Source organism: Gopherus evgoodei, chromosome 3 (genome assembly GCF_007399415.2).
Source record: "Gopherus evgoodei ecotype Sinaloan lineage chromosome 3, rGopEvg1_v1.p, whole genome shotgun sequence".
Classification (NCBI taxonomy): Eukaryota; Metazoa; Chordata; order Testudines; family Testudinidae; genus Gopherus; species Gopherus evgoodei.
Genome location: NC_044324.1, coordinates 148,589,126 through 149,165,841, shown reverse-complemented (window position 1 = coordinate 149,165,841; position 576,716 = coordinate 148,589,126). Strand labels below are relative to the sequence as shown.

Genomic DNA, 576,716 nt, shown 5'->3' with positions numbered 1-576,716 from the left:
GGAGGTGATTTAATCCAACCCCCTGCTCAAACCAGGACCAATCCCCAGATTTTTGCCCCAGATTCTTAAGTGATCCCCTCAAGGATTGAACTCACAACCCTGGGTTTAGCAGGCCAATGCTCAAACCCTGAGCTATCCTGTCTCCTTATGTTATCTAGCAGGTCAGAGTTCCCCCTGCAGGAACCTGTGTTCAGTAACAGCATGCAGACACACAGAACAGAAGCAGTTTCTCCAAAACAATGTATGATTTATTTTGCTCACTCAGCACGCAGAGATTAGAAAAAAGTGGATATTAAAGCGAAGAGACCTATACACATATTGCTTGGCATTCCCCTCACACGCCTTTTCAGACATGACATAGCCTCAGTGTTTCCTCTTCTCTCTGGGCATCAAATTACAGCTGACTTGCTGTAGACCCTGGTTCTCAATCAACCTTTTCATGGGTCAGCCTCACAGCCTGCGCACACTTTCTCCCATCCAGTTCTGCCAGGGCCATCTTTTAACCCATTAGGGTCTTATGGTCTCAGACTTAGCCTTATGAAATAAAAAACATCTTAATCTAGATTGTGCCCAGTAGTTTCTTCCCCCAATTGAGGGCCCAGCCATTGTTGTCTTACGGACTTTGAAGCAAGGTACCTGAGGCTGCCTTATTTGCATCACTGCATTACTCTTTCTGGATTCCTTAACAACCCTACATTTTACAGCCTCCTTTGATTTGACTATTTACATTCAGGCAGGTAACAATATCAAACTGAACAGTGAAACAGGGTCATACATAATATTAGTGAGAAATAGTACAAATGTTTCCCTAATTTGTCACACCCTCAATTTACATTCTTAATGGGAATATATTGCTGAATTATAGATTTAATAAAACTGTGTCTAGTAAAGATTTAAACAGGAACATAATTCCAGGTTACCTTAAGGCCCTGATCCTGTAGTTTGTAATATGAGTCTGGAACATAGCACCCATACAGAACCATAGTGATTTCAGTGGGCCTCTGTGTGGGTGCAGCAGTCTGTCTGTGTGTTGCAAACTTCAGAATTAAGCCCTTAAACTAAGAATTCAAATGTTCTGATAGGGTCACCTGTAAGTGGACTAGAAGAATATTATTCTGACTAAAATTGAGATTGTTGATTTGTGTGGCATTACAAGTTGTGTTAATTGCCTGGAGATGTAGGCTATTTAAATCAAAAGTATATTTTGCACAGTACCTTTAAAGCTGCCAAGTTGCAACACCCAAGATATTCGTGTTTTATATAGTGAACACCACTTAACATACTGTAATGCTATTCTAGACTAGTGCACTGGAAATTAATTCCTTTAGTTTGATGGCTTGTTAGTACAGTTATTGTTATTTAGATCTTGGTGTACATTTTTTGCAATTTTTGGGGTGGGGGTCAACATTAAGGTTGGACACATGGTATAAATTGTGTGTGTGGCGGGGGGTGAGTGGTGAGGATAAGGTAGGAAAAGATTTTATTTCAGCTGCTCTGACCCAGCTTCCCAAATTTCCAATCAGTGCTCACCCCAGACTTCACAGGAGCGACCCACATACACAAGGATCCAACTGTGCAGATCACCTTCTAGACTGGGGCCTATAAAAGGAGTTACTGTATACGCTATGGCATCAAAGAGATGTTTTCTATTTGCTCAAATATTCGATGTATCTTTTATTTGAAAAAGCACCACCACCAGTATTCTGGCTATTTACGCATGCAAATGGCTACTTAATGGATCCAGGTGTGAAGAGATGAAATGCTAATTCATTAAATGGGGTCACATTGCCTTTTTATTAGTACACCATGATGCATACCACCTACAGGTATAATCTGATCACACACAGACCAGATAAACTTTTCTATGTTCATATGAATACATGGACCAATGCTCCTCTCACTCTTTCCAATAAAAAAAAAAAAAAGCTTACATACTCTTGCAAAATGTGCTTTAGCTCTCCCTGTATCCCTGATCCTACAATCAGTTCCATTTATGCTCACTCAGATCTGATCGCAAGACTAGAGTAATGAACAGGATGTGTGGGGTCAGCTTGCATCATTATACCACAGCATCCTAATTCATATCCACAACAGGGAAGTTAAGTTTCATTCAGATCGCAGCTAGTGGAGTTTCACCACCAGCAAGGCAATTTGAGGCAGTTTTGCTCCCTCACTAGAGCAACTTGGCAAAAATGAAAGTTGGCCTTGGGACCTGAAGCTTTTTTGGAAATACTAGTAATAATAAAGAAAAAAAGTAACTTTATAGTTGTAAATTATTAACTAAAATATTATAAAGATTGTCTGTCAATTTAGTATAGAATCATTAGTCAATTCTCCCAAGTGCCTGCCTATTTAAAACAGGCCAATATCCTTGAGTATTGTGTTAGTTATATTGAAAATTTCCTCAGTTATTCACACTTTGGCCCCAATCCTGCCACAAGAATTGTACAGGAAAATCTCTGCACTACACAGAGCCATGCTGATCTCAGTGGGGTTGCCCGGAGGTTCAGGGATGTACCAGCACAATTCTTTTTGTGGGACAGGGGCGAGACTACCTACATAACTAGAGTTACGCATGTATATAAGTGTTTGAAGGATCAGAGCCTTATTCACTGCTCTGCATTCATCAGTACACATGGATAGTCAAGTTCATTATACTGTGTCCACCAAACAGCTAGCTCTGTTTATTGCCTTCAAGACACAGCAAGGTGTAAAAATGGCAGTTTTAGGATAAGTTATCATGAAAGTGATTGGGTGAAATACTTTCACTGAATATTTGGTATGATTTGCATACATTTGCTGACCCCATGTAAAGTATAAAATACTTAAATGAAAACAGTGACTGGAATTTGTTTTGTAATCAGGCACAACATAAAAATTGAGCAAAAACATAAAATTAAAGTCAATAATGGCTAAAAGGCATCATGGCCCAGAACAAATTTCTAGGATCAGGGTGTTAACTATATGAAAATGCAGAGAGAAAAAGGATACACAGTTATACTCTGCAACAGGAAAAAAAAAAACCTCTCTCAGGAAGTCACAAAGCATCTTTAGCCTTACAGGAAGATTAGAACTATTCTTAAGAATTTGGCAATTTGATTTTAATTTAGAAGTGCCAAAAAGGTCAAAAACACTTTAACAAAAGTCCAGGGTCAGTCTCCAGTGCTGCCTGCCTCATTGAACATTTGTAATCAGCCATAATAGTGAATGAAAACAAAATATAGCATAGGTGTAGATAACAGATATGCTAATACAGCAGCAATAACCTTCAGATCTGCTCACCCCTCCTAAAAAGCTCAGAAAAAGCTTGCAACAGTGCACAGAACAGAATAAAAAATGGAGGTTTAAAACTTACAACTCTAGATGCATTTTCTCCGCACTCTCAGATGCATTTTGAATCAAGATGTATTTATTTTAGAAAAGCAAATCATTATTAGTGTTAGCAACAGCAGCATCACTGCTGTTACTCTAGCTTGCACTGAATTGTCCTCTCAGCTACCACTCAGCACAGCCCTGCTGCTTACTCAGCTCCCAACTAGGAACAGGAAGAGCCACAGGCAGCTTTGATTTCACTCACCTGAGGCAGATCTTCAGTTTCCTGGAACAAAGCCAAAGCAGAGCAGCTCTTTACCCAGAGGCGGGGAAATCAGTAGGAGGAGAACAAAAGCAGCAGGATCCCCCTGGTACTCCACTTTGAACATGCTGCCTGCCCTCTAACCACAAGATGGCTCACAGCTGGCAGAGACATGAACTGGAGAAAGAGAGACCTACAGCTAGGGGTAATTATAGTCAGTGTAGGGTCACAGAGCTTTGTGGGGACCTCTAATGGACTGTGTTGGGAGCTGAGAGTTGCTTTATGATTATTTACTTTAGCAGCAGTTGCTGGTTAAGACTGTATAGAGTAGTGACAATAGGGCATCATTTGACATTAAAATACATATTGAAAATATTTAATATAAATGTGGGTTTTTAAGCAATCAGTGCTTTAGGCCCTAATCCTGCAATAAACTCTAGGCAGACAGACCTCTGTACCCATGAGTTACTCACTGCAGGACTGGGGCCTTTACTAGTAAAATTCCCAGTGCAGGGAAACCACAAGAATGTCTAGAACTAACAGGTGGAAGGAGCTAGCTAACCAGCAGTGACAGTGTGGTTAATAGTATGGTGATACCCTTAGCACCTAACAATATAACCTGCATGAAAATAGAACATCAAAGGAAACTACACGGCCGGGTTTAGTTATTGAACACTCAGGGCCAGAGCAACATAGGCTTAGTGCCCTCCGTATGGGTCTATATTATGTACAGTAGGTAGAAACATCACCTCACACACCTGAAGACTGAATAGCAGATGGGCATCTACTCCAGGAACTGAAAACAGCCAGTTCACACCAAGAGAGAGCTGCCCACTCCAGCTGTGGGCAAGTGAGGTGTCCCCTACTCTTCTTTTAGCATCTGTGTTGGGGGACCCTGGCTGATCTCTCTTTTCGGATAGCTGTGAAGAAAGTACTCTACCACTGACACTTAGAAATGTGGTTGTGGCGGGGCCTGGCCACCACTGCTGGTTGGCTGATTGAGGGTCCTTATTCCCTGGAGCAGTGGGCCCTCTAGGAAAGGACTCCCCCTGACACACCAGCAGGAGACGCTCTACATAGAGATTCTTGCCACCTCCACCACAGCTGAGGGCTTTGTTAGGGTAGTAGGGAGATAGCAAGGGTAAAGACCCTGCACACAGGATGCTCTGCTGAGAAGGCAGGCGGGTGGCAAGCAGGACCCTCCCTCCACACAGAGCTCTATGTCATGAGGATGGGTGAGGTCAATGGGCCTTGTCCTTCATATACAAGAGTCTGTTGAGGGGCAGCAGGCAAAGCTCACAGTTGCTCGGGTTCTGTCTGGCTCGGGGCCTCCATCCTTAGCCAGCTGCTCCCTGTATTCAGGCAGGATAGGTTCTGATTTAGAAGGAATGAGAATCTCTCTCTCTTTAGAGGACAGACTCCTTTCCAGGACCTGTATGGTAGAGAGTGCAGTGGGTGTCTTTGACTTAGCCTCTCAATAATATATACAGTTAATCGGGTGATTGGTGGAAAGAAGCAGAGATTAACAGTGTACTTATTTTTATAATGTAAAGGCAATTGGATGCCACAACTGAGGAGCGTACAATTGCCTAGACAGAATGTAAATAGAGAATGATCAAAATAGCCATTAACTGCCTCTGGGAAAATGTCACCTACTCCATCCTCCAGAAGACATTAAGGAGTTTGTGTACTGAACAAAGCTGACACAATAAAAAACAATTCATTATGGGTTCTGATTCTCCTTTTCTGCCTCTGCCCAATATGGCTTGAGGGGAAGCAACTGAGACCCTCTAGCTCTGGCACCTGCTGGATTCAAGGGGCAATTGAACATCTGCATAATTCCATGCTGTACAAAACTTAGGTCCACTCTGGAGTTAAAGAAAACCAGGAAGTTCCCATCCATAAAGAGACTTGAATTTACCAATATTTTTAAACACACCTTTCTTTTGTGACAGCATACAATGGGTCAAAATGTCAGTTGTTCCATTATTGTGCTTCAGATAGCCACAAAGGAAGAAGATGAGAGCAAAGGTGACTATAATCTGGAGCCCTGGCTCCTGGGCATGAGCTAGAGCATGTTCAGGACTGCTCTAACTTCCTTTCTGCTTTCCATGCCCCCAGTGGGTCCTAAGAAGCAAAGAATAGCTGTATTGCAAAGCACTTTTGTCATGTCTGGACACATTCATTGTAGGGCAGGGCACTCCACCCCTGACTGTCCCAGCAACTGGGAACAAGGCCAGCATTGAGCCCTTATGCCAGTTCTAAATTGATTGGGGAAGCCCTCTGCAGAGACGATATCAGGGAACTACGTTTGCCCCACTGAAGGTCCCTTTATGCTACTAGAACAGTGTCTGAGGTTTTTAGTGCTTTGAGATAGGGCTGCTTTTGTGGCTCCTCAGCCGTTAGCAGCACACTTCCCTGCCAGAGGCATGTGCACTTGAAGAGTGGAAAGAGGAGGAGAGTGTGAGAAGTCCACACCGACTGGGTTTGGAGAATGTGGGTCAGGGCAGTGGAAGTCACATGAAAGGGGAAAGTTGAGCTTGCCATATCCTCCCTTGGCTGCTACTACCAGTGGGATTTGCCTGAAGTTTTCTTCTTCTCTGATGGGTCGTGCCCCACGGGTTTAGAAACACTGTTCTAGCTGTTCCTAAATGTGTTATCATGCAAGGAGCTACATCAGTGGTTTTATAACTTTTTGAGCTGAGTTACAATTTTTGGTTGCATCCCTGCCCCCAACCCAGACAAACATAGATACATGGAAAAGTATGCTTGATAACCAACTCATAAACCTTACAGAGACCTTAACAACAACTGTAATTAAATTAACTACACCTGTAAGTTTCAAATACACAGATACTTACAAATGGCACAGCCAAGGCTTCCTCAGCAGTGGGCTGTTTCTACTGTGCAGCTAAGGTGCACCATAAGGGTAGGGCCAATACCTGCCGCTCTCCCCCTGCCCCCTCAGGTTTTCAGGCTGGGGGAAGGCACATGTGACAGTCTCTGGGGGCAGAGCCAGCACTGGGCGCAAAGGCTGCTGGGAGCAGAAATCCACGTGGCCGCAGGGGGTGTTGACACTGACCCACAGGCAAGGTGGCCTGCTGAGGTGAGTCAGGTGGTGGAGGCGGTGTTCCTTCCCCACTCCCTGTGGGGACTGGCCGGAACTGCCTGGCAACACCATCCTCCCCTGCCCTGAACATTCTGCCCTGCTCCCCTGGGGGAGGGGCATGCCCCACGGTTTGAAAACCAGTAAGCAATGACTGTGTAAGCAAGCACAGCCCCTGCTATGGGCTCAGCATAGCTTGCATGAAACCATGGACATCAGAACTGGTTTCCTTGAAAATGGAAATTTTCACTTTGGAAGAGTAACCAAGACTCTTAGATTAACTCTCTCACCTGCCATGGTGTCTGCCTCTGTAATTGCCAGCTATGAGATGCTGAAATCAGCCCCCACAAGAGTTTTTAGGGGCCCCTGAAGCGGGGTCCTTCACTCGCTCTGGGTCTTTGGCGGCAATTCAGTGGCCGGGGGTCCTTCTGCCCAGGACCCGCTGCCGAAGTGCTGGGTCTTTGGTGTCAATTTGGTGGCAGGGGCCCCTTGCCACTGAAGACCCCAGGCCCCCTGAATCCTCTGGGCGGCCTTGGCTGAAATTTCAAATTTACATCTCAGAGTCTCTAGCAATGCAGCACTTGCCTAATAATATACTGCAGTGTCCTCATTGGTTATGAGCCAAAGTCTTTGTGAAGTACTTGACCTCATGAACTTCTCACTCAAAGTTGAAAGTGCTTCCTACTGAGTCATTTATGGACTATGAGACACCTGGGTTTTAAACACTGATGTTTATTTACAGTTGTAATTAGCAAGATAAAATGCAAACACTAGTGTTTTGGAGAGAAATTTATTTTCACACATTTACATATCCCTACTAATATATTATCCTAAATTTACCCATCAGAAGAGGAGCACCTCAAACTCCTCCACAGTCAGTGCATGTAGGAGGCACTCGCTGAATTACTGCAGAGAAGTAGGCGTGCCAGGGTGGTGAACTCCAGAATAGCTACCAAAATACAAGTATAGGGGGTGCTGAAGTCAGGCTACAAGAGCAGCATCTGGCTCCAAGTTATGCCTACCCAGTAGCCAGGAACCAGCATAGAGCCTGAAGCAGCAGTGGTGCAATGCAGCCTCCTGATTTCCCTTGTGTTAAAGAATGGGATCTTCCTTCCACAGCCTGCATTTTATTCCTTCCAAAAAGCCTCTGTGCTTTGGCTTTGTGCTTGGGTGGGATGAATTTCACTTATAACAGGCAATTGATATCCATTTTGCCATGTCTGCACCAGTTTGGGTGAGTTAGCAATTCCCCCTGTGCCACCCCCACCCCCAATTTCATGATGCAGCCAACTATATTTTTTTATTTACTTTATTTTTCAAAGTGCCTGCCTGGGGATGTGGGATTGGGATTTTTTTTTTAAATTAAGGACTGAAAGTTTAAATTAACGTGTTTTTGTTTTTCAAAAAAAAGTTTTATTTTCATGGGATTTTTTAAATAGATTTTAAAGTATTTGAGTTCAATAGATGTTACAGGATCTGGCAGAAAAACAGAAAAAGCATTTCTTAATTTTTTGGTGAAGTATTTTCCTCATCTTTAAGTCAAATTTTGAAAAACATCAGCTAGTGATACAGCTGGTCAAAATATGGCAGGTGGGGACTTACAAATGTTGACCATCCCAAAAAGTCTCCAAGGAGGGGGAGTTCTTTCCCTTTCAGTTAAGCAGGTTACAGCTACATTTCTTTTATATTTCTAAGTCACAATATTATCAGTTGTCTACTTATCTACAAGGTCTTTCCAGATGGGCAGAACCTAGGGCATAAACCCATTTTGTCCTTTGTAAGTCACCTTTACAGACCTACAAAAAGTGGACTGTTTTGAAGGCAGATTAATTTTTTAGCTCAAAGTTTCTTGACTATGTCTCTCTTAAATATGTTCAATGACTATAGTGTTTAAATATTAAACACTAATTGTGTGATCAGATTTGGGATTTAAAGTTGTGGTGTACTGAAAACTGTATTTAAAATTACATAAACTAGCACTTAAAATTCTAAGGGATTTACTGGTCCTGCTTGCAGGCTATGGGGCTCTGAGGGAATCTTGCAATCTGCATTCTTGACAGTCAGTCTGCAAAGAATCAGCCTGGAGTAAGGTGGGTTGAGTTGTTCCTCCCTGCCTTAGGGAGGAACCTGCTTTCTCTCTCTGTTTTTGGTTCTTGCATGTTAGGGTTCCCACTTCTAAGAAATAAAGTTGCGTTAAATTGCAATCTTCCCACTAGACTACTTGTTTTAATCTAACTTCTCTGTGTGTGTGCTATGAACGTAACAAAAGCATCTACTCTGCTAAGACGAATCGGGAAAGTTTATATCTCTTCTAGTGTTATACTGCTTCAGTCTGTCTCTGTAGCAAACGAGATTGTAATGCATTCATCTACAGTAGGAATACTGCCTAGGGCAATACATTGAAGTCAGTTGGACTACTAAAATATGTACAAATAAGCAGGCGCATGAATTTTTTCAGAACTTGGCCTTGATAGCCAGTGTGAAGATTACACTGTATTTTTTAATACCAATGGGAAGGATAAGAGTATAAACAGAAACTCCAGTGAAGCAGAGGGAGAGCCAGAGTTATGTAAGGCAGTGCTTCTCAAAGTCGGGCTGCTGCTTGTTCAGGGAAAGCCCCAGCGGGCCGGGCCGGTTTGTTTACCTTCCACAGGTTCGGCCGATCGTGGCTCCCACTGGCCATAGTTTGCCGCTCCAGGCCAATGGGGGCTGCTGGAAGGGCGTCTGGCACATCCCTCGGCCCATGCCGCTTCCTGCAGCCCCCATTGGCCTGGAGTGGCGAACCGCGGCCAGTGGGAGCCGCGATCAGCTGAATCTGCGGACACGGCAGGTAAACAAACCGGCCCGACCTACCAGGGCTTTCCCTGAACAAGCGGCAGCCCAACTTTGAGAAGCACTGGGATACACCTATTACTTATTCTAATAAAATTCCTCATTCAGCATTACTTGTTCACTCTTAATCTGATCATTTCCTATTGTCAAATGGCACCCAGGACTGAAAACATTTTGATTCTCCATATAGGTGTCAATAATAACTGTGGACTTCTAACCTTAGTGTAGCCTATATAACATATAGTCATATAACAGACAGAAAGGGGAAGAAATGTTGCAAAAAAACCTGCTAGAATAGTGGACCACATTCATCCCAGGTGTAACTACGTAAACATCAGTAGCTTTACACCAGGAAGGAATTTGGATGAATTTGTTACCAAGTATTGTAACATTCGGCTGGGGGTACCCAGCTAGGGTGACCAGACAGCAAGTGTGAAAAATCGGTGGGGGGTAATAGGAGTCTATATAAAAAAAGACCCAAAAATTGAGACTGTCCCTATAAAATCGGGACTTCTAGTCACCCTATACCCAGAACTATGAGCCACTTTGTTACTTCTTTGCCTCAGCAAGAGTTAGCTTTACTGAAGATTGGACTGTGTGTTAGTTCCCTGCCACACCAGTCTCTCTTTCTCACCAGCAAACTCCTCAATGCTTTCCTAGCCCAAAACTTGCTTAGCAGGGAACAATTAGTGAACTCCAGCCCCTGAGCGTCTGAAAGATGTTTCTCTGGATGTCCAGCCCCTACTAGTGTGCATTTACAGAAGATATTAACTTTGCTGCTCTTTTAAAGGGTCAGTACATTACAGCTTATTTACTGGGGTAAACACACCATTCCCTTCAAACACAGCATTGAGTTGGTTTACAATAAAAATAAAACAAGTTTATTAACAGACATAAGTTATGTGATACCAAGTAGAAGGAATAAAGATAGTTACAAACAAAAGTAAAAATATGCTTTCTAATGGCTAAGACATAACTTAATGAGCTACAGTCTTTGTTCAAGGTTATTTCGTCACAATTTTCCCTTTCCAGAAATAGCTGACTAGCTCTTAGCCAGGATCCTCACAGAGTCCAAGGCTCTGGTTTTCTCTGAATGGCAGTGCAAGAGTTTGCTGCTCCTCTCTTTATAGTCCTGTAAATGCTTGAATTGTGTTTTCCTGAAATGTATCCTCAGCTGAAGTTTCTTTTCCCTGCTGGGTGTGGCTGTCATGCAACCTGCTATAAATTCCATGTGGTCTTTACCCCTTCTAGTGATTTTTACATTGCACATGATTTCTTTCTGATACCTCTGTTAGAAACAAATTGCCTATTGAATTTGGCCACACCTGGTTTGAAGTGTTGGCCTCTTTCTTTGGTCTGAAGAAAACCTGTTTATCAATTCCCCCTAACATGCCTACTTTAAAAATCTTTTAGTCATAGACTTTAAAGCATATCATCAGTGAGCATCCACAGTTCCACATATAGCATTGTCATATGTATTGCACAATGATTTTATTAGTGCTATTAGTTTTCAAATGATACTTCCCAAGGCATATTTTGTACACATATTATTGCAGTAAAGCATAGGGTGCTAATTGAAGGGAGCCTAGAATCACAAATATGCATTTTGAACACCAAGCGATGCAAACACATGAAAGAGACTACTTTCTCAGTCATAATGCTTAGATGCTTAAATCATTGTACTGCCTCAGCGGGAATTATTTCCATTTACCTTGTAATGTTGCAAAGTGTTGGTTGGCTAGACACATTTTTCTCAGAGCTGTCTCACAGTACATTCTAAACATGAAAAGTATCTGATAGCTGGATTTCTCTTTTGTTTATGTAATTAATTTAAATATGAATAAAGCTTCTTATACTGAAAACTTTTTGGGGTAGGGTCTGTCTTCATGTGAGTTTGTACAATGCCTAGCATAATAGGGCCCTCATCTTGATTAGAGCACCTTGGTGCTACCATTATACAAATAATAAAACTTGTCTATCTACCAAACAATTGTCTCTGCAAACAGGGGCAGCTCCAGGCACCAGCACGCCAAGCGCGTGCTTAGGGCGGCAAGCCACTGGGGGCGCTCTTCCAGTCACGAGGGCAGCAGGCAGACTGCCTTTGACGGCAGGCCTGCGGGAGGTCTGCTGAAGCCGCAGGACCAGCGGACCCTCTGCAGGCAAGCCACCAAAGGCAGCCTGCCTGCCGTGCTTGGGGCGGCAAAATGCCTAGAGCTGCCCCTGTCTGCAAAATAAGACTGTATGCTGTTTATTGCAATAAAATAAATGCACATGAATGAAAAACATACCAATCAATTTAATTTTGAGTGAGACGGTAGAATAGTTGTACAGTGGAATAATCCAGAACCCAGTAGTAATGTCCAGGATATAAAACAAGGAGGATGATAGTTTTACAGCTCAAATTATCCCAAAGTGCTTTTCAAACTTAGACTGATGTACAATCTGTACAGAAGAAGCAACCTGGATTATAACACATAACCAGATACCACAAAGGTTTAAGTCAGACAATGAAGAATCTTTTCCAAATGGAACTGCAAAAAGGGAACTGTAAAACTAGGCAGAATGTAATTACATGCTGGAATTTGGGCAGGTTGCCATTAATGTGTCCTATTGCTTAACTCCTGATTTCTCTTGCAGCTGCTGTTATTCCTTCCCTTGCCTCATTTTCAACCTCTCCACCTAATTCATTTATTTTTCCTTTATTATCAACCATCCAACTTTCTTGTCTGTTGTAAAATAATTCTACTTCAACTCCTGCTGCATGTCCAACTACTGCTCCATCTTCTTAGCATAGCCAGGCTCTCTCAGTAAGTTGTTCATTCTCACTACCTAACTTCTCTCTTTCTTGGATCACCTGCACTCTCAGAACATTGTCACTGTGGTTATTAATGGCCTTTTTATGGCCAAGTAACAGAATCTCAACTGTCTTTGTCTTCCTTGATCTGTTTCCTTTAATGCAACCTATCACTCACTCTCGTCTTTAACTCACTCTTCTCAGGTTTTCATAGCTCTTCCTACTTCTCCAACCACTACTTAAATTTCTCCTCAGACCTCCTCCTTTCTCCCACTCCCCATCTTTATTCCTGTTATCTCTGTCCTGGGTCCTCTCCTCTTCTTCCTTTATACGCATGTCATAGGTTTCACCCCCCACTCTGGACTTTAGAGTACAGATATGAGGACCTGCATGAGAAGCCCTCAGCTTAATTACCAGCTTAGATCTTGTTTTGCTGCCACCCTCCAAATGTTTGAGTCATCTGGGAAACTCTGTCTTTCCCCCCAAACCTTCCCCTCCCTGGGTAGCCTTGAGAGACTCCTCCACCAATTCCCTGGTGAACACTGATCCAAAACCCTTGGATCTTATTACAAGGAGAATTTAACCATCCCCCCTTCTTTTCCCCACCAATTCCTGGTGAGTCCAGATCCAATCCCCAATCTAAAAAACAGGGGGAAAATCAATCAGGTTCTTAAAAAGAAGGCTTTTAATTAAGGAAAAGAAAGGTAAAAGAAAAAAAACCCTGGGAGATAGCATACAAGCTGATCTCACAGACAACAGATTTAAAATACAGGATGTTCTCCTGGGCAAAAACCTTAGTACACACAAGAATATCCAAATTTGATTATTCCCCTAATTGCACAAAGACAAGTTACAAAAGAAAATAAACATAAATCTATTTATTCTTTTCTAAAACTTACTACTCTGACAAGTGGCTGGTTCCTTGATCTTTTTCACTCCGGCTGAAACTGAAACTTGACTTTAAACAAAGGAAACTTCCCTCCTTCCTTTTGAAACATCTTTTTCCCCCATTGGTTCCTCTGGTCAGATTCAGCTAGGCTAGGTGAACTTCTTAACCCTTTACAGGTAAAAGAGGCATTAACCTTTAACTATCTGTTTATGACAACGCAAATGCTGGGTGATCAAAAGTAGGTCACTCCGACCTGATCTACACTACAAAGTTAAATCGACATCGGTTATCTTGCCTCAACCTCTTTGTGTATGTGTCTACGCTCAAATTTGTCTCCAGTAGACTTAAGCATCCCTTTAGGATGACTTAGTAAAACCCACTCCTCAAATGGAATTGAGCCATGGTCGACCTACTGAAGTTGGCGCAGTGCGAGTGTAGGCACTGCGTGACCTATATCGACCCTAACAGTCCTCCAGCTGTCCCACAATGTTCCATTCCCTGCAACAGTGATTAAAAATTTCCCAAAAGTCATTGTGCCAGACAGTGGACTAACTGTAGCACACCTATCCAAGTGCACCACACTTTGTATCAACAAAACCACTTCTGGTGAGTACGTGAAGTCGACGCAAGTGGCCTAGCATGCATGCACACAAGCAATATACTAACTTCAGTGGCTGTATGCCAATATAACTTGTGTCAACCAAATATTATAGTGTAGACATGGCCTCAGAGCTTCAATTGCTCTCTGAACTTAGGACTTCCAAATATATCTGCCAAACTTTGATCTTCCCCACGCTGCCCAGACTAACATTTGTGGCTGACTCCTTTATGTCTCTTTCTGCATAGTCATTCACTAACACAAACAACATTGTAAATACCAAAATACTGTTTTTCCCCCCAGTCTCTGTCTTCATCTCTCACTGCTGATTGTTCTACCACACCTGCTATCATCACGGTTTGCAACCTGGATGTCCTTTTCATTTCTCTCTCCCACATATTGGACATATCTAAATGCTCATACTATCTTCAAAATCTTAGTCTGGTTATCTCCTGCCTTAATTGCTCAAAATTCTGCCTTTCTGATCTCTCTTATTCTCACATTGCATCCTTCAAGTTTATTCAGCATTTTGCTGCCCTGAATTAACTTCCAGGAATGGAAAACTGGTGAAGAACAATACAGAAAGAATTAGCAATTTTTATCCAAAATTTTTCAGACAAAACCTTCATTGAAAAAATGTATAGAAAAAACTAGAGTGAACTTGAGAGGCAAAAAAGGAAAATAAATATAACTACCACTATTTGAGAAAGTAGATCTTTGAATGTTAGCATAATTCACACAATGCTTGCATCATGTCTCAAGGTCTTAATTGTCTCTTAAAACACTTATTTTCAAGATGTCACAGTCTAGACCACTTCAGGAAATTAGTTATGGATCCCTGAAGTCATAGCAAGGCATTGATTTATGCAACAGTTGGCAAGCGGACTTTCAATAAAATGCATTTATTTTGCTCTAGCACCCACCTTTGCCAGCTCCATCAGACTAAGGGCTTGCAAAAAGTTAGTCATCACTGGGAAAATAAATCACTTTTTTAAAAGCGTAGGTTGATCAGCATCATTCATTTATATACTTCACTTGCTTTTCATTGAAATTAGAAGGGCTTATGCAAGTGAATAAGATGCACATGATCCGTGGCAGACAAGCATTTTATATGGGAATGAAACTCAGCCTAATACACTGTTATTGATAACTTATACAGCAGCTAATGACTAGTTGGCATTATACAAAAACTGAAGACATGGTCCCTGCACTAAGGAGGTTACCTTCAGATTTTTGACATGATATAATCAGTAAGAAGAAAAAAACAGTAGGGTAGGAGGAAAGAGGAAAGTGACTATATGGACTGTAATAATAATATTACATACTTACTTAGGAACACAGGAATTGGTCCAATGGCCCATCTAGTCCAGTATCCCATCCCTAACAATGCACCTGCAAGAGTTTGTTATAGGATTCCCTGCCCACGGGGAAAGTGTCTTCCTAATCAGAGGTTTATGCCCTGGAGCATGAGGGTTTATATCCCTCCTACAATTCTTTTAAAACTATCTTTCCTATTGTAACTCTGGACATTATGATGATGTTATTATTTACATTGCTATAGAACCTAGAAGTACCAATCATAAAAATGGTCATTCTGGGTCAGACCAATGGTCCATCAACTCCAGTATCCTGTTCTGACAGTGGCTAGTATGGATGAATGGAACAGAGCAATTTCAAGTAATCCATCCCTTACTGTCTAGTCCCAGATTCTGGGAGTTGGAGCCGTAGGGACATCTGGGGTATGGGGTTGTGTCCCTGACCATCTTGGATGATAGACATCCTCCATGAATTTATCCAATTCTTTTTTGAACCCAGTTATACTTTTGGCCTTCACAACAGGTTGATTTTGTGAAAAAGTATTTCCTTTTGTTTGTTTGTTTTAAATTTATCTATTAATTTCATTGGGTGACCCCCTAGTTCTTATGTTATGTGAAGAGGTAAATAATACTTCCCTTTTCACTTCTCCATACCATTCATATCTATCATATAACCGCTTAGTCATCTCTTTGCTAAGATGAACAGCCCATCTTTTTAACCTCTCCTCATAGGGAAGCTGTTCCCTATCTCTAATCATTTTTGTTGCCCTTCTCTGCACCCTTTCCAATTCTAAAATATCTTTTTAAGAGGGTGTGGCAAGAACTGCTCTCTGTATGAATGGCGTAGGCATACCATGAATGTATATAGTGGCACTATGATATTTTCTGTCTCATCTATCCATTTCCTAATAGTCCTTAATATTCTGTTAGTCTTTTTGAATGCTGCTGCACATTGAGTACTTATTTTCAGAGAACTTTCCACAATGACTCTAATATCTTTCTGGAGTGGTAGCAGCTAATTTAGACACCATCATTTTCTATGTACGATTGGGATTATTTTTTCCAGTGTGTATTACTTTGTCCTTATTATGGAAGTAGAGAAAGAACTGACAGGGATTTGTAGAGGATCTTAATGCATGACAGTCTCTGTTAGCAAGAGTTAGGCTAACTGTAACCCTAATAAAGCGAGATTTGTAGAAGCGAGAATTGTGTAAGGCGAGTAAAAAAAAACTGTGTAAGAAGTTGTTTTGACCTTGGGTAAATAATGTGTAGGTAATACAAAATGTAAACTAGAGTCACTTAAGTAAAAAAACCAAGATATCAGAATAACCTATGTATAAACAAAATGCAGCTGTTGCTTATTATCGTCTGTAACAAAAGTATAAATGTTTGCTGTAATTGTTTACCTGTTGAGAGACCTGTCCAGGACTGGGGCGACCCTGTGTCCTAGGACACTCCCTCCCTCAATTGCAATTGCTTGAGAAATAATAAAATATCTAACTTTGCTGCACCCAAACAAAAAGTAAAAACTCTGTTATTCTCCGACATTATCAACACTGAATTTCATTAGTCCTTTTTTGGTCAGTTTCGTAAGATTCCTTTAAACTCTTCACAGTAAGCTTTGGACTTAACTATCTTGAGTAATTTTGTATTGTCTGCAAATTTTGCCAGCTTACTTCACCCCTTTTTCCAGACCATTTATGAATATGTTGAACAGAACAGGTCCCAGTGCAGATACCTGAGGCCTCTGCTATTTACCTCTCTCCATTGTGAAAACTGAACATTTATTCATCCCTTTGTTTCTCATCCTTTACCCAGTTATTGATCCCTACTTTGTTTAAGTGCCTTTGCAGAGAGGCCTGGTCAAAGGCCTTCTGAAAACCCAAGTACACTGTATCAACTGGATCAGTACATGCTTGTTGACACCCTCAAAGAATTCTAATAGATTTGTGAGGCATGATTTCTCTTTACAAAGGTTGTGTTGCCTCTTGCCCAATATATTGTGTTTATCTATATGTCTGATAATTTGTTCTTTACTATAGTTTCAACCAAGTTGGTACTGAAGTTAGGATCTGGTAGAGGCTGGTAAACCTTTTACCAGAGGATCACCTCTGGAGCCTTTTTTAAAAATTGATACTACATAAGCTGTCTGCCAGTCATCTGGTACAGAGGCTGATTATAATGATGAGTCACATACCAAAATTAGTAGTTCTGCAATTTTGTATTTGAGTTGCTTGAGAACGCTTGGGTGAATATCATCTGGTTCTGGTGACTTATTACTGTTTAATTTATCAATTATTCCAAAACCTCTTCTACTGACCCCTCAGTCTGGGACAATTCTTTAGATTTGTCACTAAAAAGAATGGCTTGGGTGTGAAGCTCTCTCCCATAACATCTGCAGTGAAGACCAATGCCAACAATTCACTTAGCTTCTCTGCAATGACCTTGTCTTCTTTCAGTGCTCCTTTAGCACCTCTATTGTCTAGTGACCCCACTGACGGCTTCTAGTGTACTTCAAAACATGTTTGATATTTTTTTTTGTATTTTTAGCTAGATCTTCAGATTCATTCTTGGCCTGCCTGCCTTATACTTTTACTCTTGACTTGCCAGAGTTAATTTCCCTTTCTATTTTCCTCACTAGGATTTGACTTCTAATTTTTTAAAGAACACCTTTTTTGCTTCTAACCACTTCTTTTACACTGCTGTTTAGCCATGTGGCAATTTGGGGAGGGGTATGCATTCAGTCTGAGCTTATTTAAAAACACCATAATAGAGTCTCCATGCCGGCTGCAGGCATTTCAGCTTTGTGACTGTTCCTTTTAATTTCCATTTCACTAGCTTGCTCATTTTTGTGCTGTTACCCTTTTTGAAGTTAAATGCTACTGTGGTGGGTTTCTTTGGCATCCCCCTTTCCTCCCTAACTAGGATGTTAAATTTAATTACATTATGATCGCTGTTACCACATGGTTCAACTATATTTCTCCTCTTGATCTAGATTTTGTGCTCCACTTAGGACTAAATCAAAAATTGCCTTTCCCCTTATGGGTTCCAGGACACGCTGCTCCCAGAAGCAATCATTTATAGTATCTAGAAAATTTATTTCTGCATCCTCCACTGAGGTGAAGTATATCCAATCAGTAGAAGGATAGTTGAAATCCCCCATTATTATTGCATTTTATTCCTTTGTAGTCTTTCTAATTTCCCTCAGTATTTCACAATCATCATCACTATCCTGTTAGGTGGTCAGTAATGTATTCCCATTGCCATACTCTTATTGTTCAAGCATGGAATGTCTATCCATAGAGATTCTATGGTACATTTGATTAATTTAAGATTTTTACTTTATTTCACTCTGTGTTTTCTTTCACATATACTGTCACTTGCCCACCAGTGTGACCTATTTTGTCACTCCTATATATTTTGTACCTTTGTATTACTGTGCCCTATTGATTTTCCTCATCCCACCAAGTTTCAGTGATGCCTATTATATCAACATACTGTATATACTCATTCATAAGCCGAACATTTCTGATAAAAAAGTGACTCATCAAGAGTGGGGGTTGGATTATAAACAGGTCTACACCAAAATTTGGTGATTTTAAACTCTATGAAATCATTGAATTGAATAACAAATATATTGTCATTTTGTTTACCTGGAGCACCTGCAGGCATGGAGCCCCTCAGCTCCCAGTGTCTGCAGTTTGCTGTTCCCAGCCAATGGGAGCTGCGGGAAGTGGCGCACCTGTGAACGTTCCAGGTAAACAAAACATCCAGGCCTGCTAGCAGCTTACCCTAACGTGCCAGGAGACAAAGTTTGCCAACCCCTGAAATATAGGGTTGGCTTATAAAAGAGTCATACAGTTTTTGCTATTTTTACCTAATCATCTTGGGGGGTTGGTTTGTAAATGAATGGGCTAATGAACAAGTATATATGGTACTCATTTAATGCCAGGTACATCTTAGCATTTAAACTTCTAGCATTTTCATAAGCACTTGAGGATTTTGTCACATGTTCAGTTGCTTATCTTCATGTGTTATATTTCATGGACCAGGACATTCAAATAAAGAACAAAGACAGTCCCTGCCCCAGAGAGCTTGCAATCTAAGTGGACTCATTATGTGCATGATTACTTGTTGCCACAATTTCATAGTGCAGTTTTTTGGGTGTTTTGTTTTTGTTAACTTCCTCCTTCTCTACTCACTTTTTTTTTTTTTTAATATCATGGTGGAGTGTAGAAGGCATTTGGCTGACAACGGTTAGTGGATGTTGGTCTCACAGAAGAGGTGAGTCTTAATGAGGGATTTGGATGAGAAAGGAGAGTAAGCCTGGCCCACTAGAATTAGAAGGTAATTTCACGCATGGAGCACACAGTGGAAGGCAAAAAACAAGAGATAATAAATCACAAACTGGAGGCAGAGGCAAGATAAAAGGGGATGTGATTAAAAAAAATATCCAAGATGTAGGATGGGGCAGATGTTTGGCAGCGATTTAAAATATGAGGATGAAAAGTTTGACCAGGTTATGTAGGCAAACAGGAGAGAGTAGAGGACAAAGAGGTGAACGATGGACAAAGATCTTTGGAGCGGAATTTCAGATAGACTGAATGGGAGCATTGTGGGCATCACTGAGACCACAGCGGAGGCTGCAGTAGACCAAGTGTGCAGAGCATAGATATGTGTCATAGCTGTAAGGAGAGAAAAAACAGGTTAGTCTCAAAGGAAAGAGCGACAAAATGTAGTCTGGATGTGTGGGGAAAAATGAGGCTTTGAGGTTGTGAATCTAAGAGATGGGGATAATGGTAGTGTTTTCCTCAGTAATGGAGATATGCAGAGGCAGAGAAAGAGTTTGTGACAGATAAGAAGCTTGGTTTTGGTTCCCCTGACACTGTTTCTAACACAGTCTTCTGTCAGGGAAACAGAAGTCTCACTTCCCTCAAGAGAAGAAACAGGTCATGTGGTTCCTCCCAGCCAAGTGATCAGTAGATCTTGGGATATCCAAGGAAGTATAAGTTATCTGTGTGGAAGCCTCAGTCTTATGCAGTAGTTCTTTGTCCCTGCTACCCACTCTAGCCTTTGCTAGTATAGCTCCTATAGGACAATGATTTAAGGAGCTCCAGAGCATCAACCAGTCAGATTAGATGCTGGTTCACCTGAAGTATTTTGACACCATTCCAGAGAACTTCAACATCCCTGATAACAGATTGCCCTTCTTCTACATCCCACTGGACTCCACCACCCCAGTACACCACCTCCCCCCTTCCCAGAGAGCCCTGGGAACAAGTGCCCTGATCTTCTGTATCCTGGTGTCAGATGGCTGATACATGCAGATGACTGAGGTGGCTGCCATGGTAACTGTGCCTTACAGAGATGGCCCACAGGCTGTTCTCCTTGCTAATCAGTTGCACTACTCCACTTCCGCGTGATGATTCAAAAAAGAATTTGATAAATTCATGGAGCATAGGTCCATCAATGGCTAGTAGCCAGGATGGACAGGCATGGTGTCCCTTGCCTCTGTTTGCCAGAAGCTGGGAATGGGTGACAGAATGGATCACTTGATGATGGCCTGTTCTGTTCATTCCCTCTGGGGCACCTGGCATTGGCCACTGTCAGAAGACAGGATACTGGGCTGATGGACCTTTGGTCTGACCCAGTATGACTGTTCTTATGTTATGTTCTTAGGGATTAACATAGACACTAAGACTCTTCTGTTGTTTGTGCTCCTGCTGTTAACTGTGTCTATTCCCAAAAGAAAACAATCCTAGTTTACATGTATGTACCTCCTAGCATCCCAAAGGACCCCAAAGAACTTTGCAAACAATGGAACTGACTCTGCGCTGTCCTTACACCTAATGCAGTCATTTTCACAGCTGCAAGTGGCTACCGTTCTATTGGTGACCTCAATTCAGACAGAGGAGAATGAATGCACAGTTGCAACTGGCATATCAAAGCCCTTAGTATACAACAAAATTGTTGCTGGCAGTTACACTAATTAATGCATAGGATTTTACTTTAGATATACATCCTGCCTGCACTAAAATTTGAATATGACTGGCTATATATCCTTTTAAATTTATGCATTTCTGTTCCAGTAGCTTACATCCAACCAACCATTTGTTTCTAGGTTTCACTAGGCAGAAACGGAGAATGAATAACTTTCTTTTGTCAATATATATTTAGATAAATTAAATATAGGCACATAGAAATTGCCTTACCAGATCACAGCAGTTGTCCATTTAGTCCAGTATCCTGTCTCTCAGACTAATCAATACCAGCTGCTTCCAAAGAAGGGAAATAAACCCTAGAGGATGCAGTTATAAGTATGTTTTGAACATATGTTCAAAACAATTTATCTAAATATAGAAAGACAACAAAATCAGGATTTAAAAATAGTCCTAGCAAACCTTCTGCCCACTTGTTCTTAAATAAGAGGGTGAGGTGTAAAAGCTATTTTGAAAAGCTCCAATTCAACAGAATAAAAAGAGGGTTTAAAGAGGTAGACAGAGGATGATGACAAGTCAAATTGTGCTCTCAGTTATACTGATATAAACCCAGAGGAACTCCTTTGTGTTGATGAAGTTATTCCAGATTTAAAGTGGGGTATCAGAGTGCAGAATTTGGTCAATTGTTCAAAGTGGAACTAATGTACTTGATTGGAAGAACATTCTCTGCCTCTTTTGACAGCCCTTCTGGGAGTATGTATATTTTCCAAAGCAAGCTTTAGAAGAAGGGATAACTGCAAAGCCAAGTGTCTTTGTAAAAAGTTATTTTGACTGAACCTAAAATTATCTCATCTGATATGCAAATCAGCATGGCTCTAGGTACTATAGGCTTAGTTCTACAATGTGCTGAACACTATTCCCATTAGTGTAGTGGAGGGTACTCATCACATTGCAGGATTGGCCCTAGGAGATTTTAATATCCTTCTGCCATCCCATGATTCAGATTTTTGAATTATCTTGGATTATGCACTACCTTATATTAAAATAATCATTCACACCTCCTATGCTTCACATCCATGGTTCAGTTGTTTATATTGTTATCAAATGTGTTGCAGTTAAGTACTTTGGCATATTTCAATTCACACTGCAACTTGCTTGGAACTTTTCTCTACGTTTTATTTATTTAATAATATCTTGACACACTTGCAGCTCAATCTGTAGATGTCAGCTAGTTTAAACTGAATGGGAAGGAGACATGGGGCCCAATTCTTCTCCCACTGACGTCAATGGGACTTCAATAAGTGCAGGCTCAAGCACAGATGTACCCAGAAATGCAAATAGAACAAAATGTAAAGCAATAGCTGAATAAAGAAATGCTAAATCAATTTAGTTTTATGATGTCTCATTACACTAAGTTGTTTTTTCTGGTACAAAAATTAAGAACTTTTTTTTTAAAAAATGCCACCAAACAGATAATGAATAGGATTGTTCTGATACTAACTAGGTTGTTCCAAAGATAACATGCTGTAAAGGCAAAAGTAGAGCTTCCATATTTATTACAGTTATTTGGCCTAAATAGTTATTGTTCTAGAGATGTATGGGTGATTGAGGGAAAGGATGATTTGTCCTCTATGAAATTTTGTGGCAAACCATTTAGAGATTTATAAATGACACTTCAATATATGGTTCTCTTTTTGTTCTTGCAAAAAACTTTTCCATTAATGATGCACTTTACCAGCAGTGACTGCTGTAATCATGAGAAAATATTTGTAAAACATAGGATACAGCAAACACTTTTTTCCATCCCAACTTTATAGGAAAAGGAGGGAGGTTGTGGTGTGGAGCAAAAGGAAACAAAGCAAAAAGGGCAAGCTTATACCCTTCTCTGAATCTCCCGGTGAGTCTCTTCTTATTTGTGTCTGTGTTGTAGACTCCTGGGAGCAAGAGCGGCCTTTTCTTTCTTTCTTCTTTTTTTGGTTTGTCCATGCTGAACTAAATCAACAGTAAGTGCATAGGTTCACAATGTTTCCACATAGGCTAGAAGACAGTTGTAGAAAGAGAGGACCCAATGTGCCACTGTTTTGTATCAGAATAGTCATTAATAACTATGCAAAATATGTGTAAATCACCATCAGATCAGAATTCTCCACGCATGGTAATGTTTTGTATCTACTTTGCACAAATGTTTGCATAAATCATTATACAAGGTACAAGGCAATAAAGAGCTATGCTGTGGACATTAAAAGTGATAAACATCACAATTAGTATTTCTGAAGAGCAATTATAGTGATCATTATTAATGTTGTGCTAGGGTAACATTTTCAAAGTACCTAGACTCCTAAGGGAGTTAAGTCCTAAAGAAAGCAAATGAGACTAAATAACGTAAGTTCATTTGAACATTTTACCCATAGTCTCTATAGGCCCCAGTGGGTATGATGTCTACCTTGCACCTGAGAACAAGCCTCCCAGTCTGGGTAGGCAGACCCATGCTATCAAGGGTTAAGCTAGTATGCTCAACATAGCTGTATGGGTGTGGCTACTCTAGTGGAGACTCAGGTTAGCCACCCAAGTTCAAGTCCACCCCATCCCCTAGGCTTGAGCTAAAGTGGCTTGCTCAGGTCTCCATCAGTGCAGCACTGTCAAAACAGCTATTTTTAGCATGCTAGCTCAAGCCCTGCTAGTGTGAATCTGTCTACCTGAGCTGAGAGGTTTGCTCCCAGCTGCAACATAAATATATCCTATCAGGATTAAGGCCCATTACTTCAGGTACCGTACAAATATATATTAGAAGGCATTTCTTGAAGAGTTTATAGTTTAGACAAGCAGTAATAAACATACAACATATAAATGTATTATCAAAATTTTCATTTCTTAGATTTAACTATCTTCTTCCACTTTATTCCACAGTCTGAAACATGTGGACAACATGCCTAGATTTCACCCTGCCAATCTCACAAAATTTTTACTTAATATAGTTGCGAACCCTCCCTGTAGTAGCTTACCACCAGCATTTGGGTTTTATTTACAATGTCTATCATCCCACTTTTCCCTGTATCTCCTTTCCAGGATCATTTCAATGCCTTCTCAGCTCTCCCATGCTCAGATTTTGCAATTAAATTAAAAGCTCTGCTGACATCACAGGGTTTTAAGTCATCCTTCCCTTGCCCCACTACTACTCCAGCTGCCAGTTCCTGTCTGTGAAAAGAAGGGGCCTACAGAGTTACCCCCTGGGAGGACATTGCTGGGCTCTAACCTAACACATAGTTCTCTAACTAGTTATAACTAGTTTCATCAGTCCATACAGACAAGAATAAACCTTGTTATATTGTGGTTTGGCTTCATCTTTCAGTAGACATGAGGGTTTATTAAGGGTAGGCAGGATCTAAGATTTTTCTAAATAATAAGTGCAAAACCATCACATTTTTCTTCAGACAGATTTTTTGTGTGTGGAAAATTGGGTGGTCTTTGAACTAGCTGATTTCTTCCAGTCGAAGTCTTTCCTAGACTAGACCATTTTTATAACGCTTTGTAGTAATACTATTACTATTCCAAATCATTCATTAAGTCTTCAACATACCTTGAATTTTAATTTAGTACAGTAGAACATTTCAGGGAGACTTTAGAGCAAGATGCCTGTAAAAATACTCCTTGTATGTAAATATACATGTATTTTGAAATAGTGGCTTTATTTCTTTAATTGGGATCTACTCTATGTATTCAGACAGTCTATTTAGCTACGCATTAACAAGTCTGAAAATGCAGGGGATTCTTTTGTGTGTACTGCTGCTTTGCATGTGGAATCTCCTTTGCTCCTTTTAATGTTATCAAAGGTATAGCCCAAGTGGAATTTTGCCTCTCTGGGTCATATAAAACAGGGCTCATTCAAGAGAATGTATGGTTTAATTTACCCCTTTCACTCTCCGTTCTGTTATGAATTCCCTGCCACCTCATGCACAGTTGGTTGCTGAATGGCATTCCTTCTACTGAGATAATGGAAAGCCTCCAGAAGAATGAAAGGCCATTGAAAACTGCTGTCTGGGGATGGCTGGACACAACACCCCGAGTGCAACCCTTTCTTTCCATGCAGCTCACAGTATCATCCTGTGAGGATCTCAGCTACTGCAAATGAAATGTGAGCTGGTTAACCTTGTATCCATGCTTCCCATTGAGCAGCATATTATCTCTTCCAACAAGCCATAAGACCATCCCCAAAACAATACCTTTTAAAAATAATAATGCAACTACCAAAAAATATTAAACAGAAAGTTCATACTTTTTTTTTTTTGGCCAGTTTTTCCTCCCACCCAAGGTGGATTGTGCTACACTTGTATTTGCACAATAGTGACACGTCCACACAGACTATTTTTTTCAAAAGCTTGGGTGTCTGGGTTGTTTGCTTTAGACACCATTTTCAATCACGTGAACATGGAATAACTTGATTTAGATGGTAACAGCCACTGACATTATGAGATTAACAAAACACACTGTACAGAGCTTTTGCTATTGTCTTCCATTAATGAATAACGTTAAAAAAAATCTACATAGGTTCCTTGAGAAAATTTAATGTTTGATATATTTGTTATTAAAAAATTCTAAAACTTCTTTTAAGTATGTTATAAATAATGTTATTTCTGATGGATAGTAGCATAAAATATGTGTCCAGGGTTGTCCTGGGGAAACACTGTTCTATATTAAAGAGCATCCCTGACTGAGCTAAATTCTGATTTACATGTCCTTGCAACTTCAGTGACTTCAATAAGGTAGGATTAGATTGTAAATCAGGGCAGAGTTTGGCTCTTTGATTTTAGTGGACATGAAGATTTGGAAAGTTAAGTGGGATACCAGTTCTGCCCTTAGTGACACCAAAGTAAAGTTTGTTCCACTCTCCTGAAATGTCAAAGTATCTCTCATATTGTGATGACCTTTGGCTATGTCCTTGGCCTATTCAAGGTAAGAGACATCTGGATCCAACTATCTGACAGAAACTCCTGCTCTTTCTATGTAGGCAGGTGCATGACATGTACACCAAGTTGTACAATTTTCAACCCCTTGACTGTTTTACCCCCATGCAGTCCACTGCTGCAGTAATTTTCAGGGGTGACTGGATGACTTTAGCTTTAGCTTTCAGAGACTGAAGGGAAGGAGAAAGCTCAGATAATTGGCAGTAACACAAACTTTGCTTTACATTCTAGGATATATGCTCCAGGAAGGCTGGATTAAAGCAACACAGGGTCCTAGACACACCACAATTTTAGGTCTCATATTGCCCCTCCCACTGTGTTGTGCTCCCCTCTCCCAAGTGGTGGTGACACTAGGCAGGGGGAGTGGCACAAAGTAGGGGTACCTGCTACCTCATTGGAGAGGCAGTGGCTGTAGCAGGGATACCCAGAATATGTACCTTAACAGCTAGGGGTGCCTATTTGGGTGGGTGAGCCAGGGTTGCTTCACTTTTCTGCCACACACAATCTGCTTCCTCACTGCACAGAGGATGGGTAGGAGCATTGCTTAAAGTACAGCACATACACAGATGATCAACATATCACAGCACATAGGCCCGAAGAAGCACAGGTTCAACATCTACGTAAGCATATGTTTAAGAGTTATGTGTGGATGGCTGAGGTTGGGACAACCCCGCAAATAACGTGCAGCAAGCCTGAAGTATAGACATACCCAGAGAGACTTCTGCTGGGGTGATGTTAGTAGCATCTCCCAAAGGAATTGACCTTGGAGTTAAAACCCAGGGAGATGAATGGGGCAATTCACACCTCTCCAAGTTTTCCTTCAGGCTGGCTGTGGACTCGGGCAGTCATCATGGCATTCAGGTTACATTTTCAATCATTTCTTCACAACCACAAGGGCTAGAAACTGACTTTTTTAAAAAACAAAAGCTAAGATTCTTATGTAATGACATAACTCCAGGAGTCTGTGCCCTGTGCACAAGCCCATAGCACCTCTACCTTAATCCAGCACTATGCCAGAACATTTCCCCCACTTCATGTTACGTTTCAAAGAAGTAGACCAGCAGGGCTCCATGTGAAGCACAAATGCTGTTTTCTTCTGCTTCAAAACATTGGAGTCAGTCAACGTTACCATGATGGATTGGACAAAACAAACATATTTTTAAATGTCTGAAGGCACCAGAGGCCAGAGCAGATGAGTGGGTTTAATTCTTGTCCCAACAGGGAGGAACTGAATGCACCAGCTACTGGGAACAAGACTGGCTAAAGTTATGGGTGAGAGAGAAGCTAAATATTAGATTAATTTGATGCTGTCATTGGGACCTAACACCAATCAAGGATCAGTGGGTCTGGAGTAGGCCTCATTTGACAGGAGGCAGGAGTGGAGAGACCATCTGATATTAGGAGGAGAATTGAAGAGCAAAATGGCATGATAGGTTATCAAGGAGTCATTTGGATGAAAGGGAAGCTGTAAAGGAGGTCAGAAGCAACTATGAGGTAGAGCTAGACAAGTACTTTTTTTTCAGAGGCTATTCTCTTTCCCTTTGATTCAAAGAATATGTTGTCCAGTGGTCTCTGTTTCTCCTAAACATGAATGGATTTCAGAAAGTGCCTCCTTTTTTTACACTGAAATGACATTGCATTCATTGCAGAAAACTCACAGTAGTCTTAGACTGTAAATCCTTTAGGGGCTTTGAGTTTGAAAAGCACCTAGCACAGTGGGCTCCTGCTCCACAAAGAGGGTTGTTAGGCTCTTTGGTAATACAAATAATAAAGATAATTAGAAATGAGAAAGCTGAAGCAACTGACAAGCCATATTCACTCTGTAGAACTCCCTACCCCACTTTAGCTATGAGGAATCTTCAAGTGATGTCTCCGGAAATGGTGATGCCAGATCCAGTTCCCACTGATCATTTACTGAGTAAAGCCCTGCTCCTGGGTGGGTATAATAGAATCATAGAAATGTAGGAATGGAATGGACCTTGAGAATTCATCAAGTCCAGCTCTCCGTGCTGTGGCAGGACCAAGTAAACCTGGATAATCCCTGACAAGTGTTTGGCTACCTTGTTTTTTAAAAGCTTCCAGTGAGGGGAATCCATGACATCCCTTGGAAGCCTATACCAGAGCTCAACTACCCTTATAGTTTGAAAGTTTTTCCTAATATCTAACCTAAACCTTCCTTGCTGCAGATTAAGCCCATTATTTCTTATCCTACTTTCAGTGGACGTAGACAGCAATTGATCATCTTCCTCTCTATAACAGTCCTTAACATATTGGAAGACTTAGCAGGTTGCCCCTCAGTTTTCTTTTCTCAAGATTGAAAAAACTGGGCATGTTTAATCATTCCTCATAGGTCAGGTTTTCTAAACCTTTTTTGTTGTTCTCCTTTGGACTCTTTCCAATCTGTCCATATCCTTTCCGAAACTGTGGTGCCCAGAACTGGACACAGTACTCCATTTAGCCCTCGCCAGTGCTAAATAGAGCAGGACAATTACCTCCTGTGTCTTATATTTGACACTCCAACATAATACACTCCAAAATCATATTCACTTTTTTTCAGCTGCATCACATTGTTGACTTATATTCAATTTGTGGCCCATTGTAACCTCCAGATTATTTTCAGCAGTATAACAACATAGAAAGTTACACTCTATTTGGTAATTGTGCATTTGCTATTTTTCCTTCCAAAGTGAAGTACTTTGCACTACTTGTCTTTATTGCATTTCATCTTATTGAATTCAGACCAATACTCCAATTTGCCATGTTCATTTTGAATTTTAAACCTGTCCTTTGGAGTGCTTGCAACCCCTCCCAGCCTTGGTGTCATCTGAAAATTTTATAAGCATACTCTCTCCTCCATTATCTAAGTAATTAATGAAAATATTAAATAGTACAGGATCCAGAACTTATCCGTGCCAGACCCAGGCTTGACCCCTGGGGGATCCCACTAGATTGCCCCTCCCAATTTGACAACAAATGATTGATAACTACTCTTTGCGTATGGTCTTTCAACCAGTCGTGCACCCATCTTTATATGTCAAAAGCATTACTAAAATCAAGGTATAGCACATCTACCACTTCCCCTCTAATTCCCTGGGGCCTCCTTGTTTCCTTTTCTAAAGATAGGTATGTATACCCTTCTCCAGATTTCTGGGGCCTCTCCTGCCCTCCAAGAGTTCTCAAAGATATTTGCTAGTATCTCCGAGATTGCTTCAGCTAGTTCCTTCAGTACCCTAGGATGAATTTCATCAGGCCCCAGAGACTTGAATACATCTAACTTATCTAAAAATTCTTTAACCTGTTCTGTCCCTATTTTGGCTTGCACTACTTCACCCTGAGTGGCAATGTTAATTGCGTTGAGTATCTGGTGAAAACTGAAGTAAAATAGGCATTAAGCATCTCAGCTTTTCTGATGTCACCAGTTATTACCTCTCTTTCCCCACTAAGGGCATGGCAACACTTTCAGTTGTAGAGTGCTGGGAGTTAAACCAGCCTTCAGAAACCACAGCAGGGAAAACGCTGCTGAGTGTTTACACTCTCAGCTGGAAGCGCACTGGCATGGCCACATTAGCCACTCTTGCAATGCCACAAAGAGCAGTGCATTGTGATGGCTATCCCAGCACGCAAGTGGCTGCAATATGCTTTTCAAATGTGGGGTGTGGGGTGTGACAGGAAGTGTGTTGTGTGTATGTGGATGGAGAGAGAGTGGGTTTTTGGGGGACTGAGAGCATGTCAGCATGCTGTCTTGTAAGTTCAGACAGCAGCAGACCTCCCTCCCCATCTCTCTCACTCACTCAAAGCAAGCAGCATTCCTCAGTAATGGTTTCTTTGTCCCAAAGCAGATAAGCAGCCAGCTTTCAGAAATGGAGCTTTGAAAGAGCATATCTGCATTCCTATAGTGAGTTCAAAACAATGACCAGAGTGGCCACTTGACTTAAGGGGATTATGGGACGTTTCCAGAGGTCATTCAGAGCACAGTAATGCAACACCTCATTCACACTGGTGCTACAAGCGCTCCAGCGGGGCGCAGCAAATGTTATTTCACTCGCCGAGGTGGAGTACCAGCAGCACTGTAGCCATGGGGTCAGAGCACTCTACGTGCCTTGCCAGAGTGGATGAGTAGTGAACTAGTGTGCCCGGGGCTCCTTTATTGTGCTGTAACTTGGAAGTGTAGCCAAGCCCTAAGTAGAGAGCCTACATTTTCCTTCTTCTTTCTCTTGCTCTTAATGTATTTAAAGATCCTCTTCTTACTCCCTTTTATGTTCCTTGTTAGGTGTAACTCATTTTGTGCCTTCACTTTCCTTGTTTTGTCTCTACATGTTTGTGCTCTTCTCTTGTACTCCTCCTTTTGTCCATATTTCCATTTTTTGTAGGATTCTCCTTTTGATTTTCAGGTCATTAAAGAGCTCATAATGGAGCCATATTGGCCTCTGATGATACTAACAGATTCCTTCATTAGAAATATGAACTATGGCTGCAAATTGGAGAAGTTGTATTTCTGCCTAGCTGATTGACATGCAGAATCAGAAAGGTAGAAAAGCAACTGCTCAGATTAGTATCTACTGAACATTTTTAAGACATGACATGTGAGCACAAAATTTGTGGGGGAAACTGGCATCCACCTCAGGGAAGCCACTTGTCTAAAACTATTTTATTAAAGATATGCTACTGTCCTCCTCTCCCATTACAACAAGATACATAAGTTGATTAACTTTAATTTTTTAAACGTGCTTTAAGATGAATTATTCAATTGATTTTATAAAACTTTAGTGTTGTGTGGGTGATGTGGTAGAGTGCTATCACCATCATACCAAGTCATGATGTCTCAAAATGTGATAGAAAGTCTCACAGTAGAACCAGAGGATATAGGGATACAAAAGCAGTTTTGAGGGGTCCATTGAGGCATCATAGAATTGGCAACCAGCTAACCAGCACTCACAGTAGTAATTTAAGCCTAAACAATAAAAGGGCCAAATTCATCCTTGGTATAACTATCAAAGCAAATGTGGTGTTGTAGTAGTGTCTGTCCCAGGATATTAGGGATGCAAGGTGGGGAAGATAATATCTTTTTATTGGACCAATGTCTGTTGGGGAAAGAGAGACGCTTTCAAGCGACACAGGTGACCTGAGGAAGAGCTCTGTGTAACTTGAAAGCGTGTCTCTCTCACCAACGGCTGTTGGTCCAATGAAAGATATTGCCTCACCCACCCTGTCTCTCTAATATAAAACACATGAAACTCACTAACGATGAATTTGGTCCATCTTATCTAGAACGGGATTATCAGCGATGAGTTGATTTTGGTGCAGGGGAGGAGAGCAGAGGCAGTAATTTTGCTCAAAATTGTTCTATCGATTTATATAGAGAGTAATCTTTGAGTGAGCTTTTGGGGAGGACAAACTGTAGACCAAATGGAAATGGCTCAGTCTCTGAGACATTGGGATACATTAGGAACTCCTGAAAATTCTTCTGGAGAGGAATAAATATCACACAGTGACCTGTGAAGAGGACACAATCTGCCAGGAGCCTACCTTGCTTGGCAACCGTAATATCAATTGTCATCTTCTTTGGGAGACCCCTGAGACTAACAAAATACAGTGTAAAAAGCTTCTGTGCTATTGGTCTCCTTCACAGTCTGATAGTCTAATGTTAAAGATCAATTAATGGTTAATTTGACAACCTGTAGTTGTAGAATTGTAATCTTGTGACCAAAATGAAAATGTGACATGGGAAATGTCACACTTCAGAGGTTTAACAATTAAATTGTTAATTTGAGAACATCACTTGCTTTTAGAATTGTGATTCCAACTACATTGCTTGATGACACTCTTGCTTGCCACCTGATTTATTATTTGCATTGCTTGAAGGTGTAGCACACTATGAATTGTTCCCCTATCTTTCGATCCTATGTCGTGTCATAGTAGCTGACTGATCAACTATCTCAATTATTCATAAACTTGTTGACAAATCAGGAGTTCAATGCAAGGATTGAGTGCAAATTATGTAATAGAGATCCACACTGTGGATAAGAGATCCCCAGAACAGAGCCAAAAATCTATGATTTTTCCTAACATGAGGTAAAAATGATATAACCTTCAATTGACTTTGACCATTCTCCCTTCTACAGTTCCAGTATAGTTATAATAGACTAAATAAACATTTTGAGGGACTTTCAAAATAAATTTCTACAAGAGATTGAACCATCTGCTAATAGTACTTAGCTGAGTATAGCTCCATTATGCTAGTTGACATCAGATGGCGATCTGGCCCAATGTCTTAAGTAAAGAGTAAATGAAACACAGAATGCAGTTTTTCCACATGAAATACTAGCAGTTGTCTGCTCCAGACTGTACATCCAAAAGAAGCCACATTTTATTATAAATCTGAGTTATTGTGAAGATAGTCATTTAAAAATTAAAATGAACATAAGAGAAAGGAATTACACTCTGTCCAAACAATCAAGCCAGGACTGAGACCAACCCCTTGCGGCAGGGCAATGAGATGCAAATGGACCTTATTCCAACCAAGTCACATGCAAAAAGGTTCTACTATTTACTTAGCATGTAAACAGTCTTAGAAGGTCTCAAACACTACCAGGGGCGGCTCTAGACATTTTGCCATCCCAAGCACGGCGGCATGCCGCGGGGGGGCGCTCTGCCGGTCGCTGGTCCCGCGGCTCTGGTGGACCTCCCACAGGCATCCACCAAAGCCACGGGACCAGCGGACCCTCCGCAGGCACGCCTGTGGGAGGTCCACCGGAGCCGCCTGCCGCCCTCCCAGCGACCGGCAGAGCGCCCCCAGCAGCATGCCGCCCTAAGCACGCGCTTGGCGTGCTGGGGCCTGGAGCCGCCCCTGAACACTACACGAACAGAACTAAACATGCAGGGCAATTTTCAGAAGTGGTGGCCATGAAGAATTGCAGAATCCAGTGAGGGCACTGTGCAAGAGAGAATCCCTCAATATGTAGGTTACACCAATTTAGATGCCTTTAATCAGTAAAGTGGGTGAAAGTAGCTAAAAGGGAGACTAACAGTATGTAAAGGGATCTAAGATAGTTTCCTAGCTTTAACATACACATCACCTCTGCATTTGGCTCACAGTTTCCTAGAGCTAGATCTTGCAAATGGGAGAAGGGATATGCCCAAGTAGATATATTTACAGGAATGAGACCAAAGGGTCTTTCGGTCTACAGCATCTACAGATAATTATAGTCTATCCAGTAAGGCTGTTAAACTAGATATAATTTTATACAACTTACCTTTCATTTATAAATACTGCCATCTTTAAAAATACTTGTAGAATTAGTAAAAAGTGACAGAGTCCTGTGACACCTTATCGACTTACAGACTGTTAGGTGCCAGAGTTGCTTTTTACAGATCCAGACTAACACGGCTACCTCTCTGATACTTGTAGAATTAGGTCATTATTGGGTTAGCCACTGGAGACCATTCTCAGGGACAATAAAAATGGACATCTGCTCTCTGATGAACACAACACTTGGACAAAGCAAGAGGAAGCTCATTCCAAAAAGGTGTTGCTGGGGATGCTAGCTTTCTTGGAGTCCAAGAAATGCCTGGTGACCCTTAAAAATGGTAAGAAAAGAAAATCTCAGATTCCACTATCACTGTTTGGAAATGATAACATCTACAGAATTAAAAAGATGGCCCATCTTCCATGTTTTTTGGAAGATATTTTATTTTATTGGATGAGTCATCTGTCTGGCACAGGAACCCATGAAAAATGAAATGATACATCTCAACAGAATATTTTTTATTGATTTTACCATTATTCTACTTTACCTTCTGATCATAGCTCCAAACCAGATTATGGGCCTGGAGTACTGTTTAGTATGCAATTTCATCCTTCCAATTGCAAGTCCTTTGGTGAACTGCACTGATTAATATAAATATTACATGTTTTGCATTTCTAGTATTTGTCAGCTGAGGATCTCACAGCACCCTATAGCCCTAACTGAAAGAATGAATTAAACTTATGACATCCTTATGAAATAGATAGAATTATCCCCTTCTACAGGTAGGTAAACTGAGGCACAAACACTTAAAGGCCAGATTGGGGCTCTAAGTTATGGCCTATGTTGGAAAGGGAGGAGCAATGCTCAACTCCTGGAGGAATTCTGGATAAATTATAGGAACTCTTCCTAGGACCCTTTAAGGAGGGCTCAGTTGAGAAGCAGCTCTGCCACTTGTTGAATGGGTGCAGTAACTTTTCCACTGTTTCTGCTCATCTCTGCTGGTTGGTGGGGGTGCACTGCCCATACCTACTTCAGACCGCTGTTGTGGCCCCGCAGTGGTCTGCTTATTCTTGTAACTTGACTCTCCAGCAAGGTCACGTATACTCCCACCCCTTCCAGTGTAAACCTATAGCCCAACAACTAGTAGTTCTTAAACTTCACATGGGATCAGGGTGTTTGGTAGCCCATATGCCTTGTCAAAGTCTTTGCCTATAGTTGCCAGGTGTCCAGTTTTCACACGAACACCCAGTCGAAAAGGGAACCTGGCAGCTCCAGTCAGCACCACCAACTGGGCTGTTAAAAGTCTGGTCAGTGGTGCTGTGGGTCTAAGGCAGACTAGTCCCTACTTGTCCTGGCACTGCGCTGCACCCAAAAAGTGGGCAGCAAGTCTGGCTCTTAGTCGGGGGCGTCGGGGGGGGGGGGTGTCACAGAGCTGTGTGTGCTATCCCCACCCCAAGCAACAGCTCCATATCCCCACTGGCCAGGAGCTGTAGCCAATGGGAGCTGGGGGGTGGTACCTGTGGAATAGAGCAGCACACAGAGCCTCCTGGCTGCCCCACCTAGGAGCCGGACTTGCTGGCCACTTCCAGGGCGCAGCGCAGAGCTGGGACAGGCAGGGAACCTGCCTTAGCCTTGCTGCACCACTGACCAGGAGCCACCCAAGGTAAGTCCACGCCCCAAGTCCCTTTCCCAGCCCTGAGCCCGCCCCCTGCACCCAAACCCTCTGATCTCCAGACTCACCCCAGATCCTGCACCCCCAGCTGGAGCCCTCACCCCCAAACACATACCCCAACCCCCTGCCCCAGCCTAGAGCCCCCTCCCGCACACTGAATCCGTCAGCCACAGCACAGAGCACCCTCCTGCACCCCAAATCCCTCATTTACAGCCCCACATCAGAGTCCATACCCCCAACTGGAGCTCTCCCCACCACACACACACCCTCCAATCCTCTGCCTCAGCCTGGAGCCCCCTCCTGCACCGTTCATTTCTGGCCCCATCCCAGAACACGCAACTCTATATGGAACCCTCTGCCCCTCCCACACCCCCATCCCCTGAGCCAGCCCAGTGAAAATGAGTGTGTGAGTGGGGGTGGAGAAAGTGAGTAACAGAAAATGGATGGATGGCGTGAGCAGGGGGCAGGGCCTCAGAGAAGGGGCGGGGCAGGAGTGGGGCAAGGGTGTTAGGTTTTGTAGAGTAGAAAGTTGACAATCCTACCTTTGCCTCAGCCTCTTCCTAGACTCCAGTTATCAGCCCCACTCTCTCTAAACCTCTTCCACCAGCTCACTTAGCACTGTTCTTCATGGAGGCATCTTGCCACTTCCTGCCACACAGCTGGTTCTGCCACAGGAGAGATTTTTCCCACTACCATGGTAGGGCTGTCCTGCTCCCTGCAGACCTCTCCACCAGCACTACAGAGGCCTGAGTGGATTCACTTTTTGCCACACCTTCCCAGTTGTATTGGGTTCCCTGTTGCAGGTCTACCTTCCTTGTGGGAGGCTCTGTCTACCAGGAGTCCCCATCAACTCCCTGACCCCAACCTTGTTCCTCTCACTGACTGAGCATCGGAGATCTCCTCTTCTTACTGGTCAGGCCCTAAATGAACCAGGTTCACCCTTGTAACTCCTCCTTCCAGGATTGACACACTGCAGTTGTAGCAGACATGAGGCTGATTGTGCCCACAGGTTATAATTAACCCCTTTAGGCCTAGTGTGGGTTTGGTACACTCCATCACAAGGCACAAGCTCAGCAGAATTCCCTGTGTCCTTTGCTGCTTTGCATACTCATTCCCTGCCTGTACCCTTTGCACACTTGGCCAATCACAGTCCGGCCAAGTGACTTGCCGAAAGACACCCAGTAGATTATTTCAAGACCTAAGAATAGAACCCAAGGGCCCTGACTCTTAGCCTAATGCTCGATAAATTAGACAACATTGCCTCAGAGAGAAACAAAATACTTAGACATATTTCTTCTATCTTCAGTGGTCTTTATTTGGTAATTAAGACATTATCATTGATCATTTATATCTTGCTTATAAGAGGCAGAATTGTGAGATTTGTTTTCAAACAATGTTATAGTCATTAAGAAACAGTAAAACACATTATTCTGTTTTATAATTCAATTAAAAATTAGGTCATATTCTGCCTTAATAAATATGGATTTTTGGGAGGAGTGGGGAAGAGAAGTGTACAACTAAGTGTGTTTCTAATCAAGACTTTATAGATTCCTGAAACCTCAGTCTTCTGCTACAGCTGTTTGGCCCCAGCAAGAACATCTGTTATACAGTGCTTTTCATCAATAGATCAGTAAGCACTTTACAATGGTGGTTAGTATCATTAGCCCCATTTTACAGATAGGGAAACTGAGACACAGGGAGGAACAGTGACTGGTCCAAGGCTACCCAGCCATCAAGTGGCAGAGCCAGTAAAACAAACCCAGGTCTCTTGAGTCCCACTCCAGTGCTCTACCCTTTAGGATACACAGTCCTTCAATGATTTGTGGTTTTTCCCTGAAGTCCTACTGCTCTTTTGGGGCCCTCAGCTGAACACCATCTATCCATCTTCTGGAAGCCTTACAAGTCAACCTGCAAGGCAGGTGAATTCCACTGAACAACACTGAGTTTCTGTAAAACAGAGGCTCCTTCCTGGAAAACAGATTATAGGTTTACCCAAACCTGAATAGCCTTACTCAGGTGAATAAGAGTTTGCAGGATGGCAGACTCTTTTGTATTTCTAAGACTTCTATCAATGTTGTATAGGACTGTTGTAGCTAAAATCACACTAAATGGATTCATCCAAAGAGACAGCTTCCCTTACATGGAGCCTTCATCTGAAATAGCCATGCTGTTAAATCAACAGCTGTGAATGCTGCACAGACCTAGGGCACAGATTTGTTTATTTTCTTTGATGCAGTGTTCCAGTTCCTTTGACTGGAGCAATGCTTTTGGTGTCCCAGCAGAAGTATTGCCATGGGCTGCTATCCTTCATTATCAATTCCCTGAGCTGATTAGTCCCCCAAACAATCTCCCAATGTTTATAACTAGCAGTTGCTGTTAAACTAGTGGTATATATATTTTTGAACTAAACTTTGGTCTCTTTAGAGCTCAGTCCCATAAGCCTAACTCAACTGAATTGTTAGTGACTTGAATGGGATTTGGGCCAGGAAAGGGCTGCAAGACATGCTTGATTCCTTTTATTTTATTTTAATTTAATTTCTAGTCTTAGTTATCATTTATAGAAGATACAAAATGGAAGCTCTTAAGAACAATTGCAATAAATTTTATTTATATCTTGTTTATATATTTTTTAAATTTTAAATTTGTTTTCCAAACCACACCTTGCCTAAAACAAAAGTAGTTGGTAGTTTGACCTACACATCTTCTCTTCTTCTCCCACCTTCCCCCCCATCAATCTGTCACCTTACAAATAGAAAATATAACATGTAAGTTTCTTATTAACCTATGCACAGTGTTTCAATGAATGGTTTATATGTTACACATCAATCCCTGTCCATACACTACATTTAACTTTCTCAATTCAATTAGTAGTCAAAAGTGCCCCTTTGCTTGTAATACGAACTACCAATAACTAAGGTCTTTTTGAAAAAAATCTTATCCTCCCTTTGTTCATACGAACAAATTTCAGCCCATAAATACTCCTATCCTGACCTCAACAATGTATACATATTCTAGATGATAATTCATATTTAGGAGTAAAGCAAAAGACACAAAAATATCCAGGCTACATTTTTTTCCAGTCAGAGCATTCCTAAACTTCATAGTCAAAATATTTGCCTGAAATACTGTATAAAGGGTGTGGTTCACAGAATATGCACACCTTGTTACAGAAGACTTGGATAAATAGCACCATAACTTGTGATATTGATTATGTAAGTGTTTAAATTATTATATAGCTCTGATACAAAAGAATAAGGACAAATCTGATGTAAATATACACACATAAATACAACAGAATATATTTCTCAAGATTGTGTTTTATTTCTGTTAGAGTCTCAATACTTACAGAACTGACAGAAGACTTATCTTCACAATAATTGATGTAGGGTCCTCTCCATCTGCCTTTCACTTAGGGCCTGACTGAATATTTTAGATGTTGAAGTTAAGACTTTGTGTAATCCTGTCTTCTTTCGTCTTTGCTGTAGTCAAAAAGAAAAATTCAGATTCAAAAACTCAACACTCCTGTGGGCTTGGCACCCTGCCTGAAATTAATTGGAGAAATATTGCAGGCTGTGCTTTTACCACCAACTGCCAAGAAGCATTTGGATAATATTGCTTTACAAAAAGGAAAAGGAAGATTTTTCTTTCACTCTATCTGTAACTCTATCTTTATTAGACTGTGCTGTCAAGCAAACCAGAGATAATTGTCTGCCCAGTATCAGAGCAAAGGTTTTATGCCTGCTTACATTTCCTTTAAATATTGCAATTCAGAGTGACTCTGAAAATGGGATTCCATGTTTACCATCTCCCAGCAAATTCTGTATCAAAAATTCTCAAAATTATAAAAAGATTGCTTTGTCTGATACTTTTTTAAAAAAGAAACAAAACTACCATCTCTGCAGCCCCAACCTGGTGACTGAAAGTCAAACTGGATTCTTCTCTTTTTGTGTATCATCAATAGTATTCAGAGTTCAGTAGGACTAATTTGGTCCTCAGTGGCACCTGTAAATAGGGTGACCTGATCACAAGTGTGAAAAATCAGAACAGGGGTTGGGGATAATAGGTGTCTATACAAGACAAAGCCCCAAATATCAGGACTATCCCTATAAAATCAGGATGTCTGGTCACCCTACCTGTAGAATCCCATTTTATTCAGTGGCTTGGCATAGGCACAACTGATCTGAACATCACCATTCCATTGACGATGGACAACAAGGGCAAGAACACAGATTTCTTTCTCTGCACTATATTGATTTTGGAGGTCTAACCAGAAAGAGAAAAAACAATGAGCAGTAAAATGTGTTTAAGTCATTCTAGAGTGTAAGTCACTCCTCTGCAGAACTCAGCACAAGGCCTATGCACTACTTATGACCTCAAAAACAGGGTTTAAGTGGAACTTGTGTGATACACAGTCTTTGCACTAGTTTTCTGTATAGGAATGAATAGATGTGACTGAACACACACATCTGTTGAGTTAGAAGGCAATATGAATTGCAAAGTAAGAAATGGATTTGATGGTGAAGGAAGAGGATATGGCAGAAAATGGGGTGAAAATAATGGAGGAGAAAAAGTCTGATGAAAGTAGCACAGGTAAAGACAATGGGCAAAGAGGTGGCAGCACTAAAAGAACTGATTGAGAAGGAAGTAGCAGAGATAGACTTGAAAGTGGCAGCAGATGTGCAGTTGTCAGAAGAGGAGGAAGTGGCAAATGAGGAAATGGCCAGGTAGGCAGAAGACAAGGAAGCAAAAGAGGTGATGGACAATGTCATATGAGATAGCAAAAGAGATTGAAGCAGTACTTATAGAGAAGAACATAGCAGAACAGGATGCAGAAAAGAGGGATTTCCTAGCTTGCTGTGCTTTGCTAATACCACTATGCTATGCCTCAATGCATGGCACATGTAAAGTCCACTGGGAGATGGGGATGGCCACAGAACTTTTCTGCATCAGATTATGGCAGAGCCGAAACACTCTGAGCTCTCACCATTTCAGTATCCCTAATTCGTGCAAATGTTCTGGAGGTTGACAAATGTGAAGATGCTTATGCCAGTCTTCTCCCGCAGTCACCACATATCTCCAGCCTAACCAAAGAGCCTGTTCATGATAAGCAAAGCAACCTCATACATGTATACTTGCAGTTCAGCAGGCTTTGCATTCTTTCTTGAGTATGAGGAGTCTTTAGGCCACCAAGATGGAGCTTCTCTTTCCACTGAATTTGACATCACTCAGGCAAATATAAGTTTGGTATTGGACAAAATAATTCTTTTAGCACAGATTCCAGTGATAGATCTACAGATAGTAGGGCTTATTGGACAAATGTAATCATGTTAGGGAACAGGGTCTATCGGGACTAACAGATTCAGAAGGGATCTGAAACTACAATTCCCATGAGGCACCATAACAGCTCAGGCAGATGCAGAAATTTGGGTTGATCCCACACAAACATTTCTATTTGGAAATGATAGATTTCACTCACAAATGTCCAAATGGAATGTTTTGATGTTCCCAAATTTATTTTTTGAAACTTTTCATCCTGCAGGAAGTTTTGCTATTTCAACTTTTCATCCCAAATTGGGTCAAACAAACAGAAATTCTGGAATTTCTTACAGGACAGAAATTCTATATTTAGATCAGCTCTGAGAGCAATAGGAAGCATTTGGCATAACCATAAAAGTGACTTTTCCTGGCATCCAGGAGGGATATGCAGTCAGTGTCTCACTTTAGTTCAAACCCCAGTAAACCATATACTGAAGTAGAGTGAATGCACGAATGAAGAGGAGGGGAATGGACCTGGTACTGTTACACCAAGGTTTTCACTATGCGAGGGTGGTCTCAGGAATTCCCAGTGGACGCGGCACCTCCACCCAACAAGTGATTGCCACAAGCAATATATCAAGACAATCAACACAACAATCTCTGTCACAATAGGCTCAGAGCACCCCAAATCATGATTACATACAATTTGAAGTGCTGCTGAGTGACAGCACCCAACTGTCAATGGCCAGTCTTCCACAGGTCGTTGACAACAGCTCTCAGTAATTAAGTCTCTAGCCTGATGTCATCTCTTTCTCTGGTCTCTCAGTATCTCTCCTATCTCACAGCCTGGTCTACACTAGGCGTTTAAACTGAATTTAGCAGCATTAAACCGATTTAACCCTGCACCCATCCACACAACGAGGCCATTAATATCGATATAAAGGGCTCTTTAAACCGGTTTCTGTACTCCTCCCCGACGAGAGGAGTAGCGCTGAAATCGGTATTGCCATGTCGGATTAGGGTTAGTGTGGCCGCAAATCGACGGTATTGGCCTGCGGGCAGTATCCCACAGTGCACCATTGTGACCGCTCTGGAAAGCAATCTGAACTCAGATGCACTGGCCAGGTAGACAGGAAAAGCCCCGCGAACTTTTGAATTGCATTTCCTGTTTGCCCAGCGTGGAGCTCTGATCAGCACGGGTGGCGATGCCGTCCCAAATCCAAAAAGAGCTCCAGCATGGACCGTACGGGAGATACTGGATCTGATCACTGTATGGGGAAACAAATCTGTTCTATCAGAGCTCCATTACAGAAGACGAAATGCCAAAGCATTTGAAAAAAATCTCCAGGCTATGCTACAGAGTCCACAGCACAGTGCTGTGTGACAAGCGTAACGGAAAGCCAAATAATCAAATGGACGCTCATGGAGGAAGGGAGGTGGGGACTGAGAACACCATTATTCCACAGTCCCCACAGTCTCCGAAAAGTATTTGCATTCTTGGATGAGCTCCCAATGCCTGTAGGGTCAAACACATTGTCTGGGGTGGTTCAGGGTATATCTTGTCAATTTATGCCCCCTCTCCCCCCGTGAAAGAAAAGGGAAAAAAATCGTTTATTGACTTTTTTCAATGTCACCCTATGTCTACTGCATGCTGCTGGTAGATGGGGTGCTGCAGCGCTGAACACCAACCTCCCCTTCCCGATGGTAGATGGTACAATATGACTGATATCCGTCTTCATCATCATCCCGTGAGTGCTCCTGGCTGGCCTCAGGTGAGGTCGGCTGGGGGCGCCTGTGTGAAAATAGGAATGACTCCCGGTTATTCCCGGCAGATGGTACAGAACAGCTGGTAACCGTCCTCATCATAGCAACTGGGGGCTGAGCTCCATCAGGACCCCCCCTTTCATGTCTAAAGAAAAGATTCTGTACTGCCTGGACTATCATAGCAGCGGGATGCTGGGCTCCTCTCCCCCACACCATTTAATGTCCTGCCTGGACTATCATAGCAGCTGGAGGCTGCCTCCCCTTCATTTTATCTCACTAAAAAGTCAGTGTCTCTTATTCCTGCATTCTTTATTACTTCACCACACAAATGGGAGGACACTGCAACGGTAGCCCATGAGGGTTGGGGGAGGAGGGAAGCAATGGGTGGGGTTGTTGCAGGAGCACCCCGTAGAATGGCATGCAGCTCATCATTTCTGCAGGATCTGACACAGAGCGGCTGTGCTCTCTGGTACACGGGTTCTCTAGTACACCTGCCCCATATTCTAGGCAGGACTGACTATTTTTAGATACAACATAAAGGAGGGAATGACCCAGGGAGTCATTCCCATTTTTGTCTTTGCGCCCCCAGGTGACCTCAGCGAAGGTGAGCCAGGAGCACCCATGACAGCAGCAGATGGTACAGAATGACTGATAACCGTCATCTCATTGCCAATTTACAATGGCATGGCAGATGGTACAGAACGACTGATAACCATATCTGCTATCTTGCAAAGGCAAATGAATGCTGCTGTGTAGCGCTGCAGTACCGCCTCTGTCAGTGGCATGCAGTTCACATATGGTGACAGTGACAAAAGGCAAAATGGGCTCCATGGTTGCCATGCTATGGTGTCTGCCAGGGCAATCCAGGGAAAAAGGGCGCGAAATGATTGTCTGCCGTTGCTTTCATGGAGGAAGGAATGAGTGATGACAATTACCCAGAATCACCCGCGACACTGTTTTTGCGCAATCATGCATTGGGATCTCAACCTAGAATTCCAATGGGCAGGGGAGACTGCAGGAACTATGGGATAGCTACGGGATAGCTACCCACAGTGCAACGCTCCAGAAATCGACGCTAGCCTCGGTACATGGATGCACACCACCGAATTATTGTGCTTTGTGTGGCCGTGTGCACTCGACTTTATACAATCTATTTTACAAAACCGGTTTATGTAAAATCGGACTAATCCTGTAGTGTAGACATACCCTCAGAGTCTCTTGTCTTTTTCTCACTTACAAAGCTCTCTTCTCTCCTTGAGCTTCTCATTACACTTTTCTCTCCTGCTCTCCTTCATACTCACTTTCCTCCTCTTATTCCCACCTGCTTGATCTCTCTCTGCATCTCTGTCTCACTGGTAGTCCCTGACACTCTCTCACTTGTTTTTCTCACTTTTGCTTATATCTTTGTCAGAACTTTTGATGTGCAGACCAATATTGCAACATAGTATCTTGTGCACCCAGCCTTATGATTAACTGCCTCAAAATCACTAATTATTTTTCCCATCAATTTTTATTACTGCATGCTCCCCCAACCTTCAGCTAATGGTGGAATGGTACCTCAGTGATGTGCTTACTTAACACAAAATGGCAGCAGGATTTCAAAATGGAGTAACTCTTGTTCTCCGCCATCAGTACCAACATTTATGAGCTTATAACTGCTTCTAGCTTTACAGCTTATGCTAACAAGGCATAATGGACATATTAACTCAGAAGTGGCGGGCTGAAAAGAAGGTTGTATGGGAAATAAAGAGGCACTGCGTTTGGGACTATAAGGCAGTGCTCTCTGTGACCAGCTGCTCTTTCAGATGTAAATACAATTTTAATTAACTTTGATAAGATATAAAAATTTGTGTGACTCTGCTTTGAATATGAAAAGTGTTTCAATTTGTTTTGTGTTTAGGATGAATAGTAAAACTAGATGCGCTTCAGCAAGAAAACTGATTCCCAACATATTTTATTAGTGTATATTGGTAAAGCACAATAATTAAATTTTATAGGCCCATTTATAAGCCTGTTCCTAAACACTGGTGAGCAATTACTCCCATGAATAACTTCATTGATTTCGGGTGCTCACTTTTGCGACTAAAGATATCACAGTCTGGCCCTACATGGTTTGTTGTTCAATTTCTCCTTTGTTTTCCCTACCCTCCAACCCATAGTTTAAAAAAAAAATCCCATCTGAAGTGTTTCTACATCATTTTACAACCAATACTACAATAACGAGCACTTAGATACCATGAATATGGGTGCTATAGAAAGACAGCTACATTTTAATAAACCTTAACCTTCATATCAAAATTTGGATATTTTGTCCAGTAATACACAATTTACTGTGGTGTTTTGTGATATTAAGCTAACCATTTCCCTTTCACAGGCTACAGACTCGCAAATCACTCTTCTTGGACTTTGCATGCAAACAGACACCATTTTAAACAAACAAACAAAACAACTCACATTTCTTGCACCACAGTGCTTGATTTCACCATGGGATTTGCAGTATTTAATATATTTAGAATGTAGCTATCACATTAATAGGGTTGCCAATTGTCCTGAATTTCAGGGTTGTCCCCTTTTCATGCTCAATGTTTTTATCCTAAGTTAATCTTGTTGGGGTGCCACCATGTCCCCAATTCCTGAAGTTCAACATTTTGAGGAAATAAGTAACAAAAGTCATCAGTTACATTAAGTCTTTGCACAGGGTAAAATGTACAGGGCTGGCCCTGTTACAGCGGCACTTGACATCAAGATGCTGAGGATCACACAAGGCTTTGGCTGAAGAAGATATGTTTGTAGGTGGCCCTTAGTCTATGTGTTGCAGTTTTTAGTTTATGGGAAAGGAGCCCGGAGCACTGAATTGGCACCGATACATGTATTTTAGAAAATTAAATAAATATGAGTTTATTCAGCATTTGACTCTTTTTTTTTTGAGCTGATCTCACCTTTCTTCAGTCTCTCCTAAAACCAGTGCTCTGAAGCTCCCCCAGTGCAGCATTTGCTTCCTGATCTCCTCCTACACTGCTCTCCCTGCTGGTTTCCCTAGTTGCCCATGCCGGGTTGAGAGTGATCCATCACTCCCTGATTCAGGGCAGAGGGGGGGCGCCTCAGGGCGGGGGCTCAGGGACAGGGAAGGGAGCAAGATGGAAGTTTCACCTAGGGTGTGAAACATCCTTGCACTGGCCCTGGGTGGCCAGCTTGTATTCTGTGCAGCGTAGGCAAGAGTCACTTTCAGGGGTCCACCTCTGTACATGGATCTTCGCAAAATAATCTGCATATATTTTCTATCAGTGTAAAAAAGGTGTGCTTTTCAGTCAGTGTCAATTGATTTGTCTGTATGTATAAGGAACAGTAGTGGTAACTGGGGCCTAGTAGGCATCCACTAGTTGTGACTAGTTGTGACTCTAACTTTGGAAGGGTGGACAGAAGTTTATGATATTGTCCTATGACCTATAAAGATGAGTGTTGATGGGAACAGGAGAAGTCCAACTCAGCTAATCACGAAAAATTGTGCTTAAAAACTTATAAAAGTGAAAAACAAAGACTAACTTCATCCAAACAAAAAGACTTAACTCGTATGACTCAAAGACTGTATTGAGATAATATCCAATAAACAAGGAATTTAATCCAATAAACACGGAATTCAGGACAGGAAATCTATAGCAGTGGTTCTCAAAGCTGGTCCGACTCTCATTCAGGGAAAGCCCCTGGCAGGCTGGGCTAGTTCATTTACCTGCCGCGTCTGCAGGTTCGGCCGATCGCCACTCCCACTGGCAGCAGTTTGCAGCTCCAGTCAATGGGGGCTGCGGGAAGCGGCGGCCAGCACATTCCTTGGCCCATGCTCACCAGCTGAGCAAGTGAGGGACTGGCTTTGAGAACCACTGCTCTATGGTATTAAACAGGCCAAGGTCTCTGTACTCCAAAACCCAAACCTTGCTTAAAACTTCATGTTGTACAGAGACAGGGTCATGTTAACACATTTGGGACCATTTATTCCATCAAAATATATATAACAAAATGAAATTACCGGTCAGCTCTTATAGGAAGTTAGTATAGTTCCATACAGTATGAGTGATCTCTGTAGCATCTGATAAAAACAATATCTTTTGTATGGGGTTGTAAAGCCATCTTAGAGAGTTGTATTGCAATTATATTTAAGATCTATTGCATGGTCCAAAAAAACCATAAAAGGTTTTTTTTTTTTTGTTTGTTTGTTTGTTTTGCTAAAGGGCTATTGGAGAGAAAATAGTCTAATAGATTGTCTTACCTCTCCTTGCTCCCAGTTGTGTGTCTACCTCAATTTTGATGGTCACATCATTGTCACCCCTGCTGGTCTTCCTGCTCTCAGGACTGACACATCACTGAAGTGATTCAACCCCCCAGCTAAACTCACAAGAGTCTACTTTCCAGAGTTCCCAGGACAATCCCAACAAACAGTTCTTCACACCATTACCTCACACTTGCTTTCCTAAGGCTAAACAAGATTCACCCTTTTCTGTGGTTAACTAGTCCTCACACTTCTAGGGCACAACAGTCCCTTCTCACGGGGCATCAGCTTGCCCTTCTCCTGCACGGCTAGGTTGTTAGGGAATTTCTACACCACCTTCTCCAGGCAGCACTGTAGCAAGCAGAGAAAATCTACTCACTCAGACCCCTTGCTTCCTCTCTAATATTACCAACCATACACATTAAAAAAACATGTATCAGATCCAACAGCCTGTGACTTTTTAAAAAATAACATTTGGGTCTTTTTATATACATGCTTTCTGTTTTTTCAGCCCTTATGGTGCACTTGGGTCACATTTTCAAGTTTTTCTCCCTACAGTCATAAAGGATATGAATTCTGGGTGGGTTGGTTTGTTTGTTTTAAAGCTCACATAACTATCTCTAGGAGCCAGGGTTTTCAGTAAAATATTAAATACCACAAGACAGATTTAAAAAAAAAATCACATCGGTTGGTAGCACTGTACCTCCCTGGACCATCTCATACTTCTGCCTGTGGTTGTTCCCACAGCCTCCTTCTGGACTCTGTGTCTGGCCTCACTCTTGAACCACTATCAGTGGCCTGGCCCAGACCTTCCCAGCTTAGCTCTCAAACCCTACTTACTGAAGCCTGATCGCATATGATTCAGCTACTAGCTTCCTATAGATCTTTCTAGCCTTTCCTCATCCTGGGCTTCCCACAAGACTGCTTCATATTGAGCACCAGGCTTTTTTTAATACAGTCTTGGCTGGTCACCTGACCCCTACCCCTCAGTCACATGACTTTCCCACTCCTTTGGCTAGTGACTCCTAATTTTAAAAGGGCTGTCTCACACTGCAAAAACTCAATGCAAGCTTAAACTAATATTATGGTGGAGTAGAGTTGAAATGATAGATTTGCATCATAAAATTGTGTTTAACAGAGGAAAAGAAAGGGAATATCTGTTAAATGTTTTACTACAGGGAAAAAACACAATATACAAAACAGGATGTAGGAGGGCTATTAATTTTTTGTGCAATTTCAATTTCTAGGGGAGTATTTTGGAAATGAAGCCAATTGTCTGTTTGGATTGAGTCCCTATTGTTTCACTTTTTTTTTAGGATCCTTTTGCAAAGAGTAAACATGGAGATTCTATACTAAAATTCCAGTGTAGATTACTGTACATTTTTAGTTTACACAAACAACTTTTTCATATTTTTGTGCATTGGAATTAAAAAGAATGATTTTATTTCATAACTAATTTGAATTGCACCCATTTGAAAGGGGCTCATTAGCGATATGACAACATTGTTTGCTTAGCAGTGACTAGTACAAAAATTGTAAAATTCCAATATAACCATTCCACTTGTCAAATTCCAAATAACCATTTACTCTAATTTCAATATTTAACATTGCCAATTTGAAAGTGCTGCATTAACTAATGACAAGATTTATTTTGGACTTCTTTGAAGTAAAGAGAGAACATTTTAACATATATCTCCTTCTGCAAACTACTCATTTAACCTTACTCCCAGCCCAATGACCAGGGAAAATAGACATATAGCAACATATAACTTCTTTTAAGATATGATTTACTTTTTGTGTTTCTTAAGAAAAAAAGGAACAATTTTTAACTTAATTCTCCTTTTATGTATGCTGGCGTTAAGGGTTTGTGGTAGTTTGTATATGCTGGAAACATGTCAAACATTGTTCTTTTTTTAAAAAGTGAATGCATATCTTAAAAGAATGACATATACTTTTAACATATATGTCCTTCTTGTGTGTATGTGTTAAGGTTGAATGGTGGTTTATGAAGTCTTGAGTGTGAACACTATGTTGTAGAAGAATAGCAATAGGAAGAGCTAAGTTATATATTGGTATAGGCAGGGAAAAAACAAGTTTGGTTGCTGACTGTAATTGTTTATTACCTAGATTATCAGTGTTTGAAGAAAATATTATTCATGTACAAGACAGTGATCTTAACTAACATTAAACATTTTTTTTCTGTACGACAAGTGTAATTTTAAGTTATCTGAACCAGAATTGTTTTACAAAGGGAGAGAGATTTTTCTTTGTTGGTCTTTAAAACATCATTTAACAAGAAGTACATTTCAAAACCGTGTACCTGAAACTTTTTTGTTCTCTATGGGTGTATTTTTAAAGGAAGCTCAGTGTAAAGGAGGATTTATCTTTTACTTTTGTAGAAATAACCTGAAATTGACTAGTATTTTCAACCACTATCCTCATTGATCTAAACCTGCTGATTCAAACTCCAAATGTCACCATTTCAGCATATTTCCAACTCTGAATACCTCTGTCATTACCCAGAGAAGACAGTATTTATGCCAGGTGAAGGCATGTGAATAGTTCACATAACAGGGGAGCACACATGTATAGTTTACACTGTAAAAGTCTCTCTAAAATGAGCATCTACTGCCATCTAGTACCTACCACATAGCTCTACAGAAATGTGATCATATTGAATTGGGATCCAGTGTATCTCTAACTTAATACTAAATGAAATTCTTCACTAGCTCTTACTGCAGAGTTAAAGTTCATAGTCTCTTTCTTCCTGATCTGTTACCCTATATTTTAAAATTATAGCCAATTTTGCTTTAGATTTAGATAGCTGAGACATTGCTGAATGGGGTTTAAATTAATTAATGCGGTACCTGGAACATACCCTATTTAAGCAGGGTATAAAGTGATCAATATTTTCAAGTGGTCAATTTTTAGAAATGATGGTCAGAGAAAATTCAATTAAAGACATAAAACTGAGCTATATTTCAACAATATCTGTACATTTCCTTCAAACACAACAATGTCATAAGCAGGGCCGGTGCAAGGAAGTTTCACGCCCTAGGAGAAACTTCCACCTTGTGCCCCTCCCCCAGAAGCTCCCCGCCCCCCCCACCCTGAGGCACCCTCACCCCCGTGGCAGCTCCCCGCCAGCCCTGAGGCTCCCTCCTCCCCCGGAGACGTGCAGCACCTCCCCAGCCCAGCTCACCTCTGCTCCAAGTGCTCCCCAAGCACACACCCCTGCTCTAGTTCTCCTCCCAGGCTTGCGGCACCAAACAGCTGATTGGTGCTGCAAGCCTGGGAGGCAGGAAAAGTAGAGAAGTGGAGCAGCTACCGGGTGCTGTAAAAAAAAATTGGGGGCACCGCTTTTTGGCGCCCCCAAATCTTGGCGCCCTAGGCAACCGCCTAGTTCACCTTAATGGTAGCACCGGCCCTGGTCATAAGGAATGTCTCAAGTAAGTAACAGTAGTGTGATAAGTAAATACATAAGAAGCCCCAGTTCAACAAAGAACATAAGCCCATAACTAACTTTAAGCATGTGTCTCAGTGAAATAAACCACAAACCCTAAAGGCTCAAAAATCAGAGTTTAGATAGTAAGAACCCAAAACATATTCTTTTAACAAGGTTGTGATTTTTATATGCAGAGCTGTCATAGCTGTGATGGTCCCAGGATATTAGAGATACAAGGTGGGTGAAGTAATATCTTTTATTGAACCAACTTCTATTTGTGAGAGAAACTTTCAAACTGCACAAAGTGTCACAGTGCAATACAAGATTGAACAGATAGTTTAGCCTAAGTAGTTAGCACACATTAAGGGCCAGATCAAGGTGAAGTGGCCTGTTAACATCCATATAGTCATAGGACAAAAAAGGAGGGTTAATGGATTACAGGTTGTTGTAATAAGCCATAAATCCAGCATCTTCATTAAGATTGTGATTTGTGTTGTTTAATAAAGTTATGAATTTAAGCTCCTGGGCTTGTCTTTTGAAGGCATTGTGCAAGTTTCCTTTAGGATGAAAACTGATAGGTTAGATCTAGAGTGATTGCTTTGTGAAAAGTCTTCACTCACAGGTGATAGGGTATTTTTGTCTTTTATCATTTTCAGATTTGTCTTTTATCATTTTTCATTTGAGAGCATATTGATTATCTACTTTCACCCACATAATTTTTATTGGGCATTTAATGCACTGGATGAGGAACACCAGATGTTGTGATAGGTATTTGTACGACCCATGGATCCTGAAAGGTGTGTTGTGCGGGGCTGTTGATCATTGTAGAAGGGGACATATGTTTGCAGGTTTTGCATCTGTTGTTCTGGCAGAGTCTGGTGCCATTTTAAATAGGTGTATCCTGGTCTCTGGGGAGGTTGCTTCTGATTATGAGATTGGAGAGGTTTCAGGGGTTGTTTGAAGGCCAGACAAGGGAGTTCAGGAAATATTTATTTCAGGACAGGGTCCCCAGTGAGTATGGGTTGCATCTGTTTCATGATACCCCATATGGGTTCCAGTGTGGGGTAGTAGTTGACAAGTAGGGGTGTGCAGTCAAAGGGAGATTTATTTCTGTATTGAAGCAGGTTCTCTTGGGGTATTTGGATGGCCCATTCCATGATGTGATCTACTTCTCTGGTGGAGTGTCCTTGTTTGGTGAAGTTGATTTTGTGTGTATTAAGGTGTATATCTCAGACCTTCTCCTCAGAGCATATTCTGTGGTAGCTGAGTGCCTGGTTGTAGATAACTGATTTCTTGGGGTATTTATTGGATCTATGAAAGTAGGTGTGGTGAACTGAGGTTTTTTTTTTTGTGTATAGTTGTCTGTCGGGTTCCATTGTTGCAGTATATCATGGTGTCCAGGAAGTTGATGCTAGTGGAGGAGTGTTCCAGAGAGAGTATAATGGATGGCTGGTGGTTGTTGACATTGTTGTGGAAAGCTATGAGGGAGTTTAAGACATCAGCCCAGAGGAGGACTACATCATCCATGTATCTTCGGCATAGCATTGGTTTCATGGTGCATTTGTCCATACATTTTTCTTCAAGAGGTTGGCATGTTAGGAAGCCATCCTAGTACCCAGGACTGTTCCCATGGTTTGGACAAAATGATGGTTGTTGAATGTAAAATTATTATGGGTAAGGACGGGTGAGTTTGGTGATGGATTTGGGGTAGATATCTGAGGGTTGACCATTGACTTGATGCATGCAACTGTACCTTCATTGTGAGGGATGTTGGTGTACTGGGAGGTGACATGCATGGTGGCAAGGATGGTGTTCTGAAGCAGGTTGTTAATGTTGTGGAGTTTGTAGAGGAAGTCAGTTGTGTTCTGGAGGAAGCTGGCCCTTTGGGTGGTCAGTGCTTTGCAGATGGTTTCTATGAATCCAGATATTCCTTCAGCTGGAATACTGTGGTCAGATATGATGGGTCTGCTTGGGTTCCCTTGCTAGTGTATCTTGGGAAGCATATAGTCAGTCCCTGGATTGCATCTGTGGAGGATGAGTTTATAGAGTTTCTCTTGGAGATGTTTGAGGAAGGATTTGATGATAGCCTTAAATTGCTGGGTAAATTGTGCTGTTGGGTCTTCTCTGAGTTCTTTATAGTAGTGGTGACAGCAAGTTGTCAGTTGGCCTCCTTAATGTGGTCATCACAGTTGATTTTTATGTCAGTCTCATAATTCTGGGGATTCTAATTTATGAGTTTTCAATGCTTTGAGCAAACAATACTTCAGTTGCTGTTATATTATCACCACACTTCAGACTGCATCAAAACTCCTTTCCCAAACCAGAGTTTGTGTAGGGTTATGTGCAGATTCACACAGCTGGGCAGAAAGGTGTTGTGGGTGGGTAGAAGCCTGGTTTATTTCTGATGGTGGAAGGTGGTGGAAGTTGGAGAAGAAGGTGTGGGAAAGCTGGTATTCTGTCTGAGACAGAATTAAGGCTGTGTGTGCTGTGTGTATAGCAACAGTGTGGTGAGATGTGTCTGAGGATAGAGGGTATGTGCCAGTTGCTATTGTTAGCTAAAAGTGTTGGATATGCCTGGAGAGGTCAAAAAGTCACCCTTCAAATAGCAATGCAGGCTCTGAATGTTGTTCTGAATAGGGAGCTGCTTGCTGCATTTCTCAGCAGGCATTGGTCTCTGCTGTTATGTAGATGTAAAGTTGCCAATACTTATATTTATTTGTTTAAATAATATAAAATTTAAAATTTGTATTTTTAACATAAACTGTCCTTATGTTAATGTACAAAACGTTGCTTGTTGGTGGCCTTAATTTTCTTGCTGCTTAGGTTCTGTTAGGTATGTTTACTCAGCACAGTGTTTTTGTGTATAAATTAAAATGAATAATGTGCCATACTGGTAAATAACTTCTTCATTAAAAATGATATTACACATAATTGAATGTGGAAAGATGTAGAGAACGTCCCTCACTCATTCCAGGGGGAGGGAAGAGAAAACCAAAATAAAGTGCCCCCAAAACTATGTGGAGTCCTCAGCTCCTATGATTGTATGAAAAGGTAGCTCTGATGCCTCCCAAAATGCCAACAGCAATAATACAGTCTGGCACTGTCTCAGGCAGCAATGGCAAGCCTTTCCTTAGAGCTAACAGCAGTAGAGAAATTCAGCTTGAGCTGATCAGGTATCTGTCATGTCTCATTCCCCACAACACAGTGATGGGAGAGAACTGTGCACTAGGCATCTGCTGCGGGTGAAACACATGTCATATCAGAATGGTGGACATTGACTTTGCATAGCTGTAATAGATGACACAGTGCAAGGCCATGGAGAATTAGGTCCAGAATGTATTGTATCTCCTGACAATGCCTTCTGGGCACCACAGATTAAAGATCAATTTTCAAAGTACTTTGTAGTGTGCAGATAAGAAATCACTAGCTTATTTAGGACAAATTTAGGGCTCAAGCCTACAGCCCTCCCTCATGGGATTAATCCCATTGAAGTCAAATTGGCTCTAAGAGCTTGGTCCAGTGTCCACTGTATGCTGAAGTCAGTGGAAAGACTCTCTTTGACTTCAATGGACTTGGACAGGCTGAAGTCCCAGCTGTGAGGAAAGGACTGAGTAAATGGCTACCAAACTAGCAAATAGTGTATTGGCAGAGATAATAAACATTTGCAGGCAGCTTCTCTCAGATAACTAGGGGGTGTGATACATGACAGTGCTTAGTGTCTAAGCATTTATTAGCTTCATAAATGGATCTGCTCATGTTAGAATACCTGTCAGAATCCCATGAAAAACCACCAAGGATTTTAAACTCTTTTATTTTAGAAACATTTGTCTGCCCGCAGATTCCACTTTGCATCATTGGTTTTTTAAATAACTGAAGTTAAAATGTCAGTCCAAGGGACTTTGTCTGCATGACTCGAGGACCTAGAAGAAATAATCTGTGCTGCTAGTATTTCCTGTATGTCTGTTCCTATCTCTATGTATCTCTTCTATGTGCATCACTGTTGTTGCTGTGGTTACTGTGTTCATATCCTGGGGGTGCGGCAAGTATTCAGAAAAAGAAAAGAAAAACTTTTTAGTTGTTGACTGTGAAAATGCCACTTTTACTCCAAGTTCTAATAAAAGACTCAAACATCAGGATACTATGAACAGTTGAAAGAATATTGGACTATTTCAAATGTTCAAAATATCCAGCTTTATTCCAATAAAGAGTAGATCAGGTAATAACGAGTCCATCCAGCAGTGGTGAACAAACTTACAACTGGACTTTCTTGGTGTAATAATTGCTACTGAAATGCCATTATTGAGTCATATCATGAGTCAGCAGGCTCTCTTATACTATATTGAGCCCTCAAATGGAATTCTTTTCTTTTGACCTTTCCATGGCCAGTACTTCAGATGTGAGTTCCCCTCCATGAGAGAAAATCAGGATGGAACCATTTCATTCAGGATGATCTGAATCAGAGCCATTTAAATAAAAATGGTTTGAGGCTTTATAAAACTAATTTGAATGTTTGTGCTGCTGCAACTTTACATTAAAATCTATAATAAACTAAATTATAAATGCTGGGTTGTTTTTTTCAAATGCCACTATCAGTGCGGTATTTTATTTGAATGTTATCAAACTGCTATAGGTAAAAAAACAACATATTGAAAATTAAGGCCTGATTCTGCCATAACTTAAGCAGGTACCAGATTTTACTCAGATTAATAGTCCCATTGGCTTCTATGTGACTATTCAAGGACCTTTAATTAAGCATATGCATAAATGGCTGCAGCGTTGGGGTTAAACTGTATTTTTATTATAAACTTTTAATGGCATAAAACCTGTCACTTCAAAACAAAATTGCTTCAGTGATAGTGAAAAGTTATTTAGACTTTTAATAAAGTGAATTTTTTGTAATTTTTTTATACAAATAGGCCCAAAGTTTCAAAAATAGGAGCCCAATGTAGGACTTCAGAGTCCTCAACTCCTACCCTCCTCTTTCTGCAGTAGAACCTCACACGTTCCTCTGAGTGAGGATTTTCCATTACTATACATGACAAGGCAGTATTAGTCCCTACGCAAGGCCAAGCAGTTTCATGAGAGCTGGCAGAAGATTTTTGAACAACAACTATATAAAATCAAAACCAGATTTTTTTTCCAAAACCAAAGCATTACTGAAAAATTATTGACATTTTCCATTTTACCAATGTATTTTAACCAAAATGTCAGTACAAATTGTAGTCAAGATAATTTTTTAAATTTTTTATTGAAACATTTGATTTTTCAAAAGTCACATTTTCTTACTGAAAACTGAGATTTTGGTGAACAAAAATAATATTATGGAAAGTTTATTATGGCTATAGCATGGATTTTGAATCCTGTGAAATAGAAACAACTTTAATTTTTTTTAAAATGGTTTTCCCATTTTTCAATCCAGCTCCAATTCTTAAATTCTTCTTCCTAACTTAATTCTCCAGGGCATCTCTTTCCTTTCAAGATTTTGTATGTGTCAGATACAATTTAGCTACTATGTGCTGAGAGGACTGCATTTTGATTTGTTAAGACTTCTGAGAGTATGTAGATTTAAACAGGGAAGCAGGACGCACTTGAGTATATGTTAGCATACTTTGCATGGCCTCATCAGATTTTATGAAGTGACTTATAAAAAAGGCACATTTTACTCACAGCTCTGCTCCCTGTATGTACTCAGATTTGCTGACTTCAGTAACAAAAATAAATGTTTATTGATTTTTACTTGTTAACCCTTAGCATTACAGAGCCAATACAGCTCTGGGAGAATGAGCTTGAGTTTGTGCACGTGCTTAAAGTCATGCAATGTAAGAGGAAGAGCTAGGAATTGGATTGAGGAATTTAGAGTCTCAAGTCCTCTCTTTTACCCAAGCCAGACCACATCCTCATTTCTATCACCATGAAGTGGGCTCACCTTTTCTTTTAATCAAAGATGTAGTTGAATTTGCCCATTAATTATGGGCAGTGAACAATTCAGTGCAGCTGTGGACCATATAACACAAGTGAAAGCTGCAATACAGAGTGATGAACTAGGGTTATCCCACTGAGAGTTCAGTGGAAGAGAAGTGAGGAAAGGAACCCCTTTCTCAGCCATTCCTAGAGCTACTACACAGGAGGTGGACATAATACTGCAGCACAGCCAGTGCTTGCAAAGCACAGGGGGAAAGTCACAATAATGGCCACAAAGGCTGCATACATGGGGCACCTCTTGGCAGGTAGAAGGCATGGCACTATGAAGTGAGCAGCAACAACTACAACCTTTCTAAAGGTAGAAGTTGAAATTTGTCTAACAGTGTAGCAGAAGGCCCTGAGAATGTGCAAAACCCACCACACCCAGTGGCATTGTGACCAGGGCTGGCTCCAGGCTACAGCGCGCCAAGCGCGTGCTTGGGGCGGCACGCCGCAGGGGGCGCTCTGCCGGTTGCTGGGAAGGCGGCAGGCGGCTCCAGTGGAGCTGCCGCAAGCGTGGCTGCGGACGGTCCGCTGCTCCCGCGGCTCCGGTGGACCTCCCGCAGACACACCTGCAGCAGCTCCACTGGAGCCGCGGGACCATCAGACCCTCTGCAGAAACGCCTGCAGGAGGTCCACCGCAGCCGCGGAACCGGAGAGTGGCAGAGAGCCCCCCGCGGTGTGCCGCCGTGCTTGGGGGGACGAAATTGCTGGAGCCGGCCCTGATTGTGACTTTGCTTGCCCTCTTAGTGGTGAAGGCTCCAGGCTCTGTCACTTGATTGGTGCACTTCCTCCTCCCCTTAATGTGACTAGTTCTGAGAGTCTTAACTGAGCCCATAAGGCCAAATTCTGTTCTCAGTTACATTGCTGAAACCCGAATGACTTCACAGGGGAGCAAGAATATAAAGGGTGCAGAATGTACAATTTACCAAGTGTTCTTCTACCTAGTGTGCTCCACCACTGTGCACTACAGCGTGCAGCAAAGTCACTGCTTGGATTAATGCCTGGCAAATTCTTTCTGTAAAGCTAAATGGATTAAAATGCATGGCTTGTTCAGTAACAAACATGTATATTGATTGTCCCTTTAAAAGAAAAATCTTCAGACTGAAAAAAAATACCTTCTCTGATCAGGTCCTCACACATAAACACGGTTCACCCTTGTGGCTGGAAAGGTCTGATCTCCAAAGTAGATTTCATCCCTTTTTTTTTTTTTACAAGCACCCTTATTTGCTAATACTGGTTAGCCAGGCTGCTTACAGAGCAGCTCTTAAGCATCTGTAATGGATTTCCCACATGGATATGACTTTTCCCTAGGCACATGCCATTTATCAAGGACAGCATGTAATTTTGCCGTCATATTAAAACCTGTTCTGTTAATGCATGTGTAACGAGGTGGATAATGCCTTATGGATATTGGTGTCTAGTCTTTAACGGACTTAAATGTTCAGATAGGCACAAGATGATATCAGTGTCCTTTGCATCATCCACCACAGGAGGAAGTTGTTTTCATGCAAACACTACGAACTTCACATAACTTTTCAAATACAAATGAAAAGTATCTATGCTCTGGAGCAAATAGGTTTAAGATTATTCTTTTAACTCTTCCACGTGGGCTGTTAACATTGGAGGGCTATTGTTCTGGATGACTTCATATCCACACAAATAACAACAGTTGTGGGTCACATTGAGTGGCTGTCATGAGGACCATGGGATAACCCAGGTGATTTCTGCTTCTACTCATATAGCTGGTCATACTCTGGATCTTATCGGATGGGGTTAGAAATTGGGGGTGAGTGAGATACATCTTTGTGACTATCTGACCTCTTGAATTTTGAGGTCAGGACTGACCTTTGCTCTGGTTGGGCAAGGGATCTAGTTCATTAGTCTGCCATGGGGATTGATGGACCGAACTACAAAACATATTTCTGTAATGTACAATTGGTGTCCCACGCAATTGCTGACCTTGCTGAGACATGCTGTGCTGTACACAGCCCTCTTGGATGTTTATTTTGGGAAGCAAGCTCCACAGGACATTTAGATATATCTTGGCTTTGAATCTGTGAGGTATGCTCCTTTGGCCTTTGCATTTTTCTGCTTTGACCTCCAGAAACATCCAGGTTACATAGAAACCAGACTGGGGACCAGAGGTGATACCAGTTGCATGCTCCAGACTGCCAAGTGTTGACAGGGTTGTATAATCACTCCAGGTTCAGTCCCTTGAGTGGGGCCGTTCAGCAGCACTCTGAAGAGGACAGAATCTCAATCCTTCTGGATGTGATGGGAGGAAACACAAACAACTGAGGAGTGGGAAAATAAATGAATAAAAAGAAAATATTCAGTCAAGCCCAGCTGGGCCACTTGCTTCTCCTTGTTCAGAGCAGCCTAGGGCAAGCTGCAGTCTGGCTCAACATCGCTGATTCACCCACAGAGGAATATGGTAGAGCCCCCTTTGCCTCAGAGAGCTTCCTGCTTTTAGGCAAGGGAGCAGGCTCTGCTCTCTGGAAGCTGGGAAGCTCAGCACTTTACTCTCCTCCTACATTCTTGTCATGACTTGCAGGTGTGGTGGGGCAGGGCTTCCCCAGCCCAGAGCAACTCGTTAAACCCTTCCTGCCTGGTGTGGGGTGTCTATACCCCATCACAGAGAGCCAAATAGAGAAACTCAAGGTCCTGCTGAGCACCACAAATTCCAAATAAAGGAGGGATGTTGGGGCTCAGTACATCTGAAAATCAGAGTCCTGCACGTCTCAGTTTGGGCACTCAAAAATGGAGGGTCTCAAATGAGTGGAAAATGTTAGCCTAACTCTAGCACTGTTGCAGTGAATGGGAGAAATGTTAACACTCCGAGAATCCCATTTATTTAAAACGATGCAATAATTCAAAGAGTGTGTGATGAGTGGATGTCATTGTAATGGGGTGCACGCTGTGCCCCTCTGGTTCAGTCCTTCTCTCCCTCTTCTCAGAGACTCAGGAACAGAAGTCTCCACCACCGGTTTCCAACCATATACAGGCTTTTAACAACAGCTTGGCCTTCCACAGGCCTAGTGAGCAACAGCCTGAAAGACTCCCATCTGAGTCTGAGAGTATGTCTACACTGGCAAGTTTCTGTGCAACAAGTTATACCACTTTTATTAAAGCACTAGAATTAAACCACTGTTGTGTGTCCACACTGTGCGCCTTATGAGGGTGGAGCGCATTCACATTAGCAGCTCTTGCAACGGCAGACAGCAGTGCATTGTGGTAGCTATCCCACTGTGCAACTGGCTGCAGGGTGATTTGGGAAGGATTTGCAATGCCTTGTGGGGATGCAGGTTTATGAATCCCATTGTTCCATGGGCATCCTACTACATTGCCAGCTGCTTTTCAATGGAAGAGCTGGGAGGAGGGGGGAGACCAGAATGTGTAATGGAGAGTGTGTGTGTAGGGGGGAGAGAGAGACAGTATGTTTTGGGGGATAGAGAGTGTGTCACCATGCAGTCTTGTAAGTTCAGACAGCAGCAGGAATCAACCAGTCCTAAGGTAAGGGGAGGGGAAAACCGCAACATCAGCCCCCCACCTTCCTCCCTGGGCTCTCTGCATAGCAATCTCTCTCTCTCTCTCTCTCTCACGCCTGCCTCTGTGTTCAAAAGCATGATCATTCCACATTAATGGTTTGCTTTGTGTCCCAGAGCAGATCAGCACAGCACACAAGGGCTACTAGAAATAGAGCTTTGAAAGGGGAGGGGAGCATGTCTCCAGGGCAGCCAAGTTCAAAACAATGAGAAGATGGATTATGGGACATTTCCAGAAGCCAATTGATTGCTTTGTGCACTGGACCCTCTGCGCTGTAAGGCTTACGACTCTCGTCGAGGTTTTTTTTTTTTGCAATGCTACAACTGAGGAGTTTCTGTGCACTAAGAGGCAAGGCAGTGTGTACACCTTGGGAGTTACACTGCAGATAGCTGCTTTACTGCACAGTAACGTGCCGCTGGAGCCGGAGCCGGACCCTCCACCCCCCGTTTCCTCTCACTTCCTCCCAGCCTTATAGCTCCTGCTAATGAGGTGGCAGGTGTGGTCAATTGCCAGGCAAGCATCAGACTATCTACCCAGCCCCAATCCAATCCCCCTGATTGGTCCTGGAGTGGCAGGAGCTGATTAAGGCCTCTCTTGCAGCACCCTGCCACAGTCATCAATCTCAAAAGAAATACATACAAATATGTTTTCAGAAAGAGGGAGAAAACTCCTAGCCTTAATGGAAAAAAAATCCTTAGTTCTATAATCTCTTTACTTTGAAGGTCAGACTTACCTTATCCACCCTCTGAGCACCTCTTTACCTCAATTGCCATATTGAAGATGGTCTTCCACTAGCAAATTGGATGATTTGTCCCTTCTGCCCAAACCCAAAAAGATTTTCCAAAAATAGTTTTTCATTTTCCTTGGGCCCCAGACCTCTTGCCAGATCTGCATGACTTTCCCCTTACCACCTTTATCAGGGGTTTGCAACAGTCTTTTCTCTCAGTTGCAGGAGAATCACAATGCGACCTTTTTGTGGTGTTGTAAGGAAGATGCTGCCCTTCCTCTATTACAGGCTGAGTTCCTGGGACCCTAGGATATGAAACAACTGCCCACCCCAAACAGAAACCCATCCTGCTTCACTTTTCTCCAGGCCCACTCACTATGACTTCCTGCCTCCTCTTAGGCAGTTTCGATGGAAGGTACCTGGGAAACAACTGATGATCCACTTCTGGGCTCCTTCCCTAGGTCTTGCAGCAGGGAACCCCTGCTGGTCTTAGACCATACCTATATTCCTGGGAGTAGCCCTTCCCCTACAGATGTGTTGCTGTCCCCACTCAGGGGCAGGATCTGCCTTTTCTTCCTTTTATTTCCTTCTTCTACTTTCCCAGCAGGCCTTGTTGAATAGACATTTAGGAGCGGCAGCATTTTCCAGTGGCTAGGGCACTGGGCTGAGACACAGGAGACCTGGGTTCCTGTTATATGATGTTGTATGACGTTGGGCAAGCTGTTTCACCTCTTTGTTCTTCAGATTCCACTTTTGTAAAATGGGGATGATGCAACTCACCTCCATTGTAAAATGCTTTGGGAGCTACGCATGAAAAATCTCTGTATAAGAGAGAGGTATTATTTAGGGTGGGCAGTATACGGCAGTGCTTCTCAAAGTGAGGCTGCCGCTTGTTCTGGTTAAGCCCCTGGCAGTCCGTGATGGTTTGTTTACCTACCACATCCACAGGTGTGGCCGATCGCGGATCTCACTGGCCACGGTTCGCAGCTCCAGGCCAATGGGGGTTGTGGGAAGGGCGGCCAGCACATCCCTCAGCCCCCATTGGTCTGGGATGGTGAACTGCGGCCAGTGGGAGCTGTGATTGGCCAAACCTGGAGATGCGGCAGGTAAACAAACCAGCCCAGCCCGCCAGGGGCTTTCCCTGAACGAGCGGCGGACTGACTGTGAGAAGCACTGGTCTACAGTCAATCGATCTGTGAGGTGATATCTTAAATGTTGGGAATGATCAGATTCATGCCCTACTGGTGTAACTGAAGGCAGAATTTGGATCAGTGACTGTAAGATTATGGGACCCATAGAAGTGGAATGTTTGTGTGCACTGAATACTCAATGTTAAGTTATTAATTTAAAGGACCAAAGACACTATTTTTATATTGGTTTAGTACAGATTTTAGTAGCTATTTAAATTCCTGGCAGCTACATGAAAATGATTTTGCTGCTGAAGCTGAATATAACAACATTAATCCTAACAAAAACAATGACTGTAAGTAATCCAATCCATTTTTATCCTTAGGTTAATTAAGGCATCTGTCTGTCTATAATAATTTGATAGAAAATGAACATGAAATTGTCTACTCACAGTCAAAAATGTCAAGATCATTATATATGCCACAGTGCAGATTCTGATTTCAGTTACACCTGTCTAAATGTGGAGTAACTCCAATGAAATCAATGGTGTTCCTCTAAATTTACACCAAACTTTCCCAAATCGAGGATGGTCCTATTTGTGTTTTTCCCCACTAGAGGCCCAATCCAATTTCCAGTGAAGTCAATGGAAAATTGAGACTTCATTGGGATTTGGGTTAGGCACGAAAGGTAAAATTTTCAATTGTGCCTAAGTGATTTTGGAGCCTAAATCCTATTGCAAGTCTATGAGATCTAGGCTCCTAAGTCACTTTTAAAAATGGAACTTAGCTTCCTAATGTACTTAGATGGTTTTGAATATTTTATCCTAAGTAACTTAGAACACTTGGGAGTATTTGGAAAGCAGGTTGGTAAAAGCAAATGTCTCACAACTTGTGCAAGAGAAGTACTCCAGTCTGGTACATGTCAAAGTTAGAATCAGGACTCACAATTTGTCAGATCACTCTGTTTTATTAGCGCAGCGCTCTGCCAATAACACCCACATAATGTGAGTGGCCATGCAAAACCCAAACAGTCTTATTTATACAGATAAAAGAGCAGGAATTAGACAAAAGGGACAAAGAAAGCAAAACAGTAAAATTTACCAAGGGCATAGCATGCATATCCTATTTCCTTACTAACTCTTATCGATCTAAGGCTAATACTTCACCAATTGCCCTTAAATGGTGCAATTGTTCTATGTGAATGTCTGTATTCCTGACACCTGGACTGCAGCATTCCAACAGTTTTGCTTAAAGGTACAGACAGCATTTCTTTAATCCTTTCTATTTTCACAATATAATTCATTCTACTTTCACAATCCCTCCTTTTGGTCAAGTGCACGCCATGACCAACAATTACTGGGTTTCACAAATTAACCGTTTCTTATTTCTTTGTTCATCAGTGATATTTAAAATCATTATATTAGCACTCTGTTTTGGGGCAGTCATCTGGGTGACACAATTATGGATACAACAGGAGATTAACTGAAAGCATACAAAAATCACTAAGATTTCAAACAGGATAGTTAGGGCTTCCTGAAACAACCAGTTTTCTATGCGAGAGAAATTGAACAGGTTACTTAGCCACTTCCATAAAGAACTTGACTTTTTATGGGGAAGATATGCGATTTGTTTTAAGTGGCTTGCGCGATCTATTACCTCATTGGTATTATCAGGTATAAACACACAACATTGTTTTTCAGTGAGAGCACAGGTCCCTCCTCTTGCCGCCAGCACTATGTCCAATGCCTGACAGTTTTGGAGGGCCACCTGTCGGATTGCCCCTGTTTCTTTGGCCAGGGTTTTTAAACTTTCTCCAGTTTCATTTGCCATTATTTCAACTACTGCTTGTAACCTCAGAAGCCTTTTTTGCCTGGTGTATTACTCCCCCAAGTAGGATAAAGAAACTGCCAATCGCCTCTTCCCAGGTGTCATTACTGTTCCATATTGTGTTAGATGGACAAGGTCCTCCAGTGAGGTCTGGGGAACTGAATGGGTAACCAGGACAGAAACACCAGTTTGAGAGTGGGCTGGGATGTGGCTGCAGACCTAGCATTTAGAAATAAGGGTCTGAGCTATCTACACTTGCTGCTGGATAAAAGAATTGTCATTGTGGACTCCCCAGACCTTAAGACACCAACAGCCGAGGGCCCTTCTGGTTCTGACAACCTCAACTGAGGGAACTGCAGTCACAGTCTTATGTCCACCAGGCAGCAGGCGCTAGGCCCACTACTGCTTCTTCTTGGGCCTTGCTTTATGTAGTCGTCTGCTTCCGGCAACCCTTACGAGAGCGTAGATTGTAAGGTATTGCAGGCTGTTTCTCTATGTCTTCTTCTGGAGTCACAATTGACTCTGCGTGGTCCTGAGGTGATGATTGGTTCACTGGGGGTGGTGCATTTTTACATGGCGAAGCATGTATCCAGTCTGAGATGCCAGACAGTTTAACAGCTGTCAGGGTAATAAGCAGTGCCTGGTGATTCTTTGATGTTCTTTAAGTCTTTTTACTACTTCTTCCTTGACTCTGGCTATAACAATGGTCTTTACACCTTGTCTTTTCCTGATGCATACATTTCTCATTCACACAAATAGATTGAGAATACAAACAGCAGTATTTTATATCGAGCAAAAAAAAAAAAAGGCATTGCAAATTAAGCCTCGCTAAGTTTCACAATTGATAACCAAGACAATTTACATTGAGACCCAGGCCTTCAATGTTTCTCTAATTTACTTAACATAGACACAATAGAGAATCCTGTCTCTTACTAACTAAATCTTAAAGAGTTAAGAGAGGGCCCAATTTGTAATGCATATGGGAAAACAGAATCTTATAGTCCCAGGGGGTCATTTCTTTCTGCTATTTAAAAAAAAAGTGGCTAGCAGGATGAAATCAAATTATACTTTAATTCTTATGGGACATTATAAAATCCTGCTCCTACAACATATCCCCCTTTTGACACTAAGATTATTAATCGCTAGTGTTACTTCTTATTTAGTCCGCGTAATAGAAAATACTGGGAGGTGATTTGGGACCGTGGCTTTAGCTTTGCATACATTTGTTTTATTCAACAGCATATTTTAAACATTGCAATTAAACACATACAATTTAAAACCAAACACAATTAGGGGTAGTAACATTAGTATGCTAGTAGTTGTGAGAGACCATTTAGAAAATATGTTATACCAATGATAAGCTGTTATGTTTTTCTGCAGTGGCAATTTTTAACATGTTCCCATTTGTGTGTATAATATGAATAGTCCAGTTTTTCACATTACCTTTTTACCTTTTAACAGATGATTGGTAACTATCTGCCATTTAATGCCAAGCTTGATAGAGAACTGAGCTAAATCAGTGCTTTCAGTAAGCTGAGACTCATTTGTTGTTGTGGCAAATAGTAAATGTGATTATTGGTAAACACAGTACTTACATTACATTTACATTTGTCTTCTGGTGGGTTGCTAACACTTTTTAAACACTTTTTCCCAAGAATTAACACATACACATAACCCATTATACAGTACTTTGGATTATCTGAAAGACAAAAATAACATTTTTCTACCCCTTTTGGGGTGGCATTGATTATTGCTTAAAGATTCCATTTTTTTACAAATACCCTTCCTGATTGCAGACAAAACAGAGGAATTAACTCATATTTTCCTGTGTTTTTTGTTTTATAGGCAGGACAGGTTTTAATTGATTTTACTTTTTAAGGGTTATGGGGAAATTATTTTACTGTTTAGTTATTAAATTCATGAGGTGGTGTAGCTTAAGTTTTTTTTCTTATATAACAGACCAAGTTTGTAATGTTTTTCCTGCTGTGTTAAGCTTTAAGTTTATTCACAGGTAATAGCTGAGAAGCATTATTACCATATTACTTTAAAGGATTTTTCCAAAAATCATACACACTATAAGTTGTTACAGGGGTACTTACTAACATTAAATTTATTTTAATGTTTAATATTAACAACAACATTAGCATCAAATTTATTAAAGGTATCTTGTTATACCATGCCTTTTATGTAGGCAATTTGTTTGCTGACCAGGTATGTTTTTTATTTGCAGCTTCTTTTGTGCTGGCATTTACCTTTTTTTATCAGTTAGGTAATTTGCATTAACACAGGCTTGGTTTTTGGATTTAAAGCCATCAGCAGAGCTCAGAGACTCTGTCTTAACAAACAGAGATCTGAAAAAGAAAACACAGCCTATTGTGGCTCTTTTTGGAGCCCTAATAGGATTTTAATTCAGTAGCACGTTTTATTTGCATTTCTTTTACCCCCTTCTACAATATACACTGCACATGTCCTAGGGAAAATGCACATTTTTTTAATACTACAACTTTAAAAACATTAGCCTGTCAAACCTTAGTCCCAGATTTGGACCTTAGCGTCCAAAATATGGGGGTTAGCATGAAAACCTCCAAGCTTAGTTACCAGCTTGGACCTGGTACTTGCTGCCACCACCCAAAAAATTAGAGTGTTTTGGGGCACTCTGGTCCCCCTGAAAAACCTTCCCTGGGGACCCCAAGACCCAAATCCCTTGAGTCTCACAACAATGGGAAATAATCCTTTTTCCCTTCCCCCCTCCAGGTACTCCTGGAGAGATACACAGACACAAGCTCTGTGAATCCAAACAGAGTGACTTCCCCTCTCTGTTCCCAGTCCTGGAAACAAAAGCACTTTCCTCTTCACCCAGAGGGAATGCAAAATTAGGCTAGCAAATCCAACACACACAGATTTCTCCCTGATTTCTTCCTCCCACCAATTCCCTGGTGAGTACAGACTCAATTTCCCTGAAATTTCCCGGTAAAGAAAACTTTAACAGGTTTTAAAAAGAAAGCTTTATATAAAAAAGAAAGAAAAATACATACAAATAGTCTCTCGGTATTAAGGTGACAAAATACAGGGTTAATTGCTTAAAAGAAATATGAATAAACAGCCTTATTCAAAAAGAATACAAATCAAAGCACTCCAGCACTTATATTCATGCAAATACCAAAGAAAAGAAACTATATAACTTACTATCTGATCTCTTTGTCCTTACACTTAGAAACAGAAGACTAGAAAGCAGAAACTACTTCTCCAAAGCTCAGAGAAAGCAGGCAGGCAGACAAAGACCCAGACACAAACTTCCCTCCACCCAGAGTTGAAAAAATCCGGTTTCCTGATTGGTCCTCTGGTCAGGTACTTCAGGTGAAAGAGACATTAACCCTTAGCTATCTGTTTATGACATAACCATATTAATTTTTACATAAGGTGTAACTGTTTGTTTTGTTCTTACAGAGTTTTCATGTACCCTTATAAAAGTGGCAGTCTGATTACACAGAGCCATTTTAAGGCTCAGTGTTTTTAACATTGCTTCTTTTTGTTTTGTGCACCTCACCTCTGCTGTTGCTTCAGAGGGTCACTGTTAATTTTTTATTTTTTCATTACAGCTTTTATCTGCTATTCTTACAAAAAAAAAAAACCAAACAAACAAAAAGACTTCAGAATTTCTTCCTATTCTCCTGATTTTGACTGCCCTATTGCAGCCATGACTTGGTCTTTATTTAAAAATATTTTAATTTTTGTAAAGAATCAAGATACCCCTTAAGGGTTAAATGCTAAATCCCAAAACCAAACAGCACTAATTACCTGGGTCTTGCAAAAAGGTTTGTCGGTTTTGCAACTTTGAATTAAAGAGTTAAATGAATTTTTAGTGGCATTAAAAACAAACAAAACCAATTTATCTTCCACCTAGAAAACAGGAGTTTTACAAACCAGATGTGTTGGTTTAGATTTTTAGAATGTTACATATTTTTACAGACAAATAGATACACACACATTTTCTTTTTCTTAAGATTTTTTTACACTGCTTTGTTTTTACATAGCTGTATATATATATATATATATATATATATATATATATATATATATATGGATTATTTACAGGCATTTTTCTGGAAAAAGGGCCCATTTTCCCTTCAGAATGGCTGCAAAGAAACCAAGATTTCTCTCTCTTTAACATGGTCCTTTTTAACATTTTTCACAAAGTATAACTGCATAATTTTCTTTAGCCTCTGTAGAGTTAACTTTTCAGTTTTTTTTCTTAAATTACTTGTTTATGTCCCAAAATGACACCTTTATTACTTCAGATTTCACCATTTTAAGTATTGTTCCAGGGGTTCATGCCTGCACTTACTGCTTTTCTTACCCCTGAAACTATTTCCTTAGGGCTTTTAACCTGTTTTTTTATCTGTTGCTTGCCTGGGCCCGATCCTGGTTTGTTTTTTTTCCAATGAACCATTTGTGAGTGATATTATGGTCATTTCACAATTTTGAAATAAATGTTTAAGGAAAAGGACCAGAAAGGGTGAGAGCTAGTTGAGGAGCCCACCCTCCTTGCTGAATTGGTAGTGGAACACTAAAGAATCAGTTTTTGAGGCAGACAACAAAGGGGAACAGAACAAGGGGCTTTTTGTCCTTTTTACAATGAGATGGGAGTATGAAGGGGGTTGGATCGATCTGGGGTTTGGAGAACGGGGTAAAGGGGAGCGCTCAATCTGGTGGTGGGAGAGGAGGCTTTTAAGAAAGCTTTTAACTTATTATTTGAATATTTGAGAGAGGTGAGTTTTGATTTTGTCCACCTATGATTTGCCTCTTGCCACCACTGCATGAAACAGTTAACCTCGCCTTTAGCCAATTTAGTTTTAGGTTGGCCGAGTTTGTCCTTTAAGACGTCCACTCAGTCTTTGTTTCAAGATTTTAACAGTGGCCACTGAGTTTTGGGATCCCCCTGAGTTAGCCTAGACCATTTTTTCTACTTTCACATACAGAAAAATGAAAAAGCTGCAGACAGGCTAGTAAGTGGTTCAGAATTAGGCATTGCTGTGATCACTGTGAGATCCCGCCTCCTGCTGCCTAGTTTTCTGTGGCTTGCTACTATGGAAAAAGAAAATAAAATGGACATTTGAAAGACAGCTGTCCAAGGACAACTTATTTGTTTGCTCATATAGCCTGGCTCTGAGTGGGGAGCAGGGAGTCTGGGCAGGAGCGGGGAGCTAGGATGCTGGGGGAAGCCTGCTCCAAGTGAGGAGAGAGCCCTGGTAGCAGCCTGGGTGGGAGTGAGGAGGATTTTCTTGTCAATTTCATGGCTACAGCATGCAGCTGTGAAAGTGACAAGAATGACAGACAACCCCTGATATAAGTAAGGCAGGGTCTACATGGACACTATGTTGCCCTAATGACACTGACATAGGTGCTATGAGGCTGCCTCTCATGGAGATGGAGTTACTATGTCAGTGTAGTAGGGCACTTACATCAGCAGGAGCAATGCTGTAGAGTGTACACTGACAAAGTTAAGTCAACATAAGATGCCTCATTCAATTCACCTCATACAAGTCCACTCAGTCCTGCTTATTTATAATGTCACCTGTAAGTGAGAAGAGGCATTCACATGACATTGTGGGGTTGGGATGGTCACAGGAGGCCTGGGGACTCAAGCCCACCCCACTCCATCAGGTCCCAGCCCAGGCCCTAACAGTGGCAGATGTTCCACCATTAGGTCAGTGGGGATCCCATGGAAACATGCTGACCTGAATTCTGGCAACACACCCAGACTATTGTCTGGTATTCCTGGTCCACTCCTATTACCTCTTTGGAGTGAACCTCTGTCTCCTTGGATTCCTCCATCTCCCTGATGTACATGGCCAGCAGCAGTCCCAGTAGCTCTCCTGGGTACGGGTCCATAAGCAGTCCTGGCACCTCCTCTGGGATCTCAGTCAGCATAGCTCCCTCTCAAGTGCAGGGCTAAGCAGCAGGTAAAAGACATCTGCTTCCTTCTCCGGCTCATACACAACTGAGCTGCAGGGCCCGCCTTTTAAACTTCATGTCCTACCCCTTTGCTTCTGGCTTGCCTGGCTCTGCCCACCAGGGGGTGGAGAGCGGCTCCTCCCCATCAGTCTCGGAGGGAAGCCATGACCACTTGCTACCGTAATAAAAAATAATAATATAAAGTGAGCATTGTGCACTTTCTGTTCTGTTTTGGAACTGAAATCAATATATCTGAAAATGTAGAAAAACACCCAAAATATTTATACTAAATTTAAATTGATATTCTATTATTGTTTAACAGTGTGATTAAATTGTTGATTAATTGTGACAACTTTTTTAATTTTGTGATTAATTGCAATTAATCTTTTTAATCATTTGATAGCCCTACTAAATAGCTTTAAAAATCTGGACCTACAAGATTTAAGGCCATGGACTATAGAGCTGGGATGACGTATAGCACATGGATTAACCTAAATGGTTTCCTTTCCTGCAAATGCTTGTAATCAACCTATGAAGTTAGAAAGTGACTCATTAGAGAACCCTTTCTTACCAATTCGAATGACCTTTATGTCCCCTGTGAAATCGATACTTAAGCCAGATTTAAGGTATCATAGAGAAGAATGGGTAGTACCCACAAATTGAGTGAGGTATTACCTGCATTTTCTTTGCAATCTCCTTGCTGTAAAAAATGAGAACATCAATAACTGAAGTAAAAATCATTCTTCTGGAGAGAGCACAAACATTACAAGTGTAAAAATGATGTGTTCCTGTACCCAGAAGGTTCTGTGGTTACATTTACAGCTCTGTAGAATAACATTTTTGTCTTGATGGCAATCAGTCAGCAGTTTTATATGATTAAATGTGGCCTGTGCCAATGCATTTAGGAAAGTTTTTTAGCGCTCATAAAGAAATAACATCTTGTATACAGCAAACTGCAACTCTTACTATAGACACACACACACACACACCCTTGTCCTATTGGCATCCAGCGGGGGTGGGCAGGCGAAGCCTAAGGGGAGGACCCACAGGTCTGGGACACCAAGTAATTACGGGGGACAACTAATGAAAAAACAGGATCGGGAATGAGGTCATAGGGCTAAACGAAGGGAATCTGATGGGGACACCGAGCAGAGAACCCCGGACAACACCCACTGCTCCCCGTCAAGGGAGCCAGTGGACGCCGTCCATAGGAACTCTGCCCAGATACGTGAACAGACGGAGGAACGGAAATAGGCCCTACAGTCGCAGGAAATCCCGTCGGCCAACCTCCTCTCCCTGGTGTTGTAGATGGCCAGTTTGGCCAGGGCCAAGAGGAGGTTGAGAAGGAGATCCCGCGACTTCGTGGGGCCACGGATTGGGAGTGTGTAGATAAAAAGGTGAGGGGAAAAGTGCAACCAAAAACTCAAGAAAATATCCAGGAGGAGCCGAAACAGGGGCTGCAACCTGGCGCACTCCAAATAAACGTGCGCCAAGGTCTCCTTCTCACCACAGAAAGGGCAGGTGCTAGGGACAGACGTGAACCGCACCAAGTACACGCCTGTGCTCACGGCTCCGTGAAGGAGCCGCCAACTGATATCCCCGGCGGGCCTCGGGACCAGGGCAGAGTACAAGCTGGCCCACCGGGACTCCTCACCCTCGAGAGGCGGCAGGAGGTCCCGCCATTTGGTATCGGGGCGGGACGCGAGGGTGAGGTAGTGAAGGGTATGGAGCACGAGAGAGTACAGACGTTTCCGTGGCGCGGTCTGGAACAAAACCGGCTGCAGATCATGCAGCCGGCTGGCAGTGAAAGGGTGAGGGGGCTGATTGGGTCCACGGGGCAGGGGCCTGATAAAAATGTCCACGGGGCCTGGGGTGGAGGGTGGGCGGGGCGTGCCCTCTCGCAGGACCCGGTCGAGGTAAGCCCGAGCAGCAGGCAGTAAAGCGGCCTTCACCTCCTGAAATACGCGCTGGGGAGTACGAGGTCTGGAGAGCCCCATGCACTGAGCGAGCGTCAGGGGATCCAGCCAGTCTCCCCGGTCATAGTCGAGGAGGTCTCCGACCCCGGTGACTCCCGCCGAGACCAGCCTCTGGCACACCGTGGGGGACTCCGCCACCTGCACACGAAGCTGGGGATTGTGTAGCAGGGGCTCCGCGAGGAGGTCAACCCCCACGGTGGCTGCCACGGACCTGGTCGTTGAAAAGAGCTTCCAGGTCCAGAGGAGGTCTTGGTAGAAGACCGGCAGCCCGGAGAGGTCTCGCGAAAGACCTCTCGGATGGAGGTAAAAGAGCTGCTGGCCGTATCGGAGCCCTCGGAAGCGGCGGAGCAAGGCGTGCGCCAATACGCTCCACGCCGGACTACCCGCACCAAACAGGAGCCTCTGCAGGGCCTGGAGGCGGAAGACATGGACCTGAGCGCATAAGCACTTCAGGCCCTGCCCCCCCTCATCCAGGGGCAGGTGGAGGACCCCTGCAGAGACCCAGTGCGTCCCTGGCCAAAAGAACTCCAGAATCGCCGTCTGGAGGTTGGCCAGGAAAAACGGGGCCGGGACCAGGGTGTTGAGCCAGTACCAGAGCATGGACAGGACCAGTTGATTAAGCACCAGTGCCCTCCCCCGCAGGGAAAGGCACCGGAGTAGTCCTGTCCATTTCCGGAGCCGCTCCGTCACCCTGCCCTGCAAATCCTGCCAGTTCTCCGGCGGAGACGGATGCGTGGCAGAAAGGTAAACGCCGAGATAGAGCAGCGGACCCGCGCTCCACCAGATGGCCTGAAGCGCGGGTGGGAGGGAGCCTGCCTGCCACCCGTCCCCAACCACCAGGCCAGAGCTCTTGACCCAGTTGACCCGGGCGGAGGATGCTGCCGAGTACACAGCCTGGCAAGCTTCCACCCGCGCCAAGTCGCCCGGGTCCTGGACCACGAGGATCACATCGTCAGCGTACGCCGACAGGACCAGGCGCAGCCCTAGCTCCCGAAGCACCAACCCCGTCAACCTCCTGCGGAGGAGACAGAGGAAGGGCTCGATGGCCAGAGCGTACAGCTGGCCCGAGAGGGGGCACCCCTGCTGCACTCCTCGCCCGAAGCTGACCGGCTCGGTCAGGGTCCAGTTGAGCCTGACCAGACACTCCGCAGAAGCGTACAGCACCTGGAGAAAACCCACAAACAGGGGTCCGAAGCCGAACGCTCGCAGAGTGCCCAGGAGATACCCGTGATCCATCCGGTCGAACGCCTTCTCCTGATCCAGGGACAACACAAACACCCTTGTACCTATTGGGTGTCTGGGAAGTGGGCGGGCTTTGGATCCTCCCCCAGCCTAAGGGGAGGAACCACAGGGCCACAGAACCCACTGAGTGCGGGGGACAACTAATAAAAGAACAGGGACAGGAGTGAGGTCAAAGGGTCAGAAGGAGGGAACCTAATGGGGACATCGAGCAGAGAACCCCAGACAGCGCCCACTGCTCCTCGAAGGCGTCAAGGGAGCCAGTGGACGCCGCCCAGAGGAACTCTGCCCGGATGCGTGATCAGACCATGGAGCGGAAGCAAGCCCCACAGTCACCGGAGTCTACATCGGCCAACCTCCCCTCCCTGGTAGCGTGGATGGCCTTTTTCGCCAGGGCGAGGAGGAGGTGGACCAGGAGGTCCCGGGACTTCGTGGGGCCACGGATAGGGAGTGCATACAAAAGGAGGTGAGGGGAAAAGTGTAACCAGAAACGTAAGAGGATGGCTGTAAGGAGCCAGTGTAGGGGCTGCAACCTGGTGCACTCTAAGTAAACATGCGCCAGGGTCTCCCTCACGCCGCAGAAGAGGCAGGTGTCTGGGACAGGGGTAAACCGCGCCAAGTACACACCCGTGCTCACGGCCCAATGGAGGAGCCCCCAACTGATATCCCCAGTGGGCCTTGGGACCAGGGTGGAGTAGAGGCTGGCCCACCGGGGCTCCTCACCCTGCAGAGGTGGCAGGAGGTCCCGCCACTTCGTATCAGGGCGGGACACGAGGGTGAGGAAGTGAAGGGTGTGGAGCACGAGCGTGTAGAGCTGTTTCCTCAGCGCGGTTTGGAAACAGACCGGCTGCAGGTCGTGCAACCGGCTTGCGGAGAAGGGACGGGGGGGGCCGGTCGGGCCTACGGGCAGAGGCCCGATGAAAAGGTCCGGAGGGCTTGGGGTGGGGGGTGGGCGGGGCGTGCCCTCCCGCAGGACCCGGTCGAGGTAGGCCCGAGCAGCGGGCGGCAAAGCGGCCTCCACCCTCCTGGAGTACGCGCCGGGGAGTGCAAGGTCTGGAGAGCCCCATGCGGTGAGCGAGCGTCAGGGGATCCAGCCAGCCTCCCCGGTCGTAGTCCAGGAGGTCTCCGACCCTGGTGGCTCCCACCAGGACCAACCTCTGGCGCACCGCGGGGGACTCCGCCACCTGCACACGAAGCTGGGGATTGTGTAGCAGGGGCTCCGCGAGGAGGTCGGCCCCCTCGGTGGCCGCCACGGACCTGGTCGCAGAGAACAGCTTCCAGGTCCGGAGGAGGTCCTGGTAGGAGACCGTCAGCCCGGAGAGGTCTCGTGGAAGACCCCTCGGTTCGAGATAAAGGAGCTGCCGGTCGTATCGGAGCCCTCGGAAGCGGCTCAGGAAGGCGTGCGCCAGGGCTCTCCACGCCGGACTACCCGCACCATAAAGGAGCCTCTGCAGTGCCTGGAGGTGGAAGACGTGGACCTGAGTGCGCAGGCACTTCAGGCCCTGCCCTCCCTCCGCCAGGGGCAGGTGGAGTACCCCTGCAGGGACCCAGTGCAGTCCTGGCCAAAAGAACTCCAGAACCACCTTCCGGAGGTCGGCCAGGAGACCCGGGGCCAGGACCAGGGTGTTGAGCCGGTACCAGAGCATGGACAGGACCAGTTGGTTGAGCACCAGTGCCCTCCCTCGAAGGGAAAGGCACCGGAGGAGTCCTGTCCATTTCCGGAGCCGCTCCGCCACCCTGCCCTGCAAACCGTGCCAGTTCTCCGGTGGAGACGGATGCGTGGCGGAAAGGTAAACGCCGAGATAGAGCAGCGGACCCGCGCTCCACCAGATGGCCTGAAGCGCGGGTGGGAGGGAGCCTGCCTGCCACCCGTCCCCAACCACCAGGCCAGAGCTCTTGACCCAGTTGACCCGGGCGGAGGATGCTGCCGAGTACACAGCCTGGCAAGCTTCCACCCGCGCCAAGTCGCCCGGGTCCTGGACCACGAGGATCACATCGTCAGCGTACGCCGACAGGACCAGGCGCAGCCCTAGCTCCCGAAGCACCAACCCCGTCAACCTCCTGCGGAGGAGACAGAGGAAGGGCTCGATGGCCAGAGCGTACAGCTGGCCCGAGAGGGGGCACCCCTGCTGCACTCCTCGCCCGAAGCTGACCGGCTCGGTCAGGGTCCAGTTGAGCCTGACCAGACACTCCGCAGAAGCGTACAGCACCTGGAGAAAACCCACAAACAGGGGTCCGAAGCCGAACGCTCGCAGAGTGCCCAGGAGATACCCGTGATCCATCCGGTCGAACGCCTTCTCCTGATCCAGGGACAACACAAACACCCTTGTACCTATTGGGTGTCTGGGAAGTGGGCGGGCTTTGGATCCTCCCCCAGCCTAAGGGGAGGAACCACAGGGCCACAGAACCCACTGAGTGCGGGGGACAACTAATAAAAGAACAGGGACAGGAGTGAGGTCAAAGGGTCAGAAGGAGGGAACCTAATGGGGACATCGAGCAGAGAACCCCAGACAGCGCCCACTGCTCCTCGAAGGCGTCAAGGGAGCCAGTGGACGCCGCCCAGAGGAACTCTGCCCGGATGCGTGATCAGACCATGGAGCGGAAGCAAGCCCCACAGTCACCGGAGTCTACATCGGCCAACCTCCCCTCCCTGGTAGCGTGGATGGCCTTTTTCGCCAGGGCGAGGAGGAGGTGGACCAGGAGGTCCCGGGACTTCGTGGGGCCACGGATAGGGAGTGCATACAAAAGGAGGTGAGGGGAAAAGTGTAACCAGAAACGTAAGAGGATGGCTGTAAGGAGCCAGTGTAGGGGCTGCAACCTGGTGCACTCTAAGTAAACATGCGCCAGGGTCTCCCTCACGCCGCAGAAGAGGCAGGTGTCTGGGACAGGGGTAAACCGCGCCAAGTACACACCCGTGCTCACGGCCCAATGGAGGAGCCCCCAACTGATATCCCCAGTGGGCCTTGGGACCAGGGTGGAGTAGAGGCTGGCCCACCGGGGCTCCTCACCCTGCAGAGGTGGCAGGAGGTCCCGCCACTTCGTATCAGGGCGGGACACGAGGGTGAGGAAGTGAAGGGTGTGGAGCACGAGCGTGTAGAGCTGTTTCCTCAGCGCGGTTTGGAAACAGACCGGCTGCAGGTCGTGCAACCGGCTTGCGGAGAAGGGACGGGGGGGGCCGGTCGGGCCTACGGGCAGAGGCCCGATGAAAAGGTCCGGAGGGCTTGGGGTGGGGGGTGGGCGGGGCGTGCCCTCCCGCAGGACCCGGTCGAGGTAGGCCCGAGCAGCGGGCGGCAAAGCGGCCTCCACCCTCCTGGAGTACGCGCCGGGGAGTGCAAGGTCTGGAGAGCCCCATGCGGTGAGCGAGCGTCAGGGGATCCAGCCAGCCTCCCCGGTCGTAGTCCAGGAGGTCTCCGACCCTGGTGGCTCCCACCAGGACCAACCTCTGGCGCACCGCGGGGGACTCCGCCACCTGCACACGAAGCTGGGGATTGTGTAGCAGGGGCTCCGCGAGGAGGTCGGCCCCCTCGGTGGCCGCCACGGACCTGGTCGCAGAGAACAGCTTCCAGGTCCGGAGGAGGTCCTGGTAGGAGACCGTCAGCCCGGAGAGGTCTCGTGGAAGACCCCTCGGTTCGAGATAAAGGAGCTGCCGGTCGTATCGGAGCCCTCGGAAGCGGCTCAGGAAGGCGTGCGCCAGGGCTCTCCACGCCGGACTACCCGCACCATAAAGGAGCCTCTGCAGTGCCTGGAGGTGGAAGACGTGGACCTGAGTGCGCAGGCACTTCAGGCCCTGCCCTCCCTCCGCCAGGGGCAGGTGGAGTACCCCTGCAGGGACCCAGTGCAGTCCTGGCCAAAAGAACTCCAGAACCACCTTCCGGAGGTCGGCCAGGAGACCCGGGGCCGGGACCAGGGTGTTGAGCCGGTACCAGAGCATGGACAGGACCAGTTGGTTGAGCACCAGTGCCCTCCCTCGAAGGGAAAGGCACCGGAGGAGTCCTGTCCATTTCCGGAGCCGCTCCGCCACCCTGCCCTGCAAACCGTGCCAGTTCTCCGGTGGAGACGGATGCGTGGCGGAAAGGTAAACGCCGAGATAGAGCAGCGGACCCACGCTCCACCGGATGGCTTGAAGCGCGGGTGGGAGGGAGCCTGCCTGCCACCCGTCCCCGACCACCAGGCCAGAGCTCTTGACCCAGTTGACCCGGGCGGAGGAGGCCGCCGAGTACACCGCCTGGCAAGCCTCCACCCGCGCCAAGTCGCCCGGGTCCTGGACCACGAGGAGCACATCGTCGGCATACGCCGACAGGACCAGCTGCAGCTCCGGCTCCCGAAGCACCAACCCCTTCAACCTCCTGCGGAGGAGACAGAGGAAGGGCTCGATGGCCAGAGCGTACAGCTGGCCCGAGAGGGGGCACCCCTGCCGCACTCCTCGCCTGAAGCTGACCGGTTTGGTCAGGGTCCAGTTGAGCCTGACCAGACACTCTGCGGAAGCGTACAGCACCTGGAGAAAAACCACAAACTGGGACCCGAAGCCCAACGCTCTCAGAGTGCCCAGGAGGTACCCGTGGTCCACCCTGTCGAACGCCTTCTCCTGATCCAGGGACAACACACACACCCTTGTAGCAGGGTGGGCTCCTGCTCCGGAAGAGAAGAGGTTAAAACAGCCCTCGCAAGGGGCTGTAGCTGGAGCCAGAAGCCTGGGCTGACGGTGGGAGTGGCTACAGCTGGGGGCCACGCCCCAAACTGAGCCACAAGGCTGTATAAGAAGGCTGGGGAGCCAGAAGCAGAAGGAGTCTCTCTCTGACTGGAGAGGAAGAGAGAGGCTTGCCTTCCTGCCCTCCCCTCCCCCCCGATGAAGACAGGGCTGGGGGAAAAGCCTTAGGAGCTGAGAAGCCCTAGGCCAGCAACTCCCCAGGCTGCAGGGCCTAAGTCTAGGCCTGCAAGGTACTGGGCTTGCAGCGGGGCAGCCGGAGGGTGGGTAAAGACAGCCAGGCCAATACCCCTTTGCCTATGATGAGTGGCTGATACTGCAGTCTGCCCCAAGGTGTGGGGGCTAGACAATGACTGGGCAGTAGCCAATGCTGAGGCAAAGTGGGGATAGTGGGGTGGAGTTCCCCTGGAGGGGGGGAGACCCAGTTAAAGGGGCATTGAGGTCCAGGGAGGGGCCTGGGGCCAGCAGAAGACAGGTGGATCACCAGCCTGTGGAGGGTGCTCTGTAGCTGGACTTGAGCTAATTCCCCGAAGCAACCAGCAGGAGGGGCTCTGGGGGAGGGTCCACACATTTACACCCCTGTATTTTTTTTCTCTTGAAATTGTCAAAGTCAATACTGTTTGGAGTGGGGTTGAAATTAGAGAAACAAGACAGGTGAAGTAATAGCTTTTATTGGATCAACTTTTGTCGGTGTGAGAGACAAGCTGAATACAAGGTGGAACAGATTGTTTAGCATAAGTAGTTAACACACATTTCAAGGAACCAATCAGGGTGAAGTGACCAGTTAACACTTCTCCAGTCACAAGGAGAAAGGGGAAAAAAAAAGCTTAGGGGGAGGAAGGCACTTAGTGGGTTACATGTTGTTGCAATAAGCTATAAATCTAGTGTCTCTAGTGAGTTCATGATTTTCAGTGTCTGGCAAAGTTATGAATTTAAGCTCCTAGCTTCATCTTTTGAAGGTGTCCAGGTTTCATTTGAGGGTAATGACTGAAAGGTGAGATACAGTGATCACTTCGTGAAAACTGTTCACCTACAGGTGTTATGAGGTTTTGTCTTTTAGCCTTTTTTCTATGTGCATTCATTCAAGAGCATAGTGATTGTCTCATTTCACTAACATAGCTGTTGTTGGGGCATTTAGTGCACTGGCTGAGGTACACCACCTGCTGTGATAGGTGTGTGTAGGACCCATGGATTTTTGAAAGGTGTGTTGTGGCATTGATCACTGTAGCAGTGGAGATATAGCTGCAGGTTTTGCATCTGTTCTGGCAGGGTCTGCTGCTGCTTTGAGTTGGTGAGTCCTGATCTGTGGGGAGCTTGCTTCTGATGAAGAGCTTGGCGAGGTGGGGGGATGTTTGAAGGACAGAAGTGGCAGTTCAGAAAATATTTTTTCAGGATACTATTGCACCATCTTCTAAGGCCAAAACCTGAAGTCTTTGCTCAAATAACTCTGATTTATTTCAATGGAAGTTTTTTACTTGAGTAAGGACTAAGTGAAAACTGAGTAAAGAGAGAGAGGACTGCCCTTCCAGAAAGATGGGAAGGAGCTACTGGATATTAATTTTATTAAAAACAAAAACAAACACAAAAAACCCCCCAGTGATCCAGAGATCTGGATTTCACAAAGCCTTTTTCTCACAAACATAGGCCTGGGCTATCTGAAAATGACTGTTAGATATGAAGTGGTAAACTTGCCCCACTTATTGGTCCTGTCAAGAGTCTTAATGAAGTGAAACCAGTAACTGAAAACAAAATCTAGGTTTACAAATTTGCCACTTTGGGAACATTGATTTGTGAATAGTGATTTCTCAGTGCTGCAGAATCCAGGTTTTTTTTCTTTTTTTAAGTTGCATTTCTTTGGATGAACTTAGCATACATATACCAAAAAGTTCAATATATGATCTCTACTCCCTTTGAAAATGGTAATTTTATACAGGTGATATGTGGCAGCCATTATTTTTCAGGCACATTCCAACTACACTACTATTGTTCATGAAAACAAATTTCAATCTGCCTTTCCTGGCTTGAGATCAAGAAGAGGATTTCTGTCTTTGATGGTGCTTTGTCCTATTGTGTTACACCATCAGACTCAAGCTATGTTTTTATTTTTCACTTTTTACATCATTTGAACTGGAGAACAGCATTGTAGGCCATTGAGAATCCCTCCAGACTTTAAAACTTCTAGAGATACACAATTCTGAGTAAGGTTTTACTCTTTTGAATGTCTTGCCTTTGGCACTGCCTGGAAATGCATTCCCAGAGTTTTCAAAGATTCTTATGACAGAGCTGAAATTTCACCATAACTTCTTGTTTTGATTTTTGCTGCTTATCTATTCTGTGGCCAAAATGTTACACTCTTGACTGTTTTTCTGTGGCATTGGCTTCTGTATGTCACAGTGCAATCATCTGCAGCAATCAGGTGCCATTGTTTCTATAAAGAATAATGCAATCAAAGGGAGAGAAGTAGATTTAGCAAAAATGAGCACAGATGTCAATTAGATATTATCTCAACTGGGTATTTATAAAATAGCATTTTGATTATAACTACAGATAATCGGTAATTAAATATCACCAGACCAATGTGTTATGGGCTAATCCTGTCCCCAGAACCTAGCCCAGGTAACTTCTGGTCATTGGTGAAATCAGTTGGATGGGAAGGGATGGAAGGATGAATCTGCCTAGCCAGGCAGTGGTGGAGCAGTGACATCTCTGTATGACTCAATAGCTTGTACAGCCTCTAACATGGCCATCTGAAAAGGGACAGGATCAAAGCATCTGTGGTTGCTCCACCCCACTCCTTTATGGACAAGTCCTTTGCAATGTAATAGAATAATTGTTTGGACTTTTTGAACCACCCTATTGAGTTTCCAACAGAAGCTTATCCCTCCAAATTGAATACTGTAAGGAAGTTAAAAACAAAACAGAAAATAAGTTATTTTTGAATTTTAGAGCAATTTCTATGGAACCGTATTAGATTTCTCCAGTACCCCCTTGATTTCATCCCTATTATATTCCATAGGACTGTGTCCCAAAGGCCTTTTTCTTCACATCCTACTGTGTGCCCAAGCTGCCCAATAGCACATAGGTGTTCCTGCTAGGTTCTCAGTATCACGTGAAGGTGGCAAACCCTACATGGCTTCCCAAAAAACCTACCTCCTAGCAAGCATAGGGCAACTGCCCAGTTCCAGAGCATCCTCTGGAACCACAGCAGAAGAGGCAGGATTTACCCCTAGGAGCCACTGAAGACTGTAAGAGTCTCAGAGTGGACCAGAATGTAGCCTTAATGTTAGGAGGATAAGTCATGTTGAACATTCATTTGGGGGAATAGCAACTATCTTTCTTGCATTACTTTTAGGAATCTCATTCATTTTCTTAAAACACAACATGGGAAACTATCAGAAGTGCCTGGAAAATGCAACACATCGACGCTTTCTTTTTTTGATAGTACCATGAAAACACTGATCTTTTTACTGGCAGGGAGAGAGGCTGTGAGCTGCTTACCAGGCTGAGTAAACTGGCAGTGGGCTGAGCCATAGAACAGACACTTGGAAGTAGGATCCTCCTCTCAGTTTGCATTCACTGGTGAATATCCACTGCACAGTCACTACTGCAAGTTATGGGCAGACATAGTTGCCCTTGGTCACTATTCTTTCTGTACAGTCATTTGTGGCCAGTGGAGTTGTACAGTTCAAGGATCCATAATTGCACATGCGATCCATCCCATCCCTTTCTCTTGTGGACTCTTGCACAGATTTGCTGTGGTCAGACTTTTGTTCCCTGACTGCAAGGAGGTGCATGTGGATGCAGAAGAAACTGGCAGACTGTGTGGCTTGACTACAATGAAAACATGGTATTTCTGCTCTGTTTTGAGCCTTTCTTTATCACAGAGGGTGGGTCCAGATTTGGCCCAGATTTTGTCCTTTCTTTTCAAAAACCTGTCACCTACTAAAGTAGATAACACCATTCGTTAATAAATCCCAAAGGGCTTTAGTGAGTGTTCCTGTAGTCTGGTGTTGAAATAATCCAAAGACTAAAACTGGCCTTGCGTCTCTATAAAATCTCTTCTGATTTGTGTGACATGGTACAGCCAGACCAGGCTTTAAGGTGTTTTTTGTTCAGATTGGATACAACTGGGAGAATAATCCTTTGCCACATAAAAAAAGCAGTTGAAACTAAGCAGGACCTATTTGATGGTGTCATACCAGGAACTATAATGCTGCTCCTGATTGACATCCCCTATGGGCATTTTGGAAAAATAACACCCTTTTCTTCATGTAGATAAATGTCTTCTATTTTAGTCTCCTAGAGATGTGCATTTTGGTTAAGATATCCATTTCATAGCCCTAAAACCACTCAACAGATCATGGTATTATAGCCCCATACAGACATATGACAAGGCAAATCTTGAAGGCCATGCTAAGGCAAAACACACATTGAAGTGAGTGGGAGTTTTGCTTGACTAACAACATATAAACTGGATTTGGCTGGCTATTGTTAGGAATTGCAGGCATTTCCTACTTTTACTCTAGCTTACAACATAAAGCTGTATGGATGAGACATTGTATTGAAAGGAATGGATTTTTCTGCTTCTTTCTGCCCAATGTGGCGCAAGGACTTGCTTTATAGTACTCCAGAGAGGATATTGGGGGGGCGGGGGGTGAGGAGAGGAAAAAAAACCAAAAAAAACCCCCTTCAATGAAGATATATACAGTAGATACTGAAATCATTCAAAAGCCTAACTAAAATAAGCAGCAGCCCCAGCAAGCTGTGATCTGTTTCATGTCAGCTAACTGCAGCCAATAAATGCTGAAGAATACCACATAGCAACATCTGTACAATGAAGCAGAAGTGAGCTAGAATTTAAAAGTGGCACCAGGTAGATTAAAACACTAAGAAGGAGCGGGAAGGCCCTGAACATTGGTCCAGACTCATACTGGTGAGAAAACAAGGGTCCTTGTATGTGGAAAGGTGCCCTTAGTCTGGGTGAAACACAACCTGCTGGCTGAAAGAAGGGGTTTATGGTTACACATTTTATGCCTGTGTTTTGCATCTGTACAAACACACAGCTGCTAAAGAGGTAGATGTAGTTTGGGTTATACATGCTAGTCTTCACTGGGTTATTTACTAAATTTGTCTGAGTCCCACTGAAGTATCTGACACCATTCACCTTTAAGGATAATTGGTGGTCATAATGTTCAAGTAATTGACTGGAAATACTTTATTTTCTGAAGCACTTTGAATTCCTTCTAGATATGGGCCTGAGCTGCTAAGTTTGGGAATGTTTGTTTATGGGGTTTGATCCAGAGTTTCTGAAAGTTTTGAAGTGTCTAGCACCACAGTTTTGTTTCAGTCCCATGTCTAATGAATTCTGATCTGAAGTAAGAAGGAATACACTGTCAATCAGATGACAGACTCAGGATATAGCCTACCCACCACTACTACTGCCACACAGAGTCCTCCTCCTCCTGGAGACGGCATTAATCTGCTGTTGCTGGGAGGCAGGCAGGGCTAATCTTGCAACGAACTGAGACCATTTTGGTAGATTCAAAATATTTAGATTCAAAATATTTTCTTTTCTCTTCCTTTGTGCCTCCTATGATACATAGGACAGCTTCTAGATCAATATGTGCAGTTGATGAGGAGCACAGAAAATTGAGGATAAATGAATGTGAGAAGAACTTCTCCAAGCTTTTAACACAAAGCAAACAGGGCAAACTAAAGAAACACTTCAGGGGATTCCATTTCTACAAATAACATGAACAAAACAGACAGGTGGCTTTTGGTCAGCATATGACTCATGGAATGAGCATATTAGGTAAGCGATGTGTTCCCATTCTGGAACACTGGTAAGTGGATACTTGATAAAGGAATATTGTTCCATTCCATTCTGGAATGGTTGGTACAGGATGCTTTTGATCAGCCTGTAACTCCATGGTCAGGGAATATGCATTACACAAGATAAGAGACACAATCTTATTCTGGATTGTGGTAGAGGAACACATACTTTTGTCCACTGTGTACCAGCATACAGTATGGTGTCTGTTACCTAGTCCGTTTAATCCTGGAGCGGAATCACTCAGACTTTACAGGAATCTTGATTCTTAAAAATGCCTGGCACTGGTCTCCACTATAGCTGTTTTATTTTTTTATCAATGGTGCCAACAAGGGTGCTCTGAGGGCTATAAACCTAGAGATCCTATGAAATTCAGTGAGAGCTGAGGATGCTCAGTGCCTCACAAAATCAGCTTCATAATCATGGCAGAGCTGCTCCAACATGAGGAATGAAATTCAGTAAACAAATACCTCCCCATCCCTAGCAAAGCATCTGCAGCAAGAGCTAGAAACATCACACATAGCAGTTACATTTCCCATTCCAAATTCAAGTACTAAATACCAACCCATATTCACCCAGATGCACTACTCTCTCTACACACACCCACACCTCTTTACAAAGCAGTCATCAATAGACCTTTTTGGTGTAATATTTAATGCTATTGTAAAAATAGCAAAGAGAATGCAAGTGCCTAGTGGTTGTAAACAGTCAATTGCTAAATTACTTTTCTAGTGTCATGTGCAAATCACCACATTATAAAAATGATAGTAAAAAGCACTAGAGCCATGCCTTTGAGTTGCATATCATTTGGATGGGCTCTGCACTTAGGTACCACAATGACAAATGTGGCATGCCTATTATGGTACCCTTACTCAAATTAAGTAGTCCCTTAGTCCACAACCTGGTGTATAGAGTACAAAAGGATACATTGTGGACTAAGGCATTAGTAAGACTAGCACAGTCTGACCATAGTTAGGGATTAGATTATTGAAATGCCTACACATGGAACAAACCTTCAGCTTTAACTCAAACCGCAGACTGACTCAAGCAGCATACCATCTCATGAAATTAATGTTTGCTGGCATCCTGCTATTAAACTGCATTATTTTTACATATAGAGGCATTTGAGGCTGCACTTTGATGTTTGATTATAGGCAGGGCTGGTAGAACCACCCATCATTAAAAGTTGACTGAGATTTCCCATTATAAGAGCCTGTTTTCAATTTCCCAATAAAAATTCTGGTGCCCTCTTTTCAAGAAGTTCAAGAGTTGTCATTGTTTTGAAGTGTACTTTAAATTTTGCAGGGGGAATTGGGGGCGGGAAGGGCTTTCATGTTAGAGATGTCCCTTTTGCCAGCCCTGAAAAGATCACCAAAATATGGTCAAGTTATAAACCTTTAAAAAATCACAGATCACACCTGCTCATTAGAGACTTGGTAGAGTTTCACAGATAAAATCTCAGACAATTATTGAGCATGCTCCAGCCTAGGGTTGAGCAGGACTTTTCCTACAATTCCAGTTCCTCACCGCTTTGGATTAGGCCAATTATGGGTCTGGACATAGGAATTTAAGAACCATCTGTTCTGGCCTGTGCTCTCAGTGATGCCCTTAATCACACCCAGGTAGCATGGAGGAAGGAACTGCTAACCAATTCCAGGCCTGCACAACTCGTAAAGCAGTGAGGGCCATATTACTCCAAAGAAAACAGCTGAGGGCTGAACCCCTCCAGCCCTGCAGAAACAATAGCCCCCTCAGCGCTGCCCAGCCCCGCGGAACCGCCCCCCAAGTATAAAGCCTCATTGCCACTGCTCAGTTCAGGGGAACCCGGGGGTGGGGGGAGAGGGAAGGTCCCTGGACCAGGAAAGTGGGCAGCAGTCTGGGCAGGGCAGTGGCATCTGACGAAGTGGGTATTCACCCAGGAAAGCTCATGCTCCAAAACATCTGTTAGCCTACAAGGTGCCAAAGGATTCTTTGCTTTTACAGATCCAGACTAACACGGCTACCCCTCTGATACTGGGCAGGGCAAGTACAAAACACACACACACCCACCTCCTCCAGGGAATTCCTGGCTGCCCACTGACAGTTCAGCCCCCCAGCCTCCAATCACTATGGAGGCCACCCTGGGACCAACCAGTGCAGTAGCTGTCCCCCCAACCAAAGGGGGGGCTTAGCCTAGTCCCCATTCTCCCCCCCCCAAGCTGCCGCTCGAGCCCAGGCCAGGAGCCCCTCCCCTCACTCAGCATTTACTGGCTCTGCCTTGTGCCCAGCGCTTCCTGCCTCAGCGGGCCCCAGAAGTGACACACCTGCTGTACACCAGGCGAAGGAGTAGGAGACAGACACATGTGGTTAGGGCAGTTGGAGCGTGGCATGCGTGGGCGGGGCTGTGAGGTGGGACCCCACCCCCCAGGGAGGGGGTGAACCCAGCAGCCCCACTCCACTGCTTGCCTGTGGGCTGCATGTGGCTTGGGGGCTGCATGTTGTGCAGGCCTGAGTTAGCACAACTGCAAGACCTCTTTTTGGGGGATGGGGAGGAAGCAAAGTAGATTGGGACAAGGAGTCATGGATGTGGTCAGGAGCCTGGGACTAGCGGTGGGCAGAGAGAGTGGGGATGGGAAACTGGGATTGGGAATTGGATGGACATTAGGACAGGCTGGGCACTGGCAACCACTATGGTGGGGAGAAGGATGTGAGGAGGAAGAAGAGACAGTTCAGGTGAGGAGCTGGGAGGAGGGAACTGGGACTGGTTGAGCAAGGAGATTGATGACAAGGAGTGGAGGATGGGGAGGGAACTGGAAGGGGCTTGGCAAGCACACTGGACTGGGAGTGGAAGGGAATGATGTAACTAAGAGTACTGGGGGGACTGGGATGGGGAGTACTGAAGTGGAGACAAAGATTGGCAGGGCAAGGAGACTGGGACTGAGCTGAGAAGCCTGAAAAGTGAACCAGGAGTGGGAAAGAGTTTAAGATGGGGACAGATTGGAGGGAAAGGACTAGAAGGGGTCAAGGTTGGGGGAAACAGAAGGAAGAGTCTGTATACATTAGATCTCACTTCCCTTCAGAGCCTGGAATAGAATCCACAATCCCTGACTCTATTTCTTGGCAAAGTGTCTCATTCCCTGTCTAGTCATGTTCCATGTAGGGTGTGATAACCTATTACTATCAGTCACTCCATCAGCTCCACTGGCGTAGGTCTGTGCAGTGGATCTAGAGGTTTCAGCCCTGCTGATGAACCATGTGGGTCTCAACAAGATGTCACATGGTAGAATTTCTGTGTTTTCAGTGTGTTGTTTAATAAACCTGGGAAATTACACACACTCCCCTCACCCTACAGTAAAATAACACTGTTAAGGTCAAGCACTTGAATGTTAGGAAATACCAGCATTAAGGTTGCCAGTGCAACTGTCACTCGATCATCTTGTGCATATGCATTAGGGGACAGACTTTCTTTGATCACATTCTGTTTTTTCCACTCCTGTTTGGTCTTGCAACCTTAATGATCTTTTAACATAGTTTTTGCACATGTAGTATATGTATATTGCACCAAATGCTGCCCCAAACAATCTGCCAAATGGAGTCAATGAGAAATTAAGGATAGCAGGATTTGGCCTGTTATCTTTAAATAGCTTTAATAAATATTTAGGACTAAACCTGAGCAAACAATTTTTTTTTGGGGGGGGGGGGTGCGGTGGCCACAAGGGGGAAAGATTCCTTTCAAACCCAAACTGATTTTTTCATTTTTTTCCTGCTGAACCTAGAACACACATTTCATTTGGGTTGAACAAAATGACCTTTTAAAAACAAAAAAAACCAACTTGTTTCTACACAATGTCAATGGTTCATTTCAAAAATGTCAAAAGAAACCATTTTGACATTTTAAAAAATCCTTATTTTTATTCAGCCAAAGCAATTGGCTGCATTTGAGCCAAATTTAGGAATAATTTCCATTGCCTCAAAATGGCATTATTGGTACTTTACTATTCACTAAAGTGCCTGCTCTATTTAGGACTAGATCAGGACACCCTTACTCAGCTTTACTCCCCAAATTGGCCCTGCTCTGATTATGGGGATGTCTACACTACTCGCTGGATTGGCAGGTCGTGATCGATCTATTGGAGATCGATTTATCGTGTCTAGTGTAGAAACAATAAATCAATCCCCAATCGCTCTGCCGTCGACTCCTGTACTCCACGGTGGCAAGAGACGGAAGCAGAGTCGACGGGGGAGTAGCGGCAATCGATTCTGTTCCGTGAGGACACAAGGTAAGTCAACCTAAAATATGTCGACTTCAGCTACCCTATTCTTGTCACTGAAGTTGCGTATCTTAGGTCGATTCCCCACCTGCCCCTCCCCTCCAGTGTAGACCTGGCTGACTCCCACTGCTTGGAGGGGAGAGCAGGGACCACGCACTTGATTTTTCCCCACTTCAAGCAAGTGGGTGGGGAGTGGGAAGGGTCCCAGCTGCACTCCTGATCACCAGTCAGAGTTGCTGTGTAAAGCAGGGGAGGGATTAGGGTGAGCTGATGTCCCAATTTTATAGGGACAGTCCCAATTTTGGAGACTTTTCTTATATACGCTCCTATTACCTCCCACCCCTGTCTCTATTTTTCACACTTGCTGTCTGGTCACCCTAGGAAGAATAGTAAGCTGCTCCTCAAAAAGGGGTTGAAATAAGTTACTCCTTCCCCAAAGAAAGTGGGAGAGATGGGAGGAACTGAGTCTCTGTGGCAATGTCAGCATGTGAATTAAGAGATTCACAGCTTATGTAAACATACTTGCACTAGCTCCACCCTCATAGCAGTGTAGCCTGTGCAATGGCTTGGGCTAGCTGACCCCAAATACATACCTGCTCCAACCCCCGGGTATGTACTTGGATGGCTAGCCTGAGCCTACACCACGTATATTATCTTTTTAGCACACTAGCTCCAACAGAACTAGCCTGGGTGCCATGTAGACTCTCACTCCCCAGCTCCACGTGTAGAAGTGGTATAAGAGTGTCACTTCATTCTCTGGCCTGCTTCTGGAGTGGGCTGGGCAAAATGATTGGGTTGAAAAAAAGTCACCAAAAAATGCAGATGCAGGTCAACCAAAACATTCTATGAATTGCTCCAATTGTTTTGGTCAGCTAAGAAACCCTTACACCCCCCCCCCCCAAAAAAAAATGAAATAAAAATAAGTGCTTTTTTCTGCTATTTTTAAATAACATTTTTGATTTCTTGAGTCAAAACAATTGTTTTGAAATTTACTTCAGTTCTACAGCAAAATTTTAGCAGGTAAAAATAATCAAAAATGAAACATTTTGTTCCATTTGAAACCATTTTTTTTTCAATTTTTGGTTCACTGTTTTTTTAAACATTGTCTTGGATGAACCCTGAAAAAAGCTGTTAGCTGCATGGCCCCTGGAGAAGTGCAAAGTGCTCCCACCCACCACTCAGGACAGTTGGCAAACTTACTCTCTAGCCCCAAATTCTCTGAGATGTTTTTGAGAGTCAGGAAAATAGGGTGGCGTACAATCATGCTTCCTTTGGAGTTGTTGGCATAGGTCCAGGTATCTATAACGGAAGCAAGACTGGGCCACTTAGTTGACTAAGAGAACACGCCTTTAAAAACAATTCAATTTGGTTTTTTTTTTTTTTTCGGTTCTCTTTCTTTTTAAGAGAGATTTTATTCTGAAGTCAGCAATGTCAGGCCCAATGATGAAAGGTGACGCATCTGACAGGAAAATGAGAACAATTTTCAAGTTTTTATTGCTGCCTTAGAAGCAATTGATAAACAATACACTTCATATATAAATGAGCATGTGTCAATATATGGCAACAAAATAAATTACAGGTGACACAGTATTTAACTTTACAAGCTTGTACAAAATTTCCAAATATGAATAGATTTCAACTTAAAAACTTGAAATAAGTTAAAACTTGAAATATATATACAATTTCACTCCATCACATCATTTTACAATATGTTTTCACTGTTTAGTCTTATACATCTATATACTGTATGAGTGAAATTTGTGCTGCTGTATGCTGTTTTACTGCACTGGAGTAATGAAAGGAGATTCCCTGAGGGCACAGAACAGGTTTTAAGGGTTAACACTTGAGGGAACTTGACTTATTTTTTTTTAACTGGAAATACAAAATCCAAATATTTACCCTTCCTCTAAGGATAGACTAATTGAACTGGTCCTGCCTGAACACCTACTGATGTTAATGAGGATTTCGAGTGTGGATTAACAGCTAACTTAAGTCTATTCAGCCAAGATGAATTAGTTAACATTATTTAATAAAATCTTTGAAGAGTATCTGTTTTGTATTAGATCTCATAAGCTACATAGCTAGCCATGACCATCCATTTTGAAGCATTTGCTCCTAATAGAAAAATATATTTGGTAAAACTGCTTTAAATTATTGGAAATATGAATGGGCAATTTTAAATGCCTCAGTATTTTAGTCATGTGCATACTTTTATTAAATTTTATTAAGATTAAAGAGCACTGGCTAAAAACTAGCATGTAACTGTGTGGTAGCTCAACAAGTAAAGGGTCCAATTTGACTCGAAGAGAGACTGCCCGCAGCAAATACTGTCTAAATCTCAATATGCTGTGGTAAAGGACTGAAGAGTATAGATTTACAAGCCATTGTGGAGGAATAAAGAGAAAGGAAGATGATTGAACAAACTGGCACATGTGAGGGAAGATTAATCAGTAGTCCAAAATACAGGAAGACTCTAGTCCAGTCAGAAGTGACAGCATTAAACTTGCCATTGGGAGCTGGTGGTGGGGGAAAAAAAGCCGCTAATATTTGTGTGAATTAACTTTAGCCTCTCTCAGAATAGTGTAGAGGTACCCCGAAATACCAACTTTGACAAATACAGGCATACATGCATCAGCTAAGTGAGTGGCAATTTGTCAAGGGAGCAGAGTTGAGCAGTCTCTTATATCCATTATTTTCCAACTTTAATAGGAATAAGGGATGATATGAATTTTTAATTCAATTGAGTATGATTTTCAATGTAGGTTTTGCTCTATATATCCATTGCTCTCCAGAGCGAGTGAGGATGATGACTGTAACATGATCTACAACTCATAGTGGTTTATTTCTATCTTCTCCCCAGACTGCTTTGATAACAGGTGTATGGCTCTGCCATATGCTATATAGTCTTGGGGAGAAGCAAAGGAGAGAGGACCATACCAAACTCTTAAAATTTCAGATTAATGATTGCAAGCTGGAAAGCACTGACTGAATGACTTACTGCCACATAAGCAGTCGCAAGCTGTGGTGAGGGGAACATCTGGCAGTATTCACTCAGTGGGTCAGTGGTAAAAATTTGCACTCCAGAGGTCTACTGCAGTTAGTAGGAGTCTAGATCCGGCCCCCAAACTGGCTGGCACTCTCAACCAAGCATAGAGTATCTGTACAACCTGTGAAATTCATTGGGGAAACAAAAGTTTCATGAAGTGAAGTTCTAACAGCTAAAATTGTGTTGTAGCATGCAAATGGACACCAGTACAGAGCTACTTCTACAGACTGATCCTAGAAGGGGGTGGGGGAGGAAGCGTTTCCCCCAAAATGTCTGAAAGTGGGATCTACATCGTGAAGATTTTAATCTTTGACTCTTAACTTCTAATGGACTTTTCAAGATTGTTTACAACTCTTGCAGCCTCTAATCTAAAATTACTTTGATACAAAACAGTTTCATATTTCCCAATTGCTCAATCTGTATTCTATATCTGCTCTCAGCTTTAGAGAGGAAAAGAGAGCGGAAATACATTTCAAATGCTGAAGCACCACCTAGCAGTTATGTAAATCTTACATCAACTGCATGGCACACAATGTACAGTACAATCAGATATGAGTTTAATATTGAATCAATTTTTTATCTCAACAAGGAAGCAGTGCTGTGAGCAGCAATGAAAGAAATGAAATTATCTAATGCTATTATCGGGGCTATTCAGGGTAAATGCAGTTTGTAGATTACAATGGTTCAGCTAGAAAAATTCCACCAGGGAAGGTGCCACCTAATCAGATTTCAGTGTGGGGTTAAAAAAAATAGTAGTAATTGAAATAACTTGGCAGGAGAAAAATCTGTTGAGAGAACAATGTTCCTCTGTGACAATTAGGAGCAAGCCAAGTCTCTATAGCACTTGTCAGGGGGACCGATCCTCAGTTTGGGGCACATTCAATGGAGCTATGACAATTCATGCTAGCTGATGTCCACGCTAGCTGCACGTTGAGTATTTAAAATAATGATGCAGCCTCCAAAGATCAAGTGCATTGCCAGCAATCCATAATTCTCTAGGGTTTTACTGTTAATTCAGCACCCAACCTCTGTCCACAGATTAGTGAACTATCACTGATTTCAAGGGGAACATGGAGTACTCCTGTATAATAATCTCAGAAAATGCCCAGGTCCTGCATAGTCAACCTTTTCATGTTGTTGCTGCTTTTACTACCTAGAAGAGGCAGAGTACCACTGAGGCAAATAACTGTAAATAATCTTGATCATCTCTAGTCTTCCACTGATGTGTGGTATTGGTTTTAAAATGTGTTCAGTGTGAACTGGGATTCTTTTTATTATAACATTTACCTTAGCCATACAGTAAGGCAGTGCTTTATGTAACTGCCAGATCAATTCTTCTGCAGTTAAGCATCATAGCAAAACCAAACATGGTCAATGTTTTTAAAAACATTGTGTGTACACATGTACATACACACACACTTTATATATGGGGCAGGGAAGGTGCTTGTTTATAGACAAATACTTCTGCTAATAGGCAATAGATACAGGGCTGTATCAGTTTCACAGCCACCTGAATTATTTGTCATCGGCCTAGTGCCATTTATTCCAGATCCACAGCTGCTGGCTGAAGAAATCTCCAAACAAGTGGATTCATCAAGCAGTTAAAATACAGACCCACATTATGAAATGAAGCCATCAGGATGCTTAATTACTCCAGACAAGAGCAACATATGGCATGATCCCTCTCCTGCTGACTTCAATGGGAATTGGATCAAGCATTTTGGCCTTGATTCTGAATGGTGCTAAGCACTCTGATTCTGATTCAGCAAACAGTTTAAACATGTTTAACTGTGAGCACATGTATAGTCCTTATGGAAGGCCAGGGATCTATTCACATTCCTAAAATTAAGCATGTGCTTAAGGTCTTAAAATACTTCATGCCATTTTTAAAAGGACATTCTTGCTTATGGAAGCATCTCCTCTTATTCAATAGTGGACTTAATTCTGCAGATTTAAATTAATTTCTTGTATCTCTAATGTCTTATGCTGAGTTTTAAAAGGTGGGTGTGGATCCTGCTTGAGAGACTCACTTATTCTGTGTCCATGTAATTCAAAATCTTTCTCAGGCATGCCATAGGAAAAAATAGCCGAAGGATGTAAACTTATTTTAAATATTCAAATCTTACAACAAATTTAATTTACCTAGACAAATGCAGATTTAGATTATTGTCTGTAGAGCCTGCTTTGATCCACAGTCATAAGTATAATGTGGAAGTGTCTCAGATTTTAAGAATTTAAAAACATATCACGGGACATTGAATATGTTCATCAAATTCCTGTAATGTCGTAAGTTCTAGCTTTGTCGCTATTAACAGAATATCCAACATATCTATCTGGGAGCAAAAGATGTAAGATTCCATTTCACAACCACAGTCCTGAGACCAAAGTGCCTCCTGAATTCCAAAATGCACACCACCTCAAAAGCAATAGAAGAATGTTCCTAATTCAGATTTAGAAAAAGTTGGCAATTTTAGGTTCAGGTAAGTGTTTGTTTGAGAAGGGGGATGGAAAACCTGTTTTGCCTGCTAACTTTGACTAGCCAATAAAGAGAGGCAGTTGGGTTACAGCCATCATCTGATTAGGTGAAATTCAGTTAAGAATAAAACAGGCAGAGTAAACATTTATAAATTCTCGGACACTTTTTGTGACATTCTGCTTCCCTTACTGACTTCCAATAACTTTGACTGACTGTAGCCCCAAAGCTTTGTAATACAGTAACATCTTCTCTGAGTTAAAAATCTGCTTGATTTTTACTAAATTTCATTAGTGGAATATTAGGGTTTAAAACAAACAACCATCTTTAAATTTAAAATTTAAATCTTTAAATTTTGCATAGATATTTTATTTCCTCGTATGTTTGATGTTTTCTGAGGTCTGTCCCAATATGTATGGTAAAACATAGTTTTGGGGAACAGGTATGAATTAGCAAATCTAGCTTTCAATTTAATTCCTCTATGATACTGTAGAGATCAACTCACATATTGCCTAAATAGTGCACAAAGAAGACTAGTAATCTAATAATCTCAGTTCTTTTGCAAATGATGTCATAGCAAAATTTAAAAATTGAAAGTTCTATGGAGTATACAATGTGCTTTTCTAATGATACAATTTCAGTTTTCAAGGTGGTGACCAACATATGTGAGCACCAACCTTACGAGATGTTGACAGTATCTGTGGGCAAAATACCCTATGTAGCTGTACTGCTTTGATAGTGTTTCTAAAAGGACCTTCATTGACATTAGTGGCTATATATCTGCACATACAGGCAGAATGACAGAGAATATTCTGCATACAGGTACAGCATTTTCAGAGCAGTTTAAGCTAACAAATTCTACAGTAAGTGGCAGTTGTTTATACAATCTATAGTGAATCAGAAGTGATTTTTGGACTATCCAAAATCCCATTGTCTTCAACAATGGAAGCTTTAGCCCTGCTAAGGGTTATCACATGTGATGATAAATGAATATATGACCTGCCCAAGAGGACTGCATTTCTGACCCACTATTCCTAGCACTTCTATGTCAGTTTCCTTGAAGACAAGGTGATGCATAAAAGTATTAAGAGACAAGGCCATTTACGACCACATATCAATTTTCCAATTTTTACTCTTTCCTCTTAAATGCTGAAATAAAATAACTTTCCCTCTAAAGTTTGTCCTTGTACATTTTGCAAAAACTGGGCCTGATCCTGAAATCCTACATTTGGGCAAAACATCAGTTCTATTCAATGAACACTTTGCCTGAGTGAGGACTTCAACATGGAGTCCAGTGCAATAAAAGCTAAAATGACCACCCATTCTTTTATTTCTCTGTCTGGCTGCATCAGCATCATTGATGTGAAAAGGATTTAACTGTAGTTGCAAAGCAACAAGGAGAAGTTCATTAACCTTTTTATATGGTAGCTCAGAGGTCCACTAAAAAAGTTATCAGCAACAGAGTGGTTTTTTAAAATGTATTAAAATTGGAGGACATAAATTTGTTTACATTAATAGTGTTACAGTAGAAAGTTGTGGCTTTCCGGTCATGTCCTGATTTAATTTTGGGACACTAAGTCTTGGGATGATGTAATCTGGGAAACTTGCACTTTGAAATATAGTGTGCGTGTGTGTGTTTGCAGAGTGGATGGAATCGCAATGAAGAGATACGGTAACAAATTAAGAGAGTGCAGTGCACCAAGTATTATTGCATAGATGCCTATTCTGGGATGTGTCCAAGCAATGCAGAGTGGAGGAGATTGGAAGGGAGAAAACAACAAAGGGGTTAGGGCACCGTTATGCTCCACAGCCCTAGTTGATCTCTGCACAAAGAAAGCAGCCTTATGGCTGTCACATTTTGCACCAGTTCAACATAGCCACACCCCCTTTCTCTGAGACATCCCTGTGCTGAAGATTTAGAGGCTGTGTTAAGAGTTACCACAGTGGTTCAACGCCACCCAATTATTTCTACATGCAGAGCAACATCTCAGATGGCTGGATCTGCATGTTTGCAGTCAGACCAGGAGTCAGGATGTGGCCCTTGGACTTTATTTCCATTTCACTGAGAGAGCACTAAGATCCTCAGGATATTTTATCCACATGTGAAATAAATGTTAGGTGTGCCCTTTTGAATAATTTCCAATCTGGATTAAAATCTCTGTTTAGCAGTATTGTGCTGGGGTATTTTTTTATTGTTAAACATAGCCAAGTGACTAATGTTTCACCCACACCATGAAATACTGTTTAGTGGAGGCAACAAATAGCAAAAACTTAATTTGAAATTCCTGAAAAAAAATCTTCTGAATTATTGTACAGTCATTAAGTGCTGTGCTAGTAAAACAAGGACTAGATCAAAAAGGCTTGACCCGGGCATCCATCTCTTAAATGTATGTCATAGTTAATAATGGAGGCGCTTGGCTTACAAAGCCAGTCATGTAGTGAACTTATTTGGACACTGCTTTACATGTGTTTATTCACCCTTACGCATAAGAAGAATTTGAGCTTCTATAAAACCTTCTACCATTTGTTTATTTTCCAAGATTTCTGCTAAGTTAAACTGTATAGCTTCACCCGTTTAGAAGCATGTTAGGTCTCCATACTGCAAATGAGCTGAATGTTTTTATCACCACTTTCATAAGCTTTCTCTGAAGCCTGAATCATGCAACCCTGTTAAATTAGTGAAAGTTTTATTGTGTTAAAGGAAAAAGATGAATGCTCTGGACTCACACTCTGTGTTTCTTCAAACAGGCAAGCAAGCAAGGTTTTCAAAGTGTGCATAACTCTCTCTCTCTCTCTCTCTCCATGAGGCCAGCAAATGACAGTGTGATTTCATACAGCAGAGTGTGAAGATCAAGAGATTCTCCACACACCTTTTATCTTATGGTGAGACTGAATAAACCCAGTAAAGCTGAGAACCTCTACACCTGTTATCTAAAACTAATAATATTGCAGTGATGTACAGCTCCCCAGCAGACCCTGAACCTGCAAGCTGGTTCACCTGGATGGACCCTTGCACTCGCTGAGTCCTACTAAAGCTGTAAGGAGCCCATATGCATGCAGGAATTTGGTTATAGAGAGCAGCTTGTAGGATCAGGGCCATAATAGGTGCCCAGCCCAAATGTAGTCAACTCCTACCCCATCCTAGACAAAATCTGCTCTTAGCCATACACGGCTTAATTCTGATCTCACACTGGTGGAAATCTGGAATACATCTGGTAAAGTCGATGAAGTTAAACACCCTGGTGTAAAATGGGTGTGAGACCAGAATGGGTGAAATCTGGGACATAGTTTCTATATTTAGATGTCTGAAAAGCTCAAAGAGCCTGCATAACACACACACAACCCCATTGTCACAGGAAAAGAGAATCCACTTTGAGGCTGTGTGCTGTGAAAAGACTAGGAAACTTCTCTATGAAGCTAAGTGAAAGAATGAAAGTAAACATAGTTCTGCTGTCAGGTTACAGTTCATGAGGTATCAAAGTAAACTCCTTTTTGGCTGACTTTTCAGTATGATTTTATATATAAATCCACAGCACAGATATTAATGCTCTGTATAGATGTATGTATTAAAGAGCTTTTATCTTGCATCTGTCATGGGTGATCCCTTGATTTGAGGATGATCTCTACCACAGATTTACACATGGGTCCCGAGATGACTCAGTCTGATCCTGTAACCACCTGCTGGACTTTATCTTCTAATCCATCTCTACCAAGACTAATTCTAAAAATTCCAGCCACTGAACAACTTCAAATATTCACTATTAAAAAACAAAAACACAACATTTGAGGCACCTCCACAAATTATTACAATAGCTCTTCTATCCACACACACAAAAAGGCCATAACTTCCAAACTGAATATCTTAGGACCTTCCAGGGCTAGAAGCAAGTGGAATGTGTCACATGGGGAAGACATGAATGTTAATATAAATCTTGCAAAGATTTCAGCCTCAACAGTGTCCTGTAGCAATGCATTCCACAGTCTAATTGTGTTTCACTAAAATGTATTTCCTGTTGTTGTGCATTTGTCCCCTTTCACTGAGTGCCCCTTTGTTACGAGATACAGAGGACAGAAGGTTCTGATTTACCAGCTTTATACTGTTAAATTTTTTTGTATGTTTCTATTATGTCCCATCTTGTCTCCTCTCTAAGGAAAGCAGTCCCTGACTGAGTCTTTTCAATCGCAATTCATGAGATTATTTGTCCATGTATTGTGAGGTGCCAAGGCTGCATGATAAATGCAATTTATCACATAGATGAGCATTATAGCACACAGCTATGCCCACTGTGAGTGTACGTAGTGTATTCGTCTGTACATATTTAAACTTACTGACCTTGCCAACCAGGGAAAGATACAAATAGATTTCTATTTTGTTTTTGATGTTTGTATCCTGTACAGGGGAATGGAGTGTACTTAGATTCATGTGTTCATTTATTATAGGCACATGGTTGAGAATGGCCTAAATATTTCATTGAGCAAGAAAATACAGTTACTTATAAAGAAAAAATAAAGTTGAGATTTTAGCAAGCTAATAGATGAAGAGGAGCAACTTCTTCAGCACATCTGCGTGACTATGCTAGTTTTCCACAACATGGCTGGTTCCCCTTATATGACCTGATTCTTCAGAATGCTTAGAGGCCATAAATCCCACTGAAGTCAGTGGAAACTGCAGATGCAGAGCACTTTTGAGAATCAGACCATTAATGTATTCCTTTAGATTTAGGTCAGAGATAAGTAGAGCTGCAATTTCATTTTGCCCTATAGCTGCGACAAGAAGTTATATCATGCCATTGAAAAATGCGTTTGCTGCAGTTATGTCTGCCACCAGCCCATTGAGTCAGATATTAGTTTATTTTTCACAGCCTCTGAGGTTATAGTCATAATCAAATTTGTCACATAAATAATTTATATAACCCTAGCACATATAAAAGCCACATGATGCTGTAATGTGCTGTTGTCTCAAAGTGGTTTACAGTGTCTGCCACTTTGATAGCCTTTGGGTCCCACCCTGCAAAATTTAAGGTTACTGGAGCATCGAGAGTAAACTTCATTAATCTGCTCTCATGGGGTCCAATCCTGTACCACTGAAATTAGCAGGAGCAGGACTGGATCTATGAGTAGGCCCCACTAAAGCCATGTGTTGATGTAAGAAAGGTTTACACAACTGTCTGCACTCATACTGACAGCTTTACAGTGTTTACGACTCCACTTTCCTCCATCATATGTGAGCCATTACTTCCTTTTTATTTGTGAAAAGAAATGCTGTGACAGATTGTATCCATTTGTATTGCACCTTTCTTACACGTCTTTGTGCATGTATATATAATGTTTGCACATACACCCATATATAGTGTAAACTATATATATATATAGTGCAAACACATAGACACACATGAAATATTAATCTGATTTCCCATTGCTTAGAATTGTATTTGCAATGCGGCGAAATTTTGAATATTTTATAGTGCATATTTCTTTAAGTAAATATATAACTAAATTAATCTTTTCTAGTATGTGTATAAACACGTGTTATGTCTGTAAAATAACATTTTCAAGCCTGTTCACACATCAAATTTTTTGTTTGTTTTTTCTCCAAAAACAATCCAAGAGTTTTAACTCTTCCTATCATGTAAACAATAGTGACAGTTGCTTTTCAGAAGAAGCTTAACTTTGGTAGAAAAATAATTTTCCATAGTAAAATCAATAGCATTATATAATAGTCTCTTGCTGAACTCTGGCTTTCTTACTTGCTCTCATACTTCGTGAATTAGAGGGCACTGCACTACTCTAATTATCAGACTATAATAAGATGGCAATATGTATATATCTCTAACTGCTCAAACATTAGTTAGAAGGTCAACTTGAGTAATGAAATGTACTGCAGATATGTGCTTTGTTCTTCCACAGTTCTGTAAAATAAAGTTCTGTAATTCTCTATGCAGCTTAGGAAAAGAGTTTGGTGGCTCCCTGTAAGTCTTTGGTTGTATGTGGCAAACAAAACTGACCAGTAAATTATGGGTTTCTCCACCTTGAAATGTGATTGATTGACAGCTCAAGGCCTACATTTTTCTTATTACGAGACCTAGAGCATAGGCTACAAACTTTGTTTAAAATAGACATTTAATATAACTCATACCACAAAAACAATAAACTATCAATGTTATGAGTATGAATATTTGCTTTAGTGACATGAAAGCTAGGTATACTGTGTTCATTGCTCAAGCGGACCTTTATGAATCACTTTAAAAGGACACTACAGTTGAAGACTGAAGAGCAATATTTATCAACATTAAATAAAACATTTGGTGAAGTCTATATAAATATTTCTTCATATAAACATAACACAAAATTAAATAGTTCGTATACAGACACTATTTAATATACTTCCACTGCTGTCAAAATCATCTGTAAACACCATCTCACACAGAATACAAAAGCAGTTTTTATACCAGTTCTGTGTTCACAACACTGATGCCTCTTTATAAAGGAAATTTGTTGGGATTTTTTTGTTTGTTTTATTATTATTTTCAGCAAAATATGAGTGACAGGAAAAAATAGTTTTGGTCAGTTCAAAGGCTAATATCAAATTATCTCTCAACATATATCTAAATAAGATTTAGAATAATTCTTAAAAGTACAGTACTTTCCTCAGGGGATCCCTGACCTTTTATAAAGCACACTATATTTGGTGTAGACTACATCATAAATACCAGGAAATATTGGCCTTGTCTAAATTATGAATATTAAAGCTCCTTTTTGTTTTCTTTATCAGAAAGTGCCAGCTTGCAAATTGATGATATCCACTATGCTTTTCAAACAGATTGTGAAAAAGAAATGTTTTAGAGTAAGTGTCCTTCAGGTTCAAAACAATCAAGGATTTCTTCTACACAAGCTTTTTGCAACTGAGGGCCACAGTGGCAGTCCATGAAAGTTCTATTTGCATAAAATGCAGACTTTTTCAACTTTCATCACTTTTAGTACAGACAGAGCTTGCAGAGACTACAGATTCCAGAATTCTGTGCTCAACTTCGAGTTCAGTAGCCAGTGCTTCCGAGGAGGCATTATCACTTGGACCGAAATACGGTACTGCAAACATATAGAATTTTATCTGGCTGCATCTATGTATTAAAGGTTAGGTTGGCGTATGTCCCACAGCAATAATCTGTGGATTTATATTTGGACAGGTTGCACTTATTTACCGCTTTCTAAATGGTGTGCATTTTATGTTTCAGACATACACTAGAATTTCAATTGGCAAATAACAAAATAAATTTACATTTACAGACTAATTTGTCAAATCATATATTTCACTCACATTCTACAATGATAGGGACCCACGTAAGAATTTAGATTGATAGATCACTTCTTTCCTGGCATATTTATATATATAAATGGTGGAGTGTGAGTGTTACTTGTGCATTCACACACGCATAACATGAGCTGCACAAATAGATACTCTGAAAGGTTCAAGAATCAGGGCTACGAGGAGAATCACACCAAAAGAGGAGACCAGAAGGTTTACTGGGATAACAAGAAGCAGTTCTGCAACCTATACAGTATTTTAAATAATTTCATAACAATGTTTAACTAGCTTGCTGTATCCATATGTGACTTGAATTGAAACCTGTTGATTCCTTGGAAACAGCTGGAACTGGACTAGCTAGATGTGCTTACCTGAGAACCTAGAGTTGATTACAACCAAAAAACTGGGCTGATCGGTAACGGGTTCATAATTGCTCTACAGCTTCTTGTAGTTTTGTAGGAAAACTTTATTTAGTCTTTCATTTCCTTAATAAAAAACCTTGAAGTCTGTTTGTTTTTTGCTTAATGCAGATTTGATATTAATATTAAACTGGATTTATTAAAAGGATACATAAACCTGGCAGCTGCTCTCACAACTTGATGATGAAACGTTTGTATCAGCACCCGGGAACCACTCCCCCTCCCACATGCCCTTTGATAGTTTGTTTTTTGTTTGTTAAGAATACTATTCTATGAAGCCTCCTGGGGGATCCGCTTATGAAAAATGACTGACTGCCTCTGCTGATACTGCTGTTTGCGTCGTTTCCGTTTGTCACACTGGCACAGTAGTAACATCTTGAAAGTGGTTCTGAATGTTTTGTTACACAATGCGTAGCACATAGGGTTCACTGTGCTATTGATGTAACAAAGCCAGTACCCCAGGTTCCAAAATGTTTTGGGGATACAGCTATCACAAAAGGTGTTCACCAGAACCATGATGTTGTATGGTGTCCAGGTGATGATGAAGGCAAACAAAATAGCACTGAGTGTCTGTGCTGCTTTCTTTTCTTTGATAAGTGACATTCGTTTTCGCTTGGTGATCTGACTTCTGGTCTTCAAGGCAAACTTTTTGGCCAGGGTTGCTTCCTTGAAGGATAAAGGCAGGGCTGCGGATGTCTTAGCCACTGACGGAATGCTGTCAGAAACCTTGGCTGCCTCTGCTGCTGACCCTGGCTGAACTGGAAGCTTAGAAAAGTTCCTGTGAAAGTTTCCACCATCCTCCAAACTCTTCTGAGAGTGCAACCTGTTAGATTTCCTCTCCTTTGACCCCATGTTGGACTTCTGCAAGTCGTCCCCTGACCCATTCAAGTCTTCAGATGAGGGTAGTTTAGTGGAGTTGAGGATGGTGCTATGACCGGGAAGCTTCAGCACAATGGAATAAATGGCCCTCGTTTCTGTGGCAATGTCTTCTTCATCAGAGGAGGCAGAGTTTTCAAGAGAAGCAGCGGCGTCATTGTTGTTCCAGCTATCGCTGCTGCTGTGCTCCTGCTCCCCCTGATCCTGGCTGGGTTTCCAGCTCTTTGTTGTAAGCCAGAAGTGGCATCGGCCATATTTCCTTCTGGTGGAGCGCTTCATACTCTGCTGCTGCAGCTCATAGCTGCTGCAGCTTCTGGAGCTACCAGTCTGGTGAATGAAGCGTGCTGCCTCAGCTTTGCTGCCCGAGGCCTGTAACCCTGCTAACTCTTTGGTGCGTTTCTCTGTCTCCTTGTAGATCCTCCAGTATAAAATAGTCATAATGGTAACTGGCAAATAAAAGGCAGCTATGGCAGTGCCAAAAGTGATGACAGGTTCGCTTAGAAACTGGATATAACATTCATTAGGAGGCACAGTTCTTTTCCCTACAAAATACTGCCAAAACAAGATGGCAGGGGCCCAAAGAATGAACGAGATGACCCAAGCTAAGCCTATCATCATTCCAGCCCTTTTGGTTGTTCGTTTAGCTCTGTATGTAAGTGGCCTGGTGATGGAAAAATACCTGTCAAAACTTATGACAAGGAGATTCATGACAGAGGCATTGCTGGCTACATAGTCAATGGAGAGCCATAGATCACAGGCCAAACTTCCCAAAGCCCAGCGGTCCATAATGATATATATGGTGAAAAGATTCATTGAAATAACACCAATGATCAAATCTGCACATGCAAGACTCAGCAGGAAGTAATTGTTGACTGTTTTAAGTTGTTTGTTAACTTTAAATGCCACAATCACCAGGATGTTTCCTATGATGGTCATCAGTGCGAGGATGCCAGTGAGGAAGGCAATCAGAACTACTTGCCAGAGTGTGTGTCCACCCAAAGGATCTTTGCTCATGCCATCTAGTGACCTATTGGCTGTTTCCACAGTAGTCAAGGGAAAACTCTCAGTTGTCTGAGGAAAACCATAGCTGCCAATGACCGACGTTGCATCCTCAAGAAGCCTTGTTCCCTGGGAATCTCTATTCCAGAAGAAGCTCACATTTGAAAACAAGGAGGAGACTGTAGTGTTATTGTGCAGGATCATTGTGACTCTCTGACATAGTCTGCAGAGAAAAAAAATAAGAAGGAAGACAGTAAATCAAAAGGTTTTTTAAAAATGGCTGCCTAGCATTTCGGATGGCTGTTTATTAAAAACAAAAGATATGTATCAAACACAATATGCCAAATACATTTGTGGTGTCACGCATATTGCACCAGGCATTAATTTGGATTCTTTTAAATTTTTTTTTGTGTTCTTTTCTTAAAAATAAGTTATTGTTAATTAATCACAAGCCGTCAAACTAAAGCCATAAGTCCCATATGTGACTCTGAATCCACAAGAGAATCCAGAGGTCTATTTTTATAATGGATTAAGCCAAAACCTGGACCCCACATCAACATTTCTTTGGGATGTTCAAAATCCAGATCCGCATTGGAATCTTGCAACTGGAGCCCATTTCTGTCAATATGGATGTATATCTATGTTTGTGCAGTGTATAATGCAGTCCCAATCTCTATTGGTTCTAATACCTATATAAGAAGATTCCAGGATTCTCACTCTGAAGCCTAGTATGTCTGCAGAGTCTGGGTGAATGAAAGGAAACAGCTACAAGCACAGCTGAGAGCTCTTTATGCTCAGAAAATCACCAGGTTGAATCATCGTTGGGTTTCACTGTCTATAACCATCCGATTTTTAAATTCTCAGCCATTTTGACTTGATGAATTACTCCTGTGTGGTATACTGCTATAATAAGGCACCTATCTGTGTCATGCCAAGAGTCCTAGACCATTGTGATATCAGAGGTAATGTAACCAATCACCACCCTTACTCTACAGCTAATTTGCATGCAACAATTTCATTTAATGTATGAGGGAGACTGCACAAATGGTGAATTACATGACCCAACTGCCACTCTCACAAATCAATACACGTCTCCCAGCACAACCCCCAAAGACACACATCAATACAACCACACACACAACACCACAACCAGTACAAACAATAACCACGTACACACAGCTCCTCACTGCAGCACACACTTCTCATTTGCCACCTGTATAAATCAATACAAGTCTCCCAGCACAACCCACACACAGCACAACCATCCCACACAATAACCTCAAACACATGGAGCCCTTCACTGAAGAATATACCTCTCATTCACCACCCGCACAAATTCTCAGAAATCTCCCAGCACAACCTGAGACACAAATCAACACAACCAGCATACACAGCAACCCCAAACATCACTCTGAATCCTAGAATGTGAGTGTGACTGGGAAGTGATGGAAACAGCTACACGCATGGTTGACAGCTCTTTTTGTTTAAAATATCACCAGATTCAATAATTTGTGACTTTGTTATGGTCCAATTTTCAGTTCTCAGCCATTTGGGGCTTTTTCACATATGACTTTATAATTTACATTCATTGAATAGCACGGGCTTTCAGATACTAGTAACAAAAATAATAAAATCTTGTTTTTATTATCTATAAACTATAGATAAACAGGGACAAATTCTCAAAAAAAACCCCCACCAATAACAACAAAAAAACCCCACGCACCAGAGTCAGCTATACATATACACACCTGCATTTTCATATGCAACTTTGCCAGTTGTGAAAATAGTGTAATTGCCTTTTTACATGTTCAGATACTATTTTTGCTTTCACAAAAGCTCATTTGCACAGTTGGACCAAGGATTATGTGGGTCTAGTAGGTTCAGCAAGTATATGAAAATGGGGAGGATGGCGAAACTGATTCATGATAATTAGACTTTTATCCTTTTCCCAAGTATTGAAGGAACTGACATAAACTCAACATCTCTCTCAAAATGACAATCTGTATTCTCAACATTTTATCAAGTTCCTTGGACTCCTAACCTGCAATTTCACTAGATAAATTGTTATAAATCAGTTTCATCACGGAATAACCTCTCTCTGATAGTAACTGTGAAACAAAACCCCTCATCAAAGAAGCTGTAGCTCAGTTCAGAGTTGATATATTATGGTTTCATATGATAGACTTAAGCAGGTATCAAAACAGTCTGGTGTTAAAAAAAACCCCAAAAGTGTTATTTTAATGCCTAAATTCTGTTTTTCTAAAACCATTTTGTGTTGTGTTAGCAAAGCACATGGGGAATGTCATTTAAAGTAATCTCACTACTTTGACCTAGTGTAAATGAACTGACCTGTAGCTCACTTTAGACTACATACCATAGGTAGTAATGAAAACACAGTTTGGGAGCCAAAGTAACGAAAACATTAGGTTAACCACTCCAGTTTATTTAAAAAAAGAAGAGGGTAACAGTTTTGATATATTGGATTAGATGAGATTCGGACAAGGTATTTCTTGTCCACTCATCATTAGAGCATCTAGGTGGTGCAAATTTTGTTTCCAAACAAGTTTGTGAAATTCTTCTGAAAGAAAATTTTCTGAAACAAAATTTTACATTCCAAATATCTTTTCATGGGGAATGTCATCAAAATTGACATAGTTTTGCATAAAAAACATCTAATCATAATGGCATTTTCTGATGGAAAACTGACCAGCTGTACTTGAATATTGATTGTAAGAAGGTAATTGAGTGGGAGAATGTTCGAACACAGAGAATATGTAGTATGTGTCACTAAGCAGCTCTACAAGGACTAAACACTGAAGGAACAAAAGGGAATCAAATATTTTACAGCAGTAGCAGCACAGAGAGCTGTAACTTTCATTTAAAAGGCTGATGTAAGAGAGTGACTCACTCCTTAATGGCTAGGGTAGCCAAACCTGACTACAAAATGAGCTCCATCTGAGAGAAATCAGGTGATTCCGGTATCAAAGCAGCAGGAGGGTGCAGGAATGGGGCAAGGGGGTATCTAAGAAAAGATGGCTATGTCTGCAGAGAGTAAGAAGGCCCCTGACTCAGCAGGGGAGAAAGTGGTGGGGAGTGAATGTGGAGAACAACAAACTCTAGGTAATTTGAAGGTGCTGGAAGCAGAAAGTCAGATCTTCAGGGAGGAAGGGCTGTGTCCAATTGAAGTTAGGATGAGGACTGGGTGTTTGTTCTATTTTGAAAGTCTTTGTTGGAGTCCAGGTGGGTAATATTTAATTCCCTTTGGACTGTGTGGGCTTTGTTTAAGAATCCCTGAAGAAGGAAAAGAAGAAAACAGAGGCAGGATACTGCAGAGTCATCCTTGACTATGAGGGGGTACCCTGAATGCAATTGGCCATATTACAGGTGAGTTTTAATACCCTAGACACCTAAAAGTTCACCATTTTAATCTTTCACACAATACTATATTACATAATATTATATGACTAAGAGTCAAATTCCAAACCTTTGAAGAAATCAACAAGAGTAAAAGAATATTTCCCAAATTCTACCCTTTGATTTCTTCAGATATGAGTACAAATAAGGTTTCCAGAGCCACACTTATGACAAATATTGTTCTATATATGACTATCTGTATATCTATTTTTGTTTGCTTTTTGGATATCACATACCTAGTTCTGGCTGTTTTAGTCAGAGCTTACTAGTAATTTCAATACTGGACATAAAACAATCAGTAATAACTTTCAACACTTTTATGAGAAATAAAAATTAAACTTTGGCAGAAATTAGAGTTCAAACAGCTTATACAAGCTATACATTTGCATCCCATGAATAAGAGGAACAAAATGTCATTAGAATCATTCAGTCCAAATACTAAGAAAGCACACAGCCCTCTTAGAGGACATATCAGAAGTTAAATATGACTTTATCCATCACCTATAGCTCATATTATAAATGTAACTTCTGAAATCACTGTACATACACTCTTGTCCTGCAGTATGACAATGGGTGCTATTGAAAAGTAAATGCTTACCAACAGTTGCCATGTACAGTTATTCCCTATTGTAAGTACAAATATTATGGTGTCTTGAATGGCACATTATACAAAGTGCATTAAGCACTCCCTGTACTTAAGCTGGTGGTATTAGTGAGATCTTCTGTCTCATTGTGTCCTGGTACTTCCCCCATCAATGTTTGTTTTATCCACGCACTGTCTATATTCTTATACTTCGACAGTAAGCTCTTCAGGTCAGGGTGTGTCTATTATGTGTTTGTACATTGCCTAGTGCAATGGGGCTGGGGTCTCTGGGCAGTACTGTAATATTAATGATGATTAATGTGTTACTTTGTTCTTCATCAAGTGTCTTATTAAAGTGTGATCTGGCAGGATGCTGAGCACATCCCATTTAATGAAAAATGGCCTGATTGCTTACTGGCTTCAATAGGAGTAGAGGGTGCTTAACACTTTGCAGATTGGGCCCTAAAATTGTATGCTATGGCATACATGATGCCTGCCTGCCTATACTAAAGGAGTTAGAAGCATGAGATGTGTCATAAACAGATAGTTAAGGGTTAATGTCTCTTTTACCTGTAAAGGGTTAACAAACAGGGAACCAAACACCTGACCAGAGGACCAATCAGGAAACAAGATACTTTCAAATCTCGGTGGAGGGAAGCCTTTGTTTGGTTTTTTTGGGGTTTTGCTTTGTTCTCTCTGGGTCCTGGAAGGGACTAGACGTGCAACCAGGTTTCTTGCCAATCTCCCTGCTACAGTCTCTCATATATTCAGAATAGTGAGTATTAAGTAGGAAAGGCGGTTATAGTCTTTTGATTGTTTTCTGTATTTGCAAATGTGTAGTTTGCTGAAAGTATTTTAAATTGTATTTTGCTGTGGGAGGGGGAGGGGGTTTCTCTCTAGTGTCTATAAGCTGAAAGACCCTGTAACTTTTACCATCTAAATTACAGAGACAACTTTTACTTTTTTTCTTTCTTTTTATTAAAATTTTTGCTTTTTAAGACCTGTTTGATTTTTTTCCCCTTGTTGAGGCTCAAGGGAATTGAGTTTGTACTTAACAGGGAAGGAGAAGGGAAGGGAGAAGGGTAGAATCCCTTTGTTTTAGATTCATGGAGCTTGAATCTGTCTCTCTCTCCAGGATAGCCCAGGGAGGGAAAGCCTGAGGAGGAGAGAGAAGGGGGCGGGGGAAGGGACATTCCTCCCTGTTTTAAGATTCAAGGGGTTTGAATCACAGTGATCTTCCAGAGTAATCCAGGGAGGGAAAGCCTAGGAGAGGCCCTGGTGAGGGAAAGAGTTTACTTTCCTTGTGTTAAGATCCAGGGGGTCTGGGTCTTGGGGGTCCCTAGGGAAGGTTTTGGGGGGACCAGAGTGTATCAGGCACTCCAAGTCCTGATTGGTGGCAGCTATCAGATCTAAGCTGGTAATTAAGCTTAGGGGAATTCATGCTGGTACCCCATCTTTGGGACTCTAAGGTTCAGATTGGGGAATTATACCATGACAAGGTGAAATGAAGAGTGAGACAGAATGGCTCAGGCAAAATGCCTGCAAGCACTGTGAATGATGAACCAGGATCTTGCCAAGCAGGCTGGATAGAAAATCATTGTAATTGGTGGGGAAATTTTTATCTCTAAATCAAAGTGTGGCAGTAGAAAAGCACAACTGCTAATTGCATAATAAGCTATGCTAGTTTATAGTCATTTAGTGTCTTTTATTCTAAAGCACTTCAGAAACCATGAGACAGATGCTTACAGATCCTTAACACTGACAACTCCTACTGAATGCAATTAGTTGTAGCTATGTCAGTTCTGGGATATTAGAGAGAGAAGGTGGGTGAGGTAATATTTTTTTATTGGACTCACTCACCTTGCCTCTCTAAATTCCTACTAAAATCAATGAGAACTGCAAAGCTTTGGATCCTCTGAAAATGAGACTTTACACATATGCAGAGCCATTGAAATGCAGTCACTCCTGGATTGAATGGTGGCAACCGACCAGTACATAACACAGCAGATTAGTGGGTTAAGGGGAAATTCTGGCAAAGTACTAGGGCAAACACCTACCCTTTTAAAAGGAACCCATATGGTCTTTAATGTCCATATAAAGAAAAATGATTTTCACTATTCAGGTCCTATCAGAAAGACCTGTCCATTACACATTATATTTGACTAATCTACCAGTGGATGAAAATATGAGTCAGCAGGGTCAAGACTGGCCTCCTAAGTTTCAGCACAATTAGGTACATCAAACATGAAGGTGAACCTACTAGCACATCCCTCGCCAGACTATTGTCTGAAAAGCTTACTGTAGCATGAAAGGAAGTACATGAATTGATACATACAATCTAACAAATTTTTCTAAGACAAAGTGATTCTATGGGAGCAACATCTCATGTATTTCAGAAGACCACCTGTAAAGAGACCATGAGGATGATAAGAGGAAGGGCAGCGGTGCTGGAACTAGGGGTGTGGCAGTATCCCCTGGCTTGAAGTGGTTTCCATCCTATACAGGGTTTACAGTTTTGTTCAATGGCTCTCAGCACCCACACTATAAAAATTGTTCCAACATCACTGTTGCAAGGGTATAAATGAAACCAGAAGTAGATTCTGGCATGTATTGTATTCAGCTTTGGTGTGTATCATCTTTTATCTGTAAAGTGGCTCTGCGAGGTCTTTTCTTAATCCTCAATGAGAAACAGACACACTTGTCACCAACTAACTGGATCTATCAAGCAAATCAACAGATATTTCGGAAACAATCCCTGTACAGGAGAAGCTGCAGGAGAAGATTACCGCATTGTTTACCCCTTTCACTGTCTTCTTTGGCTTTATTACCTTTGATTATGGGGCAGGTGTAGTTCATGCTATGAAGCATGTAGAATTGTTTTGTGTCTAATACTTTTAACATTGTAGCAGCAGAAGTTATATAGACTCTCAAGCTGTAACACATGCAGAAGTAAAGCAACCAGTCCAGTATCAGCTGGACTTATCCCACCCATTATATATTTGATTTTTTTTTCATGAACTACTTTGCAGAGATGCAGAAGTGGGGCAGGGATTTCGGGTGGTTTTATTCTCTTCTCATTTATACCACTTTCACACCAACAAAATTCCTTTGCCTTGACTGAAGGAGGTTCTGATTTACACTAATGTATGTAAGAGGAGACTTGATGTACCTAAAACATACTGAATAGAGGCTTATGGAAAACTCATTTACAATCATTCTTCTTAAAACTGAAGAAAGTCATGGAGGAGATGATGTGGCTGGCCTCAGGTTCAGCTACATCATTTTATGTTTGTGTGAAACAAATGTGTATGAGAGCCATCTTGATGTGATAATGTTACAACTGTGTATTTACATGTCAGAGTACATTAGCCACAATGAAAAAGAAATCTTCACATAAAACACATTGTTGGATCAGTGGAAACATCCTTGCTACAATGTTAAATGTAGGAGCCAGACACATCTTGTCCATAAAATGTCACGCGGGATGAGGTTAACCAAGAACAGTACAAGAGAGATTTTAAATGAAAACACTTGCCCACTGCATGTCAGATATGATTAGTATAAGGGAAAGCGAGCTTCCTTTATAGACATTAGGGGACAGAGAGGAGGGCAAGAGGGGCACTGTACAAAGGTGACATCTAACATTTAGTGCAGGTTGTTGGCTGGAAGCATGAGTCCACAATTTTGATTATATTATTAGAAAACCTTTTTAAACACAAAAGGCAAGTTAATCACCTTCCCCCTCCCAATGGACTCAAAGGAGAGAGAAAACAACCACTGAAGGAAATGAAACTCTCAGAGCATGGACAGAAGTTAAAAATAGTATGACCTTCCCTAAGGACTAATACCAAAAATACTTGACATTTCATTGCATTTCCAAAACACAGCACAAACAGCAAATAACAGAAGTGTCAATTGTTGTGGAAATTCATCACAAGCTACAGAATGAGAGAGAATGAACAAATATGGTCATCTCAATATGCCTATGAAGTATCATATTAAGGTAAACCAGTTAACAATCATGCATCTTGTTACTGTATGTATTGCAAGTTACTGGTATCTGTGATGAGATTTTCACCTAATCTCCTATTTCTATATTTACAGATAGTAGTATAAAATTATCTTATGTAGCATCCTCCATATTACAAAGTATCCTCCAAGTACTTTACAATAGAGTCAGTTGCAGTGATTGTGCAGAAAGGTCTTCCAGGAGGTACATTACCTCATCTAGACATTTGCCTAGTTTTAAACAGGCTACAGAAAAAGCATTAGTGAAGTCAGTACAAATAAAAATTTCATATAGACAATGACTTGCTTTATACACTATATACTGAAATGTAAGGAAAATATTTATATGCCAATTGATTTATTATATGGTAAAAATGAGAAAGTAAGCAAATTTTCACTAAGAGTGTGCTTTGACAGTTGTGTATTTTTATGTCTGATTTTGTAAGCAAGTAGTTTTTTAGTGAGGTGAAACTTGGGGTACTTGAGACAAATCAGATTCCTGAAAGGGGTACAGTAATCTGGAAAGGTTGAGAGGCATTGGCCTAAGGGAATTATATGATCAACTTCCTTATTCACTGTATACTGCTGATTCTCAGAATGAGAAGGAAATGAATCTATTTGGCCATCTGATGAAAACCATGGTAGGATAAGCACTGTTGTATCTGCTTTTGCCTCCTACATGTTTTCTTTCAGGGTTGGGTGGGGTGGAAAGAGGTTTAAGCGGGATGTGTATTTATCTGTGTGGGGGACAGAGGTAGGCTTTCTGATTTCACTGGCCCCTTTACCCATTTAATAATTATAAACACTTCCTTATTTCTTTTCCATTATATGATGTTTCTCTTTCCCCATAGACTCTCTTTTCCTCCATACCTACTCCTTTACAAAGGCATCCTTTATTTTTCCCTTTATTTTCCCATTTCTTATGAAGTTAGAGTCCATTCTATATACCTGATCGGACATAGGCCCGAACACAGGGCAAGACTTGTAAATGCAGACTTGAGAATCCAAAATGTGATCTGTTTGTACAGCCAAGATAATTGGGTAGCTTATTTTTCTGCTTTATTCTGCAATGTTTTCTTTGCATAATAGTTTAAATATTACAGAACTTTTCAGAGTGAACTATAAAAATGTTTTCTAATACAAACGAAGGGAAGGCTTTAAAATGTTTAATATACTTCTCTACATGAGTGGGTAAACTTTGCAATACAGTTAAACTGTGAAGTGAAATGCTTTAAAACAATAAAAATGTTTGTAAAATGTTCACAATCCTAAATCATTAACAATGATTTTAAAAATCTAACAGTAGATTTTAAAATTACAAATAACATATATTTGAAAGAGGCAGTGAAAGGGAGAAACTTCCAAGAACTGCAATCCAGCCTCCAGATTTTTGCATTTCTCCTGCAACAATTGACATCACTTGTATCTAAAGCAGGGAAGGAAATCACATTTCTTACACTACTTCAGAGTGCTTCAGGAAGCATGATCTTCAGCCACATGAAGTCCTCAATATGGCAAAGGTGATTTCAGTAGGATAATCATTATACACATAATACATGAAGTTGAGCATGTGCATACATCCTTGCACAATCTGGGCACAAGGGACTAAGAGTCAGGGAAATTGTTTCCATAAGCAAATATGTTGGCCAATTTCTATTACATATTTCCAACACAACCACAGACTGATTGTGATTTGGGGCAAATTCCTTTTGCTAACTCTTCAAAAGTGGACAAGGGGATTGTATCAGGTACCTAAACGGAGGTACCCAATTTGAAATATGTTGAACACCGTCAGCTCCTACTGACATCATTGGTCACTTTCAAACTTTTTGACCTCAAGTCTTTTTAGGTTTTCCATCTATAAAGATGGGACTCTTAATCTTGCCTACTTCATAGGGAGATTGTGATGCTTCATTAATGCTTTCAAAACATGAATGGGAAGTGCTAAGTATTATTATTTTTTATCAAGTCTTATACAGCAGGGAGCAAATAAATGATTGAATTTAAATAATTTTGATGTAAAATATATGGTGCCTTCTTCCTTACCACCTTTTCTGCTTAGAACAGCCTTCCAATCAATTTTTGCCAATCATATAGCTCCTCCTTAAAATCACTGTTCAAACCTTAATCGCACCATGAAGCCTATATGCACTCAAATCAAAATATAGCTGCAATGTCTAACACTTGCTTGTGCTTGTACAAGCCTTTGGATATGTACATTCTTTGGAATATGGATGCTATTGTTACACTATGGTAAAGCACCATATACTGTGAGCACTATTACAAAGTTAATATTTGATAACAATTACCATGCTACAAAATCTCAGATAACACAGTGTTAACTGATGACCAATTCTGATTTTTAATGGTAACGTGTACATCTACATTGCTCTACAAATAATAACAATGTGTTATACACCTCTACCCTGATATAACGTGGTCCTCAGGAGCAATCAAATCTTACCATGTTATAGGTGAAACCATGGTATATTGAGATAGCAGCAGGGTAGCAGCAGCAGGGCTCTAATGGTGATTTAAAGGGCCCGGGCCCCCTTACAGCGGCCAGAGCTCCAAGCCCTTTAAAGCGCCACCTGAGCCCCGTGGCCAGAGCCCCCGGGTAGCAGCGGCAGGGCTCCAGCGGTGATTTAAAGAGCCCCAGGCTCCGGCCGCTGGGGGGAGCCCCGGGCTCTTTAAATTGCCACCCGAGTCCCACTGCCGGAGCCCCAGGGTAGTAGCAGCGGGGCTCCGGAGGTGATTTAATGGGCCCAGGGCTCCCCACAGCAGCTGGAGCCCCGGGCCCTGTAAATCTCCACCAGAGCCCCGCTGCTGGATATAACGCGGTAAAGCAGCCCCGCCCCCCAGAGCGCTGCTTTACCACATTATAGCCGAATTCGTGTTATATTGGGTCGCGTTATATCAAAGTAGAGGTGTATTTCCCTTTAAGGCCTACTCAAAAACTGGCCACCTATAATTTACTGGATGAAATTTAGGCAGCCAAATTATGTGTTTGGCCTCTAATGTTTTGGCACTACCATGTAAAAATTAATCAGATATGAGTTGTACGATTCTGCTGCATATCTTTCTGAAATATTTGCTATAAATAATAAATCCAAGTCATAAATCACAATCCATTTAAGCATATAGATTAAAAAGATATTCATACCTCCTGTATGAATGTATAGAAGTATAGCAAGCAGTACACCTTTTTTTTTATTCCAGATGCTCAGTGACTCATTCACCTCATAATATTTTTAGAACTTCAGAAAAATTGAATCCTGAACTGATTGAAAATAACCCCAGTGAAAACTTTCAGAAATGAGTTGAGTGATCTCTGTGTGGCTTTACCATTCTAGTGGCCCTGAAGTGAACCAGGGAATGACTTGGATATCATGAGTAACAGTATAATGCTATACTGAATACTGTATGTCACTCCTAGGCACAGCACAGCACTTCCTGATCTGAGGAAGTTTCCTACTTTGTCACAATTGTTACTAAAAAAATTAGGCTTTCCTAAATCTAGATCACACTCAATATTACCTAATCTAATCCATGATAGTTTTTGAGAGCAAGGTGTGTATTCTTGTGAAAGCAGAGCACTATGTAATTCTCATACAATTTACTCTTCATAGAGTTTTTCCTACACTTCTGCCCCAAGGCTGACTCACACCATAAAAACCATACATACATTGAGACAAATTACCCTGAGAGAATTACAGACAAATCCTGCCAACTGTACTTATTTGAGTAATACCATTGACCTGAATGGAATAATGAGGGGTTAAGGAGGAAGAGTAAAGCAGTAGGATCTGACCGTTAGGGGTATGTTTTTTCCCTTTTTAATCTGAAACTCTAGGGTGAGTTGAAGAAACAGAAACTGTCATATAATAATGTGTTTTACAGGAAAACCTGAGAGTATATGGCTTTTTTTTTCTTTCACTCTGCAAAATCCATCTGTGTTAAAGTGTTGATTTTGTTTTCTTTATTATTATTTGTATTATGATAGCACATGGGAGCCCTGATCAGACCCACTATGCAAGGTGCTGCACAAATATTCCACTGGATATTTAAAGAGACTATTTCAAAAAAGATAGGCTCACATTGGAGATAAAATGCAATTTATGTGACCTAATCATTTGTGTCTGTAATAGATTGAAGTGAAAATATCTAGAGCTGGTCAGAAAATGGAATTTCCAAATCAGAATGAAAAGTAAAAATTTAATTTTTTTTAGAACAGAAATTCTGAAATTTTAACTTAGAAATATCAAAATGTTTTGTTTCAGTGATGCTGAATCATTTAATTTTGATAATGTTGAAGCACTGTAATAAAATATAAAGTGCTAAATATATAAAATACTATGTATATGAATATAATAAAATCATATACAAGTAAACTAAATGAAATGAAACAAACGGAATTAATTTGAAATGAAACATTTCAACATTTTCAAAATGAAATGAGTCAACATTATTTTTTAGCCATTTTCCACTGAAAATATATTTGACGTTGACATATTCCTCAAAATGTTTTGATTTTGATAAACCTGCATTTTCCAATAGAAAACTATTCAGTTGAAATGTTTTTCAGCTAGCTCTAAAAACAGGGCAACCAGTGAATAATATAACCTAATACAAATCTTTAAAAAGCTGCAATACAATGTCCACTAGATGGCATAGGAAGCATTCAGTAGCAAAAGAGTGGAATCTGCAACACAAGTGTCAGTAGTCTCTCATAAAGCTTGTGTGGGGATAATGTGGGCTTACTAAGTGATATCTATTTCTGAAGAGTACTCCGAGGATAAATACGTATAATACAAATATAAAAATCAATCTTCAGTTACAAAAAAAGTATTAGAATCAGAGTAAGGGCCGAAACACAGAGATTCTGGCCAAGTGCTGAGGACTGGTTTTGCCTGGAAGTGTTTTCTCTGAACATCCGTTGGTGGGAGGACAGAAAATTCTGGAACTTGATCAAAATGATCCAATCCAAATCCCTCCTCCTTGTACACAGACTGAGAGGAAATCCTGAAGTAATTCCAAATCAATGGGACTGGGCATTTGTTAAATAATAAGCAATTGTTCTTTTTAAAAAATCCCAAATAATCTTATCTATACTATATGTCTTTAGGTCTATTCTAAACTGCAGAGCAGCACAAATGAAAATACCTCCTTGTGGAAAATATCTCCTGTTGGGGGATGCTAATGATTGAGTTCTGAATTTATTTAAAATTTTTCAACATAATGGCTATTGGTAAACCTTGTGAGAAGGCTTCTTTCCTATAAGGATTATATTATGGTAGCTACATATTTGTTTGCCCAAGTCTCCTTTACCTATCTTCTTGAAATGTACCCTGTGAACTGAAAGTTTATAATACAGTATTATAAAATCAGTAAAATATAATCCAATTTGATTATACATGAAAGAATTACATATACATATAAACATTCATTTTCTTAGGACCCCTGGTTCATTCAGTACACAAAAGTGACCTGTTCTGAGAATGCATTGTGTGTGTATAATCTAAACACACATTGTTTGTGTGTAATCCAAAACACAGAATGTTAAAATCATTCTGTTTAATAAAAAAAGTTCCTCGGCAGCCATCCATCTGACTCATCACCAAACATTTTGATTGTATTGTGCAATTTTCCTTGTTGCTGAGTCTTTCAATATGACATAAAAAATAAGATGCATGGAGATGTAATTACATTAGCATTATTAAAGCATAAAGTTGCCATCTAAATAATGGAGTTTTGCTTCTAAAACAATAGAATAAATTGGACTAATGATTATCTGTATTAGCTCTTTCAAGCCTGAAAACCCTTCATTTTGTAAACTCATTAAAATCTATGAGAAACAACAAACAAATTAAAATAAAATGGAAGGAGCTTTAAAAGGTGAGTTAGGAAGAAAACTTCCAGAGGAACTTTGATTCAGTGTTCTTGCTGTGATCCTCTTAAGAGATTGAATGTCTAGTCACTGTGTGGAGGAAGGACCCTTCTGCTGTACTGTCGGTGCACTTTGATCATAAGACTTCTCATTGGCCATGGAGTATCATCCAGTGCAAGAATGATCCTGCAGTGGTGTAGAACTAATGCAGAGGCATATATGCTACACCCCCTTCCTGTTGCTGGCATTGTGTGTGTGTGTGAGAGAGATATTATAGGGGAAAACACAATTTGGAGCGGATCCAGATAAAGGAAATGAATATGATAAATGTGTACTGGAAGAAATGACCTGCAAGAGGTTAAAACACAGAGAGGTATAGGTTGGTAAAAAGACAACTAAGGCTATCTGGTAACTGTTTACAAGTATGTAAACAGCATTAAGAGGAGGAAGAATATGTGAGGTATCTATTCCTACTGGGATTAAAAGGAGGACTCCTGGATCTAAAAGCAGCAGCAGCAGCAGCAATACCACTTGAGCTAAAAGATCAGTTCCATTAACTGAAAGTAGTAATAGCTCCCCTCGCACTCCAGCTACAGAGAACAAGGTCATTCCTAACAGGGGTAGCTAAGAGGGGGAATAGATAGAAGTAATAGAGTGAAGACATTGTGAATTCAAACTTAGGGTAGAAAAAGAGTCATTTGAGAATGTTCAAGAGATACTTCTTCCCCTATTCAAAGAGAGGGGAAGAAGCTAATGTACTAACAGAGCTTTCCTTTCCCAACACAGTGGTTCTCAACCAGGGGTATACCATTACCCCTGGGGTACCCAGAGGTCTTCCAGTGGGTACATCAACTCATTTAGATATTTGCCTAGTTTTACAACAGCTACATAAAAAGTTCTAGTGAAGTCAGTATAAACTAAAATTTCATACAATGACTTGTTTATACTGCTCTATATACTATACTGGAATGTAAGCACAATATTTATATTCCAGTTGATTTATTTTATAATTATACAGTAAAAATGAGAAAGTAAAAGCGTTCTGTGACTCTTCTGTATTTTTATGTCTGATTTTGAGTATTGTACTATGCGAGTAGGTTTTAAGTGAGGTGAAACTTGGGGTATGCAAGCCAATTCAGGGTATACTATTATGGAAAGGTTGAGTGCCATCGCTCTAACATATCTAAGTATGTCTAAACAAGTCAAATTATACTACAGAAGGTTTAGTCACCAAAAGTAGTATTTTACCAAGATTAAATCCCAGAACTATCAATCTGCTAATAAGCATATATATGCCCCTTTACCAAATAATAAACAGAGAACTGAATATGGTTACTAAAGATTCTATATTTAATATCATGTTTATGAAGTCTCATTTTGGCATCAGGCCTTCTATAATACATTTATTAATTTATTTAATGCTCACACAAATGTACTTCATAATTTCCATGTACCCATGGTAATTTAGAGCCAAATATTGCAAATGTCTGTGTGTATGTACATATATGTGGCTGTACAGAGATGAGGTTATCAATATTATAATATTCTGCAGTTCCTGAAATGTGCTAGGCACCTCACATTTGTCCCTTTTTCGAAGAACATATGTTTTAGTTTGACAAGACACAGTGAAGAATACTGTCAACATTAATTATATCATGTGTTTACACAGCACAGACTAGTGCAGAACATGAGCAGAATTATTTTTGTGTATACTATAAATAAAATAAATGAAAGTCTCATTCCTTGTGTGTCTGACAATCAAAGTGGATCTTAAGGAGCGAGCTGAATAAGGAAACCACAGATAAAAGAGACACTACTGACAGCTTTCATGAAACCCAAGCTACTTGTTTTTGGAAAAAAACCCTAAGTACTTCAGGACTCTCTTGATTAATACCTGTGTAACTGGATCCAGGTGTTCAGTACTTTGACCGGAATGGAGGAAAAAGTCAGGTTTCCAGAGAGACCTAGATTGTGGAAGAAGCCAGGGCTCTGCAAGCTGAGACTAGGTGGCTTGGCCAAACAGTAGAGTCTCTGCATGTTACACATTTCCCTTGCCTACAGCTCTGCCTGATGCATCAATTCCTGCTAATGAAATAAGCCTCTGAACAAAATTCACTAATTAACCAAATATTAGCACACAAACACAACAATCACAGGGTGACCTACATATTTCTTTCTCAGAGCCATGCAGCATCATTATCTGAGGGTAAAGGGCAAAAAATGAGGAGAATATAGCAAAAACTGAGAGCTGCAAGAAAAGAAAAATTATTCACTGAACTCTCTCTCCAAAAGATCTGTTTCCAAGCCTGCCCTAAACCAATCAGTTGCCATGTAGTGAAAATTGCACATAGTTCAGTAGTGGCACATGGATTGCTAAACATATCTGACACCCTGACACTTCCACTGATCTGTTCAGCCAACTATCAGATGCTCTGGTGATTGTCAGTTGCTGCATGGACAATGGGAGGAGGTGGGGAAGGGAGAGAGAGTGTACAGCCACTTATTGAACTTATTAACTCAAGACAAAATTCACTCCATCTGCTTGAAGTGGAGCTTGAGGATGCATGCTATATACAGGAGGAATGTAATGGAGATGAACGCATGAAATCCATCTCTAACGTTAGGTCAAGAGGTAGGGCTTCTATGAAGCCCCTTCCAGATGCTGTTTCAGCCATGGAATAGTAGCTGCAACCCTTCCATATGCTGGGTGCTGGGGCTACTGGAGCCATATGAATGTGGATCTGCTGCCAATCCCCTGGCCCAACTCCCCTGAGGCCTTTTGCAGTCAGCCTACAAGAGGCCGGTATAGAGATCGTTTTATGTTCATAGGGAGTTTGTGTGTGTGGCTCTTCCACCAGCAGAGTGTCTGTCCATATTTTAAGTGGTGCAGAGAATGTTGCACCAGCCCTCTGCATCACTTTCACCATTGGTCCTTTCTTGGGTTGCACTCTGAGATGCAATTTAGAGGGACTGGTGTATAATAAGGCAAGTATTTTTGATTTATTCTTAATAAAGTGAGGTGCTCTGCTCTGTCCACACAAGGTTTGTTGGTTTGTTTCCTTGATGAAGCTTGCTTTGGAGTTTGGCACAGTATAGCTGGAAGGTTGCCTGATATGCAACAGACAACATGGATGGACTCTTTACATGTGAGGTCTATAATATTGTGGCTGTGTGAACAAATTGGCTCCTTACGAGAATGGTTTCTTTTCCTAACATTGTGCAGTAGTCAGAGATTAATGTCCTGGGAAAAAAATGACATTCCTCTATCATTCATGACAGTTACAAAGTATGGCAGCCTGTGGTACAATGGAATAAGATCTATGTTGACTGTATCAACCAAAGTCCTACCTATATCTATTGTGTTTAATTACCATGCTTAAAGCTGGGAGCCACCCAGCCACATGGTTCAATTGAGCCATAGTGCTGTATCTGAGATTAAACTGAGTTATAAACAGGTAAAGAACCATGCTCTAGCCCAGATCATTGCAGAGTTTGAACACAGTTCCTTAACACAGTTATTACAATATGGTTCACTTCTGTCCATGCACCATGCAGGGAAGACCAAACTATGTGGTAACATGTTTGGGATGCTACCATATTTATACACAGTTTTTAGACATGATAAATACTGCAGTGTACATAGGGCCTGTTGGGAAACCATTATATTTCCATTTTTTTTTTGGGGGGGGGAGAAATAACTCAGTGGTTTGAGCATTGGCCTGCTAAACCCACGGCTGTGAGTTCAATCCTTGAGGGGGCCACCTAGGGATCTGGGAATGTCATAAGCATGAGTTATGTACAGTGCATGAGTTTGGACAGGCCAGGGTAATAATCATGAAAAACTAGCTGGCTTCAGCCCACTCTGTGCTTGACATGAGTGTTGCCTTACTGTTCTGACCTTATGTGGACTTCTTTAATAATGGTTATAGCTGCTGTGTAGGACAAAGGTGATTTTTTTTGATAGAATGTACTATGTTGAAGGACAGAAGAGGAAATTAATCAGTACAATAATGTACTGCCAAAAAGTCCTTGTATTGGGAAAAACAGGAAAGTTCCTACATTGAGTAAGGTGGTCAGAGTGCAATGAAAATAAACCAACTGGAAAACAGTCATGATGATATGAAAATAGCATGGACAGCAAAAACTGTGTAAACTGAAGGTCACTATGGAGACGTATCAGCCCAGGGCAGTGGTTTCCTTGACTCCGCTGCAGTCATAAGGGAAAGTGAACCATGGGGAAGAATCCAGAGGGATTCTGAGTCGTTAGTAAAGTATAATAAGAAACTCAAGTACAAAGGATGTCTGCGTGGAGGGTTTGGTTTTAACTGTAACTGCTCTTAAAGAGATGGTAACAAAGCTCAAGAGTACATATTAAGCAATCTTAGTCTTCCATGGGGAATGTTTGGATATACATGTCTTAGTCAAGGAAGAAATATGGAATATGGCTCAAAAAACCTTTGAGAGTAATGTTATAAACAACAACTAGTATAAAAATGCCATAAAAAGGAATTTTGTATGGAAGAATTATATTGAATGGTCTTGTGCCTCAGGGCAAGTTAAAGGGGGTTAAGAAATTCTTCAGGCACTTAAAAACACAGGAAAAGAAGTTAGAAGAAAAACTTAAAGAGGCCTGTAGCCCACGACTAAGTGGCAGCCACAGCATTAGAGCAACTAAAAGCAGTACTTAGGCAGAATATGCAGCTGCAGGAAGAAAGAAAGTAGAGCAATATACCGGGAGTGCACAGAATTTAAGGAAATGATTAAAGAGAGGTAAAGGTATTGTTGCCACACACTCCACACCCCCGCTCCTCCAGGAAGATGTTAACTCTGATTTGTACACCCTCCACCCTTCTATTTTGATTATAAAGATCATACATGTCATTATCAGGAAACCAACTCCCAAAAAAGGATGTCTGGTAGAATGGCCCCAAATATTATAAAAACTATGGTTAAAACCCAGCCAGAGTAAAAATGGCCAACAGCTTCAAATTATTGAAAATATAACCAATAACACTACAGCCACCTTAGAATTAACTGATAAGATAATAAGTCTAGACAAAAAGGAACCAAGACAACAAAACCCTTTAGTGAAAATGCCAGCCAATGATATACAAGTATGCTACAATTGTAAGGGGATAGTTGGAGCCTTATAGGAGAAATTCAGGAGAAGGTAATGTAAATCTGTTATTCATTGCTTGTGTAGTAACTATGAACTCAAGGCCGTGCTTTTGGTTCAAATGATGGTTTGAATTAATGCACAAGTGTCTCGGCCCTGAGTTTGTGGTAAACTCCACCCAACAGGCAGCAGGAGGGGATATGGAAAAGATTTCCTATGTTTTCACACAACTACTACTATTTCATCTTTCCTAAAATTCAGGTCCCTTTAAGGTATCTCAGAATTGGTCACCCAAAACTGAGGCACCCCAATCACTAGCCAATTTCTTTTCTTTTTGTCTGTCTCTCTCACAGAAGTCTCTCAGCCCTTATGAGTGAGTTGGAGATAGGATAAAGAGTGATAGACTTTTTTCCATTTCTCTCCCAAATGCACATCCTCAATCCTTCCCCTTCCTTTTATACTGCATCACAAACTCAAAGTTGCTCAGCTTTTTAATCACAGACAAGCTGAGAAAACTGCTGTGATGTCATAGAGAGAAGAGTTTAACAACTGGATTGGCTTCTGAGTCAACAGAAAGTCTTTATTTATACATGAAAGCTTTTCCTTCTGATGAATCCCCCATGGCTGTTTCAGAACAGCGAGAGATACTTAATGCAAATACCATACCACTGCTCAATTAAAATAACAAGGTGGAATTGTTTTGGGAAGAAAGCAATTCTTTAAGAGTGAGATTTTAATTTACACAATTCAGCACATTTATGGCTTTGAGACTGGTGGTTGGTGGTATTGCTATTATCTTTTTAGAAATATTGTGAAGACTTTCAAAGGCACAAAATAGAATTAGTTGTCCAATTCCCATTGAAAGCCAATGCTGCCTAGTCTCTATTTTTAACATTATTGAGACTATGGTTGCATTCTACTCAAAGTGATCTCAATGGTATGGAATTGCCTGGGGTAAATTAATTCATTAATGCTACCATCTGGCAATCCTCTTTCCCTCAGATCAGAGAAATAGCCATTTGGATTTGTAACAATAAATGCAACTCTGCCCTTACAGAAAAAAACAACTAAAAACTAGTGTCTACCTTGTCGTGCTGCATTCCCATCAAATATTATGTGGATACAGTGGAGAGATAAAAAGCTACAGAGTAATGGCACAGTGGTCTGAGGACAAGGACACCATAGACATAACATTTAGCAGTTGAGAGGGTGAACATCAGTATACCAGGAAGAACAGAAAGTAAGCACTGGGGGTTTCTGTAACTAAAGAAACATTAGCAATTCTGAGCTGAAAGAGACATTGAACAGTACTGCTCTGTGTAGGTAACATATTTGTTACACCAAAATACATGCAACTAAATCCCCTTAACACCCATATTAATTAATTCACTACAAACTGTGAGTTGCTGTACACTGCATGAGAACAGGTGTGAGAAAAATAACTCAGTGGGAACACATCAAAGCTGTCCATTCCATCAATTACTTGTTGATTTAGGGCAGTGATTCTCAAACTTTTATACTGGCGATCCTTTCACACAGCAAGCCTCTGAGTGCAACCCCCTTATAAATTAAAAACACCTTATATATATAACACTATTATAAAGGCTGGAGATGAAGTGAGGTTTGGGATGGACAGCTCACAACCCCCCATGTAATAACCTTGTGACCTCCTGAGGGATCACAATGATGCCCAGTTTGAGAACCCCTGATTTAGGGCTTGTCTATATGGCAAGTTAGTGCACATCAAGACAGGGTGTAAATCTACAGGTCCCTAGTTTGCCAGGCCCTTCCCTGATTAGGGGGTGGGGCTTCTCTGATTAGAGGGCCCATAAAGGCAGCCAAGTGGCAGGCCAGGGGCACAGGAGCCAGCAAACAGAGCTAAAAATAGGGGAGTTTATAGTGGAATTTGTAAAGGGATATTTGGGAGAGGCAGCCTGTGTTGTTCTTTCTGTAGGTGTGGGTGTTTTTCTTGGCAGAACCTTAAGAGGGAAAGCTATGACAGCTACAGAGGCAGCAGTGGTAGTGACCCAAGGAATGGACGAGACAATGAAGATTAGGCAAATACAACCTAGATTGAGCTAATATAAGGTGGGTGCATAACTGGTTGGAAACCATTTCCAGAAAGTAGTTATCATTGGTTCACAGTAAAGCTGGAAACAAAGCAAGTGGGGTCCCATGGAAATCAGTCCTAGGTCTGGTTGTGTTCAATGATTTAGATAATGGCACAGAGAGTACAGTTATAAAATTTGCGGATGATACCAAGCTGGCAGGGGTTGTGAGTGCTTTGGAGGATAGGATTAAAATTCAAAATGATCTGGACAAACTGGAGAAATAGTTTGAAGTAAATAGAATGAAATTCAATAAGGATAAATGCAAAGTGCTCCACTTAGGAAGGAACAATCAGCTGCACACATACAAAATGGGAAATGACTGCCTAGGAAGGAGTACTGCAGAAAGGGATATGGCAGTCATACTGGATCACAAGCTAAATATGAATCAACAGTGTAACACTGTTGAAAAATACATCATTCTGGGGGTGTATTAGCAGGAGTGTTGTAAACAAGACACAAGAAGCAATTCTTCCATTTTATTCTGCACTGATAAGGCCTCAACTGGAGTTCTGGGTCCAGTTCAGGAAAGATGTTCACAAATTGGAGACAATCCAGAGGTCTAGGACACACAACCCATAAGGAAAGATTGAAAAAAATGGGTTTGTTTAGCGAAGACTGAGGGTGGACATAACAGTTTTAAAGTGTATAAAAGCTTGATACAAGGAGGAGGGAGAAATATTGTTCTCATTAACCTCTGAGGATAGGACAAAAAGCAATGGGCTTAAATTGCGGCAAGGGTTGCACATTAAGAAAAAATTTCCTAACTGTCAAGGTGGTTAAATTCTGGAATAAATTGTCTAGAGAGGTTCTGAAATCTCCATCATTGGAGGTTTTTAAGAGCAGGTTAGACAAACACCTGTCAGGGATGGTCTAGATAATACTTAGTCCTGCTTGAAGTGCAGCGGACTGGACTAGAAGACCTCTCGAGGTTCCTTCTCATCCTTTGGTTCTATGATGACTTGATGTAGGATATACATTATTGTGAAATGGGTACCTGAAAGATGCTTGCTTTGTATGAAGTGCCACCTGACCGATCTGATGGGAAAAGAAGATTGAAGGTTTGGAGAGGCAGCTAGAAACTATGGCTGAGTTTGAAAGGGGATATGAATGGATGATAGAGGGAAGGAGAGAGAAGGATGAAGGGAAAACAAGACTCTTGCAGATGCAAGTTGGACTGGAGAACTGTGAGAGTAGACTGCTGGATGAGGAAAGTGGTCAGTTGCTGCAGGTGATTACAAGAACTAGGCAGAAGAAAAGACCAGTTAGTGAAGGAGAAATAGGGGCCAGTATCAGGTTTGCTGAGTTGGACAATGAAGGGGTGTAGCAGGCAGTAACAGAAGGTGTGAGCACAAGGAAGAAGAGAAGAGAGGCTCGCCCTACAGTAAGAGGGGAAGAGTCAATGGAGATAACCGGAGTTATCTGATTTTCCTTTATGCAGGTACAAATGACACTGCTAGATTCTAACTACATCAAGGGGACTATGGAGCTTAAAGATGCTTAAAGAAATGGAGGCTCAGGTGATCTTCAGTGGGATTTACCTGTTCCTAGAGGAGGAGAGCAAAAACAAGACAAGATTATGATGATCAAAAAGATGCATCAGGCAATGTGCTATGGGTTTTGGGATTTTCGACCACAAAGGCATTCATGGACAGAGGACTGTCCTCATGGGATGGACATCACATCAATAGGGAGGGAAATAAGACTTCTGGGATGGAGGCTGACATAACTGATTAAATGATCTTTAAAACTAGGAATTGGGGATAGACAGCTGGGAGAGGCTCATGTAATCTCCATGCCTGATTCCAATACTGAGTGGGAGGAAAATCTTGTGAGAGAGGATATAGGAATGGAGAAATGAACAACAAAGGGTAGAAGAATGGACATGAAGCAGAATGACAGTGCCAATACCAATGACACTGTCAGGTAGGTGATACTGGCAGCAGAATGACTGTAGTTAATAGGATGAGGAATCTGGGCAAAGCCAAACAGAAACAACTAAGATGTCTGTACACCAATGCAAGGAGGCTGGATAACAAAATGAAGGAACTAGAATTACTGGTGCAGGAAGGTAAAACCAGATATTTCAGGGATAACAGAAACATGATGGAATAGTAGTTATGATTGGAGTACAAGTATTGTGCTATTCAGAAATAACAGAAATAAAAGGTAAAGGTGACGGAGTAGCATTGTCTATTAATGATAAGTAGACTAAAGAAATTTGAAGTGATGTAATGGATAAAATGGAATATGTTTGTGTCAAAATCATTTTTGGAGAAGAAAGCTAACAGAGTTTCTACTGGGATAGTGCTTGGTGTATGCTACAGACCACCAGTATCCAATCTGGAATATTTTTAATAACATAAATAATATTGGAATTGTGTGCTTATGGGAGATTTTAATTTCCCAGATGCAGACTGGAAGACAAGTGCTACTAATAATGGTAGGGCCCAGATATTCCTTGAGGTGATAGCTGACAGATTTCTTTAGCAAAGAGACACCAAACCAACAAGAGGTGATGCCATTTTTGATTTAGTATTGGTAAGTAGTGAGGACCTCATAGAAGAAGTGGTTGTAGAGGACAAGTTGGTTTGAGTGATCGCGAGCTAATTCAGTTTAAAATAAATGGAAGGATAAAGAAAAGTCTGTAACTTGGGTCCTTGATTTCAAAAGAGCAAACCTTTTTTAAAAAATAAGGGAAATAGTTAGGGAAGTGGACTGGACTGAAGAACTAAAGGATTTGAATGTGGAGGAGTGTAGCAGGATGCTGCTGCAGAGGCAGCTAATTAGCCCCTGTTCAGCCAGCCCCAATCAGGTGAAATGGATTGGGGCTGGGGAGAAGCCTGGTGCCTGGCCTCTGAATGGGCTGCACCTGTGGGCCTGCAGGCTCAAGGGCCATAAAGGCTGGCTGGCAGCCAGAGGAAGAGGGGGAAGAGAACAGCCAGAGGCACGGCAGTCTTCAGGCTGGGGTAGACTCCCTGTAAAGAAGGAGAAGGAGAAGGAGAAGGAGAAGGAGAAGAGTAAGAGTAAGACCTGTAAAGCTGTAAATAGAAACTTCCAAAGAATGGAAGATGGGATGAAACAGCAAGGAACGCTACCTCTTAGAGGTCAAAAAATTGTAGGGAAAAAGTGAAAACAGCCAAAAGCAGAGTTGAAAAAGAAATGAACATAATTGGTAAAAGTATTTTAGCCATATAAATGAAAAGAAAAAGTGGGACCACTAAGCACTGATGATGGGGTGAGGATAATCTAGGTATGGCCCTTGTGACACTGCATGTCAGATTGTTCATAGTTGTACGATTGATGTAATTATGATTCATTTTGTTGAAATTATGTTTTGTCAGGTGTATATAGAAAAAAAACATGATTTGCTAAATAATTCTTATTTGTGTGCATATACCATTTTTGCAGTTATGAATATTGACTATGTATCTGTATTTCAAATGTGGTTATACCTGGATAAAACTTACTAGGCAAAAGGCTTCCAGTCTAGACAGCTGGTTCTGAAGGGCCTATTCAGGGTAATGGGCCATTAGGAAAAACAAAAGGCCTTAGGAAAAGCTTATCCCAGACGTGATGAGCCTTCCTGAGAATACTCCAGACAGCCTGTATGTAGTGGCTGCTATGACTCAGCAAGGGCATGAGACCAGATCACATGACACTGAACCCCAGTCTGATACCTGTATTTTTCCAAAAACTGGCTGTGAACTATGTTAAAGCTATATAAGGTTGGGTGTGACATCATCTACTGGCCTCACTACTGACACAAGAGACACCTGGAAACATGTGAGGAACAAAGACTGACCTGGGGGTAGTTCTGGGCCCAGGCTAAAAGGATTCTAGCCTGTGTATGGAAACCTGGTTTACTGCTTGTATCATCAGCCAGTGTAAGATATTGCTAATTCATATCCAATCTTTCTAGTATTTTAGGCTTACTTTGTGGTTTTGTTTATTTGGTAAGTAATGTACTTTGATCTGTTTGCTGTCAGTTAAAATCTATCTTTTGTAGTTAAACTTGTTTTATGCTTCATCTAAATCACTGTGCCTTCAAGTGCAGTGTCTGGAAAAAATCTCTGCTTGGTTAACACAACTTTATTGCATAATCTTCTACACATTGAGGGAGAGGTGAACTATTTATGAGCTTACATTGTACAGATCCCTGTGCAATGCAAGACAGTATAATTTTGGGTTTATATTCCATTGAGGGGTCCATGCCTGAGGAGCTGGGAGTTATCTTGTTGGTTCATGCAGTAGCTGGCCAAAGTCTGCATGTTACCGCTGATGGGTATCTCTCTGCCTGTGTGAATGCTGGTGGAAATGTAGAACTGAAAGTGGTCCACAGCTGGTCAAAGCAGCACAGTGCTGAGAGGGAGTCCAGGCTGGAGAGTCAGAGGGCTCAGCAATACCCCACTTCCAGGTGGCACCCTGGGGGAGAACCTGTCACAAACTTCCACCTAAACAATGACTTTGCCTCCATTTTTAATCAGGGTCATGAGGAGATTATGGGTAGTGACCATGTGACTAACTGAAATGAATATATGGAAGTAGAAATTTCCACATCCGAGGTGTAAGTCGAACTCAAACATCTTAATCGAACCAAATCAGGGGGCCCGGATAATCTCCATCCAAGAATATTAAGGGAACTGGCACATGAAATTGCAAGCTTAATAGCAAGGATTTTTAATGAATCTATAAACTCTCGGGTCATACTGTATGAGTGGAGAATTGCTAATACAGTACCTGTTTTTAAGAAAGAGAAAAAAAATGATCGAGAAAACTACAGGCCTGTTAGCTTGACCTCAGTTATACGTGAGATTTTGAAACAAAAATTTGAAAGAGAAAGTAATTAAAGACCTAGAAGAAAAGGGTAATTTGGATAAAATACATGGTTTTACAAAAGGTAGATCGAGGCAGACTAAACTGATCTTTCTTTGAGATAACTAATTTTTGTAGATAAAGGAAATGCAATAGATCTAATCAGAAAGGCATTTGATACATGGGAAATTATTTAGTTAAACTGGAGAAGATGGGGATTAATATGAAGATTGAAAGGTGGGTAAGGAACTGGTTAAAGGGGAGACTACAAGAAGTCATACTAAAAGGTGAACTGTCCATCTGGAGGGAGGTTACTAGTGGAGTTCCTCAGTGAGCAATCTTTAGGCTAATCTTATTCAACATTTTCATTAATGACCTTGGCACAAAAGATGGGAGTGTGCTAATAAAATGTGCATATGACACAAAATTGGGAGATATTGCTAATACGGAGGAGGACTGGAATATCATACAAGAAGATTTGGATGACCTTGAAAACTGGAGTAATAGAAATGGGATGAAATGTAATGGTGCAAAGAGTAAGGTCATGCATTTAGGCACTAACAAGAAGAATTTTTGTGATAAGATGGGGACATATCAGTTGGAAGAGACAGAAAGGAGAAAGACCTGGGTGTAGTAGTCGATTTTGGGATGACTATGAGCCGCCAATATGATGTAGCCAGGGAAAAAGTCAATGCAGCCCTAGGACGCATCAGGTGAGGTATTACCAGCAGAGATAGAGAAGTGTTAGTACCATTATATACATCATCTGGGATACTGTGTGCAATTCTGGTGTCCCATGTTTAAGAAAGATGAATTCAAACTGGAACAGATGCAGAGGAGAGCTACTAGGATGATCAGAGGAATGGAGAATGTAAGGAGCTTGGCTTGTTTAGCCTAATCAAATGAAGGCTGAGGAGAGATATGATTGCTTTCTATAGATACATCAGAGGGATAAACACTAGGGAGTGAGAGGAGTTATTTAAGTTCAGCACTAGGGTTGGCATGAGAACAAATGGATATCAACAAGTTTAGGCTGTAAATTAGATGCAGGTTTCTAACCATCAGAGGAGTGAAGTTCTGGAATAACCTCCTAAGGGGAACACTAAGAACAAAAATAAAAAATCCTAATTGGTTTGAAGTCTGAGCTTGATAAGATTATGGAGGGGATGGTATGATGACATTGCCTACAGTGGTATGTGGCCCATCTGTGACTGCTAGCAGCACATATAACCAGTGGCTGGAGACAGCACACTAGATGGGGAAAACTTTGAACTACTACAGTGAATTATTTCCCAGGTGTCTGGCTGGAGGGTTTTGCACTATGCTCAGGGTCTAACTGATCACCATATTTGGGATCAGGAAGGAATTTTCCAGTGGGTCAGATTGGCAGAGACCCTGGGGTGTTTTCACTTTCCTATGGGACATGACTCCCTTGCAGGTTTGAACAAGAGTAAATGGATTCTTAGTAACTTTAATCTTTACATGATAATTTGAGGACTTCAGTAACTCATCCAGAGGCTATGGGTCTATTAGAGGAGGGGGTGAGATTCTGTGGCATGCGATGTGCAGGAGGTCAGACCAGATGATTACAATGATCTCATCTGGCCTTAAAGTCTGAGTCTAAATGATCATGTGGACTCTGTTACTGCACATCAAAACATCAATAGTTGCACTATGGAACTTCTGGAGCAGCATCCATATGGTCAGTGAATGCACAGCAGACTAAAGTACTGTATATTTACATCCCAGCTTGCTGCACACAAACTTCCCATATAGACAAGCACTAAGATGTTATGCCATCTAAGCTTTGTTTCGTTATTCATATTGCATCCATGGTACTGAGTACTAAAGACTTGACTGCATCATAATTTATATTGAATAAAATGCACAAGAAATTTCTTAGATGTTTTTTATAATGCATCATTGCTTTATCATGAAAAAACTGATGATTTTACTCTCAAAAGGTAAAATTCTTAAACGTGCCAAAGTTAGGGTTTCAAATCCATATTTAGAGGAGAATTTCAGGATCAACTTTCAATGGGAGTTGAACACTCAGCTTCCTACTGTACTCTTGAAAATTCTATCCTTTGCCACCACAGGAGACTTGATTTTCAGAGGTGCTGAATACCTGCAACTGAATTGTGGGTGCTCAGCACTTCTGCAAATCAGGCCAATTTTATTTAAATGCCTAAATATGGATTTAGGTATCTGACTTAAAGCATCCAGGTTTGAATATTTTGGCCAAGATTCATAAAATCATTCCAAACTCTGACATTAAAGAAAACAATTTTAACTAAATTGTGAAGGGCAAAGGGAAGGAGAGAGGTAAGGGAGTTGCAGATCCTTTTAGAGCTAAAATTACCTATGGATGGCTCTTTTGAACCATAATCACTCTGCTATGCATCAACATTTGCCTGGCTTTCAGGAACAGAAAGGGTGCTCAAATCCCAGCAGAGACTATCATTCTGATTTGGGCTTGCATTTCTAATAGTCTATGTTTTCCTAATCAGCCTCTTGCTTACCTTCATTCCTGTTTTAATACTCTGGGTCATCTCTTCCTCAAAATGCACCAATACAATCAGTACAACCCATCATCTGGATTCTGAGTGAATGCACATTAACTGCAATATTTAAGCATTCAAATAAACCTATCAACATTATTATGCTTATCTGTGCCTGGAGCTCCAAGGGAAACACTCTAACTTTGCAGCTGTAGAATATTAAGCCTCAAGTAGCTCAAAGATGAGTGTTTCGATGAGTCTTATAAATGTCTGTCCTTTACTCTGGATGTACACACAGAAGGTGGTGTCTTTCAGTGACAAGGTGGAGGTAAATTGCTTCAGACAAGGAGGAAAAAAGAGCTTAATTAATGAAATAGAGGAAACATCTTCCCTGATGTAAAGTGTCAGCAGAAAGCAACAGATTCAGTTCCAGTGACCTTATGAGAATGGAGTAGCTAGGAAGGAAGTATTAAATGGTACAGGTATTCCTTAGTAGGAATAATGTCTGCATTATGTGAATTGGGTGAATAAATTTGTCCTTGAAACCTCTCCTCTCCGTAATACAGAGTTTGGTTTACTTGAAGAATGTAAGAGCTCTTCTATGAGATATTCTGTGGACTAGAAATACAATATGCCATACTTATTAAGGGTGCAAGTGCTGTGAAATGATGCGAAATCCTATCTTGCTCTGACTGAAGTCACTGGAAGTACTTCTATTGACTCTAATGTGTGCAAGATCAGGCCCAGTGTTTAATTTCAACACACATCATTTGTAAACCTAGCTGCTTTTTTTCTAGTTTGGCATTTGACCCCCGCCCTTCCGCACCCATGCTAATGTACAAAATACTTCCTCTCTCTTGGTTTGATATGGAAATACAAAAATTTCAGTTCAAAACAAAACAAACCATCAAATTACCAAAAATAAAAATAATAATAATGACAACTATCTAAATAAAATTTTATTGTAACCTCTGGCTTTTTTTTTTCCAGGTCAGGAAACCCATACCTTCCATTTAATATTTAATTAATTAGTCCTTAACCTACAAACCTCGACACAACTCCTCTTGGAAGTGTCTAATTCCAAAATGGCTCTATAACTATGGAATGCAAACCAAAAAAGCCAATGCTATACAGCCAGATTAATATTCTAAAGTACTGCTGAAGTTATTTCACAGGTCCTACAACATCAGGCAATGTAATTTTCCTTCATTTTTAGAATATTAAAATTACTTAGAGAGACAACCATGAAGCCTGGAGTTCAGATCCAGAGTTGAACAGTCCTTAGGTGTGATGGGATTAGGTGTGATGGCATCATTTTCTAGACTATGTCTGCATAATAATGACATTTTTATAAGACATTAATAGATGTGAAGACATTATCTTATTAAAAATACACTTCTACCCCGCTATAATGCAGTTGTGGGGGGCCAAAAATCCCTACCGCATTATAGCTGAAACCCTGTTATATCGGGGTAGAGGTGGCAGGGCTCTGGCGGTGATTTAAAGAGCTCCGGGCTCCAACCACTGTGGGAAGCCCCAGGCCCTTTAAATCGCTGGGGTGGAGCCCCATTGCAACAGCCCCAGGGTAGGGGCAGCAGGGCTCCAGTGGTGATTTAAAGAGCCCGGGGCTCCCTGCAGCAGCCAAAGCCTCGGACCCTTTAAATCGCTGGCGAGCCCCGCTGCTGCAGCCCCGGTGTAGCAGTGGCAGGGCTCTAGCATTGATTTGAAGGGCTCTGAGCTCTGGCCACTGCGAGGAGCCCAGGTCCTTTAAATCGCTGGCGAGCCCTGGGGTAGCAGCGGTAGGGCTTCAGTGGAATTTAAAGGGTCCGGGGCTCTTCGCAGTGGCAGGGCTCCAGCAGCGATTTGAAGAGTCCGGGACTCCCCACAGCAGCCAGAGCCCCACTGCTACCGCGCCATACGTGAACCCGTGTTATATCAGGTTGCATTATAGCGGGGTAGAGGTGCAGTAACAATGTCTTAACACTCTTATAGCATGTCACCTCTTGAAAATGCACTACAAAAATTAACTAGATAATGAATTTGTAAAGTACTGACCACATAGTGGAAGACAACTCAGGTTTCGTGGCTGCAGCACACAATGGGGAACTAGGAGTCCTCGCTTGTAGCCCTTGTTTTACTACAGACTTTTTGTATGACCTTGGGCAAGTCATCTAACCCATTTCTGCCTCAGTGCCTTGCCTGTACAATGGGGTACAGTAATAACTTACCTCAAAAGGGTGTCCTGAGGCTTTATTCAAAAACATTTGTGAAGTGTTAAGATATACATATTTCTTTATAAGCAGATCCTCTGATACAAGGTACTATAGAAATGCAAAACATTACTGGCTAAGCAAAATCAGGCCCTACGTTTAGCTTGCTGGTATTTCTCTGTGGATGCTTGGCCAGTAGGGGCAGTCAGAAGGATAGGGGAGTGACGGAGGCATCATAATTTCCTCCCTCTTAGAGCACTGCCTCCCCAAAGCCTGTTCCACGGTGGAGTGAGAGAGAAAGAGAAAGAGAGAGGACATCAACTGTCCACTTGTCCCTGCCAATACGGGGGGAGAAGGGAAGAAAGATGCTTCAAAGGGGGCAGGAGAGAGAGAGAGAGAGAGCGCGCACCTAGGGCGTTTCCCACATATACCACAAACATAATCATGATTCATGGACACTGAAAAGTAAACTAACATGAGTTTAATGTTGCAAAACTTTAAAAACGAAAAGTTTTTTTGATTGAATCATTGTTTATATACAGGTGCTTTTGTGATCCCAGTGAAATAATTCAGTCTGATTTTTCAGGTTAACTGTTGACATCTATCATAGCGTATATATTTAAAAAACAACGACTTTGTTTTAAAAAAAATGTTGCAACAGTCTCTTATGACTGCAGATGTCAAAATGTCACATTTATATTAGCTGGTACTCTTTGGAGTTTTCACAAACTACCGAACCACTGTACCACATACTCTAAAACTGTTAAAGTAAGGGTAAAATTATTGTGTATATAGTTCACAGAGAGCCAAATTCTATCACTGCTATTCAAGCTGAGTAGTTTTGCCGAACAAATTATTTGAAAGTGTTGCCATTTTCCATTGAGGGCTAGACTGTGACTATGTGGTATAGCCCTTTGGTAGGGATGCAGCAGGGTCACACCATGCCACATAGAGTACTGGAGTTTGAATGTCTTCCAGAGTTCCCCAGTGCACTAGATTGAGAGCAAACTGCTACAACCCTTTGACAGGGTGTAGGGTACTCCTCTACACATGCTTCTGTTGGCCAGCACACGGATGGTGTGAAGCCACGACTCCAACTACTCCTCAACCCTTGCTGATTCCTTTTAGGGTGGTATGTCCCCAACTGTGAGGCACCTAAGAAGTAATCTAGGGCTTCAAATTTGGCTGACTCTTACCTAGACTAAACCAGTTTTTGGGGAGGCTGCTAACTAACTCCCTGTCCCCAACTGTATGACCACACAATGATTAGCCATTAGCTAGCTCTGAATAAACTGTTACATAAATCATACCAAGGCAGCTAAAGCACTGCTTGAATACTGCAAAATACAATTAGTCAGGTAATTTACCTGGCAAATAGTGGCAAAATTTACTTAATGTATTTGACAAATAATTTTCAATTAGAACTAACTAATACATTTGGCCAGCTTCTGCTCTCACATACCGTGGCATAAATCTGGAGTAGGTCCATTGAAATCAGTGGAATTCCACCTCTTTGCATTGGATCTCAATTTGCCCTGAATGTGCCATTAAAATGTTAGTCATTCAATACAAAGTGTTTTTAGCTTTGTAAATCTCAAAGTCTTTCAATATTATTTGTGTACACTATCACATCAGGGCTTTGGGAAATCTAAAATTAACTGGAATACTTGCAATTCCTGACAGAGTTCTGTCTGCAATGCATTTGTATAAACCATGGGAAAAAAATTAAAACCATTCAAAGGGTTGTTATTCTTTTGTCTCCGCTCAGTGGATTTTGCTTTTAGATGTGCCTCAGGCCAGAACTAATGAATGTTGTGCAGGTCAAAAGGAAGGATAAAAAAAAAACCACACCTAGGTGACTAAATCGCTCACTTAGTTCTGAAAGACAGCCACTTGATGGAACAGTTAATTTCTTGACGTCAGAAGCAGATTGTAGGTAGAGTTGGTCTTAAACGAAAATTTTTGTTCTGTGGGAAATATCAACAGTTCAACATTTGTTTTCCTTCCAAATCAGAACAGAAAGCCAAAACGTCTAAATATCCCACTAAACAGATGTTTTGAAAAATGTCTAACCATAAAATTATTGTTTTGACAATGCCAAAATGTTGACAATATAAATTAAATAATATATCAAAATAATATTTAATATACTGTACAAATAAAATAATTGAACTAAAACTCATAATGAAATGTTTCAATATTATCAAGAGAAGAAAGCTGACACTTTTCCCCATCGAAACTTTATCAAAAGTCATGTGTTCCTATGAAATGTTTTCATTTTGACAAACCTGTGTTTTCAATTGTTCTGTTGATTTTTTTTTTCTAACAGCTCTATTTATTAGATTTCGAGCTGGGAAAGAGTTAGAATGGGTACTAGTTCTTCTAGCCAATGACTCACAAAAAGAATCTCATTAAAAGTGTTCAGAACTGAGTTTTTTCTGATTCTTGTTCTAATAAGATTTTGGTTAATGCCCTGTCAAGCACTTCTAGAGTATTGAGCTAAAAGACTGTATGGAAGAACTACACATTGAACTACAGCTAGGTACTGTCTCTCTCTCAAATCCTTGTGTGTTAATAATCATCTTTTTGGAACATGCTATCAATCTGAGAGATTAATACAATTTATTATTTTATATTTTTGTGCTATTTGAAAAGGCAGAAGGTTAATGGCCAAGGGAACTAAAGAAGTAGGGCTTTTAAGGTTGTAGAGGAGATCTCTGTTTTGATACTCAAGACTAAACTATCAGAGATGATACTGGTTCATTGTTCTATGCCATGATAGAGTATAACATCATGTTTAATTATAGTTATAGATGCTGTCTATTACAATGCACCATCAGGGATACAAGTATCAGTCTCACAATTATTACCTCCATTCAATATTAATTCTCCTGAAAACTTACTACTAAAGTTAGAGGAAGGCCCAAGCCAGAAAACTTGGATAAACATCTAAATCTGAACTTCTCTGAACTACCTGGGTGTTTGGATCTTGGGTTTGGTTTGGGATCATCGCTATTAAAATAAAATAAGGTAATGGGATTATTTTAAGGACTGCTAGACTTTGGAAGGCTCCGCACTGATGCACAAGATTCAGCCACAATCTCTTCTGTGAGTAGACACACTGCTCCAGGCTGGCATCAGTGGTACTAGCCTAAAAAAAGATGTCAGAGAAGGAGTTGGTGAGGTCTACATTTTTCCTGACTGTTATCCTTTACAACTTATTTGTGTATCACATAAATGTTAGCTGTTAAGGTGCATAAAAGGAAGTGAAGTCTAGTGGTCAGAACAGAGAACAGTGAGCCAATATTCCTGGGCTGGACTCCTAGCTCTGAGAATGACTGAATATGGGACCTCTGGCAAGTGACTTAAGCTAATGTTTTAAAAAATGCCCTACTTGAGACACCATGGGCATGGTTTTCTGAAGTGCTGAGCACTCAACTCCAAATAAAGTCAACAGAGTGGGAAATACTCTGCATCTCTCAAAATCAGGACCAAGGTGTCTCAAGTTGGGCACCACAAATCTTACAATCTGTGAACATTTTTGAAACAGTTGCCTTTAATATTTTTGTGTATCACTTAGTCTATCCAGTGAACAGATAAAGAAAGAAACTTTGCTTAACTGAGAAGGGTCATTTTAGCCATAATCAATGTTTGTAAAGCACTCTGTAGTTATATAATTGGTTCTTTACCTCTAACAATCTAAAAGGATTAATTATTTTCTTATTTGCCTTGCATTCAAACTTTGTTTACATGAATACATGTATTGGCTAAAAGTGTAGCCAATTGTTCTGAACACACATGCAGTTCATTATTAAAAATGTTCGAGACAAAATAACCAAACTTAGCCAAATATATTGTTTAAAGAAAAAATGGTACCATGTGAAAAGTAGACATTCATACAATTCCAGGAAGCATTTCTTATCTCACAGCATGTTCATCTTACACAGAAGGTGTGCTTCCAAGAAAATGACCCAAAACAATCTTTATTTATAATGAGATTGTTTAGAAGCTAAAAGCCTCTATATAGCATCTAAGATTCCATCCACTAATTTCAACTTGTTTTTCTGATACTGTGGTATATATTCTCTTATCTTTTGTTTTTGACACAGCATTCCAGGTACTAAGAAGTATGAAAGCACCTCCTAAACTTGTACCTAGGGCAGCATATTAATACATTCTATCTTTGACAGGCTTCCTATTTTCTAATGCCAAAGCTGAAGTGTGTATGTGTGTGGAAGTGTCATATATATATATATATGACATACGCACACACAAACATACACTGCCTGCATAATACCTATTAACCTGGTGTATACTATGCCTAACACTATGTATGGGCTAACACATACACATATATATACATACACACACACACACACAGAAGGCTACATCTTCCATAAGCCAGCCTCAATAACAATCCTATATGAATTGAAAATATTCTTTACAAATCTGGAAAATCCATCACAACTATCCCAAATCATCCCTTTGCGATGAAGGCTATGAGTACAAGGGTATCAAGCAGGTAAAAAACATGATATTGTGCTATTTCCATATTTAAACAGTACATTTCTTACTGTGGTCAATTACTTCAGATCTCTGAAATCCCTGCTCAACCATCCTTGGCAATCATGCCAATTTATTTATGCTGGGACTCTGCTTTGTAGTGTGGGAGGAAACTTCTGCCCAGACCGACATAATTCTATTAACTGAAAATTGAAAGACAAGTGTAAACTCCTGCCTAGCCAACCAATTTCTTCCAACCAAAGCACGGTTCTGGTAAAAGCTTTTCCCGCTTTCGCTGCTGAAAAGTCACAGTAACAGAGCCCCATCAAGTCTTGAAAGGAAAATGCACACACGTTTACAAACTACGGATGAAATTCTTCACTTTGCAGAAAGTGGCACAAGGCTTATTCAGCACTTAAACGCCACTAAGGCCTGATCTGGTGGGCATAGACCCTGTACACTGTTTCTCTTCCTGCTATGCATGTGTGTAGCAGCCAGCAGTTACACTATCTTGTTTGTGGGTTTCAAACCTTTATTCAGGTGCCTTGTTACGGATTTCATAGTTAACTTTAGGTACTGAGGCTTGACATTATTGGTCAGAGTGCTCCAGGAACTGCAGGTTAGGCACAGCACCTCCCTCTAGGTGCTCTGTTTATTAACTTAATAAAATAAACCATGGCATATTATCAAAAAAATATGGAGGCATCACTCCTCAGCGAGGGCTATTTCACTGCCAAATTTAATCTCAAGATATTTTGGCAGTAAAGCTATGCAAAACAGGATACATGGGTTTGTTTTAATAATGGGAAAAATGTGATTGCTGTTTATTTCATCACCATTTTCCTAAAAAAAAATTAAAAACTAAACAAACCAAACAAAAAACAGACAGACCAAGTATTAGCCCAATAGGTGAAAGTTTCAAAAAAAGTTATAAGCAAGTGAAATACAAGGGGTGAGAATAGAAGCTATTAAGTATTCTAAATACATGAGGAAAATCAAATCAGTATCTTAAATGTCTGTATACTAAAGCGAGAATATGGGAATAAGCATGAAAAACTTGAATTGATAGTAACTAAACACAACTATGACATAGCTGGCATCACAGAGACTTGGTAGGAAAATATGCATGCCTGGAATATTTGTATAGGAGGGTACAGCTAGCTCAGGAAGGACTGACAGAAAAAAAAGGGAGGAGGCGTTGCCTTATATATTAAAAATGTATACACTTGGATTGAGGTTGAGATGGAAATAGGACAGACTTGTTGAAAGTCTCTGGGTAAGGATAAAAGGGGTAAAAAACAAAGGTGATGTCATAGTAGGAGTCTACTACAGATCACCTAACCAGGAAGAAGAGGTGGAAAAGTCTTTTTTTAAACTACTAACAAAACCATCCAAAGCACAGGACTTAATGGTGATGGGAGACTTCAAGTATCCAGACGTCTGCTGGGAAAATAATACTATAGGGTACAAATTATCCAACAAGTTCTTGGAATGTATTGGAGAATTTTTTTTATCTCAGAAGGTGGAGAATGCTACTAAGGGTAGGCTGTTCTAGATTTGATATTGACAAATATGGAGGAACTAGCTGAGAATTTGAAAGTGGAAGGCAGTTTAGGTAGAGTTCGTGATTCCAAGGAATAGTAGAAAGGGAAAACAGCACAATAAGGACAATGGATTTCCAGAAGCCAGACTTTAACAAACTCAGGGATTTGGTAGATAGACTCATTTCCCATGGGATCTTAAGCAGAAAAACAATTCAAGAGAGTTGGCAGTTTTTAAAGAGACATTATTAAGGACATAAGAGCAAACTATCCCAACTGTGTAGGAAAGACTGGAATTATGACAAGAGACCACCCTGGCTTAACCAGGAGGTTTTCAATGATCTGACATTCAAAGAAGAGTCCTACAAAAAGTGGAAACTAGGGTCAAATTGCAAAGGATGAATATAAACAAATAACACAAGCATGTAGGGTCAAAATTAAAAAGGCCAAGGCACAAAACAAGATCAAACTAGCAAGAGACATAAAGGGCAACAAGAAAACATTTGACAAAAACATTAGAAGCAAGAGGAAGACCAAGGGCAGGAAAGGACCATAACTCATGAGGGATGGGGTGGAGAAACAGTAGAAAATGTGGAAATGGAAGAAGCGCTAAATGACTTTTTTTGTTCATTTTTCCCCAAAAAGGTTAGTAGAGATTGGACTACTATACTCTAACATAGTTCATGCCAGTGAAAATGAGGTAGATCAGAGGCTAAAATAGGGAAAGAACAAGTTAAAAATTACTTAGACAAGTTAGATGTCTTCAAGTCACCAAGGCCTGATGAAATACAGCCTAGAATAGTCAAGGAGTTGACTGAGGACATATGAGCCATTAGCAATTATCTTCAAAAAGTCATGGAAGATGGCACTATATTTGCCCATCTATAAAAAGGGAAATAAGGATAACCTGGGGAATTACAGATGACTCACCTTAACGTCAGTAACCGGAAAGATAATGGAGTAAGTGACTAAGCAGTCGATTTGCAAACATCTAGAAGAAAATAAGGTGATAAGCAACAGTCATCATGGATTTGTCAAGAAGAAATAGCGTCAAACCAGTCTAAGAGCTTTCTTTGACAGGGTAACAAGCCTTATGGATAAGATAAAGCAGTAGATGTGGTGTATCTTGACTTTAGTAAAGCTTTTGATACTGATCTTCTCATAAACAAACTAGGGAAATACAACCTAGATGGAGCTCCAAGGTGGGTACATAACTGGATGGAAAACCATTCCCAGAGAGTAGATATCAGTGGTTCAGTCAATCTGGAAGGGCATATTGAGTGGGATCCCTCAGGGATCAATTCTGGGTCCAGTTCTGTTCAATAGCTTCATCAATGATTTAAATAATGGCATAAAGAGTACAGTTATAAAGTCTGCAGATACCACCAAGCTGGCAGGGGTTGAGAGTGTTTTGGAGGATAGGAATAAAATTCAAAATGATCTGGACAAATTGGAGAAATGGTCTGAAGTAAGTAGAATGAAATTCAATAAAGACAAATGCAAAGTACTCCACTTAGGAAGCAACAGTCAGTTACACACATACAAAATAGGAACTGCCTAGGAAAGAATACTGCAGAAAGGGATATGCTAGTCATACTGGATCACAAATTAAATACAAGTCAACAGTGTAACACTGTTATAAAAAAACGTAAACATTATTCTGGGATATATTAGCAGGAGTGTTGTAAGTAAGTAATTCTTTAGCTTTACTCCACGCTGATTAGGCGTCAGCCAGAATAATATGTTCAGTTCTGGGTGCCACATTTCAGGAAAGATATGGACAAACTGGAGAAAGTCCAGAGAAGAGCAACAAAAATTATTAAAGGTCTAGAAAACATGAGTTATGAGACAAGATCGAGAAAAATTCAGTTTGTTTAGTCTAGAGAAGAGAAAACTGAGCGGGGATATGAGAACAGTTTTCAAGTACATAAAAGGTTGTTACAAAGAGGAGGAAGAAATATTGTTCTCGTAAACCTCAGATAGGACAAGAAACAATGGGCTTAAATTTCAGCAAGGGAGGTTTAGGTTGGACATTAAGAGAAACTTCCTACTGTCAGGGTGGTTAAGCACGGGAATAAATTGCCTAGGGAGGTTGCGGAATCTCCATCGTTGAAGGTTTTTAAGAGCAAGCTAGACGAACACTAGTCAGGGACTGTCTAGATAATATTCAGTCCTGCCATAAGTGCAGGGGACTGGAATAGGTGATCTCTTGAGGTTCCTTTCAGACTATGATTGTATGATTTTATATTTCTGCGTTGGCCAGTAATGCTCCCATTGTAATAGTTTGTCTTAACAGGGAATGTGTTTCTGTTAGAATTTTTGGGAAGAACAAGACTGCCTGTACTCCATTAGACTGTGTTTTTACTTTTTAAGAGAAGAGTTATATTTAGTAACAGATTTGTCAAAGTTGGCAATATCAATTAGGGGTTAAAAAATAGTTCCTCCCCCATGACTTTGTTAACAATAGCAGAATGGTTACCACCTCTTTATGGCTGCTATTGTTACCTACTATCATTTGTACTCATCAGCTTCATTTTTATATAGACTCAAATTTTCAACCTACAAATCACAGGAAGAAGGAACAGGGAGAATAATCCAAGTGAATAACATACCCGAGACTTGCTACATATACTCATCCAACCCTAAGTATTTCATTTTCAATAAGTATCAATGAGTTTTTACCACCAAGTTTTTTAATTAAAAGTCTGTAAAATATGCTCTCTCAAAGGGTAAGATGCAGTCTAAAGGATAGTTCTCTAGCCTTCCTGAGAGGTGGGGGGGTGTATCCAGAAAGACACAATGTCTCCGGCAGCTCTGGGGAAATGCAGGTCAGATCAACCACTACTAAACCGTTACACAATCACCCTTTGCTGCTTTCCAATCTACTCCAGCACATCTATACTTGCTGCTGATGAGGGGAGTTTGACCATGATCCCATCATCTCCCCTTCTTGCTACATCTGAGCGGATGCGTGCCACTGTCAGTGCTAATCTCAAGTAGACCTAAACTCACAGAGAGCAAGGACTAAAACTGTGAATGGCCTTGCCTAGGGACACAAGGTAGGAGGCAGAGGCAAAAGCTTTTTGCATCCACTTCCTTCTCATCCTTGGGTGCCTGTGCAGGAATTACAAATCTTAGATCTGGATATTGTTTTGGCAACACTGGGGAAGTACCACATTACATCCAAGAAAGCCCCTTTCAAATATGTGCTTATAGCTCCATGAGGAAAATGACTATTTTCATAAACTGTATTTATTAGCCAAACCCTGCATGTCTTGATCTTCTCTGTAACCCACTGTTTCAAGTAAAATCAAAGGTTACTTGATGGTGGGTGTACTGATATTTTCCACTGTGTTTTATTTTATAGATATTGACTTTCCTGATGTGTGGAGTTTCTAAATGGCAGTGTTGTTCTCATATGCAAAAGCTAAAAGCTTTTCACTTCTCTTAAAGAAAGTCTGTTCTCCTTCCTGAGTGCCATAAGAATCCATGCCATGATTCTCTTCAAAAAAATAAGGAGAAGTGCCAGTGTTGGTCAGCTCCATTTGCTTGCAGATGCTTCTTGGTTCTTTGCCAACTTATCTTTCACTCATCCCAGGATCTCTACATCTGTGATTCACATCCCCAAGTCCTCTCCAACAGAATCCCTAAAGCTTCTAAAATCTCATTTAATATTGCAAGCTTGCAGACAGGATCTCCTAGCCAGACACAAAAAGGAGTTGATAACAGTCATTAGGTTTTCTCTTTTCTTATCAGTAATTCCCTTCTCCAGCTATAGCAATGAAATTATATTCCTTAGGTGAATATGGCTGTTGCTTTTGAGTAAGTGTTTACTTGCATGCTACAAATGCAGGTTAAAATTTGCTTAGCATATAATTTACATTTCTACCAAAATTGCATATGAGGTTCAGGTTTGCACAGAAATTCCACATGAGGATTTATTCATCTTTTGTAATAAACAGGGTGACTTATTTTAGGAAAGGAAAATTATGTCAGATATTAATTACTGTGAGTTAGAAAACACTTGCATGCACTTTGTACAGATATTCAAAAATGTAACTGTGCATTGTCACAATTCAGGGAAACTGCATCTGCATTTCCCCACAGTGGTCCACCAAGGGACCCCATCCTCAGGCTTTCAGCTCCCCAGCCTTTGTGTCTCTGGGTGGAGATCTGCATTTGTCTCCCTTTTGACTAGGGTATTTCCAGCTCAGTTCCCTGCCTTCAGTGTGTTATTCCCAGCACAGATAGGTTGCTCAAGCACACCTGCTTGCTTTCTCCTCAGAGATGGTTAACAGGTGTAATAAGTTACCACCCAGTACTTCCTATGCAAGTCCACTTCATTCTTAAGGTAAAAAGCATTAGAGAGAAAAAATATTAAAAACAATAAAAGAACCTACACGCATGCTAATAAGCTTACCAGAGTTAACCTGAATCCTAACATGGATTCTGACAGGAGCAATCCTTCAACCTGTCCCAACCCAATAGAGATTCAATGGATTTTGGACCAGGCCCTTAGGTAATGGCATGATTTGTCCTCTAATGTTCATGCAGGGGCTAGGCATACTTGCAGTCCCATTATTTTCCCAAGCTGGAAGCCTCCTGAGCACAAGCGGTCCTAAAAAGGTCTTGTCCCATATCTGAATTGATCAGGTGAGCTGGCAGAGGAAGGCAGCACTTACTGCATCCTCCTAAGGAGTGGTACCATGGGTGAACTCTTTTATACAAGAGAGCTGTGCGGCTCCACACTGTCCCCTACTTAGAGCTCTGTCTTAATGGCACAAACTGGCTGCAAATGCATGAAGGCCCAGATCACAAAGGGGCTTAGGTACCTAAACTCCAGATTTAGGGGCTGCTGCAATCCACCAAACCCTGTAAGCACCTGAACTCACTCAGTGCCTACATTTCTACAGTAACTGTTTCCTAGGTGCCTACATTTCTGCCTCTGTGCATGAGCAATTCTGCCACAGGAAAGCATCTGGGCATCTATCTCATACCTAACTCCCTACTGCCATACTCAAAGCTGGGGAAGATAGGCATTTCCCTGTCAATCTCATCTGTGGAGCCTGATCCATTAGGCTTACTCGGGAGCGGGGAGGGGAGAAGAAGAAGAAGAGTGTTACCTTAGAACCTTCACCCCGCTGATTAGGACATTGGACTACACAGTCAGTCTCACTGTCTATGGTCCAATTAATATTTATTTATTTAATATAAAATGGAACAGCCTCAACAGGAGACATTGAGGGACTTGCTGCATCAGAATATCCCATGGTCCAGTCATTAAACACTCTTCTGAGGCATGGGGGACCCCTGTTCAAATCCCTTCTCCTCATGAGGCAAATAGGGGAATTGAACTGGTCTTTCACATCCCCAGTGACAACCCTAACCACTGAGGTAAAGGTTATAAGGGAGTCCTCCTCACCCCACCACTGTTTTGCATAGAGTTAGGCAGGTGCCTGAGACATTCTCACAAGAAACGTCCCGGGCAGCTAACACGTCCCATCTCCAGGAGACAGATCACAAGGAGCAGATCACAAGCAGAGATAGGTGCGTCCTTGCAACCCAGATTTAGGCACCTAAATCCGTGTGAGGGGTGAGGATTCATGCACATTCCTCTCATCAATACCTCGCATGGCTAATTTAGGTGGGTCCTCCCCTAGAATGCTGGCTTTTGTGGATCCCATTTTCAGGCAGCACTCTCTCCCAAACTCAGGGTTTGTCAATTCTATGACTATCAAGGTGCTAAAAGTTAAGCTTTGCAATGCACGGCGTCACAATGCCTGAGCCCCTTTATGAATCCCAACAGAAATATTTTACAAAGTTTGAAGATATTTATACTATTGAGATAGCTGCAGCCATGAGAAAATATGTCTAAAGTGTTCCCAGAACACTCCGATTCAGGTAAATATAACTTACTCCCAAGGAACCAAATGCTGCATTCAGTGCCACACAAAATCCCTATTCACTTAAATGGGAAGGTATATATGCATAAGTACTGCAGGGTAACAGTTAAAGATTATGGGACAGATCCATGTCTCATAAGGCCAAGTTTATATTGACTACAATAGAGACACATCAGGGTTGAATTTGACCCTATGACTGCAATTTCAAATTGCATTTCAAAGGAGGAAAAATGGAATGAAATTTGAAAATGCAATTATAAATATAATCCCACTACATAAATTATCTTGATGGTGTGGCAGTACTCCAGGGGCATTTTCATTTTAAATTTTAACCACTCATATTAACCTGGCTATTCATTTAACTGCTTCCAATGCTTAGACACCCAGAAAATAAATTATTTCTATGAGAGTTCATCATCTTTGGATGCTCATCCTTTAAATTTTAATCAATTTTTCTTTGTTAACAGGTGAACTGAAAACTTTTCAGCAGCCAGGATATAGATTCCAGGCTCAGAATTTTGGAATTCATTCTGCAACAGACTGACATCAGTAACACCTAAAGCAGGGCAGGGAGCTGCATTCCTTACGTTATTTGGGCATCTACTGAAGAAAGGGTAAACAGAACTTTCAATCCTGTGAACTCATGTCTTGACAGCAAAATGAAAGAATAATTTATTTTAAAATAAATGTAGTTAGGATTTATTTTTAATTTTAGGATCATAAAAGTTTTAGGTATTTCTTTTTAAAAAATGCATTTAATTTAATCTATAAACCCATATTTTCATGGCACCCAGCATGATATGCACTTTGATACTGCTATTTATTCATATAACAAAAGTTGGAGATGATGGCTCAAAGTATACGGAAATTGAACCATTGTTCATGAATAGACCTGTTCCAGACACCCATCCCCAGAAGATACTAATAAACAGTGGAGATCAGAGAACAGGAACAGAAAAGATTGGGAAGCAGAAGGCCTCGACTGATGAGGTGAGAGTGAAGGAGCTAAATGTGTAGAGTTTAGCTAAGCAACAATTAAGGAGGAAATAAATACTTCTAAAATATTTGAAGGGCATAAACATGTAGAATCAGGTTGTAAAGCTCTTACTTATATAGTAAGATGAATAAATTCTTTTGGAGCTGTAAGCACTACTCATAACTGCTCACTGATGTGAGTAAGAGTTTCACAGTGTGATCCTAAAATTCACAATCTATCCCCGAAAAGGGGAGGTATTAGAGGGCATAGGAGAAATGAAAAATTTAAACTAAATATGTGGGGAAAATCCTTGACAGTGAGATCTACGAACTTGTGGGATGTGGAGGAAGCTGGGAAAGTGCTGGAAGTTCTTGTAGCTTTGAAGATTAACAGGACAAAATACCAGAAAAAGATACTATAAGGAATAATCCTTTATTAGCAGGGAGATGGACTGGAAGATCCAACAGATTTTATCCATCTATAATTTTTATGAGCCTATGAAAAAATATAATGATTTCAGATCTAATCCTAGAAAGAAATGTATTTGGCAGCTAATTTTTAGCATGATGGTTAGAATTCAGCACTAGCTAAATGCAGAGGCTACGGTACTGAGATATTACAGACCATTACAATGTGTTAATTCTTCCAGATCAAGTGTTATGTGCATCAGATACAACTGGGAGGAAAAAAGCTTCACTTTGTAACACTGGCACCTGATGAGCAATAAAAATGGGATTAAAGGTTTTAGAGGTCTCATCCTCTTTTGAAGGCCTATTTCTTTGGTAAAAATGAAAACGTTTACCACATATTTTCACATAAATCCTGGTTTTGTGCCTCTTTTGTATTTCTAGGATGTTGTCTGTTTTCAGCCAAGTTAAAAAAACAAGATACTTTTCTATTTTCCGAAGTCTATGCTGATTTGTCTGCATTCATGTAAAACCCACAAATAACAGTAATGCATAATGATTGATGACTTACTGCTTATGGGTTCTATCCATTTAAAATATCTTGCTGCCAAGAAGACTACAGATGCTGTCCGCACAACTGGAAACAAAGCAATGACAATGATGATAATTAAAGCATCCCAATACTTGGATTTTTGTTTGGGAGTTACTGATGGAGTAAAGACCTGTGGTGAATGAGCTCCTGATCTTCTGCTCACCACTATTTTTTACACTAGTCCTATCCTTTCCCCTCAACTGATGTTGGGCAGCAAATGGGAATTACTTTAGGCAGACTGTTAGAGTAGACCATGTACTGAACTCCAAGGGAGGAAAGGATAAATCTCAGCTAGCCAGAAAGTTACCTGTCCAGTGGCAGAGGCGCGGTTACTGAAAGGCTGTCTCTCCCATAGCTCATTTATGTGGTGGAGGTAGAGGTGTAAAGGCTTTAGCTCACTGATGGCTCCATCTCTTGAGAGAGCAAGCTATGCCCTGCAGCAACAAAGTGAGGCTGGTAAAGACGGAGAGTATGGGTTGTCTCATTATGCGACTGCTGTTATGAGAGGAGTTCTCCTTGACTGTCAGGAGGAGGACTTTGTCATAAAGCCTCAAGGGATGAAATCTTCCATCTAGTATTAGCTTGGCCAGATGGAAGCTTATAATGGAGCTCATTCAGAGAGACTATCTTTGAGCCAGATATGAAATTTGTCCCCTATATTAGTACATCATTCACACGAGTCCCAGCTAGGGCAGGCAGAGTCTATGATGTCACTCTAGGGAAGGGATCAGCTTTGGGCAGTCCCATATGGACAAATCTTTTTCCACTGGCCAAACTGCACTGATTTGATGGGAAAAAAAGACTTAGCCCATGACACAAATTTAAGTATTAAGCCTTGGTCTCCATGTTGGAGGATGCAATTATTCAAATAACCTTTGCAAATTCAGTTAAAGAAGAAATTCATTTAACAAGGATAATTATAACCAGTGAAAATAATTGGAGAGAGAGACTGAAACTCTGTATGTTTAATGATTCAGTGCAATATCAAGCAATTATAACATTAAAGCCAGTTAACATTGAAGAAAACTACAGAAAACTAGTAGTGGAGCTCCTAAATAAATGCAATTTTCATAACCTTTAGCTTTCTTTGGTGAATGACATGACATTTAATAGAGTGTTTAAAATGAATGCAATTTGGAAAACAAACTAGTCACTGATGATACCTCTAACTGTCTCTAATACAGTTGTTTCTAAGAACTGCAGAGCTAAATTTAGAAAGTACAAAGGAAACGTGCTGGATCTCAAGGTAAAGTCTCTATTGTGCTCCGTATGTGCAAAATATACTCTCTGGAAACAGACAATTGTGATAGTGACTCATACAGAACAAAATATTTTCTTCCTTAAAGAACTTCCTGCATTTGAGTTTTCACAAAAACAAACAAACAAAAAAACTTGGCCCTAAATAGCCTTAAAAAATTGGTAAAGAGATATTATATTTCTGGTTGACTTCTTCAGAATAATAATGCCTATTTCCTATACAGAGCCTTTCAATTTATATAGAAAATTGAAATTTGCAAGACGCTCTTACAAATCCATATCTGCTTGTGAATTTTTGAACTTTATTTTTATAGCCAAAATGCTTCAATGATTTTCTTTGCTGGAGAAAGTCATTTTTCATTCATAAAAATCCTTGTTGCTAGTTTGGTCAAAGACTTTGATTTCACACACCCTGGATACACTTGTAATGCACAGAGTAAATGTATCTGCTCTGCACTAAACATGTTTCTTCTCTCCTACAGTCTGAACAAAATGCCAGCCTCACTGAAAATACCTTATGAAAAATCCGTACAATAATAAATGCCAGTGGAAAGTTATTTTCAAATAGCTTAAATACATAAATACAAAGACCACAGACCAAGCAAGCATTGGTGGATGGGTTTTATACATAGATGAAAGTAAGTTGGAACAGTCTGGTATGGCATATTGGCAAGAGCCAGTACACAGCCAGCTGTACGGGCAGGAGGCAGCTTCCCCAGGCTGGCAATTTAAAAGGGCCCTGGGCTCCAGGCAGCAGCCAGAGCCCCGGGTCCTTTAAATAGCTTCCAGATCCCTGCTGCTAGAGCCCTAGAGTATTGGCAGAAGCCAGGAGACCCGGGACTTAGGCAGCAATTTAAAGGGCTCACGGATCCCGGCCGCCACCACAGCTACTGCTACCATGGGGCTCTGGTGGTGATTTAAAGGGCCCAGGGCTCCCAGCTGCCACTACTGCAGCCCCAGGCCCTTTAAATATCGATTTAAAGGGCCCAGGATTTAAAGGGCCCACATTTAAAGGGCATGCCCCTTCCTGTTGAGGCTCCGCCTCCTGCCCAAGACCCTGGATTTCTTGACTTTCCATGACCTCTGTGACTTCTGCAGTGGCTGGTGTGCATGGCCTGGGGGTTGCCCAAGCTGCTCAGGCAGCCTCCAGGCCAGGTGCACTGGCTGCTGCTGGGGCAGTCTCGGGCCCTCCGTCCTCGAGCAGCAGGATTTTGGGTAGTGGTGGGGCTCAGGCCTGGGGATTGGGGTGTGGGTCAGTGCTTCCCTGGAGCAGGCGGCTCCCCTCCCTCAGCTCCTAGCTCCACATGTTGCCTCTGCTGGCACGTACCACCCCCGCAGCTCCCATTGGTTCCCAGCCAATGGGAGCTGCAGAAGTGGGGGTTGGGGCAGAGCAGAGGCAGCACACGGAGCTCAGGAGCCAGGTAGGGAGCCTGCCCCAGCCCCACCAACCCTCCCCACCAGTACCCGCAGCACCCCGCTGCTCCCTGCAAGCACCCGCAGCACCCCCACCCTGCGTCACGCCCCTCCAGGACCAATGGCTCCCCCTGGGCCTCCACCCAAGCCCCCCCAAGTTTTAGTCAGGGATATATATACTGCCCATGACCTGTCCATGACTTTTACTAAAAATACTAAATCGTAGCCTTACTTATAACCAAAGTTTCATGACAGACATATAATCACTATTCTAATCCTGATTCATACCCAATTGAATTTGCTGCAGCAATGTTAGTTATCTAACCTGAGATCTCTCATATGACCATATTCCTTGTGCAGTCCCTTTCTGCCGGTCTTTCTACTTAAGAAGTTCCCTTTCATCCTTTCACAGGAAAAGCAAGTGGAAGCACTAGCCAACAGCATCCAAAGAGGTGCCTATTGATTTTCTGGGGCCTAACTATCCTCTCTAGTGATAGTGTGTTCTCTTCTTTATTCTCCATCTTTTAAATCACAAAAATGTGCATTACTATGTTTTATCTGGCCATATACTCTCAAGTGTTGTTTGCACCTGCCTCAAAGAAATTCAACTATTATGTGAAAAGACATGGAATCTACACAGATTCCACCACATTGCACACACTAGGTGGTAATTTTCCATCTGTCTGTCTATGATACCTCTATAGCACCAAACATTGTGATATTTAGGCACAATTTTAAACTCCCCATACCCAAAAAAGTGTAAATTAAAGGAGGCAGATGTTGCTTTAACTAGTGGCCCCAATAAAGTTCTAGGAACATGCACGTGGGGAGAAGTATCAGCAGGACATCTAAAGTTCTTGTGTGTGTGTGTGTGTGTGTGTGTGTATTTTATATATATATTCATTCTCCACCCACTTTCTGACTTTTATACAGGGCAAGTGTGCACTGGCTGAGTGCTCATGCTGAGACAGCATTGAGTCTGGGACAGCATAGCAGGGGTGACACTTTTTGGAAAAAATTAACCACTCTCTCACCAATAAAGGCTGAGGGATGCACAAGAAGTGGAACTGTAAAGGCTCAGAATCAGAGTGAAATGAAAACTATCACTTAACATTGCAAATAAATTCTTACAAACCCTTGAGGTGCTTTTCAAGAATACGACAAAAATCAGGGAACAGACAGAATGAAGTGTGTGGATAAGAGTGGGCTAGTTACAATGTTATAATATATACGAACTTCAGGGTGAACCAAATCCAACCTGAAGCAAGCAACCCAATAGCATTTGCAGGTTTCCATCTGCTAGTTCCCTTGTATGTTTTATGGTGCAGTGGACAGATTCATACAAGGGAACTAGCAGATGGAAACCTGCAAATGCTGTTGGGTAGCTTGCTTCAGGTTGGATTTGGTTCACCCTGAAGTTCGTCTGCATATGAACTCCCAAAATAGATCTGAACTCAATCATAAAATGTGTTTTCTGGTTCAGTGCATAACTGGTGCCAGTGCACATCATTTTTTATCACTTGTTACTTTATTTTTTCAGCTCCAAGTCTACGTTAAAATTACACAGAAAATTTTAGATGTGTGACATTATTTTGCAAACAGTTAAGGATACCATGCTTCATTAGTTGCTTCTATTGTTCTTGCAAGAACTGAATTAAGGCTAAAGAAATGCCATATAAACAGTAGTCCATCAAATGACAGACAATCCACGCATCTAGTGTTTAAAAAAATCAAATGCACAATATAAAATATAAATTTCAAACTGACATGCATGTCATCCCTTCATAATACTGATTCAGGGGAAAATTCATCTCTCTGCAAAGGGCCAACACAAAGTCTCTGCATCAGTTAAGACCCACTAAAGCTCTGAAAATTAGATTTAAGTGCCTTCATAGGACTAGTGTTGGCCCTCTCTTTTGGAGTCTATTTCACCTTTAAGGAATACTTTCTCTGAAGCATTGCCTGCATATGCCTTAAACTAAATACACTCAATCTCAGAAAAGACCAATTCTTTATAGTACTTTTTATTCTTATAAAGTGCCCTTCCTCCTAGAGAACCTTATTTAAGAAAAGTATTTATTCTGTTTGTAAATATGCTTTGAATTCCTTGTATCAATTAGAAATCTTCATATAACAGCAATACATCTGTAATAGAGATCGTTCAAAAACACAAAAAACCTTGCAGTTTTTTATCCAAAATGTTTTTCAATTAAATTGATCTGATCAGCTATAATTATTACTAAATATGACTAAAAAAATTCCAATAATTGGATTTTTAAATAAATAAATAAAATAAATAAATAATAAATCTTTGGAATTAGGAACTGACTCATCACTAAAAGATAACACTTTTGTGGATTTAGGATTCTCAATGTTAGTAGTGACTCTTATAAGAACAAATATTTTTTTAAAGTGTGTTTGCTGTCCTAATCTTGAGAAGCTACAAGAGTTGCAACTAGTGAATATTTGTAACTTAGTGAAAAGCCAGTTGTAATTTTTCCTCTACCCGCAAGGGCTGAACAAACATTCTAGTCCCATTTGTCTAGATTGAGCCTCAACTTTAAACTGTTTAGCCCTGGAAATTTCTTTAATTCCATAGACCTAGGCAAGTCCATGCTTTGCAAGAAATACTTGAGATAAACCAGAAATGCATTTGAATTCTCTGTAAAAGCTCTTAAATTCAAAAAAAATGTAACACTTATGTTACCTATAATATACTTTATTGCATTATATGTTATTTAGATTGGAAGCTCTTTGCGATAAAGACTGTCTCTTTGTTCTGTATTTCTATTGTGCCTCACACAATATGGTCCTTGCACATGGCTAAGGCTCCTGGATGCTATTTAAATCTAAATAAATGAATATATTAAACAAAAATAGCAACAGTATTAGTCAGACATAAACATGCATTTTACACAATGGGTCATTGTGTTTCTGTGCACTCAATAGATTTTACTCCCTCCCTCCCCCTTTTTTTTTTTTAATATAAAATACACCAGAATTGAAGACTTAGGTCCTGATCCTAGGTGAAACTGTGGGTATCACTGGAATGAAGAAGGTGATGCCAGGCTTCCCCTGCACTCCATCAAGCCTTAGTTGCCACAAAACATGGTTTTGGTCTCTGACAAATGTCATATGTCAAAAAAGCCTTCAGACCACTTCAAACAGAATTGGGAGCTGGAGATGCTCAGGAACTCAGAAAACCAGTTCCTCACTTTGTTTTGAGTCAGTTCAAAGTTAAAATTCATATTCCTATAGGGGCATAATGACTCATGGGAGTTGTGGTTTGGATCCCCATTCTCCTTTAAAGGCCAGCCCCCTGGTTGGATTGTATCTCTCATGATGTACCCAGAGCCATGTGACTCCCATAATGCACCATGTAGCTTGGTCAGAGAGAAATCCACATTAAATTATGGGAGATATAGTCCTCCAGGGGGCTTAGCCCAATAGAGAGAATAGGGGCCCAAACTACATCTTCCACGTGGCAATATGCTGATAGTGAAATGCAATTTCATGTTTTATTGAACTGATTCAAAACTGAATGTTTTGGGTCAGTTCAACAAAATGAAATATTCCGATGTGAATCAGTGTGTCCCAAAATGAAATATTTGTTTGGATTATTTTGATGGAAAATCAATGAGGGGGGAGTCCAAAATTTTATCATGGAAAATTTGGATTTTTCAGAAACTGCATTTTCTGTCAGAAAATTTGTGATGGAAATTTCCTGACCTGCTCTAGTTGTGTGTGAATAAATACACATATATCATTTAATTTTCTAATTGCCTTCTGCACATCTAAGCTGTGGACTGTTTGAACATGTTTGACCAAATACAAACCGGTTGTATCTGGCCCTTGTTAAGCTGTACAAGACAGAGTGGGGGAAGCCCTTGCATTCTGCTGTGTGAACCTGGCACAATTGCAGCTCTGGGACCTGATTTGCTGCTCACTTTCACTGTCATAGATCAGGTAAAACAAATGTGAGAGAAGAATCTGGCCCATTTTGCTCACACAGTACTATTACAGCAACAAGGCTAATGACCCCAGTGCAAAATTGAGATCAAATATCCCTAAGATAGAGCAACTATGTGCAAGGACTAACTGGATACTGTGGTCTCTCTTAAAAATGGAAGGCAACCCAACGTGTTATTTTTGAGATTGCCTCGGGTGATAATGAAGGTAGTGTGGATTTCAAATGTGGAAAGAGAACTGTCCTGATCTTTGATGAGGATGGACTGATCAGTTTAACCTCCCAACACGTCACACCATCACCTAAATACCATCTCCACAAAAAACACATTTGGACAACATTCAAATAAAGCTTTTTTGAGGTTCATATACATTGAGTTAACTTTCCTTCTATTTTATATTTTCCTGGGCCTTGCATTTCTGGAATCTGATCAGGATATGAAGCAGAGATGCCTAAATAGTCCAATAAATCCTGTTCCTTCAGTATTTCTGGCTTGGTAATAGCAGAAAGTGCTAGATAATCCATGAAATACTTTATCACCACCTGATTTGAAACCTCACTTTGAAAATACAAGTAGTTCAGATTTAGACCAGCATTGATTTGACAGCTCATCACTAACTAAATTGTTCATTCCTCATCTCTAAATTAGACATCCACTGAAACAGCCTCCACTAAAGTAACCACTACCTCTTCCTAGCCAAGCCACAAGGCCTTTTCTCTCTTCATAAAATATGAATTATAAAAGTAAATATAATGTGCACATCAGACATATCTAAAATAAGGCCTGAAAAAAATACAGTGATTCCAGACTAGAAGAGAGATACTCTCTCTTACACTGTGCCTTAGTATCAGAACACACCATGCATAACCTTTGAAACAGTTAATGCTGTATATACCACTGAATGCTCTAGGCATGAGAGTCCCAAAATCTTTGTCTAGCTTGCTACTATCTGGGCACTTCAGACTGAGAGACTGTGTGTCTGGGAACCTCTTATTTTGAAACTGGTATAGATCATGCTGAAGCCAGTCTTCAAAAGAAAAAGGCAATTAAACAATGTACTCTGACTTCTCAAAACTGATATTAAGTTATCTGCAAAGAACGCCTAGAAGCAGTTACTTGTAACATGCATACAGTTCACATGCACACACATGTAACCGCTGTTGATATCAATTTATCTGAATCATATTAAATTTTGATTTAATTCTTCTGGAAAAAAAAGCTTTGGGATATTCACCTAATTTTCAAGGTACCACATACATTTCTGTTCTCCATTACATCAGTGTCAATTTGGTATAATCTCATTTGAATCAATAAGTGTCACTCCACATTTATACTGGTGTAAGCAAGAGCAGAATATGGCCCACTAATTTTCTTTTCCTTTGATTTGTTCCTTAAAGACTAGTGAAGACCAGAGGAGATTAATAAAACATCAAAAGTATAACTGTACCAAAAGCTTATGCAAACGTGTTATCTTAAATAGCGTAGGAGTTTCCATTCATTTTCTGCCCTGCCTAGAGGCCATCAGAAGCTCAGTATATTTAATACTGGTCAACAACCAGAGTTCTAATATGATCAAATTGTGAACATCTCAGAGTGAACATGAATAAGCACAGCTTAGTTTCTACCTACAGCATAATTTCATGCACATATTAGCTGGGGTAATTTATTCTGAATATTTGAGAACAGCTGTGAGAGTCATTGGGCAAAAGTCATTTGTTTCAACTGAGCTGATTCCACTTATGCCTAGTCTGAATTTGGCCTGTTATATCAATGTCTATTATCTGAGTAATTATTAATATCCCAAACAATCACACCTGATGTTATCTCTGCCATCTACTCCACATCACCTGAAGCAATCAAATGGATCATCAGCCTAGACTAGAAAGAAATGATATCATTATAAGAGGCTGGACTTTTGGATATGTATGAAATGTGGGATATGTCAAAATGGTATTGTATATGCTATTCTTATTCATAACTTGAAGATGCAACATATTTTTATTGCTGTAGTTTGAATTTGCTTTTATATGATTTTACCACTGTACTTTAATTTCTATCACTTTAGGCCCCAATCCTGCAAACATGTACACACATGCTTAACCTTAAGCATGTAACTAGCCTTCTTGACTTCATTTCAGAGTACTACATGAGTAAAGTTAAGCATGTTCATTAATTATTGCAAGATCATGACCTTAGTTGTAAGAGTGTGATTATATGTTTTGTGTATGTATGAAGTGTATATAAACACACGACTGTGAAATCAGAGAGGCAATATTAGGCAAATCAGAACTTGCAATTGAAGTAACTTGTTTTATGATCTATACATGATCCAACTTTTAACATGAAACAAAATTAATTGTTTGATTTAGCACAGAGAATATGGATTATAATATTTTTCCTTACTCAGATCTTGTCTTGTATTGCTTGAAAACAGCAAACTGCATTTGGCCTGTTATAGCAATGTCTATTATCTGAGTAATTATTAATGTCCCAAACAATCACACCTGATGATCTCTGCCATCTACTGCACCTCACCTGAAGCAATCAATTGGATCATCAGCCCAGACTTTCTAATTTACAGAAAATTTTGCTATAAGTGGATGTTCATTATAACTAAAAGAGCCAATGAACAGTCAATTGTGGATATTAAGATGGAGTGAAGCAATTTAAGTGTTTCATTATATTTGAATTAACTAAGAGTGAGTTCAACTGTATTTGCAAGAAATAAGTAGTAGTTACTAAAGTTTAAGATATAAAATAATTCCTACAATAATTCTGATTTCTCAAATATATACCTTTCTAAAAACTTCACATTTGCAAGACAAAAAGTTCATATTATAAAGAAAACCCTCACATTTCTAGTTTGTGTTGTACTACATATCTATTGACAAATAATTTACAAAGCTCTAAAGAGATTCTGTTTTAAGACAAACACAAAGAAGCAGAGCTAAGGTTCAGCTTTCAACCATATATCTTCATTTCTCGACTTCTGAGTGCAGGTTTTTGCAATCTTCATATTGGCAAGGAATTATATATACACACACACAAACACACTTATGTAAAAAAATATGTTGAGTTGTTGAGTTATTATGCAGAAGTGAATATTTAAGGAAAGAAAATGTTTAACTTGGGTTTCTTCTTAGAGTGTACAATGTGTATAACGTATAATATTTCTGCTCAGATATTTTTTTCATAAGTCATCATATCACATATGAGCAATTTAAGAGAGCTACATTAAATCTTGTAATGAATGTATGGACTATCAAACAACAAACAATCATGATTTTAGAGCTGGGACTACGATCCTGGTCCCTCAGCTCCAAAACAGGTGCATGGATCACTGTTCATGTTGTGCTGGGTCTAACGATCCAAATAGCCAACCAAATTCAATGATGAATCCTGGTCTTGTGCCACCTGAAGCACGTTGCACATATGCTAAGAAGCTCCAATACCACTGCCCTTTACAATCTGAGCTAAAGAAGGACTGGTTGACATTAGTAGCCATTTGCCAGCCATTGATGGTGACAACTACAAAAAGAAATAATTACCATATGTTTATCATTCACAAAGTGTGTCAGCTGTTTCTTCAGCTTGGAAAAGTGAGCAAACAAGAGATTAATAACTGACAACTGGTTTGTGAAGGAACACCGTCCTTGTAAGGATTACATTAAAATAAAGAGAAGCCACAGATTCATTTCCAATTATTTATTCCCAAATGAATTTATTTTCCTACTTCTACTTACATATTCTCCCCATTATCACTGGTAGAAAATTTGATAATTTCCCTTATTTCCACAACAGTCATGTGCAAAATTGAAAATAGCAGTCTGGACATCTGTGTAATGGTCTTTCAGTAAATAGAAAAATTACATATAAAGAGCCAACCACACAGAAAATACTGATATCATCATTCTCGCCCTGTGCAATAGTATTTCCGGTTGGAAAAAAAGAGACATTTCAAGATGTTTAAAAGTCTTATTTGTGTGCAGTAATTGCTGTTAAAATATGGGAAAAAGGGCTTGGGTTTATCTTATGAAATTCCATCTTCCACTGCCATTGACACTGAATTGTTCAATCAGAAAGATGCTTTAATAAACAGAGACGTCCATTTTCTAGTGCAAAGACACATTAACAAATAAGTTTTCTGGGCTTTCCATACAAACAAGCAGATTGAAAGGACATTCAGTTAATTATTCTTTAGATAACCTTAAAGTACTCTGGAAACATTACTGAAAATATTCCACATATTCCTATCCTTCCATATCAGGTCAGTTCTCTTCCATACATATCTAGAATTTAGACTTCTAGGATAGGCCCTATCCAATGGACAGGTTATAGTTCCTTCAGATCAGTGAATAAACCATCCTTAACAAGCTGTCACGTGTCTGTCCTTATGGGCTTAATAGAAAATGTTCCCACAGACCAAAACCAATGTTCTCATGCAGCTCCAATAAGCAGTATTGTGAGTGGATCAGATAACATTTCCGAACCACTATGCGCTCTCTACATTTCCCAGGCTGTGCACTTGTGTTCTATGTGGGGGACTAAGGAGTAAGAAGGCTGCCTCAGGATGACAGCCTTTGTAGCTCAGGTGTTCCTCCTTTGTAAAGAATAGATGAGGGTTCTCTATAGTCAAATATCCTCCATATCCAAACCTCTCACTCTACTGTTTGATCCCTTCACCACCCAAACCTCCTGTGTATTGAGGAATAAAGGGGTATTGCAGATTATTTGACTGGAATCCTTAAAACTTATCTTCTCTTTCTGCAGAGGGAAGAAGGATGATTTAGTGGACAAGGCACCAGGCTAATATGCAGGAGACTTGATTTGAATTCCTATCTCAGCCACACACTTCCTGTGTGACGAGTGCTTAATTTATCTGTGTTTCAATTCCCAGTCAGTAAAATGGGCGTAATACTCCTCTCCCTCATAAAACTCCATCAATGATTGTGAGATAGTATGGTCATGAGCGCCATAAGAGCACGTAACAGAACCTTTGAGGCTACAGAAGAGGTCGGGGGAGAATTTACCTGTCAATGAGGCCTTGAGGAAAACATACAGTAGTAAAGAAATAGCTTGAAAATATCCTCAAAAGTTGTATAGTAGCTGCAATACCAATGTTCAGTATATGAATGACAAGTGCACATTCAGTTTCAATTTACTGTCAAGTGAAGTAGGCTTGGAGAGCAACTAACTCTCTTCCTCAGGTGAGGATGAAAAATAAGATATTTATTATGGAAATAATATATGTATTTGAAGAAACCAACTGAGGCATGGAAGAAAATAGTAGTATATTTTACAAAAGCTTAAACACGCTGGCAAGTGATCTAGGAAGTCAAGTTGAACAGATTGTATTGAACAACTACTGTACATTATCAGCTTGTCGAAACAAAGTGAAGCACTTTTTCACTGATTTATTATTATGATTATTATTGTTTTACTGTGCATTATAGTAGTGGATGAATAGTCCCTCATTTGAGATTGGGATGATATTCAGAGAGAAAGGAGTTTTTATTTTGGATAATATTTGAATCCCAGAATATTAATATTATTTGAATCTGAAAAATGCTGCTCCCACTCACCTGACACCTCCAGTAGTACACACATTCTTTCCCCAAAAACCAGGGCCGGCTCAAGGGGTTTTGCCGCCCTAAGCACCCCAAAAAAAAACAAAAAAACAAAAACAAACCGCCACCGCGATCACGATCTGCGGCAATTCAGCGGGAAGTCCTTCACTCTGAGCTGGAGTGAGGGACCCTCCGCCGAATTGCTGCCGAATACCTGAAAGTGCCGCCCTGCTCCAGAATTGCCGCCCCAAGCACCAGCTTGATAAGCTGATGCCTGGAGCCGACCCTGCCAAAGACACAGGGTGGGTCACCTCTCCACCTCTAAGGATCCTGCAGAAATAAAGTTACTACCACTGCAGAAATAAAGTTACTACCATGTATATTACTGATCAAAATTAAATTGATTTGAATTACAGTTGTGGTGTTAGGCTGTGAAGTGCTCAGCACACAGAACTGGCACTAGATTTTCAAAACAGCTCAGCTCCCATTTAGGCACCTAAATAAGTACTAGATTGTTAAAAAGTGTTATGTTCTTAGGTTACTTGTGATCAGAAGTTCTGCTGGAGACATAAGGGAATAAGTGTTAAAATAGTTGCAGAGCTTGACAAACTGCCAATAATGGAACTTGATTACTACGGCATGTTGGTCTGTTTATTGTAAACGTATGTTTTTAATGTTGCAACGGCACATGTGAGTTCCTGTGCTCACTGACACTGTGAAGTATGCTCCCATTCTCAAACTGAACACAACTAAGTTCTACAATAACAACTCTGAAATACAGCGTGCTTGCTTTGCTTCCATGCTTATATGAGGTGGTGCTTACCCACATCTGTGAGACAGCTGCAGCTGAGAAAATTTGTCTTATTTCTTTAACCTTGCCTTCTAAATGAAAAGATGTCTGAATACATAAAAACGGTGATCTGAATATATATTCAGCAGGAATGTTACATATGAAGATAAGATATGTAATGGTAGCTCAGAAGTCACTGTATTAAACCTCAGGCATGCCCAGAAGCATGAACAGACTTAGTCTGAGCTGAGTACTCTTTACCTCTTAATTTAATGTCTTTTTGCCAAGGAAGCCATGGTTCTTCTCAAACTGTTTACAAAATGTCACATGTTTAAAGTTAGCAGAAGACTTGTGCCTTCCTGCTGGACAAATCTGACTCCTGAGAGCTATATTAAGTACTCCATTCCTCCATGGATCTTTTGATGTCTTTGAGAATGTCTTCACTGGAAAAAAAAAAAAGAGGGGTATGTTCTTAGCTTGGATTAACTGACTCAGGTTACAATATCACTGATGACTCAGCAGCTCAGCTTTATTTTTTTATTAGCAACTGGAATTAAAGTCTACAGGGAAGACTGGGATTTAGTTTAAGCTGCTACACTGAGTTAAATGCCGAGTTACTGTGTCTTCATTGGTACTTTAACCTGGTAGTTAACACCACACCTTTCTTTTCTTTTTTGCACTGAATACATTCTCTTTGAGAGGGAGGGCTGGTAAAGAAGGAGAGGGCAACCTCCTGGTTTTAGGCATTGGAAGAGGGTTGCAAGGGATGTAAAAGGAAAGCCCCTTTCTCTTTTAATGAGGGCAGGGTCAGGGTACCAGATCACTAGGCAGCGTCAATCCCATGAAGCAAAGAGATGACAGTTTAAGTGAAAATATTTATTCTTTTCTTTCCATCTCCCTCTATGGTCAGCAGGAGAAGGGATGCCTAGCCTGCATTAGAGCTAGCAATGCATCTCATTTAGCTCAGGGCTGTCACGCTCAGCAGCCCAGGCAAGTGAAAAAATATTCTGTTATCCAAAAAGTATCAAAAAATTACTTAGTTGAACTAAGATGGCTGAATATTGAGAATATTCATGATGTCTGGCACTTTTTCACCCCATCCATGTATATCTAGAACTTCATTTGTAATCTTAGATACATTAAGGAGAACATTTTCAATACCAGTTTTGACCTTTTCCTGTCTGAAATACTGAGCCCTCTTTCTCCAATTCCTCTTCAGCACAATCCATATTATTTCAAACTCAAGGTATCCCCCAAAACCCTTTTAGAAAGCAATGAGTTAGCAAGGCAAATGAAGCTCTCGTTATAAGACAGAAATCTTTCATGCAAAGCCTTAGACAACTTCTTTATTCTGGGAACATTTGCCAAGACACACCTGTTCTTTTCAAAATACTTTAGGAAGCTTAAAGAGACACCATCAACTTGAAATCTGGTAACTAAAAACAAATGCATTCCAAGTAGTTTCAGGTACAATACTTATGTCCCTCTGCCAATTTGTGTGGTTTATAATCATATTGCAAATTTTAAAACATCCTTCTTTTTTCCCTGTTGCTGTATAAAAAACCTCAAACAATAGATGAAACAGACAGTGACACTGAAGTACCCGAAGTGCAGTCAAAATATACAAACTAAACAAACTGAAATAGCAGCAAAATATATTTCTCCTCTAATCTGCGCGACAGTAAATTTAAGTGTTACTTGCAGTTACCATAAGTAAAAATAATTCAACACAGATGTAATTTTTAAGTTGATAGGTTCCCTTTAACTTCTGTTTGGACAATGATCAAAGGACAGGATCTGATCTATGGATGGCCAAATTGGACTCCTTTTGTGGACAACAGCAGAGAAAAATCAGCAGAGAAAAATCAATGAAGGATCCTGACATAAATATCGATTATTGTTTTCATTTCTGCTGCCAAAATTCTAAAATTCTCCAACAGGTTACAATAATTTTCAACCTAACCTACTTGATATTTGCTGATGAAACTATATAAATCTTAAAAGTGACATCAGTTTTATTTGTATTCCCTAGGGTGAAATTACACCTCTGTGCAGAGCTCACACAATCCCTGTGTACCACGTACATGCCATGTAATTCCTGGGTTGAGAGGGGAACCCCGGTATAAATATATTTATTACTAAAATAAAATATCTCTCCCTTCCCAAGAAAACAAAGAAATGATTGAGTGTTTAGGAGTAGAGAGAATTTATGCAGATGTGAACATGGATACAAATTTAACCGAAAGAATACAGGGTCTGGTTCTCCCTTGCCTTGCATCTTGTGTGGTCATTTACACAAGTGGAAAGTAAAGCAAAGAGTAGCACTGTACAACCATTTTTCACAAGTGCAAATGGTGAAACAAAGTACAAAACAGCAAAGGACGAGGCTTAGAAATTGTAAGTGCAAATATCTAGGGTGAAATTATGGCCCGGTTTAAGTCAATAAAAGTGTTGCCATTGACTTCAGTGGAGTCAGGCTTTCACCTCTCCTGAATAAACTTGAGCATTTGTTTCATCTGGAATTTATTATCCCAGCATGCATTGGAGACATAATTAGCCACTTATTCTGGTCCTCGGCATTGTAGAAAACAGGAAGTTTACCCTGGCTCTGAGACATAGGTTGAGTCTGGTGAACTTCTCCCTCAACTCTGCTGTTGTGCAGGACATTTTTCATACCAGCAGAACCCTTTGACTTGGACTCTATTTGCTTTTTTCAGGAAGAAGCTCTCCAGTAGCACCACATTACATCACAGCATAACTCACCTGTTTCTTGAACAACCATAATATATCTTGGAGTGTACTTTGTTTAAAAACAAGGTCTTCAAAGGTCAGTGATCCCGAAGAAATTATTACACTAAAATACATGCTGCTAGCAAAGAGACTGGAAATAAAATGATGTGAACTAAAGCTCCTAACATTACATCTTTTCTTTTCTTTTCTTTGACTATAGGGTGGGGAGAGACAGCTCAGTGGTTTGAGCACTGGCCTGCTAAATCTAGGGCTGTAAGCTCAATCCTTGAGGGGGCCATTTAGGGATCTGGGTCAAGAATCTGGGGATTGGGCCTGCTTTCAGCAGGGGGTTGGACTAGATGACCTCCTAAGGTCCCTTCCAACGCTGATATTCTATGATTCTTCCCAACTGTTCTCAAGAAAACATGGCTAGGTTTGAGCCAAATTTCCATTAGCATAAAGAAGCAAAAATTACAAGGGATGGTGTATTACTTTTCTGCAAAATGATGGGTCCAATATTGAGAGATGCTAAGCACCCATAACTCCCACTGAAATAAACAGGAGTTACAGATAATCAGTATTTCTTAGGTATCTGCTTTATATTATGGGCAGGACTGGTAGTGTGCCTATTATTAAGCTTGCTTACCTCTTTGCAGTTGCTTACAGCTTTGTCAAACTTTAACCATTTGGGCTGAAATTTTCTATGCCAGAGGTTCTCAAACAGTGGTTATTTGGAAAGATTATTAAGTGCTCCTCTGAGACCCTCAGCAATTTTTGAGTGGTCCACGAAAAAAAGTTTGAGAACCACTGTTCTATGCCAGGCATCTGGTCAGTCTGATTATTTTATTTTATTTATTTATGAATTGACTGGAAATTTCTGGAAACAAGGCTAGGGAAATATACATTGTTTTGCACGTTAAAAACCTTGTTAAATGGCCTTTTCTTCAAGAACCTGTCATGCATCTAATGCTTTGAAGCAGGGACATGTGCCAAATTTCTGTCAGGGATGTGCTTTTATCATCCCTGTGGAAATCCATCCAAGTTTAGCTAACTTATAAACCTTTGACAAAATTTCAGTTTGTATATGATCAGTATAGACTTGCTGGAACATTACAGTCTAATCCTCTGAAGAGTCAGTCCATGCTGAATGTGTGTGAACTGTTATTTTTAAAGTCTTATAACTCTCTCCTCTACTCTGAATGCTCCCCTGAACATGCAGTTTAAATGTGGAAGACATTTAAACCAAATGCAGATGGGACAAGAAGTGGAACTGAGTGGAGGCAGGAGAGTAGATTGGGATAAGGAGCCCAATCTGCCCCAGACAGAGGCAGAGGAAAACTGGGACTGCAAGTTTGCATGTGGGAGGAGACTGGGACTGGCTGAACAAGGAGACTGAGACTGTAAACAAACCAGACCAAGTTGGTGAGAGAGGAGACTCAGACCTGACAGAGTTGGGGGCAGACTGGAACTGGCTTGACAAGGAGATTGGAATTGGGAACAAGTGGGGCGGAGGAAGGTGAAGGGAGGGAAGACAAATCTGATGAGTCACAGTGTGGAGGGAGAACTCAGACTGTCTATACTAAGAGACTGGGACTAATAGCCAGGTCGCGGGGAGACACACAGACTGGAGGAGTAGCCCAGGGTGGGAGACAGACTGAGAATGAAGATGAGTGGAGGCTTAGAAGCAGTGGGACACAGATTGAACAAGGAGCCAATGGGTGGGAACTGGAAGTGCCTGGGCAAGAAGATTTCAGAGTAGGAGCCAGTGATGTGGGGGAACACCTGGGCAAAGACACAAGGACAGAGAGTGTGTGGGGGGGAACTACATGTAGAGTGGTGATGTGGAGATTGGGCCTGGTTGGTGAGACTCAGACTGTGTTGGAGACTGGGATGGGGATGACAAACCGCAGGGAGTGGAAACTGGGATTGGTTAGATGACGAGACTGGACTGGGAGAAGGAGATAGGAGTTGGGAAGAGGCAGGTCTGAGACAGCGACAGGTTGGAAGCAAAGGAACAGAAAGAGTCAAGGTTGGCAGAATAGAGCAGAAGAGATGGTGCCCACTAGATAATACACTTCTGTAAAGCCTAGAATGGAACCCAAAAATCCTGACTCTCACCGTTCCTCTGCTGTCACCTAATATCTGTGAAACCCTCTGGAAAAGTGACACACTCTTTTCTAATGCTGGACCACACAGAAAATGATAACTTACTACCATATTATTTATTTCATTAGTTCAGGTATCAGAGGTTGTGTGATGGATCTAAAGGTTCCAGTCCAACTGATGAACCATGAGAGAGTGTCAATATGATGCTACATGATTGACTTTCTGATTTTTCAGTTTGCTTTTTTAAAAATCTAGGAAATTACACATGCATGCTCACACATGTACACACATACACAGTCCTCCCCAAAAAACAAAACCCATATGAAAATAACATTATTAAGCTTCTTCTAATATTACTTAGCTTTGAATGCTTGATTTTCAATCTTACTAATGATCTTTTAACATAGATTTGGTGTGTGTAAATTTTTATATCTAGGTCTTTAAAGATATGGAACACAAGAGGTTTCCAGGAAGCTTTTTGAATAAGGTATTCTATGCTAATTTTGTCCATTTATTTATGTGTTTAGATTTATGCTGTAAATATACTATGTGGCTCTTAAATTGAATATTTTAGTCTATTTTCCATTCTTTTTCTGTGGAAGATGATCAAAAAGTAGGTGAAAAGATGTAATTATAATTTAACATAATAAATAATAATAGTTAATAATAAATTATACTATGGAAATGTAGCATGAAGGATGTGGGAGGACCTGAACAACTTTTTCTCAATGGGAAAACCTTTAAGAAACACAGGCTGAGAATACTGATTTCTGATTAGCAGTAATACCATTAAAATATCTTCTGATGTAACATTTGGCTTAAAGTCCTTCACTGATTGCCCTGAAGTGCCACTAGAGAGTATCACTCAGACAGGGACTGCTAATCAAAAAAGTAATGGAAATCCTCAGCAGGAATTTTATGCTTTTGAGAAAATGAACGATATGTTGAATGTTCCTGGCACAAAATTTCAGCCATTTTCAATTTATCATCAGTCTTTTGAGAACACAGAGGCTGAATTATAATAGTTATGAATGTAAAAGAAACATAAAAACATCTTTGGTGAGAGAAGGAAGTTCCTGCATTGTTGAAAGCATGTATTGATCATGCAGGCCTAGAGAAAGTGTTATTAAAATGACAGAGCAAATTAACTTGTTTGATAAAACATCTGACAAGCTCCCTGGATCCTCTGACTATTTTAAATAGTAATGATAGCTCTTCAAGGATGCCATTCTTCATAATTCATTTTAGTCATTTTGCAAACAAATACTAATTGCTGATTTCCCAGTTTAACTGATTTGCTGTATTCATGTTCATAGATGCTTTCTTATTATTATCTTTGATTGTTCATATTGCTTAATGTAAAAACAATAGTACAAATTAGCTACAGCAGCCTTTTACCAGGAAATAAAAATGTAAAATATTCATGTCAGTATCACACCAAAATTACATTACATTACATAGACTTGCTGTACAGTCTAGCTTGCTGATGAATTGAAGCTTTAGGCCAACGTAAGTTAGGCATCTAAATATAAGTAGACTGATAATCAGAGAATCTGAGCCATGAACTCTTAATGATGTTAACAATTCTATTGTGTATAGATTGGATTGCAGTTTCTCCACTGCACAGCAGAGACATGGATGGTATTTTTGCCATTCCACGTCGGTCCCATGGAAATTCTTCCTTGTGCAGCATTTCTGCAGTGCAGCACTAATATAAAGGAGTCTGCTTTCAGCCTCTCAGCATTCCCTTAACACCACAGGAACTCATTGCAGCACAATTTCCTTTTGGGTAATAATTACCTCATACCTGGCAATAGTTCTACCTGCCTCAAACAAAAGGACACATTTAGAAAGAGTCATTATTCACAGCAACTACTGTGTGCTGAACACTTTATGTCCTTCACTGCTTCCTTGGCATAGGCTGAGAAACAAAATGGTAAGCAGTGGCAAAGTTCCAAACTGCGAAAACTTCACCTACCAGCTTATAATAGATGTTGAAAGTTTTATAAACTTCAGTGCTCCAAATCTCAAAAGTAATCTCCTGATAATTACCAGCCACTGGCTTCCTCTTCTAGAATCCCCGTTCCTTCCATTATAGACTTCCCAACTTTTCTTGGAATTCTGAGACATTCTTCTCCCCTCCCCAAATTTAGAAATTCATGGATAAATCTTCTTCCTAGCACCAAGCTTCGGTAGCACAAACTTCTTAAGAGAAAGTAACTGGAACAGATACCGTAGTTCTACCAAGCCCACCACTTCATGTAGGAAGGCATGTGGGAGAAGCAGACAAAGAAGGATCAGATGATCTGCATGGCAGCAGGTTCTTCAGTTCTTCCTCCATCCTCTCTTATCCTCAGTCATCCCTGATTTTGATCTCAAATGGAACCCCCCACAGAGCTGTGTTCTGTGTCCCCTGTGTGGTCTCTGAGGTTCCACTGCCAGAATCCCCCAGGGTTAAAGAGTTCCCAAGGGTTGAGAGACCTTTGGAGAATAGGATTTGCTTTCTGTCTCGATGCTTGTTAAACTGATCTCTGCTAAAAGAATGGTATCTTTAAAATAAGTCTGAAAAAAGAGAGTAGTATTGAAAGGCAGCACATGTAATTACCGCACCCAGCTGGAGTCAGGAACTATAACAGGCATAGGCCACATCATATATTTGACCAAGCTTGCCTTCCCTGCTGCTACCCTCAGTACCAATTAAGAATAGATATAGAAACAGGGCATGTACCAGCAGACTTTGCACCATGTACTGTGGCTTCACCATCAGGGAAATAGAGCTATTACACAGAACCCTAAACAATGTACTATATGAGTTGGTTACAGCTTTGGTCATCTTACGGATCATTGGATTTAAATGACTTAAAAAAACCCAAAACCTCCACAATTTTTTTCCTATAGGCAAAACTTCAGCCCGAACATTCAAAATGTAAACATGAATTGTGAACAATCCTATTTGCAGTTGCTTTTAAACTTGTCAGCCATAACAGACGTGTTTGATTATCTAATTAGTTTTGTAAGTTGGTTTGATGCATTTTGTTGTGGAATAGCGTGATTCCCACTTTTTGCTTTTATTTCTGGGCAGCACATTTTTTATTCATGGGTAGTACATGACATTATGTAAGTTAAAAATATCCAGTTTATAAGCAAATACACACCAGGTCTGCATATCACCCATTCAAGCGCCTATATTTGGGGAAAACAAACAAACAAAAACAACAACGGAAGACGTCTGTACACTTAGTAGGCTGAACAAAAGATAAGTCTCTGTAAGCAGGTAGCATATCCACTCTGATCCTAACACATACAAAAGTTATTGCCCATATTTACCTGTTTCACGTCATTTTATTGCTGACTTAAAACCTAAAACCTCAGCATGAATGTCACCCTAGTCTTATAGTTTTTCTCTGCAGGACCACTCTGTCCCTGGCCTTAGTTCCCTCTGCCTCATAGAGACATTAAGACCCATTTACATTGCTGAGTAGGAACTAAGAAGACCCATCTGGACTGGCTTCCAAGGTAAGTCAGTAGAATGGCTCCATATCTCTATACAGTTCCAGCAGCTGAAGGCTTGTCACATTCTGATACACTTCATTACAGTTTTAAAGAGCTATTCCATTCACACTCAACTAAGATACTTAAGATGCGGTGCCACTCCAAAACAATTAGGACAAAAACAGACAACACATATGTTAATATACTGTGAAATATATAGTCCTATTTGTGCCATCAAAATCATCTCACAAAGTCTAATTTTAATGATGCAAGCTGAGGGTTAGGGTATCAGATAAGGCATAAAGAAAACTCCTAAAAATGAAAACCCCAGTATGCACATATTTTCCCCTGGTGATAAAGAACAAGATAATATAAACAGAAATCCAAAGTGTATGTAAGCAAAATTGCTTTGAAATAGCCTTCCATGAGGCGTCAGTGAGTCATGAAACGAAGAGTGCCTACTGTTCTGCATCTGCCAATTGCCTTCTTTTGGCTTTCAACTATACTCACTATGCTGTGTAAATGTAACAATCATTTCTCCTCTGAGACCAGAAGCCAGCAACTTCAGAATCAAAAGGAAATAAAATATGGACAAATAAACAGGAAACTACAGACATCCGCCTGCAGAAGGAAGCTGCCCCTGAACCTATAATCCTAAAATAGTCCCTTTTCTATTCTAAAATATCATAGCCTAGTGTTTCTTTAAATAAGCAATCATTTTCAATATTCAGTTGAATGTACATTTAATTAGAATCTAGTCATGTAAAGAGAGGTGAAAAGTGAAGGGATGGCTTTATATTCTAACCTTGCATCTGAGGATATTATATCTACCAATAAAGGGCCAAATCCTGAAGTTAATCTGATTTTACTCACAGCTAAATCAGACAAAACTCCCATTAGCTTCAATGGTAGTTATTTCACAGTTAAGTCTCCATAAAGATGATAGGCAGCTTGCAAATAAATAAAGAAATGAGCTATGCCAACAAGGGTGGACAATCTTGATTTAACTTGTCACCACAAATGAGTTCACAGAGTGGAGAGAGGAGCATGGGAGAGGAAAGAGAAGGACAAGCATCACAATAACAAAATCATAGGAAACTGGGAAGAGATGTCATAGAGACAATGAGAGAGGAGAGACTGAAGGGTAGAAGGCAGGTCCAGAATGAAGAAGTGTATCTGAGAGTTGTTGGCATAGATGAGAATTTAAGGATGAGGTCAGTCAAGGATAAGAGAAGAGAATGAGACAAAAAGCTCTATTTTTGGACATTCCTGTATATTCTATATTACTTGATTTTTCAATAAACCATGGGCCACATTTGCCCGCTATATAATTTAACATTACAATCTGAAACAATGCCTTGCAAAGACTCGTTTAATCTGTCCAAGTAGCCGTGCTGCTCTGGCCTCTTTAATAGCATTTGCTCCCATGACAACCTCTCTCAGACTTTAAATCCATGAACAAACTGCTCTTGAAACTGTCCAGTGGGTAGAGCAGTGGTTTGTGACATTCAGGAGGAAAAAGGAGGCTGGGGAGATATTACACTGATCAGCTACAGCACATTGATTTCCACCACATAAACCTCAGAAATGTTTGTTTTGGTGATTATGGTCAACCTCTTTTTAGAATGAATAGTGTAAAGATCACTGAGGGACACATTTTCAGCAGGCTCACATATTACATATGCATAGCTATTACATTCACATGCAATTACTATGTATCTGATGATGTTTTGAAATAACTGACTATACATGCAGAAGAGCAGAGTGACCAGATAGCAAATGTGAAACAACCGTTCAGAGGGTAGGGGGTAACAGACACCTATATAAGAAAAAGTCCCCAAAAATGGGACTGTCCCTTTAAAGACAGGACATCTGGTCACCCTATACATGAGCAAAAGTCTAAGGAATCTTTTGGAAAACGTGGCCCAGAAAATATAGCCAAAGCTGTCCTCCTCTACTATTCTGATTAGTATCCCTGTATGAACACTGCACTGCATTACTTATACTGCTCAGTACTTCAGTCAATGCAAAGCCAAAAGATTCAGAGTTAAGGATAACATTTTAAAACCCCAAACATATTAAGATATGAAAATGCACAGCAAGGGAACCTAAACAACTTGAAATCTGTAACATTACATAAAAATCATTTAATTATGATTAAGGCATTTTAGCGTTTTTAGACCCAGATTAGGCTGAACTGATTTTTAAGGCACATTAGATTTTTTTTTTTACCCAGTCACCTCTGGTATCATTACAGGGCAGAGTAAAGGTTGTTTGCATGCCCTAACTGTTTCAATACTTTAACATGTTTGGATTTCTTTTAAATTTAACCTTAACTATGAATTCTCTAGCTTTATAACCCATTACAACATTCTTATATGTATTTTACTCTAATTTAGTAATAGATACTGTGACAAAGTTCCTCCTCTGCCTTGGTGGGGCCTGCGCTTATTCGCAGATTTGCTCACCTCAGTGATCTTCACCACAGTCTGGGTCAACTCCTCCTGTGTCTGATCAGGAGTTGGGAGGTTTGGGGGGAACACAGGCCCGCCCTCTACTCCAGGTTCCAGCCCAGGGCCCTGTGGATTGCAGCTGTCTATAGTGCCTCCTGTAACAACTGCCTGACAGCTACAACTCCCTGGGCTACTTCCCCATGGCCTCCTCCAAACACTTTCTTTATCCTCACCACAGGACCTTCCTCCTGGTGTCTGATAAAGCTTGTACTCCTTAGTCCTCCAGCAGCACACCCTCTCACTCTCAGCTCCTTGTGCCTCTTGCTCCCAGCTCCTCACACGCACTTCCTCTCCTCTGGCTCCCCCTCACCTGACTGGAGTGAACTCCTTTTTAAACCCAGGTGCCCTAATTAGCCTGCCTTGATTGGCTGCAGGAGTTCTAATTAGCCTGTCTGCCTTAATTGGTTCTAGCAGGTTCCCGATTACTCTAGCGCAGCCCCTGCTCTGGTCACTCAGGGAATAGAAAACTACTCATCCAGTGACCAGTATATTTGCCCTCTACCAGACTCCTGTACCACATTGGTTTGGGTCTGTCACAATACTCTCAACCTTAACGCCATGTTAACTCTTTTTTTGTGTAAAAAATTAAGCAAGCATATAATAGTTTCTATAGAACACTGAATTCTAAAAGGACCTGGTACAACTTTAATGAGAATGCTGATATCTACTTAATATTCTCTTTCACTTAAATTCACAAAGACAAACAATTCAAGTGTTAAGGCTTCTTACTCAACTACACATGTAGTTGTACCTCATTATAAGAGTGTCCTTAGAAGAGTGTGTAACTGATCCAACTTGGATTTACAGAGGTGCTTATGTATAGGTCGTTGGATGCTTAAAAGTACAAGTCTTTATTGTCTGAGCTAAGGAAATCAATCAGAGTTAGTTGCATAGGAACTTTTGAAAATCCCACTGGGTGCTTAAATACCTTTGAAAATCTGGCCCTAGCTGGAATTAGCAGGCTTTTATGCTGATGAGCCACTGGAGGGGACAAAGACTGAGAATCTTAATCTGTGGGGCTACAACTGCATGAATTTACACACTTTAGAACAGTGAATATGCTGTACTACTTAAGGTATGTCTACACTGTAATCAGAGGTATGACTGCACTTTGAGTAGGTGCACCAATGCTAGCTAGTCTAGCTCAAAACAGCAGTGATGGTGTGGGGGTCCCAGCTTCAGCACAGGCTAACTGTGCAAGTACGTACCTAAGGGGAGTGTGTGGGCTTTTCATCCCTCATGGAAGCCCATGCCACTGTGTCTTCACTAAAACAACAAGGAGTTCGGTGGCATCTTAAAGACTAACAGATTTATTTGGGCATAAGCTTTCGTGGGTAAAAAACCCTCACTTCTTCAGATGCATGGAGTGAAAATTACAGATGCAGGCATTATATACTGACACATGAAGAGAAGGGAGTTACCTCACAAGTGGAGAACCAGTGTTGACAGGGCCAATTCGATCAGGGTGATGTAGTCTACTCCCAATAATTGATGAGGAGGTGTCAGTCCAGGAGAGGCAAAACTACTTTTGTAGTGAGCCAGCCACTCCCAGTCCCTATTCAAGCCCAAATTAATGGTGTTAAATTTGCAAATAAATTTTAGATTAAAGCTAGTGCTGGTATATCTATTTATGCTTCAACTACACCTTTGATTGTAGTGTAGACATATCATTAGAATAAGCAGTATTTTTGTATATGGTTTATTTAAATCAAAGACTATTCACAGTTATGGAGCCTTAAAATGCAATTTGTCCTATAGAAAGGGAGTCAAGTATCAGAGGGGTAGCCGTGTTAGTCTGGATCTGTAAAAAGCAACAAAGAGTCCTGTGGCTCCTTATAGACTAACAGATGTATTGGAGCATAAGCTTCCGTGAGTGAATACCCATTTTGTCAGAAAGAGAGTGTCCTTCTTTCTGCCTGAACCCAACCGCACCCTTACCATACCCACCCCCAACATGCCCTTGCCCTCCTTTGTGCTGGAAGGAGGGATTCTGGCCATTTATACACTAGTGGAGATGCCACTGCTGGGGTGAATTCTCCAAGGACAAACTCTTGCCATTTATATTCACTTTGTGGCATGCAAGTGTCAAGTGATGCACAATGAACTTGGTGGGCCAGAGAATCCAGTCCTAGGCCTATAACTGCTTGTCACTCTACTTAAGAATTAAGGGTCAGAAACCTCTTCACCTCGCTGTGCAAACTGTTCCCCATCCAGTAAATTTAACAAGAAGCACCAATTTGTAAAAGACAGCAGCATGCTGGTTGACCATCCACTTTAAAGGGCTAGTACAGGTGCAGGCGCATGCTGTATACTGTATAAAAGGATGGCAGAAACTAAATGGTGAGAGGTCAGAGTTCTTAGTGGAGTAATAATTTTTTGCTACTACCTAGAGCACCAAGGTTGTAGTATTTGCTTTAAAGCAACCAGTCCTAAAGAAATGCCTCATATTCAAAGAGCAAAACCATAATTTATTATAATGAGACCCTAAAATGTGTCCCTCAGTGATCTTTATGCTAAGGAACTTGAATCATCTGTCTTTTTTCTAACTGAATAATGAAAATTAAAGACTTTCTGTAAAACAACAGTGACTAGTCTTGCTGTCCAAAGGTAAAAGATGCTGGATATATTACAGCACTGCTTTAAATTCAAATATGTTAGCAGACTCTCAGACTCCACATGCATCAATTCTCGAAATGACACACCTACAGCTAGCTGTAAACCAGCTGGCACCCAAAATTTCAGTAAGTATCAGCTCACTAGTGTGTGTCATTTTAATAACTTTCTTTTGGAGGAATCCTTTAGGATTTCATAATCTGAGGATTTTGGAAGTTAGGTAATAGGAAGGAAAATTCCATTATATATAATTCAACGTTGACAAGTTAGCCTTGTTAGCTAATTCTAAACTACTGAAAGGAAAATTGCATACTGTACAGCTAATGTGTCATGCAATGCAGATAATAATATTAATATGTTGCATTGCTGCAATACTTGCCACCAGGGGTTGTCAAAGTGTTGATAAATATGAAATCTCAAAAGACATAATTTTATAGGTGGGTAAAAGAAGGCTCTGAGAGGTTAAGGCCCAAATACATTTTCAAAAATATCTGCTAATTTTGGATGCCCATCTTGAGACACCTAGGTCCTAATTTTCAGAAGTTCGGCTCCAGTGAAATCATTTTTTTTAAAAGGGACAAAAAATATCATGAGGGGACAGATGTAGTCCATTACCTATGTGCAATATGGCAGAGCACACAGGCCTGGTTGGAAAATAACAATTCTGTTTCACAAAAAAAAAATTGAGGGTTTTAAAATTTGTTTTCATTTTCCATCAGAACAAAATTGAGACCATTCAACATTTTTTGTGAAAAAAAAATTGAGAGAACGGGAGAGCCAGAGAGAGCTAGCTAATAGCTTAGTAGTTAGAGCATATAGCTGGGATGTGAAGATCTAGGTTCAAGTCTTGGTTCTGAAGGATTCAGAGGATGGGTGCCCAGACAATCCATCCTGGTCCAAACCTTTGACTAAACGTTCACCAAACTGGTACGTTTCCACAAAATAGCACTTTGTGACAGAAAATATCCGCTCTACCTACCAATTTATTAGGCAGGTGGTGCTGTGCATCCTATTTGGAATGTCACTCTGTTTACTCTAACTGTGGATTTCCTCCCACTTTCTTCCTTTTGATGTCCCAAAATTAATGATCCTTTGAAATAGTTTTATGTGAAAAATGGTTTTAACTTTTTAATTAAAACTTCTTGAAAATAATTTGTTGCAATAATGACAAAACTGTAATCTATATGGATGAACAAATACACTTGAAATCTACCTCAAGGTAACATATTTCTGAATTCTGGGTCTGAGCTACTGGTATAGCAAAAATGTTTCATTTTCTATGTTGAGAAATCACTTTGCTCTGTACTCAGGATACTCAGCCACTTTTACCATTTATCTACCTATCTTGATCTTTTTCAAAGTATTCTAATTTTAAAATACAAAGCAAAGAAAATTGGCCTTTTACATCTCTCCAACATCAATTCAAAGCAAATCCACTCAATGGATTTCAAAGAGAGTTTTATTTTAGACTTATATTTCCTCTAAAAATGGTCATTCTTCCATCAGATGAAAACTAAACTGGATAGACTCATAGACGAGATTCATACAAAAACCCCTCAGCTTTTACCATTTGATTTTTAACAATTTCCCTTGCACACTTTAGTTTAAATAATCCTCTACTTCAAGCTTTCAATTATTCTGACATGTGCCACTGGATAGATTTGGAACTATCTTCCAGAAGACTTATTGATTTTGTAAAAAATGCATTTTGAGATTTTACAGAAGGCTATAAAATTGTCGCTACTCATGTGATGAAATTCTTACTGGCACCTTACCTTGGGCCTGTTTCTTCTTCCTCTATCCCCTGAGCCATTTCCCCCTTATGCTTCCTGGTAATTTTGCTGAGGGTAGATAAATCCTTTTATCTTCCTTTATAAACATGGACCTGAACCTTATTCATTGACAGTACTCAGCACTACAGAAAAGTTAACCTTATGATGGGTGCTTCACTGGTAGTCCTATAACAGCAGCACAATACTAATCTCAATGTCATAGAGTATATCTGCAATGCAGTAAGGAGGTGTGACTTCAGTACAGGTATACGTGCCTGAGCTATCTTTGGTCCAAGTAAATCTAGGGTAACCTGAATAATAACAGCCATGAAGCTGCAGCACGAGTGGTGGTGGCTTGCATTATATATTGATGGTCCTGACGTTGGTGGGGTTAGCTATTGCAGCATTTTTGTGTTGCCCTGGCTTCACTGCTGTTTGCTTGAGCTAGCTAGCTCAGAGCTAGCTCAGATATGTCCACACATGTTGCAGCCATACCCTCGGATTGCAATGTGGATTTACCCATAATGTGCATAATTATATCCCTGAGATGAAAGGCATCTGACTAGAGTTTTGACACCAGGTATTTTCACCATGCAGAGTTTAAATTACATGGGATCCCTTTAGTCATCGGTAGAGGAGGTTAATCATCCTGTGCTGTAATGGACACTCTTCAAGATGAGTGTCCCTGTGGGTGCTCCACTTCAGGTCAAGGTGCGTCCCAGTGCCTTCGATCGGAGATTTCTACAGCAGTACCCCTACGGACTGTGTGTTGTGCCTGCCTCTCGAGCTGTCAGTGTTTGAATAGTGTGTGCACAGCCCAGCCTCCTCAGTTCCTTCTCTGCAATGGAGTGCACTACAAATTCCAAAGTAGAGGGGAGGAGGGCGGGTAGTGGAGCACTCACAGGAACACTCATCTCAAAGAACATTAGTAACTGCAAAGGGTGAGTACCTCCTCGTCTTCTTCAAGAGATGTCCCTGTGGGTACTCCTCTTCAGGTGACTGAAAAGCAGTATCCCTTAGGATGGCTGGGCCTTCAGATGAGGCAAGAAGGCTGTTGACAGGACAGCTCTACCTAATCTGGTGTTGGACGCTGCAGTGTGGATGAGAGAATAGTGAATAGCGAAGGTAAGGTTCGATGCCCAGGTGGCTGCCTTGCATATATCAGACAGTGGGACATTACAGAGAAAGGCTGTGGAGGTGGAGACGGCTCTGGTAGTGTCCTAATTGATATAGAAGGTTGTATTTGCCTGAGTTGGTAACAAAGGCGTATGCAGTCAGCAATCCATTTGGAAAGTCTCTGTGTAGAAATAGCATTTCCCCGTGAATGCTGAGTAGTAGAGCCAAAAAGTCTGGGGGCAGTTTCTAAATGGTTTTGTTCTATCAAGGTAAAAAGGATAATGCTCTACGAACATCCGGAGTGTACATTGTTGTTTCAAAGGCATTAGTGTGAGGTTTTGGGAAAAATGTTGGGAAGTGTATAGGTTCATTGAGGTGAAAAAAAGAGTGTATCTTAAGTAAGAACTTTGGATGCGTGCGGAGTGTGACCTTATCGTGGAAGAGTGTGGTATATGGAGGTTCCACCATAAGCGCCCTCATTTCTCCTACCCATCTGGCAGATGTGATTGCTATGAGGAAGGCGGTCTTCATGGATAAGTGGAGAAGGGTGCAGGTTGCCATCGGTTCAAAGGGTTTACCCATCAGGGCTTTGAGGACTAGGTGTAAATCCCAAGGTGTAGCAGGCGGTTTCACATCTGGATACAACATCTGGATACCCTTCAGGAACCTTTTGGTGATTGGATGGGCAAAGACCATAACGTAAATCTTATGGTGGAAGGTGGTGATTGCCGCTAGGTGGACCTTGAGTGAGCTCATAGAGACGCCAGATGTTTCAAGGCGTAACAGATAATCAAGTACCAGTGGGAGTGAAGCAGAAACTGGAGAGGTGTGTTTGTCAGCACACCAAGAGGTGAACCATTTCCATTTATGCAGGTAGGTAGTGCATGTGTTGGGTGTTCTGCTGTGTAGCAAGACAGTACACACTTGGTCCGAATATGTTAACTCTCCATTAGAGACCCATTGATCAACCAGGCCCTCAGGTGGAGACATTGTATGTCAGGGTGAAATAGTTGTCTCCAGCGTTGTGATAGGAGGTTGCTGAGTGGGGGAAGGGAATGAGTGGCTTAATCGAAATGTGCAGGAGGAAGGGGTACCACAGTTGTCTGGGGCTGGGCTACGAGAATGATATTGGCTCTGTCTGTTCATATTTTGAATTACTCTGTGCATAAGAGGCATTGGTGGGAACGCATACATGAGAATTTCGGTCTGTGGGAGCATAAAGGCATCTCCCCGTGAGTGTTTCCCCAGGCCTACTCTGGAGAAGAATGCTGGGCATTTTTTGTTTGTTGCTGTGGCAAATAGATCCAGTTGGGAATAACCCCAGGTCTGGAAAATTTGGAAAGAATGGTGTTGCTGAGTTCCCACTCGTGTTGTATGGGGAACGATCGGCTGAGCTCGTCTGCAGTAGTATTTTGAGAACCTGGCAGGTATGAGGCGGAGATATGGATATTGTGTTGAAGGCACCAGTTACAAAGTTTTACTGACTCTGTGCAGAAGGGAGTGTGACTGGGCTCCCCCATCTCTTGACATAAAACATGCATGTGATGTTGTCGGTCATAATTCAAATTCAGTAGTTTTGGATGATGGGAATGAGATGGAAGCAGGCATTGTGTACGGCCCTGAGCTCTAGCAAATTTATGTGATGCTTGGTTTCCGAAGTGGCCCAGAGACCCTGAGTGGTGAGGTGGCTGATGTGTGCTCCCCATCCTGTGAGGGATGCATCCGTGGTGATGGTAATTGAAGGGGGATCTTCTCGGAAGGGAATCCCGGTGCAGAGATTGATGGGAGAGGTCCACCACAGAAGTAAGTCCTTGACTTTCTGGGGCATAGTTAGTAACTTGATTAGCCTGTGCTTGTTTGGTTTGTATACCGTGGCTAGCCAACTCTGAAGGCACTGGATGTATAGGTGAGCATTTGCGACCACAAATGCACAAGCAGTCATATGTCCTGAGAGCTGTAGGGAATCTTGGACTGTAGTCTGTGGGCTGGCACGTATCTGGGTAATAAGGTTGCCCATTATGCGGAATCTGTCCTGGGGGAGAGATGCAATACTGGTGCTGGAATCGAGGTGGGTGCTGATGAAGTCAATTTGTTGGGTAGGTTGGAAGGTAAATTTGTTTTTGTTTATTTGCAGGCCCAAGGTGCGGAAACAGTGAAGGATTGCAAGAGTTACGTGGTTCGCTTCTAACTGAGTGGAAGACTTGAGGAGACAATCGTCCAGGTAAGGAAATATGAGGATTCCTTTTTTCCTGAGATGTGCTATTACAACTACTATCACCTTGGAGAAGACATGTGGTGCAATGGAGAGGCCAAATGGAAGGACTCTATATTGGTAGTGTTGTGCTCCCACAGCAAACCTGAGGAAACATTGATGGGCAGGGTGGATAGAGACATGGAAATATGCATCTTGGAGGTTGAGGGTTGAAGGCCAACCTCCTTGCTCCAGCATTGGAATTATCATTGGGATAATAACGATCTGGAATTTCTGTTTCTTGACGAACTTGTTCAAACGTCGAAGATTGAGAATAGGGTGCCAAGCACCATTTTTCTTTTCTGACAAGAAGTAGTGGGAATATAACTCTTTCTCTCTGTGTTGAGGGGGTACCTCTTCTATTGCTCCGAGATGTATGAGGTGTTGTACCTCCTGACTGAGCAATTGTTCGTGAGAGGGGTCCCTGAAGAGGGGCAGGGTGAGAGGGTGGGTGGGAAGTAAGGAGAGGAAGTAACTCGATCTGATAATTTCCAGGACCCATCTGTCCATAGTGATGGTTTTCTAGTTGGCCAGGAACGGATGCAAACAGTGTCCAAAGAAATGGTTGGTTGGAATTGGCGCCGGACAGGGTGCGAGATTTTCAGTACCCTCAACCAAGACTTCACATTTGTTTATTTGGGTTAGGAGGATGGGTTGCCGTTGTTTGTGCCATGGTATGTCGTTGTTGTTGTGTCTTAAAGGTGGATGTTGCACAAAGGTATGGTAATGTGGTCATTGGTATGGCTGATAGCTATATTGTCTCTTCTTTGAGGCAGGTGTTTGGATGCCTAAGGATCGGAGTGTGGCACATGAGTCCTTCATGGAGTGAAGGACCTCATTGGTCATAGAGGTGAAGAGCTTGTCTTCATTGAAGGGGAGATCTTTGACTGTATTCTGTATCTCCTTCGGAAAGGAGGAAAAAGCAAACCACGAGGCCCGCCGCATGACAACGGCCGTGGCTGTGGATCTGGCCGCTGCGTCCACAGCATTGAGGGCAGTTTGAAGAGCTGTGTGGGAGACACCACTGCTTTAAACTGTTGTTATTTATCCTCTGACATATCTTCAATAAATCGCATGACCTTAGCATAATTTTTGTGGTCATTTTTTGCTAAAAGCGCTGCATAATTCACTACTCTAAATTGTAAAGTGGAAGAAGAATACACTTTGTGGCCGAAGGAGTCCAGTCTCTTGTTATCTTTGTCAGACGGATTGGACTGGAAGTGTTGGTATTTGTTTTTCTGATTCGCCATGTCAACCACTAGCGAATTAGGTGAGGGGTGTGTAAATAGAAACTCAGAACCCTTAGATAGGACAAAATATTTGCAGTCCAGTCTCTTGCTAGTGGATGTTATTGTGGCTGGGGTCTGCCAAATAGTTTTAGCAGGTTCCATAATGGCCCCATTAATTGGTAGGGCTATTTTGGAGGAAGTCATAGCTTATGGGTTATTGGTAAGCTCGTGGTGTGTTTCAGATACCTCCTCCAGGGTAATCTTGAGCTCTTCTGCTAGTCTCTGAAACAACTCTTGAAAGTGAGTGAGCTCATCAGTAGTGGGAGGTGGTGGGAGTACCGTGGCGTCTTGTGGTGTTATCGCTGTAGAGGCGGTGTGTAGGGCAGTGTTCTCTGTAGGGCTGATGACTACTTCCGGTCTTCTCTGGATTTCAGCGTAAGCCGGCAGTGGGGAGGGTCTAACAGCTTTCCTCCAGGCAGCCCACGGGACACCCGAGTGTGGTGTGGTGTAGGTCCGTGGGGGATGCATAGATGGTTCCAATCAGGGATTGCCATACCAGTGTGGATAGCCTTGAGGATATGGAGGATATGGAGATTGTGCTGTAATGCGTCTCCCAGTTGTAGGTAACTGAATCTGGGGAGAGTATTGAAAGGAAAACACTGTATTCCTCTTCCTTCTCCTCATCCTCCCACATTTCACTGGGGGGGCATGAAGTGGTAGGGGAGTACTGAAGGTAGGCTGCTAAAGGTCTTGGTGATAGACTGGTGCCGAGAAGAGGAGACTCAGCAGCATGAGGCACCCTTAATTCCTCTGCTATAAAAACTGCGGTGGAGCTGACTGACCAGGAATTGGTGCCAGTGTAGCCGATGGAGGCAGAGTCTGTTGGGGCATCTGCTGACGCACTGAAGGGCGTCCAGGGGGTGCAAGCTGGCTCTGTGGTGTAGGTGCCCCTGAAGTAGGTACTGCAAGGGAAGCTGGAGACCTCAGGAGGCTCGGTGCCAAGAGCGGTGGCTGCAAAAGCGGTGCCGCAAGATCAAAGGACTGTATGCAGCTGCTGCTTGTATTCTCAGCACCGTACTGACAGAGGTGGCCGAGGGAGAGCTGAAAGTGGCAGGCAACTGAAAGCCCTGAGCCTTAGCACCGTGTAGTGGGGCAGCTAACTCACGGTCGGTGCCTGAGGTGCCTGTCACGTGACAGGTGCTGAGCTGCGGAGTGGGAGCTACCAGAGAGAGGAGAACTGGTTTTAACTTTTTCCCCAAGGAACGGCTCCTGAGAGGGGAGGAAGTTGGCCATTTTTGTTGCTTTTGCTTTACCTCTGGAGGGTGTCACAGAGGTTTGCTGGCCAGGGTCAGACGCAGGTCTGAGACAGTTTTCTAGAAGCAGCATTTTAAGTCTGAGCTCCCTGTCCTTGTGGGTCCGTGCTTTCAATTTGGTACAGTGGATGCATTTTGGGGGTACATGAGACTCCCCCAAACAGTGTACACACTGTGAATGCCTGTCCGAGATGAGGATGGCATCCTTACAAGAGGCGCCTGGGGACCCAGGCATCTCTGGAAGCCTGGGGAGCCAGGCATCTCTTGAAGCCTGGGGAGCCAGGCATGTCCGTAACCACAGAGGTGTTTTTTCTGTTTTGTTTTGTTTTTAAAGAAATACATGTAACCTTTAATGTAATTTATCTAAATAGTAACTCTAATGACTAAAAACTATCTAACTAAACCGAGAAACAAACTAACTAGCTAATCTCAAGTGCATTGCTGCACTCCGTCTCTAGCCGTGCACGGTAGAGAAGGAACTGAGGAGCCCAGGCTGTGCACCTGCTATTCAAACACTGACAGCTCCAGAAGCAGACACAGTGCGTGCGCAGCCTGTAGGGGTACTGCTGTAGAAATTTCCGATCGAAGGCGCTGGGACGCACCTTGACCTGAAGTGGAGCACTCACAGGGACATCCCTCTCGAAGAAGGGATAGATAAAGAAGAGTATGCTGTTCGGACTGCTGTGAACTAAACAACATTCCTTAGGTTTAAAAAAAGAATCGGCAGTAGATGTTTCTAATTTTCTTCTGCTAATCAACATCTCTATCAAATACCATCATCACAAGACAGGTATGATTATAGACCAAATTTTAGGCCTCTCCCACACAAACCTAATGGAAGGGTTAATTTCCCTTCCATTGAAAATTATTTAAATTCAAAAAGTTGCATTATAAAAAGTGGCTTTTAGAGAACTTTACTGATGTTGAAATAAAAAAATCTTACAATATTTATAATTACCTTCATTATTAGTTTTCTTGCATCCTTCATTTGAGGGGTTTGTTCTACTTTATGAACGATGCATGGCCTTAAACAGAGGAAGAGTTATGTTTATGAGAAAAGTTGCAGACATGTATTAAGGAAAATTAGAAGTGTCGCTCCTTTGGCAAGTATTTTTTTGTAGCACGGATTTTTCAAACATGTTTTTCTTAGTTGGAAATTTGTGTGAATCTGGTGCTAATACAAGTGAAGGATTAAAAGCTTTAGTTACAGTTATGGAAGGCACTGCACACTCTTCTCCAAATAATTTTGGCCACGCATTCTTACTCTGCAACTCTCCTGCTAAACTAATCCTTTGCCTTTCTGACAATGTTTGCTATTGTAACTGGATAGTGGTATAGGTATAAATGTCAACAAGGATCTAAGTCACTAGTCTGAGACCACCATACTTGTCCTAACATATAAATATTTTATAAAATGACTTTAGTTGTCATGAAAGTTGCCAAATGAATAGCCCTCGAAACCGTTATATCACTATGCTTTGCTATTTAAAGTCTGTTTTACTAAGCTAGATTGTGTATGAGGTTGTTGACTTCACTCCAAAATTATAAAGAAAGAAACCAATACCCAGGCTGTGGCTGGCATTTTGTGCTGTAAGAAGGGGCAAAGAACATATGGAGCTTTCTCAGCTTGTGCCCCTGCAAAAGAGCCAACCACAAATGACAGCACTTACCATTTCTCAGGGTATATCTGGATTAGGAAAAGAGGTTGAGGTTAACCTCAACTTTTTCCACAGTATAGATACAGGTCTACAATACTTTTTACCTTGATTTAGTTGGCCAGGACACTCTAGTGGAGAACCTATGTAAACCAAGATAAAAAGTGTTGATAACCTGCATTCACTCTAGAAAAAATAAAAGTCAGAACTTCAACCTCTTTTTCTAATATAGAGAAAATCCTAGTTTTGTCATAAGTGCTAGCCACCACACCAATTAGGGCAAAGAGGTAATGGATGCAGTCCTAGTTGGGTGGAGCTGGCCAGGAGTGGAGCAGATGGAAAAGACAACATCCTTTCAAAGTGTAGCACAGTGCCTGTCTAGTATGTACAATTCCCAGTTCCTGGGAAGAATTCATTCTGAAATCAGCCAGAATTCTTACTGTGGACACTAACCATTAGAATGAAATTCATGACTTAAAGCAAGAATCTAGTCCTAAATATGGTATGTGTTCATGGCTGAAGAAAACTTTTCTAAAACTCCAGAATCATTAAATAGATTATAAGAAAATGCATAGGAATTTAGGGGCTGATCTGAAGTCAATGAGAGTCTTTCTTAGAAATTCACTGAAGTTTCATACATGTCAAGACCGAGGTTCAACTTTTCATGTTTCTCCTGAATCACTAGAGTGATGAAGATAATGCACTTCTTGAACTTTTGGTAGGTCCCTTCCCCCACTTTCTGACTATCTTCCAACTTCTGACAGCTAGAAAATTGTCAGTGCTTAAAGTCTTTGTTTCAGAGAAAGTAAAACTTTCACTTTAAAAAGTAACACATTGGACACAAGATTTTTTCCTCACAGTTTCTTAACATTTTCTAACTGTTGCAGGTGGGAAACAGTAAGATCATGTGGGAAAGTAGGGGAAAACCTACAATTTTTAAATGAAAAAAATAGTTTTTTGAAAAATGTAGACAAAAATGAAAGTTTCCTGTGAAACCCTTATTTTCAGATGAAACTTCTTAACTTTAGGCATGAGTGAAAGGTGTGAAGGTTTTATTCAGTGCCTGTTAAAGGGCCATAACATGGTGGTAAATGCCCCGTTACTGTTTTGTGTGGGATGAACACTATAGGTAGATGGGAAGTTTGTTCAGTGGTTTGATTATTTATTTATTTATTTATTTTTATAAACATGAAAGTAAGATGTTTGGAAGTTCTTTTTAGAGAGAAAATGTCTATTGAAGTTTGTTAAGTATAGTGTTGTCTCCAGTATTTCCTATCATACTACTTTAAGAGAGTAGCTGTTGAAAGTAATATATACACCCTGTCTGTGACTACATAAATCAGGAGGAATCCACAAATTTTGTTAGACTTTGTTTAAAAAATGGCAAGGACCTACATGATTTTTTCCATCAAGAGTTATTTCTAGCCACTCTTAGGGCATTCCATGGATGCTGCAAGTCTCTCTGTGCTGACATTAACAATAAATAAAGGTGCTCTTAAATGTACCTGTGAAATGCATACTGTTAGCACCAATCACACAGAGATAAAGCAAAGTAAGAAAAGAGTTTCCCTTTGTTACAGGAGCAAAACGGATCTTTTCAGAGGAAACAAGGAAAACAGACTTTAAAACAAAATCCATGAGCTAATGTTTCATTCTGTTTTGTGTTTTAAAAAAGCCCTTTGGGCTTGTTTACACAGTGCTTTAGTCCACTCCAGAGGGGTGTAAATTTTAGTCCACACTAGTATGTCACTCACTAACTGGCCTGTGTGGACTTTGCTTGGGTGCATTAAAAGTTCCCTAGTGTGTATTAATGTAGTTCTGTTTCAAAGAGCACTGCATTAAGGCTCATTAGGGAACTTTTAGTGCACACCAGTAGGTTCCACGTTGTGTATCAGGCTTGTGCAGACTTAGATTTACACCTCTGTGGTGAGGACTAAAGCACTGTGTAGACAAATCCTTAGTTATCAGTCAGTTATACGATGTACTAACTGAATTGTCGCTTTATTCCCAAAGGGCCAGACTAGAGTGGTGCTGCGCCATCAGTAGAATGGGGAGAAGACTGTGACAGAGTCACAATATGGTTCCCAGTTCACCTCTTCCTCCACGGTGTGAGAGAGAAGTAATACTTACCAGCTATGTACCTGTCACAGATCACTTCTTCCAGTGTAGAGGGTGGAACCTATGATCCACTCACACCCACTGGTCTTCCCCACCTATTCCCCACCCAGGATGGGGGGAAGCAGGTTCCCAGAGCCTGCTCTCACTCTTTCTTTGCTACTCATGCGACACATGTAACCAAAGCAGAGGAGAAAAGATGCTCTTACTCCCTTGCTTCCCTGCATGAGGACATTAGCTGGGCAATAGTTTGCCCCTATGACAGGCAGATACATGCATTTTTGATATGTGATTTTAAAGGCTGTGCAGCAGGACAAAAAGCATACTTTAGAGTAAAAACATCAGTGCCCAAATTTTTAAAATTAGTCACCTAAATAAGTAGTCTGATTTTCAGAAATTCTGAGAAGCCACAACTCCAATGACTTCTATAGGAGCTGTAGAGAAGGCATCTTATTTAAAGGACCCTAACATACGTCTCCTAAATTTTAAATTTTTGGCCAATTTTTATAGTTAATCTGGGAATCATGGCAATAACAATGAAGTATAGTTACCTTGTCTGCAGTTATCCTACCAGTCCCTTGAAGGCTAAGAGTAAAATACATTCAACTATGGAATTCTTCCTTCATTTTAAAAGCAGCTACGTGGAAACCCAAGTATGCAAAGCTAGACATCAGAAGTTGCTGTATCACAATGCAGAGAGGATATTGAGTCAAGTTAAAGGACTCAATCCTTATCTTCAAGACATTGAGGGCCTGAACCTGAGATATCTGAGAGCTCGATCAAGATCCAGGATAAGGACCTGTAAATAGCTTTGTAAATAGTAAATAGCTCCGTTTCTCAAGCACTGTGGAACTTTCTACCACAAGGGTAAAACTTATCTGTGCAGGAGACAAATCTTTTTCAGAGGCCAGTCCCAGACTGTGGTATGAACTTCCACGGGGATTAAGGATCATCACAAACGTTACCATCTTCTGCTCCAACTGCAAGGCACACTTCCTTGAGCTTGTGTTCTCTAGCACAAACATGGAACCTCTAAAAGACTTCTTCCACACACACAGCTTCCCCCCTGCAGAGAGGAGGAGAGCAAAAAAGAACAAACTACATATGCCAGATGTTAGTCACATCTCTTCATGCACTACAGGAATGCTCTCAGATACCACAGCAATGGGGGAGGTACAGAACAGAATTTCCTGACTTTCATGTTTGTGACTTTACCATCTGAGCAACAGGACAAATCAAACAAGAGGAAATCTTTCTAAAAGAACACTGCATTATAGTTGCAGAACAGAGAGTTTAAACATGTGCTGAGCCTGATTCTTTTCTCACAGTCATGTGAGAGCTCTCTTGTGTCAACCTGGCTTGGGGAAGCAGCAGTCCCCTGCAGCTCCCCCTTCTCCTTGGTTAGTGTGGTAAGAACTTCCCCCATACTTTACCCACTGCTTAAAATGGTATAAATCAGGAGTTACTCCACCAAAGTCAATGAAGTTACACAGAGTTTGTACCTAAGAGTAAAAATAAGGACAAAGCATTTCACAAGTGCAACTCCCTGATGGATTTGTTCTGGTAGAATAGTGAGTAGAATTTGACTCGTGTGTTGGCTCTCCCTTTATGCACTTCACTCTGTCTATATTCTTTTATTTGATTTGTAAACTTCTTTGAGATAGCTATAAACTTCTTCACATTTATGCAACAGCCATGTAGAGTGAATCTGTCTGTTGTTTTGCTCTCCTAAGATTAAACAAGGTGCAAAAATGCTCTACACTGGAAGGGAAAAATCATTCACGCAGTTCATCAACATTCTTTTTCTATCTACAAACAATAAGCAATGTAAGACTGTATAAATAGAGGGGGCAGGGCTGCGGGGAGAGGGGTTAGTTGCCAAGATATCCCATAATGACAATGTGAAAAAAGACTGGAGATGGAGTCAAATATTTTGTCCCAAAATTGTTGTATATGCAGATATGTCCACAACATATAGTTGAATATTCCCAGCTGCCAGAATAATGATAGCATCTTATTTTAAATAATATTTTATCTTGAAGGATTGCCAAACACTCTGATTGAAGTTAACCCACTTCTGGGGTGGACTGTAGCAGATGTTTAACAACACACAGCAACACTACAGGGCAATTTAGGACAAGAAGCAGGAAAGAATATTATATCCAATTTAAACTTGGACTTCCCTTCTAGCTCTATCTGTTATAAACAGTGAAGAAAGCAATAAGCCATATTTAATATGCTAATTCACTATTGTGCATTCATTATATACTGAATGTACAATGGTGAAGTCTTCAATTATCAGTTCCTAAAACCAAGAAAATGTTTACTGTCATTTCTTTATATAAATGAATATAGTTCTTTTAAAAACATTAGGAGCTCAAATGTGAGCACCAAAATACCTGCACACTTACATGACTGAAATTGTGTATTAACTTCCTGTGGGGGTGGCAGAGGGTACCCCAATCCAGGTCCCAGTTTTTCAGCATGCTATTTCTGATAAGTTTTTGGAAAGTAACTGTGTCTCTTTACATCACGATGGAGTTGAGACCAGAAAATTGCCAGGTGGTAGTTTGTAGTTAATAAATTTGTTAGTTTATTCTACCTGAAACAGTGCATTTGGTTGGAAACACGTCAGAGACTCCCCTGGGGATAACAAACCTGGTACATATCAATTTCTTTGTTAAATTGATGAACTCGCATAAGCTTGCAGTGTCCAGTGGGTATAACTGGATACTGGAAGACAGATGTTCCTAGGGTTGTGACTGGGACTGGAGATATTGGCTAGTGTCATTCAGTTGCACAATCCAAGCAGCTTACATGCTAGAGGCTGTGCGTGAACTAGCTGGCTCCCAGATTCAAGGATTAGAGTGACCTAGTAGATCACCAGTCCAAACAACGCCAGGGGAACGTCACACTTCCGTGATTACATGTGTGAATTGGGCATCTGCACACACAAATGGCTAGACAGCGGAGTAATTTCCATTTCTCCATACAAAGACCTAATATGAGATCATTTTGAAAACTAGACCCTGCTTTTCCTTTCTCAGTACCCACATTTTTATCCTCCAGAATTATGACTCTGAAAAAATGTTAGTTTGATGTAATTAAAACTACTGAATTCAAATATAAGTACAAGATTCCTTCAACACTACTATCAAGCCCAATAGATAATATCTTAGTTGTCTGAAAGAAAACCAAGATGAATCTGGCAATTTGTAAAGTGCTGCCAGCTCAAGAAATGAGGAAGGTCTTCTTATGCTTGACACTTGTATTATTCCATATTTGAAAAATATTCTGAAAAATCTTAATAACTTAAAACTGAGTTCATAGCCATAAGGTGAGAGGATACATTTCCAGTTGAAGCTGTGAATCCTTTTAACTGTATCCCAGCATCAGTGACATAGTAAATATGATTTGAGGCATGCTTACTAATCACTTATGACAGAGACTCACTGTTAAAGTAAAATAAAGGAAAGGTCAAGGCTCAGAGGATCAACAAAATCTCCAAATTAATGCTGGAGGGATGAGCTCTATCACCCATCCACAATTAAGCATTTACCCAGGCTGTGCAGTCTAGAGCCAAACTTTAAAAAAAAAGTTTCAAGAAGTAATTAAAGGGTGTTGATCTGTGGGTTCTTGTATATAGTTGTCTGAAGTTTTCCATTGTTGAAGCTGATTAGGGCCATGGCTACACTAGAGAGTTGCATCGCTGGTGAGGGGGTTACAGCGCTGCAACTTAGGATGTGGCCACACTTGCAAAGCACGGCCAGCGCTGCAACTCCCTGGTTGCAGCGCTGGCTGTACATCCGGTCGAGCCTCGGGTGTAGCGATTCCAGCGCTGGTAATCCAGCGCTGGTCAGCAAGTGTGGACCCCACCAGCGCTTTTATTGACCTCCGGGGTATAAGGAGGTATCCCAGAATTCCTGTCCACAACAAACCGGAAGAAAGGGAGAGCTCGGAGTTCAGCCAAACTGCTTATTTAAAAAACAAACACAGCTCCTGTTTGCTGAGCGAGCGGAGGCAGGCAAGGGAATTACTTTGGAATGTTCACAGCTGTTTGCTTGGAGAGAGAAACAGCACGCTCACACGGCAGAGGGGAGGGGGAAGTCCATGTTGAGCAGTTGCTTATCTGGTCTGACGGGTATTTAGGAGTACATAATTTGCATTTAGTGAATGAGAGAGGAGTGGGGGAAGGAGGTCAGAACTTTTAAAATAATTGAAGGTAGGCACTGTGTGTCTTCCAGTCCTTAGAACTTGCAAGGCAGGGAGCTGAGAACAGTGTCAACTCCAAAAATCCATTCTGTCTGTCTCCTCCACGCTCCCTGTTACATTCCACCCCACCCCCCTCTTTTGAAAAGCACGTTGCAGCCACTTGAATGCTGGGATAGCTGCCCACAATGCACCACTCCCAACAGTGCTGCAAATGCTGCAAATGTGGCCACACTGCAGCGCTGGTAGCTGTCAGTGTGGCCACACTGCAGCGCTGGCCCTACACAGCTGTACGAGCACAGCTGTAACTACCAGCGCTGCAGAACTGTAAGTGTAGCCATGGCCTAGGTGTCCAGGAAATTGATGTTGGCGCAGGAGTGTTCCAGAGAGAGTTTAATGGATGGGTGGTGGTTGCTGAAGTGGTTGGAAATCTGTGAGGGAGTTTAAGTCATCTGTTCAGTGGATGAAAATATCATCAATGTATCTCAGGTACAGTACTGGTTTTGTGGTACATTTGTCCAGAAATTCTCTCTCAAGGTGGCCCATGAAGAGGTTGCCATTTTGGGGAGCCATCCTAGTACCCATAATACCACAGAATATGCTCCAAGAAGAAAGTCCAGGATATACACCTCAGTACTGCCTTCACCAAACAGGGCTAGTCCACCAGAGAAGTACTGTGCTTCATGGAACAGACTACCCAAATACCCTGAGAGAATCTGCTTCAATACAGAAATAAAAACCTCTCTGACCCCACACCCCTAGTTGTCACCTACCACCTCACATCAGAACAGATATGGGGTCCCATCAAACAGCTACAACCCATATTTAGTGTGGACTCTACCCTGAAATAATTTTTTCCTCACCATTCCAAGGTCATAATTAAAAGCAAGCTCCCCACAGACCAGGACACACCAATCCAAAGCAGCACCAGGCCCTTCCAGAACAACAGAAGCAAAACCTTCAGACATATCTCCACCGTTACAGTGATCAACACCCCCCACAACACATCTTTCAAAATCCATGTGTCCTACACATGCTTATCACAACATGTGGTTTATGCTCCAATAACAACTACTCCCTCGAATGAACACACACAGGAAAATAATAAAAGACAAAAACACCATATCACCTTTGGGGCAACACTTTCACAAAACAATCACTCTATATCCCACCTATCAGTCCTCATCCTTAAAGAAAATATGCACTACACTTTCAAAAGATGAGCCTGGGAGCTTAAATTCATAACTTTACTAGACATTAAAAATCATGTTCTTAATAAACATTCATGGCTTATTATAAGAATCAGTGAGCCACTCACCCTCCTTTTTGTCCCATGACTACATGGGTGTTAATGGGCTACTTCCCTTTGAAATGCCCCTTACAATAAGTGCTAACTACTTATGAACAACTATCTGTTCGATCTTGTATTTAGCTGTGACACTCTGAGAACCTTTCCCAGACCTGAAGAAGTGCTGTGTGTAGCCCGAAAGCTTGTCTCTCTAACTCCTTCAGGTTGTCATTGAATCATATTTTTAAACCCAATTGTCAATCTTCAGTTTGTATTTATGCTTCAGTTTCATAGGCACCGAAAAGTCTAATGAAATTATTTACTGATTTTTTTTAGCCCGTCAAATGCTGTTGCAAAGAAACTAACACTGTAGTGAGGGAGCAGTAGCAGAAAATGGAAATGACATTTTGACTATAAAAAAGGGGTTGAAGTATCTGGTCTCATAATGCCACTTTGTTACCTTCAATCAGCTGGAGATAGCTGGTGAAGATTTCATCTTGTATATGGAAATCCTCTGCCAGCCCCTCTTTGGTGTAAGGGGAAAGATGAGTTTGTATCAGGGGCAATCTGTGTGAGGAGCCTGGGCAGGATTTGAGTGTGGGAAGCAGAGCTCCAATACACTTGATCTTCGACCAGCATATAGTGAACATTAATCAAGTAGTAGCAACCAGCTGACTGCAGCTGCTACTCCTATTACATATGAACTGTGCTTGGACATAGTGTAGGATTAAGGCCAAAAAGTGCAAAATGAAAGTTAGCACCCATTATGTAAATTGAGCATTGCACCATTTGCATAAAGTCACCCAGTTCAGTCTGAACAGAAATGACCAAAATCCGCAGACAGAATACCAGTTTTTAAAAATATATGTTAGAGATTTTGTGCTCGTTATCTAGCTATGTCAGAGCTCAATATTATAGTGGTCATAACACAGCTCAGAAGTTATTTCACAGTATTGTCTGCATTAGTTATACACTAGCCGTAATTTCTTATGATACATAACAAGTTGACTTAAACATTCAACAATTATAGACAAGTGGTCTGTTCACTCATTACAGCCTTCTTATGCTCATTTGCAACATATAGGGGAAAATAAATAGATCTGGCAAACTGGAATAGATACACCTGCAAATGAGTAAGGAGTATGAGATATCTTTAGAAGTATTTTAAGAGTGTGTTTTCAACAATCCCATTTACCATCCCCTTCTCTTGTCTCAGAAAGCTAAAGATTACATAACAAATACACATTTTTTTCATCCAGCTGTTCAGAGATTGGACCTATACATGGTAGCTGAGCATGGGGAATGTCATCTCATTATAGTTTGGAATTATAATATTGATTTTCAGGGGCAATGAGAAAAGCATCCAAATTGTAAAGGAAGAAAATAGCAGACATAGCTTCTAATGCTTCTAGATCACTTGCCATGTTATAGCTATGCATACCTTAGGAAGAGAGTTTAAGCAAGACAGAGTATGCTAACTCTTGCAGGATCAACTGGGAATCTTCATTTCTAAAAGATGGAAAAAATGAAGTTTGTATGAATAACTATAAAGCAATTTCAGAAGAATTATCAAACGGATGGCACAAATAGGATACCTGGAGCTGCCAGAACTATTCTATGTCTTATGTCACAAGACTTAAAAAAAAAAAAAAAAAAAAAAAAAGTCAGGGATTCAGTGAATTGGAGAAAAGGTCACACAACTAACATAATTTAGAAAAGTTATGGAAAATTAAAACATACAGAAAGTCAATACTAGAGCACTCAATGATTTCTCTGGTACCCTATTCATTATTTTTCTATTAAGTCTGCACTTTTATGTGGCGAGATAAATACATGTCATCCAGTATTAATATTTCTTTCTCTCTCTCTATTTTTCTGCAAAAGAATTAAAGAATCCAACTCTCCTGTTGCTTTCCCCAGAATAAATGAGGACTGGAGCAGCTTCACTGAAGCCAGTGGAATTAAAATGGCATTAAAAAGGTGTTATGATTGAGAGGAGTTTAATGAAATCTTCCATTTGAACAATTTTAGAGTCTATTTATGTGAAGTTTAAACCAATATGAACATATGAATGCTGCTTGAACCATAAAAAAGTGAGAAATGCTAGACACCCAAATATACCTGAATGGTACTATTTGGTATTTGGTCACATTATTGGTGACCTATGACCAATGCAAGCCATGCTAATTTGAGGCCTGATCCTGCATAAGGATCGGCCAGGCTCATGTCGAGTCCCACTGATGTTAGTGAAACTCCTCATGGCTACTGGAGGTCTGCTCTGGTGGACCCTGGGGCAGGACTGAGGCTATGTCAGAGCATAGTGCATTACAACTATTCAGAATTAGAGCTGGCTGGGAAATTTTCAAAAATGTGGAGGGAGGGAGTTTGGTGAAAATGCCACTTTAGCAAAACAAATCTCCCAACTTGAATCATTCTAGGGAAAAAATGTTTTGAAATTGTTGAAACATTTTATGAGTCAAAATGACTTTGTTTCAATAATTTTAGTAATTTTTTTCTTTGGGGTGAGGGGATGGTAAGATTAAAAAAGAGAAAAGGTCCAAATTGAAATTAATCATTTTAATTGACCTACTGTGATATTTTTGGTTCATTAACTTTAACTTTTTTGAGATTTTGAAGTTTTGTCCTGATTTGGGATAGGAAAACTTTTTCTGAATTACAGAATTTAAAGATGGAAGAGGATTACTAATTAGTTCCCTCCAACATATCCCCTTTTACCTCATCCAGACCAATTTTAAAGGAGTTTATATGTTTACTGTCATTACTTCCTTAGTTACAAACCCTATGAAAATGAAAATCTCCTAAATTTAAATGTGGGTTTATGTGTGCTTTAACTAGTCACAAATTAATCTGTGCTTATACATAAGAGGGACACTGGATCTTAGTTGTATGATTTTATCAGGAAAAAATAGCACTGATTTAAGAGAAATAGCCAACATCCCCTCGCTCTTCTTTGTGCACTAAACACAGCCAAAAATAAGGCACAATATGATCAGCAAGTCTTGCTTAGATTTTGTGCAGCTGGCAAACATAATAGAATTATTGCCAACTCAGCAAAAAAAACTAATGCCAAATTTGAAATGATGTAATGGAAATGCCAAGACCTTTTTTAAAAAAAGGCAAGACAGCTACATACCAGTAAGAATCTTAAGAGTTAGGGATGATTTGAGGAGAAAAGAATGACTCAGAAGCCTCAGTCTCTCACTGAATAAGAAATAATTGATGGGGAATAATCTTAAGAAAAAGAAAAGAAAGATGTAATCCTCTCATATTCGTCTTAGCTATCTATCAGTTACAGGAACAAGTCCAATATCTGATTATTGTTGCATTTTTCAATCTGGTATATACAACAATAAGTAGCTTATGATGTGAAACCATTTGTGACCTACTTTATATGTCTAAGACCTTATATGGGTCTGGCTGGCTTTTACAATCTGATGAAAGAAAAATTGGACAAAAAAGGCTAAAGTTAATATATCCTGGCATCTCTTTTAATTGCGGATCTAAAGATGGAATTACAAGATTTTGTACCGATTAAAGTACACTATGTCTAAGCTGTTTTTAAATCATATCCAATGCTCATAGCTCTTAACAAAAATACCAAGAGGTCAACATTTTTACTTACAATATTCTTGAAGAAAGAGACAGAAATGTTTTGAATTATATACAGTTCTAAGTTGGTATGAATCACAAAGCATTTGCAAATACAACTGCTGATTTTTACCTGATTCTGCACAGATGTGAATTTTATAACACTAGGCTTTGAGAAGTACTCAGAAAGATACCACAACTCCCTCCATTTGTCTAACAATCACCTCATCTCAGGAACATGCTCCTCCCTGACAGTTGATATAATACATGCATGTCACATTTTCTGTCATTATCTTTAGTGACTTGGATCTGATTAGGGGTAGAAAGTGGAGGCATGTATTTTTAACTGCTCTCAATTCCAAAATATTGATGTGAAGAAGCTGCTCTTGTAGTGACCACTTTCCCTGAGCCTTGTGAGGTCACAGATGTGCCCCCTAATCCCAAAGTGAAATGTCCAATTTTATCACTATGGTAGGAAGACTCTAGAAGAATGGAACACCTCTGCCATTTTGGTCAGGTCCTTCCACCAGCTGAGTGACTGTAGAACACATTGAGGAACAGAAAGTGATCCCTCTAGGCTGTGCTTGGTTGATTAGTAAACCATCAAAAGCCATTCCTATAGGTCTCTGAGATGTAACTTGGCATGTTGCACTATGAAGATACAAACTGGCATGTGTCTCAGCAGCTGAAGACCATCTCCTACTGTTACCTGAGAACTGCCCTGAATCCTTGAGATGAAGTGTGTTAGTTCAAGAAATCTGCTGGAACAGAGGCATGGTCTGCCTGTCACTGCATCCAGGAAGGCTCCTATGAAATCTATACACTGTAATGGGAGCAACAATAGACTTTTCAAGGTTGATTTGAAGGCCCAAGCTGTGCCCTGATCATCCATTCATTCAAATAGGGGAAAAATTATTACATCCAAATGACATAGGTGAGCAGCAACAACTGCCAGAATCTTTGAGAATACCCTTGGTGCAGAAGATAGGCTGAAAGGAAGCACCCTGTATTGGTAGTGCTCATTGGTGATTAGAAAAAGAAGAAATCTCTCGTGTGAAGGGTGAATAGCAACATTAAAATATGAGGCTTGCAGATCAAGAGTCACAAACCACTCTCCTAGCTCTGTGGTCCTTACTGTAGGAGTCGGACTCTGAGCGACAGTGTCTGCCTTGTTCATTAATGGCTTCTATTACCAGGGAATTCAGAGCTGGGTGAGAAAACAGAAACTCTGATTCTATGGCATAGACATAATACTTTTTATCCACCCTTTTGCAGCGTGGAGTTGTGGTAGGTGGGGTTTATCAAACAGTCTTAGTGGGCTCCATAAGAGTTTTATTGACTGGAATGGCAATCTTCATAGATATGGGTGTGTGTAAAATATCTAGGACTCCTGAACTTTCTCTAAGGGAATCTGTAGCATGTCAGCAATTTGTTTCATCAGTTTCTGAAACTAAAAATGCAGTACTTGAGCACATGAAAACAAATAATCAACTGCAATTCTTTTAAACTTCTTGCTGTGTTGTAAAATTGATAGATTTATTCGTAATACCAAAAAGTTTACTATCATTATTATAGTTGCCTCTCAGTAGGGTAATGAACCATTTCTCTTCTGTTCTGCCCATGTGGTTTATTACTGCTGTAAATTAATACCCTGCTCAAACTCTGCAAGCAGGTGAAATTGACCAGATAATTTATTAAAGAGATTGCACTTCAACAACTTATTATATCTTATCTGGAGAAAATACAGCCAAAACTGCAAAGAAATTAAAGACACAATGTGTGCACTAATTTCTTTCAATGAGACGTGATGGAGCAAGGTAAAATAAGATATGTATGCCTTTATTGAAGTACAGTCATCTCCATCCAGAAGCATATGTATATAAAAAATAAGGATAAGTCTTTAAAATAAACCAATTCTAACTGACAGGAGCATTTGAGTTTTGATTGGCTAAATGTCCATGGATTTCTGTTTTCAGTGTGGATTCATTCAATAAGGTGCTTTCAGTAGTATTTTTTTCTTGTTTCAAATGCTAAGAAAATCACACCTTAACATCATGAATAAACTAAAATGAAAGCAGTGGATTATTTGTTTGTTTACTCAGCTCAGTTCAAATGCAAACTTCAATACATTGGTCTGTAATCTGACAATTTTTTTTTATTAACTTCTATTTGGTTAGGATCTATGACAGTTATGTAAATTAATATTGCAATCCTGCCTTTATGCTTAAAACTGTCACAATTTCTAAAGAATAACCAATTTCCTTTGAATTTTAGTTTTGCTAAAATTTGCCCCTGCTCCTACTGAAACCTATGACTAAACTCTTTATTGACTTCAACAGGGGCCTGATTGGGCTCATAGAGACAAGAGTATATTCAGACCTGGTATAAATTCAAGGGTCCTCAGGTATGAGATCAATTTAAAAATTGCAAGCAGTTATGGTTACAGAGCCATCTGCACCCTCTATCCCCTTTCTCGTTGTAGGTCTTGTGCCTTTACCTATCCTACACTGGAGTTTTGCAATTCTCTTCCTGCTTAGCCCAGGCCCTGGGCTACAGTAAACTGTGTATCAACCATGCTTCCTAGCAGTTCTCAGTTTGAACCTCTGCAGTTCCTCCCTTCAGAAGTCTGACCAATGGTACAGAGTGACAAAAAAGTCTTCTTTAAACCCATAGTTTATTTTAACAGTAGGACCAAAACATCTATAGAAAAAAAGATTTCAAAACAATAGTGTATATGCATGTCTATCTTCCTGAAAGGCTTACCATCCACAATGGTAAAGTAAGCAGAACCAAATTTTTTCAGACAACCCCTGTGTGTGTTTCCATTGGGTTCTCCTGAACACCTACCCCTCCCTCTCTTGAAAGAGTGTTCATTTTTAAACCTGCCACAGATTCTTTTTATCTTCTTTATTCTTTCTGTCCTGGCATTTTCTGCTAACAATTCTAAAGTGTTTGCTGAAAAATGGTTTATCTTGAGCCATTCTTTCCTTTCCTGTTTGCTCTTCCCAACAGCCCCCAGTTAAATTAAACTAATATGTGCTGTGACGGATCCAGGCCAGTGTGGTACAGGAGTCTGGTAGAGGGCAAATATACTGGTCATGGGATGAGTAGTTTTCTGTTCCCTGAGTGACCAGAGTAAGGGCTGCACTAGAGTAATCAGGAACTTGCTAGAACCAATTAAGGCAGACAGGCTGATTAGATCACCTGCAGCCAATCAAGGCAGGCTAATCAGGGCACCTGGGTTTAAAAAGGAGTTCACTCCGGTCAGGTGAGGGGGAGCCAGAGGAGAGGAAGTGTGTGTGTGAGAGGAGCTGGGAGCAACAGGCACAAGGAGCTGAGAGTGAGAGGGTGTGCTGCTGGAGGACTAAGAAGTACAAGCGTTATCAGACACCAAGAGGAAGATCCTGTGGTGAGGATAAAGAAGGTGTTTGGAGGAGGCCATGGGGAAGTAGCCCAGGGAGTTGTAGCTGTCATGCAGCTGTTACAGGAGGCACTATAGACAGCTGCAATCCACAGTGCCCTGGGCTGGAACCTGGAGTAGAGGGTGGGCCTGGGTTCCCCCCAAACCTCCCAACTCCTGATCAGACACAGGAGGATTTGACCCAGACTGTGGTGAAGATCACTGAGGTGAGCAAATCTGTCAATAAGCGCAGGCCCCACCAAGGTAGAGGAGGAACTTTGTCACAATGCATACAGTAAACATCACAAGAGCCAGGTCAACAAGCGGTATTCATAAAGTATTACCTGAAGGATGAAGGGATAATAAGTAGAAGCCAGTATGAATTTACTAAGAAGAAATCATGCCAAACCAATTTGATTTCCTTCTTAAACAGGGTAACTAGTTTGTTGGCTAAGGTGAATGTGTTGGACATAATATACTTGAACTTTATCAAGATTTTTGACACAGTGCCACAGGACATTCTGAGAAATAAGCTGGAGAAATGTGGGCTTGGCAGAACTACCCTTAAGTGGATACATAAATGGTTAAACAACCACCACCAAAGTAACTATTAATGGAATGATGTTGGTCTTGAGGGGGGTTACACAGGGGTTTGTTCTGGGTCCAGTGTTTTTTTAATGACCTCGATGTAGGAATAGAGTGCATACTGATCAACTTTGAAGATGACACAAACCTGGGGGGGTGGGGTTACAAACACTTTGGAGGATAGAACTAAAATTCAAAGGGATCTTGATAAATTGGAGAACTGGGCTCAAAATTGGAGAAGTTGCTTGGCAGCAGCACTGCTGAGAAGGATCAGGGAGCGGTAGTGGATCACAGCCTCAAAATGAGTCAACAACATGATGCTGTTGCAAAGAAAGCAAATGGAATTTAGGTTGCATTGACAGAGGTATAGCATGCAAGTCACAGGAGGTGATATTACCACTCGGTTCAGCATTGCTTAGGCCTCAGTTGGAGTATTGTGTCCAATTTTGGTCACCATGTATAGAAAAGGTATAGAGAAACTGGAAACCCCAGAGGTGAATGATGCAGATAATCAAAGAGATGGAATGCAAGCAATATGAGCGAATCCTGAAGGAACTGGGTATGTTTACTTTGGAAAAGAGGAGATTAAGGGGGGACATGATAGCAGTCTTTAAATACTTGAAAGGCTGTCATAAAAAAGATGAAGAAAAGTTGTTCTGTCTTTCCACAGAGGGCAGGACAAGAGGCAATATATTCAAACTACAGTATAGCAGATTTAGATTAGATCTCAGGAAAAAACTTCCTAATTGTAAGAACAGTAGGATCGTGGAACAGACTGCCAAGGGAGGTCATGGAAGCTCCTTCACTGGAGGTTTTCAAAAGGAGGCTGGACAGCTATCTGTCTTGGATGGTTTAGACACAACAAATCCTGCATCTTGGCAGGGGGTTAAACAAGATGACCCTGGCAGTCCCTTTTAACCCTGTGGTTCTACCATTCTGTTATGTAGTAGCTGCAAATCTACCACAGATATAACTTCGGGGGGTTAGAACACAGGACTGGGCATTAGGAAACTTGGTTCCATAGTATGCTCTTTGACACAAATAATTATAAAGTGTGATTGCAAAACCCACTGAAGTCAATGAAAATACTTCCACTGACTTTTATTCTATTTTTATTCTAGACAATTTATACCACACACAACACTGTAATATCTGTGTGCCTTCCAGGGGTGCATTAAGCAATGTGACACAATGTCTGTCACCAATGAGCTATGGATCAGGCCCAGTGTGGCTTTCGGGATGTTGTTTAACTTCTATTTGCCTCTATTTCCTGCTGTCCCTGAACTCATAGCAGCACTGTGAGACTTAATTAATAAATGTTAGTTTAGATGTTCAGATAGCAAACCTATACAAGCTCTATGTATTATTATCTGTATTTGGGGGGGGAAAAAAAACCTGATGGAGCAGACACACAAACTTTAAACCTAAACATTCATCTGCGCTCAAAGGACAGCTATATAGTCATAAAGAATCTGAGTCAGATTAAATAAAAAAAACAACGCAAACAGGAAAACGAAAACAATTTTTTTTTTTAGAAGATTGGTCAATCACTTTTTATTTTTGTATTTATGTGCCTCATTGTTTCCTGGATTTCAGCCACAGTCAGACACAAAAAAATGTTGTTGTACAGGAGGTAGCTTCCCCAAAACATGTCCTTTGTCTATGGGCAGTTGCCAACCTCAGTGAAGCTGATGAGTATGATAGCCACCTTCCATTCAGGCTGAATGAAGGAACATTTAAATGCCCCCTCTGTTTAGTGATAATTGAAACACTGGAAGCCACCACGCAAAGACTACACTAACCACAACTATAGGATCTGTGGATTTATTTTTTGCAGCTATCTGTGTGGGTAAAAATAGGAGCAAAGAGCAAACAGAGGGTATAGCAAAAAGCTAAAAAAAACGCAGCCTGAAAGGAGGAGACAGCAAGAGAAGAAGTGATAGTGTGGCTCTAAGAGAAAGCCAAGAGAGAGACTGAATTTTGATCAGAGTGCTAGTTGAAAAGGCAGGTTTGGAACTGTGAACAAGAAAACTGTTTTCTGTTGTTTGACCCTACTGCGTTCAGAGAAACAGGATCTTGTACATCTAGTTTGCATCAATTTCTCCTCCTAATGGAATCAACCCACACAGCCCCAAATATGGGCTAATTGGTAAGGCAAAAAGGAGCAACAATATTGATCCATAACGAATACTTTTGCCAAAGTCCAGAAGTATCAGAAACCTTGAAAAAGTATCTGCAGCTGGTTGTTGCAAGAATTTCAGCCTAATTTGGGGATTACAGCAATTCAGAGAGACATCTGAACCTTTGGATGATGACATAGCCCAGCTACCCTTGCAATTAGCCCATCACTACGGTAAACTATATATATCAAATTCATCTTAAAGGAAAAAGACAGCCATTTTTGTCAGAGAATGAGTAATTTTAAAAATTACATTTAAGTGGTAGATCTTATCAAGTAGTTTTGGAGTCAGCACATGTAAAAACATATGCCAAAACAAAAGTAAAATTATTTAAAAACATCAATTAGACCAACAGTACACAGGATATATGAAAAGATCCTTTGAAATTACTGCCAATTCCCTCAGTTACATCATCTGTATCCATTTGATAAGTGATTATTATATCTATTGAAGCATCTTATGTGCAGATTTTCACTCTACAATTCCATTGTCTTCACTGGGATTACATGATGTGTGAGTCAGTCTAGAATTCGTTTACATCTTCAGTAAGTTTCCCTTTCTGCTGTCTGTGAGTACCAGTCTTTTATCACTGAAAACTCTCAATAGACTCACAGTACTTTATATGCTCTAAGACCACAACTGTGCATAATACTGCTATTGTATCTACTTTCAGTTAATACTCTTCTTTACGAAAACAGCCATGGCAATTAATATTTCCAAGCTGTGTACGACTGTTCAAGGGAGGGGTGCTTGGCACTCCTTATTACCTTACTCTGCTTCCCAGTTTCTGGGCAACTGTGCACAGAGAACAGACTTCGATCGGCTGCTATATCTCCTGTCTTTCTTTAGCTCTCAAAATGACAAACTATTTTCCTGGCTGCTCAAAGGACAGTACAACACCACACTACCCCTTGCTCAGGGCTCATGGCAAAACCAAGTCTTTAGTCTTCTCTAACTGTATGCAAATAATACAAACCAATGACTTGATCTTGCAAACATTCATGGTGTGAGCAATCCTTACTTAGGCAAGGAATCCACTCATTAAAGAGATCCTCTTACGGGAAAAGGATCAGATTCAACATACATCAAGGAACAGAATAGGTGTAATTAACATTGTGATTAGCGTTAACTTTAAATACAGGCAAACTGTGCATTGTGTGAAGGAATACTTAGTTTGTTTCAAACCTGATGCTTATTAAATTTTACTAGATGACCCCTACTACTTGTACTATTGGAAGGAGGGGGAACACTTCCTTATTCCCTTTCTCTATACTATTTGCAATTTTATAGACTTCTATCATATCCCTCCTTAGTCATCTCCTTTCTAAACTGAACAGTTGCAGTCTTTTAAATCTCTCCTCATATGGAAGTTGTTTCATAGCCCCCAAGCATTTTTGTTGCTCTTCTCTGTACTTTTTCCAATATAACTTTTCTGAGATGGGGTGACCATAATTGCAGAGGGTGTTCGAGGTGTGGTGTACTATGAATTTATGGAATAGTATTATATCTTCTGTCTTATTATCTATCTCTTTCTTAACAATTCCTAACATTGTTTGTTTGTTTTTTTTATTGCCACTGCACATTGAGGAGATATTTTCAGAGAACTATCCACAATAACTCCAAGATCTCTTTCCTGAGTGCTAACAGCTAATTTAGACCACACAATTTTGTATGTGCAGTTGGAATTATGTTTTCCAATGCGCGTTACTTTGCACTTATCAACACTGAATTTCATCTGCCACTTTGTTGGCCAGTCACTAGTTTTGTGAGATCCCTTTGTGACTCTTCACAGTCAACTTTGGACTTAACTATCTTGAGTAATTTTGTATTGTCATCTCACTGTTTATGCCTTTTTCCACATCATTTATGAATATTATGATCAGCACTGGTCTCAGAACAGTTCCTTGGGTGACACCACCGTTTACCTCTCTCCATTGTGAAAATGACCATTTATTCCTACCCTTTGTTTCCTACCATGAGAGAACCTAACCTCTTGTCTCATGACTGCTTACTTTGCATGAGAGTCTTTGGTGTGGGACCTTGTCAAGGGCTTTTTGAAAGTCTAAGTATTCTACATCAACCGGATCACCCTTGTCCACATGTTTATTGACCCCCTTATAGAATTCTACTAGATTGGTGAGGCATGATTTCCCTTTAAAAAGCCATATTGAGTTTCCCCTAACATGTCATGTTTATAATGTGTCTGATAATTCTGTTCTTTACTATAGTTTCAACCAATTTTCCTGGTACTGAAGTTAGGTTTATTGTCCTGTAGCGGTCAGGATTGCCACTGGAGCCTTTTTTTTTTTAATAAAAAAAAAAATCAGTATTACATTAACTATCCTCCAGTTATCTGGTACATGGTTTGCTTTAAGCAACAGGTTACATACCATGGTTAGTAGTTTTGCAATTTCATACTTGAGTTCCTTCAGCACTCTTGAATGAATACCGGCTGCTGGTGGTGACTTGTTATGTTTAATTTATCAATTTGTTCCAAAACCAACTCTATCTGACACAGTTCCTCAGATTTGTCATCTAAAAAGAATGGCTCATGTGTGCGAATCTCCCTCATATCCTCCACAATGAAGACTGATGCAAAGTATTAATTTAGTTTCTCCATAATGGCCTTGTGTTCCTTGAGTGCTCATTTAGCATTATCAAGTGGCCCCACTGATTGTTTGGTAAGCTTCCTGCTTCAGGTGTATTTGTTTTTTTTAAAAAAATGCTAGTTTTTGTGTCATTTGCTAGTTGCTCTTACATGTCTTTATTTCTCTCTCCTTCTTCTTCCTCCTCCTCTTTTTTTTTTTTTTTGGTGGACGGCCTAATTAAACCAGTACACTTCACTTCCCAGAGTTTATGCTCCTTTCTATTTCCCTCAGTAGGATTTGACTCCCTATTTTTAAAGGATGTCTTTCTGTCTCTAATCACCTCTTTTGCTTGGTTGTTTAGTTATGGTAGCATTTTTTCAGTCCTTACTTTTTTTTTAATTGGAACATACATTTAGTTTGAGCCTCTGTGGTGTTCTCAAATAGCTTCCATACAAATTGCAGGCATTTCATTCTTGTGACTGTTCCTTTTAGTTTCCATTTAACTGGATTCCTCATTGCTATATAGTTCCCCTTTTATGAAGTGCAATGTTTGTGTTTTTAAAGGTTCTTAGAAGCTATTAATTGCCCTTTGATTCCTATAGGGTAGATTTACTAATGGTAGATTTTTGCTCATATGTATTGGTTGAACTAACAAAGTTTAATTTATTTTTTCTATCATAAGGGAATTATAATAAGGTTCATTGAAAATCTTGGCATACTGTTGGAGGCTTAGTAGGTATCAGGTTCATTTCTCCCCTTTTTTTGTGTGCAGATGATTAGTTAATTTACTAGTATGGCTCCAGTACAGAAACTGGAACTGAATAAGTTAGAGTGTGTGTGTGTATATAATATACTAAATAGAGTGTTGTAAATGGGAAACTTCCCATAGGAAGTTGCCCCAAGGAAAGTCTTAATTATCTCCTAGGCCCTGTTGCATTTTCTTCTGTGGATTCATCTAAGGGTGGCTATGTCAGCACAGAATTCTTTGAATACTAATTTAATGGCCAGATAGGCAGTGGAGGAAATATTCAATTCCAAGTTAGAAACATTCGTCCTGGAGTCTTTAAATTAAAATAATAATAGTAATACTAATACATGAGCTGCTTTTATTTAGGGATGTATAGAATATTAGAACAAAATCTAGTCTCAACCATGTAAAATTTCTACCTACAACAACAGCAAGGCATAGTTTATCTAAGAGTGAGAGATGCATGTATGTGCCATGGTGCTTTCTAAACCTTTAAATAGGTGTGGCTTGCTTTTCATCCAGAACTGTTTTATTATTGTTTTGCATTACACAGGGATATTTGGGAGTGGTGGAGGCCAGGCAACTATCCAGAAAGGGCACCTTTGGAGCAGCAAGCACTGGAAGTCATGTATTCCCCTCTGCACTTCTCCAGCTTCCAACCTAGCTGACAGCTCTCTGCTGAAGTGTGTTGTGGAGAGGAAAGGCCTCAATGCACTCTATTGCTTCTACCCATGGTTAGCCACAATACAATACAATACCATAATACAAAGCCACCCTTTATATTCCTAATAATTGTCCATAAGAGCAGTGAATAATCTTGACTTCTCTATGTGTTTCTTTTAGGCCCAATCCTGCATGGGAATTTGAAAGTGAAAACCTTTACTCTCATACAGGGCTCTATTGAGTCATCAGGTTCTTACTCGCAGATCATTTTGCAGGATTGAGACATTAGAACCTGAAACTACAAAGATTTACACACACTCTTAACACTAAGTGTGTGACTAATCCCTCTGTGATAACTGGGCCTATAAATTAATCCTAATTGTGAGCTCAACTGTGAAAAGTGAGTGCAAGTTTAAAAAATGTCACAGTAGCCTGTAACAACAAATGTTGATGAGAAAATGTGCAAAAGCAAAACAGAGACTGAATTAGTACAAACAAATAGGCCTACTGATATAACTGTAAGATTGTGCTAAGATCATGCCTGGTAAACAGGAAAACATGTAGAATTGGAAATCAATGGACAAAGTTTGTGTTTGAAAAATTAGGCCTATTTGGTGGACAAAATAATGAGGGGAGGGGCTCTCCCACCCATACTCTCCTTTTGAATTCTTAAAGAAACAGACTTTGGAGAGAAAAATAGGTTACTTGAATGGGCTTTGCCGTCATGGATGCCATCCCAACTATCTCCTGGGGTCCTGGACCTTCTTTGTCCTAATCCTGAGAGATGTCCTGACCAGACCAGGCCAGAGAACGGGAGCCAGGTGACATCACCACCTCCAGTTAAATCCTGAATACCACCTGGGATGTCAGACTTTGTTCCCACCACACCCTCATGTATTCTCTCTCTTCCCTAACTTATTTCTTCTCTTTCCTAACTCTCTCTCTTTTCCTTCTGTCTATTAAAGTCTGGCTTAGCCAACCAAGACTGCATATATTGTTACACTGCTGTAAGCCTGTGACCAGAAAGAGACAGTTATGTGAAATGCCCTAAACAAGCTTGCCAGGTCTTGGAATGGCAGATTAGACCGTGTGCTGTGCCTGTTTTGTTTTATTTTATTTTATTTTATTTTTTTTCCCTTCAGCAGCAAGGCTGAGTGAGAGAGTTAACACCAAAAACAAAAGCTTCATTTCTCTATCTTTGCTGTTCTTTTCTCTTCCCTCATGTCTGATTGTCTTGGTTTTGGTTATAGGAAAAGGGATTGAACTTTAACAACAGCAATAACAGGTTCAGCCCTCTTCAGCTAAAAGGCTAGTTATCATCTAAAAGACTGTCAAACGAGGGTTTTCTTCCTTTTAAAAAACTCTCTCCGGCTAAAGGGAAAGGGAACAAGGGATTATTTATTTATTACTTTAGATTTCAAATGCTTTAATTGTTTATACTTCTCCCTCTGTATTTTTAATAAAGGATTTAAAAGATTTTTTATAATGTATTTGCTATAGCGCTAAGCAGACTGAGGTCTGTGTACATCAAACCGAGGACTTCATTTAACACTGTTTAATCTTGGACAGTGACAGTAATGTTAACACTTGAGTATTTGGGCTCATATATTCCATGTAAATTAATACAACAGCTCACATGCTTAAATCTCTGCAAGATCAAACTTAGATTGTAACAGTGTTGTGAACTCGCATGAGTCTCATGGTATCTGGAGTTTTCCCTAAAGCGTTAATTGCTGAAGCAAGACATTCCTCAAGAAGCTCAGCTTTCATTTAAAAAAAAAGTAAGTTGCTGCCTTTCCTGGGTGCTGAGAAAATCTTGAAAAATGTTGAACAAGTGAATCCTAAAAGATTCATATCTGGAAGTTCATATCTAGATAGTATCATAGAACTGGAAGGGACCTTGAGAGGTCATCTAATCCAGTCCCTTGCACTCCTGGCAGGATTAATTATCTAGACCATTCCTGACAGGTATTTGTCTAACCTGCTTTTAAAAATCTCCAATGATAGAGATTCCACAACCTCCCTAGGCAATTTATTCCAGTGGTTAACCACCCTGACAGATAGGAACTTATTCCTAATGTCCAACCTAAACGTCCCAGCAATTTAAGCCCATTGCCTATTGTCCTATCCTCAGAGGTTAACAAGAAAAATTTTTCTCCTTCCTCCTTGTAACAACCTTTTTATGTACTTTAAAACTGTTATCACGTCCCCTCTCAGTCTCCTCTTTTCCAGACTAAACAAATTCATTTTTTTTCAATCTTCTCTCATAGGTCATGTTTTCTAGACCTTTAAATCATTTTGTTGCTGTTCTCTAGACTTGCTCCAATTTGTCCACATCTTTCCTAAAATGTGGCTCCCAGAACCGGACACAATACTCAAGTTGAGGCCTAATCAGAGTGCAGTATAGAGGAGGAATTACTTCTTGTGTCTTACTTAAAACACTCCTGCTCATACATCACAGAATTTTATTTTTTTTTTGCAACAGTGTTATACTGTTGACTCATATTTAGTTTGTGATCCACTATGACCCCCAGGTCCCTTTCTGCAGTATTCCTTCCTAAGCAGTCATTTCCCATTTTATATCTGTGCAAATAATTGTTCCTTCCTAAGTGGAGTACTTAGCATTTGTCCTTATTGAATTTTCATCCTATTTACTTCAGACCATTTCTCCAGTTTGTCCAGACCATTTTGAATTACAGTCCTAACCTGCAAAGCACTTACAACCCTCCCAGCTTAGAATCATGCGCAAACTTTATAAGTGTACTCTCTATGCCATTATCTAAATCACTGATGAAGATATTGAACAGAACCGGACCCAGAACTGATCCCTGTGGGACCCCACTCGATATGCCCTTCCAGCATGACTATGAACCACCGATAACTACTCCTTGGGAATGGTTTTCCAACCAGTTGTTCACCCCACATTATAGTGGCTCCATCTAGGTTGTATTTCTCTAGTTTGTTTATGAGACGGTCAGGCAAGACAGTATCAAAAGTCTTACTAAAGTCAAGATATATCACATCTACCACTTCTCCCCATCCACAAGGCTTGTTATCTTGTCAAAGAAAGCTATCAGGTTGGTTTGACATGATTTGTTCTTGACAAATCCATACTGACTATTACTTATCACATTATTATTTTCTAGATGTTTGCAAACTGATTGCTTAATTATTTGCTCCATTATCTTTCTGGGTACAGAAGTTAATCTAACTGGTTTATAATTGCCTGGGTTTTCCTTATTTCCCTTTTTATAGACCGTCACAATATTTGCCCTTTTCCAGTCTTCTGGAGTCTCTCCTGTCTTCTATGACTTTTCAAAAATAATCACTAATGGCTAAGATATCTCCTCAGTCAGCTCCTTGAGTATCCTAGGATGCATTTCACGAGGCCCTTGTGTCTTGAAGACATCTTACTTGTCTAAGTAATTTTTAATTTGTTCTTTCCTTATTTTAGCCTCTGATCATACCTCATTTTCACTGGCATTCACTATGTTAGATGTCCAATTCCCACCAACCTTCTTGGTGAAAAACAAAACAAATAAGTCATTAAGCACCTCTGCCATTTCCACATTTTGTGTTATTGTTCTTCCCCACATCCCCCAATTGAGTAATTGACCTACCTTGTTCTTGGTCTTCCTCTTGCTTCTAATGTATTTGCAGAATGTTTTCTTGCTACCTTTTATGTCTCTAGCTAGTCTGATCTCATTTTGTGTCTTGGGCTTTCAAATTTTGTCCCTACATACTTGTGTTATTTTTTTATATTCATCCTTTGCAATTTGACCTAATTTCCACTTTTTGTTGAACTTTAAAAATCACTGTAGATCTCCTTGCTAAGCCAGGGTGGTTTCTTGCCATATTTCCCATTTTTCCTATGCAGTGGGATTAATATATGTTAATGTTAAAGAAAATGAATCCAAAACATGTTATTTTACAAAAATTTCATGATGTTTATGCCACTCCTGATTTTGGAGGGAGTTAAACATTTGAAGTTGGCAAACTTTTGTATGCTTTTAGGGGCAGACATGTCTCATTTTTATGTACTGCACAGCATCAAACACTAGTAAGATATTTTCTTCCTCATAGATTTTTTTTCTAGAAAATTAAAAAAAAACAAATATTTTGACTTACAACCAAAATCCTTTCAATTGGAAATACTGCTAGAGTGCCCCATTGGAGTTGGGTGCCTCTTGCTTCCATTCTCCTCTACAGGACACAGTCCCTAGTTTGACTCCATCTCCTGTGATGCGGCACACTTTCCCCTCATGGTAAAGGGAGGTATGGCGATGGCCACGATGCATTAAGGGCTATGTTGTCCACCCAGGGAGTCTGATCAATGGGTAAAATAGGGACATCAGGAAGCAGAACTACAATTCCCAGAAGGTGGGTGTAGACCCCAACTGAAATGTTCTGCTTTCAGCTGAAGTTTTTCAGTCTCCAAGCATTTAGTATTTTGATGGGGAAAAAAATCTAAATTTTAATCAGAAAGCAAGTGTTTTCACGAAAAGAGATCTGTTTTGTCAGCACATATTCTGTGTAAAAAAACAGTCTAAAATGGAAAATTTTCAGCTACTCCTACTAACTGAGGCAATTTTGAAAACCCTACCCTTTGTCATTGTAGGTGAATATTGTGATTTTGTAGGGGAAGGCCAGTGTAATTGTGTTTTTGGGCAGACCAGGGTGAAATTTTCAAAAGCATTAAGTGAATGAGGAGCATAAATCTCATTTAAAAATCATTGGGTTGTGATTCTAGTGCACATAGGCACTTTCAAAATCTCATCCTGTGTGTTTTTGTGCTTCTGGTTGTAAGCCCCTTTTCAGGTCTTATGTGAACTGAAATGCTGAACCTTTTGAGGTTTGCCTACCACTCATTCACATTATGATTGCTATGAAAGTACCTAGCCCCAAGTATAGGTGTTTCAAATGAAAGTGCAAGAAATAAAATGAAATACCAAATAGTCTGAAATCATCAATACAGAGCCTAAATAAATGAAGGAATGAATATTTAAAAGTGAAATCAATTCTTCCTTGGGCTAACCTCTCTCAGCAATGTCCATTAATGCAAACAGGTGCGAGTCAGCAACTCATTACAGTTTGTACTACATGACTTTTCACTTAAAATGTACCAGAACATTTGGTAAACAACTGCACTGTTCTAATTGAACCAGTATCTGGGGACGATGAAGCCTTGTGAGTGATGGGAGCATCACCTTATTGACCACTTGTGGAATGACGTTGCATGTAGAACACAAGTGGCATGGAAAACCAGTCAGGTATTTAACATTTTATCTTATACAGTTAGAACTGTTAAAGACGTCTGTTTTGCATTCCTGATAATGGAGAAAGTACTGGTACACTAGATTTCTACCTTCTTGCTCATCCAAAAGCTAATCCCTATGACAGTTCATTTTATATCAATTTTACTATCTGTCCTTTTAGTTTTTATACTGCAGCCCTTAGTCAACATTTTTTTATAGAGAACTGTAAAAAGTCTATAAAACATTCACTGTCAGCAAAGTGCTGTCTTTAAGAGCACCATGATTATTAACCCAAACAAAATCACTGCACAAATGACTACACTCTGCAGTTGTTCTTTACAACAATCATACCTTTCATGCAAATACGGTACAATGCAACACACTAGGGCAATATGAAAGGTTCAGCTAGAATTCCAAACCTGTTCAAAATCAGGATGGTAGTGGAATAGCGTATGTACCGTAAACATGGACTAATGCAGTTCATCATTTAACATTATCATTACTGTTATTATCTTTAAATTGTGATTGGTGCTGTAAGTTGCCATGCACTTATATAAAGCAGCAGGGGTAGCAGCACCATAATTTCTAATGATTGCAGCTAGACCTCATGGTTCACTACTGCCGCTTGGCTTAGCCCACAAATCAGTTAGCAAAGAGTATATCTTTTTCACCTGTTGCCATTAGGGATGGTCTGGTCACTTCTTGTCCAAAAAGACAAGGTTTGGGCTGGTATTAAAGAAAGTAGACAAAAGGAGCAGCCACCCATGCCATTCCAGTTAGGACCAGCCTTATCCAAAAATGATTACACTGAATGTTACTGGGAGCTTCTTAATTCCTGCTTAAATGGGTGACCAATGTGAAGGAAAGGAAATTGAAAGAATTTCCCATGGGGAAAATAATAAAATAAATGGCAATCTTGAAAATCAGGAGCAGGTAAATGATATTAATAAATTGTTGTACAAATTCAAGATAAGTGCATTATGGAATAAAATGGAAATCAGCCTGAACTGCAGCCAAAATCTTAAACCTAACCATGGCCTTTTATCCAGACTGTAATCAACCTGTAAGTATGTATCCTACACTTTTCCTCAACAACTAATAGCATGGTTACCATTTTAAAAATCAATTGCTGGAAACTCAGCAGGTCTGACAATCTTTGTTAGGCTAACTGGTGTCTTCAAATCTTGAGAATTCTAGGGAGTTCTCTCGATCAGAAACAGCACAAAGCAAGTTCAAAAATAACAAAGTCCTGAGGAGCATAAAATGTGGCTACAGCAGCCAACAAGAACCCATAAAAGATAGTGCCAAATTTAAGAGATGCATCCACCCAGCCAATAACTTATCTTCCTCTCCCGAAAACATGTGACAGATGTTGGTCATGCCACTTAATGCACTAGTGGAAGGCACTTATATAGTACAACAGGAGACATTTAAGAACTTATTCAGAATAAAATGTATGCCAGAGTAGCACCTAGAAACCCCAATGGCTCTGCACAAACATGTAGGAAGATTCTGTGTCTTTTCTGAAGAGCTTACAGTCTAACACATTATATCAATATGTAGTGGGTCACTGATGACTGGTAAGGGGCAGAATTGAAGAACGGGGGTTCTTTAGAAGTTAGATAAATGGACTTGAGGATTCAGGATTACTCTCTATGGAATTAGCGGAAGACCAAGGTACACTGTGGGGAAGATAAGTAGTTCTGAATAGCACAGGAGGAGAACAAGTGATGACTGATGGGACAAGCAGGAAAAGAGAAGGTGTTACCCAGAGTTTTTAAAACCCAAAGCAGTGATAACTTAACTGTTTTTTTAAGGCAATGTTAGGAATAAATTAATGTAATAAATCATTGGTACAAACAAGTGTTTTATCTAAAACTATTTTATTAGGTTTTAAATATACAGACATATATGCTATAGCAGTAGGTTTAAAGCACCCCAAACATTTATAATTACCCAAAGTCTAAAATGGTTTTAAGTAATTAACAGCCAGACTTCTGGGCACCCTCCTTCTGTCCAGCTGTTGGGGAGTTTAGGCGTCAGTGCCTTCCCAAATAGAAAGTTTCCCTGGACTGTTCCGAAGTGTTTACTTTTACTAAATTTTATAGTTAATATTTATAAGACACATAACTTAGAGCAATCCCTAGTGGGTTACAATTTTTTTAGCTGCAATAAATTACTTATTTTTATTAATACATTTAAAATATTTTAGCCATATAAACTTATATTTAAATGTACTTACTCTCTTATTTTTATGGTACATTAATTTTGTTCCACTCTTTCATTTTAATTAGAAAAAAAACTAGCTATGTGGTATTTGGTTTTCAGCTAGCAGTAGCTGAACACACAAAATGGCTGATTGCAGTAAGAATGTCAAGTTTTAGGGCAATGAAAAGGTGTCCATAAAGCCACTTTCTTTAAGGGCTTATCTGAACCAAGTGGAAATGTTGGAGGTTTGTATTCCTGTTGTGTATAACTATGCTTAAAAAACAAAATCGTGTGTGTGTATATGTGTGTGTGTGTATATATATATAATTAATAGATCATTTTGGCATGAAACAGTAGAACCACTTGAGTTTTAGTCTTTTCAAATCTTCTCATTTCATTAACAAAGAAAAACACAAACTCTTGCTGAAAACAAAATATTGTGTAAGAACAGAGTGTCACTGTAATGAAAGGTATTATTCACTGTTCTGCACATCTACACTGTGAACTGTTCATTCATTTAGCGTCCCCCCACTCTCAGAGAATGCTAGATAGAAAGGAAGCTTTTACATAGGAGAGGGCCACAAAATCCTCAAAAATGCATTGGCAGGCCTTTTCTAGACTCAAAAAAAAAAAAAATTCCAACCACACAATTAACTGTGTATTAATAGTGTAAAACCAAAGTGTTCCTAAATGTAAAAGTCCCTTATAGCACAACTTTTAAATACAAGAAAGAAAGAAAGAAAAGTTCAAACATAAATCTTTTACTATTTTTTTTTTCTCAGCATGCAGAAAAGTAGAGGATTAAGAAATAAAAGAACAAAACATGAAAACATCTTTCTTAATGTTTTTCTCTGCGGCTCTGCCTCCACTCTGCTCACTCCCAGATGTAGACTCTGCCATGTGGGACAAAGCTGGGGACTGAGAGCAGGAACCCATGTGCTGGGTCACAATGCCATTGAAATTTGGCCCAGACAACCCTAAGTCATGCCAGCAGGGATGGGAAGCTCCCAGTACTTCCTCCCCATCTGTGGAGATGTGCCCTCCCACACCCACTGCTGAGGGAGGGGAGCTCCAGAACCTGTTCGGCTCTAAGCTCCAAAACAAGAAGTCAATGGGGAGGTAGTAACTGGAGCTAGGTAGCATGGGCAAGAGTCAGAAAAGTAAGTGGAAAGTTAACCATCAAGAACGGCACAGAGTTTGACAACTCTACATATAGCTACAGTATAGTCATAACTGTACCCTGAGAACATTCTTTCCATAACTGCATGTTACCACAGCCATGTGTTGTTCTATGTGAAAGAAGAGTATAAAAATATGTTTCATTCTAAATCATTCTACTGGGGCAGGGCAATCAGCAACAGTTCCCAAAATGAGACAATTAGCAAGGCACTGTATTTTGATGCTGCTGCTGTTGCTAAGGCTGCTTGGAATGAATATTCGATGGGTATTTGATGTCCCAAGCCATTAACGCTATTTCAGGAAGGAGGTAGGCTATCAATAAAAGTCTCCCCTCGACAACAAGGTCTTAGCCTCCCATAGCTGTCCCCAGTTGTCGGCTGGGAAAAGGGAAGAGAAGATAGTACTCTCTCAAAGAACTGCTTAGACCGCCACTGTCCCCAGCTGTGACCAGGGGAGGCAGTATAAGCAGGCCCAGCAGGACAAAGATTGTGCTCTTAGTTTTAGATATCTGGAGATTTTTTTCTTGTTTTTGCTAAGGGTATTCTGGCAAACGGGGTGGTTTCTTAGTTTGTTTAAGAGGCTGAAGTTGGGCAAAATTTTTCAGACAAATAGTTTATTTGACAAAAAAACCTGATTCAATTTAGTTGCGGCTCAGAAAAAACATTTTCAGGGTCAGCTTCAGAAAACTAGCTGTGTGTTCCTTTGTAACCTTTAGCCCAGTGGTTAGACCAGTTGCCTATAATGTGTGAAGCCATGGTTTGAATCCCTAGTCAGGAGCACAGACCTGGACTTAGGTCTCCCCACCACCAGATGAATGCCCAAATCACCAAGCTATAGGTTATTCTCTGGTGGGCTGCTCTCAATCTGTCCTGTTGATGCTCTGTTACACTTTGTATTAATTCATAAATATCCATTGGGCAAGAGAAAGAGAATGACTTTATAGCCTGGTGATTAAGGCACTCATCTGGGAGGTAAGAGAGATGGATTTGAATCTTCTTTCTGCCTGATCTAGAGTAGAGGTTCTCAAACTTCACTGTACCGTGACCCCCTTCTGACAAAAAAATGACTACACGACCCCAGAAAGGGGGACTGAAGCCTGAGCCTGCCCCACCCCTGCCACCCCAGGTGAGGGGAGGGAGGGGGGATGGGGGGAAGCAAGGCTGAAGCCCAAGGGCTTCGGCCCCAGGCAGGGAGTGTGTAACCTGAGCCCTGCTCTCCAGGGCTGAAGCTGAAGCCCGAGTCCTGCTCCCCAGGGCTGAAACCCTTGGGCTTCAGCCCCACGCAGTGTGGCTCAGGCTTCAGCCTCGGCCCCAGCAAGTCTAACACAAGCCCTGGTGACCCCATTAAAAAGAGGTCACATCCCACTCTGGGGTCCCAACCCACAGTTTGAGAACCGCTAATCTAGAGTTCTAGTCTCCCTGTGGATGGGGAAATTCTGTAGCATTAGTCAACAAGGTTATGTCACCCCACTGTTTCTCAGTGCATCACATTAGGTAGTGGCAGAATGTCTTTTCCGCTGATGTGTTTGTCAAACTCCTAGCTTCAGGATCTGTGACATTTTGATAGCTACAGTCATGTGGTTGAGAAGATGGAAAAATATCTGTGCACTGGACATTGTAAGACAAGAGAGAGGTTGATCTGCAGAGCTGGAGGAGAGCCCAAGTTTTAGAATACCTTTCATAATTTGCAGAGGCAAATTAAGCAGATAAAAATTCCCTCCACCAGTCATGCGCCCGTTGGCAGACATTTATAATTTGTTCCATAGGCCCCCGTCAGGTTTGTTCTCAGGATGTAGAGGTAATAATGGGCAGTGACACCAACCCTCAGATCTAGTTAAATAAATTATTGAGGTAACTCAAGGGCTAACCTGGTTATTTCAAGATCACAGAATTGTGTACGTTTAGCTCAATCAGGACATTTTTCTAAAACTAACTGTAAGATGACTCAGCCACGAGAGTTTTTTTCAGTCAACATGTTTTCCTCCTTATTCTTGAAGTTTTAATGTGTTTTGGTTAGAATAAAGGGGGAAGGGAAGGCTTTACTTAACTATAAAACAAAAATCTCCACTGTGGGAGATTACAACCTAACCATGTTACAAGTCAGCATGAAGCTCCATCTTCTGCACTACTGGGCCTCAGTACCCAATCTTGATTGATTAATTCTCCCTGGCGACCTGTTTGACATCTAAACAGGGTGTTAACTCCTTGTTTGACAGAAATCAGAGAGTGACATTGCACCCTGTCATACTTATCTTTTTTTAATTTTATTTTTTCCATCACAAAGATTATAATCAATAGCTGGGAGGTTGAGTTTTTATTCCGTTGTGCGCCTCGACCAAGCATGCTGGCCCATATGTGACAGTAACCAGAAACTTTGGTAGACTGTACATACTTTTATCAGTGCAAAGATATCACAGTATTAATACTCTAGGTAATTCACAATCCTTGGGCAATGATCCAGATCACCACTTACTGGCATATTTAATTTTCTGCATAGTAAAATATTTCATCAAATTCTACTCTCATGCCAGTGTAAATCAAAAGTAACTCTATTGAAGATAATGGAGTCATACTGGTATAAATGAGAGCAGAATCTGTCCCTTAAATTTCTAAATGTAAGCAGTCGTTATAATTTGATGAGCTGCTTCTGACTCTGAAGCACTTTAAAACATTTGCATTTCAAGGTATTTCATAAATAGATTTTATGCTTTATTAGCTACCTATATGAGCCATATTCTTTAGCAACTGCACCTGTTTCCTTGTAACTAGATTCTGAAATTTACATGGGGAAATACATTCAGTAAGATTAAGAACGGAAATTGACAAGCTTAGGTGTAAATTTCCATCCTATTTTGCCTAAGAGACAGCTATAAAAAAAATCAGTTTCTTTTCCTTAATTAGAGTTTCCCAGTGGTGGCTATTCAAATTATTTCTTGTAGAAGAAAAAAATGCAATAAATCTGTATTTAAGGATTCAAGAATAACATTCTTAGATTAGTCGAGAGGATGACTGTTCTGAGGTTTAAAATTATGTCAATTTAAATGATGAAGTCAGTGATAAATAATTAAAATGTAAAGCCATCAGGAATTATACAAGATAAATGTTTTTTAAAAATTTCCAAAATAAAAAGCAGAAACTGGCAGCAGATACAGCTTTTCTCATTACAAGGTTCTCACGGGTGAAACTGAGTGAATACAAAAAAATTAACAAATCACGCAGAAAAGTGCTCGGGAGGTCACCTAGCCTCTTCTATGTGGATCCTTAAAGTAGACTCAAGTCCATGAGACTACATACACTTCAAAAAGACTGAGAGATATCCAAAAATTAAAGGTGGAAAAATCTAGCAGCTTTATAAAGGTAAGGGTGGTGAGCTATATCAACTCCACACTGGGCCCAAAAGAGTTAAAAGGCAATGATAGGCCCAGGTAACCACATCTTGCCAAAAGTAGCTCAGAAGTTCATCAAGGCTGCAAGAGAAAGGTATCCTTCTCCAGGAAGCCTGACAGAAGGTTGATCCTGAGAGAGGACTACAGAGCAGGCAAGACCCACAAGCAGGGCCTTCTTAAAACACCACCACCTTTGAGAACCAGCAGGTCCTGCAGGGGCCTGCTCATTTGTACTCTTCTGTTAAGCTATTGAATGTTTGGACTGTAGGAGAAGTCATAAGGTGCTTACTCAACTACCGGATGTGCTGCTCTGTCTAGCCTGCTTCATGCTAGACAGCATGAGATTTCATTTCAGACACAAATTTAGTTCTGTATTTACTATGTGTTACCCCTAAACAAAGCTATAAGACACAGGTGGAAAAAATAAAAGCACCAGATGTAAGGAAGAAGAGAGACTCCTTACAATGGGAAATAGACATAAGGTATATATGATGGTTAGAGCTATAGAAAATTGGTGAGAGCAGCATTCCCAGAGTCTAGTTGAGTCCTTGTAGTATGTTAGAGCAGCCTCAGCAGCAACTTCTGTCCACCTCCAGTTACAGGAGCTGGATCACTGGAGTACAGTGAACCGTGGCCACACATTCCCTTCCCTGACACGCCCATTGAATATTCACATTAATCAGGACGTAAAGGCTATTACAAATACAAAATGACAGGGGCCTGATTTTCCATTGCCTTATCCTTTTACACACTTTTGATGTGTAAATGGCTATAAGACAGTCAAGGCAATAGAGAATCAGACCCAATATATCTGCTCCAAAAAGCTTACAATATAAACATAATTATGGCATTCTCCCTTGCTCATCATCTTCCCTTTGCACTGTATTTAGTTCTTAAGTCTGAGGTCATAATACTAAATGTATACCTGCAGGATTAAGCAGAAACAGCACCTAAGTCTTAATTTCAAAACAAGTATCTAAAGCAATCAAATAACTATAAGAATTTTTTTTATTGTATGAAACATCCCTGTTTTTCAAGTCTATTGGCAAATTCAAGTCCACCTATAACAAAGAGAGCAGCCACTGACCTGAGACAGGACTCAGCTATGGTCAAGAAAACAGTCAGCTGATATGATAGAAACCAACGGCTCTTGAGACTAGACCGAACTTTAGAAAAGGAGATGCATTAATAGGCTTGTTCCTTTGAAGATAATGAGAATCAGAATCTCATCAAAAGTGTGGTGATGGAAGAAGAAAAGAATTCAACCTGATATTGACTGCAGACAGAAAAGATGATTTGGGCTCAGAAGCAAGGAGAAGAGTCTACTCAGCAGTTAGATGCTTTTAAAGAAGGGTAAATTAAATATACTGGCATGGAGATAATCATATAAGAGATTATTTTTATGATATAAACCCAGACATTTCCCATGCAGGACATCAGAATATTGGAGAGAAAACAACTAAATGAGTTCACTTTATTTTTCCTCATTTTTTCCCTATTATTTTCAGTCAAACATTGACAGCCTGTTACGCCAGGAGTATAGTTTAGGATAGAATTTGGTCCTAAAAGACTTACAGTAGACTGGTATTAGAAAGGGAACATTAACTGGGGTTTGGTTTCAAGTGCTCTGGAAAACAAAGCATTATCTAATTAACATATAGTAGGGAGAATGATTTTCAAATTGAAAATATACAAAGTAGAGATTCTGAGTAGAGTTGACATATTCCAATATTCTGCTATTTAATTATACAGAATAGGATGTTTGCAATCTGAATGAGATCTTCCCTGTCATAACCATGAAGCAAACAAAGAGAACTCTCCCTACTAGGAAGGCAGAGTCAAGGATATGAGCAGTTTTTCTATTTTAACAACTTAATTCTAATATAGCGTTGTATTATATTTTTTAATTCCAGCGCGTCTGTTGGAATCATTACCTTCCCAATGTGAGAAGCAAAAGAATCCTTAAAACTATCCTATGTGCAGCCAGTAGAGGATTCTCCTGATTAGTCCAGGTGCACTGTACTTAGAACACATCAGCAAAGGTTCCAGCGTCTACCATTTCAAGGTGCTAGAGACATAAGCTTATTTCGCACTTATTAAAAATATAGAAGCTGTAATTTCTCACACACCAAAGAACTGATCAGCTCAGAGGACAAGAAAGAATCTCCACCACATCCATATACAGTTGCACAATTGGTAGGTACATTATGGAGGATTTTTACCTTCCTCTCAAGCACCAAGAAGAGGTCACTGTTAGAGGCAAGATACTGGATGATAGACCAGTAAGACATCTTAGACTAAAAATGGTTATTTTCCTTAATTAGCTCTGAGATGAGATGCTGGGACAGCTAGTGTGAATGTAATTTTTCTTCGCTGTCCTTTGATTCCAAAAGAAGAACTCTCAGACCCAAAATGTAGCATCAACAATGCCAACTGAAGCACAGTATGACATTCCATGCATGGAAGCAGCACACTTCTGAAAGCACTTCCTTACATAAAGTGGGCAACTTTTGTGCAGACCATTTCAGTATTCTTACATAGCTGCAAAACCTCTCAGTGCACTCATCCACATTCATTTAATCCTTTCTTTGTCATAGAATGTGACCTAGAATTACTAAATATTACCAAAGAGAGATCTCTTTTAACATTGTAATTAGTATATCTATCTCAGAAGTAGCCTAAAGCATCATAGACTGCCAAACACAACAAAAATAATGCATTTCTCATGGGGCGTAATCAGTTAAAGCAACTGTACACACTGTAAAAATGTCTGTGACCCTCCATAGTCTTGTTCTCCCACAACTGCCACCCTGCTGTGATTGAAGACATGTTTGCTAGGCTATTTGTTCCACAAGAAATTTTAATGACATCCAAAGGCGGGAATGAGCAGATCTTGGTCCCTAGCTTTTCAACACACCACATTTTTCATTCCAAAACCTTTCCATAACATATCAAACAATTTATTTTTTTTTTAATCATTAATGTAATGGAAAATAAATTCTGAAATATTTTTCATCTCAGTCCCACCAGATTCTTGAGGAACTTCAGGTCAAAACAAAGTAAAGTGCCCTCCTCCCTGCCCTTCACTCTTGTGCAGGCCATTTGGAGAAGCCGTAGATTTCATTTATGTTTTTCCATTTCCCTTCTTTCTTACCTTCTAAGGGATTTATTCTCAGGAAACCTTCTTACTGGACAAAATAGTGTCGTTTGCCAAAATACTCATGAGTTGTAAACACAGAACTGATACTATGGACCTTACTCTTATTTCAAAGAGAAAGTGGTACAGATTGGGTACATATTGACCATTGAGTGGCCTTAAAACTGAATAGTTTGTATACAAAACATAACAGAATTTGCTATTAAATTGTCAGTGTACCATAAAGTGATCAAATATGGTAATCACCATCAGCAGAAAATTTTATATTAATGGAAAGCTTCTCATCCAGAATCAAAACATAAAAAATACAAAAATATTAATTTTATAGTAATAAGCTGCAAACACTTCTGCACGAGATTAACTTTAAACTGGTGTGATTACTCATGTGTGATAGTTAAGCAAGTGCAGAAGTGTTTGTGGGATGAGAGTATAGTATATTAAGAGACAGACTGCTCTAGTGATTAAAGCACTAGACCAACATGTGGAGTCTAGCTGCTACTCCTAACTCTACCATTGATGAACTGTGAGATTGGGCAAATTGCTTCACCACTGTACACCTACAATGATGCTTCAGTTTTGTAAAGCACTTGAGCTCTTTGGATGAAAATGGTTATATAAATGCAGAATACCATTATGAGAATTAAAATAATGTGGTGGTGGATTAGCAGGACAAAACACCACAGGAAAAAGAATTGTAGGGCACAAAAGAATAGAAAATGTAATTGAAATTATTGGAGGGAATTTATGTTAGCACAATGTACTCATTCAAAAATGCAATTTGGCAAGGGCACCAGAAAACACATATTCACTCTTATTAAAAGTGCAGTGAGAGTGTTAATGATCAGAATCTCTGTTTTGTGTCTCATATGAATGAAATAATTGAATATTGGCAGTGCAATAAGTGTGGTGGGCAAAACCAGGAGTATTTACATGATAAATAGTTTGCATTCAGTCATGGGCATTTTAACATGTTTTATTATGAGGGGAACTGATGGCCAGGGCCACTGTTCTCTCTCTCTCTCCTTTTCAAAAAGTGTTACTGTAGGCATCCAGGACTTCAAAGGCCTAAATGATAAACTCTGGTCTTTCTGACCCAAATCCCGGGCTCTTACTCATCTTTTGGAGATGTACATGTTTTAGGGTTTATGACACACATTGAGGCACATCTAATTTCATCAGGCACAAGACCCTGCATGTGTAAGCCTGCACATGATACAATGTCACCTTGAACAATCACCAGAGTACTAGCAGGGAGTTTTACTTTTTATGGTAAGACTGACACTTCTAACAGAGCAGCACACTGGGTATAAGCCCAAGTGGCAGCACTATGTGACACTCAAATCTCTGGCCATCAGTCTCAAGGGACAACAGTGTTACAAACTGAGCCTTACTGACCACCCGGCATGCAGGTATAAAAATAACAAGCAACTTTCATAGTAATCTCTGCACAAAATCAGGACCAGATTTATACCTTACACCCCTAGGCACAGCATCTTCAGCACCCTCACCCCACCCCAGCTAACTGTTGTGTTGCACACAGTTTTAAGAGAGGTAAGGAGCCCCTTGAACGCCGGTGCCCCTAGGCACGTGTCTACTGTGCTTAATTGGAAATCTGGCCCTGCACAGGATTTTTTTTTACTCTCTCACTCAAAAAAATGAAACATGCTATCATAGATGATTAAACAATCCCATGTGGAAACAGAATTTGAGAACACCATGTGGCAAGGCTAACACTACAATCCTCAACACAACTACTACTGAGCATGCCACCTGCCATTTATCTTCTAGAGCGTGTTGACCCTGTTAAACAACTAAGCAATTTCTAATTACATAGGAATGAATAATGATCTTGTGATAAAGACAGAGAGTTGGGAGTTAGGAGAGCTGGGTTCATTTCCTAGCTCTGTATGATTTTCTATCCACAGACCCTGTGTGACCTTGGACCAGTCAATTAACTCTTGTGTCCTAGTTTCTCATCTGTGAAAAAAAAAAAAAAAAAAAAAGGAGGCATACCACCACCAAACACACAGGGAAACCGTGAGGCTAAGTGGATGCTTGTAATGTATTTGGCATGTTTTAAGTGGAACACACAATTACATTGTACAATATATTTAAAAGGAGAAAAAGATTTAGAATATTTTAACAAAAATAAGGAGTTTCTTTGGGGTCGTTATTTTATTTTTTAAATCATCCCAGATTAATACAGTTGCCACTCATATCTGTATTTCAATTGGAGTATGCAAGGTTTATTCCAACTAGCTGTAACTATTGACATATAACGCACTTTTTCTTGGCAGGCAGGTTCAAAACCACCCTCTAATCTCATTCTTACAAGCAAAAAACTGGAGTTTGACCTCACTTTGAAAAGCTGGCTGGATATTTATTCAAAGTTTTACTCGAACTATCTAAACCTTCCAAGTCTGCAAAATAGGGTTGGAAATGTCCTAAGAAGAAGCACTTTTGTAAGATTTCTCACACTTGGTTCTAGGCCCAGCTGATAAACATACATTTTAAAAAAAGATTATCCAAACATTTAGCATCTAGAAAAGTGCTTGGTTTAAGTTCAGTTTCAGAACTGGGCAGAGGAACCGTGATTCGGGGCTTTTATTTTTTGAAACCAGTTTGGCTAACTCCCATTACTCAAAAATGAGAATTTGATTCCGTTCAAGCAGCCTCAGGCTTTAACTGAATTGAAATAGCTGTTCTATACCTTTCAGAAATTTCCTTGTAAATTCAGAGGCATTTTTCATGTTAATGAGGCCATAAGCTCAATTGGAGAGGTAAATAATTCTCTCTGCTTTATGGATGAAATCTAGAGAAGAGCTAACACAAATAATAAGCAGATAACACAAATAATAAACTCTCCTTGACACTTGTATTGTTGCTGGGTAAGGGCAAGATTTTTATTTTTTTTTTACATTTTCAGTCCATCTTAATATATGAACTAAATTTTTTTTTTTTTTTTTAAGTATCACAAGTCATCACATTTTCTTAAGAGAAAAGTTATCTAATGAAGGAATATTAGTACTTATTACTTCTAATATGGTTGCAGTTTAAATTCTTCTGGCACAGGAATGTAATGCTGTCATACTTCAGTCTAAAAGAACATCATTTACTACTCACTTCTAAAGATCAGTGTAATTTAAGAACGAAACACTATAAAACACTATAAAACATGTGCTTCCCAAAAGAGGAGCCAGGCATTGCTATTTATCTTTAACAATAATGTAAGACAAAAAAGGCAACAAACATAGTGCTCTAGACTACTCTGATAAGTTAAGTACTACTTACATGAGAAAAGGATATAGCTGGGATTTTCAAGAGAGCGTGAGGGAGTTAGTTGTCCAAACCTTATCTAATTCTTTGGGATTCTAAATCAATCGTAGCCTAAAAGAACAGGCCTTTAACACATGTCAAATACAATATTTTATAAGCAGTAGATAACGTACCTGTGGAACCTACTCCTGGAGGATATTAGTGGGACAAATAGCTTATAAAGTTTAAAAAAGAATTAGATGTTATGGGCTGAATCTCCTGCTATACTCAGTAATTGTTTGGTGCAGCTGTGAGGTGATGCTGGCAGTAGTGGGAAATGTATCTTGAAAAGGAACCAGCTCTTGGCTCAGCAGTTCTGGGGCTGGGTTTAGACCAACCTCAATCCCAATGCCGGTTAGAGCAATAAAGTTTTCCTCTAAATTCTGTTGTCTCTATGCCAACCAAGGTATCTCCAATACCAGGGGAATTTTCATCTATTTGTTTAAAGGCAGCTTTCAAGTCCTTTAAACTACCAAAGCAATGGAAAGAGACCTTATAATAGACCAGCACCTGATTCTTAGTAACTCACATTCTTTTAGTCACATACAGGTTACTTGGTTCAGTACAAGTGTAACTGTGAAATTCTAAAGCCTCTGTTATGCAGGTCACAATAGATGATCTAATGGTCCCTTCTGGCCTTAACATCTATAAATCTTTGAAAATATGACCACATTAAATTTCAGTACCAGAAGCATTTAAGCTATTAAACTATTTTGTAGTTAAAGATACATAATATGTACCTGAAGTTACACTAGGTACAATACAGATAAAGCTGATCAGCCACTTGATCAAATAGTAAATTTACTCTTATGGTACAGCACTTAATTAAATACATTAAGGTGGATATTATTATTAATTATGTTTATTATGGTAGTGCCTAAGGACCAGTCAAAGGTGGGGCCCCATTGTGCTAGGCACTGTACAAACACACAGTAGCAGTCAGTACCTGCCCTGAGGAGGTTACAATCTAAATAGATCAGCCAGACAAGGGGTAGGAAAAGGGTAGAAGTCAGAAGCAGAGTGAACTGTGTGATGGCAGCAAACAGCCCCCATATTTAGTTATGAGGCAACCAGATAAATGGAGAGAAAAGGGAAAGGAAGGGAAAAGGGTGAGGGGAACAGGTCTGAGGAGAAGACGGTAAGAGGGGAAGGAGTGCAGCCGAGGTGAAGAGACTGTAAAAGAGCAGGAATGGGAGGGTTATAGCAAACAGCCCATTAGCACAGGTCACAGAAAGTCCAGACAAAACTGTAAGAAGTTCTGACTGTCCGGAGGTCCCTGCTTTGGCGGTTTCTGCAGCTGTTCCTCTGGGGGAATGTCTACACTGCGGCAGTGAGTCTCAGAGCCCAAGTCAACAGACTCCGGCTTCCCAAGCTCATGCTACAGTGCTAAAAATAACTATGTAGATCTTTAGGCCTGAGCCTGAACATTTACACAGCTATTTTTTGTGCTGTAGCACAAGCCCTGCAAGCCTGAATCTGTTGACTTGGGCTCTGAATCTCACTGCCACGGTCTGCTGCTTGCTTTGTAGATGCATTCTGGTTGTTCCTCCTGGCAGTTTTTCTGCAAGTCTTCATGTGTGGGGGGGCCACAATCTGAGTCACACTGCCCTCAGAAATTGTGTGCAGGAAGGGGTGGCTCCCCTACTGAGTTCTAGGTCTGGAGAGGGGCTGGGGGGTGACCAAAAAGCATTTGATATAGGTTGCTACTGTAGGCAGTATAGGTGGAATACATGGACCATTACTTTGTTCTAGCACATTTATAGTTGTGTTCTTATATCTGGACACTACCATGTTACAAACAATTAATTAGAAGCAATTCTGATAAATATTCTGCGGGAGTCAAAACTCTAGCACTGAAGTCATATTCCTTAAAAAGAATGATATCTGCCATCATTCTTTGACGTAACCAAATCAGCTTTGTATTCAACACTAAGTGAAATCAGGCAATTGTTACTGTACAGACAATACTTCACAGATAACATTACATCTTAAAGAATAATGGTTTCCGTCAATCACCATATAAACTATTTAATATAGCAGACTTGCACTAATGTTATTAGCATACAGTCGTTTAGAATGCACTGAAATCTTTGCTACACGTTGAATACAAATATGTAGAAAACACAGTAGAAGGGGCAAAAATCTGGCTATACACAATTTAAATATTTTTATAGGGCAACTAAATTAACAATGTCAAATTTGCATATATTTTTATCAGTACTGTTTTAGCCATCATATACTTTTCACAGCACAAAAGAAAGCAGGTCATCAGAACATTTATCTGCATGCACTGAAGTAGAAATAACTGATACAGGACTTCTTAGTGTAAGGCCTGAACCAGCAGTTGGATTGGTATGGGCAAATGTCTGTGTTCAGGAAGAGTCCCACAGAAGTCAGCAGAACTCCACCTGGGTAGAATGACCCGCCTACACGGGTTTAATTTCGGGATCAGAATCACAGACTTTATTCAAAAGATTTGGGCTTTTCTCTTCATAAATGAGGGGGAGGGTTTGCATCCTGGAAAGCAGTGACTCTGGTAAGGATTTGGGGTCACAGTGGAGAAGCAACTCAACATGAGCTCCCAGTAAACTGCTGCGGCAGAAAGTGCTAATGAGAACTTTGGATGTACAAACAGGGCTATAGTGAGTAGAAGTAGGGAGGCAATTTTACCTCTGTATACAGCAGTGGTGAGACTGATGCTGGAATGCTGCCCACAGTACTGGTGTCCACATTTTTAAAAGGATGTTGAGTAGGTGCAGAAGACAGCCAGAAAAATAATTCAAGCACTAGAAGAAATGCTTCACAGTGAGAGAATTAGGGAGGTCAATGTGTTTAACTTATCCAAAAGAAGATTGAAAGGTGACTTGATTACAGTGTACAACTAACTACTTTCCAAGGGAGTAAATTTCAGATACTAAAGTGCTATTCAATCTGGCAAAGAAAGGCATAACATGACCCAGAGGTTGGAGTTGAAACAAGACGTGTTAGAAACAGACAATTTTTTAACAGGGAGGGTAATTAACCATTGGAAAAATCAATTTGCTAGTGTGGAGTGGGGTATATTACACATATGGATCTGAATTCATTCCCAGGGTAACATTAAGTGTACTGTGTTGTTGAAGGTGCTGTACCAAATCCCCTGAAACCTCAACTCTTTTAAACCACCCATTGCCTCATAAAAAAGCCTGGAACAACAGATAATGGTTGAGTAATGATGAATAAATCTGGGCTCTGATAAACAATTAACCAATAATGGAAATTAATGCCACAATCAAGGCACTGAAAACACCTTTTCCTTAATTCTCTCACAATTAAACCACAGAGCTGTTAATTCAAGAACCTCAAATGATCTCATCAGCCATGGGATAAGATGAACAAAGAGGCTAGGATAACAGTCCATTTAAGACATGGGAACAAATGCGGACCATAAAGCATGTGTTTAGTTTGCTCCAGCTGAGAAATTCCCCTTGCCATTTTGGCTACAACATTATATACTGATTGAAATTTCCAAGTGTTTTTAAATTGTAGCTCCACACAATGTGAATTGGAGTAACCCAGTGTCAAGGTGACAATCCATGGATCAGAACAGCAAATTACACATTAAAAAATTCCACATTTTCTTCAAATGTCAATAAAAAGCATCACTAATCACTGCTACATCCACCAGCAGCTAAAGATAAAACAACACTTCCAGGATGCAAACATGAGCAGTAAAAGGCAAGAAAACTCCCGAGGGAACCAATATCACCTCTTTCATTTCTTTCCATTATTTTCCTCTCCCTACTAGTATAACTTCAATCTTGTCTATATTAAGTCACAGTCAGCCTACAGGTTGCCCTTGTCCAAGCCCTGGCAAAGCACTGAGTTATGTTATCAGGTGCAACAGTCAGCTTGACCAGAATTACTTGGTTAATATTTGTACACTGTTGAAAACGTAAAGTGTTATAGAAGTGCTGAGCTAAAAGTTCTATTATAAATGACTATTTAATTATTGTAATTAGCCAATGACTTAATGTATGAGACATTTCTTAAAAAACCAGTATATAGTCTTATATATATATATATATATGTAAGACTATATATTTTAGTAAAGAATTTGCTGTATGGTGCTGCAGTGAAATAAGTTGATTTCAGTTGATTTCAGATACTTTAAAAATTCTAAGCCAAGACAACTAAGTTTTATTGCCCAAAGATTACTATTTTATGATGTGAATATTTCTAAAGCTACACTTCACCTGCTTCCTCAGATATGATTGTTTATGCTTTAAAAATAGACACCCCTGATCCAGTTAAAATCACTAACAGTTTTACATAAAATAGCAAATTAAATGTTACTTTTGTTCAGTAGGAAGAAATCCACATCATCAAATGTCATAAAATGTTAGCATAAAATTTAATTACAGGAGACCTTCAAAATTCCTGTAAAAAAACCAGTTAAGCTACACATTTTGAATCTTCCATGAACTCTACATTATTTTGTTTTGCTACTATTCCTTCCATCTAAAAACACTACAGTCCCAATCCAATTCCCCAAAATTATCCACCCACTAGTTGCTCCATCCCTATTTCTTTAATAAAGCCCCTTCTAATAAAACACACATAGTTATCCATCCCATATCCCTTTAGTCCAGACAGACATAGAAACCTTCCAAAGGGAAAAAATTCCTACTTCTTTCTTCAGCTCCTAGCCCCTACTACCTTTCACTTCATCTTTCTGTGACCCTACCTTTGAGGAGAATATCCTGGGTGCCAAAGCCCGTTATTCAATCCTGCTGTCACCACTATAAGCCACTGTACTGCTCTGTGATCCAGAGATCTGTGATGATCCTCCTAGTCAGAGGCACCCCACAATGTACTGTATGCTACAGTGAGTCACCATGTAACATAGCTTCACACTGCAGAGGCTCAACACAATGACAGAGGTGGTGGTGGACTGGAGCAATTGGCATTAGTCCAGGTACTTCTTCCAAGTCACAGATCTAAGGAAAAGAAAATGAAGAAAAGTCTTGGTTCATTCTAAAAGGATAAGAAAAATAGATGGGAGAGTGCAAGAGATGCTTAAAGTGTACTTAATTTCTTATCTGAACCAGTCCTAGCACTGTGAAATGGTTAGCACTTGGGTTGGATAGATATGAGAGGAAAAGTTCAGTCTAGTTCAGATACCTTCTGACCTGGTTCACTCATGTGTAATAATACACACATTTGCTAATCTTCCAGCACCACTTTTGGCCCTTGTCTGGAACATATTGTGCAGTTATATTCAATAAACAACTTGTTACTTAATCAGACTAGAAATAATAATCTTCTTTTGCTTCGCTGCAGCTTCCCTTCTCCCCATCACACTCTCCTCTCACACACAAATTCTATACTTTTTTAAAATCCCAGTTCATCCAAAGGCTTTCATTGCAAGGGTCTTAGTTTTTAGCAAATAATTCTTCAGTCCTACAAGGTATATGCAGAAAAAACATGCAAAATCTCAAACTTTCACATTTGAATTGAAAGAGCTGGGTAATGTCAGAAAGAATAGGTAAGATATTTGCATGAAGTACAGTAAACAGACAACAAGCCATGCATTTAGTTTAATAACAGAAATTCTATAGGGGCTGCCTTCAGTTTAACATCTGCTAAATGCATAAAGATAACATGCTGGTAGTTGTCAAACCTTCTGTTAAAGGTTGGGTTTTTCGTCTTGGATTTAATTTGTCTGATTTCTTGCATCAATTTCCCTGATCTTCTAGGCATGAAATGAGTGAAATGAAATATGAATTCTATCAGAACAGATCATGTTTGGTGGCTTGAAACATGAAAGGTTTTTTTTAAAGCACTTATTTTAGTAGAATGATTAAAGTGACAGCACTGCTACTTTTGTGATACCCGAGCTGTTTCTTATTCTACTGAAATCTAAATTTCTTTTGTTGTTAAATTCAATCATTCTAAATAGTGTCTATAAAACTTATTTCTGAGAAATGATCCCAACAAATAGCAATTACAGTCATACATGATTTCGTGAAGGAGCTAATTCATGTATTTTTAATGGAACATTGGGTACAGGCATTTTTCACTATTATTTTCTTCAACTTGATTCTATTGTACTTTAATAGATTTGATAGAACAAAATGGCATCACCAAAACACCTTGTTAACGGTGGAAGCTAAGCTTTAACAAAGCCAGCATTTCATATTGGCAAAATAATAATAAAAAAACCCCACATGTGAAGTTTTGGGGGAGCTGTCTATTCAATTAATTCTGATTGATATTATGAAGTTGTTACTATGAAGATTTGTTATAACACCATATGCTCCTGTGTATATGTGGAATACACCATTGTTGGCTGGACCTGCAACAGGTACACACTAGACTAAGGACAATAGGGAATACACAACTTTAAACAATTATATTCTGACCACACAAAAAAGTATTGTACCTGAGTTTGCAAAGGCAAACCCTAATACCAACAGCGATACTCTGACACCCTGCCAAATTTCAAGTTGCTGCTCCAAAGTATGAAGGCCCTACAGCTTCTCGACTCACGAGCGCTATGTATTTTTTAACATAGGTAAAACATATTTTCCTAACCTATTCCTGAGAAATGTCTGAACCTCTTTTGCAGAATATAATTAAAAATATTGGACCTGAGGCAGACAAACAGCATAGGATTTTCATCCCAAACAGTAAATGTTTATCAAAGTTATAAGCAACTGTCAACAGGGTCTTACAATAACTGTCAGGAAACCTTAGGTTTATGTGTCTCTACCTGTGCTGCCTACAATACTGGTATGCATACACAGAATGTCAAGCATTATCTTCTACATTATCATGCTTCATATAATGCTGATTTTTTCTCTCTTCATTTCTGAGTGACATTGTCCCTTAGGAAAACAATGACTTTCAACTAATGAATGGACAATATATGCAAAATCTCCCTCTCCCATCTTTATAGCTGGAGCACTATTGCCCACTATATATAGTAAATGTTATGTAAACATTTTCATTGTTACCGTTTGGGTAAAGTTCTAGGACCATTGAAGTCAATGAGAGTTTTGCCACTGACATCGATGGAGCCAGGATTTTATCCCTTTATTTTATCAATTGTAATTTTCAGACAGTGACAGTTTTGGGGATAACATTTTCCAAGATTGGATACTTACAGAGGGGAATTTTCTTGAAAATTTTGAGCAAAAATGATTGTGGCTATTTTGAGTTTGATGGAATTGAAAAAATACAATTTTCAATTGTGTGTGACCATTAAAAAAAAAAAAAAAAAAAGACGTGGTAGCGAGAGGGAGCCCCAGCACGAAAGCAGCTTAGACTAGAAAGCTTAAATTTATCAGGGAAATAGCCCTCATTGAGGAGAAGTGCCTGTGAGTTTGTTTTAGCCAAACTACAAGGGTTTGAAAATTGCTCTTCTTTCACTTAATTTACTTGGGCTCCAATTTTTTCAGTGTTCTTCTTTACCATTGGCCAGAATGAAAGGAAATCTGTATGGCTGATGTATGCTTGGCTAATATAGCTACTTAGTGTACACTGGAGAATTCCTCTCAACCATTGCATAATTGTTAAGGTATGAAACTGAATGAGGGCAGAGTGCTCTGGGAGCTCTGTCTGATTAGGAGCAGACTGGATTGTGCAGATGAAAATGTTATGCACCCAGTACATTTTCATTGTACATGGGGTGAAATGAATAAGACAGGATTCTGTAGGTACCAGTTGTGTGGTTCCAAGGTATTCTACACTATTTGCTTTTATTTTGTCACCGGTAAAGCTAGGATGACTTATTTATCATGGACCAAACTCTCAGAAGCAGGCCTTCTGTTGCCATCTCAGCTCAGGGCAAGGGATTTGAAAGTTATTTTAACCTTTATGACTGCTCAATCCTGGGGCTGCCAAGCTAGTCCTGAGAGTAACTGCTCTAAGTGACTTCAGATGGTAACAACTGACAAAGGGTTCGAAATCAGCCAGACATAGCTTCTCTCTGTCTACAACCTCTAAAATGAAATTAGGAGGTGCTCTGCATAGGAGCCTGTTTAGCTCTGAATCACCTGTGCCTGGAGAAACCCACCAAGCTTGCTCTGAAACTGCTTTAAAACAAACTGATGCAAAATAGCCTCATTGAGGGTGTAGAAGGGCGGTCCCTTGCTCCTGCCCAGAAGGTCTTAAAGCAGCCCTGGCAGAGGGCTGGGGAAGGGGAAAAGCTGGGCTGATTGCCAAAGCAGCCACAGCTGGGCCATGCCCCAGTCAGGCCACAGCTGGCCTGTATAAAAAGGCTGTGAGCCAGAGGCCCAGGAGAAGTCTCTCCCCAGGTTGGGAGAGAGCAGGGGCTGGCTGCCTGCAGAAAGGGTACTGGAAGTGAAGCAGGGCTAGGGAGAGCCAAAGGAGCAGGGGAGCTCCAGGCTGGCAACTCCCCAGGCTGCAGGGCCTGGTCCAGGGCCCATAGAGGTACTGGGAGGCAGAGGAAGGCAGCAAGTCCTAACACCCTTGTCTATGATGAGTGGCTTTTACACTGCAGTCTGCCTCAGGGAGCAGGGGCTAGATGGTGACTGGCAGTAGCCCAGACTGAGGCAAGATGGGGATAGAGGGTTAGGGGTTCCCCTGGGTGGGGAGACCCTGAGACTGTGGGGTATTGCCAGGGTGCAGCACCCTAAACAAAAGGGGCTCCGGGTCCTGGGAGGGACATGGGTGGCAGCGGGACACCGGCCTGCAGAAGGCACTTCAGAGTCTGGAAGAGCTAATTCCCTGGACAACCAGGCTGCAGGGGTGAGTCACGCACTGTTACAAGCGGTGGAGAATGCGGGCATAGCGGTCTGTCCCTGACACAAGGGGCAGGGCAAGGACTGTGAGACTATTGCCCAGTTCTGAGAGTGGAGAAACTGACAGTGGAAAACATGGACTATTATTGGAGATCCTGCATGGCCCATCTTGCCAAGCAGCAAGCAGGGTTGCTTCAGCTGTGGCGGGGGTGGGGTGGGGGCACAAGGACCTCATTGTGGCTCAGGCACCCGGGGCAGGAGGTCGGTGTCAAAGCTGGGGAACTGTTGGGCCTGTGGGGAACCAGGGCACTTGAAGAGGGAGTGACCCCATGGAACTCGCAGGGCCCATAGCCCTGAAGGAAGGGCTATGTCAGAGACAGACCGTGGACAGACTAGAGTGCCCCCATGAAGCCAACAGGGGGGCTCCAAATGTGTTGGGCCTGTGGGGAACTGGGACACAGGAAGAGGGAGTGTCCCCAGTGGAATTGCAGGGCCCAGGCTAGCCCTGAGGTGGGCATAGAAGCCAGAGAAAGAGGCCTAGCCCCCAGAGAGGGAGGGAGAGTCCGAAGGACCAGGCTGGGTCTGAGACTGCCCCGAAGGAGGCAGTGGTGATGACCAGGGCCCACAAGTGGGGGATTTTCAGGGGCAGAGAGGCCCCAGACAAACCTGGGAACCCACATGAGAGCCAGGAGGGCCAATGTGGGAACCCAAACTGAAGGGGGAACCCACATAGGACCAGAGAGGTCTATGATGGGAACCCAGACCTTAGAGGTGGGAAGCAGGTGGCTCCAGAAGATAGAAAGCCTGTGAGAAGAGAGGGATTCCCTGCACGCCCAGCTGAGGGGAAAGCTGGGCCAGTAAGACAAACCCCTCCCCCCAGTGGAGGGGATCTTGAGGTGGGGTGTGTGTGTAACGAGGTGGTGCCACGCTCCTGCCCAGAAGGGCTTAAAGCAGCTCTGGCAGAGGGCTGGGGAAGGGGAAAAGCTGTGCTGATTGGAGAAGCAGCCGCAGCTGGGCCATGCCCCAATCAGGCCACAACTGGCCTGTATAAAAAGGCTTTGAGCCAGATGGCGAGTCACGCATCACTACAGAGGGCCAGAATCAAACTCTACAGACTTCTACAGCACCTATATTCTCAAAAGTTAAATAAAAATTAAGTGGTAGGGTAGGAGCAGGAAACGTTCTTCTGTCAGCTGGAGGTTTTTATAATGGCTGTTTGATAAAGTTCAGTCTTGGAATATCGGAATAAGATTTGAGAAGAAGGATCAGTGGCCAGAGGGAGGAGGGCTGATGAAACATGCACACAAAAGTCTGCAGCACATGGATAATAGAATCTAAATAAATTCATTTCAATAATCAAGATAAGTAAAGGAGATTCCTAGCTAAATACTGAGCAAGAACTTATATTATTAGTGAATTCCTATTATAATGATTTGAGGGGTTATCTACAATATATATCATAACTGAAACATACAGTGTTATACAAGCTAGGGAGACAATGATAAAAAAGATTTTTAAACTATCCCATTTCTAAGATAAACTAATACAGTGGTTTTTATATAATCAGATAAAAAATAACCGTGGCATTTTATGCACGAAACACCTTTATTGCAAATGACTGCTTCATACTCTAGCACTGTATCAACTGCATCATTATTTCTTTAAAGAACAATGTATAACAAGGTAATGAATAACAACAAAGGTTCATTATATGTGTAATGAGACTATAGATGTTTCAGATTTGTGTTTTATTTTTAATGATTGGCATTTTCTGCTTTTTATGATTTATATTCTTTGGTTTTCCATTCATAAAGCCTTAAAGCATACTTTTAAAAACACTTACTGGCTTTATGTCAAGTTCTTCCATATACAAAGACCAAATATATTACTTGTTTCTCCTATGTAGTAATCTGACCCTTTTTGGTGCTGGAGAAACAAGACAGAGAATTTGACCATAGAAATTTGATACCCATTATTACATTGGGTCCTGAACTTAGTCATCATAGATCTGTAACACACACGGATAAACTGTCCTACATGAAACATCCAGTTACAATATGCATACAACATGTTGCCCAACTGCCATGGCTGAAGGGCTAGCTGCACCTCTTTCGCTATTCTAATTTTATACCTCACTGCAAGCTAAGTTAGGTGTCCTTCCTCTTAAGATACAAGAACAGACTTACATTCTCCCAGCCACCACCAAACCTCATGTGAATCTGAGGATTTCTCACTATATTTGGTCAGAAATTTGTTGGCTAAATATTTGATTTATTTATTTATTGTCACAGAATGCTGAATTGTCAAAATTGAAACATTTCAAGGTAACTGTATCAGTTTCAACAGACAGACATTTTGTTGGGAAGGTTTCTCAGGTCCAGGGTGGAATTTCTGATCACACAGAGACTCACTCCAGGATAATTAATTTAGCACAAGAACTTGAACCTGCTTCTCTCACATTCATCCCAGACGAGTGTCCTAACCATCAGCTTGCAGCATAAGCTCCTCTCTCTGGCACTATAACTATTTATTTATACAGAGTGCTACAGTTCCAATAGGAGAGACTGACTCTTTAGCATGGTGGTAAAGACACTCACCTGCAGTGTGGGAAACTTAGGTTAAAGTCTCTGCTCTTCATGAGTCATAGCAGGAGCTTGATCCTGGCTCTTCTACATCTACGTGAATGTGCTACCAAATTGGCTATTCTGAAGTGGGCTGTGCTCATGATTTTCCACAACATGAATTTCATTTTCCAGCCAGGTCTCTCTCTCACACAGCTACTCCAAGTCTGACCCACTCTGTTCTAACTCATTTCACTGTTCCTCCAAGACAGCAGTCAGAGCCATTAAGGCTGGCATGGTCTCTTAAGGACCCTTGCAATCTCAGTGAGTTGTAATCACTGATCTTGTGATTGTATTTCATCTGCGTGTGTTGAGAATAGCTGCTTCTATTTGAAAACCACTGTGTTAGACTATCAACCAGTGGTCTGCAGAAACCTGGGGATCCACAGACTATGTCTAAGAGGTCAATGAAAGATTGAAAGCCACTTTTCTATGGTAATGACAATCTGTGGTCCATGGACTCTTGAGAGTCTGCAGACTATCTAAGATTTCCAAAGGGGCCTGCATCTTCATTCAGAATGTTTTAGGGGTCCACATATAACCCCCCCCCCACAGGTTTTACACATCATTTTAGAAGCCCACTGCAGACATCACATTTTGAGATATAGATCAATAATCCTTACTGAGCTCACTCTCAGTTGTCCCACCAACCATCTCTCTGATTAAATGGTGCAGAGCTCATAGCCTGAAGTTCTATGCTGTGGTCCCATCAACCAGCATAAGCAAAATCGCACCTCATTTCAATAGATGAAGTCACTCAATATTCCATATGACTGTACCCTGAATAACAACTTCAAAATCTGGCCCACACTTCTTAGTGTTTTGAGTGCTTCAACAAAATTCTGCAGAAACAGAACATAAACTATAGTAGAATATAGAAATATTACTAAGATTGCAATGTGTATTTCATGCCTGCATCATATTTTACTGCTGTATCCTAAAGGAGCTCTTAATAGCTCATTCCTTTTGATGCTCCTTTAGCCTGTTATATTTTATTTTCGGGAGCTCTCCATAATGTCCTCTGTTTTACCGTAACTCTTGTTATTTGTGAGACAACCTAAAGACAGAAAAAATATATCTTTTCTCTAATCATCACATCCATTTTGGGAAATTTTTAAAAAAAGGATTAAGTGAATGAACTCTGTGCTTTAGAGTAATAAAATGACCAAAACATCAATAAATGTTTGGTTTTAACAGTTTAAGCAGCAGTTTCAGAATCTTTCACCTGCAGTCATGTTTTTGACTTTTCCCTGTATATTAAAGAAAACTGTGGAGTACTTTAATTTACATAACCCATTAACTAATTTCTGGGAGCAGGATTTTCTAAGCCCAACCAGCTATGTCACACACAGTGCTCCAGGCTAAAGTGAGGTCACAGAAAGAAAAGTAACAAACCATCCTCGGAGGCAGTGTAACTCTTTGGTGAATGTGTGCCAAAAAGTCTCTGTCCACGCCTGATCTGCAGAGGGCATGAGTCTGTTTTAGTCCCAGCTAAAAAGTGATGGCTCTTTAGCACAAGTGTTAGCAGTTTATGCTCTTAGCACTGGAGGGCCATGGTTCAATCCCCAATGTGTCAACCAAGAACACAGCTGTCACAGGAGCACTCCTTATATTAATTCCAAAAATACAAGGAGGTCAGAAAGAAGATTTAAAAAATCTGAGAAACAAAAATCTCTAGCTCAGATAGGCAGAAGACTCCATTTTCTAGGAGACAGGAACTAAATAATATATTTATCAGGGTCAGTTGCCTTTAAAGGCGTTTGAAGTCACTCACTATATTTTGTGTATGTCCTGTCTCTTTCTATGAGGCTCCATAAGTCGAAATTAGGTCTCTGGATCCACAGGCAACCTCCGCAGTTTGGCTACCATCCAACAGCTTGCTAGTAACTATGGGGCTGAGTCACTAAGGAACTCTGCCCTGCCCCTAGAGGCACTGCCCACAGGTGTCCTGATCGGAGGGACTCCTGGCTCCACCTATTGGTCTGGCTACCCTATTTAAGCTAGAAGAAGGCATAGGAAATTGTCTGTGCAACTGGATGAATTCTTGGCTGGCTGCTGTGTTGGACCCTGCCTTCTCACCTGACTCCAGAGACCTGCTTTCCTGCCTTGTTTCTTAGCCCTGTTGCTGGTCTCCGACTTCAACCCTTGGCTTGACTCTGACTCCATCTCAAATCCTTGGCTTGACTCCTGCTCTGATCACTAGAGATAACCACTCCAGCCCCAGCTGTAACACTTTCTGGTAAGGAGGTCACAACACACACTGACCCTACTACTGTGGACTCCGTTCCACCATTTATGCCAATGAGAAATTTAAATGAACACATTTGATTACAGGTATTTCAGAATCCTCCACATGCAATATGTTGTATATTTAGTTTAAAGCTGAGCATTGCAGACATAAATATAGCTACTTTTATGTTTGAACACTACACTATTTGGTGCTTTCTAAATATATCAAGATCGATACATATACTACATGGCACAAAATCAGTTTAAAAACATTTCCACACAAGGTGCACTGAATAATAATTAGAGAATAATGAAAAGGCAGTTTTTTAAAATAGGAAAATATATACAAAAACTTACTTGGGGAGGGCGGAGTACTTCAACTACTTTTCAATAATCTACAGAAAGCCTAAGGAACCCATTTAGTTCTAGGTTCTGCTGTCCTATTGTTCATCCTGTTAAATACTTTATTGAAGCTAATGGACAATGAGAGTATGCTTATATTTACTTTAATGCCAACCAGAACTGACCTAAAATGTAAGAAGATGGAGAAGAAAAAAACCCCATGATTAGCAGCTCAGAGTAAATAAATAAATAAATAAATAAATAAATAAATGTGTTCTTTCTATAAATATATTAGAGAATAATTTTACTGGCAGTCATGTTCACGGGAAAAGACAATTTTAAACATGCTTTTGGAACATTAGCAGAAATTAATTCTGAATTTCTTAAATTTGACTTGTGACAAAGTTCCTCCTCTACCTTAGTGGGTCCTGCGCTTATTGGCAGATTTGCTCACCTCACTGATCTTCCCCACAGTCTGGGTCAGCTCCTCCTGTGTCTGATCAGGAGTTGAGAGGTCTGGGGGGAACCTGGGCCCGCCCTCTACTCTGGGTTCCAGCCCAGGGCCCTGTGGATTGCAGCTGTCTATAGTGCCTCCTGTAACAGCTGCATGACAGCTACAGCTCCCTGGGCTACTTCCCCATGGCCTCCTCCAAACACTTTCTTTATCCTCACCACAGGATCTTCCGCCTGGTGTCTGATAACACTTGTACTCCTTAGTCCTCCAGCAGTACACCCTCTCACTCAGCTCCTTGTGCCTCTTGCTCCCAGCTCCTCACACGCACTCTCCCCCCTCTGGCTTCCCTCTCCCTGACTGGAATGAGCACCTTTTTAAACCCAAGTGCCATGATTAGCCTGCCTTGATTGGCTGCAGGTGTCCTAATCAGCTTGTCTGCCTGAATTGGTTCTAGCAGGTTCCTGATTACTCTAGTGCAGCCCCTGCTCTGGTCACTCAGGGAACAGAAAACTACTCAGCCAGTGACCAGTATATTTGCCCTCTACCAGACTCCTGTACCCCACTGGCCTGGGTCTGTCACATATCCCTCTCTCCTGCTCAACACCAAGGGTTTGGGCAGCTTGGAATGCCAGACACTGCACACATGACAAGCCATCGGCATTACCGTGACGGCTCCCTGCTCTGTGTTGCACACAGAACTGGAAAGGTTGGAGGCATAAGAACCAGCTGCTCACCCTTGTGTTCTTCTCCTTGTTCCGCTGCATCCATTGAAAAGGGGCATGGTCGGTCACAAGGACAAATCTGTGCCCAAGCAAGTAGTAGCACAATGCTTCCATGGCACATTTTAGGGCGAGGCACTCTCTCTCTCCACCACTGCATATTTTTGTTCCCTCGGAAGGAGTTTTCCTACTGAGGTAGAGAATTAGTTGTTCCTCCTCCCCAACCATCTGTGATAGAACAGCCCCAAACCCTACTTCCGATGCATCTGTCTGCAGGATAAATTCCCTGGTGAAATCAGGGGCTATCAGTACAGAGTTACTGCAGAGGGCAGTCCGTAGGTCTGTGAATGCTTCCTCTGCTGCGTCAGACCATCTCACCAGATCACGTCCACGGGCTTTCACGAGGTCTGTCAGGGGGCTTGCCCTTGTGGTAAAGTGGGGAATAAATCGTCGGTAATACCCCACTACACCTAGGAATGCCCAGACTTGTTTCTTGCAACGCGGTCAGGGCCAATTTTGGATGGCCTCCAACTTGTTCAGTTGGGGTTTTACCAGACCTTTTCCCACAATGTAGCCAAGACTTTTGACCTCTGTAAACCCTAAAGTGCACCTGGCAGGGTTTGCTGTAAGGCCAGCTTGCCTGAAGGTATTAAAGGACTGCCTCCACCTTCTCTAGGTGGGTTTCCCAGTCTGGGGTATGAATGACCACATCGTCCAAGTAGGCAGCAGCATAACTGTTATGCGGCTGTAATAGCTTGTCCATGAGGCGCTGGAAAGTAGCCGGGGCCCCATGTAGTCCAAAAGGGAGGACAGTATATTGAAAAAGACCCTCTGGTGTAGAGAACGCAGTCTTTTCCTTTGCATCTTCCGCAAGGCGAATCTGCCAGTGCCCTTTAATCAAATCTAGGGTAGTCAAGTACCAGGCATTCCCCAGACGGTCCACTAGCTCATCTATGCGAGGTATGGGGTACGCATCGAACTGGGATACTTCGTTCAGTTGCTGGAAGTCGTTGCAAAACCTTGTGGTGCCATCAGGTTTGGGCACCAGCACAATTGGGCTAGACCACTGACTGTGGGATTCTTCCATGATCCCCAGCTCCAGCATTTTTTCCTCCCTTTTGGCCGCTGGCACCCGATAGGGCCTCATTGTTATTCTGGCCCCAGGGTTCGTGACGATGTGATGATATGTCTCAGTTGTTCGACCTGGTTTTGTCAAGAACACATCTTGGTACCGGAAGATCATCTCAGACACCTCATTCTTCTGGTCTGGTGTTAAATCTGGAGACACTCTCACTTGTTTGGAAGGCTTGTTTTCCTGGGTTAGGTCTTTTCAGATAGTTATGCATGGCTCTTGTGCATGCCAGGGTTTCAGAAGGTTGATGTGATAAATCTGTTCTTGTTTTCGGCATCCTGGCTGCTGCACCTTGTAGGTTACTTCCCCCACGGGTTCAACCACCTCATAGGGCCCCTGCCATTGGGCCAGAAGCTTGCTTTCTGCCATGGGTACCAACACCATCACCCGACCCCCTGGTTGGAACTGTTGGACTTTTGCCTGGCGATTGCAATGGGTTCTCTGGGCCTCCTGTGCCTTTTCCAAATGTTCCCGTACAATAGAGGTGACACGGGCTATCCAGTCTCACATCTGTATTACATGTTCTGTTATATTTCTCCCCTCATTGGGTTCCTCTTCCCAAATCTCTTTGGCAATATCTAGTATGCCACGGGGGTGATGTCTGTATAATAACTCGAATGGGGAAAACCCAGTTGAGGCCTGAGGTACCTCCCGGATAGCGAACATAAGGTAGGGCAGTAGGGTATCCCAATCCTTCCCGTCCCAACTTACCACCTTCCTTATCATAGCCTTGAGGGTTCGGTTAAACCTTTCTACCAACCCATCAGTCTGCGGATGGTAGACTGAAGTTCTCAGGTTATGTATATGAAGCAGCGTACAGAGGTTCTTCATTAGCTTTGACATAAATGGGGTTCTTTGGTTTGTTAATATCTCCTTTGGTAGCCTCACTCTGGCAAAGATCCCCAACAGCTCTCTGGCTATCGTTTTAGAGGCTGTGTTCTGCAGGGGGACGGCTTCTGGGTGGTAAGTAGCATAGTCCAAAACAACAAGTATATATTGGTGGCCTCGAGCCGTCTTCTCCAGGGGTCCCACTAGGTCCATGGCTATTCGCTCAAAGGGGACCTCTATGATGGGAAGGAGTATTAAAGGTGCCCTCAGGTGGGGACGGGGACTGTGCAGCTGACACTCCGGGCAGGACGCACAGTACCTCCACACTTCTCCATGTACTCCAGGCCAGAAGAACCGACGTAGGACTCGTGCCAGGGTCTTCTCTACCCCCAAGTGCCCCCCAAAAAGATGACTATGAGCAAGACTTAATACAGCGTTCTGGTGTTTTTGAGGTACTAAGATCTGCTGTACCTTCTGCCCCTGTACTGGTGCAACCCGGTATAAGAGATTCTTCTTCATTATGAAGTAGGGTCCTGGTCCCTGGGTTCTCCCTTCCCACCCCATCTATTTCAGTCACCTCCTTTCTAATGTTGTCGTACCTTGGGTCTTCAGCCTAGTCCCATCCAAAATGTCCTCTTCCGGGACTAATCTGCCCAAGATCTAGGGGCCCACTCTCTGTTGCCTCTACTGGTTCAGAAGCGTTAGGGTGGGGGTCAGACTCATGTGCTTCTCCCTCCTGGGTGGCCTCCTTTTCAGCTGCTCGGGTCCATCTACCAACGAGAGTGACCCTCTGGCTTTGGGCCAGTATTCGAGTTCCCAAGGCCTTAGCTGCCCTCCTTTCCTTTTCGACTTTCTACCCTGTCTGGAAATGGAAAATAAATATGGGGATATTTCAGAGAAGACTGGGAGTGGACAGTCTACTCTGGATGCCTCACAAACTCCAGGGTTCCCCTCTTTCTCCAATCCTCCTACTGGGAGTAAGACTCCAAGCCCTGGGAATCCCTCCCTATGAGCACCGGGTATGGGAGTTTAGGGACTACACCTGCTGCTACCTCAGTAGTGTTCCCCTGAAACTCTAGTTTTACTGGGATGGTGGGGTAATAACCAACTGTCCCATGGATGCATGTTATCCCCGTACGCTTAGCCCGCAGCAGCTGACTACACTTCACAAACTTCCGAGACAAGCATGATAGCACTCCCCGAATCAACCAGTGCTGTGGTCTCTACCCCATTTAGCTTTACTGGTCTGGTGTACATATGTGGGGTTAGTGAGACCCTCACAAGGTGGATTAGGGAGCATGGGTCTGCTAAGATCCTCAGGTTACATTACATAGGCTCCTCAGCATTTGGACACTGTGCAGCTATGTGTCACCACTCCCCGCAGGCATAACATCTGTATGGGGACTTAGGCATTCCCTGGTCTCTTGGTTTGGGCACTCTAACATCACGATCCTCTTCTCCCTCAGTACTCTAACTCTGTGTCTTCTGGTGGGCCTTCAGCCCCTCTCTTCTTCCACCTGTGATCCCCTGGTTGCCCAGTCACCCGAACTCTAGGGCTTGGTGCTGCTAGTTTAACCCGGGGTGCCTCTTCCTTAACTGGTCGGGTCAGCTCCCTCGCTGTCCTTCGCCTCTCTACCAGTGCGACAACCTCATCATAGGTGGAGGGTTCGTTCTGGTTTACCCAAGCACGACATCTGGCGGTAGCCCCTTCATGTATCGGTCAATGACCAGAACCTCAAGTATCTCTTCTGGACTCCGGGATTCCATTCGCAACCACTTTCGTGCGACATGGATGAGGTCATACAATCGGGACCGCAGGGTTTTGTTTTCCTGGTACCTCCACTCGTGATACCGCTCGGCCCGCACTGCAGTTGTTATCCCAGATCTGGCCAGGATCTCTGCTTTCAGCTGGGGATAGTCTGCTGCAGCCTCTTCAGGCATATCATAGTAGGCCTTCTGGGCCTCACCACACAGGAATAGGGCAAGGATGCCAGACCACTGATCTCGAGGCCTCCTGTAGGGCTGTCCTCTCAAAGGCCAGAAGGTATACCTCTACATCATCCTCCCGCATCATTTTCTGCAGCCAATGGCTGTCCTGTATGATCTGAGTCCCATCATGGCCACGGTTTAGCTCTGTAAGGGTCTTTACCTGGTTTACAAGTTCCCGCAACATAGCTCGGTCTTGAGAAGCCTGTCCATCAGCAGGCAATTAGTCTCTTGTTGCAGCCACACTGCCTCCTGTTGGGCAGCTGCCTGGACACGGATAGCCTCCTGCTGGGCCGCCACAGCTTGTATCAATGCCCATACTAGGTCATCCGTTGTGGTTAAAAAAGAAAAATAAACTCTATACTTATTTTTTTAAATCACCCTCCTTCTTCTGCTGCACTGTGCACACCAAGTCCCACTCCTGACACCAGTTGTGACAAAGTTCCTCCTCTACCTTGGTAGGTCCAGCGCTTATTGGCAGATTTGCTCACCTCACTGATCTTCCCCACTGTCTGAGTCTGATCAGGAATTGGGAGGTTTGGGGGGAACCCGGGCCCACCCTCTACTCTGGGTTCCAGCCCAGGCCCTGTGGATTGCAGCTGTCTATAGTGCCTCTTGTAACAGCTGCATGACAGCTACAGCTCCCTGGGCTACTTCCCCATGGCCTCCTCCAAACACCTCCTTTATCCTCACCACAGGATCTTCCTCCTGGTGTCTGATAACGCTTGTACTCCTTAGTCCTCCAGGAGCACAGCCTCTCACTCTCAGCTCCTTGTGCCTCCTGCTCCCAGCTCCTTACACGCACTTCCTCTCCTCTGGCTCCCCCTCGTCTGACTGGAGTGAGCTCCTTTTTAAACCCAGGTGCCCTGATTAGCCTGCCTTGATTGGCTGCAGGTTTTCTAATCAGCCTGTCTGCCTTAATTGGTTCTAGCAGGTTCCTGTTTAGTGCAGCCCCTGCTCTGGTCACTCAGGGAACAGAAAACTACTCAGCCGGTGACTAGTATATTTGCCCTCTACTAGACTCCTGTACCCCACTGGCCTGAGTCTGTCACAGACTATACATGGCAGAAACTTGATGCTATGAATTATTTGTATCTAAACAAGAATCAGAAATAAAACTGTTACCTATATGTCCATTGAAAAGCAACTAACACTGTTTGAATTTCAAATATTCACTGTGAACTGCTCACGAACAATCCACACACCAAGCATTGCTCAGATTATTTAGTGAATAATTTCTAATACAGTTGAGAAAAAAATCAAGAATTGGACATGGAAGGTTAATTAGTGGAAAAATAGGATAAATTAATCAATGAGTTTTCTGCACGGCTCTAACACCACTATTCATCTTGCATTTTTATGCAAGAATCTCAAAGAACTTCACAAACGTTAAACAAACACATCTGTGGTACTAATATCCTCATGCTCAAGATGGTTAAACTGAAGCACTAAAAAGTCAAATTTACTTGGCCAAAGTCAAACAGTAAGTTCATGGAAAAAGTGATTAATAGAAAGCCCAAGAGCCCTGATTCCCCTTTCACCTCAAGGCCGCACTCCCTTCTGCTTTATCAAATCACCAAAAGCAGGTGCATTCTTCCATAACATTCAAAACATTCAGAAGCAGTACTTTGAATATTTAAGGTTCTGTATAAAACAGTCAGGGACAATTGCTATTTAAATAAAGTAAGAATGTCCAGTGTGTTATATTTTGTTGGATGATTAAATTTGATTTACTGCATGTATGTAGGAATGCGGAAACTTCAGTACTGCTGCCGAAGTTTCAGTGCTATAAGGCATGGGAGCACGTGCCACGACTGTGACTTATTATAAGATTTTCATCCTGTAGAGGCAGATCCACAAATTAAATTAATTTCATTACAAAAGCACATACCTCTCAATACTTTTTATAGTTCATGGTATGAAATCCTATAATAAGCATCAAGGCAAGAAGCACAAAAGCTCTTTAAAATTAACTGAGGATGTTTAAACAATCCATGATACCAAAAAAGGTCAAAAAGACTACCACACTTTAGAGGACTTAGCTGGCAGACAACTTTATTCAACAGGTCTCTGGAATATTTTAAAGCATATATTTTGGTATTTATTCTTTTGGAAATGAAAAATGAACATGCTGCTTGCATTGTATTCTCCAAAGCCCACCGGAGACAATGGGAGTCTTTCCACTGACTTTGAGTTTTGGATCAGATTCCTAGAGATCTCTGTATCTCATTTGCTACTTAAAATAAACCAGCCTATTCTTCTCTAAATTGCTACCAATTTAAAAAGGAAACTATAAATAGGTGGACACACTTCTCAAGTACAGGAGATGTTGGCTTTAACATATGGACACCTGGTACACCACCCGAAGCACAAAAGTGAAATCGAATTAAAATCAGTGCACCTTTAGCCCAGTTCTACATGTCAGCCACAGCTGTTAAATTAACACAGCATTTGTGTCTTCCAAATAGAAGAGCCATATGAAGCAGCTGTGCCAGTGCCAGAGCCTGTGTAGTGCATGTTCCAGTAAAAGTCCTCAAAGCAGCAGCAGCAGGACAAATAATATCTAGTCAGAGAAGGAACAGCAGAGGGATTGTTTCAAAAATGCCTTTAATTAATGAGCATGTGACCCTTCAGGAGCTCATCTAGTCTATGGCACTGACTGTTTTAGTCAGTTGTTTGAAATGGTTGGAAATCATCTCATAATCAGTTTACAAAACACGCTTAAAGTGGAACTGTACCTTGAAAAGTTGTTCTAAAATTAGTAATAGAAGGTCCTCTGCTAATTGTGTCATTGACTGTCAGATTCAAGTTAGTTCATTTGCAAGCTACCATATTTGTTTCCTAACTGCCAGTCCCACAAACTCACCCTGAACTCTGACTATCTTGCTGGTTTCCCTCTCGTGCATCAATACCAGCACTCTCAGAGGCTCTGTGGAATGTTGTTGCAATTCCATTTTCTTCAGATCATGCCCTCAAATTACACATGAGCAATCCCATTATATATTTTTGCACAGATGTCACTGGAAGCATAGTCTGAAGACGATTGGGTTGTACAGTTTTATCTGAGAGTATAATTTGGCCCATGGAATGTCTATTACTGGCTATATGTGAAATGGAAAGAATGCAGCCTGACTCAGTCTCCAGTGTGATTTTTTCTAGTCGGGCAGTTAAAAACAAAGGATGAGATCCTGGCCTCATTGAAGTAAATAGCAAAACCCTTACTGACTTCAGTGAGGCCTGGATTTCACCTAAAACACCTTTCTTGCTGTGCAGTGAGCAAATCTGAAACACTTTGAATAGGGAGTCCCACAATGCCACAGAACTAGTTGTGTTAAACATTTGTATTTTAAAAGTTTCTTTTCAGTTGCATATGGTGTTGTGTGTGCCTTAAAAAATTAACTGCACCTACTTTGGTCATCCAAGAAGTCTGACATTTCAAAATAAGTTACAAGTTAATTTTTAGCCAAGTATTTCCCTAAATGCTAAATTTGTATGGTTCCTTTAAAGTAGCAAAAGGTGTATAAAAACACCTGTTGCCAGCTAGCTTCTATTGGGTACAAAAGAAAGAAGGCTGTAATATGATAATTATTTGCTATAATATAAGGCCCCAAATAACTTGCCATTCTGAAATCTTCAAATAAGTAATTTTCAAGCAGCAATAACTGTTGGTGAAATTCAGAAACTTGATATACGTAGAAGAAATGATTTGATGAAACATGAAAATATGGCTGCTCCAGATGCTTCTGTGCTCCAGAAATTTTTAAAAAGGTATAAGTCCTGTTGGATGATTTTGATTTACTTATTCCAGCTGTATCAAATCATTTAGAAAAAAAACTCTAGATGTGCAGGAATACTCGTTAGTAGCAAATATATGCATACTGAGTCATTGGAGAAAGGAATGTCTTCACTGTCAGAATGGATTACTAGCATGTTGCCTATTAGAACTTACATGTAACAACTCAGCAGACAACCAGAGACATAGAAAGAAGTGGAACTGAGCTATCACACTAAAATTCATATAATTTCAGTTGTATATGTGTTATATTGTTTAAAGTCCCATCCAGAAAAACCATATACGGTAAATGATGTGAAATTCTATTTAAAGATTTCATTTCAAAATGAAAAATCTTGCTCTTTGCTCTGCATGACTGATCTCAGCTCTGATATCCAGCCCTCCCTTCATGTGCTGAATGTCAGTGGGAGTTTTACATGTCTGGAAATCAGCACATCAAAGTCAAGGATCCATTGTGCAAGTGTAGAATTTTGCCTCAAATGTCATTGATCAATTCTGCTGTACAGCACAGTCCAAGGTAAGCAGAAGCTGAGAGATGTATGTAGCGTTCTATCCATTGCAGGGGAGAATGCCTTGTATTGCTCTGAAGTTTGTGAAAAAGAAGGGGAAAATGTGGGGTATTCCCTGAATTTTATCAGGAATCTGAATACCTCCTGTGGGGAAGAGGGGGAATGAGCCTTTATGTAGAACTGGAAATTTTATTTTAATTAAATGTATTGCATTCAGCATTATATTTTCAATGTTTACATTCCTGATCACTCTCCCTTGGAACTGATAGAAAAAAATTAAACCCAATGACCTGACTCCGGGATTGCATTTGAGGAAAACCAACCAACCAAACTCCAAAAAGATATATATTTGTTTGTAAATTAAATCATCAAGAAAAAAAACCTTTGTAACTAGAGAACAACTGTATAATGCACAACGTTCACTTCCAAAGACAACTCTCTTTTTAAATAAAACTAGTAACTTAGAAATAACAGCCATGAACAGACACTTTGATGCAAGCCAGGAACACTCATGATACAACCATGGCTCTTAGCTATCCCAGGTAGTCCAGGAACCAGTATGATACGAATGGTATGTCTACAATTAAATCACAGTGTGTGATTGCAGCTCCTACTGATATGCCCCATCTAGTTTTAAATTGGCTAACTCAGGTCCTGAAACAGTGAAACCGTGGCAGTGCATACTTCAGGATGGGCTAATCCTTAGAGTAATTATCCAAGGTTCCAGGCATGCTTGTACAGCCTGTGCTGAAGCGCACATTATCACGGCTTTGCTGCTCCAGTACCTGAGATAGCTACATCAATGCTGTCTTGGGCATGTCAGCTCAAGCTGCAATTACAGCCCATGATTGCAGTACAGAATACTGCAAGTGAAAAGTTCAGACTCTACAGCATGAGAAAAGTTTTACCTTGCAGCAACATTTTGCAGTGTACTATCTAAGAATTCAGCTGGTGATTATGTGTCACACTTTTAGACCAGTATTAACCAGGCTTCCATTTTTGCAGCACAAATTTAGATCAAAAGATTATCATGTGGGCACGGTAGCTCCCTGATAGTGCCTATGACTTTGGGACATGGCCATCTACATAAACTAAACTGCCAGCACAAATTAGCTCTCACAAAAGAAGAGGTTATTGTCTGAAAAAAATGGCCCTGCATGTTCTAACAAAAAAGGCTCCATGGGGTAGGATTTGTGTTTTAGGATTAGGCAAAAGGATGCCTGAGTCAACATATGGACACTGTAGGCCTGCCTCAATAAAAGAAGACAAATATCCATAGCTGGATATTTATGCCACCATTCAGTCAAGAGTTTTTCTTCACCATTACCTTGTGTTCTCTCCATCAGGCTGTCACGTAAACACGTGTTGTCACTTGTCTTATACGTAAACTGTAAGCTCTCTGAGGAAGGGGCCGTGGGTTTTTTTGCAATGTTTGTACAGTGCCTAGCAACAAAGGAGCTGGGCCCACAGGTGGTACTGAAATACAAAAATAAAATAAAATAAAATAAAATTCATACTATTTACTACTTTGATAGCTGAGAATTTAGTGCTCTTCAACTCTGGGGAAAATCACAAGTGATGTTCCTGACAAACGACAGTGATGAATAAAACCCCAAACATTCAGAATTCAAACATAGTTTAATTCTAAAGGTGAGTGCAGGTTCAGAGTAAAACCTAATTTATCCAAACCATTTCACCTACTCCTACCTGCTAATCTGTATGCAAGGATTAATGATAACCTACATTTTAATAATGTTATTCTATAGAATGTAAAGTTACAATCCATAATGCAAAAGTACAATAAATCAGTCCTATTCCCCATTATGCTCCAGTTGCTCTGCACTCTTCTTGTGGCACAGAGGTGTAGTAAATCCATCTTAACCAGTTAGTTAAGCCAGGTTTACAGCTGCTTTGTATCACTGGAGTGGCGCAAAGCAGCCTGATTGTACCAATGAAGCTGGCTCAATAAATCTGAAAAAAAAATCAATATATATTTTTTTGGTTTAGACTATTGTTTAAATTAATTCAGTGGTAATCAGCATGGGGTAAAAATCCAAACATAGGTTCGGAATGAGCAGCTGAAATGCTTCACAATGAACTAGTTACAATGAGGAGTGTAGCAACTCATAGCTATTTCACATATATACATTCACTAGCTGCTCTGCTGTTCCCGCCCCCTGCAGCATACCAATAACTGTGTCTGGCAGCCATGCCATAATTCACAGTGAGCCACATTCATCTTTGGTGTAGTTCGATTAGGTAAAGCTGGTGTAAATCTAATATGATCATTTAAAGGAGCCTGGATCCTGTATCTGACTGGTGTGGAGTGCTGCTGACTTCAGGGGAGGTCTGCTAGTGCAATCAACTGTAGGATTGGGGCCACTGGGCATAGGCAGATTAGATACATATGGAAATCTAACAATGTATGAATAATAGGTATAATGAAGAACAAAAAAATGTAAGACTGAGAAAAATAAAACATGCCTCATAGCACATGCCTGCCTATTTGTATGGTACCTGCCAGCTAAACAGTGCTGCAGGTTTAGTGTAACTGTGAAATTAGCATGAATTCTGAGTGGCACTAGTAAATTAACATGACAAAATATCATCGCTGGGTAATTTTCAGCAACTTCAAATGTTAAAGAGAGGAGAGAAAGTCTGCTTTCACTTCTATGGCATTACTGTGAATATACATCAGTGAACTGAAAGAAGAATTTGGCCCATGCAGTATGAATGGGATATGTGAACTGGCTTATTGTAATATTTTCATTTTTAAAGGAAGACAAATTAGAAGTGGATTCTTAAACATGCTTGTGCACACATATTAATAACAGCATAATTAAAAGACAATTAAAAAATATATTGCTTTTTTATGATGAAAAGAGATTGTGAAACTCCCTCCTTTACAATCATACTTTGTGCAGAAAGTACAATCATACTTTGTGCAGCACCTTCCATTAGAGTTCCTCCAAGAACTTAAAAAAAAAATTATGACTTAAGCTTCACAGTGTCTCTTGTGAGGCACGCCAAGGGAGGGGAGTGTGGGGAAGAACCATACACACAGAGGACTAGACTCTCAAAGAGATTTAGGTGTCTAACTGCCAATTTAGACAACTATGTCCAAAATTTAGATCCTCAAAACCTCCGCTCAGCTGTCACCTAACCCTGAGGTACCTCAATTCACTTGGTGTCTAAGTTTCTGTGGATAAAGAAGATCCCTAGTTGCCTATAAAAATTTGCTGGTGGGCAAGCACAAAGCCAACTAAGCAGAGCTGCTTGGTGCCTAATTTATGCTAAACTCCAGCCAGGATTCATTCATTAGGAATTCCTGTATTTATCTTGCCTGTGGGACTCGCTCTGGTAGATATTATGTCAATCAGTAGATGACAATATTTTTCTCCAAATATCTACAACTACTGCAATTCAAAATCTGAAAAACATTTACTTAAACTATTTGCAGGAAAATGCTCATGCATTCAATCATTCTTTATTTCTGTTTTCTCTTTGGCTGTAATCATGCTGTTGCTTAAAATGAAAGAGGTAAAATTACATGTGCCTTTCCATGATTAACTTCAAAACTACAAAATGAACCATGCCAGTTCAAGACTCCTCTACTTTTGTAATCACTTCTAGATTACAGAAACAACTACAAATTAGTTGTTAAAAACCCTATGCATGCAAGAGGAATGGCAAACAACCTCATAATCAGTAGGGGAGAGAAGGTGAAAGCAAACTAGCCACAGAAGTACTCACACAAGGCCAGATACTCAGCTACAGCAGAGGAGTGTTTAGCATAGCTGAAAGGTGTGTTTGTGGGGGGAGGTCCTTTACAATTCTTTAATAATTCGCAGCTCTGCACTAGGCCAGTCATCTAGTGCAAGCCAAAGAAGCCTGCAGTCACCTTGCATATGCGGGAATTTCTCCCAAGCCTGGTGGATCTGTGGGAGGCCAGGGCAATGTGCAAGGAGCCATTTTAATCCCAGATGCCTTATGCTACCTTCCTGCACATTTGCAGGACCAGCACTTGAGGTAAAAAAAAAAAAAAAGTACAAGCTGGAGGCATAACAAATATTTTAGTTAAGTTCTACCAGGGCAAAAGGGGACAACTACGTGGTGTCATTCAGGTCCCTTCACTCCCTAACTACCCCTTTCCATCCCTTCCACAAATCCTGGACTGTAGAGAGAATCATAAACAGGATTTAGTAGGGTGTGGTCAGTACTCCTCAGTGGAGAAGAGACCCAGGCAAGGATCTTAGGAGGCATGATTTGGGCCAACATTTGTAGATCTTATGAACAGTATTCTAAGGAGGGCATTGGATGTGCATCAGAGTGCACAGCATACATTTTTTATGTTTAGTATACAAATAGAAAATCATTCAATCTGGGGAGAGGAATGTAGTTCTGAAATGTGCATATCTCAAGCAGCAGCAGCACCAGGGGAAGGGGGCCCGGTGCGGGGAAATGTATGTGCATGCATACACACTCATGCAGGGGGAGAGGCATGTATCTATCATCTTTGTGACACAGCGGCTGTACTCAGGTATCATACAGGTGACCTGTTGCCCTACAGTTCTGATCCCTCACTCCAGTACAGACATGCAAAGGTAACCTGCATTTCTCCAGTGAGAATGAAAAACAAACAAACAAACAAACAAACAAAAACTCAAACCACCCTTCCCCACCTTCTTCAGACAATGAGGTGATTGCAATACAATTTTTGTTTATCCTGGTTCAATAAGCCTTTATATATTATAGCTGAGCAGCAGGCCTGCCATAGTCAAGCTCAGGCTCAACAAATGGAAAAGCACAATCATGGACGGAGGAGTTGAAAAGAACATAATGCAATACTCTAGGTATGTAAAATTATCTCGTTTCATTTGAAATGCAAAGAGCTCCCTTCAGTATGAATATTGCTGACTCAGAGTGATTTTGGCTTCATTTCTCACCACTTTTACCCATTTCACAAAATCAGATGAGTACAAATGACATTATGTAATGTACTTCATAATGCTCATAATCCAAAAGCCTTTCTTAGGCTGCTTCCACTGGAGATTTCTGCTTATGCTTTAACAAAAGTAAGTGAAAGGAAAAGTGTCATTTTTTTGAAAATCCTTATAAAAGACCTTTGATATGAGATACCTTCACAACAGAAAAAAGTTAAGATAAGCTTGGAAAAAAATAATGTGCCTACAAGTATTTGCACTAACACAGCCCTTTCAAAACTGGCCCAATGCCTCATGGCATTGGGGTGGAAGAGCCACAATAACATCTCCCACTACTGAGATCATCAGGCACTTAAAACAAAGACATTCAAAAGGTAGTAGCTGACAATTGCAATTCTATGTACACTTTCTGCTTGCTGAACTGTGGAGAAGAATTAGCTCATAGGAGAAAAGAGACTTTTCATCAGCTCTCTTCTTTTATCAAAAGATTAATCAGTAGAGACCACCAAGAGAAGAGTATTAATTGGGAAACATATGATTTCAGAAAGAAGCTTTGGGAGAGCCAAACAAGTATTTAAATTGTACTATAATGTCCTCAAATAATGACCCCAAAGAAACAGTTGGGGAGCGAGGGCTTGGGTGTCCTACATATCATCAGCAGGGAGATGACCCCTCCTCCTTTAATATCTCCCATTTTTCTCCTCATACAAGGAGAGGGAGATGGGAATGATGTAACTGGTACCTGTCTGGGTATTATTTGGAAACGATTAAGGAAAGGATAATGAACTGCACTGTACAATTTGTTGCTGGGTATTCCCACATATTTTAAGTGAATAAAGGAGAGGCCTAATGAAACCACATCAGCTGCTCCTGTCATTCATCTGGCATGATCAGATAATGATACTATAAAACACATGCACTTTGTTACCAAAAAACCACACTGTATATGTGAAATATTGTATTATTTATGCCAGGGCAGACGTAATTGTACATGTTTATATAGGTTCATTTGAATCCTTTTTATTCAGTTTTTTAAATGTAGATTCAGCCAAAAACCAAAGGGCAGTGAGATTTTTTTTATTTGACTAGGGCAACAGCTTCATGATTCATATGATCCACAAACCCTAATCGATAGTCATGACTATGCTTTTGATTTAATTTAAATTGTACAATTTATGCTATGATTTTTAGAGGTAATCAGTGCACTGAAGCAATCTGAATATCAACAAATGTGTTATGGAAACAGCTTTTGTTTGCTTATTTATTAAATATAGCACAAGGACAATTTTAGCATTTTGAAACTTTTTTTATTTAAAAAATACAAATTGGATTATTTTAGGAATGAAAGTCAAGCATTGAAAGCAAATGTAATTGATTTTGTCTCTTATTTTTCTCTCTCTCTCAGAACAGCTGCTGGTTTATGGATGGAAGAGAGCCTTATTTTCTCTGATTGTATCTATAAATTCTTATACTAGCAGAAGAATCCAGCCACCCAAACAGCCCACCACACTGAGCAAAGCAAATGCCACTCTGTTCCAGCGCATGACAAAACTATTTATTAACTTATATATGTGAACAAGAAGAGAAAAACAAACAAACAAAAAAAGAAAACAGTGGGGGAAAAGATTTCCTGTTAATGACAATCTGCTGAAATCCCTTTCAGGCTTATCTACTAGTACTGAGGATTATCTACTCCTAATGCAACACTAGATATAATAAAGAAAACACAGTGTCCTGTTTCAGCACTGATGCAAAGATAAATTGCTGGTCTTTGAGCTAAATAAAACCATTTATAATATATCTACTGATGCAGCAACTTTGTATAGACAAAGCCCCTTTATTTATGGAATTCATAGATCCTGTAAGTTTGCTATACCAAAAACAATATTATATCACAATAAGGCTAAATTTAGTGCCTTGCACGGTGTCAAGTTGCATCTGAAGAAGTGAGGGTTTTTTTACTTATGAAAGCTTATGCCCAAATAAATCTGTCAGTCTTTAAGGTGCCACCAGACTCCTTGTTATATCACATTAGTGTCTCTCTACAAAGGCCTCATGCTTTTGTATAGGCTTGATTAACAGAATTATAACAACAACAGACCTCCTGTTACTTTTTTCAACTAGAATTTCATTTAATATGGAGAATGCAGCTGTTTTTCCTCTTACCTTTAATGGGCACATGCCAAAAGACTGTTCACAATCAAAGACATTTTTCAGTATGCTGATGGTACAGTAATCCTTTATTTACACAGATCGGCTGCCATGGCACAGTACTAAAATTGTCAGATGAAATGGTCAGAATTATCCAGTGGCTTGATAAAAATCAGCTTACTTCAAATCTAATCTGGAGACAGTATACAGATAGCCGTGTGTTACAGAAACTGCAACTATTACAGAACAACACTGACAAAGGATAACACTGAACCACCAGCCACAACACTACATAATTTTTTAAATTAAAATAAAGGTACACATTCACTGTAATGCCAGATTAAATAGCAAACTAGGGGAAACTGACTTGATAAAACAAATAGCTAGATGATAAGTTGAGACAGTTTGATTGCAACCTAGTTAAAATTTCCATTTAAGAAAAGGGTTAAGAAAGAACAGCTTTTTTTTTTTTAACTTGCAGTTTTCCTTCATGTTTAAGTTAATAACAGGGGAGGTATATACTACGTGTGTGGTTTTTAAGCAAAAGTATCAGAGTCCAAACAAAAGACCCTTAGGAAAGACTTAAATGAACCACAGGGTGCACCAACATCTAATGAACCCATAAACTACAACAGAGTCTTGAAGGCAGAAGAACAAATAATCCACAGCAGCTAATTTCGGGGTTCTCTTAGAAAGATAAGAACAGGATGACACGGATGATATTCCATCCAGCCCTGCTAGCGTCCACAAGAGAATTTAAAAAAAAAAAATCTCATGAACAAAAGGAGCTGAACGATAGGCATAGACTCTTTAGGTTTCATCAACTGCCAGTGCCAATAGACTGAAGCCAAGGGAATCTAAAGATTAAAGAAACTGTCAGAATTCCACTGCCATCACCTTCTTTAGATTTCAGATATAAATTATTTCTTGGAATAGAGGTAGAGGGAAGAGTTCCCAGTACTTTCTAATCCCAAAACCTATTACCATCAATTTATCCTGCATATCACTAAAAAAGCACCTCTATTATCTGTTAGGAGAGGGAATCTAACTTTTGTTCCAGCTAGAGTAGTGCATAACCTGGCTTTATGAAAAATTTCCCTTCCTGAAATGCTCAGTTTGTATTCACTCCTGGTTTCATCACTTGGGAAAAGTTGTGGTTTTTGAAAGCGCATGGTTTCAGGAGCTATTCATGAAGTAATAGAAAAAGACAACTAATTCCACTATTACCTTCCTACCATACAACAGCAATCAACAGCAGTGAAGCAATGGTTAGTTTTCACATTACATTTACTTCAATTCATTCCTTTGTATGGGAAAAGAATAAAGAGTGAAAAAGCAAATTAAAATGCTTGGTATTTAATGAGATCAATACAATTTTTTTGGAAACAAGATCATAGCATTTGACTACCAAAGCTGGAGGAGATACAGTGTGAATAAATATGGGGGAAGCATTTTCCTATCCTCTCTTGGAAAATCAACTTTAAGCAGAGAAATCAGCCTATACAAAGTACACCTAAATCTTTCCATTTGTTTCCAGAACTCCAATGTAACCAATACCATGATGTAACAGTCAGGTAGGAAAGTATTCTGGATAATCGCATACATTACTAGAGACCAGTCCTGCAAAAGTGGATATGTGGATACTCATTATTATTTGGAATCCCACTGGAGTCAGTGGTTAGATATAAATACCACAAACTTCGCAGCATCCTCTCTACTTATCATAGGGAATACTTTAAACAGTGCAAATATCATGGTAATATATTTAGTTATCTAAGCCATTACCTAGTCCATTCCCTAGCAAGTTGTGAAGGACTCGGCTTCTGAGCCCTGATCTGGATCAGACTAAAGTCACTGCCAAAACTTTGATGGTGGGATTTGGTCCCTAATTAGCACAGCCAAGGGTCGCACTTTGCTAGTTATGGACTTAATCCTGCATACCTTACACAGGCAATAGTACTGTTGAAATCTGAATGCCAGGGTTCAGTACAAATATTTTACAGCATGTATATATGCTTGGCTTATGTCAACAAAACAGCACACAACTGGTAGTAAATCACCACCAACAGAAGTTGGCCCAATAAAAGATAGTACCGCACCCACCTTGTCTGTCTAATATCCTGGGACTGACTTGGCTACCACAGCACTGCATACCTGGTAAATAACTGACCTATGTTGTTTCCCTGACAGGGAGAAAGAGGCAAAATCCAGAAAAAAAAAATCTGTCCACAGTCTCTGCAAAGAAATCCTGACAAAATTCAGTCTCTTATGTGGAAACTTGTATTAAAATATTCATCTTACAACTTGTACTGGTTCTGCAAATATTCATGAGAGAGAGAGAGAGAGAAAGAGAGAGGTGGTGATGAAATGCTGATTTGGTACTGCAGGCTTTTTAAAATAAAAAAATAAAGATAATTAGCAGACCTCCCATAGCAAGTCAAGATTCCAAGTCAAAATGAATAGAGTGGAGGATTAAACACTTTCCAAAAAGCATCTGAATTGTTTGTGTAAGCATGGCACATTCAAACAAATCAGATGCATGTATCATTCCTTTCACCTTGGGTTCTGGAATGAACTGATGTTCACCACTAGAATTTGTGCAGAAATTGTATTCACCAACCTCCTCCCCTTGAATTACCAAACTGAAGTCAATCCTGCATTCATTACATATTTTAGGATTTTAGCTATGCCAGGAATGCTGCGGATGCCCCCTTGTTATCTCTAAGCTGCATAAAGGAAATGATGGCATAGCAGTGAATTACTGTATTCTGCAATCTGCCTTCTCTAAAGAGTGGTGTGTGATTATGCCACTTCAGGAACAGCACAGAGAAGGAATCGTGCTTCAGAGAAGCATAATTCCTTTGCTCCCAGAGATGTAGTAATCTGCCACTGATCCCTTATCAGTGGGGCATTATTACCCTCACCTTCATGCAAAATCAGCTGTGGTGGTTGGCATGTTCAAGGCTAAAGTACCTGCTTGAGAGGTGAGGAAAAGGGAAAAATTACAAGTGGAACATTTGCTTATCCTTGTCTGTTTAGACCTATGGTCTAGGGAGGCTGTACAGGAGCCTACATTTACCAGTTATGCCCTGTGCAGGCATGTAGGCTGGGCCATGATCTGGGCATTAGTTAATGTTGTTGATATGTGGGCAAAAATAAGTATACTCGCTCTGCGGCAAAAACAGAAGTAAACTAATTTTTTATCACTACCTTAACCAGATAGGAACCAGATCTACTGAGTGAAAAAGGCCATACTGATCTCATCATTTTTCAGAAAGGCACTGCATTTTATGAATTTGGGGATTATAGTCATAGAATCTGAAAGGCTTTGAGCCTTTTATTATACAAGGTCAGATTCTGATCTCTTTTACAACAGTGTAAAACTGGAGTAAAGCTGATTCAAAGCAGCGATTCCACTTTTTGAATGGTGCAACGGATATTAGAACCAGGGCTTTGGCACTAAACTCAGTTTAATTTTAACTTTGAAGGCCTCACCCTTCAGTTCTAACTCAGGAAAAAAGTGCCACTTATTTGCATTGAAGTTTTGCATGCAGATCTGCATGATTTGCAGGGACTGCAGATCACTGTTCCTTCAGAGTAAGCCTAAAATTAAAATGGTACAATGGCACAGCTGCAGTGCGAAGCAGCACCGCTGTAGCACTTCAGTACAGACACTCACTACATCAACAGGGCAGGTTGTCCTGTCACTGCAGTTAATCCACCACCTTGAGAGGCGGTAGCACTGTAGACACTAGAGGCTATGTTGGAATATCTACATCTCTCAGGGTTTGGATTTTGCAGACCCTAAGAGACGTAGCTATCAGTGGAGGTTTATAGACATTATTCTGAAAAGTTTGTCAGGATACCAAAATGAAGAGATGTCAGCAGCATTACAATCTCATAAAATCAGGAGACTTCATTTACTGGGCAACTTCAATCAATATAACACATGAATGTTACAAATCTATATCTATCACATTTCCCAGATTCTCAAAGGAGTTAAGTGTAGCCATCAGTTTCAAATATTTGATTTTATAACTAATCCCAGAACTATTGTAAATTTCAGTTAGAACTGATTTTAAGGATATTTTAAAAAGTAAATGTATTCCTTTAATCTTTGTCTCTCTATTGCTTCACTTTTCATGTTGCTGTCATTCTTTCTTTTTTTGCTCTTTTGGCTTGACTGATTTATGGACAATTCCATACATGGGTAAAGGCAGACATCAGACCATTTAAAGAAAAAGGCTCTTTTGAGTTAAATACCTATTTTGATAAAAGGTTGCGAATGCATGAAACAACATAAAAAGTCTAAAAGTTTTCAAAAAATATATCCAAGGGATATATATACATATACACACATAAAATAAAATAAAGAAATGTATATATAAAGAAAAACATTTTATTTTATTTTTTGTATCCAGGGGAAGAAAATCATTATTTTAGATTAATTTCCTGAAGACCTGGGAATATGTATCAAATCCTTTAAATCCATTAATAACTTGGCATTAAGTAGTAATTATTAAGACCAAGCTTCACAAAGCTTTTCTTCATAAAAGGGGTTATAAAGACACTATACAAAATTCAATAACTTACTTTGTTTGATAACATGCTTCTTAGTTCAAAATGGTGCCTGAAAGGGGAAAAAGTTTTAAAAGAGTGTATTAAATACAGTACCTTATCAATACCTAAGTTACACTAGAAAAATTGCTTTCATTAACTGCATGCTTTAGGCCCTGAGCACCCCCAGCATTTCTAGTAAAATGGCTGCAGAATGAGATCAGGATGCTAAGGACAGTTGATTTTCATATTTACATGAAAACAGAATTTTCCTTGACTATATATTTATTGGAAATAGCAAAAGCATAAATGTCTCATTCATTGTAATTATTGAGAAATGAGTTGGAACATGAATAATGAGGAGTAACACACTGAACTTTTTTTTATATCACTGAAAATATATAAAAAATGTTATGACTGTCTTATGTACATGTAATATATCCTTAAGAGAAATTGATCTCAAAATTATTTTAAATTTCTTTGTTATTTTATTTGACAGTATAAATTATTTTAGTCTCATCTTCAGTAGACAGAAATGATTGAGGCAGGATGCTGGGGCTACAGGAATTTGATAATTAAAAGGTGGCTAGAAAAATTAATTGACTCCACCTTTCAAAAATATATCATTGCATGCTCAACATTTTTTCTTAATTATGTTCAGAAATTTGAACTTCTGCTAGCTGCTATTTTGTATTGAGAATGCACAAACAAGTAATTAACGTATTGCTATATCCCCATTGTTCTGTTTCTGACACATCTATGCTTGTAAAATATATTCAGAAAACTATACTCTGAGAATGCAGTGTCAGTAAGTAAAATATGAAAATACTGAAGTGTGCAGGGGGAAGATTCAAGATCGCTGGAAGAGAATGGAAAATCTATTCCTTTGCATTTCTTACGTTTTGGCCCAGGGTAAACTGGGATGTATACGCATTACGTGACTTGACAAAAGTTACATAGCAAGCTGTTAGCAGAGTCAGAATTAGAATTGAAAAGTTCCTGATTTGTACGCTTGTGCTCTCTTCAGTAGACAACACTGCCTCTCATTTTAATTTTACATAATCTTATTTGCATTCAGTATATTCTATGCAATAATATGAAGTGTAAATATGTCATATTTGCACCTCATTGTTTTTAAAATCATAACAGATTCCAAAATAAGTGATAATTTTTCCTCTGAGAATTACTTATTCACATCTTTTTCCTGTGCCTGTTTAAATAAGATAGGAATGAAATTAGGATTATCGATAAATTGGGTATATATTTCAGTAGCTACATAAGCGGGTTTAGGTATAACTGAAAAGGTCTGAATAAGTGGATTTGGAAGAGCCAGAAAATCATTCCCATATGAAAGATTATATCCCACCTAATGTAAAATGTGCCAAAAATCTGTATTCAATAACTCAGAAATCCTTCAGCTATAAAGTATTATGTTCTCTGACTACCTAATGTATGGGTATTGACATTTGGGAAGATTAATTTTAGCATCTGGAATAAATTAAATGTCATTTGATAAAGCCTAAGATTAGAGAGTTTTAAATATCCCATATTAAAGGCAGCATATAATTTCATAAATTTAAGTTTTGGCTTTCTCTTTGCCCATAAAAAGCAATATAGGTTTAATTTTAGTCCTGTAATCTCGAGATATTATTTGAGACTTCTAATTAAATTGTCTTTTTTATATATAGCCACTTTAATTGTGCTCTGAATTTTCTAGGTTAAAGGACAAGTGACATTATCAATATGAGTGAATCTCAAAAATGGGCTAAGAACTTGGCTTCCTTTCTATCTTTTCTGACCTTTTATTGTTTACTTTATAGACGGGTGAATAAAATTGTGATACTTATGAGGTATATAAAACCAGACAAACATATGGAGAACAAGGGATGTATGGGGCTGTCACTAGAGCTGGTGGGAACATTTCATTTTGCTAAACCTGAAACATTTCAAGGAGATGTATCAGTTTCTAGAGGGAGAGAGAGAAAAAAATGCACACTGTGACAAAGTTCCTCCTCTACCTTGGTGGGTCCTGTGCTTATTGGCAGATTTGCTCACCTCAGTGATCTGCCCCTCTTGCAGAACTCCCAGTCTGGGTCAGCTCCTCCTGTGCTTGATCAGGAGTTGGGAGGTTTGGAGGGGGGGAACCTGGCCCGCCCTCTACTCTGGTTCCAGCCTGGGACCCTGTGGATGGCAGCTATCTATAGTGCCTCCTGTAACAACTGCATGATAGTTACAACTCCCTGGGCTACTTCCCCATGGCCTCCTCCAAACACCTTCTTTATCCTCACCACAGGACCTTCCTCCTGGTGTCTGATAATACTTGTACTCCTCAATCCTCCAGCAGTACGCTCCTTCACTCTCAGCTCCTTGCCCTCTTGCTCCCAGCTCCTCACACAAGCTCCTTCTCCTCTGGCTCCTCCCTGCCTGACAGGAGTGAGCTCCTTTTTAAACCCAGGTGCCCTGATTATCCTGCCTTGATTGGCTGCAGGTGTTCTAATTAAAGTAGATATCTCCACTGCCTTCTAGAAAGATCTTAATTGGCCCCAGGTGCCTTGATTAACCTGGAGCAACTGCCATTTGGTTACCAGGGTCCTATTGGCATCCAGCGGGGGTGGGTGGGCGAAGCCCGCCCACTTCTAAAGGACCTCCCCTCAGCCTAAGGGGAGGACCCACAGGTCTGGGACACCAAGTAATTACGTGGGACAACTAATGAAAAAATGGGATCGGGAGTGAAGTCATAGGGCTAAACGAAGGGAACCTGATGGAGACATCGAGCAGAGAACCCCGGACAATGACCACTGCTCCTCGAAGGCGTCAAGGGAGCCAGTGGACGCTGCCCAGAGGAACTCTGCCCGGATATGTGAACAGACGGAGGAATGGAAATAGGCCCTACAGTCGCAGGAAATCCCGTCGGCCAACCTCCTCTCCCTGGTGTTGTAGATGGCTAGTTTGGCCAGGGCTAAGAGGAGATTGATAAGGAGATCCCGCGACTGCGTGGGGCCACGGATGGGGAGCGTGTAGATAAAAAGGTGAGGGGAGAAGTGCAACCAAAAACACAATAAAATATTCAAGAGGAGCCGGAACAGGGGCTGCAACCTGGCGCACTCCAAATAAATGTGTGCCAAGGTCTCCTTCTTGCCACAGAAAAGGCATGTGTTAGGGACAGGGGTGAACCGCGCCAAGGACACGCCTGTGCTCAGGGCCCCATGAAGAAGCCACCAACTGATATCCCCAGCGGGCCTTGGAACCAGGGCAGAGTACAGGCTGGCCCACCAGCGCTTCTCACCCTCAAGAGGTGGCAGGTGGTCCTGCCATTTGGTATCGGGGCGGGACGCGAGGGTGAGGGTGTGGAGCACGAGCGAGTACAGATGTTTCCGTGGCGCGGCTTGGAACAGAACCAGCTGCAGATTGTGCAGCCGGCTGGCAGTGAAAGGGTGAGGGGGCCGATAAAAATGTCCACAGGGCCTGGGGTGTTACCAGTGTACTAGGGATTTGTTTAGCCTGGGGCTAACATACCGGCTTCTCAGTACTTTACTGTAGCCATCTGGCCTTGCCCCATCACAACACTCCATAGACTGCTGGCTAGAGCACTGACCTAGAATGTCTGAAATCGAGATTTGAGTCCCTGCTTTGTCTGGATCAGAGTGATCGTGGATGAAAAACCCTGCTTTGAACCTATGTCTTTCACAAGTCAGTATACTAAGCATCAGATTAGTGAGTGAATCACATGCATATCCTGAATTGAAAAGGTCCAGTTTTGATTTGAAAATGGACATTCAGGCATAGGTTTTTTTTGGGGGGGAGGGGGAGCAAAGATGTCAGAAAGGTTCTGTTTTGTTCTAATGTGGAACGAAAACAAACTTTGAAACCTTGAAAGTTGCCATGAAATGGAATAATTGCCCTCCAGTCAGCTCTAGCTGTCACAGCAGAAAGTTACATGTTTGTTTCTGTGAAGATTCAATGGATAGGCCGGTAGGTAGTTATTACAGGAATCAAGGAAGTTCTACCATAAATGGGTCATAGGACACATTATAAAGCAGTGAGTAGTAGCTTCTATAAGTATGTAACACTGGCTCCAGCTTTTCTGCTGCCCCAAGCATCCAAAAAAAAAAAAAGTGGTGGCACTTCGGCGACAGCTCAATCACGCAGCTTCTTCTGCGGCGACTCCTCCCTCTCTTCCTCTTCGGCAGCAATTTGCCACAGGTCAAAGAGGAAGAGTGGGAATGAGGGATCCGCCATCAAATTCCTGCTGAAGACTCAGATGGTGGACAGAGTGCCACCCCTTTGAATTGGCTGCCCCAAGCACCTGCTTCCTACGCTGGTGCTTGGAGCCGGGCCTGTCTGCAAGTTCTGATTTTGAAATATTAAAAGTTTCCACTTTGCTGGGAGAAAAGCTCCTTTGAACCCTGCCTACATGGGATATAAGGGGTTAAGAAATGCAAGATCCTCACAGAATCCATATGTACAGAAAACTTTGGAAATAATGATACTATATTGTGCGAACAGTATCTTAAAGTCTGATCATGCTAAGAGTCCCGCTGACCATCTGCTGCTGATGCTGGATTCAATAGTATTTCTGCTCTCAAAATATCTTCTGTCTCCTGATTCCTGCTGCACTGTCTCCAGTTACAAATAAAATAAATTCAATAACCCAAATATATTTATACAACACCACTATAATATTAAATCTTTGGGAAACAAATGAACAAACAAACAAAAGAAGGCAATGTTTGGGCCAAGTTCAACTTTCATCCAGGGCCAGTTTGATTAAATTATTGGTTCAGGTTTTTTTGTTTTCTTAAGAATAAAAATGTAGTAATGTTACATGTGGGTTACTGACTTCTTAATTTGCAACTTGAGATAGGCAGGAATCAGTAGGGCAAAAGTTATTTTACATAACAGTTTGTTTACCGCTATAGCTTTCCCTTATTTGCTCCCAAAAGGAAATATGCAAGAATTTTATTCCTGTTAATCAGTGCAGTTGGACTGGAATGTCCAATATGTATATTCCCTAAAGACTGACTTTCTAGAATAGAAGTTTATTCACTATCAGCAGCTGCTTTGGAGTTGCAAGGTAACCAATTTGTACTGCTCATCAAACTTTGGTCTCTTATACAAAATGTGGATCTAAAAGAACTGAAATTGATGGGATACAGTTAACATTGTTATTGTCTGTATGGCCACCTTGCTTTAAATTAAAAGGGGAAGAAAAGTATATTACTACATTAAAGATTTTAAATGAATGTTTGTTTTTCTTACATCTACTCAAGTTTAGCTATAGCGTTTGGGATAAACTGGGCTATGTGAATATATGTAATTATTATTTTCTCTTCTACTGAACAGTAATTGGCAGTTTCTGTTATCCAAAAATGTCTTTTTGAATTGGTGAATACATGTGGCCTTTAGAATCAACGTGACAATGAACACATAGATCCCATTCAACATTCCTTGTGCAATCAAAACTCCCATGAGCCCTCAGAGGTACATTTGTGAAGTGGTGCTCATGGTTGTAGCAACAAGACTGTAACATTATGAGTTGCTAATGCAACAAAGACTCCCACTGGCTCTAATGATAATTTGGTAGATAAAACTCCATAACACATTTTGAAAGCATAGGGACATGCTTTCACAGTACTGTACGTACTTGTATATTCTGAATTATGAACATTCTGAATGACTTTTCATGATGGAATCATTTTTTTCCATCTAACTGACTGGCAGTATCATATGAAGGTAAAATGGGTACCTGACAAATATTTGTACACTTATTGGACAAATCACATATACATCCTTTTACTAGAGGATGCACCTTTCTTTAAATACTAGTGCTATCAGCTATTAAAAAATTGGCAAAATTGATCCAATTTACTTCTAAACACCAGTATTAATACCCAACTGTGCCCTGGCCTTCACTGGTGCAATGTCCACTGCATGCAATTTACACAAAGAACTGTAAATTATACCTCCTTTTGCCAATGACTTCCATTGCGCCCCAGGGCACAGCACCCCATGATAGCTGTTGTTTCTGCTTCCACCTTCCCTTGAAGTTCTGGCCATAGAAGAACAGCTTTCATTACCCCCCAGCCTCCTAATCCTCCACCATAGCTCCAAAGACAGAAGCACTGCACGCAAGTGGTGAATCAGCACATTACCCAGAAGACCATACCGCCTTCCGAGATGGCACCCTATGCCCATCAAAGTGCCTGAAGGTTATGACTCTTTTGTGCTACTGTGCCCACTCTTGTGCCTGCTGACTTTGTACCTCGGCCACTGCCAGGCTCTGCTGATGTAGGTAATGCCACTGGCCCTCTCAAGTGGCAGTTGCAGAGCGCAGAACTGAGCCTTAGTCTGTCTGCTTTTGTGTTGCTTCCTTACTGTTGTTTCTTGTTATCCAAGATGGTGAATTTAAAGATTATACAATCTGTGCTGTCATTAGAATTTGAGAACCAAATTCACAAGATCAAAGTCTACTACTCAAGTATTTCTCTCATAACTGTTTTTTCCATGTATCAAAGCTCTGTATTTTTTTCTGTCCAACTTATTAAAACAAAACAAAACAAAAAACAACTGTCAAACAGATGGTTAAGGGTTAATGTTCCTTTTACCTGTAAAGGGTTAACAAGCTCAGTGAACCTGGCTGACACCTGACCAGAGGACCAATGGGGGGACAAGATAGTTGCAAATCTTGGTGGAGGGAAGTCTTTGTTTGTGCTTTTTGGGTTGTTCCTTGTTCTCTCTTGGGATTAAGAGGAGCCATTCGTGCAACCAGTTTTCTCCAATCTTTCTGAAACAGTCTCTCATGTTCATAATAGTAAGTACTAACTAGATAGAAGGCGGAGTAGTCTATGTTTGTTTTCTTTATTTGCAAATGTGTATTTTGCTGGAAGGATATTTTACCTCTGTTTGCTGTAACTTATACTTAGTTACTTATACTTATACTTAGGGGGGAGGGAGTCCCTCTGGTCTATGTAAAGCTGAGACCCTGTAAACATTTTCCATCTTGATTTTACAGAGATAATTTTAATTTTTTTTCTCTCTTTAATTAAAAGCTTTTCTTTTTAAGAACCTGATTGATTTTTCCTTTTGTAAGACCCAGGGGGACTGGGTCTGGACTCACCAGGGATTGGTGGGGGGAAAGGAGGAGGGGGGAAGGTGAATTCTTCTCTGTGTTAAGATTCAAGGAGTTTGAATCACACTATTTCTCAGGGTAACCCAGGGAGGGGAAAATCTGGGAGGAAGAAGGAGGGGGAATGGTTTATTCCTTTTTGTTTTAAGACCCAAGGGATTTGGGTCTTGGGTTCCCCAGGGAAGGTTTTTGGGGGACAGAAAGTGTACCAAACACTATATTTTGGTTGGTGGCAGCATTATCAGATCTAAGCTAGCAATTAAGTTTAGAGGGGTACATGCAGGTCCCCACTTTCTGGATGCTAAAGTTCAAAGTGGGAATAAGACCTTGACACAACCCTTCACAGAAACAATTGCAGTTAGGCAGAGCATGAACATGACACTAAAACACCTTATCCATAGCAGAAGTTTCTTTACAGCTAGAAGTGTATAGCTAGATATTATATGAGTTTATTCTAAACTTGGCTTAGAAGAAGTGGGATTCTAAGTGAACTAAATACATAGAAATTGAATAACCACTGCTTGAACATATTATTCATTATGCTTCAACAGGAACACAGAATATGCTGTAGCAAATTAGACCACTGACCTATCATGATCGATATTCTCCTTACTCAGTGACTAATACCAGATCTGTGGGAAATGCAGATGTTTGGTTCACCCTGGAGTGTTAATGCATTTCTTTTTAGTTTTGATGAGTATCAAGTTTCTCCTGAAGTCCCAATACTGTCTTGAAGCATAAAGGTGAGTAGTTATACATGTTATCTAAAACAAATTGTGGGTGCTACGGCAAATGCTGTATAGTGAATGCACTGAAAAGTTCCACAAAATTGAAAGATTTACTGGTTCTAGAGATAACTGCTATCTTTAAAATGAGGATTCTATCAGAAGTTAATCTAACAAATCCAGAAATGGTGGAACTTGGTAAGGAAGCCCACTATAAACAATTCTAATCAAACTTTCAGCCTGAACTGAATGTATGTTATTATGGTGTATTCTTCTTTATTGCAGTTTCCCTCCATTAATTCTATGTCTAGGATTGGGAGAATAATTCTTTAATATATCATTTCACCAGATAATGCTGATGTTATTTTAATGTGCTTTTTCAGTTGTATCAATTTAAATTTTTCCCGCTTGCACAAATGTTGGGTTTTAAGCACTTTCTAAAAAAACCCTATATTTTCACATTTAAGGGAAATTATAGCAGAGTTAGACTGTTTATTGACAGTAGACTTTCAGATTCAAAAAGTTAAAGCTTTTTAACATGTTAAAACACAAATTGTCAACATCACATACCAAAATATATTAAGTAAATATCTTAAAATCAAACTCCAATGGGTAAGAAAAATGCTGCTTGAGTACTTTGCCTATCTGTAAATTTCAATTACTATCAATGGAAATATTTTCATCAGTTTGTGTATGTACAGTGAAATCCACGTTTACCAGCATTTAGTGATACAATCTAACTTTTCCAAACCTATCTATGTTTCATATAAAATCTTTTGAAGTATCTAAGGATGACTGTATGTACGTAGGATTTTTTTTCAGATGTACGCTTGTTATAAATTTATCTAAGATTGAAAATGTCATTATTTAATAAAGATTCTAACAAGAAAGCATAATACTGCTGTATAGTCTAAAAAACTTTTATTCCACTACTGACAGGGTTAATAGCTTTAATTTGTGATTGGCAGCAAATTATACCTAAATAGATGATCCATGCAATTAGATGGAGGTGAAAGCCTTGTTATATTGGTGTCAGTTATTAAGCTTGGACCTGAATCTAGAACTTACCTTTTGAGCCCAGCTCTGCTTACTGTGAAGTATGTGTATGGTTCAACTCACACTGACTTTCACGGGCTGTGGGGGTGGGGGTTTCTGACAGTTCTTTACTCTTTTTCCTCCTAAATTACCTGTGCATTACCATTACCATGCTGGGCCCTAGCATGAGGATGAGGCTCTAAAAGAATTTAATTATTCTTTAGGGAAAGTTGCTATGATCCTGGATCAGAAATTGTAGAAATACCATTTAACTAACCAACTAAAATAAAAAAAAAAATCAGACTGGAAAATTATAATCAGAAAAGAAAAAAAAACTCCACACACAATAGGCTAAACTCACTGCTGGTGTAAGTAGGCCAGTTCTGTTTAAATAAGTGGAGATGTGTCCTCTTTGGAATTGTGCTCACTCAAGAAGTGAATTTGTCCCTCTGCATACATGCACAGATAGGATCTGACAAAAACTCTAAAACAACTCCATTTTAAATAAAATGAATCTAATGGGCATAGTGACAAGTGACAAGTAGTCGAAGAAAATTAAGAAAATGACATTAAAAGATTTCACTGATCTCATCTTTCCAAAGGAAACTGTAAGCAAAGTTAAAAAGTAGTTTTTATTCTTTTCTCTTTCCCCACCACTCTCTTTCTCACACACACATACACTCCAACCACATTCAGGTGAGCCTGAGTCACTGTGTGTAGGATAAGAAGCAGAGGGGAAACCTGGGAACATGAAATCACTGTCTCTTGTGTTGCTGTTAATGATATATCTGAAGTAATTGTAATGATTAGGCTGGAGCTTCCCACTGTAAGAGAGAAAATGATACAAGGGCATGCAACAGTAGAAAGACAAAACATATTAGTAGAAAGCAGCAAGTTCTGGTGTTTCTTGTGTGAAAGCTGCTGAGTGGTGTAGCTACAGTAAACTGTGGAGAATTCACTTTTAAAAGATACAAAGGCAAGGATAGTACAATACCGATGCCACAGAACATTTTCTTCAGACAGTCATGTGCAACCAACAATGTCTGCTCACACCCGGACTGACACAGGTATGGTCCAGTCTTTCTCACAATCACTGAATGACAACGTGACTGTAAATACAACTTTACATAATCAGGATAAGCTAGCCTGGCATATGTTCACAGATACTTCTGAGGTTGTGATAGCATTACTTGCCAGCAGGCAAAATTTTACTCAATGTGTCAGGAGCGGGAAGAGGAGGCGACCCTCGCTCCTCTCCCACTCCCAGCCCCCATCCTCTTGTGATATGACGGCGTATGTTAACAGTACAAGCCAGGAGGATGTATAATTGCCAATAATGAAGAGGGGATAAAAGCAGTAGGATATACACTGTGCTCAGATAAAGGTCACAGATAAAGAATCCAGATGTCCCCTGCAGGAGGATAAGTGTATAGCTAAGTGGATCTGAATCATTAAAGGCACCAATTTGCACAGAAAACTTGGATACGACTGCTTAGAAATTTCTTTGGGGCAAATTCTGCTTACAGTTATACCAATGCAGTGCATAAAAGTCAATGGTCTTGCCCTATTGTAACAGAACTGGGCCTTGAAAGCCAATATTTATATGGATTTTGATTTTACACCAACACTATCTTTGAACATTTCCCCAATAAAATAAAGGGCATAGTCCTAAAACCTTGGCAGATTAAAAGGGCTTGTGAATGTTATGAAAGCACAGCATGCTTAGCCTATGATGAGAGATAAAGACATCTCGGCCAAGACTGAAGCTGGAGAAAGACATTATTTCACCCTAAGCCCTCACAAATGGGCTGTGAATTTGCCTTAGATTGAATGAGAAGCAGATACAGTAACTATGGAGAACCTGTCAAAGGTTATAAGAGAGAAGGATGTGAACATGAACGTACAGTACCAGAGACAGACATGATAACATAACTAATAAAACTAACATTATACTGCAGGAATCCAAGTTTATTAGTAATGTTCTACACAAAATGTGAAATATCTACACACTCTGGGGTTCTCTGACAGTTTGCTAATAGGAATGATACCTTGTTTGTTCTTCAGATCAGACAGCAATGAAAGAAATGGAGCTGTTCTCTCTGATAGCGAGGCTGGTTTCAGAAACAGAAGGGCATTCCCAAGCACACATCTGAATATAATCAGAATCATTTTCTGATGTTTCTGCCTTTGATCTTTAAGTTTTGCTTAATGAGTATTTATTTAGCATTTTTTTTTCTGACTAAAGTATTTTTTAGCAAAATAAGGGGACTCAATGCTCTGAACTTTCTTACTGGAACTACAATATTTCAAAATGATACAGACTCAGCTATGCTTCTGCAATTCTATAATACCCAGATGATTCCCTCATTAACACTGGTGCAAACACACAAAGGCTGTGTCTATACTTCTAGCGGGGGGGAGGGGGGAGTGTGTGATTCCCAGCTCAAGAAGATGTACCCTGTGAGAGCTAGCACACTAAAAACAGTATTATAGCAACAGTATCAATGGCAGGGGTGAGCAGCTGCATAGGCTAGCCACTCTAAGTAGAAACTTGCTTGGACCCTGTGGGTACATGCTCACAACAGCTAGCCCATACCGCTATTCACTATTGCCCATGCTACCGCTATTTTTAGTGTGTTAGCGTGAGGAGAGCCAACTCAGGTATGTCTATTTGAGCTGGGAATCACACACCTAGCTGCAAGTGTAGAGACAGCCCTAATGTTAATGGGATTACACATTTGGGCATCATCTGAAGACAATGGATTGCAGAGGTGTCTCTGAGGGAATCATTTAATCTGCAGAATCTCTATTAATGATGATGAGGCACCAGAGGGAAAGAGCTCATCTTGACAGTCAGAGCTCAGCGTGAGTCTTCAAGAGCTGGTAGTTAGAGAAAAACAATCAAAACAAAACAGATCTTTTGAGTTGCAAACTGAACACATGTGGTATAGAAATCAGTGAGACAACGAATAGAAAGTCTTGCAATGCTACTTTACAAAGACAGTTTTTAGGACACAGTCATACTTCAAGGCGCGGGAAACCAGAGGTAACCTTTGGCTAATTCAAGATGTAGTATTGCCCAGTCAGAAAAAAACAAAAAAATGATGGTACTACTATAAATTTAACATATTATTCACACTGTTAAATGGTTTATGTGAACATCAAATAAGAAATAATTTAATAAAAAGGAAATTGCTTATATGGACTAGAACAAGGGAATCACATCATAATGTTGCATGCAACAGTGAAGTGAAAGGCAAGTGCCAGCCATGTGCAGATGACACACATATGACCATACCACTACTACCAAGATGGTCTAATGCTTGGACAAGATGAACTTATGAAAAGAAGAACAGCTGGTTGAAGCTGAACACAAGCAAGCCAGATGTGATGCTGGCGGGAAGAGGAAAGTATTTTGAAGGGTTTATATCCCTGGTGTAATCTCTTTTGCATTAATGTACATGCCAAAAAATTGGTCAATTTAGTCTACCGTTTAGGAGTTCTCTTGGATTCCTCACTGATGCTAAGCTCTCACATAGCAGCAGCCATGAATAACGTTTTATACCATCTCTGGTTGGCTAGGAGACTCTGTCATATTCTGGAAGATTTGACACATTTGTCACTGCTTGGGTGGACTACAGTAATGTGCTGTACCAGGGCATTCCATGCTAAGGAAACTCTAGCTATTGCAGAATGCTGCAGTCTGTCCACTCAGCAACACAGGCTGCTATTAAAACTTTTAATCTGTCCTCCAGCTCCTGATATTGGCTCCCCATAGGATAATGAATCATGTTCAAGATCTTGGTCCTTATCTTCAAGGCTCTTTCAATGACCTAGATCTAGGATATCTAAAAGATAAAACTAAAGCTCTAGGATGAGGACTGTGATCAACAACTTTGCTTCTCTTGCAAAATAAAACCTTCTACAATAAGAGTGGAGCTCATCAATGCAGGAGACAAAGTTTTCTCAAGGGCATGGAATGAACTCCCCAGGAACTAATGACTACCACAAACCTCACATCATACATAAATGATTCAGAAAAGAATTCTACAAAAGGCTAATTTCTTTGACCTTGCCTTCTCTAATATCCACACATAATTATGTGTATATTTAACACAAATGCCTACCAAAACACTCCACTGTTCACACTTCTCTCATCCTCTCCACAATAGAGAAGAAATAACATACGACAGATGTTACTTGTGTGTAGTGCTTAATGCACGACTGGAGGGTGCTGAGCTGCTACTGTGATGAATGCAATAGAACATAAAAGTGGCCATGCTGGGTCAGCCCAAAGGTCCATCTAGCCCAGTATCCTGTCTTCTGACAGTGGCCAGTGCCAGGTGCCCCAGAGGGAATGAACAGAACAGGTAATCATCAAGTAATCCATCCCGTCACCCATTCCCAGCTTCTGGCAAATGGTGCAAATAAATGACCTCAAATAGAATAGAATAATATCTGACAAGTGTCCAAGTTCTCTCTTCCATAAAAACAAGCAAAAGATTTTTTTTTAAATATTTATTTTGTGCACTTTATTGCTTAATAGGTTAGAATTAAGGGTTATGGACATGATTCAGAAAAGCATCCCTATTATCACATGCTAAAAGCCCAGATTAAAAGCTTAAGCATGTGCTTTATTATTTCCCTGTTTCAGGTCCTATGACAGTACATAGTCTATAAAACAGAAGATTTGTGTACATTTTGAATAACTGAATCCATGTGTAAAAATCAGAAAGCAGCCTAAAGTATAGTATTCATCCATAGGGTTTTCTTCCCAACGGCTATTCAAAAACCTTACACTAGTTTTTACTATACAATGATTCAAGTGAAATAATGAAATCTTATCAGTATTAGACGGCTGTAATTTCATACAATGTAAAAACCTGTGGTATAGCAACCTCAACACCCATAACATCTGTGAGTTTATATATTCTAACAAAATAATGATTATCTGTGCGAAGAAGTCATACGTTAAATTAATAGAAATTTCATAATGTCACCTTTTGTAGAATTCTTTTCTGAATTATTGATATATGATGGGAGGTTTTGCTCTCTTTAAATGGAGTTCTTCAAGGTGATATTATAATGTGCGTAATCTTGTGGTGTGGGAGTACTGGCAAAAAACCTTCTCATATACTGCTGTATCAGTATGCTGAGCCAGGCACAATGGCAGACATCATGTGAAGACCCTGCTTCCAATCAGCAGAGGATAAATAACTTGATCAGTTCAGAGAACAGCAGTTCTGTCCAAGAAAGGCACAGCAAGCCATGCTTGACCACTAGGATCCACTATATCTCCTGGAGCTCTCATTGCTACTCCATGCCTGTCATAAACAGATGGTTACGGGTTAATGCCTCTTTTACCTGTAAAGGGGTTAAAAGTTCACCTAGCCTAGCTAACACCTGACCAGAGGAACCAATGGGGGAACAAGATGTTTCAAAAGGAAGGAGGGAAGTTTTTCCTTTGTTTAGAGTTTCATTTTCAGCCAGAGTGAAAAAGATCAAGGAAGCAGCCTCTTATCAGAGTAGTAAGTTTTAGAAAGGAATAAATAGGTTTATGTTTATTTCTTTGTAACCTGTCTCATGCAATTAGAGGTAGAATCAAATTGGGTATTTGAGGTTTTCTTTTGTGGAACTAAATTTGTGCCCAGGGGAACATCCTCTGTGTTTTGAATCTGTTGTCTGTGAGAGTAGCTGGTATGCTAATCCCTCCCAGAGGGTTTTCTTTTACCTTTCTTTTCTTTAATTAAAAGCCTTTTTCTTAATACCTGAATGATTTTTCCTTGTTTTTAGATCCAAGGGGATTGGATCTGGACTCACCGGGGATTGGTGGGGGGAAAGGAGGGGGGATGGTTAATTTCTCCTTGTTTTAAGATCCAAGGGGTTTGGGATCTGTGTTCACCAGGGAACTGGTGAAGTCCCTCAAAACTACCCAAGGAAAAAAGTAGTGCTTGGGGGATAGTGGCAGCGATACCAGATCTAAGCTGGTAATTAAGCTTAGAAGTGTCCATGCAGGTCCCCACATCTGTACCCTAAAGTTCAGAGTGGGGAAGGAACCTTGACAATGCCTTTACACCCAATCACTCTAAATGGCTATCAAAGCCCCACTTAATTTTGACAAACCCTACTGAAAAAAATATCACATATATGTATCTTGTTCATCTAAGGCTAAGGGCCGGAAATCTACAACCCCTGGAACTCAGCTTCAAATCCCGGCAGAATCAGACCTCCATTCTGGAGGCAGATGAAGTGACTACCATGCATTTTATTCCAGAGGGAAAAAAATCAGATGAGACATTACAAATTAACTGCTTTGTGATGACATTAAATTTCTCATGATACTTTTCATAAAAGTAGCAGTTAAGTGTAATGTCCTTGGCCAAATTTCCTTAGCTCACTGTGGTGCATTATGCTGTGTGCCTGTTGAAGGTTGCCTTTCTACCCCTAAAGGGGAACTCATCTATCTGGAGCTATCCAGACAGAGTTAGTGAAATGTTTTGCATTACCATGAGATAAAAGGTGTATACTAAGATACACTTGAAGGGCTCAGCTGTGCCCATTTTTGAATGGATAAACAAGCAGGTGAAGGAGAAGTGTCAAGGTACCTTCCGCCTCGCATGTTTGCACAGAGGATAGACACAGCCACAATGCTTGTACACAGGGAATTCATGTGTAGCACGGCTGCTGGCACTAGACTCACCAAATGGGGTGGGGAAAACACAGGACCATGTCCCTCCCATCAGAACACAGGTCATCTGAGCTGTCCCTGCTTGGAATGAGAGAGTAGACTCTTGACTGCTCTCCCTTTGCATGCCTGAAGGCAGTGTACTTACCTTAGATGCAATATCTCCAGGAGCATTTATTGACTGGCATGCCTCTGCATTGCCCCGTTCCACAAACAACCACTTATTTCATAACAGTTACAAGTATCTAATAGGAGTGCCATTTGAAACATTGAAACTATCTCAAATTAATTAAGTGGATGTGGCTGTTGAAGATTTAAGCCTTTAAAGTAACGAAAGATCAAACAAATAAAACCTGTTAATTAATGCCTTGCACAGATTTCACAAAGATGGCTAGTACTGTATCAATTATAGTCAACACTATTATGAAAACGTGGGTGTGGAAATGAAAGAATACAACTGAATTATGTTTTTAAATGAGATGTGTTTCAACTCAAATTACTGAAGAGTAAAGATTTGCTTATTATGTTACTTTGTATCTCCTCCTTTCAATCTCGAATTCTTGCTGTAACATGATTTTAATCACACATAAGTGGTAAACTTATATGTGCAATCAACTGTTAAACTGACTCTAAGAAACAGATGAAGTAAATTAGTGCTGAAGCCAACAATTTACAATCTCACTTTATCCAAAATGCTTGTTGTTTAGAGAGTCTTAGATTTCCTTTTGAAAACAGAATACAAAAATATAAAGTTCCCAGTAGCAACTAGTTTCAATGCCATGAATACTCATGGATTTTGAAATTTTGATTTTTTAACCATTTTTCTAGATATGACTAATTTATAGCATTATTTGATATGAACATAAATATGAGAAACTCGCAAATGGCATATTTTATTTTTTAAATTAAACCACACCTAAACACTCTTAAAAATATCTAGTCAAGTCCAATTTTTCTAAGGTTCAAAGTCAAACTTCAGGCAAAAAAGATGGTTTCAACAACATGAGCAGTGTACATAATTAATATTTTGAAAGGAATTATATTGGTTTTATACATTAAAGATGTACATCAGTTCCAAAATATAATCATTTATAATATTACGTATATAACACAACAGAAGTGGGGACTCACTTATTTTTCTACATTACCATTTTTATGCTCATTAGAGTATGAAAAAATGGAACATTTTAATTCCTTTAGATTTAAGCCCTGAGGTCAAATGAACCACTCCCACCCCAACACACACAGTCTCCCAACTCCCCAAAATAAAAACGCTATCACTTTAATCTCAGCCAGCAGGGAACTTTCTGAATCTGATATATAAGAAACATATATCCTGATGGTTTGAGTTCCTTGGATTGGAAGAACTAGCAGAAGTTCAAAGCTGTCTCATTATTTATGCCTCAAGTATCTTAGACCTAAAAGGATAGAACAATTGTAAACCAATGTCAAACTGAGTTTGCATTCTTTGGCAAAAACTCTGCTCACAGTCCTCCAGCTTCTCTCACTGAAAGATGGAGAGGCAACACTGATCCATAGAAGTGTAGTCAGTTGATATATGATTTTTAAAGCAATTCCTCAGAGGGATATATAGCCAGAGGAGGTGGTTTTAAGATCTAATCATCAGATCTGAAATACCTATGCTTCCTGGAAGCACAGGCTTAAATCCTGCCAGGTTCAATTCATCCTTTCATCTTTCTGAGACAGATTAAGTTCTGTGTAGCTTATTATACAGCAGTTTTTCATACAAATTTTAAAAAAAACCCAAAGCCCAGTGTGCACTACATGATATTAAACATGAAATGTTATGTTCCTAAGAATAAGTCCTCATATCCCAAGATCATTTGATCTGAATTGCACATCCCACATAAATAAAACAACCTCTGTTGAGCTGTTATTTCATTTTTTTAACCTTTCATGACAGGCCATCCTCTCTCTTTGATAGGAATGACCTGCTGTGCAATCAACATCTGGGCAGAATTCAGGACAAAAAAGGAGGCAGGTATTTTCTCTGGCTTTTTTAAGGTCTCAACTATTAACATTTCCGGCAAGATAATTTTTAAAAGCAAAATCCCCTCCTCGTTATGGACCCACTCCTGCAAATCCTTATTCATGTCAGCAAAGTCCAAAGGATGGGCACACAGTGACCAAAACATCAAGTTTCTTGTATATTGTATAAAACCTGAGATAAAATTTCAAAATTATATCATTTCCTTTCAACAAAACAATTAAAAATACCATCTTTTCACCTGAGCTTTTAATTTATGCATGACCTTGAAAGGAAGTCAGTCTACAGCCATACCTGGGAAAAGATTTCAAAATAGAGTAACAAAATGTGTGTTTATGTAACATCGTGACCCTGGGTGAAGTGTTTGCAGTGGGGATTGAACTTAAGACCTCTGGTTCTAATAATATGAGCCTTCTCTTTATGAGCTGAAAGATTCATCTCTTTTAGCCAAGGATGTAGCTATCTCTAGCAGCTCTACATGTGGCCTGGCTACCACTAGAAAGGATGACAGAATAGCGCATGTGGTATGATTACATTTATATATTTAATTCTTTTAAACTTACTGGCTGAAAAATTATTAACACAAGACATATGAGATACTTCTACAATGCAGAAACAGACAGTGCACAGATCAGGATGTATGCCCTTGATATGTACTTCACAGGAAGGAATAAATCTGAACAGCCACATTCCATCTCAATGCATATTGAAGCCTATAACTAAAATTGATAAATAATACATATATGCTTGTAAAACCTCTTTGTCTCTTTCACTCTCCTCTCTGCTACTGCATATAGTTTGTGTATCTCCTGTCCAGAAACAGCATAATCATCTATTCGCTGTAGAGAGGAGTAACAGCACAATGTGTTACGGCCAATATGCAGCTTGATGGTCCACAGCACATTAACAGAAAACTACATCCCTGGTTTGTTTGCCCAGTGACATATAGTTCAGCTAGTTCTTTTAAATTATACCTTGTGTTCAGTGAAAGTTTCAAAGTAGTAGTTATTATACTTATGAAAACTATGTAGATTATCACAAATTGAAGATCTGGCTAAATATTCATCAAGAAGAGAGACAGAAGTTCCATTTAAAACACAAAAAATCACCACAAGATGTATATCAAGACTTGGATTTTCCGGTCTCCTTTTCACAAGTCAATGGAGCTATTCTGGTAAACATCAGATGAGGATCAGGTTAATAGGTTTTAATTAGACCATGTGAATCTTCAGGTGTTTGAGAATTTCATGCAGACCAGGCCAGGGAGTTAAATCAACCTTCAGTCTCTCTAAGAGGAGTTAGTGTAGGAAGGTTGTCTGGAGGCCTACCTGAAAACCAAAAAAAAGTGTTCTCTTCCACCGTGTATGTTGCTGCAGGACTGCAGTCTGACAGTCACACAGGAAAGGCCTAACAAACCTATGCAGGAGAAGTGAGTTTTAGAGGCTTTCGGCATCCCACTTATAGCAGCACAGATCTAGATTCAGAGAAAAAATATCTGCGGCAGATGCTAAAAACAGCTTCAGAGACAAAATAAACTAAATCTACAAAACACTTTGTCAGATTTCAAAGTTTTGAATTTAAGCTGAGAGCAGCCTAGGTCATTGCTTCAGATTCCTTGTCACCATGCTACAGTAATTGTTATTCTTTGTCTTATAGCTCTAATAGTGATCTTTCCAGACAGCCTCTGGGAGCTCTTGAATACTTGCCTTAGGCATCCCTCAGGCTTTAGTTTGACCACTGGGGGCAAATTTTGTTTTAGAACAAGGTCCTCAGGAACATTTCAATGTATTATGTCCTGTGAGGAAAAAGAAATGATGCTTAAAACATTTTAGAGACAGAGATAACTTTAAACCTAGATAAAATGTTAGGTCATAATGCTGTTTTTTTGCCCCTCTCACTGTACCAGTTTATTCCAGAGATGTGCGGCCATTGACAGAAATTTCCTCACTGACCTCCCACCCTGGTCATCAGACATTTGTCCTCATCATTGGAGAGGATTAATTCAGTTTCAGAATGAAGAGAGGTTAAATAGGGGCGTCCCTATGGGTCTGTACTGGGACCAGTGCTATCCAATGTGTTCACAAATGATTTGGGAAAAGGAGTAACCAGTGAGGTGGCAAAATTTTCAGACAATACAAAAGTACTCAAGATAATTAAATTGAAAGAAGACTGAGAAGAGTTACAAAGGGATCTCACAAAAATGAGTGACTGGGCAACAAAATGGCAGATGAAATTCAATATTGATAAATACAAAGTAATGCACATTAAAAAAATAATCCTATCTACATGTATAAAATGAGGGGGTCTAAATTGGCTGTTACCACTCAGAAACAGATCTTGGAGTCATTGTCGGTAGTTCTTTGAAAATATCTGGTCACTGTGCAGCAGCAGTGAAAAAAGCTAACAGAATGTTAGGAAACATGAGGAAAGGGATAGATGATAAGACGGAAAATAGCATATTGCCTCTATATAAATCCACAGTACACCCACACCTTGAATACCACCTGCAGTTCTGGTCACCTCATCTCAAAAAAGCTATTTTAGAACTGGAAAAGATACAAAGAAAGGCAACAAAAACGATTAGGGATATGGAACGTCTTCCAAATGAGGAAAAGACTGGGACTTTTCAGCCTGGAAAATAAACAACTACGGGGGATATGATAGAGGTCTATAAAATGATGAATGGTGTGGAGAAAGTGAATAACCAAGTGTTTATTTATTCCTTCACATAACACCAGAACCAGGGGCCATCCAATGAAATTAACAAGAAGCAGGTTTAAAGCAAGCAAAAGGAAATACTTCTTCACACAATACTCTCAATCTGTAGAACTTTAGCCAGATGATGTTGTGAAGGCCAAAAGTATAATGGGACTCAAAATAGAATTATATATAAGTTCCTGGAGAATAGGTCCATAAGTAGCTACTAGCTAAGATGGTCATAGATGCAACCCCATGGTCTGAGTGTCCCTAGCCTCTGACTGCCAGAAGCTGAGAGTGGACCACAGGGGACGGATCACGCAACGATTGCCTGTTTTGTTCATTCCCTCTGACACACCTAGCATTTGCCACTTTTGGAAGACAGGATACTGGCTAGATGGACCTTTGGTCTGACTGAATATGGCTGTTGTTAGGTTCTTACCCTGAGTATCTACCAGGGAATCAACAATAAGACTTTGCATGGCAGAGCATAGTTTTGCCATCTAGCTTCTGGGCTGACTTAACTTAAATCTATTCTAAGGAAAAGCTCCTAACCTCTAGTCTTTAAAACCTGTTCACTTTCAAATGAATTGGCAGTGAGTCATTCCAGTAATGTATTATGAACATTCATAGGAATGTCCAAAGGATGTCACTCAGTTTGCTGAAGTATTTCTTAAAGCTCTTTTGATCTTTGATTTCTAAATCTTCAAGAGTTTCTTGGTGACTATTTTATTGTGCTTTGGTTACTTCCCAACTAATGTATCAATGTCAAGTCTCCCACCATGGAAAGTTAAAAAAAAATTAAAATCCTGAAGCTAGTTCCAAAGCATTTTGAAATTGTTGTTAACTTGATGGAGAGGCTGAGTGAAATGAAACAAACATAGAAAACTGTTAGTTTTACATGTCCGTGCATGCATCATTTCTCTCCTTCCTTTGGTAACAATCTTTTAACATAGTTTTCTCTATCAACTGTATAAAATGGCACTGCAGTCATGATACAAGTCAGAGGGAAGGAATTTGCTCCATACAGATAATTATACCACTATTAATAGCTAATGCTTCACAAACCACAAACCAATGTTAAAAGTCAAGGCATCAAAGGCAAAACTGATTACAGGTAAAAGCAAACATATTGGCCAAACTCTTCTTTTGCACATGTGACATCAGTGGATTTGGGGGAACATATATCAGGACCAAATTTGCCCCATTTAATCTGTTCTGAAACTATTAATTTCACCTATTCAGTATTCTCATTTAAGTAATTTGTTGCTCAGAAAGTTGTGCTACATCAGAAAAGCAGAATTCAAATTGTTTTGAACATTGACATATCTTCTCTATCTTTTCTCTCTCATATTTTCTCTCTCAGAATCTTTTTCAGTCTTATGCAAATAATTTTCTGAACTCAGCATTCACAGTAATTCTGGATCTGATCCTGAGAAGTGCTGTAGTACCTGCATCTCCAACTGAAGCAAATGGAGTATAAGGGGGCTCAGCATCTCCCAGGATCATCCCTGAGAACCCGATACGGAAGAATTAACTTTATAATATTTGCTCAGTGAAATGATCACAAGATATGTCCTATCAGTTTGACAGCAAACCATTCATAACTACTTTTTACCTATCACATCATTTACAAAGCTAAAATACTTGGAAAGAAGGAAACAAATCAACTTTTGAACAGTTAAGGTCACCATCTCATTTATGCTTCCCTCTAAGTATATCTACACTGCAGCTGGGAGCATGCTTCCTAGCTTTGGGTAGATAGATGCATGCTTGCTGTACTTGAGCTAGAACACTAAAAACATAACTTTAGCCAGGGTAGCATGGACAGTGGCCCAGTCTAGCTGCTCAAGTAAGTAACGAAGATTATACTGCTATTTTTAGTTTCCTAGCTCGAACAGTGCCAGTGAGAAAGCTGGGAATCACGCCTCCAATCTCAAATGCAGACATAGCCTAAGAGTGATGTCATCTCTTGGCCTCACCACAAATCCAGGTTTATTTGTCCACCTCCTTCCTCAGAAAGGAGATGTTCTGATTCACATCTGTACCTATGAAAAACACCAGGATCCTCCAGTACAAAACCAACCTATCCCATCAACAAACCCTAGCTTCCCTTAACTCAGGATTTCTCAAACAGTGGTCTCTGCTTGTGTAGGAAAAGCCCCTGGCAGGCCGGGTGTGTTTACCTGCCCTGTCCGCAGGTCCGGCCGCCGCGCTGCTTCCAGCAGCTCCCGTTGGCCCGAAGCAGCGATCCGTGGCCAGTGGGAACTGTGATCGGCTGGACCTGCGGATGGGGCAGGTAAACACACCGGCCCAACCTACCAGGGGCTTTCCCTACACAAGCAGCAAGCCCTGTTTGAGAAACCCTGCCCTAACTGTTATCCTGTTTTAGGGAATAAGCATGATGACCTGCCTGCCTACCCACTCGGGGGGTTTCTGGCAGGGCTAAAAGATATTTAGAAGAGGGAGCAAGGGGCAGGTCTATTTCCCTCTTTGGCACTATCACAAGGAACCATCACCCTCTATTTCCCCTTTCCAAGTTACATCTTCTTTCCCTGGAAGTTTGACTTGCCTTTACGTCCTTTCCTTCTCCAGAGATTATTTTCCCTCCACCCTTTCCCCACTATTTCTGTTCTCCTTCTAGTGCCTTATCACTCTGACTCCCACCCAGAATTTCCCTCTCTCTTTTCAGTCCCATATTTTCGATTCTCTCCTCCCTGTTTTCCTCCATTTTCTCTCTCTTTCCTCCCCCACCCTCATTCCAACCCCCAAATCTCTCTGATTTGCACTGCCCATTCTCCCCCTACCCTACCACCACCTGTCTCTCTGGTTATGCAAAACTGTGATTTAATTTACATAATGCTGACAAGCTGTGACACCATTGTTTGTTGGCACTAACACTACTACTATTGGCCTTAACACTGGCATTTATAATGAAATTATATAGCAGTGTGAGAGGAAAATGTGGCTGCATTAGCTTGTGATAGTGCTGAATATTGTGTTGCAGAGGTTTTTCCTTACAGGGAAATGGATTAACTAAGTATTCATAGAATATTAGGGTTGGAAGGGACCTCAGGAGGTCATCTAGTCCAACCCCCTCCTCAAAGCAGGACCAATCCCCAGACAGATTTTTACCCTAGTTCCCTAAATGGGCCCCTGAAGAATTGAACTCACAACCCTAAGTTTAGCAGGTCAGTACTCAAACCACTGAACAAACACAATAGTACTCCTCAGACCAAAGCAAAAGCTTTTTTTTAAAAATTGAAAGGGGATTAATTTGGGGTTAGTGCCTGATTTAGCTGACTCTGGAGTGGGAATAGGTCCCCGACATGGAATTGTCCAGCTTCTATTATACAAGCTGTTTCAGCTTCTGTGAGCTTTTCACATGCTTAGATTATCTCCAAACAGAGCCATATTGCAATGCTGTGAATATTACATAAGGCTTGGTATTATAAATTGATTACCTTCCATGCCATGAAGAATGAAAGAATGGGGTTCATTCTGTCACAGCCTCTTGCAGTAGAGGGAAAAAAAGATGTGGGGAGAAGACTTTTAAAAATTTTCTTGCATCTTACCGAGTACCAAAATTGTCTCACTACAAAATCCAATACCCTCTTCCAGAAGTGTATTAACGATACCTTCCTAGGTTCTTAGGACAGGGCAATGGACAGTCTTCTCTGATACGAGAGTATTCATTTTATTTAAGGCTTTAAATAATACTATGAGTAAGACAATAAGAAATGGAGAATGCCAGGCAAATTGAGCTGTAACAATGTACTGGATAAAAAGAGCCAGAATACTAAATAGGAACGTGTTTAAGAAAGGAGCTTTAATGCAATAAACATATTTTTGATTATATGCAAAATGAAAGATAAAAGATTCAATCGATAGCAAAGTGCTTCCAATTAATAGAAATAATGTTGTGTTAGAACTTAAATGAAGTGTTTTCCCCAGGGAGGGAGGCTCTCTGAACTATTTTATTTAAGACAATTAAAATGATAAAGGAAATGGTATTGTAACCCCTGAGGGAAACCTATTTTATTTATAAAGTACTTGAAGTGGTTATGGAAATTATGCTCTTCCTGCAGCCTAAATCTCAAATACCACGTTCTCCTGTGAAGTGGTCAGTCCTCACAGGTTAAGCAGGATTAGTACATGAATTTGAAGCTTCCAAAAAGGCTACAGGAAGTTGAAATTATAATTAAAAAAGGCAGTACTCTTCTTTCCACATATTGAAACTATGCAACTGAATAGAACAGGGTTTACCGTGTTGCTAAAACTGCTGGGTTTTTTCGATTTAATGGAATAGCTACTAGTTCCAATCATTTAAGATTCCATGATACACTGAGTAAGAATAAGGATGTTAAAACATTGCTCTGGGAAAATTCCAGTTAAGGGTAATGTGTTCTGTCTACTTAAATTAAAATGTATCAGCATTTTCATTATCTACCTAAACATATGATGCTGGCCACAAATCTCTTTAGAATGCCAGTGTAGGGTTACCACAAAAAGTACATCTGTCTCAAAATGCTCTATAATACTTACAGTTGCTACTTTGTGTTCTTTTACCGCAAAATGTAAGTCATCTAAATTAGTTTTTTATGAAGTCATATCCCAGCTCTCTGAACACCTCACACTAATGATAACTTCTGCCTGAACCAAATGAAATAACCAAAGATGGATACTGTCATAAACAGATAGCTAAGGGTTAATGTCTCTTTCACCTGAAGCACCTGACCAGAGGACCAATCAGGAAACCGGATTTTTTCAACTCTGGGTGGAGGGAAGTTTGTGTCTGAGTCTGTTGTCTGTCTGCCTGTTTTCTCTGAGCTTTGGAGAAGTAGTTTCTGTTTTCTAATCTTCTGTTTCTAAGTGTAAGGACAAAGAGATCAGATAGTAAGTTATATGGTTTCTTTTCTTTGGTAATTGCATGAATATAAGTGCTGGAGTGCTTTGATTTGTATTCTTTTTGAATAAGGCTGTTTATTCAATATTTCTTCTAAGCAATTGACCCTGTATTTTGTCACCTTAATACAGAGAGACCATTTGTATGTATTTTCTTTCTTTTTATATAAAGCTTTCTTTTTGAGACCTGTTGGAGTTTTCTTTTCTGGGAAATTTCAGGGAAATTGAATCTGTACTCACCAGGGAATTGGTGGGAGGAAGAATCAGGGAGAAATCTGTGTGTGTTGGATTTGCTAGCCTGATTTTGCATTCCCTCTGGGTGAAGAGGAAAGTGCTTTTGTTTCCAGGACTGGAAACGGAGAGGGGGAGTCACTCTGTTTGGATTCACAGAGCTTGTGTCTGTGTATCTCTCCAGGAGCACCTGGAGGGGGGAAGGGAAAAAGGATTATTTCCCTTTGTTGTGAGACTCAAGGGATTTGGGTCTTGGGGTCCCCAGGGAAGGTTTTTCAGGGGGACCAGAGTGCCCCAAAACACTCTAATTTTTTGGGTGGTGGCAGCAAGTACCAGGTCCAAGCTGGTAGCTAAGCTTGGAAGTTTTCATGCTAACCCCCATATTTTGGACGCTAAGGTCCAAATCTGGAACTAAAGTTATGACAGATACAAACCCAAAGGAAATTAATTTCAAGTCAAGCATCATCTTTACAAAGCACAGTAGTTTCCTAAACATCCCAGATGGGTCACCATCCTTATACTCCAGGTCCAGACATGCAAACATAATGGTTCCAGTTCTGATGTTCCTACTCAAATGAAGCCAAATGGGAGTTTTGCCCAAGTTAAAAAAAAAAACAATTAAGATCTATAGGATTTGGCCCAAAAAACAGCTACTTTCACCGCAACATATAACAGTGTAAACTCATAATAATCGTATATACAAATTATATTATAATATAAATTGGATAATTTTTCCTTAACACTGTAAACTCATATGGCCTAACTTCTTATTAAAATGCCATAAAACAAATTAGTTATTGATGAGCAAAACTATCAGGAGAAAAATAAAAAGTATGTTGCCTCACTGACTTTTAGAATTCTCGATAGATGCATTTTAAATGTATTTGAAAAAGAAAAGATATTTTAGCTTACATGGAACAAAATTAATTTTACAAATAAATATTAAAAGTATTAAATACTTAAAAAAATTAACATGAACATGTATCAGAGGGTAGCCGTGTTAGTCTGGATCTGTAAAAGCAGCAAAGAATCCTGTGGCACCTTATAGACTAACAGACGTTTTGGAGCATGAGCTTTCGTGGGTGAATACCCACTTCCTTACATGCATCTGAGGAAGTGCATGCATTACCCACGAAAGCTCATGCTCCAACAGACGTTTTGGAGCATGAGCTTTCGTGGGTGAATACCCACTTCCTTACATGCATCTGAGGAAGTGCATGCATCACCCACGAAAGCTCATGCTCCAAAACGTCTGTTAGTCTATAAGGTGCCACAGGATTCTTTGCTGCTTTTAACATGAACATGTCACCAACTTTCTAAGGATATAGCTTAGCTCTGGCCCTTCTCTGTGCAGCCTCTCCATAGTTCAGGGATTCATAAGAATGACGTCACTTTTGTTATTCTTCCTCTTACTTATTTGTAATAGAATTGATATTATGTGCAATAAACCTTAACAGATCAATCCAAAGCTACTAAAGTATAGCCAGTATTGTGATAAGGCAAACAAAAATGTCTTAATAATCATTACATCTAAACTTGAAGAGAGAATTTGAGATTCAGACATACCAAATGGTATAACTAATAAAACTGTGTGTGTCAAATGATTCTGTTTATCTTGCTTTTTACTTAATGCAATGAGTGCTAGTGAGCTGCCAAATTCTGTTTGATGTACTGCACTTTTGTAAGGAGTACAACACACTATTTTATTATTTCCTTATACATGTAATCCATTAAAAGCAATAAATTTTCCATTATTTTGCATTAATGGTATTTGCTTTTTATCTAATTTACAGTCAGAAGAATTACTACTTGCTTCTGGCTTTCTGAAAGATTTGTTGATTTATACCTCTCTACTAACTGGACTATATGGTTTCATGCCTTAGCCCTTTAAATTTTGCTTTGATTTGGGTTTTTCTACTGTCTTCATAGTGATCTGCCAGAGAGAGGGAGAGATGTGAGTTGCATGAAACTAACAGAAATGTGCTATATAAGTTCAGCTGTAGCTTGCATCTCTAACCTTCTCTTTACACTGAAAATGTTCACAGTTCAGAACAAGTTCAGTCACAGTTCTCTGAATCTAGGCAGCATATTTTTTTAAACCACACACATGGGTGAAAGTGATGTCACTGAAATCCAGAGGAAAGGAAGATTTGTTCTTTTTCAAAGTCCTTATATGCCCACCTTCCTCTGAGATCACTGTCCTGTCCCGCTATTATTAAGGTCAATAAAAGGCTTGTGAATATCATCAAGAGACAATCTGAGCTTCACCTAACTCACTCACAAGGAAAGCCAGCCCCTTTATGATTGGTAGCAAATGGTCTAGCCATCAAAAGAAAAATGTAAATTTAATTACATTAGTAAAAATAATAAATTTAAATGTAATTGAAAAAGGATATCAACGCAGAACAACTAATGTTGATCAGTGAATAGACTAAAAAATAAAGGAACGTATGTATGTATGTACATAAGTAAACACATATAATATAGTTGCCACTGCTGTTGAAACATTACATATAAGAAAAAAAACCTCACTAGTGCTGACAAATAGATTGATATAATTTTGAGCAGCTAGCAGCCCAAAACAATTGTAATTTAGGGATGCCAGCTGTGCTACTGTATGCAAGATACCATGCCCTAATTTCAAGATGTGGAGGCAAGGGGTAAGTCTTGCTTCAGAATTCATTTCAGCAGCTTATTGCTAGTGTTGAAACCACAAGATTTAGCTGATGTGCCATCAACGTGCTTTCATGCTACAGCTTGGTCAGATGCTTTCTCCAAACTGAATGTAGAGGCTAGAATCTTACACATTTCACAAAATAGTTTGAGTGTATTATCAGTGCTGCAGTTCTCAATGCAGGTATGTGAGGGAGGAACCTTTTTACATTTAAAAAATGGGTGTGTATTTGTATACAGGCTTTAAAGACACTGCTATATTTGTCACATAGCACAATTCCACAATATCAGCATTATTAAGCGAAGTTTTACAGAAAGCCATGGTGAATAAAAGAAAGAATACCAAAAACATAGACATGAACTCTGCAATTCAGGTTCACCTTAATAGCTAGAGGAGATTGTTTAAATGTTCCTGCTACTGACACAGAAAGAGAGGGACATGCAAGTATGTATTCAAGATGACATCCGTAATACTATGCAGTAAGGCAGCCTGTCTCAAAGTTAGAGTGAATGATCAAACATTCCCACGGATTCCAAATGAGGCTCACTTCTCAGAACAAACAATCTTTTCTGGACAATCATTTGTTTACTGAAAATCAAATAAAATGAACACACATATTTTGAGTTTATTACCTACGTAGTCCAACTAGGAACATCAAAGTGTTTGTTTGGATCAGGCACTGTGCAGTTCTGCAAACTCTTCTTTTGGAAACAAAACCAGTCCTGTGTCAGCACACAGGCTGAAAACAAAACAGACACAGAGGGGAAATTAATAAAATACACACCAGATGCAGAAAACAACAGCATAGATGAAGTCTGGCTATGACGCTAAAGCTAACCTTACTAACACTTAGCACTTGCGTAGCGATTTATACACCTGATTCTGATATTGCTTTTAACAGTTTTATACCAGAAGCATCCATTGAGCTAGATTCTCTAGCATATAAAGACAGTTTTGAGCTACTCCACTAACACAAAATTGTTCTAAAGTTGTTTACCAAATCTCCACATGGCAAGGTCCTTGGATGGCAAAGGGCTACCACAGCACTGCCAGCATACGCCTCAGTCTTCAGTTCCCTGTAGCTGGTGCATGGGATATACCCCAGAGAAATGGGTGTCCCAAAGTGTCTGTGTATGATTTCTGGTTGCTGTAACAGGCTATTGGCACAAGTATAGAGTGAGTCTTCAGATTGCTTTAACCTGTACCAGTGTATATCAGTCCCAGCTGACAATCTAGTACATTGGTTACTCCTGCTTTACACTGGTTTGAAATAGATCAGAATCAGGCCTACATATACATGTTTGAATTGTGTTAGGAACATTTGCTAACTAATACTTACAATGGCCCTGTGGGGCATGCAAGAAAGTGTCCCCATTTTACAGCTGGTGAAATGATCTAGGTCACAGCCACCAGAGTACTTTGTGCACCTCATAAACATCAATGTATTTATCCTCAAAACATCCCTTTGAGACAGAAAAATATTATCTCCATTTTACTGTTGGAGAACTGAGGCACAGCAAGATTCATTTACTTGCCCAAGACAGTCTTAACCACAAGACCATCTTCCTACAGAGGCACAGAGAGAGGTGAAGCAGCATGCCCAGAACCCCACACTGACTCAGTGGCAGAGCCATAGATAGAATTTAGACCCCCAATTCTGGACTCTTCCTCCAAACCACATTTCACTGCCTTTGGAACTTGCTGCTTAGAAAAGCAGGGGTTGATTATGAATTTTCACATATCGAATGAAAGAAATCAATGAACTCCATGCATTCATATCTCTTTATAAAACTGAAACAAAAATGTTTAAAAACATTCAGAAATATCATATATAGATCACCACTGACAAAGAAAAAAAGTAGTGCAGCAGCAGGAATACTCACTGGCTACCACCTTCCATTTATAATGTATAATTAGTACAAATTGAAATCACGTGTCATCATTATCCCATTTATCACACAGCAGTGCAGGCTAAGATTTTAATAACCCCGTCTGTAACTTTTCCACAGAAATATGATTCCAAGAAAATGCTGTGTGTGCTGGCTCACCGCCTCTTACCCCACCCCTTTGGCACAGCAACAGAACTCAGTTCTTACTGTTGCAATATGAGGAAAGTCAGACAACAAAGAGATCACTGGGTTTATTGGACAATCAACTTCTGTGGAAGAGTTACTGAAGAATTACAGCACAGTGATTGAGATTACAAGCTGCTCTTCCTTTGTGGAGGAAGAAGTTAATAATGTCCCAGATTTACTGTATATGCCAGTAGCAGCTCCCATCATACAGAGCTTAAACGAATCCACAAACTAATCACAGGAATCTCTTCACCTACCAGTCAAACCTAGCATCTGTTGGGAGGGAGATGCTCCTGTTTAAATATGCACAGCAAAGCTGTGTAATATTTTAGGGATGGGAGTGAAGATGAACACCCTTAATTCAATTAAAACAGAAGGGGTGATTTTAAGGAAACAGAATGGAATTATATTAAATGGGATTTCACCAGGAAGCCAGAATTTATATTCCCTGCCTTGCAAAGAGTACTGTATAATCACTGATAACTAGTAGTCTGGACCTCATGAGAGAACTTTCAGTAGGCATTTTTTAACACAACTTTAGCATTAATTCAACACTCAGATAGAAATGTGACACCTACTCCACTCCCTGAAGCAGCTAGATGTTTATTCTTTGAAGGTCTAGCATCCAAACACAGCATCCATCTCATTGCTGCTCAGTTTGAAAGATTTGAGTGAACTCTGCACAAAAGCTGCAGCTGAGCTGACAGAAGAATGTAAGTAAAACATGGTGAGGGAGGGGAGAGTAGCATGGATCTCACATCTGCTAGTGCAACCCACACTCATTTGGTGTGGTGCTCTGTTCCACAATGTGGTGGCTAGGCCACATAGAGATATTCATGAGGCTGCTACAGTCCTAGTTAAGAGAGCTGACCCTTTTAGCTCAGACAGTTGAGGCTCATATTTTTAGAACCTTAGGTCCTGAATTCAAGCCCTGATGTTGATAACCTGATGTAACTAGAGCTGGGCAAAAATTTTCAGCTGCAATTTTTTTCCAGTAAAAAAAATTAAGCTTTGCTGATAGAAACATTTCACAATTTCATTTCTGGTTCACCAAATTGTTTGTGTAAAGAACTAAATGAAAAATCCCGAAGTCTAAATGTTTCATTTAGACATTTTCAAAATGAAACAGTGAAATTTGATTCAAACTGGCCTCTTGTTTCAAAATTCCCTTCAGTTTTAGTTAAACATTAAAGCACTTGAAATAACAGCAAAATGTTTTGATTCACTGAAATTGAAAAAAAAAATCATGTTGGGGTCAACCTGATTTATCTTTTCCAGAGCTGCCATTGAACTGAAAAATCATTTATGCACACAGCTCTTGGCATAACATCTGCACTATGCTAATTCATCTTGCTATTAAAATGATAAACTTCCTAATATGTGCCAAACTATTATTTTTTACACCTTCCTGGAAATAGAGAACATTGCAGATATTAAACTGACATTACACATAAATGACAACCAATTCATCAGCTGGAACATTAATTCTTCATCTGAACTTGTACAGTGCAAGTCATGCAAAGGGGTGTTTACATGGCTTGATGGAAAATGCTATTAAGTATTTACATTGTCTGTATAGCAGAGAAACTATTTTGTATCACTAGACAAATCACATTTCTGGATGTACCTTGGATATTGTTACAAAAGTGTTTAATCAAGAATTAATATTTTTAGTCACTGAAGAGATTAAATGATCATAATAATTAAAGCGGGTTAAATATTGAAGAACAGGATTTTATTGCAACAATTTCTCCTTCATTAGTTTATTAAGTAATTAGTCATGGTGTGGGTTAATAACACACATCTCTTGAGGATATCTTTTTTTTAATGTTTCTTCATGAAAAGGATGAGCACAGTTTGTTTGCACCACTTATCTATGACATAATACTTCACCATTCCTTATGCTGGCCATTCTGCAGGCAGCTGAGAAATGGCTGCATTAGTGCTCGAGTTCTCTCAGTCAGAATTGAGTCAGAATTTTCAGTGGGGAAAGAGCAATAAGGGTTGCACAATATCACCCATTTAGCCATGCCTGACTCTGTCAGGTGTTCCATTGAAATAGAGTTGCAAAGTGAAATACTAAAGAGAGTATAGGTTGCAAGACTGGGTCCTAAATTTTGAGATAACACAACAAGCACATACTGTGACAAATCACCTATCATAAGTCTATAGTTCATATTTGATATTGAGTGAAATATAGTTAGGAGGTACTACAAAGTAAAATAAAGCCCTCTCTCTTAAAGGGAAAACCAAGTTGGATTCAGGTTGAAAACCCATCTATGATCATTACAACAGACTAAAACATAAGAACAGCCATACTGGGTCCATCTAGCCCAGTATCCTATCTTCCAACAGTGGCCAAAGCCAGATTCTCCAGAGGAAGTGAACAGAATGGCAATCATGGAGTGATCCATCCCCTGTTGTCCAATCCCAGTTTCTGGCAGTCAGAGGCTAGGGATATCCAGAGCATTGGTTTGCATCCCTGACCATCTTGCATCCCCATTATAGCTTTGGCCTTCACAACATATCCTGAGTTCCACAGGTTGACTGTGCCTTGTGTGAAGTAGTTCTTCCTTTTCTTTGTTTTAAACCTGCTGCCTATTAATGTCATTGGGTGACACCTGCCCCCGGTTCTTGTGTTATGTAAAGGAGTAAATAACACTTTCTTATTCACTTTCTCCACATCATAATTTTGTAGACCTCTATCATATTCTCCCGTAGGTGAAAAAGCTGAAAAGTCCCAGTCTTTTTAATCTCCTCTCATATGGAATCTGGTCCACAACCCTAATCATTTTTGTTGCCCTTCTCTGTACCTTCTCCAATTCTTATATAGCTTTTTTGAGTTGGGGCGAGCAGAACAGCATGCAATATTAAAAGGCATGGGTGTACCATGGCTTTATATAGTGGCATTTATTGTTTTCTTATCTATCCCTTTCCTAATGGTTCCTAACATTGTTAGCTTTTTTGACTGTTGCTGCACGTTGAGTGGAAGTTTTCAGAAAATTATCCACAAAGCCTCCAAGACCGCTTTCTTGAGTGCTAACATCTAAATTAGATCCCATCATTTTGTATGTATAATTGGGAGTATGTTTTCCAATGTGCATTACTTTGCATTTATCAGCATTGAATTTAATCTGCCATTCTGTTGCCCAGCCATCCAGTTTTGTGAGATCCCTTTGCAACTCTTTGCAGTCTGCTTGTGACTTAATTGTCTTAAATAATTTTATATTATCTTCAAATTTTGCCACCTTACTCCTTACCCCTTTTTTCACGGATCATTTATGAATATGTTGAACAGCACTGGTCTCAGTACAGATCCATAGGAGACTCTGCTATTTATCTCTTTCCATTCTTAAAACAGACCATTTATTCCTACCCTTTGTTTCCTGTCTTTTAACCAGTTACTGAATCCATTAACATATAAAAGAATGGTTGTTAGACTAGAGCAAAAGGAAAGTGACCCTTAGGGCAGGTTTATATTTAAAAACTGTGCTGCTATAGCTCTTCAGTATAAATCCACTGCCGTGAAAAATGTTAGGTATGCTGATGCCCGCTCACCAACTTAGCTGTTTACACCAGGGGTTAGGTTGATATAACTCTGGCACTCAGGAGTGTGGATTTTTCACACCCATTAGCAATGTAGTTATACCAATGAAAGTCTATAGTGTCAACCTGGCCTTAGAGTTGGTAATAAAACACAAAAGTCAGCCTAGAAACAACCACTGCATCAAGACAGCTTCAAAGGACCTTTTAAAAGTTAGGAACTGGGCACAGAAATATAACAACCTAAACTGCTTAGCCAATGCAATGGTGACTGAGTAATGGTGAATGGCCATAGATGTAATACAAGTGTAAGATTTAATGGTAACCAACACTGGGAAGGAAGATGGGGAAAGAAAGGACAAGAATTACAAAATTAAGATAATGTGATGGTGTGGGTTACTAACACATCTCTTCAGGGTATCATTTTTTAATGATTCTATTACTTTAAAAAGAAAAGGGTTCATAAGTTACCACATGTGAGGTTTCAATTACACACACATTATAAGCATTACAAAAAAGATACTGCTATCTTGCTAGATGGATAGCCTTTTGACTGGGACTGAAATAGGGCCTGACTTACTGCCCTTATTCTCGAGATAAGCTATTATAGTCAACTTGATTCTTTGTATACGTAAGACCTGCAAACTTGACCTCTTGCATTTTTTAAAATAAAATTCTAGTTGAGACTAAAATGACACAAAGATCTTTAAATGGAAGTGCTCCTTATTAGGGTAGGTATTATTATGGGTGTAATATTTCCTGTCTTCATTTGTTGTGATAATAAGATGCCATTTTGGCTCTACGTTGTGAAATTGATTTCTATGCCTCCTTTATTCACATATTAATATTTCACAAAAGTGGTTTTCTTCCTGCAAGAGATTTCAAATTCCATGTTTGTCTCTCTGGTCTATGCTTGGTAGACAATTATATAAGTAATATGTTGTCTTTTCTTTCCATTTATTACCAGTTACATATGTAAACATGAATGTAAACTCTAGGGAATCAACTGATCTCATTGCTAGGTTTTCCTTTCTAAAAATTTAGATATTTTCTGACTAGCAGTGAGAGAAAATAATGAATGTTCTTCTCAATATTTATTAGGGAAGATTCTAATTTGCATCTTTTTAGTTTCTATATTTGTCATGACTCCAGTGAAAGAATCCATTAAGGAACAAAAACGACTATAAATCTTCTAAACAGCCTCCTTAGTGATTGGATATGCCTACCACTAAACCCACACACCAAACGGGGGATTTCTAAAGTCCTATGGACATAGACCTAATGGCCAAAAAGAAATGTGTGTTACAGTGTGAAGCCCTGATGCTTCTACTTACTGTGGTATTGAAAGGGCATAAAACCTTTTTGATCTCTGGAGCTTCTGGTGTAAAGAAAGTTGTAGGCTGAGAAACATATCTTTAACTGGATCTCATTAGGAAGAGATTAGGGATCATTCTGGACAAGGACATCCAAGTTAATGTTAAGTGACCGCAAAAACAGCTCTATACCACAACAGAGGGAAGAAAAACTTCAAAGACCTGGTTTGGGATCAGAAATTTCCTGCTGTGAATAACTTTTTTTATATTGTCATATTTGCAGTATGTGTTTTGTTTTATAGCCTTAAGGAAAATGGTTCACAAAACAGACTTCTTCTTGTGCTGTCAGCCTCAGGATTGGAATATAGCAAGTTTCCAAATGCCAGCTGTATACCCATATTCCAGACAACTTAGGACAGAGGTGGATAGGAGTGCTTCAACTTTTTCAACTCTATAGAAATATGCAGGTTCGTAATTAAGTAACTCAGCTTTGAGTTAAATTGCACTTACTAACATAAAGAGAGAACTCTGTTTATGAATTTGTGGAAACAAGATGGTGGATGAAAGTATTGTATAGAAACCAATTAAAACTGAGACACAAAAAAGAAAATCAAACTGATCATGAATTTCTAGAGGTTCATTACAGATAAAGCATCAAAATGCTACATAATTATATGAAAGATTCTAGGCTATGTCATTGGCCTGGACTTGCAACTTAAAGCTTGAAGAGTAAATGTTTCAAACGGACTTTTAGATTCACATAAGGAGAGTCTAGATCATAAATTTGTTATGGACATAAACCTCAGCTTATCTTCTTGTATGGACTGAAATCCATATTTGGACTTACACACGAGCATTCCCTGCACGGCATTCATTCATCCCATTTTCCATTTAGGTTTGGATCTCTTTCCTTATTTTTGTAATGTTTGGAGAATGGAAGGGGAGGAAGGAAGGATGATAGAAAGCCTACAGCCTTCTCAACCCTCCTTTTTTGTCCACTGTTGAGATGAAGTTGTTACCCCTTTCTCCTCAGGAGACAGCAGATTGCAAATCCCCATATCTTCTAGAAGGAGAAGCAAGGCACCTGATATCAACTAGTGCCAGCTCGTATTGAAACTGAGAAGGGCTACGAGTTGACTAATGATGCTTAGCGCTGGGCTGCAGGTTAATAACTAGGGATTGTAGGGTGTCTGAGCCCTAGATCATTGCTCATAAAGAAAGGCAGCGGGCTCCTGTTTGCCAGTCGTACTCCACTGTAGTGTAGCAATTTCTATTTCCATAAAGCTTTATTGTGATTGAAGGAGCAGGAGGTTGTGCCAGGTGGCCCCCTGAGAAGCCTGCTTAGGGGAAGCAGACACTCGGTATCCCCTTGAAGGCCAAAGAACACACAGGCTTGAGGACTGGAGATTGGGAGTGGATACAGGCCATGACCAGGGCCGACATTAGGGCGATTCAGCCAATTCCCCGGAATAAGGCCCCGCGCCCCTAAGAGGGCCCCGCAACGTCCCGAAGGAGCTGCTGCCAAAGTCCCACCGCGGTCTTCGGCAGCAGCTCAATCGCTGCCATGGAGGAAGTCCCTCCGCCAAAATGAAGGTGAAGGCACCAGCAGCCGATTGAGCTGCCGCCAAAGTCCTGGCACTGTTGGCGGCGGCAGCTCAATCGTTGCCACTGTCTTCGGCGGCATTTCGGTGGAGGGACCTTCCGCTGTGACAGCGATTGAGCTGCCGCCAAAGAAGGTGGGACTTCCGGGCAGCTCCTACGAATCAGGCCCCGCAGTGCCTAAAGCTGGCCCCATGACTCTACCACCCAAAAAACTATAAGAATAAAAAATAGTCCCAAAATCCGCAGGAGGGTGTTATGTTCACAGCATACCCAGAGAAAAAAGTTAGAAAAAAAAACATAAAATGCTCTTGCTGGAGGGCTACAGTGTAACACTACTTTATTCCTTAGAATTTAGAATAACAACACACTAGAACTCAGAGATACAAAGCAGAATGCTCCCTAAAACAGAGAGGTGCAACTCAACCCAATTTACTCCAGGCTGGTTCTGCAGACTAACTGCCCAGATTACATGCTTCCCTACAGAGCTGTCTAGCCTACAAGCAGCACTGAAAACCACAGAGAAATTTAGAGTTATAGCTTACAATTTTAATGTAGTTTTCTATACACCACAGAGGGAAGGGCTGCACTAAGCAAATCTGAATTAATCTAGCTCTAAATTCAAAGAGTTTTCATGTAACAGTCTATATATTGCTAACCCTAGAAGCCCCAGGTTTCACATAGCTGTATTTAAAATGCAGTTGAGTACAATAAAGCATAATATGTTAAAATGTCCCTTTCTTATATGAGAATCTCTATTCAGTTAGGTGATCAAGTCAAATCACAAGTTTCTGTGAAAAATATTCTCACTTAACTAACACAAAAAGATTCCACTGTTGTTAGCCCTGCAAAAAACTATTACAGAACAAACCAAATTATTTTTTGCCTCATACAGCTTAAAACAAAACTGACTTCTAATTGGGAAATCTTAATTACTGGAGATGAAACTGAGGAAAAAACAATGCAAATTGATTTTCAGATGCCCAGTTGAGTTTCTAATCTGATGGAACCATTGACAAAGAATGAATATGTAGTCCCATATGATTTTTAGAGTCCTCTTTGACACTATAACTTTAAACTGCTTTGAGACTCCTCTTTAAACAAACTGGAGTGAAAAATTTGCAGCATATTTCATATCTACAGTATAATGTTAGCAGAATGAATGCTACAGTTGAAGATTGATACTTGCTTCTCATTTTAAGATGAATTTTGGATTCTCACTCTAGATTGGCCAAAATTCAACAAATCTGCCTGAATTTTTCATTATTCTGCTAGATGTTCTTATTTGTTTATTTTTAAAATTTGGAAGGTGGGAAACAGAGTTGAATCTAATAAGGCCTTCATGAGATAAGACAAGATAGGAAAAAATACCTCAGAAGCTCGAGTTTTAGAGCGAGAGAGAGAGACAGACAGAAAGAGCGCTTCACATCTCAAACCTGCAAACTCCGCATTTGTTTTAATGAAGGATAGTACCTTTAACATTTTACGGAAAAATCTGGGTGCTTTTAGAATTATTCAGTCAGATTTTCTGGACGTATAATAGCTCAGTACAGTCCAGTGTCAGTCCACTGGATCTGATATGATAATTGTAGCAACCAAAAGTGAACAATAGCACAAGAGGAAAGGAAAGAGCAATGCAACAGAAAAGACAACTATTAGGAGGGCGCAGGAATATGTATATTTAACCTAGCCACCCTCTATTTTAATATTCATTTTATATACCTACATTATACCAATTTTATAGACTCTTCAGAATGTAAGTGAAAGTATCTTAGATTTTCTGCATTTATGTAGTCTCTGATTTATATGGATACTTACTGAGGTGTCACTTACAACATCTTACACATCACCTCTGAATATGACCCTCTGATTTTCTCCTCTGGAATCAACATTATCCATTAACACACTAAAAATAGGAAAAGGCAGTCACTATGGAATCACTTCACACACCTATTCACTTTTAAGGATTATGAGCTCCTCATGGATTCTGAATATTACAAACCAAGCATGGACTCTGGCAGTAGTTTACAATATATTACTATTTCACGTATGAGGAGAGAAAGATATTCCATCTTTCAAAATGAACAGTTTAGATCAATGTGTACAGAAGGCAATTGCTAAAAAGTTTTTTATTTTAATTAAGAAAATTTCTAGACCAAAAAAAAAATCTTCGTTAAAATTAAATTTGTCATTACACCAGTGGCAGCTCCAGGCACCAGCGCTCCAGGTGTGTGCCTGGGGCAGCAAGCTGCGAGGGTGGCAGTCAGGTAGCCTTCAGTGGCTTGCCTGAGGGAGGTCCACCGGTCCCACAGATTCGGTGGTGGGTACGCCGAAGCCGAAGGACTGGCGGAACTCCTGCAGGTAAGCCACCGAAGGCAGCTTGCCTGCCATGCTTGGGGCACCAAAAAAGCTAGAGCTACCCCAAATTACACATACCTTAAAAGAAGATTATAGTTAAAAAGAAAAGAGAAAGCCAGGAAATTCAGTTAGGGTGACCAGATGTCCCGATTTTAAAGGGACAGTCCCATTTTGGGGTCTTTTTCTTATATAGTCTCCTATTACCTCCCACCCCCATTCCAATTTTTCACATTTGCTGTTTGCTCACCCTAAATTCAGTGTTATATTTGCAGTGGGTGGCAGTAAAAAGTTAATGTTTACACTCTGTTATTACACAGTGGTATCTAATTTACCAGTTATTTCCTTTACATATTTCAGTCAAACCTTACTTTATTTGTGGATTCTACCAAAAAACCACATATTCCCATCTCCTCATCCATTCTTATTCAGACTAGGTCACACAACCCCACATACAGCCAGATATCCATCCTGGCCCTTTCTAGTTTACAAGTTCTGACTGCAGGCCCCATTACCAGAAAGAAGCTACATAGACAAACAGGCTAATCTTAACACCCTTCCACATACAGCAGAAGAAAGAATGGAAGTTGATATGAGCAAACATTGTACTCCTTTTTTTCATTGTCATTGGAAGCTATTCAATGGGATTAAAGATGTTCACATCCTCATTAACTATAGTCATTATTTCATTAATGTGTATTGGTGGGATGGAGGGGAGGGATAACCTAGTAAACATGGCCTCAACTTCCCATTTTTTCAGTTGTGACTCAAGCCCCAGCTACCATGGTTAAATGGACCCCTTCTCCACAAAATCTCAACAACTTTAGCAAATATTCTGAGCTGACCTATGCATACAATTTACACACACTGTATATTGCATTGTGGAGAAAGCATGAGTCATAATCAAGGTTTGGGTCATCCTGTGAGGTGAGTTAAATACATTCTGTGTAACATGTTTTCTTAACAGGAACAGGCAGAAGGAACTCCCTTGAAATGATGGAGGGGAAATGGAAATATGTTGTATGCTCAGAAGGGTATAGTTAAGAGATGTCCTGTTGATGTGCTTGGCCTCTTCTGAGCTTTTAAGGTTTGTGGAGGGAATGTTACCTACTTAATCAACCTTAATTCCTTTGAAATTAAGGTTTCATTAATGGAATGATATATATTTACAACCTTAAGTACATCTTGATGAAGCTTTACCCTGGGAATTATGAGTTAATGAGGATGTTTATATCCATTGTAAATAGATTAGTTGTAGGCAATGGCTGGAACAGCCTTCCATACTCACCTAGCAAAAATCCTCTCGTATGGTTTAATTGAAAGTTGGTACTACGATATTATATATGTAAATCTTAAACAGTCCCCTGGATGAACCCAGACAATGGCTGCAGTGCAGCCTTTGTATCCAAGTGTATAAAACTATGTCTCTGGGCCAGTGAAGAAAGTCTGTGGAGTATTAAATAGTCAACATTAAACTGTCTTTTTTGGGCTGAAGAGCTAAAGAGATAGAACAGCAGCTGCAATAGCAGACGCTTGAATAATGCCTCTTTAGCCTAAGAAGTTACAGTGAATCTCTGTTGGGAATTGAAGAAACATCTTTTTAAAAACTTTAAAAAAATGTAGTTTAAAAACACTTCTTTGCTCTGAAGGGAACAGATAATTGCAAAATCGCAGATAGTCCACAGGGCCAGCTCCAGGCACCAGCTTGTCAAGCAGATGCTTCGGGCGGCAACTCTGGAGAGGGGTGGCACTTTCATGTATTCGGCGGCAATTCGGCGGAGGGTCCCTCACTCCGCTCGGAGCAAAGGACCCTCCTGCTGAATTGCTGCAGATCGCAATCACAGCTTTTTTTTCCCCTTTGTTTTTTGGCTGCTTGGGGCGGCCAAATCCCTGGAGCTGGCCCTGATAGTCAGTTCTTGATGCTAAACAAAATGAAGGTCTTACAATGGAACATGAATTTAAAATCTAAACCACTTCACTACCCATCCTCAAAACCCCACCAGAGCCAAACAAATATATATTATATATAAAACCATCCAATAAACATAAAACCATCATCCACTTTCACTGGATAGTTCATTGCCAACAGTTAAATTATCAGCCCCAATTTTCTGTTCTTAAAATAACTATTAAACTTACCTTGGCTCAGATTTGTGAAACATTTCTCTGCCTTATAATAATTTGTTTTATAAAATATCCCAAAATGCACTGGATCATTTGTATAGTTAGCCACAAAAAGCACTTGTTTGTGTGTGTGTGTTTGTTTATTTTTAAACTAAGCATGCTGTAAGCATTCAAGGGGGGGAAATATCATGGCACCACTCTTGCTAAGTTTAATTATGTGAGTAGTTCTTACTCATCCAAGTAGGTCCACTAAAATCAGTGAGTTGAATGTTTGGAGTATATGGGACTATATGCATTAGTAAAAACTGCTCTTACGAATAGAAGTTTTCAGGAAGTGTCCCTACATTTAATTAGAGATTCTACTCAAACCTTATTCAAAAAATTAATAAAAAGTTGAGTAAAATGCCCACCTAATAGTGAGAGTAAGCACTCACTGTACTGATGAAATTTCATATTTATGCTTTTTCAGTTTCAGTTTCCGTTAAAGGAACAGCATCAATCTGAAATCTAATCAATTCTAAAAAATAAGTTAAAAGTGCAGCTTTTATATACCACCATTTTTATATAAATCAAATACATTCACAGATAATACAGGGAAATCCTTATATAAACCAAGGCCTCAATTCTGTCCCACTGAAGTCAATGGAAGGTTCTTCACTGACTCAAAGAGAATCAGGCACAATATAAATTTATCTCATCTTCAATGTTTTTTTCTGTTCTTATTCACAAATACCTAGTAAATGGATACCCTCACTTCTTAAAATTAGTACAAGAAATGCCCCCCATAGCTGAAATCAGACTTTACCAGAGCAATACGCAAAATTTCCACAGGGTATTGGCCAATTCAGTGCTGATACCTCTGAATGGCTCATGTGTCTATGGTCCATTCAAATAGCACCATCACAAAGCTGATGTGGTTTGGAGGACATTGTGTAGGACATCTGCACTATAGGAGAATTTCTCCAGAAGAAAGAACACGAGAGTGATGGAAAAAAGCAAGAATTAGAATGACTATGATAACATTAACTTGTTCAATACACAGTGGAAAACTCAATCAAGACCATTAAAGGGAAGTTCTTCAGGGAAACAAAAATAAAAAGCAAACATTGGGGTGGCATTAGCAAACAACACTGAACCACAAACAACAACAAAGGTTGCTGAAATTCTGAATGTTTGAATTAAATACCATAAACTTACAAAAATATTGACTCTTGGAGTTTTCCCATTTACTGCTAACAAGCTGAGTGGCTTAGAGATCCAACATATTTTCTGAAGGACTCTGGTCTCCTAAAAAGCAATCCATAAACTTCTCACTGCTGTTTTTAAAATGGCATAAATCTGGAACTGCTATCTTAAAAGAAATGGTGTTTCAAATATTTAGAATTGCTATTTTGTAGTCACACATTATTTAATGTATGCTGAACTCACTCCCCTGTGTAAGCTATGGTATCCTGCGGTATCAGAAAAATAAACAAATGAAGTAAACTAAGCCACAAGCATAGTAAAAAACAGTGTAGATCTGTGCACTTCAAACTTTTTTTTGGCTTCTATGATTGAGGGCTGTGTGCAAGGGAAATTATTTATTGTCCATTTGAAGTAACTCATGCATGAAAATGACAAAAGTAGTTAATTTTCTAATCACAGCTATAGAAAACAAATCCTGAGAAAACATGTTGCACTCTGCCAAATAATAAATAACAATAATAATAAAGCCCCTCAATTAAACTAAAGTATTTAGGATACCCTGACAGATTTGCATTAACTTCACAGATCATAACAAAGTTCAGAATAACAACAGAGCACTGGCTAGATTTTGTGATATGAGCTCAACTTTAAGCATAGGATCCACTAGCAGTAAACAATTCAATGGTATATCATATTCCATATAAAGTACGACGGGATACACTGTAGTATCTTAGGTAAAAATAAAATCCACTCTCAATCTCAAATTGAACCAGAATTTAAACAAAAAACAAAAACAAAAACGAAAAACATTTGAACTGGCTTGCATAAGGGCTCATGTATCACGTTCATTTTGGAAAAATGCCAGAGAGCTCGTATTTTAAGAGAATTGCTGACCTCAGATCAGCCAGGCTTTCAATATATCCTGAACCTTCTTGGTAGCAAGAACTTTTCTGAAGGGAAGAGAAATGGGTGCACATGATAACAAAGGGAGCTGGATACAGGAAGAAAAGATGCCTGGAGAAAGGGAAAAGAGAACAACCCAGAGTCAATGAACCAGCCAGAAAGTTGACTATACTGAAGGGGAAGTTACTCATAGACTCATAGGTCAGAAGGGACCAATATGATCATCTAGTCTGACCTCCTGCACAAGGCAGGCCACAGAACCCTACCCATCCTCTTTTATACAACCCTAATCCAGGACTGAGTTATTGAAATCCTCAAAACTGTTTTGAAGACCTCAAACTGCAGAGAATCCACCAGCAAGCGACCCATGCCCCACACAGAGGAAGGTGAAAAACCTCCAGGGCCCCTGCCAATCCGCCCTGGAGGAAAATTCCTTCCCGACCCCAAATATGGCGATCAGCTAAACCCTGAGCATGTGGGCAAGACTCACCAGCCAGCACCCAAGAAGGAATTCTCTGCAGTAACTCAGTTCCCATCCCATCCAACATCTCCCCGCAGACCATTGAGCAGACTTATCTGGTGATAATCCAAGATCAATTGCCCAAATTAAACTATCCTATCATAACATCCCCTCCATATACTTATCAAGCTTAGTCTTGAAGCCAGATAAGTCTTTTGCCCCCACTACTTCCCTCGGAAGGCTGTTCCAAAACTTCACTCCCCTAATGGTTAGAAACCTTCGTCTAATTTCAAGTCTAAACTTCCTAATATCCAGTTTGTACCCATTCGTCCTCGTGCCTACATTAGAACTAAACTTAAATAATTCCTCTCCCTCCCTAACGTTAACCCCCCTGATATATTTATATAGAGCAAGCATATCCCCCCGCAGCCTTCTTTTGGCCAGGCTAAACAAGCCAAGCTCTTTGAGTCTCCTTTCATAAGGCAGGTTTTCCATTCCTCGGATCATCCTAGTAGCCCGTCTCTGGACCTGTTCCAGTTTGAATTCATCCTTCTTGAACATGGGACACCAGAACTGCACACAATATTCCAGATGGGGTCTCACCAGGGCCTTATATAACGGTACTAACACCTCCTTATCCTTGCTGGAAATACCTCGCCTAATGCATCCTAAAATCGCATTTGCTTTTTTAACAGCCGTATCACATTGGCGGCTCATAGTCATCCTGCTATCGACCAATAGCCCAAGGTCCTTCTCGTCCTCCGTCGCTTCCAACTGATGCGTCCCCAACGTATATCTAAAATTCTTATTATTAGTCCCTAAGTGCATTACCTTGCACTTTTCACTATTGTATTTCATCCTATTACTCTTACTCCAGTTTACAAGGTGGTCCAGATCTTCCTGAATAGTATCCCTGTCCTTCTCCGTGTTAGCAATACCCCCCAACTTTGTGTCATCCGCAAACTTTATTAGCACATTCCCGCTCTTTGTGCCAAGGTCAGTAATAAAAAGGTTAAATAAGATCGGTCCCAAAATCGATCCTTGAGGGACTCCACTAGTAACCTCCTTCCAGTCTGACAGTTCACCCTTCAATACGACCCGCTGGAGTCTCCCCTTTAACCAGTTCCTTATCCACCTTACAACTTTCATATTCATCCCCATCTTTTCCAATTTAACTAACAGTCCCCCATGCGGAACCATGTCAAACGCCTTACTGAAATCGAGGTAAATTAGATCTACCGCATTTTCTTTATCTAAGTAATCCGTCACCTTCTCAAAGAAGGAGATCAGATTGGTTTGGCATGATCTACCTTTAGTAAATCCATGTTGCAATTCGTCCCAATTACCATTGACCTCTATGTCCTTGACTACTTTCTCCCTTAAAATTTTTTCCAAGACCTTACATACTACAGACGTCAAGCTAACAGGCCTATAATTACCTGGATCACTTTTATTCCCTTTCTTAAAAATAGGGACTACGTTAGCAATCCTCCAGTCGTACGGCACAACCCCCGAGTTTATCGATTGCTTAAAAATTCTCGCTAACGGGCTCGCAATTTCACGCGCCAGTTCCTTTAATATCCTCGGATGGAGATTGTCCGGGCCCTCCGATTTTGTCCCATCAAGCTGTTCAAGTTTGGCCTCTACCTCAGTTGCGGTAATATCCACCTCCGTATCCACATTCCCGCTTATCATCCCTCCATCATTGCTAAACTCCTCACTAGTCTTATTAAAAACTGAGGCAAAGTACTTATTTAGATATTGGGCCATGCTTAGGTTGTCCTTAACCTCCATTCCATCCTCAGTGTATAGCAGCCCCACTTCTTCTTTCTTTGTTTTCTTCTTATTTATGTGGCTGTAGAACCTTTTACTATTGGTTTTGATGGAATCAAAGTGTGTGGTACTGAAAAGAAAAGACTAGAGCTGGTGAAAAATAAGAATTTCCATTCCATAGGAAATAATTATATTCTGGCATTTCTTTTTGTCCCAAATTTCAAACATTTCAACAGAAAGTTGAAATATATAAATGTTTCACACAGCAGAAAGTTCAGCAAAAAAAAACTGATTTTCAAACATCAAAATGTTTCCTTTTGGAGCATGTCACTGAGCTGCATCTACCTGAACTGCTGCAATTTCTCCCAGGAGTTCTGATTCAGGTGCCTCTTGTCCCTTATTCTTCTTTATGGATTTCACACAACAACTTGAATAGAACAGTTCTTGGTGTAACGTTCAGCAGGCATCACATCCTGGCTCTAGTCTTTATGTGTAATTTTCTTTCAAGTACACAACTATGTTACTTTGTGTCTTTAAAGCACCTGACACACTTTTTAATGGATATATAAATAAAATAGTAAAACAAAACATCATCTTGTTTCTTTCAGAAGGAGGAAAGGAAAAGTTTTGACCTTGCCAGTAACAAAGTATTTACAGGACTCAATTCAAAGAATTCTATATATCTTCCTCTCATGTTGTAGTGAATATATAATATAGCTTGAATAATCACAGAGAAAACATTTTTGAGCTTGAACATCTCAGTTCCATGGGCAAGAGACTACAAAATGTTCATAAATTTCACATCAACTTCAGAGGTAAAACCCATCTGAGCCAGAGCTTTAAACCAGTTTAAATTTTCTTCACTGCTTCTTTAATATCCTCAGTGATTTTTTTTTCCTAACAAGACTTTTAACATAGAAGAGATTTGTGAAGAATTTCAACAGTGTCCAGGTCACAGTTCTTAGTCTAAGAACAAAAATATTTATAGAACTTAGGGATAAAACCCTGCCCTGTTTCCTTTGGGGTTCAGCCCTGCTGGAACAGTGAGGCCTACTCAAGATCTGCAGCCTCAAGTGGACCATCCACATAGCTACCAAAGTCCAACCTCTACCCACAAGGCCTTGCCTTATGGTCTGTGAAAAGCATGAATACAATTTCACTGTGCATGAAAATAGAACCTACTGTCCTCTTAGAATTATCCAGAAACTATTTTTTGTTAGCTGAGTCCAAGACGATCATCAGTCTAAATGTCCTCTGGTTTTCTAATCTGAAAGCCATGTTGTTGTTCCCCTCCAATTCTATAAGCAGAACAACAACCAGAACAGCAACAAAACAACAACAACAAAAACTCTGTACCCTTAGGTCTTAGGCAAGGGAATGTATAAGGGCACAGAACTGCCTCCCCGGGGCATATTTTTTGCCATATAGATCTTTTCATGTGGACTGGGAAGGGTCAAGACAGGGGTGGGGCAGACAACAGGCATTTTGCTTGATTCTTTCCCAGCCTCCAAACCAACGGACCAAAACCTTACAACCTACAGAAGACAGCAACTTCTGCACTTTCCCTACTTCACTACCTGGAACCATACTGCCCTTCCAAAAGTGGTTTCTGAGCAAGCTGGGGAGCCTCTGACAGCCTGGTACTATGTGGCACCAGCAGTTGGGAGAGCTAGGCAACAGTGCAGAGAGAGGGGAGTCTCCACATTAATGTACCTTGCAAACAAATCCAGTGAGCTGCTGGGTTCATGGTAGAGCCATACATACACCCAGCCTCTTTTGCAGTAAGCTAAGCCAGCACCACCTGATGGAATAATTAGGAAGAAACTGTGAAAAGCCTATAATTTACAAACAGAAGAATGAGGCTCTGAATACTTTACTCTGATAACCATTTTCATTGCTTTGACTCACTTGTTCTTGTCATTTTTAATATTAAAAAATGTAACTAGAACTGACATATCAGAGTTCACGAGTGGTCCCTCTGTTGAACCAGTCTGGTATCCCATCTCTTACATTGGACAGTAGGAAGGTGCAAGAAACCCCATAATGGGAGTTTTGGATATTTGCATTATTAAGTATTGATTTTTGTTTTTATATCATCAAATACAATATAAGTACATTAATAAATAATTGATAATTGAACCAGAAAAATACTGAGCGATAACTCATACTTTAAAAATGTGTCTTTATCTTTGTTGAGATACAATCCTCCCCAAAAATCTTTAATGAAATATGGTTCACATAATTACCATAACATTTAAATATTACAGCATCATTCTATGGTTTAGCTAAAGTTAAATAAACTAAGTCTTTGGCTATGAGACTGGGATATCTATAAAATATATGATTTCTCCAGCTCTATATAAAATACAACTCTATCTCAATATAACACGACCCGATATAACACGGTAAAGCAGTGCTCCAGGGGAGTGGGGCTGCGCACTCCGGTGGATCAAAGCAAGTTTGATAGAACGCGGTTTCACGTATAACGCGGTAAGATTTTTTGGCTCCCAAGGACAGCGTTATATCGTGATAGAGGTATATATGGAGAAATTAACAGCAAATGATACGCAGGAGTTGTTTTGTAATGGGACTTATTTTTCTAGTCTTAATTTATTAAATCAAATTAGAAAGTCTGACTATTTTCATTATGGAATTTTGGTTTACTTCTGTTCATTTTAATCCTCTATGCAAGAATGAGTATCATTAAGAAAAATGGTTTGGATATGGATGTCACCCACACAAAAAATACCTACAAAGATGGAGCAGTTATTTCAACTTTCATTTCCTGTACTTGATCTAGTTCATCATTGTGGATAGAAGCATGAGCAGGAATAAAGGCCATCTTCATTAATCCAATTATTGACCTGTAGTTACCATCTGAGGACTAGTGGGGCTGCATTCAAATGAGTTGTAAGAAATTGATTTGCTAGCACTCCTACTCAAGAAATCCTTAAAAAGCAAAAATATAAACAACTGGCCCTTAATACTGTGAGAATTTAGACCTAATTCTGATTTCATATCCTATTTACTTCAATGGGATAATTCCTTCTGATGAACACTTCTGTAAGTATAAGTGAATCAAGTCCTTTGTCTTTGTGTTGATCACTAGGGAATAAAACAGCTTTAAAGCACTGTATAATCAATAATGAAATCAATTTGGTTACATTATTAAATCCAATATACATTTATTAATGGTAAACAGATTTATTGAGTACTAGCTATTTCCTTAAATAAACAATGGGAAAGAAGGTGTCACGCACACAAGATAAAGAAAAAGGAGATTTGAGAAAGCATAAATTATGAGATATATGAATATACATATTATTAATATAAAAGTTACAGTATTTAAATTACCTGTCTTGTACTCAGTCCATCTTTCCTCATAGAGTCATTGTTTATCAAATACAGTTTATTCATAGAGTCACTGTTTATCAATACAGACAGTAAGTAGTTACATTTCTCTTAATTTTTAAAAATTGTTTTCAATCACATTTCTCTAGTGGGCATGATTTTACCACCATAGTCTCCCACTCTGTTGAACATAGTTCTTGCTATTCTGCTTCTAACCCATCTTGCATTGCCCTTCAAACCATAGACTCACTTCTGCCACCTATGCATTTACAGTATGAGTTACTGGCTCAGCAACAGTCAGACCTATTTGCACCAGGGCTCTATTCAGCCTGGTGAATCTCTCTTTATCTTCCATCCACATTTCAGAAACAATAATGTCTGGCTATACCGAAAGACGGATAGGAGACAATTGATATGGATTAACTCAGGCCACATCTATATATAGATATCTGGGACAGTACAGACAAATCCATGTTTATTGCAATCATTATCCGGGCCTTTCACCAGCCCCCCTTCATTTTCCATCCAGGTCCCCCAGCTAACCCATGGCTTGAACCTTACCATTCATCCCCCTCATGGAAGGGTTAAGATGGATTAGAAGAACGGAGGGGAGAGGGTTGGTCCCCTGCCATACCAATCATAGGAGTCCCCGACCCCCCTCCCCCATTCTGTTCTTTTATCCAACACCTCCTTTTAAGTCCTTTACCAATTCATTTATCTGGTTACTGGATGCCTTTCCTATGGAGTACCTGATTGGACATCTGCCTTACACTTACAAAATAAGTTGCGACATACAGCCTATCCCCTTTTTTTCTTACCAGAAAAGGTTCTTCCTGCACCCATTGTGGGAAGGTGAAAAAACCTCACTCCAGCAAAGTCAATCTGGTGGTGAGGGAAAAATTCCTTTCCAGCACCACTAAAAAGGAGCAACTAGCACAGTTGTATGGCATGATAGGTAGAGATGCTGGTTAGATTCCATTTTTTTTAATGAAAAAGAAAAAGAAAAAGAAATTCTTTCTTTAGAAAGTTATTAGTATTAGATAACTGTCTCTAACTTTAGGAAAACTGGCTGGAGGATTATGGTTACATCAAAGAGATTCTAATCCAGAAAATGTATGCATACTTTTGAATAGATAGTGTGGTGCCCAATGAAGACAGGATCCATGTAGAGAAAGGACATACCTAATGTTCAGTCAGACAAAATTAAATGACTTTATTAAAAAAAAAAGTTTTCAACATAAAGGGTTGAGTTTTACTATGAAAGCAGAGTACTGTTCTTTTAAAGAACATAAACTCTTTCAGCTTCTTAATGGTTTTCCCTGCTATAGAGCAGCCTGGCAATTCTGATTCATTTAATTGTCTCTCATATTGCCTGGTCTCTGGTTGGACTAGATTCAAAACTAACTCCCAAATGGTAAAGGATTGTACAATAAAAACACATGACTAATCATCATGGAACACAAACTGAGACTTTATTTTCATAATTCTGCTATCCAGGAAACTGCAGTTTGTGTGACTTAAGGAGCTATTGCTCTCTTTGATGACAACATTCAAAAGGACAGTTTGTTGGTATAGAATCATGATACATAAAAGAGACAGTCTGCAATTCATTTGTGGTACAGCTTTGTTACAGTTAAGCCCTGGGACTGAATATGTCTCTTTATCTGTCAGTTACAGATCACAAGGTCTAAAGTAATGTGAGACACAGTATATGCAAATCAGCTGATATTCACTTTTAAATTTATATTTATCATTGCTGACATAATTACTATTAGATACTTTTTCATATGATTTTTATCAATTGTGTGGGAAGGCCAATGGCAGCTGACAAATGCTGATTGAAAGAGAAGTTCTGTGTAAGAAAATACCACTGACCCCAGTTTGGGACAAATACGAAGTAAACTATAAGGTAAGGTTCTATTAGCATCTCTATATTAAATCAGCTTCTAGCGAGAATAAAACTCACCTGAAAAAAATTGTTGAACTTGATGTACACTCTCTTAGCTCAACTGCAGTTTCCCCCATTTAAAATAACACAATTTAAATGTGTAGCAAAATGTTTTTTTTCAATCTATCACCCATCACTGAAAAATTGACAGAAAACATAAGCATATTTTAAATGTCAGAGCTAAGAGCAAGGGACTGGCAAGAAACATGCTTAGCACGAAAAATTAACACACTTTACAAAACATATGATAAAAGTGGGTGATAGCAATATCAATAGTATTTTTAGAAACAAGTCCATCAGAAGAAAGACAAAATAAGAGAGCTATATATTCATTATTCACAAAATAATTTTCAAAGCAGCTGTCAAATAACAACCACTACTCCCAAAAAGTTTTCAAACTGTTGGTAAAGCCACTAATACTACTAGTGTTAAAACAGTTGTGTAAACCAACAGAGCACTTTCAATTTCTTTTATGCTGGGGACTGGTGTCAGAGCCACATTTGGAAAAGAGGAAAAGAAAAATTAGTATGGGGGTAATCATTTCAAACTGGAAAGGGCATCAAACATATAATAAATACCATAATGAAAATGTGAATTCTCATGCTGAGGTATTGAAGCAAGGGGGTTTAATTTTTGTGTGCAGTGTGTTTACACGATTAGAGCTCTAGGGGGCATGTGTCATCTGCAAATTATTCTGTTGCTTAATGAGGCACAAGGAAACCTTCCTGCTTTCATTTTGTTTGTAGGAAAGGACAAGAAGAAATCAATCTGTTGAAGAACCTTTAGAAGGCAATGGTGCTGACCCTATGGCCTGACAGGCTGAGAATTACACTGTCTATCAATCAAACTGTTGATGTATATTTAAAGAGTTGGATTACTGTCTCATTTTCAATCCAGTCAAACAGAACATACAGCACCATGTTTCACACACATTACGTACTGATCACATGCAATACACTGACATATTGGACATCTAGGTATTGAAAACAACATTTTTTTTAATGGCTGTGGGCCAGAATCTAATCCTGCTATCACACTGAGTAGTATCTTATTCACAGAATAAAGTACTAAACAGCCTGACCAAGGATATGAGAAACTGACCCATAATAATTAAAATTAAATCCTATTACTCCCAGGCCATGTCAACTTTATATAGTTATTGACTGCATTACTCTTTTTTTAAAAAAAGTACGTCTACTACAAGGAAAAAAATCACTTGATTGTTTATAGGATTGAATTGTTAATTCCGATTGTCCAAAGACATTAAAAGCAGATTCTGTACAGATCCATGTTGTACAATACTCTGTATGCATAAATGATCTGAAAGATGGACTAAATATTGAGATAGCAAACATTACTGAAGCCATATGTTTATTTAGGGTAGTTAAGACTAGAAAGAACTGTCCTTACTCCAGAAGGACTTATTAAAATGAATTATATGGTGATATGATATTAGATGAAATCCAATAAAAATGTATGCAAAATGATGCTTATTAGAAGGAATGAAACTACATATTGATAGAATCTGAATTACTTCTTCACCTATCAGGAAGCTAGGTTAGGCCTGGATTTAGAAAGGATGTGCTGCAGGAACTGGTGTTGGTAGTTTAGTTCATGGTATTCTTCCCTGTTTGTCAGTATGACACTATGCTTTAGCATGATTTTATGGACTATTGTGATAATGGAAGTGCTTTACTCAATTAATGTATATGAAATGCTTTCTCTCGCAAAATATGATCAGAACCTCTCTTTCTCTATGTGTGTGTGTATACACACACATATAATCAATGTTCTGATCACATTTTGAAAGAGAAAGCATGTTAAGCTTGGTGAGTTAAATAAATTCCAACTTGGGTAATCACATTTTGCCTGCCTAAAACTCCCTCTCTAGTTCCAATTCTTCAGTTTCTCTATTAAATTGGTGTGCAATGTTGCTATGCATTGTTAAGCAACAGTTATGTTTCACCCAGAAGTGGCTTCCCTTGAATGAAACTACCTCCTGTACTCCTGTGTACATAGTTTTCACAATGATTTATGAAAGTCTCTAAAGCATTATCCATTTGATGAAAGGTATTATATAAGGACTTGATGCTGTTTCCACCAAAATCAATGACAAAGTTTCCTTTGGGTCTGATTCATCACCGTTACACTACTTTTACAAGATGTATCTCCCATTACAGTGGTCAGTTAGCCCACTGATTTCAAAGGGAAGTCCCTTTGTGCCCTAAAATTGTTAAAATCAAAGCAAAAGTGATATGACATCTGCACAATCCATGCCAGCCACAAGCTTCACAGCAGGCTGAATAATCTGCATCTTTCTTGATTTTAATGTAACAACTCTGTTGTATGAGGAGTTTGTGGTAAGGTGTTTGTGGTACTTTACTGTCAGTAATGTTGCTGGATTCCAGAGAAGGGTGGCATTTCTGTTTCTATATGTGCAGAATTTGTATCAAGAAAAATTTAGTGGCACTGACTATATCAAGAGCTGAATACAATGCAAATTTTATTTAGAAAACATCTATCTGCATGTAATATTTTGATGCATTGCCTGGGGGAAAAATTCCTCCTTTCCTAATCGGGGGGTTAAATATCATCTAACAAACCTTTCTGTATTCTTTTGTTAACAACTTTAAATTTTGTATGCTCCACTATTAACTGATAGGTCATTTCCATTTTTTTCCTATGCTGATATGTCTTTGCTGACACTCATGAATAAATGCTGGCTTTGGAAAAAGGGAAGGGGAATAATGATGAGCAGTGGGTTGAATCTCTTGGATTCCATTCCTCTGTGACCTTTAAAAGACATCAGATAAGAACTTCTTAGGATAATTTGGTAAAGACTGGATCTGAAATCCCATGGCTGAAGTTAATTTTTTTTCAGACATTGAATGGATAAACAAAGTATTAAATTCTGTGTTTTCTAATACTAATATTTTCATGTTCAGTGGGCCAAACAACTTTGAATCAGTGGATGACTGCATGGTGGAATTTCTTGGAGAGCCGGAGAAAAACTGGAGGTTTAGGCAGCTAGCTGTGGGCTCTGGGAAAGGGTGGGAGGTGATATAGATTTTCAAACATTCAGAAATATGAGAGTTCTGTGGTATTAGGAAGTGGTATTCCTCACCGTGAGTGCACGTGATGTGAAAGTTTTGTTTGGGGTTTGAAACCTATTCCTCAACTCTAGCAAACCTTGACAATACCAAATGACCCTAGGGCATTCAATAATAGAGAAGCATAGTAGCTGAACATTCCTGGTAAAAGAAGAAGAGTGAAAGTTGTAAATATTGAATAAATAGTAAATATTGCTATTTAAATTTGGATAATTAGGTTAGAGGAGTTAAAACCCATAGAGATATATTGGGACAGTTACAATCTCCTGGAAATATTGTGTAAGGTGGTCTGCAGACTCAGGAAGACAACACAGCATTGGTGTACAGTTGGTCCAAGTCTGGAAGGTTGTGTCCCTCTCTTGAACCATGAGGACTGGAAATATCTATCTAAATTAAAGGACTTATGTATCTAACTGCCATTTTAGGCAGAATCAGGCTTTACTGGGATTCACAAAAGCTCTGCTTAGCTGCCCCCGAACACTGTAGCTTTCACAAGTGCTTGGCCCCTAAATATTTGCAGTAAAAGTTCCCTAGTTGCCTCTGAGTATTACACTGCAGCTCCATGCCAGGCAGCTGGACACCTAAGCTCCACAGCGATGCATGATGTGGGGAAAATCAGGCATTCCTCTGCCTAAGTTGCCTGATTTGGTAAGAGTGCTCTTATGTTGCATATTGGATCAGGCCCTTATAGGAAAGCTTACACCAAACAGCCAAGAGAAGAAGGAAGAGGCCCTCCCTCATAAATTTTAGTCCAGTGGTGAGGGTATTCATGTGGGAGACCCCTCCCTCTACATGTGGAGGGAGAAGGGATTTGAACTAGAATTTACCACCTCTCAGATAAGGGCCGTACCCACTGGGCTACAGATACTCTAACATGGAAATCCCTTAACCTCTCTTGTTCAGCTGTTCACCTGTGGATAGATAATGAAGAAACCATTGGGCGAGAGAGAGAGAGAGAGAGAGAGAGAGAGAGAGAGAGAACACAAGCATAAGAATGATTCTGCAGCCTTGTGGTCAGAGCACGCCCCTGCGAGATGGCAGACCTAGGATTCACTCTCCCTTCTTCAGTGTTCACACTGAGTGTGGTGGAGTAACATAGCTGGCTTAGTGATATCCATATTTCCATTTGAACTGCATGTTCTGTTTTATTGTTTTGTCAACAGCATTCTTTAATATGAGTTTGTAATCTATGAAGAATTAGAATCTAACAGGGAAGATGAATAAGAGTTAACATACAATGAGTATTTACATGTTTGTTTTCTGTAATAAAAAAGCAGCCTTCATCAAGATCTCTTATAAATAAATGAATTGGATTCACAATTGAGAGCTAAATCAAGGCCTTTGCCACGAGCAACCAGCAAGGAAAGCATGTTGTTGAAACTCCTGGTGCTATCAATCTGCTCTCCATATTCCTCCTTGCTCCAGGGTGACATGTCCTGCACCAGATCTCTATCTGGAGCAGTATACATCCCTTGGAGCATCAATACAGCTACACTGGTCAGCATGTTGGGAGGGTAGAGAGTCAAGAGTCAATCCATTCTCCACCTACACACTGTGTTGGGCACTTAGTGGCAATGCAGAAGATGCATCTTTCCCTACATTGCTACTCACGTGGTATGAGTATTCCAATCAGGAGAAGTAAGGGGCTTTTTACTCCCTAGTCTCTTGTTCGGCAATGCAAGTCAGGCCACACTTTGGCCCATTCATCAGCAGAGGAACCGATTCAGTTCCTGATGCTATTCCTAATTCAATGATTGTAGATTCTTTTTAGAGACATTGTCCATCTGTACTTTTCCACTGAAACCACTGCGGGCCACACTTTTGCTCTTCATAAAGCAGAAGGAAAAAATCAACGCTGGTCCCCAGTGATTTAAATATAAGTACAGAAAAGTAGTAAACATTCCTCTTCAACAGTGCACTACAGTGGGCCCAGTCTGGAGGAAGCCAAAAGAATATCCATGTGGCTCTATTTCTGATTGTATCTATTTCTTGGTGTAGTACAGTTGTCTGATAGGGAGCTAATTAAATAGAAAATAAAAGTATTATTTCAAACAAGAGATTGTTTATACTTTAATGAACTGCTGCTTTCGATTGCTTTCTAACCTTTGAGTGCTTAAAATATAAATTCTATTTTGGAAAAATGCTCTTCCTACAAGTCACTTCAAACAAGTGAGATGTTCAAGGTGCTATTATAAGAAAAGTTACAGAGGCAAAGGACACTTCCTTTTCAACCCTTTATACAAACAGAATATCAGGAAACATTTTAATAAGGCTAAAAATCCTAAAGGGCCGTGCAAACAAACTGTAGATGATGAAAGTTTGTTTAGATGCCTCACATGTTATTATAGTTCATCAAATGTGATATTTCACTTATTCTATATAACGAAAGAGGAAAGCAAGAGAGGGTGGAATAAAAGAAGGGGCAATAGCCTAATAACTCAGTCTCCCAAGTTGATAGATTTTCACACCAGTGAAACATTTTTTGCCTCTTTGAGGTAAACAGAATGACAGTTGACTGTATCACTACTTGCAGATTTAAATAAGATGTGTTTCCAAGTAATATAACAACTGAGTGTCCTGAAAAAGAGAAACATTTGCTCAGGTGCAGAGTTTTGTTTCATAAAGAACATCCCTGTAATTGCTGTGTTAAATAAAATATGTCTACTTAATCCTCAATCAAAGCAGCTTAGGAATCAAATGGCCCAGCAAATACAACTACGTATTTTCAGTGAACCAATCTGTGCCAAGCCTGTTGGCTATTTGTTTTAGGGAAGGTATTGTTTCTAGGATTCTATATCCTGGTGAGTGGGAATGTTATGTTGATTCTTAAGGTGTGGCTCCACTAAGAAGAAATGGTTGTAAGGACATGAAGTGGATGAAACAGTTTGTTTTCTTGCTAGTCCTTGCACCTGTGCACAGCTATGATGGGGCTGATTTTCTGTTTCTTAAAGTTCCCTTTCACCATTACAGTGGCATAGAGAGGCCATAAAACTCCTCTCCTCATGACTCCTTACACGCAACATGCACCAAGTTAAGGCTGGAGTGCTGTGCCTATTTTTGTCTGTCCACAACCTGTAGGGGACCAGTGGAAGTCCATATGTTAATTAGAGCACCACTGAGACTATTCTAACTTACACTAGGCCTGGCTCAGAATATGGGGCAGTGCAAAGGTGACAGTCTTATTTGCCCCCTACCTGTGTTCCAGTGTCAAGTGCATCTCAATCAAAATGGAGAACCAGATGTACTGTTTCCTGGCGCAATCATACACAGCATTTCTTTATACCATGGCTATACAAACCATGGGACTAGGACTTCTGAAACACCTAGCCCCTAGAGACTCTAGCACTGTTGCCAGCAGCAGGTAATATCCAAACAAAATGCATTGCATTATGGGATGGACCTGCTGGAGTAGTGCGGCTGCAATACTTTTAAACATACTGTCCACACTGGGGAAAAACATCGTAGAGTGCGTCACTTCTATTGGATCTGAACCAAAGACCAGTATAGTCAATGTCCAGGACAGCTGTTGTGTGTGAATAAAATACATACAGGCATTACAAGCTCGAGACATTAAAAGAAAATTTGTTTATAACACCTGTTTCCCCAGCTTAGTGAAGAACTAATCAGTCTATAGATTATGTCAGTTTCAGAGAATGGCTTGCCCGTTGCTGCCAGTCACATGGTGACATAACAAACAGATAGCTGTTTGGGTCGTAAGCTCCAGTTAAGAATACTAAATGCTCTGGGCTGTAATAGTATACATGTTTGCCTGGTAGCTGTTCACAAAGAGAAAAAAACATTTCTTTCCCATCAAGAAACCACTTTCTAAAGAACTTCTGGTATCCCAGCTTAGCCACCTCATATAATTTTAATTTTCTCACCACCAGGAACAGGAAATCTGGCGCTTAGCATTGAAGACTCCAGACGAGTTCCAATCATCCCAGAAGTTAAAAGGTGAAAAGCAAGAATTTCCATTATAAAAGAGTTTAGAGCCATGATTCAGGAGGGGAGCCAGGCCCCCCCATCACCTAAAAAAATCTTATATCGGAGCTCTATACAAATTCATCAGCTGTACAGGAAAAGAATGAACTTTAAGTCAGTTTGCAGGGGGTGGATAGTTAAGGTTCATCATTTGAATGGTGAGTAATGTAAGGAAATCAACATAGGTTAACGAAAGCCAGAGTTTATCTCTAGTCACTTCTAAGGCCCTCACCACTGTGGGATCTAAGTGCGTTAGGGTACATCTACACAGAGATAAAAAAACCCACACCAGGGCTGGCTCTCCCTCCTCACAGGGTCACAGAGCTTGGGCTCCAGCCTGAGCCCGAATATCTATACAGCAGTTTTTCAGCCCTGGAGCCTGAGCCTCGCAAGCCCAAGGCAGCTGACTCAGGCCAGCCAAGGTTTTTTTATACCGGTGTAGACATACCCTTACAAACATTCATGATTTAAGCTCTACAACATCAATGTGAAGATGGAAAAACTAAGCTGAAGAGAGGTGATGTTGCATGCCCAAGTCTCAACAGGAAATTTGAGGAAGAGCTGGGAAAATAACCTGCATTTCCTTTATCAATCCTATGCGTCCTCACCAAAAAATTACCAATCTGATTCTTGGGCACACCAGCTCAGTCAGGATTAGTGTTCTTCAGGTAAAAAGAAATCTCCATCCGCCCAGTCTCAGTCCCTGGTATTGTCAAGAGAAAGTGGGAATGCTCCTTAGAGCTGGACATAGGTTAGAGCAGACCTGAGGCTGTGCAGTGATCAGGCTCCTAGCTGAGTACATCTGCATTGCAGCGGAGGACTGAGCCTTTCTAACTGACCATGAAAAATCTAGACTAGAGCCTTGTAAGCATTTTAACAACAGAAATTTAAAAACCTTTCTGTAATTTTATGTTGTCTTATTTCTAAATAAGAAGTACTGTGGAATTCCTCCCTTGAGGCGGGTATGTCTGGAGGTATTACAGCTTGCACTGCAACAAAATTGAGTTATTATAATACGGTCTTATTTGTTCATTTGGTTATTGATTGCCATCCTTTTTCATTTTCCAGTTAGTTATAACATGGAATAAAACTTAAGGGAACTGATTCTTATTTACATAAAAGCTTCTTTATGCCACTCTGGTCCTGCAATGGGTGCTAATATAATTGATGTGCACTTTAAGGTCCCTTTACACTGCCAGATTAGTGTAACATATGTTCAGTGTAAATGAGAATCAGGTCCGAGGCCTACTGGCTCATGATTCCAACCCAATTCTTCAGATGCAAGCAGTTCAGAAGACAATTTGCAAGCATTCAGTTTTTTGGGTGCTTACTCAAACTGGACTGAACTTTCAAACTGTTAGAACCGCAGCATTAGTACACACAGTTTCATGCACAAGAGAGTGGTACATCTTTTCATTTTGCATGAAGATAAATTTAGTCTTCTAATAGATGTTTGTTCAAGTTGGTTATGCTATAATTGTTCTCCAACAGTAAACTTCATCAACATAAATATCAGATGAAATATCAGAAGTCCCTCAAGTTTTCAATTTCCTGCTTCTAACAAGTAATTATTACTTAGACAAGACACAATAATAGATTACGAAAATTGGAATGTAAATTTTATAAACAACTGTCAAATCCACTTGACGGGGAAAAATAACCTTGTGGTTAGATTACAGATATTTCAGTTTAACCGACAGATAAAAAGACATATTTTCTATTTTCAAGTTTCCTGTCAGCATTTTAATATATTAGTCTGGGATCCTGAATATTAATCACCACATTTTATTTGAAGATAAAACAGAGTGCAGTGGAATAATGTACATAATTGAAGCATATTTATGTAGCAGTGCTCACAGTCAGGGTATCTGAAAGTACTTTACTACATAAAGTGTTTATCAGTTATATTTTCATAGTGCATAACTACAATCTGACAACATTTGAAAAAACGACACACTTGCCAGGTTATACGTCAGAGTGACAGTCTATACTATTATGGTCACCACTTTTACAAAACTATGATATATTTTGTATAAAGTATGCCTTGTTAGGTATCATTTGAAATGTCATAATCTGCTGAATATCATTATTGTGTTAAAATATGTGTAGCGGCACTATATGCAAAGTTATAAGGTTCTGTTTTATGACTGTTACAGAAATATGTTGCAACTCTGGGTAACACCCACAAACCAATTTTTCAGAGACAAAGACACACTAGAACCCCAGACAGGTGTTAAATGGCCATTGCCTACTTAAGTGGCCATTCTCCAGCAGTGGAGGAAGGTGTAAACAAGACATCTAGATTTCATGACAGGAACAATTCAAACCTCAGATCCACAATGGACTGAAATGTCATCACAAGTCAGCAAAGATGTTTCTAGCACAAGGAATCGAATGCAAAAGTGGGGGGAAAACAGTTCACTTCACCTCTCCTCCTCCCATCTCTGTGTTCATGACATCAACCACTCTCAAGGAAATGAACTAAGGGGGAGTGGTCCCCATCTGACAGGAGACCCAGCCTGTGAAATTTACAACAGCATATGGTGAGACAAAACCTTGGGTTTTAAATTAGGCGATTAGCTTGAATATTACTTTTATTGTCTTATTTAACCAATACTGACTTTTATGCATCATCACTTGTAATGACTTAAAATCTATCTTTCTGCAGTTAATAGACTTATCTTATTGTTTTATCTTAACCAGTGTGTTTGGATTAAAGTGTGTGGGAAACTCCATTTGGGATAACAAAGCTGGTGAATGTATCATTTCTTTTGATTAAATGACAGACTTCCTATGAGCTTGTAGTGTTCAGAAGGGTACTGGGCAATACAAGACACACATTTCTGGAGGCACAAGGCTGGGACTATAATGTTTGAAGGTATTGCCCTAGAGGTAATTCATGAGTGACTGGTCAGAGTGCTCAGATATTCAGCGGCGAGTGAATTGGCATAGGGTGAGAGTGAGGAGACACAGTTGATTTATATAGTATATTTGCAGTATTCATTGCATTAGTCTCATCATTGTTATTCACAGCAGAATACAATACACAAATACCTGTCACTCAATGAGCAGTTAAAAGGAAACAGTTTACAGGAGGCCAAGGTAGTCCATCAGCAACCTAATCAGGAGATTAGCCCAGAAGTGTTTCCAAAGCTGCCACCACACTTGCTTGAGGAGCTGGTCAAGAAACCAGATATGAGAAAACATCTTGCAGAACTTGCCATCCAATTCTTGCGATTGCCATCCACGAAGGAGAAAAATGGCAGCAGAATACTGTGATGTGATAGAGTAACTGGCATCTTACTATACACCTGTGTCTACTAATCAATGATTTATAAGTGTGTTTGAAGTAATAACTGAATGTAAACAGTAATAAATGATAGACAACATATTCACTAAAAGCAGATCAACAGATTTTAGCAAGGAAAATATGGTTCACAAAGTGATTTGTGAATGAATGCACATGGTTTACAATAACAAAATCTGACTAATAAATTGATAATTCATGACTCTTTGACTCCATAGCTAGGCAGACATAGCTAAGTTATTGGGAGATGTATTTTTGATATATATATGCATGACTGCAGTGGTGAACATCTGACATTGCCTTATGTCTTACTACTGTATTTAGTTTGACAAAATGAACAATTTTTCCTTCCCTTTGACTCCTGAGGATACATGTCTGTGACTCATGTTGTTTGCCATGTTGTTGTAGTTGTTGTGGTCCCAAGATATTAGAGACACCAGGTTGGTGAGGTACTATCTTTTATTAGACCAACTTCTGTTGGTGCAAGAGACAAACTTTCAAGCTTACCCGAAGAAGAGCTCTGTGTAAGCTCAAGAGCTTGTCTCTTTCATCAACAGAAGTTGTCCAGTAAAAGATACTTCCTCATCCACCCTGCTTCTCTAACACCTGTAAAATTCCTTAATTGGTTTACATGCAGGTACTAAACTTAAATGAACAGCAGATCTAGAGGAATAACAACAATATTTATTTGGGAATAATTATTTAATAAAAATGTGCCAACCATTATTCAAAATGAATTATTCAACCAGCTCTGAGAAACATGTTTTAAAAAGTCTGTGTAGAAGTGTTTGTTTATAGAATACTAAAAATGAATAAATAAAATCACCTCTACTCTTAACTCATTGTAAATATGCACAGTACATGTGAAGAAATTCAAAAATCTATGTTGTTTTGATGTGGTGTAAGGGAATAACGATAAGGTTGATAACTATAAATATTTCTATACAAAGGGTTCTGAATTCTAAAGCAGATAGGTAAAATGCGAGAAATGTGTGTATAATGGGTTATAGAATTTTTAAATTAGGAGGAAACTTGTTGGTTCATGCTAACAAGAAGGAGATCTGTTACAGAAAACCAAACATTATGGATGAGCAAATAATCCAACAAAAATAATAATTAAAAAAAAAATCTGTATTAAAAATGAACTTGATTCCTTTATTTTGTCAAGAGTAGTTTTAATGATACGTCATAGTATACCAGCAAGCACTGTGTATTAGGTATTCAGTAAAATTAATACATGCTTAGTCATATCAGCCCTTACTAGAACATCTGCTATTAAATCATTCTGGAGAAATGTGTTGAGACCACTCTTTTGATGTGAGAATTATCAGGCTGCAGATTGTCAGAGTGCTGGGGAGAGTCAAATAGATTTTTTAAATTAATATTTTTATTCTATTTTTTATTTTTATTTTAGTTTTAGTGTGAGAAAGATGTTAAATATCTGCTATTCATCTTGGCTATTAGATAACTTGATTGAGTAATATTCATGTCCAATCAAGGACAATAAAAGATAAACAGATGAAACAGAATATCAGCCACTGCATTCATTTTCTTGCGGTACATACTCTGTGCAACACTGTGCATATAGCTGTGAACTAGGATGTGCATAGACCCAACCAAAATTCCACTTAGATTCAAATTGCATTATTTTTGGGAACTACACCCAAGTAAGATAAAGTTTTATAAAACCTGGATTGCTATTATGTACATAGTTCTATTTCCACTACCTCTAGAGTTGCCTTCTATCCCCTCACCTAGTCCTCACTGAGGCCTATGGCTCAATCTCCACAGTCACTCCCACCTAACATATCTTTGTGGAAGGGGAGAGATAATTTATCTATGACCATCTGTACTCCTATGTTCACCCCTTTTTCAATTTTATGATAAATGTTGTACGAAGTATGCCTTGTGAGGTATCATTTGAAAACTCAATTTTCTGAGCATTATTGTCCTGGTGAGATATGTGACAACAGGGTATGTAAAGTTATAAGATTCCACTGCATGATATTACTAAGACACATTCCAAGTCTTTAAAGCAGTCATAAACCAGTTCCCCAAAGACAAAGGCTAGCAAATGCCTCAGTCAGATGTCAACAAAATCAAATGGACCATCACTTGACTAAGTGGCCATTCTTTGGCAGAAAAAGGATGTGATCAAAAAATCTACACAGATTTTGTGTCTCCTAAAGTTCAGCTGGAACTGATTCTCAAAGATGAAGAACTATCTGAAGGGAAAGCAGACACCCCAAATTACCTCTCCCTTTCTATTCACAGCATCGACAACACTTGAAGAACAAAGAAAGTAGCATTGGACTAGGGGAGGGATCTTTACTGAAAGAAATTCAGCCAGTAAAACTGTTGGGATATGAGATGAGAAAGACTTTGCTTTGAATTCACTTAGCTTGTTAAGTTAGGCATTAGTTGTGTTTTCCTTTTATTTTCTTGTAACCAATTCTAGCTTTCATGCCTCATTACTTGTAATAACTTAAAATCTATCTTTTGTAGTTAATAAACCTGTTTTATTGTTTTAGCTAAACCAGTGTTTGGACTGATGTGTTTGGGAAACTCCATTTTGGATAACAGGATTTGTACATATCGTTTTCTATTAATACAATGATGGACTTTATAGAAGCTAGTATTGTCCTGCTGGCAGTCAGGGGTCTACTAAATTTTTTGCACAGACATCCAAAGGTAAAGGGTAATATGAGTCCCTTGGATCTTTGTGCAGACTGGCAGTGAAAAGATGTCTCTGAGGAGGAAAGACTGATGTTTCTTGAGATCCTTGAAAATCCAATTACTGTGTGTACAATTCAGTGTCTACACTGGAAAAAAAAAAAGCCGAATCCTGCAACAGAGAGTCTCAGAACTTAGGTCTACAGACTCATGCTCCTGCTATGGTGCTAAAAACAGCTGTGCAGACATTTAGGATTGGGCTGGAGCTTGGGCTCTAAAGCCTAGAATCTGAGCTCCATCATAAGCTAGGATATCTACATGGGAACTTTTAGTGCCATCGCATCAGCACCGCAAGCCTGAAATCCAAATCCTGAGATTCACTGCTGAAAAGTTTTATTTTTTTTTTAAGTGAGACACATCCCAAGTGAATCTGAAGGGGTTGCTCGACTGCTAAGTCCTGTGAGAGGCCAATAAAGGGGTTACAGAGGTCTTTCTACTGTCAGTCATGTCCACATACAAATTCTCTCCTGTCCTAGAATCACAGAAGTCAAAGAGGAAAAAGATAGAGCAGTTAATCTCTGACCCAATGAAAGATTGCTCCTACTAGTATATAATCTAGCATATTTTCAAATCCTAGTTTTAAAAGGCACAAGCAACAAAGCTCAAACCACTTCTTTTGGGTATCTGTTCTACAGCCAAATATACCTCACTCTCTGGAAAAATGTCAATCTTCTTAATTATATTCTAGCTATGCACCACACAAGCTACCCCTTTCAACAAGCTGGGGCGGTTTTTAAGGAGCCCTAGAGTAGGTCAAAAGGCACCCACCCACCGTGGGACTACTCCCAGAGCAGGAAGCTCCTACATCAGGCACGGGCTCCACCAGATCTACATCACCTCTGCTGCAACCATGGGCACAGGGGATGTTCCATGCTGGGCAGCAGATGGAGAAGAGATGGAATATTTAAGGGCTGGGCTGCAGGAGAGGTGGGAGGGGTGAGGCTAATGCTGACCTACACCCTAAAAGTTTGAGTCCTCTTAAATCCCCACAGAGCCATGCCACACTTGGTTCCACAAGTCTCTAAACAGGGAGGGTGGCAAGACAATTTCCCCTCTGTCCCTGTATTGGCAACAGTTCCAGTCACAACAGGGATGTATCTAGCCTTAAATAATTTTACTCTTTTGTATTTACAATTATCAATCTGATTTAGTGTACTTTGAATGAAACATCTAGAAGTTGGTTTTTTTTTAATTATGAGTCTTTCCCTCATTGTGGAGGTTACATCTGAAAATAGTTCAGTAATGTTTTCTTCTTGGACTTGATTTCAGTCAACAGGAGTTTTGAAATGGAATAAGTTTCCAGATCATTGCTCAGACTCTAATGAAAACTACCATATATGTAGTAGAACTATTATAAAGTCTCCTCTACAAGGCACTATAATTGGCAGTTCCTGTTCCAAAGGCACTTTGAACTGAGCTAGTCTGAAGATTGTATCTCTCTCTCTCACACACACACACACACACACACACACACACACACACACACACACACACACACACACACACACCCTCTCTCACTCTGTGTTCTTACAAGACAAGATTCAGGGTTAAGGTTATTGGTGAGGCATGAATCCCATTGATGAGCAATGGGAGTCTACAATTGCGTAGATCGAACACCATAATGTCTACATTTTATTTTATTGGTAATAAAATAGTCCTGACATCTTTCTTCTGGATTTGTCATCACAAGGGTTTTGATTTTGGTTTGGAAAAGTTTAAAGATTTTCTCCTTTCTTCTGGATAACTAGCACTTGTTTATCCTCAGAAATATATCTGCAGCTATTGTAAGTTCCAATGAAAACTAGCACTGAATCTACTAAAGGAGGATTCTGAATGTAACAGAATCAAGTTAAATGAGTGTGCTGTTTTGTAAGGAAGTATGAGTTAAGCATCCCAGAAGCTCTATTGGCCTGCACTGAAAGAACTGATTTTGGAATTGAGAGACCTGACTCTTCTCCCAGCATCGACTCTTTTCTATTATAAATTAATTGTGCATGTCCTGCAATTCATTAGGACTGAATATTCAGTCTCTGGATCCAGACTACTGGCTCCTTTAAGGCCCAGAAAACAGGCTCAAAGTATGTACAGTAAAATAGATTATTTTAAAATGCCTCTATCATATAAATAGACAAACATGCATCTATAGAAACATGCATCATTTTCTTCACTACACCCAGCAATACACAGGTAGGAAAATGAAAGATTCATCCCAGCTTATTTAAGGCACCTAAATAAACCTCTTCTAGATTTAAATTACTGCAAGAATATGGAATGTCATTTCTGAACTCTTTAAAAGTTTCCAATCAACTTTAGAAGCACTTTAAACATAATAAAATATCATGTTGTCACACTGATTTTTGGGGAGAGGGGATTTCAGATTTATTCTTTTAGTAAAGTAAATATTAACATTCAAAACATTTTTCTTAAAGGAAACTATTGAAAATTGTTCTGAAACTATATAAACATAAGGAAAATTGTAAATGAAAGCTGCAGTTAAAATCATTGTATATGTTTGTACTGCACCTATTTCAAAACCATATTGGCCTCTATGTGCTACTGCAAAATAAATATTAACAACAGTATAATATAGAATGACTTAGTGTACTGCTAGACACAAGTCTATCTGCTGCCATAGGAAAACTGTGGATACAGTTGGAGTTACTTCAGCCCACTTGAATGTGTTGTGGCTTTTGGTTCCATCTCTCCTCACCATTGTGCTCTCACTTCTGTAGGTCTAGGTTTCAGAAAGTACCTGGTCATACATATTTTGGCACTGGGATGCACATGGCCATTGTGAGTGCTACCTGACTCTGACTCCTATATCAAAGTAATTCAGTGTAGTAAAAGTATCATTTTTTTCCAAAAGAGACTATGATACAGCATCCAAAGGGAAGTAGGTTATGAGAGGAGACATAGTCCTCTACCCCAAGCAACTGCATTGAATCATATGTTAAACAAATGGAGCTGCCCATACCATACAATATGTATACAGGAATTTACTATGGCTCCTGATTTTCTTTTCTTCATTCTTTCCCTTTTTTCTTATTCTTCCTTCCCCACATCTTGATGCATCTTTAGACTTTCAGTCACTTAGTTTTCCTTCACTCTTGTTTATTCACTAAACCTGACTCTGCTCAAAACACTTTCTACTTTCTCTTTTCGCCTGTTTCCCCTATTCTTGAATCACCTTAATTTATCTTCTTTTCAGACTCTCTGCCATCTCCTTTGTTTTCACCAATCTCCATTTTTCCTCTCTTCCTTCTACTCTGTCCTTCTTCCCACATATGCAGGCCTTCCCTCATCCTCTTCTTCCATCCCACTGGACCTCTTCCCTCTTATCTTATATCCTGCCTCCCTAATTTTCTTCTCACATCCTCTTTTGCTTCTAAGCTTGCATAACATTTTAATTGCTCCTTAAGTAAAGTAACACAGTCAACTTAAATTTATGAAGTTTAAGTACAGTGTTTAGAATCTCTGCCTCATCAACAGTCTTTCTAGTTATATTTTTACCTTTTCTTTCTTGAATTTTACTCTGAAATGTTTACCTGGCATAAACAGACTATCTTGACGGGTGTTTTGAAGACATTTCTATAAACAGTTTGAGAACGTGCAGATGGTGCATAGTTTCCAAGCCCCAGCTGCTGCCACTTTCAGGGCTTGCCTAGAAAAGCAAAATAAGTTGTCCTGGGGAAATCATAGATGACAAAAAGGCATTCAGGCTTGAAGGAACTCTTCCTGTGAGGTCAGAGATAGGAGTACTGTAGCTAGTATGGAAAGTCCCATCCATCCTGGGTTGGGGACAGCAGAGGAGACTTAGTTGTCGAACCCTTTTCAAAAAAAATCTTAGCTCAAGTGGGTTGTATGGCCTCACCCCACCTCCTAAAATGCTACTGTAGTGTAAGGACACCCTTTAATTACTCTAAATGCAGTGTCACTCTACAAGGAAATATAGACCTTTACTCCCATTCACTTCTCTAACACACAGGTTAGAGTGGTTCCTCTCCTCAACTCTTCTTGCCCATGGAGAGAGTGTGAGTGGAGGAGAGTTTATGTGACACCTGGAGAAATGTATGAGCCTGGTGATGTCACACCAGTACGTGTGAGCAACAAGTATTAGGGCAAAACCCAGAGCAATCGGCATGTGAATCAACATATGAAAATAAGTTGCAAAAATCAGAGAATTATAAATCGGCTTTGAAAATGAGCTTCTATGGCTGTTAAGTGCAGAGGCAGTTGGGAAAATATTTTTCTTTTACACTGTGGAAATTTTTGATAGAAAATTTTGACAAAAAAATCTGTTTTTATTTCATTGAAATTGTTCAGGTTTTCATCAAAAACATTTTAAAAATCTTTTTTTAATAAAATGAAAATAGATGTTTTCATGAACATTTCCATTTAATCAAAAGTTATTTTTGATCTATAACTATTGATGAAAAGGTTTCCAGCCAGCTTTCTTTATTAGTAACAACTTTAAAAGGAAAATTATTTTTGAAAGATGTTTTTCAAAGCTGCCAGTTTTCCTTTATTAGTGAAAGCCAGTTGGCTATAACCAAACTTATAGACATACAGAAAAACTTTTTTATTAATGCCATGTATACATAGGGTCATTTCTTGGGCAGAAAAATATCCACTTTTCCATATTAGAGAGTCCTGGGAATGAGGAGCTGCTGCCTGAGGGAGGCTCTTCAACTAAGAGAGAACTGAACAGATCAGCAGGATCTCCGAGGTCTCTCTAAGTAAAGGCCCTGGGAGGAATAAGTTTGAAAGAAGCCTGGAAAGGGCCAAATTGAGTCAAGCTGTAGGAAAACCCAAGGGAGGAGTCTGAGAATAGACTTTAAGGTCAGAAGGGACCATTATGATCATCTAGTCTGACCTCCTGCACAATGTAGGCCACAGAATCTCACCCACCCACTCCTGTGTCTGAGCCATTGAAGTCCTCAAATCATGGTTTAAAGTCTTCAAGCTGCAGAGAATCCTCCAGCAAGTGACCCGTGCCTCATGCTGCAGAGGAAGGCGAAAAACCTCCAGGGCCTCTGCCAATCTGCCCTGGAGGAAAATTCTTTCCCAACCCCAAATATGGTGATAAGTTAGACCCTGAGCATGTGGGCAAGACTCACCAGCCAGCACCCAGGAAAGAATTCTCTGTAATAACTCAGATCTCAACCCATCTAACATCCCATCACAGACCAAAAACATGGATTTGTTTACACTGAAAGTGAAGAATAACTGAAGCCTTTGTGGTTTAAAGTCACTTTTCCCTGACTGGGAATTGAACCGAGGCTATGGCAGTGAAAGTGCCAAATCCTAACCACCAGGGAGCTGATATAGTAGGAAGCCTTAGACTCAGAGGAATCAATGTTGCTAACTCTGGCAAATTTACAGAGAGTTTATTTATTTTATGGCCACAGCTCCTGGACTCATGATTACATGAGCCTATCAATTTTCTTACAAAAAATAGAGCAAGTATCTAGCCCTCCTGGGTGCAAAGAAAGGCTTGAAAATGTGACCTGTAAAGGCACAAAAGCCGAGCAGCATATAAAATAACCACAGTTCTATTATTTTTTAAATTCTTGTGATTTTTAAGCCAATCCCATGATTTTTAGGGCCTTGGCTCATGATTTTTGAGCATATGGGGTTGGCAATACTAGGGAAATGAAGCTGGCATTGAAGAGTGAAAAGCAAGGAAAGGAAACTGCCTGTGAGAGGAGAAGTGTGGGCTTGAGGCCTGGTGTGTACATGCTTCGTTCAGGGGCCCCAGGCTGGGTCTGCCAGGGGATGGGAGGAGGTCTTTTTTCACTCCCTACATTAAGGGAGATGTGATGAATCCTGGGAAGAGGATTTTGGACTCGACTTTTTTTTTTTTTTTAATCCCAAAAGAGAAGGACTCTTTTTTCTTTCTGAAAGTTTGGTTGGAGGATTAAATCAACAACTGCTTAAGAGGAAGGGCATGGTAAAACTGCTGTAACAACCAGAGAGAAAGTGAGGAAAAGTGATGATGGAAAGGTAAGTCAAACACCCACACTCCTCCTCAGGCACTGATGTGCCTTAGTGTGGTATAGCTGACAGTCAAATATAGGCATGTACTGATTGTGTATCTATTCCATTTTCTGAAAACAGGAGATTACACAGAGAAGTGATAGTCCACATTCAGGAAAGAAAGCATATGTCTTTACAAATATTTGCATAAGAGGCTGCAAATGACAATTAAAAACTCCACAGCCATCCCAGACAGGGCTAGGCCAACTTGACTAGAAAGACTGGGAAATGTTTCTGAAAAAAATATTACTCTGCCAACTCCACAGTTGCTGAAATGTACAAGTTCTTCATTTCCTTTTACAACCCATTCAGTCTCACCCAACAAATGCTTTGAAAGTACCAATAAATAAATAAATAAATTAAAAAAATTAAAAAGGTTGATCACACACCTTTCCTCTGCCCTCTTTGTGCAATACCTTAGAATGCATATAACACAGACACTGGCCTTGGCACTGTAAGAGTCAGGTCCCCTCACACACTTAGCGAACTCCTCAGAAAGAATACCACAAACATACAATTTAAGAACCATTTTAAAGCTTTTTACAACTCTTTGGTCCTGAGGGTACATCTACATTTGAGCAGGGCAGTTTGATTCCCAGCTCGTGTAGATATACCAGCATTATCTCTTTTCGAATTAGCGCACTGGGCTAGCATGGTCAGTGTCTCATATTTGCTCCCCAAGTATGTACCCAAGGTTCCAGGCAGGTGCGTACTCAGGTAGCTAGCCTGAGCTGCCACCATGAAGAACTAGCGTGTGTACATCTACGCAATCTGTGTGGATGTATTGTTATACACAGGATAACTTCTCAATCTACACTTTCGCTTACCCATCATTCACGCATTAGAATCCTCTCATATTCCACCTCACTGCTGACAATATCCTTTCTAATAAAAAGCCCTATGCCCTGCAACTGACATAACCTACACAATTCTGCATAAAATGATGCACACTGCATCCTGAAGATGCACATGAACCTTTTCCCTTTCCTCTCACATGAGAGGATGCAAATATATATTTCCATGTATCATAATCACAGCTCTGTCACACACCTCAAAGTATCCACACTTATTCATATAAAAACCATACCTTTATCATGCAGACCCAATTACAGCCTTCACCATTCGGTGGCTGCATGGGTAAGGGGCTCAATTACCATCCTGAAGGTTGTGGATCTGAGTCTCACACTGAAAGTTCACACAACTGCAAAATAGGTACTTGATCCACTGCATTAGGGCAGTCAAAGTGGTCTGCTGGGATGCTGGCTGGATCACTCCCTTGTGCATCTATAAAAGTGCCGTGCACTAATTTTGTCAGTCAGACAGGCCGTTGGCATTGGGGGACTTTGACACCTAACACGCTGACTGCATCTGGAGCATATGCAAATAATTCACTTATCTACTGTGGCTATAGCTCCAGCAGAACAAAAAGAAGGTGGCATAGGCAACTTTTTTCTTTTCTTGCTGAAAGAGGAGAGCATTACGGTGGAATGCACAACCGTACCTCTGCATTTCCTGATTTTTAGAAGTTTAAGTTTCAGCCCCTTGCAGAAGCTGAGTGAGTAACATATCACTGTGATGTTGCAGTCTATAAGATTTTATAAAAAAAATGAGGAGTGAATATAATGTAACTGGAACATGCTTCATGCAAAAGGTCTGTTGTAAGGTATCATTACAAATCTTATAATCTACTGAGTATGATTTGTATAAATGTACCACTCTTGTATCTGAAACTAGAAGTATGAAATATAACTGAGGGTCTATTGTAATTATGCAAAGTGTAGGCCATTAATGATGGTTTGGAATATTAATGACTTCCATTAACCAGAACAATTGTCTGCAGATAGGTGTGTTTTATCTGTGAGTCTTCCTGTATACCTGTGTGCTGGCAAGTGGGCAGTGACATGAGATCATGTCACCGAACAGGAATCCATCTTTCCATTGAGAAGGAGACGGTGGAAACTCAGAGAGGGACAAAGGATTCCCGCCTTGTTAAAAAAATGTGTAAAGGGATGGAACAGAACAAAGGGAGGAGAGGAACCATCATGAAGAAACCCCTAGCTACCACCTGAGCTAGAACAATAGCTGTACCAGGGGAAAGAATTGTGCCTCGGCCTGGAAGGGGTCCAGTCTGAGGAAAAAACTTACTGAAGCATCGCTAAGGGTGAGATTATCTGTATTCAGTGTGATTAGACATAAATTTGCGCATTTTATTTTGTTTTGCTAGGTGACTTACTTTGTTCTGTCTGTTACTACTTGGAGCCACTTAAATCCTACTTTCTGTATTTAATAAAATCACTTTTTACTTATTAACTCAGAGTATGTATTAATACCTAGGGGAGCAAACAGCTGTGCATCTCTCTCTATCAGTGTTATAGAGGGCAAACAATTTATGAATTTACTCTGTATAAGCTTTATAAATGGTAAAACAGAATTATTTGGGTTTAGACCCCATTGGAATTTGGGCATCTAAGTGTTAAACCTGCAGCTTTGGGGAAAGTAATTCAGACCCTGGGTCTGTGTTGGAGCAGACGGGAGTGTCTGTCTCAACAAGACAGGTTGCTGGGACCCCAAGCTGGCAGGGAAGTCAGGGGTAAAAGTAGTCTTGGCACATCGAGTGGCAGCTCCCAAGAGAGTTTCTGTGGTCTAACCCGTCACAATCACCAAGCAACATTAACTCAGTATTAATGTAGTTTTTTGCCAATGAATTAGTGCAGTGATGACCCAGAGGTCCTGCAGAGACCAAAAGAAAAATGGAAAAGAGTCAGGGAAAAATATGAAAAGATGGATTGAGATGATGGGCATGTCTAAACTTAACTCTGGAGTGATCGATCCATCTAGTGAAGATGTGATAAATCGACCATCAAGTGCTCTCCCATCGACTCCGGTACTCCACCGGAGTTAGAACCACAGGCGGAATCAACAGGGGAGCGTCAGCAGTCGACCTACCACAGCGTAGACACCGCTGTAAGTAGATCTAAGTTATTCACATAGCTGAAGTTGCGCAACTTAGATTACTCCCTTCCCCCCGAGTGTAGACCAGGCCGATATTTGGATCCAGGATTGGATTAGGCTCAGGTTAGCATTCAGAGTTTGTGGTTTATGCTGAAAGGGCAATAATTCAGATTCACTGAAATCTCAAAATCTCTTCTGAGATTTTCACTCACTTTGAGATCTTAGGCACAGCTTACCAAGAGTAGGAAAACAGAACCAATTCAGGTTTGGATCCCTCTGAACCAAAGCTGTTTGAAACTACACTGTCCCAAATTACAAAGGTGGTTGGATTTACCAATCCAGTTTTGCCCATCAGTAGAAGAGGAAAAACAACAAATAAGATAAATTGAGGAAAGAAACCTGGGAAAGAAAAAGACAAAATAAGAGAGACAGAAAAAGCTGAACTACAGAGTCCTTTGTGCCAATTGCTATTGGACCCTCAATGAGGCACCACTGGAATCAGGGCACAGGATTCTGAGAAGCAAACTGGAGTATTGGATTGGAAACAGAGGTGCCAATATCTTGTCATCTCCAAAGGGTTCTAATTCACTTGGATCACTATTGGTCACAAAGCAAGTCTCTTATTAAATGTATTATCAACAAACTACTTACTTTTACATTTTATTGCATATAAAATTGTAAAACTAGCACAAATGGACTAAATTTCAGTATGATTTATTTTTACTGCCCTTATCACATTTTGAATGTATTTAAAACAGTTTCTCCAAACAGTAAACACTTTCTCTCCTCTTCATGGGCTCTAAAGCCTAATACTCTCCTAATTTAAATATATTTCAGTGGGGGTGCCTAAATTTCTGATTTATTTTACAGTTGGTATTAGCAACTTTATCTTTGAAAATAATCTCTAATGCTCCAGTGCCTGCTTTTGGCTCCCCTTAAATCTCTGTATATTTCATTGTGTCATGTTAGTAAGAGACTATAATTTCTTCTCACAAATTTATGAAGCTAGAACGCTTGCTCCTTTAACTTTTACTGCAGTTCACTAAGGAAAAAGAACAAAAAATATTACTACAGGCAGCAGTGCCTGCATTTTTCATGGAACACAATATCAATTGGGCCTTGCAGAAAGAATGACTATAACTGGCTTTTGAAGTTGGATCAACAAGAAAATACCAGAGATACTGTATCATGGCAAAACATTAAAAGTAGACTGTGTAATACATTACTCTATGACACATCTTGCCCTACCATCCAGCTTTTACTTTATAGAAACATTAATTAAATATTTTTCACTCATTTAGCTTTCATACAGCACTTTTACTTGGTTCTCTCAAAACAACTTGTTTAAAGTTGACTTTTGCTAGGCAACCACTTCCAGAATTGAAGATATGAACACTTCTGGACTAGAACTCTGAGCCTGAATATGTATACACTAGTATTTTCATTTTAACTGCAAATTCAGCATGATATACAGTATTCTTCACCTTGCCCCCAAAATAACTTGTGATATTCATGTTCGCTTTCTGTGGTACTTATTGGCACAATATGTATGTGAGTATACTGAAAGGTGATTTCTAGCCATGGAAAAGTATGCTATGAATAAGTGTTCTGTACACTTATTTTCCATTTACTGATTTTAAACATTATTGTGAAACACTTTTATTGTACCTAAAACATTGAAAGTAACTTCAGAGTTACTTAATGCAATAGTATTGAAACCACTGAACTTATCTTACTTAACTCAACAATTCTCAACCATTTTTTCATTAATTTTCTTGCTAAGAAAAGAGAGATTTCCAGTTTCCCAGTGGGCCAGTACCAGTTTTTAGCCTTAGAATGGTTCAAGATATTGGACTTCAAAGTCATGACATTTTTAGGTAAAGAAACTGTCATTTTTATAGTGTTTTTTTAAGGTTCCCTCTGAGTACCATACAATTAGAATAATGATAACAGAGGGTAATTTTACATTGCAAAAACAAAAAAAACAAACAAGAACAACAACAAAAGCCAGCAGAGTCTAGGATCCCAGGTCAACTGACTTGGGCTCACACAGCTTGTGTTATGGGTCTAAAAACAGCAGTGTAGACATTCCTGCTCAGGCTGGAGCCCAGTCTCTGAGACCTCCCTTATCAAGTTTCAGAGCTTGATTTCCAGCCCCAGCAGAACATCTACAATGCTATTTTTATTCCTGTAGCATGAGCCCCACAAGCCTGAGTCAGTTGACTTGGGCTCAGAGACTCACTGGCACAGTGGTACTGGCACTAGGGGTGCTACCGCACCCTCTGGCATGAAGTAGTAATAATATGGTTTCCATCATCAGCACCCTCAACATAAAAATCATTCCAGCACCCTGGAACTGGCATGGGGTTTTTCTTGCAGTATACACATACTCTAAAACCAAATGCCTAACAGGCAGAGGGACAACAAAATTCCACAATTTATTCTTATAGATTCTGTAAGTATGAGCTCAGAATGCACACACTGTGATAAACTGGCAGTTCTGTCTGTACCACTTCTTAATTTTGGAATATTTTATCATGAAATTACCAAATCAGGAAAGCCTATTGAATGTGAATCCCTCAGGAGTGAGCAGGTTACGTCATATCTCTGCCAGGCCAGAGACAATGGTCAGGTCTACACTACAAGCCTATGTCGGTATAACTACTTTGCTCAGGGGTGTGAAACATCCACACCCCTGAGCAATATAGTTATAACAGCCTAACCCACCTGTAGAGGGGTGGTTACTCGCTCCTGCCCGGAAGGGCTTAAAACAGCCCTTCAAGAGGGCTGTAGCAGAGGAAAAAGCTGGGCTGATTGGAGGAAACCAGCCTCAGCTATGGCCATGCTCCACACAGACCCATCTGGCCCTATAAAGGCCAGGGAAGCCAGGAACAAATACTTTCTCTCTGCCTTTAGAGGGAGAAGGGTCTGGCTGCTAGGGAGCATACCTGGGTACCTAAGGTGGAGCAGGGCTGGGGGAAGACAAGTGTAGCTGGGGGGCTCTGGCCTGGAAACCGCCCAAGTTGCAGGCCTACGGTAAGGCAACTGAGTACTGGGTTTCCAAAGGGGCAGCCCATGGGTAGGCAGAGGCAGCAGATCCAAACCCCTTTGCCTGTGATGAGTGGCTGATACACTGCAGTCTGCCCCAGTGAATGGGGGGCTAAGTGATGACTGTCAGTAGCCAAGATTGAGGTGAAGTGGGGATAGTGAGTGGAGGGTTCCCCTGGGAGGAGGAGACCCAGAACTGTGGGGGTACTGCCAGGGGGGCAGCACCCAATTAAAGTGGCACCGGGGTCCTGGGAGGGACATGGGGGCCAAGCTGTGGTAGACCACCAGTCTGCAGAGGGTGCTCCAGGCTTGAAATCAAGCTAACTCCCTGAGAGACCAGTAGGAGGCGCCGCAGGGGTGAGTCCACACCTTTACACCACCCCTGCAGACAGTGCTATGTCGATGGGAGAGTTTCTCCCATCGACATAGCTACCACCTCTCAAAGAGGTGGATTAACTATGCCGATGGGAGAAGCTCTCCAGCCAGTGTAGGAGCATCTTCACTTAAGCGCTACAGCAGGGCAGCTGTGCCAATGCAGCGTTTTAAGCATAGATTTGTCCAATGATGAGTGATCAGCACTCTAGGATCATCTATTCCAAATAAATCTTGGGACAATGGGTTTGCTCTCCCTGGGGAGAAGATATTTCCTCCTCTTGTTTGAAGGGAGGGTAGTTTGAGACTAATGAAAAAATTACCAAAAGGCAGAATAAAAGAAGCAGGTGACCCCAGCAGGAGTCTACAGAGAGACTCACAGAGGGGACCTGCATGCAAGTAAGATGAAGAAGGCTGGTGCAGGACCGGGAGAGTCAAGGAGACGGAGAACTCCCTGACTATCTGACAGAATACAGATGATCTTCCAAGGACTCCCAACAGAAGGATGAGCTACCGAGGGACGCTGGGTTTAGGATGTTTTATTGTTTTGTAGGATCTGTACTCTTCCGTGCTTTATTTGTTAAGTAAAGAACATAACGCTGATAGACTGAACAAAATGTGTATGTGTCCCTGAGGGAGTTAAACTGTAAACCAGAAGCTTCACACCATACGGGGACCATTCAGAGAGAGGGGTGCATTTGAGTATTGGGGAGTCTGAAGGGTCAATGCTGCACTCTGAGGGGCTAGATGGCTGGACAGAGGGTTCCAACACTTGGGAGGGCATGCCAGGTGTGCCCTGAGAGTGTACCTAGGGACCTAGAGAGGTCTGTTCAGGCTCCAGGAGCTTAATGCATTCCTGGAAATCCAGAGCACAGAGGCTTTGCTTCCCCTCACAGAAGTCCTAGTAGGTGGGCAGGAAGGGGCGCTCGCTAGTATCTGACACACACATCACTTACAAGTGGTGAAACTGTACATGAGTGATGTGACTCCTCCCAAACGTGGCAATAAAACTTTTATACAACTCTGACACAGTCCCCATGCCCATATTTTTGGACAATGGTCCCTCCCTTGTACCATGGTGCAAAGGTGATTTAGAGCTGTCTGAGCTGGGCAGCTAGGGATTCTCCTTTGATAGTAGAATCCTTGCATGCCTATTACAGCAGATTCTAGGGATTCCTATCCAAAGAGAATCCACAAAATCTGCTGTAGTCAGCATACCAGATTATGGCTGGATCATATTATATTCCAAGGATGATATTATTATTATATTGTCCAGATTATATTTGGAGCTGGCAAAATGGTTACTAGGATAGTTTAGCCAGAATCAACTAGAGCAACCCAGAGGCTCCTCTGGCTTGTAGGAAGAGGTGAATTGGCTCCTAGGGGGGTTAAGGGAGCAGGAAAGCCAGCAACATACATTCCCCTGGTGCACTAAGCAGAGTTCAGGCACAGCTGAGGATTTGCCCCTATATAATTTCTATGTATTACTTGGAATGTTTTTATTAGCAAGGACATTGCTGAAGTTGAAATTTACTCTAACCTATCAGATTCATCAATACACCCAATCTGCTTTAATTGAGAATATTCTCAAACAGATGAAGTTATGTCATATTCATAGTTTATTGTGTCTTTAAATCATTTAATCTTACTTTCAAAATATTATATTATATAGTACAAGTATTTATCTGCTAAAAGAAATAGAACATGTTTAATTAGGAACAAATGAAACATCTGAACTGAAAAAATTAAAAATATTTTTGTCATGAAAAATCTCATTACTATTCCATCAAATCCCCCTTATCTAGTCATTTGGAGGTTGTTTTTTAAAGGCCATCTAAAGCTAAATTGAAAACATCACTAACTTCTTGTTTCATTGATTACCTTACATCCCCTTTGATAAAATGTGAAAGATGTTCTTCTATAGTCATAGCTGGTAACATTCACACACTGCAAAAGGTGAACTTTAAAATGAAGTATATATGTGGTGGGGGCCTGTGCTCATGGTAATTCTTCATAGTAACAAAACATTTAGTTTGCTTCTTTTGAAGTACTCACAAAAGTGATCCATATGAAAATTAGTAGAACAAATTTTCAGCATATTATATCTTCTTGCTCTGGGTTTTTTCCAGATGAAGCTTACAAGCTCTAAACTCAGTAAATTAGAATGCATCATTAAACACAATCTGTTCCGATCCAAAAGCCATTATTAATGGTCACCATTTCTCACTTCAGCTACATTGAAATGGTGGGGTTCTAATTCACTGGTGAGTTCTGTCTTTACAACTTTTCAGAGCTTAAAGTTGGATAGAGGACAGAAAAATTCATCTGGTGTACTAAGATATTGCTAGGCTGCTACACAGGGTGCAGTCATGTAGTCATTAAGGTCTTGCAAAATCCTATTCACTCTCTTACCTGGGGAAGACCTATATTAGTTTATATATTTAATTATAAACAAGTAATTAAATTTTGGTGCCAATTTTACAAAGCTGCAGTAAAGGACCTAATTTTGTGTTTAAAAATGAATTTGAGCTTCCATATGATACCCCAGAGACCCTGTCTACCCTTGTGTGTGTATGGTACATTTAAGGTTTAATTTTCAACTGATATGATCAAGCAGAAGTTGGGCAGGTAGGGCAGAGAGTGGAAGACCTTGCCATTAAAGATTACAGAATCAGGACAACACTTTTTTTTTTTAAACTGTCTTTCTTTCAACATTCTAATGAGCAGCATTAGGGAGGCGGGGACAGACTATAAATTCCAGATTCCCAAAGATATTTAGATGGTTCTAAGTAAGTCCGTTTCCTAGCAGTCAAGGAAACAGTGGGTACATTTAAGATCGAGATTTAAATCCAAATGTCAGCACAATGAGGGGAAAAGGGAAGAAGAGAGAAGTCTCTCACATGGTGGGAGATTTCCTATGAAATGTTACATAAATCAAATCAAAGAAAGAAAAAAGCAATCCAAAAAATGAGATTCATTTTAAAACACCATGATTTTTAAACCATTCCGTCAGTTCTGTTTTCAGTCTCAGGTCTGACTTTCCTTGCTGTTGTGATTTCATGTCAGACCCTCAACATTGCTTCAATATTTCTTTTATGTAGGTGAATAATAGGCCCATTTGCACAATGAGTACACAGTGTTGCATCAGCAACAAGTAGAGCTGAATGCAGAATAAACTGAACAGGTGGAACTTTAAACCTGTGGACTGTTCTGTCCATGTTGCTGAGTTGCTTCCAGCATAACACCTTTTCTTTCCTGTTCCCCTGGTGTCCCCTTAATCACAGCCTCACTGGGGAACATGGGTCCTCCAACTCCTATTTCCATTGATCATGATACACAGGAGTTCATGGCAGCAATGGTTGATGCCAGAAAGTGGAAAAACACAGCATACAATCAAAGTCGCGAAGAGTTTAAATTAGCAAACTAGAACTACCCAAACTGGCCAGGACACCACACAGGGCCAAACATATACTTTGTGGGATCCAAGCAAAACCCTAAGTTGTTTCAAGAAGAATAAGGTAACAAGTTTATTCCCTAATGTGGTCCCACTATTAGAAGTAGGGTAGCAGATGTCTGAGTCTCTTCTCCGGGTTCACTGAACAAGTGAAAACGCTTGCTTGACATATCTAGAAGTCTTCTGCTATCAAGAGGGCCCCTCCAGAATGCCACAGCAGTTCAAAGGTTCAGGCTGGACAGAACTCCATCTTTCAGGAACAGCTCTAAAATATAATAGGATGTTTTGGATATGCACCGCACAGGCTAGTACATGTTAAATAGGATACTCCAGCTTTCTAATGCACTTTCAAGACACCCCCTTAAATTTGAAGAAATCCTCATCAAAATTATAGCAGTTTCCATCTCTCTGGTCTGTTAATGGACCACCATGGCAAAATTACATTCCACTTTGCTTTTCAATTTTTTTTTTTTTTTTATAAAAGTCAATGGGGCCTCCTCCACCACTTTCTGACATCTGTTATTGGTTTTCCTGAAGACAGAATTGCTTGCCTGTAATAGACAGGTGGTGCTGCTATAACAGCATGTTTTAATGTACTGTGTATCTTCTTTCCTCCTTCATTGTTATTCCTCTCTGTTTTATCACCATTTTTCTGTGTTCTCATGCAGTGTCTCTTTTCACTTCTAAAATTTTCATTCCTTTCCCCTCATTCCATATTCCTCCTACTTAAGCTCTCTCTTGCCATTGTGCTTTTGGTTCTTCAGCATTCTCTTTTCTCCCATTTGCTTGGAGTTGATCTTCAGTCAGGCCCAGATACCACTGCCTGTTCACCTCTGCCTGCAGCCATAACTCCTCTGTGGCCAACTGAGACAGGAAGCGTCCATTGGTGCTCCTTATATAGTTGTGTGCAGGGACAGAGCTATGCATTAAACCTAAGATTTCAATTCAGGTGTTTGATTCTGGTATCACACCAGATTGAATAAGGAGTAACACCATTGAAGTCAATGAGAGTTACAATGGTGTAAAACAGGTGTAAATGAGACCAGAATCAGGTCTTCAATCTCATGACTCCCATGGGAGTTACACAAGCCTTCATACCACTTTCCTTCCCTGTAATGGCTACTTCCACATATCATTAATGCTCCATCCATAGGAGTAATACACTTAAATATAAAATTGGTATTCCAGAAAGGCAAACGGCCAGATTCTGATCTCTCTTACATCAGTTTAAAATCATGTTAACCCTCCACTGAAGACAATGAGTTACTTTGAATTTACACCCATGTAAGTGAGATAGGAATCTAGCCTGGATTGTTTCACAGATTAAATATTGCTCTGGATAATGTTAAACCAATGTTAACTCCAAGTAACTCTATTGATATCAATATATTCCATCATGACAGGGACTGGGATGTAGCTCAGAGTGTCTTCCCACACTGACTAGAAAGATATTAATCAAAATAGTAACAGGTTTTGAAAAGAAAATGTTTCTTTATAATAACATCATTTAGTAAGTCATATTTTAGAAATGCAACGTTTAGAAATGCAGTCCTGACATTCGTCAATGTGTAGCTGCAACCTAATGAGTCTGTATAAATATATTTAGTAAAATTTCAGCTATCTTAAAATTTTGTAAAGGTCAACTATGAGCAGAATTATTGCTACTGTACAGCTGCCCCAGTGCTGTAAACAAGATATATAACATATTTCACTGGAATCCTCTCTCTCGTAACAGATCTTTTAGAACACATTGGAGAGTTCAAAACTAAGTATTTGTCTTCTTATTCAGTAAATCATAGTGCCGTTTAAAAATGAGAAAACCTTTCCTGTGCCTATGTAGAGTTTTTCTGCCATTAACTCTACATTGTTCTTTGTGATGACTGGTGAAATGGTATATATTTCACATAGAAATCGTTGTCACTCAGTAAACATGTAACATAAAAATACCATTTCCCAGAGTAGAATACATCTTTTAACTTGAAAACCTAGCAAACCAGCTGGAAAGATGTAAGATAAGGGATGGAATCTTGGCTCCATTGAGGTCTATGGCACTACTTCCACTGAAGTGGGAACAGGCTTTCCTGTTATGAGCCAAAACATCCAAAATGAATGAACTAACCTAAAAGTGAGGGAAATGGTCTGTCCTAAGTATAGCATACATTGCAACACTAGCATGAGGATGAGAACAAACATGGTGGATTGAAACCACAGGAAATATTAACACAAAACACCAGAAGAAAAACCTTAACGCTTTTCTTAACTTTAATGCATTTCTGCAGTTTAAGACCTCAAAATTTGGCAATTAAGATAAATAAAAAAACACATCAAATCAAGGAAGATATTATGCCAAGCAGGCAGAATTTCTCTATTACTTTCATTCTCTTTGTTTTTCTGACACACAATTTAGCTTTTGGAACCCATTCAACAGATACTAGAGGGATGGAGACAGGAAAGCAGAAGACAGCTTTAAATCACTGATAACCAAAAGCAAGCATCACATGAGTATTTTTAGAAAAAGGTAAGTAGCTTAAATTGGAAAACCTGATACCATCAACTCATTGCTTCTGTCTCCTTAATTCACATGAACAGATACTAAAAGACACTTCACTAACATGTATTTGATTGTGGACTAATGTTAGGGCATGATAACAGTCTAGGGTTGACAACTTTCTAATCGCACAAAACTTTGCCCCACCCCCTTCCCCAGCACTTCCCCAAGGCCCCGCCCCTGCCCCACACCTTCTCTGAGGCCACACCTCTCACTCACTCCATCCCCCCCTCTCTCTTTTGTTCTCCCCCACCCTCACTCACTTTTGCTAGGCTGGGGTAGGGGTCTGGGGTTCAGGCTCTGGGTTGGGCCAGAAATGAGGGGTTCAGGGTGCAGGAGGGGGCTACAGGCAAGGGCAGGGGGTTAGAGTGTGGGAGGGAGTAAGGACTCTGGCTGGGGGTGTGGGCTCTGGGGTGGGACTGAGGATGTGGGGTTTGGGGAGTAGTAGGGTGCTACAGGCTGGGGCCAAGGGGTTTGGAGTGCAGGAGCGGCCTCAGGGCTGGGGTGCAGGCTCTGCGGGAGCTCAGGGCTGAGACAGGGAGCTGGAGTGCAGGCTCTGGGAGGGAGTTAGGGGACAGGAGGGGACTCGGACCTGGGGCAGGAGGTTGGAGTGCAGATGGGGGTTCAGGCTCCAGCCAGGTGACACTTACCTGAGGTGGCTCCCAGTTGGCAGTGCAGCAGTGCTGAGGCAGGCTCTGCACAGTTTCCAGAAGTGGCCTGCATGTCCAGCTCCTAGGCAAAGGGATGACGGGTCAGCTCTGCACAGTTCTCAGTCAATGGGAGCTGCGGAGCTGGCACTCGGACCAGAGGCAGCACATGGAGCCTTCCCTGATCACCCCTGCACCTAGGGGCCACAGGGACATGCAGTTCACTTCTGGGAGCTGCGTGGAGCCAGAGTAGGCAGGGAGCCTGCCTTAGCCCCACTGCACTGCCGACTGGACTTTTAACAGTCGAAAACCAGATGCTGGCAACCCTATAACAGACTGAGGACAAATTCAAAGTGCTTTCTAACGAATCAACAGGGAGATTTGAAGCTTATGCCAACTGAGAAATGGATAACTGTGGGCGAACAAGCAAGTTTAGAGATAATCAACCAGGCATTTGTGAAATATAAAAGTTTCAATAATTAGAAGCATGTCATTGTTTTATAATCCCCATTTAAAAATACACAAAAGAACAGATCTCAGTAACAGCTTGATCTGCAACACAATTTTGGCTTATTCCATTTTCTTCAACGGACTGGTGCTTTTGTAAGATTTGGATAGTAAACTCTAGAGTAATTTGCCATGTTTTTAAAAATAACTGAGAACCTGCAGGCAGAGTTTTTAAGATGTGGTTCCTCAGACTCTTTAGCATAGGGATTAATTTCCATCAGGGACACAGGGACACCTACGGTTGGATTTTCACTAAAGTATCATAGTCTGTTCCTGTGAAGCCACAGAATTTGCCTCTGAAAAGTATTATTTTTTATTTCAGAGTGGTAGCCATCTTAGTCTGTATCAGCAAAAAGAATGAGGAGTACATGTGGCACCTTAGAAGCTAACAAATTTATTTGGGCATAAGCTTTCATGGGCTAAAACCCAGTTCATCAGATGCATGCAGTGGAAAATACAGTAGGAAGATATATACACACAGAGAACATGAAAAAATGGGTGTTGCCATACCAACTATAACAAGACTATAAAAAATTTTTTCTGCTGCTGATAATAGCCCACCTTAATTGATTAGTCTTGTTGTAGTTGGTGTGGCAACACCATTTCTTTCATATTCTCTGTGTATATGTATCTTCCTACTGTATTTTCCACTGCATGCATCTGATGAACTGGGTTTTGGCCCACGAAAGCTTATGCCCAAATAAATTTGTTAGTCTCTAAGGTGCCACAAGTACTCCTCATTCTTTTTACTATTTTTATAATACTTTATATTTATTTTCAACTCTGTTGAATTACTATTCTCTTGTTGTTGCTGCTTCTGTGCTATTACAAATATACTTTGTGTCTGAATAAGTTCACATGATGAATGAAAGTTGAGAAATAAAGTGACTCTAGCATCACTTCCCAGGTGAGTCCCTAATCTCTGGGCTATTAGCTAAATATTTTTTCCTTCTTTTTTTCTCTCTCTCTCTCTCATCAAAAATTCCATCCTGGACCTAAGACACCTTTACTAATGCAAGTTTTGTCGAAAGTGACACACTTCTGCATTTTTTGACAAATGAGCATTTTCTGACCAAAAACCATTTAGCTGAAAAATTCCCAACCGCCTTTAGGTGAAATGACCTCCAAAATTCTTACGTCACATGTTGACATAAAAATAGAATAGGAATTCTTGGTGCAGAAAGAAATGCCCGTGTCACTGGAAACTATTTTTCATTGGTTTAGTTGATGAGACAGTAATGGTTAATACTACACTTTTGAACATTTCAAAAAGAAGGACAATGCTATCTTTAGAGTCTGATCATTCTGGAGAGTCTCGCCACCTCCAAAGTCCAATATTTTCCCTCTGGACTTTTAAGAAAATATTCAGATACACCTAAATCACAAATGGACCCATAAGGTATGAGGCCTTTACTTCTGGATGTGCCAAATCCTAAACAATCTCCTGGATACAAGTCTAAGGATTCCTGCTGCTCTACTTCCCTACTCATGTGTCACTTCATCCTCATTCCATGTTTTTATCTTTCCTATCCTCTGTTTAAATCAATTTAAAGCCTGATCAGCTTAAGTAAACTCCAAAGTATCATCATCATAATCAGCACGACAGGCTAAGATGCTGTAAGCAACCTTGTCCCAGCGGGAAGAATGACCAGTAGGAAGTGACAAGAGTATGCCAGATAGGGGAGGTAAACTGAAGTCTGGAGACTAAAGCACACCTGTCTGTGACTGAGCTATATATTTACTGTTCTCTGACTGCAGCACATGAGTGAAGCAAACCTCACTAAGGCCACGTCCACACTACAGAGTAAAATTGAAATTAATAAAATTGATTTTATAAAACAGGTTTTATAAAATCGATTTTACGCGTCCACACTAGGGCACATTACTTCGGTGGTGTGCGTCCATGGTCCCAGGCTACCATCGATTTCCGGAGCGGTGCACTCTGGGTAGCTCAGTAAAAGAATGGGACCAATAACTTCGATTTCCATCCACACTAACCCTAAATCGATATAGTAATATCAATTTTAAGGGTTACTCCTCTCGTTGAGCAGGAGTACAGAAATCGATTTTAAGACCCCTTAAAATCGATTTTAAGTGCCTTGTAGTGTGGATGGGTACAGCGTTAAATCGATTTAATGCTGTTTAAATCGATTTAACGCTGTAGTGTGGACCAGGCCTAACAGAGCTTCCCTTTTTACTCTCCCTGTTCCCCTCTTATGTGTATTTTTCCCCCATTGTTTCTAAACAGCAGGAATAATATTAACAGTAACTGTCACTGAGCCTAAATCCTGCAATTAAGATTTTTGGTACTATCAAGAGTCTTTTCTTGTTTTTATAATTTTTTACTTTGACAGGATTTTACAGAGCATAAGCAAAGGAAAAAGGGATTTTTCCCAGAGTGAACAATCGCTTAATTCTGAAATTCCAAGTTTATGAAAGTTTTAGTTTTGCTTTTCATGTGTGCTTAATAATGTTGGGAAGGTTTTCTATGATGTGGGATGCTACAGTAAAAGCAGACCATAGTCCATTTAAACAAAATCCCATGCCCAAAATTAGCTGTTTAATGTTGCAAAGTAAAAAGGGGATTCTAATAATATGTCAAGACATTCTGGCCAGATATTTCATCACAATATAGAGCAGAGGAACAGACGAGAATGATGAAAAATAGGGGAGAGGGAAACATGGTCAAAAGCACAGCATCCTGCCCTTTAAAAAGATGGAAAGAAGGAACAGATGCTTCCGGAAAGTGTTATTTCAAGACTTTTGAATAAGATGAAGAACCACTGGTGTGAGTCAGTCTAACAATAGATGTTCTTTTAATTATGCTTCCACCTTGGGTACAATAAAACCTCTGCAGCAGATAAACCTAAAAGATATACAGACAGATTTAGAGTAATTTAAAAGTCCTGCCCTCAAGTAAACTTTTCTTCTGAGAAAGTTTATCACTCAGAAAAGGATCTTTTTGTATATGTAAAATAAAAAAAGTTTTTTAGATTTATTCCAACTGAAGGATATTGTGAGTAGTCAAGGCTTATATCTGTTAGTGAGTTACTGTAATAATCTAAAATATCTTAAAGGTAAATCTTATGTGTGACTATTACTAATTACATATCTAAAAACCATGATTACTACTTTTAATAGACCACTGCACTCACTTTAATTACAAGATCTGCACAAGAGTCCAGTGTCATGAAGAGATTTGACATAACTGAAAAAGCCAGTTATAAATAACAGACAATACTGAAATCTGACAGACAAAGCAAGAATTGACCGCAAGAGAAAGATCCAGTGTGAGAGGCAGACAAAGACTATACCATATATAGGTCACTACAAGAACTAAAAAACCAAAACCAAACATGCTATTTCCCCATGCTATTTTGCCCCGACTGTTACTCACACCTTCTTGTTAACTGTTTGAAACGAGCCACCCTGACTACCACTACTATCATAAACCTAGTCCCAGATTTGGACCTTAGCGTCCAAATATGGGGGGTTAGCATGAAAACCTCCAAGCTTAGTTACCAGCTTGGACCTGGTAAAGCTGCCACCACCCAAAAAATTAGAGTGTTTTGGGGCACTCTGGTCCCCCCAAATCTTCCCTGGGGACCCCAAGACCCAAATCCTTGAGTCTCACAACAAAGGGAAAAACCTTTTCCCTTCCCCCCTCCAGGTGTTCCTGGAGAGAGACACAGAAGCAAGCTCCGTGAATCTAAACAGAGGGATTCCACCCTCCCCGTTTCCAGCCTTGGAAAACAGAAGTACCGAGAGCTAATCTCTCTTCCCCCCTCACCCAGAGGGAATGCAAAGTCAGGCTAGTAAATCTAACACACACAGATTTCACCCTGACTTCTTCCTCCCACCAATTCCCTGGTGAGCACAGACTCAGTTCCCTGGAGTTCCCCACTAAAGAAAAACTCCAACAGGTCTTAAAAAGAAAGAAAAATACATAAAAATGGTCTCTCTGTATTAAGGTGACAAATACAGGGTCAATCGCTTAAAAGAAATATGAATAAACAGCCTTATTCAGAAAGAATACAATTCAAAGCACTCCAGCAACTATACCCAGGTAAATACAAAAGAAAACAATAGAAACCTTACTGCCTTACTATATTTGTACTTACAACTTGGAAACAGAAGATTAGAAAGCAGGAAACAGAAATCCTCTCATAGCCAAGAGGGACAGGCAGAAGAACCAAGAACAAAGGACTCACACACAAACTTCCCTCCCACCCAGATCTGAAAAAGTCTGGTTTCCTGATTGGTCCTCTGGTCAGGTGCTTCAGGTTACCTCTTTCCAGGTGTAAGAGACATTAACCCTTAGCTATCTGTTTATGACAACTACAACAGTGATTTTTCATCCTGTTGATAATAGCCCACTTTAATTGACTTGTCTCAACCCTTTCCCTACCCCTCACCCCCCAACTTGGTAAGACAACTCCCATCTTTCCATGTACTGCTATATATAGCTTCATACTGTATTTTCCATTCCATGCATCTGATGAAGTGGATTTTAGCCCATGAAAGCTTATGCCTAAATAAATGTGTTCATCTATAAGGTGCCACAAGTACCCCTCATTGTTTTTACCATATCTACAATGACACTCAAAATGGGGGAAAGCATTGAATCTGTCCAAGTTGTATGAGTGGCAGAGCAGAGATCAAATATGGTTGGAGGAAGCTACAGGGCATCTGATCTATCCCTCAGAAACACTATTTAAAAGTGAATTCAAAGCAGCAGTTGACTTCTTGAAAGCACCCATCGGGCCTCCTTGGTCCTAATGTGGTGTCTAATGTAGCTAGCTGTTTGCATGTAGGATCAGAGAGCAAGCTTCCAGAAATAAGCTTCCCATCTCTGCTTCCATGGCATTCAGTCTGGGGTAGCAACAATGGATGCCCCACAGCCTAGAGTACATAGCTTTCTGAGGGGTGGGAGATGAAAGCTACCACAGAAGTGGAGATCTGAGGAAAGAGCAAACACAAAATTAAACACAAACAATCAACATAAAAGATTAGAAGGAAACAGATAAGAGAAGCAAGAGAGAAATGAATAGGAAAATAAAGTAGGTATGAGCTTGAGAGGATATGACATGAGGGGAGATGGCAGTGGTACTTCTGACCCACTCCATCCCAAGGATGTTCCAAGAACAAAAGGTTGAGATCCATTGGCTTTTAATCTCAGAGGCATTATTCCTCTACCCCAATTTCCTATCTAGGGTTCTCATTCATAGAAAATCCCTTCTGTGTTTTGTTTCTGCTGATTGTATCAACCATTTCTACTGTATTTTCAGGTATTACAGAAATCTCATTGAACTTTCTAATCTTTGCAGTTTTGGTTTCTATCAAAACTTAAAGCCCTTAAAATGTTTCCTTAAGTGTAAAACACATTTTTTTTGACATTTAGAAAAACAATTGAAAGAGAACATTTCCATGCGGAGGAAAACATTCCTTAAAAAATTGGGCCAAAAAAGAAAATGATGCCAGAGATGCTTAGGCCATTGTACATTTACATAACATTTGAAGTAAGTCCAGAAGATAAGAAGGGTAAAATTTTCAAAAAGATCTCTGACTTAAAAGTCTAAATCCCATTTTCAAAGAAGTCCCACTGACTTCCAATGAAATTTAGGCTAAGTGCTTAAGTGACTTTTGCAAATAGGAATTATGCTCTCAATGTACTTAGATGCCTTTGAAAATGTTAACCATAGCTTGTCAAGAAAATAAATAATACACTAAGTCATCAGCAGAATAGTTACAATAATTTATTGTGAACACTTTTATTGTTTTAATGAAATCCATTAGATTAAAACTGTAACTGACATACTATATGCTTATACCACCTGTAATAGATTATCATTCAGATATTAACTTACTATTTTTTTCTTCAGCAACAACAGTGCACAACATAGACATAAAACTATGAAAACAATGCAGAACAAATTTTCACACCAGTGTTTAGTCTTACTACTGTTAACATTCACTCTTCAGTTTTTGAAATTAGCTATTTATATATCCCTTCAACTTCTCTGCTAACTAGTCAGGTTTTCTTATAATTATCCCACCTTTGTTTAACAAATTGTGCTGATACCCCAGATTTAAGGCAGTTGGACTTAGAAGAGAATTAGATCACTCAAGTTTTAAGATAAAAGCAGACTATTTCAAATCAATAATCTATAGCATATAGTTCTTGATATGACCATGAATGACTCAAGTGAGCCACATGATTAATTTCAGTATGAAGGGTTTCTTAGTGGTGGCAGTCACAGCAAGAAATTCAGTTTACATTCTTTAAAAAGACAAAGTTAATTACAACCATAAATGAAATCCATAATCTCCAAAGCTAAAGAATTCATGCAAGAGAAGTTGATGAACACGATAGCAGTTTCCAAATATTCAAAGCTCAATTTTTTAAATGTATTGATATTGCAAAAGCAAACAACTTATTCTCTACTCTGGTTTACTCATACATTCAGGTAAAACTCAGCTTTACTTCACTTGCTAAACACTAGTTTTACCATAACATTTTGTTATTTGACACTATTTTTAATAATTTTCAGAATGATGAACATTACTAATGTAAAAACTCCTCACTTTTATGGGAAAAACTGCAAGAAATCTTTACTAACCAGGACATCGACCAAAGCTTTCTTTAGAAAAAACAAAAACCTCTTTCTTCTCTGTCTGATAACTTTCAGATTAAAATGTATATACCAACCTACTCACCATGACTTACTTATATAATACAGAAAATTACTCAAGCAATTTATGGAGAGTCCTAGCTGGTGAATGTCTCAGCTCAACGTGTTAACAGTCAGCACCAATATCTTTCAATATAAGGAACTGAGTTATCAGCTAGGACTTATTAGGGATCTTGCTGTAAAGTACAGTACAAATAAGCATTTTATAATGGGATGGTGTTGCTTATTCTAGACAGAAATAAATAAAATATAAACACAGAGCCTCCCTGTGGCTAACAAACGTTAGTTGCAAGCTTCATATTAAAATTGCATGACAAAATCTATCAAAGAGTGTTAGATATCTACAACTATTTAGCCTAAATAAGATCCTTCCTTGTTAAACGATCTGAGGTGATCTCTCTTTGAGGTCCGTTAGACGCAATCTATCAATTTTAGTATGTTTTTGGCTCACCTATTCCTCTAGTTGGTATACTGCTCTCTACCCAAATATCCCTGGAGATCAGGAATGGACCATGAGGTTATCCAGGGGAAGAGATTGAGGCCAACAAGCTAGCCAAGAGAAGTAGTTATGGATGATTTCTGGGGGACCTTAAAACATTTTTTCTCAGTGTTTTATCTGTTGGAGCCAGCAGCTGCCACTGCCTCTTTGCAACGCCCCTATCCGATCTGTCACCCTTTGCTCTATATCCCAACACTGTTGCTTCCATTTTGTTCTTTCTTCTGTACACTCCCTTATTCTTTTATTTTCTTTCTTATTTTGCTGCATTTTTTGTCTTCCCTTCTCCTGGGATGTTTTCCTAATTTTGCTGTGTTTTCCTTCTTTCCCTCTCATTGTAATGTTCATTGCTGAATAGATATGGCAGGTTCAACTGGGAGGCGGAAGGCATGGATGAGCATTCACGTTGCACTCCCCATCCGTACCTGGCCCAGGCCTCAGAACCTAATCATCCAACCAGTGGACCACACTCAGTGATGAATCCTGGTCATGTGCTCTGTCCTCCTCCTGCTGTGTCTTTGGACCACAACAGCAGGAGCAGCAGAACATGGGGCCAATACTACCAGGAGGCCCCATGCCAGCAATTCCTCTGGCGTGGTTGCTGTACCGCCTCCAGCCCTCCCACCCCACACCCCATCTTCCGATGCAGCTGTACTGACCCAGCCCTCCAACACAAGGTCTCCTCCATCTGTACAGCAGTCAGCCCTGCCAGAGTACAGGATGGGGGGGCTGAAGGCAATACAGCAGCCACGCCAGAGGAACTGTTGGCATAGGACACCCGGTAGCCCCATGGTCTGCTCCTTTCTCCACTGTGGCTCCTGGGAGAGCCCTGTGGTTCAGGGCTCTCCCGGGAACCGCAGCAGGGAAGGAGTAGAACGCTGGCAGCTCCATGGAAGGGGCAGGGCTTGGGGTTCTCTCCTTTCCCCACTGTGGTTCCCAGGAGAGTCCTCTTTCCAGTACGCCATACCAGCTATAAATATTTTTCTGGTACAGAGTACCGGGACCATACTGCCCTACTTGCACTGCTGCTACTGAGTAACGTTGCAACATGCTCCAAGTTTAGAAAGGCAGCACAAAACAGTTCCTCAGAAACAAAAGACAAAAACCAATACTTGAGGCAGGTGTCAACAAAGTCAAGTGGACTATCAGCTAGTTAAGTGGCCATTCATTGGCAGGAAGAAGGGGGTGAGCAAGAACTTTATATATCAGCAATGGAAAACAGCTCACTTTTCTCATGTAAAAAGACTGACTGTTGAGTGAACCCCAGCTGGAGATGATTCTCAAAAAGGGGAAAATGATATGAGAAGAGAGAACAAACAACATAGATCACCTCTCTCCTCTGCTCACAGCACCAACACCTGAAGAAACACTGATCTGGGGGAGGAGTCCTGGCTGGGGGGCTTTCAGCCAGTATGGACTGCAAAAAAAGTGGTGAGAAAAACTTTTGTTTTGAAGTCATTTTGCTTACTAATAATTTAGGCATTTGTGTTTTATCTTTTAATTTCTTTTAACCATTTTTGACTTTTATGCCTTATTTCTTGTAATCCCTTAAAATCTTTCTTTCTGTAGTTAATAAACTTGTTTTATTGTTTTATCTAAACCAGTGTGTTTGCATTGCACTGTTTGGGAACCTCTATTTGAGATTACTGGTCTTGTGCATTTCATTTTCTATTAATGAAATGATGGACTTTCTATGAACCTGTATTGTCCAGAAGGAGAGAGCTAGTTAGTAAAAGATGCACATTTCTAGGGGAAAATCCCAGATTAGGATTTTGCTGGTCTCACCCTGTAACGTAATTCATGAGTGACTGGACAGAGCATTCATATAATTCAGCTGGGAATGATTTTGCATGCTAGAGACTGTATGAGAGCTGGACCAGGACTGGTTGCTCTCACAGCAAAATAGTGTAAAAGGCACCCAAGGTAGGAGATTGGAGGGGACACAGCTGTCCATATGTCCAGATTATACTCTGGGTAAAGTCACAGCCAGCCACATGAGGGTTCCAATATAGCTAGAAGAAAGCAATTATGTGCATGCACACACTGGCTAACACATTTGCTTGGGGATGGACCTGAAGCTGCAGCCTTGGTACTAGACTTGAGGAGCTCTGCAGAGGAAAGACAACCCTAGCTCGAGGACCAAAAATGCACACCATCTTCATTTCCAGTCAACCACTTGTCCTTACAGATACATTAAGGCTTCTTCTTCCCCGATGAGCCATGTAAACATGCTCTCCTGGTTAATATATGTGAACTAATTATTGGTAACCCACCACATGCTGAGCCCTCAAAATTCACCAGCAATCATGCTACCATGTCTCCAGAGATGGTTCATATACCATGTCACTCACTGTGACCATGAGTGGTGGAGGGGGCACTTATAGCAAAAACCTTTTTAGTTAAGTGCCATCTGATCCATTCTTTTTAGGGATGTTACATCATGCAGTGGAACTGTCTCTGTCTCTGACAGCCTATATTCAGTTCGTTTCTCTAAAATATGAATACAGAACTAATTTTAACTAAGCATCCTGAAACTTTTTTTGTAATTTATGGATTGTATTGAATAGCTCATTTATCCTTTGTAATTTTTTCCATATAATAGATTACTTGTACATTGCTAATGAGATCCTCAGTGCAGAATATTAAACGTCATTCACCCTCAGAAACACATAGCAAATTACAATTAATTTCACGTGTGCACCATGAAATCGCAAACAAATTTTGACATGACTAGAGTAAGATAAAAAGTCTGTGATAGGAAGCAGGAGGATCTGAATTTTTAAATCAAATATAAAGAAGATGCATGTTAGAAAAAAAATATTCTCACTTGGTGACTCAGTTGCATCTTGTGGGCATGACTATGATGAATAAAGATAACTCTCCATACTGGATCCTGCAGTCTCCTCTCTGACAAAACTCCCAGCAAAGGCAATGAGAGCTTTGGCCTGAGTAAGGACTCCAGGATCAAGCCTTCTGTTAACCTCTCTTCATCACCGGCTCACCGGAGAAATTTCTGTTTCTGCTCCTAATAATCTAGTTTGCATCCACAGGTAGGGGATTTGCAGATTTTGGTACAAAATAGCAGAATCAGAATCTTTCTAAAAAAACTACAGAATTCTTCTCTTCTGGTGAGCTCAAATATTGACACTGATGGGATGATTAAATGGAAAATCTGTAAGATGGAATATGTGGAATTTCCATGCCTATCTGAGTTCTCCCTCTCTGCTTGCAGAAGGGAGGATTGGGACCTCATCTTAAACTCAGCTCAGTACTGTAGGTAGTATCCACGAACAAAGCCAACAGTCCCTCTCACTAATGTAACTACTATGTAAGGCTGTGGTATTGTTTATGCAATAAAAGTTAGCACAGAGAACTGTTTGAGAAAGAAAGAAAGGATTCTCCACTCCAATACACTGGTTTGACTCCACTGAAATAAAACACTAATTTAACTGAGTGAAGAATCCGTTCTCTTATGCTTCATATCCCGCTAGCATTATCAGAAGGTGTTTCTATTTTTGTTGCTGTTGGTTTGTGTTTCGTGTTAACTGAATCTTAAACGAAATTCATCCCTGTCCAAAGGGTCAGAACAAAGCATAATACCATTTAAGACCCTCTTAAGTCCTCCTCTGAGGGTTTAAGTGGGACATAAATGGTTCATAGGCCTTATGCTGTCACTCTGCATTGGGGTGAATTTCACCCTGAGTGCTCAGGTACATTATCAGAATGAAAGCCTTGGAAAATCTACCAGTATTTCTGAAATACTCTAAGCCACTTCCTCATCTTTTCCACTAAAGAAAAAAAAAATCACCTGCCCTAGAGTGGAAAGTGATTCTTAATGGACCATAAAATACACAAAAATGAGGGTATTTTATTCTTCTCTTTTCTTTAAGAAGCCAATTAATCAAAAGAGCATACAGTGCTTTAATAGGAATTCTTCCTTTGATCAGACAAGATGATAGAAATAAGCTATAAAGTTCATGTTCGATTGCACTGTTTGATGTCCTACTACAGTTTGGTATCCAAGCACTAGCTATAAAGTTTTGTACCTCCTTCTAGTTTGTTATGATGGGACACAGCCCAGACAGATCCTAGATGAAGCCCTTGAACTCTGCCATCCTATACTCTAGTATTGTATTTAACAAAATGCTCCTTGTCCCCTCTACGTTAGCAAATAAAATTACTTCATAATTATCATATTTACACTCCATTAACTATAAAAAAAGGAAAATATACAGCAAATCTCATAGCACTAGTCTGAACACAGATAGCCTCTTTGTTAGATTAATCAGAAATAACTGCACATCTATGTTCCTCAGTGATTTCAATTAATTTTAAATACATTGTTGCATGGAATTAGAGCCCCAAAATTAGCTCTTCCTTTGTTAAATGACCCTTAGTGCCAAACTGAGAAGGGAATCTAACTGAGTTAAAGGCTATGTCTACACTACAGCCTAGGTTGGCAAAATTTATGTCTCTCAGGGGTGTGAATATTCCCCCTTAACTAAGTGACATAAATTACACTGACATAAGTGTTCATGTTCACAGCACTATGTTGGCAGGAGAGCTTTTCCCACCGACATAGCCTCTGCCACTCGTGGAGTTGATTTTTTGCTAACGTCGGGAGACGGCATCTTCAATAAATGCACTGCAGCAGTGCAGCTGTATCAGTATAGCTGCGACACTGCAGCACTGCACATATAGACATGTCCTAAGAAAGTTTATGTAAATGTTGAGTAAATCTAGGCTGGGACAGTTTACGTATTCTTCTGCTATCTCAACTTGTATGTTACACCTGCTTAAATCCCCTCAGATTTACTTACTTAACGCTCCATTAAACTTCACAGATTCACACTTGCTCACCAACGTTCAATTTGCAAGCCACCCCACCCACTCACACATCCCTTTTTATTCATCTCACTGAATCTCAATGTAAGAGATATAACTCATACAGACAGGGGAGATGAAAAGAGTGACAAAGTGGTGGGTGAAGTAATACCCTTTATTGTACCAACTGTCAGTGATAGAGGTAAGCTTTTGAGACACATATACTCTTCTTTGGGTCTAGAAAAGGTATTTCCAGCATCACAGCTAAATTCAAGGTTGAACAGATTGTTTGGCATGAGTAGTTAGCACATGTTGTAAGGGATCATTCAACTAACTACTCATGTTAACAATCTGTTCAACCCTGAACGGTCTGCAATCATGGGATAAAAAGAGGTTAGTGGATTGCAGATTGTAATAATAAATGTAGTATTTTTCATCAGTCCATGAGTTTTAGTGTCTAACAGAGTTCTGAATTTAAACTCCCAGACTCATCTTTTGAAAATGTGGTGAGGGTTTCCTTTGAGGATGAGGATTGGTAGGTCAGATATAGTTATTATCAGAAGCAAGCTTCCCAGAGACCAAGACTCACCAACTCAAAGCAGCACAGATCCTGCCAGAATAACAGATGCAAAGCCTACAGACATATCTCCACTGCTACAATGATCAGCATCCCCCACAACACAGTTTACAAGATCCATGGGTCTTTGCCTACACAAGTTCGACATGTGGTATACTTCATTCAGTGCACCAAATGCCCCAGTAACAACTATGTGGGTAAAATCAGACAATCACTACACTCTCGATGAACACATATAGGAAAATGATAAAAGACTAAAACACTCTATGACCAGTGGCTGAACATCTTTCACAAAGTGATAACTCTATGTTTGACCTATTAGTTGTCATTCTCAAAGGAAACCTGTACAATCCTTGCAAAAGAGAGGCTGGGAACTTAATTTCACAACTTTGCTAACACTAAAAATGTCTTAATAAGGGGGACACCAAATTTATAGCTTATTGCAACAATCTGTAACCCACTAACCATATTTAGCTGTGATGCTGGAAATACTTTTACCAGACCTCACAAAGAGCTCCGTGTGGCTCAAAATCTTGCCTTTCACCAATAGAAATTATTCCAATAAAAGATATTACCTCACCCATCTTGTCTCTCTAATATCCTGAGACTGACAGGATTACAACTACACTGCATAAAAGAAGAGAGTGCAAGTTAAACTAGGCCACCCTCTACTTTAACTTATACTTTCTTATAAAACTACTTGTCATGTAAGTTACACCAACTTAGGACTTGTCTAAACACTGCAGAAATGTGTACCACAGAGGCGTAAATTGTAGAGTGCTCTAAAGTGTTCTACTCTAACTGCCCCATCTAGACCCTGCTAATGCACACTAAAAGGTTCCTAGTGTGCATTAGCATAGTGCTGTTTCAAACAGGACTACATCAAAGTGCACTATGTACTTTTTAGAGCATGTCAGCAGGGTCTATATAGGACAGTTACAGAGCAACACTTCAGTGCTCTCTACAATTACACACCTCTCGTGTGCATTGCCACAATGTGTAGACAAGACCTTAGATACTCTTCCACTCACTTTCCACTGGTTAAGCAAATATAAGGCCTCAAGCAATCTAAACAGTAATTTAAATACAAAATAGACAAACAAACAAAAAATGCATGTTTTCGTCTGTGCAGGGAGACACTAAAATTGCATGATTATTTTTAGAAGAGGTATTTTATCTATGTACTGGTATCTATACTAATCTTATGGATCTATGCCAATTATTACAATATTTAGGTATCAAAATTTTAGGTAATTTATAGAGATTACTAAAATGTATTCACAATTTTCTTCTCTCTCTGAGGTCTATATAGTTTGACTCATGCTCTAAAGGGAGCTTGGCTATACAGGTGAAGGAACATGGAAAACAGAACAGAATTGTAAGGCTTTCTAAAGAATTTCTAAAATAGATTTTCCCCCTGTATGGTCTGTGGCATATACAGAACACGTGATGGCACAGGATAAAGGTTTAATGAGCACTTGTGAAGGAATGACCTGCATAACTCCCTCAGAAAAAAGTCACACTAAACTCATACTCATGCTGATAAAACCTTTGCATCATATCACACAATCTCATATGCTATGTATTCACATACTTGTTATTTATGATTAATAAATATTATTTCATTTTATTGTATAGAATGCAACACTGAATATATGTGCCACACTGTACTACCTAACAAGGATTACAGTGCTTTTAAGAAAATGCTAACAAGAGAGAGAATAATGAACAAATTATAATTCATATATTATAATCCAAATAAAAGCATATGTAACATAGATATCATGACAAGGAGATGAGTATAAGATCAATACTTTCCACAATTTACACCCACAGTTTACGAAGAGAGCCAGGGCCATCCAGAGGATTCAGGGGGCCTGGGGCAAAGTGGGGGAGTGGACATACTCACTGGGAGGCACTCCTAGTCTGCGGCGGTGGCACCGGGTCCTTCAGTTGCTCCACGTCTTCAGCAGCACTGAAGAACCCGCCGCCGAAATGCCGCTGAAGACCCGGACCGCTGCCGGGTAAGTAAAAAGGCGCCTCTAGCCAGGAAAGGGATTCTTGGCTAGGGCTTGCCAGGCCCCTGAGGGGCCCGGGGCAAATTGCCCCACTTGCCTCCCCTCTGGGCGGCCCTGAGGAGAGCAGAGATTCCTGTAGAAGACGACTGGACTTAAAGAAAGATCAGCAGTAAGTTTGGTCAGTCAAGCAGGAGGTAGTTAACTACCAGGGTGATAATAGAACAGATACATACATATTTATCATGGCCAAAATATTAGTTTGAACTGACCCCCGCCCCTTTCACTCCACAATTTGCAAATGTGTAGATTTAAGCATGTGAGCAGTACACTGATTTCAAGTTGGACAGTTGTGTTAAATATATTGGGACCTAAGTAATTAGCCACATTTTTAAATGTTTAAAACACAGTGGAGTACAAAAGGAGAAAAGAATAATACATTATACTTGCAATTAACATTTATCAGACAACTATGTAGCTAAGATCTCAGAGGAGAAAAAGAAAAATCTAATAATTATCCATGGAACCAGGATCAAAAGCAGTGGTAAGGCTGAAAAAAGTTAATTTTAATCCAGCGAAGCAGTCAGGTCACAGAAGTCATATCCCTATATGAATATATATATCCTTTTGAGTTTAGGTAGGCATAAGCCAAGTTTAGTGGAACATCCTCATTTATAAAATATTCTAACCTTGTTTCATTCTTCGCTGTATTGGTGGTGGGCTGGACCATCAGAAAGAAATCAAGTAGCTTTTGTCCATCAATAATTAGATCTACTTTCTTTTGAGCTGTTCATGAAAGCATTTCCCTGTCTACTGAATCTGTAAGCATGGCAACTGCTATTGGTTTAAGTCTCTCCAAAAGCTTTCTTTTGGGTATTTTACACAGATGCACAGTGATCATGTTTATATCTAACTCCAGCAATCCTGAGATTTTATTTTCTACTATGTCAGACAATTGTTCAGGCCTCTTAGCTTCAGAGACTCTTAGAATCCTGATATTCCTAAAGGAAATATAGAATTCAAGATCTCTACTTAGGATCTATGCTTGAGGAAAACAGTCTTCTGTGTAGATTACATATCTCATACCATGCTCAACAAAGCTTGCTCTTCATTTTCATCTCTTCTCTCATTGTAGACATCATAGAGTCCATCTCTAAAACTGAAGATGGGGATTCTAAATGAATACAATCAACAATCTGGAGTTTAGTATCCAGGGAGGTTTGCACACTGTTTTACGAGAGGAGATGTATAGCAGCTTCTGAATCAGCTGGGGGAAAGTGGAAGAGCAAGAAATAGTTTTGCAGCATTTAGCCAGTTGTTAGGCTTGACCACATGGCATGAAGTAATTTATGCCCATTTTAATCTTTACTCTTCATATTGACAGGCATTTTTGAAATATCTGACACTCCTTTGAAAGTCCTTTTGAGATCCTGTTATACAGATTTCACTGCTGATTTCAAGTGGCCTTAAAGGAGCTATTTGCAAGAACAGCTAAGTTCCTCAGAACACAGCCTTACGTGTGTGTGTATAAAAAAAAAAAAGAGAGAGAGAATAAAAAAATCACTATCAGTTTGCTTTCTTGCATTACCGGGGGTGCGGGGAGGAGGCTTGATTTTAACATTGACTTTAGTGGGACCTGCAAGTGTTCAGCACCTCTGAAGTTTGGGATATATATTTTATTATCCTCAATTTACAGAATGGGAAACTTAGGCAGAGTGTAATAAAGTGACTTGAGCAGGTCGCATATCAGTCAGTGGCATAGCTAGGAGTGGTATTTAGGTTTCCATGGCCCCCTGCTCTGAATACTAGGGTAAGTATAGGCCCCTAGGCCCAAGCACCAGTGTTAGCCTAGCTTGGGTGTATCTACACAGCAAAACACTACTTATGTTACTGTGTCCTCAGTGTTTCTGCACTTTCCTATGTATGTCTGAGGGTTTATCCAGTACTTCTGCATACCAAAATGCTCTAATATTCTTTCTGTGTCCACTGTAGGAGAACTTATCTGTCCTTTAGGGGAATTTGTGGGAAGAAAATTCAAAGACTACCAGAACTCATGTAACTTTAGCCTGCACTCTCGCTGCAAAGTTAAACGTGGCTCTAATCCACCCCTTAGCTGTGTAAAGTAGCTTGGACTTTAAAAAGGCATCTCCAAACTTGGACAAAAGGTTTGTGTGTGTGGACCATAAGGTGGAGCCCAGGTTTACTCTGCAGTGAAATCATAACCTACATCAGGGGTGAGGAACCTAAGGCCTATGGGCTGGATCCGGCCTGTTGCTTAATTTAATCAGGCATGCGGCAAGTCTCGGTGCCAGGGCCTGAAAGCCCTGAGCCTCCGCTCTCCCCACACACACTTCTCCCCCACATGGCTGGAGCCATGCATGCCAGCTTGCCCCACTGCAGGGGGAAGCCCCGAACATTTGAGCCCCCCTGCCCGGGGGGAAGCCTCCGGAGCCTTGGTGCCTACTGTGGGATTTTGTGTGGCCCATGATTGATTTTTTCTGTGGGTCAATGGCCCGCGATAGAAAAAAGGTTCCCCACCTCTGCCCTAAAAGAAACTGACTGCAGTATTAGCCATGGCCCTGAGCAAGAACTCAGATCCAAGCTTACTCATATTCATAGCATCACCACATGTGGATAGTTATCCTTAACATATACTGCTAAAATCTTTTATTCCACACCAGGATGTAATCTCTAATGTACACACAATTTGATTTGTGATGCCAAAGTTGTAGTACTGAAAAATTCACTTCTAAGTAAGTAGGACAGGAACGGAATACAATGCCAAACCCTTTGCTTTCTTCACAGATCAGTGCACAAATTTTAGTTTGCAAGTATTCCAATTGCTGTTAATCTGTTCAACATGTTTCTAATTAAAACCTTCCCATAATCCCTCACCTATGTCATGCTTGAGTGAATTAACTCAGAAAAAGATAAAAAGATATACAGATCAAAAGACATATTAAACTACAATATTACCTGTCTCTCACTCTCTCAAGGCTGATAATGATTCCCCTGAGGCAGCAATTTTCTCTCTTTGATACGTTACATATTCATAAATTCTTCTGCACAATCCTAGATTGGAATATTTAAAAGTAAAATAGATCCTCTCCCCCTCCACCCCCTACCATCAACCGTGCTCTATTTAATGTTTTGAGGGGGTTGCTTTTTTAAATCTTGTTAAATATTTGGTATAAGGGGTTCCCAGACATCCAAGCCAGGTCTCCTCTTCCTCAAACTAACCCTGTTGAGGAGCACAATAAGGAAGCTCTCACCTCTTCATAAGTGGTTATCTAGTAGGAAAGTAGCTAGCCCTGTAGGATGTCTTTGGGTTTTCACAGACACCTTAATTCACTATCAACATTTTAGCTCAAGTACTCCATACCCATGCTCCATCCTCTGAAAAAGTATTACAGAATGAAATTGCTCTTTCCTTTCTGGAGGCAGTCGCCTCCAAATAAACAGTGATACACTCACACTTTAGTTTGACAAAAACTATGATAACCAGATTCAGTGAATTACTTTCTTTTTTTAAAAGGATATCCCAGTATATCTTAAAAATACACTGGAATTATGGACAAATTATAGCAGTGGACAGTTCTGGACTCTTCTGGAGGTCAACAGCCTTCGTACGGTAAAAGGTTCCTTTATGCAGATTTTTATACACTGTTAGCTCATTTAAATATTTTCCAGCTTCATATGTCTCGACTGTTAAACCTGACAGTATGGTATAAACTGTTTGCATTTTTAAACACATTTTCATTTAAAAATGCCAGTTATCGCTTCATTCTTTTACAAAGTAGACTTGAAAAAGATATTCTTTGAAATAAACATATATTAATTATTAAAAAAACAAAGAAGGAATTTGATAATCCTTGGTAGCTAGCCTTCCTCATCTTTTGTGAAAGACTGTTAAACTTCCCATTTTAAAATGAATTATTTACATAGGGAAGAAGGATGATTCAGTGTTTAGGGCCCTAGCCAGGATGTGGGAGATTTGAATTCAATTTGTGCATTCCCAAAAATACCCTGGGGGTTCCTAAGCAAGTCATTTCAGTTTTTTGTGCCTCAATTCCCCATCTGTAAAATGGGACAATGGTACTTCCCTGACTACCCCTCAGAGGTGTTGTGAGAATAAATACATTAAATACATTCAAGATTCTAAGGCATTCAGATATTATGGTGATGGGGACCATATAAGCACTTAAGATGGATGGATAGATAGCATGGGTCACAGATTTGTTCTTAAAAGGTCAAATTCTTTGTGATGGTGCATATACTCAATAGTGACTTCAACTGGAAATGAAGATGCTCCATAATTTTTATGAAGTACTCATTGTTTCCTGTGTTTGGGGCCTAAAAAAAACAAACCAGACACCCCTCTACTCCACTATAATGTGACCCAATATAACACGGGTTCACGTATAGCACAGTAGCAGTGGGGCTCCGGCGGTGCTTTAAAGGGTCCAGGGCTCTGGCTGCTATGTGGAGTCCTGGGCCCTTTAAATCCCGCTGGAGTCCTGCTGCTGCTACCCCGGGGCTGCAGCAGCGGGGCTCGCCGGCGATTTAAAGGGCCCAGGCCTCTGGCTGCTGCAGGGAGCCCAGGGCCCTTTAAATCACCACTGGTGCCCTGCTGCCGCTACCCTGGGGCTGCGGCAGCAGGGCTTGCTGGCAACTGCAGGGGGAGGGATAGTTTAGTGATTTGAGGATTGTCCTGCTAAACCCAGGGTTGTGAGTTCAATCCTTGAGGGAGCCATTTAGGGAACTAAGGTAAAAATCTGTCTGGGGATTGGTCCTACTTTGAGCAGAGGGTTGGACTAGATGACCTCCTGAGGTCCTTGCCATTCTATGAAATCACCACCAGAGCCTTGCCACCCCTACCCCAATAAAACAGGGTTTCAGCTATAACCCAGCAGGGATTTTTGGCTTTTGCATTACAGCAGGGTAGAGGTATAGAAGAATTTTCTGTGTTCTGTCTGCTTGGTGCTTTTCATATTCTGATAATGAAATCTAGAGTGTGCCCATTGGAAAAATTTCAGTTGGCTGACCTGCACATTGAAATTAGTAAGAAGAATTTTATTTTCACCCCTGACAAAAAAAAGCTAGGGCATACTGAGATGGAAAAACTTGACTCTCACAGCCAAACTGAGAGATACAGTAAGGGAATGAGATGGTGGTCAGACAGTATATTTGCAATTCAATGTAAAATTTATGAGCAAAGAACACAGAGAGAGATTCATATATGACAACTGTAATAATAGATTTTAACTGAATTATCTGTGTACAATACAACCCACTATAGAGGGCTTGCATACAAGACAGGATGGAAGCCTTGTGCAGGACTGGGAAAAGTAGTTTCATAGGTGGGGTCTCTGAATAAACCTATGTGCTGAGGAGGTGAGCTCAGAAAAGGCTCACGTGTAGAGAAAAAGCCACCTGACCTACATTTGTGCAGAAGAGGCAGTTCGTAGGCTAGAGTAGCAGCCTCTTAACTTTTCCCTTGTTGGAGATAAGGATTTTGAATCCCTCAAACTCAGACAGGACACCTGCATAAAGCCTGCTTACTGAGGCTTTGCATATTTCCTGAATTTCATTCGCAGAGAGTATTTTTGTTTTTTCTGTCATCAAGAGGAAAACTGGTCTTGTGCATTGTGATTAAGGCACTGGACTGGTAATCAAGAAATGGACGTTCAAATCCCATCTCTACCACCGACTTTGTGACATTAAGAGATTTACTCCATCACCTTCTAGCTCAGTTTCTCATATGTAAAATGGGGGAAATAATTAGAGCTTTGTGGAAAACAGAAATTCCATTTTGTGGAAGGATTTCAAAATCTGTTATTAATTCCAATAAGACCAAAATCCCTAAATTTCAAAATTCTCTCCAAAAGAAAAGCTTCTGAAAAATATAGCTTCTCATCATTTGGGCAAATTTTTTTAGTTTTTAACTTTGTAATGGTATATTATAATATAAAAACCTTTTTTTAAATAAGCAAAAGTTGTTTTAAAGGAAAAATCAAAATGATTCATTCTGATAATGTCAAAATGAGATGTAGAATTTTGACATTTAAATTTTGAGGACACGGCCATGTATGCATCAAGTTATACATATAAAATTAAACAGACACAAATCTGCTTTGCCACAAGTCCTGCTCACCTACACCCTTGGCTAGTCCTGCTGTAGTCAGATTGGCTCTTGACCATAAAACAGTCTTACTGGTTTTGATAAATTTTCAGAATAGCTAAGATACTGCATAATATCACATGTAATTACAGACATTCAAAACTTTAACTACTGATGCAAGGTGGTGGGGTGGGGTGGGGTGGGGGATTATTACCAATGGTAAGAGCCATAGGGATAGCTATATACTGCTTTTGCATTTCTTGTCTCATCCCAGTAGCTTCAGCGAGGAAATTTACCTGATGGCACTATTTTTTAACATGCTAAGGGTGAAATCCTTGCTCCAGGGAAGTCAATGGGAATTTTTGTCATCGACTTCAGCAGGTTCAGAATTTCATCATAAATATTTAAATTTAAAAGTAGAGTAACCATATTTTCTGCTATAAGTCTCCCAAGGAGACATTTAAAGTTCACACTGAAAACTTTGGCCTAGAGACATGACATGGTTCAAACTGAAGTGACTCTGTGGCAACCCCTAGGATGTTCCCCATCTGCAGAAAATATCTATCCCCAGCAGAGTTAAAAAACTCAGTTTTCTAGGGAAATGTATCCATAAACCTGCTCTTCTCCGTGTCTTCTAGTCCAATGACAAAGTTGGAAGGAGAAGCTAATAGCAAAAGGTTCCTAAGAAGCAGAAGATGAAGATGTATCACATATGGAAAAGAGATAGGTTAGTAACTGTAGAAAAATTATTCTATGGTTGGAGTTAAAATTGTTCATGTGACCACAAGTAATTACTTGTGTGCATTATTTCTGTGTGTTTGTGCGTGTGCGCAAGCACGCATGTGTGTGAACGTAATTTGTTTTAGTCATATGCATAATGTGACTGCGGATATGTACTATCTGTGGTTATGAACATAGGTTACAAGTGGCTAATATTTCCTTAATACATGATGTTCAAATAAAAAAATCTCTTGGACTATATATGGCAGGCAGGGCTCTGCTGCAGTGCCCCTTCCAGCTATGAATGGTACTGCAGCTTCTCCCCATCCTAGTCTTCAAGTTTTGCCCACCTGCTTGGGGCAGATAACCTGTGCCGTAAGATTGGCATCAGTCTCTAAACAATCAAGCAACAAAATAACTCAAGAGTCATCTGTCTGTGTCTTTAAGCAAAGACAGAGGGGAAAAAAACCCTGCAAAATGCAAGAGCTTAGATGTAACACTTAGAGAAAGGCATTAGCCAAGGGTCTGAATTAACTCTGGGAAGCTGTTGCTCCTCTGTCTCAGTCTCACCTAGTTCTGCTCTTGAGCAAACGCACACAAGTCTTCTTAACTGGCTTGATGGTTCTTGATTGGTCAGTGCTTTATCCTGGCCCCTCTAGGCGTCTGCAAGATTATCTTGTTGGTTAACTGATCTAGGTCAGCGTTTCTCAAATATGGCCATAAAGAAGTTTTCCTGCAGCCATGACAGCCTCCTGGGCAGAGATGTGGGAGAGAACCAAAGTAGTCGCCCTTCCCTCCAGCCCTCTGCCCCCAGCTTCAGCTGTGGGACTCTAGTGACGGGCTTCAGCACAGAGCAGCGGGGCTTCAGGAGGGCTGGCCTTACTGGGCGCTGTGGTCAAGAGGCAATGAGCAGGATGAGCCTGAGGTGTGAGACTGCAGAAGGGAGCTTAGACCAATGGTGGGGGAGCAGCAGGACCCAGGGGCAATAGGCGAGCTCAGGGACAGTGGTGGGTTACGGAAGGCAGCAGGGGCTAGAGGCAACGTGTGGGGATCTAGGGGAGGCAGCAGGGACCAGATGCATCAAAATACAACTTTACATAATTTTTATTATTGAGTCTGCAAAAGGTGACCTACATAAATCAATTACAATGATTTGGATGTGTGTATGTGCATATTTATTTGTTTTTCCTAAAGTTAGTTAAGTATTTTTGGAAAATTTGTCAGAGTGGCCACCAGCAACAGTTGGTTGCCGCACTATGAGGCGACCAAAATTTTTGTTATGAGAACCCCTGATCTAGGTGGACTTTCCTAGGTGGGGGGTGGGGGCATATGTGTGTGTGTGTGTGAGAGAGTGAGAGAAAGAGAAGCTGCTAATGTCTCCAGCAGAGGGAGGGAAGGCCTGATAGATTGCATCACACTACTTTAACTGTAAAGTTTTTTTGAGGAAGAGAGTGGCTAGAGATATAGTATGTGTTGCTCTGTATTTTTATTTATTTATTTATTTTTAAGTAGATGCCCCAGCATGTTTCCACATCTTATCTGGAAGCATCTAATAATGGTTCGAAACCTGATGACTGAGCCATTTTGACATTGTTGTAAAGTCAGACTTTCAATCAATATTTTGTTTCTCTGCATTGCTGCTTTCCTTTGGCAGTCAGCAGTAGTCTGGCTGCTTCTGTTGTAACTGCAGTGGTACAAGCAGCTGAAGAGGTCATTACCAGAATATGTAGCTGTGCTGAATTCTGAAGAAAGTGTAACAACATATTCAGTAACAGCCCTCCTATCACACATGTGGCACAAGCTGGACATGTTGCAGTACTGCTGCTGATGGATGACAGACGGGATGGGAGAGAACAGGGGAGTCATGTTGCCATTATTTCTTCTTTTGACAGCAATACAGATTTGAGATTTACCTCTGCCAGGTTCCTCCTTCCATTGTTGCCTCTTCCTACAATAATGCTGTTGCAAGTCTATTTTGGAACTTACTTCTTACTCCTCCTGAGCTGTCTCTGACATTTCCCTGCTTAGGGGAAAAGTCTGTGTTTATGAAACAGGTGCCAGAGTTCTTCTCTTCTCCCTAGCTGCCTTCAGTGGGATCATGGTGATGATGTCCCACACTTCTTCTTTGGGTCTTCCTAATCTTTTTTGTTTCACATCTCCCAAAACAAACAAACAATTTGATAAAAAGAAGCAAAAAAACACACTCAAGAACAACATTAGAAACATATGACAGACCAAGGCAAGTTCACAAAAATCCCTAGCCCAGTTTGATTTAGAGGACAGTCATTTACCCCTTCCCATGTCACCCTAAACTCAAACATAAAAGAAATAGAAAAACAAGCATATTTTGGAAGTGTTAAATATTGTAGCAGGCAGTTAATAAACAAACTACACAAAAGTGAAAACCTTATATGTGAAAACAAATAATGATCCAGTGGTTTAAAAAGATCTTCCTCAGCCCTTAACTCACAGACAACAAGTAACAGTGTTCTCAAAACATGTTGTGTGTTACTGAATCTCTGAGGCAAGCAATGAAAGGCAACCTTTTAGGGGTTGGGTTGTAAAAGCCAGCCCTAAGTGCTGGGGATTCCCCCTTCCAATAGGATAAAGCACCTGGCAGAACATGAAAGAGCAGAGCATAATATTTTACAGGGCATGAAACATTTACTCCACAGGAGCCAGCTTGAGAACTAAATTGATGAGCCAAAATGAAGCATTCCTGAGCTGCTAGGCCCTCTCCCTATATGCCACACTCCCTGCAATTTAAGGAATACAACAGTTCTGTACTATTTATGTAGTTCTGTGTTTAATTGTGACATATTGTCAAGTAACTTACACATTTAGAAGCATTATAAAGACATATTTCCAGTAAATTTTGTTAGATCCTCCTTCCTGCCTTACATTTTTTCCTCTTCTTTCCTGTCATGGACCATGGTGAATATCCTTCTGGGTTGTTGTTTTTAAACTCATTTGGGATGACCTACAATAGCAACTTGTGGCCTTGCCATTGTGGTCTAGTGATTTAAACACAGGAATGGGAGGCAAGACAGCTGTAGTAACACCATCTTGGTCTGTGATCTTGGGTGTGTTACTTAATTTTTGAGTCTCAATTTCCTCATCTGTAATCTGCATAATTACATTTCCCTAATGTATATATAATGCTATATAATTGCAAATTATTATTCAGGCAGGTCAATGGCACAGATAAAAACAGAAGCCTAATACAATGGGATCCTCGTTCTGATTGGAGGGATCCTAGGTACTATCATAAGTAAAACAACTAATTATACTGATGACTGTTTGGTAGATTATGGAAATGAATGTCATGATGGCAGTCTAGTTCTCAGCAGACAAGAGTCTGCATCACAAAATGCAATTGTCACCAATAGCACAAACTGTCAAACTTGATGGAAGCCTCAGTGGTAGGGTTGCTATGCACTGAATGGTAGGTTGTTCTAAAAAACCTTCTCTCCCTAAAGGCTGTCACTTCCTATCAAAGTTGAGGCAGTCAAGAAAAGACTTGAGCATCACTGTACTGTTTTATTGAGGTATAGTGAGCTTCAGCACCTAGGGCTGCAAAACCTGGCAGTTTGCATGAGCACTAAGGTTACTTATTTTTTTTTTTTCTTTTTAGCAACTGCAAAGACTTTCTTCTCACAGACATGATTCTATCTGTTAAACATATAGGACTATTTTTAGCACCCTGTGCAGTGACTTAGTCAAGAAAGTTCTATTCATATTAAATGAGAACTGTACAACTCAGTCCAAGCACATTACAATAAATGAGCAGGATTGTCAAGAGATCACACATCTCCACACATCTCTAACATCAGATTAGAACTCTTCATAGCAACTGACTCAAACTAAAACACTAAAGTTTTCAAATTCCAACAGTCACATTTCAAATGAACGCTATTTGATCTTCTGTTGTATGTTAAAAATCTGCTTATCTCCATTAAGAATAATTTTTGTTGTGTCCAATACTTCCCTGTATTTTCTGGTTTTAAAATAAACTGCTATATTTAGAGGCATCACCACTAAGTAAGCTAAGTTTTGCAAGGTTATACAATATAATACTTGTCCCCTTAAAATGGTACGTGTGCTAATGTTCACTTTCTAAGAACTTGAGCCACTATGCAATGTAAATAATAGAATACTTAATGCTTATATGGTGCTTCGTATATTCAGAACACTTTATAAACATTGATACCCACAACACTGCTGTGAAGTTAGTAGACTATCCCCAGTTTAGAATCAGGGAAGCTATGTGGGAGAAATAAGTGACTTTCCCAAGGCCAGATAGCATGTCAGTGTTCAGAGCTTGTATTGGAACATGGGAGTGCTTGCTTTCATGCCTGGCTTTCAAGACTTTATTCAGGTGACTAGACCACACTACTCCTCTGGAATGAAAAATATAAAAGGTGAAAGAATATGCACCTCATTGGTCTTCAGTGATTCTGACCTGGTGAAGAAAGTATTAGTTACAACTAAAATGAGAATTCCACATGCCACTTATGATTCTGTCATGCTACATCTTTCCTTCTCTTCCAAATATTAAAAAGGCATAGATAGGAATTTAAATGCACAATTTCCATCAAAATTAAGGAGAGTTGTGCATCTAAATCCCCTAGTTGGCTTTGAAATTCTAAACTATATTAGCTATGCAGATTCTAGTAGACAAATAAATTCCCTAGAACTGGATCAGCTCAACTGGTAACGCACAAATTAAAATGGAGGAGTAAATTTCGTAAAATTTTTAAGCAATAGAGCATTAATTTGACATCAGAGGAGAAACTGATATAGCCATGCTTTGTTCCTCCTCTGTTGCTTGGGTAAAAATAATTTTCCTTTCCATATTATAATTTAATTCCAAGTCAAAATTACATTTAGTTACTCAGACAATTTTGAGCACTATTAAAAAGCTTATGTTTCCAACAGCACCTGCAATGAAATGTGTGTTGTAAAAGCACAAAAAACTAAAAAAAAAATCCCAAAACAAACACAAAAACTCATAGTCCCTGTCCTCAAGAGCCTATATACACTATGAAAAATTATATTGATATAGAAGTTATTAGATAGATTACTTCTAACCATTTTGGTTTGTCTTTGGCATGATCCAAACTTACAGAGGAATAAAGCTGGTATAACACTAAGACGTGCTGACTGATGGGAGCTTTTGTTAAAGAGTGGAGTTTAAATATTAAGGGGGAAAAGTAATTCTTCAGACATTTACAGATCAAGTCTCTGCCACTAGCACAGCATCAAGACAAAAAGCCAAAGTTCTACAATATTAAAATCCACCTTCCTCCAGATACCTTATTCACTGCGGAGAGCCAGCAGTAGACACTTCACCTTCTGAAGTCCACTCATGTCAGCTGCTTCTAGGTTGCTGGGCTCCAGGATAGCCCTTTCCTGCCCCATCCAAAACAAAATCCAACCATGACACAGGACCAGTCTTTGCTCTACCTAGTATAGTTTATAATATGATCCTTCCCCCATGAACCTTTTTTAAATGGTAAAGAAATCCAGAAGGAGAGGGAGCAGTCAAGAGGAAAATCTGGACTTTCAAACTCTAATCGTAGGAGATTATGGGTCTCCATCTCCAGCTGCCTCTACCTAGTTTCTCCCTTGTAGCCTAACTATTCCCTTACATCTTGCTTTTATCTTTTCCCTGTCTCAGACTTTCCCTTTCAATTTCTTTTATCACTCCCTCACATCTGTTTCTACCTTTTCTGCATTCAAAGTTCTTCTCTCTATCCTAAAAAACAAAACAAAAATATAACATTTGTCCCTTCAGCTACTGTCCCATCTCCTCCTTCCCACTTCCATATAAACTATTGGAGAGTGAGTGGTCTAGGCCAGGGTGCTAAGCTTCTTTTCCTCCAAGTTTATCTTTAACACTCTGCAGTCAGTATCTGTCATGTCACTATCTTTTCTCACTAGAACTGGTAAGAAGCTCTTCATTATTAATAGGCATGTCCAATGAACCATGGAAAAGAAGCCATTGCAAATAGTTGATCTTATCCTTCACCTTCCTACCGTCACCTTTTTGGTTTTCGGCTCAGTATTCTCTAGGCTTTTCTCTTACCTATGTTAGCATTTGCTCAGCATATCTGGTGGGACTTCCATTCTTCCCCTGTAAGCCTGTCTGTGAACTCAGCCCTCAAAGCTCTAGCTTTGGTTTTCACTTTCTTCCTTTTATATTTTCCCCTAACAGTGTGCCAGAGTAAATATTTTTTAAACTAACATCACAGCCAAATTTCTTCCCCCTGGCAGTTTTGCACCACTTGATGTCTAGTTTTCCTTATCCATGAAATTTTAAAGTTATGGATGTTCTTGGTATTTATATATGTGAATGGGTGAAAAAGTTACTTTCACACCAAATGTCATGATCACCAAATTTCAAGCATATATGGGATAGTGACAATCACTAACTTCTTACTAGGACATATAAAAAGCTTTGTGCATGAAAGTAGCAAGGAATTCATGGGTTTGAATGTAGTATTAAGAAACATTTCTAAGTGATAATGACACCAAACTATTTTTGCCTAGTGCTTGACAACATTGATGATGATCAAGGCAGAGACCAATCTGATGTTATATTATTGATATTATTAATATCGACACAAGTGTTCCATATTGAAAAAAAATGTGTCAGCTGATCATGCGGCAGATGCAGTCTCAGTGGTACACGTGTGTATTGCTTTATCTCCTTCAAGATTACTCCCTAGCCAGGAAGAAGTGATTGTCATGTGAATTAACTCTCCCATCAAAGGTATTTCACTGGAGCCAGAAACTCATTTCTAACACAGTGGGGGTGAATTAAAATACCAGCCTGTTTAAAATATTTTATCTCTCAGTCCCAAAACAACTGCACTAATAGATATGTCATATCAAATGGTGGATCACATTAATAATTTATTGCAGGGATAATTATGCAGAAAATAAAAGAGGGGAAAAGGCTGTCATCCATTTATATCATTTTGAAACATTTTCAGATGACTCTGTGCTTGAGGGTGTTTATTAATGCTGCTTAAGAGACACTGGCCTTTAATATTATGCAAAATATCTCAGATGGCTATTAATATTGTATTTAAGTTCTAAGGGACAAGTTATGTATGAATGGGTCTGATCAACAGGAATAATTAGCATTCCATAAAGTTTTTAGGCAGCCTGAATGGCAAATATTTTAAATGAAAAATAATGTGAATGACAAAGACAGACATGTGACATCATAGTTAGCTTTGTAAATTTCTCTTTTACTTTTATTGCCATCAGATTCCTCAAGGCTGGAAACATTAACATGGGCAGAATAATAAACCTGGGGTGAAATCCTGGCATCACAGAAGTCAAGGACAAAACTCTTATTGATTTCAATGAGTCCAGGATGCCACTTCGATGTCTTTCCAGATACTAAAGATAATTAATACAACAATGGGAAATGCTAACTTAGTAGATCACTATAAACATATTCTGATTTGTAATTTAGATGCACAAATGAATCATTCATAGATTATAAAACCAATGTGACCTCCAGTCTGACCTCCTGTATAATATAGGCCTTAGGATTCCCTAAATTAATTCCTGTTTGAACTAGAACATATTTTATAAAATATCAAATTTTGATTTTAAAATGTCCAGTGATGGAGAATATACCAGATTCTTTGGTATATTATTCTACTGGTTAACCACTCATTGTTAAAAGTTTGCCTCTAATTTCTAGTCTACATTGTCCAGCTTCAAACTTTTAGTCATTACATCTTTTCATCTAGATTGAAGAGCCCTCTATTATCAAATATTTGATCTTCATGAAGTTACTTACAGACTATGATAAACTAAACAGAGTGAGCTCCGTGACTCTTTCATTACAAGGCGTGTTTTCCAATTATTCTCATTGCTTTTCTCTGAAACCTGTCCACTTTCTCAACTTCCTTCTAGGACTGTGGACAGGAGAACTGGACATAGTATTCCAATAGCAGTTGAATCAGTGCCAACACCCAGTGCCCAATTTAGAGGTAATATAACCTCTTACTCTGACTCGATATTCCCATTTATGTATCCAAAAACATTCAGAAAACAGAACTGAAAATACATCAAAACTATAAATAAGAACTTGCAACAGATTTTATTTAAGTTAAAAACTGAGTCTGGTAAGACTGCTTATATAAAAAGACCACTTATTCTTAGTGATTTTTTTTAAAATATTTAAAGTCATCTGTAAATAAAGGCATTGACAGCTATCCTTAAAAAAATGCTGTGTTCAAAGAAAGGTTAACACTGAATATACTATAACTTTTATTAGTAGTATATAGATATAGGTGTGTATTGCTCCTGTAGGTGAGACTGCTAAGGATCAATTTTTTTCTAAAATGACCAGTGATTTGGGGAGCCTAAATTGAGACACCTTAAAGGAGGCCTGATTTTCAAAGTGTTATATATCCACACACTGAAAACAATATTGCTATTGTCTTATCTGATTACTTATATAGGCTGGGTTTTTCAAAGGAGCTAAGGAAATTAGGAGTCTAACTTTCAATAGTGGTTCCAGCCCTAGCTTCTCTGTGGAAGACATAAATTGAAATTATATATATTAGCCTTAGAGTCAAGTGTAGGATATCTCGACAAATAAAAAAACCCTAAATCAACAATGTACCTGTACACTGTAATGATTAAATACAAGAAGATAGCCAGTGCGGAAAGAAAATGGTAAGGAAAAGAAAGACAGCAATTAATTAGGGCATGATCCTTCATTGTGCTGGATGCCCTCAACTTATGTTGACTTCGGTGGAATTGAGGGGACTCTGCAAATTGGACAAGGATTCATCATGCTGCAGGCCCAGATCCTTCTACCATATTCATAACAGTAAAAAAACAAACAAACAAAAACAAAAAACAAAAAACACAGAACAGTGATAGAGACAGACCTGAGCTAAGATTTTTGGCACTAGGGAAAATGGAACAAACTACACTCAAACTTGGTGAATTTTAAAATTTACCGTGGACCCGGAATCTTTTGGAAAAAAGTTATGAATGTTAATAAGAACATTTCGTATTTGTATAGTACTTTCTTAAGAGTGATGTACAGAAATTAAGGACCAAATATTAAATTTAGATGTGCAGCATGCACAACTCCCAGTAAGGTAAATAGGAGAGGAGATGTGTGCACTAATTCAATGACAGACTTTGGCTCTAATTCATCCTCATTACCACCATATGACAGAAGAATCCTTGTTTTATAGATAAGGATATTAAGACACAACAATTGGCAAATGAATTGTCCAAATTCACAAAAGCAGTTTGTGTCAGAGTCAGGATTAGAAGTCTACGGTTCCTGGGTCTCATTGTAATGCTCTGTCCAATAAAATACAAAATATTACAAGAATGTGATCTAATGTTTGGCACTGCATGTTAGAACTGCACGAGCACAACAGAACATGGTCCTCATTATTATGCCAAATAAGATAAGGATTTCTCCTTGGGTTACTGGCATTAGAGACTGTATACAGTGGGAGTGATGATGGAGAGACATAGCAAACTGTGTAAGTACCAGAAAAACAGACTGGCCAAATCAGGCTTTGAGAAAGAGAGAGTGAAGAAAAGTGATTAGAGAGGGTATATAGGAAATACACACTATAGGTAACTGAAAGAATGGAAGATACAAAGTAGATAAAGAGAGGAGTTGGAACAAAGTTGGAAGACCCTAGGAGAGGAAACAAAGAAGAAGGAATGCGGGGGAGAGGAGAGAGTGCACACTTCTTATCAACATCTTTGAAATCCAAATCACGTTGTCCAACAACACTAACAGGCCTGCACAGATTTGAAAGTGGAATATGAACAGTATGGAATAATATCAATAGCTTCCTACCAATATTTGCTGTTTCTGCTACTCTGAAAACTCTCATATGGCATTGGCATTCCAGGTGTTGCTAGAAAGAGAAGCTACATCCAGACCAGGGCCAAGTTAGAGAACTTCATGTGGGACCCAAAGTGATTGGACAGCTACTCCACATGCACATGTATACATTTCCAAACAAAATCCAGAGCCTAATCTGATTTTGCAGCTTCCACACATCTCTCGTTCATAGCGAATGTTGTTAAATAAGAACCCAATCTTGCACAGTGCTAAAAGCCCTCAGTTTCCACTGATGTTATGAGATTTGTGGGGTTTTATACCTCTTAATCTCAGGCCCTGCATTGTTGTTATTCTTGGTGTGAATAAACTGACTCACAGTGAAGACAGTTGGATAAGCATTTCCAAAATATTCATTTATCAACATGCAATTCTCCAACATTTTATGCTCTGTAGATGAAAATGACACACTAAGAACACTACAGTATACATTCTATTGCTAGGGACTTGTTATCAGATAGTAGTCCAGCATCTAAAATTAATCCAATTCAGTGGACATTGCCCATTTTACAATGGGTTTATATGCCTCACTTTAATTTGATATGTCATAAGAAATATGATCTGTCATGAGCACGGCAACAATTCAATTCTTGACCATGAAGAAAATCAGAGTGAATTAATTTCAACATTTCACTTTTATCCAATTATTTTCAACAATACTGCACAGAAAATATTTTAAAGGTATACAGGAGTCAGAGCAACATGTTGTAAAATTGTTACAGCTGTAGTAATGAAAGGAACAAAACACAAAAGCCTGCAGACAAAAAAAGAGGAAACTCCAATCTTCTCCGCATTATGTTGGTTGTCTTTACCATATGGCCTACTGTGCTGCCTAGAATGGTGCTGCAGAGTGCACATATTTTCTGTTAGCTCTCAGGTGCCACATTAATGAACCAAGCAAAACTTAAAGAACCATAAATATCTGCAGTGTAGAAAAAAAGAAAGCTTTGAAAATAGGTCAGTAGTATAAGCAATCACATCAAAAACAGTGCATGCGAAAAAAATAGATTTTAGCCAAATTCCCAGAATTTATGGCGATCTGTTCCTTCTCACTATCCTTTCTACCTCTTGTTCTTTACTCCTCCCCCTAAGATACCTTGCTCATCTCCAACACATCTTTCCATTCCTTGGTCATTCCCCCAATAAAAGTGATGATATTAGGACTGGCTGGAAAACAATAATTCTATTTCATGAAAAACACTGAGGTTTCAACTTTTGTCTTTATTCTGCAATGGGATGAAACAGAGATCCTCCCTTGTCCATGAAAAAATTCACAAGAGAGATTCCAGAATAGCCAAATCCCCGGTGGTTATGGCACTCACCTGGGATGCAGAAGACCCCTATTCAAGTCCCAGCTCCAAATCAGGCAGAATAAGCATTTGAACCTGTGTCTCACACATGCCACCAAGCTATTGGCTATTCTGGAGTAAATTATTGACATACTTGCTCTGTCTGGTTTTGATCATAAATCCCATCCTGCATCTTTGAAATCTTCCTAAGGATTTTTTTTTTAATTTAAACCAATAATGGTTTCCAAAAAAGTTTCAGTTTTGACAAATAAGCAATTTCTGCTGAAAAATATTTGGCCAAAAAAATTCCGACCAGCTCTAGATATGATCACTAAAAGCCTCTCATTTTTTTCCTCTCAAGAACACTCCTAGGATATTCCCATGAGGCCCAAAAAACATTGAGTCTCTGTTGATGTTGGAGTTTCCCTTTCAAATCGTCCATTCTCTAGAGCTTTACTATAGATTGAAGCATGCATTATATCTCATGGATAAGATAACAGGGTCACCGGCATAACAAGACAAACAAACAATTATCATAAGCTGGTCAGAGACCATGACGAGGAGAAGTGGAAAATAATATATTTAGGTAGTAGTGACCCCTTTGCAATTACACAAGGAGGGTAGGACAGAGAAACTTCCTCAGTGTCCTTCCCCCAGACATGAGCTAGTCCCAACTCATTTTTCTGAGTGCAGCTACTGCTCCCTGATTATGCTTCCTGGGATAGTAACTACCCCCAAGAGGATCAGGAAGCAAGAAGAGGCATGGCTCTGCCATCCTGCATCAGTCATCAGATTGGTTAAACGTGGATGGGAGTGCATACTGTACCCTCTGAGAAAGCGATGCAGAGGTCATGCTACCTTATGTATCTGAGACCTATGAGAAGCCCTGTTCCTTTTTGAGGTACAATAACCTCTGAAACTCCTTCTGGGGAGTATGGCTCTGAGCCATCTTCTACTCATGCTTTCCTTCATTGGTTATAATGGACCAGACCCTGACAATTTGTCAGCTAGATTAATGAGGCAGATTACATCTTAGACCTGGCAATGCACAACTAGCAGCAAAAGTTTAACTTATTGTTCTTTAATTCACAGAATTCCACATCTAAAATGAGGATCAAAGGCAAGACCACTTCAAGCATTACAAATGTCATACAAAGCGTTTTAGTTTGTATTTACTCTCTCTTTTCACTAATGTTATTCTACTTAAGAAAAAAAATAATTGTATGCCCAGAAAATTAAAAACTTTTTTTTTCCATTTAAGAAAATTTTGTTTTTCCATGGTCTGGTATATTTCACAATGCAAAGCCTTGTGAGATTCTCCACCTTTACTACAAGACTCCTTTACCGGTTCTGAAGTACAATATAATCAGCTAAAGCTTCCTTAGGTTCAGATTCAGCAAGAAGTTGTTTTCAGGCAAGCATCCCCAGGGGTTTGAGAGCACAGCCAGAGATGTGCATGTAAAACAATGGAAGCATTCAGAAGGATTTTAAATAAAATTAAGTAAAGAAACAAAAAAGCAGAAGAAACAAGTCAACTAGAAACATGCCTTCTGACATAATTAATCCATGGGTTGCTGAACTCTTTTGCAGGCGGGTCCATTGAAGAATAGAATGAAAGCCTATTATTATATTCTATAAAAAGAAGGCTATGAAGAACTGACATTGCCTGACAATTTTAATAGTAAATCTGTTTGTTTCAGCATTTCTCAAACAATGAACATTAGCATGTCCTGCTCTTAATGGAACATGCTATGTATTTTAAAATCGGAATTATAATATAGTGGCCACTATTATGAAGTCAGCATTTGCCAATAGTTACCAAAATAAGGTATGTCAAATATCATAATATTGCCTGATATTGCTTAGAATTAAAAAAAAAAAAAAGTATTGCAGTACCTCACATACTGTGGTGTGATGTGTGTTAGTGTGAAGTTTTAAATAACAACTTTTCTATATACTTCTTAAAACATATTAACACAATAGTAAATCACTTTGACCCACTATGAATTACAGCATAGGATGGCCGTTTTCAGTCTTTCAAAGAATCAACAAAAATAGGCCAGTTAACAGAGATGTATTGCCAACAAAGGTGGAACTGGAATCAATACATTTGGAGATACTTTGGGTGGTCTTAAGAAACTGACTAATTTCCCATTAGGGTGATCTGCAAAGGTTTCCTTATACCATATAGTAGCCTTCAGTATTCTGAAATGTTATCTTCATAAGTACCGTATATACTCATTCATAAGCCGAATAGTTTTGGTAAAAACGTGACGCATCAAAGAGCAGGGAGTCAGCTTATAAATAGGTCTACACCAAAATTTGATGATTTTAAACTCTATGGAATCATTGAATTGAGTATTTAATACATTGTTGTTTTGTTTACCTAGAGCATCTGCAGGCATGCCACTTCCTGCTGCTCCCACTGGCTGGGAATGGTGAACCACAGCCACAAGGAGCTGAGGGGCTCCACACCTGCAGACGCTCCAGGTAAACAAAACATCCTGACCCGCCAGCAGCTTACCCTGACAGGCCGGGAGCCAAAGTTTGCTGCCCTATTTATTGATGTCAATACTGCAGCCTTTTAAAGTTGCAAAGGCTTTGTTTATTGGTCTAGATTGGCTTGAAAGGAATACCAAAAGAGCAGTGTTGCAGTTCTGCATGACATTTGACCCATGCATTTCACAAAATCCTGTGCCTTACAAGCCAATCAGAAAAATACAATGAACGATAGTACTATAGCACTGGTGTCAGTCCACTACAGTGTAATTTGATCTCTTCATGCACTTCTACCAATGGACCTCATAAGTCTCGAGCCAATAAGAATATATAATATGCAAAATCAATGGAATCTCTAATAAAATTGAAATAGCTTGTTATCCCCACAGACATGCCAATCTACAGGGCTGCTTTGAAATAAACAAAGAACAATAATAATTTAACAGTGATAAAGCAGGTGACAGTCCTATATAAAGTCCTACAAAATCTATAACTACAATAATAATAATCTATTTTCATACTAGTATTTAAAATGAACAACAATGAAATCAAAAGAAAAACATCTGCTTATCACACAGCATTCAAACTTAAAGTTGTTGAATATGCAGAAGCAAACAATTATTGTGCCACTGCTTGTGAGTTCTGTATCAATGAGAAGTAAGAGAATGCAAACAAATAAAACAACACTAAAAGACATGCCAAGCAGTAAGAAAAAATGTCCAACGGGGTGCTCTTCATTTCCTGAGTTGAAGAAAGATCTCAATAATCAGGCTGTTGAATGTTGACAAAATAGGTACATTGTCACTAGAACTGGAATTCATCTGCGTGCTCTGCAAATGTCGAAAGACGACAAATACAAGTCAGTAAAGTCATCAATATTTGTTGCATCAGCAGGTTGGTGTACTCGCTTCATGAACCGTCAAGGTGTCTGTGTTTGTCAGCGAACAAAGATAGTGCAAAATCTGCCAAGAGATCTGGAAAAAAAAATTAATCTTTCCAAAGGTTTATTATAAAATATAAAAAAAAATGCATTTGAACTGTCACATACAGGAAATACGGATGAAACACCAGTGACATTCGATCTCCTGAGCAACAGAATCATAACCAGTGTTGGTGAAAAAACAGTTTTAATTAAACCACTGGCCATGGAAAAAAATCCATTTTATGGTGGTTTTATCATGTTTAGCAAATGGATTAAAGCTCCCTCCTGTTATTTTTAAAAGAAAAATCTTGCTTAAAACATGAAATTTCCTGCTGGTGTCATCATACTGCACACAAAAAGGGATGGATGGATGCAAGTGGGAATATTGAATGGCTGGAAAAAGTGTGGAATAAGAGACCAGGAGCACTTTTCAAGAAACCTACTATGCTCGTTTGGGACATTTTCAGGGCACACAAGACGGATGAGGTGAAAAATGTGGCCAAATATATGAAAACTACTTTAGCTGTAATACCTGGAGGCTTAACTTCAGTTCTACAACCGCTTGATGTCTGCCTGAACAAATCCTTTATACAAAGGTCTGAATGGACATACTAGGCATGGCAAGGTTGACAAAATGTGGGAATCTTATGAAGCCTGAAATCAATCTGGTCGCCCGGTGGATCAAGGATGTGTGGGTGTCCATTCCCTCGGAAATGATAGAAAAATCATTTAAGAAATACTGTATCAGCAATGCACTCGATGGGTCAGAAGATTATGCCATATTTGATGATGACACAACAGAGACTGATGATGAGAAGGCATCTGAGTCTGAAGATGACACTACCAACATCTATGATGACAATGCAGGAGCAGCTGTGACTAAAGCCAAGTTTAATGACCTGTTTGGTGAATCAGAGACTAATTCAGACTTCGAAGGATTTTAAGACTTTTTAAAGTCTCATTGTTTTAAATATCCATTTACTGATTTTAAATATTGACTGTAATTTTGAAGGCAAATACATATGTGTTCAGTTATTATAATATATTATTATATATAACAACAAGTTTTTCATTAGATTACATTAAAATAATTCTAGCCAAACTTTTGAGTGTTTCTTCTGATGCCAGCTTTTAAAATATAGCAGAGGTTGGCAAACTTTGTTTCCTGACCCATCAGGGTAAGCCGCTGGCAGGTCAGGACATTTTGTTTACCTGGAGCATTCACAGGTATGGAGCCCCTCAGCTCCCAGTGGCCATGGTCTGCTGTTTCCAGCCAATGGAAGCTGTAGGAAGTGGCACCAAGCCTGCTAGCAGCTTACCCTACAGTTTTTACTATTTTTACTTATTCATCTTGGGGGTTTGGCTTATAAATGAACAGACTGATGAACGAGTATTTACGGGTAATTAAGATGGGAGTGCGTATGAGCCAGTTATCATTGTACATGCATCCCAGCTGAAGAAAAAAACTCACTGAATCAGAAAAATTGTTACTTACTAGCTGGAACATATTTTGCAAGAAAAATTGCTGGGGGTTGTTGTTGTTGTTTAATAGTGATTGCATTAGATGCAACATCAGTAAGTGCTGCAAGGACAGCAAATCTTCAGTTAGCAAAACTCTTGTTAGCTTCAATGTAAGTTTTGCCTGAGCAAAAAACTGCAGGTCCAGCTCTTGTTCATATATGTAATAGTCACTACTTTGAAAGGACAATCATCGGCAAATGATGTAATCTTCTTCACCTTCTCTCTCTATTGTCTCTTTTCCACATCCACACATTCCCCTCTGACTTCTGCAATAATATTTTTTCATTCATTCAGAACTCACTGTGTCAGGGCCCATATGCTGGGACCTGTGAACCACTTAGGTACTACTGAAGCCCTATTTGGAGAACTTAAAATGACAATACAAGCCTTATGCTGGTCCTCTGCATTGGGATGAATTTCACCTGTTAGGAATAATTAACATCTTCTACATTTTATAGCAAAACTACCTCAAGAAAACCAAAATCCAAGATTTAGAACTTCATGAGATGTTCTTACTTCCATTTTCCCCAACTATCAGTAGGAGTCAAACTCATACATACGTAAAGGATAATTCTAATACCAGAAGCAAAAGTATTACATATTAAAAATCATTACATCAGTAATACCATCACATTTCTTTTATTCATATAATATGTTTTACAAATTCTTTTTTAACCACTAGTGTTTAGTCCATGTAAAATAAACAAGCAAGCAAAAAGACATCTATGCTTGTGCTGTCAAACAAATATAAATTGATTGAATATAATGGGTTTATAGCCAGCTATATATTCCCCGATTAGTCTCAGAAACCGTAGCTTAAATGGAAGTGAATTGACCTTAAATGCAGCCTAACTCCAGGTCATAACTCTCTACAGTACTGCAACAGAAATGACACAGTCCTTCCTCACCTTTAAAACTTTTCACTTCACTATAAGAGTAACTTGACAGCCTCCATATAAAGTATCTTGAAGCCATATCATAGCTGTGCGGGGAAAAAAAGTGCCCTCTTAAAAATTAAATAAATTAGAGATCTCCCAATTTACCAGGGCTTTCTGTTTGCTTGCTTGTTTGTTTTGAATATCAAACCACCACCCTGTGGGAAATATGTCAGTTTCTATAGACTCAGAATGGTAGCAAAGAGTAAACAGTAAGTCCCTGTAAAAGTGATTGCTCTAAAGACATTGTTGACTAATTAACAGAATGTGCAGTGGCAACAATATATAGAAGCTTTTTAAAAGCGGCTGACAGTTGGCTCCTGTAGCTAAATGAGCGGTATTTCATCTACAGCAGGCAAGCAATGCTTAACTTGTGAGCAGGCTCTCAGTGGACTAGATGGCAGCACTTGAGTGGTTAAACTATTTTCCATCTGAAAAAATCTAAAAAGGAGTGGTTTGGGGCAAATTCCTTTGTTGTATTGCAACAAATTAGAGCCATTTCGCACACTACATGGATCTCAATATTAATAATAATTTTATCCCAGGACTGCTTACATTTTGACTGGACTGTCCATAGGAACATCTTACTAGATATGTGAACTTCTGTATTTGATGCCCTCCAAATAAAACTAATTTGGTATGGAAACAGATGGATTGGAATCATCATCAAACAGCATGATGGCCAATAAATTCAGTTTTTCCTTCATTGTCTTTTTTATTTCCCCTGCAATGGTTCCTATTTTAATATTTTTCCTCTTCATCTAGATGAGTTTTCCTTTATTTGTAATGCATTGAGCTGAATTAGTATGTTTTGTGCCATGTCCTGGTCTGTCTGTGGCACATACAGTCTATTAAAACACAATCAACTAAAACTGTAAGTACAAAAGCAATGTCAAATGTTCTGCAACAGCAGGTTGTGGAAAAAAAAGATAGATCTGTGCTGAGACAGAGGAAATAATTGAGACAAAATCAAAGACAAGTAATGGGCCTTCAGAATTACTGAGGAGAATTAGATGTGATTGACACATACAAAACACACAGAATGCAAAAAGCACAAAAATAGCTTAGTAATTGTTATTTCACTACCTCTAGTATCTGAGGGAAGGAGGATAAAATTATGCTCAACTTAGAGCATTCTTTTATTTGTCTTTATACAGTTTGCATTTATCGGGTTTTGACAGGCTTTCCAACTAGAAACACATAACGGAATAGCTGTTTCGGAGGAAAAAAATGGTTGAAAGAGGAAGAAAAGATGCCTTGTTGAGGAGGTTCATACTACACTGAAAAAGCCTATCTTTGCCCTTCAGAGCAACCTATCATTATGCAACCCTTCTGCCCCTCTGAGTTGGCAGCAACAAGGGCCGGGTTCAGTATCCAGGGGTTCCGTTTCAGTAACACAATGCATAACCGGCTCGAGCCCCCACCCAGTGACCTGGGACACTCACATATCACACCCCCCTGGGCGCCTCTAGGAGGCAATACTTCCCCTCTCGCAAGCACGGAGTCTGAGTGTAGCAAAATCTTTTTAATAAAGGAAGGAATCAATGCGGCATCCCATTGGAGAAACATCACAAACAGGGTTATAACACAAACCATAAACAAAAACCCACCTCCAAGTACGTTTGGCACTGTCCTTTTTCCCCTTAGGGTTTTAAGTCCAATCACCCCAAAGTCCAACAACCCAAAAGTCTCTGGTCAATGCCACCCCAGAGTTCGAGAGTTTATCTGTAGAGGTCCCTCCCCCCAGCCTGGGTAGAAAGGGGCACCTTACGTGGTCCGGGGCCAACTGCCCTGCCTCTCCGTAGGTTCTGCTTCTGCCTTCTCCACGAACTGCTCCGCTTTACCAGCTGCTCCACGCTTCTCCTCCAGCCGTCCCCAGAAATTGCTCCGCTCAACCAGCTGCTCTGCTCCATGAGCTGCTCCAGTTCTCTCTGCAAACTGCTCGGCTCCGCTCGCTCTGTGGGCCACTCCACCCGTCCCACAGCTGCTCCGCTCTGCCAGCCGCTCTGCTGCCACCAGCTGTCCTGTGATCCGCTCCAGCCGTCCCCACAACTGCTCCACTCTGCCAGCTGCTCTGTTCCACAGTATAGCTTCAGGCTCCCTCACTAGTTAGCACAGTACTCAGTGCTCTCAGCTCAGTAATTTCAGCTCTTTAGTGATTTCAACTCTTAGTGATCTCAGCTCTCAGTGGGGGAGCCCCAGTGCTAGTGCACCATTAGCCCAAAGTGAGTTCAGCTCAGTAACCTGTATTTAGATTCTTGAGGGAATAAAAAAAATCAACTCTGACATTCCACAGCGGAGAGAGGAGGAGGTGGAACTGGTGCTTCTGGCTCCAGAAGGAGACTGCACCACCAGGCACAGATACCTGTCCCCAGCCTCTCTCAATTCACTGGGTTTTGGAACCCACGTCCCTTGTCTAGCAAGTACCACCCAACTGAGGGTGAGTCATTTGTCACCAAGCAGTCCCACAGCTCGGCAGTCTGGGATAGGGTAGGCGTGCCTATGCAAATACACTCTCTGAAATTCTTTCCACCAGATGTCAGGGTAGAGCTTATCCTGACTCTGCTTACAATTACAACAACGAAGAAAGGCAAACCTAAGAAATCAAGTCATTTGCCTGCCTGTAGGTCAGATATTCTGGAGATTGGATTGTACTTGTTAGAGAGAGGGAATTGGATTTGTAAGCAGGGAAAAAGCATAAAATGCCTTCTCACATGAGGAGAATCTGAATGAACTTTTTCTAATCATACTGAATTGATGACAATATATTTTTACTTCTATATACTCTATCATTTCAATTGGGACTATAAACAGACATTAAATCCAAAAAGACTAAATGGTTAAAAGGGCTTATTGAGAACACTGGCAAAAATATGTGAACATTTTGTCTGAAATAACTAGCTTTTGCACACATACATTTATAGTTAATTATATAATTACACAGTTAGTATAAGAAAATGCAGCTTTTGAAGTAACAATAACTACACTCAAAAAAAAATCTAATTTCAAACTTTTGTGATGAAAACTATGATGAAAAAATGTGTCCCCCTTTTCTAACATACACAAACCCATTTTACCTCTTGTGAAAGTTTTTTAAAATGTGCCCTTTATTATTTTCCAAATATGTATATTTGAACAGAAGCGATATTATACACAAAGCAACCAAATTTTAGCTGTTAGTTAAAATAATGATAATGAAAGCTTGTTGGTATAAAATAACTGGATCTTATTTAAATTCACTTTGTTCCATGTGCTTTGTTTTGTCAGAAACAAACCACTGCAAATTCATCTACTATAGCCATGTTTAAGTCCTTTCCACTGCGTATTCCCATCAAACCATCCAGGTTCTCCAAAACTTTTCTCCCTCCTGTCCTTCTGCCCTCGAATCCTTTTATTCACACCCAACCTTTTCACTTAGACTAAGCAGCTTATTAGGATGTCATACTTCTTGTAGTTATTCCACACCCACATCCATGTCTTCTCTTCTGCTGTCATCTAAAAGTGGATCTCCCTTCCTAACTCTGTTTTCTATATTTCATCTCTTTCTCCCAAGTCTCTTCTCAGAACTCTCTTCTTCAAGCTTCCTTATGAACCACAACGCTACTCAAATATAAACAATTGCTATTCACTTCTAAAAAGTTAGTCAGCAACCTTCCACTAGTCTTCATCTTACCCTTTTCCCATTCCCGTCCTGTGGACTTATATCTCCCTGTTTTTCTGATCCAAAACTGTGAGTTGTTCTGGTCAGTGAACCTGTATCTGCTCTACGAAGTGCTATAACATTAGACAGGTAATTCTCAGAACATAACTTAATGAAAATGGAGTTAAGGTGGAGAGTACATTTCAGAGGTTTAGGGTAAATTATCATTAGCAGAATGTTGTAGTTATTATGGTTAAACTTAAAAGAAATTCAAAACACATTAAGGTATGAAATCACAATTAGTATCATGGTACAAAGGCACTGTTCAAGCTGAAAGATGGCTTTGGGTGAGGAATTTTAGTTTTGCTCTGGTTATTTTATCTTAATATTTCTGTAACAGAGCTTTTGGATGGATAGTATGAATAAGAGTTGTGTAGTGAATGAGACTGCTATCTGTGATACCCTGGCATTATTTGTTGTAGAAGTTGGAAACTAAGATGAGTGAAGCAAGGGACCACAGGAAGGGAAAGTCTGACCTTGTGATTTAGGCAGTTGAATGACACCCTGGATAATAGGATTCTCTCTCTCTCTCTCACACACACACACACACACACACACACACACACACACACACACACACACACACACACACAGATCCGGTGTGATACTGGGAAAATCATTTAAACCATTATGTTCACAGTTGGCCACTAGCTGTGCCCACCTTGAGATATCTGGGTACTAAGCACTCAGAGCTGCAACTGAAGCCAATGGGACATAGACCATATAAACTGTAATGCAAGTGCTAAGAACTTTTTAAAGAATCAGGCCTTAGATTTCTTAAATTGAGCATCTAAAAATTAGCAGACAGTTGATAATTTTGGCCATAATCTCTGTGTTTCTGTAAAACAGGGATTATACCAACCCATCACCTCAAACAATGAGAGAAGCACTCAGCTACTACAGTGATGAACACCATAGAAAAGCCATGAGGAAATCAATATTTCAGTATTCAGGACAGGATTTGGATACTGTACAGTAAATATGGTATGGGGTCACACATTAGATGATGATAAAATACAAGTATAAGACCATTTTTGAGGAAGCTGCATGGTTATATCAGAGAGACAGGTCTCAAAATAATATTTTGGCACCAGTTAGTGAAAAGTTCAACATAAGAGTCCTATAAAAATAGCTTATTGAAAAAACCATAGCAACAAAACCAGTCACTCAACATTCACTCATCAGCAAAATTAAAAATAAGTTCAAACGTACGATCAGTTGAATCATCTCAGTTGCTTATTCTTCAACTGTTTGATCTATCACTCAATTCTACCTTTTGGAATATTCATCTTGACAGAAGAAACATTACTTTAAAGCTTATCAAGATGAAACTCATTTGAAATATAAAATTTTAAAATGTATACATGCTCTATATTCCCCCCAAAAGCTATCCCTTTTACAAATGGTTAATAAATTAGGATATTATGTTGGTCAGTATAAATAATAAGAAATGAATAATGTTGTACAAGACCTAAAAGCATATTTCTTTCTGAAAATTATACTTTTTGTCAAAATATACACAAATATACACTAAACTATAAGTACATTACAATTTATATATAAAGTATCCATAAACTAAGCTGTGCAAGAATTGTTCATTCACTGGTTAGGTCCCTAGAGTCTCTACAGGAGGAGGGAAAAACGATTTCTTTTGGTTCCCTATCTTCCTCACCTTCTTCCAAACAATAGAGGCTATAATTGTTAAATTCACACTACTCATCAGCATTTGTTCTACATTATGGACCATGAATACATTAATCATAGGAGAGAAAAGAAAAGTAGATTAATTCAGGAAAATGTTTAGTATTCAGTTTAGTATTCAGGAAAATGTGAAAAGCAAAATAATAGTCTTGTATAACAAGACCAAATGCAAACATCATGATGTGAAAGTTAACAACTCATTAACCAAAACAAACCTATGCTTGTCACTTAATTCAACTTAAACAATTTACAGAAACTGATTCTTTCTTTACCCCTTTTGCTGTATAACAGGCCTGTCTAATATGTGATGATAAACATATTATGAACCAGAGTCTCTTCTCATGACGTTTTTACACCTGTGTAACTCCACTGACTGCAGCGGAGTTATTCATGGCACACCCTGGACTAGTTAGACCTAAGCCTATGTAATAGTGCCAAAACCAGTTAAGGCTCAATCATGCAAGGTGATGAATGCTTTGGGCTTGACCCATGCAAGCACACGTTTAAAATTAAATGCATGAGCCGTCCTTTGGAAATCAGGAGATAAAGTCATAGTCTGCATAGAGCTAGATTATGTCCAGAACAAAACTGGCCACATTTTTTAAAAGTACAGTTAAAAACATTAATAATAGAAAGTTTACTATGTCGGTGTAGTCGGGTGCTGGTGCAAAAGCACCTAATTAGCCCCTGCCCAGTCAGCTCCAATCAGCAGAAGCAGATTATGGCTGATGCAAAACGCCTAATGCCAGCCTGAGGATTGGCAACACCTGCTGGCCTGACAAGCCAAGGGCTATAAAGACTGGGAGGGAGCCAGAAGGTGGAGGGCTGCCAGGGAGGGAACTGGAGGCCATCTAGCTGAAGGCTGACTCGGCCTGTAAAGGAGGTGACTAATCCTGCAAAGCTTGTATACAGAGACACACTGTTTGTGGGAGAATCTTATGTAAATAAAGACACGGGTGTTCCAGAACCCTGAAGCCTCTCTGAGCCTTATTGGGGGCAGCAAGCGGGCCCCAGGAAGAGGGGCACATCATGGACCCTGTTACAGTCAGGTAGATGGTCTTTTCCATAGTAGAAAAGGTTAAAAAAAATCCCAGCAATGGTCATTCATAACCCAGGTGTGATACTCAACCAGTCATCTAAAAGAGAGGCATCATTGTGTTTCCTCTAACCATTCAGGTACAAGTTCAGCAGTGTCAGTATCATCCACTACCTCCAAAAGCAGGGGGGAGGGGGGAGGGGGAGGAGAAAAGGCAGAAAGGGAGGATCTTCTCAACCTCTCTCAGAAGGGTGGAGCTTGGTTCTCTCTAAGCATTAAGGTACATGATTAATATTCAAATTCTTGCTCAATTCTCCACTGCCATTCTTTAACAACTGTCCTATTGCATTAAACAAGACAAATTTCTTCTCTTCCTGACAGTAGCATAGGCAACTGAACTGGATACATTATTCTCCTTGCAATGTTGTTAACATTTTATTGCGATGTTAAAATTATGCTGTGGCTACTAATAAACTGTAGACAGAAATTTACATTTGCAGAGTAATGGTATTTGAGTCCTCAGTACCTTTATTTAGGTGCCTACATATGGATTTAGGAACCTAGTTTTAGCACAGAACAAATGAATTAGCACTGAAACTACTAGTTTGCTCTATTATCACTTATTCCCCAAAAGTGCTACATTTTCCTTAACATACCAATTTTATTTGACAACAATCCTGTTTTTAAAGTCAGGATTGGCAGATCAGTGTTTAAAGATGGAGAATTTTAAATTCCTTTGCTGATCTCTTACTCAAATACATCTGAAAGAATTTAAATAATTATTGTAACATACAGTAGTCCACATATGGGCTGACAACCTCTGTGCTGAATTTCAGATGAAGGTGAGGAGATATTAGATCACCCTCTGCTATAACAAGTGTTTTATAATGGAAGTAGGTGACAGCCCCTGTAATATAAAGTTGTCCTAGCCTCTTTATAAATTGTTGCACAGAGTACATATTTAATCCCCGGAGCAGGGGAAGACCTTTAGGCTTCATATGCAACCAGGTAAACTCATTTGATCTCCAGCAACATTTAAATATTATTACAATCAGAATTGTAACTTTGCAATGTTTCAAATAGTTCAGTTGGGAGGATTTCATCTCTTTTTCCTACATGTTATTAATAATTCAAGATGGAAATACAGTGTAATAGTTTTCTGAAATTGCTGGGGGCTCTATCTAAAGCCAACTCAAATTCTGAATCTTTGAGTTTTACTGACCACCAGTCTGCTCTACCCTGAGAAATCTCAAAATCTGGTGATCTCAGTGTAGTGTTCATTTCTCAGTATGATTTTGATTCTTGATGGCTGAGCCTGAAAATGATCAGTGTTTGGGTCCTCTTGGGTAAACACCCATAGTTCTCATGCTTGACCATAGTTTATCCAAACTTCTTGGATCTACACACTTTGGCTAACCCATCTCTCTATTTATGCTGATTACTCTTTGATTAACACTCACTGGTTAATATATTTGGCTAACTGTGGTTAATTGACATTTTATTGATAAAATAACCAAACTTTCAGGTAACAAGCCACAAGCGATTTAAGTTTCCTTATCTATGACAGTAAACCTTAAACTTCTGTTTGGATTCTCAATCTCAACACTCATTCATATACTCAAAACAATTATCGTGCAGGTAGAGATGAGGACTCGTAAATAAAGTCTAAAATGATGAGATACTCCAAATGGTTCCAGTAATAATTTCATGCCTTTAAAGCATCTGAGTATGTCTGACATACCACGCCTCCAATACAGATGAAGATACTTGCTACCTGTGCTATTCAAAATCTCTCCATATATTTCTATTGTATTGGGAGGGAATGTTATCTAGGAGTTAGAGCAAAACTCCTAGAGTCTGCCATGTAATTAATACACAGCCTTCTGCAAATCACATAAACACTGTGCTTCAGTTTAGCCATCTGTTAAATAGAAATAATAAAACAAATTAAAGGGTTGAAGCCTAATTCTTCCTTTAAAGCAGTTTGAGATCATTAGATCATTAGTGCAGATTATGAAGAAGCAATAACCGTTTCAAGAAACTTTGTCTCTCTCTAAAATTAATGATGATGTATTGTTTTTATTAATAAATATGTACTCTGTTTGCTGAAGCAATTAATTCATTTAGACAGTGGATCTGTCTAGTTATACGGTAAACTTCCCACAGTCGTGTAGCTCACCCGACAGCCACACTACTGTTGAAAGGGCTATTAAACAGGAATTCTACTAAATCTGGATGTAGTGCCATCCACAAAGGGTGTCACAATTAAGCAAAATTTTACACTGCACCTTTCGTCCCAAAGGGTTTTCATACTTTAAAGCTTTTTCAGTCTTGCATTCTGCCTATTGTTAATTTACTTTCTAGCTGAAAAAAAATCACATTCACTTTGTATTTCAAAATGCAAGTTACCCCCTGGAGTTAAAAGAAACATGCCTTCCCTTTCACTGTAGAAAACAAAATTTAGAGCCCACATAAAATAGCCACTCCATGGCTGGAAGCCTTTACATTTAAAGACATCAAGGTGGGAAAGAGGGTCAAAACATGTTTGAAACAACCCACATGTAAAAGGAAATGCTGTGAATGGAGTAAAGCGGGGAGGAAAAAAAGCTCCACACAGGTTAAAATGAAGTAGAAAATGTTAGAAGTGCTGTGAGAGAAAAAAAAAGATTCTTTTCCCCATTGTAAACCCTATGGCTGATGCCTGAGAGAGAAGGGACCTTAGTGTCGTCACCTGTTGGTAAAATTGGAGAAGTCTGGTCCAGAGCTGCTTAAGAACTACAGATGGCAAGGCTTTACTGGTGAGGGAGATCTCTGCCAGCATCTCTTGAGAGAAAGAAGAGTTTACTAAATGGGCCAGGCCTCATTTTCATTTTGCTTACATGAAAGTTTGGGGCATCGTGATGAAAGTACAGTTAAATTTTGAATTTGGACACCATAAACTGCAACTGAGTCTGTTTAGAGAGAGGGGCACAAGGGGTGAAAACTAAAAAAATTTACTGAAGGTTTCCAAAATTTCACCAAATAGAATCAGCAGTAGAGAGAGGACATTGAGGTAAACACCCAGGGGGTAAAGGAGGGAGGGCTTAGGAGCTCGCGTTGGATGGGTCAAGACGGGACCGGGGATGCGCTCCACCACCACATGAGCCACCGAGCTGAACTGTTGGGCAGGGTTGGTGCTTTTCTGTGACAATCTGTCACTCTGTCCTAGTATCCCCTGGCAGCCGGGCTGGGCCCTTCACTCTGGCCAGACACCTGGGACTGAGCCAGGGCACAGCATAGTTTGGGGTTCTGGATGGGGCCTACACTGGTTGTGCCATCAAAAAGACCTGGCAGTGGCAACACCATTTCCCAGGGTACCCCCGGAGCCAGCACCTCATCATCCCCCACATCAACCATCGTACCCCCAGAGACAGCTCAGAGTTTTTGGCATCTCCCCATCCACCATAGGCAGTGTACGGGCAGCCGCAAAGAGGCCGTGACACACCCACTGGTCAGCAGCAGTAGCAGCATGAGCTTCTCCTATGCTACCATTCCCTACGAGAAGGGGAAGACCGGTTGGCTTAGTGCTACTTTGCCTTTGAGGCTGCAGCAGCACCAGCACTACCAACTGGGGGATAAAATTTTATCAAATATGTCAGGAGCAGGGGGACTTCACCCTCTCTGTGCCCCCTTACCCATGTGGCACCCCTGAAAAGGACAAGCCATCCCACCTAAATGTGCCTGGGGTCACACTGCCCAAAACTGATGTCAAGAACAGCTCGGTCATTTGAGGCAACGGATGATGCAGAACAGCAGTTCCAAGATGATGGAGGGCTCAGAACAGTAGTGGCACATTCAAAGAGATGCAAGGCACAGAGCAACAGCAGCACTAGGCAACTTTGCCTGAAGCCACAGAGAGCAGCAGCACCACCCTATATAAAAGGACTCCAGTGTTGGCCTCCCTACCCAGCAATTTCAGTTGAAATCACCTCCAGCTGGGTTAGGAGGTAAAGCCCCAGAGACCAGGCAGCACTTCCCTGCTAGGATCCTTGGACTTCTCCAACGCAGGACAGCTAATGGTAAGTGGGGAGCTGAGGGCAAGAGAAGAGGCCAGAATACATCAGCCACGCACAATGGCTAAAGAAGGACAAAGGTTAGCATGGCTGTTAAGGACACCATGACTCTTGGGAGTCTATCACCAAATTTGTTAATTGCTGGTTTTCAAAATGTATTCTGTCATCTTCCTCCTCCCCCCCCCACCACAAATGAAGTTCTCTTTGTTGTTACCCCCGAGTCAGTGCTTGTGCGTAGGGAAGAATTGCCCAGCAGGGATGGACAGGGTGCTGTACATATACTTTCATTAGTTTCTGGGTAGGGGCTCAAGCCAGTGTTAGTTAAACCTAACGAAAGCCCTAGAAAATTAAACTCAGTCTTTTTTGCTGCCAATACAAAGGATTAAACGAAACAAAAAACAGTTGTAAGAGAAATGAAAGTGAAAAGGGGGAAGATGTAAGGGCATTAATATGGACCATGGAGAGCAGTTATTTCTGCCACCTCAATTGGTGTGTGTGTGTACTCACACACCAAACAGCAGATGTTCCCTCCATCCTTCCCTAATTCTACAGGTCACCATTTACGACATCCTGCCACAATCTCATTCTTGGTCCTTCTGTGCATTGCTACAGTTATTGGCAAGTGCCAGCATAAGTTACTGCAATATAGGTCATCTACAAATGTCTGACCAAAAGCCTTTGGAAAGATTCAGTTTGTGAGAGAAAACCTACATAGCTGTGTCAGCTTTTGTACATTTCTCGAGACAGAGCTGCTACTGGCAAGGTATACGTTTTCAGTTTGGTGACGGCGGTGTGTGTGTGGGGTTAATCTGGGCTACCACAATCTTCTTCAATAGTAGCATGTGTGTTCTGCAGACCCCAAGTCTACACAATTGCTCTGCCCTGCTATCCGTAGTTTGTAACACAAACATTGCTAAGCCATAGACTTACTTTGATATTAACTGTGGTCACTTTTTCTCCTCTCAAATACAATTCATGCTTTGCTTTCTCTGAGGTGCTTTGTTGCATTATGCTCTTTCATAGTATAACAGTGGTGATCATTCAGCAGCCACACCTGTTGCCCCTAAATGAAGCTTAAGCCAGCTAAAATAGTGACTGGTGGAAGGAGTATTGGCAGGGAAAACTATAGTAGCAATAGATGATCATTTCAAGTCCAGGAAAAAGTCCGTTCAATTGGGGAAACAAAAATCCAGTGATTTTGATTGACAAGCAAAAAGAAACAGATACTGTAGTGGTGAAGAAAGCCTGTGTAAAACAGTACATATGCAGAATTACTGGACCATCACAGCTTCTTATACCACTAGCCTCCCCTCCCCCCCCAAAAAAATTAAATAATTTAATGTATTTCTTTATAGGTGCATAAACTCAAGGGTGAAATCCTAAACCCACTGAAGTTAATGACAAACTCCCATCTCAATAGAGCCAAGATTTCACCCAAGTACTTAACATATCTAAAATATCTGAGACTAAAACAGGCTTAAATAGAATTCACAGAACTATTGTTCTCACTTGAAAAATATCTGAGATGACCGTGTAACACTTTCAGTGTTGCAAGGACAATTCTGAAATCACTAGTACACAGAGGCTATAAAGGAGCCATAGAGGGCCAGGGAATATGTCCTCTTAAACAGGAGCAGAAAAGTATGGTCCTAAACAGCATGGGGAACAGTGGACCAAGAGGTTGAAGGGGTCCATGTATATAGCACTCAGTGCTATGGGGATTCCACACGGTAGTGCAGCCTGGAGGCAGCTGTGGAAAGACTGTTGGAAGTTAATGCAGAGTCTAGGGTGCTCTATCTTATACTGGGAGTGGTTTTGTAAGGATAAGGCCTTTCCTTGTAGCAATATTGTAAGGCCTAAAAGCCTTTGAATGCAGCCACATTAGGGAAACATCAGCCATGAACTGAGAAGCAAGAAGTCACATCCTCATATTCCATCTACATTACATTAAAACAATGTAATATCAGCCGTTAAGAGGAAGATCCTGTCCCAATAGCACCCACCATCACCAGATAAAGAACCAGATCTTAAGATGGTTAAAGAAAACAGACTGATAACATTCTGTCTGGCAAGAAACCATTTAACAATAGTTGAAGTTGTGAAATCCTCGTTTCTTTATAGTTTTGTCTTTGTTGTTCTCCATTTCTCTATTGTTTGTCTGTATGATCTCTGTCTGGTTCTTTGATTGTTTCTGTCAGTTACATAATTAATTTTGCTAGATGTACATTAATTAAGGTGGTAGGGTATGATTGCTTAGAGAATTTTGTTACAATATGTTAAGACTGCTTAGTAAACTTTTAGTAAAATGATTGGTATAGGTATAGCTAAGCATGTTTCAATTTTCATTATATAAACTGGGGTCCAAAAGGAAGTTCTGTGGGAACCAACTCCAGGACACATCTCCAAAGCTCAGAGCTGCCAGACCTCAATACTCTGCCAATGATACCATGCAGAAACTGGAGTCCCCCAGATGGACCTGATCCTGACTGATCATCAAGAAAAGTTCACCTGTCTTATTGGGAGTGGTGAGCACTGTATGTGTAGTGTGTACATTCTGTCTTTGGTGATTGTTAATAAAAAGAGGTTAAGTAGGATATTACTATATAAGACTTTCACTAGTAAAAGACCCCGCAAGGAAGGGTGAGGGTGGGTGCCTAACTTAACAGGGTTATGCCTGAGCCCTAGGAATGGGGTAAGAGTGGGTGCCCCTAGCGTGTGCGAGTAACAGACTTTTGTGCAGGTTACAGTTTGGACCACTGCAGCAGCCTTGAATCCAGGCAGCAGAAAGTTGATTTAAAGTCACCTTTGTCCCCATTCCCTTGCAGCTGCATCTTCCATACTGTCAGGAGAGACAGCACAGAATCTGCCCTATGAGTTTCCAGACACCACATTGCATAGAGTCATGCTATACAACATTCTTTCAAGGCATCATTTGTCTTCTGCTCAAGTTCTTCATATTTATGCAGTTTTACAAGGGTTGCTAGTCTTGCATGCACTCAGAGAGACAGAGAAAGTTCATCACTAACACACAGACAAGCTCCCAGGGACCAGATAACATGTTTATCACCACTCATTGTCTTTATCCATTATCTGTACACAATGAAAATTGCACAGCTGTACCTGAAACCCTTTGGTAAATTACATATGACTTCTAAATGGCAAGAAGAAAGTCTTTCATAGATGAGAATGTGGTTTTCTTCTTTAGAAGGTCTGAGAATAGAATTAATTGTCAATAAAATGGTGCAAACATTTTTAAAATAGTGTAAATGGTTAAACAAACAATACATTTTGCATGATCTCATTTTCTGTAGAAGTGGCTTCCTGGAAAATGAATAGCAGGCACAGAATCTGGTTTTAATTGCCTGAAAACTTGTTGGTCAGTTTAGACATTCTACTAACACTGTGATTATCCTATTTACCTTAAAAGGCATACTGCCCAAAAGAAAAATGGATGTGGCTTCAAGAATAATTCTTTGCTTATGTTAGAGCACCTTAAGCTGTACTGGAATATTGTTACATACCAGCTGTAACATATTCCAATTTTACTAAGTCAAGTTACATTGGTTATGACCATGTACTAGTGATGTAACAAGATGATCAAATCCTCATATTAGAGACCTAAGAGAACATATAGCTTGGAATGCACACCAATACCTATGCAAGTCCCAGGGCCAAACTGAATGATGGCACACGTGGTAATATATGCACCACATGATGTGTAACTTGATCACACATTGCTACTCATCTGGGTAAACTGATTACAAAATGGGCAAAAATAGGATTATACTAACCGAGTATTCAGTAGGTTTGTAATTTACACATTGAAGGGGATGGCAGAGATGTGTGGCAGGAAAAGCAACTTATAGGCAGTTGTCAGACACAGCAATATCTTCTCCTCCTATTTTATGCTCCTACCCCCTCAACCAAATTCTGACCTGAAGTAAGATTGCTGATTGTATGATTGTATGTTATTCTTAGTTTGCACACCCACTGAATGCCACATCAGTGGAAGTCACAGTATTTGTCCCCTTACATCCATTTTCTCACAACTTACCTCCTGCTCCTCCGTGAAGAGATAAGTTACTCCCAAATGGGGTAGGTGGGAGGAAGCATGATCCAGTAGAAACCCTGTGGCTTCCAAACCACGGTTTGCATTTTACTTTCTCCCTGCCATGCGTTGTTGTAGTGGACCATTATCTAGCCACTAATTTATTCATTGACATTCCAACTGGTTAACACCTATGATATCAGAGTTATCTCTTAGGGTGAGCCAAATTTGTCTGCAAGAGAGATTCATCATTCAGATCCTTCTCATTATTTATTTTATTATTCATTTATTTTGATTTACATGCTCATTCCATAAAAAGGAACATCTCTCCTTGTCTCAAGGAGCCTGTAGAGAATTAAAATTTATATATATATATATATATATATATATATATGGTTTATATATATATATATATATATATATAAACCAATTCCTCCAGTAATTCGCTATGCCCAGTAAATATATTATCATCATCATCCAACCACTGAAAACAAGTTGGAGATCTTTACAATCTCTCATCAAAGTCCTCCCATTCCCTCACAGTTACAGAAAACAAGGGTGCCTTGTAACATCCTGAATATCAATAAACTAGTACTGTATCGCACTGGGGACGGGTGGAGCATATTTGAAAGCATGTGAGGAGCCCAGCTCAGTTATCTCCATAGTTCTGATCACTACTGTCTCGCTGTTACCCTGCGCTCACCTCATCTGTTGTATCCTCTTGTTGTCTCTTCCATTATACTTCAACTGTAAACTCTACAGGGCTGGTGCAGTGCATTATGTGCTTGTACAGCGCACAGCATAGTCAGGCCTGACCTATAATAATAATCTTAATAACTGCTCATTTGTGACAGTATGACCTGAGACATGATTTAGCACCTTGAAGACAGGGCTAACTGCTACAGTGGGTGTGTGTTACGGTTCGTAACGTGTGTGGTCTGATCTAGTGGTAGGAGCCCAGAATAGCTCTGGGTTGTGGTCAGGAGTCATACCAAGGGTTATAGCCAGAGTGGGAATCAGAGGTTATGTCAAGGGTCAACCCTGAGTCAGTAATTGGAGTTAGGGCAAGGAAGCAGGATCAAGGTGAGGTAACAGGTACAAGGAGCAGGAACCAGGCAAGGAGGCAGGAACTTTGTCTCAGGGACCTGGTTAGCAGCAGGCCTAGCACCTAGTTGCTCAGGTAAGAGACATGGCAAAAACAGGAAGCTTCACATTAGTATGTGTCCAGTCAGCAACCTGCTGATAGTCATCTGATCCTGCTAAGTAAATGTATGCAGCCTTTATTTGCGGGTTATCAGCTTCAGTTTCCTCATCTGGCCTTGTAGCCCAATGGCATAGCATGTAAGACTCTCACTCAGCAAGCCTGCAGGTTTAGGTTGAAGACCTTTAGTGCCTGATTGGGTTGGTGTACAGATACACATTTTGCAATGCCTAGGTAGAGGACTTCCATGGCCCTAGATGCTTAACTTACTGCATTTTCCAATACATTTTCTGCGTGGCACATTAATTTGTAGCTCACTGTAACAGTTACACCATGTCCAAGATACCTGATCATGGGTGAGGTATTAGTTAGAGGCATTATTTAGAAGAGAACCACCATCAGTATAAAAAGGTCTTTCATGGTTTGCTTCATTATTTGTAGAGCACAAGCTTTCCCTCTGGGAAGAAAAACCATGGATTTTAAATTAATCTCTCTGAAAATAAACTTGGGTTCAATTAATGGATGAGAGGGAAAGATTCACAAAATCCAAACACAATTTATGGTACCAAAAACATTTCAAAAATATTTTTGTGAAGCTTTCAAAATCTCCATTTCCAATGGCTTTCGTTATCTATTTCTAAAAGACAAGTCTGTGCAAATTAACACAACCCTGCGGCTATCCATGGAAAATGTTTGTGGATCAGATGCAAATACACATTTGATATTTGGGAAGGGCTCTACAAATTAAAGTCAGCCAGGAATAGTGGAGCTGTAGCACCTCAGTGAAGTACAGTCCTTCCTCAAGCACCCTAATTTACAAGCAGTTTACATAAGTCTACAGCCCACTTTCTTTTGTGCCGCTGGCCCATTATGTGGTTTTCCAGTAACATTCATTGACACATTTTTGAAGCCTTTCACCCATTATTTCAAGAAACTCAAATCCTTAAGGAGGGATACAAATATTTCCTTACAAAAATAAAAGTGAGGCATTTTATCAATTTTGAGAAGTCTCCAATTATCCCAATAGCTAAGTCAAGCCTGAGCTCAGAGATGTTTTGAATGTATTGAATTTTATGTTTTATATTACTTAAAGCACCCTCAACAAAAGTATAACCAGATGGAGTGTTTTTTCTCATGAGTGCCAACACTTTGCTTTTTCTTACATTACTTCTTTTGATTTATTTCAAAATGAATCTAAGAAGAAAAACCCCAATAAAACAGCTTTGTTTCTAATCTTTGAATGGTAAGTAGTTTATCAGTAATTTGGCAATTTATAAGCATGTTTTCAACTCAAGGTAATAGGGCTTTGAAAGTGAACTTAAAACTAAACATTACAAACACACACACGCTCTGGGTATCCAACAAAATGTTGGTGTTCACAGTGAACCAAAATAGGGACAGTCAGTCACGAAATAAAGGCTTCTTCCCGCTAAAAAAATATGGGGGTGAGGGGGAAGAAATCTTGCTTAGCTTTGTTAGGAACCTCTTATCAACGATTTCAATCTAAATGAACACATTTTCTGTATCTAGACACCTTTATTGAAAGCAATAAAAATAACCATAACTTATCTATAATCCTGAATATTTACTCAGCTTTCATTCATACCCTATTTATAAGCAATAAATGATTATTCAACTGTGCATGCGTGCTTTCATGGTGTGAATTATAATTATGAATCTCATTCCTCCCCTTCCAATATATTTGTTAGTCCTTTTAACATTATATATGTTGTTTCCCTTAGCTGAGAGATGTAAATTGCTTTTCAGAATCCTTCTCTTTTTATCCAACACTGCTCCCTCCAACCCCATTGCTACTCAAGCTAGAAGCATAATCGAAGTAAGAGAATTAAATACTGTATATGTATCTGATCAACGGGAAAGTCATGAAATAATGATTTTTTTTTGCATTTTTCCTGAACTCAATGTGGGGAGGGCGGGGGGGGCTATTTTGGAAAGCCCTCTTGTGAATTGGTCTCGAAATGTGTCTTTTTAATTCCAGGACTTCTTACTAAAATTGTTCCCTGCTATAAAGTAGGTAATTTGGAACACTCACAGGGACAATTGCTTGGTCATACCAAAAATAATATACCTGTACTTCATATTTTATTGAAATCATGATGATCAACCACACCATTGCAAAATGTATTTGCTGATACTCTTTACAAACTCGTTCTCATGCTAAAGAATTCCCATCTTTCTCACCCTCAGAAGGACTTCAGGGATCTTCGGACCCTTTTAAATTTTGGTTAAATTTAGGTTTGGCTTTTTCTGATTTATTTCAAAAGTTCATTGCACACAGATACATTTTATTTTTTTTATTTACTTTGATTACGGATGAGTTGTGTTTCTCCTCCCCCATTCATTCCCAGTTAGAGCGGTATATTTTTGAAGCTATTCACTTTTAGATTATTTATTTTATATAAATGTAAATAACAATAAAGATGTCTATACAAGTGTCTAGGTGGTCTAACACATTATTAATATTGTAATATAACCCCAACAGCATTAAAACTATCATTTAGTTAAGAACTCTGCCACCAGTCACCTACAAAGAAGCTCCTGTCCAGCCCTTCATCATTTTTGGAAAGCATACCACAAGCTCTGTCAGAGCAGAGGGTCACCAAATCTAGGCTATTTCGGAGAAAAAAAGGATTAGGAACATCAGGATGCTCCATCAGACTTCTGTGGACTTTAAATGGCCACTGACCAGACCTTGTAAATGCTATCAAAGGATAGAGTTTTGAAGAGATTAAAGGACTGATTTTCAGAAGATACTAGTGATTATAGGTGCCTCCATTTTTTTTTAGTCCTCAACTTGAGACACCTTCCAGGAACCTGATTGTCAGTGGGTGGAAGCTCAACACATTGTCTTTATTTATAGTGAATGTGAGGGAGAAAAAAATTTCAAAAAAACTTTCAACCTGCAAGAGAAGAAAAATAAAGATGCATACTATTGAAGACAAAAAGGACAGCATATATGATGAACTTCTGTTAATTATTATGTCATGTAAGCTCAGCTAAAACAACAAGAAAACAATGGTTTAAAATGCTGATTATGAGCACTGACAAGGAACCAGATAAGAAAATATTCTGCCAGACTGCTGTGTGGGTCCACATAGAATCTACCAATCTCAATTATAATATTACAATACAAGATAGGAATCGGGTTTCACAAAACAGTGGAGTCAAGCTAAAATTACTTGATGATTCTTCTATGAAACCCTTAGGTCAACCCTCACTAAACTGTGCATATATCACCGACTGAGAGCAGATGAAATCATTTCTACTTTTATTTCTGAATACCATACAAGAATGTGAAATGATTTTCCCCAATTGCTAGCTCCACCTACTGGCACTGCCTCACAAGCTTTAAAGTAGTTTTCTTCACATTCTGTGACCTGAACAATGCAGTGTCAGTCTTTAGATCATCCTATTTCCCCATATTTACTATTTTTACATGCTCATATTATTTTGCCTTAAGTACTGTCTATGCATTCTGATAAAAAACAAGAGCTCATTTCTCTGCTCCTGTTCTGGTACCACTTAAGCAGTACAAAATGGCTGGAATCTGGATGAATCTGGCCAGTTAAAAAATGTCCCGGAGAGAAACTCTCAGCTGGTGTATCCTATGCCAACTGCCTCCTGCCCTCTAGCCAGAAAGTTGTAATATGAAGTGGTGGGAGAGACAAGAAATAGGGGTATTCCTCTGATTCACCAATTCAAGGTTGACATATGGCTCTTAAAGCTAGCTGTCATAAGTTACAGCAGCCTAAAAGTCCTTCACCTCCCCCAAAGCCAAGCAGACTAGTGTAGGAGAGAACATAGCATTAAGTATGAAACTGAAGTTTAGTCTCTAACTTTTGTACAGACAGGCGACCGTGCAAACTTTTTATATAGCTGCCAATATGCCTCAGTCATAGACTTGCACAAAATCCATGTCATATCAAATCCTCATTCTTCTCTATGACAGGACTACAAATTGTATCAAGTTATGGAGTTGTTTTAAAATGTGAATCAATACCTAGGAAAGACAGGGACAAAAACAGCAACACTTTTTCACCTGTGACTTACCTGACTTACCATGGGATTTGAACAAAGCTTTCCAGAGCTGAAAAGGTAGTGCTTTCTTTCACATTCACTATAGCAATTACCTTCCGTGATCCTATGTTTATATTTTCCTACACTCCAAGATGCTAGAAAACAGATGCCTCACATGTAGTCTAGAAGAGATCTAGGACAGCTTTAAAATTTACTTGTTCTTGTTTGTTCGTTTTGTTTTTATTTTACAATGGCTCAGATTAGGTGTCCTGTATCTCAGCTTTCCACTGGGAATTTTACCTCCATTGCGGCAGCAATGACTTGCTTAATTCTACATTCTGTGGGGTTTTTCAGAGTAATGGGGTCTGGGTTTCAGCAGAGGATATTTGTAGTTCTGTGCATCCTGACTGTCGGAGTTAATGGTTTCCTAACCTGTTTTTCATTTGCTTGCTGGCATAAAGCATCAAGAACTTAAGTAAGAGGGTTGACGCATAGTCAATCTGTGGAACTCTTTGCCACAGGTTGTGAAGGTCAAAGTATAACATGGCTCAAAAAAGAGTTAGGTAAGTTCCTGGAGGATAGGTCCATTAATGAATATTAGCCAGCATGGGCAGGGATGCAACCCCATGTTCTGAGTGTTTAGCAGAAGCTGTGAATGGACGACAGGGGATGGATCACTTGATGATGACCTGTTCTGGTCGTTCCCTCTGAAGCACCTGGCACTGGCCACTGTTGGAAGACAGGATACTGGGCTAGATAGACCATTGGTCTTACAAGATATGTCCATTTTAATATTCTTATCCAATGCCCATTAAAATCAATCAAAAGACTCCTACTGACTGATGTGGGCTTTGGATCCAGATCCACATTTGTAGGTTGCACTGCAGTTCTATAGACAACGGTAAACAGTGTGAGTTACTCACTGCATTTTTGAGCTTGCAGGAAATGTTGCACTAACACACCAGCAAAATTATGAAGCGTTTGAAGAGTTTTATTAGGCTAACTGCTGTGTGCACCAGTGCCAGTACTATAGTATAACAGTGTAAATATCTTCTAGCCATCTAGGGGATCTTCTTATACCATTAACACTTAGCAATTCTGAATGAGAAAATTAAGTTCAAGAATTTTTTTGTGCATACTTTCCTGTAATTCACAAATAGCCTTTTTTCCAGTAAAGCTTTGCAAGCCATTAATCTGCAACAAGAAACAATACATTTGCCTAATTTTCCAATAATGGAGAGAGAGGAAAATCTATAAGATTAATTAAATTTGTTCTAGCATTACATTTATCTCCTGAAAACTGTCTTCAGATTTTGTCTGGCTATAGGGTGGCTGGTTTACACCCTTAAGCTTTTACCATAGTAGTCCTGATCTCATATCTTAAAACACAAGTGAATATTAGTTTTGGGATGAAGATTCTCCGTCCCCATTTTTACACATTACAAAATGCCTCCCTGCTTGAGAAGGTTGACTCAGGAGAGTCACAGATTTAACATAGCTAGGCATTAGACTTATTGCATCTTATAGACGTTATGCGTTTGGGGAAATTGTAGGGTTTTAATCAGTAACAGAAATTTTTTTTAAATTGATGAGATAATTTCGCTATTCTCTCAGTTTGACCTCTGTAAAAATGATCATAATAGGGTCCTCTGGTGTTCATGACTAGGAAGATGGACAGGCTTTTTTATATTTAAGGAAGTTGGCTCTTCTACCAATTATGTCACAAGACTTTCCATTTCACGATAAGTCAGTATGCAAAAAAATAGAAGCTGGAAATATGAGATATACTTGCTGATAAGGAAAAAAGGAAAGAATGAGGTCAACCGTCTAGAGCGCTCTGCTAATGCTACAAATAAAAAGCCTGGTCAGGAAAAAATACAGAAAATCAATGAATGCCCAAGGGACTGCATCACAGAATCAACAGGTGTCAGATAACCCATCAAACAATATCGTTTTGCTTAATAATTTGCCAGAGGAGACAAATGAGGTGATGCTGTCTATGCTGATTAACCAGTCCCCTGGTTTGATCATAGTACATTCAGTACCTGGGAGACAACACTTCATTTGTGGTGTTTGAAAAAGAGAAAAAAGCAGGTGCTGATGAAGAACAGGCAGAGAGAAGATATTCTCCAAGGATTGATGAACATATTAACTCATGCATGAAAGTGACACACACCCAAAAATAACAGCAGTAGTAGTTCCCCAAAAAGGGATTCTGAGGGTTTATTTATTTATTTTAATGTGACTTTTTTTCTGGAAAATTTTGAAGTGGTTTATTCTTCTAGAGTGATGAAAACTTTATGTATAATTAAGGATTATTTATCTGAGACAACTACAAAATTTCTGCCAGTATACTGGATGTAAAGCTCTGTGCAGAAATCCCAACTTGGTAAAAGAGTTTTTCTGATTTAAAAAAGAAGGAAAGAAAAACTAGGTCATCAACAATTTTTACCAAGATTTGGTAAAAAAAAAAAAAATCCCCACTGACAACTACAATAAGAAATATAATCTAGTGAAATATGACTTTATATTTGATTTAAATAAATTAAAATGAACTATAATTAATTAAAATTGGGTTTTAGGCTAGTTAGTTGTCTAATGAATTATATAATTCCTACCACTTTATAATGAAATGGGCCAGAAAAAAATTAAAACTAATCTATAGGAACAAAATACTCAAAACTATGTTCTTTCTTTAAGAATAAGTTTCTAATTAAATACACTGATAAATTGAAGTCCTCCATGATCAAGGCTGACAAGATTCGCTTTTATAGTTTCCATGAAGTTACCAGAAGCTTTGTTGTATACAGACCGTCTCCTGGACCTGTATTGCACCCACAATCTTGTGTGTATATAGACAGCATAAGTAAAGTATGTAGATATACATAAGAATTAAGAATATACATAATATTTTAGCATAATACATATGCAGTCTATATGCTACTTTGGAAAACTATGCAAAATACTGAATACACTATAAAACTGGCACTGTTCACATATCTGATAATTTTACAACAAAAATGTTATATTTTACTATAGCAAAGAACACACTTCTAGCAAAAGAATTTCACAGGTAAAAATCTAGATCTATTTGTATTCAACACTGGAAAGGAACAGAGTGCTACCACACCTCAGAATTGGCAAGCATAAATGAGGATATTGAAAACTCCATTGCCAGTTACAATTCATTACTGCACATCAGTGCAACTTGAGTACAAATTTGATTAATGCCTTTACTTTTTGGGGTTTTTTTCCTTTGCTGGATATAAGCATTTCTAAGATTGTTAGTCTTTTTCCTTTGTTAATATTTTTGGCTACATTTTGTATAGCCAGGATCCTGAAATCTAGATAGCAACAGGGAAGAAATAGTATTTTTCACAGAGGAATTAATCTATTTTCTAATTTGAGCCCATGTGGGATATTGCACAGACTTAGCATTATAAAAGCATTAGTAAGCAAATCTTAACAGTGATCATCTATTCTTGTGACAAACTAAGCATTTCTTATAACTAGACTACCATCTTTCGGTACAGAGAGCCCTTATTTGGTTACCTAAGAAGGGGAACCTCTTAGACCTAAGCTGGAGTTTGGGTATGAGACTGACTTACTTTTTTGGTGAGTTAGATGTATGTCTGTTGAACTTTTTGATATCTGTTTTTGGTTTGTCAACATTTAACTTCAAGCTGAGTCAAATGAACAACTAGTATTTTGCATCTCATTACTGCATATCTGAACACTGTGTAAACCAGAAATAATGGCTCAGTTATACTACATGGAGCCTTGGTTTTGGATTTTTTTTTTAAATATTATTGTGCATCCAGTACGTAATGTGGCTTCTGAATACTGCAAGCAGATTAGTTGTGGACATAAAAAGAACAAAGATGGTACAAAATATAAAGAGAAACTTCCTCAACCCCTCAAATATTTTCTCCCATTTAAATATTTATGTTTTAGCTTTTATTTTTAAAATCTATTTTCTAAACTTTGTTCTTTAAACAGTCTGATACCTCTGATCCAACACATCATAAACACTGCATCTCTTTGGATCTTATTCTCACTTACCTTATGTCATGGTATCTTTCCCCAATCTGAACCTTAGAGTCCAAAAGTAGGGGTACCAGCATGAATTCTCCTAAGCTTAATTACCATCTTAGATCTGATAAGCTGCCACCAATCAGGACCTGAAGTGCTTGATAAACTCTGGTCCTCCCAAAACCTTCCCTGGGGACCCCCAAGATCCAGACCCCTTGGATCTTAACACAAGGAAAGTAAACCACTTCCCTCACCGTTGCCTCTCCCAGACTTCCCCTCCCTGGGTTACCCTGGAAGATTACTGTGATTCAAACTCCTTGAATCTTAAAACAAGGAGGAATGTCCCTTCCCCCCTCCCCTTTCTCCCTCACCCAGAGGAAATACAGATTCAAGCTCCGTGAATCTAAAACAAAGGGATTCCACCCCTCTCCCCTCCCTTCTCTTTCTTCCCTGTGACGTACAGTCTCAATTCCCTTGAGCCTCAAGAAGGGGAAAAAATCAAACAGGTCTTAAAAAGCAAAACTTTTAATAAAAAGAAAGAAAAAAAGTAAAAGTTTCTCTGTAATTTAGATGGTAAAAGTTACAGGGTCTGTCAGCTTATAGAAACTGGAGAAAGAAGCCTCCTCCAGCAGAAATACAATTTTAAATACTTCCAGCCAAATACACATTAGAACTCTACCAGCCTGATACACATTTGCAAATAAAGAAAACCAATTAAAAATAGACTAAACCGCCTTTCTACTTGCACTTACTACTTGAATAGAAAATTAGAGCCTGTAGTACGTCCGGTCACTCTTAGATCCCAGAGAGAACACAGCAAAAACCAAAAACACAAACAAAGGCTTCCTTCCACCGAGATTTTAAAGTATCTTGTCTCCTGATTGGGCCTCTGGTCAGGTGTTGCTGGTCACTGTTTGTTAACCCTTTACAGGTGAAAGAGACATTAACCCTTAACTATCTGTTTATGACACCTTAAGGGCCCTTCACACTACTGTAAATGGCCTTAAACCAAAAGTAAATTGTCCTATTTTAAGGCCTCTTTATAAAACTCTGGAAATGTAAAGGGGCTTTAGTGTGAGAATCAGGCCCAAGATGCTTAATGTACAAAATGTCTGAAAATGGCTACACTCTTCTAAAGGTATATTTCAAAGGTGATTTTTTTCCAAATGTTCTCATGCTTTCACAGCTCAAGAAACATACTTGTTCTCCAAATAAGAACTTAATTCTATGAAGTCGATAAGAAGTAGAGTGACCAGATAGCAACCGTGAAAAAATGGGACAGGAGGTTGGAGGAGGGGGGATAAATAGGCACCTATATAAGAAAAAGTCCCAAAAAAGGAGACTGTCCCTTTAAAAATGGGACATCTGCTCACTCTTAAAAGAAGCATCTAATAGATGTATGGTAATCAACAACAACAACAAAAACTTACCAATGACAAGGAAGAAGTCTGATATGGTATGTCATGTTGCAGATGACTGTAACTCATCGAACCTGCAGCCCATTATACCTCTCATTGCTGTAAGATTTGCCATAACCACCAAAATCTTCAAAAACAAAAAACAACAAACATTCAGATACTGAGACAACAGGAAATACAAGTTTCTTATTAAATGTATTACATTAAATCTCGCAGTTGCTTAAAAACACCTTTCAAAACAGTTAATATAACCTATTCGATTATTACCATCGTCTGGCAGGAAATTATCTTACAAATAGTGTTATGCTTAAATACTTCATTTACAGTTCTTCTTTCAGATGTTGTTCAGGGTTCAAATCCCTTTACTGTTATTTGTTTTTAAATAATTGGTTCATAAATCAGTGTTCTTCCCAAGACATATTTCAGTTTAGACTAATTTATCCTGATCTCTTTCTGTTCTTTTCCTCAGGAATGTAAACAGCAGAACTTACTGTTAAGGCTCAACATTCGTATATGTAAACTAAATAAAAAGTCCACAGGTTGTACGCAAGGGGAATCCTCAAGTACCTAGCAACAGAGCAGTGCAAAGTTGCTACAGCTCACCCAAGGATCCAGCTCCAAAACAACATGTAAATAATCATGAAAGTGTGCACAGAAGCAATGGTATGTGATCTCTCTGTAACAGCCCTTCCTTTAATCTCCGTACATGTGGATTAAAATATTTTGCTTCTTAAATTTTTTTGCTTCACTTTCATTTTCTTTTCACTATATTAAAGTAAATTCAACTCCCATGAAAGGTGCCAGACTGAAGATTGATCACAGACCAACAGTTGCTCACCCACATTTCTTGTACAAACAGATCCAAGGAATGCAGGATTTGGTCTATTCCAAGGCCACTTCAAAATGCCTAAACGATTTTGAGAAAAGGGATAAGAGGATTTTCCAGTTTCCATGTCCATTCCTTGGTGCCAGCTAGTACTAACCGCAATATGGACACTTTTTGCCTAGAAACTTAACTAAGGATATAGAACAAGATCATATCACAGAAACCACATAAGAATCATGAATGGTTACACACATTTATGGTCCATTAAATAAATGCCAGATGGCAAAAATACTAAAAATATTTGCCTTTACCATTTACAACCAATATACATGTTGTCTAAGAAGTAAAAGTTCATATGAAATCTGTTAAAAGTACTTTTTAGACTTGTCTTTTCTACAGTGGTATGTATTACCCATGCAGTAAGCAATACCTTCACCATAGTTTTCACTCAACATTATACATTCAAAAGCATCTTCTGGTTTACAGTAATAGAAATGGAAGTGAGTACAGTAAATAGTCATGTGAACTATGAATCAGTAGCTAACAGGAATACTCACATGATTAAGGACAAGTCACTCACAAGAATGAAGATTTGTAGGACCAAACTCTCAATCTCTACATCTGAGTACCACAGTAACCCAATTCAAGAGTATTTGTGCTTATGTTTTATATTATTTTAATTTCTCAAAGACATCCTTACAGGGTCAAAACCTCATGAGATCTGGTCTTTCCATGGTATTTGCACTGTTCAGGAGCTGAAATATCATGAGAAGACCTCACTACTCCTGAATGCATTCAGAAAACAAAATGAAATGAACCATGTAAACGTAAATACCAGTACAGAGAAGCCTTTATTAAACAACTAAAAAAAGCACTTTCATGAGGGAGAGGTTAGTTTATTGCATAATAGCCATTTACTGTTAGTAAAGCAATTAAAACAAACAATTTCATTTTTATAGAATGCTTGAAATAGAAACATTTAAAAAAATTTAATGTATCAAATATGTCACTTGTAGTCAAAACATTGTTCTGTCTGCTAGTTAACATATACAGAGGTGAAATAGCAATCTCAAATTCTATATTCTTATCACGTTTCATGTATAAAAACAAAATACTACCCAGAGCCACATGAAAGGGAGACACTTCTGCACACAAATTATAATCCAGCCATCAGATCTGCATGAGTAGATTTTATTGCCTACAGGGAGCTCCAGCAAGCTCAACAGGCTTCCACATGGGCACTGAAGTGATTCAGACAGTCTCTAAGGCAAAGGTGAAGCTGCATCTTGGGCCTATTTTGGCTTTGTTCAAAAGGTGAAACAAATTTTAGACTCTGCATATGACACCTCCAATGCAAACTGAATGAAAAATTCAAAAAGACAAATGCTGGACTGTCCACTACAAATACAAGTATAGTAGACAGAATGTGACTGAGCAACTGATTTAGTTTTATTTAATAAGAGAAAAGTTATTTCATGCTAAAATGATCATTAATGATAAAGTAGTCTACAAATGATAAAATCTATAACAACAATTTTACCTGGTATAATATGTTCCAACAAGTATCTTGCACTGACAATTAAGTAGAAACCCATGAGCATTTTGTATGCATTTCACAATCAATGAAATGACTTGTGAATAGTTAATTTCAAGCATTCAGCAGTGATACAGACAACATTGGTGAGTTCTTTGCTTGTTCTCTCTCACAGTTAACTGATAACTATTTTCCAAGCACTTTCAAGGAACATGGGTAACAAGACATATTATTCACTTAACCAGTCATTCATTCATCCAGTGCTATTCCCAGTATCTGAATGTGTATCTAAACCAAAACACATATTTGGCCACCTGATGCATCAGTTTTTATTCACCAAAATGTAACATCAAAGAAAATAAATTTATGTAATTTTGATTCCAATAGATGTGAGCCTGATTAAAACACTGGAGTTTTTAAAATTAATGTGGCATTAATCAAAGATGGTATCATTACCGACATATTTCTTTAATAATCTTGATACAGGAGGAGTAGGTGTTTAAATAAACTACGGGTACACTGCAATAAAGATACAGCAGATAAAAAGTTGCCAGCTATTGGTTGGGGAAATCCAGGAACACTGTGTGCCTATGCAAAGTGCTTAGCAACTTTTTTCTGAAAATAGTCTCCGTTAGAAGCTTTGTTTAAACTATTCAATCATTTTTTAAATCTCTGATGCTCTCTTGTTATTTATAAATAACATCTTCCATATATATATTATGTTTATATATATTAAGACAGATATTCTAAATTCAATCCCAATTTATTAAAAACACATGGAGAAATAGCATATATTGCTTCACACAGCAAGAAAGGAGAATCAATGAATGAATTCATTAATTAACTTGTCCCACTGATAATAAACAAATCTGGAACAGATTAAGGTTTTGGCCCAAGTCACTAATTTGTCATAAAAGACCACTGCAGTTTTCTTAAAAGTAGGTTATGCCAGACTTTTGTGGAAATAAAAATTCACAAGAGACTCATAGAATGCATACTCAACACAAGATTCTTTGGCTTCAAGGATTTTACACATCTTTCTAACTGATCCAATATACAAAAAAAACTGCACGGCCCCACACTGTGCAAATCTAAAAAACTCTCTGGAGGACAGAGTCTTTAAATCAACTGTAAGATTATGCTCTAACACATATATCTCACCTTGTCATCAGTGAAAGCTAGAATATAGACATACTTCATTGAAAAAGCATTCCAAGAAAACTTTGTTACAAGTTACTTAGAAATAACTTCATAATTGGGACTAAACATTGCATGTAGGTGAAGACAATAAGAAAATTGCTCATATAAATTATGACAAAGGTTGAAAATGTATGCACACCTATTGATAAAGTAAGTTGTAGATATAGTACCACAAGTACTATAAAATGTGTGTGTGTAAATATATACATATTTAATTACCAATTACAGAATATGCAAAATGAGATGGATGAGGAAAAAACTGATCACAATCTCTGATCCCAGAGACCTGTCTTTTACTCACTATGTAAACCATAATTCATACTTACAACACTATCAACAAATGTTAAATAATGGTACCATTATGAAAAATTATGCATACAAGGGTTGCAAACACACACACACACACACACACACACACACACACAGAGTAACGCAATGTTTATCACACAGTATTATCTGAGATAACACAGGTCCAATTATATCGGATACCTCTGTGCAGTAAAATGTTTTCATTTTAAACCATTGTTTGCATTTTTTTAAATATATTCTCAGTAGTAGTAGTATTTATAGAGTCATAAGTGTCACTCCCTCCTTCCTCCGCACACCTCCCCAGTTTTCAGGGAAGTGTTGGACTAAAACTCAAAATTTTCTGTGGAAGAAGGCTCCATTTTAGCTCAGTAGTTTGAGCATTGGCCTGCTCAACCCAGGGTTGTGAGTTCAATCCTTGAGGGGGCCATTTAGGGATTGGGGCAAAAATCTGTCTGGGGATTGGTCCTGCTTTGAGCAGGGGGTTGAACTAGATGACCTCCTGAGGTCCCTCCCAACTCTGATATTCTGTGATTCTATGATTTTCTGATAAGTTCTATCTATAAAGCATACACTAAACTGCAACCTGAAAACACACAGCTGGTGAGTTATGATTACTGCTTCTGAATGGCTAAGAACTTGGCAAATTCTATCATTTTGTTATCTTGTCTCCCCCTAAACTCTTAGTCTGACTTGGGTGCTTATATCAGCCATCTGGTTCACCTTGTCTTTTAAACTATGTTAACTGTTTATGCAGGGACAGTGATTTTCTACATATTTGTGCAGCACCTAGCATAATATGATCCCAGCCTGGTTGCCTTCTAGGCATGACCACAACACAAGTGTTAAAAAAAAATCCATCACCATCAGGAAATGAATGTTCTTTTATCGATTTTAAATGTAAATATACATATTTTAAAAACCATACTACAATATACAATTAACTTCAACCCTCAAGTCTATACAGTTTTAGCAATAAGATGAATTAACTAGAATGGATGATGTCTGACAATGTGTGGAAAAAGGGTCGCTGGCTGATCAAAGGGTAACTATCATTTAAGTTAGGTTTCTAACATGAAATCAACTGCTGAGAGACTGAAGAGCATAATATTGTATCACATTTTCTCCTTCCAGAAGAAAGGAATGTCAGCAGAAAATGTATAATGTGTTTTCAAAAAAACTCATTGTTCAGCTATATCTTCAACATATATTATGTACTGTATGAAGCTGAATAATCACAATAATTTAGCTAACAATGCTTTCCAAGTTATTGTTTCTTTTATCTGTTTAACTATAAAGGAAGAGCTGGCCACTGATTCCTCCTCAAATCAATATATGGCAATGTCTCTACTTTGTCATAATAATGCCTTAGTGATGGAAACGAACTGGCCTATGTGAAGTCAAAGGAGTACATTTTTAACTGGGCCAAAGCTCCACTTCGTGTAATGAGTGTGGAGGGAGAAGTGGGATAAAGGAGTCACCTCAGGCAGGCAGTAGTGGCTCTACAACCCTGCACCATCTATTCTTTGCACAAGTTAGAGCAATTGAGGACTTGCTCTAATTTATACCAGTGATACAAGAAACCTGAAGTTATCTGTCATTCCGCTCTGCCTCATCTATGATACCCTCCTACTCTCCATGCCGAGGTGCACACACATATACATATACACACACACACACACACACACACACACACACACACACACATATATACATGCACAGGTTTCTGTTGTCTAGCAAAAGTGGGCATTCATATGTTTAATGGCAGTTGCATGCATTTATATTTATTTTACTCAAAAGAATCGCTACTGTACATAACCTTTCTCCTATATTCTGTTGATTATTCTGGAATTACATTCAAGAATATCCTGTGCAGCTACTGATATTCTCTTGTTTTTTATTATAAATAAGCAACTTACCTGAAATCAATATCCCTCAAAAAGTGTGCCTTCAGCAATATTCATGTGGATTTGGAGGCGGTAGGGTCATGTGTAGAAGAAGAGAAGCAAATGGTGAAAAGCTAAAGCAGTATTTGTACTACAAAAATTAATTTTTTTAAACTCTCTTAAACTGAAAGAAGACAGACAACTAGAAAATGATGCATTTACTCTTCCAGGGCTAACCATTACTAAGGTTCAAGAACAAAGTGCAATACAAGTGTCTTGGCATGCGCCTAGAGAGCAACTAGTAAATTGTCATTGAATTGGGGTTAATTGACAATAAATGTCTAAATATCTGGGACACTGAAAATATCAGCTCTTCTGGAAAAAAGAGAGCTTAAAATATTATCTTACATTATATTGTATACTTTCTCAAGGCAGTTCCTTCTTAATGCATGTCAACTTCAGCCATGTGGACTTGGATTGAGAAATGCAGGGATGACTCAGATTCTGTTTTTAACTTTCTCACTAGGGTCACTCATTCTCCTCTTCACCACAATGTAGGGCACGCAAATTGGTGCAGCCAATGCCCACTACATACACTTACTGGGATTATGAAACTTGAAAAAGAGCTGGAATTCTCAGGAACAAGAAAAGAAGAAAAAAATAGAAGCTTCAAAATCTGTTTGAGTTATTGGATAAAATCTTATCATATAAGGTGAGGTATACTGTCAGCCTAAGGACAGGTCAAGAGAGAAAATGGGACATCAAATAACTAAAGTACATGCCAGGTGCACAAGTCTGAGATAACACTAAAATAAGTGCACATTGATCACTGCCATAGAGAAGAGTCACATGTGCTTCCCAGACAGCACATCTTGCTACGCTCACCTGTAGGGAGTGGAATGCACTCAACTTCTATGGGTATTGAGTGTCTCACTTCACTAAATGACTCTACCAGCTGATTAATGAATAGTACTGATGGACTTCCTCAGCCAGAAAGTTAGTGGAAATATTAAGGAACTTGCAGGTGGAGGTTAAAGCTAATAAACATTAGGGGTTCTGACAGCACTGTAGATGACAGCTCCGCAGAAAAGATAATAAAAAATAAGGAGAGGTAGTCAATGTGAAAAAAAATCACAGATCAGACCAACATTATTTTAGTTCATTCATGTGAATTTAAACATCCAATGACCCTTATTGTCTACATTATAAGGGATGATTTAGTGAGTAAATGAAATATAAAGTGCAACTTTACCAACATTAAATCTAGGTTGGTTATACACTAGCAATTCATGAGGCTGCCAGCTTAGAAAGATAGTTTTGGGGGAAAATTAAGAATTCAAGTCGGGGACACAAATAATAGAAAATCGCTCTGTCTCTTGGAGATAGGGAGCCAACTGGCTCATTTATAAGAATATTCTCTCCAATGGGTCAAAGAACAATGGAGATACTGGCTGCAGAATCAGCAACTTATTTCCTTTTCATTGCCAAAAGAATAGTACTGGAAGTGGCATCCTGAAAGTAGGATGGAAATCAGAGGAAATGAGGACAAAAAGGGATTGTTTACAGAATGTAAACATATTTCTCTTTCTAGGAAAACAGACAGCAAAATACCTAAACTAAAGAGCAATTTTGCTGTGAAGTTGTAAAAATTGTAAAAGATATAAATTGACTTTAAAGTTTAAATATAGGTTGAAGGTAAACAAATTTTTTGTCAATCGACAATAAATGCAAGCCTTTAAATTGCTAAAAAAATTAACCTAACAGATGTTCTCACTTATTAAAACACATCTACAAAAAACACAATACTCAAATCACATTACTGATTTTATATAAGCCATAAAACTAGAATTTTAAGAATGTATTTTTATTACATTTTAACACACATCTCATTTCAAGTTAACTCCAAGCAATGAGAAAAATCAGTGTCCCCTCCCCCACAAAACTAACATAATGCTCTGCTGACCAAGATGTTGGCAGCTAAAACTTAATGTACTGCTCTGCACTATTCTCACTTGCTATTATAGGGCCTCAGAACATCCTATTTCAGGGATTAAAAATATATAGGGAGTATCTTTTTCTACTAATATGATAAAAACAAGATAAGAAATTCTGATAGTGCAGTATGTACTGTTCTCTACCCTGCCATGTGGTAGTTTTATTAGCAGTAATTATGAGAATAAATTACATATAAAACAATTAAAGTAAGTTTAAAGATTTATCCTAAACCTATGAAAGCTATGACCTAAAAGTTAACACTTAACCCCATTAGGGCTAAATATTGAAGAAGCTTCCAAAAACAAGCAAGGGGATACTGCATATGAGATGATACAATATAAACAACATTAGAAAAGAGTCTGTCTGAAATGCACATGATTTCTGCTTTATTTTACAAAAAATGTGGCTACTTCACACATTTATTAGGAAACTTTTTCTTTAAATATAGTCATTATTACATATGCTTTTATTATAGGTTGCGCAGAGGGATATGTACATAAATTAATTTTGCCCAATACTTTCAAATATGAAACAATTTCAATTACAGCAGAACTCAAAATTACAAACACCAGAGTTACAAACTGACCAGTCAACCACACACCTCATTTAGAATCAGAAGTACATAACCAGGCAGAAGAAGAGACAACAACAACAAAAAGTATATACAGTATGATGTTAAATGTAAACTACTAAATAAAAAAATATAAACAGAAAGTAGTATTTTTCTTCTCCATAGTAAAGTTTCAAAGCTGTATTAAGTCAATGTTCAGTTGTAAACTTTTGAAAGAACCTTAATGTTTTATTCAGAATTACGAACATGTCAGAGTTATGAACAACTTCCATTCCTGCAGTGTTCGTAACTCTGAAGTTCAACTGTACTTATAACGTTGCCAAACTTTAACTCTTTGGTGAGAAGATTTTTATACCTGGAATCTGATTTTTTAGGAAAGTTTTAGCAAAAACGGTTCAGATATTTCTAGGAGTTAAATTAGGGAAAATATGTTGTTTGGCCCTCAATAATGAATTGGTTGTAAGAAAGTTATTTTTAGTTCTAATGCTGCTACACTTTGGAACAAGTACTTGAAATTTGGCAATGGAGTCTGCCTGGTGTCAGGAATGTGCCTTTTGCTTTTTCCGTGAAAAACGTCCCAAATTTGTTCAAGTTACAAAATAAAATAAAATAAAATCCCTGTTTGGACAAGCTCAGGAGAGACTTGCTAGATTTTGGAGGCTTACCTGCTTAAAGATCTCATCTGTACTGAGCATGCTTCAGCCCCACACAGCTCCTACATTTGTCGCATACAGAGTGACTGAACAGGCTCCATCTAGGGGAAACAGGTCAGCAAGGTTTTCCCTGCAATTGCTGCTCCATAGAGTAATAGAAGATTAGGGTTGGAAGTGACCTCAGGAGGTTATCTAGTCCAACCCCCCTGCTCAAAGCAGGACCAACCCCAACTAAATCATCCCAGCCAGGGCTTTGTCAAGACGGGCCTTAAAAAGCCACTAGACACCTGAACAGATAGATAGAAGACTCTCTCCTGAGCTCTCTCAGTACTTCACTTCAGGGTGCCCAGTCAGCAAGGAGGAGGAGGAGGAGGAGAAACTAATCTGAAAACACTGAAGTGTTAGGAATTGTGGGGGAGGGGTGTTTGGGGAGGAGATTGCAGGAGCCAGAGGGTGGTGAGAAGCCGAAGGGGAAAATGGATCAGCAGCCAGAAGTGGGCAGAGGGAGCAGAAGGAGACTGGTGGGCAGAGTGTGTAGGTTTCAATGGGTTGGCTGGAATGGGAGAGAGAGTCACAAGAGCATAGCCCCCATCCAGAACCTGGAATTTAAGCCCTGAATATCAGCCACTCCTCTGCTGTCAGCAAATAACTGTGAAACTCACTGGCAAACTGTGTCTTGTCTTATCCTCTAGTGCCTGATCCACATATTCAACCTACTACTGCTACTAGTTAATCTGTTAGCTCAAATGGAAGAGTTTAGAGCTAAAAATCCAAATCCTATTGATGAATCAATTTGGGGGGTCAACATAGTTGTATGTGATAGAAGTGCTGTTTGTTTTGATGTTGTTTTTTCCAGTTTGCTTTAAAAGAAAAAAAAAGAAAGAAATTAGAAATTAAATCTCCCAAAACTATATAAAAAAAGAGAATGTGAAGGTTGTGAAGTCAATCACTCAAAAGGACTGTGCAATCTTAATTCAGCCTCCCTTTCATGTATGCATTATGATGCAGCTTTTAACTACATGATCACATACTTTTTTTTTTTTAAACACAGGAACCTTGCGTCAACTAGTAAACGGGATAGTACCCTTTTCTGGTATCATTTCCCCCAGTCCTTCAATGTTCCCTTCTGCCCAGGACCTCCCAAATTCAGGTCTGGGGGAAAATGAATCCTACAGAAAAAAAAATATACCATTTGAGTTAGGTGCCATGGGATCTTTGGTCATGGGTTTCAGATTTCATGGGATGTTTTGGTTCCTTCCCTGTGCCTATCCTGTCTTACAATGTGTCTATCTGTTGGCTAGCCCTGTAGCTGCTCAACAGGGAGCAAAACTTCTATCAACTTCTGAGGTAGACTTCAATTGCATCTTCTCCAACTCCCTTGTAATGTTGTCCTAATTATGATTCAATACCTTCACTTTTAGTAGTATATAACTTTGTGATTAAATTGCCCTTCTGACTGACATATCTAAGAAGCCCTCTTGATTTCCTTTCCTTGTGTCTTTCTACAATCCAGTGCTTACATGTATATACTGGTGCAGCAGACCTGCTTGTAGGCTCACTCGCACTGCTGTCCAGAGACAGATGGAGTTTGACTGATGCTATTTGTGAGCAGCAACGAGTCAAAACTTGTGCAGAAGGGCTCAGAGACCTTATAGAAGATGGACGAGGGAAAGTTGGTAACGTCCAGGAATGCAGAGCATGCATGCACACGTGCACATGTGGATCCTTCCCTCCAATCTGATAGCTTCCCACTTATTTCAAACACATTCATCTCCTACAGGCCCAAATACTCTCTTTTCTCTCCCAGAACCTTTTATCACTTATCATTTGCATAGCACTGAACAAGCCTAGCCACTCTTCCCTTTATAGTTATGAAACAAACAGAGCTACGAACAAAAATTCTGAAATGGGGCTCCCATGCCATCCCGATCTCAACAACTGGGAAAGCTTATTGTGTAACAATGAGTATGTAGCATCACTTAATTGGTGCTTTCCTCAGACGCCTACAATACCCAGGCAAAACAGGAGGAGTTATGGATGGAGTCAGAACCTCCAAAGGTTTGGGGAAATGCAACTTTGAATATCAAAATATATGGGCCATGGGAATGGACCCAAAAATACTACATAATTGATTTCTTACTGATGAGAAAATGAAAGTGCTCTGAAATATGTCCTTTCTGAAGCAGTCTAGAAGTTTATTTTCAGTGACTTTGAAAGACAACTGAACTAAGATTCTTAGTAAAATAGTAGTCTTTGCTAAAATACTGCAGAACAGATTTCTCTCTCACTCTGAAACAGAAGTAATTCCAGTTAGAGGTTAGAATGTGCAATATGAACAGAGGCATGTGTAATGGTTTACATGGGGAGACATCTCCCAGGAAAGCACCAGAGGATGCTGTGCATCAGGAAGTGGAATCGCTCTTCGTATTGTTTGATGTGCATGGGGATTACATACTCTGTGCAGTCCATTGGAGCGGTGCAGATGCTTCCCAGCCCCAGTGCAGGTGTCTCTATTTCTAACAGTTTTTAAGCAATAGGCACCTGCCTTTCAGGATCTATTGCTCTGTAAAGTTCATTGTCTTGTAGAAGGCGGCATTGTCACTACACCGGTAGAATGTACATTTTCCACAATGATCTTAATCAAAACAAGCCCTTGCACATACAGGTAGCAAAGCACCCAGAGTTGAAAGAAATATGAGTGAATGTCCCAAGTGCAGGTGCTTTCCAGCCTCATCAGAGTATACTCTAATGGCTTGCAAGGCGACCAGGAACAAAATACAATTGTGGCCACAACCCCAAGTGTGAAAGCAACAGCAATACAAGATTAGAATACTGCATTCTGAACAAATAGATTGAGATTTTGAACCAGACAACATCACATTATTTATTGAAATTTTTACATTATTACATAATCAGTTCTGAATCTTACTCTTAGATTCATGGTGGTTGCAGTGGCATTTTAGTTTTGTATATCACAGTGAGCCTTGAGGACAAAAATTGTGTGAAAGTCAGACACTACAGCCATCCAACATCTTGGCAGATGAAGGGAAACATGACAAAGTCAGACAGTCAGTCAATGGTGCTTGACAGTAGCATGGGAAAAGAGCTCTGTCATCTGCGAAGAGCAGATCCCAAATAACGAGCTGGGTCAGATGCCTTTTGATAGTTGCCTTCATTCCCTCATGGAACACCTTAAATAGGGAGAGCACTTTTTGTGAACAGTCAATTTTCAACAGGTATAGGCCATTCCTGCTAACTCTGTCAAAGGCCTTTTGTAAGTCAATGAATGCTACATAGAGAGGTGCCTGTTGTTCACAGCACTTTTTTTGCAACAAGTGCATTGTGAAGGACATGTCAGCCATGGAGCATCTGGCTCCCCCCACTGGCTCTCAGGATAAGCTCTCTCAGCAAGGATTGAGTCTTTTAAGCAAGCACTTTGTTAGCCACGCTGAGCAGAGATATCCCTCAGTAGTTGTTGCAGTCTGCTCTGTCCCCTTTATTTTTGTATAAAGTGATTATGTTTGCATTTTTCAGACCTTGGGGTTTCTTCCCAGCAGGCACAGAGAAGCACCTGGATGTCGCTCTCAGGCTCTCTCCCCGCCCTACCTTTAGGAGCTCTGGAGATATCTGATTGTTGCCTGCTCCTTTCCCAGGCACAACCTCTTTGATAGATTTCACTACATCAGTGGCTCTCAAATTATTTATCATTGTGTGCCGCACATGTACTGTGGGCCACAGGAGCTGGGTGGCAGGAAAGCAGCAGCCTGGACCCCAATCCTGGACCCCGGACTCCCACCATGCAGGGACTGCCAGCTGCCTGCCCCAGATCCCCAAACCTGCAGGCCTGGGCAGCAGCCCCAGATTCCTGACCCTGCCATGCTGGGCAGCAGAGCAGCCCAGAGCCCACCATGCTCAGGCAGTTGGGAACCCAGACCCCGCCACATAGGCCAGCCTTTAGCACACAGCTGAACTGGGCCACAGCTGTGTGTGCTAATCGGGCCACAGGTTGAGAACCGCTGCTCTAGATCTCCAAGAGTTGGTGTTTGGTCCAGCTCCTACATCCTTGGAAGCTGGGGAATGACAACTAAGACAGTATCACAGATAAAGTCATCCTTTGAGTAGAGTTCTTAGTAATGCTCAGTCCATTGGTCAAGTTCTTCTTGCCTGTCAGTCAGGATGGTACCATCCTTTGTTTTCAGGTTTGCAGTCTTTTTACAAATTGGACCACGTACCTCTTTGATTCCATCATAGTTACCATGAAGTTGCCCTCTTTCAAAGTGGGTCTGAATCTTTTTTGCATAGATCTTGCCAATAGTTCTGGGCACATTCTCTGGTGGCTTTCTGGACTGCAGCCATAGCCTCTTTGAATTTAAGACTTCTGGACTTATTTGGTTGTTGAAGCGAAGTTAGGAGAGCTTGCCTTTTCTTTCCTATGAGTGGGAGCAGCAGATGTTCTGATGCTGCAAACCAGTCAAGCTGTTTTTTCTTTGCTGTTCCAAAGACATCCTTGGCGGCAGCCAATGTCTTATTCTTGAAATTTTGCCACAAGGTGTCAGAATCAGGAGAATCAAGTTGATCCTTGGAATCAGACACATGCTCAAGCACACATTGAAACTTTGCACATATGTTAGAGTCCTTCATGTTAGTGATGCTGAGGTGAGATTTGCCTTTTGACTTCACATGATGGATCCTTTTATGATGTAATTGGAGATTGGCCCTGACAAGGGCATGGCCAGTGTTGCAATCAGCGCTGTGCATTGATCAAGCATTCAGTACACTGTGAACATTTCTGTGACAGATCAAGATGGGGTCAAATTGATGCCAGTGTTCTGAGTGGGGGTGTCTCCATGTGACCTTGCTGTCACTGCTGCCAGCAAAATAGGTATTTGAGTCTATCAGCTCTCAAGAGGTGCAAAGCTCAAGGACGCAGTGGTCATTTTTGTTGATGCTAGCTGTGCTGTGTTAGCCAATGATGTGTCCCCAATATTTGCAGTGCTTACCCTCATGGGCACTGAAATCACCTCGTCTGTTCCTTAGGGGGACATTCTTGATTTGTTCCAGTTGAAAACAGAACTCACCCTTTTGCTGTTTGGAGTAGCCAAATGTTGACCTGTAGATGGACAGAAGAGTCAGGGTCCCAGAGTTCATATTCACATCCTGCCACATGATCCTCTCATGGATAAATACCAGAGGGGTAAATGCACTGAGGACAGCAAACTGACACAGTATATCCTTGGTTCATTTTCAGGTTCCCCAGACCAGCAGAAGTGGTAGTTTACCTTCATCTAGTAATCCAGTTTCAAAAGACTCATTTTACTGACGGCTGCAATATCAACATCCAGTAGTTCTCTGTCAATTATGGCTGTTTTCCGAAGTTTCAGTTTAAGGCTGGTTAACATAGTGCGAACATTCCAACAAGCAATGATTAGTTTAGAGCCAGGAAAGAAGTTGGAAGGAAACTTCTTTTAGCCCATCTTTTCTAGGACTTTCCATGAATTGGGGTAAGCAGGCCACCCCTACATAGGGCTGCTTGGACATCTGAGCCACTGCCGAGTGCCCGGGTCCTTCCCCACCAGGCCGAGCAACCATCGAGCACAGACCTTTGATGTGTATGCCTAGGCAAAATAAAGAAGGAAGGGGTTGCCACAGGCCTTCCACTTTCTCTCTTAGCAGAGACTATAGAACTCCAATGGCAAGAGGAAGATCAAGACGACTGGTACAGGCCTGCTGCAGCTTCTAGCTGGAACACCACTCTGAGTTGAAGGAAGCATCTGCCTTATCGCGTCTGCAACTGCACCTTTTCTAAATGGCTGTGGTCCCAATAGTGTGGGTACCGTTGACCAACAGGATTCTGGCTCATCCATTTCTCTGGGGACATTTCCTTCACCGAGGGGGTTTCACTACTCTCCCCTTGTGCACCCTTTATTGATTGGCACTTGTCACTCACCATTGAGTCGCTGGCTGCACTGTCTATGCATCCAGCGGTGAATCCTGGAGGGCAGGGATAGCTCAGTGGTTTCAGCATTGGCCTGCTAAACCCAAGGTTGTGAGTTCAATCCTCAAAGGGACCACTTAGGGATCTGGGGCAAAAATCAGTATTTCGTCCTGCTAGTGAAGGCAGGGGGCTGGACTCAATGACCTTTCAAGGTCCCTTCCAGTTCTAGGAGATACATATATCTGCTATTATTACTGTATTATTATTATTATTATCATTATTAACCAAGCAGAGATCAATGTGAAATCAGACACTAAACAAGAAAATCATGAAGAACCTCGGCACAGCAAAAAAAAGCAAAACACAGAGAAATGCCTTCAGACAGTCACAGCAGCAACAATATTTCCCTTTCAAATATCTATAAAAATGAGACCGCAACTTGAAAGCTGAAACAAACATGTTTTCTTGTCAGACAACAAAGTTTTTGCTACATGGGGATAAGTGATTAGAAATTCTCTTCTTCCCCCAAACTTACCCCATATACCTGTCACATATACTTAGTTGCATGGCTCTGATGCTGAGCTACTGGTATTAACAAGGCCAATGGCTTGAGTTTTCAATACTGGCTGCTAGTCAGCTTCCAAATTAATGGTATTTAATTGACCCTCCGAAGGGTCCTGCTTGTAGGATAATCAATATTATTACACCACCTTTCCCACCCTTTAAAATAAAGCAATTGCTGAGGGTAGTAGTATACCATGCCAGCTGCCACTTATGAATCAACTCATCCAAAAAGGAATGAGCAGAGAACTGTTTCAAGGCTAGTGACATTAAAATGTAAAACACAGTTCAACACTCTTTTCTCTATGTCCTATCTATTTAAAAATCTCTTAACAAAACAATTAGTGTAATTCAGTAAAATCTAAACCAACAAAGAAAGATTCTTTGGCTTAAATATAACGCTGTGTGTGGTCACACCTTTATCCCTGTGTAGTGATTATTCAAGATAGTTATCTTGTACTACGCACAAAGAAATGTAACTTTATAACTGAGTTTTAAGCTAAATAATAATATAATTATGTTCCTAATACATCCTTAACAAAATATTGAATTGTAACATTTTATCTTAAAGTGTCTTAATCAGGGCACAAAAATATAGCCAGGATTTTTTCCTGGTACAAAAGTAGTTGCTCTCCTTCAGAGCACATTACTATAAATTTATTGCTATTAAATAGTAAATGAAGAGATTTACATCTTTGTCATTCAGACACAATTTGGTGGTGCTCTCTGTGAGTTCTTGCCATGTCTACTGTAAATATACATCTCTTCATACACTCCAAAGTTTTCTGGTTTGTTTGTTTGATTTGAGAGATTCCACTTTAGCGGGGACAGTCAAAGCCTACCATTTTACAAACCTCTCAAAACTATTTTGGAGTTTTGCAAAACTAGTTTGATTCATGAGCCATTTTGTTTGAAATCTTAAACCAGGTTATTTGTTTTCCAAAGACTGAGTCAGATTTAAGAACAAAACAAGATTTTTTTTTCAGTCAAAGGGAAGCCTGTCTTGTATTAGAAATAAAACACTGCTCTCCAAAACTAAGCTCGTAACAAGAAATGCCTTACATATTTTATTAAATGGCATTTCCTTTTTTTAAATTAGAATTTCTCTCCTCTCTCTCCCCTCTATTTTTCAAAGGCTATTTGTTTCTCACTCTTGCATACTCAATACTAAGTGTATTTTTTTAACTGGAAAATTAAGCACGTCAATGCATAAATCACAGAAAGGCAAGATCTGAAAGACAATAAATCCAGAACAGCTTTATAATCATAAAAAACAGAAGGACAGTCCTACATTAAGCCTAGTTCTCTAGTGTAAACAATAACTAAGAAACAAATATAAAATAAGGATCTGTCTTCTGTCTTAGGCATTTTTACAGTGTCTGCTACTACTGTACCTAAGCACTATCACACCACTGAACACAGAATTTCAGTAATCCAGAAATAAACCATGACCATGCGAAGAGTAAAAATATCAGCTTAAATTTGGAAATTATGAACCAAAACAGATGAATGCCTAGTAGTAAATAAACTACAGCATTGATTCAGTTATACTGTGCTCCGTTTTCCCCTCTTGTCAACATATAAGTTAGATTCCATTATGTTCATGTAGATTTAAAAGTAGTAAATAAATTTACCTAGTGCCAATCCTCACTTTCTCTAGGAAGGTTTTCAGCTTTTGAAAAAAATCTCAACTCTGGTCATTTTATCCAAAAGAAAGTGGATGTGAACAGGGGAAAGAAAGAGAGGAACAAAGAAACTGACTAAGCCATAGTTTTTGTCTTAGATGGAGAGGATAGTATCACTTTGGTTTTAGCTGAAAACACACTCAGGAAATTTCCTCTGTAACTACTCTTCATTGAAGGTGATGCTGAAAAGTTTGTTGCCTATACTGACAATTTAGTCAAGTAACTTACCAATCACTGGAAAAGCGACAAAAGAGTTGAGGAGCTCACGTCTTTTTCTGAAGAAGCCATTGCAGCTGACAAAAGTTACCAATAAACAGCAGAAAACAAAACTTAGATGTTGGAAAAGAAGCTCAACAATCTTGAAAAGGGTGGATGAAGCAAAAAAAGGCAAAATCATCTAGAGGCAGTTGTCTCCTTTGAAACCTGGCTTCTACAGGTGGAAGATCTAGAAGGTAAAAAGAAACATTTAAATTTGATTAATTATCTGGATCTTCATTCCAAGGTTTTCCAATAAAATCAACATACACCAATTAATATCTACCTCTGTAACTGCTATGATCACAGTTAAAATGTACATATTCCCTCACAGTTACCATGCTGTGGTATCTGAAATACTACAGTATTTCACTAGTCTATGTAGAGAAAGATTCAATGACTCCTCAGATACCAGGGCATATGGGAACTGTAATTATATTATATTTTTCCAGGCAAAATAATTTTTTATAATGGATTTTGTTTCACCAAAACTTTCTTGTGGATGTAACTGTAACATTTGCAATTTTAATCCTATCTTCAAGGGTTTTTGCTGAAGTTTACTTTTGTACATCCAGCGAATCTGAAGATTTTCCTGCCCAATGACCTGAAAGTATTTGATTCCCCAAAAGATGCTAAAAGTTCTCCTTACTAAATCCAAGTATATCTCACTGAGGTCAGATACCTGAAAACTATCTAATCATAAACACGATGTTTACCCACAACAATTTTCAGTGCATTATTTCCCTGGTTGCCTGATTTTCTTCATTAGGCAATATACGTGTGGGTGTATTCTCCTGCAAATTGTCAAATGTAATTGGATTTCAAGGTGCAGATTCAAAGTACTATTTGTTATCTCCCTCTCATTTTCCATTATTTCCTGGCTGACTAATCTTAAAAGACTATGGTCAAATTTTTCAGAAGGGCTCACTCAGAATCAGGGGGTTGATTTTCAGAAAAGAGCCCAGCTTCCACTTAAGCATCAGAATAAGTGGTCAGATTTCAGGCTAACTCAGCATGTTGGTTGCTGAATACTTTTGAAAATCTGACCCAAAGTGAATATCCACAGACAAAAAAAGTATGTGGTTTTATTCAACAGCTTATAAACAGCATCTCAGTGATGGCTGTATTTCAGTATTGCATGAAATTTATTCTTCTGTGGGTGTATATAATTTGCTATAGTTTGTGAAGAGATATCTGACCCTTTAGTAGGAAAAGATGCCAGACGTAAATGTAAGACATTATTGTGGGGAAGAGGGAAATGGAGGAAGAATTGGTCCTCCTAAATTCACCCAAAGAAAGGATCTTTTGAATGAATGGATGCTGTATCTCTTCAGCATGTAGGGTCAGCTGCCTCCATGGTACAATCAAAACGCACCCACATACTCCACAGAGACCTTCCACGAGTTTGGTGCTCCATATGTAGGGTAAGATGGGCAAGTCAGGGGAATGTTCTTCATTCCACCTCAATCTGGCACACAGCAGAAACTCACCTAAAAAGTTTATACAGCCTCCATACTTCTGTAGTGGAATGCCTCTACAGAGTGGAACCCATCTATAGGAAAGGTCACAGAGGCAGATGCCACTGGGAACTTCTCTTCATGGCAAGAGCTACAAGGACCCTAGAACTCTTGTGGTACTAAAGTGTTTAATTAATGCTTTATGTATGCATCTTGATAGCTCTTTGAATTAATATACTAGAGATTGCATACAGTGTTGGGGTGAAGGATAGGAGATTGGTAATGGACATCCATGTAATAGTTAAATGCCAGGTAATTTCCTTATTAAATGAAGGTACAGAATTTGTCAACTATTCCCTCTATTGGCATTTGCTGGAATGAGACAAATCACCACTACCATTAAAGGCTGAAACCTTGCGATTTCAATGGCTCAGTACTCGTAACATATTTACAAAGGAATTCTGCTAGGTCATCGACCACTGACAAAGCTGGAAGAAAATGAATCATTACTGTTCAACGCAATCCCTCGTAAAATTTACAGTGACTCACTAGTCACAAATAGCTTCCTGCTCATTTATAAAAATAAGAGATGGCAGGAGAGGGCTGAATGAATGAACAAAATGGTTCATATACTTCTTTTCTCTGAATTGTTGGCTCTGAAGAGGATACAGAAGGGCTAAAGGTGGAGAGGACAGGAGCTCTTTGGTTGTGTGCAGTGAACATTACATATAGAAAAGAGTAAAGAGGAGAATGTGGGAGCTTGTAGAGAAAAAGTATGGGGGAGATGATGAGATCCTGATCTAGAGGAGTAATAGACTTATTTTACGGGCATATTTTCAGCGAGGTGGCCTACCTTTAGCAGGTACACAAGCTGTGTCTGGAACACTGTGACCCCAAGAGCATCCAAGTAATAGAGGGCAAGGGGCTCCCTGGTATATAACAATGAGTCTCAGCTGGCCTGACCAGCTCAGTGCACCCCAACTCACTGTTGTCGTAATCTGTATCTAAAAGGGATCATGTAAGGTATCTTATGTGAACTGGTAACATGCTGGTTGTTAACGTTACTTTGTGGTGTACATATGGTGTACTGGAAATATGTTCTGAAAATGTGTTCAGCAGAAAGGATCAAAGGTGTTCACCATAGACAAAGGAATGTGGTTCCACTGCTTGAATGCATCTCCACTGGAAACTGAGCAAGGAAAGACAATGGAAGTACATTTGCATAAAGGTAATGCAGCCATCAAACTAGCGAGTGAGAGAGATAGCCACTTAGCTATCAGGACAGAGGAAAGAGACTGCAAAAATTAACAGGGAATTATCTACCTGGTGAACACAGCAAGCTGAGGCCATAGGGCAGCTTCCTGACATTGAAAACAAAGATAAACTTTGAGGATATAAGCAAAGAGAGAAAGTCCTTTTGGTATCCTTCATCTACAAAGCTTTGGACTTTGTGTTGGATTGTGGCTAAGGACTGACCAGCCATGCTGGAAGAAAAACTGGGGTGAGAAAACTACTCTGAACAAAATCTCTAGTTTGTTAAGTTAGGATTTAGTTTGAGAAGTGTATCTTTACTTGTGTGTGTTTGTAATCATTTCTAGCACTACCCTTTTACTTGGTATCACTTAAATATCTGTTCTTTGTTAATAAATTTTATCTTGTTTTATTACACAACCACCTCAGGGAACTATTTCAAACTGAAGAGTAAAAAAAAAAAACCTAACAGGCTGATGCTTTGTACTGTCTCTTTAAGGAAACAGCAAACTTAAGAAGGTTTTGTGAGCGATGCAGTGCTCAACCTCTCTCACTGTAAGGGAGATGATCTTGGGGAGACTTGAGACTAGAGGAGCTGTTGGTGTCACACTGCAAGGAGTAAGCAGGCTGGTGGAAGCCAGGGTGAGGTCATGGCTCTGAGCCAAAGCTGAGCAGCACAGAAGCACCCAAGTTTACAGGACAGGTAGTGACACATCTTACTGGTTTGGTTGAACCTCCAAAGCATCACAACATTTGTACTGCATTTAGTGGCAACAGTTCAGTTTTATCCTCAAATGTGATTACCTGAACCATGACCAGTTTGGACAATTATCAGTACAATTAATCAAATTTGCACCCACAATTTGGGAGGTAGTGCTTCAGCCCAGCTGAAACTTTCGTCCTTAGGTACTTGTCATCTCCTATTCTGCTTTCAGAAATCAACTCTTCTGTTGTAATAGCTGAGACTGTGTAATTAAAAAAAAATCAAAATAGAAACCAAATTGATTTTATTTTGAAGTTGTTGAATAAAGCAACAAGAAGCAAAAACAGTCTAGATAAAACATGCCCCAAAACATGTCCTGGAACAATAATAAAATTGAGGGATGTATCTCTTTCATCATCTGCATTGTTTTCTTTTCTTTTCTTTTTGCATGTTTGTTAAATAGCTGCAATCTAGTTTGACAGGGAATGTTAAACTTTCATGCCACCATCCCAATCCTGCAAACACTTATGCACATAAGTAATTCCACTGACTTCTGTAGGGCTGCTCATGCGTTTAAAGCTAAGCATGCATGTAGGTCTGAGAATGTAATGCTTTCTACTGTAAAACCGCATATTAATTTGAACTTTTGAAAATTGTTTCATCATTGTTCTCCATTTATATCTGCCGATTCATAAACCTGAAATAATAAAAATGGATTGATTTTTTTTAAAAAACAACAACAAATTCCAAGAATCTGAATGTTCAGATAATGAACATTTGCTATCATGAATTTTAATTGAAATCCAGTTAAAAGCACATGGCCCAATCATGCAACCCTTACTTTGATTAAGGGTAGCACAGTCAGACCCATCTCTTGTAATTTAGAATTATTCTCATTCTAAATTATAGACCCGAGTATCTAGACTGTGGTGGCCATCTTGCCACAATGGAGACATCATTACAGTGCCATTGGCAGGATGAGACTCATATGCACATTGTATTCAAATACAGCTAAATCTCTAGAACTTCAAATGTTATTTCATCACATCCTTTATAAGTGCTTCTTATCAGACACACACAGTTTCAAAAGTGATAAAACATGCCAGTAAAATTGAGGAATATTGTTACCAAGATGCTAAATAAGCCTCAAATTCTAGAACCACTGGACTTTAATAGAACAAAGATTTGGCCCCAGATAGCACTTGTACTTTCTAGGGAAGACTTCCAATTATCATGTTTGAGACTCCACTGATGCAGGGGCTCAAACCTCTTACAATAATGAAAGTAGATGATTCATACAGGCTAGTACACGTGCCTCTTATAGACTGGTAGAGCAATATTACCAGTTTCAGTAAAAGTTACATTAAAACTTATGCTTTCAATAGGCAAAGAATAAGATGTACAACTTTTCCCATAATCCAGACAATGGGACAGATTCAGTCATTGATTGCAGAGAAGCTACAACAGGGATGAATTTGAACCAATGCCTGTAATATGCTAAACCCCATAGCATTATATGCCCCAGAGAAAATGCATTCAAATTACTGTTAAAAATGAGCAGCTAAAGATAATTTAATGGAGAGATGATAATTTTAAGTAGTTATTTCTGAGCACTAATGACACTACATATCAAGCTTAATGGTTAATGGGAGGGGAGTACAACAGAACCTCCAGCAAAAAACTAGAAAAAGGAATATCATCTTTAATATGAAAAAATCACTGAACCAATCACAGAGCATGAAGAAGCCAGCTCTGAAAACACTTATGCACATACTTAGCTTTATGCACATGAGTAGTTCCATTCGCTTCAGAAGACCTATCAATATGCATAAAGTTATGCACATATGTAAAGTGTTTGTAGAATTGGGCCCTACGTGCCCCTTTGGTTGGCTTCTCAGCAGAAAGGGCAAAGACTGAACAGACATAAAGACTGAACTAATTTCTCACCCTTACAAGTCTTCAGGACAGTGTTGATGCACATTGGCTTGGGAATTCTTCACCCTTCAGATATCCCTTGACAAAAATCACAACAGAGACAGCCAGCCATTCCAAAAACACTGTTGACAAACACCCAGAAAGACTAGCAAAGCCACAGTCCCTTTTGATTTTATTCATTCATTTTCTTCAATGAAAATTTAGATCAATGTCTCATAGACCTAATATATATATCAAAAGGATCTCATAGGGAAAAGAACATTGACACGGACATGGAGAAATGAGACACATGCCACAGTTAACTATGGAGGCCGCAACTTATAAACTATTGGCCAACAAGGAACCCCTTCCCAAATTACCCAGCAAGGCCATCACAGTGTAGAATTTAACTCAGAACCTTTGGCTATAAGCCACAGTCTCAACCCATTCCCCTCCTCCAGGCTGAGAAGTAGAAAAGATGAGCTGAGGGAGCTCCATAGTATGCAAGACGTGGAGGCGTATCTCCTGACCATGTGGTGGTGTGCTTGGGACCCAGGCACAAGCACCTCTTGGGTTACAGGAACCTAACATCAGACCCATTCTTAACTCACCAGCCACAATGAAACCCATCAAAGTTGCAACAAATCTAATGTAAATTCCTAAACCAGACTTGAGTGATACCAGATGGAAGGTGAAAAAACAGTCGTCACCATTTGGCAAAAAATCCCTTCCAGAACCCAAATAAAATATGCTGATGAAACAGCGCCTCGACTTTCTAAGAAGTCCAGCAATACTAAGTGAGGATGTTGCTAGAATAGAGCCAAAATGTCTGTAGGCCAGTACTGGGCAGAAACAACTGCTCTTTTTTTTCCTCTCTGCCTCTGCAGTGGGACTAGTCAGTCACTCCGTCCTGACCCAAATCATCCAACGGCAGCAGGAGTGGGTGGGATAGGCTCAGAGATCAGATATTGTTACAGCCAAGCCACTCATCACCCTCTCTCCTCACCCCAGAAAGATGAGGGAGAGAAGACCAACAGGAGCTCAGTGTTGTGTGTGTATGTATATGAAAAGGAGAGTGATGCATGTGTCCCCATCAACGGGACAGTTCAGCTTGGAAAAGAGACAACTATGGAGGGCTACACTAGAGGTCTATAAAATCATGAGTGGTGTGAAGAAAGTAAGTGTTATTTAGCCCTTCACATAACACAAGAACTGGGGATCACCCAATGAGTCTGATAGGCATCAGGTTTCAAACAAACAAAAGGAGTAAGTTCTTCACACACTGCACAGTCAACCTGTGGAACTCATTGCCAGGGATGTTGTGTTTAACTGGGTTAAAAAAAGAATTAAGTTCATGGAGGATAGAGTCCATCAGTGGCTATTAGACAAGATGTTCAGGGATGCAATCTCATGCTTTGGGTGTCCCTAAGCCTCTGACTTCCAGATTCTGAGACTGGACAACAGGGGATGCATCACTCAATAAATGCTTTATTCTGTTTATTCCCTCTGAAGCATCTGGCATTGGCCACTATCAGAAGACAGAATACTGAGCTAGATGGACCATCAGTTGTACCCAGTACAGCCGTTCTTATGTAAGACTCCACTATCAGAAGACAGAATACTGAGCTAGATGGACCATCGGTTGTACCCAGTACAGCCATTCTTATGTAAGACTGCAACTTAAAGCTGCATTTTCTACTCAACTAAAGACTGTAAAAGCCTCTGGGACTTTCATCGAATGAAATTAAAGTCTTTGAAATACTTCCCCTAGGAGTCTACAGCCAAAATTGGTACAACTACAATCTGCTCAGATATCCTGAGCTAATTTAACTTTTTCTGGTCATGAGAGACAGTTAAGAGAAACCCAGATTTCACTCAGCACCAATATGGAACCAGTATACCAGAACAGTGTTAGAAAAAAAACATGGCTTCTGGAGATTCCATTCACTTGCTCAAAAGATGGTCTTATGATTCTGGAACTAGCCTATCATTCAAGAGTGATGAGTTCTATTCCTTGATCCATCACACACGCTTTCTGTGTAACTTTGGGCAAATCATTGAACCTCTCTGTACCTGAATTCCCTACCTGTAAAATAGGATTAGATGTATGTGAGATTACTGTAAAACATGCATCATTTAAGAGGATCTTCACTACTATGGTGCCCAAGTAGATCAGATTGATCCCAGAGTAGCCAGAAATACTCTTTTTTTTACAATAATTTTAAAAAGAAAAACGGAGTTTTATTCAAACAAGACTTGTAATTAAAAGAAATGCCTGGCTGCTACCCAGGAGATTTTCACATTTCCAGCCTTTGTATAAAGTCAGTTATTTTACATATTTTTATTACTTCATCTCTGTGTGTTCTGAACAATTTGAAACCTATAAAGGGGTTTGTTTGGCACATGTGGGCCAGAGATCATACAAAACCTTGTTTTCCTTTTTCTGTTGGCAAAATATTTCACTGTGAATTTTTCCCTTCTTTATCACTGTATGAGAATAATTACGTTTGCTGATCACAGATGGCTGTGAGAGGCTCATTTGACTACTTAGAATTGTTTCATGCTCCCTAAAAGGCAATTACACAACTTTTATTTTAAAGACTGCCTTCATCTCATCAAATGCACAGATGATTCATCCTCATTTTATTACTCTTAATTTCCAACCATATAAACCAGGATTGTGGAAACAAAAGGTCTACCACTATGTTTTTGCAATGCAAGGAGGGGGTGGGGGTAGAGTGGTTGAGGAGAGCAGCAATATGGGGAAGAGGCAGAAGGGGATATTTTTCTACCTGTCCGCTATAAGTCATAGATGAACTAGTGAACCACCTTTGTATTTCCCAGGCTTTGCCAGAATTCCACAGAGAAGAATATTCATCTCTAGGTAACAGAGAGCCAAGAAAGAATCTAGCTATACCCTGTGGTTCCTCTTCAGCAGCTTATGGTATCTCTGGGTGTCTCTGTAGAACCCTGGCCCACAACCAACGCATACAGGTTGAATTAAATCACAAGAAAGAATTTATAAAAATACAACTGAGGGAAATGAATTTTTTTCACAATCAAAAGCAATCTGCAACTGAAAAATAAAAGGGTTGGTTCTGAGTCAGCTCCTACTGGTGTAAAGTTAGTAACTTTAGTGGAGTTCCTCCTGATTTACACCAACATGAGCAGATTCAGGTCTAAAACTCTATATAGTTTTTAGAAAGCCTCTTTTCTGGACATCAGTAATATAAAGAGTTCTCTTCTGATAGCTGAAAATCATCTGTCACCCCCATTTTTACCTTTATTATTGACCTTGCATGTTTTTTTCTTGTATTATGCTTTTCCTTAACATTCAGAAACACAGCAAACCAGTTTCCTTCTGTTCTTGGAAGCATCCACGACTAACAATATTGTTTGAAAGCCAAAAATAATGATCTCCAGCACATGAGTGTGAGGATTTAGCCTCACAACTATAGGATAACAGATGGAGCTTTCCCTTATTTCTACTTTTTAACGCTACATTTTATATTTATTTTACATTTTGAACCTTCTACTTTTAATAGAGGATTGATGGTGGTGGAGGGATTTTTTGTATTTTTTTTTAATTATTGGATTATTTAGTGCATTGCAGTTCTCTCTATATATTAATCTGTGTCAGTAAAACTTGTATGTCCAGTTACTCTTGTTTCCTCTACTCATATTTTAGTTTTACCTTATACAATATTGCACTGTATAAAGAAGTAGAAGGAAGATATTGAAAAGGCTGCCAAGGTTCAGTTTCCTGTGATAATTTTTCCTAAAATTGCCACAAGATTTGTAATTACCCTACTGGCAGGCACTCATCAGGTATTATTCCATTGTGGTACAATCACCAAAAAAATCTACTTCAATAAACAAACATGCTATTTAAATATTTAACCAATCAGCAATGTGACACTGTCAAACTCTCAGGGCTCAGAAGTGACTTCTCCACTGAAAGATATACAACAACATATAATACTGAAAGATTTCAATGCAGCATACAAAGGCGACTAGGAATTATGATCCCTATCTCACAGATAGGGAAAGAGACAGGTGTAAAGTAACTTGCCTAAGGTCACATAGCAAATCAGTGGCAAAGACAGAAAGAGAATTCAGCTTTCAACCCTTCCAATCTGGTGCCTAATCCATTGCACCATGCTACATCACTTCTTTACATTATTCCTCCCTTCCCCACATATTGCTAAAGCAGAGAATCACCATTAAAGAAAAACATTACCATGACATACTATGCAGCTTGAACATAAAACACGCAAACCCTGCATGTGTGCTGTGATCATGCTTGTTTCCATGCTTCATTCTATTTATTATTATTTTTTATAAACTTCCTACCAACTGATCACTGTAACAAGAATAATTTTATAAGAAATATGCATAGGAGACTAATTCCCTGACTCTTCAGTTACTAGCACCAAGAAAACAAACAGTCTTTGTAATATACAAGAATTAGAAGTTCAGGATGAATTTATTCCTGGTTTATACTGGCTTTTCCTGGTGCAAAGTGAGGTCCAGGATTCCCAGTGCTAGAAAAGTCTGCCAGTCAGAGATTGCAGAGACACAAAATACTCCCACCATGAAGGAGGTGAATTAGACTGTTACCAATAGCAAACAATGTCCAAAGAGTTAGCAGTGCATTGAATTAGCGGACAGTGCAAAGTAAAGCAGTCTCCTCCTTTAAAGAATGCCCACATCCCAGGTCTATAATCACACCACACAGAGCCATACAAACTCCTGCTGTTGCTAAGGAATACTCACTGTTGATTCAAAGTGTGTTTCCCTTGAACTGTACAAAATAAGAGAAGTAGGATGTGATCATAGAAGCCTGCATTCAGGACCGCAGTAGCCATAACATCTGTGACATAGGAAAGGCCAGTACAATTTCATCTATAGGGCACTGACAGGACGCATACCCACAAATGATAGGAGTGAATCCTGGAACAGGCAGAATCAGCAACCGGCAGATAATGACATATGAGGCAGCCAATTAGAGGTAAATGTTAACATTCTACATTTATGTTGGCAAGAATAGATTTAATTGAACTTGTCATAAACGGAGAGCTAAGGGTTAACGTCTCTTTCACCTGGAAAGAAGTAATCTGAACCACCTGACCAGAGGACCAATCAGGAAACAGGATTTTTTTCAACTCTGGGTGGAGGGAATTTTGTGTCTGAGTTCTTTGTCTTCTGCCCGTATGCTCTCTCGGATGAGAAGTTTTTCTATTTCCTGCTTTCTAATCTTCTGTTTCCCAGTTGTGAGTACCAAAGATCAGATAGGAATTTATATGTTCTTTTGTATTTACATGTCTATAATTGCTAAAGTGCTTTGAATTGTATTCTTTTTGAATAAGGCTGTTTATTCATATTTCTTTTAAGCAATTGACCCTGTATTTGTCACCTTAATACAGAGAGACCATTTGTATGTATTTTTCTTTCTTTTTCTATAAAGCTTTCTTTTAAGACCTGTTGGAGTTTTTCTTGAGTGGGAAACTTCAGGGAATTGGGTCTGCAGCTCACCAGGGAATTTGTGGGAGGAAGAAGTCAGGGGGAGGTCTGTGTGTGTTAGATTTACTAGCCTGATTTTGCATTCCCTCTGGGTGAAGAGGAAAGTGCTTTTGTTTCCAGGACTGGAATTACAGAGGGTGAACTCCCTCTGCTTAGATTCACGGAGGTTGCTTCTGTGTATCTCTCCAGGAGCACCTGGAGGGGGGAAGGGAAAAGATTTCTTTCCCTTTGTTGTGAGACTCAAGGGTTTGGTCTTGGGGTCCCCAGGGAAGGGTTTCGGGGGGACCAGAGTGCCCTAAAACACTCTAATTTTTTGGGTGGTGGCAGCAGTACCAGGTCCAAGCTGGTAACTAAGCTTGGAGGTTTTTCATGCTAACCCCCATATTTTGGACACTAAGGTCCAAATCTGGGACTAGGTTATGACATGGTGGCAGCGTTTATGGGAAAGATAGAATCCAGAAGCCAGTAGGAATATTATATTTTTCTTTTCTCTGGTAGGGGCTTTTTAGCAGAGAGAAACAGTTTGGTTTTAAAAGGGAACCAGAGAGAATTTTTTTTCTGCTCTCTCTGGCAGTTTTTGGCTTGCATATTAAGCAAGGAACCATTAAGCTGTGACAAACAGGTCTTTTGTGACAATAGCACTCCCATTGAGAGTCATTACCAGCACTATATACATGCAAATAAAGTGGTTTTTCTGGTTTACTTTACATTGAAAACAATTTGCTAGGAAGAAAGGGGAAAGGCACTGTTGCTAGGCAGACCCCAGGAGGCAACAGAGCCTGCAGTTCAGAAGATAAACACTGGAGGGCACCCCAACACAAGAAAACAGGAACCATGCCTAACAAGACAAAAATTGAGGCAGAAGGACAAATCAAAGACGCCGACCACAGGCGAGATATGGAAAAAAAATACAGGAACTAGAAATAAAACAAAGAGAGATGGAGCTAAGAGAAAGAGAAAGAGAGGCAGCTTACAAAAGAGAGCAAGCAGCCAAAGATGCAGACCACCAAAAACAGCTGGAACTCCAGAGGGAAACCCACCGACAGGCCATGGAATTAGAAAAGGCTAAGCAAAACACAGCCAACCCTAACAAACCTGCGCCAATGATTGTTCCACAGCACAGGAAATTTCCCACCTACAAGGCAGGTGATGACACTGAGGCCTTCTTGGAAAATTTTAAAAGAGCCTGTCTTGGGTACAGCATCCCTGAAGACCAGTACATGGTAGAATTGAGGCCACAGCTCAGTGGACCTTTAGCAGAGGTGGCAGCTGAAATTCCTAAGGGGAACATGAACGACTATAAACTTTTTCAAACCAAGGCCAGATACAGAATGGGGATAACCCCGGATCATGCCTGTCGGCGTTTCAGAACCCAAAAGTGGAAACCAGAGGTGTCATTTCCCAAACACGCATACTACGTTGGGAAGAATTATGAGGCCTGGATATCAGGACACAATGTTAAAACCTTGGAAGAACTGAACCTCCTCATACAAATGGAGCAGTTCTTGGATGGTGTTCCTGCGGACATAACATGGTACATACAAGATGGAAAACCCAAACATCTCGCTGAGGCGGGGGAGATTGGAGCCAGATGGATGGAAGTGGCAGAAAGCAAGAAAGCTACTGTCAAGGGGAACGTATACCCCAAGGGGCACACTGACCATAAACCCTACAACCGAGGACAGCCAAAGACCCCACATACAACCCAAGTAAAGCCACAGACGCCCTATTCTTCCACCTCACCAGTCTCCAGTAACTCACCTCGGCCCAGTGACCCATCAGATGGAAGATTCTTTAAGTGTAATGAACTGGGACATATCAAGGCCAACTGTCCAAAGAACGCCATCCGAGTGCAATTCATTACACCACCATCACCCAAAAGATTCCCAGGCCCAGATGCCTCTCAAATACCCTTGGAGCGAAGGGAAAATTTGAGAGTGGGCGGAAAGAAGGTTACTGCGTGGAGAGACACGGGGGCACAAGTGTCAGCTATCCACCAATCCTTCATAGACCCCAAATTCATCAACCCAAAGGCCAAAGTGACAATTTACCCCTTCATGTCACAAGCTGTAGACTTGCCTACAGCTGAACTGCCTGTCCAGTACAAAGGCTGGTCAGGAATGTGGACTTTTGCAGTCTATGACAATTATCCTATCCCCATGCTACTGGGGGAAGACTTGGCCAACCAGGTGAAGCGGGCCAAGAGAGTGGGAATGGTTACACGTAGCCAAACCAGGCAAGCTTCCAGACCCATTCCTGTTCCTGAGCCGTCCACAGGCACCCCGTCTGTGTTACCAGAGACCCAGACAGAGGTAATGGACCCAGATTCCATGCCAACCACTGAAACAGCCACAGCACCTCCAGTCCCAGGCCCGGAACTGGAACAGCAACCAGCACCAGCAAGTGCAACCACATCTTCAAACTCAACACCAGAGGGCACCAACGAGCCAGAACTGGCAGAAGCAACAGACAGCCATACCCAAAAGGCTCAGCCAGAGCCTGAAAGAACCTCAGGTGCACCAGCGGAGAGCGGTTCACCAGCAACGGAAACAACCCCATCACCTACATCGCTTCCAGAGGGACCAAGCCCAAGTCCCACGTCTGAGGAAGACCTGGTGACCCCAGCCTCAAGGGAACAGTTCCAGACTGAGCAGGAAGCAGATGACAGCCTTCAGAAAGCTTCGGCGGCGGCACGGAGCACCCCACTGCCTCTCAGCTCTTCTAATTGATCCCGGTTTGTTATAGACCAAGGATTTTATACAAGGAGATTCTTTCTGGTGGACACCGGAAAGAATGGCAGCCGCAAAAACAGTTGGTGGTTCCAACTAAGTACCGGGGGAAGCTCTTAAGCTTAGCCCATGATCATCCCAGTGGCCATGCTGGGGTGAACAGAACCAAGGACTGGTTGGGGAAGTCCTTCCACTGGGAGGGGATGGGCAAGGATGTTGCCAAGTATGTCCGGTCTTGTGAGGTATGCCAAAGAGTGGGAAAACCCCAAGACCAGGTCAAGGCCCCTCTCCAGCCACTCCCCATAATTGAGGTCCCATTTCAGCAAGTAGCTGTGGATATTCTGGGGCCTTTCCCAAAAAAGACACCCAGAGGAAAGCAGTACATACTGACTTTCGTGGACTTTGCTACCCGATGGCCGGAAGCAGTAGCTCTAGGCAACACCAGGGCTAAGACTGTGTGCCTGGCCCTAACAGACATTTTTGCCAGGGTAGGTTGGCCCTCCGACATCCTTACTGATTCAGGATCTAATTTCCTGGCAGGGACTATGCAAAAACTGTGGGAAACTCATGGGGTGAATCACTTGGTTGCCACCCCGTACCACCATCAAACCAATGGCCTGGTGGAAAGGTTTAATGGAACTTTGGGGTCCATGATACGTAAATTCGTCAACGAATTCTCCAATAATTGGGACCTAGTGTTGCAGCAGTTGCTGTTTGCCTACAAGGCTGTACCACATCCCAGTTTAGGGTTTTCACCGTTTGAACTTGTGTATGGTCACGAGGTTAAGGGGCCATTACAGTTGGTGAAGCAGCAATGGGAGGGGTTTACGCCTTTTCTAGGAACTAACATTCTGGACTTTGTAAGCAACCTACAAAACACCCTCCGACACTCCTTAGCCCTTGCTAGAGAGAACCTAAAGGATGCTCAGGAAGAGCAAAAGGCCTGGTATGACAGACATGCCAGAGAACGTTCCTTCAAGGTCGGAGACCAGGTTATGATCTTGAAGGCGCAACAGGCCCATAAGATGGAAGCATCACGGGAAGGGCCATTCACGGTCCAAGAACGCCTGGGAACTGTGAACTACCTCATAGCATTTTCCAATTCCTCACTAAAGCCCAGAGTATACCATGTTAATTCTCTCAAGCCTTTCTATTCCAGAGACTTACAGGTTTGTCAGTTTTCAGTCCAGGGAGATGATGCTGAGTGGCCTGACGGTGTCTACTACGACGGGAAAAAAGATGGTGGCGTGGAAGAGATGAACCTCTCAACCACCCTGGAACATCTGCAGCGGTGACAAATCAAGGAGCTGTGCACTAGCTTTGCCCTATTGTTCTCAGCCACCCCAGGACGGACTGAACAGGCATACCACTCCATTGACACAGGTAATGCTCACCCCATTAGAACCACACCCTACCGGGTGTCTCCTCATGCCCAAGCTGCTATAGAACGAGATCCAGAACATGCTACAGATGGGTATAATCCGCTCATCTACCAGTGCATGGGCATCTCCAGTGGTTCTGGTACCTAAACCAGATGGGGAAATACGCTTTTGCGTGGACTACCATAAGCTAAATGCGGTAACTCGTCCGGACAACTATTCAATGCCACGCACCGATGAGCTATTGGAGAAGTTGGGACGTGCCCAGTTCATCTCTACAATAGACTTAACCAAGAGGTACTGGCAAGTACCGCTAGATGAACCTGCCAAGGAGAGGTCAGCATTCATCACCCATGCGGGGGTGTATGAATTTAATGTCCTTCCTTTCGGCCTTCGAAATGCACCCACCACCTTCCAGAGGCTGGTAGATGGTCTACTAGCAGGACTGGGAGGATATGCAGTTGCCTACCTCGATGATGTGGCCATTTTTTCAGACTCCTGGCCCGAACACCTACTACACCTGGAAAAGGTCTTTGAGCGCATCACGCAGGCTGGACTAACTGTTAAGGCCAAAAAGTGTCAAACAGGCCAAAACAGAGTGACTTACCTGGGGCACCAGGTGGGTCGAGGAACCATAAACCCCCTACAGGCCAAGGTGGATGCTATCCAAAAGTGGCCTATCCCAAGGTCAAAGAAACAGGTCCAATCCTTCTTAGGCTTAGCCGGGTACTACAGGCGATTTGTACCACACTACAGCCAAATTGCTGCCCCACTGACCGACCTGACCAAAAAGACCCAGCCAAATGCAGTTAAGTGGACTGATGAGTGTCAAAAGGCCTTTACCTAACTTAAGGCGACACTCATGTCTGACCCTGTACTCAGGGCCCCGGACTTTGACAAGCCATTCCTAGTAACCACAGATGCATCTGAGCGTGGTATAGGAGCAGTTCTTCTGCAGGAAGCAACAGATCACAACTTCCATCCTGTCGTGTTTCTCAGCAAGAAACTGTCTGAGAGGGAAAGTCACTGGTCAGTCAGTGAAAAGGAATGCTATGCCATTGTGTACGCCCTGGAAAAGCTACGCCCATATGTTTGGGGACGGCGGTTCCAGCTACAAACTGACCATGCTGCACTACAGTGGCTTCATACTGCCAAGGGGAACAACAAGAAACTTCTTCGTTGGAGTTTAGCTCTCCAAGATTTTGATTTTCAAATTCAGCACATCTCAGGAGCTTCTAACAAAGTAGCTGATGCACTCTCCCGTGAGAGTTTCCCAGAATTCAGTAGTTAAAAAGTGTTCTTACCATGTAGAAGTCTGTTAGTTATATACTTAGGGGTATATGTAAAGGTGCATGTGTTGTATTAATCTGTTTATTTTCAAGTTCTAGAAGGAAATCGCCGCCAGTGAGCTTCCCCACTGTCTGCAATTTGGGGGGCGTGTCATAAACAGATAGCTAAGGGTTAACGTCTCTTTCACCTGGAAAGAAGTAATCTGAACCACCTGACCAGAGGACCAATCAGGAAACAGGATTTCTTTCAACTCTGGGTGGAGGCAATTTTGTGTCTGAGTTCTTTGTCTTCTGCCCGTATGCTCTCTCGGATGAGAAGTTTTTCTATTTCCTGCTTTCTAATCTTCTGTTTCCCAGTTGTGAGTACCAAAGATCAGATAGAAATTTATATGTTCTTTTGTATTTACATGTCTATAATTGCTAAAGTGCTTTGAATTGTATTCTTTTTGAATAAGGCTGTTTATTCATATTTCTTTTAAGCAATTGACCCTGTATTTGTCACCTTAATACAGAGAGACCATTTGTATGTATTTTTCTTTCTTTTTCTATAAAGCTTTCTTTTAAGACCTGTTGGAGTTTTTCTTGAGTGGGGAACTTCAGGGAATTGGGTCTGCAGCTCACCAGGGAATTGGTGGGAGGAAGAAGTCAGGGGGAGGTCTGTGTGTGTTAGATTTACTAGCCTGATTTTGCATTCCCTCTGGGTGAAGAGGAAAGTGCTTTTGTTTCCAGGACTGGAATTACAGAGGGTGGACTCCCTCTGCTTAGATTCACGGAGGTTGCTTCTGTGTATCTCTCCAGGAGCACCTGGAGGGGGGAAGGGAAAAGATTTCTTTCCCTTTGTTGTGAGACTCAAGGGTTTGGGTCTTGGGGTCCCCAGGGAAGGGTTTCGGGGGGACCAGAGTGCCCTAAAACACTCTAATTTTTTGAGTGGTGGCAACAGTACCAGGTCCAAGCTGGTAACTAAGCTTGGAGGTTTTTCATGCTAACCCCCATATTTTGGACGCTAAGGTCCAAATCTGGGACTAGGTTATGACAGACCTAAAGGACTGGGAAGCGGAAGTCAAACATGGAGCATGCAACAAAATGCAGGACTGTTCTTTCCCCCCAGTGTGAGCCATCCACATGTACAAGTCCCAAACACATATGTTAATGTCATAACAGCTGTCTTGTTGCTAGTTAATGTGCAAGACATTAAGGGGATGCTGTTCCTACATAAAGCAGCAAATGCCACCCTCCCAACAGGTACCAGAAGGATAGGAATCAGAATGATCTCCCAGGGAGACATTCTAGCTATCAGCATATGGTAACTGAAGCATAAAGTGTGAAGACAGCACTGCTGCAAAGAGGCTATAGAGCAATAATGGAAAGGTGGCACTTAACGGAAACTGGGAGTGCCTTCTAAACAAACAATAAGGGTTCTCCCCATCACCTTCAAAAACACATCACACTGCCTACCAGCACCATCAGACATACTGCCGTAAACCATCTTCGTACTTTGGAAACCACTTATTCTACATTTATTCCACTACATGTTACATTTGCTTGTGTGGGATCATTTTACACCCAGAATTTAGCCCATGATGTTTTAATATATCACCTCTCTCAACTTTGCTCTGTCTGTGAACACACATTTTAAAGCAATCTCCTCTATTTCAGTGAGCAATCAGGTCATGGCAAGAAGTGCCCATGGCTCAGCACAGAGGACAGTGAATGAAGAATGGTGGAAGGCCTGGTCTACACTACGCGTTTAAACCGATTTTAGCAGCGTTAAACCAATTTAATGCTGTACCCGTCCACACTATGCCCTCGTCCAGACTAACCCGCGGCATCAGCGGGTTAAAATCGATTGCTCGGGGATCGATATATCGCATCTAGTCTGGACGCGGTGTATCGATCCCCGAGCGCGCTTACATCGATTCCGGAACTCCATCAATCCGAACAGAGTTCCGGAATCGACACGGAGAGCCGCGGACATCGATGCGGCGCCGTCCAGACTGGTGAGTACCTCGATTTTAGAAATTCGACTTCAGCTACGTTATTCTTGTAGCTGAAGTTGCGTATCTAAAATCGATTTTAATTCCTAGTCTGGACGTGGCCTATGAGGCCCTTTATATCGATATAAAGGGCTCTTTAAATTGATTTCTGTACTCCTCCCAACGAGGAGTAGCGCTAAAATCGGTATTACCATATCGGATTAGGATTAGTGTGGCCACAAATCGACAGTATTGGCCTCCAGGCAGTATCCCACAGAGCACCACTGTGACCGCTCTGGACAGCAATCTCAGCTCGGATGCAGAAGCCAGGTAAACAGGAAAAGCCCCGCGAAATTTTGATTTTCATTTCCTGTTTGCCCAGCGTTGAGCTCTGATCAGCATGGGTGGCAATGCAGTCCCAAATCCAAAAAGAGCTCCAGCATGGGCCGTACGGGAGATACTGAATTTGATTGCTGTATTGGGAAACAAATCTGTTCTATCAAAGCTCCGTTACAGAAGACAAAATGCCAAAGCATTTGAAAAAAAAAATCTACAGGCTACACAGTGCTGCGTGACAAGCGTAAAGGGAAGCCAGAGACTCAAATGGATGCTCATGGAGGGAGGGAGGGGGTACTGAGGACTCCAGCTATCCCACAGTCCCCAGCAGTCTCCGAAAAGTATTTGCATTCTTGGCTGAGCTCCCAATGCCTGTAGGTTCAAACACATTGTCCGGTGTGGTTCAGGGAATAGCTCGTCAATTTACTCCCCTCCCCAACTTGAAAGAAAAGGGAAAGAAATCATTTCTTGACTTCTTTCAATGTCACCCTGTGTCTACTGAATGCTGCTGGTAGACGCGATGCTGCAGCAGTGAAGAGAAGTATACGCTCCTCTCCCCTCCCCGGTGGCAGACGGTGTAGTAGGAGTGGTAACCGTCCTTCTTATCAACCCATGAGTGCTCCTGGCTAGCTTTAGGTGAGGCTGGCTGGGGGCGCCTGGGTGAAAATAGGAATGATTCCCAGTAGATGGTACAGAATGGCTGGTAACTGTCTTCATTGTAGCAACTGGGGGCTGAGCTTCAATCAGTCCCCTCCCTTTCATGTGAAAAGAAAAGATTCTGTACTGCCTGGACTATCATAGCAGTGGGATGCTGGGCTCCTCTCCCCCACACTGCTTAATGTTCTGCCTGGACTATCATAGCACCGGGAGGCTGCCTCCCCCTCATTTTATGTCACTAAAAACTCAGTGTTTCTTATTCCTGCATTCTTTATTACTTCATGACACAAATGGGGGGGACACTGCCACGGTAGCCCAGGAAGGTTGGGGGAGAAGGAAAGCAATGGGTGAGGTTGTTGCAGGGGCACCCCCCCATGAATGGTATGTAGCTCATCATTTCTGCGGGATCTGACACAGAGCAGCTGTACTTTCTGATACACTGCTTCTCTAATATATTTGCCCCATATTCTAGGCAGGACTGACTCTATTTTTAGAAACCATAAAGGAGAAATGGACTTGGAGAATCATCCCCAGTTTTGCTTTTGCGTCCCCGGCTGATCTCAGCCGGGGCACCCATGATAGCAGCAGACAGCACAGAAGAACAGATAACCATCATCTCAATGCCAAATTACACCAGCAGCAGACAGTACAGAACAACTGGTAACCATCTCTGCTATCATGCAAAAGCAAATGAATGCTGCTGATTAGCGCTGGAGTATAGCCTCTGTCCGTGGCATCCAATATACATATGGTGACTGTAAAAAAAAAAAAAAAGCTGAACGGGCTCCATGGTTGCCATGCTATGGCATCTGCCAGGGTAATCCAGGGAAAAAGGGCATGAAATGATTGTCTGCCGTTGCTTTCCCAGAGAAAGGAATGACTGACGACATTTACCCAGAACCACCTGCGACAATGATTTTTGCCCCATCAGCCACTGGGCTCTCAACCCAGAATTCTAAGGGGCGGGGGAGACTGTGGGAACTATGGGATAGCTATGGAATACCTACCCACAGTGCAACGCTCCGGAAATCAACGCTAGCCTCGGACCATGGACGCACACCGCCGAATTAATGTGCTTAGTGTGGCTGCATGCACTCGACTTTATACAATCTGTTTTATAAAACCGGTTTATGTAAAATCGGAATAATCCGCAGTGTAGACGTACCCGAACACCGCAATTCCTAACTCAAAAATGGTCCCTACAAGAACAGATCGTAGTTGCTCAAACCTGGGGCTAGAGAGAGTCCAGAACCAGAACCTGGCCTTTATTTGTGTTTCAGTTCCCTGCTAACACACTTCCATGCCTCCTAAAGGTATTACCATATTTTATCTGTCTATCTATAGTACTTATATGGTGGCCAACACTGCAGTATCTGAGTGCCTCACAATATAATGTACTGATTCCTGCAACACCCCTCTGAGGTAGAGAAGTGCTACTGTCAGATAGGAAACTGAGTCACGGACAGACTAAGTGACTTGCTCAAAATCATACAGGAAGTCTGTGGTGAAACAGGGACTTGAACTGAGGTCTCTCAAGTCCCAGGCTAATGGTCTAATCACTGGACCATCCATCCTAAGCTCTTTAACATCTGAGAGGTGCTCGGATACTATGGTTATGGAAGCCAGTAAGTACATTGATTTTTAAAACAGCTATGCAGCATGGAGAGTTGTAATGTAAATTCCCATGCTACCCTGCATGACCTCAACTCAGTTCTGAACAGATGGCCTCTAGGATGAGAGATGTTCAGACTTCAGGCCCATTCATACCCTTTGACACTCTTTTCAGACTGCCAATAAGTATGAATATCTGCCTCGTGATGTTTTCTTTTTTCCAGTGTGGATATCTGCCTACTAGCAATGTGGAGGAGTTAGACCATCAACTCAACATTTCATGTAATCCACTGATGAGTAGAGCCCTGCACGGATAAAAAATTTCTATCTGCACCCAAGCCGCGATCCGCAAACATGGTCCGGATATGAAGTGCATATCCACAGATTTGCAGGGCTCTATTGACGAGTCATCAAGTACCTTCAATCATTACCAACTTAAACTGGATTCAAAATAGTATCCTGTAGAGGAATAAATGCACTGTAAGGACCCATTATATCACTAACATATATCCTGAACATTAACTGAGAAAAATATTTTAATGCTGTATATCAAGACAGATGTTTGCCCTTTAAATGGCAAGCTGATGCATTTTCCCCACTCAACCATTCTTGGCATTCAAGTCACCTCTTAATGTCCCCTCCTCCCCTTTCTTACATAAGCAAAAATGTGTTGATTCAATGTTTCAGATAACGACTTCATTACTATTGCAATTACTTTATGAAATAAAATAGAAATAAGACCAAGGATGCATGATTTGCTTAATGAAATGATGTGTGTTATGGCAGCATTATGGTGGTTCTTCTAATATTATCCCACCAATTAATTTTCATGTAATTTTTTATCTGATCAAAGACTAATATAAAAAACTAACATTTAATTTGTTATATCCAGACCAACCCAAATGAAAAGCAAAATCTGGTTTCAGATCCTCTATATAAAAAAAAACACAAAGAAAACATTTCCCATTAAAACTGCTTTGGAAAAAAAAGAAGTATTGTCATATAATTTACTAAAGTGACTTGTACCACTGAGTGCAACTGAAAATTGTATTGGTTGAAATGTTAAAATTTCTATAGATTCCCACCGTGTTTGTAGAGAAAAAAAACTCACACTCTAGCCAAAACTTTCAACATGGATGCAACTTTTTGACCTCTGCCCACTTTACTGGGAAAAAAATACCAAAAGATAAAGCTGCCAAACGTGCAGAAGTAATCAATTTCAAACATAAACCTAAAAAGTAGATTTTTCCAAAGATGAAAGAGGAAACTGTGTGTGTTACCATGAACACTGTGTTAGCTGTCTTTTTCAAGAGATTTTGAATTAAGAGTTCAAACTTTATTTTTGACCCTAATTGTGTACCTAAAAGATGGTGAAATGAGATTAGCTAAATCTCATGCTTTGGGGCTTAATCTGATTGTCAGAAAAGTCAGGAACGATTCACAGAAACACCTCTTTCTTCTCCTCCATATACAGCATTCAATATGTTAAACATTAATATACTGTCTGGGGAAAGAGAAAGCACCGTGATTAAATCTCCCTCTGAATTATCAGGTAGTGGCTACTGCTCAAAGTACTATACCATACGTGACAGTGAAGTAGTCTATGAACAATGTAGTTGGGCATGTTCTTTGTCCCTTTGCAGCTTCCTTCTATACAAGAAAAACATAGGACAGAAACTAGATATTAGCCCCAATTCCATTTTCAGCTACATGGATACAATGCCTATTAAAGTCAATGTCAGTTGCACAGTGGTAATCAGGCAGAATTAGACCCACCGAATTATTTTTAGACAGGACGTTGCAACAAGACTCATCCACCTACAATATTCATATGTATGCAGTGAGTATTCCATTTTTGAATGCATTTTTGAAAGACAAAGACACCTTTATGTCTTTTTCTGCTTTCTTTTGTAGTTAATTATACTTATTAATTACCCCTGCTTAAAGACATTTTCTGAAACCCTCCTCATGCCATATCATCTCTTAGGCCAGGTCTACTCTACAAACTTACATTGGTATAACTACGTTGCTCAAGGGAGTGAAAAATCCACATATTTATAGCGACCTAATGCCTTGTGTAGACAGCACTATGGAGAGCTTCCCCTTTAACCTAGCTATCACCTCTCACGGAGGTGGATTAACTACACCAACAGCAGAAGCTCTCTCATTGGTGTAGTAGCATCTTCACTAAAGCGCTACAGCAGTGTAGTTGCATCGGTGCAGCTGCGCCAATGCAGCACTGTACGTGTAGACAACCCCTTAGTTTCACTTCATGCTCTATTGATTCCAAGAACAAAATTCTTTACATTTTGTAGTGTAATCCCTTTTAAAGGACCTTTTTTCTGTTTGCCTTTAAGTAAGAGTTTCCAGATTCCTCTGACTGGACAATGAACACATCATCTTGGCGTCAGTACCTAGGTATGATAGAAAGACTTTTTACAGGAACATGCTAAACCTGTGTAGCCCCAAAGTGAGGCCTCTCTTCTTTATTCAAATTCTTTAAAAAAAAAAAAAAAAAAAGGAAAAAATAAAGTAATACAGCATCAAGAAATATTGCATCAAATTAGCTGCGTCAGTCCACAGCTGGAAGCGCAAGCAGATCTCAGAGAAACTTACGAGCTTCTATTCTCTTAAATTAAGAGAACAGATTTGTGGCTGGAGTGCTGACTGGTAGTTTAATGAACCCTTAAAAAAAATCACCTTTTTAATTGTTATGCACAAATTTTATGTTATTAAGCAGTATTTATTAGTGTAAAATAGTTCAGTTATAAATTCATCTCTTGGTTTCTTAATGTTCAATTTTTTGAAAAACAGCTTCATGACTGACCATTCCAAAAGCTTTGTTCACACACTGTATACTTATCTTTCCATATCAGTTCACCAGTATAAAGGATATTTCACAAACCTGGCTCTGCTTTACAACAATAGAGGCCTTTGGCAGTCTTTGGCTATATCTACATTTAAGCTGGGAGGTGTGATACTCAAGGGATCCAGGTTGGTACATACTGAGGCTGCCAGCCCAAGCTGCTGCCTATGTTGCCCTGCGCTACATCGCTATTATCATCTTGCTAACTCAAGCAAAGCTAGCACAGCTACTTTTATGCAAGCTGGTAATCAGATCTCCAAGCTCAAATGTAGACACAGCCCTAGTAAGAGATTGAGTTACCAGGCATAGTATTGAACAGCAATAGACTTGCTTGAATAGGTAGCATTCCTACCCTGATCCAAATACCTGATTCTCCACTCTGATCCAGCCCCATGGCCTTCTCAGCCAGCACAAAGAGGCCTTAGAGCCAGCAGATTTAGATAGCTGGGAATTCCTCAAGTATAGGGAAACCTATAGTTCAAGGAAACTCTGATGGCTTAGAACCTCCCTGTCCCTTGCAACCACCACAGCACATCAGGCTAAGGTATAAACATTTTTATGCTCCAGCTATTTCTGCCAGCAGGTTGGCCCTAAGACTCTCTAACTGATTCTAGGGGAGCAAACTGGGGAATTGGGAAGCTATAGCAGTGAGTCCTATATGGAGCGTAACTTGACTATACCTAAGAATGAAGCATAACTATACCCAAAGTCTGCATATGCTGCATAAGATTAAATCTCCTCTTCTTCTCCACTTTCTGGGGTTTGGCTTTATTGTTAAATCAATGGTAAGGACAGTTCTACCAGATATCCAAATCATTTTATGATTGTCTCTACTAGGGCAGATAGAGGAATTCTGTGAGAGTCCCACAAAAAGGCCAAGTAGGAGAGTTAAATCATATCCAAGCAGGCCCATTTCCTGAAGGAAGAACCTCTGATCTGAGTTACATATAAAATAAAACAAACTTATATGAACATAAAGGTCTATAATTATATCTAAGAGAGTCAATGTTCTGAGGACTTCTGGAAGGATTTTCTAAAGCAGTCGGTATGGGCCTAGAATGGGAATTTTACAATTGACTTCAGTGAGGACTGAATTAGGTTAATACTGTGTGCTTCTGAAAATATCACACTTGATGCCTGAAAGATGCTAACAACAACCCAAACACAAAATCAGAACTTTTAAAAAGAGCAGCATGTGATTCACCCACACAATTCCCATTGATTTCAATTCCCACTGAAGTGAAATCTGGAGAAACTATGAGCATTTAGGAACTGATATAGCCACTAGCTTTCCTTGCTTCAGCCTCCCTGTTATTTGGCCCAGAACATAGAAGTTATCCTGGTACAAATCAAATGGTTACATAACCTGGAAGCAGATATATCCAAGATATGCAGTAGGACTACCATTTTGGCTCTAAGTAAACTTGTTTAGTCCTCCGAAAAACAACAAACGATGATCCTGAATTGCTGAAGGGAATTTACCTCAGGGTCCTGCCTACAAAAACATTGTGACCACTAGTGTGTACCCAAGACCCATCATTGTGCTGGTCATTGCCCCAAGGGAAAGGCCAATGTTGGGGAAGCTGCATTGTCCATGGTCCAGATGACTCTGTAAGTGCTATGTCCTAGCCAGGACAGAGAGGACAGCATTATCAAGTCCAAGGACGAGGAGTCAGAAGTTTCAGACAGTGGAGGTGCTGCTACAGATTATACTTGAGAATGGTCACCTGAACCCAGGGATGGTGGTACCAGAGAAATCAAGGGAGATTTCCCTCTCAAAAAGGTCTGAGAGGAGGTCTAGACAGTAGTACAGGGGGGTCTCAGTGCGGTGAGAGTTGAGCTGCAGGAGCAAGAAGTGGTTGGACGGTTTTCAGTGATGATGAAATCAGTACCGAGAAGCTAAGCAAGTCTCCTGTGGCTGCATATGCCTCTGAAGTAGATGGCAGCAGCATCAATTCTTGGCTCCTCAGATGTCTCTCAGGGGACAGCCTCAAGAGACCTGCCACAGGCTCTAGAGGCAATGAACACTCTCAACAGGCGAAGCTCTTGAAGTGGCTCTCTCTGCCACACAGTTTGTAGAGTTCTTGCCCCTATCTTGCCTCAAAATGCCTTCCAAGATGGAAAAACAAGACGCTGAGACCGAGAAACGTCTCTCTCTCTTCTTTGGTACCAGGGATCGGAACACGGAGCCGAAGATACATCTGGTGGAGCACTCTGTGCTTTTGCTGAAGCACTTGAGGTTCGCTCCCCATGTGATGACTCAGATGGGGGTCAAATTGCTGCATCCATAAGCAAGCACTTCAGCTTCACTGCTCTATTCTTTGAGTGGGGTTTGAAGCCCTTGCAGATGTGACACTTGCCACTAATATCAACCTCACCCATGTATTTCAGGCAGGTCAGACGAGGATCACTGACAGTCATGAGCTTTGAGCATATCCCTCAGGACTTGAACCCTGGGGAGCAAAGCATCCTTCCATTACCTAGACCAGTTCCAAAAGAAAATAAATGGTCCCAAAGGACACCAAAAAAAAGGAAACCTACCATTAACTTACTCAATGAACCAACTAACTACTAACAATAATTAACTGCAACTATTTACAACAAGTGAGGGAAGCACTTGAATAAAGAAGTCTGAGATCATTCCAACAACCATCACAGGTGGTAAACAGGAGCTGAGAGGAGTTGGGGGTAGCTCCTCACCTTTAGACCAGGGAACAGTGGCGCATGGCTAAAGCCATCCTCATGGGTACTGCAGAGCGGAAAAAGATCCCCGACACCTACGTCCAAGGCATGCACATGCCTATAGTGGAATGGAAATCTGCAATCACTCAAAGAACAATATTTACAGGAAAGTGCTGAAGATTAACTTTGTGGACACAGAAGAGTTTCCATCTCAGACTATGAAGTGATACAAAGGAATTGTAGAGGCCGCTTATCCACAGATCCCTTATACCCTCGGTTCAGAGCACAAGGAAATGAAATGGGCAGGCACACAACGACAGATACTGCTAGCAACAATTGTCCAGGTTCAGGTTGTACCCAGAGTGGAACACACACAGGGACCAGCACTTGATGCAAACACTAATTTTTGTTGTTGTTCGATAATTTGTTAATCAGTCACATGAACTCACTTTTTTGATGTGTTACTAAAAAGTTAATATTTGTAATTTATTAACAGAGAAGAACTACAGCGCTTATGAAAGAGTTATGTTGTTCTTTCGTGTAAAGTTATTTAGAAACTTTATGGCTTAAGTTTAATAGAGAACGAGTCAGATATAGTGTACGACGATGGATTTTAACAAATAAATCATTCAGAATTTTTCTGCAGCATCATCAACTGCATTTCCTTTACTGTTCTTCCAAACATGTTAAAATTTATGATCCATTATTGTCCAAACTGTAATTTGGTAGAAACAGCTCCTAATTACCTGGTTATCTTGCTTCCGAAGTAATTGCAGTAATTCAAGAAGTAGACGGCTTAAACAGTAAACAACATTACTAAAGTAATTTGCAATAGTAAAGATACATAAACCATACCATGCACTTAGCGAAAGTCTAATATTATACATTCTTTTGGAAAGAAATTCCATTTTAACACAACTGTGATCTCTCAAATAATTATGCAGGAATTAAGGAGTACTGCCAACCAACTTTCCCACTCTGAATTAATTGACTGGAATATTAACACATCATCATTCATTTTGATGATTCTATCAACATTTGATGTTCCTTGAGGCTTTGATTTTCTGTAAAGTAATCATATAACATGGGTCCCCATTACACAGTTGCCATCATGAACCAGGTAGAATCTCAGAACCTCACTGAAGCGCCTCTTTCAGTTTTTCTTCTTTTGATAACTATATGAATCAAAATCTTCTGTGGGTATCAGATAGCTAAAGACATTGATTACAGGATGTGAAGCCTTCTACTTCTGACTTACCAGTTTAAAACTAACTCAAGTCAGTAGTTATCTAAAGTTATCACTATCCAATATCCCTCAATGGCCTATATGAAATAAGTCTCAGCATAGTTCTTGACTAAAAAGTGCTCACAGTATAAAACCGCGTTTTCCACTGTATGTACCCACAGTAATTGCTATTTATTTCTGTACTTAGAAGGAAAAAAAAAACGCTACAATACTGCCATCACTGCAGAACAACATAGGTTGATTTCAATAGCACAGCTACCCTTAACTTCTAGAGCTGGTCCTACAAGGTCATGGCTCACTCAGGAACCTTGGGATGGCAATGCAGGGTAGCTGGTGCTACAACTTTGAGACCTTATCTCAGCAAAGCACTTAAAGCACATGCTTAAGTGATTTACGTCATAGGGATGGAATTTAACACATGCTTAAAGGTCAGAAGCTGCTTAAGTGTTTTGCTGAGTCAGGAAAAACACATTAAGACATCATTCGACAAGATCTTCAAATTCAGAGACATTCATAAGCTCTATGCATTTAAAAGAACAAATTGAAGTTTACAAAACTAACGATTTTTGCATAATTCCATGTACCCAACCCTTTATTTTTTAAGCTATAGTCCTGGTCCAATTTTTTTTTAATTTTTTGAATACATTTTTTATTTCAATGTTTAAATTTTCATGGAATGAACAGAGGTTGTGGAATTAAGTCCCCCCACCCCGCATTCTGCAAATCTGTTTCTCCCTTTTCTGACCAGATATTTTTAAAGATAAATAAAATTTTAACAGTATTGTCAATCCCAAAATGTTCAAAAATCATAAAGCAGCCTTGTTTCTCCCTTCCCCCCAACTTAAAAAAAGGAAAAAGAAAAACAAAATAATGATTTTGTAATAAATATATATGGACATATACCTATCTCAGAACTGGAAAGGACCCTGAAAGGTCACTGAGTCCAGCCCCCTTCTTTCACTAACAGGACCAACTACTGGTTTTGCCACAGATTCCTAAGTGGGCCCCTTAAGGATTAAACTCACAACCCTGGGTTAGCAGGCCAATGCTCAAACCACTAAGCTATCCCTCCCCCCAATATGTTTGAGTCACATTTTCAAGATTCTCTCCACAGCCTGAGTCAAGAAATATTTTTTTTTTAAAACTGAAATTGTCAGGTGCCTGGGGCGGCCAAAGGTGAGGGGCGGCACATCCGGGTCTTTGGCAGCAATTCAGCGGATGATCCCTCACTCCCTTTTGGAGCGAAGGACCATCCGCCAAATTGTTGCCAAAGACTGAAGTGGCGGTGGTAGAGCTGCAGAGTGCAATAGCAGCTATTTTTTTCCCTCCTTTTGCAAAAACCCTGGAGTCGGCCCTGACGGTGTCCCATAAATTACTATACCCTTATTACAACATTTAAAAGTACCCTTATGTTCTACCATTTTTCATCCCTTACTTAAGTCATTAGGTTCTTCATCACATGCCTCCCCTCAGGACAATAGATTAGTGCAATTAATGGTTCAATGGTATGATCTGCGCACACTGTGAAAGTACCTGGTTTTCACTGGATCTTCTCACAAAGTAAGGGAATGTTTAACATGGCCTAGGGTGTTAATAACAAGTCCTAAATTGGTTTTAGAAAAAGTAATACCTTTGATTTAGAAAACTAACTTCCAAAAACATACCTGTTGCCAAGCTAAAATATATGTCTACTAGCTGCTGCCAGTATCTGTGCTATTATTTTTCAAATTTTTGCTGTTTGTCTATCATTGTTTTCAGTCTATCATTGTTTTCAGTTCACATTAAGAGGTTCTTCTTGAGCCACTGCTGAAAATTCAATGCCACCAGAGAGATCAGCAGGCTCTGCTTCTCCATCCAGACTTCATCAGAAGGAAGTCAGGAATTACACAGATGAAAGACAAGAGATTAAGACATTCTGAATATGGAAGGTATTGAGAAAAAGACATATTCTGTCCCCCATTTTGACAGCAACGAGGGGCATCAAATATATAGTCAACTAGTCTGGGGAAGAATTTCCCTGCATAGGCACACTGTAGGGCTACTATAATCAGCCCTATGTTTCCTCATCACAAATCCCAGTATAGGAGATGTGCTGGGGATGGATGGGGGAATACCCATGCTGCATGGCAATATGGGGATTATGGGATACCCTGCAGCTTTTTTCCCTTAGTCTGCTCTTCCTGGAGTTGCAGCATAGAATCAAACCCTAAAGACTTAGCTGGCACCTTCTAGCACAGTGATACTCAGACCTCAGTAGTTCAGGAGCCAAATTAGCAATCAACATTACCCAAAAAAACCACCATCATGTGAATTCATTGTTTCATTTACTATTTTTATCATACATATAATTCTCTCAGCAAAATGTGCATTATTATTTTTCATCTACAATTGATTAATAGCATTGTAAAAGGACACCAATTGATTAATAACTTAGACTGGTTATTAATTAAATCACACTGTGTTAATATCATGTGCTGCAAAGAGCCACAGGAGACATTAAAGAGCCACTTGCACCTCACAAGCCTCAATCTGAGTATATCTGTTCAAGCATTATTTTTATTGCTATTTATTGCAATGATGAAATGCTAGTATTGCTGGAAAACAAGGGGACAAAATGAATTTCTCACTGAAGTAGCAGCTAATAAATTAAATCCAATTATAGAAGTAATTAATACAAGATGAGAAGGATATTAAATGAGTAAACTAAGTGTGTGACATGGCCAGGTTTTGAGAAATGTAAATAAAACAAAGCCAAAACCTTGTGTAGATGTTCAGGTATTTTAAGAGGATTCCTGTGAAACTAAAGCAACCTAAAATAAAACCATCTTTTTTCGTCTTCATTTCACTTAAATATCCCCCAAAACCGCACAACTATCCATAAATCCAAGCAATATAAAACAAGTCAGCTTTACTAGATCATGTGCTTCCTTGCAGACAGGGGTTTGAGCTTTTAACCTTGTGCTTTAATCTTTAGTCCTTAGCTTATAATTTCTAGTTTTACCAGCACAATAAAATGATGTTGTAACAACATAATTATATCAAAGAAAAACCTTTATATCTTTATATACATACTACACAATGATAGACTATGTAACATCCCCAAAACAACTAATTCATCCCATAACATGAAAAATGTGTATATCTACATATTCTTTCTTATAGGAAAGAATTGACCCAGAGGAATTTGATATAAATAAGGCAGGTATAACTGTTTTTCAAAGATCATACAAGAATAAAGTTAGACTTAAATCTACAGAAACAGACTCAGTTATTTTGGTATAAATAAGGTAGCGCAAATAAAAATTAGAGCTGTCAATTAGTCACAGTTAACTCACGATTAACTAAAAACATTAATTGTGATTAATCACAGTTTTAATTGCATTGTTAAACAATAGAATGTGAATTGAAATGTATTAACTATTTTGGAGATTTTTTCTACATTTTCAAATATATAGATTTAAATTACAACACAGAATACAAAATAGACAGTGCCCACTTTCTTTTGATTACAAATATTTGCACTGTAAAAACAACAAAATAAATGGTATTTTTCAAATCACCTCATACAAGTACCATAATGCAATCCTTTAACATCAAAGTGCAACTTACAAATGTACTCAAAAAGAAAACAGTGTAAAACTTTAGAGCCTACAAGTCCTACTTCTTGTTCAGCCAATTGCTAAGACAAATATGTTTGTTTACATTTATGGGAGACAATGCTGTAGCTTCTTATTTACAACGTCACCTGAAAGTGAGAACAAGAGTTTGCATGGCACTTTTGTAGCTGGTATTGCAAGGTATTTATGTGCCAGATATAGTAAGCATTCATATGCCCCCTCATCAGGACCGGTGCAAGGATGTTTCACTCCCTAGGCGAAACTTCCTCCTTGCGCCCTCCCCCGTCCCTGAGCCCTGCGGCGGCTCCCTGCCCCCCCTGCAGCAGCTCCCCTACTCTGCCCTGAGGAGCTCCGCCCGCCATGGAAGCTCCCTGCCCCCCGGTCCGGGGAGCCGTACGGCAACTGCCTGCCCCAACTCACCCCTGCTCCGTCTCCTCCCCAAGCACACCGTGGCTGCTTCACTTCTGACTCCCAGGCTTGTGGCACCTAAGCTGATTGGCGCCTAATAGGTTTCACCGGCCCTGCCCCTCATGCTTCAGCTACCATTCCAGAGGACATGCTTCCATGCTGATAACACTTGTTAAAAAAATAATGCGTTTATTAAATTTTGACTGAGCTCTTTGCGGGAGTCTCCTGCTCTGTTTTACCTTTTTACCCACATTCTGCCACATATTTCATAGTATAGCAGTCTCAGATGATGACCCAGTACATTGTTCCTTTTAAGAACACTTTCACTGCAGATTTGACAAAACGCAAAGAAGGTGAGATTTCTAGAGATAGCTGCAGCACTCGATCCAAGGTTTAAGAAACTGAAGTGCCTTCCAAAATCTGAGAGAAACAAGGTGTGGGGCATGCTTTCAGAAGTCTTAAAAAAGCAACACTGATGCAGAAACTACAGAAACCAAACCATCAAAAAAGAAAATCAATCTTCTGCTGGTGGCATCTGACTCGCATGATAAACGTGCATATGCGTTGGTCTGCTCTGCTTTGGATCGTTATCAAGCAGAACCTATCATCAGCCTGGACGCATGTCCTCTGGAATGGTGGTTGAAGATGAAGGGACATATAAATCTTTAGGGCATCTGATGCATAAATATCTTGCAACACCGGCTACAACCGTGCATGTCTGTTCTCACTTTCAGGTGACAGTGTTAACAAGAATTGGGCAGCATTATCTCCTGCAAATGTAAACAAACTTGTTTTTCTGAGTGACTGGTTGAACAAGAAGTAGGAGTGAGTGGACTTGTAGGTTCTAAAGTTTTACATTGTTTTATTTTTGAATGCAGTTGTTTTTTTTACATAATTCTACATTTTAAGTTCAACTTTCATGATAAAGAGATTGCATTACACTACTTGTATGAGGTGAACTGAAAAATATTATTTCTTTGTTTTTTACAGCTCAAATATTTGTAATAAAAAATAAATATAAAGTGAGAACTGGACACTTCGTTCTGTGCTGTAATTGAAATCAATATATTTGAAAATGTAAAAAAAATCTACAAATATTTAAATAAACGGTATTCTATTATTAACAGCACGATTACTTTTTTTAATTGCTTGAAAGCCCTATTGAAAATATGATTATTATAAATAATCATAGTCCACCATTGTCATGGAAGGTAATCTGATTTTTGTAGATAGCCACTCTGTCTGTATAATCCTTTTCAATGTGGGATAGACCAATGCAAAACTGCTAACTGGGCAAACATACTGTTATTTGGATATATACTAGTTTCAAACATATATTATTATACACTTGATAAATCCACTAGTATGATTGTACATATGTTTAATACCAGATTTTCTGATGACATGGGGAATATATTTACACTTCACATGTAGTGCTTTACTGTTGCTTTGATTATTAATGATCTGTCACACAATGCCAACTGGAGAAGCATCCTAAACTGTTCAAAGATTCAGAGGTGGATTAAGACTATACTGAGCCCATATTCACCTAATCCACTTGGAGGTTTCACATGCTGGATAAAATGAAGTCACATAAGGCTCTCTCCTTATTCATGCAACTAGTCCTACTGACTTCAAGCAAGCAAAAATATGATCCTGTTGGGACTACATGCAGATGCAAGGGTAACTCTCATGAATAAGTGTTGGAGGACTTCGCTCCTGACTCTTAGCTACTGACCTCCTTCATGACTTGATGATTTGACTCAGTTACCATGGACTGTTCATTTCATCCTCCCTGAGTTCTGTATTAAAAGCAGGTGACTGCCTGGCAGCAATCAGTTCTGTGACATGGTACCTGCTGCTCCATAAGTGCAGTACAAAATTCCCTCTGATGCAGAAGCCCCAAACCCAAAAATTGCATTTTAATCTACCTCTAAACAGACCAGCTAGATCTCTCTTTATCAGACATTGCTTGGATTCTGTAAAAAGTGTTACAAGACTTTACACTTGCCTTCTTTTTGCCTTGGTGTTTACTAGAAAGTCAGAGTTTCCCCTGTGAACATCCATGTATTATTGGCTAGCTGCAATGTGTTTTTTCATCTTTTTCTGAAAGCATCTTCTATCAATCCCTTCCAGAAATAGTATACCTGACTTCAGCGAATAGTGATGTACCCTGGTATATGAAGCCCTGTGGACAAAAATTCAGCCATGGCACAAGCTGATGTAACTCCTCATGAAATGCTTACACAGGGGCTTAACATTACCCTCAGCATGCACTAGTTGATATTGTGCCACTGGTTTAGGATGTGATTGTCATTCATCCCTGCTAGGACCAGACAAACATTGCTTTCAGAAGAGTGGGTTTAATGCCAAGTACTAATCCTTCTTTAACACTACTCACTTTGTTCTGCTGTTTGATGTTCCAGATTCTGTGCAGGAAACAAAGTTGGATTTTTCAGTTATTTAATCTCTCTCTTGTAAAGTGTCCAGGCCTTGCAACCATAATGTAATTATTTATTGTATAATGGGATTCAATCATAGCAGCGAGAGAGAGTTATCACTAGCTCAGTGGTATTTTTGAGAGATATTGAACAATGAGCTCTAGAAATGGTAATTTGTCCTGAAATCTTATTATCCATTGATAATACAGTGCAAGTTTCCAATGGATCTGTCATATACATTGTATTCCAATATGATTTCAAATGTTAAATAATAAAATTACAGAGTTAAATAATAAATGAAACAAGAGAGAAATTACAATGAAAGTTGAGCCTTGTGTTTTCCACTGAGAGATGAAAAGAAATTTCACAAGGCAGACACACATAGGAAGCCTTTTCCAGGAAACAAGAATGGCAGAGCAGAAGATTCTTGTACCAGCAATGCAAAATTGTGTGCATGTAGAGATGATGCCAATGCTATGTTTGTGGAGAGTGTGGGAAGGAAAGTAGAGAGAAAAATTCCATGAAATAGGTTTGAGCTTTATCTACTTTTTACTGAACCTGAAATGAATGAAGAGTTGATAGAATTGCTGTTGTGTTTCTCCAGATGTGGTTGGCAGCCATGTTCTAAAAATTAAGACCAGAACCCAAAGAGGCCGTTGAGAAATGAACTGCAATAGAGAAGGTGAAAGGAGATTAAAGCATAGATCATCATTTCAGCAGAGTGTTAATTTGTGACAGCTACAACTAGGCATGCTGGGGGTGTTACTGCACCCCCTGGCTTGAAGTGGTTTCCAGCATATACATGGTTTACAGTTTGGTTCAATGGCATTAAGCACCCCCACTCTACAAAGTATTCCAGCACCTTTAGTAGTCAGTGAAGCTAATTGTTTTATTCCGGAGCTTGGGCGAGGGAAAACTGCATGTAGTAGTAAGGAGTCAAAGAGTCTTTGCATAGAAGGCCACTACCTATAGGAAATCCTCCAAGAAAGCACCTGCATCTCAAAAGATCCACAAGGCAACAGTATAGAACTGCTGGCCTCTTCCACAAGCATTCAAACTTCTCGCTCCCCTTTCCCAATAGAAGAATTTCATGGAAACTTATCATAAGCATATGCAAGATAACCCTTATAGATCAGAATTTGAAAGTAAAACATACATGAGCCATGTATTTGTTCATGAATATTTAGTAGAATAAAAAATATCCTAAAATATATGCGTGACCATGTGTTCATATAATAGCACAGCACAGTCACTGCTGTTCATTCATCTGCCTTATCATTATTCTGTTATTTGTACTATGAACAAATAATGAAAATCTGCATGTGAAAGAGATGATATATTTTAATGGCTATATTAATCACACAGCAGGCTTTGAAGGTATGGCCATACTGTTCTGCAACCACCAATACATCTTTTAACACAAACTTAATATGATGATTTTTCAAAGAGCGATTTTTTAGTCAAGCCTTCTATCTGAATTAAGACGTGTTCCCTGCAGCATGTAAACATTCCCCCTCTGTAGTGGTTTGTGTTGTAGGCTTACTGCATTCAGTTCCTTTGGAGCAGATCAAATCCCACAGGAGGCGTCCTAAAGGCCAGGAACACAATGCATTGCCAGCACAACATCTCCAGTAAGGGGCAATGGAAGGCTGTTAGTGAGAGGGAAAACAGGCTCCTGCCATCTACAGCATGTTCACAATGTTTTCTAATAATCTTTGTGAGAATATCCACACTGTGACATTTGGTACCTTATACTGTGCCTGACGATACAGTCTTTACTAATGTATGCAAGGACAATTTGTGGGACAAGAAGCAGGCCGATTAAAGAGACAAATGGTTTTACAGGAGACATTAACAAGGTTAAATTAACAGGCACAGCTTGCCACTGCACTCATATAGCCAAAGGAAAACAAATAAAATCATCATCTTGGAAGACCATCCATAAATTAGCACTATCTGAAGTGAGCCAGTTGATAAGGAGGTGACACATGACATCATTTAATCCAGTGCAGGTGAAGCATAAACTTCCCTGTGCTTGACTTTTCAAATCTTCTTACAAGATCCAAAGAATCTGTCTGTCAGGTTTAGCTAGAGCTTGTTTTGCTGTAATAGGTAATTGCTCAAGGGCTCCTGCACTTTCTATCATTTTACTCCTTGTGAAATTTTGCTTTCTGATCCATAATACTGGAGGCATTGTGGTTGCTAAAATGTATAGGCAATAAAATAATTACATAATCAATTACTTCATTTTGTATAAATGTACTCTGGTATCAAGGTAAGCAACCACAAAATACCCATTATTAATTATATGAGTTACAATAACCAAATCCAGGTAAGTGGAACAAAGTAACAGCAACACATTCCTGTATCCATATGAATATTTACACTGGATTTCAAAATGACATAAAATGGCCACACTCGGTCAAACCAAAGGTCCACCTAGCCCAGTATCCTGTCTTCCAACAGTGGCCATTGCCAGGTTCCCGAGAGGGAATGAACAAAACAGGTAATCATCAAATGATCCATTCCCTGTTGCTCATTCCCAAAGAGAGACTGGGGATACTTGGAGTACGGTGTTGCATCTCTCCTCATCCTGTCTAAAAGCCACTGATAGATCTATCCTCCATTAACTTATCTAGGTCTTTTTTGAACCCTATTAAATTTTGACCTTCACAACATCCTTTGGCAACAAATTCCACATGTTGACTGTGCATTGTGTGAAGTAGTACTTCCTTTTGTTTTAAACCTGCTGCTTATTCATTCACTGAGTGACCCCTAGTTCTTGTGTTGTGTGAAGGAGTAAATAGTGTTTTCTTATTCACTTTCTCCAGACCAGTCAAGATTTCAAAGACCTCAATCATATCTCCTCTTAGCCATCTCTTTTCCAAGCTGAAAAGTCCAAGACTTTTTTCTCTTTCTCTTCATATGGAAGCTCAGGGCTAGAGGATTGAGAGGGCCTGGGGTGGTAATTTAGCGGCGATGGGTCCTTCCGCTCCAGGACCCGCCGCCGAAGTGCCCCGAAGACCCACGGCACTTCCGCAGCAGGTCCCGGGGTGGAAGGACTTCCCACCGCAGATCTTCAGGGCACTTCAGCGATGGGCCTCGGAGTGGAAGCATCCACCGCTGCCGAATTGCTGCCGAAGACCCAGAGCAGAAGAAGCTCCAGGGACCCAAACCTCATGAGAGTTTTCCAGGGCCCCCAGAGCGAGTGAAGGACCCTGCTCCAAAGGCCCCAAAAACCTCTCGTGGGGGCCCCTGCAGGGCCCAGGGCAAAATGCCCCCTTGCCGCCCCTACTCATTTTTGTTGCCCTTCTCTGTAACTCTTCCAATTCTAATATATCTATTTTGAGATTGGGCAACCAGATATGCCCGTATCTTGAATACTACATGCATACCATGCATTTATATAGAGGCATTATGATATTTTCTGTCTCATTATGTATCCCTTTCCTAATGGTCCTAACATTCTGTTAGCTATTTTAATTACCGCTGCACATTGAGTGGATGTTCTCAGAGAACTATCCATAATGACTCCAATGTCTCTTTCTTGAGTGGTAACAGCTAATTTAGACCACATCATTTTGTATGTACATTTGGGATGATGTTTTCCAGTGTGCATTACTTTGCATTTATCAACATTGAATTTCATCTGCCATTTTGTCACCTAGTCTTGTTAGATCCCTTTGGAACTCTTCACAGTCTGCTTTTTTCTTAACAATCTTGAGTAATTTTGTATCATCTGCAAATTTTGCCACCTCACTGTTCATCCCTTTATCCAGATCATTTATGAATATATTGAACAGTATTGGACCTAGTACAAACACCTTGGGGATACAGCTATTTACCTCTCTTCATTCTGAAAACTGACCATGTATTCCTACCCTTTGTTTCCTATCTTTTATCCAATTACTGATCCAGGAGAGGACCTTCCCTCTTGCCCCATGACTACTTCCTTTGCTTAAGAGCCTTTTGTGAGGGACCAAAATCTTTCTGAAAGTCCAAGTATACTACATCCACTGGCTCACCCTTGTCCACATATTTGTTGATTCTCTCAAATAATTCTAATAGATTGGTGAGGCATGATTTCCTTTACAAAAACCATGTTGACGCTTCATCAACAAATCATGTTTCTTTATGTGTCTGATAATTCTTTTCTTTACTACAGTTTCAACCAATTTGCCTGGTACTGAAGTTTGGCTTGCCAGCTGTAATTGCTGAGATCGCCTCTGCCAATTTTTAAAAAAGAATCTAATCAATTAACTATGCACATCCAACTCTCTTGCAGTCATTTGTGTGAAACAAAGGAAATGGATGTATGTAGCATAAAATTAGGGGAAAAAGTTTACATATATGACCAAAATATTGGGCTGACTCAAAAAAAAAATTTGTTTATGAGCAGGTAAAATTTCAAGGTCCCACCCTCACCACCGTCCCCCACAAGAAAACATGGTTATTCCAATTTTGGGTCTGTGGTCTCATTTTCACAGACACATTAAAATTAAACATTGTTGCTGCTTTGTGTAAAGGTATTTTATGCATGCTGCTTGTCCAATTTTATACTATTTTGCCAAATTTGCTCATATTTATTCTCATTTCTGAAAGTGTCTGACTGTAATTTGGTCTTAAATGGTTTTGTTTCCACATTAATATCTGTTGGAATTATACTGCTACGATGAGTTTGAAATTGTAAGATAGAACTGTGAATACGTAATAAATTATTTCAAACTCCAGTTAAAATAAATCCAATACCTGAGTAATATGATGGATATTTTCTTCTGGTTTGAAATCTAGATGTCATCATAGAATTAAAACGTTGAGTCAATTAACAACTGGCTAACTGACATCTCCAAATCAAGTTGTCAAAAAGGAATCATCCTCAAAAGCGAGCGTTTCTAGTTGGATTTTGCAGGGATTAGTACTAGGAGCAACACGAGTCAACATTTTCATCAGTAATTTGGAAGTAAATATAAAATCACTGCTGATAAAATTTGTGGATGTCAGTTTGGTGGAGTGATAAGAACAAGCCTGTCATACTGAGCAATATGGATTGCTTGATAAGCTGGACCCATTCAAACAAAATATATTTTATTACAGCCAAACAAAAAGTTACACTTGCGGGAACAAGGAATGTAGGCCTTATCTACAAAATGGATGACTGTATCCTGGAAAGCAGTGACTTTAAAAAAAGGATTTTAGTGGACAGGCAACTCAACATGAACCCCAAGGCCAATGCTTTGGCAAAAAAAGCTAATGCGATACTTAGCTGCAAGAACAGTGTAAGAGGAATAGGGTGGTGATTTTACCACTGTTTATGGCATTGACAAGGAATCCCGAGGGCAGTTCTGATATCCAGATTTTTAAAGGATATTGAAAATTTGGATATATATGAGTTGTGTGATATTCCCCAGGTTACAATCTGGACTGTTGAACAACTGTGTCACCTCAATTCTCCAAACTGGAGTGCCTTTTACATTGTTTCACTATGAAAGCAACCACTTCTGGTCTGCTCACATAGAGCCTTTACCATGTAAATTACGCCCAGCAGTGAGTGCTTTAGCCAGCCACCCGTAAACTATATTACAGAGTGACACCAGCAGTCCCAGACTTGTTCCCAGAAGTCTGTCTCTTGTAGTGCCCAGCACTCTCTTGGACAATACAAGTTCATATTAAGTCCATCAGTTCATTCATGGGAAATGATAAGCACAAACCTTGTTATCTCAAATGGAGTTTCCCAAACACTTCAATCCAGACAAACTGCTTTCAATAAAACAATGAAGCAAGTTTATTAACTACAGAAAAATAGATTATAGTCCTGCAGTTAGTCCTGCAGAAGGAGGGGAGGAGTCAATGGAGGCGACACCAAGTATGAGCCCTAGGAGGACTGTAAGGGCAAATACAAATCGAAAGGAATTGCGACCACCTGCTGTGGGGGATAGACCGCAGAATCGCACTGTCACCAGGAAAAGGCAAGTCTACGTGATTGGAGACTCTTTACTGAGAAGAGTAGATAGGCCTGTAACTAGACCTGATCGGGAGAACAGAAGGGTGTGCTGTCTGCCAGGGGCTAAGATACAGGATGTGGACCTGAGGCTGAATACGATCTTAGCGGGAGCGGGAAAGAATCCGTTGATTATCCTTCATGTGGGAACGAATGATACGGCTAGTTACTCGCTGGACTGTATCAAGGAGGACTATGCCAGACTGGGGAAGAGGCTCAAAGACATCGAGGCTCAGGTGATCTTCAGTGGGATTCTGCTGGTTCCTAGAGCGGGGCGACGAAGGAATGACAAGATTATGGCGATCAACAGATGGCTTAGGGAGTGGTGTTATAAGGAGGGCTTTGGGATGTACGGTCACTGGGAAGCGTTTACGGATAGACGACTGTTCGCTCAGGATGGACTTCATCTAAGCAAGGAGGGAAATAGAATTCTAGGATGGAGGCTCGCCGATCTCATCAAGAGAGCTTTAAACTAGGAAGTTGGGGGAGATGGTTGGGAGATGTTCGGGAGATCTCCACGCCGGAATATAACCTGGAGAGGAAAGTAAACAAAGTGAGAGGGGATACCCTTGCGGTCCCAAGATTTGATCCAAGGAGGAATAGTGGAGTAGAAACCAGAGTAACGGGTGATGCTGGTGGTAAAAGGTCTCTGCATGACGGGGGAAAGAATGTCACTGAAGCCAAACGCCGAAAATTAAAAGGTCTGTACACTAATGCGAGGAGCCTAGGTAACAAGATGGAGGAACTGGAGTTACCGGTGCAGGAAGTGAAACCAGATATTATAGGGATAACTGAAACCTGGTGGAATAGTACTCATGACTGGAGCACGGTTATTGAAGGCTATGTGCTGTTTAGAAAAGACAGGAAGAAAGGCAAAGGTGGTGGAGTAGCCTTGTACATCAATGATGAAATTAACTGTAGCGAAATAAGAAGCGATGGAATGGATAAGACAGAGTCTGTCTGGGCAAAAATCACACTGGGTAAAAAAGCAACTAGAGCTTCCCCTGAGATAGTGCTTGGCGTGTGCTACAGACTGCCAGGATCTGATTGGGATATGGATAGAGAACTCTTTAATGTCTTTAATGAAGTAAACACAAAGGGGAAATGTGTGATTATGGGGGACTTCAACTTCCCAGATATAGACTGGAGGACGAGTACTTGCAAGAATAATAGGGGTCAGATTTTTCTGGATGTGATAGCGGATGGATTTCTTCATCAAGTAGTTGAAGTACCTACAAGAGGAGATGCCATTTTAGATTTGGTGTTGGTGAGCAGTGAGGACCTCGTAGAAGAAATGGTGGTAGGGGACAACCTTGGTTCGAGTGATCATGAGCTGATTCAGTTCAAACTAGATGGAAGGATAAACAAATGTAGATCTGGGATTAGGGTTTTCGACTTCTCGAGGGCTAATTTTAAAGAGTTAAGGAAATTAGTTAGGGAAGTGGATTGGACGGAGGAATTAGTGGATTTAAATGCGGAGGAGGCCTGGAATTACTTTAAGTCGCAGCTGCAGAGACTGTCGGAAGCCTGCATCCCAAGAAAGGGGAAAAAAACCATGGGCAGGAGTTGTAGGCCAAACTGGATGAGCAAGCAACTCAGAGAGGGGATTAGACAAAAGCAGAAAGCTTACAGGGAGTGGAAGAAAGGCGGGATCAGTAAGGAAAGCTACCTTGGTGAGGTCAGAACATGTAGGGATAAAGTGAGGAAGGCTAAAAGCCGCATTGAACTGGACCTTGCAAAGGGAATCAAAACCAATAGTAAAAGGTTCTACAGCCACATAAATAAGAAGAAAACAAAGAAAGAAGAAGTGGGGCCGCTATACACTGAGGATGGAATGGAGGTTAAGGATAACCTAGGCATGGCCCAACATCTAAACAAGTACTTTGCTTCAGTTTTTAATAAGACTAGTGAGGAACCTTGCGATGATGGAGGGATGATAAACGGGGATGTGGATATTACCGCAACTGAGGTAGAGGCCGTACTTGAACAGCTCGATGGGACGAAATCGGAGGGCCCGGACAATCTCCATCCGAGGATATTAAAGGAACTGGCGCGTGAAATTGCGAGCCCGTTAGTGAGAATTTTTAAGCAATCGATAAACTCGGGGGTTGTGCCGTATAACTGGAGGATTGCTAATGTAGTTCCTATTTTTAAGAAAGGGAATAAAAGTGATCCGGGTAATTATAGGCCTGTTAGCTTGACGTCTGTAGTATGCAAGGTCTTGGAAAAAATTTTAAGGGAGAAAGTAGTTAAGGACATAGAGGTCAATGGTAATTGGGACGAATTGCAACACGGATTTACTAAAGGTAGATCGTGTCAAACCAATCTGATCTCCTTCTTTGAGAAGATGACGGATTACTTAGATAAAGGAAATGCGGTAGATATAATTTACCTAGATTTCAGTAAGGCGTTCGACACGGTTCCGCACGGGGAACTGTTAGTCAAATTGGAAAAGATGGGAATGAATATGAAAGTTGTAAGGTGGATAAGGAACTGGTTAAAGGGGAGACTCCAGAGGGTCGTATTGAAAGGTGAACTGTCAGGCTGGAAGGAGGTCACTAGTGGAGTCCCTCAAGGATCGGTTTTGGGACCGATCTTATTTAACCTTTTTATTACTGACCTTGGCACAAAGAGCGGAAATGTGCTAATAAAGTTTGCAGATGACACGAAGCTGGGGGGTATTGCTAACACGGAGAAGGACAGGGATACTATTCAGAAAGATCTGAACCACCTTGTAAACTGGAGTAATAGAAATAGGATGAAATACAATAGTGAAAGTGCAAGGTTATGTATTTAGGAATTAATAATAAGAATTTTGGATATACGTTGGGGGCGCATCAGTTGGAAGCGACGGAGGAGGAGAAGGACCTTGGGGTACTGGTTGATAGCAGGATGACTATGAGTCGCCAATGTGATACGGCTGTTAAAAAAGCAAATGCGATTTTGGGATGCATCAGGCGGGGTATTTCCTGCAAGGATAAGGAGGTGTTAGTACTGTTATATAAGGCGTTGGTGAGACCCCATCTGGAATACTGTGTGCAGTTCTGGTGTCCCATGTTCAAGAAGGATGAATTCAAACTGGAACAGGTTCAGAGACGGGCTACAAGGATGATCCGAGGAATAGAAAAACTGCCTTATGAAAGGAGACTCAAAGAGCTTGGCTTGTTTAGCCTGGCCAAAAGAAGGCTGCGGGGGGATATGCTTGCTCTATATAAATATATCAGGGGGGTTAACGTTAGGGAGGGAGAGGAATTATTTAGGTTTAGTACTAATGTAGGCACGAGGACGAATGGGTACAAACTGGATATTAGGAAGTTTAGACTTGAAATTAGACGAAGGTTTCTAACCATTAGGGGAGTGAAGTTCTGGAACAGCCTTCCGAGGGAAGTAGTGGGGGCAAAAGACTTTCCTGGCTTTAAGACAAAGCTTGATAAGTATATGGAGGGGATGTTATGATAGGATTGTTAATTTGGGCAATTGATCTTGGATTACCACCAGATAGGTCTGCTCAATGGTCTGCAGGGAGATGTTGGATGGAATGGGAACTGAGTTACTGCAGAGAATTCCTTCTTGGGTGCTGGCTGGTGACTCTTGCCCACGTGCTCAGGGTTTAGCTGATCGCCATATTTGGGGTCGGGAAGGAATTTTCCTCCAGGGCGGATTGGCAGGGGCCCTGGAGGTTTTTCGCCTTCCCCTGCAGCGTGGGGCACGGGTCGCTTGTTGGTGGTTTCTCTGCAGCTTGAGGTCTTCAAACCAATTTTGAGGATTTCAATAACTCGGTCCTGGGATAGGGGTTGTCATAAAATTGGATGGGTGGGGTTCTGTGGCCTGCCTTGTGCAGGAGGTCAGACTAGATGATCAGATTGGTCCCTTCTGACCAATGAGTCTATGAGTCTATAAGTAATTACAAGTAATGATGCATAAAAATCAGAATTAGTTATGAAGAAATAAAAGGTAAAACACAAACCTAATCAAAGCAAAAGTTTCCCTCACCACATGCTCTAGAAGTCTTATTGACTCAACTTCTTTCAGACAGAATATCTCCCTCAGTTCAGTGTTAATTTCCTTGTCTTTCAGGTATTGTTGATGCCGTAAGTACAGATGAAGGGAGGCTGATTTGTGTCCTCTGTTCTTACTTCTTATAGTTATTTTCCTCTTTGAAAATCATCTTCCGCTGAGGTTCAGAAGACATGAAGTCTGTTTGCATGGAAACCTCCAGCTGTTCCATTTTCAAGTAGCAAATGTCTTGCTCACACCCTTTTTACCTGCCAAAGAATGGCCATTTAACCAGGGGATAGATAGTCAATTTAATTATGTTGACACCTTACTGAGGTGTCAGTTTGCCTTTTGTCTCTGAGGAAATGGTTTGTGCCAGCTTTTCTAAACTTGGAGCATGTTTCAGTAAAGTCATACAGTAGAATCTTACAACTTTACATACAAAATTCCCATACATTTTACCAGGACAATAATGATCAGCAAATTATGAGTTTTCAAATGATACCTCACAAGGCATACTTTGTACAAAAACCATTATAGTTTTGTAAAAAAAGGGTGGACAGATGGATACAGATGGCCTCAACTTGTTTTAAGTTTATCCTCTAGTACTGCAGATTTTCTATAGTAAAAGAAAATATCATTGTATCCTAAAAGCCTGATGGTCAAAGCTTTTAAAATATGCATGTGCACTAGGGCGAACAGGAGGGTGAGGTAATACATTTTATTGGACCATCTTCTTTTGATGAGAGACACAAGCTTCAAGCTTATACAGAGTTCTTCTTTACTTCTGGGCTCTACCTTGTATTTAGCTGTGACACTCTGTGTAAGCTCAAAAGCTTGTCTCGCATTTTATTGAAGATGGTCCAATAAAAGATACTACCTTGTTTCTCTAATGTTCTCAACAGACATGGCTACAACACTGCATACATGCATGAGCACAGTCTTTTGTTGTGGATTTTAATTCTAACCTTCAGCTGACATGTTCCTGCTCTTCCTTTATTTGTGCCGCCCTTTACCAAAAAAGGTAATTAAACTGTCTTCTTTTTGCAAGGCTCAGCTATCAGAAATGTTCTGCTTCTAGTAGCCACCGGTTTTCAAATCAATTAGGGTTAACAGAGGTTTATACCTCTTAAATTATGCACCAATCTGAAATGTATTTTTAATAAAATTAAAAAGATGCATCTCCTACCTCTCAGTTCTCTTGCCAATGTATGTAATTTCACAATCTTATGCTCTATTTTTTTAGAATGTTTGTTCTCTAATATCACATGGGGGGGAAGAAGGGGTAAATAGAGAAAAGTGAGTATACACCCAATAGCCAAAAAAAATTAAGAAAATTATTTTCTTCTAATTTATTTCAATTACAAAAATTTGTGGTGTAAATTGTGACAATGGCACACAAGAAATTTAGCCAAAAGTGTAATTTTAAGTCAATCTTACCCCCTTAATTAGGTCTGTCTCCAAACAATATATTAGAACAAATAAACCCCAGAACTTTAAAAAAAACACCCCACAATTATTTATTCCTTAAAAGAGAAAAGCTCTGCAAAGGGAGGAAGGAATTTAGTGATGAGAACACCAAGCTGTTTCATAACATTCAGAAAAAAGGAACCCTGGGTGTTTATTATACATGTAACCCTTCTGCCCCTCTGAGTTGGCAGCAACAAGGGCCGGGTTCAGTATCCAGGGGTTCCGTTTCAGCAACACAATGCATAACTGGCTCGAGCCCCCACCCAGTGACCTGGGACACTTACATACCACACCCCCCTGGGCGCCTCTAGGAGGCAATACTTCCCCTCTCGCAAGCACGGAGTCTGAGTGTATCAAAATCTTTTTAATAAAGGAAGGAATCAATATGGCATCCCATTGGAGAAACACCACAAACAGGGTTATAACACAAACCATAAACAAAAACCCACCTCCAAGTACATTTGGCAATGTCCTTTTTCCCCTTAGGGTTTTAAGTCCAATCTCCCCAAAGTCCAACAACCCAAAAGTCTCTGTTCAATGCCACCCCAGAATTCAAGAGTTTATCTGTAGAGGTTCCTCCCCCCAGCCTGGGTAGAATGGGGCACCTTACGTGGTCCGGGGCCAACTGCCCTGCCTCTCCGTGGGTTCTGCTTCCGCCTTCTCCACGAACTGCTCCGCTTTACCAGCCGCTCCACGCTGCTCCTCCAGCCGTCCTCACAAACTGCTCCGCTCCACCAGCTGCTCTGCTCCATGAGCTGCTCCAGTTCTCCCTGCAAACTGCTCAGCTCCGCTCGCTCTGTGGGCCGCTCCACCTGTCCCACAGCTACTCTGCTGTGCCAGCCGCTCCGCTCCACCAGCTGTCCCGTGATCCGCTCCAGCCATCCCCATAAACTGCTCCACCCCACCAGCTGCTCTGTTCCACAGTATAGCTTCAGGCTCCCCCACTAGTTAGCACAGTACTCAGTACTCTGAGCTCAGTAATTTCAGCTCTTTAGTGATTTCAACTCTTAGTGATCTCAGCTCTTAGTAGGGGAGCCCCAGTGCTAGTGCACCATTAGCCCAAAGTGAGTTCAGCTCAGCAACCTGTATCTAGATTCTTGAGGGAATAAAAAAAACAACTCTGACATTCCACAGTGGAGAGAGGAGGGGGTGGAACTGATGCTTCTGGCTCCACAAGGAGACTGCACCACCAGGCAGAGATACCTGTCCCCAGCCTCTCTCAATTCACTGAGTTTTGGAACCCATGTCCCTTGTCTAGCAAGTACCACCCAACTGAGGTTGAGTCATTTCTCTCACAAAGCAATCCCATAGCTCGGCAGCCTGGGATAGGATAGGCGTGCCTATGCAAATACACTCTCTGAAATTCTTTCCACCAGATGTCAGGGTAGAGCTCATCCTGACTCTGCTTACATACATGTACTTTCTTGGGTTAAGAAAACAAAGGCTTTCATAAGAGCTGTTGTATCTCATACTAATGAGCATATAACTTCACTTCTTTTTCTGACCATACAAAAACAGAATATGTAAGTGTTAGCATACAAAAAATATTTGAATGAACTCATCTTAATATTATTTTTGTGCCTAAGTCTACAGTGGTAGATTTTAAAATAAAGAGATTACACAGAGTAGCTAAGAATTGCTATGTGAGGATGTAAACACACTCAATTCAACACCGCATGTATCACCTAACCCAAGCAAAAATTTTGGATCAAAGGGAATACAAATCTTCTGTTACCACTTAGAGTATTAATTTACTTATGCTACAAGTTTACCCTTGGACAGCCATAGCACAGTCCATAGATCTTATATTAGAACATGGTATTCTGTGAATTAGGTCAGCTTGGGAGGTTTCTCCTATGCCAGACAACTGATAAAACATCTTCCTTGAGAGGGAAAAGTATGATCATTTGAAGTGACAGAAATTGCACTCATCACATTTGATTTAATCATTCCTGGCAAACCAATGGCATGTTTTAGAGATGCTGTTACTTCTCTAACTGCAGTATAATTTTTGGTTAATAGTAATACATAAATATGTGCAACACTCTTCATCCGAAGAAAAGTATACCAGTTGTTATGATATATTTAACACATGCTATGAAATTTTCATGATTCTGATGAAAGTTGAACAGCTGAATTCTCTAGTTTAATGGATAATGATGCACGAGTAATACTGGCTTCTGAATTTTAATGTAACATCAAAGGCAGAATAATGTACAATATTAAGCTTATTGCTCGAGACTACTCTCTGCAGGTAAGAATTTGTAGATTTCAGTACTATTCCAAGATACATGACTATTTTCAATTATTGTCTATGCTTCCATTAACATTGCTAATTTCTGGTCTCCAAATGTTTGGCTTGAATTAGCTTAAAAGTTGAAGTTGGCTCCTTTTAAGACTACACATTTATTACGTGATGTAAATCAGGAAATAAGGACTAATGAAGTGTAATTTTGAAAGGAGAATGATAGTCTCCAATTACAGTATTTTTACCATATAGGTGAAAAATATGTCTTCTTTGCAAAATTAACGTGCCACCAAATAGCTACAAATGAAAGTGGCATGGCAAACTGTAAATATGAAAAAATAAGGGCATTTGTCACTTTCTAGACCAAGTGCTCAATTCTGACTTACTCAAGAGATAGTAGCTTCTAAGGTATTTCCATATTAAATTGTATATTTTAAGACTTTCCAGCAATATTTTATCCTATTGGAAATTTAGAAACTATTTTTTGTTGATACAGAACCCCGCTCTCTCCCTCTTATGGTACCTCTAGACTAGGATAAAATGTACTAGCTAACATTCTAGAGCAAAAATGTTCTAAAACTGTAAAATTATACTTTAGCTACTTCACAAGTGTTTGAGGCATAAAATGTAAATAAATGCTATATGCATATTATATGAAAATAAGAGGTTGAATTTCTGCTTTAAGTGTAAAATAGAACTCCACCTTAACTATACAATCACAACTAGCAACTCCATGTTTATAATGAGCTTTGAGATCTTCAGACAGGCAGTCCTGTAGAAGCCTGGGCTTCAAATTGTAATTTAACATGCGCTACCTGATTGAGTTACCTTGTATACACCAGTATTTTAGACTGTGCTAATTTAAACTGTGCTATCTTAAAACATTTTTTTTTAAAGAGACCTTTCAACCTAAGCTAGACAGTTCCAGAGCTTTGTTAGAAGGACAAAGATAACAGTCTTAGGTACCTATATAGTCCCCCATATCTTAACACTTCACAATACCACTGTGAGGTAAGGAAGTGGTGGTATCCCTGTTTTGGAGATGTGGAAGTGAGACACTGGCACTTAACTCTAATTGATTTCAACGATAGTTAGGCATCTAATGCTTTTCTTTTTCTTTTTTTTTTTGAAAAAAAAATCACACTAGATGCCTATCTGAATCTTTAGGTGCCTAAAAACCTTTAAATATCTACCATAAGTGACTTGGCCAAGGTCACATAGGAGATCTGTGAAAAAGCAGTGAACCGATTCTAGGGTTCCCTGAGTTCCAGACTAGTTGCCTAAACACTGGATCATATTTCCTCTATTAGCCACTGAAGAAAGAAGATGCAACAATCAATATATGCAGGGAGCAGCTTTCTTTACCATTTTTCAAAGTAGAACCAAGAAGAGCAACAAGGGTTGCACTGTCAAATCTGCACTAAACCTTGCACCATGACAAACTAGAAATGTTCAAATGGCTTTGGAGTTTCTTCACAGGCTGGATTTTAATATAATTTAATCACATATGCCAATCCTCTTGGAACGCCAATAAGATATCTGGGGGCAGAATTGTAATCAGAAGCTTTGAAGGCTTATTATTGAAACAAATTAAATAGCTTTTTTACTTTTCAATAGAATAGAAATATTTGCAACTGCTGGCAGTAGACAATATCTGAAAGGCCTTGAACTGTATGGGTCCTGGTTATGAATACAATGTCACCTTTTGAACAGAAAAAAAAAATCTATGCTTTTTGAGACAAAATCCTCAGAATACTGTTAGGTGTGCCAAAGCTCTGTCCTTGTCTCCACGGGTCCTGCGTTTCCTGATGGATTTCACTAGCCTCAGAGGCTCACTGTGACCCTCCACTTAACCCTTCTCTCTCTAAAGACAATGGTCACATTCTACAGAGTCGTTTTCATCATAAGCCAGCAAGGGAGGTGAGGAGAAGCTATCCTCCCTTGCACAGTCTCTGCTGTCTCCCTGTCTCAGTGATTAATCAGGAGGGCAATGGGGGTGGGGAGCCCAGGCCCACCCTCTACTCCAGGCTCCAGCCCAGGGACCCTAACAGTATCAGTTATGGTAGTTGACCTTTTAAGAACAGGACACGTACAATTATCTGGGCTACTTCCACACAGCAGCCCCCACTTCCTCAAGCTCCACTTCACCCTTACCTCAGGGCCTTCTTCCTTGTACCTTGTATTGTGTGTACAACTCAATCTCTCCAGCAGTGCAACTTCTCACAGCTCCTGACATGCGCCCCCACCTGACTAACTGGGAGGCTTTTAACTAGGTTCAGCCAGCCCAATTGGCTTCAGGTGGCCCAATCAACCTAGCATCCTCCCTGCCTTCTGGAAAGCTCTTAATTGGCCCCAGGTGTCTTAATTGACCTGGAGCAGCTGCCATTTATTTATCCTGATACCAGGGATTTGTTTAACCTAGGGTTAATATATCTATCTCCCACTCCTTTTCTATAGCAATCTGGTCTTGCCCCGTCACATAAGCCAAAGCAATAAAGGCTGGATGATGGCCTTCAGGACAATTCTAGTACATTCCGGGAAGCCCTATATAAGCCTTTCTTGGAAACACAAGAGTTTAATACAAGCAGCCCTCTTCAAAATTTGGTTCTACCTACTTTGTAGCTCAATCCACTACCCAAAAGTATTGACCCTTTCTGTCTGACAAAATCAACATACTTTATAGAGCAATAAACAAAGTTAATATATTGCAATTAATGCTCTGATCCTTTTTCTCCATAGGATACAACAATCATCATTTGCTATCAGCAGATGGAAGTGAAGATAACCTGAAATGATAAATGTTAGGTTGAGAATAAGTAGTGAAAGAAAGTACCAACAGGGTGGCCAAAACACAAGAATTCTGTTTCACAGAAAATTGGGGTTTCTAAAGTTGTTTTTGTTCCATTGTAGACAAATACGAAACCTTTCAATTTTTTTTCATGAACAAACACAACAGGGATTCCTCCAGAATAGCCAATATCCCATTAGTTACAGCACCCATGAAAGATTCGGGTTCAAGTCCCTGCTCTCCGGAGTAGGGACTTGAATTTGAGGATTTGAAAAGGTACTTGAGGGATTAATACCCTAACCACTAGATTATTCTGGGATCTCTCTTGAAATTTCATCCTCAGCATGAGAAATCTTCCAAAAAGTTTTGTCAAAACAGATACATTTTCACAAAGTTTCAGTTTCAACAAAGTGGCATTTTCCAGTGGAAAAACATTTTAACCAAAGATTCTGAACAGCTCTAAGTACTCAATGCTTGCAACTATAAATCATTAAGGCAGGGAAACCAGCTGGAGTGGAAAACAGGTAATATGCTAGGATTACAAAGAACACTCATGCAAGAAAGAATATCCTTGATCTCTCCTCAGGTGCCATCAGATTGAGGTAAACAGAATGCATTAGTACCTACATCCATATAGGTGTCAATTTTGTTCAGTGTAATTTAAATAGGAAACCTTTCGATACAAAATTACAATAGCTACATTTTCTGTAACAGATAAAAACAGATTACTAAAAGAACAAACTCTAGCAATTAAGATACAGAAGTGGGTGTCACGATCTATTCTTGTGTAAATCAGTGAACCTCAGTTCTTTATTTTCCCCTTCCATAAAATGATAGTAATATTTACCTCCCTCTTATGAATGTTATCAAGACTTAAAATCATTAATATTTGCACTGGACTTTGAGATTCTTAGCCATGAGAAGTGCAGATTATATTTAATAAAACCACCTTGCAGAGCTACTTTAAATTTAGCACTATGTACAAGTATTAGGACTGCTCTCTAACAAATAATAATAGGTTTGACTTGTTTTATAACAGTTCAGAGACTGTAAACTATGTATAACTAGTTTCTTATACAGCACTGTATAATTAAGCTATATTAGTAAATGAATTTTCACCACATGGTAACTGTTTCATAAAGACCCAATATGATGGCATTTAACTGAGATTATTGCTGTTACAAAACCACATTCAGTAGATTCACATGATAATATTTCTTCCGGAAAATACCTGGGTAGCAGAAGAAAAGTGAATAATTGCAATCTCTAGCATGGTTTTCAATTTATTAACCAAGCTACAGACGTTTTTAATGATACTATTGCAGCCCATTTCAACAAAAAATATGGTGGAAGCCAGCACAAGGACTCCTAAACGGATTTTTCATGCTTCTCAGGTTTCAGGCAGTATAGAAGTGGGATGTTTATTTTTTTTCCCTCCCACTGAGCTGGGCACTTCGTGATTCCTTTTTATTTGAAATGGTCTTTAGAGTAAACGTACATTAATTTAAAGTAGTAAGTCTAGCTGAAGTCATGTGCTGAGTAAGCTTTTACACAGCTTCTCTCATGCCCCTCAACCTTGATTTGCAATATCCCTGCTATTCTAGCCATTTACTATTTATTCTGAGAAGTGTGTTACCGTGGCAATGAAATTTTTAGAAAAGATTAGAATCAGACTGCCAAAATTACTTTCATTTGTGACTCAATATGGATTTGAGCCCAGGTTTTAAAGGAAAGTCACTGAGTGCATTAATCTATTTTGTCAACAAGACTCCTTAACTGATTTTTTTTTTTTAAGTAAAATAAAAAATAGACAATGACAAGGTTATCAGATCCATAAATTGACTTAGAAATGTTATGGTATTTGTATGTAAATAAAATTTTCTAGCTTTGGTTAACAACAAGCTCTTTGATCTTTCTTTGCAAAGCAACAGCAGACATCCAGAACAGAAGAGTGTTTCCTAAAACATTTTGAGAATTATTCCAGCAACTAGTTAATTTACTGATGGATTACAGTGCTTAAAAACTGGGAGGAGTACATCATAAACCATTTAAATTAGAAATTCAAGGTGTGAGATAAGAGTATAACAAAGAATCACAGCCAAAACTTAGAAGAAAACTCTGAAAAGATATGAACCTGAGAAGAATGATCAGAATATAGGACATACTATATTATTTCACAGATACATACTGAGGAGCTATCTAGGGATAAGCAAATACAACACCTCTATTTGTCAAGGAAAAATTACACATTTTAAAGTAACATTATAGAGATGTGTATTTTTATGAGAATTCATCAGTTTCACTTCATTAGAAATTCTGAGAAATGCTGCATACAACCAGTCAATGACATACTGGTAGTTTATTTTCCTGGAGGCTTGTGAAATATTTAATGTATATTGTATGAAGTAATAAAAAGAAATTATTTGAATCTCTAGCAGAAGCTGGATGCTCTTTTTTCCCCTCATAGAAGAAAGTAAGGTCCAGGTATTCTTGCATGTGAGGAAACAGCCCATTTACAACTCAGAATTAAAACCAGTGAGTTTTCAAAAATATGAGTATTTAATCTTCTCTCACACAAGGGCAATCTTTTATAGACCTGTAAAGCTTTGCCGCAAAACAGCTTTTCTGTGGGTCATTGCCCAGTTAAAGGAACTCATTAAGCTAAAAGGACTGCCTTTAGTCATTTTCTTTTGAAATTAATCTTCTGAATGATGTGTAACTGTCTTCTGAAAACAGGAATCTACTGATAAAAGTTACTGTGAAGCCATAAAGTGGCAACACATAGTCCAATGTTTCTGATAAAAGGCAATGCAGAAGCACACTTTTTTTTCCTTCATAAATCAAACTATTTCAGTGCAGTTATGTTACCAAGAAAATGTTAATAAAACTCTGTAAAATAAGTCTAAAACTGTTTTCCCAAAAGTACCAAACTTAAAGTAACATTATAACATGACAGGTATGCATGAGCTTCTGGCTGATAGTTATCAGCATAGATTGGTTTTAAATTGCTAGGAAAGACTCAGAATACACTGATGTTCTTTTTAATAAAAAATGATAGGACTGGATAAACTGTTTGGTTTATCTGCTTCCTTTTCATTGAGGGAATCTTAGATGTAGTCAAGGGGTTTTCCTTGCCCAACAGAAACTTCAAGAATGCGGCTCTGACATCTGAAACAGTGATCTAAACTAAACGGTTCTTTCTCAAATTCAGGTCTATGGATTTCTTTGCCCTGTTTTTCTGACCAGTTAGATATTTTCCCTACTATTTTCTGCTTTACTAAAAGCAAAGAGGCAAAATGGCTTTTTTTTTTTTTTTTTTTGGGGGGGGAGGGTTAGGCTTCAAACCAGTCTTCAAATGACCATCAGCAGCATTGCAACAAAGATATGGAAAATCCTATATATTGGATGAGTACATGGATTCCACTTTAGTAATGGTTTGTAGTCTACTATACTAAAACCACACGGCAGAGCCTAGTTCATTAATAATGTACTGATTTATGACCTGACAGGTCATTGTCCTGCATTAAGCCAGTTCTCTGATGTTAAATACAAAGTTGATAGGTTAAATCATCTGACTTAATCTGATTGCAATGAGTAGTAAGGAGGACCTGGATCTTTCCATCAATATAAGTTTTAATAAGAAGAAAGCAGTCTTTTAAAGTCTCTTTTCACAACACTTATCTTGTAACCATTCAATGACCAAGAAATAACTTTCATCAGAAGAGGACTAATGTTACTACTAGATGTCCTACCTCACCCCACTACGTGGCAGCACATACTGGAACTGCACCTAAAGTAAATCCTGGCCCAACACACACTTATGTGCATGCTTATCTTTAAGCCAATGAGCAGTTCCACTGAAGTCAGTGGGACCAGTCTCAGGCTTAAAGTTACACACAAGCATAAGCTGGCGCAGGATCTGGGCCAAAGTGACAAACCAAGTGCGTGATCTTCGGCAAGTCATTTGGAGCCATTTTTTAAATGTATTTAGGCATCTAAAGATGCAAATAGGCCAGTGGTTTTCAAACTTTTGTATTGGTGACCCCTTTCACACAGGAAGTCTATGAGTGTGACTGCCCCTTTATAAATTAAAAACACTTTTTAAAAAATATTTAACATTATTATAAATGCTGGAGGCAAAGCAGAGTTTGGGGGGTAGAGGCTGACAGCTCACAACCCCACATGTAATAATCTTGCAACCTCCTGAGAGGCCATGACCTCCAGTTTCAGAATCCCTGAAATAGGCCTTTAGTGGGATTTTCAGAAGTGCCTAGGTGCCTCACTCCCATTTTGAAAATCTGACTGGAGCCTTAGCTACATCTTTTTCCTTTAAAAATCTGGTCCTTTCTTTCATAGAATCATAGAAGCGCAGGACTGGAAGGGACCTCATCTAGTCCAGTCCCCTGCACTCAAGGCAGGACTGAGTATTAACTTTGTCTCTTTGTGAATCAGTTCCCCATTTGTAACATGGAATAGTAGAATTTCCCTATCTCACAAAATATTGTGCGAATAAACATATTAAAGACTGGCAGGTGCTCAGATGTAAGTAGTGGGGGATATATAAATATCTTAGATGAATAAAAGGATTAAACCAATATTTGTTGTTTTCACTAAGAAAACCTAGAGAGCAGAATTCTAGGTTTCTAATAGCAAATGCCATGGCTAAGTAGCTATGTTAGTTAATTAATCTACTATAGCAGAATTAATGGAATCTAATCTTGTAATAATTAACAAATTATAATACTCTTCTTCCTAATAGCTTCCAATCAACATTTTCTAATACAAAACATTGAACATATTAATTTTAATTGAATTTTTTAGGTTTCGCTATTAACACTGGATAAACTGAAGAAATTCAAGCAAATGAGGGGGAAAGTTAATATTGAATATTGTGCCTAATTTATGTTTTTATGGAGTGTTAATAATTTTACAATAAAATACTTTTAAATTAGCTGACAAAAGTATCTGAAGGGGGAAAAAAAGGATATCAACATAACTTTTCTCCTGTCAAACATTATTTCAATTTAATCACATCCAATCTTTGAAAAAAAAAAAAAAAAGATGCAAGAGACAATGCCACTACAAAAATGTTAGGTGGGGTCAATTAACATATGCTAACAAGAAAATATTAAAAATTTTACCTAGTCAGTACTGGAATTTTATTTTTTAAATAAAGACCTAAAAATAATGCATAGTTATAAACTCAGGCTAAACTTTATAGCAGTTGTCTCCAACATTTTTAAGCACAAGATCGCTTTTAGAATTTAAGTGCAACCGAGGATCTACCTCAAAGAAAATGAAGAAATAACAGTAATCACAAAAACTCAAACAACGTTGCCGCATCCCCTGCCCCACCACTTCCCTGAGGCTATGCCCTTGCCCCGCCCCTGTGTGAGGCCCCACTCCACTCACTCCATCACTTCTCCCTCTGTCACTCGCTCTCCCCCATCCTCACTCATTTTCAATGATCTGGGACAGGGGGTTGCGGTGTGTGTCATAAACAGATAACCTGAGCATGCCCGTCGGAGGTTCTGAAACCTAAGATGGAAACCAGATGTGTCATTTCCCCGACATGCCTACCACATTGCAAAGAATTATGAGGCCTGGATATCAAGAACACAGCTTAACAATATGGACGAGCTACACCTCCTAACACAAATGGAGCAGTTCTTAGAGGGTGTTCCTGAGGAAATAGAAAGGTACATCCGAGATGGGAAACCCAAAACTAGAACCGAGACAGGGGAGATTGGAGCCAAATGGATGTAAGTGACAGAAAAGAAAAAAGCTACTGTCAAGGGGAGCGAATACCCCAGAGGGCGCACAGACAATAAACCCTATAACTGAGGACAGTCCAAGACCCCACCAAGGAAAGCCACAGAAGCCCTATTCTCCCACCTCACCAGTCTCCAGCAACTCACCTCGGCCCAAGGACCAATCAGCTGGGCAATGCTTTAAGTATAATGAACTGGGACATATAAAGGCCAACTGCCCCAAGAACCCCAACCAAGTGCAGTTCATTACACCACCATCACACCAACGATCCCCAGGCCCAGATGCCTCTCAAATACCCTCGGAACGAAGGGAAACTTTGAGAGTGGGCGGAAAGAAGGTTATCGCGTGGAGAGACACGGGGGCACAAGTTTCAGCTATCCATCAATTCTTCATCTACCGCAAATTCATCAACCCAAAGGCCCAAGTGACAATTTACCCCTTCATGTCACAAGCTGTAGACTTGCCTACAGCTGAACTGCCTGTCCAGTACAAAGGCTGGTCAGGAATGTAGACTTTTGCAGTCTATGACAATTATTCCATCCCCATGCTACTGGGGGAAGATTTGGCCAACCAGGTAAAGCGGGCCAAGAGGGTGGGAATGGTCACACACAGCCAAACCAAGCAAGCTTCCAAACCCATTCCTATTCCTGAGCCGTCCACAAGGGCCCCGTCTGTTACCAGAGACCCAGACAGAGGTAGTGGACCTGGATCCCCGACCAACAACTGAAACAACCCAGTGCCTCCATTCCCAAACCAGGAACTGAAAAAGCAACCTGCACCAGAACTATTGCCAGCACTGACGCCCGCGCTTGCAAACTCATCTTCAACCCCAATGCCAGAGGGTGCCAGCGAGCCTGAACTGGCAGAAGCAGCAGACAACCATACCCAAGAGGCTCAGACGGAGCCTGAAATACCACCTGGTGCACGAGTGGAGAGCGGTTCACCAGCAACGAAAACAACCCCATCACCTACATCGCTTCCAGAGACCATGCCCAAGTCCACAGTTTAAGAAAGAACTGGTGTCTCCAGCCTCAAGGGAACAGTTCCAGACTGACCAGGAAGCAGATGACAGCCTTCAGGAAGCTTGGGTGGTGGCACGGAGCACCCCACCGCCTCTCAGCTCTTCTAACCGATCCCGGTTTTTTATAGAACAAGGACTTTTATACAAGGAAACTCTTTCTGGTGAACACCAGGAAGACTGGCATCTGCAAAAACAGTTGGTGGTTCCAACTAAGTAACGGGGAAAGTTCTTAAGCTTAGCCCATGATCATCCCAGTGGCCATGCTGGGGTGAACAGAACCAAAGACCGGTCGGGGAAGTCCTTCCACTGGGAGGGGATGGGTAAGGACGTTGTCAAGTAAGTCCGGTCTTGTGAGGTGTGCCAAAGAGTGGGAAAGCCCCAAGACCAGGTCAAGACCCCTCTCCAGCCACTCCCCATAATTGAGGTCCCATTTCAGCAAGTAGCTGTGGATATTCTGGGGCCTTTCCCAAAAAAGACACCCAGAGGAAAGCAGTACATACTGACTTTCGTGGACTTTGCTACCCGATGGCCGGAAGCAGTAGCTCTAGGCAACACCAAGGCTAACACTGTGTGCCTGGCCCTAACAGACATTTTTGCCAGGGTAGGTTGGCCCTCTGACACCCTTACAGATTCAGGATCTAATTTCCTTGCAGGAACCATGAAAGAACTGTGAGAAACTCATGGGGTGAATCACTTCTTACCACCACCAAACCAATGGCCTGGTCGAAAGGTTTAATGGAACTTTGGGGGCCATGATACATAATTTCGTCAATGAACACTCCAATGACTGGGACCTAGTGTTGCAGCAGTTGCTGTTTGCCTACAGGGCTGTACCACATCCCAGTTTAGGGTTTTCACTGTTTGAACTTGTGTATGGCCACGAGGTTAAGGGGCCATTACAGTTGGTGAAGCTGCAATGGGAGGAGTTTACGCCTTCTTCAGGGACTAACATTCTGGACTTTGTAAGCAACCTACAAAACACCCTCCGACACTCTTTAGCCCTTGCTAAAGAAAACCTAAAGGATGCTCAAAAAGAACAAAAGGCCTGGTATGATAAACATACCAGGGAGCGTTCCTTCAAGGTAGAAGACCAGGTTATGGTCTTGAAGGTGCAACAGGCCTATAAAATGGAAGCATCATGGGAAGGGCCATTCACGGTCCAAGAGCGCCTGGGAGCTGTTAACTACCTCATAGCATTTCCCCATTCCTCCATAAAGCCCAGAGTGTACCATGTTAATTCTCTCAAGCCATTTTATTCCAGAGACTTACAGGTTTGTCCGTTTACAGTCCAGGGAGAAGATGACGCTGAGTGGCCTGAAGGTGCCTACTACGAAAGAAAAAGTGACGGTGGTGTGGAAGAGGTGAACCTCTCCACAACCCTGGAACGTCTGCAGCGGCAACAGATCAGGGAGCTGTGCACTAGCTTCCCCTCATTGTTCTCAGCCACCCCAGGACAGACTGAACGGGCATACCACTCCATTGACACAGGTAATGCTCACTCAATTAGAACCCCACCCTACCGACTGTCTCCTCATGCCCAAGCTGCTATAGAATGGAAGGTCCAGAACATGCTACAGATGGGTATAATATGCTCATCTACCAGTGCATGGGCATCTCCAGTGGTTCTGGTACCCAAACCAGATGGGGAAATACGCTTTTGCGTGGACTACCGTAAGCTAAATGCGGTAACTCGTCCAGACAACTATTCAATGCCACACACCGATGAGCTATTGGAGAAGTTGGGAGTGCCCAGTTCATATCTACAATAGACTTAACCAAGGGGTACTGGCAAGTACCGCTAGATGAACCTGCCAAGGAACAGTCAACATTCATCACCCACGCAGGGGTGTATGAATTTAATGTGCTTCTTTTCAGGCTGCGAAATGCACCCGCCACCTTCCAAAGGCTAGTAGATGGTCTACTAGCAGGATTGGGAGAATATGCAGTTGCCTACCTCGATGATGCGGCCATTTTTTCTGATTTATGGCCCGAAGACCTAGAACACCTGGAAAAAGTCTTTGAGCGCATCAGGCAGGCAGGACTAACTGTTAAGGCCAAAAAGTGTCAAATAGGCCAAAACAGAGTAACTTACCTGGGACACCAGGTGGGTCGAGGAACCATAAACCCCCTACAGGCCAAGGTGGATGCTATCCAAAAGTGGCCTGTCCTAAAGTCAAAGAAACAGGTCCAAACCTTCTTAGTCTTGGCCGGGTATTACAAGCCATTTGTACCACACTACAGCCAAATCGCTGCCCCACTGACCGACCTGACCAAAAAGACCCAGCCGAATGCAGTTAAGTGGACTGATGAGTGTCAAAAGGCCTTTACCCAACTTAAGGCAACACTCATGTCTGACCCTGTGCTAAGGGCCCCGGACTTTGACAAACCATTCCTAGTAACCACAGATGCATCTGAGCGTGGTATAGGAGCAGTTCTCATACAAGAAGGACCGGATCACAACTTCCATCCTGTCGTGTTTCTCAGCAAGAAACTGTCTGAGAGGGAAAGTCACTGGTCAGTCATTGAAAAGGAATGGTATGCCATTGTGTACGCCCTGGAAAAGCTACGCCCATACGTTTGGGGACGGCGGTTCCAGCTGCAAACCGACCATGCTGCACTAAAGTGGCTTCATACTGCCAAGGAAACAACAAAAAACTGCTTCGATGGAGTTTAGCTCTCCAAAATTTTGATTTTGAAATTCAACACATTTCAGGAGCTTCTAACAAAGTAGCTGATGCACTCTCTCGTGAAAGTTTCCCAGAATCCACTGGTTAAAAATTGTCCTTAAAATGTAAAAAGTCTTGTAGTTTACATGCTTAGTAGTATATGTAAAGGTGCATGTGTTGTATTAATCTGGTTAATCTAAAGTTCTAGGAAGAAATCACCGCCAGTGAAGTTCCCCACTGTTTGCGATTTGGGGAGTGTGTCATGAAGAGATAGTTACGGGTTAATGCCTCTTTTACCTGTAAAGGATTAACAAACAGTAAACCTGAGACATCTGACCAGAGGACCAATCAGGAGACAAGATACTTTCAAATCTCAAGGGAGGGAGGCCTTTGTTTTGTGTTTTTGGGTTTTGCTTTGTTCTCTCTGGGTCCTGAAAGGGACCAGACGTGTAACCAGGTTTCTTGCCATTCTCCCTGCTACAGTCTTTTATATATTCAAAATAGTGAGTATTAAGTAGAAAAGGCGGTTATAGTCTTTTGATTGTTTTCTGTATTTGCAAATGTGTATTTTGCTGGGGGGAGGCTTCTCTCTAGTGTCTATAAGCTGAAAGAACCTGTAACTTTTACCATCTAAATTACAGAGACAACTTTTACTTTTTTTACTTTCTTTTTATTAAAAGTTTTGCTTTTTAAGACCTGTATGATTTTTTCCCCCTTGTTGAGGCTTAAGGGAATTGAGTCTGTACTTACCAGGGAATTGGTGGGAGACAGGGAGAGAGAAGGGAGGGGGTGTCATAAACAGATAGCTAAGGGTTAATGTCTCTTTCACCTGAAACACCTGACCAGAGAACCAATCAGGAAACCGGATTTTTTCAACTTTGGGTGGAGGGAAGTTTGTGTCTGGGGTCTTTTGTTTTCTGGCTGCCTGCTTTCTCTGAGCTTTGGAGAAGTAGTTCTGTTTTCTAATCTTCTGTTTCTAAGTGTAAGGACAAAGAGATCAGATAGTAAGTTATATGGTTTCTTTTCTTTGGTATTTGCATAAATATAAGTGCTGGAGTGCTTTGATTTGTATTCTTTTTGAATAAGGCTGTTTATTCAATATTCTTTTAAGCAATTGCCCTGTGTTGTGTCATCTTAATACAGAGAGACCATTTGTATTTTTTCTTTCTTTTTATATAAAGCTTTCTTTTAAGACCTGTTGGAGTTTTTCTTTACTTCAGGGAAATTGAGTCTGTACTCACCAGGGAATTGGTGGGAGGAAGAAATCAAGGGGGAGATCTGTGTGTGTGTTGAATTGGCTAGCCTGATTTTGCATTCCCTCTGGGTGAAGAGGAAAGTACTTTTTGTTCCAGGACTGGGAACAGAGAGGGGAAGCCACTCTGTGTAGTTTCACAGAGCTTGTGTCTGGGTATCTCTCCAGGAGCACCTGGAGGGGGGAAGGGAAAAAGGATTATTTCCCTTTGTTGTGAGACTCAAGAGATTTGGGTCTTGGGGTCCCCAGGGAAGGTTCTTCAGGGGGACCAGAGTGCCCCAAAACACTCTAAATTTTTGGGTGGTGGCAGCAAGTACCAGGTCCAAGCTGGTAGCTAAGCTTGGAGGTTTTCATGCTAACCCCCATATTTTGGACGCTAAGGTCCAAATCCGGGACTAAGGTTATAACATTACCAGGGAATTGGTGGGAGACAGGGAGAGAGAAGGGAGGGGGGAAAGGTGGAATCCCTTTGTTTTAGATTCACAGAACTTGAATCTGTCTCTCTCTCCAGGATAGCCCAGGGAGGGAAAACCTGGGAGGGGGAGAGAAGGGGGAGAAAAAATCTGATTTCTCTGTGTTGTGATTCAAGGAGTTTGAAACACGGTGATCTCCTAGTGTATCCAGGGTGGGAAAGATCTGGGAGGAATAAAGGAGGGGAAATGGTTTATTTCCCTTTGTTGCGATACTCAAAGAATTTGGGTCTTGGGGTCCCCAGGGAAGGTTTTTGGGGGGACCGGAGTGCCCCAAAACACTATATTTTTGGGTGGTGGCAGCTTATCAGATCTAAGCTGGTAATTAAGCTTAGAGGAATTCATGCTGGTACCCCATCTTTTGGACTCTAAGGTTCAGATTGGGGAATTATACCATGACAGTGTGTCAGGGGGAGAATGGGCTCTGTGCTGGGCCGAGGGGTTGAGTGTGTGGGACGAGCCATAGGATGAGTCCAGGGGCTGGGGGTTGGGGTGCAGGAAGGGTTCATAGTGCAGGCTCTGTGGGGGTTCAGGGCTCAGGCAGCAGATTGGGGTGCAGGGTGTGGGCTATGGGAAGGGGCTGGTGCAGGAAGTTGGGGTGAAAGAGGAGGTACGGGCTCCAGGAGGGAGTTTGGGTGTGGAAGGGCTCTAGGCCAGGGGAGGGGGTTGGGTGCAGGAGGGGTTCAGGCTCCAGCCAGGTGCCACTTACATCAGCTCCCGGGCAGTGGTACAGCATGGCTAAAGCAAGCGCCCTGCCTGCCCTGACCCCATGCCACTCCCGGAAGTGGCTGGCATGTCTAGGGGGTGGGGGAGGGAGAGGCAGGCAGCTGCACACACTGCCCTCACCTGCAGACACCACCCCCACAGCTCCCATTGGCTGCAGCTCCCTGTTTCCAGCCAATCGGAGTTGTGGAAGTAGTGCCTGCAAGAGCAGGCACCACACAGAGACCCTATGACTGTTCCCCGCACCCCTGCAGGAGTTGCTGCCAGACATGCCAGCCTCTTCCAGGGGTGGTGCAGGGCCAGGGCAGGCAAGGAGCCTGCCTTAGCCATGCTGTGCCACCGTCCGGGAGCCACCTGATGTAACCAGGACATTTCTTTCTTTATGGGAGATACTTTTCTGACCCTCATTCTCTCCCATGGGCCAGCTTCTCTGGATACTTACAACTCCCATATGGCAATGTGCCACAATAGGAAAATGTAATTTAATATACTTTCTTGAAATATTTTGGATCAATTTAAAAAAACCTAAATATTCCAATTTAGGTCAAACCAATCTCAAAATGAAAATATTTCACTGAGACTTTCCCAGTTAAAAAAATTAAAAAATCATCAGCACAACTGAAATTTTCCCATGTAAAAATCTGAATTTGCAGAACCGTATTTTCCCTTGTAAAGCCATTCCAATAGAAAATTCTCAATCAGCTCTAAGGGTATATATTTATCTTGATTACAAACATTAAATATATCCTATCACAAAGATCATCAGTTGCCTGGAAATATTTTCGACCATTGCAATGAAGTTGGCTGGCATAAAAAGCTAAGTTATCAAAATGCGGGAGGGGACCACAAAAGACTATTTGGAAATACAACAAAATGCACTCCAACAAGCATCAGTGTTGTGATGCAGAAAACAATCATTCAGGATAGGTTACTCATTTGTAGTTGCTTTATGGAAACATTATGTTCAGCTGTTCTACCAAATTTCTAAAAGGTAAAGGAAAATGTTAGCAGAATTAGATAATATTTTGCTAAGTTCCTAATATACCTGTATTTATCTCAATTTAAATAATTTCATCCAGCATTCCTCATCTTCTCCCCCTGTTCCACCCACTTGCCTTCCCATGCAAGCTGCCTCCTAAATGATGATGCTCCCAGATGCAAGACTATCACTTCACACCTCCTTTCAATCTACAAAGAGAAACTAATATTTTAAACTCTACTATTTAGCTTAATTTTATATACACTATATTTTAAACTTGACAGGTCAACATATATTGAGTCAGATCCACAGGATGCATTTTTTGCCTTTTATACCCTTTACGATACCTAGAGAAGGCCAAAAGGGTTTTTGTTATTTTACATAAATAATTTAGATCTTGTCTCTCATAGACAACTGCAGAGCAAGCAAAGTGCCTGAGATGTCATAGCCAAGGGTGTGAAACTTAATTAACTGAGATAAATTATTTTTATTCAAACAGTATAAAACCATTTTTCTCCTTTGTTAACACCTTCATAACTGAAACCGTTGGAAGAAAATGTCTTTGGTCGTGATTCTAGCCTCACTTCTTAACCATTAAGGACTTGGACAACTCTGAAATATCTATTGGGAGTTAGTCCATCAATATTTCATAAAGGGTAGAAGCCACTCCACTCCCAGCCACACCCCTTTTTCTAGAACAAAAGCCACTCATGCACCCCTTTCAAACCTTCCTGGTCTATCAATTTTTATAGGCCATAAAAATCTATTTTTCTACTTTGAAGGTCACTTTTAAAGACTCAATTTTTCAGTCGGCTTACCATCAATGACTTTTTCTAAAACATTCAACACAAGGGATTAAAATGAAATCAACAAATATCAATGGCATCGAAGCTGCTGCCACAGTACACTCTCTGACAATTATTTAAGTGTTTTAATTTATTGTTTTACCACAGTCAAGATAAACAAGGAGGAACAGATACAGGAAGTCAGAGCTCTGATCAGGTAAGAACTAAGAGAAGAATAGTAATGCATCATAAAATACTCCATTCATATGAATGCTTAATATTGTCTTTTAACAAATTAACATAATACTTAAAAATCTTTAACAAATCTTCATGTCCTTCTGCTGTCCATTACAAATATACCAACATATACACCATACTAATTACCTTTGAAAACCTACTGGCTACTATTGTACATTTAGATAAAAGTATTTCTTGCATCATCATGTTAGCCAAATGGTTGGGTTTTGCAAACTGCAAGACTCCACCCTCTTGATTGTCTTTCCAATCCTTTTAGAGGATCAAGGCTTGATATCAAGTTTACCCAGGATGTCTGCCTTAATGTTCAAAAATGATTCTGTCATTTAATTGGCTGAGGAGACAAACATTAGCTCTTAAAATGAACTTGAAAGGACCAGGAGCTCACTTAGACACTGTTCTGCAGCTGCGCTACATCATATGGCCTTAAATTTAGGTTTTTTATATAAATTCTTAATTCTTATTGGAATATGATTTTTTGTACTAGCCAAATGTTTTCCATGTTTGGAAAGAATATGACTCTGAGTTCTGATAAAACATTTTCAGATCAGTGGATGGAAGACACCATATAAAAGCATGCATTTGAATTACTGTCAGGAATCTATTAGCTATGGAAACATTGCTGGTACAGCACACTAAACAAACAGAATTATGCATAGTAAGTGTAATCATTTAGACTCTCTATATATTTGCTCAAATACCATGGTAAAGGTAGTGAAGCATTTGCGCATGACAAGAAACCTAACCTATAGCAATGTGACTTACTCAATCTGGTATCCAAACTACATCTTTTTGAAATACAGTCTCTGCTGTTACAAAGTTAACATTTACATTTAGTTATAACACTGTACCACAATACTGCAGTTTTTCTGTATATTTAGTAGGAAATAACTCCAGAATCTCAGAGACTTGTGGTGTAGTAACTGCACTTTAAGATGACTGCTTTATCCTTTTCAGGCTAAATTCTGTCCTAAGCAGATAGGCTCTGTTGTGTCATTTGACCTTTATACTACAATGCTAATATGAAGAACCCACACAGGCATTGTAGACTAAAATGACCATATTTATGAACCATATAAAACGTCTCTCTCTCACACACACACACACACACACACACACACACAATGCTCTGGCTGGTTTCTCAGACAGACCTCAATAAGCACTATTTAAAAGGATGCTACCAAATCCATATCAACTTCAAGCTCTGTGAGGTGAAATTCAAGGCAAAACTCTCTTATTGAAATCAAGCAGAATCTCTCCAACTTCTGTAGTAGTTGCACTGGCCATACTGTGACCAGAACATGTCCACCGCACAACATATCAATGCCCCTGCAAAGCACACATTTACTGTATTTCCTGAGGCATGTACTCAGAATCCCAACGAGAAAGATACAGTGAAGAAATACTGAAATAATTCATAAAGTTATAACTTTACATGTAATATTGATTGTTATTTAAATTAGGGTTTTTTTCCCTCTTCATTTGAGCACAGAGTCAGGCAGTTTAATTAAATTAGGTTCTGTGGAGATGATGTTTATAGCCAAGTTTTACTGATGCTGAATGGTAAGGGAACAAATGTGTCCAGAAAATATTTAAAAGATGGTTACATCCTTTGACAAAATGGAGTGCTCAAGGACTCCCATTGGACTATGCTCTATGTTCAAAGGGAATAAGGACCAAGTTATCAACACTGTGCCTTCTTATAGTACCATCTGAGGACTTAACTAGATTTAAGTGTATTAGGCCAATTCAGTCCAGATGCATACCTACTGATTTCAAAGAAGTTGCCACATTTGTACCCATTATTGCTATTTTTATATATCTAACAAAATTTCATTCAGACTAAAGGGGAAAATAGTCTTTGGAATTACATGCACCCATCTGAAGTCAGAATATGGCCAGTGCAGTATATTTTATACAATGGCAACTTTTCAAATACTATGCCCATATCTGGGATGAATATTTTGTAGAGGGTCCAAAAACAAATCCCAACATGACCCAATATATTCAGCAAGCAAAGACAAAAACAAAATAAAATTCTTAGCATTAAAAGAATTTGATTTCAAACAATCTCAGAGCCACTAGAAGCTCCAAACACTTCTTGTGTATATTAACTAATCCAGTATCATTAATCTAAGTGGCTTCTGTGGCCCACAAATAAAAAAAGGTTTTATCTCCCTTGGAACACTGCTGAATAATTTAATATTTATCATCCATATTGATATCTCAAACTGCCAAAACAAGGCAACTTTTAGCCAAGTTATTTTTATGTGAACTCTGAAGGCTGCTATATAAGAGTAGATATACAGAAATAAAAACTTGACTTCTTTCTTGTATTCCTGCATCTTCAGACTCTGCATACAAGGGCCTCCAGGAAAGGCAAGAAAAATGGTGGTAATGGGGACTTTACTTTTAAGGACTGAGCTCCTCGGACAGCGCAGGTGCTGTGAAGATCATTTTGTTGTTATGCACAAACAGCTGAAACTATACACAGAATAAGACAGAGCTCTCACAAGCACTTCAAATACTGAGGCCAGGCTACACTACAAACTTTGGATGACAAGTTATGTCAGCATGAAGCTACCACCGTGGGTATATCGCTCATGCACGTGTATAATTGGCTGTTTCATCAGCGTGTTGCATACTCACTGGGAGAGTTAGTGTAGATGACAAGCATGGAGCACCATGAGTAAGTATGTCAGTATACCACACTACCCTCCTGCACAATGCCTTTGAGGAATCTTCAGTGTGCTCTGTGGTAGGAATAAGTCATGCAGAGAACTCTAGGAGGCAAGGGTCAAATTCTCACCATGCAACTTTCTCCATCCCATACTTTTTCTGCCTTTTCTTTTTAAATCCCACAAATTCACACAGTACTTGTCATAGTCCAAAGCCTGTGGCACAGGCATGGAGCGCACACAGCTATGCGCTACTGTCATGAGAGTTGCGAAAACAGGACAAACAATCCTCCGGTATTTGCCAAGCCACAGGAAGTACCACAACAAGAGGGGATATGAATTTCCTTGAGGACAGATTGTTCAAGGACAGAGAAAATAAACAATTCAAGGTGCAAATGGTGGAGCGCCACTTTTAGGCCAGAAAAGCACCGACTGGGTGGGATCACATCATAATGAGATGATAAAGAGTGGCTGTAGAATTTCTGGACATGCAAGCCCACATTCCTGGATCTGTGTGCTGAGCTCACTCCAGCCCGCTGGTGTAGGGACATCAAAATGAGAGTTGTACTGACAGTAGAGAAGCGAGTGGCAATCACACTGTGGAAACCTGAAATTCTGACCTGCTACCTGTCAATGAAAAATCATTCTGGAGTTGGACAATCCAAGTGAGGATACAAATGTGCAAGGCTATTAATCATATCTTTATATGCAGGACTGTGACTCTCATGAATGCGCAGGACATAGTGGATGTATCTGCATCTAGGGGGTTCCCAAACTGCGGCAGAGCAATGGTTGGCACAGATATCGCTATTTTGGCCCCAGCTCACCCACAGTAACAGAATACGTCAACATAAAGGGATTTTTTTTATGATTATGCAAGCCAATCTCAATATGGACTGGTGCGGAAAGGTTCATGACACTTTCATCTTTAAAAAACACAGGATGTTCAGAAAACTCAAAGCAGAGACATTCCTTCTTGACTGGCAGATTACTATTGGCAATGTTGAAATGCTAATAGTGATCATTGGGGACCAAGCCTATCACTTGCTTTCCTGGCTCATGAAGTCATATACTGCTCCAAAGAAAGATTCAACTACTGGCTCAGCAGGTTCAGAATGACAGTTGAATGTGCTTTTGGTAGACTGAAGGGATGCTGGTGGTGTTTACTCACTAAATTAGATCTCAATGTGTAAAACATCCCAATAGTTATAGTTGCCTGTTATGTCCTGCAAATATCTGTGAGGCAAAGAGGGAAAAGTTACAGCCGGCATGAAGGGTGGGGTGGAGTGGAGTAGAGTGGCTGACTCTGAACACCTGGACAAAAGAAAAGGTCAATGTATAGTTATGCAGCTGAGTGAGGCATTAAAGGAGCACTAAAGTTCTGTGCCGTACAGTGCTCTACTTGCATCTGACTTTTCTGGGGGGGGGGGGTGTGTTAGGAATTGTGTAGTACTAGGTGTGAATTTATTAATATTACTCTGTCTTTTAATAAACCTATGAATCATATATTACACTGTGTTTTGCACTAAACCTATAATTTCTGTGGTCCTGTTCAATTCTATTGTGTGCTTTTGGGAGTACTACACATTGTTCTGTATATGTTATGAAGTAATAAAGATTAAATGATTTCCAAATAATAAAGTATTGCATAACAAAAACAGTGCCAATAATAATGTGCAATTAAAAAACAATACAATGCAAATTTGGAACAGAACTTTGAAATTAGAACCCTAGAAAACATTCATGTCCATTTCAGTACATTTTGGCTACAAATACAAAAACCATGGCTCTCACAAATAAGCATATGTAAAGCTGCGGTCCTCCTTACCATCCCCCAGTGTGGAGTGGTAGAGATAGGGATGCAGCCTATGCCACATGGAATGTTGGGAGATATAGGGAGCTACTACACTAGAGTGGTACTGAAAAGAGAGGTGAGCATGTGACTGCTGGACCTGTAGGTAAAGAACAGTCTGACGTCTCATTATGTCCTGGTGCATCTCCCTCTTCCTTTTTCTGCTAGGACTTTTAGGCCTTTTTCCTATCTGCTTTTTCCTTCTCCAGGCTTTCTGCCGTATTCACTCACAAGGCCCTCTGTTCACGGTTCAGTGCAGCACTGGGGCTTGCAAAATCTCACTGAACACGTCCTCCCTAATCTATTTCTTTCTCGTCTTCCTCATCAGGGTCAGGCATTGAAGGATCATTGGCAGCAGCTACAGATAAAACAGACAGATGTAACATTGGATTTGCAGTCAAAGGAAATCAAAATAAAAGTTTCAGACTCAATTCCCTTATGTCCATAAAACTTTATGTCAGACATGCTTATTGACACCTCAGCTTCAGCGAGCCTCTGCACAAGATTGGCTGTCCAATGGCCATGCCATTGCCAGGGTGGGAGGTGTAGGGAGGACCAAATTGTCTAGTTGCATAAAGCAAAAGATTGACCCATATTTCCCTGGGTACAAGTAAAAGGCAATGGCACAGAGAACAGGCACTATTTCACACAGGCAGAGCTGACATCTCACACCTGATGGTAACAAACGCACAGAGACCCAGCTGCTACTGATGTCCTGAAGCTTCCCGGGCCTATATGCCACTAGCTTGTTTATTGCAATGGTGCCTGCTGAAATCATTTTGGTATATCATGGGAAAGCATCCTACTGCAGAGGAAGAAATAAAGCAGCCATTCCCAGAAACGATTGGGACAGGATTGCAGTGTACCTCCATGAAAGTGTCATTGAGTTCTCTCAGGAGGATACAATGGCCATCCTTATGTACATAAACAAACTGCTCTGCATTTAATCAATCCTACAGGGGAAGTGAAAAGCAAGCAACAGCTCTACCTCTAAGTATATCGGCTCTCTACCTCTTCTCCTCTGAGTAAAACAATTAAAAGCAGATGCCTATATCCTGCAAGCTTGGACTTGGGCTGGATGCCATCTTCAAATTTAAACTTTAAGGTTGAATGCACTTACCCCAGGTTGCTTCCGATGGATCAGGCCGGTCTATGGTCAGCTAGAGAGACTAGCTAGACTGCAGTGGAGTCTCAAAGATCCTGGCTTTTGGCAGTCTGCACCCCTTTGCCACATGTCCTCCCTCCTCCTCTTTGCTGTTCATGGCAGGGGTCTCTGTCTCGGTCTCCACTGAGGTATCTATGGTGGTCTGCAGAGTGCTGGTGGGGTCTCCACTAAATAGGACATGCAGCTCATTGTAAAAGCAGCAGGTCTAAAGCTTGATGCCTCCATTGCCATGTGGTATGACTGTAGCAGTTCCTTCGCTTTCATGCGGCACTGCTTCTTATCCCTGTCATATCCTTTGACCTGCATCCCCTGTGCAATCTTTACATAGATGTTTCTATGATTGGTCCATAGCTGTGTCTGCACAGCCTCTTCTCCCCACATAATGAGGAGATCCAATGCCTTCTGTCTATTCCAAATAAGAACATGTCTAGAGCATAAATTCACTATTCCCCAGTAATAGGCCACTTTCCCCAAGGCAGATGCTTGGAATAAAATTCTATTTGGCCTTGGTCACCTTGCCAGCTTGGACTTTTATCCATAGATGTTTAATTCACTGCAGCACTCGTCTCCTCCAGGCTCCTCCTCAGTGTACTATCTGCCTGAGAAGGTGTCACGGAGGGAGCTGGGACTGAGATAAACTGTCAGTCTTGGGAGGTGGGCAATTTGTTGAAATGTAAGCACTTATTAGTTAACCCTAACCCTTTCTTTCTCCAGATCCCAATAAAGTCCTCCTTGTTATATTGTTATTTTGGGATATGTCATTTCTTTTGCTGGGGTTTGTGCTGACATACTTTATTGTTTCTTGTGTACTGGCTTTTATACACCTTGCTAGCAGTGGTAGCAATGTTCATTGCCTAAAGGGAACTGTGAGAAGTCACCTTAGTTAGGGACACCACAGATCAAAAAAAGAAAGAACCCATGACCCAACCCATGTGACAAGAGGAGAGGAGGCTCAGCTGACATCTTGGGGCAGGGTTACATATGTTTATCTGTCAGTTTCTGAGAAAGCTCTTGGATATGAGGAAACACTCCTGGGAAGTTTTCCTATAGGCCAGTCTGTACCTATATTTCGGTTGCATTCTAGCAAATATAACTTCTTTTTAAAATCTTCTGACCAGGCACAAGAATATGTACTCATGTAAACTAATAACATTTCTCCTTTGTTTGATGACACACTACAGTTCTTGTCTCATATTGCAATACTTTACAGTGTATATACTTCATGTAATTAGTTTGATAAGATTAAAAAAGCCAAATATTTATACCCCACACACGTTAACAAAAACAAAACAACACTACCCTCGTCTTAACATTTACATAATAGCAAAAGTCAGGACACCAAGAATCCACATTTCTTCACCACCTAACAAATTAGAATTTGGACTAAGTCCACAATAACAAAACAATCAAACATAGCCTAGCATTTTCAAAGGACCCTAAGCATTTGTGATGACCAAATCCTAATGAAATTCAATAGGAATTCAACTGGGCCCATAACTACAAGTCTTATTCAAAAAAATCTCAGCCACAGTTTTCAGAGATAATGAGGCATCCATTGGAAATAACAGGAAGGCAAGATCCTTCTAGTGCAAACTACTAAGGTTCCACTTAAAAGCTTTATAGATGATAGCAGTCATTCACAAATTACTTTTGAAAACTGCTTCACATGATCAGCTTTGAGGAGAAAAGTGGGAGGTGACTTTCTGAAAACAGATTAAAAAACCTAGTTAAAACATATAGCCTAATTTCCAGACTGGCAAATTAAAAACTCTAGAATTTAAAATAGAAATGTTGGTATTATGTATCTTTAAATATATTCTTTGGTTAATAAATATAGCTCTTTGAAAAAACAAAAATAAAAGAGCCCACTGGATTCAGCTGTATATTCATTTTTAGTCACTAACCTTCATAATTGTATAGACTGCTGTATGTTAACTTATTGTACTTTACACAGTCTAAGTAATGGAGAAATTATGAGAGGCAGGAATTATACATTTCAGCAGACTGTCATGATGACTATTTAACTTGATAAAAATAGGTAGTAAAAAGACCATTTTTATATAAATAAAATCTAATCACACTCTATTCACACACACAGACACTCATAATAATAATAAAAAAAAACAGAATGCATACATCATTGCGTGACAGGAAAGCTGCCAAACTTTAAAGAACATGGTAAATTAAGTTCTTTCATCCAGTCTACTAAAACTACAATGTGCAAATAAATGTAGAAAGTAGGCATTGTGTCATATTGCGGCACTGATTTTCAATAGGGATTTCAGCTGATAAAGTAATGGCACAGGAGGGGCCCTGTGTTCTTAACTGAATTACTAACAGTAGCCTTTATAATAAAATTATCACACATTCAAAATCAAATGCTTCCATCAAGAAATGTGTAGAGCTAAAACTGAACAATCCAACACCTATATTTAAAGAACTGATGTGTTCTTAATCCTGACGTGGAACACAGTGGAATTGGTCTGAGAAGCCTATGAAGAAATGAAAAGAAGTTTGAAGCAGTTTAGGACTTATGCCAGTGTTGGAATTTCACTAAATCTTCTGAAGCAGAAATACTTGTATTGGATTTTGTACTTACCTATATATAAAGGAACTTGAAAGTAAAATAGTAAACAAAGCTAGAATCCTCAAAGACATACAAATGAAGGCTCCTTTTAATGTCCTTACTTAAATGCTAGATACAAAAGGTCAAACCTGACCTCCTCTGCAGATTCAGAGGGCTGCCTGTCAGCAAAATTAGTTTGGTTACATTGTTGAAGGTTGGGGTAGGTCCTGGATGCAAAAAAGAGGATCAGAGTTTAGGTAGGACATCCACTACTATGCAGATTTTCCTGTCATCAACCATGCAATGATTAAAAAGGGTATTGAAAGAGGGCCTATATAGGATGTTTCCACCAGGAAGCAAGTTCTTCCTCCACATCTTATGGAGCTGGGTACTGGATTTGGTCCATAGGGTACAATACCACCCTCAGACATACAAAGCACAACTTCCATTAATTGTAATGAGAAGCAGTATCTGAGGCTAGAAATGGGCCTAAAGCCCACTAAGAGCTTGTTTCTACTGAGCTACCAAAAACATCTCAGAACCAGTCCAAAGGAAGCCAGACATTTAAACCAATTTACAATTCAAATTTGGGACTGATTTAGCTCATGAACCTGGAAATTATTCAGTACAGTGATGACCTGAGCTCCTCAGCTCCCACCAAATTCACCAAGACTGTAGATGCCATTGTATTATAGCGTACAATTGTAATTCAATGGGAGCTGTGGCCAACAGCTGCTAAAATTATTTTCATACAAGGCAAGCTCTCATGTCTTGTCTACACTAAGGAAATTTCACAAAAAAGAAAAAATACTCAACATTGCTGACACCAAGGCCTTTCTACAACACCGATTTTGAATGAAGAATACTTTGCATTACTCAAGTCATACAGTATGACAGAAAAGCTAAATAAAATCAAATTTAACTGAAAATTAAGTACCAAAGTCATCTATAAAAGATCAAATCCTGAAAAATAATGAGTTCTCTTTTCTCACTTGTATGTGCAATGCCTTGTAATTTAGTACAAATGTCATTAATATGCTGCCTCTTAAAGATGGTTAATGAAGATCAAACCTAATGTGAATTCTGTGGTAACCTAACAGGTACTTGATACATTTGTGGTTCTTTTGTTTCCTCTCACTGCTTAATTCATGTTGTCATGGTATAATTCCCCACTCTGAACCTTAGCGTCCAAAAGATGGGGTACCAGCATGAATTCCTCTAAGCTCAATTACCAGCTTAGTACTTGTAGCGCTGCCACCAACCAGGAATTCCAGTGCCTGGTACACTCTGGTCCCCCCAAAACCTTGCATGGGGACCCCCAAGACCCAGTCCCTCTGGATCTTAACACAAGGAAAGTAAACCCTTTCCCTCACCGTTGCCTCTCCCAGGCTTCCCCTCCCTGGGTTACTCTGGAAGATTACTGTGATTCAGACTCCTTGACTCTTAAAACAGAGAGGAAAATTCACCTTCCCCCCTCCTTCTATCTCCCCCTCTCCCAGATTCTCCCTGAGAGAGAACGTAATCCTAACACAGAGAGAAATTAACCTCTCTCTCCCCCTTCCCTCCTTTCTCCCCACCAATTCCCTGGTGAATCCAGACCCAGTCCCCTGGGGTCTCACCAGAATAAAAAAGACAATCAAGTTCTTAAACAAGAAAAGCTTTTAATTAAAGAAAGAAAAAACAGTGAAAATTATCTTTGTAAATTTAAGATGGAATATGTTACAGGGTCTTTCAGCTATAGACACTGGGAATACCCTCCCAGCCCAAGTATACAAGTACAAGTTAAAATCCTTTCAGCAAAATACACATTTGAACTCCTTCCAGCCAAGTACACATTTGCAAAGAAAGAAAACAAGCATAAGCCTAACTCGCCTTATCTACCTAGTACTTACTATTCTGAGAACATAAGAGCCTGTATCAGAGAGACTGGAGAGAAACCTGGTTGCACGTCTGGTCGCTCTCAGAACCCAGAGAGAACAACCACCAAAAACTAACAGCACAAACAAAGCCTTCCCTCCCTCAAGATTTGAAAGTATCCTCTCCCCTGATTGGTCCTCTGGTCAGGTAACAGCCAGGCTCACTGATCTTGTTAACCCTTTACAGGTAAAAGAGATATAAAGTACTTCTGTTCTATTAACCCCTACTATCTGTTTATGACACGTCTTAAATCCCATACTCTTCTTTGAGCCATGTTCTATGTCTACTGTTCCTTCTCTGTCGCACCTGTCTAGGAAAGGAAAGGTTGGTGTATCTTTCAGGTTATGAATCCAACATTTAGGCATATTTTGCACTTGAAAACCAAAACATGACAAAGATTTTGCAAAACTAACTTCAGTTCAAATAGGAGGATGGATTGCTACAACTAGATGTACTTATTTTAAAATTACAATGTTATAACATTTGTGGAATCAAAATGGAAACCTTGGAAGAAGAGCCTAGCTAATCGTTTGCAAGTACCTGAGAATTGAGTAGTAAACTTTTATTAGGCCTACCAGCATCTAACTTTCACTAGCTTGGAACATAAAATACCTCCTTTTGTGCATAGCTGTGATATAGGAGACTGCAAAAATTACAGTAACTCCTCACTTAACATTGTATTTATGTTCCTGAAAAGCGCAACTTTAAGCAAAACCATGTTAAGCAAATCCAATTTCCCCATAAGAATTAATGTAAATGGGAGGAAGGGTTAGGTTCCAGGGAAATTTTTTTCCACCAGACCAAAAACTATATATTATATAGATATACACACAGTATACATTTTAAATGAACAATTTAACACTGTTCACAGCTATGATGATTGTGAAGCTTGGTTGAGGTGGTGAAGTTAGAGGGTGAAAGAGGGTGGGATATTTCCCAGGGAATGCCTTGCTGCTAAATCAGTGGTTCTCAAACTTTTATACTGATGACCCCTTTCACACAGCAAGCCTCTGAGTGCGACTCCCCCACCTATATAAATTAAACATACTTTTAAATATATTTAGCACCACTATAAATGCTGGAGGCAAAGCAGGGTTCGGGGTGGAGGCTAACAGCTTGCGACTCCCCCCCCCATCTAATAACCTCATGACCCCCTCAGGGGTCCCGACCCCCAGTTTGAGAACCCCTGTGCTAAATGATGAACTAGCACTCGGCTGAGTCCTCAAGGGTTAACAAATTGTTAATGTAGCTTCTCACTCTACAAGGCAGCAGGAATGGAGGGGAGGTGAGATAGCATACAGACAAAGACAGACACACACCTTGTGGGGGGGGGGGAAGAGAGAGAGATGCACACTGCCCCTTTAAGTTAGCTGAACCACTCTTAAGTGCATTGTCTTTTTAAGTGGATCAGAAAGTTGAGACAGCAGCTGTTGCCCCAAGCTCGCTCTGTCTCTCTCCATCCGTGTCCCCGCCCTGCTCTATATGGAGAAGGGGTAAGCAGGATGCAGGAACAGGGGAAGGGGGACACCCTGACATTAGCCTCCCTCCACACAGAAAGCAGGAGGGTCGGGGAGCAGCTCCAAGGCAGAGGGCAGGAGCAGCACATGGCAGTGGTGGGAGGGATAGCTGCAGTTGCTAGCCTGCTGGGCAGCTGCAGCACAGGGAACTTAGGACAGCAGGGAGTGGATAGGGGGAGCTGATAGGGGGGCTGCCCGTCCACCCTGGTTCCAAGCCCCCCACTAGCCAGCTGCAAGGGGCTGCTCTTCCTGCAAGCAATGGACAAAGCAGGCAGCTGCCAAACGACATTAGAAGGAGCACTGCACAACTTTAAACAAGCATGTTCCCTAATCGATCAGCAACGTAACAACGAAACAACATTAACCGGGACAACTTTAACTGAGGAGTTACTGTATATCATTTCAGTATAGGTTCTAAAGGTTAATTATTTTTCTCTCCCATTATTGACATTTTCAAAGATTTGGCAATTGGCCAAAGAAGTTGAAATGTTAAAGGAATTCAGATGGATGATCAAAAAGTGTAAAACTATGAGAATTATATAGGTTTTAAAGAAAAGAGAAGAAAGCTCTTTCAATTACATCATATATGCTTAAAATAATCAGAGCTGCTTTCAGATGATGAAATCTTCACTCAAGTAGGTGGCTGCTGCTGCAGCCTGGGGAATTCCTGAGCATCTCATGAAGACCTTAACAAGTCATCCCCATTCTGACACTACATGTCTTACATCAGTAAATTATACAGCTTTAACAAATTTTTATGTAATTGATACCGAAAAACTTGAATAACTTTTATACCTAGTTATTTCCTTAGTATTAGCTTGTGTAATAAATTTCTTATGTTAACAACTGACATGTCCTTTTTTCCCCCCAAAGGTAATTTAATAGTCAATTAAAATAGAAAAGACTGAAATGGATTTCTCTTTGAACTACTTGAGAGTCCCAATTGTTAAATTTGATTTAAATGTGCAAGGTACTACTAAGATGGCAAAAAACTTGCTCTCTATTCCTGTATTTCTTGCAGATTATAGCAGATCCCTTGGCAGATAAACTTTTTTCCTCTCTCTCCAATGGGTCAGACTGACTTCCCTGCTCTTTCAGCTCCCACCATTTCACTGCCTTGCCTGTGCACCTTACTCTGGGCGTCCTAAATATATTCCAAGCAGAAGCCTGTGAAGCAGTAGTACTGGAAGAGAGGTCTAATTTGCTATGCAGTAGGACAGTAAAAGCAGCCAACATAGTTTTAGGTGACCACGAGCCTTAACATGGGGGTTCTCAAACTGGGGGTCATGATCCCTCAGGCAGTTGCAAAGTTATTACATGGATGGTCACAAGCTAGCTTCCACCCCCAAACCCTGTTTTGCCTCCAGCATTTATAATAATGTTAAACATTTAAAAAGTGTTTTTTAATTTATAAGGGGGCGGAGCATCACACTCATGTTTGCTGTGTGAAAGGGGTCACCACTACAAAAGGTTTGAGAACCACTGCCCTAACATGACATTGTGAAGCCCAGAAATAATGATATATCCTCTCTACTTGGCTATCTTTTGACCCCACTCAAAAGAGCAGGTTTTGTTCTGAGCACTATATTAGCAGAAAGTTGCTGGGAGAACAGCAAATAGATCAGAGAGAAGCAGGGAGCTTGAAGGATTTACTTTGATGAGAAAATATTTTTAGAAAGTTAAACATGCCTGTTTAGCTAAGTGAGGACTAAGGGAAGACATAACAATATAAAACTATCTGACAACCATGAGAGAGTTGTGTAAGGTGATACAACTGGGCCTAATTAGGAGTAATGTGTTAAAATTAGGAAAGAAAAACTGAAGCTGAGAATAGGGAAAAGCTTCCCAACAGCAAGCTCTACCTATTAACCTAGACAATTATAGGCCAAAGTAAGTGGTGGAAGCCACAGCACTTGACATATTAAAACTAGACTGGGAAAAAACACCAGTAAATATACAGTAGTAAACTATCCTGCACTAGAAGGCAGATGGACTAGGTGAGTGTTTCATCAACTGTAACAGGGCTACCACTTACTGAGCACCTCCTCATGGTCACAGGATTCCCCTGCAGTCCCCTCCCTCTATTCTCATTCTTGACAGACCATTGTGATATATACAGAGTCTCCCTTATGAGTAATATGACCCTCTGTTTGGAGCTGCTTTAAGAATTATGTGGAATTGTTTGCGGTCATTAGTGTCTCAAAAATAAAATTCACCATTGAAATCAAGAGTTCTCACTTATCTCAGGCTCTTCTGGCACTCACACTGAGTTCTTCTCGGTGTCTCCATTCTTAGTAATTTCTACCTGGAGCTCAGGCTTCTGGCTCTAGCTTCCTTCTACTACCAGGGTCTCCCCAGTCTGAGAGCTGTCAACTCTGGAACTTTGGGGTGGGTTAGTTTTTCACTGGGAGAGAAACTGGCAACATAGATTGGGGTAGTATTTATGATCATTAATTTATAAAATGTAAACCAATCCAGCTTAACAGAAGGAAAGCGGTTTAAATTGTATGTATTCTCACAGACTAATTTTCCTTCATTTAAAAATAAATGTATAGTCAACTGAGCATTTACTTATTTTGTACTTGACACAAAGAGGAACATAGTTACAAAAAGAGAAAAGAAAAGAGAAAAAGAAACTCGCACACTATGTAAGACTGTATTGAAAACCCATCTATAATGTAGAAGATAAAGCAGGTCATTCTATGCATGTCAGAGAAACAGATTCAGGGAATTTCTGGTTCCTCCTAACAGGCTTGCCTATTTTTATTCATCAACATTTTCAGTAAGTTGTCCTGTTTCCATGTAGTAGAAGACATGTACTAGAGAAAGGGCAGTGAGAAGTAATGTTTAGGTGTTCTGGGATGTATGTAATTGAAACAAATAGTAGAAATTGTAAGTAAGTTGAGGGGTTTTTTTGTTTTTTCCCCTAGAAAGAGAATGGCAAAAGTTATTAAAAAAAAAAAAAAGAAGATTTAGAATAAGAAAATAAGAATGGCTATACTGGGTCAGACCAAAGGTCCATCTAGCCCAGTATCCTGTCTTTCAACAGTGGCCAATTGCCAGGTGCCCCAGAGGGAATAAACAGAACAGGTAATCATCAAGTGATCCATTCCCTGTTGCTCATTCCCAGCTTCTGGCACAGGCTAGGGACACCACCCCTGCCCATCCTGGCTAATAGTCAATTATGGACCTATCCTCCATGAATTTCTCTAGTTCTTTTATGAACCCTGTTATAATCTTGGCCTTCACAACATCTTGTGGCAAAGAGTTCCACAGGTTAATTGTGAGTTGTGTGAAGAAATACTTCCTTTTGTTTGTTTTAAACCTGTTGCCTATTAAATTAATCTCGTGACCCCTAGTTTGTGTGTTATGATAAGGAGTAAACAGCACTCACTGTCTCCACACCAATATGATTTTATAGACCTCAATCATATCCTCCCCTCAGTCGTCTCTTTTCTTAGCTAAAAAGTCCCCGTCTTTTTAATCTCTCCTCATACGGAAGCCGTTCCACACCCCTACTCATTTTTGTTACCCTTTTCTGAACCTTTTCAAATTGCAATAAATCTTCCTTGAGATGCACACAGTATTCCAGATGTGGATGTACCATGGATTTATAGAGCGCCTATATGATATTTTCTGTCTTATTATCTATCCCTTTCTTAATGATGCCCAACATTGTGTTTGCTTTTTTATTTTTTTTTACTGCCACTGCACATTGAGTGGATGTTTTCAGAGAACTATCCACAATGACGCCAAGATCCCTTTCTTGAGTGATAACAGCTAATTTAGACCCCATCATTTTATATGTATAGTTGGGTTTTATGTTTTCCAGTGTGCGTGACTTTGCATTTATCAACCTTGAATTTCATCTGCCATTTTGTGCCTAGTTACCCAGTTTTGAGAGATCCTTTTATAGCTCTTCGCAATCTGCTTGGGACCTAACTATCTTGAGTAGTTTTGTATCATCTTCAAATTTTGCCACCTTACTGTTTTCCCCTTTTTCCAGATCATTTATGAATATGCTGAATAGAACTGGTCCCTGTACAGACCCCTGGGGGACACCACTATTTACTTCTCTTCATTCTGAAAACTGACCATTTATTCCTACTCTTTGTTTCCTATCTTTTAACCAGTTACCAAACCATGAGAGAACCTTTCCTCTTATCCCATGACAGCTTACTTTGCCTAAGAGCCTTTGGTGGTCAAAGTTAAAGATTTTCTGAAAATTCAAGAACACTATATCCACTGGATCTTCCCTGTCCACATACTTGTTGACCCCTGACATAACCTTATTCCCAGATTTTGGACCTTAGCGTCCAAAATATGGGGGTTAGCATGAAAACCTCCAAGCTTAGTTACCAGCTTGGACCTGGTACTGCTGCCACCACCCAAAAAATTAGAGTGTTTTGGGGCACTCTGGTCCCACTGAAAAACCTTCCCTGGGGACCCCAAGACCCAAATCCCTTGAGTCTCACAACAAAGGGAAATAATCCTTTTTCCCTTCCCCCCTCCAGATGCTCCTGGAGAGATACACAGACACAAGCTCTGTGAAACTACGCAGAGTGATTCCCCCTCTCCGTTCCCAATCCTGGAACAAAAGTACTTTCCTATTCCCCCAGAGGGAATGCAAAATCAGGCTAGCAATCCAACACACAGAACTCCCCTGATTTCTTCCTCCCACCAATTCCCTGGTGAGTACAGACTCAATTTCCCTGAAGTAAAGAAAAACTCCAACAGGTCTTAAAAGAAAGCTTTATATAAAAAAGAAAGAAAAATACAAACAAATGCGCTCTCTGTATTAGATGATACAACACAGGGTCAATTGCTTAAAAGAATATTGAATAAACAGCCTTATTCAAAAAGAATACAAATCAAAGCACTCCAGCACTGATATTCATGCAAATACCAAAGAAAAGAAACCATAGAACTTACTATCTGATCTCTTTGTCCTTACACTTAGAAACAGAAGACTAGAAAATAGAACTACTTCTCCAAAGCTCAGAGGAAACAGGCAGACAGACAAAAGACTCAGACACACACTTCCCTCCACCCAAAGTTGAAAAAATCCGGTTTCCTGATTGGTTTTCTGGTCAGGTGTTTCAGGTGAAAGAGACATTAACCCTTAGCTATCTGTTTATGACACGCCCCCCAAATTGCAGACAGTGGGGAAGCTCACTGGCGGCAATTTCCTTCTAGAACTTGAAAATAAACAGATTAATACAACACATGCACCTTTACATATACTACTAAGTATATAACTAACAGACTTTTACATTTTAAGAACACTTTTTAACTACTGGATTCTGGGAAACTCTCACGGGAGAGTGCATTAGCAACTTTGTTAGAAGCTCCTGTGATGTGTTGAATTTCAAAATCAAAATTTAGGAGAGCTAAACTCCAACGAAGAAGTTTCTTGGTGTTCCCCTTGGCAGTATGAAGCCACTTTAGTGCAGCATGGTCAGTTTGTAGTTGGAACCGCCGTCCCCAAACATATGGGCGTAGCTTTTCCAGGGCGTACACAATGGCATAGCATTCCTTTTCACCGACTGACCAGTGACTTTCCCTCTCAGACAGTTTCTTGCTGAGAAACACGACAGGATGGAAGTTGTGATCTGTTGCTTCCTGCATGAGCACTGCTCCTATACCACGCTCAGATGCATCTGTGGTTACTAGGAATGGTTTGTCAAAATCCGGGGCCCTGAGTACAGGGTCAGACATGAGCGTTGCCTTAAGCTGGGTAAAGGCTTTGTGACACTCATTAGTCCACTTAACGGCATTTGGCTGGGTCTTTTTGGTTAGGTCGGTCAATGGGGCAGCGATTTGGCTGTAGTGTGGTACAAATCGCCTGTAGTATCCGGCCAAGCCTAAGAAGGATTGGACCTGTTTCTTTGACCTTGGGACAGGCCACTTTTGGATAGCATCCACCTTGGCCTGTAGGGGGTTTATGGTTCCTCGACCCACCTGGTGCCCCAGGTAAGTCACTCTGTTTTGGCCTATTTGACACTTTTTGGCCTTAACAGTTAGTCCTGCCTGCCTGATGCGCTCAAAGACCTTTTCCAGGTGGAGTAGGTGTTCGGGCCAGGAGTCTGAAAAAATGGCCACATCATCGAGGTAGGCAACTGCAAATTCTCCCAGTCCAGCTAGTAGACCGTCTACCAGCCTCTGGAAGGTGGCGGGTGCATTTCGAAGGCCGAAAGGAAGGACATTGAATTCATACACCCCCGTATGGGTGACGAATGCTGACCTCTCCTTGGCAGGTTCATCTAGCGGTACTTGCCAGTACCCCTTGGTTAAGTCTATGGTAGAGATGAACTGGGCACGTCCCAACTTTTCCAATAGCTCATCAGTACGTGGCATTGGATAGTTGTCCGGACGAGTTACAGCATTTAGCTTACGGTAGTCCACGCAAAAGCGTATTTCCCCATCTGGTTTGGGTACCAGAACCACTGGAGATGCCCAGGCACTGGTAGATGGGCGGATTATACCCATCTGTAGCATGTTCTGGATCTCCCGTTCTATAGCAGCTTGGGCATGAGGAGACACCCGGTAGGGTGGGGTTCTGATTGGGTGAGCATTACCTGTATCAATGGAGTGGTATGCCCGTTCAGTCCGTCCTGGGGTGGCTGAGAACAATGGGGCGAAGCTAGTGCACAGCTCCTTGATTTGTTGCCGCTGCAGACGTTCCAGGGTGGTTGAGAGGTTCACCTCTTCCACGCCACCGTCTTTTTTTCCGTCGTAGTAGACACCGTCAGGCCACTCAGCATCATCTCCCTGGACTGTAAACTGACAAACCTGTAAGTCTCTGGAATAGAAAGGCTTGAGAGAATTAACATGGTACACTTTAGGCTTTAGTGAGGAATTGGGAAATGCTATGAGGTAGTTTACAGCTCCCAGGCGCTCTTGGACCGTGAATGGCCCTTCCCATGATGCTTCCATCTTATGGGCCTGTTGCGCCTTCAAGACCATAACCTGGTCTCCTACCTTGAAGGAACGTTCTCTGGCATGTCTGTCATACCAGGCCTTTTGCTCTTCTTGAGCATCCTTTAGGTTCTCTCTAGCAAGGGCTAAAGAGTGTCGGAGGGTGCTTTGTAGGTTGCTTACAAAGTCCAGAATGTTAGTTCCTGGAGAAGGCGTAAACCCCTCCCATTGCTGCTTCACCAACTGTAGTGGCCCCTTAACCTCGTGACCATACACAAGTTCAAACGGTGAAAACCCTAAACTGGGATGTGGTACAGCCCTGTAGGCAAACAGCAACTGCTGCAACACTAGGTCCCAATTATTGGAGAATTCGTTGATGAATTTTCGTATCATGGCCCCCAAAGTTCCATTGAACCTTTCCACCAGGCCATTGGTTTGATGGTGGTACGGTGTGGCAACCAAGTGATTCACCCCATGAGTTTCCCACAGTTTTTCCATGGTCCCTGCCAGGAAATTAGACCCTGAATCTGTAAGGATGTCAGAGGGCCAACCTACCCTGGCAAAGATGTCTGTTAGGGCCAGGCTCACAGTGTTAGCCCTGGTGTTGCCTAGAGCTACTGCTTCTGGCCATCGGGTAGCAAAGTCCACTAAAGTCAGTACGTACTGCTTTCCTCTGGGCGTCTTTTTTGGGAAAGGGCCCAGAATATCCACAGCTACTCGCTGAAATGGGACCTCAATTATGGGGAGTGGCTGGAGAGGGGCCTTGACCTGGTCTTGAGGCTTTCCCACTTTTTGGCATACCTCACAAGACCGGACATACTTGGCAACGTCCTTGCCCATCCCCTCCCAGTGGAAGGACTTCCCCAACCGGTCCTTGGTTCTGTTCACCCCAGCATGGCAACTGGGATGATCATGGGCTAAGCTTAAGAGCTTCCCCCGGTACTTAGTTGGAACCACCAAATGTTTTTGCGGCTGCCATTCTTCCCGGTGTCCACCAGAAAGAATTTCCTTGTATAAAAGTCCTTGGTCTATAACAAACCGGGATCGATTAGAAGAGCTGAGAGGCGGTGGGGTGCTCCATGCCGCCGCCCATGCTTTCTGAAGGCTGTCATCTGCTTCCTGCTCAGCCTGGAACTGTTCCCTTGAGGCTGGGGTCACCAGTTCTTTCTCAGACTGGGGACTTGGGCTTGGTCCCTCTGGAAGCGATGTAGGTGATGGGGTTGTTTCCGTTGCTGGTGAACCGCTCTCCGCTGGTGCACCTGAGGGTATTTCAGGCTCTGGCTGAGCCTTTTGGGTATGGCTGTCTTTTGCTTCTGCCAGTTCTGGCTTGCTGGCGCCCTCTGGCGTTGAGTTTGAAGATGTGGTTGCACTTGCTGGTGCTGGTTGCGGTTCCAGTTCCGGGCCTGGGACTGGAGATGCTGTGGCTGTTTCAGTGGTAGGCATGGAATCCGGGTCCACTGCCTCTGTCTGGGTCTCTGGTAACACAGACGGGGCTTCTGTGGACGGCTCAGGAACAGGAATGGGTCTGGAAGCTTGCCTGGTTTGGCTACGGGTAACCATTCCCACTCTCTTGGCCCGCCTCACCTGGTTGGCCAAGTCTTCCCCCAGTAGCATGGGGATAGGATAATTGTCATAGACTGCAAAAGTCCACATTCCTGACCAGCCTTTGTACTGGACAGGCAGTTGAGCTGTAGGCAAGTCTCCAGCTTGTGACATGAAGGGGTAAATTGTAACTTTGGCCTTTGGGTTGATGAATTTGGGGTCAACGAAGGATTGGTGGATAGCTGACACTTGTGCCCCCGTGTCTCTCCACGCAGTAACCTTCTTTCCGCCCACTCTCAAATTTTCCCTTCGCTCCAAGGGTATTTGAGAGGCATCTGGGCCTGGGGATCTTTGGGGTGATGGTGGTGTAATGAATTGCACTCGCATGGTGTTCTTGGGACAGTTGGCCTTGATATGTCCCAGTTCATTACACTTAAAGCATCTTCCATCTGATGGGTCACTGGGCCGAGGTGAGTTACTGGAGACTGGTGAGGTTGAAGAGTAGGGTATCTGTGGCTTTACTTGGGTGGTATGTAGGGTCTTTGGCTGTCCTCGGTTGTAGGGTTTATGGTCTGTGTGCCCCCTGGGGTAATCGTTCCCCTTGACAGTAGCTTTTTTGCTTTCTGCCAGTTCCATCCATTTGGCTCCAATCTCCCCCGCCTCAGCGATAGTTTTGGGATTTCTATCTTGTATGTACCGTGTGATGTCTTCAGGAACACCATCCAAGAACTGCTCCATTTGTATGAGGAGGTTCACTTCTTCCAAGGTTTGAATGTTGTTTCCTGTTAACCAGGCCTCATAGTTTTTTGCAAGGTAGTAGGCGTGTTTGGGAAATGACACCTCTGGTTTCCACTTTTGGGTTCTGAAGCGCCGACGGGCATGATCTGGGGTTATCCCCATCCGGTATCTGGCCTTGGTTTGAAAAAGTTTATAGTCATTCATTTGCGGCTTGGGCATTTCAGCTGCCACCTCTGCTAAAGGTCCACTGAGGTGTGGCCTTAATTCTACCATGTACTGGTCTTCGGGGATGCTGTACCCAAGACAGGCTCTTTCAAAATTTTCCAAGAAGGTCTCGGTGTCATCACCTGCCTTGTAGGTGGGAAATTTTCTGTGCTGTGGAGCAATAATTGGCGCCGGGTTGTTAGGGGTGGCTGGCACATGCAGCCCAGCTTTTGCCAACTCCAGTTCATGTTTCCTCTGTTTTTCCTTCTCTTCATTTTCTTTTTCCATTTGTTTTTGTTGTTTTTCCATTTCTTTTTGGTGTTTTTCCATGTCTCGGCGGTGGGCCGCCTCATCTTCTGCTTGTTTCCTTCGGTAGGCCACCTCTTCTTCTTCTAGTTTTCTTTTGTGTGCTGCCTCTTGGGCTGCCTGTTCTCTTTGGAAGGCTGCCAGTTTCATGTTTTCTTCCTTTTCTTTTATCTCCATCTCTTTTTGTTTTATTTCTAGTTCCTGTTTGTGTTTTTCCATCTCTCGCCTGTGTTCAGCTTCTTTGAATTGGTCTTCGGCCTCCATTTTTGTCCTGGTAGACATGGTTCCTGTTTTCTTGTGTTGGGGTGCCCTCCGGTGTTTCTCTTTTGAACTGCAGGCTCGTTGCCTCCTGAAGTCTGCCTAGCAACAGTGTTTTTTTCCCTTTCTCTCTCTAGCTAATGTTCAATTAAGGGAAACCAGAAAAACCACTTTATTTGCATGCATATAAGTGCTGGTACTTGCCACCTAATGGGAGGGCTATTGCATGACAAAAGACCCTCAACAGTCTTCTCGCTTAACATGCAAACCACAAACTGCTAGAGAGAGCAGAAAAAAAAAATTCTCTCTGGTTCCCTTTTAAAACCAAACTGTTTCTCTCTGCTAAAAAGCCCTTAGCAGAGAAAAGAAAAATATAATATTCCTACTGGCTTCTGGATTCTGTCTAGATCCCACCGCTGCTACACCATGACATAACCTTATTCCCAGATTTTGGACCTTAGCGTCCAAAATATGGGGGTTAGCATGAAAACCTCCAAGCTTAGTTACCAGCTTGGACCTGGTACTGCTGCCACCACCCAAAAAATTAGAGTGTTTTGGGGCACTCTGGTCCCACTGAAAAACCTTCCCTGGGGACCCCAAGACCCAAATCCCTTGAGTCTCACAACAAAGGGAAATAATCCTTTTTCCCTTCCCCCCTCCAGATGCTCCTGGAGAGATACACAGACACAAGCTCTGTGAAACTACGCAGAGTGATTCCCCCTCTCCGTTCCCAATCCTGGAACAAAAGTACTTTCCTATTCCCCCAGAGGGAATGCAAAATCAGGCTAGCAATCCAACACACAGAACTCCCCTGATTTCTTCCTCCCACCAATTCCCTGGTGAGTACAGACTCAATTTCCCTGAAGTAAAGAAAAACTCCAACAGGTCTTAAAAGAAAGCTTTATATAAAAAAGAAAGAAAAATACAAACAAATGCGCTCTCTGTATTAGATGATACAACACAGGGTCAATTGCTTAAAAGAATATTGAATAAACAGCCTTATTCAAAAAGAATACAAATCAAAGCACTCCAGCACTGATATTCATGCAAATACCAAAGAAAAGAAACCATAGAACTTACTATCTGATCTCTTTGTCCTTACACTTAGAAACAGAAGACTAGAAAATAGAACTACTTCTCCAAAGCTCAGAGGAAACAGGCAGACAGACAAAAGACTCAGACACACACTTCCCTCCACCCAAAGTTGAAAAAATCCGGTTTCCTGATTGGTTTTCTGGTCAGGTGTTTCAGGTGAAAGAGACATTAACCCTTAGCTATCTGTTTATGACAACCCCCTTCAAAAAATTCTAGTAGATTGGTGAGGCATTGTTTCCCTTTACAAAAAAAACATGTTGACTCTCCCCCCAAAATTATATACATCTATGTGTCTGACAATTTTGTTCTTTACTATAGGTTTAATTAGTTTGCCTAGTACTGAAGTTAGGCTTACCGGCCTGTAATGGCTGGGATCACCTCTGGAGCCCTTTTTAAAAATTGACATCACATTAGCTATCCTCCAGTCATTTGGTACAGAAGCTGATTTAAATGATTGGTTACAGACTACAATTAGTAGCTCTGCAGTTTCACATTGACTTCCTTCAGAACTCTTGGGTGAAGACCATCTGATCCTGGTGACTTACTACTGTTTACAGGAAGTTTTGGAACAAATTGATAAACTAATGACACCTCAATCTGGGACAGTTCCGCAGATTTATCACCTAAAAAGAATGGCTCAGGTATGGGACTCTCCCTCACATCTTCAGCCATGAAGACTGATGCAAAGAATTCATTTAGTTTCTCCGAGATGGCCTTATCCTCGAGTGCTCCTTTAGCATCTTGATCGTCCAGTGGTTGTTTAGCAGGCTTCCTGCTTCTGATGTACTTAAAAAAAAATTTTGCTATTACTTTTTGAGTCTTTGGCTAGCTATTCTTAAAATTCCTTTTTTGGCCTTCCTAATTATATTTTTACACATCATTTGCCAGAGTTCATGCTCCTTTCTATTTTCCTCACTAGGATTTAACTTCCACTTTTTAAAGGATGCCTTTTTGCCTCTCACTACTTCTTTTACGTTGTTGTTTAGTCACAGTGGCACTTATTTTGGTTTTTACACTATTTTTTTTTTTAATTTTGGGAATACATTTAAGTTGAGCCTCCATTATAGTGTCTTCAAAAAGTTTCTATGCAGCTCACAGGGATTCCACTTTTGATCCTATCTTTTAATTTCTGTTTCACTAATCCTCTCATTTTTGTTTAGTTCCCCTTTCTGAAATTAAATGCTACAGTGTTGGGCTCCTGTGATGTTTTCCCTGCTACAGAGATGTTAAATTTAATTATACTATGGTCACTATTACCAAGCAGTGCAACTATATTCACCTCTTGGATCAGATCCTGTGCTCCACTTAGGACTAAATCAAGAATTGTCTCCTCTTGTAGGTTCCAGGACAAGCTGCTCCAAGAAGCAGTCATTTAAGGTGTCAAGAAACTGTATTTCTGCATCCTGTCCTGAAGTGACATGTAGCAATCAATATGGGGATAGCTGAAATCCTCCATTATTACTGAGGTTTGGTTTTTTTTTTATTTTTATACCCTCTCTAATCTCCCTGAGCATCTCACAGTCACTATCACCATCCTGGTCAGGAGGTCAGTAATATATCTCTCCTGATATATTCTTATTATTAGAGCATGGAATTACTATCCATAGAGATTCAATGGGACAGTTCAGTTCCTTTAAGATTTTTTACTTCATTTGATTTTATGCTTTCCTTCACACACAGTGCCACTCTCCCATCAGCACGTTCTGTCCTTCTGATATATTTTGTATCCTCGTATTACTGTGTCCCATTGATTATCCTCATTCCCCCAAATTTCTGTGATTCCGATTATATCAATATTCTCATTTAATACACAGCACTCTAGTTCACCCATCTTATTATTTAAAATTCTAGCATTGGTATATAAGTAATTTACAAACTTGCCACTTATTAGGTGCCACTATATGATGTAATTGAATGAGACTTTTTTTTTTCATTTGACTATTTCTCATCAGTTCCTACCTGTATTTTATCGTCTTCCATCTTCTCCTTCTTACTAGAAGTTAAGGACAATTTTTTTAAAAAAAGTTTGTTTTCACAGGGAATTTCTAGTGTTAGGCCTGACACTAGCACAGCCTAAAAGTCATGTGTTTATTTCAAATACATTAGAATAAATGACTCCAAATACAGATATTTTACATAAATCCATGTCTGCAGATCTCATTGGGTTCCCCCACACACCCTACATGTTCGCTTACCTTCCACAACTTTTAAGCCTCTGTTTAAACTTTACATGTTCCCTTCTCAATCTAAGAAGGTGCTTTCTCACCAAAGTTAAAATACCATACTTCATACTTCCAGAGGATAAAGTTATAAGTAGGATATGTGTAGTTTACCAGATAATATACAAAGGGGAAGGACGTTAAGATGCAATTCATGGAAGTAAACTCTAGTGCTACAAAATGTAATGGACTGTTACAGAATTGAAGTTCAGTTTCTATTGTGATTCTATGTATAAACAAAGCTGTGTTTGCATAATATGGTATTATTCCTTGCTCATGCTGCTCTGTTTACATATAGCGGTTAGTGTAAATTAAGTGTTGCATTATAAAAATACTTATAAACGGAATATTAATTAGAAATCCTACAAAGGATATTTCTCAAGATAGTTTACAGCTTCATACTTATGTTAAATTTGGGGGCTTAAAGGATTTATCAGTTTTCCTTTTAATGGTTCAGATCATGCAACACAGACCTACACACAGAAAGGGCATCAGTTGCTTCCATGATACCATCTCTCTGTTGCCAGGCCCCTGTGTTGTGAGCTTATATCTTTAGAGAGGGGAGACGGAGAATAAAAAGAAAGGAGGAGAGGAATAGACAGCTGTGTGTTGAGTGATGCAGATTTTACCACAGAAGGGTGGAGATGGAGGAATGAAAAATTTTACTACCACCCACCTACCCCTATTAACAATAGTCTCAAAACCAAAGAAAAAAATATTTTTGTTATCAATGGTATGTTCATATGAGCAGCTAAATTCTTACATGATTAAAGTGCACTCTTTAAAAAACACTCTGTAAAAACAGCAATTTGAAGTCCAGTATTCTTCTCTCATTGTTTACAGATAAAATTTGATCCATTACCAAATAGAGATATTTTTCCCCTACCTACTAGCCCTGCAAACTTAGCCTGGATTTGAAATTCAGGCTGGCTTTTTCCCCTTCTCAGCTCATGAATCATCACTAAAAACAAAGACATTGAAGGCACCTGTGTATCATAAATTCACTGGATTTCAGCAGAGTAACTCCAGTTTAACAGCAGAATTTGGTACTTTCCTATATGCAATCAAATCTTTGCATATGATTTAAACTTTTTTAAAAAAATTTATTTCATTTAATGGAAAATTTACCTTCGGTTAAAAGGAGAGGGATGTATTTATAAAGGTTATTCAATATTGTTTGCTATGTCTTTGAATTCTAAATATAAAACATTTAATATTTGCCCTTCTTCTACGTATGGGAACAAGGAGATAAGATAGCCTTTCATCTATTTTCTTTTTTAGATGATAGGGTTGATGATGATGCCCATACAGCAACTTTAAAGAACACCCATCTACAAGCAAATACGCTAAAAAAATATTAACGCCTTTCAGTTTGTATCAAAAAAGTAAATCATGCTGTCATGAGCTCCCTTAATTTATTTGTACAGCAGAATTGTAAATGCAGCAGAAAACAGCTTACTGTAATGTAAACAAAGCCTTGCATGAAGCACTAACAGGACAAGTTTATTTAATGTAATATATTACACTAACTCATCATTGCTACCTTTCAGTTTATACTTCTATGGTAACAAAATGTTATAATAAACAGAACTCCTGTGTTAAAATCCAATATGAACTAGCATACACTGATTCTTTTACTAGTAAAAACAAAAAGAAAAAACATTTGATATGGAGTTTAGGTATTTTTTCCCCAAAGCTATATTACCTTTTTAAAAAGCAATGAAAAACAACCCAGTATCAAACATATGCATATAGATTCAATTTCAGTTATTTTATGCAATACTCCCAAATCAAGAGTAGATGGTTGGTGAAATTTGACTGGCTTGAAACTATGAGTCAGGATGCAGTTCCCAATAAAAACCAGCAAAATCAAAATAATTATAATCACATCCAAAAAATATATTAAAAGCACGATAAGGTTGCAAAGTCAAGCACTCAGAAGGATTGGAAATGCCAGAATCAAGGTTGACTGTGGCATATTAATATGTTTATGCATTATGATACAGTCTGAAATTATGTGAGCATATTCTATTTTTTCCACAAGAACTGTCACATTCAGTGCACAGACAGGGTAGTTGCTTATTCAGTGAGCACTATCTAATATGTCCTTTTATACTCAACACTTCCTGCCAGGTCCCATGTCTTATTTACTGCCTTCCAAACCCTGCACTGAATATACAATCATTAATTTCATTGTGGACCTTTCTGTGATGCTCATCACATTAGTATTTGTGTGCTTTATAAACATTAAATAAGTAACGATCTTTACAACATTCTTGCAAGGTAAGACGACACCATCAGCCCAAATTTATAGATAGGGAACTGAGAAACACAGTATGAAGGCAAAATTGTCACATGTTGACAAATTTTGGATGTCAGTTGAATTGCCTAGGCGGGACTGATTTTTCACAGTACTGAACACAATCCCCATTGACTTCCCCGGCAGGTATGAGTGCTCAGCACTTCTACAAATCTAGCACTAGCTTTCTCTAGTTGGAAAATGAACTCAATTAGTGGCCACCTGTGTAGAGTCTGGTTTAAGTGACTTGTCAAGGATCACATGGGAACTCTGTGACAGAGGCCGGGAAAGAATTTAGTTCTTCAGGGTGGCATTCAGTTCCCTAAATCACAAGACCATATTTTCTTTTCCTATTGTCCCTGCCTCATTCATCACACCCTTTCCAATTTCTGCAACAAATGAGATAGACACACTACACATTGCAGCTTCATTCATTAAGTCCCTGCGCACTATCCATCCCAGGCAATGAATGAAGCACGGATCCTGTGGAAAGATTAGTAGGTGATCATATAATTAAAGATGATAAGCATACACACAAGGCAGCTGAACTAAGGTTGCACAGGCATTTCTTAACTTTTGAATGCTTCACTTTACAAGCATAATGTTCTTTCAAAGTAGGGTGGGTTTGTTTTTTTAAAAAGAAATTCAAGCATTTTCAAGGAATTTAGGCCATAAATACAGGACCGTATCCTCAAAAGCAGTGACACTGAAAAGGATTTAAGGATCACAGTGGACAACTAACTGAACACAAGCTCTCTGTATGATGCTATGCCTAAAAGGGCCAGTGCTATTTTTGAGATGTATAAAATAGTAGAGTAGTGAGTAGAGCTTGGCAAAATTTGACCAATACTCTCGTGTTTGTTTTTTTTTTGGGGGGCGGGGGGGTGGAGGGAAGCAGGGCAAAAATGCATAGCTGATGATACTGAAACATTTTGTGAATCTTTCCCAAGTTTGCAGAATTGTTTCAGATGAAAATACCTTTAAAATTGTCAAACAAATCTAAAAGTTTAATTTAGACATTTTTGAGGTGACTTTATTAAAGTATGCAAGTATCTTCCCAGAGAGCAAATACCAGGTACTAAAGGGGTCTTAAATTTAGCAGTGAAAGACATAACAAGAACAAGTGACTGGAAGCTGAAGCCAGACAAAAATTTATATCTAATTTATAATCTGAATTTAACAGTGAGATTGATTAATCACTGGACCAAACTAGTAAGGAAAATGTTGTATTCTCTATCTCTTGATGTTTTCAAAGCAGGACTTGAGGATGGGAGTCATGTCCAGGAAAACATAAGTGGATTTCCCTTTTCTCTCAAGCTAATATTATTGCTACTAAGCACCTGGAGAGAGATCCTGAGAGAACATGTAAGATCAAGTGTTAATGATCAAAGTTGGCAAAAGAAAAAGGCTGACATCCGTCTGCAAAACATAATTGCCAGAGGACAGTAAAATGGGAATGCTTTAAAGACAAACCTCCACTGAGCTTATTCTGCTAGTCCTCACGTATCTGAGGCTTGAAACAGTATGGGGAGCAGGTTATAATGTTCTGATCTGATATGGACAATGAATTACATTCATGTTGTATTCTTTCCATGGATTTCTGAGACTGGGAATATGACAAAACTATTTCTATAATTCTTGCGCAGCTACATAAGGTTCCCCATCTGAACAGTGATCTTATTTGATTCCACCTATAAGTAGATTTAGAAGATTAGGCTTTTTAAACAGTAAATATCAGTAAATGTTGATTTCACTGCATGCACTCAAAATTGACAAAAACATTTCCATCAACAATCAGAATTTACAGAGAGGCAAAGTAAGAAAAACGCTGATTGATAACTTATGAGAGTTTGATTTAAGGATATTTATTTTGTATATTTTGACATGTGATGCTGACAATGTGTTTTAATGGTCATAAAACTATCTTTTTGACTCTCAACAACTGTCATTAAATAATTAGTTTCTGACACACACTCCGTTATCTGACCCACAATAATGTCCCTCAACTGTGAAAATTAAAAAATTGAAAAAAATGCTTAAAATCAATTATTTTGACCAACTGTGAAAATTAAAATTGATAAATTTAAAATGCTTAAAAATAAATATTGATATTATCCAGTGACTTTATGAAACAACTAAGAATTGAATCTTGCCAAGCTTAACTACTGGTAGCCCTTTTACTCCCAAACTGAACAGTCCCAGCATCATTCTGAGGTCTAACTCCAGATAGATCCATTTGGAAGACCTGTAGATAGCTCTTAGACAACAGAGGGAAACTACTGATCCTGCACCTGTTCTAGCTCTGAATTGCAGAGAGGTATTTTTACCTGTTGTATTTCATGATTGCTTCAATTTTCCATATGACATGCTAGACATTACAATAAGGAGTATAGGAGTCAGAATGAATCTGAATATCCTCAGCTTTCCATAAAGTTTCCTAGTGTATTACTAGCTCGGAACTGATTTGTCTGAGTGTCTGATTGCAAATCCCAAAGACATGAAAAGATCTCAATCTGTCTGGAGAGATTCCAGAAGACTGGAAAAGGGCAAATATAGTGCCCATCTATAAAAAGGGAAATAAAAACAACCCAGGAAACTACAGACCAGTTAGTTTAACTTCTGTGCCAGGGAAGATAATGGAGCAAGTAATTAAAAAATCATCTGCAAACACTTGGAAGGTGGTAAGGTGATAGGGAATAGCCAGCATGGATTTGTAAAGAACAAATTGTGTCAAACCAATCTGATAGCTTTCTTTGACAGGATAATGAGCCTTGTGGATAAGGGAGAAGCTGTGGATGTGGTATACCTAGACTTTAGTAAGGCATTTGATACGGTCTCGCATGATATCCTTATCGATAAACTAGGCAAATACAATTTAGATGGGGCTACTATAAGGTGGGTGCATAACTGGCTGGATAACCGTACTCAGAGAGTAGTTATTAATGGCTCCCATTCCTGCTGGAAAGGTATAACAAGTGGGGTTCCGCAAGGGTGTGTTTTGGGACCGGCTCTGTTCAATATCTTCATCAACAACTTAGATGTTGGCATAGAAAGTACGCTTATTAAGTTTGCAGACGATACCAAACTGGGAAAGACTGCAACTGCTTTGGAGGACAGGGTCAAAATTCAAAATAATCTGGAAAATTTGGAGAAATGGTCTGAGGTAAACCGGATGAAGTTCAGTAAAGACAAACGCAAAGTGCTCCACTTAGGAAGGAACAATCAGTTTCACACATACAGAACGAGAAGAGACTGTCTAGGAAGGAGTATGGCAGAAAGATCTAGGGGTCATAGTGGACCACAAGCTAAATATGAGTCAACAGTGTGATACTGTTGGAAAAAAAAGCAAACGTGATTCTGGGATGCATTAACAGGTGAGTTGTAAACAAGACACGAGAAATCATTCTTCTGCTCCACTCTGCGCTGGTTAGGCCTCAACTGGAGTATTGTGTCCAGTTCTGGGCACCGCATTTCAAGAAAGATGTGGAGAAATTGGAGAGGGTCAAGAGAAGAGCAGCAAGAATGATTAAAGGTCTTGAGAACATGACCTATAAAAGGAAGGCTGAAAGAATTGGGTTTATTTAGTTTGGAAAAGAGAAGACTGAGAGGGGACATGATAGCAGTTTTCAGGTACCTAAAAGGGTGTCATCAGGAGGAGGGAGAAAACTTGTTCACCTTAGCCTCTAATGATAGAACAAGAAGCAATGGGCTTAAACTGCAGCAAAGGAGATTTAGGTTGGACATTAGGAAAAAGTTCCTAACTGTCAGGGTAGTTAAACACTGGAATAAATTGCCTAGGGAGGTTGTGGAATCTCCATCTCTGGAGATATTTAAGAGTAGGTTAGATAAATGTCTATCAGGGATGGTCTAGACAGTATTTGGTCCTGCCATGAGGGGCAGGGGACTGGACTCGACCTCCGAGGTCCCTTCCAGTCCTAGAGTCTATGAATCTATGAGTCTCACTTTTTCTTCTTTCCAGGGAGAAGCCCATAGGCCAGTAAAACACAGACCTCAGTGGTTCAGGAGCCAACTTAGCAACCAGTATTACCCAAAAGATCCACAGTAGTGTGAATTCACTGTTTCATTTACTATAGCACTATAGATTCATATTTAAACAATATGACAGGGGAAATTATTTAGGTTTACTTATACATAATTCTCATAGCAAAATGACTGACCATGTATTATGATTATGTCAACTACAACTGATTAACAACATAGTAAAAGCATCCTGACTAGTTAATAATTATATCACACAGGATGCAAAGAGCCAGAGGAGACACATTAAAGAGCCACTTGCTGCTCGCAAGTCTCAGTCTGAGTATCACTGCCTTAGGCCATATGGGTTTTAGGCTGAGGGAATTTACTTGCAATCCTGTCCACATATTCTTGCATGGCTTGAGAAGGCACACAGGGACATTTTGGATGCTACATGACAATTCACTTTTGTTTATTTAACTGGCCTGATGCCACCTGATTTCATGCCCAGAGGAAGGAGCTGAGACTATGCCTGCCTGGATAGTGAGGAAAACACTCTTTCACATAAAAATCTCCTCCAGTTGGAAATTCTGAGTTCCCCAGTACCAGGGAAAATAGGCACATTTATCTTTGTTAGAGATACCAGGTTACATTTTTGACTCGTGCACACTGTGGAGACTTCTGGTCTTTTAAAATGGATGCCAAGGTAGAAATAGATAAATAGCAGGACCAGAGACCCGTTACTGCTTGCTGATCCTTCCATATCTAGGCTGCTGTTCCTCTCCTCACTCCAGAGCCATCTGCTGAAGGGAGGGGGAGGTGGTTTTGGCAAGGCATGGCAACCTGCAACAGAAGCTGGAAACAATAATCTCAACATTAGAGCATGGCAACCCACAGCAACAGCTGGGAATGACAACTCGATACTTTCCAAGTCTTTTAGCTGTGGCAGGAAATCCCTATCCCTCTATTACACGTTCCCAGGGTGCAGAGGGAAGGACATATAACTACTGATTGTCTAGGGCAGCTGCAGACCTCCTAAGATTAGTTTCATAATACTCAGTATTCTCTGGCCTGAAAAAAAAAAAAACAAACAACAAAAAAAAAACCTATCCTCTTCTTTGTTATTTTGTTTTTATAACTATATTTTACAGTTTGATTCTCTAACTCCAGTTCTGCTGGAATTCCTGCCCTAAGGAAAAAGAAATTTCCTTTGTAGAGGTGTGTATGTATGCACACATAGAGAAATCTGCATAGGTCTATGACATAGTCTTTTAGGCAATGTTTTGCCATGCCTCAACTCCATAATGGTGAGCAGGGGAATTATCTGCCATGTTGCATTCCATGAAGGTGGGAAGGAGGAAAAACAATAAACTGGTTATTATTACCGGTAATTTCCACCTCTTTAGGAGTTTATATTCCTAAACCTATTTTGGGGCAGGAGGAAAGGACAACTGAGCTCCAGAGTCAGAGGGGTGGCTACTGGTGCAGGCTACAGGAACTAAGATGCAATTGCCTACCTGCTGTGCCCTTCTAGCTTCATTACCCTCATAGAGTGCCTGCATCCAGTTCTTTTCCATCACTTCCTGCCTTCGTACCTGCCCTGGGAAGGGACTGAGGCAACCCTGAGGGGCATGAGCTTCATCTTGCCCAGCAGAACTAGCATCTCCAATCCTGCTTGGCTTCTCTCCTGGCAAGGGGAGTACAGCTCAGGTGACCTCACCTAGCCTGGGTTGAACTCTGCACAAAGAACCAACTGAGCTCCTCAAAGAGATACTCAAAGAGACGCCGGTGGACAGGTGACAGATTATTTCTTTTGCCTCCAGCTTTTCTCAGCCCAGCTTGCTGCTGGAGGACTGAAGGGGCACCAGCTTCTGCAAATTCCTCAAGAAGGAAAGAAGAGCTGAGGTGACAGTACCTCCAAAAAACAAATGCAGCCCTGGGAGGGAATCAGTGACACACTGAGATGCATCGTTAATCTAAAATTTCAGATAAAGTTTTGAATTGCTCTCAGAAAAGCCCTTCAGCATGGAGGCCTGGCTGAGCTGCTGGCCATTGGGGAAAGTCAAAAAGACTGTCGGGAACTTCAGAAGGCACGCTGTTCCCCTTCTGCCAGCATCTGACAGGTCTAGTTCTGCTCCTAAGCTGCAAGCAGCAGAAATACCCATTGTAATGAATCCATAGACTTGAGCACAAAGAAGAAAGTCCAATTTTCAGAAGTTTGGTGGGCACTAAGGAGCCCAAGTCTGATTGAAAGCATATTTTAGGACTCAGGATTCCTTCCCTCAGGCCTGTTTTCTGTTTAGCATTTTCTAAAAGGCCATTTTATTAGGGCTTTGTTCAATTTTTTTTTTATACCAGATTTGGCCAAGAAAAAGGAAGCAGACAATGCCATTCCTCAGTTAAATACGCTGCCCCATGTAATAATGTCTCTCTGTAAAAGGAGTTCTGACAACTTCTTCCATAAAATAAATCTGCTAACATGACAATATTTGAGAGGAATAAAAACCTTTGTACTCACATTAATTTTTCTTTACATCATATTAAGCAGACGATTGCAACTATTTCTATTAATTTTAACAACTATTTTGGGATAGGACCTGATTATTGGACACAGACAAACTGTCAGGTATTTGCCAAGGTCTCCAGCACACTGCACATACACTGTGTTAAATCATATTTGACATTCAGTTTAAAACCCAAGCTATGCTAATCTAAAAGCGTTCCCTGAAAAGAAATAAAGGAAGGAGGCAGTTCGACAAAATAAATGTTTATCGTTAAAACACTCTTTCCCCACCTCCCAACCTCCAAATAAAGTTCTCAAATTTTCCATAAACATTCAGCTTTGGGTTCAGACAAAGCATAGAAAGTTTCAGCCCAAAAGGCAAATTGTTCAGGATGTTACGGGTATTTTATAACCTACATGTTTTTGAGGAAACTCTTTCGCAAGGGATGGAGGTGGGGCCTTAGCACATGGAGGGAACAGTCCCTGATCATGCCTTCTCACTCACCCCCACACACAGAGAATGCAGTGGCCAGCCCCTCCTTACACAGGCTGCGTGAGGAGGAGCTCTGTGTGCTCCATCTCCACAAATATACACAGGCTAATCTGTCCCAAATTACAGACTCTCACACAGTTAGGAAGGCCTGTTTGAATAAGAATCCAAATTGTTTTAAAGAGTTGTCCTAAACTGTGTTGGAACATTCACAGGATCAATCTGTCACAATATTTCACCGTTTGTGGTTTCTGCCTGATGCAGGAAGTGCAGAGGCATTTAGAAATAAAAACCTAACAACTTCAGAAAAAAATAATTCTGATTGAGTTTGGGGTCAAGCTCTATATTTTTATATAATTATAATTTCAGAGCTCATGTCTCTGGTTGCTCTGACTGTCAGTAGCAGTTTATATTTTAATATTAGAATGATTATCTTGACTTTTCATAACACAAGCACTAGGTCACAAAATGAAATTAATAGGCAGCAGGTTTAAAAACAAACAAAAGGAAGTTTTTTGTTTTTGTTTTTTTACACACAATACGCCGTCAACCTGTGGAACTCCTTGCCAGAGGATGTTGCGGAAAAAATTAGACAGATTCGTGGAGGATAGGTCCATCAATGGCTATTAGCCAGAATGGGCAGGGATGGCATCCTTAGCCTCTGTTTGCTAGAAGCTGAGATTAGGCAACAGGGGATGGATCAGTTGACTACTTGCTCTGTTCATTCCCTCTGGGGCACCTGGCATTGGTCAATGTCAGAAGACAGGATACTGGGCTGGATGGACCTTTGATCTGACCCAGTATGGCCATTCTTATGTTCTCCTTTTATTTAGCGTTCCATAAGTAGCCAGATATCCTGGTCTAGCTCCACAGCATTTTCTCCACAGAAGGCCACTTCCAGCTTGTTAATCAGACAGACCACTTTTAAGACGTCGAAGTTATGAACATCTTCTGAAGGCTCTTAAAAAGTATGTGCCTTACAGTGTAGTTGCCACACTTCCAGTCTGTAATTGAGTAATATTCTCAGGGCGAAATCCTGCCCACTCCCAAAATCAAATGGCAAAACTCACTAACTTCAATAGGGACACCATGCAACTTCAGTGCCTAGGTTACCCACCACGACATTAGGGATGCTTCCTAGTGATTTATGGAAATAAACAGGGTACTGGAAGGAATGTTGCCTTAAGGAAATTAAAACCAGAAACATTAGAACTTCTCTTAGGCCCTATTAACATTTGTTTTTCACCTATCTATGGTCAAACTAATAGAAGAAAACCTGAGACTCCTTCACCCCAGTGAACGAGGATTAAGTGCTCCCAAATTCTATTCCCAACCCTGCTACCCAGAATTCAATTGTCATCTGTCTTTGCTTCTAAAATGGGGATAATATTTTCCTTGCGAAAAGGGTGCCAAGAAGCTTAATGTTTATAAAGTTCCCGAGATGAAACAAAAAAAGGACTAAAGTAAAAACATGAAAAAACAAGCAACTCCTAGAGCTGGCTAGAAAAACTTCTACAGAGCCATTTTCTGTCAGTGAAAATAGTTTCATCAAAATCTAAATGCTTTGCAAAATATCATTGACAAAAGTATTGTTTCTGAGAAAATGGGCAAGAAACGTCAAAATGTCCCATTTCAACATTTGAAATGTTTGTATTTTAAAATGTTTAAATGAGAAATCCACCTTTCTGAGCAACTTAGTTATACCAAACCATAGGTGCTAGAAGTAGGGGTGCTGCTGCACCCTCCACTTGAGATAGTTTCCATTATATGCAGGGTTTACAGCTTGATTTAATGGCTCTCAACACCCTCACTATAAAATTGTTCAGCACCTCTGTACCAATTGTAACCCCCTGTATAGACAGCGCTATGTTAGTAGGAAAGCTTCTCTCACAGAGGTGGGGTTGTTAAGCTGATAGAGTGTCTTCATCAGAAGATAATATGTTTTTACAAAATGTAGATCGTGTCAAACCAACTTGATCTCCTTCTTTAAGATAACTGATTTTTTAGACCAAGGAAATGCAATAGATCTAATCTACCTGAATTTCAGTAAGGCATTTCATACAGTTCCACATGGGAAATGATTAGTTAAATTGGAGAAGATGGGGGTGAATATGAGAACTGAAAGGTGGATAAGGAATAGGCTAAATGAGAAACTACAGTGGTTCATATTGAAAAATGAACTGTTAGGCTGAAGAGAGGTTACTAGCAGAGTTCCTAAGGAATCAGTCTTGGGACAAATCTTATTTAACATTTTTATAATTGACCTTGGCACAAAAAGTGGGAGTGTGCTAATAAAATTTACAGATAACACAAAGTTAAGAGATAATGCCAATATGGAGGAAGACCAGAATATCATACAAGAAGAACTAGATGAGCTTGTAAACTGGAGTAACAGAAATAGGATGAAACTTTAACAGTGCAAAGTGCAAAGCCATGCATTTAGGGACAAAGAACAAGAATTTTTGCTATAAACTTCGGATGTTTCAGTTGGAAGTGACCGGAGTCGGGGGGGAAGATCTGGGTGTATTAGTCGACCATAGGCTGATTACAAGCCACCAATGTGATAAAGTCGTGAAAAAGACTAATGCAATCCTAGAATGCATCAGGAGAGATTTCTAGTAGAGACAAGGAAATGTTAGTACCATTATACAAGGCAGTGATGAGACCTCATCTGGAATATTCTGTGCAATTCTTATCTCCTGTGTTTAAGGAAGATGAATTCAAACTGGAACAGGTACAGAGAAGAGCTATTAGGATGATCCGAGAAATGGGAAGCCTACCTCACGAGAAGAGACGCAAAGAGGTTGGATTGTTTAGCCTACCCAAAAGAGGGCTGAGGGAAGATATGATTGCTCTCTGTAAATATATCAGAAGGATAAATAACAGGGAGGGAGAGGAGTTGTTAAGTTAAGCACCAGTGTGAACAAATGGATATAAATTGGCCACCAACAAATTTAGGCTTGAAATTAGGTGAAGGTTTCTAACCATCAGAGGAGTGAAGTTCTGGAACAACCTGACAAGGGGAGCAATGGAGGGGGGGGGAAAAAACTAACTAGCTTCAAGACTGAGCTTGTTAAGTTTATGGAAGGGATGGTATGATGAGATTGCCTACAATGACATATAGCCAATCTGCGACCACTAACAGAAAATATCTCCAAAGACCAGTGATGGGACACCAGATGAGGAGGGTTCTGAGTTTACTTCAGAGAATTCTTTCCCAGGTATCTGGGTGGTGGGTCTTGCCCACATGCTCAGAGTCTAATTGATCGCCATGTTTGGAGTTGGGAAGGAATTTCCCCCCAGGTCAGATTGGCAGAGACCCTGAGGGAGGGGGGAGAAAGGGTTGCCCTCCTCTGCAGCATGGGGCATGGATCACTTACAGGTTTAAACTAGTGTAAATGATGAATTCTCTGTACCTTCAAGTTTTTAAACCATGATTTGAGGACTTCAGTAACTCAGCCAGAGGTTAGGGTCTATTACAGAAGTGGGTGGGTGAGGTTCTGTGGCCTGCAATGTGCAGGAGGTCAGACTAGAGGATCATGATGGTCTCTTCTCATCTTAAAGTCTATGAGCAGCACAGCTGTATCAGTGCAGGTGCACTGATACAAATTTGTAGTGTAGACTTGTCCAAAGTAAATACCAAAACTGGATGCTGAATTAAGTCTTATTTTGTAGGTCAGTGATTTACTAAACAATTCTCTATTTAACACTTCACCACCTTTCTTTTAAAAATAAAAAAGATTCAGGTTCCACAGTATTAACACTAAATATTTGATCCTTTTATTTTATGGGTTTTTTTAATAAGAGACAACTGATACTTCTGAACTTTAAAAGATTTAGTACTTTTTACTCACGGTAAATATACAGCAAATAATGAATATTTACACCAAGAGATAATTTTGAAGGAATTTCGGCCTGCATTCCCTCCCTAGCTTGACTTTACCAGAAGCCATAAACACTCTAGTATATGCAAAGTGTATTTAACAAGCTAAATAAAATGATTACCTCAGACTTCTGCAACCCACCATAAAATTTAATAAAATAAGCATGGTTATCTCACCCTGAAGCACAGTTATAAAAGTGTCATGCAATAATGCTTTGCACCATAATATTTTTTAAGAGGATGGCAGGGTGATAAAACTGATTTTTTCTCTATGGTTTAAGGCCAGCTTTGTGTGTCCAAACCTGAGAGGTACTAAGTGCCCTCACTGACAGCCTGTCTTGAATGGGAGTTGAGGGCAACCACCATCCATCAGGTGGTGCTCAGAACCTCACAGGATTGGGCATGAAGATTTAGGTTTGCAAAATTGGGGCATTAATTTGTATACAGCTCAGCCAGGATCCGGTCAGTTATACAAACATATAGAGTTCAAGGACTCCAGTAGTTATTCTAGCTGAGGTAGAGATCAACACTAAGTTGGCACAGATACTAAAGTGACCAGTATTTTCATATACACTTACAGTAATCTTGATCTTGGAAGAAGCAGTGTCTTTAAGTATCAATGATTTTCTATCCTAGGTCTGAGACTGTCCCTGCTGGAGTTAGTGCATGGCAAAAAACTCTCAGATCTCAATGAGAAGAGATTAGGCCTTTACTTTTAAAATGTCTTCACTCACATTCAGATGTGCACTGGCTCTGCCTTTCATTGTGTAGACACAGATATAAATTTGGCTATTAATAGATTTTCACCAATCATATGCAGCTTGGGATGCATACCATACACATCATACAGGGCTTGTGAATAGGAGATTGTTGCAGTGGATTATTTTAATTAAACTGGTGCAAGCCCCTGTGTGGCCATTTGTTTAGATTTAAATCAGGCTCATTTCAGTTTAGATTAGGTTAGGAATCAATTTAAGAAAACAAGCTACTCTTAAACCTAAATAAAAGAAAGTGTGTCCACCCATTTAATTTAATGTTTTTTAAATCCCATTTAACTTAAACCACAGCATGTTTCTCATGTAGAAAAGGTGTTTGTTTGTAAAATAATGCCACGGCACAGCAATATATAGAGACATTGACATTTGTCATTTATTGAAGTTGACGTGTAAAACATAGTCTATTCTATGTTGACCATTTTGTACCATATCTGACCATTTCGCTGTGGTATATTGAGCTTTAAGATCCATGAGGTGCAAGTTGTTAATGCATCTTTAAAAGTCTGAAACATTCTGTGTAGCAAGAGTTGAAAAGATTTGTCGATTGCAGTGGGAGCTGGTTGGAGATGGACTCTGAGGCCTGGTCTACACTAGGAATTTAAATTGGTATAGCTACATCTCACAGGGTTGTGAAAAACGCACAACAAGAGATGTAGCTATACTGAGATAACCCCCAGTGTAGACTCTCGGGGAGGTAGATTACCTACACCAATGGGAGAATCCCTCCAGTGTCTATACTGAAGTACTATAGCTGTGCCATTGTAGTGTTTAAAGAGTAGACAAGCCCTAAAAAACAGTAGTGGAACTGAATGTAGCTTGTAAACAAGGACATCTTTCACTATGCTTACTTGATTATTTTGTCATCCCTAACTGGGTCAGAAGAAGAAGAAGAAGAAGAAGAAAGAATAAAGAAGAAGTAAGTCAGCCAGTGATTCTAGCTAGAAGACATGACTGGCCAATTGGATTTAGAGAGACAAACATGAATGAATTAAGCCACATATTCTCTGAGGTAGGGAAGTATTAGTCTCATTTTACACAGAGAAACTGAGGCACAGAGAAACTAAGTGACTTGTTTAAAGTCACACAGGAAGTCAGTGGGAGAGCTGGGAGGACAATCCAGGTTTCATGATTCCCTGTCTCGTGCCTTGAACAAAGGGCCACCCTTCCTCCCATTCAGTTCAGGCACTGAAAAAGTCCTTAAACTTGATAGACAAAAGATGTTTTCTCCCACAAAAAGGAAGAGAAAGGGTTTATTAGCTGAGTTATCAACTATTTAGTCAGTATTAAATACTTGTTCAAAAACATCAGTCAAAGATACTTAGAATATCAAATGTATACACAGCACTGATATTTGAAGTAGGAGCTTTCAGTGTCTGCATAGGTGATAACATTTTATTTAAAAACAAATGTAATACTTCTACATTCATGCTATTATATGAATTTTCTCTTTCAACAATAAGTCTCCTCTTACTTACAGCAATTTTCTAGTTTGTTCTAAAACTTCCCCATCTCTTCTTCTCCCCCAAAGCAGCCCCGATATAGCTCTAGGATCCCACTGCTAGTCTCCTGCATTCTGATATAAGGCTTCTCTACAGAATGTTGCTCATTATTCAGCAGTGTGTATACAAGTGTTACTTCCACATATTCCATGGGTATTCTGCATAAGAGAAAGCTCACTTTTGTGACGCTTTTTAAAGGAATTGGAAAAAAATGTGTCCATATAAAAGCTAAGGTTTTTATTTTCCTTTCTTTTGAAGAAGATTCAGAATATGACAGCTCTTAAGAGCTTTTATGGACCAGTCCACTACAGAAAGTGGGGATAAATTGTTCAGGCAGAACTATGAACCAGTTTTGAGTGAGCAAATTCATACTCAGACTTCGCAAATTCAGATTTTTTAGTTGCAAGTGGAGAAACTGGAAATGTTGGGTGCAACCCAAAGTGAGTGCAGCTCAGGAGCCGTTTTGTGATGATGAGTGAGGCAAGACCAAGAAGAAGCCATACTGAACTACTACTAGTTATTATTGCAATAGTGTCTAGAGGTCCCAATCATTGGTCAGGATCCCATTATTGTAAGGTGATATAACCACACACAGGAACAGTAATTCCCGAGTTTTGAGCCCTTCTGCAGGCAGGCTCAGGAGGACATGAAAAGTTCTGGTTGTCATGATTTTGGGGGGAAGCAAAACTAGACAGTGCAAACCATTCTCACTTCATGCAGTATGGTCTTTGGGAAGGTGCATGAATCTGCAAGCCCGGGGACCATTTCTAACCCTTGCTCTTCCACTGATTGCAGTCAATATTTCTGTCCATGTCACAAACCTTACTACAAACCAAGGCGATATGCTGATATCTCAAGTGGATACAATCAATCATTTGCCCATTTCACATACAAGATAACAGAGAGCTTGTATAGGGCTGGAAATAGAACCCATGTGTCTACAGCAAGATAAAAAAAATCTCATCTACTTGCCACACAGTCTTTCAGAGGAAACATGGCAAATTAGGTGCTTCTATTGTTCACACTAACATAATGTAGCTGTATGTCACTCTTTAGCAGCTAGATCATGTAAAGTAAACTCTGCTACTAGTTCCATAGTAAGTTAGTTCAACCTGTCGAGACTCGTCTTTTTATATACAAAGATCCTCACCAGACAATCTAAGCAAGGTGGTTACAGTTGACTATGCTAACGACTAGTCCTCACTCTTCTCCCAAAGCCAGAAATAGAAACCAAGACTGCTGATGCCTAGCATTCCGCTGCTGTTTGACAAATACTTGTGTAAACCCATTGGTAACATGTGTTGCAATTCTACATACAGACTTTTTCACGCAGAGGAGAACAGCACATTTTTCTTCATCAGCTGCTCTTATAGCAGAGATGGAAGAGGTCTGGGCTGTGCATCTGAAGTTGATTCTTGTAAATAACCCATGTATAGAAGTTGGTATAAAAGGACCCAAGAGTAACTGTTGGAACAATTTTATAATCAGAAAATACTGTATTTAAAAGTGAATTTAGATATTGTGCTAATATTTGTTTTACTGTTGCATTTTTAGTGTTTTTATTCTGCCACCAAGTGTCCCTATATATAACAAGTATGGTGGATTCAGTTTCAGCATCCAACTCACAATGACCCTTTACTCCAGATTTTAAGATTTTCAGGGCAGGAACCATCTATTATCATGTGCATCACATAATATAATGGGGCCTCAGACCCACCTGTGAAAACTTGGGCAGAAGTAGGATATAGTCTTAGATTATTATAATATCCATCATATACTGTTTTTTCAAGCACAGCTACTCAGTAGGATTTGAACACAGGATCCTCAGATCAACAGCATAAATCTCTTGCACTTGAGGTGAAGGAGTACTTGCAAGTAGAAATGGATTGTAATACCCTGAGGATCAGTTCCTAAGGGGATACAGCACAAACTTTACCAGTGGGTTACACAACTGTTTGTTAAACACCTATGGCTTGTTGAGTATCAGGATTCCTGGGTTCTACTTTTGGCTCTGGGAACAGCGTGTTTCCTAGTGGTTAAAGCAGTGGTCACCAACTAGCTAGCCAAAGATATATATTTGGCATACTCATTCCAAAAAGTCACATTGAAGAGTGGCTGAGATTTGGGTCTTATTTCCAGCTCTCTCTGAGCTGACTTCATACAACCACTCAAGTTAGCTCATATGTAAAGATGATGTACAAGGCTTTAGTCAATAGAGATTGTGAACTGCACAGAATTATAGACACCAACCAATGGATGGGGAGAGAGACCAGACCACATGGTCTCCTGGCTCCTCCCACCTCCCCCACTGCATTTTCCACTGTGCTAAAAACAGTACTCTGTAGGTTAGTCTTTCTTTCTCCTGCTGAACATATCATGTGAAATGCTTGACACGTGCGATATCTGTTAGTGACAAGAAAGATGTTACTACTTTTTCCTCCTATAAAACTTTAAGTAAGTACAGCTAAGGCAGACAAATTGACGTAGAAATAGGCTACGAACAGTTAAAGTAAGTAAACCATTTGAGGATGCACATGTGTTTGAGTGACAGCATAATCAGATAGTATTCCTAGACATAAATATCCTGTGATATTAAATATAAGGAACCAAAACTTGGGGGGGGGGGTGCGAAGGAGGGAGGACCATAGAACATTATGAGAACTGATTCTTTGTGAAAAAGACTTTTAAACCAGTAATCTGAACACTTTCTACCTCCTGGAGAAAGGGGAAAATAATGAAATTGGGCAGTGAAAACATTCCATATTTAGCAATGAATATCTCCACTTCAATTTTTTTTTTTCCATTTTTCCCACCTGCTTTTCCATCTGTCTTGACTGGCATAAGAGTAAGATTAGAACAGAATGCTGTATTATGCAGAGTTCACATTCCATCCTTCCCCATAGCATTCAGGCACTAGAGACGGGAATGCAAGCCCTGGCTGACCTCAAGTGGCTGTATCAAGTTTAACCGCTCAAAATGTATTATTTTTGTCTAGGGAAGCACCAGGTATTGATTGGTTCTTTTGATAGAGCTCTGTCTCTTCTGTAGGTGACATAAACAAGAGATCTTTTGCATTAGGTTCCCCTAAAGCATTTGGATGGGTGCTAGTTTGTATGATCAAGAAAGATTTATCTAACGTTTTTAAAGATTATTTATGGCTGTTCTTTCAGAAAAAATGAGAGTGGACTGATTAGAGCAAGACAAGAAGTGATGCAATGGTATCCTTGAAGTAGGAATGGCCAACATCTTGGCAGACAGCTATAGTCAGTGAGTCTCAGTCAGAGAGCCACTGAAACCAGAAATCCTCAGGCATGCTATGACAGTCAATTAAGGTGAACTGGATTTTAAAGAAGTTTTGTTTTGGGTGAGATGATGTAATCTAGAAAACTAGAAATAAGCTCCTCTTGAACTTTGGGGAGGTTCTGGTCCCAATTAATAATTTATGCACACCTCTTGATTTTGGTGTGTGGGAAAGAGGGTCAAAATAATTTTTTGGTGCTTTGCCGATTTGCTTCTAGGCTGCCCTAACATTCAAAATTAATACAAATATTATGAGTCTAGTTTTGCCCTGATCAAAAAAAAGTAGTCTTTGTTTTTCTAATATTTCACCCACAAGCACTACTTGAGGCACTCGTGTAACAAAAATGAGGCTTTGTAACTTTCAGAGTTTAAATCAGTAAAACTGGGCTGGAAATCTTGCGAGAACAAACTGTCATCATATTTACTTACTGGAACTAGGAACCACAGCATATGAAATTTAAAAATAATGAAACAAATTACATGAACATATTCAGACTTCACATATCCTTTTGTATTTAGGGAAAAGTTTCAAGTTGTCCATCCCTACATTTTGAGTTATGGCACAGTGGTGAAACAAACGTAAGAATCATCCGGAAAATTGAAAATAAATCAATCTAGATTTCCAGATTATCCTCCCTTTCCCTCCACCTCCCACTTTTTTTTGTTTTATTTTTGGCAAATAAAATAGTGCCTATTAATATGAACAGTCATATGGGGGAGGTACAAGAAACAAGAGGGGAAAATAACAGCAACATTCAATTGTTTTGCAAAATTACTAGCCATAACTTGAAGAATCTGTAAAAGGAAACCTTTATGCCAATTAAACTTTCCTCAACCAGTGAGTATTACTACCAAAGTTATTACTGAAAAAGAAAATTAAAGGAAATAAATACGAATAAACAACATTAATATTCTGTTGCTTTTAAATACTAGGTCCCAGATACAAATTCAAGATATAGCTTGATTTGTAGGGAAGCGCTAGTGGGAAGGTAAACAATGATTCAAAAATTTACTTGTAAATCTTACTAAAAAGGATTGGCTTTATGACTGCTCTTTCAATAGCCTTAATGAAGATGAAGAAGCAGCACAGACGTATTATGATATTTGAAAACCTTTACAAATTCATTGCTTCTTAAACAATTATTGTTTGTATTATTCTTTAAAACGATTCTACATTCATTCAAAATTAGATCCCTCAAAAGCTTTTCTACACTATAGGGAAGGCATTGGACCACTGGAGATAGGCACCAGAGCGAACCAGGTTCCCTAGAACAGTGGAAACAGCAGGCCTGGTCATACAGACTTGTACTGCTAAAGAGAAAACGGGCATGTAGGCTGCCGAATTCATCGGACAGGTAGAGTGGGTCTTGATGAAGATAAAGTAAGCCACTGGAGGACTGATGGGGATCATTGCCATTAACAAAATGGCTGGTATGGGGTGGGGAAACCATTGCTAACCTCTCTAGCTAACTTACAAACCCTTTAGGCAAAATTTTTAGAGGTGAAGACTACACCTAGGAAAAAGTGTGTATGCACTTGTGTGTGCCTGTGTGTTCATGGTGACCATGAGGGTGCTCCTTTATTATGTATAAAAGAAGGCTTGAGAGAGGTTCTCCCCCTTTTATATTTTACATTAAACTGTCAGATCTTATCTACTTTGCTTTTCCCTGGAAAACTCTATGGGCAAGTGGACAAGCAAATGAAACAAGTTTGTTTGAGAAAGGAAATGGTTTTAACTCATACTACTTAACTTTAAGACACATTTTGTGGACTTTAATTAAGAAGAACTCCTAATGAATTCAATGTAAGTTTTATTTGCCAAAGTATCAGAGGGGTAGCCGTGTTAGTGTATCCGACGAAGGTGGTATTCACCCACGAAAGCTCATGCTCCAATACGTCCGTTAGTCTATAAGGTGCCACAGGACTCTTTGCTGCTTTTATTTGATAAAGTGACACAGAATCTCAACTGTTATTTGTTTGCTAACACTCAACTTAACCATCCTACACAGATGGTGGAAGAACAGTTCTGATAAAATACCTTCTCTCCCCAGCCTTTAGCCAAAGTATGACAATGCTCAGAAGAGTCTTCCACTACAGGAAAGTGGAGGCCTAATGAATTCTGTTGGTTGTCAGGGTGAATGGAACTATTAATGTTGTTCTGTTCCTGTAACTTGTGTTGTCGGCACTTGCAGACTTGGTTAGGTGTTTCTTTTTATTAATGTAGCTATTCAAACAAACAGCATATATTCCTCATTTACAGAATAAAACACCAAGCAAAAACAACTTTAAAAAAAGATTATCTCAGGACTTTAGACTTAAAAAAAAAAGGGGGGGGGCCAATGTTATTTTATCCCATCTGTAGGTCACCACTGAGAACTTTTGGCACAACTTAAACACTGCACTACTCCGGTTTTACACTAATGTATTTTCAATGAGGTTATCCATCACAAAATTGGAACGCACCAGTGGATCAAGTCTTCTGCCTGCTCCATTTACATTTGGTGCTTACAAGTGGGTATAATATTTTGGGTAAATGCTGGATTTCTAGAGATCCCCTGACGTGCTTACTTAATGCTCCAGTAAAGGATGCGGATTTTAAACAGAATGACAATTTATTTTTGTCATCAGCTAGACGCTATTACACAAAACCAGAAAAATATGATGACTCGTATGAAAAATTGTGGCATAGTAAAATATGGACTGTACTGGTAATGGAAAAAAACTTTCACAGCAAGTACACATACAAGAGAAGCACCAAAAGAGAATAAGTATTTAGAAATTTGGTCACTCTATAGAATACTCAGGAGGAGGAGAACGGCTTCCCAGCTAGCAAAGCCAGAATCTTTAGTCAAGTTCTTCCCCTATTAGCCTTCACCTTATCCTGAACAAGATAGCATCGCACTTTGGCTAATTCCCATCTGTCATAAACAGATAGTTAAGGGTTAATAGAACAGGAGTACTTCATGTCTCTTTTGCCTGTAAATGGTTAACAAGTTCAGTGAGCCTGGCTGTCACCTGACCAGAGGACCAATCAGGGGAGAGGATACTTTCAAATCTTGAGGGAGGGAAGTTTTTGTGTGCGCTGTTAGTGTTTGGTTGTTGTTCGCTCTGGGTTCTGAGAGTGACCAGACGTGCAACCAGGTTTCTCTCCAATCTCCCTGATACAGGTTCTTATAGATTCAAAATAGTAAGTACTAGGTGATAAGGCAAGTTAGGCTTATGTTTGTTTTCTTTATTTGCAAATGTGTATTTGGCTGGGAGGAGTTCAAATTTGTATTTTGCTGACAGGATTTTAATTTGTACTTGTATACTTAGGCTGGGAGGGTATTCCCAGCGTCTATAGCTGAAAGACCCTATAACATCTTCCATCTTAAATTTACAAAGATAATTTTACTGTTTTTTTTCCCCTTTCTTTAATTAAAAGCTTTTCTGGTTTAAGAACTTGATTGTTTTTTTATTCTGGTGAGACCCCAGGGGACTGGATCTGGATCCACCAGGGAATTGGTGCGGAGAAAGGAGGAAAGGGGGAGAGAAAGGTTAATTTTCTCTCTGTGTTAGGTTTACTTTCTCTTTCAGGGAGAGTCTGGGAGGGGGAGAGAGAAGGAGGGGGGAAGTGGATTTTCCTCTCTGTTTTAAGAGTCAAGGAGTTTCAATCACAGTGATCTTCCAGGGTAACCCAGGGAGGGGAAGTCTGGGAGAGGCAACGGTGAGGGAAAGGGTTTACTTTCCTTGTGTTAAGATCCAGAGGGACTGGGTCTTGGGGGTCCCCGGGCAAGGTTTTGAGGGGGACCAGAGTGTACCAGACACTGGTATTCCTGGTTGGTGGCAGCGCTACAAGTACTAAGATGGTAATTGAGCTTAGAGGTATTCATGCTGGTACCCCATCTTTTGGATGCTAAGGTTCAGAGTGGGGGTTTATACCATGACACCATCTATAATCCAGTATTCAGGCAGAGGCTTTTAAAATATTTAATGATTAAAAAAAACCACCACCACAAAAGGCTAATACAGCCTTATTTATATTACAGTAGCATCCCATTGTTCAAGACACCATAGAGACAGTCCCTGTCCTGAAATGTTTAAAATCTAGATAGACAAGACAAAAGCATAGAAGAAAGGAATTACTATTCTCATTTTACAGATAAGAAACCAAGGCACAAAGTGATTTGCCCAAGGTCACACTCAGTCTGTGGCAGAACTGGGTAGAGCCCAAATCTCCTGACTCTAAGTCTAGTACCTTAAATCATAAGTTTTTTTACCTGCCGCGTCCTCAGGTTCAGCCAATCGCAGCTCCCACTGGCCGCAATTCACTGCTCCAGGCCAATGAGGCTGGCAGGAAGCGGTGGCCAACACATCTCTCGGCTCAGTGGGAGGCGCAATCAGCCGAAACTGTGGACATGACAGGTAAACAAACCAACCTGGCCCGCCAGGGTGCCTTCCCTGGCGAGCCACATGCCAAAGGTTGCCGACCTCTGCCTTAATGCATACCAAGATCTGCTTCATGTACTCATAGAATCATTTTTCATCAGGCTTGTTTACTAGAAGAGACATAGTTACTGTGTTAGTCAATCTTCTTGATTCACTCTCTTTCAGAGACCAATAATGTTAAAATTGTCTTAAAAAGGAAAATGACAATAGAATTTTAAAATTTAGTTTTCATGGATGAAAGAATATCCGTTTACTATATAGTGTCTTTTTGACGACAGAACACTATACAGAATAGAGATTAAAAAATGGATGTTCTAACCCACAGATTACATTTTGACATTTGTTTTCATATTAAAAAAAAAATCAAGACAAAATGTCAATATATTGAAATTTTTTCTGCAGAACAAGAGGTTTTGAAAAGTTTCAATGAGATGTCAAATCATTTCATTTCAGGTCAACATTAATTTCTGTGAGAGTCATCAGATGTCACTCCCTAAGGACCATTGTGCATCATTGAAAATGTAATCTGTTCAGGGTGCATGGCCCGTGGAGGAGGATAGGGGCATGATGGACCCAGAATGACAACATTCATAACACATTGCGGTGGCTCAGACAGACTCAGATTACCAACCTAACCTCAACTGACCTGTTTCATTTCAATTTTACTGATGGAAAATTTCATGAAAATCAATCTCTTCCTATGAAAATTTTCAGCAAGAGCCCATGTTCAGAGCAGTAAGTGTTTTGTTCATTTTTTCTTTTTTTAAACCAGCCCTATTCTAGATTATGGACATTGTTAGATGCATTATAGTAAGTAGTATATTTCCTAGCAACATTCTCTTAAATAAGAAGAGGAGAAAGGAAAGTGAGAGCATGTAAGAGAGAATTAAAAATACTTAAGCAAGCAAAATGTGTGGTAAACAAAAAAACACAGCGCTGAACTCTCCCAAGCTTCAAATTCCTTGTTCAGAGTATCATTCACAGATTTTAAGAAAGAAATTTAATCTGTTCATTTCAATATGAAGTAAAAAAAAAAGTGGCCTCTTAACTCTCTAACCTTTGGGGACAACGCCAGATGCCTTCTACTCCTATAATTTCCATTCTTTAGTCTATGGACTTTCAGAAAAAAAAACTTTGAAAATATTTTCTAATGTATTGAAGGCAAGCTGCTTCAATTTTGAAGCCAGTTAATCCAACGAAAGAAAAAGTATGACTTTCAGACCAGAAATCACCTGAAGAACTTTCCCAGACACTTTCTACACAACATAGCCTCTTTTTAACCCCAGTCCATGATCTGGTATGTGAACGTGTTTTTGTGAATAAAAGAGTAATACTGTATGAGTTCATAAAGAAGAGAGGTGAAAGACTGGAAGATTTGTTTGTGTGCTCTGCTATTTAAGCATGTGTTCTTTCATAACCCAACAGGGAAATAAAAGCACTTGCTTATTGCTAGAAGTGTTATTTTGTTTCTAAAAAGTATGCTGACTATATTTTAATGGTATAACCCATAATAATTTGCAGTACATTGGGTTGGGCGTTGAAAAGACTTTGCTGGAAGATCCAGGAACCTCCTCCATCATGTATTTATTGAGGATATTGGCTATCTGAAAACAATCTCATCTATTTCAGAGAGGGAGAACATTTGCTTTTCAGCCTTGTTTGTTTGTTCGTTTGTTTAAATAATTCACAGTGATAAATCCTCTCTGGCATGAGGCAACTACATCAGAGACAGGGAAATAATCCCATACTTTCCATCAGTTTTGGTGGCCTATAGCACATCACTTCTTGTTTCACATTTACTCACATAAATGGAGCACTAAAGCATCCAAAGCAGCAAGGCACTGCAGTAATTGTATTCATGTTCTTAAAAGTGTAGCTGAAATGGAACCTGAGAGATAAAGTATCAATTGCTTCAGAAATGGAAAACAAAACAAAAAACCCACAGCATTCAGACTACTTACTAATTACATGGCATTGTTGTCGTAGGCAAGGTACACTTTGGTCAGATGAGAGAAAAATACTTAAAAGACATGCATAACTAGATGTATAAAATTTAATCAAGTTGTGAAATACTAAAGCATAGGTGTACTCTTCCTTCCAAATACAGGCATAACTCCCATCCGCATTATGGGAATCACATACATACAAAGACTGGAAGTATCTCCTCAGCTACATAAATATCTTGAGATAATTTTCACTTGTGTATATCTTACTTCATTTTAAAAAACCTACCATTTCTAAGATTAGGGAGGCTGAATGTTTCACATCCTATATAGAGCTGGGTGAAAAATTGTAGATGAATAATTTATTCCCCCCAAAATGCAATTTCAGTGAACTAGGAAATATAAATCAATAGTTTTGATCAAAAAATTATTTTTTCAGGGCTAGATTTATGGAAGTGGATGTGGTGTCCTTATAACCTTTAACTCAGTATTTAGGACACTCATCTGTGATGTGGGGGGCCTGTGTTCCAGTCTCCAATCCCTCCAGAGCAGACTGCAAACCTGAGTCTCCCCTCTTCCAGGTATCTGCCCTAACCTCTGGACTATTGGGGAAAGAGGGTGCACTAACTCCACCAGTTTGTGAACCTAGCCCTTCATTCCCTTAAAAAATAAATAAATTTAAAAAGTTCCTTTTCTGTGTTCCTCTCTGTTCCCTCATCATCCCCCACTAGGGTGACCAGATGTCCTGATTTTATAGGGACAGTCCCGATTTTTGGGTCTTTTTCTCCTATAGGCTGCTATTACCCCCCATACCCATCCCGATTTTCACATTTGCTGTCTGGTCACTCTATCCCCCACTAACAGTTGTTGTCCTTGGTCACTGAGGACCCAGGGTTTAGAGGTGCATCTGTGTGAGTTTACCTCCCATCAGGGGAAGAAGGCACCTTGCTTGTTTTGCAGTCTGAGCACTTGCTCTGTATGCCACCTCACCAGACACTCACTTGCCAGCCCACTGTCAGTCATCTTCTGCTCCCACCTGCCTCTCAGCTGTAACCTCTGCACATCAGTCTCTTAGCAATTTTCAGCTCCTTTCAGGCTGGGTAGAAACAGTGGCCCACCACAAGTGATTTCAGCTCTCATTTGAGCACTTTAACATAACACAAGGCTCCTAATGAAGCCTATTTAGCTCTCTTTGAACAGTGGGGAGGAACAGGTTAAACCAGATTGGGGACCCTTAGCGAGAGTCCACTTCTTGTAGCTGGAATATCTGTTCCCACCCTTCTTACTTACACAGGGGTCTGGCATTCGAGTCCCTGGCTTAGCAAGTCCCTTTCAACTGAGGGTGACCCCTCCATCAGGACAAGCTCAGCACAGTTCTGCTCCCCTTTAGTCATACAATAAAGATAACATTCATAACATTTCAATACCCCTTCATTCAATACTAAAATGATTTGTGACCAAACACCAGCCAAAACTGATCACTTGGAGCTACACAACTCCTTCCTGCTAGATACCTACGCAGAGCAGGTATGTTCATGTAAATACAATTTGCTCCTGAAGTCTCTCCCCCTCCCAAACTAGCTGTCAAGGGAGAGTTCAATTCAGACCCCGCTTACATATAAAGACTACTTCTGCACAATATTTTAAATTTATTTAATTTAGTTATTCTTACCTACTTACATGATGTGAATTGATATAGGGTAATTTCTCAGATCTATTTCTCTCAGGATATGAAATTGCAGCTTGATATATCCCATATGTGTTAAAAACCTCCCATTATATAGAGCATCTACAACTCCAAGTCTAATGAAGGTGACTGTTTTAGCTTCTTCATTAAGCCTGAAGTAAAATTCTAATTTTCTGTGTATGGTTGTCTGCAACCATACCGCCTCACAATGCAATCCCTTTACATTTCTCAAGTTGAAACAGAATTAGGCTAGGTACGTCTCCCATCCAAATACTACCAAGCAACATGGAAGTACTGAAAGAAGTGATGTTGGTCAGTCAGTAGATGGCACTGAACCAAATCCCCTATGTGTCATTGTAGGGCTCCATACAGCTGGAGGATTTTGGCTATAATGTAAAACTACAGCCCTCACTGCTTGTCTTAATAAGAATGCTATGAGAATGAATATTGACCCTGGTTTAGCAGCTAAATTCCAGGTCAGGCAACTGCATCACCCTTGAAATGTAACTGGATACAGTAAGCTTCATTCAACTGTCCCATAGCATCACGTTTGCTGTGTTATATGGCAGAGGTTCTTATGCTTAACAGAACCCTCCTGTCTTTAGAAGCTTGCCTACACTTAAAACGTATCATTTTAACTACACTGGTCTAGTTAAGGCAGACACTCCCCCATCCCCAGTATGGGCCCAGTTACACCGTGATAGCTCATTTCGGTTGAAGAACATAATAAGCTACTCTGGTATAGAGGCACCTTTATACCTAGTATTACTGCATGCAGACTAAGTCTTACAGTATATTGGTTTTAAAAAGAAATCACACTTTTGACAGATGGTTATATCTGTAGACCTTTTCTAGTGAGACCTCTGTTATCACTCTTTCTTAACCAAGTCAACGCAAACATGAGGATCCCGCTGCACAATAACCTGCAGATCCTGACAAAGACAAGCCTTCTATGAAGCTGCATCAAGATCTTACACCCAACTTTGACGCAGAGGCTCAACGGAGAGTCACATGAAGCGTTTCAACTGCTCAAAACAAACAGCTCATCATTAACCCTGGCAAGGAACCGCCAGGTTTTGATTTATATAGGAAAGACTGGTGCAGATTGAATCACATCGGAGATGTGGACAAACTCTCTTTAAATGGAAAATAAGGCAAATACCTGTAAGTAACAATGGAGCACATCATATCTGAGTGTCCCCTTCATTCTTTCACCGGGAGCCTGAAAGACATTCACCAGCTCACTACTGCAGCAATGTGCTGGCTATACAACCTCAATATAAATGTGTAATCGTTGCTACCTATCCAAACCATACAAAAGACGATGACTCATGGAATGACTTTGTAACTTTATTTAGTTGTCAGTTAACTGGGGTTGCAACAGAACCAAAAAACTTCTAGTCTAAACCAACCTATACCTATTTCAAAAGGCATGATAATGTCTGCAAAGTGCCAAGATCCTCAAATGAATGAAAGCCAGACAGTAACCCAAAGGGCAATAAAAATCACCCAACATATCTAGTCTATTTAGAAGTGCCTAACAAAGATCACATACTGTGACACGTATCCTTGGTGTAAATACATTGTTTTCACTACATTTATAGTTAAGGGCGATGAGTTGGGCCCACTTGTTCCAGTCTTTTTGGTAGTAACAAGCAGAGGAGATTCCAGCACAGAAAATCAGTTTTAATAGGGCCTGTTGCTGCTCAAGGTAATTAGTTTGCCACTTGCTTTGATGGGAGAAGGATCAGTATTAGGATCTTTATCAGCAGCAGAAGCAGAAAGGAGGCACAGCATTCGAGTCCGTTTCAGATTCATTCATTCAGTTCAGCATATGAAGATCAACATAAGTGCTCATCATATTTCTCACATACCCAATACTGAAATAGCAGGCTGTTTAGTATCCAAAGTGGCAAGTCGGTAGCATCACTATGTGCTGTATGCAATATATACTAAACCACCTGTTTCACAGCTGTTTTACCACCCATTATCTCCAGCAGGTCTTACTTCCCATTTATAGTAAAATGCTAATTTTGAGGCAGAATACTATGGGGAATTTAACAGTGTGCATTGTAACTTCCACATGTCCAGTCATACATACTTTATATAAAACACACACACACACAAGCAAGCAAAGAGTCTCAAGTCTACATTGAACAAGGAAACACTCAGGAACAGCCAGCACCTTGTGATTTTACTCTCTCTAGGGTGTTATTAAAAACATTTATTACATTATGGTCAGAGTTACAGGACAAACTGTCCCTTAGAGTCCTCAGGTGACAGACCCCCTCAGGGGCCTGGCTTCCCACATCTCAGTTAGGAAAGAATCACATAGTCCACTCACTGAGACTGGATCTCTGGGCTGCAGGTCCCCATTTCCCAACACTGTTAATGCAACTGACCCAACTTCATTTGGCACCTGTAAGCCCTTTTGATCCAGAAGCCTGAAACTATCAGCAACAGGGCCAGCTCCAGGCACCAGCTTATCAAGCCGGTGCTTGTGGCGGCAACTCCAGAGTGGGTTGGCACTTTCAAGTATTCGGCGGCAATTTGGCGGAGGATCCCTCACTCCCGTTCCGAGCAAAGGACCTTCTGCTGAATTGCCACGATCTCTGCTTTTTTTTTTTTTTCTCCTTCTTCTGCTTGGGGCGGCAAAACCCCTGGAGCCGGCCCTGATCATCAAGTTGGTTAAAATGACTCAAAAGCAGAGTCTTAAAAAAAAACATAATAAAAAGTATGCATTCCTTCTGTGATGCTGGGGGGGCATGGGGGGTGTGTCACTCAGTCCCGTAAGGGACTGTTTCACCACCTGCCTCATAATGCTGAGTGCTTCTGTGCAGCTCTGGCTCAGAGCCCTATCACAGTAGCCTGCTTACAGCACAATGGCCTCACCCTGGCTTCCACCAGCCTGGTTACTCCTTGCAAAGTGACACCGACAGCTATTCCAGCCTTGAGTTTCCCCAAAACTGCCTCCCACCTAGTATCCAGTACCTCTCACCGGACCCTCATAGAAGTTATGAAGTTCACTACCTCCAAAGACACATAATACACACCAGCCTGCTAGTTAAGCTGAGGATTTTACCTTTAGTTTAACACAGAGCACTGAGATGGTTTTGTAAAAGTAAAACAAGTTTATTAACAGAACCTAGATTTAAGTGATACCAAGTAAAAGAAATAGAGATAGTAACAGTTACAAACAAACAAGTAAACATAAGTTAGATTTTACTCTTAAAAAGTGTAACAAATAGAGGCTTTTGTTCAATGCAGTTTTCTCACCAGTCATTCTTCCAGCACAGCTGGCCAGTCTTTAGCCAGGATCTGATACAAAGCCCAAAGCGCTTGGTTTCTTTGTCTCCTCAGGTGAAGGATGACAAAATGACTTCTTGTCTCTGTTTATATCTTCTAAAATATATTGGCCATGTTTCAAGAGGCAGGAAGGCTTCTTGAAGGTGCCGTCTTCATTCCCTGATGAGATATTTAAGTGATCATTTCCCCTCACTTGCGAGATGAGTTTGTCTACTATACCCACACACTATATAATTATATAAAAAAAATGTGCTCTTCATTGTCCTAGTTTACACCTTGCTTAATTTACAATGGAGGCAATGTCAAACCTGCAAAACAACATTCCTTTGTCTCTGGTTGGGCGCAGTCTGCCAAACATGTTTGAGAACCTTATTTCCAGTACACATCTATAATTCTTTAAACACCACCAATACATTCACCACACAATGATAGTAATGACCAGAGTGTTACCAGTTTGCATATGATATCTTACATAGCATCCTTTAGATACCGATTATGACGACAGTGAGTTGTGGCACTGAGTATGTTAGGCCTGATAAAAGTTCTGGTATGCCCTCTGTCAGTTTATATTGAGGGGCTCCCATGCTCATGTACGTAGGAATAAGCCAGATTGCACAAGAGTATTTTCAGAGTATATGCTCTGAAGAAATCAGAGCTGCATTTTGGGATAAATCCCTGAAGTCTGTGCAAGAGGCCAGCAAAGGAGTAAAAACAATAAAAGGACTACATACATGGGTCTAATTTACACCCTAATCTTTCCTTGTAAGCTTGTGTAAATTCAACCCAGCCAACTTCTGCCTCTGGTTAGGAGAAAAAACAACTATGTCATCAGGGTTGGGACTGAGGAGTCACCTTGCCATGGCTATAAGCCTGGGCCATTGTGTTTGAGTGGTTGTTGGGATGTTCTTTAGCTAGCTCATTGTTTTACCTTTCCTGCTTGATTTCCTTAACAACTTCTGACCCCTATCACCGCGTACACATATAAAATATTAATAAAAGGGAATACATACATCTCTCAGTTTGTCACGAGTAGCACCTAGAGGCCAATCATATCAGAGAAAATCAGAGAGTCACTGCCCCAAGACATACCAGCTAGCAGAGACCAGCAAGCAGGGCACAGTGAGGGTAGAGAAAAGAGTCTCAAAAGTAGTCGAATTTGCACAATTCTTAGCCAGTCAGTTCAGTAATTGTAATTTGCCACCTGTCTAGCCACTACTGGATATCTAACATTGGAGCACCTGGAAATTTAGCAGAGGGAATCCAAGAATTCCAGCCACTTATATTGTATCCTTACACAGTCTCCAAACCTAGCCACAGCAAATCTACAACCAGCCTCCACCATTCCACACTTGATATACCCATCCACCCTTTACCTAATTTAAAGATCAAAATGTTTTGCAACAAATACTCTCATCCAGCAGTGGGGCATGAGACCGAAAGAGGGGAAAAGGAAAGATGTACTGCTGGTTTTTACAGAAGCGGATGAGACCCCCCGAAGTTGAATGTCAGTTGGATTCACTCACCCAAACAATACTTGTTTTTTTAAATGGCAAAGCAGGGAACATTTTCCATTTTCTTTCCAACAAGAGAAAAATCCCTCAGATATGAAAGCAAGGAATAATTTGTGCATAAGAGACTAGAACACTTTCACGGCCTAATTATGCAAGAACTTCACAGGTAGATATGGGTTTTGTTTTTGCCATTGGCAGAAAGTAAGTCAATACATGAATACGAGAACAACATTAATTCTTACAGAGATTTACACAGAGCATTATTTCCTAACCAGGCATACATGAAAAACTGATGGTACAGAAGTTCAACTGAATACATATAGACATACCCCTGCCCCAGTCAGCCATCAGTTCTACCATTTTTAGGTCTCTTATGCAATTTTGTGCGTGGAGAGCACACAGGAAAGAAGGCTCCTTTCCCCTAATCCACTTGTCCATCCTGACAGAGCTCAGCTACGATCTGGTCCTATGAGCACTATATGCTAATGCTTATTGAAGGACTGTTATAAAGGAAAGCAGGTAATTCTAAAGTTTTAAAACACAGTATACCTTATCCAATACAGAAGATAATCACAACCACTGTTTAGGCTTCTACTTTAATTTTTTAGTATTTCAGGGATTTAGCAGGAGTTTGCATAATTAGAAATATATAAAATCATGAAAAAATAATACACACACACACACACACACCCCAAATACAAGTAATCTTTGTGATATAAAACATGGGCAGGATTATGACTATCTTTTATATTCCTTTCTGTTGTGACTTCATGAGCAAAGAATTTAATTTGCTTTTGTATGTCCTGGAGTGACTCAACTTTTAATCCTCTCTGCATTGTTTCTTATATAAACATATATGAAAAACTCAGAAGTATTAGTCTTGTGTGTTTTACAAGCATCTGATACATTAAGAAAAATCTTTGTTTTTAAAGCAACATTAATTGTTCATCTTAATTTAAGTGTAAATTTGCCATGAATTATTCAAATTTCAGTACTGTAGAGAAGAATAATTATGTTCACAGATACCAAACTTCTTGATCTTCTAATATATTCACAGAATTTAAAGTTAGAAGAGACCATTGTGACCATATAGTCTGACTTTCTGTGTAACATAGGCTACAGAATTTCACCAAGTGATTACAACATCTAGTTCATAACCCTTCAGAAAGACACCCAATTAGGTCTGTATTTTCCACTGAAACTTTGTTGGAAAATTGGGTTTTCTACTAAAAAAAAATCCTTTTTTTCCCCCATGGATTCCCCACCTGCCCATCTAAATCCCAAATGCCTATATGTAAAAAGAGATTTCATTTGGAAAGGCTGCTGTTATTCCTGACAGAGTCATAGTTCAGTTGCCCTATGTTCTCCTTCTCCTCTATGGGTCAGGTTTAAAAGAGAACTGGATACATTCATGATGGTTAAGTACATAAATGGCTATTAGCCAGGATGGGTAAAGAATGGTGTCCCTAGCCTCTGTTTGTCAGAGGATGGAGATGGATAGCAGGAGAGAGATCACTTGATCATTGCCTGTTAGGTTCACTTCCTCTGGGGCACCTGGCATTGGCCACTGTCGGTAGACAGATACTAGGCTAGATGGACCTTTGGTCTGACCCGGTACGACCATTCTTATGTTCTCAACTGAACTACATCTCCCATGATTCGCCATGGCTAAGAATTCCCATGATACAATGGCTCCTTTTTTCACAAGTGAAGACCACAGTGCGCCATGAAAAGATGGAGTTCTACTAAGAAAGAGGAATAGACAAGAAAAGGAGCATGAAGTAACTGAATTACTACTCCCGTAAGACACTGCAGCCGAATTTCCAATTTGAAACTTTTTGGCCAAAGATTTTTCTTAGTATTCAAATTCCTGCCAGAAGAAAATAAACTTCCATGGAAAATTTAGATGAAAACTATTCCATTCCCTCCTTTTTCCTCCACCCTTCCATTTTGATCAAAACTTTCTGTGGGCAAAGAAACCCTAGTTTTTAATCAGCTCTACATCCAGTCTTAACGACCTCAAGTGACCAAGTCAACCATTTGTCTAGATAAGCTGTTCCAATTATTAATTATCTTCACTGATTTAAAAAAAATATGCCTTTTTAGTCTGAATTTGTCTAGATTCAGCTTTCATCCATTAGTTTGACAAAAAAGAGTAACCAGAGCGAAAGAGGCTACACTCAGAAATCTTCTCCCCATGTAACAAGTCATCTCTTAACCTTCTCTTGAATAAATTAAATAGAATACTTCAAAAGTATCTTGTGTGCTCTTTTCTGGTGTTCAGATAAACTTTGCACAAGATTACTAACTCTCTAGGAAACTTGCCCACTACCCCTCCCCCCCACCAAAAAAATGGTTTAGGACCTCTTGGAAAGAAACACTAAGGTTAAAGGATGCTCATTAACCAGGTTACTGTTCAACCACAAAGTCACAATGACTCAGGAGTTATACTTGTCTCTGTGAAATATGCCAGTATGATCTACAATGTGTTCAGACAGACATGACCTTTATTAACCACAGGCAAAAAGTAGTGCAATTAAGGTAGAGTTAATGGGCTGAGAAAATCCGGCACCTCCTGACCACATTTTTTCCTTTCAGCTGGGTTGCCAGTCATTGTGCATCTTTGGCAGAGAGGCTTTTCTGCAGGAGTAGAGCAGAGGAATCCTTCCTGAAGACAGGATCTTTACATGAGTTAATTATTTTTTCTCTTGGGAAAATAACCTGATTTTTTCAGATTATGGACAGAAATTCTTCTACTCTGCAGACAGAAGGAACTATGGAGAATGCCTGTGTTGCTAATTGGAAGTCAGAAAAACTCTGGAAATTCCATGCAATGAGAACAATCTGACCTCTCCCTGTGACCAACAGGTCCAGATTCCTTTGCAACTGGTTAGTGTGTTTCCTCCCTAAGAACATAGTGAGAGAGTATGTCACCTATCTGCTCACAAAGAGTTAAGGGAAAAAAAGACAACTTGTCAAATAGGAATTTCATTAAGCTTCCCACATCAATCTCAACTCCGCTTTTCTCCAAAACTTTTTCTAGCCTCCACCTATAGGCAAAAGACCCCATTATACCCACCTAATCTATCTAAGTTTTTCCAATATGGACCACAGACCTTCATTGTCCTCTCCTACATTCATACCAGGGCTCACCATTAACTAAACTACAGGCCTCTTCCACTGACTTGTCCTTTTGAGCTAGAGATACTTCTCTCACCTCCTACCAGGGCCAGTGCAACCCATTAGGCGACTGGGTGCTAGCATTTGGGAGGCAGCATTTCGGGTCCTTCGGCCGCCCCGGTCAGCGGCAGCATTTAGGCAGAGGGAGCTGGGGCAGGGGGGTGCGGGGAGGGTCGCCTGCAGCAAGTGGTTGGGGGGGGCGGCACGCAGGGGAACTCCCCGCCCCAGCTCACCTCTGCTCCATCTCCTCCCCTGAGCACACCGCCCCATTCTGCTTCTCTCCCTCGCAGGCTTGAGGCACCAAACAGCTGTTTGGGACCACAAGCCTCGGAGGCAGGAGAAGTGGAGCGGCAACGGCATGCTCAGGGAGGAAGAGGAGCAGAGGTGAGCTGTGGCGGGGAGCTGCCATGGGGGGAAGGGGGGAGCACCTTAGGGCAGGGGGAGGCGGAGAGCTGCCACAGGGCTCGGGGGGGGGGGGAGGCTCAAGGTGGAAGTTTTGCCTAGGGCACGAAACATCCTTGCACCCACCCTGCCTCCTACAGTCCATTCATAGAGGAGAGAAACACTTACCCGCCTCCCCCATCCAATTTCTCTACAGGGACTGAGATTATCCTGCATCTTTCACTGATGCAGGTCACAGACAACAGGGCTCTATTATCCACCAATCCACTATAAAACAAAATCTACTGCATCTGCCTATCCTACAAAGACTGGAAATAGTACTATTAAATATTGACATGTAAATCATAGATCATACCCCTCCAGATACTGATCAGTTGCGCCTCAGCCACTCTGCATAATAGCTTTGATTTAGCCTGGGATTGTTACAGCATCTATTGAAAGTCTAGTGGTAGACAAATCAGACTGGAGTGGGATTGTGGTGGCACAAGGGTGGGTGAGAGGATTTGTTTCAAGTGTCAGAGTCAACAGTAGGTACAAGTGTAACCCACATTCCTCCTGGGTGTGGTGTTCTGTCCCATCTAGTGGCACTGAGACCACTTAGAGAGAGAGCTAAATGAGTCCGCTCTACAGCTTTAGCTAACCGTCAGTTGGCTTTTAGCTCAGGCAGTAGAGGCTAATGCACTAAGCTCTAGAGGTCTCCAGTTCAATCCCACCCATTACACAAGAAAAGGAGCATGGCGAGGAAGCATGGTGACTGCAGTGCTATGTCCTGTGACCTCATGGCCCCAGTTTACAACAGACTTTCTCTGTCAGAGCCCACAGGAAAAGCATCATCATCCCACCTGCTTTGGTGATGAATCTCCTGTGGGAAGCAGTTGCCACAGATGACACGGGGTAAACAAAGCCCGTGGCCTGAGATCCAGAAGCACACTTTTAGCTGAGGCAGGCTAGAGCGTGAAAGGACTGAAGAGATACACAGTGTATGTCTGACGAACTTGATAATGGAAGTTATAGATAGGCTTGGCAAAATTCTACTTTAAAAAAAAAAAAAAGAGTTTAAACATATTGATTCTAGCATTTTTTCTATTTTTAACAATTTAAATTTTCCTAGATATGCAAAGCTATGGGAGCGGGAGAGAGAAGAGTGTTAGGCACTAATTATTTAAATGACAGTTGATGTAGTTTCAAAAAGTTAAAGCTTTGTAACCATTAAAAACACAAATTGTCAACATCGTATGTCAAAAGAAAGTGCATATCCTTAAATCAACTCGAGTAGCAGCATTTTTCTGACTTTGCCTATCTGTAAATTTTGTTATTATCAATAGAAATATGTTGCCATTGGTTTGCGTGTGAACAGGGAAATCAATGTTTACTGGCATTTACTGATAAAAATCTAATCCTTGCAATCCTGTTTATAGGCTTTACTAGCAGGAGTTCACAAATTCCTTAATCCAGACTTCTTCTCAGATTTCTGCGCTAAAGTCTTTATGCAATAAAGTCACACTGGAGCACTTACAGTATTATACACTGAGTCTGACTATATCATTTCAGAAAGATCAATGGTGGTAGGTCAAGGAATTTGTAAGAACTACTGGCTAAGCCGCAGAGTTTAGAACTTTGCAGCATCAAAAGTTGGACCTTAATGTATAAATGCAAAGCTAGGTAAAGGAATGCATTGATCAAACTGCAAGAAAAAAGTTAGTCTGATAGTCTCAATGTAGTATTTATATGAATACACCATGAAATTGTAACAGCAGTTAGTACTTTGGGTAGTTTCTGCACCTCTTTAGAGCAGAACTAGAAGAGCAGGAATGTAGTATCCTATTTCACCTCTGCAGAACTGTGCAGAACAGCTGGTATAATCTGCTTACACTTTCAAGAGACCTATATTCGTGTGTTTATGAAGTTATTTAAATCATGGAATTACTCACAAACAATGCAAATATACCAACATTTAATTAAAAAGGTATCTGACTCTCTAAAAGCCACCCCAAAATCAGCTGAGATATATTGTATAGGATGACCATTACAACTAAGGTCCACATCCTCAGGTGGTGCCAAAACACAATTACATAGAAGCCAGTGAAGCTCTACTAATTTACACATCAGTAGACAGAGGATCTGGCCCAAAGATTTTTATAATCACCCTCTTAAGCATTGAAGAGATTATGAGAAAGATAAATTATACAGTCCTACAGGCCTATACCAAGATATTTGCAAACAGTTTAGATTTTCAGTCAAGCATCCTATGCTATACATTTAACTATATTTCAATTAACTGCATTGGTGACTCATGAGCAACTACACTTTAAGGGTTTTATAGTTCTTTAAATGTGTGAATTACAAATTTTAGTTAATAGACATAAATTGTACGCAAGACCACTAGTTAAATTTGTATACTAATTTAACTAATGCACACATTTTGCTGTGCACAATTTATTGTTTAAATCTTTGTTGGACTAAACCTGTTACTCATTTTAAAACATATTTTGACCTACATTACTGGTGAAACTGTTTCCACAAACATATACAAAATACATAAGTCTCCATTTTTCAGTGACATTTGCATCATTAGATGAAATATGCTGTTGAAAATTCCAGCAATGGTTGGGAACCACAGGTGAGGGTCACAGTCAGTCTAGCCAGGGGTCAGAGCCGGAGTCAAGCCAAGGGTAATAGCTATTGCCAAAAAATGTAAGAAACTGAAGACATTTTAAGAAACAGTAAACACTTCACTTCACTTTTAGCTGAGAACTGTACAAACAGGCATTCCTGGATTGCCTGCCTGGCTCCAAGTGCAAGCAATGTGCTTCTGCTTATAAAGGCATAACAGTTCCCCACATACAACACTACGGGTAACTGGTTCCTTCTGCAAAGTTCCTATCATCATTACATTTTTTAAAGTAAATAAATGAATAAATAAATAAAAATTAGATATGTACAATTTTTAAACTAAGTTTCAACTTTAATTTGATACCGTTGAGTAATGAAGTGTCCATAACTCTAATGTGAATCCCAAAGGAGTAGAATAATTAGTCTCTGTATTTAGTAGATACTCTTAGCACTTTGCTTTAGAGGTAGTAGCAAGATTATCAGTGTCCTATTTTTTTTTTTTTCTGTTTCGAACTGATGCTTGAGACACAGTAGATTCACTAGTCCGGTCTGGTATGGCTTGTATTTCTGATCTGGATGTTGATACAGTTTCCGTTTGAAAATATGGAACATTCACCACCTGCACAATTCCTTTAGTGCTCATCAAATCCTTTCTGTTTCTCCTATAGACATCTCCTTCCTCTGTCTCGAGAAGATTAGATCTTGAAGCAGTGTGTTGGTCAGTCATCTGTTCAGATTTCCATGCTCCTTTTTGATTAATATAAACAGTCTCCAATTTTCAGTGGCGATAAAAAAAAGCTTTGCACCTTTGTCAAAGATATACTTCTGCTCTGCTTGTCTCAATTTTAGGCTAGTTTGTATGTCTCTTTATATCGGTTTGGATTCCAACACTGATGAAGTCAACCATCTGGTCCTTAGATGTATTCCCATGAGGAGCTGAGCAGGTGATTTTTAATCTCCCATAGGTGTATTCCAATAGCTTAACAGGCTAAACTGGGGATGTGTGTTATCCAAGCTAGATTTTGTTAAACAATCCTTTTTACACTTTGAAATTCTCTTTCACCCATTTCACTTGATTATTCACAAAATATCAAGTCCATTCGCACAAAGTCCCACTGCTTTGCAGAAGTTTTACAGTATCTGGAAAAAATTGTGGTCTATTGTCACTGTATGCATACCTTGCAAATATAGACTTGCAGCATCAGAGGACAGAGGCACTTATGTCCTGAAGCATCCAGACTAAGTATTTTGAATAATGAATCAGCCAGATTAAGAAAATTACCACCTTCAAGTACATGTCAAGTTTCTGCTAAGGTCTGTTTGGGACCTTGTGTGGTAGCATTGGTTCCATTTGATTATTGTTTCTGAAGATTTGATATGTGTTGCAAGACTGTACCATGTCTTCAATTTTACTCCACATGCCTGGTCAATAGACAGCTCTTGAGCTCTCCTTTTACATATTTCTGCTCTGAGATGACTCCCATAAATAATCTCCTAAATCTATTTTGAGACGTTTCAGGACTATGATTATGTTACTTTTAAAGAGTGATGTTTTTCTTGCACAATTAGTTCCTTTCTATATGGCCAATAAGCATATCCATCCTCTGATACTTCAGGTCTCTTGTCTGGTCATCATTCTAAAATAGGTCGTCTTAAAATTTGCAGGACATCATCATTTTCAGTACCTGGCTGAAATTCCTTCAACTTCTGTTTTGAATTAGGCAGGCTGTCCCTAGCCGCTGCCTGCCAGAAGCTGGGAATGGGCAACAGGGGATGGATCACTTGATTACCTATTCTGCTCATTCCCTCTGGGGCACCCAGCATTGGCCACTGTTGGAAGACAGGATATGGAGTTAGATGGACCTTTTGTCTGACATAGTATGGCCATTCTTATGTTCTTAATCAGACGTCATAAGATGTACTGCAACATCAGCTTCTTCCTTCACTACGCAACACGTATTCTCTTGATAAATTATTAGCAATTGCTAACTCTTTCCCTGATCTGTTTCCAACTTTCAGTTGATATTGCCGGAGCATTTAAAACACTTTTTGAATCCTTGGTGGAGCACTGTACAAAGGTTTTCTGAAAATGGCCTCAAGAGACTTTGTGATCTGTTTCCACAGCTATTTTTCCTCCATAGATAAACTGATGAAAATGAGTACAGCCAAATGTTAATGCAAATATTTCTGGAATAAGGAACAAGAGCCTCATTTTGTAGCAATACAGCCCCTAGTCCAGTAGAACCTGCATCCATTAACACAGCAACTGGTTCTTTCACATTAAAGTATTTCAGCACGGGTTCCCTTGTAAGCAATTCTTTCCACTGTTCATATGCCACCTCATGCATTGGTTTCCAGGCAAAGTCAAGATCTTTTTCCAAAAGTTGTCTTATAGGAGTTGCTATTGTTGACATGTTCAGGATAAATTTCCTCAACGTAAATAACCATCCCAAGAAATCTTTGTAATTCAGCCCGGGAGGTCAGTGTGGCCATTTCAGTTACTGCAGCAATTTTTAAGTTGTCAGGTTTTAGATCTTCTTTTGTCAAGTGGTTCCCCAAACATTTTATCTGTCAGAGGCAATTTGCAATTTCTCTTGTTCAGTTGCCATTTCCTTTCACAACACCTACGTAGAATTCTCAAGGCTTTGATCATGTTCTTGTCCAGTATTTCCCCACACCAGTGGGTCATCTATATAACATTCAAATCTCTGTTGGGTTACTCTTTGATATACTTCTGGAGCTGAACAAATGCCAAAGGGAAGTCTGGTGAATCTGTACCTGCCAGCTGGTGTGTTGCATGAACAGAGGGTGTGTTGCATGAACAGAGTCTAGAATGTATGTCATTTGGCTGTAGGCAACTGAAAGTGTTCCCTTCATACTGCTTTATTTGCGTGTCTCAGATCCAAGTATATTCTCATTTCATCTTGAGCTGGTTTGTCTACAGTTACTGTAGAATCGACTCATTTCATAGATTCTTGCACTTTTGTTATTACTCACATTGTTCTGTGTGGTGCAGTTATTTTTCTAGTTTGTACTTGAATACCACTGGAACTTTACAAGGTGCAAGAATTACAGGTGGTACTTATGAGTTCATCTTTATGGCAAGCACTCGAAACCTATAAAATACACCCTTGGATTCTTTAAATATCTACCAGGCACCTTCTGGTTCTTCTTTTACCATACTGACTCTTTGAATTAAGTTTAAAGATGTCACAGCCTATAAACCCCATACTGCTTGAGAGTCAAATTCCGCTACCTGAAATTCCAGTCATGCTTTCTTATACTGATACAGTCCAAACTGCATTTACCACATACTTACAGTTTTTCTCCTGAGTAGGCTATCAGCCAGATAATCAAATTGGTTTGGACCTTAAAATGTTATTTAAAAAAAAAAAAAACTTTAGACACAACACATTGGCCTATGCCCCAATATTGGTTTCAAAATGGACAGTTTCGTGATCGTTCATGAGCAATCCATATTCCACTCATCCGTTCCCAAGAAATAGATCATATGATTACTCTCAAAATAGCAGATGAGCAAACACCTGTTTATACTGGGACTTTGCCTAAATGTGCAACTCTGGAAAGGAGTACTTATTCATATACAGGACTGTTCCTTACACATCTACATTTATAATAACCCTCAGTTGCCTCTGACTGCTCTTTTTTCACGTCTCTTTATCATAGGCATTTATTAGCAGCAGGACACCGTCTAGTTCATGACTGGGTGCTTGCTAAAGCAGACAAACTGCAGCGCATGCATGTGTTTTTCCCGGTTCACTCAGCCCTTAGTTGCAACTGTTTTGCAGTCATTTCATCGGCAGGACCTATGTCCACAGCACATTCCAGGGTTAAATTTATCATCCTCAACAATCTAGCTCACACTGAGTCTGATACAATAGATACATGATGAAGTCTTTAATGAGTGACACACACAGTTTTCCGAATTCATGAGATTGTGCTGCCAGTTTTATATCAGTCCCATATAGATGTATACTTTCCCCTTCTGTCTGACTGCCAGTGAAAAATGTGTCACATAACAGGCACATTTCTTTGCAGTGCACTGAATGCCTCAAATGTATTCCTTAAGATCTGTATTTTTTCTTTATCTGCTGCATCATCAAATTGAAAAGTGTTAAATACCTCTCTTGCTTCGCCACTTGCCAAATGAAGAAATAATGCTGTTTGCAGCCATTCATCTTTGTTGTCTGTGCCACTTGTGATGCTGTACAGGTCAAATTCTTGCTTCCAATTTGTCCAGTTTTCTGATGCATTTTCTTCAAATACTAAGCTTCCTAGAAGCTTTATTTGGTGATTCTCCTTATTCTTATTTTATATATTTTTTTCAGATTTGTTCTAGTCTTTCCTTACTTTTACTTTTGTCCTGACACCATTGTCAACTTGCTATTAGACCATAAAAAAAAAGATACTGGAGATTTCTTAAGTAACAGTAAAACACTTTATTTAACTTTTTACAGAGAGCTCTACAGACAGGTGTTGGTGACATGACTCATGCCTGGCTCCAAGTGTAAGCAAGGTGCTTCTGCTGATAAGGCTCACTACATGATCCCCTTCATACAACAGTAAGGCAAATGATTCCTACTCCAAACTTTCTGTCATTACACTAAGAGTGGGAGCTGGAGTCAGAGTCAGGAGTCATGCCAAGGGTCAGAGCCATAATCAATAGCCAGGGATGGGGCATAGAAGCAAGTATCTGGAACAAGGGACAAGGCAGAAACCAGGAGCAGGGCAGGCAGACAGGGCTCAGGAATCAGGTGAGAAAGCTGGTTCCAATGTAGCATCCAGTCAGGGATTCACTTGCGGCGTGAAGCAATTTCCTATGTCTCCTGGCTTAAAATAGTGAGTCTTAGCTACTTGGAGAGGTTGGGACACCTCCTCAAGTCAGGAGCTTTGTGAGAGCACCTCTGGTAACCTAGGATGCACCAACCTACACTTCCTGTTTGTTCCAGTGAGCAGAAGAGTGGGGGCTGCAGTCTGAGGACTGCCAGGGAACCTGCAAACCCAGGTTGGAGACCCAAGCATCAAGACAAATCCATAACAACTAGTCCTATTATAAAGTTATTATAACAAGGACCCTTTGCTCATACTGGCTGACTCAGAACAGGATTTTCTTAGAAACACATAAGAATCAAACAGTGCCTTATCATTCTAAGTGCCTTTCACCCAAAACAAAATGATAAAGTGAAACTTTACTGTTCAGTAAAGGGATATATTATAACTACAAATTAACCACCTATTTTTAAATTTTTAATACCACCTCATCATCCTAGCTCAACCAGGGAAAATTTACCTCTTCCTTGATGGAATAAGGTCTAAACTTCTCCAGAAATTTTATATGTCTCAGAATTTCAAATGCAAACACTTCCAGGAACTAAGTGTAGGGATATATCTGGAATGCCCAACAGCTCCCATTGTTCTCAGTGAGAAAATCTAACTACTTCAGTTAGCATCCTAAATGGGAGCAGAACTCTTGGAAATCCAGGCACTCAAGATACCTAAATAGGAAATTTCTTTGGAGCACAGAAAAAAAAAGTTATCTCCATTACAAAGAAGTAAGTAAGGGCATAAATAATATTTCCCCTCTGCAGGTCACCTGTAATATGCAATGTTTTGTTTATTTCCTTTAAACCACAGGTAACCAAAATCATGATCAATAAATAATTTCAAGAGTAACTGAAACAGGAACAGGTAGCTTTTCCATGTATCATTTCACAAAACAGATTATACAGCATGCCACTTCAAGACAAATTTTAACTTCTTTTTTACCATTAAAATCTAGGCAGCTCTCTCTCTCTCTCTCTCTCTCACACACACACACACACACACACACACACACACACACACACACACACAAAATGAAGTGTATAAGAAAACCCACTCTAGACTTGAATGAGAATTTTCAGTCAAGGCATGGTAATCCCACTTGTTTGGTGCTTGATTGTAAAATATTAACCCCTCCTTTGACTGAATTATCAACATAAATAATCAGAATTAACCTTTTGAAGTATAAAGCAGATTCTCCTATCTTTTTGGCACAGGATCTTTAATTGCCATATAGTAAATATAATGAAGATGGAAAGAGACATACATACATACTTTTGCAACCATTATTTGGGGATTTAGCTATATTAGGCACCTGCACACTATTTATTTGCTTTCCTTTCTGGCCTATATTGTTTGTTTTTCCAGTTTTATCCTCATTTCTCTAAGGACATGGCCAAAAATGTATAAGCATTAATAGATGAAATTTAAGTCAGTTAAATATAGACTGTAGAGGAGTGGTTCCCAAACTTGTTCCACCGTATAGGGAGCCAGGGTGTCTTCCCTCTGAACCTGAGGGTAAAGAGCCACTCTCGCAGCCTGAGTAGGTGGGGCCAGGCCAAGCTTACTCCACCCCCTGGAAGGGGAGGGGTGGAACAGGAAATACAAAGGGCAGGGACCTTAGCGCAGTCAGAGCAGCACCAGAGAGGGAGGCAGACGCAGACTGCTGGCTATTCCCTTCAGACCCTGCTGCTGCGCCAGGGGAGGCCCTGGACCAGGAGAAACCTGACCTGGAGGAAGGACAGGGGCTACCAGGACTGCCCGCTGCCAAGTACCTGGAGGAAATGAAGGAGGTTGACAAAATGTAAAGTGGTGTGGGCCAAGGGACGTACTGGCCGCCACTTCCAGCTGCTCTCATTGGCCTGGAGCAGCAAACCGTGGCCAGTGGGAGCCACAATCTGCCGAACCTGCTGACACAACAGATACACAAACCGGCCTGGCCCACCACCTGGCTTTCTCTCCACAAGCAGCGGAGCAAGTTTGGGAACCACTGCTGTAGAGGAACCTCTATATGCCAGCATAAGTCCTCTTTACCCAAATCATCCTTTCAGAAGAAGCCCCCATGAACAGGCTTCACCTTGTGAGTAGAAGGTCAGACTCATGTTACAATGGGCAAAGGAAGAAAGGAAATACCAGAGCTGGGGCCCCTGAGATTCAAGCATTCCAGCTGATCTCAATGGGGCTCAAATATGAAGGCAGAAGCAGGTTCTAAAACATCCAGGAATCACACCACAAAAATCTGCCATCAGTTTAAAATTTCATGCCAGGACGTGAGGGTAGTCTGTTAGACAGGAGTAATAAGCTTCCTGCCTGGGCTACCACTCATTTCTGCCATTTGTAGAGGAGGACACTGTCCCCCTGGGAGTACCAGGAATGACTGTCCCTCAGGTGAAACACTCTCTTCAGATTGGTTAGCACATGTGAGAGATGAGCATTCTGTTCTGCATCATCCATTACAATAGTGCAGATAGCCCCACTCCACAGCCTGATGCAGAGGAGGGAGAGCCATGACCCCACCCCCACCTTGCCCCTTTTAGGTACTTTGTATAAGAGGGGGTGCAGAGAGAGAGAGAGAGAGAGAGAGAGAGAGAGAGCGCGAGCGCTATTAGGATTGGCCCTTCTGTTGGCCATGCAAGAGAGAGTGGGTCACCCCCACACAGATCACAGTACAGCACTATGGGGTAGTCATGTTCTAATTGCTGAGCTCCAAGTAGACTGTTTTACGCTAAGCTAAATTGTAGTGATGAAGTTTTTCCAACTAGACCTTTTGCAGAGGAGAGGGAGGATTTCATGATGGTATGGCAAGAATGAAGTTCTCTGATGCTAAGTCTGAAGCAGAACTAATGGTTCGGAAGAGAGGTTATGATATTATACTGAGAATCTTGTGCCAGAAATGGTTTGTGACCATGCCTTTAGGATTCAATTGGCAGGTCTAGCAGAGTATGTATCCTTCTGGATTGGTAGTAACTGAAATTTCATAATTGTTAATATTTATTTGCTCCAGAATGACAAAAATGCAGCTCAGTCTCATTAGTGTTATTCATGTAAAGACTTCAATCAACTAATTATTTGCTTTATTCCTGAGGTAAGTTAAAAAAATACTCCATGCAGTTTGCAAGAGTAAACATCAATTTTGTTACAGCCATCCATGGTCAGACTTGGTCTAGCTACATTTAGTGTCACTTAGCAAGAAGGAACTTTGCTTTCTTGACATGAAAAGGTGCTTATCTGAGAGCCTTATAGAATATGGCATAAGAGTGGATAAACTGTTAAAAGCTCAAAACAAGTATAAATACATCCAACAGCCTGGATAAATTCAACTGTTTTTAGGCCTTGATCCAAAGCTCACCGAAGTCAATGAGAGTCTTTCATTGACTTCAACATGCTTTTGGCTTAGGCCCTATACGGTTCATTGAGGCTGACCCAGACTTGTAAACAACCTTGGTACAAGGAAGTTTAGAGAGACTATAGATCCATAGAATGAGTATCACAGCATAGCTCTTTAGAAGGAAGGGGATGTAGGGCCAGATTGGGACTGGAAATTCAGAAGGGGGATTTCATGGTTCCCCAAATGAAGGGCTGGGGGAATTTTCAGAAGACTCTGGACTGTCACTCCTCTTAATTAGGAGAACTTTCACTTAGGCTTACCTGTACTATAAAGTTTTATAGTACAGGTAAGCCTATCTCATTTTAAAAATTGATATAGTTAAACTGGTACAAAAAGCTTTGTGGACACTCTTACTTTAAGTCAATGAGGAACAGGTTTTAGTGACATAAAAGTGTCTATAAAACCTTTTGCACCAATTTAACCATATTGGTATAAAACTCAGACCTCAAGTTATGCCAGGGCTACCAGAGACAAGTCCTTCAATGGTTTTAAGAATACTAGGATACACAGATGCTGGATCTAGGGGTGCTGGGGATGCTGATGCTGGCTTGAAGTGGTTTCCATTATATACTGGTTTTACGGTTTGGTTCAATGGCTGTCAGAACCCCCACTATAAAAATTGTTCCAGCACCCCTGCTAGGATAAAAGGAAACAAAATAAGCTTCTATAACTTGCCCTGAGAGTTTTTTAAAAGGTCTGTTTGTATGTATATGTGTATACACATGCCACTTTATATTAAAAGCACTATACAGGGACATTGGTCAAGCATTTCTAAGCCTCAAATGTATATTTCATTAAAACAAGTAGAAGCCAAACACTTCACCTAAACCTAATCTGAATTAGTATTTTAATATGGATGCATATAAAAAAAAATTCCTGCATAATGTCAGAAAACCCCAAAGCAATGTTATGCAAATAACTTGACTAGAATGGTTTGATTGTCCAAGCCTAATGAAGTTTAAAAAGTAAAGCAAACAGCAGAAATGCTGGAACATGGATCAGGATGAAATCCTGATGCTGCTGAAGTTAATGGCCGAACTTTTATCAACCTCAATGGTGGCTGGGACTTCACCTCAGATCTTTAAAATTATTTCCATTTTAAAAAAATGAAGGCATTATTGACAGATTTAAAAAAAAAAAACCTACACGTTATCTGGATAGAGCCTCTAATTTAAAATCTACACATTCATGTATCATATCTTTTCTGAGTATAACTTTAGGGTGTCAATTTGCAGAAGACAGTAAGTAAAGGAAGTTCGTATCTAGGTTTTTTGCTCCCTCCCCCCCCAAATCCTCAAACATGATACCATCTTCATCTACAATTTAAAATTGTTTTCCCCACAAATTATAAAATAAGACACTTGAATGTTTCTAATATTCAAATTCAGATTAAAAAACAGCTCAAGCTACTTAAAATGTACTTTGTAAATTTCTCATGAAAGTATTTCTATGGATATTTTGTTCAAGGAATAATGCAGAAGCAATACTAAAGGTACAGTACTTTGGATATTCCTAGTAGTAAGCCACTAACACAAGCTTGGGCCTTGATCCGTCAATGCAGTTTGGTGCGTGTACACACACACACACACACACTTGTAGAATCAGGATAACATTAATTCTGTGCGCTCAATCCTTCCCCTGAAATCAATAAGTTTTGCACTGGACTTCAGTGGGAGCAGAATCTGGTGCTAAACAGTTAAAATGAATTAATATCCCAGGGGAACTTTACACTATAGGTATCTCCTAGATAATATGTAGAAAATAATAGCTAAGAGTAAACAAACAAACAAACAAACAACTACTAAATAACAGATAAGAAATTAAGGAGATCAACCATAGTTTCTTATCAAGAATTTTGAAGAATACAACTAAATAACTTTGAAGTTAAGTGTTTCAGCATGCCCAAACTTTCTACTAGGAAGTGTATGGCTTACAGCATTGTATCATCTCATTTAACTGGAAAAATTTATGCAATCTCAAAGTCATGCAAACCACACAAATATATGTTAATCTATGACAAAATGTTTTCAGCATATAAATCAATACACCATGCAAATACATTTTTATCCACCTCAGTAGGTTTATCACATCAAAGAAGAATCTTACTACTTTATTTTAAAAGGCTGGTACAGAAATAAATAGAAAAAATTGAAACTATAATCTCCACAGAAGCCTAATATTAATGAAACTGTAAATAATAAATGATGTTCCAAAGGGGGAGGAGGGAGGGAAGGAGGACAACATGAACCATGTGAATCTTCCAAATAGTAAATATTAGTGTTATTGGCAGAAAGGTGAAAAACAGTACCAGAAATCATGTATGTGGCAATAAATCTCACTGACTCCCCATTGTCATGCAGATAATAAGTTATACCAAAGTGTATCACGGGAGATTACTTGATAAGATGTGACCAAAAAAAAAAAAAAGAAAGAAAAAAGACATAGTAGTCACCGTATGACTCACTATATCACAAAAAAGTTTCAAACACTGGTTGACAATAAGCTCAACATCTGTGCATAGCAATACTGGTTTGTCATTAGTTGTTAGACTTTAATTTAATAGTTTCAAGAAGACACACAGCAAGCTACACGTTTCATTTCAAAGAATTTTTCTTCTTGGACATAGCATATACGAACACTGTCAACTCCTACTTGAAACTGGTTTATCTTATTTTGGTATTTTGGAGCTATGATGGGAAGTGTGTGGGGGGGCCGGGGGGAGCGGAAGGATTTTTGGTTTTTAAATTAAAATTGAAAAACTTCACTAACATCTAAGTTACCAAACCAAATCATCTACATGGATCTAGTTGGAAGACTGGGACCTTAGCCGCCTTGCATGCATCCTTCTTCTTTTTCAGGTGCTACAAAAAGTTGGACCTGATTGTGTTCATAATTCAAGAGTGTCTTAAGTCCATGTTTGATTTCAGACAGGCCACCCTATTACACACTGTTAAACACATGCTTAACTGTCATTCCTACATCACTACGTTATACTTATAACCTAATCTTGTGGGTTTTTTTAAACAAGAAAGCCTAATATGCCAGTGAAAGCCTTACATTACTCTCATGGTATAAAATGTTTTACATTAATGGTTATTTTTAGGCATATTTCCAAATGAGAAAACTAAACAGCTTTAAAACGCTTATTAGTTGCTTGTAAATATCTTTTTTCTGATGGATGGTTTAGGTTGTGTTTTGAATAAATAAAGTTTGTGTGATGTTTCATTACCATAATATGCACAGTACTGCAAATATGGATTTGAATAATTTTAAAAGTAGCCAAAGTAATTTAATGTCTTAGAACTAGTAGTCTTTAGGGTCTGTGCCAAAGCCTGTTGAAATCAATGAAAGAATAATTGACTAAGTGGGTTTTGGATCAGGTCCTCAAAGAACATTGGGAAATAGCTTTGTGCTTGAGACCATGTGGATAAGTAACCTTGATTTTTATTGGACTTCAGTACAACATAGACTATCCACAGATGTAACAGGGATAAGATATTGCGGGATGGGGCAGGAAAACCAATAGATGTTCCTTGGGCTGAGAGTCTCCAGGTTTTAAGTGTTTGCAGAGAAAAGCTTCAGGTCCTATACTCTCTGTAGGACAGAGTATCACTTCTTAAGAGCTTCAGATGGACAGAGATTTCTACATCTGTCTTGTGTTTCTCAGATGTAATTTTTCCTCAAAACTGAAGAGGCCTAATTTTCATCCCTCCTCCCCCCCCACCCCCGCAACCTGCCCGGCCTTATTTTCCAAATCCGTTCATAAATTTTTCCTCTTCTCTAAACTCTCTCCAGTTTACCTATCAAAGCAAACAAGCACCATCACCATCTCGTTGATGGGATCAAAAGAACAAGATGTTACTTGCTCAATGAATAATAAAAGCAATTATGTAAAAATCAACAAGGCCTGTGGTACCTTATAGACTAACAGATGTACACATAGACTAACAGATGTAGTTAGTCTATATGTACATCTGTTAGTCTATAAGGTGCCACAGTACTTTGTTTCTTTTTACACATGCAGACTAACATGGCTACCCCTCTGATACTTGACACAAAAGCAATTATGTTTATTGTAAAAGTAAGAATCCCTTCCCAGTCCTGTCCATCTCCAAAAGCTTCTTCTATATGTTCCATGCACTTCTTATCAATATGTTCTCTCCAAGAAGCACTTGACATCACCTGCTGATTTGGGTTTATTTGATTTTTTTTAAGAGGTGGTTGTAATTTTTAATCAAAAAAAGTCAGGTTTTATGCTCTGTACATTTACTGAAATCTACACATACACTGAAGGGGAAAAGATGATAATCACCTCACCTATGAAGATCCATCTACAACATCAACCTCCAAGTCAAATATTCATCTCTGTTTCTTCTGTTATATCCTCTACACTCCCACTGCTAACTGGCAGTATAGTAAAGATTGCACTGAAAGAACAAGGAACTTGAGAATAGCAGCTTCTGCTTTCCATCAAAGTCATCACCAGCCATTGACTACAGAGCTGCAATTTCCACTAACTAGTGTGCGTACAAATCATCCCCAACTGGTTCTCTCTATTCATGCTCATTCCCGTTCCACCAGCCATCACGATTCTTTACCAGCCATTGCTCACAGAGACATGCCTTTTGCCTTAAAGCTCTCTTCTCTCATTCAGGTGTGGGATTTTGGGAAGGGGTGGGAGTTAGTTTTAAATGTAAAGCAGACCTCTACCTTACCACAGCATGTTTGTTTTCTTCATTTCCCTAGTCCTCTCACCCTTTGTGGTCCCCAGGCTTTTCTCATCCATCTAGTAGACTTAACGAGACTGAAGGTAACAGGTATGGGACTTTGTGCCCCAGGTAAGGTATCAGTTTCAGGTTCACCAGAGAACTAAAATTATTGTCATCTCTAAGACTGGACTATGGTGTAGGATTCCAGAAACAGTCTAAGACCCAAGAAAATTTTCAATAATTATCAAACAAAAAAGATGGAGAAACTCAAAATTAAATGCTACAAAAAACTTACCTAGGTAGATCTAAGACTCCTTCACTTTGCCAAGGTAGTGCTAAACCCAATTTTGCAGAAAAGAAATTAGAAGAGTCTTTATCTCTCTATATTAAAGTCCTTGCCTGTCAATCCTCTCATTCCCTCAGGTCCCTCTCCTTTTTTTATACCCTTAAGTGTCTTTTTGTCTTAATGACTTTGCTCACCATGTTGCTAAGCTAGGAGATATCCACTGTTAGCATTTTGCAAAGATATTTATGCAGGTACTCCTCAGACCTCTGGGACCTCCAGTACCTATTTGTGAATTTAGTCAACTCAATTCCAAGTTTTTTTGTTTTTTTAAATAAACAAACCACTGGGATCTCCTTTTCTGACTCTTCTTATGATCATTTCAAAAGTTCCTAAGTGTCAGAAGTATACCCTACCTTTGCTTGACACCTTGTTCAGAATAAAGCTCTTTGCACAGTCATAGTGCTCACTTCTCTACGGTCAATAGCTGACTTTTCCCTTTGAGCGTCAGAACAAAGCATACCACTTTCAGTCATAGCATTAGAGATATAGTGACCATATGTTCTCGATAATTCTCATTTATCAATAATTCCCAGAAATGGAAAATATTTCTGGACAGATGGTATTCCCTCTGTCATAATGGTCTTGTGCCCAAAAAGTCTGAATAAAATTTGGATAGTCTTCTCTGTTGCACAGTATTATTTGTGGCTTCTCAGATAGCCAATTGAAACCTGCAACAAAAATACGTAACAATTTAGTGAGCATGCTATGTGTACATGATATCGAATCAATGAAGAGTTACTATTTACTTAAATAGTATGATCAATAAAGCAAACAGATGCACTGCTGGGATGTCCCTTGCAAGTCTGTGGTATAGCACATGGTTGCTGCCAATTACCTGCCATCCTCTAATCATAAAATATCTCATTTCTTGGTGCCATTCATAAGAATAAATGAGACACAATAAAGGTATGCATGCTAATGTTAGAAAGAGGTTTCCACATTGCTGGTTTGAAAACCATCCAATAAGGAACATGGCACACCCAAAAGCATGGCTATACTTTTGAGCTATTTGTCCCCAGCAGCATGCTTTCAGATGCACAGTGTACTCTGAAAGCAAAAACGTTAGATATTTCCTCACAAAAGCATTGTGTGAACATTGGATCATGAAGCAATCCTTGGTTATAAAATGGACTCATGATTTAGCAATCCTGTAGTCTAAAGGAAGTTATAGTGGAAGCCAGGTAGGTTTTGACTAGTAAGGCATGCAATATAGTTAAACATACTTAATCTCCCTCTTTCGATTTGCAATGTTTCTGGAAAAGTTTGTCAGTAAGTATTTCACTGAAGCTAGTTATGAAATTTCATACCTCCTGCCAAAAAAATCTGGATGTCAGTGGTTAACTTCAGTGCAGCCTTTAGTAATGTACTTTGACTGTAGAGATAGAGCCCTGCAGATATCCACAGACCATATTTGTGGATTGCAGATCAGATGTGGATACAAATTATGTATCCATGCAGGGCTCTATGTATAAATGAGCCGGTTGGGTTATTTCTTCAAGATCGGATAGGCTGAGCCTACCCCTTTAGTAGGATGGGGGTTAATCTTAACTGATAGCTGGAATGGATTGAGTTTTGAGGGCTGGGAAGTAATAACCTTGCTGTTACCAGCGCCGGCTCCAGGCACCAGCGCAGCAAGCAGATGCTTGGGGCGGCCAAGGGGAAGAGGCGGCACATCCATCTCTTCGGCAGTGGGTCCTCTCGGAGGGAAGAACCAACCGCCGAAGTGCTGCCAAAAAAGAAAGTGGCGCAGTGGAGCTGCCGCCGAAGTGCTGCCAATTGCGATTGTGGCTTTTTTTTTCTCCTTGCCACTTGGGGCTGCAAAAACCCTGGAGCCGGCCGCGGCCGTTACTGAGTTGCTATAGCAGACTATCAGAGGGGAAACATTCAGAAGAGTTGTCAGGTTACTTCTTATGTTGTGTGAATATTCCTCAATACAATTCAGGTGTTTTTCATTTTAAATGTTTGTCTCTACTGATGATCAACCACAAGTTTAGGGCCTGGCCTGGCCTTTCTCTCTGCACTGAGTTGAAGGTGGGAGTGCACTGAGAACAGAGCTGGGAGTGAAGGAGCAGGCTAGGGGTTGGGGTGTAGGGTCTAGCCAGGCGCTAGAATAAGGTAGGGGGCTCAGCGTTGGGGCAGGAGGTTTGGGTGTGGAGCGCTTACCTAGGGCAGCTCCCATTTGGTGCGAGAGGTGCAGGTGGGAATGTGTGTGGGGGGGGGATGCGCGTGGGGGTGTGTGTGCAGGAGCTCCCGTTTAGTGCTCAGGGTGGGGATGGGGATGTGGGGGGGTGCCAGAGTCAGGATATGGAGGGTGCATGGGAAGGCTGGGTATGTGGGGGGGGGGTGCAAGAGTCAGGGCAGAGGGCTGGGTGTGTGTGAGGGGGGTACAGGGCTCAGGGAAGATGCGTGGGGAGGGGGGGGCTGCAGGGCTCAGGGCAGAGAGCTGGGTTTGGAGAGTCAGGGGAGAGGGCTTGGTGTGTGAGCTGGGGTCATGGGGTGCTCACAGCAGGGGGCTGAAGGGGATATGCCCCACTCTCTCTCTTGCGCGCACACACACACACACACACACACACACACACAGAGCCTTCCCCTTCTCCACCAGGAACAGCAAGCACACTGACTCCGCTCCTCCCCCACCCCCTCCCTCGCAAGGGCCATCAGCTGATTGGCCGGCAGGAAAGGAAGGAGAGGAGGAGGAGGAGGGGGGACAGGAACCCAGCACACTGCAGGAAGAGGCAAGGGAGCCATTAGGACCAAGCTTCTGCCCCCATGGGAGGGGTGGAGGAGGGGGGAGGGGCAGAGTGTGGAGAAGAGAGGGCCAGGCCGGGCAGTATTTTTAATGACATGCTGCTGGGATCCTGACAGGCAGCAACATGCCATTAAAAAAAAAAAAAAAAAAAAATCGGCTGCTGTGCCATCTTTGGCACGCATGCCATAGGTTGCCGATCCCTGATCTACTGCTTCCCTCACTTCCTCCCCTAGATCTCCTCATTTCTTCCTCCCTCAGCAGCCAGTGTCCTCCTGACCCTGCTCACACCGCCTCTCCTACTCCATATCTACATATCTCCCCTAAGGTACTGTTTCCCTTCTATCCCCACCAAATGCCCTTTAGGTCTCCCCTTTACCCTTTGGGCTAGACTTCTCACTTTTAGCCCTGGGAAGTCTTTTCTTGCACTTTATGCTCTCTCTACCCACAGCCCTCTCTGCTTTCCCACTCCCAATAGTACCCTACAGCATTTCTCCCCCAAACAGAGGTGAAAGTAAGCCAATACGGGCTGGTAAGCCGTGCCGGACCAGCTTCTCCGACAGTGATTTAAAGGGCCTGGGGCTCTGGCCACTGTGGGGAGCCCCCAGGCTCCCAGCCACCTCTGCAGCTGGTAGCTCCAGGGTGACTTAAAGGCCCTAGGGTTCCCAGACACAGCCAGAGCTCCAGGACCTTTAAATCTTGAAAGGCCCTGCCTCTTCCCATGGAGGCCACGCCCCGCTCAGGACTCCGGCATACCAGTAAGTCCTTTGAACTACTGTCACCTCTTCCCCCACAACCATTTAGCATCTAAGTATCTTCAGTCAACCACAATACCCAACACACGCAATTCTTCAATATTCCCATAGCCATTTACCCCTCTTCCTAACATTCTGCCTTCCACACTCCTTGCATGTGTGTCTCACACATCTGCCTTACACTAAAGGATGCTGCCATGACTGAAGGTGCTGTTCCTTAGAACCTCTTTCCACTGTTTATTAAGATAGGGAGAGTAGAGTGAGGAGCTGGCAGTCAGCCATCACAGAGATAAAGAAGAGTCTGCTGCAGACTCCATGTGTCAGATTCAGTTACTTCCAATCTTTTCTGCACTCCACAAAGGGTTTCCACAGCTCCACAATCAATGCTGGAGGCAGAGTAGAGAAACAGATCATCCAATCCAATCTTGCAAAGGATTCCCAGAAAGGAGATAATACAAACTAACCTCCTGGATTGGAGGCAAGGTCCATAATCTGTTTCACAGGATGAGGAGAGTCTCTGCCTCCCAACTCTGTGCCAGGGAAAGAATATATAGTAATCTCTTGGCTATGGCTCTGCATTTAAACATCAGCGGGCAGGGATATTGATTGAGGATGTTTAAAAAGATATAGACTTCTGAAGCCTTTTTTTCAAATTCTGTTATTCCTGAGTTTTGATGAGTTTCTATTTGAGTATCTGCCTTATTTCACTTAGTATAGAATACAAGTTTCATATTCCTTTGAATAGTCAATAGGGTTGGATTGTTTGCTGTTTCAATAATTTGTATTGATGAAAACAATAAAAAACAGCAATAGAAAACACAAATAAAGTGGCAATGGAGAAAGAGCAGAGTTTCAGAGCAATGGATTCTTTACTACAGAAGCATGAAAAAGTAGCTAAACACTTCTGCTCAAAAAGAAAATGAGACTGCACTCAGGTGCAGTGAGGTCCATGCTAGGGCATCTGTTTGTAGGATCAAGGCTGTGTCATCAAAAATCAGATTTAATTCATTAACAGTCTGGCAAAAGAGAGTTGATGCCTTAATGCCCAAAGATACAAATTATGATTTCAAGGTAAAATATATCTTCTACCGTGTCTCAGGTTCTGCGAAAGCAGAATAAGAGTATACTCTCTCACTATATTTATGGATATCCTTTTGATGAGGGTTAGAGCTAGATAGGGGTCCTGATGAATTTTTTTTTAAGGTTTTTTTGCGGGAGGAGTGGGGTGGTAATATGGGAGGGGAGCCCTATAGTTTCAAATAGGCTTTTACTTTTAGAAAAACAGATAACCTGAAGTCACATATTACCCTCATACCCCTCTCTTTGTTGTTACTGGGCAATAGCCAAGAGAACTGTTTATTTTCCAGGGTTAGAGCTACTGGCAAATCTTACAAACACTTGAGTAAAGTGTTTGCAAGGTTGCAACCTTGGCTATTACTCTCACACCATCAAGCAAGCTCAAAAAACACCTATGTACATTATGCTTGCTCTCTGAGCATTTTATAACTAATGAAAGGTCCAACAAGTATGAACCACATGCTGCAGAACCTGTAAACTCAAAACATAGTGTCTCAGGTGTAACATTGGATGGCAGACATTCATTATTTACTTACAATTTAGAATAAATAAAAAGCACCCATGGGCAAGCTCTGAATGCCCTGCAAATTAGTTAAAATCACAAAACCAAAATACAATACATTCTGATCACTCCTTCCAACAAGCAGTAGCACACAATTAAATACTAACATCCCCACACATCAGCTTGTACCTCAATCCACCTACCTCTCTTGATCAGATAAAACAAAATCCTAATAAGACGTGTTTGTTTTACAAAAATTGATCATAAATACATGTGAAATTTAAAAACTAAAACAGAGCATGGAATTAATGTGTATTTGAATATATACAAACTGCAAATACCATACTACAATGCATGACTACAATGATCTTTTCTGCAGTAATTCTGTTAAGTGTTATCTGGAGTATTTTGAATTTTAAGTTCTTCCCCCTTCTCTGCACCCAGTTTGTTCTGATGTTTCAAAGCCTGTAATTCAATAAAGAATAATATGACTCCAAATTGTTTATTTCTCCATCCACTTAAGTAAAACCCTGTATTATTAAAACAGAATAATAAATCCCAAAAGAGTTGGTAAGATTTTAAAAATGTTAAGTGGGATTGTTTCAGAAGCTGGGGTTGAAGTTGGAAATGACTTATGAGGACTTATACATTAATTGTCAAAAGAGTCATCAATACAGCAGATATATTTGCTTTCAGGAATTTTAAGGTTAATTCCTGAGCTAGATCATACTCCTTAGATCAGGTGTTCTGAGCCCCTCCCCGCAAACATGCTATAAAAATTCCACAGCCCATATATGCCACAACATTTGGGTTTTTTGCATATAAAATCCAGGGCCAGCATTAGGGGATAGAAAGCAGAGCAACTGCCTGGGCCCCAAACCACAGAGGCATCCCAGAGTGGCAGGCCTCGGAGCCCCAGCTTCAGCCCCATGTGTGCCCTGGGCCACAGGAAGTCTAACACTGGCCCTGCTTGGCAGAGCCTCTGAAACCTGCTCATGACCCCTCAGGGAGCCTCAGATCACTGGCTGAGAATCACTGCCTAACATCTCCATGTGAGGAAAAGGGAAGGTCCTGTACTGGTGGATCTCTCCCTCCTGAGCTCTTCATGTGTAAGAGAAGATTCTGTCACTTCCATTGTACCTTCCCATACCACAACCAGAATCTTGCAGAACTCTCTCTACATGGTTTGGGATAAAGACTAAGCAGGATAGGAGACATATATGTAGGGAGACTGCAAGACAAGGAGGTGGCATACTGTCTACTCTCTGGCTCTGCAGACCCTATCCGTAAAAATTCTTCCTAGACCACCCCAAGGCTCCAGGGGCCAATGCAAAGTCGCTGATAGCAGTTATGATGCCAGGTACCAGAGTAGTGGACGGCCTACACAGGGAGCCAGAGACAAGTGAGAGGGACAGGGCCTCTGCACAGAATGCCCCAGCCTAATGCAGATCCTGAGATTAAACAGTTTTCTGCAGGCAGAGTGGGGAACCCTGCCTCCCCATCAGAATTATGTGGTGGAAATGCCAGCAGAGACTCTTTAATAAGATTATTCCCCTAGAACCTGCCCGCTCTCCCATGGCTTTTAAAGATGAAGCACAAAAACCCCTTCAACAGTGCTAAACACCTGCTACTCAAGTAAGGCATTGTAAAGGCAATCAATTAATAGGATTTAGAGGCTAAGGTGCTTTCGAAAAACCCACGAGGTGCTTATCTGCATCTTTTGGATCCTATATACATTTAAAAATCTGTCTGTCAGGGCCCAGTCCAAGAAACACTTGCTACCAGGCATAATCTTATTAATCTATTCAGTGAAACTATGCCTGCTTCCAAGAACTACTCCTGGCACTTTGCTTACACGGTTGGGCCTCTATTAAATCCATTATTAAATCCACTAATCAGTTAGTGACTATTTCCTGTTAGAATTAAAATTTGTGCCCATAAAAAATATCTATATTATGAAAGTAATAGCAGTGACTCTGTAGATAAGACTGCATTGAGGATTTTACTTAAATGAGAACTAAACTCCCTTTATTTCCCTAGTGATTAAATATTTAAATTTTCTAGTTTATATTATTATAGTTTCAATTTTGGTAGTGATATAGCTTCTCTCCCCCCTTCAAATTTAAACATAAGACGAGCAAAGTCGTCACTCACCCTCTTTTACACCAATTAGTGCAGCCTCCCTGACAGCATGAATCAGCAAACTCAGAATGACTGGGTGATACAATGTCACCCCTCCTCATTTTCATACACACTGGCTATTTTGGGAGAAAAGTTGTTCTACTCAGTAGGGCATGGTCTGACCCTCCACTTACAGAATCTACAATCCATAATTGTGTCCAAAAAAGCAATTAAAATTGATGCATTTATTTTTCCTCCCTATTAAAAAAAAATCATACTAGAGTAGTCTATGCTCCTGTAAGTGTGGCATACGTAACTCCTAGTATAAATAAATCAATCACTTATTTCAGTTTATGTTCTATAATACTCAGAGTGTGTAGAGCTTATTATATATAGTATTATTACTCAGCATATAGAGAGGTAGGGCTAACCTCTCTCTTCTAGTCCCTTTGTTGAAACACCCTTTTTCAGTTAAAGTAGAATAAGATCATTAAACACTTCGCTGGACCCTAGTCCACAGCACAACCACCATACAGTTTGATACAACCAACACTTCTGAACAGAACAGAAAACAATATTAGATAGATCAAGTCAGGAATAAAATTAGCAGAGATTTTTAGAAAAACTTGCACAGCTATAAGCTACAGGCAGTGTTTTAGTATTTCACTTCATGAATATAAAGTTTACAGAATGGCTGTGTTTATGTATCATATATTCAAAAGTCTTATGCTGATTGAAATTCATGAAAACATGGCTATATTTGAGATACCTGTGGTGGTAGAATGATACACCCTTCAAGAACAGTTTTTCTTATTCAAATTGCTCCCTATTTTAAGCATGAACACATTACACACTATTCACTGGCTAAAAGATTATTACTAATATCACTGGTAGCAGCAGTAACAAATAGCAAGGTACAATTTTAATTAAATTATATAATTAAAGATAGCATCAGTTTATTTACACACAGAGATTAGGGCCTCTATCACAATTATATGCCTCACAGATCATTAATCTCATCCTTAAGTAATCTGCTCAGAACACAAGCCATCTTTATTGCAAATGGGTCATTATTTCTTAGAAGTCCTGGTCTTAAAGCCAACCAGGTCACTGGATCTAGTGATGAGGTTCTCAAGCTCTTTTTAGAGAGTCAACCACATCTCAATATAGTTGCCTTTTAGACCACCTTCCCTCATATTAACAATCACATAACATAATTTCTATTTAGTTCTATTCTGCAAATGCACTACTAGCCACCAAATGTCCACACGCCACAATCTGAGAACACTGAGCATAAAGGTCTCAACCATATAATAGTTATTCCCGTGAAACTTCAGCTTTCATCACTGAAAATTTTGTCTGAATAATCATTTCAGGATTAGGTCTCAAGTTTGGTTCTGCCAATACTTATAACATATCAGGCTAGAACGAAATATTCAGTTGTAATTAAAGGGAGCCAGAATGCTTCTAAAGTTACAATTGTTTCTTTAAAACTAGAAAAGAGTTCCATAGATGGAAAGTTTATCAGCTTGGAAGTATTGCCCAAGGTGAATAAAATCTTCAATACTTATTCCTAGAATTAAACTTTATCAGATGTGTTAACATTTTACTTGCAATTTTCAATCATATGATCATGACTGGTTCTGGGAATAATACTGCAGAATACATATTCTACCTCCAACAAATTGTCTATATAGTAGAACAACATGAAAATTCAGTTCCATGCAATACAGCAGATTGCATTTGGATGTTATTTTATAAAAAAAGAAATATTCTGGAAGGAGCTGAGTTAATATTCATCTGTCTGAAAATACATTTGTGTTTCTGAATGTACATGTTACAACTTTTTCTATTGTAAATTAGGATATTTTACTTCAAAATCAAAACCAGCTTGCCTAGACACCAGCCAAATATTGCCCAAGTCTGATCCAATATGAAAGAACATAAAATTGAATTTCAGGGTGGGGTGCCAAAGGGCATTATACTTAAAAAACATAACCAAAATGGGATGCATAAAAGTTGCCACCTGTACTGACGAAACCTCAGAGGCTGGCAGCAAACCAAATATGTTAAATTAGTATTTGCCAGGATTATATTGTTAGTTTGCTACTATCATCCAATAATATTTTAATATCCTCCTAACCTTTTTAGAATGTTTCAATATTTCAATTCAACTTGACAAATTCTTCAAAGAAAATTCAAGTTACACAGTTAACAATGGTATACCACTAGAGTCAAAATGCAGTGTTTTTATTGAATGACATCAAGAACTGTAAGAACTACATTTTACATTGATCACAAACTACAAGGTAAACAAAAAAACTTAAGTAGCAGCTCATATTGAGATTTATATATTCCCTTTAAAAAGGGAAAATAAACATTTTGGTACAAACACATCAGAAAATCCTGAAACACTACTTCCATGCCACTAAGAATTCCTACTGTATAAGTAACCAGTATTCTTGAATGCTGAGGCACATTTTTTTCTGAAAGCTACAACACTGGCTTCCATTATGGAAATATCAATATTTCATACTGTAGTTTAGTTCCAACACAATTTAAGCAAAACTAAACATTATGTCTAATTAAACATAGAAACAAAATCAGACCACAGCACATTATTCACTGCCTTTGATGTCTAAAGAACTGATGAGCATTGTGATAGACACAGGGTGAGATCGCAGAGCAATATGTAAAAGATAGATAACATCAAAATGAAAACACCCCAGAACACACACTCAAACAACCATTCTAGTTTTTCCATTATTAAATATTTTTAAGCAACATTTGAGGTTGTAGTTTGTGTGTCTGTGGCTACTCCTATATATGGTGAATACAGATAACGATTTAGATTTGTGCTTTACAAAAGAGGGAAAGAAAATGAGACAAAGTAATATCAGGCAATGAGAACTCTTTCCGTCAGTAGAGAAACTAGCACGGTGAGCTATATAGCCCAGTGTATATTAACATATTTGGGTTTCTGTGCTCATAGATTTAAACACTATTCAGTTCTCACGGTGAGCTACACATTTTAAAAGTAAATACTTGGGCTCTGTTTTAAACACTTGCAGTGTTGATATTATATTTGGCACAACACACGCTGCTCACAAATCTCCTGGAACTTAATTTGCCTGAAAACCTAGACTTAAAAAGACGCGGATAAAAAGCAGAATGTGGGTAAGTAAATTCGTAGAATGAGAATCATCATCGAAGAGAACAAGATTTAAAGACCAGTTCCCCACTGACGATGTCAGACGGCACGAGTAATCCGTAGTGCGACTGAACCCTTCATAAATCCCTGAAAGATTTATATACTAACCATCCAGTCACTGCCAGGGTAAGCACAGGTTGCGCTCCTGCAACTAGGAGAGAGACTCTGACATAGGGGATATTTGAAAGGCGGGTGCGGCTGTCCTCAAAGCCCCAAACAATAACCTCTCCAGCGAATTAGTCACCATTATTCGCGTGTCACCTCGACCTATACGTTTCCACAGCCAGTGGTGACCGTTTACTTAGTACTGCAAAGGAGGAAAGCTGCAGAAAAGCACCGGCGCCACTTAACGAGGATCCGACAGGTCACCATAAGCAAGATCCCTGCCGTGGGGTTTTTAGCGAGAATTTGACATCTTTCCATAGGCGTTTTTAGAGGGGCACCCACATTAACGTTACTGCTCTGAATCAGCTCCTAGCCAGATTTTGCCAGGTGTCTGATTGGGATGCAGTTCAGTCTCCGCAGACCTTTGGGATTTAGTATCCAACAGAAGCGAGGCAAAGCCTCTGCCCCACACTTGAATCACATTGCCGAGAGACCCAGGGACACGTTTCCCCCCCCCCCACCCCAAAGCCTTGACCTAGGTGTGCAAGTGCCTGGAGCTGGATGCGCTCACACGCTGCGGGGGGGGGGGGATCAGACTGAGTGGGCAGCAGGGACAGTAGGGCAATGCAATAGTTTCTAAGGCAAACAACAGCAACAACTAGTCCACCCCCCGAATCACCCCTCGGAGAACACCCCCACGCCTCCTCCCAGCGCTGTGATGGAAAGCCTGCAGCTCCCTTCTATGGCTCTACTCGCGCTCACATCGACACCACTTTTCCCCTCTCAAGTGCCTCGTCCCCAACTCCAGTGGCCGGGGGGGGGGGGGCGGTGGAGCGGCAGCAGCCACAGGACAAGCCCCGGTTCCTTCCTCGATTTGCCCTGTCCCCTGCTCCCAAAGCCCCCCGCTCCTCCGCCCCCCACAAATGACTTTACCAACAACTTTCGCCGAGGGGAGCAACCCGCGCGGCGCGCCCGGGCTCTCTCCGCTGCCGCGTCCGCGCTTACCTGGCTGCCCAGGTGCCTCTGATGAGCGACCTCCTCCTCCCCCGCAGCGCCAGGGCGCTCAGCTCCTGCTGGTCCCCGCTGAGTCCGGCGCGACCTAGGAGCCGGCTCCCCGCGGGGAGCGGAGACCAAGCGGCCGGTACATCCCCCTGCGGGCGGCGCTGCTCGAGGGGCACTTCACACCCCACCGCCCGGTGAGCTGGAGCAGCAGCAGCACCTGTGCCTGGCAGCGCCTCCTCCCGTCCCTCACTTTCCTCTCCCGCGCTCCGAGCCGGGCGCCCCGCTGCAGCCCCTCCACGCCGCGAAGCCGCCGCCGCCGCTCTGCCTAGTGCCGGAATGTCTTGAGCTGCGGCTTCAGCAGCGACCCCCCTCCAGCAGCCGAGCCGCGCCGCGCCGGGACCCAGAGCTCAGGCAGCTCCCAGACACGCTGCTCATTGGCTCGCCCGCCGCTGACCTCACTGGAACCGCTCACGCCCACCGCCGGCCTCGCCTAGGGATTCTTTATTATAGGGGCGCCCGCTAGCGCTGCATGCCCTCAGTTGCGGGGTCCCGCACCCGGCAGTTCCAGCTTCACTCCCCACGCTTGGGCTCCTGCCCACTCCAGTCTAGCCCAGTCCCTTGCACTCCAGCTCCAAGCTAGTTTTTTTTTTCCCCTTGTCGGCTCACCTGCTGCGCTCCACGCCAGGCCCCTGGCTCGCTATGCCACGGCCCCGTGCAGCTCCACCGCGGTTTTCGTTCCCTTTACTTCCCTTCTCCCCCAGGGTGCTCCAGGTATTCCAGGGCCATTCTTTTGCTTTATACTCGCTTCCTGGTCGATGTCAATCGCACTCCAACCTTTGCTCTCCTCTTTTCTGTTCTAAGTAAAAAATCACTTAGAAAAGTTAGATGCCTGCAAGTCACCAGGGCCTGATGAAATGCATCCTAGAATACTCAAGGAGTTAATAGAAGAGGTATCTGAGCCTCTAGCTATTATCTTTGGGAAATCATGGGAGACGGGGGAGATTCCAGAAGACTGGAAGGGGGCAAATATAGTGCCCATCTATAAAAAGGGAAATAAAAACAACCCAGGAAACTACAGACCAGTTAGTTTAACTTCTGTGCCAGGGAAGATAATGGAGCAGGTAATCAAAGAAATTATCTGCAAACACTTGGAAGGTGGTAAGGTGATAGGGAATAGCCAGCATGGATTTTTAAAGAACAAATCGTTTCAAACTAATCTGATTGCATTCTTTGATAGGATAACGAGCCTTGTGGATAAGGGAGAAGCGGTGGATGTGATATACCTAGACTTTAGTAAGGCATTTGATACGGTCTTGCATGATATTCTTATAGATAAACTAGGAAAGTACAATTTAGATGGGGCTACTATAAGGTGGGTGCATAACTGGCTGGATAACCATACTCAGAGAGTAGTTGTTAATGGCTCCCAATCCTGCTGGAAAGGTATAACAAGTGGGGTTCCGCAGGGGTCTGTTTTGGGACCGGTTCTGTTCAATATCTTCAACGATTTAGATGTTGGCATAGAAAGTACGCTTATTAAGTTTGCGGACGATACCAAACTGGGAGGGATTGCAACTGCTTTGGAGGACAGGGTCAAAATTCAAAATGATCTGGACAAATTGGAGAAATGGTCTGAGGTAAACAGGATGAAGTTCAATAAAGATAAATGCAAGGTGCTCCAGCTAGGAAGGAACAATCAGTTTCACACATACAGAATGGGAAGAGACTGTCTAGGAAGGAGTATGGCAGAAAGAGATCTAGGGGTCATAGTAGACCACAAGCTTAATATGAGTCAACAGTGTGATACTGTTGCAAAAAAAGCAAACGTGATTCTGGGATGCATTAACAGGTGTGTTGTAAACAAGACACGAGAAGTCATTCTTCTGCTTTGCTCTGCGCTGGTTAGGCCTCAGCTGGAATATTGTGTCCAGTTCTGGGCACCGCATTTCAAGAAAGATGTGGAGAAATTGGAGCGGGTCCAGAGAAGAGCAACAAGAATGATTAAAGGTCTTGAGAACATGACCTACGAAGGAAGGCTGAAGGAATTGGGTTTGTTTAGTTTGGAAAAGAGAAGACTGAGAGGGGACATGATAGCAGTTTTCAGGTATCTAAAAGGGTGTCATCAGGAGGAGGGAGAAAACTTGTTCACCTTAGCCTCCAATGATAGAACAAGAAGCAATGGGCTTAAACTGCAGCAAGGGAGATTTAGGTTGGACATTAGGAAAAAGTTCCTAACTGTCAGGGTAGTTAAACACTGGAATAGATTGCCTAGGGAAGTTGTGGAATCTCCATCTCTGGAGATATTTAAGAGTAGGTTAGATCAATGTCTATTAGGGATGGTCTAGACAGTATTTGGTACTGCCATGAGGGCAGGGGACTGGACTCGATGACCTCTCGAGGTCCCTTCCAGTCCTAGAGTCTATGAGTCTATGAGTCTATTCCACTCCAGGTCTGTTTTTACCAGCTATTTTTGGCTCCTTTCTAATTTATCCCAAATTCACTCTGTGCCCACCTGCTCCCATTATTCTGATTTTAATCTGTTTCAGTTCCATTCCACATGCTACATACATTCCATTCTAATTGCACTACTCCTTTTTTCCATTCAGTTCTATTTCATGTCCATTCTACTCCATTATTATTCCAGTCCAACTGCATCTTCTTCCTTTCCTTTCTATTCCTAGTCTAGTGGACGTCCCTTGATTCCCATACCCATACCCATTCCAACTCCTGTTCCGTTGTCTAGTGTCCTAGCACTGAAGAAGTGGGTTTTTACCCAGGAAAGCTTATGCCCAAATAAATCTGTTAAGTCTTCAAGGTGGCACCTGACTCCTTGTTGTTTTTATCCTAGCACAGTAGCGCATCGAGGCCTGGGGCCCAATGTGCTAAGCAGTCCACATACACAACCCATAC

At 40.4% G+C, this 576,716-nt stretch overlaps 1 protein-coding gene across 4 annotated transcripts; it reads right to left on the bottom strand.

Annotated features, from left to right (window-relative positions):
* Positions 1-98,627: 98,627 nt before the first annotated feature.
* CHRM3 (cholinergic receptor muscarinic 3) lies at positions 98,628-573,940 on the bottom strand. 4 transcript variants are annotated; one of them, XM_030556971.1, is made up of 5 exons: positions 573,810-573,940; positions 421,698-421,914; positions 404,330-404,444; positions 285,879-285,985; positions 98,628-102,139 (listed from the first exon to the last, which is right to left on the bottom strand). In XM_030556971.1, exons 4-5 carry the CDS (start codon positions 285,899-285,901, stop codon positions 100,312-100,314), a joined length of 1,851 nt encoding a protein of 616 aa, XP_030412831.1. In that variant the 5' UTR covers positions 285,902-285,985; positions 404,330-404,444; positions 421,698-421,914; positions 573,810-573,940; the 3' UTR covers positions 98,628-100,311. The 4 variants fall into 4 exon arrangements, with proteins under 4 accessions (XP_030412831.1, XP_030412833.1, XP_030412832.1 ...); XM_030556973.1 differs by lacking the exon at positions 285,879-285,985; XM_030556972.1 differs by lacking the exons at positions 404,330-404,444; positions 421,698-421,914; positions 573,810-573,940 and adding an exon at positions 340,067-340,124.
* Positions 573,941-576,716: the final 2,776 nt, after the last annotated feature.

Bases quoted from the DNA above. Each gene is read 5' to 3' on its own strand.
- CHRM3 (XM_030556971.1), bottom strand. From the start codon at position 285,901: ATGTTCCTAGTTGGACTACGTAG. The intron at 102,140-285,878 runs GTAATAAACTCA...TTTTCTCTGCAG, and splicing joins TTCCTAGTTGGACTACGTAG to ACTATGTCAGAGAGTCACAA.